The sequence below is a fragment of the Ixodes scapularis genome, unplaced genomic scaffold, assembly GCF_016920785.2.
Source record: "Ixodes scapularis isolate PalLabHiFi unplaced genomic scaffold, ASM1692078v2 PGA_scaffold7__128_contigs__length_106722199, whole genome shotgun sequence".
NCBI lineage: Eukaryota > Metazoa > Arthropoda > Arachnida > Ixodida > Ixodidae > Ixodes > Ixodes scapularis.
Window position 1 is genome coordinate 58,275,629 of NW_024609882.1, and position 576,716 is coordinate 58,852,344.

At 44.7% G+C, this 576,716-nt stretch overlaps 1 protein-coding gene, 2 non-coding genes and 2 pseudogenes across 4 annotated transcripts; 2 read left to right on the forward strand and 3 right to left on the reverse strand.

The window, feature by feature from the left end:
• Positions 1-59,648: 59,648 nt before the first annotated feature.
• LOC115310217 lies at positions 59,649-62,648 on the reverse strand (annotated as a pseudogene).
• Positions 62,649-133,068: 70,420 nt separating this feature from the next.
• LOC115308194 lies at positions 133,069-381,910 on the reverse strand. 2 transcript variants are annotated; one of them, XM_002400363.4, is made up of 3 exons: positions 381,417-381,910; positions 193,813-194,158; positions 133,069-134,088 (listed from the first exon to the last, which is right to left on the reverse strand). In XM_002400363.4, the coding sequence occupies exons 2-3, from the start codon at positions 194,153-194,155 to the stop codon at positions 133,994-133,996; spliced, it is 438 nt and encodes a 145-aa protein (XP_002400407.3). In that variant the 5' UTR covers positions 194,156-194,158; positions 381,417-381,910; the 3' UTR covers positions 133,069-133,993. The 2 variants fall into 2 exon arrangements, 1 of the variants encoding a protein (XP_002400407.3); XR_005715757.2 differs by lacking the exons at positions 193,813-194,158; positions 381,417-381,910 and adding an exon at positions 147,094-147,230.
• Trnap-ggg lies at positions 176,980-177,054 on the reverse strand. Its single transcript has one exon. It is a non-coding gene; the product is annotated as a tRNA-Pro (tRNA).
• Positions 381,911-395,718: 13,808 nt separating the features above from the next.
• Positions 395,719-395,791, forward strand: Trnas-cga. Its single transcript has one exon. It is a non-coding gene; the product is annotated as a tRNA-Ser (tRNA).
• Positions 395,792-513,748: 117,957 nt separating this feature from the next.
• LOC115325076 lies at positions 513,749-515,126 on the forward strand (annotated as a pseudogene).
• The last annotated feature ends 61,590 nt before the right edge of the window (positions 515,127-576,716 follow it).

A 576,716-nucleotide genomic window follows, 5' to 3' on the forward strand; every position in this document is an offset into this window, starting at 1 on the left:
GGAGGTGCTTTTTCACAAGTTTCCAACAGACCAGAAATTGGAGAAGGTGTGGGTGAACGCTGTTCGGCAAGTGGACTTTGGACTTCGGCTTTTACGCGCCCGAGGAAAAAGAAAAAAAAAAAAAAAGAACGAAAAAGTAGACGCGTACAGCCCAGCACACGTGTCTTCGGGTGCCGCAACCCACGCCGGAGAGCCTCAAAGCTTCCTGTCGCAGACTGACTCGCCGCACGAAAGCGAGAGGGCCCCCAGTACTGTACGTCACTGGCAGCGCGGCGTAGACCAACGCCGCTCCATCCACGGAGCCCCGATGACAATTTGGGCCTAGCAACGAGTACGGAAGACCGCACACACGGTGATAGCCGTCGAGTACGGCACCGAACGAGTTCACTTGTTTTGCAGTCGCTAGCTTTTGGGTATACAAGCGACGGGTACGGCATAGCGCACGCACGGCGGCGGCCGCCGAGTACGGCACTGTACGAGTTCACGGGTTTTCCAGTTGCTAGCTTTTGGGTATGCGCACTAACTCTTGCTACATATGCTGGATAACAACCACATACACAGAATTAAAACAAAATCAGCTTACTTCCTATCTTTAGACGGCTAGCGCATCAGAGGTAGGTGCCGCTCGGCCTGCGTACTCGTTGAACGAGAACGATCCAGTCGTCACATTCACATAGCGGCTGATTTCCAGTGTTGCCCGGGCCTCGAGCGGCTAGTTTCGGTTTTGTTGGCCGCGCTCCAAACAAAACTTTGGGGCGTCGATATCTTTTAAACTACACACGATAACGAGAAAAAAATTACACCTTGCAATTCAGGGACGCTGACTGCACTAAAAACAGTCATAATCCCAAACTCGAAAGTATGGACCGGAGTTGCCCTTTAACTTAGTGTATTCTTGAAAGGATTCAAGAGAAAGAGGGTTTCAAAACCGGTGCTTGGGAAAACAGATGCCTCCGCTCAAGCGGTACACGCCAATGTTCTCAGATCTATCGGTTGACAAGCTCCACGGAAGAGCAGCGATAAAAAAAAACGAGACGTTGACAATTCTCTGTAATGCGAAAGTAGAACGCAGCACTTGACGAGGAGGGGAGGGTTTACCTCTTCTTTCCCTCCAATTTAGCAGAAAATGTTAGCTAAATTTCCTGCCCAATTTAGCGGGTTAAGTTTCCCCGCTAAATTTGGCGGGTAAATTGACGTCAGGTGACCAACACATATTTAGCGGGGGAAAATGATGTCAGATGACTAACACCCATGCACAAATTCAGTTTCTTCGCTAGACTTGGCGGGAAAATTGACGTCACGTGACCTCAACACCAATTCAATTTCCCGCTAAATTTAGCGAGGTAGTTACATAGACGGCGACACCGCTAAATGCGGATACAGGTGCCTAAGAGCTGTAAGAACCACAATAAAATCGCTTTCCACTGCAGGTAATGTGCATCGAACATTCCACCGGATCTGTCCATAGGGCGGGCTGATAGTGTGGCAGGCGCCACTGAGCGGACGCACCGCAAAAAGGCGTCTGGCGTTTTCAGAAGCTTGTCAACTGACCTAGATGTGAGAATGTTTGTATATGTATTGCTACCATTACCCAGCGGGACCGGATATTGTTGGAGATCTGTTTCCTGAAAAATGTTTTTACAATGTTCACACTTTGGTCAATGCAAGCACATCTTTTTTTTCACTAATATTGACTAACAGCATTGTAGCAATCAATCCAGTTGACACCGAAATGTTATAAGCAATAAAGAAATTAAAACCAGGCTGTTCTGAGAGTGCAGATTTTATATCTTGTTCTATTGTTAAGGGTGGCACCGATTTGTTTGTCCCTTTATTCAAGCATGCATTTCATCTCCGAGAAATCATGATCGTCCATTATGCTGGAAGAGATCTCGTAGTACAAGTATAGGACGCTGGTGACATGTATAGGGTAGACAGTCATTGCCTAGTTTTTGTATGCTCGTTTGAAGCGGCACTATTCAATGCAAATTTTTTTCGAAGGCTGCTCAGAAAAAAACTATTTTATGTAAATTTGAATACACAGCACCATTTGTTTTTGACGGAAGCAAGTTCGTATAATTTATTTTGATTTATAACATGCTTTTGATAAGATCAACCGCAAATTGGTTTCTTAAAAACCTTTATCGCATGGTGTAGCATTGCCACTTTTAAAAGTCGCTCACGAGGCGAGGACGCTGGGAGAAACCTCAGTTCCCTGCCTCCAGCATGAGCTTCCTACATTCGGCAATGCATAGAGGCCGGACATTTGTAAGACATTCCCAGCTATTCGCATTGCATTAATGACAATGTCTAACATATCGCCCGCCCCGCAGGGGGCACCTGTGAAAGCAGGTGTTTGGAGAGTGGCGTCTCCACGGACCCCGAGCCATGCGGGTTCGCCCGCCCACGTCTGGCTGTGCGTGGCTTTCCGGTGTCCGGGGAAAAGGGCATCCTGGTGGTTGAGCCGAGCCCGGGGTAGGTTTGGACCCTTCGGGGCCCCCCGGGCGAGGCAATACACCACTTCGGCCCCCGCTTCCCGTAGACGGGAGTCCTGGCTTGGCCCGACCAGGATGATTCAGCCTAGTCGCCACTTCTACTATCCCCTCCTTTCTTTCAACCTTGTCTTCTTCTTTTCACTCTTCTCATTTCCCTTCTTTCCTTTTTCAACTCCTTTGGCGGCAAGGGCTAACCTTGGGTGGTGACAGATACTCTCGTCCAGATCCACACTTGGTTATAGTTTCTGGGTAGCGCTAATAGAGTAATGCTTCCAGCAAAGCCATATTTGTTATGGGGTGTTACCTATTCCCTCGTTGGGCTCCGTGGTGGGCGGCGCGCCACAGATTCCGAACACTCCTTGCCCTCTTATGGCGCCCCTCTCTTCCAAACCCCGTTCGGGGCAAGCCGTTAAAAGGCGCTGCCCCGAACACAAGACTATTGAAAAAGAACCAGAGGTAGAAAACTTCACGAAGTTTTTCGTTGTTCATCCTCTCGATGAACAGAAACCTGTTTCAAAGCTTTCACCATTTGTCGTCGCCAAAGTACTTGAACACCTTGTAGGGTTTTCCTACAAGGCTAAAAAACTCCACTCAGGAGACCTCCTTGTTGAGATAAATAATAAAAAGCAAAGTGAAGCGCTTCTCAAGCTGAACACCATACTTGATGTGAAAGTGTCGGTGAGCCCTCACCGCACACTGAACACCATCCGTGGAGTCCTCTCTGAAGACGACTTCCTTCACACTAGTGAGGAAGAACTCCTCGAGGGACTCCAAGGTGCCGGCGTTGTCGCCGTAAAACGGATTATGTTCAAAAAAGATGGTGAAGAAATCCCTTCAAAACACGTCATCCTTACATTTGAACGACACACACTGCCACAAACAATCAAGGCTGGATACCTGAACTGCCACATCCGCCCTTTTGTCCCCAACCCCCAGCGGTGTTTCCGTTGCCAGCGTTTTGGTCACGGAACACGCAGCTGTCGAGGGAAGGCGACTTGTGCAAAGTGTGGCAGTCAGGATCACATCTCTGACAATTGCGAGAATGTGGCCCACTGCGTTAATTGCGATGGACCACACCCTACCTACTATCCTGGCTGTCCCATATGGAAGCAAGAGAAGGAAATCATTGCCATTAAAGCCAAAGAAAATATCAGCTATAGCGAAGCGAAGAAAAGGTATTCCTTCATGTCGAAGGGATCGTACGCCGACGTGGCACGGAGGGGTCTTGTGCCACGCTCGGAGTCTAGGGCTACCCAGGTCTCACCTGAGGTTCTGGAGGCAGCCCTCAGGGCCCCAACCCCCCAGCCGGGGCAGCAGTGCCCCCCTCTTCATGGAGGGAGTGCACATGCTGGTTCGCTGGTTCTAGACAGGCCGGCAAATGCCGCACCTGTCCGCACTTCGCGGTCTTCTCCCGGGGAGAGGGGGCGAAACTCCCGCCCGACCTCCTCAGAGAGGACCTCCTCTTCGAAAGAGCGGCACAACCCTCGTGCCGCTCCCCCAGTACCCAAGGGGCCGGAGGAGGCAGAGTTGAAAGACACTCTGCCCAGCACCTCCGGTGCCTCTTCGGCTGGTCGTGGCCGGGGCAAGCCACCCCGCACAACGAGCCAGCCAAAACCTTCAGGTAAAGGCTCGCCTCCAGAAATAGAGGCGATGGATGATACCGCTGAGTCACCCACTCCTGCGTCCGACGAGGGTGACATGGAGTGGCAGACTTTGAAGTCTAAAGGGAAAAACCCAGTGGTCCCTCCCAAATAACCATTAATTTCATACTCTCAATTTCTTCATTTCCTCTCTCTTTTTAATTTTACACTTCACCTTTTTAGATAAATGAAGAAATTGCATTTTATGCGGTGGAACTGTCGTGGTCTTTTACCCAATATTGATGACGTTAACTATTTTATGGAGGATCTTCGGCCTATTGCCCTCTCTTTACAAGAAACTCATCTTCAAACACATCATACACAGATTTTACGACGTTATCAAGTGTTCCGCAAAGATCGTCTGAGTTCCAGTTCTGGTGGCGTAGCAGTGGTCGTGCAGAGCGGGGTTGCCTGCTCTGAGGTCCCTCTCTGCACACCGCTCGAAGCTGTAGCGGTACGCCTTCTTTTAGACCGCCTCATTACAATTGTGTCCATTTATTTGCCACCAAACGTTCCATTGCAACTTCACGAACTTCAGGGTCTTGTAGGACAGCTTCCTCAACCCTTCTTAATTTTAGGAGATTTTAATGCGCATCACCCCATGTGGGGCAGTACTCGCCTCGATTCTCGAGGCCGAGTAATTGAGCGGTTTTTATTATCATCTAACTTGTGTATTTTTAACGGGAGAGAGCCTACTTTTTTTAGTTCTGCTCACAACTCATTTACATCTATTGACCTTTCTATTACTTCACCTTCATTACTTCCATGCTTTTCATGGAAGGTTTTTAATAATCCCTTTGGGAGCGATCACTTCCCGATTGTTTTAGAGAGTACTGTCTCTCTTCCGACTCTGTTAACACGAATGCCCCGATGGAAACTAGATAAGGCAGATTGGTCCATTTTTCAATTAGAGGCACTGATTGATTCTTCTATAATCTCAAACATGAATCCAGATGAAGCAACGCTGTATGTCACAGAGGTTATAATACATGCTGCCACACGGAGTATCCCCCAAACGTCTGGTCGTCTTCCTAAGAGATGCAAGCCATGGTGGAATGATGACTGTAAAACAACACGAAAGTCCCAGAACAAAGCTTGGTGCATCTTTCGTAGATATCCAACTTCTAGCAACTTACTTGACTTTAAGAAAACGAGAGCTAAAGCTCGCTGGACAAGACGCCAGGCGAAGGGAAGCTCCTGGAGAAAGTATTTGACGTCCTTGAGTAGTTTTGTATCTACAAAAGAAGCGTGGGATCGGCTTAGAAAGATTAGGGGCGACTACTTACCTTTCAGAACTCCTCTCTTCCCTGCATCATCTTCAACATCTCTGAAAGATCAAGCGAATGTTCTTGGGAAACATTTTCAGGATGTTTCTAGTTTACGCAACTGCAGTGAAGCCTTTAAAAAGTTCCGTTCGACAGCAGAGAAACAACCAATCATTTTGTCTGGTGCTCGTGACGCTCCGTACAACAGGCCTTTTGCACTCTCTGAGCTCAAAGTGGCTCTTAGTGTAAAGAAACAGTCTGCTCCTGGACCAGATAATGTTCATTATGAGATGTTAAGGCACCTGTCACCTGATTCTCTAGGCAGTTTGTTGACCTTTTATAACTCATTGTGGCATCGCTCTGCATTCCCCGAGGTTTGGAAAAGAGCTCATGTAATCGCTCTTCTGAAGCCTGGCAAAGATGCTTCTCAACCAACTAGCTACCGACCCATTGCTCTCACAAGTTGCTTGGGAAAATCCTACGAAAGAATGATTAACCGACGTCTCATTCATTTTTTGGAGAGTGAAAATGTGCTTGACATTAATCAGTGTGGTTTTAGAGCTGGACGTTCCACCCTGGACCACTTAGTCCGCCTTGAAACCTCTATTCGTGAGGCGTTTGTACACCGCCAGGTCTGTCTCTCTGTGTTTTTTGATCTGCAAAAGGCGTACGATACAACGTGGCGCTATGGGATCCTGCGGGATCTTTATGCTTACGGTGTTCGGGGTCGCATGTTGCGATGCATACAAAGCTTCTTAATGGGACGTACTTTCCAAGTCCGTCTGGGCTCCACCTTATCAGATGTGTTTTCTCAAGAAAGTGGTGTCCCTCAGGGAGGGGTGCTTAGTGTCACACTTTTTGCAGTTAAAATCGATAGCCTGGCTCAGGTGATACCACCGACAGTATCTTATTCTTTGTATGTGGATGATGTGCAAATTTCAGTTTCTTCTTGCAATCTGCATAGTTGTGAACGTCAGCTGCAACTGACAATCAACAGGATGAGCAAGTGGGCAGCCGAAAATGGGTTTCGCTTCTCCCCCGACAAAACCGTATGTGTTATTTTTTCGCTGCGTCGAGGGTTGTCACCGGATCCTACCTTGCATCTGAATAACGTTAACATTACTGTTAAGGAGGCGCACAAGTTTCTAGGCGTGATATTCGACAAGAAGCTCACATTCGTACCCCATTTGAAAGAACTAAAACGAAAATGCCTACGATCTTCCAATATTCTTAAAGTGCTGTCGCACACAACTTGGGGGTCTGACAGACGATGTCTGCTGCGAATTTATAACTCTCTAGTGCGGTCCCGGTTGGATTATGGTGCACCGGTATATGGGTCGGCACGACCATCTGCTTTGAAGATGTTAGACCCAATCCATCACCTTGGCCTGCGTCTAGCCACAGGTGCTTTTCGCACGTCGCCCGTGCCGAGTCTGTATGCTGAAACACATCAGATGTCCCTTGAGCGACGCAGACAATATCTTAGTCTCTGCTATGCCTACAAAGTTTATAGTGATCCACACCACCCTGCATTCTCTGCTCTGCAGACCTCTGCATCATTGCGCCTTTTTGAGAATAAGCCCAGTATTGTTCGGCCCTTGAGCCTTCGGGCTGAGAGCATGGCAAGGTCGCTGCACCTTTGTTTTGATGAGCCTCCTTTGTTGAGACAGGCCTATAGGGTTGCTCCTTGGGATTTGGTGCCAATCTCTTGTGATTGGTCACTTTCAAAGTACAGCAAAAAGGTTGTTCCTCGTCTTGTTCTCTTGCGGGAGTTCGCAGAGCTAGAGAAGAAATATAGTGACTATCTCCACTTTTACACTGATGGCTGGAAAACATTTAATTGCGTAGGCTGTGCAGTTTATTCTCTCGCTTTCAGTGAAGTGAGGCAGCTCAACCCTCTAGCAACTATTTTACTGCTGAACTGTATGGTATCCTGATGGCTATTGAATATATTCTAGAAAATAACATTAACAAAGCAGTTCTGTTTGTTGATTCCCAAAGTGTTCTCTTAGCTATTTCATCTTTAGCAGACAGTAAGAACGCTCTTGTGCAACAGGTTCGTTTTCACATAAACAAAGCTTTCCATCTAGGACAATTTATAAACTTCTGCTGGGTGCCCAGTCATGTGGGCATTCCCGGTAACGAGAATGCAGACCATCTTGCACTTTCTGCAAAAAATTACACGGAAACGTCTTTTGGCCTGCCGCACCAAGACCTCAAGCCAGCCTTAAACAAGTCAATTATTAAGTTATGGCAACAGGATTGGGACACACAGATAGATAACAAACTTCACATTATTAAGCCCAACTTAGAAGTGTGGGAGAGTTCCTCCCATAAGGACCGCCGTTCGGAAGTTCTTTTATGCCGCTTGAGAATTGGTCATTCTCGATTGACTCACCTGCACTTGCTCTGCGGTGAAGATGTAAAGCTCTGTGAAAAGTGTGGGAAAATGTTAACTGTCCTTCACATCCTGTGGAATTGTAGATTTTTGGATCATCAACGTCGAAGATATTTTCCAGAACTTTTCAGAAACCACCTTCCATTTGATCCTTATTTTTTGCTTGGTGATAGACCTTTGGTACCATTTGCTCGCGTTTTAAGTTTCCTACATGCAATTGGCCTTTTGCACTTGATATAGATAAGTAAAGTTAGATGTAAATGCAAGGCTCCTTAAATTAACTTTCTTGGCGCAATATGGCCGTAGTCGCTCTTGCGCCATTAAGCCCCAATCATCATCATAACATATCGCCAGAATCGTGTCCGGGTGTTCACTAGACCATCACATGTTTTGTACCAACTTGGAGTGTGCCTCGAGGACAAAATGTAAGACGAGAATGGCGGGGAGGAGCTTCCTACATTTGGCAATGCTTTGGCATCTTGCAAGCCTCAACAATCCACGCAGAGTGAAAGCATGAGAAAAGGTGACAAGTGCTCGCTGGAGGTTGGGCATTAAGAGATGCCCCGCATTTCTCATCTTGTCAGCGACTATTAGCACCGAGATGTTCTGGTGATATCCTTTTTCGTTTGTGACATCACGGGCAGTTTGATACTTCAGCCCCATGTTCCAGGTAAGAAAAAGAAAAGCCTTTCATGCAAGGCTTGTCAAAATATTAGGTGCCAGAAAATACCTGCCATCTACTTTCAGTCTTTAGTAAGAATCCTATGTTCTGCGGCCGCATTGAAAAGCACTGCAAAAGAGCCCACATACTCACCTGATCTCTCCACACCAGTCTCCCCCTGCACAATAAGTTCTTTCTGCTATGGTCATCTAATGTAAATAGATGCACATTCCAATGCAGCAAGTGAAGCTAGCTACAGCCACACTGTCTTCCAAATGCAGTCTGCTTTTAATGCAACAGTAGCTTGGGCTTCAAGCTAGGCTTCCACACAGGCTGCAGGTCACCCCTCGCTTTGGCGAGGGGGTGACCATGTGGTCAGCTGCTGCAGTTACCCAAAAGTTTTCATACCTACAGTAAATCAAGCAATAATCAAAAGTTGAAAACAATCTGCTATAAGACAGTGGCATATAACGAAGCCTTAGCAAATAGTTTGAGCATTGAGGAAATATATTTTCAGCACATTGGTGGTGCAAATTCTCTATTTTGATGAAGTAGAGTGCAGCACAATAGGGCAAGCACTTTGGTACAGTGATTGCATCAGAGTGATGGTGAACTCCCGTCGCATCCGAGCTAGCAGAGCAGACCCCTGCCAATGGTTTCATGCCATCCTTTTTATTTAGTTCTGAAATTCTCAATCTTTTCACCCTCCGTTGCATAGGCGCTGCCATCTTGGAATCACATGACACAGCCGCCATAAAGTGGCTTGCAATTGTCGCTCCTCTTGCCCCTCCGCTCCTAGGCAAAGGCGTATTGTTGTTTTTTTGTTGTTTTTTTTTCTGCATCTTATTGCAATTTTTTGTTCTGCTTTGTGAAGTGTCTCACTTATTTTTATTACCGAACTGCATGCCATCATTATGTGCACAACTTACGTACCTTATGTTATAACAGGTTACGACTATTTGCTCTACCGGCATACCAGTGATCCGAAGAGAGAGCAGGGAAGAAAAGCAGACGATATGCTATGTTTTTTTTTTCTTTTTGCTTTGCGGCAATGCGACAGAGTTGTTCAAAGGCTTGCCGACTTTAGGCATATTTTAATTCAATGCAAGCTGTTAGTGTTGTTTGCACAAAAAGAAAGCTTAAAATAAGAAAAGAATTATATGGCAAGTTATAATGTTTACTACTTTGTATTTCTAAAAGGACAATATATAATTCTCATTTTGATTGAACCAGTCTCATGTAGCTCTAAGTGGTGGATACATGCTCTATGATCACATCAGGCAGCAAACTATACTGTGCCTCAGTGAAACTTGGCAAAAGGCGAAAACTTTTTCTCGGTTAAGTCCTACCAAGCAAAGTACCGACATCCAGCTATGGTCGCCACAACACCACCAGCTGGTAGGGCACACTAGTTTTTAGTTCCACACTGTGATAAAGGAGAGTGAAATTAGATGTGTTCTATCTAAAGCACTGCGCAGGCCTACCGTAAACCTTGGTCAAGGTTGAGCTGCTCTACCAAGAGCGATGTGGTATCTGTTCTACTTTCACACATTCTGGCAGACAGATTGGACAAATGTGATTCAATATGCCTCCCAGCCTTCTAATTGAGTGCAGCCTGCGTAAGAAACTCGTTTTCAAAAAATGCTGACAGAACATGGCAGTCGAGCAGCCCGCTAAAGCTGCAATCTTGTTCAAACAAGTGTAACAGTGGTCTTTGTATGCTGACTAAGCGCACTTTGTTGTCAGAACGAACAGAACGGGTTCCCAGGAGGCCCGGGACTGGCTTTGAAAAGCAAAACCACACAGCGCTCTAATGTGCACCTCCATGGGACCAAACACAAGCGAGGCTCGGCAGCTCTGCTGGCATTCAGTTTGTGGCAATGGACTTGCGCTTGTCCAGGGCCGGTGCTCAGTTTATACAGTACATATCCAGAAAGAGGAGATTGTAATTGAACTTGGCAGCTTACAGAATAGGTTTGTTTCTATTCCTTTATTTTACCCTCGGAGCCAGGGGCATTACACAGTGCAATTGTAAATGCAACCATAGGAAACAAACATGTTAAACAGTGGTGTGAACAAGTTATACAATAGTGGTTAAAATGCAAGACCAAAATATATGAAACTTAAAGGACACATCGCACGAAATCGCATACTGCCGCCGATATGCCAGATCCCACGTGGTCCGTCAAACAACCAGAGTCCAGCCCGGTTCTTTCACGGGAGCGGGAATTCCGCTCCCTTTTATTTGTTCCTAAAACACAACGCTCAAAAACACTCAATCTAAACTGCAAAGACATGCAACATTACAGCGATATTCGCACGTAAAGCCAAAGCTAAACACAAAGAGGGCCCCCAGGCCTCGTCTCCCACGATTACCCGAGATCCGGTCGCACACACTTGCCTGTTATCGGCACCGCCCAGTTTCCACAGGCCCCTCCCCCCGGTAATATATCGATGGGCGAAGAGGTTTCTCCTCGCCCGCCCTGGGGCACTGGTGATGCGCTCTAAAGGCACTCTAAAAATCAAACTTTTATCTGTTTACTCTGCTCACCTCCTGTGATGCGACACGCCATCACATTCTACTCAGTTTCACCTTGTGTTGTACCGCAGCCGACGATACGAGCCAACGCAGCCAATCCAACTCTTTGTCGCTGCCAGATGACACTGTGCTCCACGTGCCGTTGCACCCAACGGACAGGCCACGTGACACACCTTTGGCACTGGATTGGGTCCGATGGCTCGCAGCATTCAGAGTAAAGTGCGGTATTGCATTTTGTGCTCTAGTAACTCACCACTGCCGAGCTGCTACGCCAGAAGCACTCAACAGACCCCACCAGCTCTGCCGCCCCTATGCTCCGTTCACCCCTACGTTGACAGGGCGGTAGGAGCCATGTGGTTGGTGGGCCAAGCTTTTATTGCCTCATGTCCGACCTGCACATCTGTATAAGAAAGGGGCATGATAAGTGATGCAAGATTGACAATCGGCTGGTTCACCGAGCAAATAGCCTTCAGTGCCCTGTCAGTTAAGGGGTGAATGAAGTCTAAAGTTGGTATATAACAGCCGTCTACTGTCCCACTCTCAGGCAAGCCACCCTTGACCAGTCCAGTCGTTGATCTTTAAGCAAGGTTAAGCAATGACTGCCGCGTGCCACAACACATGAAGGTGTCCACGGAACAAAGCCGCATTTGTGTCTACTCGCACCTTTGAGAAAATTGGTCCTGCCATAACCCACACCTCGTCGGGGTAGAAAACTTTCGGGCCCTTTATTTCCTGTGTTGTACAATACCCCAAGAGGTACCTCTGTTGAAACGGGACTATCTTGACCCCCTCGGTCAGAAGCGAGGCCCCTTGCAGCCATTCAGCGCCGTCTACTCATTCATAGATGTTGCTCCTTTCGACAAAATGTCTGGCAACAGCTGGAGCTAGTGAAAAAGCGGACACCATAGCTCTTCCCAAAGCACCCTGTACTTCCTCAAGGCTAGTTCATCCAGGAACAGTGTAATGGTGCTTGGTGGTCTGTGATCGCAGACCACCGGTCATAGCCCCACCAACGGCGGCGGCAGCGCCCCCCCACCCCCACTGACGTCACTCAGGTGACAAGCATTTCACTCGCACGACGTGACTCCAAGCCACTCGCTATGGCTTGCGACAACCCATAAAAGGCATGCACTGGCCCTTTGACCCACACGGAGTGCAGTGCAGGAAGTGGAACGGCATTGGTGACCCAGTCGCTGCAGTTACCCAAAACTTTTCTACTGCTGTCTCGGCGAAGGTGCAGGCCCGCTGTTTGATGCACGTAGGTAGAAGCCATCAGCCGCAAGCATCGGACACCTGGGGTGGAAAATTTTGCACCCAACTAGACAATAACCATGAGAAGAGTAGTCTAGCTGGTGAATTGCAAAAACATAAAAAGCAGGCACATAAAGAAGTATTTCTGTTACCTTGTCTTGCAAAAACAGAAAAAGCAGGCACATATAGAAGTATTTCTGTTACCTCGTTTCATGCTCAAGCATTATTTTGGATAGTATACATCAATAATGCCTGTCTCACAGCGGCTTTCTGAACAAAATGTAGTAGAAAATAAAACCAGTTGAATACCAAAGGAGTAGAACAAAGAGGCACTTGTTTGTTGTCACTTTAACATGCACATTATGGAAGAGCACAACTCTTCGCCATTAACCTGTAGCAGAATAGCTTAGCAGTTCTGCTGCAGGTGTGAATGTACATACCACGAGGCAGAATACAGTATTTGTGCAGAAAACACCATCGCAGGCCTACCAGGATGAACAGTAACATTATTACCCGCCACAAATTCAACGCGCCGGGAGGGCCATTCGCGAAGCCTGATCTGTTTGTAAATCCCGTCTTTCGACAGAACGCTTCTGTGAGTGCACGAGCTCCTCAAAAGCTGACATTCCCAACGCGCTTGTCCTTCTTTAAGTGCGATTACTGAATGCAAATGCGGCGCAGGCGGCACCCGGGAGCCACATGCCGCTCCCGTTGATTATCTCTATTATATTTTCCTCTGTCCCCGACGCTACGTGAGGTAGCCAAGCGCTATCAAATTCCACCACAGCGGTGTCGAATCGACGATCGAACGCCACCAGTAGGTAAATTCCACTGACCTTTTACGTTCCGAACAAGCGTCCTACGGGCCTCCATGTGGCGAGATGGTGCCTTGCATGAATGCGCTGAATGCGCTGTGGACTTCACTGCCGACGCTCGTTCCCAAGCATTGAATATCACGACCAACTCCACTCGGCAATACCGCGGCACATAACACGAGAATGTACGTATAATACAATCTAGCTCGCTTGCACCTTTGCATTTAATTGCATTATAAAAAGAAAGACCGCTGGAACCGACGCGACCGCTCCGAAAAGCGCCCAACAAACACTTGGAGGAACAAAAAGTAAAAACAAAAAGTAAACTTGGAAGAAAGAAGAACAAACAAAACAAAAATTTTCATCACTTCCTGTTTGTGTTGTTTTGCTTGTTTTTGCTTTTTTCTCTCAGCCAATAGGCGTTGCAACCTTACTGCGGCGAAACGCTCGTAGCCCAACACCCCAAAACGTCGAGCGCCATGTTGCTTCTGCCTCGAAGCGGTACGGCGGACGTAGCAGTCGAAGGTGAGTGTTTGATTTTTTTTATCAAGTTTGTATAGAATGTAGCACGTCTCAGATTTTTATTACGTGCCTTTCAAGAACGTTAGATTTGCTTTGAGCAAGCCGGCTCAGGCGTTAAGCCCGATTCACACAACCGGCGTTTAGCCACCCCGTCGATTGGAAACGACTCGACTGCTCGCCGGTTCTTTTGCGCGAGCTTTCGCTCGGGCGCTGTGAACCCTATGAACTGTGGTGCTCAAAGCTAGCACAATTAGGCACGGCTAGCGTCCCGGTGGAAGCTGCAGAGAGCGGAAACCGAAGACACCGTCGCGTAAGAGTGGCGAAGCCGCGATCTTGCGCTGATCGTTGTCCCGCCGCTCTCTCCGGCAATATCGACACTTCGCTGCTGGGTGTCTCGTATTTCGACGTCGTAGAGAAACTTGGCAAGCGCGAGGAGTCTCTATATCGTTTTCTCCGTCGCCTGTGTGGAGGAAACACGGTGGCGATAAAAACATATGCTCATGCAGTCAGTCAGTCAACTTGGACAATCCCCCTGTTGTCCCCCAATCCTATCGCATTCTTTGACTGCGTTTGTGACAGCAACAACATTTCCCCAGTGTGAAAGCTTTCAGTCACAACGGGCTACAAACTGTGTTGTGCATTGCATGTAGCCCTGAGGGAATTCTTCGCCGGAGACACCAGCACATTAGTTTCATTGGTAAGGTGACCGGCCACTAACGTGTTTGGCAAATGAAGCGATCACGGGTAAGTATAAATGCAAACAATGTTGAATGAATATTAAGGTGGTTGTAGCCAGAGCCTGCCAGTTGAAATTTATAAGCAGCAACCTTTAACAGTATAGTCTGCGGTAACTTCTTTCACTTGGGATTGCAATTTTGAACACAAAGCCACTCCACATAGCTGTCGAAAATCGTGTAAACAACAGCAGTCATCGTTGCCAGTTCGGATGAGCGAAGCCTTAGCTTGATGAAAAGAATGGCGGTCTATACTTCTTGGTTGTTTCAATCACAACCTCACACACACAGCTGAACACACAAACAAACAAATCAAGGAAATATATCCCGCGCTGGCTTGCAAATCACAGCACACAAGCAGGGTACATAGCAGAGCAGAAAACACTGGCAATGAGCACACGGAGGCATGCAGCACTCTTTCTTTTTCCCTCGGCTAATGATTGGTTTGCTGCAGCATTCCGTAAGCACGTCGACATTCAAAAGTTGAGCCTGATCTGTCTTGCAGTACCTTGCGGAACGGCAAGTATCGCCCACCATTCTACAAGGCACTGCAGGACTCACGAATGTGTGAACAGTGCTTTGCAATAAAGGCCATGATCAGGCAGCAGGTGCCCATCTAAAGACATTTAATATTGATTGGCATTGAACTAAGCTTTGGGCTTCATCACGTAGCAAGCATGGGTGAGGTGTAATTCAAGAACATTTAATGTTCGACGAGTTTAATACTTTGTGGTGCTTTCCCATCTGTTTCGGTGTCACGGAGTGGGGTTCAAATTAATAAAAATAATTCAATGATCCACTCTGAGGATAAACGAGAAATTACGGGAAAAGAACAAAAGAGCTAAGTTCGACCAGTGACAGGCGCTAGGTCCACGCCTGGTGTATAATCAGTAGAGAAAGACGATGACACAGGGAGGATAAGCGAACAAAAGATTAGATTTAATAAAGTGAACAACTAAGCTGTACACGGCAATAGAGCACTCAACACAAACCACACTCCAGTTCAAAGCTATGGAGCCCTGCGAGCCAGAAACTAATACTAAAAAGACTCGACGCTCATAAAACCGGAATAAGCCAACAAAACAGTGACGAAAACCCGACACTAACAACGAGAGCAAACCGAGATGGAACTCGAACGTTGCCGTTACACACATGGTATAATCCCCCAAAACAGTCGTGACAGAAAGTAGCACTGCGTAAAAATTTTCCCTATGTTGAACAGTTCATACTTCAGAGCCAGAGGATGAAGTAGACAAGTCGTAGAAAACCAGGCTTAGCTTCCCGGTAGGTGCTGAGTCCAGAGTAGTCCGTAGTCTGGAGTTGTCGGCCGAAGAACGACGTCTCGGAGTCCGGCGGTCCGGTTAGAAGCTTGATGAGGTCGACACCGCGCACCACACAGCCACGCGAGCTTCAGCACAACAAATTCGAACACTTGCCCGACAGACAGGGCAAAAGCCAAAAATTACACATTCCAAGACTCATCTGCAGGGAGTAACCGCATCGAGCAGCGACCCGGCCAGCTCCGGGGTTCGACTACCTCCTTTGTTCCCGAACCCCCTTTTAAAGGCTCGTCTACCGACCAACCTCCCGTTTCCCCGCCTTTCGGGTCAGTCAACTTCCCAGAAAAACAAAGCCGCCCGGCATCGACCCAAATGGCAAAGCCTATTACATTTTTCCAGCAACCAAACATACGTGCCCATCCATTCCCCCGTATGAGTCCAAAAACATCAATTATCGCCGATACGTAGAACATGACAACCACGACAGGTGACAGACTGGGCAAAGCCGCTGCCTTCAAAAAGCACGCTAGCCAGCGTAAACATCTTTGTATCCCGGCAGCACCCTCGCATGTCAAATCGGCACCATATGCGAGCCAGCATACGCACCCCTCCGTCCGTGAGGTCAAAGCCACAAACTATGCTCCGGGATGATCCGCATTGCCTGTCAACAAAAACCCATCCCGCAAACGAGCAAACCTGTTAGGGACTTAGAAAGGAACAACGACGTGACGAACTGAGATTAAAAGTGGCAGCTGACCATACCGACACTTAGAGTGGTCCAAAAAAAAAAGATCATAAAAGTATTTTTAAAAAAATAAAGAGAAGCCTGAATTTGTGACACCCGGTTTCTCCATCCTGTGTTTTTTTGTGCTTTTTCTATTACGAAGCAAGACATTATTGCAGCCGTAGGCACCAGATGTGATTCCCGTCTGCAATCATAAGATTATAGGATCCTAACTGCCGGCAGCTAAGTGTCAATTACATCCGGCTTGTGCATACAGTGCAACATCTTTTGCTATTCAACCGATCATTACTTTACAGCCTGGGTATCTGTTCTTCTAAACGACAGTAGTGCTACATGTTAAAAGGGCTCTAAAGCGATAGAGTAGACTCACATCTCATTATCTTTTAGCTGAATAAACTGTTTGTTTGGTTATGCTTGTTATCCAATCTTTGTTTTAAATTTAATTTTCTCATATAAACACCTTACATTATAGAAAAAAAAATTTTATAGTATGGAGGTGTCCATATTAAGAAGACATGACTGTATCATCTTTGAAACTAGTTTGCTACAGCCAGTGTTATGATATGTATTGATCTTTTATGCAGTGCCTGCCTTTCCTTGCCCCTTGTGAGTACGACTGAGAAAGCGACTTTGCGCTACAACGAGGGATGGCAAGTATCCCAAGTGTCGTCACCTATAGTGGTCATGTGCTATGTGTTCGCAGCATTGGAGGCCGACCGTGGAGCACTTTCAAAAGGGAACTTTCGCCGTGTGCACAGTATGACCGTGTACAATACGGAGCACATACAGTCAGAAGAATTATGAGAGGGAACATGCGGGCACGTGTCACTTGGTACAGGCAGAGCAGCCTAGCAAGTGTCATGCCTGTGCACTGAGGGGCCCTGGTTTGAAGAGCCGAGACAGAAGTTTCAGCGGCGGTGTCACCGCCCTGGCGGCTTGTTGCCGAAGCAGAAACGGGGTTAGCTAGCTTTGCTCGTGGCTGGCTTTGTGTAGTGTGTGTAGACCGGGAACGAAGGCTTATGAACTTCGACAACAAGAATACTACGCGGCTTTGGCGTTTTGGTACGAGCAACAAACGTGACACTATCTGCTACAACTAGCTACGACCACCCACCGCAGCGGTCAAGGCATCGAAGAAGCAGAACCTGTGTATTAAGCCGTTGCCGTAACCCAACAGTGCTCATTTGTCATGGAGGGCTTTCTGCCCAGAGACTTTGCTCGTCACAGTGTGTTATTTCCCGTGTTTCTCTTTGTGTGCTCAGTGGCTGGACGGGCCTCATACGGCAGTTCTTCAGGCTCAAAGGTGACTAAAAGTTGAGGGTGGATGGACTTGCAGCAATCCCCTCGGTTGGTGCGTGTGACAGAACCTTTGTACGGCATCATCGGGAGGATGCTGTTGTGAGTTAGCAAGTTGTCCAATTGTATGTTCATTATGCTAATATTTGAAAAATCTTGTTTAAAAGGATGCTGGACCAAAATTTGGATTTCATAAAATAAGGCCGCGGAAGCTTTCAATGGGAGCTCTACAAACTCCGAAACATCACTCATACATTAATATCTCAAACGGATGGCCGTATTCTTGGAAAGGAAAGGGCACAATCAAACAAGGTATGTGACGTCATACTTCTGGTACACTCTAGAATGAGGGGAAGCGGCCTCGCTTTTCTCATACCCGCTTCAATTCACCTGTTTAAGGGGATGAAGGCTAGAGGAGAGGGAATGAGAATCGCGACATCGCATGTCTCGTCGGCCTTGTTGAATCCCACATGTTTCCAAAAATACGGCCATCCGTTAGAAATAATGGTCTATGTGTGATGTTTTGAGAATTTTGCAGCGTCCCGCCTACCGCCCCAGTGTTGTTTTGCAAGCTTCGAATTTCGGTTAAGCATACCTTTTAATATGTATAATTGTGTCATCAGAATGTTAGAACATGTCAGTTCTACACAGCTACTCTCAAACATTTTCGAGTGGCCTCGCCTGCCAGATTCAAAGGGGGGGGGGGGGGGGGGGGGGGGCAACATGTACATGTTTTTATGTCTACAGCACAAATAGTTCCTATCATGCACTGTAAATATCTGTCAATTGACAGACTGGGTAAAGAGTGAGCACAAACAAGTCCAACTACCAACAATGCCGTCCATGGCGAATCTTGGACACCATGTCTTACGTTATGTGGCCTCAGCGGTCTTTGTATAGTTCTTTTCATTGTTGCCGGTAGAGCAGCTACCGATAGGGGGGGTTGCGAGGACGTCAACTTTGAAATGCAGTTTCTTCACATAATGTTTGCATTTTGGGAAGTTTCTACATATATACAGTCGAATCTTGTTAATTCAAACTCGAGGGGGACCGAAAATTTGTTTGAATAAAGCAAAGTTTGAATTACCGGGAGTTTTCTCCCATAGAGACGCAGAGGACGGGACCTGCTTGTTAGTTTGAATTATCCTGAAGTTTGAATTAAGAGGGTTTGACTTAACGAGATTTGACTGTACCTTGAAGTCGCTATTGTACAGATGAAACAACTTTGTAAAAGTTATATGAAAACTTTGGCAGGGTTCTCTTTAACGTGCCTGACTTACAACAAGGCTGTCCAACTTGAGAAATTTCACTGGTGGGAAGCTTATTTTCATATAAGAATGGTGTACTTCTTCACAGCGCTGTATGCACGCAACAGAAACTCCAAATGTGTTCAATAAAAGTAGCACTTGCTAATATTGTGTTTTCTGTGTATCTGATGCACTAGGTTGTATTTGTTTTGAACGCTTGCTACGTTTAGGCTATAAAAAATAGCCTAAATGTTATGAGCATTCAAAACCAGTTCAACTTAAATCCGACAAGCTTATTGAAAAAAAAGTGTTCGGTCTGAATTAAAGATTCCAGAAATTACTCTAAAATAAATTGCTACTTGGGGTAGCAAAAATGGTGTTTTACAGTCGACTCTCATTATTTCAAACTCCAGGGCCCGTTTGCTCGAAGTGCTAACCGCGGCTGAAGTTAGCCGCAGTACCTAAGAGAGGGATTTTCAAATCACGTGACTGGCTCGGTAGGGATGCGGGGAAGCGTGGCGGTGCCCCGGTGAGTGAGCGCCGCGCGCTTTGAAACTAATATGTCGTTTTAGCTGCAATATCGGGCGCGTTAGTCAGCAAAGAATGGTGCAGGAAGCTTTCGCTTTGCCTTACCTCACTTCATCACAAAGCATGAGCAAGGCTCTCGCCGCATTTTTTAGATAGTCTTTCAACTCTGGCCATTCCTAAGCCTAAATGAATGCGGTAATTGTCGGGTTGGGAACATCTTTGGAAAACAGATTGTCTTGACTCAATCGGTCGGGTATTGATTGCACACAAAAGCAGACAGCATCCCTATAGATCTTTTTCTAAATTACCCAAGCATAGAGAAGAACGCTGGAAGTATATAATTCTGCGGTCCGCGCGCACTGACCTTCCTCTTATAAAAGATTCGAAGTAAATAATCATAATAAAAATTTGACCAACGCACGTGCAAGACAAAATTTGTTTTAGACTTTTTGCTTTAAAACAGTTACTACTTCAGACGCCAGCACGTGCAACGCGTGTAACTAAACTTGCAGCATGCACCTCGGTGCTTGGAAAATTTAGAGAAAGGTCTATTATGGTCTATTGGGACGCTGTCTGCTTTTGTGTGCTATTAATACCCGGCCGATTGAGTCAAGGCAATCCACTTTCCAAAGACGTTGCCATGCTATCATTTAATGCGTTCATTTAGGCTTAAAAAATGGCCAGAATCGAAAGACTATCTAAAAAATGCGGCGAGGTCATATGCTCATGCTTTGCGATTTAAATGAGGTAAGGCAAAGCGAAAGCCTCTGGCACCATTCATTGCTGACGAACGCGCCCAATATTGCAGCTACAACGACATATTAGTTTCAAAGCGAGCGGCGCTCACTCACTGGGGCACCGCCAAGTTTCCCTGCATCCCTGCCGAGCCAGTCGTGTGATTTCAAAATCCCTCTCCTAGGTACTGCGGCTAACTTTAGCCGCAGTTAGCGCTTGAGCAAACGGGCCCTGGAAGCCACACACTTTAGTTTGAAATATCAGAAGATTGAATTATCAAAATTCATCTAAATATTGTCACGAATAAAAACATACTTATTTATTAGACTTAAAATCAGTGTGTAATGCACCGAACTTGTGCTGAGAAACATAAATTAACAAAGACCTTGATGGTGTCGGAAGGACAACTGCCTCAAGCAGCCATGCGAAGGTACTTTTGTAAGCGCGTGGGTATCTAGAAGTTTCTGAGCTCGAACAAAAAAAATTTAGAGTCATCTCATCATTCCAATCACGCAAACAAAAGAAAGAAGGACATGCGCTGGTGGGGTCAGCGGCATGAGAGTCGATCACGCTGCTGACTCGGCTATTTGCACGTGGCATTACTCCCCCCTTGTGAAAGAATCATCGTCTCTATGCAACACAAAATTAAATTAACAGCTTAAACAAGACTAGGTCAAAATACAGAGTCACGTAAATAGCAGATTTTCACAGTCCTGCCGAGCATACCTAGTTCAGTTGAGTCGGAAGACGTGAATCGCCTTCGGGTCGCAGAGGGCAGCGTGACAATGTTGATGTGCCATTGGCCAACGACTTACAACTAGGGCTCCGTGTTTTCGGATAAATCCGAAAAACCAAAAAACACCCGTCGGTAAACATTTCGTCAATTCGGATTTATCCGATAAACTCTGAATGTTTTTGTGCCAATGCCACCCCTCCCCCCCCCCCCCCCCCAAACAAAAAAAACAAAAAAAAACTTTTTTTTTTAACAATTCGTTTAGCACGGAGTCAATGGTCCTGTGAAAATGGCACCATCATTATCTTCCAAATCTCAGACCGTTGTCAAAAGGGGTCTAGCCGCTTGTCTCGTCGAGGTTGATTCAGGGCAACAGGTCATTCATTGTACAATCGGGTCACGTCAAAAGCCACTCTTTTGGTTTCCAGTTGGAGCCATCCGATTTGTGATTTGAAGAAAGGAGAAGTTATGTTTTTGTAACAGTGAAAGCTATGCACCATAGAGATTGTATAAAATATGAAAGAGGGGCAGTTGAAACTTCTCTGTTACATCCTTAACCACTCCACCTTGCGCGGCTGCGGGATAGATTGGTGGGATGACTACGAGCTTCCTTGCGGCTACCTCCGGCAGTTTATTGATTTTAACAAATCGACGTTTATCGAAGCCACACTTGTGTGCGACTTTTGTCGTGGCACAAATTAGTAGTGACACGAACGTCAAATTCAACTGAAGAAATTTTAATCGATACAAGCGCTTGTTATTTTTTATTTGGCATACGTTTACATCCGGTTCTTATTTACATATTTATTTTCAATAGGAAACACTGTGAAATTAAACTTCGAATTTCGGAGAATTGGTAATCAAACAAATGTAAACTCCGATAAACTCCCAACCTTCGGCAAAAAATAAACTCCGAAAAACACCCTCCGATTTTGACGAAAAATAAACTCCGAAAACACGGAGCCCTACTTACAACTTAGGTCTCATGTAGCGAATAACCTTGAGGTCGAAGTACCACTTTAACAGTTCCTTGCTGCGACGATGAATTTGTGTTTAGAATCACACTGGGTAGCCAGGCTGAAACTGGGCGTCGTGGCGACAAAGATTGTAGCAGTCATCGTCGGGAAGTTGGGGCTTGCATCAAAATGCGACCAAGCTGGCAAACTTCCTCCGTTCGTTGAGTGACATACCAGGCGTCGTCGTCCTGTTGGTCTTCGTGGCAGATACCACACTTGCCGTAGATATCGTCATCGGGTTCATCATCAAGGTCGCCGTCAAGTTTGCAGTCGTGGTTCTCGTTAAAGGGCAACTCCGGACCATACTTTCAATTTTGGGATTATGACTGCTTTTAGTGCAGTCAGCGTCCCTGAATTGCAAGGTGTAACTTTTTCCTCGTTATTGCGCGTAGTTTTAAAGATATGGACGCCTTAAAGTTTTGTTTGGGGCACGGCCAACAAAACCGAAACTAGCCGCTCGAGGCCGTGGCAGCACTAGAAATCAGCCGCTATGTGAACGTGACGTCAGGATCGTTCTCGTTCAACAAGTACGCAGGCCGAGCAGCAGCTACTTCTGTTGCGCTAGCCGTCTAAAGGTAGGAGGTAAGCTGATTTTATTTTAATTCTGTATACGGTGGTAGTTATGCAGCATATGTAGGAAGAGTTAGTGCGTATACCCAAAAGCTAGCGACTGGAAAACCCGTAAACTTATACAGTGCCGTACTCGGCGGCCGCTGCCACCATGCGTGCGCCATGCCGTACTTGTCGCTAGTATACCCAAAAGGTAGCGACTGGAAAACGAGTGAACTCGTTCAGTACCATACTCAGCGGCTGTCGTCGTGCGTGCGGTCTTCCGTACTCTGTCACTAGGCCTAAATTGTCATCGGGGCTCCGTGGATGGAGCGGCGTTGCTCTACGACGCGCTGCCCGTGAAGTACAGTACTGGGGGCCCTCTCGCTTTCGCGCTGCGGGTCACTAACAGACACAAAGCTTTGAGGCTTTCCGGCACGGGCTGCTGCTTTAGGGCTGTACATGTCTGTTTTTGCGTTCTTTTTTCCTTGAGCGTGTAAAAGCCAAAGTCCACTCGTCGAACAGCGTTTACCCACACCTTCTTCAATTCTGGTACGTTGGAAACTTGTGAAAAAGCACCTCCGGGTTGTGCAGCAGGTTGTTTGAGCAGCCCACAGCTCTACAAGTTGTACTCGGCATCCTTCGAGGAACAGCTGGGCAGTCTTGGGCGCTACGAGTTGCTCGCTAAAACCAGTCTTTGAGTCCTCACAAGCAAATAAACAAAACACTATACCGAAGCTACACGGGCTACATATAAAAGCGACGGCTAAACATGACAATCACAAGTCCAAGTAGCGGTGGTAGCGGCTCAAAGAAGCGCAATCCGCATAACGCTCGGACTGGACGAAAAAAAGAGAACGATACTGACGTCACGTCCCAATGTTGCTTAGTGATCGGCAACCCGCTAGCCGCCCGCTAAGGTGCAGCGGCTCGCGGCGGGTCACATTTTTATTATTGGCATTAGTTGAGAATGCGGCATCCCACGGACGTAATATTTTGGCGGGGATCATATTTTGTGTCACTACAGCGATACCAGTAATTTCTTTAATTTCGAGTTTTGGCCGGAGTTGTCCTTTAAAGTCATCGTCCGGATTGTCCTTGGGTAACTGTCAAAGCCGTAGTCGAGATCGTCTTCCATGAAATTGTTTGAGTCTTCGCCTGGGTCATCATCAGTGTCGTCATCAGTCTCGTCATCACGGTTGAAGACTGTTTGTCATCGAGGCCGTTGTCAGGTTGGTTGTTGACATTGTAGCTGGGTTTGGTCTTTGGAGTTGTCGTCCGTTTCATGATTAGCGTAGAAGTCGTCATGATGTTTTCGTCTAAGTGTGGTAGCCAGGGGCTTTGTCAAGTTCATTGTCCGGGTCGCTTCCGAGGCCATAGTTGAGGTCGTCGTTGATGTCACGGTTGGAGTCATCCTCAGATGATTTCAAGGACGTCGCCTTCACGATCGTCGTCTTCAGAGTTATCGTGTTCACAGATGGTACGCTTTATGGGCATAGACTGCGTTACCCTGCACATCCACTAATATGTCATGAACAAAAACAAACTTGATTAATAAAACTTCAGATCAATGTTAAATGCAGCGAACTTCTGTTCAGAAGCATAAAGTAACAAAGACCGCACATACTTTGACAGCGACAAAAGGACGACTGACTCGAGCAGCCATGCGAAGCTCTTTTTGTAAGCCCGTAGGTATCTAGAAAGTTCCGAGCTCGAACAAACAAGATTCTCGAGTCATCTCAAACATTCTAGGCATGCAAACAAACGAAAGATTCCCCATTCCACCCAACTCCATTCCAGAGAATTAGGATTTTCTAATACTAATTCCATTCCTTTGAACTCCTGGAAAGGAAAAACTGGGCCCATCCCCACTCCTGGAATGGCTGAACTGCTGCATTCCATTCTTCTCAATCCCTCTTAATTGTGAAAATGGCACTTGATAGCTAGTACTAAGTTACCGGAAAATAACGTCAGCGTAAAGCTGGCGTTGTGAAATGCGTAGACAACTGCAAAATTCAAAACCCTACCCGCAATCATTGATTTTACTAAGTTGAGCGTTGGTCGCACATAGCACTAGTGGCAATTGGTATGGGGGCACTGCAGATATCAATCACACCACCAGGCGTAAAAGCCTCATAACAGAGAGGAAAACTAAGTCACCCATCTTTTTCACAAAAGAACCGCATATGTCCTCCACTTTTACGAGATACATAATAAGTGAGGAGTCACGTGTATTAACGAAATGCGGGCGGTGTGACATTGTCCCTGCCTGGTGGCCTGCAACTGGTGCTGTAATCACACATGGTCCCAACAGCCTTATGGTTGCATCTCGCAGCGCCAGGAACGACACTTTGGCTGTGTTCCAAATCTTACCCAAATGGATCCGAGTTACTCCGGTGGGTCGTGTCACGTGACAACACAGATTGAAAAGTGCTGGGCACGGGTAGGTTTTGGAACGCCGAGGTACAAAACCCTTACCCTGGAGTAAGATAGAGTAAATTGCCCTTGTCCCGCCTACAACTCTACAGTTTGGGTTGCTTCACTGGGGTTGCCACTTTCATCCTCGAAGGAACATAGGCAGTCAGATAACCAAACCGTCAGTTACCTAAGTGCAATAATGCCGTTTCGAAAGCCCCTTTGACGGCATCGACGCAGCTCGCATTAGAACAAAGCCTATTCCATTCCTACTCTATTCTGGGCAAAATGTAACTACTAATTTCATTCCCATTCCATTCCAGTGCTGCCACCATTTTATTTGCATTCGATTCCAGGGTTGTGGAAGTGCGGAATCGTTCCAACTCTGGTGTGGCAACTCCTCAACACTGGTGATAGTCACCAAGGTACCCAGTTCAGTGCGAATGCTGTCCTCACAGCCCATCCAAAGCTCTTATTACTGTAACAGACTCCAGTACGACGAAGTAGTTGAATTCGGAAGCCTGTTGTGCAGATTTGTACCTTGCATTGTTTCCGGTATTTTTTATTTCTTTTGTATTTTATAATGGACAACTCTTCTTTGTTAAGAGGGTAACAAGCGTTGTAATCTCAGTATTGTTGCCAAACGTGAAGGTTTTATCATCAGTGCACTTTTAAATAAATATGTGCCACAGCCACAGCTCAGCGATGAGCTCTTACACTGCGACTTAGGTGTTTCGTAAGTATTCATTTTGATTGCGCGATAATGATGCTTGTCTTCTGTTAGAATTAAAAAAACCAAAACAATATTCAACATGATGGATAATTTTGGACACCCGCACCATGTGTAATCTGAGCATTTGTTCTTTTCATCTGAAGTGTGTCTCTTGCTTACTACCGATAGAGTATACGATGTTGTGGACGGAAAAGATGCTGCGACCGACTCCGAGCAATAAAAACATTCTGTTTATTCTCATGTCGTTGAGCTCGTGGCAACGAGTATGAGTAGCATTGTCATCTTTGGCGATGCCGAGGCTGAACCGATAGACTGCCGGAGAGCCGTTGCAGACTGTGAGAAACGGCTCGATTTCGTTGAAGTGATTGCGGCTCGAGAGAGGTGTTGTTGCTGTTGACATGTGCCGCAAGCAGAATGACATACTAGAGAGAAGGAAAGAGCTTTCGGAAACCGTGCATGGTAGTCGACGCCGAGGTCAGACAATGAGGCAGCAGACGGGGGAAATCGACCCTGTCGTGCTTTCAGTCCGGCTCGATCAGTTTGGAGTGTACAGCCTCGGACTGAAAGGGGGATGCTGGCCGACTGCGGGGCCGATGCAACATCCCCTAAGATGAGGAACCGAACTGAGAGCGAATGCCTGACGTGGCAACGATGAGGAGACCCTGGTCGGCTAGCGACATGCCTTGTGAACAGTGTGAAAGTGTCGATGAATATTCACTTGCCGAGCCGGTGGGGCAAGCAAGGTGGTCGCAGCCCATTGCTGGGAGATGCCGGCGCTAGATGCGACTGAGCAGAGGCGGTTGCGGAGGCGTGGAGGCTGAGAAAGTTGAATATGTGCCTACTGCATTTTCGTCCGAAAAGGCAGAGCCGTTGCCGTGCCCTTGGCCACGAAGAACATTCCCCTGGATAGCAGGTGCTCGGAGTCAATCATCATGTGCAGGTCACCAATTTGTAGCACTTTCGATCTTGAGGACGGAAGAGACGGTGCAACAGACTCTGAGTTTAACTGTGAAAACATTCTCTTTATTCTCGTACCGTCAAGCTCGTTCCGACGAGTAGCTTGCTTTTATACACTGCAGTCATTAGCATTATAGTTGATCTAAGTATTTTGCAACACTATTAATACGGCAGATTGGGCGAGTTGGTACAGCATAATTACGAACCAGCGCACAGGTAGACAGTTACTCAAAATCCAAATACACAAAAATATACACTCGCACAGCGCTGATGTGAGTTTTTTGTGTTTGGATTTTGGGTAACTGTCTACCTGTGCGCTGGTTCGTAATATTGCAACACTGCCGTCTTTAGGCGGTGTGGAGGCTGAACCGATGGACCGAAAGAGGCCCATATCTGTATCTGTTTCATATACTGAATGCCTTTTTGCACGGCTCTGTGTTTACCTTTGTCTTCCAGATTTTTACTGCTCACTTGTTTTTGTAATTTAATTTAGAGGATACTACAGGACATTGAAGGCCCAAGTAGGAGTGGGGTACAACATATGCATTCACACACCTACAGCAACAAACAAATAAGACGACATTAAGAGGTTCATAACAACTAACCAGCAAATATACAGGATATATATATTTAAAGGGGGGGGGGGGGGGCAGCACAGCACGCATCAAGTAGCATGTAATTCAATCATTTGTAATAATAGAAGTGAAATTTAAAACTCATATTTAGGATTGAACATTATCAAGCAAATGTGAATTTAATTAAGCTATAAATTTTATATAGACTGTTACTTTTTATACAATTTTGTCTAGATTTGTCAGGATACAATCTGCAAGTACACATAAAGTAACTGGAAAGTTGAAAGAAGCAAATTAGAGATTGCAAAACCTACTTCTCTATAGATATTTTTCTCCCCAAAGTATTTACGTGATAGTGCAGCTGAATTAAGGCTCCTTTTTCAGTTTTTTTATTTGAAACACCTTAAAAATACATTGTTTTCTAAGATTTTTTTCATTATTATGTTTGGAAAATTAAGTTACCGATTGTGTTCAGTTTATTTAAAACTATTTATATGAAATGTCAGAGTGCTTTTGTGCATAACAGTGGCTAGATAAGGTTTTTATGATTTCTGATAAAAAAAACTGACTAGTTTCTCTTTAGTGACCGTTTCGCCAAGGTGACAGCAGAACAAGTAACGGATCCCGACGTCAAACTGCAGGAATTTGAGATATATGTTTTCTTAGCGAATGCACGCCCACTGTTGTGACATATTTGAATATCCATATCGCTTGCTGGGGCTCAGCGGGTAATGCAGGTAGGCACTAGCGTGAGTATAAAGGCTGAACTGCATAAAGCGATTTAGCGAGCGACGGCGACAGCGACGAGTCGGCGACGTATTACGAAGATTTCTTACTATCGCTCGTCGCGTCACTCGGTTTTTGGATTTCTAGAAAACATCGTTCCGCTTTCATGCGGCTTGCGTCGTCGCGCGAGTGACCGAGCGTCAGCGAAGCGGGTCGCCGTCGCTTTTCTCGTCGCTCGCAAAATCGTTTACATTCGGTTTATACTTCAGGCTGTCAATAATATCGACTCGAGCGCGCATAATTTCATTTCCATGGGAGTGCGTGTAAATCAAACCCTAAACCAAGACGGGGGCTGCAGCCAGCAGCTTTGGGAGCGTCATACAATGGATTATAGTTTGACAGAAGAAAGCACACACTTCGCTAGCGCATTCCAGCCTTGAGCGCTCGAACTTCCGAAAACGAAACCAGATTTTGCTACATTTTGGCTAGCTCGAAACATTTTTTAAAAAATATAGGGTGTCTTTTAGCCATAATCTAGACTACAAGAAATGTGTACTTTCCCAAATTATATTTATGTCACCCTACTATATAAGTAATAATTGTGTAGTATCGTTACGTTCATGTAAAATACGGTGGGGGTCACCGGACCTTCGTCTGAAACAAAAAGTCTGCTATATATACCGAGCGGGTCACTAATGGAATTGAGTAGGAGTGTCGGGTTGTTAGTGCCTCTGTTTGTTGTTCGTGCATGTATATGTTGGTATGTTGATCTTGTGGTATGTGCTGTGATGTATGTGTTGGTATGCGCCGTCCGTGTTCCAACGTGTCAATGCCAAAATGTCTTTCATTTTTGTAGTTTTCCGCATACTCACTAGATGGCGCAAGCAGCCGCCCAATTTTATTTTAGCTTTGTTCGTACGTAGTCCATTTGGTGTGTAAGGAACTACACCACTATAGCTACAGTCTAGTAGAAAAGTAGCCGGGTGTTTAAATGGCGCATAGCGCCGGCTTTAGTTCGTCTTCGTACGCTGGCCGTTTCGGTAGCAGATTCGTACCCGGAAAGCCGCAAAATTTGCGTACACACGAGATATGAGTGGATACGTCGAAACGTCGCGTACAACTTTGCTCCCGGTAAAGAGGTGAGCGGGACGTCGGTAACGCCGGTAACGCCGGTAGGGTCGGCGTCGGAGCTACTCGTCGTCGCTCACGGCAAACGGGCTTTTTTAATAAAGTTCATGTCTGTGGTCGCGAAAAGATAACTCCTGTGGAAATTACCCGGCGTCGGTGACAATGCAACCGGCTTGAGGCCTCGGCGATCGGCTGAACCGCCACGCGAACGGGACCTGCTCGATGGGGAAACACGCTGCTGGATGCAGTCGATGGTCGCTCCCACTGTCGCGTAATCGCCGTAATGGATACGGCGTCGGCGCTTGGGGGTGAATGCCTGCGGTAGTTCAGCACGTATGGACGATTACGAACGAACACGTGCAAACTACGCTTTCGCTGCGGCGAAAAGCCGCGTAAAGCGCTGGGCCTCGCTCGTAGAACCCGTCTTACGTCAAACGGCCGCCATTGTAAAAAAACTCCCCTAGACGTGTGATCGCAGAACGAAGTACACGTTCAAAGATGTTCATTTTACACGAGACCTCGGGTGCAAACGAAATACACCGAGCCTCGCGTGTAAAACGAACACCATTTGGGGAGTCCGCCCTGGGACAACGGTTTACACGTCCAGGGGTGTACTTTTTCGCTGTGTGTGTAGGCTGTATAAACATACACCCAACCCAATTTTTTTTTTCATTCGCAAGTGACGATAAGTTTCGTCAGGGCACTTTGTGACCACGAACGAATCCAAATATTTGTCAACAGATTGATCGTTGACGAGCGCATACGCCCAGCGACGCAATTCTCGTGTCCATTGCGTGAGTTCGGGTCACTTGACGTTATATTGGCACCGCTAGCGTGCTTTCGGTACCGCGAATGTATCATAGTGAAAAAGGCTGAAAGCTTTTGGAAGGAAAGGAGGTACGAAATAGTCCGCTATATTTTCAAATGTTCGCACCGAAAAGCTGACTTTTGAGTTTCTACTTTCTTTCTTCTGGCGCACTAAACAATATGCGATTTCTGAAGTCCCAGTTCAAAATCATTCATCCCGGCCCAGAATTCGTTTCATGGCCGCTTTAGGCGTAGGCCTTACTTGCTTCATTGCGCGAAAAAGCGGCGTCGGTGTGCCCGAAATGTGGCCATAAAATTTCGTCATCAAGCACGCGCCGCTCATCCGTACGCTCAAGGACGACGCCGTCCTTGAGGTCGTCCCAGACGTCGTCCTCTAGGCGGCGTCCTTGAGGTCGTCCTAGAGGTCGCCCTAGACATCGTTCACTAGGCGTTGTTCACTAAGTCATTCTAGGCGTCGTCCTCGACGTCGCCCTACACGTCGTCCTTTACGCGTCGTTCTAAAAGTCGTCCTTAAGGTGGACCTAGAGGTCGTCCTCGAAGTCGTCCCAGATGTCGTCCTTAAAGTCATCCGAGGGATTGTCCTCGGCGTCGTCCTTGAGGGCGTCCTACATGTCGTGCCTGCGTCGATCTCTAGGGCTTCGTCTTCGACGTCGTCCTACACGTCGTCCTAAACTTTAATCGGTATAAAAACTTTACTCGAAAATAGTTCTCCCACGGAACTATTCGCCTGGAGATTCGATCGGCACGGCTCATGTTGTGAAAAGCAGAGCTACGCTTTGTTTTACACTTACTTGGAGAAAAACCATGCTACGCACGCGATGCTGAAGCCATGGAGGCGCCAATGCAGCGCTCAAGCACTGGGATCAACTGAGCTAGTGCTCCGTACCCTTGCTCATGATCTTTGCCGTTAGTATGGATGCTTTGTTTCATGCCACCTTGTGGCCCGAGGTAGTCCTTAAGGGCCTCATAGAGCAAGATGGGTAAAGAAGAGCGTGCTTCCCCTAAATTAAATCTGGGTATTGAGGCGAATAATGCTGTCGCCTTCCTACACGTACGCAGTCTTATGTGTCCCTGTTGTGTTTTTAATTTTGGAGTGAGTTGAGAGACGTGTTTTGCTGCTCGTTCACGATTTTAGGTGTAGAAGGCGATGATCCAGGGTAATTCTCCGTCATCTTTGGGTGATAGTTGCAATGTTGCCGTGTCGAAATGCCTAGACTCAGCTTTAGACCTCAGATTGGATCAAGGCTTGGTGTTGTTGGTTCCGCTTATTAGAGAAATCGCCGGCGGCGATTTATGATTACTTTGCTACAAGCTTCAGGTCATCAAGGCGTATTGTTGTGGTTTGGAAGTGCAGCGTCGACAGAAATAAGGATGTCCAGTACCAAGGAAACTGCGAACCAAGCACTTCGTTGTCTTCTTTTCGAAAATAAAAGGTAGCAACTATGGACGCTTTGCAGCAGCTGTACATGGGCGCCGCCATAACCGACCTTCAGTTTTTGATTTTCTCTTATTCCGTTCGCTTTACTTCGTCATTACCATAGCAGGCCAGGTCAGTGCCCTTTTAGATTCTACGGTGTCCTTCCCTCCATCACTGGTCTTTCTGCAGACTCGTCAATGCCAGTCGGTGATGGCTCGGTATCTCGGTAAAACAAGAGAAGGTCAGCAATGACGGATGTAATTTGGCGCGTGTGTAAAGCGTCTATACTTCGTCTCACCTTATGTTGTACCGCAGAAAAAGCTAGAAGCGCGAGCTCATAGCGTTGGGAGCTGCTCTTAACGCACTAGAGCTTGTGCCGCCGAGATGTGCCCTGAGCAAGGAGCTCGCGCTTGTAGCCTTCCCTGCGGTACATTATAAGGTGGAACAGAGTATAGTTCAGCGGATTTCCGTAGGAAAAATTAAAAAGAAAACTCGTTGGGTGCATGAGTGACGGCTCGCTTTTTATCCGGGTAACCCACGCACGAAGGTAAAAGAACAAACAAGAAAAAAATGGCTTTTCATCCAGAACAATGACCCATCCTAAGAAGGGCAGTGGACAGACGTGCTCTGATTGAGGGTTTGTCACATCATGTCGGCACCACAGCACATCACGGGGTGCTTTAAAGATTGTTGTCTGCCGTACGCAGGGACCCAACTTGACCGTAGGCAACGTGGTTCTCGCAGGCGGTACGTCGGTAGAGGCAAACGACGCAGTAGTGACCTTGACTGTTTCATAATGCCTCATGCGCTCCGCTTGAGAGCGCGACTACTTTCCAGAAAGTGCCATTGTGTTTTGTCATGGCTATGGTTGCGTGTATGTTTCTACAGCCGGAAGTTAGTCAGTCCCAATGGGCGTCTGCTGTCTTACCTGTAGATGAGAAATTTTGCCAGTGCAGCATAACCACTAACCTGTTGTCTTTCACGTGCACCACGGAGTAGTTACCGTATTTTACGGACTGCAGTTCGCGAACTATACATGTTTAAAAGTTGAAAATTTAACTGATGCGGACTATCTACAGGTGAGAACTGTACAATGATTTGTTTTTTCTAGATCGTTCACCGTGACAAGTTGTGAAGGATTTTATTAGTAACGGTCTATATTAAGGTTGGTTTATGTACGATAAAGCTTCTTGCGAGCTAATACACTGGGCATTTGTCAAGGTGTGCTGTCTATGATACATCGGAACGAGAAAACAGCGCAAACAAAACGACCTCGGCCAATGGGAACCTGGTGTGTGGTGACGTGGGTGTGGTGGATTGTTCGGGTTTTTTCGCGGCCTTCATGTACTTTTTTTCTTATTAAATTTTAGTTGTAAGTCTGCGCCTTGTCTGTGTGAATACTATTCTACTGGTCAGTCCGCTTCTTTGCACTGTTTTCTCGTTCCGATGCATCACCAACTCGCCCAGATTCCTACGCTTCTACGTGTATGATACTTTTTACGTTCGCACTAGGCACTAAATGCGGACTATGCACGGAGTGCGGATTATGTACCGGGGGCGGACTATCTGAGCCAATACTTTTGTTTTGATCCCGAATTAGCCACCGCGGACAATGCACCGGGTGTGAACTATAGTCCGTAAAATACGGTAAACACGACCGCACGCCGGTACATTACTGAGCTCACTTTTAAGCTGAAACAAGAAGCTCCGGCTTCAGCGCAAGCTCGCTAGCTTCTGCAGTGCTTTGGTTACGCATTCCTGCGCGTTCACACTTCTGTTAACAAGGGCAGAAAGCTCGGGCCGACGCCGGAGCTTTTAGTTTTAGCTTAAGGCTGAACGGAGTAAAGCCGGTACTAGTGCCACTAAATAAGCTATAGCTTCAGGGTAACAACACTTGGCCATATTGTACGTGGCTTGAAATCACGGTTGGCATCTGTCTGAAGCTTTATCTGATATCACAGGAAACTCATTTCCGCCCTCCACAAATGTTTAGACAGTTCGCGACAAAGGAAATCAATATTACATAAGCTTCCTAACACCGAATATAATGCTGAGGAAGTCGCACTTATGAATCATGCCGATCGACAGTTGTGTCTGCTCTGCACAAGCACCAAAAAAGCGGCGCCCACAACAGTGTCGGGGAACGGAATGCGAATGCTCTAGGCGCAGCTCATTTAGTGGCTCTAGCCGGTACGATGCTCGTCCAGGTCGAAACGGGGTGGGGTGGGGATGGAACCCAGGATCCCTGGGTTCTGCAGTCCGAGTTTCCGTTTTAGGTCCTCCTAGTTAGTGTACGCTAACGCACTCGGCCACCGACGTTTCCGACCACCTTGGTCTGTTTGTGTTTGTCTTAAAAAGAGTGTCAAGTGCGCCAATACGCCATTCCTCGTGCAACCCTTGGAGGTAAATGGCGGCGCAGCACTAAAACGAGCGCCTCTTGGGAGCGAATCGTGACGAAGAACACGCTCGTTTCACTTGTCTATACTTCATTTCAGCTCACGTCAAGACGATGCCGATGCTACATGTGAGAGCTCCACGCTTTCATCCTCTCTGCAAAGCACGCGCGCTCGTGCCGTGTAAGCGTTTGCTAGGGGTCACATTCTCGCGCTCGGAGCATCGGCTCTGTTTGGGCTTCAGCTGAGACGAAGTTTGCGCAACAATAGATTTGGTTATCTTGTAATTTCCGGGTACAACTGCACTCTTATTCACCCAAAGAACCACAGTGAAAAAAGTCCGTTTTCCCACGGAGCATTACTAGTTTAACCCCTATGTGGCGGACTAAAACATATGCAAGTGATTGTTAGATTAGCTATATATATAATGATGTAAGGGCTCGAAAAAGCATTAATTTTGGAAAAAGCGGTATTTTCTCGTTTTTCTCCATCACATCAAAAGTTGGCAAAAGCATAAGAACGGGACCCAATTGATTTCAAACATGAACTAGCCTTAAAACTTTGGTTGGGTATAGTTGGTTTCTATCAATTAAAACATTAAAAAGCTAACTGAAACACGGACGAAATAAGGAACACGTACGAAAGAGACGGCACTACTTAAAACTGATTTAATAAGGAAGCATTCACCAAGCCAGTCGATCGTTCACCATACCGATAACAAGTCACAAGCCGATAATGTATCAGCCGTCTCATATGAAGCCATCTAAAAAGTCATTTTTTAATTTAGTAAAAAATAGACCTAAAGTTCACACACTTTTCGCACGCGTTCTTGACAAAGAAAGCTTCAACGATTTCTATCTCCGTATTTTCATTTAATGTTCATACAACCTTCGTCGAATTTATAAGCTGCTTGCAACCGCAACGCTTACAATGCTCCGCAAGATGCCCCCCTTTTCCCAAAAACTATTATGTAGAGTGGGCCTGTGTTACCTCGAACTATCATTAAAACAACGTCCTGTCTTTCCGCTGTAACCACAGTCACAACTGAAAGGAATTTTATGGGCCCTTTATAACACAGGCAGTGAACCTTGTGACATGTTTCTTGCAACACGGGACATGCTTTTTCCTTGACAAGGCCGAACACATCTTATAACGTCTGCAAAAGGCTAACAACACAACTTCTTCTCTGTTCCTGGCAGCTACCTTGTTCTCAAGATGCGCGGCACCTTGTGCATATAAGGTACCACCTGCTCTTGACAGTTTTCGTCGCTCGGACGTCTATAATTTGTAAATTATTAAAACATTTGAAACTATGTAAGACAGATAACCAGCTTTTTTTACGCTGCTTACCCATCTTACCCTATGGATCAAAGATGTTTGACAGTCTGTGCTGGCTGCCCTTTGTGATAGCTGCGTGTAGGCATGTCAAGGCATTCTCTCGTTTGACTAGTTTTTGAGTGTGACTCTCTGAATCAAAGAATATTTTTTTAACGTGGATTGTAGCTCCAGCACACATGTTCCTCTTTGCAAAAAGCTGCAGATTCATGTAGTGTGTACAATTATCCTTATGAAATTCACATTTCAATTTTAGTCCACCTGAGAGGGACGTAGAAAAGCGAACGATTTCTATTACAAAAGAGTGGAAACTAATATCCAAAAATTCCCCTAAAATAACAATGACGTAGTCCCCATATCGGAAAACTTTCAAGACGTTCATCTTGACCAAAGATTCAGAAATGACAAAATTAATGAGTTGAAAATGGGGAACGTTTTTCAGGCATCTGGGGGACTTCTTTGTTATTTTAGGGAATTGTACGGAGATTAGTTTTGACACTGTTGTCACAAAAATCGTTCATTTCTTTACTCTCAAAAGCAGAGCTTAGGGATTCCAGTGCAGGTACGGCCCGATATACACAAGGCGTTGCACAATTCGCAAAAAAGGGAGCTGCCAGGAGCAAAGTAGATGTCATGTTTTCAGTCCGTTGCAAACATTACAAGATCTGTTCGACATTGTCAAGAAAAGAAAAAAAAACAAGTCCTCTGTTACAAAAAAAAAAAAAAACCAACATATTACTAGGTATACTGTATCTGCTACAGAGGTGATCTACGAAATTCCCTTCAGCTGTGGCCATGTTTATATCGGACAGACGGGATGTTGTTTTAACAATAGGGAGCAAGAGCTCAGGCTCGCTGTACGTAGCATTTGAGGGGGAATCTCGCGGAGAATTTTAAACGTTGCGGTTGCGAAGCGCTTTATATTCGACAAAGTTTGTAAAAATAATACATAAACATTGGCTGCCGAAACCAGTATTGTTGATTGTCAATGAATTGCGGTAGCATTCGTCGTGAGACTCACGACGCAGTTCAATGTGATGAATATGACAACGCAAAATCTCACTAAACACTTGATTGTAATAATTGCTTACGACGCAATCATTGACGCCAGTGCGACTACAGCGCGCCACATTAAAATTCAGTGATTGCTTCGTCTGTATGCAATTGTTTATTATTCTGTTTTTGTGTAATCGTTTAATGCTCAAGCTGCTTCCCCACCATCATTGCAGCCTTGTGAGTGAGTCTTGTCCATTATGTGTGTAATCGTTTAATCTACAACCTGTTTCACTACCATCATTGACCACGTACCAACTAGTTCAACGCAAACGAATAATTTCTTCGTAGTTTGGGCGCAAATGTGAGTGTGTGCGTGCTACCGCTCTGTGTATGCGCGGCGCGGGTTTATCTGCATGCGCCGCAGTCATGACTGATTGCTTCGTAGCTTGCGCGCAAGTGTGAACATGTGCGTACTACCGCTCCGTACATTCGCGGCACGGGTTTATCTCCTTGCTAGGATTACATCGAGAGCGACGTCCTAGAGGACGTCCTCAACGACGATGCCTAGGACGACCTCTAGGGCGATCTCAAGAACGACGTGTAGGTTGACGTCGAGAACGAACTTTAGGACGACCTATAGGCCGACCTCTATGACAATTTCTAGGACGACGTCTATGACGACGATGAAGACGACGTCTTGGAAAATGACGTCAAGGACGACGTCTAGGACGACCTCTGCAACGGCATCCCGGGCGTCCTCAAGGACGATCTCTAGGGCGACATCTCAAGAACGACGTGTAGGCCGACGTCCTAAAGGGCGACCTCAAAGACGACGTCTGGAATGACCTCTCGGACAACCTCAAGGACGACCTCTAGGACGGCGTTTGCATACGCGCGGCGCCTGCGTATGCGGAGTGATCTGCGTATGCCTAGGCGGCGCGCCTCATCGCTGTCTCCGCAAACGCGAGGTGCATACGCGCGCCGCGCCTACGCATTGCGTACTCGAAGACAGATACCGTGTCGCGAAAAATGGGTGAATTAGCTAAAGAATGGTTTCGCATTAAAAAAATTGGAGGCATAAACCGTTGAAGGTTTCTTCATATGAAACGGGGTGAGGACTGTGTGAGCATGCCGTCTATATTTCTGCCGAATACGGAAATGTTTTTTTCGATTTCTTCATATAAGATTGTAAAGATGTTATCGCTTTATGGCTCGTTATCGGTGTGGTGAACGACAGACTGTCTGGGTAAATGCTTCTTCAATAAAATATGTAAGTAGCGCCTGTCCTTGTTGTACGTGTTTCTTATTTCTTCCGTGTTTCAGTTCGCGCTATTTACGACCCTATTAAGCAGATTCCACGAAAAAACATATAGCGCGCCATTTCATCGACAGTTTGGCTGGAGGATTAAACACACTTTACCACATTGTATTCATTAGTTCATTAAGAAAAAGACACGGCGAAGTGACGAAGCGAGAGAAAAATTCGGGGGAAACACAAGGGGTGTGGTTGTCTGCTGCCTCTATCGATTATCAAAATGTCTTCATTGCCCATATAGCACACATCAAATGAGCACTGTTCGGCTGTTCAGCATGAATCGTGAATAAGTAGGGCTATAATTTTAAAAAAATATACCAAAATAAAGTTTCGGAAACTTTGAAACGGTGGAGTGATAACTTAGAGCTGTTTGATATTGGTTCGTGTAATGTGTAGTGTTGCCAAGAAAACCTTGGTCAACGAAGGCCATGGGACTATTATAACACACAACTGAATCTCCGCTACTGCGAGTATACATGTATACATACTTTTGTGTAATATAACATCATAATTGACCAACGGTAGGTGCGATTTATCTAATACCGTAATCCCAATACGGAATTTAGTATGACGAATGTAGTATATTGCTATTGCCAGATACTTATTAAAATATTTGTTAAATTGACAAAGTGCGCATCGACATTAAAACGATATTATAAGATAATAGGACTAATGCAAAAACTGCCGATACACACTTGCCGTTTTTATCTTCGTTCGTATCTTTCAAATGATTGCTGGATTACTTCTGCTGAGATACATTTTCAAATTTCTCCAAAATTTCGGGAATTTTTTTTTTTATATTGGGCCTAAAATGTTTTGAAAATTTGGCATACCTGGTTACTGTATATGTTCTTTTTTGTGAAGATGCACAAGTATCGAATGTCAAAAGCATTGTTTCTTGCCCTGAAAACAAAATCTTGTAAGAACTAGTTCGCACGTATGAGCTATGCGCAAACCTTGCTTTCTTCTTTATGCGACAACGGCTATGTGCGCGACCAGAAGCGTCGCTGCGGTCAGCTTTCCACGATTGGCCAAACCATGGGCATATGTGCATTGTCAGATTGTCAACTTTGACGGTGTTAGTTTCGGACTGCGATGGCTCCTAGCTTCCACTGTGCTTTTTAAACACACCAACGAACTCGTCGTCGCACCTGACGGCAAGTAGCCAGGATAACAACCGGTGACGTCACGGCGAGGCGAATCCCAGTCGTGACGTCACGGATGGAAACAATAAGAGGGCGCCACCGAAACATCTCGGCGCTAATACTCCGTTCACCATTAAGCTGAGACTAGAAGCTCTGCGCGAGCTTTCTGCCCTTGCTAACACAACTGTGAAAGCGCAGGCATGCGCAACCAAAGCACTGCGGAAGCCAGCGAGCTCGCGCTGAAGGCGGAGCTAGAAACAACAGACACCTAGAAGCCCCCACCGGACCTGCGCAGCGAAAAACTTCAATATATACCTTAAAGGGTTGGTACACTGGTAGACTCTCCGTGCTCGTGAAGTAGCTCGAGTCATTGCAAGGCTGCCAAAGGTACTTTCGCATACATGGTGCAGGTGCTTGAGGTTTTGTCGGTGTCCGTTGTTTATGTTCGTCGCTCTAGTGGGACCAGGGCATTAGAAACATAAGGCGTGAAATTTATCAAGGGGCTTTATAGTTAACGTCGGGTCGCTAGCTTATTGTCAGCCTCGCACAGTGCAAGCTTTGTGCCGTTTTCTCTTTGTTTATGTATAGCATGCGGGAAATAGAGGCTGTGAAGGACATGGAGACTGTTTTGAGACTGGGCGGGATGTTCTTATTCTTTATATAAATTAATTGCTGAAATAAAGATTATTTTCCGTGTTTTTCAGATTTCTTTAATGTATCCCCTTGTTTACTCTCTCACTAGTTTTCCCATGTTCGTCTAGTGTTGCCAGCGTCACCAAAACACTTACGAAATAAGTTATTACGCATGATCAGATAAAAAGAACGCGTTACCGACCTACGTAACCTCAAGATAAAAGGAACGCGTTGGAGTTGTTGTCACCGATAAAAGAGTAACGACAGTTACTTTTGCGTTACTTCTTATTTATGAATTTAGATGTTTTACTGTTTTCACGTTACCACTTTGTTTAAGCGCTATATTTCGAGGAACATTGTGTCCATTCGGAAACGTAACATAATTACCTGATCGTTTTCTTGCGGTTATTATTTTGAAGGTATCTAGGATGAGTGCAAAAATGCTTATAACCTTGAGAAAAGATACACAAAGAAAAATTTAAGGGTATAATTTTTTAAGTCTATGGAAGAGGACGTAACAAGTAACTTAACTAGTTTACCCATTACTCAACATAGTGACGTAAGTACGTTATTCGTTACAGTTTTGTCCAATGTAACGAGTACGTTACCCCGTTATGGAAAAAGGGGAACGCGATGCAGGTAACGCACAGTACCTTTTAACGCACTGCCGGTAAAACTGTATTACGGCCTCTATCACAACCTTGATACACTAGAGATATCTGCTTCGTCAGAAAAGGGGGAAGCTGACATTCGTATCTGCTGCCTTGACGCTTAAGGTACGTTTATACTCTGACGTAACGTCGACGGGCGTGGCGTAGCGCAGCGCGCAAAGATACTGATTGGTCACAGATATCGAGTTTCTGGTTGCCGGCCAATGAAAGGAGCGCGTTCTGCACTACGCTGCGTTCACTGCACTTAACGTCGGAGTATAAACAGCCCTTTATGATGACTGCAGTCGGAAGATACGCTGGATGAATGAATAAACGCGTGCAATTGAACCCTTCTAATAATCCAAAGGCTCGAGCCTTGTTTACCTATAGTTATTTTTTTTTAAATTGTTTTCACTTGGTTGACAGCATCTCCTTTGTTTGCTGGAAGCTGCGACTACACAGTTGGGAAATTGCGCTGCGCTGATGTCGTGCCGTGTTTATCTTATCTCTTACCCACACCACATGCGGGTCGATGCCGTCGCCACGGCCCACGGGATGGATTGCGTGCACGAGCCAGACCCACCACTTTGTGTACGATACTACAAATGTCGTCTACTCAGCCATCTGGGGCACGTGCGGCAGATCCGTGCCATTTAAAATGAAATATTGCGTTTCGTAGAGATGACTGCACAGATCCATTACGCGAGGCGAAATAGCAAAGCCGAGCGAGTGGTACCTTTCTACTAAAAAAGAAAGGACGCGCAAACATAGGAGGGATGGTTCGAATGTTGACAGTGACGGCTTAAAACGGGCCCCCGGGGTGCAAGGGCCAGCCCTGTCGTGACATCTGCCTGACGAGCTCCGACTCAACAATACGACCGCGTGCGCACCTTTCCGTGGAACTGGCTGAGCCGAACGCCGCGGTCTACGGTGGTCGATACTCCGTTTCACCTTAAGTCTGACTGCAGTCGTACCTACGATTCGACCGAAGTAAAATGAAGCAGCGCCGTCGTCACGGGTTTCGTTGTCTTTCTGAGTTTGTTGTCAGTGTCTAAGCGAGTCGCACGAGCAAAAATCATGAGCCATTCCAGTCCGTGAAGGTGGATAACTAGCGAAGCTGTTTAGTACACTAAACAGACGTGACAAAATATTGAACAAAGGTACAAACACACTTATTGTCTTGATCGGTGTCTTCGTGTCGAAAGGTATGCACACACATGTTGAGGACTATCGCCGCCCGGAGGAGCCGGAGGAAACTAGACACGCGCAACGGGACCGCCGTCAGGCGGAAAGTAGACACGCGCGACTGGACCGCCACCCCGGGGAAGGAAAGGAAACTAGGCACGCAAGCACTTGGAACGACGACAAAGAGAGGGCGGTGCGAGCGTAGACGTGGCCTGAGTTTTTGTTGGCGCACATCAAAAATGCACGGAACCCTAGCCATAAACAGCTTCACTGTAAAAAGCGCCGGATCGCGGCCTGGCTCCACGGGATCGCCGCGTCGGATGCGATCGGACTTAAAATGGGACTGAGTTTAGTCACTGACTCCTTAAGGAAGCCAATGTGAGACGAAAGAAGAACACCATTTATTGCTCCGCAGTCAATCGGACGGCAGTGTTACTTATTAAAAACGCCGAACGACTATCCGCTAGGCAAAGAAGCGCGAACGTAAGAAGCGCCACGCCGCGCCTCTCTTGAGGTGCCAGCAGTGTTGTAGGCGTTACCGAAAAAAAAAAATAACGAAATATTATACGCGTTACCTGCAAACAAAATTAGCGATAACCGTCCTCCATTACGTTAAAATAGAAGGAACGTTGACTTAAAACGAAACAAACACACAAGAGCACGAAGCAGACGACACAGCTTTCGACTTGCAACTACAAACTTATTGGGGCGGCTCGCCGCTCAGAGCTCGACTTGGGGAGGCGATGGGGAAAGGGGGGAGGGGGATGAGGGGAGGCGTAAGAAACACAGGGAGACCGTTGCGGGGTCGAACACAGCGGGCGGTCGGGAGTCTGGTCCACGGTGTGGTCTGGTCCGTGTCGCCTCTCTCGTAGATGACACCTCGCGTCGCTTCGTGCCGTCGGGGGCGCGGCGGAGAGCGGGGGAAGGGGGGGGGGGGGGGGGGGTCATCGGAATTCCTTGTGGAAGGCGCAAGACGAACCAGAGTACCAGAGGGTCAAGCGAGAACAGAAGGCGAGAAGAAGTAAGAACAGAGGGCGACTTTCCGGGGTTGTTTTTGTTTGCGACTGTTTTTCCAAACCTTTAAAGCGGTTATGACACGAAAATTAAACAGTTAGATTATTCTTGAAATGGAATGCTCATAGGCTACTTAGTATATGCACCGAGTTACGCGATTTTTAGAGCTCTGGTGACAGCAATATTCAATTTACAAATTTTTATCATTTTCACCTGACGACCAGGCAACACTGCCCAAGTTAGTCACACCATGCTGTCCGTAAACCGCGTGACCATGAACACTCTCTCATTCTAGGCGCCCCCATGATCGCTCAAGCTCTCCTCGTCTCGGTACGATCAAAACCGCTCACACAACTCGGTAACCCGAAAGCTATTCTCGCTCTCGCCTCCAGCCCGATGACCTTCCGCCCTGCATGCGCCTGCGAGATATTCCCGGCCGACGGTGACCATGGCAAGTTCGTCCGTAACTCGTCGCTGCTGGAGCTGGCCGCCAGTGGGTCGCAGTCAAAATGAACAGCTTCCAACATCTCTTGATAGCAATCACTCTCATCGCTGCTGCGATCAAAGTCGAGCACTTCGACAAGGCGAGCGATGCCGTAGACGTAATCGTCACGGACCGCATGCTCGAAACGTGGAAGGTAAACGAGGAAGCTGAGGCTCGATACGCCAAGAGAGCCAAGTCTGTGAGTGCGTCCAAGGAGACACCGCGCTGGAACCTGCCTACGTAGCCAACCTCCAGTTCCGCCCGGATCTGCCCCTCCGAGGGGCCCGCATATAAATCGATTTATCTACGAAAATATTACACCATTTTCAAAACAAATTTAGCAGGATTATAGGAACATACAATGGATCCTAGCAGTATATTTATCTCATATTTTATTTTTGACGTCTAATAACCCCTTTAAGCTCTAGTGCGCGTGGGCTGGGGGGCTCCCCACCCTCGCAGGAAGCTAATCTCTCTCTCCGAGAGGGAGAGGAAAGGGCTGGAAAGGTTTGTTGTCGCCGACTGGATGCTTACGGATTCTATTACTTCTCTTCCGAATCGAGATCGGTGTCGCCCTATGATTTTTGTTTGAATGAAAGGGGGTGTGCAAGATGAACATTTTTTTTTTTGCGTGGACAACAACCGGATGCACGGAATCCTCGGGCGGGCTCGTGATCTCCCTCGCGTGATCTCCGCTCCGCACGAAAGAGGGGTCGTGTACACTTTCTCTCGCGCGCAGGGGCGGAAGCACTGGGCGTGTTTTTTAGTGCAGAGGGCGGAGGTTCGGGATTCTTGACGCGCTTGCACATTCCACCCAATTTGAATCTGCAGGTGAAGAGAACCCTGGTGTCGAATTTGCGTGCAAGCGCACTCAAACAATGGGATGAGTTGTGCACGTAGGGAATGCATGCAGGGCGAGAGGAGAAAGATCTGGGTGGGGGATTGCGGGGGCGGCTCCCGGACTGCACAATCAACTTGATAAGGTGGGGACAGGACTTTTTACAGGAGGAGGAGAGAAGAGATTTGGCGATGCCGGATTTTACTGTTTTCGAATGATGGCTAGTGAAAACAGTAAAATCTGGCATCGTCAAATCTCTTCTCTCCTCCTCCTGTAAAAAGTCATGTCTCCACCTTATCAAGGAGAGTCTCTCGCGCCAAACGGCTAGGCTTCAGGGGGCAGGCTACCCCGCGGATCTGGTTGCAAACAACATCAAAAGGTTGATCGTGCAGTCCGGGAGCCACCCCCGCAATCCCCCACCCAGATCTTTCTCCTCTCGCCCTGCATGCATTCCCTACGTGCACAACATATCCCATCGTTTGAGTTCGCTGCACGCGGATTCGACACCAGGGTTCTTTTCACCTGCAGATTCAAATTGGGTGGAATGTGCAAGCGCGTCAACAATCCCGAACCTCCGCCCTCCTGCACTAAAAAAAAAGCACGCCCAGTGCTTCCGTCCCTGCGCGCGAGAGAAAGTGTACACGATCCCTCTTTCGTGCGGAACGGAGTACATCGGTCAGACGGGCCGATGTATCAACGACCGTCTTCGTGAACACGCGAGGGAGATCACGAGCCCGCCCGAGGGTTCCGTGCATCCGGTTGTTGTCCAAGCAAAAAAAAAAAAAAAAAAATGTTCATCTTGCACACTTTATTTTACCCAAGCAAAAATCATAGGGGGACACCGATCTCGATTCGGAAGAGAAATAATAGAATCCGCAAGCATCAAGTCGGCGACAACAAACCTTTCCAGCCCTTCCCTTTCCCTCTCGGAGAGAGACATTAGCTTCCTGCGAGGGTGGGGAGCCCCCCAGCCCACGCGCACTAGAGCTTAAAGGTTTGGAAAAACAGTGGCAAACAAAAACAACCCCGGAAAGTCGCCCTCTGTTCTTACTTCTTCTCGCCTTCTGTTCTCGCTTGACCCTCTGGTGCTCTGGTTCGTCTTGCGCCTTCCCAAAGAATTCCGATGACCCCCCCCCCCCCCCCCCCCCCTTCCCTCGCTCTCCGCCGTGCCCCCGACGGCACGAAGAGACGCGAGATGTCATCCACGGGAGAGGCGACACGGACCAGACCACGCCGTGGACCACAATCCCGACCGCCCGCTGTGTTCGCCCCCGCAACGGTCTCCCTGTGTTTCTTACACCTCCCCTCATCCCCCTCCCCCCTTTCCCCGTCGCCTCCCCAAGTCGAGTTCTGAGCGGCGAGCCGCCCCAGTAAATCTGTAGTTGCAAGTCGAAAGCTGTGTCGTCTGTTTCGTCCTCTTGTGTGTTTCTTTCGTTTTAAGTCAATGTAGATCACCAACACGCTCAAGTCTTTAAATAAATAGAAGGAACGTTTCACCGTTACCGATAAAATTTAACGCGCGTTACTTCTGCGTTACTTTCCATTTATGAATTAAAACGTTTTACTCCGTTGATTGGAACAAATGCGAGGACGGAGTTTTTCTTTTTCTAAATTTAGAAGTGTTTACGCATGGAAAAGAGAAGAAGCATTTAAGGGTGCGTGAGATGACTGCGATAGTGTGTATTACGTGGCGCCTAAAACATACAAAAAAAATTAAGTGTCCTTTTTTTTTACATCTGGGAAGTAGGTAACGAGTAACCTAGCCATGTCACATGTTACTCGAAATTTGTCGCGTCGGCGACCCTGAATCACGAAATATAATTTGTTTGTCGGTAGTGTGCATAGTTTTGTAGATACCGCGAATCCAAGTATCGTTCCGGCGGCACGGCGAAACCGAAACTACGGGCTGAAGCAGCTTGGCAACACTGATATTAGTGGCGCGTCGTCGGCATGACCTAGGACTCGTGCCGTGCTCCTGAGCCGACGCACCCACAATGTCGGTTCAGTCGCACGTGGAGTTGCAATATAGAAGGTAAATTGCACATTTTCTTTTTTACCGCTTCTCTTTGTTAATATGCACCAAATGTAGTAAGTTTTAGTTTGTATTTATAAATTTGACGGCCGAAAACCGAGTCAGACTGCTATAAATATGACGCGGTCAGTGCCGGCGCAGCCTGACTGTATTTTGTTCTTGCTCGCCGACCGAGAGAAAAAGAAATAATGGGAGATAGATGGACAGATGTATTCACAAGTGGTCTAAGTTGTTAAAGCTAAGGTGCCTTTATGTGCACGCGACCTGCTGCGGCCGGCCGATCGTGCTGGAGCTGCCGGCGGACGGAACGCGAACAGCGACGGCACCGCATTGTTCTTCAAAGACGCGTGTTTGTGGAGAAACCCACAACAGTCAGCAGCCGCCGATCCCATGTGTAGGTTTCTGATTGCAGGTTGTTCGAGGTCAATGCGGACGCGCCTCTGAAAAAATAAACACAAAAAAAGCACAGCAACGCAGATGCCTCGTCACAGAAGCTGGCGGGCCGCTTAAAGGGGCACTGACACCCCAAAGGTCGTATTTATTTTTATTGTCTAAAACGATGCAAGTTGCAGCCATAGACACGCAAAAAAAACCGCATCGCGAAAAAAAATTTTCCCGCGCGCCCGCGCGCCTTTTTATTTTTGGCGTTTGATTTTCCCGCCTCTGGCCTCCTCGCTTCTTTTGATCGGTGACGTCAAAAATCAGGAAATTTAGAAGCTTTGTAGGCGGCATCTTTATAACATTTAATGACGGCAATCCTAAAACATGTTTTTTAAAGCAATTGCGAACGCACTACGGCCCTTCTTTTTGAAATACCAAAAATCGGGAGTTCGTTGTGGTGCCGTCTCCTGGATTTGTATCCTTCAACGGAAAACAGGCGACACCGCTCAAAACCGGTCCGCCGCAACGCCGGCGCTAGCCGGCGCTCGCTCCTTTCCTCCTCGCTTTGGGTCGCCATGGCAACAGCAGGGAGTGGTGACAGGAAAGGGGACTCTCAGGTCTCCGCAATTTTTGACGTCAAGGCACCGGCGCCGATCGCGCGGGAACTTCGAATTCGGCATTTGGAAATTGTTTTTTTACTTCACGAATACTGAATTCCCAAATTTCAAATTTTGAGGGTAATGTCCCGGCATCGTTTTCGACCGTTTCGGATAATAATAAAAAATATGATTTTGATGTGTCAGTGCCCCTTTAACTTCAAAGCGGTCTGGCCTCACAAATAAAACTGAAAGCTTAAGAAGCACAGCAATCAGATGCATAGTCACGGAAGCCGTGGAGCCGGCGGGCGCACCGCGCATGCGCAGTGGGAGAGAACGATGTCACCGACAGAGCACCGTCTGAAAAAGAAAGACATGGCGTGCTGTTTGTAAGAATGCGCAGGGTGTAAACATTCATTCGCATTCCTACACGTCATCAGTCTTACGTGCCTCTGGCATTTTTTTCCTTATATATTTTACTATAATATATAGCTTTAAACCTTAAACTTGATAAACTTTGTTCTATTTTAAAATTGTGGGCCCCATATCAGAAAGATAGTGTATGTGATATTTTTCTATCGCTTTATTACTTACTTTTATTTGGAAAAAAAATTTCTTTAAACTTTTTTTTTCAAACCGAGAGCAATGCACTCGAAAGTAAATTGCCTAGGTACATGCCACCTTATGTTATTACCGTGAAAGCTTATTGCGATTTTCGTAGTGTGCGAATGTAACATGAACAAAAATGCTTAAATCACAAGAAAAATGAGAAATTTTGGTATGGTGCAACAACACTGTATAGGAACTCAAGCAACAAAACCTGACGGGCGGCGGGTTGTACGTATATAACATTAGGACCTGATAAACAGCGGTTCCCGCTCGAAACGTCATCCAATAAATGCGCTTTAAATTTACCTCCTTTTCACGATATATATATATATACAACGGGCATGTTGGCGGGAGGCCGAAGGCGTATATAACTGAAAAGAAAAAAAACCTTGGTGAAAACAGCAACAACAGATGATTTATTCTTCGACGTTTCGGCCGGAGTACGGCCTTCGTCAGGAAGAACTTACAGATGAACGCGGGCCAAGTTTCAAAAATGGCGGGAGGACGGTGGGAGTTTCCAAAGCGTAGGAAGAGTTCCCAGATGGGCAAACGTTTATACACGAACTCATCTCTGTTACGTCACGGCGCGGTGGTGGCGCGTCGGTCGCACTTCCGGTCTGGAGCTGTGGGCAGAAGTCCCCATGCCGGACGTGTATTCCTGCGTTGTTTTGAAAGAAACGAGACGAAAACCTACCTTCTCGTCAAAACTCTGCGACTGGGGCCGTACCAAAAGTGTCGAGAAAGGTTTGAAGGTCAGTTTTCACGTGCTCGGTTCGTCCGAGAATATGGATATGTGCCGTGAAAAGGGAAAAGCAGACGCCGTCGGACAACGATTGCTTGGGCGGGAAGCACTTTGGGTTGAATTCACGGATACTTGTGGTCATCCGATTTATTTGTTTTGTTCCAACATGAACGCCAGAAAACCGTCAAGTTGTGCGGACCACCTGCGGACTACGTTCAGTGCGCCTTCAATTTCAAACGGCCGCCTGATCGTTCAAACTGTCGTCTGCTCTTTCAAACGTTTCTGCTTGTCGTCTGCTCTCTTAGACGACGCCGGCCCGTAGGCCTAATGTTGGCCTGGTACTTGCGATAAGGAGTAAGTACACGCCTCAAAGTACTTAAATTTGAAAGTTGGTAAGCAGGCTCGATGTAAGCAGTAGATACAAGGAGATGTTGATCATTGTTACCAGTGACCATCACCGACTTGTTAGGCCTGATTGGCATGGTCCGATTCTGCTTTAGATTTTCAATATCGACGTCGACCATCTCAGCTACGGTTCACGCTTTTGCAGCCCGAGCGACGTTGCGACTGAAAATTGCGAGCGAAATCTCATCATGCGAATCAGGCTTTAGCGTACATTCTGCGGCGTCCACGCAAAATGAATCGCCGTATGTTACATTATTGACGCGGAATTTTGCGGTGTAACGAGCCTTGTTAATTTCGCTGAGGCCGCTGAAGTAGTCAGACATTGCCAGGAAGACGTAGAATCAGCAATTCGAACGCGAAAAAGGGCAGGGGGACTCACACAAACGCCGATAACATCGCATTTCAATGGTTTGTTTATGGGCGACGGCGAGATTCTTGCCCACACCCCCATCGCGCATGCGCGGCGCCGGTGGCGCCCGCTAGGGGCGCTCCGGTTTGTTTCTAATAAGACCTTTTCACCCTCCGCCGCATGGGGGCTGCCATCTTGGAATCACGTGATGCGGCCGCCATTAGGTTGCTTCAACTTGGTTGCTCCGCTCTCCCGTCCGCGCCTTGGCGGATGCGTTGAATTCGTGTTTTTCGTCGCGTTTCGCCGCGTCTCTTGCCTTACTCTGTAAAGTGTCGTCAGATACTTATACTTACCATGCAATTCCATTACATGATTATGCGCGCATCTTCTGTAGTTAATTTCGTGTTACGTTTTGAATATTTTTTTTTACCGTCGGCGTGCGGGATACAGGAATCAGCGTTAGCACTTGCGCACATTGAATACATATATGACTTGAAGAGAGACTCGAGGGTTCAAATACCAATATCTTATGAGAACTGAGGTTTGGTTACTAATAAGGGCGGAACATTTGCAATAGGAAGCCCAATGTTATTATATATATGAGTGCGCATTGGTGTCAAGGAAGGAAACAAAAACACCCAGCGTAATTAGCCACGTGTTTTTCTCGAAAGCATGGTGTTTTGTAGTTACAATTCGAAAACAGTTTCTTTTGATTACACTAGAGAACTTGTGGACAAGACGCGGGAATAAACGTTTAGTTTGAATTACTTTTTATGCTAGAAATACCGGTACCTTAACATTAGGCAACTTGTTTCTTCGCAATATCACACCTATATATGTTTTACGTTCTTAATCACGTGTGCGATATAAGCATTCGCTTTATCGGTTTATTTATGAATTCCACGGAATTGTATATCGTGCTTGTTTCCATGTCCATAGTCTTTAAATTGCTTAAGTCATTTTTTTAATATAACCATGCAGATTCAATTAATTTATTTCAGCACAAATATTTGGACTCCCCGCGTAAGAAACTGTCACGGACAGCTTGATAGTGCCTATGATTCACAATATGTAACGCCGAAAAGAATCCTTCAGCATGAAAATCACCCGAGTGCAGCCGGTTGTCGACTTCGAATAGGGAGTTACTTTCAGTAGATGGCGACGTCAAAATGTGCAAAGCGCATCGTTTGGAATCAGTGAACAGCTTTCGTTCATTGGGTGGCGCCTGGCGTTCGACTTCAGCCAAACTTATCGGAGATCATTTCTTTTGCGCTCTTAAATTTCGATCGGCAAATATTACGGAAGATGAATATTAGACTTTATTTGAAGTCTGGCATTCACTTACCTCACCATTCTCATACCTTGAGAACGTCGTAAGCAAATATCCATATAACAAAAAGTTTATTTTATAAGGCCAATATTTTGAAATGCTGTTAATGAGTACTTTAGTTAAAGAAATTTTCTAGTCAGCCTACGCTTGTGTATCAAAATATTTCTCGAGCGCTTAATTTCCTTAAATAAAACCGGTCGAGACAATATCACTTTTTATATTATCTACGTGATTATATGAAACTTTTGTAGTCATTATAAAAGACGTTTCCAGTCTCGCAGTTAAAAAAGGTTGGTGTACGGAAACCAAATATCGAACAGTAAACTTGTCAGTTCATCTGTTCTTGGTGATTCAGCAGATTGTTAATCATGTTGTCGACCTGCTTTTTCACTAAGCACTCATGCAATATAGTCTGTTGGAATATAAGGTTAGCAGTAGCAGCTCTGACTTGGAGCGCGAGCTATATATATCTACCTTCCGTACCACTCGGTGCACGCACAGCCAAAGCACGGCGGAAGGCAACGAGCGCACGCTGCAGGCGGAGCTTGTCCTACTCTTTATTTATTTTTTTTCTTCTGGAAATTAGTGCCCGCGGGTACGGCCGTGGACAATGGTACTTTTCCCTGTGCATCAGCGCAGTTGTTTCACCGCCGAACCTGGCCAAAATTAACGATGGACGGAATCAGACGCATATAGTGTTCGTAAAAAAAGATCGCAATTTAGGCTCCAAACCACTTCGTGGTTTGCCAAGTGGCTCAGTACCATTGTTTCATTCGCTGTGTGCTACAAGAAAAAAATTTATATCGCAAAATAATCGAAAGTGGCATGAAACAGCATCACAATCGCGTGCACGTTGAAACCGAAACCGACCAAATTGAAGCAACCTAATGGATGGATGGATGGATGGATGGATCTGGCTAAACCCTGTGAATCGGGCGGTGGCTTGCGCCACCTAGCCAACATTATAAATCTAATTATATGTTTTGAATTCCAAGATGGCGGCGAGTGCGCCAGCGCCCTCTACCCGCCGGTCAAGCAACTACTGAAATGAAAAGGTCTCTACGGTCGGGTCCAAATTTCGGCAAGGTGACGGTTGGAGCTTTCGTGAAAGGGAAGCGTAGGGCAGTTCGTATCCGGGTGAAGAAGCTTGACCGTCGAAGCCAAGTTTCAAGGACGGTGGGATGACGGTTGTAGCTTCTTGAGAGGGGACGCAGGTTGACTTTGTGTCCGGGCGGGCAGAGGTGACCTGGAAGATAGCGCACAATAGACGAAAGACACACGCGCAAACTAAAGTGCTGTCTCAAAAAAAAAAAGAAAGAAAGAAAACAAGAAAACAAAAACAAAAAAACGGCACGGTCATTTGTGTTGTTTTGTGGGGCATGCATCAGTTAGACCTGGAAGGGATCAATATTAAACCTAGAAATAAAAAGAAAGAAAATGAATATCCAAACCTGGAAATAAAAGAGAAGTTGATGGTGCAGTGCCGGCCACAAACACAGTACCACTGCTGACAATAAGGTCTGGGACCTGAAAATGGTCCCCTAATCGCTGCTGCTATTCGTCTGATATATATATATATATATATATATATATATATATATTTATTTATTTATTTATTTCTGCACACATATGTTTAAAGTGATTTGAATTTAGTGGGTTTATTTGGGCTCATAGAGTTTATTTATTGTGAGATAGTGTCCAATCGCGCTTGGGAAATATCGCAGACGTTTGGGAGTACACATTCAATTTAAAATTAGGTGCATGAGATGGCCCTGATCCTCCTAGTGTCAGCAGGATTAAGTACAAATTTGTTTCCTCTTGTATGTACTCTATGTCCCATTTACCTAGAATTCGAATGACGCATGCCGTGTAAAAAAGAAGTGGAACCTCCAGCTGAGTTTATCGCATCGTGTTAACTAAGTGCAGTTAGAGTACGCCTCAGTTGCTTGTTATGAATTTAAAAAGTGTTCGTTAAAAAGTATTATCTTCCACGTGAAAAATGATTTACATCTTTAAACATTCCGACATACTGTTTTAATAAAAATCTACCTTTGAGGACTCGCTAGCTTACTTAATTAACCTGCATCGGCATAAAAAAAAAAAAATCAAGCTTGTTTTTTTTTTTTAGCTTTGTCGATTTTTCCACGTGCCTACCGATCGGCTCAGAATAATCTGCCATCCCAGAAAAGTTCTCATGGAGCTGTCTATATGGCTGTGCGGGCAGAAGTTTCGCCGCTAACGTCCCTGGATAATTTTTCGTTTTTACAGGTAGCGACAACTTTCCTTCTTTCCATCTACGATTCCTCTTTCCCTAAAAAATTTTCTCCTCTCCCTCTCTAGCGCCGCCATTCGCTTCCTAACGTCAGACGGGAGGGCGGTTCCGCTGTGTTGTTATGTGGTTAGCAGTAGCGTAGTCTTCCTTGTTTTGGTAATTTCCAGCGCGTGAAATTAATTTGGATATCATCGGGTTACTTACGTGAATCGAAGGTAAGCTGTTATTTCCGCAAAAGCACATATATATATCAATATTTTGCCGTAGTCCCTATCATACCGCAGCGAGAGCTTTCGCGAGCATTGCTCTCGGCGATGCTAGATATGTGCGCGCCTGCGTTACAATAAACTATTTATATTTGTAATAAAGACAAATACCTTGTGGAGATTTCATTCCGTCGTCTATAGAGCCGCATGGTTAAGCTATTGTGAGAACTCTATTTTGTTTGCAACCTCTCTCCCTCGTGGCGAGCGTTGGTAATGCTACGCAAACGTGTGCACGGTGTAGACGCAAACGCGTCTGGAACTCATTATTTTGGGGTGTATCTACATGACTTCAACAGGCATTTTGTTATAAATACTAGTAGCAGTGTTTGGATGGAAAACAAACGTCGTGCAAAGTAGTGACCTTGGCGAGTTTGGACGTGCGAGATCGGTGCGAGATCCAAACAATATTTCGGGTGAAGTTACACCATCGCACGTGTTATCCCTACATGCGATAACGGGCAATCTCGTCCTCGAACCTCTACTACGGAGCCGTGTTTGGTCTCAAATAACTCTGTGAAGGATTCTAGCTGGCAACTTTCGCTGTTTTTGATTGCTGGATAGCTATTCCTTCAGTGTGCAGTGAAGAAATGTTGCATACAACTTCTATTATTTTGCCACATTAAACGGTGAATCCAAGACAAATTTTATTACATCGCGTTCAAGGAATTCGTTATGAACGTGTTTAATGTCTCTGTCTACTTTTTTCTGCCTAGCTTCCACTGTAACATCCACGTAGATATTTTTTTAGACAAAACCTCCGAGACTGGGGGGAAGGAAGGACAACACAACACGAAGCACATGCATTGTGCAGACATTTTTGTTTATTTCAGCTCTTGTCGTGCGATTATATATACTGTATATCTCAAAAGACAAGTACTGAAACTCATGAGCAGTGCAGTAAAATATAAATAATGTAATTGGGTTCACGCAAATGCAAAGCACATAAATAGTAAATATGGGAAGAGCCCAACTTTGTTGCAATTTAATTGAACTGCCAGATGTTATGATATGTATGCAGTTTGTGTATTCATGGTAGTGAAGATATGAAGAAAGTGTCTTGGATAAGACAACGCAGATTTTTTTGATTTTTTTTATTCAAGATCTTTTTAGGAAGCAATCAATGTTGCAGTCGAACAAGTCACCCCACAGGAGATTAGGAGAATATGCTTAAAATAAAGGATAACACAAAAAGAAACAGCTACTAGGGTAGGCTAGAAGGGGAGGTGTGCTCATTGCCTACTTCGCTCCATTTTAGTGATCCAGGAAGTGTGAAGAAGAGCACCCACAGCATCACTTCCAGCTTACTATGCCAAAGCAGAAAATGAGCACACCATACCCCTCCAACCCACTCTACCAGCACTCTTACAATAGAGAAGACGCCATGAATGCTTTTCTTGCATGCGATCAAGTCCTCGTCTTTCTCTTCACATAAGTGTGTCCTCCCTTTCTCCTATTAGCACTTCAAAGAGATAAAGATGTCCATGGTGGTTGTGTTTCCAATTTTTTGAGTGCCGAGATACTGCATTTCTGGTGTTTATCGAAAAACCAACGACCGTGTCACTGCCAAACAGGGACGGAAACGCTAAATAAAAATTCTCCGAGCGTTGAAACTGAAAACTCCTCCGAAATCAACGACGTCTCGCGAGTGCAACGGCCACTGACGCATTCAGCACGAACCCCAGCAGCCATTGCCGATGATAACAAAAGTGCCAATCCAACCGGCGATGACCACCAACCGACCTGAATGGCGATGATGATGAGAAGTTTCAGTGACAGAGAAGTGGCTTTTGCAGCGATTGTGAGGCGAGCCGACAGGGAGACAACACCAGAAAGATGGTTGGCCCTGGTGATCGAGCGAAATAAAGGACCACATGGACGGATGCCCAATGGTTGGTGGCCAAAAATAACAATCAAGTATAATCGGAAGCATAACCAGAATGTAACGTCGACAACGATGAAAAACAAGCGTACCCAGTGCAAAAATTAGCAACAGCCTACTCAATCGGGCAGTGGTCAGGTGGCCGAAGAAAGAGAATGGCCGTTGCCAGCGACCATAACAAACAGCCAACTGTACACCAATATAAAGAATCTGCTGGCCAGTAACATTGAGCTGGCCCTTAATCACCAAACTGACCGAAAGAGAACAAGAAAGGTAGACGGTCAGGAAGTAAACTATCAGGTCATCGGGATTGAGTTGGAAAAGAAGGTGAATGTTCTAGCAGAGCTGAATGATTTGATCTGCGCTTGCCAGCTGACATATGAGGAGGTGACAAAAGGAAGTTGAACTGGAAGGAGGCCATTAAAATAAAGATAAAGGAGCTTAGTCAACAGCTGCAAATTATCACCAGTCAAACAGAACAAGGCATGGAAACAGTCGGAGAATGACGTCGTCTAACACTGTCTACATCGTTGTGCAGATCCTGGCTTCCCTGACTATCTCGTGGACAGGACCATCGTCATACCCTCGAGCCTTCACCGCACCATCGGCGATAACGCAAGGGGCGTTTTTTAACCTGACACGCTCTGGCGGCGGCACTTTCAATGTTTCCGCCGAGTGGCCGCAGCTAGTCCTGGTGCCGTTCGCGCAAGCCGCCGCATCGACATCATCAATCATGGACGGTTTTCCTACAAGACCGGGAAGCACCTACAGTTCCGTCAGTGGGCATGGAAACAGTCGGAGAATGACGTCGTCTAACCTTGTCTACATCATTGTGCAGGTTGGTTCTATTCCGTCATTACATGCTAAGAAAACCAACAATGTCTTTTATTTTTCGTTTCCATGCCCCAGTGTTTGTTCTGAACTGCTTGTAGAGTGTATTGGCGTTTTAAAACTGCTACTAATTCTTTCTGGCGATGTAGAGACTAACCCCGGCCCTATGACAGAATCCCAAGCCAAGCAGTTCGCAGAAATGTTTAAGATGATGCAAGATTTGAATGACCGTTCTTTGAGGGCGGAGCAAGGGCAGAAAAGTTTAATTAATACTGTAAAAGAGATAAAAGAAAACCAGCACGTCATTGAAGCAAAAATTAACGCTGTTGGAACTAGACTTTCTCTTGTTGAAACAAAAGTATCCGCACTTGAGCTTGCCAACAATGAAATTCGCGCGAAGCAGTGTCTTGCTGAAAGCACTAACTTCGCCAATCGGCTTGATGATCTGGAAGATCGGTCGCGCCGAAATAATTTAGTTATCTACGGAATTCCAGACGTTCAATCAGAAACTTGGGCTGAAAGTGAAAAAAAAGTGCTTGACATTGTCTCCCATATCCTTGATACTCAGGCTCCTCCCGACTGCATTGAACGCGCGCACCGAATTGGGCCCTTCGTCGCTAATAAATGTCGGCCAGTAATAGTAAAGTTTTCTTCATTTAAAGACAAGGATAAAATATTTTTCTCACGGTTCAAACTAAAAGGAAGCGCCACGTACCTGAGTGAAGACTTTTCACCAGCAACGCGTCTTGCCAGAAGGAAACTAATCGAATTTGGGAAAACAAAAAAATGCGTATTTCAGTTGCGGTATAATAAACTATTTATTAACAGGCAGTGCTACATGTATAACTCTTCAAATGATACTATCTTCGAGCTGAGTAATGGCGCTAAGGCGCGTGCGGCAGAAGATACAGCGCCAGTCTCTTCTAACAATTCGCGGGCATCTACATCATCATAGCAGGTCGTGAGGGGGGATGGTTCATGCCACGGTGCAAAACAGGTGTCCGTAGTTTTTACTAATATAAGAAGTGTCATACGTCACCGAGATAATCTGTGCTCTGTCATTGATTCCTGCTGCGCTGACATCGTGATTTTAACTGAGACTTGGCTTTCCTCCAGGGTAAAGAATTCTGAAATATTTTGTTGCGAAAAGCGCTTCAACATTTATCGTTGTGATAGGGGTGATAGAACTGGAGGAGGTGTATTAATCGCAGTTGCCGCTCACATTGAATCGTTTTGTTTACGCTTGACTAGCGATTTAGAAATCTTGTTCATTTGCTTGTGTTTGAATCATCAAAAACTTGTGTTAGGTGTATGTTACCGAGCACCTTCCTGTTATAATTCTTTTGTGAACAACCTTCATGATGCAATCAACTCCATACTGGTCCGCTTTCCTTCCGTTCCTATCGTCCTTCTTGGCGACTTCAATTATCCGAATATTGTGTGGAATGATTTACATACCCATTGTCACCCGTTTTCGACTGACGCAGCCGAGTTCATAAACCTTTGCAATGATTTCAGTTTTACCCAGCTAGTTTCTCTTCCTACCAGAAGCACTCCAACCGCATCCAACATCTTGGATCTAGTACTAACAACATCACCTACTTTAATTTCTTCCATCAGCAACATGGAAGGTCTCAGTGATCATTCTATAATACCTTTCTTCCTTAATGTTCCTGCTGGAAGCTCGCCTACGAGTCTCAAGCGAATACGTGACTATGGTAAAGGTGACTACGCGGCTATCAATAATGAACTTTGTGTGTTTCTTGATTCTTTCTTATTGTGCTTTTCTGAGCGTTCTGTTGACGAAAACTGTCAATTATTTAAATCGGAAGTAGTGCGTCTCACTAACAAGTTCATACCGTTACGAAATCTCTCCGTATCTTCAAAAGCGCCTTGGTTTAACGTTGCGCTAAAAAGGCTTTCTAACAAGAAAAAGAGGAAGTTTAGAACCGCTAAGTTTTCAAATAATGACATTAAATGGTCCGATTATTACAATGCTTCTAATATCTACAAAATGGCAGTTCAGAACGCGAAGGCTCATTTCTTTTCTGTAACTCTGCCATCCATGCTTACTAATAACCCTAGGCAGTTCTGGAATGTAGTCAATTGCAATAAAAAACCCTCGGTATCTTTTTTTAGCGACGTTGGTGAACCAGTGTCGCTTAGTGACTGTGCGTCTATTTTAAATTCTACATTTGTCGCCTCATTTTCCCATGACCATTCATCGACTGTGCCACTGCTTTTGCAAAATGATTTTTCACCCATGCTTCCGATTATATTCGACGTTGCCGGCATTATTCACCTAGTCGATAATCTAAAAATGTCTTGTTCTGCAGGAATTGATGATATAAACTCGAAGTTCCTAAAAAACACCAAGGAATATTCGTCCATTATACTATTTAAACTCTTCGAGCAATCTCTTAGTGTTGGTGTTCTACCCGGCGACTGGAAGGTGGGAAAGGTTGTGCCTGTGAAAGGTTGTGCCTGTGCATAAGACTGGTGGTAAGCATATTCCTCTCAATTAGCGTCCGATATCTCTAACAAGTATTTCATGCAAAATTTTAGAACATATAATCTTCTCACATCTTGTTAATTTTTTAGAATCGAACAACTTCTTTTCTCCCGCGCAACACGGGTTTCGTAAGTCCTTTTCATGTGAAACACACTTACTAACTTTCACACATGATCTTCATCGCATTCGTGATCGTAGTTCGAAGGCCGACTGTATTTTCCTGGACTTTTCGAAAGCCTTTGATAAGGTTTCACATAGGCTTCTACTTCACAAATTAAGCAAACTTAATATCGACGCTAACGTACTTTCCTGGATTCATGCATTTTTAACTAACCGGTCCCAATTTGTTTTTGTAAATGACACTTCATCGTCTTTATCTTCTGTAACATCCGGGGTTCCCCAAGGTTCTGTGTTGGGACCTCTGCTTTTTCTTATATTTATAAATGACCTACCCGCCAGTGTCTCGTCCTCAATCAGCTTATTCGCCGACGACTGTGTAATATACCGTGAAGTAACTAATAATTTAGATGTCATTTCTCTTCAGTCAGACATTAACAGTGTGTTAGAATGGTGTAACATGTGGAATATGCAGCTTAACGTTAACAAATGCAAAGTAATGAGAATTTCCCGTGTCCAAAATGACACTCCTCGCTACTTTTTTTACAATGTTTCTTTAGAGCACGTTTCATGTTATAAATATTTAGGCGTTCATATCTCATCCACTCTCTCTTGGGATTCTCATATCCAATACATAACAAATAATGCTAACCGCATGCTCGGATTCCTAAAACGGAATTTTTCAACAGTTCCTGTGTCGCTAAAATTACTTCTCTACAAAACACTCGTTCACTCAAAACTGAATTATGCCTCCTCCATCTGGGACCCCGGTACTGACGTCCTAACCCTTGCAGTTGAAGCGGTCCAAAACCGTTCTGCTCGCTACATCCTCACTAATTATCACCGCATCGCTAGCGTAACATCAATGAAATTGGGCCTAAAACTGCCAACGCTTGCTTTGCGCAGAAAAATTTTTCGCTTATGCCTGTATCACAAGCTATACCATCATAACCCTTTCCTACGTGAAAGGTTACTAACGCCTGCACCTTACATCTCGTCACGTCTCGATCATCAACATAAAATGGACGTACCCTCGTGTAAAACTACATCTTTTCATAGTTCGTTCATACCTCGCACCACTCTTGACTGGAACCACCTTCCAGCCTCTGCGGTATCGATTTCCGATGGTGTGGCGTTTAAAAACTGTATTGCCAATATTTATATTCCAGAATTTGACTAACCTATTGTTATTTTTCTCGTTCTGTTTCATGTGCATATCTTAGATTTACTTTATATTATGTAACCCACTCCCCTCTGTAATGCCCTCGGGCCCTGAGGGAAAAATAAATGAAATGAAATGAAATGAAAGGCTCCCTCGAGAGCATTAAAACGAATTTGCAACGCCAACCAGTACCACTCTAACAACAGGGACCAGTTGAAGAAGCTTGAGGACCAGATCAAAGAGGAAAGGGCAGTCTTTCACAAAAAACCGATCACTGCGGCAAACCGGATTGAGTATCGGAAAACGAACAAGCTGTTCGAGCTCAATCGGTCTGCCTTCTGCCGGAAACTTGACGAAGACCAGAAGGAGATGGACGAGAACATTGATGTTGATCAGGTGATTACTTTCTGGCGAGGGATCTGGGCAACCGATGACGAAGAAGGGGAGCACCAGGAATTGACCTATTGGACCCAGGGGAGGTGTACATGACTGGACGGAGGAGCCTGCTGCCAGGAATGAGGGAACCGCACCTGAGTAGCAAGCAAAGAGCACAGCCAGCATCAGTCCTACCGTTCACTTCTACACACGACTGTCATTCGTTCAGGGAAATGCCTTACCCTTCGAGGCACTCGTCCCCTGCGGTGTGCCTGGCTGGAAGAAGGAGCCTGCTGCCAGGAATGAGGGAACCGCTTCTGAGTAGCGAGCAAAGAGCACAGCCAGCGTCAGTCCTGTCGTTCACCTCTACACACGACTGTCATTCGTTCAGGGAAATGTCTTACCCTTCGAGGCAGTCGTCCCCTGCGGTGTACACGGCTGGATGAAGGAGCCTGCTGCCAGGGATGAGGGAACCGCACCTGAGTAGCGAGCAAAGAGCACAGCCAGCATCAGTCCTGTCGTTCACTTCTACACATGGCTGTCATTCAATCAGGGAAACGTCTCTCCCTTTGATGCAGTCGTCCCCTGCGGTGTACATGGCTGGACGGAGAAGCCTGCTGCCAGGAATGAGGGAACCGCTCCTGAGTGTCGAGCAAACAGAACAGCCAGCGTCAGTCCTGTCGTTCACGTCTACACATGGCTGTCATTTGTACTTTTATAAGGAATGCTCATAATTGTGGAGGGAGCTGCTCCCTGCAGCATTAATCGAGAATGGGCATAAAGATCTTATATGTTCTGTCTGTAATTTCATGCAAAACCAATATTGCACCCTTTGGCATTGACTTACTTTGTTTAAGCACAGAGCGCTGACCAACAGTTCCTATTAGGATGGAGCCTGCAATGTTCGATTTTTGTACCGAGACTTGCAGTGAACCTTTAAATTTTGAAGGCACAAAATGAAACCCTACAATATGGTGCATGCAGCAGACATTTGTATGGCAGAGTAGTCAATGGTCACAGAAAGGCATTTGTTTTGAGAGGGACCAATAGAGACAAAAAGAAAGAAATTGTTGTCGTCCTGCCACCAATAGACCGACCTCACCAAGCGTTCGGCGCATGCATGAAGCCGCCATAACTTTAGTTCACAATAGGTAGGCGGTGGTGCCCAAAACGGCTTGTGCTGTCTCACGCGCAGAGTTCCAGTGTTTCGGGCACGTGCAGAAAGACTGAAGTTCCGTCAATGCATTGCGACAGCGGTGGCGCGTAGTCAAACTGGCTGGTGAGATCGGTTTATGGCATGAATTCCGTACGCCTCACCCCACTGGTGTTAAGGATGGTTCTGACCTAACATAGTGCGACACTGTTAATGCAAACAAGGGATGAAAAATGTTCATATCGGGCACAAAGTTGCACCCTCTTATTTGGTGCCAGCATTTACTAATTCAAAGTAAAATGCAAAGAGTGCCGCAGTTGTACTCGCACTAACAATTTCATGCAGCATTTGTGTCTGGCCATCATGTTACTCACCAACTGCAGCATCCGCATGGGCACAAACTCTCTGTCACAGCTTTGCATCTCGCTGGAGTGGGCGACTGTGAGTATGGGCAAGGCTCGTGCTGAAGCCGCGAATTTCATCAGCAGGCAGTTAAATTCCACTCACGCTGTTCATTACAGCAGAGACCAGGGGCGGATTTAGAGGGGGGGTCCGGATGTCCTGACCCCCCTCTTGATTTTTGCATGTGTAAAATTTAGGACGTGAAACGAGGGGGAGGGGGTTCCTAAACGTATGATATGCTGACCCCAACCCCCTCAGGAAATTCCTGCATCCGCCCCTGGCAGGGACGCATGTATGGTGCAAATCAACACTTACCCAAAGCACAGAAGAGCATGCTGACATAAATTCCAATACTTGTTTATGATGTCCTCGGTACATACTGCACATATACGCATGGCAGAATAGTCAATTGTTGCAGGAATGCTCAAGAAAGCACATACCACATTTGAGATGGGCAAGTACAAGCCGAAAAAGAAGGAACAGAAGAATTAGCTCAGAGTATACCTGGCACACGCTCGAGTTAAGGATGATTGTGACTGCATGTCGCTGCATGTGCCCGGCTACTAAATGCTGGAATTGCGTGTGACTCACCAACTGGAGGGCCCGCCTGGGACACAGACTGCTGGTTGTAGTTTTGCACTTTGCTGGATTGTGCCTCTGTGTGCGAGGGCAAGGCTTGTGCTGAAATTGTAAACTATGTCAGTATGCAGTTCAATGCTACTTGCATTAATTCATCACCTTGGACAAGCATATTCTCAATAATCTGTGAAGGAGGAAATACGACACCTGTGAGAGCAGCAGTTGAATCCAGAGATGGAAGCGTCTGGATGCTGTCTTCCTCCTACATTGGCTCCCCTGCTTAAAATAGGTAGCATTTTAATACCAAATCTAGCAACCAAGTGACTGCAGATTCACGATCTCTGACTGTGTCAACTTACCTTGGATGTTTCCCATTTCCCTTTCTCGCGGTGGTCATCGAACTGGCTTTGGCAGCCTATGGCTAAAGTTGCTGTGACAGCGTCTGGTTTAAGTTTTTTGATGCCACGGCTCTGCCAGATCCGAGGTTCAAACTGATCCGGTGAAAAATGGTCCTGTCGAGAATGAACAGGGCTAACTTGCAATTCACGGGACAGTGCACTGAGAACACTAAAAAATTCGACTTTGTTTGGAGGTAGAGAGCGTCACACTGTTAGTACAGAAGAGTGATCGCCACTTTTTTCTCTATCGGAATAAAACATTCGTCATCAAAACTGCTAGCGCGGTGGAAAGGGCTAATTTGGGACGCTAACCTAAGCGGTAAAATTTGGCGCAAAGCAACACTCCATGGAAGTAAAATACGTAGAGACACCGATGCTCTGTTCGCGCTAACAGTGCCGCGCATTGTACGCCCTCCACGCGCGCGGACAGTACGAGCTGGAACACCCGATCCAACCTTTTTCTGCGACTCCCACAAGCTCCATTATTCCTCAACTTCGCTTTCTATTCCTAGTTCGGACCACAGCTCTCTCAAAAACAGGTGGTAAGCCAAAGAAACATGAAAGGCGTTTTCGGCTCATGTTGTCCTCGGTAGTAGCTTTTCGTTTTCCCTAGAGGTTCACTGCGAGACACCCACAGCTGAAGCGGCCAATCGGCGGCTCCATCTATTCATATCGTGTCCCTTAAAAACTCAGACTACGCGAAAAACTTTGCCGGCGAACAACCGGCTTTTCGAGTGAAAAACAACGGGCTAAAACGGCAGAGCACCGAGGCCGCGTTTCAGCTGAGACCGAGTTCGGCAGTCAGGCGCGTCAGGAAAAACATTGCATGTGTACCTATGTAAACGTGTGTGGAAGAGGTAACTAGCCCAGAAATGCTCATTTCACAAAGCTTGTTGCTTCTGGCAGGGACGAAGTTTTTCCTCCCAATCATGTGGAGCCATGCCTTCTGCCTCTTCAGATCGGCTTTCCGAAGCGGAACGGCGAACAACTTTTTTCCACTACCAGAAACCTGGCTGCACCCAAAAGCGCAACACCCCGTCATCTAACACAAACGCTTACTACTTCACTTGCCTCATTACGGTCCAGATATACCAGGACGTCGAGCTAAAGTCGTCGGCGAGTATCACGAAACACGCGAGCGGACGGAGCAGCCGAGCAGCTTGGAAGCAAATGGCGGACGGAAGTGGCGACGATTCCGGAAATCACGTGACATCGCTCTCCTCCAATAGAAACAGATGTCGGCGCGGCAAAGAATGACGGTACTTGTAAGACGCAGTGAAAAAACATCGAGGGACTTTATTCGCCGCGCATACGCAGCGCCACTCCTCCCCCTGGCAAGGCGTGCACTTGTTATCAGAACGAGGAGCAGCCGACTCGGGAGGCTGGTACGCTTGTCGTGCTGGCCTCGCACTTCGTAAAGTAATTTACCGAATGCAAAAGGTATTCAAGTGCCACAGCATCGTATTAAACAGAAAGGAGTCTGTCACTTATTTGGCTCCTGGGAGGTGATTCAAGAAAGATCGCCAGAAGCATGAATCGCCAGCTGTGCGGAGGACGAATCCCGGAGGAAAGCTCACCGGAGAAAAGCTCACCTCAAAAGCTGCGGACGCGGAGAAAAGCTCACCGGCCATTGAGTGTATGCGTAGAAAAAGTCACCGATTTTTTTCCTTTTCATATGGAGGCTGTTGAATCATGTGTAACAATCAATTTATTATCATTGAAATTCGTCAACTTTGTAAAAAAGAAAATGTCCTTTTTTGTAATATTTGTTAAGCTTATAGGGTATAGTATTCCTCCCAAATTATTAATTGCGGGCGAGTGTTTTCTGTGGTTACCTCTCTATGCAACGAAAGCCTAACTAAAAACTGTATGAACTTGAAGAGCAGGGAAAAGTTCGAAAACTTAATTATATCTGTCTAGAACCTAAAAAGAAAAACGGCAAATTCCGAGAATCCGAAAGTGCATGCGTAACAACGCCAAGCCCGAAAATCTCTTTCAAGCTTTTGTTAACCATTGAGAAAAGGATAGAACGGTCAGTAGGTTATCGTGATTTTTTCTGTAGGTTATCGAAGTTTTTTTCTTGCACGGACATGCACGTTTTCGAGCCGTTCGTGCTGGTTTTTCCACACGTTGCCTTTCTGTGATAGTTCCCTTCTAAGGACAACCACCCATGACCTTCAGAGCTGCATACTGTCACCGTTGTTACTCGTGACCTATATCGGAAGTAGTCTTCTGTAACGTAGCGAATTGGGCGAGTTGGTAAACGTATACACGATGAAAACCGCTCAAACGACGAAGACGGAGTGAAGACAACAAACCCGAGAAGACGAAGCTGTTCTTGCAACTTAAGTTTTATTAGTGAAAATTATAGAAAAAAAACAGCGCAGCCGACACTGATTACATCAACAAACACCTTCTTATCTATTAGGCACAACACAATCTTCGGCGCTGGACGGTTCACGCACCGCTATTCATATTAGCTCGCATAAAGCAAACCTCTTTATCTGACAGAGCTACCGACGGTGGACTGTCAAGCTGCCAATAAAATGTCTTTCTTACGTTTGTCCGATGTTTTGATTTTATACCCTTGTGGCGCCATTAATATACAAAATAGCTGATTGCTAATTCCTGAGGAATTAGTAAATATGCCCAATGAACTTCAATGATATTACAAAAAGAGGAAAATTATTTTTAATAAAGTGAAGAATTCTAATTGTGTTAAATTGTCACGTGTGACGCACGATCCGCTAGCCTAACAAAAATTTTTAAAAATCGGTGAGTATTTGTCCGCATCCGCTCAAAGGTCGGTGAGCTTTTCTCCGCATCTGCCGGTTTTGCGGTGAGCTTTTCTCCGGTGAGCTTTTCTCCGATGAGCTATTCTCCGGTGAGCTTTTCTCCGCCGCCCGCGGAGGACAGGGTTAATTATTTTTTATCTATCTTGTCGCATGATTCAGTTTAAAGCTACGCTTACTTGTCACGTTAATGTGGACTTTTCGTAGATCGCGCGCGAGAGCATGCAAGGTTGTTGCGTTGTTTGGGGGAGCCGTCACTTTGAGGGCGGACTGAGCTGGCGCCCGTCGGGCCAGCCATCCGACGCTGACGTTGTACGATAAGTCCCTAACGTAATGGCTACGATGGTTCCCCATGGCTGTCGATAAAAGAAACCCGAATATGCAGTTACCATTTTTTAAACAGCTTTAAATTTGAGATTTTAGCTTACTTTGCTATTCGCCAATTTTGTTTTCCAATGATAACAAGAAAAAGCGGGTACAAGAGAAAGCGGGTAAGCAGAAAAATACTTGAGGAAAAATCTTAGCCCCTATTGAGTACTAACTTGAACGCATGATTGAAAATAAATTGAAGGCTCTTTTTTTATATATTATTAAAATAATCTAGTTGGCTCACAACAGGTATAATTAGCTTCCAAGGGTCTTTCAAAAAGAGACACTAGAACACCCCTGGGCCGACCAATTGGAGCGTGTTGGCAATGTTTGATGTTCCTAATGTAATTGCTGCGATGGTTCCCCGTGGCTGTCGACAATAAAAAACGATTATGTAGTTATGATTTTTCAAACAAGTTTAAATTTGAGAACCCAGCTCACTTTGCTCACCAGTAAATTTTCAATTTAGATGATTTTGTGGAAACTGGGTCGAGAAAAATAGAAAGATCGACCGCGGAAGAGACAGGAAGAAAATATTTCTCTTGCACGGTTTCTTTTTTTTTCTTCTTATTTTTTTCTTATAATTTAAACAATATTGCCTCCTCATCTTTGCCCGAATAGCTCTGACTTTGAAGAGCGAGCGAAACCATAAAGAAAACAAGTATTTATCTTGAGGCAGATGTCCACGCTGTCTTGCACTTGCGAGACGCACTTCGGAAACGACAAATGTTCGTATGCCTGGATTATTTCCTCCACCCCGCAGACCTCACAGATGGGCAGCGCTACTTTGCCGAGGTCCACCTCCCTAAAAAAGAATATCACAGTTTTTCAACAGACAGAAAGCCTCAACGCAGTGCTCGCTATTGCTACTGACAGCCCGAAAAGACAAGCGAACGGCTAATTAAGGCGAATTTGCGCCACGGCGCGGCGCCACTGGTATCACTTAAAGGGGCCCTGCAATTACGTTTAAGCGTCTACCTTTTTAGCGGTTTCCAGATCTCTTGAAGTTCGGGCAAGCCAGCGGGCACGAAGAGAGTAACTGAATATCAGTGGCTGACATTTTAATCCGGACGACACGGAAACCTCCTACCTACGGGGGCGACCCGCGGTACCGAAAGCGCGCAGAAAGTGAAGTCTTTGGTCCTGGCCTTACTGCTGGTCAGAGCCGCTAAAAGCTTCTTTTTAGTCGAAATTCGAAATATAAGTGGCGCTCCCGAACCGTTTAACCTATTTATAAAACTAGTTTTTGTCCAGTATTTTAGATAAGAAAAGAAACAAATGCAGTTGATAAAGTACGGAAACAAGAAATGACCGTCGACATGCCCGCCACCAACGGGGGGGGGGGGGGGGGGGGGGGGGGAAGGCGGCACCAGAAAGGGGTAGTGGGATCAGGCACCGACGAGTGGCGAAAGTAGAAAGGTCCCGGTTGTACGCGGCGGCGCTGCGGTCGTATACGGACTCGAGGATCCGACCGTTCCGAAGGCCAGGAGGTTGGCTTGCGGTTTGGCTGTTTGGCGGTAGGGCAGCGCGAAGTGGCTCCTGTTCTGAACTGATCTTTACCCCGTGTTTGCTGTCGTTTGTGCCCAATGAAGTGTCATGCCGAATTAGTGCTTAAACGCGCAGGAAATGCAGTGCGACCCGCCCTGGCTCCGGCTTCATTCAGCCTATCCAGAACATGCTTTAGTGTCGCCCTCTCGAGCCATCGACACGGAGTGCGGCAGCCGTGAGCGCTCGCTGAGCTCACTATCCCTCCTCTAGTTCACGGCCACTCAAGCGACCAAGGACGTCACGAAGGAGGTTATTTTTTGCTTGTTTTTGTAATATTAATTTTGCCTATGACTTTTAAAATAAAGCAAAATTTGAGAAAACAAAAGTTTCAGTAAGGTATACTTTCAGCGCGCTCAGGTTCGGTGCAAATTAAAAACCGGTAAAAAAAAATCCAACTGTCCCCTTGGCTAGCGTCACGGTCCTGTGGGAGTCGGGCCGCGGTAGTTCAGCGGGAGTCCGGTGTCGCGAGAGGTTTAATTCCCCCTCGTCTACGCGGACAGGGGCTTGTAGCAATCACGGGCAGGGGTGGACATCGCTGCACCCGCGGAGGAAGCAAGGTGCTGACGTCCCCGTGGGCCCGCGACGGCAGCCAAGGTCCTTGTCGTTCAGAGTTCTGTCCCAGCGAAACTCAGGGCCGGCCGCTCGTCCTCGTTGTGAGTTCGGTTACGGTTCACTGGTTCCCAGCGCCTCCTCCTTGGCAACGCGACCTTCCTTTTATGTCGGGAACTAGGTCAGGTGTCGTCAAGGGACCCGGACAGAGGCAGTTGTGGTGGAGCGGGGAAACGGGAGGCCATCGGGAGAGCGGGAAAGGGTTATCACAACCCTTGCAAGGCTCTGCTATTGCGCCAAGCCGGAGAAGGGGAATACCCCCTCTCCGACTCCGTACCATCCCCTCCTCCTCTTCTGCTCCCCTTCCATTTAGCGGTAAAGTTTCACTAAATTTTCCTCTAAATTTAGCAAAACTTCCTCCTTTACATGATATAGAGGGGAAACTGAATTGGTTTCGAGGTCACGTGACGTCACTTTCCCTGCTCAATTTATCGGACAATTTTTTCCGCTACATTTATTGGAAAAGTTTTTCCGCTAAATGTCATGTGACGTCACGAGGTAAAATTTTCCTGCTTAATTTAGAGAAAAGGCTCCCGCCAAATTTAGCGAGAAAATTTTATCTTCCTGACCCCCCGTGACGTGACATCACGTGTGACGTCCCACGTTACTTCACGCCTGGTGTCATTTTGGGAAACGTCCCATAATGCAATGCGCTGTTACGCCAACGCCGGCGGCGACATCGACGCGCTCAACCCGGAAATGGCTCATAATTACTTACAGCGCGACTGTAAGTAATTAGCTGTGCTCTAAAACGAAAACAGGGCGAAGACGAGTACAAAGTAATATGTAACCGTGATGATTCTCGACTAAAGTTTCTTTGTTTTTTTAGTATTTAGTAAACTACTACGCATGTCGCCCACATAAACCACGGGACAGAACACATGCATATCAGTTGTTCATTAGACCACCGTCAGTGGTATGTCCTCCTAGATCCAAGAATTGCCGCTCTTTATGGCATAGTAAAATCAAGGGGGAGCGAAAGCAGTCAGGCGTCAGTCTTGGAATATGTCGTGCCGAAAAAATCAGAATTTCAATTCTAGTAATGGCGGAGAAAAAGAAAACGGTACTACACAAATGAGCTTGGGTCAGTTGTCCTCAGGACACTCCTCAGCAGTTTCCTATCAAATATAGGACCAATAACAAATGGAAGTTCACCATTTATCTCGTTAAATTTCGTTAAGGAAAATGGGCTGTTGTAACTTCAGCCCACGAAAAAAACGGCTGTTCTAGTTTTCAGTTTGGAGTTGCTGTTTTTTTTAGAAAAGGGGGGGTTGGTGTTTTTATAATAATGAAAGCGGTGGTCATAAAGGGGGCGGGGGGGGGGGGGGGAGGGATGCGTAGCTAAAGGCTCTACCCCAGCCCACCCCTTTCAGGTCCAGAATAGAGGGGTAGAATGGGATGGAAAGGAAACGAGGTTTAAACACTTGGTTGCAAGTTTTGCTGTCTGACAGTATTACCAATGTCAGGGAAACTCAATTCTCGGTTTCAGGTGAGCTAGTTCGTTCATGTCTATGAGGAAACAGCATGAACATTAAACACTTACCTACAGGTAGGACAGGACATGCACAGGGCTTATTATCAACTTTTTTTTTTAGTAACGTGGAAAGACAGAGAGAACAGAGAGGTAAGCCAAGGAGTACCCTCGACTGGCTACTCTTCTAGGGGAAGGGAAAAAGGATAAAAGAGTGTCAGAAGAGGAGGGAAGAGAGAGGGAGAAGTGGGATACACGCTTCGGCGTAAACGCCCACTCACATTTCAACTGGCGACGTCTCTTTGTTCGGGCAGTCAGAACACTTTCATCGTCACAGAGTAATGCTCACATTCATGGTCATCAGTCACAGTCACAAATATATTCATAGTCACACATATTCATAGAGCAGCTACTGTCACAGTTATTGTTAGGATAAACATTATATCCAGGTTTTATCGCTAAAGTTTCTCTGCCAGGCCTGTATTTTTAAGAAATGCTGAAATGCTCTTCAAGGCCTTGCGCTCGAAAAATGGCGACGGGCAGTGGCCTAAAATTGATGATATGCTAATATCGTTGGTAGGTGACTTGGCATAGAATTCTGGAGCTCCGCACGTTCAGTGTTGTAGAGTGGACAGTCGGAAATGATATGTTCAATAGTTTCTGCTATATGACAGGCACAGCAGTTAGGACTGGATATAAATCCCAATTTTGTTTGTGCTGATTTGTGTAGGGTACGTTGAGTCTTAGCCGATGAAGAAGGGTGTCTAGATCTCTTGGAAGGCCTTTTGGCAGAAAGTTTTGTAAAAGCGGGTAATGCGATGAGGGAAGGTGTGGTAATATGTAGATGTCCAGGTCTCAAGGAAGAGATTTTTTCCTGATGTTCTAATTAGTTGACGGCAGTCCGCTTTTGTAAACGGTACGTCTTCACAAAGCTCTACGTTATGTCCGCAGGCAGCCGCAGCGTCTGCTGCGTCATTTCCGGGAAGACCACAGTGACCTGGCACCCACTGAAACATAACGAAACATAATCTGTTGTCCATTGTTTGCTGCCGTGGCGTGTATAAATAAAAGTTCAGAAACGAGCGCCGGATTAGTTGATTCGCTAAGGGGTTTCTTTAAGCACTGTAGTGCTGCTTGTGAGTCTGAAAAAATGACCAATTTTCGTCGTAGACTGCAGTTCAGAATGTGCTGCAATGCTTTTTTGATGCCGTGGAGTTCAGCTGCAGTGGATGATACTCTTCTTGAGAGTTTGAAGGACTGAACTCGTTCTATAGAAGGGATAAACAATCCTCAGGATGAGGAGTTTTCACTTATTGATCCATCGGTAAATATATGCATAAAGTCCAGTTATCTAGTATGCATATGTGTCAATGTATATTGTAGTAGAACAATTTTTGACTGTGAGGATTTGTTCTCAACTCCGTTTATGTGTAAAAACCCAATGGGTAGAGGCAGTATCCAAGGTGGACAATGTGGAGCTTCGGAGAAGACAACAAATTGTGGGAGATCATGCTGTATAACTGCGATGTGCGATGAAATATCCACGTTCGGGCGCCTCAAATGTGAATTCGTAACGTGATGCTGACGATGCTGAGTTTTATATCTGAGATACACGCGTAGAATTTCCTGAATACGCATTATTTCAAGCGGAAATTGTCGGCTTCGGCAAGTGTTGGTATCGTGGGTGAGTCTGGTGGCAATCCGAGACATAACCGTAAAGATTTATTATGTCCAGCCTGGAGATTCTTTATGTTGCTCGCACATGTGTGAAGTACGGGTAATGAATATTGCAGCAAGCCATTCCCGAGAGAATTTTGTAATCTGAGCATGGAATATGATGATTTACCCCAGGATCTACCGGTCAAACAGCGAAGAATATGATACGCAGAGTCTATCTTTTTCCTCAATCGCTTGATGTGGGGTGTCCATGTCAGGTTTCCGTCAAGAGTGAATCCCAAAAATGCCTGTTGGGAAGCATAAGAGATAAATTTTACTGCAAAGACTAAACGAAATCTTTTCATTGACATGCGTGTGCATGTCAATGACCTCTCATCTGAAAAAAACAGTAGCAATAGCCTTCATGAAGGCCATTGCTACTGTTTTTTCAGGTGAGAGGCTGAGCCCGCGTGAATGGAGGAAATTACTGATTATTCGAAGGGCCTGTTGAAGCTTCCTTTGAGAGATAAATCGATTTGGGTTAGTCGTCCATATGCAAACATCATCTGCATAGATAGTAATATTCACTCCTTGGGGTAGATGTTGCACGAGTGATATCAGACTTAAATTGAATAGTGTCGGACTGAGGACACCACCCTGTGGGACACCCATACTAACAGTATTATAGGAGGTGCAACCTTCCATTGTATTCATGCATATAGTTCTTTCAGAAAGGTAATCTTGGATCCATGCGTATATTTGGCCGCCGATTCCGTGTTCAAATAAAGCCGTTAATATGGCAGCGTGTTGAATGCAATCGAAAGCTTTGCTAATGTCGAGAAAGATTGCTATTGCGGTTTGCACTTGTGATATGCCATGTTCTACGCAAGTAACTAGGTCTATTGCATTATCTGCTGCTGACCGCCCAGGTCTAAAACCAGACATCACTTCAGGGTATATGTTATTAGTTTCTAGGTACCAGTTGAGCCTTCTAAGTATAATTTTTTCCATAACTTATCCTATACAACTTGTGAAAGCGATTGGTCTGTATGATCTCAAATGTAATTGAGATTGCCCCGATATCAAAATAGGCATAATCTTGGTTCTTTTCTATTCAGTGGGGACTGAGCTATTTGTAAGGGATGTGTTGAAAACTTCAAATAATCTACGCCGTGGAGCGCTCTTCAGTCGAGAAAGGGCAGCATACGTCACTCCATCAGGACCAGGCGAAGTCTTTTTTTTTTTTTGGTATTTTGTAGCCCGCTCTCAAGTTCACTCAGTGTGAATGGCTGATCGAATCTGGGGGGCTATGTTGCACGTTTTGGACTCCCAGGAGACTAGGGAGAAGGAAGTGACGTCAACAACGCAGCAAATGCAGATTGGATGTTGATTTTGTTTTCTTCTGTCAACATCCAATCTGCCTCTGCTCTAGTCGTTGACGTCACTTCCTTCTCGCAAGTCTCCTGGGAGTCCAAAACGTGCAACATAGCCCTCCTGGAGTCAACTTGCACGGGAGTTTTGTGTAGTTTATTATTGTCTATAGCTGCGCTGTTTCATATTAGTTTGCAATAGGACTCGGCAATTTTGAGCTCAGTGCAGTGTTCTCTTAGAGCAATAGCTCTGAAAGGGTAGCGTTGGTGGTGTGTCTGGCGTCTAATTTCACGAACTATTCGGCACATTTTCACAAGGCTGTTTTTGGCGTCTAATGATGCACATAGTTCTCGCCATGATTTCCTCCACCCCCTCTTCTTCTTAGTCCATTTGAGCATTCCTTGATTTGGAGATAAGATGCACTATCATAGACGAAAGAAAAAAAAATATAGTGCAGAAACGAAAATTAATATTTTAAAATGTAAACAAAAATCTGCGAATGGCCTAGCAAATCCCATACTTTTCCACTTTCGAGTCAGTGACATTAGTATCCCGTGAATGTTTTAAGAACTTCTTCCCATGGCTGTCATCACGAGTGACTGGTCCAAAGTGAAGAGATATCATTTGATGGAAGTGTATTGTTATTATAAATTGAATGCAGGTTTGTGTTCGGAAAAGTTTCGTTTTTATATTGAAATTTTAGAAATTACGCTCAAAGCAAGATATAATCTTCGAATTTCGAAGAATCTGGAATTTGCTAGAAACTCCGAATACCTACAAATGTTTGTCCAGAAATAAGCTCCGAAAAACATCCTTAGAATTTGACGAGACGTAAAGTCCGATAAATCAGTGCTTGTAACTAAGATTCTTCGTTTTTCGGAAGTTATTTTTCGTTAAAATTGTAGGATGTTTTGCGTAGTTTATGCTGCAATAACATTCGGGCTTATCGGAGTTTATTTTGTTTATTTTTTTAGATTCCCACTGGGTTTTTGAAGTTCGAAGATTCATTTCGCTGTTCCCTATTTTTTTATATTAAAAATCAAATAAATGATATCCAGACATAACCGTGCACTTGATTCATAAGGACTCGCCTGTATCGAGTGAAACGTAGGCAGCTGCTTTTGGCATTGGCGCCCTTGGCATCGGCAATTCTGTCTCACGACAAATCTTGCAAATAAGGGTTGCTTCAATTAAGGTCCACACTTCGAAATAACTTAACACATGGACATAGTTGTTGGAAAGCAAGAAAGTAACAGCTGCCCTGCCCCCTCCTATGAAATCCACAAGCTTTCACTCTTATAAAAACACCACCTCTTCTTCCTCTGAAAAGCCCGAATAGTACGTTCCAAACTATAAATCCGATAAGTGGCTTTTGTTGAGACTCCGAAATACAATGACCCCTTGCTCTGAACGAACCTTGACGATGTAGATGGTAAACTTCCTTTAAATAACAGTCTGATATTTAAAGGGACCATGAAATGACTTTTTTACTTTTTCCAGATAAATTTTACAATAAACCGTCAATGTTCACTGAATGCCGAACAGGCATCCGTTTTCGTCTCGGTTTATTAACTTCTACACAAAAAATTAATGAAATATCGACTTTTTCTTGTCCGCAAAACAAGCCGTGACGTACGATGTTTCCGGAACCGGAAGTTCTCTCTGCAGTAGGATATGGGAGCGTTAGCGAGTTGGGGTGCGCCGGTGGGTTTTACTGCGCCGATGTCACCGACGTATTTTCTGAATCGGCGCCTCTCATCGCCGCATCGCAGCTGAACGAAATTCAATGAGATACGTTGCGCTACAGCGACAGCATGGGACTAGTCCCATACGCCGGTATGCCTGTTGGGAAGTGCAGATGGGAACAATTTGCCGCGGCGTTTTTCGCGGTCTCGGAGATGCAGGAGCGAGCCGACGTTAAAAAAGATACGTTTGAACTGTCAGCAAGAGCCACGTAAATACCTGTTCACACTCGGAGCGGACGCGCGCGTTTGATGAAGTGCTGTATTCGCGCTGTTGGTAAGCGCTTCGGGACCGATCTTTTACGATTGCAACTCGATACTGACGCGACACTCGGCAAAGAAAGGTTGGACCGGTATTGCACGTATACCTCCCACGAACTGTTACAGCTCGACAGTGACGTGCAGTCTGTCAGAATAAAAATTGCATACCAATAACAAAGTGTACATACCGTGCTACGAAGGTAATCCATACAGCGTTTCTTTCAGCTCTATATCACACAAAACAAGGAGAGGATCGACAAGGGTCCCTTTTCGACGAGTGTTCGTCAACACTGCCTCGGAAAACAAGGGGAAGAGATTGACCTCACCTCTTAACCTAAAATTGAGGTCAGCGATCAAACTATAATACGGAAGGGTCCACAAGGGTAGCGCGGGCATATTCCATTCAGTACGCCAGCCGGTCGTAGGCAGACGGTCTTACGACGAAGCAACGCTGCGCCGAGTGGGAGTGCCTGCTAGGCCTATATTCTGAGAACTTCGTCGGAGCGGGATTCGCGGCTGTTGTCGCTCTTCTCGGGTGTTTGTGGATCCAGCGTTCTTGTTCGTCGTGGTTTGTTTTAAGCACATTTCTTTCTTGCTGCTTGAAGTCGGCACGCGCGAGATGAACACGTAGAAAAATAAACGTTCAGTCAGTCAGAGTTTTGAGAGGAAGGAAACCAAAGGAAATAACCGTTCTGAACTTGGCCCTGCCTTACCAGCCCTACTGCGCACGCGCAGTAGTTGCTTCGTTTACCACACGATAGATGGCGCTTGGCTCTCAGCATTATCAAATTTGGCAATTTTCGCCACACATCTCTAATTATGCTACAAAATGTGGATCTAAATATTATTTAACAAAACTTTTAGGAAACATTCGCCGGCTATTTATTGTTTACGATCGCGGTGCTGGTGAGGTAGGCTCTTACCCAATAGGCGATGTGGATTCGGCTGACGTGCACCGATTCTGCGTATGTATCGTAGTGAAAAGGCAGAGCTTTCGAAGGAAAGAAGTCGCAAAAGAGTCCAGTTTTCTTTTAAAAGTTCTATAGCAAATATTTTTTTTGGCTCCCTAGTCTTGTGTTTTTGTGTTCCTTTTCACACCTTTTACGACGTGCGGTGGATGAAATTCGATTTTAAAATCATTTCATGGTCCCTTTAAAAGAGAACTGAAATGCCACTCATCAGGACCACCAAACCTGCGGTCTCACACAATTACTTCTCAAGTACCATCTTCCATGCTTTTTATTTTGCCATTGCGACCTCGAGATTGCGAGTATCAGGGTAAATTTAAATTGACAAACATTTGACCTCAGAGTGTTTTTTTTGTGTGTTTTCCGATATTTACCCGAAAACACGGAACCCCTACTTATACCCGATACTTCGTGGCACTTCATACCTCTAAGCAATCTGCCTGTCGAGAGTACGTGAATACTCGCGTGTTTTTTCGTTAAAATGAAGGTACACAAGAACGTGTTGCCGTGAAACGCAGCTGTTGATTCGCACCTCCTTTTAAACACTTTGTTTTCACGCTTCCTCTCTTTATGTAGTCCCTTACAGCTCAAGTAAATGCAGGGAGTGGCTCAATTAGATTCACGCTTCGTCGTGATTGGCATCCGAGCGATGATAAGATGAACTGCAACACCCAGCCTATTTTTCTTTCACTTCCCATTCTATACGGAACGCAAGTTCGTCTGTTTTTTTTTTTTTTGTTTGTTTGCAGAGATTGTGGTGACGTCAGGACGCCGGACTCTGATTGGTTCTGGATGAGGGATAGTGGGTAGACCTCAAGGCAGCTTGCTTTGAAGTCGACCCTCTATCCTTCAATCAGATTGAATCAGAGCAGGGCCCCTTTCTGACGTCACCACAACCCCTGCCAAACAAGCAGACGAACTTGCGCCCCGCATAGCTGTCGTGTCTATACAGTACGTCACCACTATTTTCCCTTACACTTAAAGGTTGACCGCAGGCGAGGCTACGATTGGACAAAGGCAATGGAGCAGCCCCCAAAGGACATCGTTACCGCTACAGTCGTTTCTGTGGTTTTAATTTCACAGCGAGCGATTTATGTAGGCAGTGATCTAAAACGCACAAAGGCGAGAAGCACCGTGCTTCATCTAAAACGCACAAAGGCGAGAAGCACCGTGCTTCATCAGCTCTCGTAAAGCCCTGGATGGAGTTTATAAGCAAGTACCACCAAGCTGATGCATGCTGGGACGTACTTGAGCCGAAAATGGTGGAGCATCACCGCCAGTTTAGTTTCTCGCGGCGGCCCGGCGCCGACATCAGCGGCAGACCAATAGGAGCGCGCTTGTAAATAGAGGCGCGTCACCGCCAGCCACAGCAGACCAATAGGAGCGTGCGCGTCAGGATGTGAGATGCGCCATTAGCCAAAAATGGCGACGCGTTGCCGGAATCCACTGGGAGCTCCCGCGGCAGAAGAAAACTTTGGCGGAACTATGATAAGTCAACATATTCAGCACTTTAGGCTTTCGCGGATTCTAGGGTAGGCTACGGACGGATATAAGATAAAACAGAGCACTACAAGAATAGAAATTTAATATTATCTGCTACAGCAATCGGTCCTCGACATTTTAAATTGTAATTAATACCCGCCAAAGCAACTAGAGCTGACAGAAGCTGCACACACCTAAAGTATGTTGACGTTCTCCGTTTTCCTTTTATATACCGATTGTTGTCCGTAACCACGCAAATAACAGTTATTATTAGAGCCTCGGGTGATATTTCAAAAATATACCGTTGTCATTAGGTCAATATTAAACTACCTAATAATGTTGTAAATCTTATATTTACCTGCAAATTCATGCTCTATTTTTATATATATAAATATAAACACCGGGACGTGACGGCACATAAGTTCGGTTTCTTTTTAGGTGTGGCTCTCTATATAAAAGGTAAACTATTTGAACACAAAATGTACTATAAAAACACATTTCTTAAAGTTTGTAGAAAACGTCACTCTATGAAATCTGAAATATATAGTTATCTATTTTAAATTTAAATATGTATTATAGTTGCCAACCAATAACGCCCCTGCTCTTGTATCACTATGTTATAAGGTTTTAGCATAAGCGCGCTGGTGTTTGTTGAACACGAAAGCTTTCAAAATATTAGGCCGGTATAAATTGCAATACTTAGGCACATGATTACTATTTTAACTTTAATTTACGATTATATTTAAAGAACAAAATAATTGTTTTGTTTTACAATACCACTGTTTGGGTTTTAAGATACAACTAGATTTAAAACTAGACAAGCAAGATCTCACATTATTGTGCCGTCAAGTTTAATACTTTCAATTTGTTTTATTTTAAACAAGATAAACAATAAATGTCAAAACCGGCGAGTGAATTTTTTATTCTAAAGTTTTCTATATACCATATAATTTGTCGTTAAGACTTCTTACCGTTATTCGCACGCACCAATTAAGTTAAAATATAAATAAAACTAGCAATAAAAATAGGGACGGGGGAAGCCATGCACCCCCTTATATAAATATTTATTTCAAATTACCCTTCCCCCCCCCCCCCCCCACACACACACACACAGAGCCGTTGGCATTATTCCAGGGGGAGAGGGTGTGGACAGCAGCGCAAAAAGTGATTATTAATGTTGATACGCACAAATAGGACAAACAAAGATCAAGTACGCCGCACAAGGCAATCATGTCATCGCACAGTAAAATCAAGACTAACAAAAAAGACACAGAAGCTACCTGCTAATCAAACCAACCGCACCAGACAAAAACAAACAAGCAAATAACTGGTACAGTAGGCAATTGAAGGTACACTACTCAGAGACACAACTTCAGCTGTATGTCCAAAAACAATAAACTTTCATATTACATAAAGATCTACTTATTGCTTACCTTGTGAGGCATATTTTAGGTTAGGAACGATTTCGAGACATGGCTTACTTTGTACTCCAACCGAGAAGTACAACCACGTACGTTTCGAAAACACTCATATGAGTTTTGCAACCTAAATATTGTGCTAGCTTTTGTTTCTTGGAATAGAAGGTCATCAAAACCAGCTCAAAGGGCAAGGAGAAAAGAAGATCATACACGTCAGGACTTGCATTTATCTTGTATTTTGTTTTGTCTTTTGTGTTTTGTCTTGTCTTCTGTCTTGTCCTTTGCGCTCTCTTTGATCACTATGTTCAACTACCAACTAGTTCTGCTTTGAACTTTATTACAGCTTGTTTCTTGGAAGCCTTTTTCTGGACATAACTGTCCTATCGAGGCACTTAAGTAAAACTTGGGGGAGGGGGGAGGAGGTCAGTGTGCCCCTAAAGGGTTTCGTTATTGGTGCAAAAAGATCGGGCACACAGTTGCGCTACGTATACAGCCAAGGTTAAATCAGTGAGGGCTTCTTCTCAGCCACGAACCCACGTTTGATCTCTCCGTGCCTTCCGGAAGCCCCAAACAAGCAAAACACAGCACAAGGGCGAACACAGGGTTCGTGTTTTTTTCACTTTCATGCAAGCAATAAGACGGCGCTTCTTGCGAAAAGCGAAGAAAAAAGTAAGAGAGCTCAATGGGGACAAGGACACGCGAGTAAGACATTACAGGCGCTGTCATATCCTGTCTTACTTGCTTGTCCTTGTGCTGTTTACTCTATTTTATTTGTATTGAAATCAGCCGACTAGTCTGGCAACGCACTCTCGTAAACAAAGACACTTTGCGCGCTACACTGGGTCCAAATTGCCGGAGCCAGAAATCGAATCTCCTTAGGGGAATGTTGACCCGGGAAGGCCACGCAGTGCTCGCGTGGAAGCTATATCCTCTTTCAGAATTACTTGGCACATAGCAAAAGCTATGGACCGCTCGAAACAGTCAGACAGACGGAGCAGAGCACGTGACTGCTTTCTGCAGGGCACGTGCGCTCCGACAATATGTTCTCACGTGTCTTACTCCGTCGTTATAAATGGATCATCGGGGCTGTATCTTTTGCTGCTTTGCCGAGTTACGATGAAACGAAGTTGGAGGCCGTCTCCATGCCCTCTATTAATATAAGTTTCCTGCAGTTGGGTTTCCTTCGGTTACGACTACAATGCGGGAGACTGTTACCCGATGCCTCTTTAGTTTGGCAACTGTGGGCGTGCGATTTCACAACCAAGCGCACGCAAGAAGAGAACGTAGATAATCATCCTTACCGTTCGTGAAACATTAACGAACTTTTTCACTTGTTTCCGGTTCTCTAAAAGATTGGTTTACCTTCCCATAGTGACTAGATTAACATAATTAATTTCTATAGTAGGGTAGCTGGTGGTAGACGTCCTGATCTTGATACTACTCGACAAGCGAGACAAGGATAATAATATTGCGGTTGTCTAGAGCGCAGCTCTTAGGCGCCCGTTTCCGGCTTGAGCGGCGTCGCCGTCTGCGTAACCACGCGTTGTATTTTAGGAAACGTCCTATAATTCAACACCCGGGTCCCACTCGTGACCCGCGCGTTGCCTTATGGGACGTTTGCATAATTACGTCACACGTGATGTCACACGTGACGTCACGAGGGTCCTGCGCGTTGCATCATGGAACGTTTCCCATAATGACGTCCCACGTTACATTACGCGTGACGTCACGAGGGTTACGAGTGACGTTACGAAGGCCATTCGTTAAGGTCTTGACGAATGTCACGACCTTCACGAGGCTGCAACGAGTGACGTCATGAGGGGGCAGACAGCCAGGGGGAGGAGGGGAGAAGAATGACAGGAGGAGGAGGGAGGACGAGGGGGAGGAGGAGGAGGGGAGGAGGAGTAGGAGAAGAAGAATAAGAGGAGGGGAGGCGGAGCAGGAAGACCGGAGGAGGAGGGCAAGAGTAGAGTGTATGGAGGAGGAGGAGGGACACCCTCCTCTCCGTGCCCTCCCCTCCTCCTCAAGAGCTGCGCTCTGATTCGGCATTACAGGGAAATGTAAACGTCTTTCATTTTTTTTTTAAATTTTAACGGGACCAAGAAGGCTCTACGCCGTTAAAAAGAAATATTATGCTCCCGACAAACTCTTCTAAACGAAAGATGCGTCAGTGTTATTATGTAAGAAGTTACAGTTTAACGTATCGTCATGATGTCACGCCACGAGACCTGGTGAACTTTTCAGTTTCATTTAGAAAAACAAATAATGCGCGTTACGTTACATCTCTTGGTAGCAATACATCCTACATTGACGTTAAGATGTAACATATGTATGTGATATTTCACTCGTTTACGATTTTACATCCCTTCGTGACGTTACATTTGCTTTTTTTTTTTTTTTGTAAATCACCGACAAGTCAAAACAAAAATGTAGTTGTTGTTAACATGACGAGAGAAAGATTTTCATAGTGTACGAAGCAGAGGAGAGTAAAAAAATGTCAGGGATAATCTTGCACAGCGTTCTGGACGTACGTACAATGAAAACGCTACGCAAAGTACAGGGACGTTAAAGGGGCGATGCAACAATTTGTTGTACTTTGCGCAAATATCACTTAAAACGGATACCTGACATTAATTACCTATGAAACACGCCTTTGTTTTTAACCCCACGCAATAGAAGTTCCAGAGAAAAAAAATTAAAGAAAAACGAGCACAGTCCAACCCTCAACTCGCAGCCAGAACAAGCGGCCACCTGATCTGGAGCCAATTATATGCCGCCAATGTTGACCATAGCCACGCGCTGGGGTTGGCAAAGCACAGGACACGCGCTGAGTTGCAGACATTGTTAGGGCTCGGCTATTGTCGTCGTTGCAGCGATTGGACACGGGCCACTACCCGGATGCATGTTGAGGCATCGATTGTCGCGAGCCCAGATCGAATGCGTACGCAGTCTTCGCGTCCACTGTATGAGCAGCATTTAAATATCGTCGGAGCTGGGATCGTAAAGCTCGATGACGCATTCCCGGGGATCGTACAGTTGCCATTGTCACCACAGCTCCGTCATCAAATTTCGCGTAGGAGCAAAAGGCGGCTTTGGAAGGAGAGACTGAAAGAAAAGCTCCGCTTTCATCCTTTGAATTCCGCTGCAACGAAGACGCGTCTTGGTCAGTGGTGTTGCGTTCGAGTATTTTTGGGTCCCACTAGTGCCAGGAAGCTGGTGTAAACTAGGAAATATTCCCACCCAATGTCATTGCACAGCCCCTTTAACGATGGGTAGATGCGTCGATGTAGACAAAGACCCACATTCCAGCGTGGAAAGCTTTATATTCTTGCATCTAATAGAAATGGTATAATTAGTCGCAAATTGGCCGGCCTTGCAGTAAACAGTGCCGTAGGAATGAAACCTGTTAATACTGCAGATTGGGCGAGTTGGTAAGGCACCATTACGAACCAGCGCACAGGTAGTCAGTTACTCCAAACACACAAAAAATACACTCACAAAGCGCTGAACTATGAACTGATTTGTATTTTAAACTTCCCCTTCTTCGACCCCAAGGAATAGGTTGCCAAGGAAGAAAAGGGGAAAGACAAGGCAAAGGGATGGAAGACGAAAGAAAAAGAAAAAAGAGAAAAATCGAGATGAATAGAGAAAAAGGACGATGACGACGAGAGAATAAGCCACGGCTAGTTTTTGCTCTCCCAATTCTTTTGTTTTTTGGACCTGCATACATACATAAGCGACTGGCATCTGAAGAATCACCCGTTACCAGGATTTGGCCGCAGCTCATCGCGGTACGGGTTACCTCCAGTGGTGGTAACCCAAGACACGGCATGACATCTCAACCCGGTACGCCCGTACAGGGGGGCTATGTTGCGCTTTTTGCACTCCCAGGAGACTAGGGAGAGGGAAGTGACGTCAACAAAGCAGCAAATGCAGATTGGATGTTGATTTTGTTTTCTTCTGTCAACCTCCAATCTGCATTTGCTCTAGTCGTTGACGTCACTTCCCTCTTCCAAGTCTCCTGGGAGTGCAAAGAGCGCAACATAGCGCCCCTGGCATCAGCGACAGAGCCTTCATGCTCGCAGCAGAGACCTGCTGACAAAGACCACAACTATCATGTCACTCAAGATACCCAGTCTGGCCGCTCCGGTCTGGGAAAACGACCGAGCGACATGGGCGGCGATTCCGCTGTATCGTCCTCGACACCTGCCAAGATACTGGCAGCAGAAAATGACAAAATGGAGGAGGGGTTCACAGAGGGAGACCTAAAAGGTTTCATTCTTGTAGAACACCGTCGACATCGAACAACGGGAGTCCCGGTGTTTTTGACCCCGACCAGCGAGACACAGCACCTCCACCAGCAAAACCCGTTGATGTTAAGCGCCGAAGTCAACACCGCAGCGGGTGGCCCCATTATACGCCATTGCTTTACAGCTAGGGGCGGTCTCCTGCTTGAGGTTGCAGAAGTCGCTTCGGTGAATAAACTCTTGCAAGTTCGTACCCTTGGGAATATTCCAATACAAGTCACCATACCAAGTGCGTACCTCCAGAATTTCGGAATGATTCAAGCGCAGACCGCATGGTGCGTTTTTGCTCGCGATTCAGGCGCGTCGGCGTCAAACTGACGTCATTTCCTGCGCGCGGGCGCGCGTTTTCGCGGGAGCGTTGGTTTCTAGCCGACCCAGAACAAGACGAGCGCCGAGGCGTCGAAGCGGCTCTCCCCCAATGAGGGTTGGTCGAACTATCACGTGATCCTGCACAGTATACGCTGTTTCGTAATCAGCACATTTCAAAGTGTTCAAAAGCATTTTTATTTTCCATATAAAAATTGAAAAGGTTTTTCTTTTGACACACAAACCCGTTTTATTTACTTATTCGTTCATTTAATTCTCATTTTGTAGTATTTGCGTCAACATTTACATCGCGGGTTGAGAATTCTGTTATCTGGCAACGCTGATAACGCGCGGCGGGCGGTGCTTGGCTTTGTCTGCATGCGGGTGCCCCCGCGTCAGCTTTCGCGCGAGCGTTCATAGCGCGTCGCGTTTTCGCGTGCCGAAAAACACGCCATGCGGTCTGCGCTTAAGGGAGTCCCCCTGTGGCGTACGGACACTGAATTAGCAGAATTCCTGTAGCCGGAAGGTGTCATCGCGGCCCGCCGCCTCTACCGCCGACGTGGAAAACCTGGTGACACCGCAAAAGCGTCAGACCGAGTGATTCTGACGTTTCGTCTAAACACAGAACGCCCGTCGAAAGTCAACCTCGGGTTCACCCGGCATGACGTCGCCGAGAACATTGAGGCTCCACCCAGGTGCTTCAATTGTCAGGCACTCGGGCACATCGCGAAATTTTGCAAGGGAAGCACAAAATGCAAAAAAATGTGGTGAACCCCATTCGACAAAGGACTGCTTGGGCGAGGCACCAGTAAAGTGCGCAAATTACAGTGGAGAGCACCCAGCAGACTACTCCAATTGCAAAGTTCGCCTGGCGGCTCTGAAAAAGACCAAGATCTTTGTGCGAGGACCACCGTTGCCCCCTCCGATCAGTGATGACCCTCCCTCCCAGGAATCCTACCAACCTCTTCCACCACGAGATCAAGCAAACCCGACGCCTCTCCAGCAACAGCTGCGGATGAGGAAGAACAAGACAAAGCACACTTCTTCGACCAAGCACGTGGCGTCACAAAACACGCCTCCTAATGAGCCACCGCCTGCCTCACAGACGCAAAGCAGTCCTGAGACACCTCGATCCAAATCTGGCAAGCGCACATATCGCGACGCATCCACTCGTGCTTCCCCCATTCAGGAGTCGACCTCGCCTGCCTTCGGCACGATGACGGTCAGTGACATAATAGGTCTAGTTTTTTTTCTGTCGTGCGAAACTTCATTTCACAACTGCCATCGTGCACTTTTAAGAGCATAGTTGAGGGAGTTTTGGTTTTTTGAGTCTGCAATCGTAGCACTGATTGGGAGCTCGTGTCAGTCTAATATACTGATGTTCTCTCTTTTGAGAATTATGTAAAACAAGCTACAGTCTTCCAGTGGAATGCTAGAGAGCTACATTCTCGTCTTTCTGACTTTAGGCAGTTTATTTTCAAATATCAGTTCCCAATTTAGCAGTTAGCGAGTCACGTGTTCCGCCAGATTTCACACTTTCTGGATATCAAGTTTTTCAACCAAATCGAGACTCTGGCACTAGTCGGGTATTTATTGCTCAACGAAAAGGTCTGACATACGTGTCGCATAAAATTTCATCACAACAGAGTAATGAGTATGTCAGCGTCACTGTTAGTAAGGGGAAACATTCACTCACTGTAATCGCCGCATACGTTGCTCTCTCATGTTCTTTTGATGTTGACAAATTGAGTTCTATCATCAGACAGTGTCCTCCCCCAATTTTGGTGACGGGTGACTTTAATGCTCATCATTTCATTTGATTTCATTTATTATTCCCTCAGGGCCCGAAGGCATTACAGAGGGGAGTGGGCGGTCGACACATAAAAGTAACATAGTTGAACGAGGCAAAAAATACAAAAAAAACACACACACACACAGCAAAAAAACACGCGCTACGCATCATCTGTTAAAAAGTTGGTAATAACATTTTTAAAATCAACAGTGTTAGTTATTGGGACTATATTTGCGGGAAGGCGATTCCAACCAATGGAGGTTTGGGTAGAAAAGAAGCATTAAGAGTGGATGTGCTACAATGGAGATCCCTACCTTTAGGTCATGGTCTACACGTGATGATATGTACGATGGTTCTAAAAACAATGCTTGACGGAGAGTGGGGTTAGAGTAATAAATCTTGTGAAATAAACATAGACGAGATATTTTTCTTCGGAGAGAGAGATCAGGTAAGGAGAGGGACGATTTCATGGAAGTTACACTGGCTGTTCGATGATAGTTCGAGAGTATTAAACGGGCAGAACGATACTGAATAGATTCGACAGCTGATGCAAGGGTGATACCGGGGCTCCAGATAGAAGCTGCATATTCCAGTTTAGGACGAACTAGGGTTTTATAGAGGAGACGTTTTAACGAAAGAGGAGCAAGCGAAAAATCATGCAGCTTGGGGTAGTGCGAGAACAACACGCCGTGGAAGGGAACTACTAGAATTAGTGGATGATTACGAACTTTGCGTACTAAATGACGGGACACCGTCATTTGTTCCTGGCACACGTTCCAGTAGCTGTCTAGACGTCGCATTTATGTCTTGTGACCTCGTGTCCCGGACGTCCTGGTTTACGGACATTGAGACCCACGGTAGCGACCACATACGTATACCTACATCACAGTACCCGGTATACAGCCCGGAATCAACCGCAACTGTGTTTCGTACGTTGACTGGACGTGCTTTAAGGATAACGTGGAGTCTAAGTTACAAACCAATGGGACATATGATGCGTTAATTTCCACCCTTCAGCAGTCAGTAACTGAGTCCAAGCGGTCCGTCCATCTTCCTTCTTCGCGTGCATTCATAGATGCAGAGTATGAACGCCTCCGTGCAATTCGGCGGCGTGCAGAACGGCGAGCAAGGCGCACTAAGCTACCTGAAGATATTCGGGTTGATAGTCGAACTCTAAAACATATCCGCCGTCACTTGGACAAGCTAGGTCGAAAAAAGTGGAGAGGCCTTTGTGCTTCTTTCGATCCTCGTGCTCCTCTGACGCGATTATGGCACATCGCGCGTGGCCTGCGATTTCCACCGCAACAAAGAACACCATTCAATGCCCTCGCAATCTTTTTGCGCAGGTTAATTCTAGAAATTGCAGGAGACTTCTGTGCTTCTTTAGTAAGTTTGCCTGCAGTGACCAGCGTCAGTCCGGCAAACGCAAACCTTGCACATTTACCTGACCGATATCCAAGTGAGATGGATGATATCTTTACCGCCCAGGAACTGGAGCAAGTTCTGGCGTCACTAAACTGCTCTTCTTCACCTGGACCAGATGGAATTATTAGTAGCACGCTTGCACACTTTGGACATAAAGGCTGTCAGTACCTTTTAGAAATATTTAATGCTTCCAGGTCCGCAGGCAAAGTTCCAGAAGAGTGGAAAACTGCCTGCATAGTGCCTGTACTCAAGATTGGCAAGTCTCCCATTGATATGAAATCCTATAGGCCCATTGCACTGACGAGTTGCATCGGAAAATGCATGGAGCGCAAGATTCTTTCACGCCTAGAATGGTTTCTAGAGTCAAAGTCATTATGCCCCGATACAATGACCGGCTTCAGACAAGGACGGAGTTCCATCGACAGTGTAATGGATCTAGTTACTAGCGTCGAGGATCAAAAACTTCGCGGTAAAATAACAATAGCCGTGTTTCTCGATGTCCGGGGTGCATTCGACAACATAACTCATTCAGCGGTTTTGGAAGGACTTAGAACGATTGGTATCAGGGGTCGTCTTTATCGCTGGATAGCTGATTACCTTCATAATAGAACAATATTTATGCGGGCGAGAGAAGGGGACACTACATGACATTTTCTGACGAAAGGAGTACCACAGGGTGGGGTTTTGAGTTCTGTGCTTTTCAACGTGGCTATTATTGGTATTTCCGAGGTTGTCTGTAAGTCTATTCACATCATGCTTTACGCAGATGATATATGTCTTTGGGCATCTGCTATTTCACTTAAAAGCATACAGACTCGACTACTTAGCGCACTCACTAGCGTATCTCATTTTTTGACGACGCGTGGGCTTAAGATATCACCTGAAAAGTCCGCCGCTATTTCTTTCACACGGATGAAAATGGATCGATACCCGCTAAAAGTAAATGGTATAGGATTTCTTATGTCCCGTCTCACAAATTTCTCGGAATATTTATTGACCGCGGCCTAACTTGGAACCCCCATTTAGCCTATCTGAGGGTAAAGTTATCCTCATTTACTAGCCTTGGCAGATTTATAAGTGGAACAACGTGGGGAACTACGACAGGCTCCCTTCTTCGCGTGTACAATAGCTTATTCGTTGGCATTCTTCGATACTGCCTCTCTGTAATGCATGGCCTTAGTTCAACCAACATGAAAAAAGCTTCAATCACTACAAGCACAAGCCCTAAGAATTTGTCTAGGCGTCTCCAAGTGCTCATGCACACTAGATACTATAGCAGAGTCCCACCAGCTTTCCATAGTAGCTCTTCGTACCCAGGAGACCCTTCGGAATCATTTGCGACATCTTACACGACATCACGTCCATCACCTTGCAGATATCCCGGAGCGGTGCTTCTACAGCCGTATTGCGCAAGAGATCCCTGATCACACGCACATTATACCCACGTCTTTTCAACGTCACAATCTTCTCTCTACACCTCCATGGTCATTACCACTTGTCAAAATATATAGTACTATCCCGGGAATTACCAAGAAATCGATGCTACCCAATGTCGCCCTTCGACAGCTACCTTTGTCTTGCATCCATTTTGAACACTGCTCTTCATGTCACATATACACTGATGCCTCCACAACACAGAACCAGTCATCCATTGGTATTGTAGTTCCCGCGCACTCCATAAAAGTTGGTCACAAGCTCTCTCAAAGGATGTTGTCGACAGCAGCCGAGCTTGTAGCTATACGTGAAGCCCTAAGATACATCTTCACAATACCTGCTCCTTCTTGGACAATAATCACTGACTCAAAAACATCCCTACAATCGCTCCAGCGCCCATATAAGAAAAGTCCGAATGGTCAACTATTATTAGACACCCTCAAGCTACATTGGGACGCAGTTTGTGCAGGTCACTCATTATGCATCCAGTGGGTCCCCAGTCATTGCGGCGTTCCAGGCAACGAAATAGCCGACGCTGTGGCAACAAAAGCTCAAAACTCCATTCACGAGATCCAAGCCCCATTTACTAGATCAGACACAAAAAGAATAGTAAACATACTGGGGAAGGCTACAGCCACACGCCTCTGGGATGACGCCTCTGATCAATGCACACACTTACGAGCTATCGACCCTCATCTAACGTTTTGTGTACCTCGCGGTCTCACTCGACGACGCCAAGCTGTGCTCCATCGAATACGTCTAAAGGTGGCATACACTAACCAATACTTATACCGCATAAGAAAAATTAATTCACCAGAATGCTCTAACTGCAGAATTACGGAAGATTTAGGACACGTCTTGCCGGTCTGTCCTCAGTAGGAAAATGAACGGAAACAACTGAAAGAGGAGATCCAGCTGCCTCTTGGAAAAGAACTTGGCCAACGCAAACTGCTGGGTCGATGGGAAAATAAAGCCTCCACCACAACGGCTACAACCACTCTCCTGCGATACCTGTCAACTACAGGTCTAAACAAGAAACTCTAATACTGATACATGTTCTTTTTAATGCAATTTTATTTTTTTATTTAGTCTCCTTTTATTTTTGTGTGCCTCCAGCTCTTCCTTTCTCTATTTATACTCATTCCCCAACCTCGCCAGAGTAGCCAGTCAGGAGATACCTCCCGGCTAATCTCTCTGGCTTCATTATCTACATCAATAAAAAAAAAAAAAAAAGAAATGAATAGAAAAAGGAAAACAAAAGACAAAAAAAAGTAAAATAAAGGAGAGTAATACTAATGCAGCCGAGTCCAAGAGTTACAAAAATAATTATAAAATTCATCACGAACATATATAAAGAAGGTGATATGCTGGTCTACTGTCGACTAAACTCTTGGCGAACTATTTACGCCAAGAGTGTAGTCGACAGTAGACCAGCATATCACCTGGTTTATATAAGGAGTATTCACTGGGCGCCATATTTGTGGGTGCTGTCTAGAGAGAGAGAGAGAAGTGTCGAAAAGAAAGGAAGCCTGGAATAAGGGTGCTGTCTAGAGCGCACGCTCAGAACGAGCCCACATTAATTGGCTGCTAAGACCGGCAATCCTGATGGTGTGGAATGCACGCTGCAAAAGAGCCGTGGAAGCTCGCCATCAGCACGCGCTTAGCAGTCACGCACACAACTATGGCAAAACTATGGCCGCCAGTGAATACTTCCTATATGTTCATGATCAATTTTGTAATTATTTTTGTAACTCTTGGACTCGGCTGTATTAGTATTGCTCTCCTTTATTGTCCTTTTCTTTGTCTTCTATTTTCCTTTTTCTATTCATCTCGGTATTTATTTTTATTTTTCTTTCGCCTTTCCTCCCTTTGCCTTGTCTTTCCCCTTTTCTTCCTTGGCAACCCATTCCGTATGGTCGAAGAAGAGGAAGTTTGAAATACAAGTCAGGGTTGATAGTTCAGCGCTTCGTGAGTGTATTTTTCTGTGTGTTTGGATTTTGTGTAACTGTCTACCTGTGCGCTGGCTCGTAATAGTGCCGTAGGTATTCCCGCATATTAGTCACCGAGGAAGTGAATGCGGGCATTTCAACGACGCTATTTCTGTGAATAGTAGCAAAACAAAATTGTTCTCTTTTACGAAAACATTTATATACCGGTTGATCTAACCCATAAGATTTTTTTCGCATTTACATCAAGACGTCCCATGCCAATGCATACTGCTGCGATTTGTTTGACCCTAATTCAAAAAGGTTTATTAAAATAATTTGTGACAAGTACACTAATACGGTCTGAGCAGGGGACTCAAACTGCCAGGGGGACCTAAAACAGGGCGCTAATCGTCACTATGAGTCAAATATTTAAGGAGTGTTTGTAAATTAGCTTTTTCAGTAGTGAAAATAAACATATTGTTCCAATTATTCCCACTCCTGCCCGCTTTGATCTGGAACAGCTTCGTACCGGCGTGCGGTCGTATATCACTACTGCGTGGTGCACGTTAAAGACCCCAGGTTTGCGGTTGTACTGCACTGGCTAAATTGCTCATCTACAGCTGAGACGCCAGACGCCCACTGAGGCAGGCTAGCTTCCGGCTGTATAAACATACACACAACTATTTGCTTGTGTTCAAATTAAGAACTTGGTGAGCGCCATATAAAAACCACGAAATCAGTCAATTTTATTAGGATTTGGAGGACGTGGTAATCGTGTGGGCTTGTTGAAGTTGGCACTCGTACAACAGGTACCACTGGCGTTTTGAAAATACAGATGAAACGATTATCATCGAATCAATGATTTGATGGTTTTAGATAACGCTTAGCAAGTTTTATTAGTAAAAATAGGTTCGTTACTTTTATTATTAAAATTGTCCCTTCTATGATGTCCCTCTGGTCACATAACTCACATGCACAAAACATAATAGACTATCATGCATGTCTTTTAATAAATATGTTCGAAATAAAAAAGAAACACCCTTTGCAGGTGTTTTTTTTTTCCAGGGTGTCCCATGGAGTCATTAATAGAGTTAACTAGGAAAAGGCTATGCGTCCTGTTTGCTCATTTCCATGGTCTGACGAGTGTTTGTGGTATTGGTTTTAGGTCGACCGTTTTAGTGCTTTAATGATCAGTGGTCAGGTGCAACATCACTATGTACGGTCAATCTACAGAGCAAATAAAAACGGTCTTTAAATATAATTAGGAATAATATAGCTACTAACATAGCTTACAGAACTGTGTTGGATGACTGATAAACTAATATAAAAAAATATACTGGTCTTAGCATACTGCCTCTTCAGGCACTGTATCAGTACTTTTTATTGGCGTTGCATAAATATAAAGAAGCCCCAAAACAGTGTTTAGAAAACAAACTTGAGATATACAATAAAGATATATGTTACGCCCGAAAGATGAAGTAACAATGGCAAAAACGCAACTATGCTTCCTCATTTTTGAATGCATCGCCATACGACTTGGTTGGCTTATCTTCTATTAATAAAGCTAAAAAATGCTCAAATACTTCTGTCAAGGAAGCCATATGCGATGAATTTGTTTCGCCGTGTTGTGCTTTGTATTTGGTCATTAATGATTTGTGTTGAATCAGTTTTTTTTCACGTCATATTGAAGAATTCAGTGATTAAGTCGTATATGTTTTGTTTTATTCAGTTTTGTGAAAACACTGGGCTTGTGTTAAGTAAGCAATTATTGAACATGATGGTTTTTTGAAAAATTTTTGAAGGTTTGTTTTGGCACACAGAGCAGCAGTTCCTTTTTTTTAAAGTCTAAAACGTTTCGTTCTACTTTCATAAATAAATCCAGAATATTTATTTAAATGAGCAAATTTGTTTTTATTGCCTGGTCAAGGCAGTGGAATCTGCTTTCGAAGTTCAATTTTTGGTGTCGTAGACATTAAACTCGTGGTTTCTTTTATCCGCGAGTGAGCTCCAAGTTCAAATTGATTTATAAGGGGCGCAAGTCCGTCTGCGTGTTTTAAGGGGTCGTGGTGACATCAGAACGCCGAGCTCTGATTGAAGGATACTGGGTAAAGCTCAAAGCAAGCTGCCTCGAGGTCTACCCACTATCCTTCAATCAGAGCCAATCAGAGCTCGACGTTCTGACGTCACCACAACCATTGCAAAAGAAGCAGACGAACTTGCGCTCCGCGTTGCTATATTTAGTATTCTTTTCATAAATTTTGTTTTGGTACAATTACTTACAAGGCGACTCCGGTCAATATTTTCGAATTTCCCATTACGACTCTTTGCAGCTCAGTCAGTGCCCCTTAATTACAAGGTATATTTTTTTTCCTTCAAATATTGCGAGCAGTTTAATAAATATCACGGCTCAAATGTCTGGTTTCAGACGTCTACGGCAAAACCGCAACTGTGTGCTATAGGGTAGCAGAACTAATAATCAGCTGTACACCTGCGACGTAACGTCACGAGGACGCTGTGGCACGCGCCACCCACTGTTGCTTGACTAAATGCTAACCCGCTAAAGGGCAGCTGGTAGAATCTTTAGCAACGGTTTTAGTGGAGTACGTGCCACGAAAGCGATACCAATCATTTATTTTGACTTAAATAATAATAATCTTTATTTGGACTCCTTGAGTCGCGGGTGCAGGGGCAAAACTTATAAAAATTTTACCTGACGAGGCCCCCCCACCCTGTACATAACTCAGCAGCACACAGTAGTAAACCCAAAGAAACATATGGAGTTAATATCGTGTCCACAAAACAATATTTTTATACAAAACAAAATACAAAAAACAGTAGTAATAGAGTTACACACATATAAATAGTGATATAAATATTAAGGCACTTCATAGAAGCAAAAAATAAATTGACAGTAGTAAATTACTAGGAATTTGTCGCTTATAAGGCAAGGTATCGGTTAACAAGGATAAATACAGAAAAAAAATGAAAATCAGCCCCATAAAGAGACAGAAAATGATTAAATAAACAGTTTCCCAACATTATTCATAAAATGGCAGGAGTTGACGTTTCATAGTTTTCTTGATGCTGAAAATTTAAGCAGAACTTTTTATTTGCTGAATGATATCGGGGTGGTTGTTTAAGAGCCTGGGTATTTTATAAGTTAATGCTTGAGAACCGTAATTTGTTCGTATTTTTGGTTTCATGTAGATTTCGTTTCTCAGATTATATGGCGTTGTCTTCGGGTAGTAGGTGTCACTAAATGCATTTTCATCTCTGTTGTAGTAACTATATATAGATTGCAAGTTTAAGGATAAAGAGGCTTTCAATGGTCCAAAAGTCGGTGCTTTGCAAACTATGGAGCTGTAATTTGATTTTGTAGTGGTTCCCCAGACCAATAATCAATAATGAAGCTGGGATTGTACTAGAGTGTAGTAGAGCTGACGCTTAAGCCAACAAGAAAGGATTTTTTTGAGTTTGTATAAGACGCCAATAGATCTAGATATTTTCGAGGGAACAATTATCTATATGACGCGACCAGAGTAGTGTTTCTTCAAACCAGACTCCCAATAATTTTCGGTACCTTCGTTTTCTATCGGAGTTACCTTTTATTCTAAGCGCTACTGCGCGTTCGATTTTTTTTCTTTTTTTTTTGTATAGTCTTTGCGGGGTTGGAAAACACACCTCCACGCTTTTTGTTTGGTGATTGTTTTTTTGCTTTTCGACTAATGTGGCTATCCCATTGGCTGCGGTGCAACAATAAGAAGCGCGCGGGTCGCTACGGCTTGTGCTTCTCAAGCTGTCAGTGACCGTAGCACCCATACGCATGTCATTGAATCTCCATGGCAGCGCTCATACTTCGCTGCATGAGAAGGCAAGGTATCCACATCCCATACACGAGCTTCACTGCGCGGTGGTTCTTCTAGTAGCATCAGCGCATGCGTGGACTTTCAACACAGGTCACTCCGCTCGTTACTCCTGACTAGGTAATAAGCCCTTCTTAAAGGTTCCCGCCCTGAGAATTTTTCTGAGATCGCATAGATCTGGCGATAATTCACTGTGCCAGCTCTAAGCGTCCTAGAAATCAATAAATCACAATGCTGCGCGGCCGATTTCCCTATTGAAAATTCAATCAGATAGAACACACCTAGGGGCCGGTTGCACCAGCGCCGCTTACCTTAACCCAAAGCGGCACTTTCCTAAGCCGGCTTAGCACCCTAAACCGAGCTCAGGTTAGCACGGGTTTAAATTCCGGTTGCACCAAAGTTAACCCGGCTTCACAGACACGCCCCTAGCTAAACGCTGGATTTGCCTAGGGAATGTAGGGACAAACAAAGCGAACTAGGGAACGCTCAGAGGGACGAATACGATTGGCGGAGAGGAATCACGTGATGTAAACAAAAAACTGCTGCTGTAGGCGTCGTAGGCGTCTGCTTTTTGCTGTATTTCTTCGGTGAGTAACGATTTAAAGGTCTCCAAATGCAATCATTTTTTCGCAAAACTTTCAAAAAGAGGAGTCAAAGCTTTAAATTAACACGTATTCTCTTTACATCTGTGATTGTGTGTTTAATATCGGTTGATAACAGAATATCTTGACAATAACAGTAGTTTTTGTGCGCACATTTTGATCGGGGGCCCCAAATCTCACTGAACGCGAGAAGGACGTTTTACTCGCTACATCGCTGAAGAGAAGACAAAACATCGTCGAGAATAAGTTGGCAGGTAAAATGACTACTAAAATCAAGTCATGCCTGAGACCGATGAAGTTCAAAACAGTGACGAACTCGCCACGGCAGCTGCGAAAATGCCTAGAAATCGTCAAATAGAGGTCTTTGAGAGATCGTACGCAAGGTCCTTGCATCGACCGTACTCGTTGCTATCAATAAGGTGATAGAACGGCACGGTATCGTCGTTGAACATCCACTGCAGCCTCAAACAGACTTCAGCTCACTGTCAAGTTCAGAAAAAAACAAAAAGTTAAATTTTTACTCGATGTGTCCCTCCGCAGACCCAGATTACTTGTCAACTTTATAAATGCCCCAGTACGCCAATATCCTGAAAACGGCAGCTACAGTGAGCAGTTTGAGCAGCCTTGGGATCCCCATACCAATAACTCAAACCCGAGTCGTTTGGTTAGCGTATAATCGAAAGAATACACAGGACAAATTACACCAAACTTTCCCTGGAACTTCTTTGTGACCTTGACTGCATTTATTGCAAATTGCAAAAGGCTGAGAGGCGGAAGCTAGGCTGTTGGCGTACAGGAAACAAGCTAATACATTCACAATCGAGAAAATTTTGAGCTCTCTCGGTCACTGAAGCTCTTGGATTATGAACTTTAAACTCACCAATGTATGTCATGTCAAAAGGTGGCTTGAACTAGTCAGAATAAAGTTCTTGTTGTTGTTCATTCTTATGCCTTTATACATAAACGATCGCCCTTCATTGAAAGCATCATGCTGTGTTTTTTTATTTTCATATTTGTCTTTCTCATTGTTGTCTTTATTTCTGAATTACCAACTCGCTCAACTTACCATTTCATAAAAAACACATTTGTTGAACTATGCAAATACGTACATGTCTAGTGTATATGTAATTAAAGAGCTTTGATTGTCCATAAAAGTTACACACACTTATATAAACAATTATGTAAGCTTCCTTTGATGGCTTGTCTTATTGCACACTCTTGAAGTGAGTTATACGAACTACACAATTGAAATTCTACTTAACAGGCTATTTTCTAGATAACACTGAAGGTCTCGCTTACAACATATTGCTTGGTCAGTCATAGTCACCCAATAGATTGAAATATAAGCTAACAACCTCCCAACACTTTCTTCAACACATCTAGTTGCTTAAGCATCTGTATGTTTGCACCATGTTAGGATTACATTTTCATGTGTAAATAATTTTGAATAATTTTAAGTGATCACACTTTTTATTTCAAAGATCAATCTACAATCTGTGGACGATGACCATCCCGTGGTAATTCTCAGCACTTCAGTGCCGTCTGGAGGCAAGTTGGGTCACGAAATAGAAAACCTTGTCGTAATAGCACCGTCTAAGACCAATGACTGACTACAATCGGAGGATGACCACCATCCCGTGGTGGTTCTCAGCACTTCAGTGCTCTCTGGAGGCAAGTTGGGTCACGAAATAATAAATTTGTCATAAGAGCACCGTCTAAGATCAATGACTGACTACAATCGGAGGATGACAACCATCCCGTGGTGGTTCTCAGCACATCAGTGCTTTCTGGAGGGAAGCTGGGTCACGAAATAGAAAACTTTGTCGTAATAGCACCGCCTAAGACCAATGACTGACTACAATCGGAGGATGACAACCATCCCATGGTGGTTCTCAGCACTTCAGTGCTCTCTGGAGGCGTGTTGGGTCACGAAATAGAAAACTTTGTCGTAATGGAACCGTCTAAGACCAATGACTGACTACAATCGGAGGATGACAAACATCCCGTGGTAGTTTTCAGCACTACAGTGCCGTCTGGAGGCAAGCTGGGTGACGAAATAGAAAACTTTGTCGTAATAGCACCGTCTAAGACCAATGACTGACTACAACCGGAGCATGACAACCATCCCGAGGTGGTTCTCAGCACTTCAGTGCTCTCTGGAGGTAAGTTGGGTTACGAAATAGAAAACTTTGTTGTACTAGCACCATCTAAGACCAATGATTGACGACAACCTGAGGACAACGACCATCCCGTGGTAGTTTTTATCACTTCGGTGCTGTCCTGAGGGACGTTGGGTCACCAGATAGAAATCTTTGTCGCAACAGCGATGTCCAAGACCAATGATTGACTATGATTTGGGGACGACGACGATCACGTGATAGTCCTCAGCATTTCAGTACCCTCTGGAGGTCCTCCAATGCCCTGCGGATGTGTCTTAGCACCTTTCAAAACCAAGCTACAAGAATGGTTCAAGCATGTCCAGCCTCTAGAGGCACTTATCGGGACTCTACTCATCTTTTCTCTCACTGTGGCGGTTGCAACTATCTATAGGGAAGATGTTACAGGTTCTGAAAATCAGTGGCCTAAAACAAAAACCTGGCTCATTGAAAGAGAACACCACTCAGAAATGGCAAAGCACAATCTAGCATCCATGCTCTCTGGTGGGAGCAGTAAATCTGTCAATTATAAACTGAAGAAAAAAAAGAGGAAAAATCTTAAACAAGGGTGATTAAGAATTATTCATGCCTGTAGATTTTATTTAGATAAAAATGTTTCAAAACCCAAGCCTGTCTTGAACTATGACATGGGGAAAGCCTTGGCTGATTCGCAAATTATTTATCATATCATCTACTGCCACTCGTCTATCCGGCAGAATGAGCTCACAAGCACACTCATAGTCATCATCAGTCGTCGACACGCGCGGGCATAAGTTGCGTTATGCCTGACACATGTGGATCCTTTATATAACTTTTGTACCCATTGAAACACACTTCTTTGCAACAAAACATTTCCATGATATACTGTGCACAAAGTTTTTGATAGATATTGGCACCAGACACCCCGTCAGACCACGAAAACAATGACTCCTCCACTTGTAAATAGATATATAGATATTTAGTTCGGCTCAGCAGAGCCGCATACAAATTACAGACGGGGCAGCCTTTCTTTCTTGCACCACTGCCACAAGTACCACACAGCCACAACTGCCTGCACAGCAGTGACTGCAGAGACAGCAGCCTTGTACAAAAAGGGCTGACAAGACAAAGTGACCAACTCTAGGTGCAAGATAACAGAAGTGCTCATAGTTTTTTAATCACTGTCGTATAACATGAATCCTTTTTAGCGCCTATATTCTGGTTCCGACCATACGCATTTCTCGATTTCTTTATTTCATCATTCAATTTTGGTCACTGAATACATATAGCATTTATACCAAGGCATTCTTGTATGGTCATATCCACTACATATGTGATTTATATCTTTCTATAGATTCAAACTTATCTACTTTGACTTTATTATAATCATCAACGTCAAAATTAAATGGGTTGTTTAATCTTCAGAGAGTGCTGAGTCAGTCAGCTATGAAATTAGATGGATTGTGTCACCGCGGTAGAGGGCAAACTTTCCATATGCATCACGACTGCTAACTTATGGTTTTTACGTGCAACTTTCAAACCTGACCTTCCGATCTTCTGTGTACTAGATGGGTGGTTATGGTTCTGCTAGCCCGTGGGCCACAGGTGGCCGACCCCTTACTTACTACATTGTTTTCCAAGATAAATAATTAAGATGCCCAATCAGCCTTCATAAACATTTTGTGTTCTTGCTAATTATGCAAATCTCTTCCGTAAGCAATTTTATGATAAAAAGTTTGAATAAGCAAGGCATGACTCTTGTGCTAGTGCCGAGTTATTAGCCAAGAATAATTTAAGCCCACATATCTATTGAAATGCAAACTGCAGCCAAAATACTAAAATACTGTACTCTCTGTCTGTCTGAAAAACTTTATTACAGGTGTATGAGGGAGGTAGTTTGAGGTGGCCCAGAGGGGGCCACTTCTCACAAACACTAGGTTGTTAGGTTAGGTTAGGTTAGGTAATCATGTCCTTCAATATATTCCATTTCATTATGAAAATTAAATTGAATTTTCATCGCTGGGGCATGCTTAGTCGCAATGCGCACGTGTTGTGTGGTGAAGTAGGCCTCTCGAAAACACGCTATACTCGGCGACAACTTTTTTTTGGCAATGCAGTGAAGAGGAGGAAAGCCCGGGCACAGCTTTATTCAGCCCTCAAAATGGGAGAGGGAGCGCGTGAATGTACCCTCCACTGCATTGCCAAGAAAAGTTGTGGGCCAGTGTAGGGTGTTTTCATGATGCCTACTTCACCACACAACACATGTGCATTGCAAAAAAGCACATTCCAGAGGTAAAAATTATATTTAATTTTAGTAATGAAATAGAATATATTGAAGGACATGATTACCTAACGATTGTTAGCTTCTACGATACTGTACGGCATGTGGTAACATGTGTACCGAGAGGGCCATGGCATATATGCTGTGGCAGAGTACATTGCACCACAGGGCAAATCTGAATCTGGTAAGGTGTGGTTTTAGGTACGCAGATGAATGCTGAATTCATTATTGTACCATTCAAGATGGTATTCTACATTCGCACATTCACCACACTCGTCACTTTGACTAGAGGCTTGTAGGTACGAGTAATATACTGTGACTATAGGTTTGGCTTGTGCCACATTGAACTTTGTATATGCAGTTTGGCACTCATGCCATCACTCATTAGATAACAATATGTGCCATGTGCTTCTAAGCTCAGTATGAACCCAATTTTCACTTTCGCAGCTTTTGCATATTTCCTAGTTCCAATAAACTAATAGATTCTCCTGATAGTTGCTGACTATTGTTGAAAATACAGAGAAAGCATCTATGGTATTACCAACATTATTTTTACTATGCGGTTAGGATATTATAAACAGCTACAGGAAGAGACCGAGACAAACAACTGATAGCCTAGAGACAAGCAAAACACCAGCAATAAGTGAAACATAAAGAAAAATTGAAGTAATCACTTACAATGTTGACAATCTAGTGCTCCATCCCAGTTGCTTCTTGTTTCTCCTTAAAGTTTCTATCTCCAGTGACAAACTTATCAATATGCAAAGTATGTAGTTGTTCATGGCAGCTGCTTAGGTAGAAGCGGGTGGGTGCCAAGTTTTGAAAAGTGGCTCTAGGCAAGTATGTGATCCAGATATACGAAACTCCACGTAATCAAAGGAACACGGATCCAGAAGAGAAACCCAGAGAACGGTGGAGACACCGACCAATGATTACCAGAAGATATTGATAAAAGTAGACGCCTTCATAAAGAGAATTGTCGACTTCATCCAGTCTGATATGTTTTGTGTTGCTCTGCTTGTCTGTGGGGTACTGCACCAAAAAACAATTTTCACTGTGCTTGAAACGCATAAAAAATTACTTTACTACAATCAAGTTCAAACTTCTGCATTTCTCATCCTTGGACGGCATTACAGACCATTGTAACTTCGACCTCATACAAGCTGTTACAGAGGGGCTGTTGTTAACCGCCATCAAGAATACCCTAGAATTGGGATGAAACAATCTGTGCGCATGTATGTTTATGTAAGCGTAGGGGGAGGCGGCACTTTTAGACTGCCTAGGGTGGCAAAGTGTTAAGTCCAAGTCTTCCTCTATGCAAATATGAGACTAGCCCAAATTGCACGTCTGGTCTATCAATAACAAAATGAGGTTAGGGACAGTGACACCAGTGCAAATGATGTACCAGACTACTTGCACAAATGAATTGCAGGCCAATATAACTGTAGAAGCTGCCCCATTATACATGAGTACAGTAAAATCTATTACTTATAAAAAAGCTAGCTGTGAAATTAATAAAAACAAAAGGTAAAAATGATTCTCTACAATACAGAGCATCCACTTGTTGACCAGAGAACTTGTCAAAGATTTGTGTCGCTCATGATGCTTATTCAGCATTTTGAAGCCATGCCTATACCCTACTGAAAAAAACCATTTGGCGCCTATATGAAAACAAACGGGTCCATACCGGTAACAGCTTAACCATACCGGTCACCAGTTTGTCAAAGGGGTCGCCCGTATGGCTCAAAGGGGTCCCCCGTATGAGCCATAACGGTCACCTATTTGGACAAACGGGTCACTCCTTTGGCAAACGGGTCGCCCGTCTGGGCAAATGGGTCGCCCGTCTGGGCAAATGGGCGACTCGTTTGGGCAAAGTTGTCGCACGTTTGCTCAAACCGGTGACCATGTAGCAAACTGCACCGGTTTAATCAAACGACTCTCCGGAGCCCGTTTGATACTGAACGTACAGATCGGCGGCGTAGGCACGCCTAGCGTTTCAGCCGTGGCAGCCAATGTTTCCGGAAGGCTGGGAGCGCCGGCTCATCGATTTCAGATCGTCCGCGTAATGCAAGTAATTATATTTATATTTCAATTGCGGTGATGTTCGCTTATATACTGCAACTAAAACTAACACTTTTTTTTTTACGTGAGCGCGCGACGTTGGTGAGCCGATATTTTTGACAGAACTTTAAAGCTTTGTAAAACTTTGTTGCCTCAATTTACTTATTCAGCTCGAATCTGTCTCGCAGAAGACGCGACCGCGTGAAAGAATGTACGTCTAGACTCCGTTTCACTCTAATTCAAGACGCAGCGAAGGTAGAACGCATACTGTAAAACCCAAATTTATTTTCGCGGCCCCTATTTTTCGCGAATCGGTCACAGATGATATAATCGCGACCACTAAATTTCGCGAATTCCAGACGCCTGCGTTGAAAATCTTAAGGACCGAAATTTTCGCGCGTCCTTGAATTTCGCGAATTCTTCAATTCGTCAAATTCGCGAAAATTGAGGGCTCGCGAACATTAAGGGTTTTACAGTACACGCGGCTGCAAGAACATCGAGCATTGCGAGAGCACGCCCGCCGTTGCAGCAGTAAAACTACGAGCTCGCGCTGAGTATTTTCTTCGCTCGGGCGCAAGCCGAACTTCTGGCCGCCCCGCCGCCATTTCCAAAATTCAAACGCGCTAAAATGTTTTTTTTTTTTTTTTTTCGAGGTTACAAAAACGCATCTCTCTGGAATGCTTGGGGAGAGGGAGAGGGGCTGTCCCTGGGGTCCTCGCCCCCTCCCTCCTCTCTTGTCACCCGAAAAGCCGCGCGCGAGCTACACGCTGATAAGCATCGAGATCCGGAAGGGTGCGCCTAGCAGCCGCTTTTTTTCTTTTTCTGCTTGTTGTCAGTTCCAGCTCGAACTTCGCGCGTCCACCTGCTTCGATCTGTCGCCTAACCCTGCGGTCTTATTAGGATGTCTCTCGACAACGTATTGGATGTGCACCAAAGCTACCAGTGTTCGAAAAGTCCTACGTCTATATCGGCAACAAGCAATTCTTCAAAGAAGTCAGGAATTCTGGCGGTTTGGTTGGATTCGGCAACTGACAGCTTGTGCGCCACATCGTGTTGAAACTTCCAAGAAGCCGTTCCCTCTCATTTGTGTTTGTGTGGTTGTCCTGCTTCGACCGTGTCGACAAATATCACGGATTATATCTTTCAAGTCCGCTATTCTTATGGTAAGTGCACTGCAACCTACTTCTTGGCAACGATTGACCGTTCTTCTACTCGTACTCTTCCAGATTATCTATATAATTATGCAGCCACTATTCTCGCGGCAGCCGGGCGAATAATTTCCCGAAGGTCTACCTTCATAGTCTAGAATTACCTCGGTTCTTGTTTGGTTTGCTATCTTCTCGGTTGTATAAAAGCTTAGAGTGCCTCTCACATTTCACAGATCGCTTGCACGTTTGTACTTGTCTACAGAAGGCGTAATAAACTTTGAGGAGAATTGAAAACAATCTTTTGTGTCTGTTTTCCTGTCCATTTGCAAGCACCTACGTGAGTACATTTGTTCTACGTGTTTCCTCCATGTTATAAATAGTTTTATGAGTTTCGGAACGTCTTAAATAAGTTTAAGATAACCAACCTACCAGACGATCCCCGTTTAGGGCTAGCGCATAATTTCCCGATTCGAATGGCACGTTCAAACGTGTGGTCACGTGCAAGGTCGAACGGGCACCTGTATCAAACGGGCAGCGGTATCAAACGGGCGCCTGTATCAAATGGGTACCGTTTCGAGCGGGTACCGTTTCAAACGGCTACCCGTATCCCATAATCACGTTTGATCCAAACGGGTCGACAAGTTTGCACCCGTTTGATTTACCAGTTTGCCACCCGTTTGAATTTCAAATGGTTTTTTTCAGTAGAGTAGGAGCACTTAGGCTTGTCGTAAACACACAGTTGATGAGAATAGTCTTAGTGCTGCTTTTATCATAGCCTGCAAGGCGACTGCTCGGCTGGTACAGCTAGAAAAACACACCAATGCCTTACAGCCTCAGATCCACAGAGAGTACTTCTTCGATAAGTTAAAGCATCATGTTATGAAGAACTGCTGTTGCCACAATGCCGGAAAGTGCAGTGTCCAGTTGTCAGACTGAACTTGAAATTAGGAAAACAGCATTTCTGTACATCCTGCTGCCCTTTCATGGGGTGGATATGTCGACTATGTATGCATACACACAGCCACTGGTGCAGCAAGAATTCTATTCAGGGAGGGGGGGGGGGGGGGGGGGGCTTTCTTTCATATTTGCGTATAGTAGTCAACGTACTGTACGATTGACGGGTACAGGCACAGCCGTCCCGAACCTTCGGGTGGTAGTCCTTCAATATTTGTCTTGCTTTACTAACAAAAAAAAAAAAAGAAAAGTGATGATCTTAGGGAGGGGAAGGGGGGGCAGGTTTGACCTTTCAAATCACACCCCCTGCCTATGCGACTGCACACAGCATTTTAAGCATACAAAATGGGAGCGCATAGTTGAAGGGATGTTGAACAAAACTTTAATGCATGTGATAGTCACAGGGGGGGGGGGGGGGGGGGGGTCTTAACCACCAGCATTAAGATGCAGACATGAGCCCTGTCTTTCCTCCCTTTGCCATCGTCTCTGGTGCCGCAACTAGTGTCATGGTGTCGTGTAAGCAAGCGAAGCCTTCATCTCACAGGAAAAGACCAAACCTGATCTCTTTCAACATCTGCCTTAAAAGCCCATTTGTTAAAAACAATGCTCCTACCCAGTGATTTTGATACCGTACCAGAATGCTTTCGATGAACAGCTGGTGGACCAAGTTTTTCTGCACAGTGCACCTACCGCAACTGAGATCGACATGTTCTAGCGTTGGTGACTGCATAGAAAGGGTGTGCAGTCAACCACAGAAATGAAAGGCTTGATTGTGTCAAACCCTTTGGTAATGGAACTACGTATATTTTGTTTTAGGGACGGGGAAAAAGATATAACTGCCAATACATCAAAGCGATACTACTGATGATCATACAAACTGTCAATTTTCGAACACGCAAAGGTCGCCCAGACCCGTTTTTTTTTTTTAATTCCTGCTGATTGAGAACCAGAAGCTCGTTCGCGAGTGAAAATAGGTAGATCTGGAGTTCATACAAATAGACGGCGGCAGTCTTCGAAGTACGAAAGCTCCCACTAGTACATCACATCATGCCGATGAAAGCGGTCGTCTCTTCGCATCATTGGCGCCAGCCTGCCCCAATACAGCGCTGAACGAATCTCGCATTGTAGTCGTTACGATCTGTTGTCGCCACGAATGAAAGATATAAAGAAAAATATTCCTAAAAAGCGCGATCACCAGAAAAGTTACGGTTATGGAAAGATACAGTTTTCTGACGCCAAGATTCTACTCGCGAGACGAGGAAAATTCACTGAAGATCGTCTCGAAACTCAGAAAACGAAAGAAATTGAAATTTGCTGTTTTATTAATAAAAAGCGCTGCAATGTGATACAAACGCCAGCAGTGTCGAGAATCAGCTGATCGCCGAGATCATTTGCTGCCACTATTCAACGTGCTGATCGGATTGAAGGATATGCGTTGCAAGCAGAAATAAACAAGCTGGTAAATAACAATACGTTACAGTTATGCGAAAATAAGTAAAGTACATACGAATAAACTCGTTGACAGAATAACCAACGGGAAAGACAGACCTGAGCCCCACAGCTCCGTACGTATCTTGGTTAAGGCTAACATGCACTGAAAGTGGAGAGCCAACTTGAAAACAGGGGTCGATAAACACTTCACGCGACAATATTTTGCATCCTTTTCACAATCGAAGGTCATTCAGTCGAAACTCTCACGCTGTTGTAGCCTAAAACACTTTGTACAGCCAATTTCATCCACCGCGTCGACCGTCACAAACCAGCCGCCATGTTTTAAATCCAGGATTAAGAGACCACCAAAAACTAAGCGCCCAATGTTGAGCGCTTACGATAAGCGTAGTTTAGTGCTAGGTTTAGCGATAAGCGAGTTTGGTCCAACCGAACGAAACCGAAACTCGGCTTAGATTCCCGTCTAAGCTCCGCTTTGCGCTAAGCGGCGTTGGGGTGCAGCCGGCCCTAGGTCACCTCGGGTGATGGGAGGAACATTGTGCCGGGAGCCAGGACGAGATGTGATCAATGAAAACGCGACATTTAGTTCAAACTGCGAACGCTGTTATATCAAAATGTATATCCATCCATCCAGCCATCCATCCAACGGATTTGGCCGGAGCTTTGGGGTTTGCAGACGAATAATGGATGATAAGCGTATTTTAATAACAAAGAAGAGATTGGAAGACTGGTGGAAATTTTCTAGCGAGAACTGAATAACGTTCAACTAGCTGACACAATTGGGGACAGGCGGTACAGAGGAAAATTGGGAATCCCTCTTTCGTGGCTCCTGCCCAAAATCTCCACCCTGTCTCCCAGTGGGCGCAGTGCCGGGGTAACGCCGACTAGGTTTGAACTGAAGAAAATCGACGACTCCCTCGCCAAAAACAGAAAAAAGAAGCGGGGGGGGGGGGGGGGGGGGGGGGAAAGGGGGTGAAGGTTTTTTTTTTTTTTTTTTTTTTTACCCGATTTACTGGAGGTTATTTTGGTGATATCCCCCACCGCCTGGTTTGCAGAGGGTAAGCGAATTGGCGAAGTAAAGAAATCATACTTTTGGTTCTTAGCTTCTAGGATAGGTGCCGCAAGCTACCGCCCGATATAAAGGGTACAGCCGTTAGCATCCATACATTAATCCGTAAATCCTTGTATATAATAAAAGCAAATAACAGTACTCGAAAAATGTAAATTTTTCTCGAAGAGGGAACATAATGCCGCAATAATCGTCTCAATACATTGCACTATAATTTCTTCGAATGGATGCTTAGGCGAGTTAGATATTCATATTATAGGAGAAGTGCAAAAGGAAACTCACTCACACTGCAAATACACGCACACCAGAAAAACGGTCCCTACGTCGCGCTAAAACGGACATTCACGTCACGCTGCGCAGCGCGACGTGAATGATCGTTTTTCTTGTGCGCATGTATTTTCAGTGTGAGTGAGTTTTCTTTTGCGCTTCTATTTTTTATTTATTTATTTACTTTATTATTATTTTTTTTTTTTTTTTTTTTTTGCAGGAGCGATGTGTTTTTATGTCAGTTTTCGAGCGTGCGGTCACAGGGTTGCATCCTTGCCTGGGCTGAGGACAGGACAAGCTGCGCGCATTCGAGATATCACTCCGCAGTTTCACCGGCCGGAGGCGCGAGGATCCTTCGCTTGCAATTTGCTGAACGTGGCCCCGCTTTCGGAACATACTCCTCTCATCGCCTGAGATAACCACGTTGTGTTGCGATCTTTAATTGCTTTCTAATAGGAAAGTCAGCCACATATCATCATGATTTATGCAGTTCTAGGATGCGTAGAACCAGCAGAGTGAATTATCGCCATATTTAAGCGATTTCAGGAACCTCATCAGGGCACCTTTAAGGCCCATTCACACTCTTGCGACCTCTTATAACTGGGTTCCTTAAAGGGATACTGAATCGAAACTTAAAATATACAGGAAACATCTAGAGATAAGTCAAATGGAATCAGATAAACCTGTAATTGATAATCGCATAGTCATATTTCAAGCGGATGGCTGTATTTTTTGTTCTAAATGCCTGCATTTCTGCGAGCGCTTCAAAATCAGCCGTTGAAGAGCGCGATGCATCTCGGGAGATCCGGCGCGGTCTTGACGTCATCATGCTTCGGAAGGCCAAGCGTACCGTAGTTATGAGTCTTGCCAATGGGTGGCGTTAGCGTGTTACAATCTCGCATAGTCGAAGTACCCGAGGGCTGTAGGATATTGCGGAGCCGGCGGAGCGGCTTCAAGTGAATGGTCGCTGACCAACGCGACGAGAGCGGTGGGTAGATGACATCAATAAGAACGAAGATGCCGCCACGCCGCTACATCACCAGGCCATGATGGCCGAGAAGCGATTCTGCCTAGAGTCGTATTTGTACGAGCCGTCTGTCTTGTCTTCGTCGTCCGCAACAGGTAACAGAGCTTATTCACAAAACGATCTTACAGCAAAACCAAAGAAAAGTTCCGTAGTCACGAAGCGAAATCATCGCAAGTTTTTCGCACGCTACGATGAGATCGTACGACCACGCTTACGACAGCTACAAAGCTTTGCGCACTTTTTATTATCAAATTTACATCGCCGGCAACATCGCTCGCTTACGTCGTCGCGACGACAAACGTGCATTTCTATGTGCTCTCTGTGCGCGTCCCAACGAGAGAAAAGAAAAAGAAAAGTAATTGAAACTGAACGCCGCGGCGGAGACAAACGCTAGAACCACGGATACCTGAATAAGCTACAACGATTAGGACCCACCGACCAAGCGACCACCGAAGACATTAGGCTTAGCAAAACATTTCGACGATCCGGGGAAAGACCATCTGAACACTATCGATTGGCTTCATGAATGGAATACGCCCACGCGACCTTTGTGGACCCTTCTCGTGTGAATAGTGTGGACCCTGACTTCTAATTTGGGGTAAGAAGGGCAGTCTTTCCCCTCGTCGTACCTAGCTTGTTTTCAGATGCAGCGGTGACGAACGGTCTCGTCGAGAAGGGACACTTTTCTCGATTCAATCTCCTTTTTTGTGTGTGTGTGTTATAGAGCTCAAATAAACGCCAAATGGATTGCCTTCGCAGCTTGGGTACGTACACGTTTTTTAGATGTCCATTTTATTTCGACATGATACGCCAACACATGTCGAGTTAGAGCAGTTTTTTGGAGCGACCCAATGCCAGTCCAATCTTTCTCTGCCGAGCGTCTCGTCAGCATCGAGTTGCGACTGTCTAGAGGCACAGCGGTTTACAAAATCGGTTGTAAAAGACCGTTCCCGAAGCGGTTACCGAGAACGCAATGCCAGTGCGGTTCTGCTCCCAGTGCGAACAGGTATGTACGTGGACCTTGCTGGCACTCTTTTACTTCAAACGTATCTTCCTGGACGTTGTCTCTCTCCCGCATCCCCGAAAAGCGCCGCAGGGATTTGTTCACATGCGCGCCGCTTTGCAGAGCCGTACGGGCCGTCTCCTTTTAGCAACGATGGAAGTTATGTTGACTTCTTAGCGATCGAGTTCATTATCAGTTGCGGTCGACGAGGGCAGCTATCTCGTGATCAGGAAAGGTGGGCATGCGGGCCCGTTTAAACAGACATTTCTTAGCGAGAATATTACATCGCACGTACACAATCTCCAAACCACCCCAAAGAAGCGTTGCCAGAAAGACCGCCCGATCCTAAAACGAACGGTGGCCAACTCTGCTGTTGCTTTCTTCACCAAAGCGCCTCGGTACTACGTTCAGGCCTAAGTAATGCCTATGAGTGACCGTACTTCCAGTTGTGGCGCTACTCCTACGGGCATGTTGTCGTCACGACATTCCATCGAAGCTTCACAGACATCCACGAGGTGGTTTTTGGTTATCGTTTTATTCAGTTTAAAATTCGTTTTCTCGCGTTATCCTACGGAATATTGGTTTCGGTGAAGTCTTATTTTAACCCTCTTTATGTTCAAGCCAACGGATGGGCTCTAGAATTTGGTTTCCGCACCCCTTTAAAGGGGTAGGGAAACAAAATTCGAGCGCTCATTTTCTAGCTTGAATGTGTTGCATGTTGCACCGTAACCTCACAAACACCAGACTTCCGTTGAAAGGCGCAAGAAAACTAAATTTAAAGCTAAATAAACGATATTTCAATGTGCACCTGGTGGATGCATGCGGAGCCTATGTGGGAGGTAATCTAGCATCGTTAGGGAACTTGCTACGTAGTCGTGACGTGGCAGATTCCTTCGGAGCAGCGCCGCCCTTTGGAATTTCAACATTTTCCTTCTTAGCTTTCCTCCTAGCTCAACTCACAAATCGCGCATTGTACCAAACGGTCCAAGAAGACGGAAAGGAAGGACTCCCCTCTTTCTCGGACCCTCGTTTGTGCAACCGGAAACAGTCATTCTCCCCCTAGAAGATTAGCCCGTCGCTCAAAACTCGAACAAAAGTTGCTTTTCCCACCCCGTTCAGCCCTAAGCTGTCAGTGTTGTGGAAGCTACGTGCTCCTTAGGCCAGCCACACGCTCGCCGCCCCATGGGTACTTCGAACGGCTCGGTTGTAACAACGCTGACAACGCCACCAAGGGCAAAGCTCATAACCACACCAGCCTTGCTGCGTCACGAATGCGGGAAATCTTTTCTTTCTGTTTTTGTTGGCGCCGGACATCCCATGACGCATCGCGCTATCCGTTCGCTTCTCTTCCAGCGCTTGCTCGAGTGCACCGTTTCGAAAGCAAAATATAGCCTGTCGTTCAAAATACAAACGTGCGATAATCAGTTACGGTTATTATCCGTCATGCTTGGCTCATTTCCGAACGAAATTTGAATATTTCAATTTTTGTTTCCGTACCCCTTTAAAGACAATGAGAGGACACACTAGCGTCATCTATTGGGTAGCAGTGTAAACTTGGCGGTCCGGCATATTTTCTATATCTCTCGCGCATTATACTTTATTTCCTGGCTCGAAAAACTTTTGTCAACGTTATAAACGTGCCTTTCTAATAAGTATTACGCACATTTGACATTGGAAGTACCGCAAAACCTTCGCTCTTGTGAAATGCAGTTCCAGGAATACCGCATAGATGGCGCCAGCGTACCAGTGTGTTCTCTCGTCCTAAGAAATTTAAGAGGTTTTAACAAGTCTCGTCTCTCTCGGTCGTACTCCGTCGCAAGAGTGTGAACGGGCCTTAAGTCGCGGGCACTTGAATTAATTCACGACTACGTAGGCACGCGACTAACAGCACTTGTTAATCGAACTTGGTGATTACAGCTGATTGTGCATGAGGGGGTTTGCAACGGTATATGGTTGGAAAGTTTCTCACTTACGTAAGCACGCTTGATCCTAGTGGGACCCAAGTGTACTCGCACGCAAGGCCACTGACTAAGAAGCTTCTGTGTCGCCGTGTAATCTTAAGGATAAAAGCGGACGCTTTGTTTCGCTTTCTCCTTCGCAAAACTCGATGACCGGTTTTCGGGGATGTCATTGTTGGCATTTCCAGTAATGCGATCTTCTAAATTTTGTCATCTTGCTTTGCGATCTCAGCGGTGACGATACTTAAATGCGACCCATACAGAGAACACGAGCACTGCGTGAACACTCGATTTGGGATCGACATGCCTCGACATGCATTCGGATAGTGGGTCGTGCTCAATCGCAGCGATCACCAAAAATAGCCGAACTTTAACAATGTACGGTACTCAGCGTGTGTCTTGTGCTTTACCAACCCCAGTGCATGTCTATGACAAATCTTGGCGGCATATATAATTGGCTCGAGATCACGTGGCCGCTGCTCGTTTTTCTTGCATTTTTTTTTCTGCCGCTGGCAATGCGTGGAAAAACAATATAATGCGTGTTTCATAGTTTGTGAATGCCAAAAAATAATTCTATGTTCCATTTACTTAAAGTACGAAAAAGTGCTGCATGGCCCCTTTAACTTTGCCTCTTGGTCTTTAAAATCACTTTTTTGTCAAAAATCTGCCGTGTCAAAAAATACTTCAATTACGAAAGGGTTGAAATTGATTACAGCGGACCGCACTTCATGATCGTTGGCTCGGATGTTCAAAAAAAAAGTAGCATTATTTGTCTTTGGCTAACAAATAATATTTGGCCGAGCAAATTCAGCATCAAAAGAAAAACAGTCATTTTAGGAAGAAAGACATTCACGTGATAACAATATGCAAAGAGACAAAATGCAGAAGCACGCAAAGCAGTAAGAGCTTGTTAATTTTTGATTATTGGTTAATTTCCTTTGCTTGCATGATAAAATAAAACTCGCACTCAAAACCAGGACATAGAAAAGGACGCGTACGCCACACAAGTGCTTTAGCATTGATTTCATGTAGAAATGAAATAGCTCAAAGAAACTTACCGTCGACACTCATCTAGAGTTCCTTAACTTCAATTCAGCGGTCGCTTCAATGTAGTTGCTCACCGCCACTAGAAAATACTGTTTAAAAATATAATAAAACAAATACTGAAGAACGCGCGACATGTTTTCTGATCATCATCTTTAAGCAGAGTGCCCAACCGACATATTTAACGGTTCCGTTCGAATTCGGGTTCACAGCTTTTGGTTCGGTCCCGGTTCAGTTCCGGGGAGCAAGAAATAAAGGTTCAAACCGGTTCAAACCGGTTCGAACCGCTTTGAACCACTAAATTGAAAATATATTTTCCGCGTTGTTCTGGCAATAGACACTATTTACGCCATGAAACGATTAACTATATAGTTTCCTCTGTTGTCCGTTCGGTTCACTTTTGTTTTCAGGTACCAAAATATGAAATTAAGTTATTTAATTTCGACGCAACAGTAAAAAAAAATCTACATTAACGTACATGACGCCGTGTTCATACGGCTCAACATCCCTTTGTTCAGAGGTCATGTATGTTTACCTGAATCAAAAACAACAGTAAACAGTTGAGCTTGTTGGTACATAGATCAGCTTGAAATTGAAAACTATGCTGTCTTTTCCTGACCTTTCTTTCTTCTTGTTTATGTAAAATTCTGAAGTTCAAGCTGGTCTTTTTACATGGTATGAAATGTTGTCCCGAAGTGTAGTAGGTCGCATAAAATAACAGTGTTTGGTACAACTTTGTGTAGCAGCATTAAAAGGTAAATTGTGATTGTGTCCTTCAACTAAGGAATTAATTACAACACATAAAATCATCAAATGGGCACTTCGTGGCCATATATACCATGAACTATGGTTTATAAAATACGTTTTACAGTGTATAAATAAGGACGACACAACTGAGCTAAACGCAAGAAAATTTTCAGAATGTCGGAAAAGTTTTAGGACAATCCCTTTCAGTCTATTTCATATAGAAACGCCGAGCAGCAATCACAGTGTTTGTTTGTTTAACAATACATTGTTTACACTCATCAGCGCCGTGCATGCGACTAGTCATACAGAGAGGAGTGATCGAAATTGTTTACTTTAATTATACGCACCTTCGCATTCAGATCGAATCTGGCCCAAAATAGCGCTTGCTCGGGTGAACATTTTCTTATACAGATTAAGCTGTCATAGCCTGGCTGTTGATGTTTGTTCTTGACAAGATGCCGGTCAATTTAATTTGCAAATGATGCTAATTACTAACTGACGATTTTAACGCTATAGCGTCAAGGACCTTATGTCGCAGAAAAGTCGATGTGGGTGGAGCGACTGGAAAATTCTGATTGGTCAATTGGGTCATGACGCCACAGCAACATGCCCTTTCGTAGGAATTTCATGCAACCCACAATGCTCACGTGAAACGTGACATCGCGCGTGGAATGAAAGTGGTTAAAACATGACGTGAAATTCGAATTAAAGGTCGCCGTATGTCTTAAATGATTTCACTTAATAAAGACCATCCTTTGTCTTAAAGAAAAAAATTAAGAATTTTAGGCGGGATTCTAATTTCTGACTCTTCGGTTCCGAGTCAGACACGCTCCTGACTAGGCCACGCGAGGCACGCCTGCACGGCGAATGAGAAGGCGATGCAAACGAAGCCCGTTAACGCTATCGCGTTCCACTTTTAGAGGCGAAGCTTTAGCGTCCTCCAAGTTTTTTTTTTTTTTTGTTAAATAAAACGAAGTAGAATTTCATGTTCTACTCGACATGGCAGCTACTTAATTGGACATTTTCTGGTGATTTGCGTGCGTAATCGTAATCGTTCCGCCGCGCGCCCATGTGTACTTTTTTTTTGTCCAGCCCACAGACACATAAATATAATGCTCACCATATAAAAGAGTCAATAACAGGCGTTTATATGTTCGAAAAGTTAGAGGAGGGAGGAACAAATAGTTATTTAAATAAGCTTCAAAATCAGAAATGTGTGTAAGGCCGTCCCAAATCACTTACAATGTTCCCGTCGAGGAGAAAAACGCCGGAAAAGATTTACATGATGATTGAAAATCTGAGAGTGTGGTTTGAGACGTTGTCTGTCCCGTTTTCTTTCTACTTCACGATTTTCCGTTTTTCAAACCGCAATCTCAGATTTTCAATCATCATCTAAAACTTACACCAGCTCGCCTGCACTTTAACCGTTTTTAGAGCGCAGCTCTTAGGCGCCCGTTTCCGGCATGAGCGGCGTCGCCGTCGCCGTCGGCGTCGGCGTCGCCCTCGGCGTAACCACGCGGTGCAATATGGGAAATGTCCCATAATACACCGCGCAACCCCCCCCCCCCCTCCGGGGTCACGTGGCCGGGGGGGTCACGTGACTTCCCCCCGAGGTCATGTGACCCCCCCCCCCCCCGGAGGAGATTCAAGAATGAAGGGAGGAGGAGGATAAGGAGGTAAGGAGGAGGGAGGAGGGGTATACCCTCCCCTCAGTACCCTTCCCTCCTCCTCCTCAAGAGCTGCGCTCTAATTCGGCGTTACAGGGAGTTGTAAACGACTTTCACTTTTTTCTGGAAAGGATTTGCAGAGCACCTTTCATATAATTGGGGGGGTGGGGGGAGCATTGCTTTGTGGTCGGCCCTTTATTTATGTTGTCAAATCTTCAGTTAGCAATTAGATACATGTTTTTACAATGATCCATAAATTATACTTTACAAAGTTCACATAATCGCTTGAGACCGACACGGAAGGACGATACTGGAAACTAAGCGGGCTGTTGAGTCTTCGTAAACGTGTTTTTGTTTGCTTATTTGCAGTATGAAACATCGGGTTGCAGGGTATGCCAAAAAGGACTCTCTGCTCACATGATAGATCGGAAGGCAAATACACGAAAAGCGCGAATGGAGAGAGTGATAATGGTATTTTTTTTTAATAATCCCTAAGAGGACTCTGTACTGCAAAAAACGATGCATAAAGATGCATGCAATGAAATTTTTAATTATACATAAATAGCGCGAAGGACAGACAAAGATTCTTAAACTCCTAATATAAGTCAAATTTCATGATATTGCATCACCTCGAAACTTCGCGAAAAACTGCCTCTGGAGGCTAATGTCATAATCGGTTTTACCTGCACTTGTTTTGGGCCCTCACTTTGCAACTCTATGCTTCAACAGTCCTGCGCCCTAACACTTTTCTAGGCTGACGTACATCATCGAGAGACTGCTATAAATAATGCACAACTTTACAATGAGGACATCTATTGCTAGTGTTATGAACATCGCATTTCAGCAGAAAGCTGAACTGTTTCACAGGGTATGCAAGTGACTTCATCACACTATGTGCTGGTGGTCATTGTGATTTCTTCCTGCTGAGAAAATCAAATTCAACTATTAAAAATTCAAGCCACAGGAGGTTCGCCCGCAGTGAAATCGAAGTATTTGAAAGGCACGTAATATTATGCTTAGTGCACCGCCATGAGGAACGGCGCGAGCGTCTGGCACGAGAAAAACGTTCTTTTTGGCAAGAGTGCTTTTGCAAACACGTAGTTTCCGAAGCCACGCTTTTTGGTCTGCGCCGAAGATGCAGGGAAGAGAAGCCTTTACAACGCAGAATGTTTTTAAAACTAACTCTCCCCCCCACACACACACACATACACAGACACGCGCACACACAAACTTCTTTTTTTGTTGTTGTTGTTGTTTCTCCTTCAAAAATATTTTGTATTCCTGAGGAATTACCTCCTCCGTTTCGGTGTGTTAATTCGAAAATTATATTTGTCACTTGCTAGCAGCAACCCTCCACTGCTTTTATATTCTACCCCGTGAAGTTTAAAGGGGTCATAAAAGGATATTGAGTTAGAATGCTCATTACTTTGCAGAGGCGTACTGGTACTAGTCTGGCCCAAGTATACTCGCACAGACCGCCACTGATTCAAAAGCTTCTTAGTCGCGGTGAAATTGCGAGGATAAAATGAGAATGTTTATTTCAGTGATGGCTTTGCGAAAATTGATGACGTAAGTGTGGGATCCAAACAACCCGCCTGACAACAGTCGAGCGCGGCTCCCGTATTGGACACGAGAACTGCGTGAGCACTGGACATCGGCTCGTAATGGCGGACACTTGGGTAGTGGCTCCTGTCCAACCACTGCAGTAATGAGAATATCCGAACTCTAACAATGTCTCGAGCTAGGCACGCGCTTTCTTCCTTTTCAATGTTGGCGGCATAGGATAGGCACCAAGCCACGTGGCCGCTTCTGACTCTGAGTTGAGGGGATGAACGGTGCTCACATTTCTCTGATTTTTTTTATGACTGCCATTCCCTAGAAAGAGGTGCTAAGGGAAGTTTATTCAGTTATTAACGTTAGGGAGTGATTCTAAGCAGTATTAAGTGAATGTATAAAAATCGTTTTATGGTCCCTTTAAACAAAACGTAGAGGTGGTCGAAACTTTGGGAATAATTTGAAAACGACGCTCGTGCGAGATTTAGAGCGACTGCCAACGTTCGGGTGTCCCTCTGACGCCACTAGAATATTTTTAATATTTTTTTCCAGTATCCCTCCCATACACACATGTAGTTCTATGTAACGTCATATCAATAAGTCGCATTTAGTCATTTCAATACTTCTATTCTCAAGGGCATCTTTCCGAGGCACTTCAGCAACAACAAAAAAAAATGTTTCGGTGCCTCAATGATGTAAAATTGGCCGTGCAACATTTTTTGTACTTTCAGTAAATACTGTCAAGAAGTAACCCCTGACGGCGATAGCTTACGAAAACATCAAATAGTTTTCCCCTCCGCGCAATAGCAGATGCAGAAAAAAATAAAGGAAAAAGGCAGCTGTCGATTCCCTTATCAAACTCGCAATTGGAAGGGATGGCCGTGCCCTCTGCCACAAGAACGATCCGCGACACCTTCCGCCACACTGAGAAAGCCCACATAGGCTTTCCAGCGTCAATGCGGCGGGCCGGACCCAGACAAGCAGGCCGATTTCAGACAATCCTTGAAGAAGAGTATTTGACGCCACACCTGCGAAGGTAGGATTTGGCAGATCCTGCTTCAATATCTTACTAAACGTTACGAGGGGCCGCACAAAAAATGTTGGTCTAGCTGGGCGTCGCGGACATTGATGTGCCACGAAACTACTTGAGGCCTAAGAGAACTAATACCTATCACGTTCACCAGGGAAATTGAGTGCGAAAAAGCCTGTTTTGGAAGGTTAAAATATCCCGATGTGGACGAGGGAACAGGCCTACATGTGCAACCCTCTTCCCTCTTCAAAATATATTTCGCAATTTAACCCTTTTTATTGGTTAGGTAAAGACTTTATCAAGCAGCTTCATTTCATTTTCTGTTCTCAGCTTTTAGACGGAGCGGAAATAGAATTGTAAATTAAACTGGAGCTTTAAACATCCCACTGGAACCAAAACCATGTAGATTTATTTGCCACCCACGAGAACTTGTTGCTTTTGACGCTCTGGCTTGTACATCCACGAGTAAGTTATCGGATCCGATTTTCACCGATGCTTCTCGCATTATTTTCGCTGCAAAAGTTCCACTTTTTTCCTTTCTTTCACCGAAGTACCCTTTGTCTCCTGCCAGCTTTTCGCAACTTTTTTTTTTACCACGAAATAAAAAAAGACAATATACCCTTTGAAAACTTTTACAACGCATAATCGTCATGCTCACAAAACACACGCTCCGAGAGAAACTCGCTTGCGTAGTATCATTCCGATTTGTTCAAGCGACATCAGTCGAAACAACCAGATAGTTTTATGTCGTGTTACTAACCCAGCAACGAGCAGCGTTCGAACACTCATTTGTAGGCGCAACGAAAACGACGTATCGTCTTTTGTCTCCCAGATGGAGCAATTCGCGAAAGATGAAGCGTGAACAGTGTTCGGACGCTAACGACAGCAGTACACAAAACAATCGTCGCTCGCGAGCCCAACAATGATCGACCGGGGACGCGGCAGCACCTCCGGGAAAATCAATTTTGGGGCTACTTTCTAAGTTTTATTTGTTCGCTTTATTTCTTCCTTTCGCGTGTGTGATTTCTTGAGTCCCGCTTGTATATTTTGTTGTGTTGCTGTGTGGCGTTTTGAGCTCCACTTTCGCTTCGCGTATTCTGTGTGCGAAGAAAGGAGCCGGTCTTCGGTGTGCTTAGCACGTCCATTGATAGCCGGCAAATCACCGTTTCAAAATCCTATGTTTTTCGATGTGAAAGCGGCGTAAATCAAACCCACGCGCCAGATGCGTCGCGCGTGTGGCACAGGGGATCTGCCTTTCAACTACTTAAAAGAAAAAGTTAAAACAGCCCCATTTTCACTTGCCAGCAAATGATGCTAAGAACCGAGCTGTTCGCATCTTCCTGTTGACATTTCTTGTCTGCCTTTCTTGCGTGATCTTTGTTTTCGAGTTCATCCGGGGCAGTATAAAACCGGAGCTGATGTGCTGTTCGATATGACGACCAGCCCAGACAGCGACATCGCTTTGAGACGTAAGTCGCACGGTGCTGTAAAAGGTAAATGTTCTTTTTTTTTTTTTTTATAAAACACCGATTTATCATTTGACATTTTTATTAGTTACGACTTGCCTTTGCAGTGTTGGTCAATGCGCAAAATCTGAGAGAAATATTCACTTCGACAATATTTTGCTTTGCGCCATCCTACACTGAAACATGGGCATTTAAAAATTTAATGAAATGTCAAATGAAAACAAATACAGGTATCGAGCAGTCCGAATAATGGGGCCATTTTGAATATCCGGCCAGCCTCGTAGTTAAGCCTATACTTCGTTTAAACAATATTGTGGTGAGCTATGCCCAATAAAAATGTCGCAAACATGTAGCGCCCGACGGACGCTGCGCCTAGAGGAATTTCGGGAACTGGCTGCATACTAAGTTTTACCACCGAATTCAGAAACCTCACTCAAACTGCACTCAAACTGAAGGGCCCCTCCACTTCCTCGAGGAAGGCGCGAGGGCCGGCACTGGCCAATCGCGACGGCGGATCCGTCCTCGCGATTGGTAAGCGCCGGCCCTCGCGCCTTCCTCGAGGAAGTGTAGGGGCCCTTCAGTTTGAGTGTAGTTTGAGTGAGGTTTCTGAATTCGGCGGTTAATCTACTAAATCACATTTTCTCTTTCATATACCCGTCAAAAATACGCACCCGTCTACACTGAACACTCAGATAGTCGGCGACTCCACGCTTCTCTCCTTCGCATCTTTTCCGCTGGGTGGCGAAGCCTCCGTTGATGTTGACAATATACCTCGTAGACAACAAAAACAAAAAAAGACGAGCCGGTGAGAACGGCCCCGTAATATGCTACGAGGTATTTAGCGGGGTCAAACATCTCAGTCCGCGAAAAATCTAAGGACCTTGTGCTGCAGAGGTTTCTCGTAGTTCGACCGGCTGGACGCGCCGCAGCCTTGAGGTGTTCGCTTAACAATAAGAGGGGTAACTGGCGCCATCTATCGTCAGGGTTTTTTTCTAACGCCAGTCTAGACGTCTGTCTTGTCAAACCCGGTGCCTTGGTCTGCGGGTTGTGAACCTCTCCCTCGGAGCGCGGACATAACGATGAGCATGCGCTCTCCCGGACAGGACACGTCCACGCTGCTAGTGGAAGATTTGGCACTCTAGGCGCGTTGCATAATTAAAGTCCCTTTATGTTTTAAAAGTAGCGCAAGGTGAGTCGATGCACGGGGCACGTGCAACGTGCAGCCTTTGGGAAGATCATGGCGGCACAGCGCAGCACTGAGCTGAATTTATACACCATGTACTTCCCAGAAGTGTTGCGCGGCACGTGCGTCGAGAGTTTTCGCCACAATGAATGGTGCCATTTTTTCCAGCGTAGAGGGGCACATTACCCAATTGTAGATTGGCGTTCGATTTGAGAAATTCAAGATGCACTAAATACATTGTTATATTTCAGCTTGCCTGGCCCCTCCCATGTGGCTCGTGCTAGTAAATCAGCAGCCTCAGTTGGGTCTACACAAGTTGTGAGGAATGTATGGCCACAGAGATATACTCTTTAAGAATTTTCCCCACTACTGTTACAGAGGCTGGGTGAAAAGAGTGAAGTGTTCCTTCAACCACAGCGAAATGAAGCGCGAACACAGTTGGTCGCTGCATTGGCAGACAACATTCTGAGCAAAACTCCGTAAACGGAAGTATTTGAGGTCATTGCTTATATATCTTAAAATAGAGGCTAACATTTGTTGTGTTTTTCTTTCCAGAACGCCAAGTCGGTTTCAGCTAGATAATGTCATGCGTGCTCTCCAAGCGGCATACCCCTTCCTGGCCGACTCTACTGGACGCTGCGTAAGATTTACAAAAACTTGTTTTCATTCTGACAATTAAAATGCTTGTCTCGAAGTTCATTATCTGCATAGTAACAGGCTTACTACTCATCACTCACACTGTAGGATTCGCTGCAACACAGCCTTATTAACAAAACGAAAAAGGAAAAGTCGCTACTTACGCATCTGCCAGAAGTTCAGCAAAACAATGCAAACTATGGCAAAGGTGGTGGGCGAAAGCTCTGCATGCAGGAATCTTTTTACAGTTTTCATTTGCCCGACCAGAGCAATGGTTAGAAGCTTCGGAATAACTTTACCGAATTCGAAGTGAGAGTTTTTAAACGGCATATTTATTGTTTGCATGCAGATTTTGTTATGAAGTCTTAAATATACGACATACGTTCACATTCAAATGACAAAATCTTTTATTTTAACCTTTAGAACTGTAACAAAACATCAATTTGAGTACTCAAAGTGTTTCTATTTTAACACTATCTCAGTGGTACACACTGTTTGCTTTACTTTTGATTCCCCACCTAAATCAATCATTCACAGCAGTTCATACTATTCATCATCACTCACAATTTTGTTGCCATGTCTCGTGCGTTTATGTGCCACTAATCAGATAGTGCTCTGTTTGAGAGAATCAAACTTGTCAAAACATTGATGCTAGCAAAAGGTTGCAAAGGAATGGGAGGGCAAAGTAGACATAAGGTGTGTTGGAGATAAGGACGGTCAAAGTGGTGTCATGGCTATTTTTTGCTTTTAACTAAATTTTTATATGAGATAGCTAAACCTGGTCCGCACAACGGGACAGACCTCACTTTTGCAAGATATTTTCTTGTATTCGTGAGAAAAATCACATTCTAGAGGGGGTTGAAAAACGATTTGCTCGATCATGGGAATAACGCGGTCAAGGCGCAGGACGCCGGGACAGCCCCGCGGGCCGCACCCCCTCCTCAGGCAATCCTGCGCGACGTATTTGCAGCCCGGAAAGCAGGCGAATCGCGCACATTTCAGCTGGAAATGGAGCCGGCCAGAAGCTCGGCTTGCGCTCAAGCGAACAAAGCATTCAGCGCGAGCTCGTAATTTGACTGCTGCAACGGCGGGCGTGCTCTCGCAATGCTCGATGTTCTTGCAGCCGCGTGTTCGCGCGCTACCTTCGCTGCGTCTTGAATTGAAGTGAAACGGAGTCTAGAAGTATAATCTTTCACGCGGTCGCGACTTCTGCGAGAGAGATTCGAGCTGAATAAGTGAATTGAGGCAACAAAGAACGCCAAAGTTTTCAACTTCTGTCATAAATATCTGCTTGCCAACGTCGCGTCTTTAAGAAAAAAAATATATTGTTTATTGCAGTTGCAGTATAAGCGAACATCAGCGCAATTAAAATATAAATATAATTACTTGCATTACGCGGTCGATTTAAAATCGATAAACTGGCGCTCCCGGCCTTCCGGAAACATAGGCTGCCACGGCTGAAACAGGCGTGCCTATGCCGCCGATCTGAACGTTCAGTATCAAACGGGCTCCGAAGAGCCGCTTGAAGGCCGCTCTCAAGAAGTCTGCGAGCATTCCGTTCAGGAAAGTTTCGCGCGACAGATCACAAAACTGCAAGAGGCCGGCTTTCCGCAAAGGTGCTTACCTGAGGTTGCTGAAGGCCTGGTAAAAAAGACAAAAAGAACGGGCAAACCCACCCTCGAGAGACCCAGCATGAGGCCAGCGGTTATTCCATACCTGCACTCAGTGTCACAGAATTTAAAGAAAGTGGCCCAGCGTTTCAATGTACCTGTGGTTTTCTCAGCGCCCAATCGGATGGTCCGACTTTGCCGTAAAATCAATTGTCCCGATCAAAAGACTGATTTTTGCAGCAAAAAGCACAAAACAAAATTTGTTGAGTGTGCCTCAGGAGTTGTATATGAAATCCCCCTGTCATGCTGCGCTGTGTACATTGGCCAAACGGGCAGATGTGTGAATGACCGCGCCCGCGAGCATGCGGCTGCCACGCGAGCCAGCCCGTCTGGCCATCTCGCCATTCATTGTAATAGATGCCCGTGTACGCCAGTGCTACATGACATTAAGATTTTGGCTCGTTATCGCGACCGAACAAGCAGAGAGGTGCACGAGGCATATGCAATTAGGGATAAGGGCGCTGACTGTGTAAGTGAAGCGTCACTCGCCCTGTCAAAGAGTGAGTTTGAATATTTGAAAGAAGCGTTGCGAGGGACACGCTGATGACTGACAGGGTTCTGGGGCCTATAAATGCATGTACTTTTCAAAATAAACCACAGTTGCGAAGCTCCTTGTGTTGTTCCACTTCTTTGTCCTTGTTTTTTTTTTTTTTGGCGCTTTTGATTATTTAAAGAACCATGAACCAACTGGCTCAACTTTCCACTTTGCGCTTGAATAAACCGGTACAGTTTGCCAATCACCGGTCACCCGTCTGTGCAGCATGGTCACCGGTTTGAGTAAACGTGCGAACACTTTGCCCAGACGAGTGGCCCATTTGCCCAGACGAGTGGACCCGTTTGAAAAAGGAGTGACCTTTTTGCTCAAATAGGTGACCGTTATGGCTCACACGAGAGACCCCTTTGAGCCATACTGGCGGCCCCTTTGACAAATTGGTGACGGGTAGGGCTAAACTGCTACCGGTATGAACCCGTTTACTTTCATATAGGCGCCAATTGGCAGGATTCTGCAAAAAAAGTAATAGAAAATCCTCTTCTATTTTGGTTACTGGAAGTGAAATGGCAATATCCACCTGGCTGGCGGTGCCACTCACATAGGGCCCAGCATAATGCAGTGACGTAGAAGTGGTATACAGACATATCCGTTGTATATATAACAGAGAAGCGCGTACTTTACGTATTTTCTGAACATTGAATTTGTTTTTACTCCAAAAATTATAATTCGTCGTGGTTGCTGAAAGCGAGGGGAGGGGGGCAGGGGGAGGGGGAAAAGCTTCGTTTATACCGCGTTTTCTTTGGCCTCTCATTCACCACATGTGTCTGTGATAAAAATATTCTTCGAAAGTTCAAAATATAAACACTTAAAAGCACGATCCTGCATATACGAGAGTGCCTGGGTGAGAGTGTCTGGGCGTATACCAGAGTAAGTAGCAGCGTCAGCCGGAAGGTTTTTCATATTCTCCTTCCTGTGCATATGAAAGAAAACGAGGATGGTGTGACCTCACCTTGTTTTCCTTAGAGCACTATATAGCTCCTTCGGAGCAGAGTAGCGGAGTCTAGAACGCCGCCTCTCGGCGACTAGCGGCGAACGCTCCGAGGTTCCAACTGCGGTCAGAAATGCATGGAGAACGTGAGAAAAAAGTTGTTTCTTCAGTATCGTGGGGATGTACGGAATGGCAATCATTTTTGACATAATAATGGAACATTTTAAAATAATTTGCGCTAAGTTTTGTGCCCCGCAAGTACGTGACTTTGTTTTAAGAATTGCCTGAGTGGCATCATGCAGCAGACGACACGGCGACGTCACACCATTCACGTGACTCGCTCAGGCCAACCCGAAAAGCCCATCTTTGCTGCGAGCAAAAATCGTCTGCTTCAAACGCCATTGCCTTGGAAATTGCCTTTTCAAAATTTACACACGCATCCGATATTATTAAAACTTTGACAAAATGTTTAGTGATTTACTAACTTCACGACAGACTAGTTTTGAAAAGTGTGAACTCGCAGTTCATTTTTTAATGAGCCGTGTTGTGTCGATCTCCATGTATTCTCCCATAGGGCGGGCCGCTTCCTGGAACCCTGAGTACCACGTGACTCGCGCCGAGCCGCTCTGTCGGCCATGTTGGCGGCAAAACACGGGGTTCAAAGGATTGCGCTACTCTGCTCCGTAGGAGCTATATAATGCTCTATAGTTTTCCTCAAGTCCACACTCATCTAATTTGAGCATGATAAATGCCCAACCTAAAGACATCTTGGGAAAAACTTCATGCACTTCGTTCAGTGGCCTATGCACGTTGCATAACCGAGTATAAGATTATCCAATAATGTTGGCGCTGTAGTGAGCGACCAGCCCGAATAAAAAAAGAAGGCAGCTCGGACATGGCTCCTGAGTCGCACCGGCGGGCATGATAGACCGATCTGACTAGGTTTTATTCATTAAAAGGCTTATCTGATTCCGTGCCGGCATAGTGTCCATTTTGTCAGGTCGCATATTTCGTTCCGAATATCTAAAGTGACATTCAGACTTTTTTTTTACAACAAGCGGATGTGAACTCTGTAAATTGGTCCCGCAATCGACGTTGTCAGCGTCTTGCATTGCAGGCGTCCTCGAATATTTCCTTCAGCAGTTCATTGGGTCAGTCCAAAAAAGTTTCTTTTGAAAAAGCTCTCAGCAATGTTCTTACATCACAAAGCGAAAGTGTGGTGATAGGTTAAAGAATAGAGTAGGGGGTAGTGAAGGAAGCGTATGCAAAATGCAAGACCGTTGAATTGGTACAGCCGACGAGCGGGTCGACAATTGCTCGGCGATTGTACAGTGCTCCTTTCGGCACGAACCACTTTAACAAAACAGGATGCTGTGGCATTTTCGGGTTGAGTCGATTGCGATCTGTCGATATGCCCTAAAGATGACGTTCCCAGAAGTCGCAGACTACCGTTGCGAGCGCCATGCATGATAGGCAGAGGCGGTTCTGTACTCCTTCGGAGCGTGTGTCCATAAAATTGCGGAAATCAAAGATGGCGGACAAGATGGGGGTTGAATCATTAATTAAAATCGATGCGTTGTGCGACATATCCTACTGTGCGGTCGACTTCAATATTTCATTCGTACGTTTTCTAAGAGTTTTAACAGCTAGTCAGACATTTGAAAAAACACCTTTGAAAAAACATCGAGCGCGCCCTCCAAGTGCGCGCTTCCCACTACCAGCGACATCCAAGCGTCACTGAAGCCGCGCTGAAGAGCGGCTACTGGCAGATCGAATTCGAAGAACGGGACAGAGAGAAGACAGCTTTCGTCACGCCAGATGGACCGTACGAGTTCAAGGTGATGCCCTTCGGACTGTGCAGGGCGCCAGCAACTTTCAAACGTGTCACGGACACCGTGCTTGCAGGCCTGAAGTGGCAGAGCTGTCTCGTCTACTTTGACGACGTCGTAGTGTTTTCTGGTGACTTCGACGTGCACTTGCTGCGACTTCGAGCTGTTCTTCCAGCCATACGGACAGCCGGACTCACCCTGAAGCCGTCAAAATGTCGGTTCGCCTATGACGAATTGAAGTTTCTAGGTCACGTGGTCAGTAACGAAGGCGTTCGCCCAGACCCAGAGAAGACTCACACCGTCGCAGCATTTCCAGCACCGACAGGAAAGAAGGCCGTGCGAAGGTTCCTTGGACTATGTTATGTGCCTACCATCGGCGCTTCGTTCGGGATTTCGCAAGGATTTCCGCACCACTCACAAACCTCACGAAGGACGCTGAGAAGTTCGAATGGACCGAGGAGGCAGCAGCCGGCATTCAACGAGCTGAAGCGACGACTCCAGACACCTCCTGTTCTTGGACATTTCGATCGGGATCCGGGAACCGAGATTCAAACGTGCTCAAGCAACGCAGGTCTTGGCGCGTACTGGTTCAAGTGCAAGAAGGCATTGAGCGTCTCATCGCCTACGCAAGTCGGACACTATCCCAGGCGGAGAGAAATTACTTCACGACTGAGAAAGAATGTTTTTCGGTCGCCTGGGCAATCACGAAGTTTTGTCAGTACTTGTACGAGAACCCGTTCGGCGTAGTCACGGACCACCACTCTCACTGCTGGCTTGCGAGCCTCAAGGACCCGTCAGGACGCCTCGCTCGGTGGGTTCTCCGACGACAAGAGTTCGACTGGACTGTGGTCTACAAGTCATGTCGCAAGCGCAGCGACGCCGACTGCTTGTCCAGAAACCCCGTCGAGACACCTTCCGGCTGCACCAACGACGATGGCGACGAGTGCTTCTAGGAGCAGTGAACACTAACGACATGGCACGACGTCAACGAGACGATCCTTAGCTGCGCGCACTAATAGAGCACCTGGAAGGACGCTGGAGTACCATGCCACATGTTTTCTCGCGAGCCCTGCCGACCTTCGCCTTTCGACAAGGTGTACTCTACAAAGGAAACTTCAGGAACTCGCCGTGGCTGCTTGTAATCCCGACCGATCTTCGAGAGGAGATCTTTCAAGCCTGCCACGACGACCCGACGGCCGAACACCTTCGTTACAGCCGGACACTGGCCCGTATTCGGTAAAAGTATTACTGGCCCAAGCTTCCCAAATCCGTCCAACTATACACACGATGATGCCACGAGTGTCAGCGACGGAAGAAACCTCCAACGAGGCCGACAGGTCTCCTAGAGTGACTTCCTCCGCCAACTGCACCCTTCCGTAGATTGGAATGGATCTACTTCGATTATCCAGTGGTTTTCCGCCGTCAACGTCAGGAAACTACTGGATAATCGTCGTCACCAATTATCTCACGCGGTACACAGAAACAAAAACCTTTCCTGCAGGCACTACTGTTTAAGTCGCCAAGTTTTTCATTGAGTCTATAGTCCCCCGACACGGCGCTCCCGAAGTTGTCATAGCAGCCCGTGGATCATCGTTCATGGCTCAGTTGACGCAAGGAATCCTTCGTCTCAGTAGCACCAGCCACCGTCGAACCACTGCGTACCATCCGCAGACAAGTGGACTAACGGAAAAGCCAGACAAAATTATCGCGGGCATGACCTCCATGTAGGTCGGCGTAGAGCACAGGACGTGGGACGATGTGTTACCCTACGTGACGTTTGCTTCCAACACGGCGGTGCAAGAGACCGCAGGAGTAACACCGTTTCAGCTGGTGCATGACCGAAAAGTAACGACTATGCTGGATGCGATGCTTCCCCATGAACCAGCTGACGATGGGAGCCAAGACGCCCAGGTTGTTGCTCAACGAGCTGAAGAAGTTTGCCAGCTCGCCCGGCTCCGGATTCACGATCAACAACGTACCGACGCTACCGGATACAACCTTCAGCGGAGCGACAGCCGCGTCAAGCCAGGAGACCGTGTGTGGGTGTGGACCTCGATACGACGACGCGGTCTGAGAGAAAAGCCTGAACCGCTACTTCGGACCCTACAGAGTGCTTCGTCGACTCGGGGATGTGATCTACGAGGTGACGCCCGACGGAACACGGACTTCATCACGCCGCACTCCACCATTGGAAATCGTCCACGTCGTGCGCCTCAAGCCGTACTACGATCGCTACGACAGTGTTTTACAAGCCTCCGTAGTTTGCAATCATTTTGGTTTGTTTTTTCTGATTCGGTTCCCGTCATGTTGCATCGGGACGATGCATTTTTTAAAGAGGAAGTAATGCCACGCGCATCGCCAAGCGAGGGCGTGTGTGGCCGATTCTGCCGCCACGCTCGACCGAGACGGTCGCAGGATGACGAGCTCCGGAGGAGCGGTTATCGCTACAGCGGCCCTTTGTGGCCGCGGTTCTAATCAGTCCAGTGAATCGACAAACGATGACCATAAGGTTGTTTTGCCACAGATGCCTACAGGAATTACGTGCGAAACATCGGTGCTTCTGCATCGCAATTTGAAAGGACGCCCCTACCGTATCCAGGATTTTCGACAAGAGATGGACAGGGGCGGCGTACTCGGCGACTTTGCAGCACTTGGTGCGTACCAAATGAACTACGTTTGGATGGCTAACCTGCGAACGGCAGAAGCAAAGAGATGACTCGTGGACGCCAAAGAACTGGAGGTGAAGGGTCTTCGATGTCTCGTCGTGAATCCCAGCATCACGGAGGTACGGCTTCATCTCCACTGGATCCCGTGTGGTGTGCCGGATGACGTTGCTCGTAAGGGACTGGAGCCGCATCGCAAGGTCCTGGAAGTGAGCTGGGAGAAGTGGAGTGTTGAAGGCTTCCAAGGGACCGAATCAACGACCGGGTGTGCTCGGATGACACTGAACGAAGGCGGCACGGCCGATACCATGCCACACCAGCTTCGGATCCAAGGTGGTAACGTACTTGTTATGATCCCTGGACGGGCGCCCCTGTGCTTACGCTGTAAGCGCACAGGTCATATTTGTCGAGAATGCAGGGCGCCGAAGTGCTCGAAGTGATTTCGCTTCGGGCATGACGGCACCAAGTGTGTCAGGTCGTACACCAGGGTGGACAGCGGGCTCGGGGCGGCCAAAGCAAATGAGCACGCCATGGATGCCGAGGAAGCCGAGCGTACTATTCAGGGCTTGGCGACAGAAGCTTCAACTCCTGCTAAAGAACGCAAGAGCGAGGGAAGCAGCTCCTTGGAGGCAGCCAGAAAGAAGAGAGGTCAACCGGAAAGCGCAGCTTCCAGCAGTGCCGACGTGAAGCCCTCTGATGCCGGAACAGAGAAGGAATTGAACGACGCGAGCCCCGATGGACCTTCAGATATGGACGACACCAGCGAGTCGATTAAGCGAGCCTTCGACGACCGCACGACAGCAGGGAACGGAGCACGCCAGCCACACCCCTGGATGAAACGCAAGAAGGGGCGTTACCAGCCCGCTCCCAACGACCCTAGAGAGGAACGACGGCACAGGGAAAGCAAGTAAGGCGTTCTTTGCCTGGTTTCCTGGTTTTAAGATTTCTACACCAAGGCAAGTTCAACCCTGACTGCTTAGGTTTTTAGTGTTTGCACCGAAAGACAGCGCATGATTTGTGAGTCCCAATCAGCCTTTACAGTTGCAACGCTGAACTTTAGTGGTTTATACTCTAGGAAAAAGCAGTACCAAATTCAGCGACTATTGTTGAAAGAGCAACCCGATTTCTTGGCGTTGCGAATAACTAAATTGGCTGAGGCGGAACAGGTAGAGGAAGCAGTTAGGCCTTTCATGTCTAACTATGAAATCTGTGTGACGCACGCAGTTGGTTATTCGGCAGGGCGTTTCCTGCTTCTGAAGAAGCAGGTACCGTTGTCGCAGTTATGCGTTGCTACGGACACTGAAGGACGTTTCATTAGGAATGATTTTGTGATGGCGCCTAATCAATTAAGGCTTATTTGCATTTATGCCCCAAATGTGACAACTCGCTGCGTTTTACTTTTGGCGGTTTACGGCGGTATCTTGATTGCGATAGAGCCCTAGTCCTTGTGGGTGACTTTAATTGTGTTGTATGACAGTTGCAGAGATCGCGAATAAGACGGAACGCTTATAAGAGTGAACTTTTTTTGGGCGAACTGTTGGAGGATTTCGACTTGGTTGATGTGGGCACTGTAAGGAACGCGAAGAAAAAAATGCGTTTTACCCATTTTCAAGCGTCATCCAGTGCGCGTTTGGACAGTGTTATGTTTCTGCCCCTCTAGCAGAACAGTTAGGAAAGTACTGTCGTGGGCAAAAGTCTGGACAACACGGGAGCGCCCACCGAATTGCATCGCCGCGCTCCCTGACGGCGCGGCGCCTGGTGCCGAGACCCGCGCAATGCGCACGCGCGTCCTTTCTTATCTGCTGTCCCACTCGTTCGCTCGCTTCAACGCGATGCGCTCCTGAGCGAGTAAATGGGCGCTGGGTGCCGCCCCGGGAACCAAGATTGCGAGAGCCTCGCTCACCGCTCTGGACTTCGGAACAAAATAGGCGAAATTGAATTCAAGCCAATGATTACTACGAATCCCGAGAAAATAGCGCAGGCCTTCCTCAAGCATTACACACAGCTCTTTGCTAACAAAGCGCAAAGGTGTCATACGGACATTTATGTCTAGCTTTTAGAAAAACTGCCAAGGCTATTGAATGATGAACGCGAAAAGCTTGAGCAAGAAATTATGATCCAAGAAGTGGAGCGCGCAATCAACGACTTGCCGGACTTTAAGACGCCGGGACCGGATGTATTGGGCGCAGAATTTTAAAAGAACTTTAAGACCCTAATAGCTAGTGTTCTTTTAACGTCATTTATAGTGCCTATGAGTGAGAATGTTTGCTCTTTTCGTTTCCCCGTGCCTACACTGTCCTGATACCGAAATCTTATGACATCGTGAAAGTGCGCAGCGTCACCGGTTATCGCCCAATAACGTTATGCAACTACCGATTACAAGATCTTCGCGAAAATTCTCGAGCGTCGCCTTCAAATGGTCGTATGCGAGATAATAAGTGAGCATCAAACGTGTGGGATACAAGGGAGGACTATCTTGACAAATGTGCATGTGGCCCGCAGTGTCCTGGAGGCCTGTAATGATAGCACCGGGCAGGCTGCATTGCTAGAGATAGGTCTAGATAAGGCATTCGATCATGTGAGCCATGATGTTCTCTTTGATGTTTTGAGTCATGTTAATGTTTGTGACGCCATCCTTGGAGGTGTAAAGATGGCCTATAAGAATTGTACAACAGGGATTATTGTGAACAGAGAGCTCAGTTCTGTCATTAACGTACGAGAGTCGGTACGACAAGGTGGCCCTATGTCTCCCCTTTTGTTTGATTTGAATCTAGAGCTTTTTTTTAAAGTGTAAAAGATAGACAACGTGTTCAAGGTTTCCAATTTTATAATGCAGAAGTAAAAATAATGAGTTACGCTGATGACATTTCTGTTTTTTGTAGGTACAAAAAAAGTGTCACCGAAGCCACAGCTTTAACTCACAGGTTTTGCCACGCTGCTGGTGCTGTTATAAACTGGGATAAGTGTCGTCGTTTCTGGCATGGCGCTTGGGCCACTGCATCCTCAGAATTTGAGGGTGTATGCTGGAACACAGTGCCGTGTCAGAACTTCGGGGTGCGAATGCAAAGTTTCCGGAGCAGCCAAACATACTGGTCGGGCGTCGCTACCGACCTAGACAGGCGTGCTTTTCGTTGGAAGCAACGTGAGCTGTCCATTTTTGACCGAGCGACTGTCTGTAATGTTTGTCTTATTGCGAAGCTCTGGTATATTCTTCAAGTCATCCATTGTGCGCGAGCTAATGTTCAAAAATGTCATCGAATTTTTGCACGTTTATTTGGAGCTCAAAATATGAGCCCATGAGACGAGACAATCTTTTTTATCGAGTTTGTAACGGTGGTGTAGGGCTTTCCCACCTCTTTGTCAAGCAGGTTGTGTCACGCTTCTTCTTTTTTTTTTTGTTTGAGAGAGACCAAGAGCATTCGTTTATTCGCACACTGATTCAAACGAAAGTGTCACCACATTTGCCATCTTTTTTTGTTTCTTCTCATGGTGGCGAGCCAACAAGAATCGTTGGTTTTCTGAAAGAGGGTGTTGAAACGATGGGTTTTTTTGACAGCACGTATTTCTTTGAAATACCTTTGTGATGTCAGTAAGAAAACGCTCTACCACTATTTAGTTGCGAGTATTTTCCCGATGCCATTGTATCAGGATGTGTCCCAGCGTGCTCACGATGCGCTTAGACGTGTAAAAAGGATGCGTGTTCCCGCGGCTGTGAAGACTTGCTTTTATAAATTACACACGAATACCTTGCCAGTTAAGGTTTGGCTTAAAGAAATGAATTTATGTGCCATTGTCGGTAAATTGCCTTCTGTGTAAGAAACCTGAGACTATTGAACATGTGTTTATTTTTTGTTGGGACGCGGTATTTTTTTGGGGGATGTCCTCCAGCGCATTTTAAAGAAAGAACTAGCTGTAACCCTAACAGGGATACGTTTCCTTAGTGTGGATAATGATAATAAAGTCCCTTATGACATGATAATGTGTTTAGCTTTGTGTAGCATTTGGAGATCACGTGTGGCTGTTCGACATGCTGACCTCGATGCAAAGGAAGTGCGGATATATTTTTCAACTTTGTAAAACAAGTTCAGAGCGTGTATTTGAACTGTGAACCTGAACCGGAGCGGGCTAGTATTTTAAAAGCACTCCTCGAAATGCGTGATTTTTAATACGCTGTGCAAAAGAGCTGTACAGCGCTTTTAGAACGACATGCATGTTGCTGTAACTACCATGTAATAAAGAAAAAATTAAAGAGAGCGTGTGTGGCCGAATGCTTACCGCGGTTGACTGTCGCGCGGAAGATCTGGGTTAGATTCCAGGTAGAGGAGTGTTCTTTTATTTGTTCTTTCTACTTGTTGTTCTCGCAAGTTCTCGAACTTGCGAGAATTTGCGAGCCGACGCTGAAACTGCGAGCCTAGTTTCGGCGTTGTGTGTGTGCCTCCGTCACCTACGTTGCAAACCTACACTGAAAACCAATCCCCTCTCTTCGTTTCTGAGCTAGGCCGCCAGGGCGGCGACACCCTGGCTGGAAATAGCGAATATTCTAGGTTGTTTTTGTTCTAGTCGGCGAATTGATGCATGCCTCGTAAAACCCAATATCAGACATCTTTTTTTTTTCTTCTAAACGCATGCTTCTCTTATTTATGCGGCAACTGATCATCCGCTAGAGCACCTTGCTTCTAGAATCGTTTAGCCTAGAGTCAAACTACCCTCCTTTAAAGTTATAAAAGAAACTTTGCAAACAAAGGGCTCAAGAACAAGTAGGAGAAACACCTACGCAGAGCACTGGAATATTAGTAACTGCAGAAGGGTGCAGTCGCATCTCAATAGAAGGCAACACAGCTGCTTACTCCAGTCGGAAATTGGTGTTGTTTAGAGAACGTGGAACGAAGGATTTCCCATAAGAACGCAATCACTCGCACCAGCATTTATTTCACCTGATCGCGCACAAACTATCCCCAGCACCTCCTTTCTTGGTCCTTTATTTCTGTCAGCTTTTGTTTTTCTGGTTATTTACGGCTCTACCTGGAGGCCCCCCATTCCATTTTTGTTTCATTTGCTCTCTTTGGCCCGTGTCAATTCCTATACTCCGTCCCCGTGACTTAGAAAACGGCGAAAGCTGCGGTTCCGGTGAGCCAATGGGAGCGCCAAAGAGCGACACGTGACTACAGTCTGTCTCCCCAGTTGCGCTCACTTCAGTCAACCCTATAGGCGGGTGAAAAAAGAAAGCCAGTTTTCGCTCGTATTTCTGAGTGACGGCATTATCTTGTAGAGGAAGAAAAGCAATGTCTGGGACACGCAAACGATGATCCAGGTCAAAAGGGAGTTCCGTGGTCCCCTCTTCTCCAACTGCTTGAGTAACGCTGTCGCCTCTGTACCATCGATAAAGGCCGTCACGCGGTTCGCCTACGTCGCTCCAGTTGGCCCGAAAGGGCCGGGGCGTTCACTCTTTGCCAAGTTACTCTGAAACGATGTAGGGGCGCTTGGGGAATCACGTTGACACCTATTTTTTTCTTGAGACTCGGTTCAGAGTTTTCCCTCCGGGCGTGATCGACAGCGCGAATTGAGTGTGTTTTTGTCCGTTTGCATTTTTGCTGCATTTATTAACTGGCGGAAAATATCGGCTTCCTTGAAGTGACCAGAGAGCTTGCTAACCTAATCCGTACTTTATTACGACCGAACTTGGGAGGACCACGAGACTGGTGGGGAAAAGAAGGATATCTCGAAGTCACCTGTTTTGTCCCGACAAGTAACGCGTGACTGGATCTGCCAAGAATGTCAGAGGTCAACGCCCGTAATTGCATTTCTTACCGCGATACGACTTTCGAGGGTTGAATGGCGAGATCCCGAGGTGTATCTTGCGCGTTACACTCATATCATCCGCACAAAAAACAACTTGCACGTCAATTGTAAATTACTGTAGGCGATTTTCTGGCCTATACGTTTCAAATTTAAACATTTATAGTATTAATCAGACGGTTACAGTCGGGACACCCAGAATATGCAGCATGATTTGAGCGGCGCTGAGTGTTTATTTATCAGCTTTTCTAAACTAAGAAGTAGCGCAAAATCACTTTTCCCGCTAGATTTAGGCTGTTACATTTTTGTGCTACGCTTTGTGTTATGCTTTTGCGTTACAGTCGGGTTACGCTTAAAGGCATTTTTGTGTCACCCTAACCCAGTACGCATTCTCTTCAAAAGTGGAATAATGCTATTTGGTGAATATAAAATTGCCGCACAAAATATTGACCAGTCTTTAAAGACGTTCGTCTAGTTCAATTTTGAGGAGTTCGAAATAACCCCTTCCCGAGCTCTCCGAAACTTTTTCTTGAAACATTTCCGGTCTTCACTCTCGTTTTCTGCGCAGAACGCCAGCAATACCTTGAAAATGTTTTTGATCAAAATGGATGGCATTATATTCGAGAATCATTATTTTCCTTACTCAGCTTCGTAATAGCGTTGCGTTTTTACTTATATTTTGTTTAAAACACTGTCAGCGCATTGCTATCTCAATTTGTCGACATTTGTTTTCCTTTCCTGAAATAACGTGAGTAGAGTGCTGTCAAATAATCCGTTTTGAGTCACACTATTTTACTTTCTCAGTAGCTTATTCAGTGGCTTTTGATATTAGGCTATAAGCAACGCGAAACCTCTGCTGCAATTTCAAATTACTTTCTACGTAAAAAATATTCATCTTGCTCTAAAGAGTATTCATAAATCACAGCATTAGCCGGATAGGTTGACTACATGTTTCTAAAAGTTTATACTCTGCGCTGTGCTGATTATCCATACCAGTGGACTATGCAAAAAATATTGTTTAATCGTTTCTTTATTAGGGGACAAGCCCATCACGTTGTCAAGAAAACGTTGTTGCATGCTGGGGACTACATTCACCCACAAGATTAGGACGGCAAGGAGGTCCTTCATTTGTGCCGCCCTCATTGCGAGCTTCCTGCCTTAGATAACGCATAGGCGTCTTGTAAGCCTCGAATTTGCACGCGAAGACAAAGCACGGCGAAAGATAATGAGTGAGTTGAACAGAAGGCCGGGCATTGGAAAGAGAGCTCCGCCGTTCTAATCTCGCTAGTGAGACATAGTCATCATGCGGAGGTCAGAGCGATTAGCTTGGCTCTGTGATTGTTCGACAATCGTGGCACAAACGACCCCTAGTTTCGGTTGTAACAAAAACGTGAGACTATAAACGCCGCAATTCCTCCAAAACCAAGAGAGTTTACGGCCTCCTTCAGACTGAATGAGAAAGAGTCGAAGTCAAACCACGTAGCTGCAAAAAGATTAATGTTGAATAGAAACGAGCGACGATGCGGACACCTGCAGAACTCCCGAAAGGAATGCTCGATACAAAACAAAGCGGAACGCAGAGCTCTTACCTTTGTCGGCGCTTGAGGAAAAAGTGGTAGCACGGGTTCGTCTACTATGTGAACCATAATGCTTTCCGATGTGCCGACCGGATACGGACTATCTAAATCAAGCCTTTCTTCGGGTAAAAGTTTCCTCCGCAAACGCCACACGGGGCTCAGACTAGGCGGAGCACAAGTTCGTCTGCTTTGGCAGGGGTGTGGTGACTTCAGAACGCCGAGCTCTGATTGGCTCTAATTGAAGGATAGTGGGTTGACCTCAAAACAGCTAGCATTGAGGTCTACCCACTATCCTTCCAATCGGAGCGAATCAGAGATCGGCGTTCTGACATCAGCACAACCCCCTCAAAAGAAGCGGGCGAACTTGCGCTACGTATGGTCTGGAAACTACGCGGCAGATATACAATCAGGCAGAACCAGAAGCCCACTTCAACAAACGCTTTTAATGACAACAAAAACGAAACAAACGGGTATACACGATGGAGGCTTACATCACCGCCCGCGATTCCAGACGGGGCACGTTGTATTTTTATTATTTAGTGCGGTACATCAGCGACGCGCCGTCAGTGTTCTCCGTTTCAGTTAATGTCCGACCGGCGCCGACGTCACGATCGGACACAGCCAATCAAACAGAGCCAAAAGTTCCTCGTCACGGCCCTCGTAGTCTGTGTGTGTCTATTTATTTATTTCAAATGCTCTCCAGGTAAGTACATTGAAGAGGGGAGAGAGTGGTATAATGTGAACATATTAGTAATAGCATTTTTAAACAAAACAATATTCGTGATTTTAGCTGTCGAGGCGGGAAGGTGGTTCCAGTCTATAGAGGTTCATGGCATAAAAGAACATTGAAATAATGAAGTGTTAAAATTTAGACTACCAACCTTATGGCTATGATCAATGCGAGCAGATATGTAGAATGGTGGGACACGTAGTTTATGACGAAGGGTAACGTTTTGATCGCCGGCTAAACCGATCAAGCGTGAAACAAGCCCAGGATCGCTGCGCACAGAGCGTGCAATATGGGTTTAGTCAGTGACATTGAAAGCACAAAGCCTACGAGCGCCGTCACGCGGCACATTTGGCCTTGCTCGATTGCTTCCCGATGATCGTAGCTTCGGCTGCGGTCAGAGTCAGTGTAAACACGGAGTATGGTCTTTGCACTTTGGACATCTTTCTTGGTTTATTCGGACACGGACGTCGAACAGCTGTAGATAGGCGACGTAAACCTTGTTCACATACACACGGCATTATTGTCGCCGCCTCCGTTTACCCAGCAGCGATTGTCTCAACTACACCATTAAAAAAAAAGCGGAAAAAATTTTTTTTTGTGGGTTCGATTATTATTGTTTTATCGGTGCGCGATTGGGGGAGGCGAGCATGTCGCCGAACCGTCGCGTAGATTCCCAGGATATGGATCGGATCTTGTCTTCGAAACGGCGATATCTGAAACGTCAGAAAACAAAACGAGGCACATATTAAATGCTAATCCAGACCTTCAAATGTAACTCAAAGTTCATTCCAATTACAATAGAATTGTTTTTAAGAGGCGATTGGGAAACACTGGCGGCCGCCATACTAGGGAGTGAGCTATCGCCAGTTATAAAAGGTAGAGCCATTAGCAGTCAATCATACATCCGTCCTTAGTCGTCGCTTCCCACTCGAAGCGTGCGATTGGATCCGAGTTGAGGCCAGGCGCTGACGCGGCACAGGTGGCGAATATATTTGAGCCCAAGCAGGCGCTGAACACTGACGTAGGACTCGCGTCCAATGCATGATCAGCGTGAACGCCAAAAATAGTGCGGCCTCGGCTAATCGACGCAGCTCCTGCATAAGGAGCGTTCGCTTTTGTAAGGAATCCGACTGGTATTAGCCCCGAGAAGTTCGCGTGGCGCCCCCTTACGGCGAGGCGGGGTGACGTCACGGCGAGGAGAGAATTTTTCCCCGAGTCGCCCCGCTCGCCTTGTGGAGGCTGTGACGACGCTAGCTGTCGGCGCGCTCGTTTCTATTTAATTTTTTTGTGCGTGTTTTTCGTAGGAAGTGTAAATTTTTATATGTGCCTTTATTGAGGTATGGCCTGTAGTTACAGGCTAAACTTCAAGCAACATCTTAAGCATGGTTGACAGGGCAGGCAACGCATGAATCACAGCTGGTATATGAAAATAAAGTATGGCCCCAATCGCAGGAGCATCACTATAGATTTACATCTCACACAATAAATGCTGCTGATGGTCTGAATGAATTGGCAAGTTATGTATACTATTATTTTTTTGTATCTCTGTTTTCAAACAAGATCACCGAAGCAAAAAAGCTGCATGCTACTCGAGCAACATGCTAAATACAGTCTGGGCCATGGCGAGAGAATCAGAAGTAAGACAGCCCAAGTGCAGCGGCAACGTAAAAAAAAAACAAGGAACATTTATTTTATACATTGCTCGCATTGGACCATTGCTGGATTCGGATAGTATTTCAATGGACTACACGGGTGGTATCTGTGGACTTGTTTATATCAACCCTCAACTAATTTATAACAAACGTAAGCGAAGGTGTCTAGCTCGTTATTAGTCCCTTAAGCCCTAATATTGATATTTTACTTTAATCGAAATGTCCTGAAGCTAAAATACCAGAAGCTTTTCTCACGCAGACTGCCGCCCTTCACAGGTTCCACACTTTATCCTACTAATGCTGTATCTACCACTGGACAAACGTTCGAATGCTTGTTTTTACTCCTGTTTTCTTCTGTTGTCAGAAAGTCCAGCTCTAGGAAGTTTGGAGGCTGAGGAAGCTTTTGGGCACCTGCAGCAGTGTCTCTTAATTGGAAATGACAATTCAGACTAAACAGTGTATTTTCCGAACACCCAAGACTGGAATAAAAAAATGCCAGGGAAACACTATAAACATTCCAAATTACGGCACTATTGCCGTGCGTAATTTTGGGCAGTTCAATACATATCATACAGGCAACTGCGGGCAATTCGGCCGTTTTTGCTGCTACCATGCATACTAATTTCCAGTAATTGTGCATCTTCTAAGAAATGTACCTGCATACGTCTATAAACTATATACTTAATTCACGAAGAAACTACATTTATGTAAAACAACCTTGTTCCACGAGCACTTCAAAGATAATCAGACAGAGGGCCTTTAAAACATCTGCGAACCAGCGCATGCAGAGTGGCAGCGCAGCGTCGGGGTCGCGAGCTAATTTTCCGACCACCCGAAGGCCCATGATATTAATGCCACTTCAAATGCCTTGAAAGCGGGATGTGATATCGTCCTAAATCATGAACATGAAAGGAACAGAATTCCAGCGTCCGAAACACTTGCGCCACCGCTTCACCGACCCCTCGCAAGATTGCCTTGTGTCGTGTGGACGGACGGGGAGGTTCATCGGCGGAATTGCCTCCACCGATTGCTTTCGGGATTTGTAACCCAATTTTAAAAGTAAAAGGGACAAGCAAACTTATAAAATGTACGGAAGCACGTCAATATCGGCCTAACTCAACGTCTTGTACACCGGGTAAAGGAAGTCCAGCTCCTCGAAGGGCTTGAGGCAGACAACACAAAACCAGGAAACCGGCGCTGGTAAGCGAGCCGATGCGAGATCGCGGAGCGGAGTCCTCCCCATGACGTCACGGGACACCTCACCCCTTCAGGGCGCGGCGACCGCAGCGACGCTTGTGTTCGCTCTCGGGGCTAATATTTAGCGCCCTATTTCGCCCACACGTCGAAAGTGGTATTGAAGTGGCTACAAATGACGTCACAAACGTAGGCGTATCGTGCTGTTGGATGTCGCGATGCCGGAAGTGGGGCGTAGACGTTTCGTAAAAAACGCACGAGAAAGCGCGGGTGTCGCCGTGGTCGCGGAGTTCCACATCTTAACTGCCGAAACTTCAGTGGACAGTCGAACAGGGGAGGCACCTGCAGCATAACAGGCGTCTGCAATATCCACCTTCACTGCTGCGACACTGCACGAAATTGCGGCCGGCGACAACATGTTACGTCTTTGGCGTCATGAGAGAAACATCGAGAGGCCACGTTCAATGACGCGGTCAATACACCAGTCGGGGGGGCGTTCCTAACATCATACTAATATTCCTTGCCAATAAGTTTTTCGCTGATATCACTTCCTTGCTCGTCCGCAGAACTACGTGAATTCCGTATTGCTTATGCAAGACTCACGATTATTGCGACTTATCTTCACATCTGGAGTCATAGTACAATTAAGGGCAACATGTGTGACTTGGACCTTTCTTTTGGTGTATAGAATTAAGAGAGGCATGTTAAAATAACAGAATTACTTCAATTCTAATCGTGAAGGATAGAGCAACTTACTAGGCTTCGCTTCAGATTAGTTACACTTCAGCCATCACCTTGCTTAACGTCATTGTCGCCAAGTATCTAAAGTTTTTTTCCAAAACTAAAGGAAGCGGTTGTCCGTGCTCCAGGAGGAGCAGAATAGACCGCGACAGAGCGAATGAATATGGCTCACGACTCACGTTCCCGTATGTAAAACTTGGTTAGTTGCATTTCCGAATCGAAACTATCGAAAGTGATGCACTCGCAAGACAATAGGTACTTTTATCAAATCGTTAATGTGTTCAGCGTATCACATTACCGGATCGTTTGAAGCATGTTTTAAAGCGCGCACTCCACGGTTCACGGTATCACCCGGTTGCTGGCTTAAAAGTCTGCTTCAAAAGATCCGGTAGTGTGCTTCGGGGAATACGGTAACGGTTTGCTAAAAGTCCCGGATGTGCGAATGACGTGTCGGTACTCTAACCACAGCGTATATAGGGGTTCTATTGGAGACAATTGTCATCGGTGTTTCCTCCAAGAAAAAGACACACATGAACGAGACAAGGAGGAATTGCAGACTGTGCGCAAACTATACCGACGGTTATTTTATGCAATTATCTAAATAAAATAGTGTGACTGAGCTGAACTGGAGAAGTGCTGGTGTTCCTTGACGGACACAAAACTGCAAGTTTATACACATATATACTTTTTTTGTTGGCGCAGACGACTTTTAGGGCCTTGTCATACGGATCTGCGAGGCATCACACAGCGAGGTGCAGCGCTTGACCTCTTGCCTTCCTTCGCTTAAGTTAATGGAAGTTCAGATAGATTGAATTGTGAGATAGTTAGGCAACATTTCAATTGGCATATAACTCGGGATATCAAGGATGTTTCGAGGCCGAGGAAACTCAGGTTTGATGTTTTCAAACTTTTAGTGCGACGTTTGACAAAAGGCCGACCGAAGCCGGACTACTACATGTAATTGAATTTAAAATACTAAAATAAAAACGAATATTATAAAGTAAACAAAATCGCCAAAAAATGTCGGGTATTCCATTCCTAATTATTGGTTTCTGGAACATTTCGCATTAAAAAAGGTATTAGAGGCCTAGCACCGGGAATGCTGCAGTGAATAATAAAAAAAGGCATTCGAGGCGTACTAAAAACCAGCATTCCAGAAATGCGCGCGGACTAAAAAAAAAACAAATAAACTTTGATTTCTGCTTTATTTAACACACTAAGCCCTCATTGGCTGTAAGCTATTGTAGTGTACTAAAGGGGGCACTGGAAAAGTCGTGTCAAACGTACGTGTGAATCGTGGATACCGTACCTGAGCGCTGTAGAAGTTTTTGTTTGATTTATGGCATGGTGCATTAAGTGCAGGTTTATATCCAAATAGAAAAACCTGTTTTTCTTACCCACACAAATAAACCACGCACCCCAGTGAGCTGGAACTCCATGTTAGTTTGGCGCTAATGGTAATGGTATGATGTGAAAACCCTCGAATATAAGATTACCTAAGTAAAAATGAAAATAAAAATATTTCTGGGCTGATGACTACTAAATTCTAACTTTTGTCAAGCCAATGAATGTCATGTGGGTACCTGTCAGCCTTATTTAAGCGACAAAAATGTCCTCAATTAAGGATCAACATATTGTTTCCTTTGTTGCTTACATCTGTTTCTGCTTAAACAAATGTCACAGGTGAGCACAATGCCCCTTACCTACGAATGTTAAGCCTAGATGAACGTAGGTGTATATAAAATTTTCGTATTTAGGCTTAGATTGTTATCCCCGTAAGGTCACGCAATCATACTTTTGCATTTTCACCATCGTTGGAGTCAGGTTTTTAAAGAGTTTTCGATTTCTTCAATGCGTATTTTATTTATACGCGCCTAAAACGGGATGTCATAATTTCAACCGCATATTTTACTACTTAAGTTTATATATGATGGTTTTTCCCTATCTATATTACAAGGTTCCTTTATTGTATGAACTGCTTTGAATGAATACAGTAATGTTTTGTTTCATCCACTGAAACTACCTTTTTTTTAATTTTCTTAACATATCTGTCACGTTTTTTTTTTTCTTTGTGCCTGGCTGAGAGGAGTTTTTTTTTTTATTTTGTGGGGAGGGGCTTTCTATTGTACAAATACGTGCATTTTATTGCGTGGCCTCACATAGAAGTACGATGGTGATTTTTGTGCCAGAAAAATCGATGTATTGGTTGTACGAGAGAGAAATAATCATTATCTTTATTAGAACTGCGTCCCGAGAATTATCGGCCTGACCCAGAAGGAGACGACAGAGGTCAATGAACTATGCAACTTTTTTTATAAAGTCCCCTTTAACGTTCACACACTTCGCCGAATGATGCTTCAGTGCCTGGACCCCAATCTCGAAAAATTGAAAGTTTGGTCCTTAAAAAAAAACAGGTCTGAGCACAAATAAAGTGATCTTCACCGAAAAGGCGAGCACCAGAATGTTTCTTCTTTAGCTGGGGAAAAACGAAAGCCTGATGAGGCAAGATCTGGCGAGTACGGTGAATCGTTGACCACATAAGTCCGCAGTAGTGGATGGCAGCCATTGCCACAGCAGCACAGTGTGTATGCGCTATGTCCAGATGAAACAGTACCCTTTTTCGAAGCATGCCGGAACGTTTGGCGGTAATGGCGTCCGGCAGGTAATTAATCAAGGCTCCGTAGTAGTGCCTGGTGATGCTGTGTCCTTTTTGAAAGTCATCGTTGAGCAGCATGCCCTCCGAATCCCAGAAAACCGTGGCCATCACATTGCATTCTTATGGGACATACCGACTCTCCTTTGGCTGTGAAGCGGAGGGGCTTTGTCACATTTTATACTAGATTTTGTTGTCGGTCCGAAAGTAGTGACCCCAGCATTCGTTCACAGTAAAAAAGGAGGCACGGAAGCCGGAGGGATTTGAGTCCGAACAGCTCAAGATTGTTCCTGGTTGTGGAGAAGCAGGTGCGTTTTTTATCACACAAGAGCGATCTTGGAACCTATTAGGCGTATACCTCGGGAATGTCAAGATTTTGGGTCAAGACCCAAAATCTTGACATTCCCGACTACGGTTTTCGAGAGTCAGGTCACAGCCTCTCCAGAACTACGGTTTTCGAGAGGCTGTGACCTGAGCAATATTTAAAATTTTTATTCGGCGATATGCCATTACCTCATGGTGTCCAAGGTTGGTGTTCTCTTGCGCGGTCACTTCCGAAAGTCTGCCAAGGCAGGGGTCGTCTTCGCGGTTATCCCATACTCGATTGAATTTCGGAGCCCACTTCATCACCATGCTGTAGGAAGGGGCATCCTATGCCTATGTAGCCACTAGCGTTTTGTAGACACCTGCCAGAGTTAGGCCCTTCCGATACAAATACAAAATAGCCGAACATGTCTCGACTTTCTTCATTTCAGCTCGACTGCACGTACTGCCACTGGTTGGCGGCCGCCACAGAAAAACGGTACTGTGTTGCCTACGTCATTTTCGGTGTCGCGAATGTTAATAAGTGCCCGTGTGCTAAAATAAAGTTTGTGCGTGTGCTCGCACTCCTTCTGTGTCGGACCGATAACCTTTAGGACGGCCCTCGTATTGTATAATTCGGCATGCTTTCATCGGTTATACCAAAACACTAAACCCGCATCATGGTATACTAAAAGAAGGGCTTAGCGGGATCCCCTAGTCTCCCAAAAAAGCCGCCAATATCGACGGCTCGTCCGGGTTCGGAAAGTTGTGAGGCTTCCCCAACCCTGCCGGAAGCGGAAATGAGTGTTGTGATGTGTGTAACCCGACTGAAGCTGTGTCGCACAATAACAAATCGTGACTCTTAAGGCCCCGTGGCTGGAGCGATGCCAGAAATATTTTGTCGCTCTCTGATATTTCAGAGGAGGCGTGGGTGGCTACGCATCCCTCATTATGATTGACGCCAATACGACTTCGGTGCTTTTCTTTTCTTTTTTTTTTTCATTTTCCTTCAAAAGAACATTGTCGTGCATCGATATTTACTGCTTAGTCGCAGAGCGTAGATTTCTTGTTATGGCTTTGTGATTTGGGGAGAATGAGCCAACTTACTTCACGCGGAGTAGGCGTTTTTTGAAATTACCATACCTCAAGGACCATGCTGCGAAAGTTGTTATACGCGCTGCGCTGATGTCTGCAGCAACATCTGTTCTAAAGCAAATACTTCAACAATTGCTCATCGTAGAAGCGTTCATCACTGACTTATCCTTCAATCTTTTACACGGCTAAGGCGACCGCCTGCAACATACGTACGTTCTCAGCGTTAATCCTGGCGCATAGATAATTTGGCGAAACGTATATATACCCAGCAGATGGAACTACGGTTTGCGCTTCCCGCAGCCCGTTTAACACAGAGCCCGAAGTTTACGCAACACAAGGCCTGTGGACTGGGGTCTTTACGTCATCTGCCTCGATAAAGTTGAAGCTGGAACTGGACGACAGTACCGCATCACCGTTCAGCTGGAACCCATATCTAATTGGTACTTCACTGGTGAAGCACGAGCGGCAAGCGAACACTGAAGCAGCATCCGGTTGCCTCAGCCGAATACTACGTCATAAACAAAAATATGAATGAATGAAATTTTTTTACTCAGGAAGGGCTGGCTTTTAGGCCTAATGGGAGAGCGGGGGAGGAGTAGGGAAACAAAGATATATAATTCCCGTTGTTGTTGTCCCTTTGACCTTAGTTCTCAACTTCGCCACTAGGGGTACATTTCTAGATCTTGTTCCTCGTACCTCTTTTCAATATGTACTAACAGCTCGCCTACGCGCTGTTCCTTTTTCTTTTTGTAGGAATATTAGTTTTGTCGTTTTGCCTTCCAATTACCCCTAATCTTACTTCTCTTCCACTTGTCGTCTTTCTGCTACTCTCTTTCAACCGGGATCCAAGATAATTCATTTATGAAAAATGTAAAATGTTATTGCTCACTAAAAATCGTACACGTGTGGTTCCCTTTTGCAATTTGTTTAATATTTTTTACGTACCCTGGCAACTAGCCTAACTTAAATTGCCTGTTCATCAAAAATGAAGAATTAAGAGGTCAATACCCATGAAATAGTTAGGTCATAATAATTATTCTAGAATTAAAATAAATCCCCACCCTACCCATGTTGAGTGGACTGTAGGCCAAATTGAAAGGAACATTAGCTTGACTACAGAAGAAAAGCTGAAATGTATCTTAATATTTGGGCTTAACTTTGGAAACACATAATCTGGAGCGCAGTTTAGGATGCGCAGGGTAATAATTAATAATAATAAGAAGAAGAAGAAGAATTTTTATTGCATGTAAAGTACACAAACAAATACAGACCTGCCAAAGCCTCATTGGGCTTGCCTGGCAGCGTCTGGCAGCCGGCAAACAAAACACACACAAATAGAGTACATAAAAAATAATAAAACAAAACGAAAACAAAACGAAATCAAAACTGAAACCAAAAAACAACCAAAGTGTGTGTGTGTGTCTGGGGGGGGGGGAGGTTATGCAGTAATGTTTCTCAGCGCTTTCTTCAGTTTGTACTTTGTTGTGGCATCTATAATACACGACGGGAGTTTATTAAAGCATGCTGGAACATAATACAATAGGGTTCTTTTACCATATCTTGTAGAACTCCGAGGTGCCCAATATCGCTCTTTCGGTCTGAGATTACGGGCAGGGACGCAGGGAGTCTAAAACTGCTATCCCAGAAATGTCTATGCACGACAGTGTCAATCAATATTGAGTTAAATTGATTAGCTTTTCTCAGCTGCGAAATTTGCTAAATTTGACGGACGACGTCTCGCCTGCTAAATTAAACGTACGTGTCTTGGTTTTTATCCGACGCACTTTCTTGGCGTTACGCTCACCACATCTACACGATGTACAAAACGTTATGTGCTAAATATCATTCAAACAATCAATCATTCGACCCATTGATCGATCATTCAAAACAGTGAATCAATCTTATTATTTGCGTTTATATAGCTAAACTTTTACATATATACTATTGTAAATGGTGTATGTAGTGCTGGATCCTTGACAGTATCTTGTCCTCGAACAAACTACGGTCTTGAAATGGTATAGTATACAATACCAACATTACTAAGCTTTTATAATACCAAAATGTTTGTATTGGTACACTTAATAAAAAACAATACGTAAAATAGTCATTTCAAACTTTTAATATTTTCTCCTGCATTTCACTAATTGTTTCATCCGTCCTTTCATTTCTTTTTTTTTTCTCTGTAAGGCGATCTGCCAGTAGGGGCAGAAGCTTTGTCAAGCTGCACGTCTGAAGCTTTTTCCTGTCTCCTTCACTAATGTGTATAATGGGAGTAAATAAACAAATTAAACACAATTGAAATATGTATTTTCGTTGCGACCCTCCGCGTTATCTGATTCTGTTTTCTACAACGAAATTTAATTCTCAGTCTCGCAAGTCATATGCCGTGTTATGCTAACGAAGCGCAGTTCGTGGGAGCAGTTCCTCAAACATTCAAACAGTTTGTAAGAGAAGTTGCTTAAACATTTCTGAAGCGGCGCTCGCTTTGGTAGACCCCCTCAATGCAACACTTAACTCTTGGGTTCGAACGTATGCTTCATCCCCCTATGTACCTTTGATTATTTGTAGCGTAAAGCCACTAGGTGAGAATAAGCTGACTTCCTCCTTAGATGAAACGCCACTCGCAACCTCTAGGCGACTGGTCTGATGAGCCGTCGTTAACATACGCCTAACCAGGGGATTGAAATCGGGCCCTTTCAAGGACATCGGAGGGCTCTACGAACTCAGCTAACCAGAAGCTAGCCATCAGTACAGAAAAAGCATGTTGACAGTCGCCAACCTAGCTAAGGACTAAACAAACGTTTTAAGCGGCGCACTTCCCGCTTAACGGGCGCACGATGCGCTCTAAGCCTCTATCTCAGGGGGACGACCGTTTATATTTGCGTAAATATTTCCACCCTGAAAAGTTCCCCTTCATCATAAACATCAAGTGTCACTAGTTGAGCGTATTTCATAAACAGCGATAATTATCGATACTGATGAAACTCATGAGGGAAGTATATTTCTGTCTTAAAGTTGATTCTTCTGCAGCTCCGCTTTTTTTTCGACAAAAATACGCGCCGCGACTCCCTCCGACGCGACAAAGTATGTCACTACTTCGCGTCTGTGATGTAGAAACTTTACATTTCCCGAGTGGTTTGCAATGTTATCAAAGTAAACAAGGAAGGATAATAATTTCGCGAGACCTCGTCTGAACTTTGTCATAGACGGGATGAGGACACCAGGGTCGCTAAGCTCGTCAAACACAAAGTTGGGACCGAAGTTCGCGGAGCCTGCTGATTGGACGCTCACTAAAATGGCGTCACGCGAGACGAAATGTCAGTCGTACAAGCTCTCTCCGTTCTCAAATTCCAGCGAGAATGTAAAACACAAAGTCGTAGCGAGCTTGATCGGAGCACGCGTGAGCAACACCGTGGGGTCAGTTGATTGAACGGCTGCGCTGATGACGTCGCTCCCGCGTGTCCCTACATCCCTACGCCGCGTTATAATCAATAATACGTAGATTGTACCTAGGCGGGCTGTAAATGCTCTGAACTTTCTCGCCGCAAGATCGTCGTTTGTGAAAGTTATTGGTGACGACAAAGTGACGTTTCACAACTTTGGGAGGGAGTTATTTGAGGCCAAAATCGCTTCGGAATCGAGGCGAAGATTAAACTTTGTGATATTGTGGAGCCGTGCGCGGTGTACGCGGCTTTAGAGCTCATCTTCCGCCCTTGTCAACAACGCCACCGGGCTCACCCACAGGCGGTGTGTGTACAGTCGTCGTTAATGTCTGAGAGATGAGGAGGTTTCGGGGGATAACAAAAATGCCAAGTAACGGAAATAAAAAAAAAATATATATGTACGATTAACACACGCAGACACACAAATAGGAGTCGGGAAGGGCATTAGAAATTGTTCGGGAGAGGGAGGGAGAGAGAGAGAGAGGGATGATGGTAGTGAAAACGAGCGATATCCCTTCCCCCGTATTTTTAGAGGGCAGCTCTCAGGCGCCCGTTTCGGGCTTGAGCGGCGTCGCCGTTGGCAAAACCACGCGTGCTGCATTATGGGACGTTTCCCCACTAATTTTATCTGGGAAATAGAAGTCACGGGACCTCAATACAAATTCCCTTTCCCCGCTAAATGGGAGGGGAGCAGGAGAGGAAAGTACGGAGGGGGTGGAAGGGCATACCCACCCCTCCTCCTCCTCAAGAGCTGCGCTCTAATTCGACATTAAAGAAAACGGTAAACGTATTTAATTTTGTTTTATTCTAACTCTCTGAAATGCTATGGTCAGGGGCTGGGGCGATAGCCCCTTCCTCCCTTACACCTTTATGCCCCTTGCCCCCTCTTTCGACGCTACTGGAGGGGGGATGTCTCCCCCCCCCTCCCCGTCCTCCTGTTTCGACTACCCTGCTTAGTGGCGTTCCAACTGAGCGATGACCGATGACGAGGAACAGCACAGCGAGTAACTTTTGGAAATAATGGTTCTAGAGATTGTGGAATTAAAACAGTTCGCGTTTTATGAACTCACGAGCGGCCATGACAGACTTTCAAGCGAGAGGCTCGTGCCTGGGCTCGTTGTATGCAGGCACGTTCAGTGACGTCCTTTTATAGTTTATACCTTCGACATCAGGGTCAGGATTATCAGTTGTGAACGACAAATTTGATGGCGCGTGTTCAAGTCGACGATGACAATTAAGTTTTGTTGTGTACGATGAAAAGTTGGTGTCCTCGCGTTCTCAAAACATCACCATCAATATTGGCAACCTGACATTTCTCTTATCTCCGTTGATGAACTCAGAATTAATCCCAGTTTGTTTAATTTTTGAAAGTCTACCATAAAATGATTTTATCACGCCGGTGGAAGGGACATCTGCCCGGTAGCGAAATCCGACCGAAAGTAGACAATGCTACTCGGCTGGTTGTGACCTAGCCCCGTCAGACTACATTTTGAGGCCGAGATAAATAAAGGAAACGACAAGGGCGTTTTTTAGTAAATTCTTCTTTATCGGCGGAAATAAGAACGATATCAGACTATCAACTTCGACGCTGTTGATTTTAGAATACAATTACCCAAGCCTCCATTGTGCTTTTTAGAGACCATCAAACATGTCGGTCGCAGCTGATAATCTTTGTCGTGACGTCACATGTATGAACCACGGGTGCCTCCGCGCACTCTCTTGTGCTGCTCTTGTTCGGCGCCTAGGGAATGGTAGGGATTTTTCGCCGCTTCAAAGAAAAGCGTCACGAAGATACGCGGATCTGCGGGTTTGTGAGAAAAGAAAACTTTGCGGCAATCTTTCGGCTCCTCCCCCCACAATGTAATAGCACAAAGAATATTTGTGTTGGACGAGCTTAGCGACCCAGGAAGGTATTTCACTTGTCCATTCTAGCACGAACCGCTTACTCTCTGTAACACTGCGACGTCTCCCGATTTGTGAGCGCCTGTGCGCGCGTGCTGGAGGCAGGGAAACTGAAAGAAACACCCTGCCGTGCTCAACCTGTCGATTACTATTGCACTTTTACGAAGAATCTTCTTTTTTTTTTTTTTTTAGGACACACGCTCACGACGAAGCAGCATTGTAGGGTACCTGCTAGTGTGCCTTCATACACACGCGCGTTTTTGCTTGACTGGTGACATCTCAGCCATTTTTCTGTTCAATTGCTTTTTTATGCATATTGAAGTTCGCATAATCCGGCGTCACTCAGCTCGAGGGAGTAGCTTTGGCTAATGCATAGATGCCATTTTGTTGCCCAAGTCACGCAGCGAGTGCGTGAGAGCGCCACGCGCTGGCACATTCGGGGAAACAATGGATGTCTTCACCCTGAGACCGATAGACATGTAGGCACCCTAGTACCTGCAACCCCACAGCTACAAATTACACCTTCACTCTCAACAACGCAGAAATGAACAACACGGCTGCTCATCCATCTAATATATAGTCGGTCAATAAACACAATAGAGAACAGCGTTATACTAAATGAAAACCACCCTTCATTCGTAATATTGTTTTCCCCGTAAACACAGACTTGGATATGTTTACCCTTGGGAATCGAACGGCCGCAGTTGAGAAAACAGAAAGGAGCCGCTCACTTACCTCGACAGCAAGGTCCAGCCGCTCCGGTTGCGGCAACATCCATGCAGGGAGGGGGAAGTTTCGAGGGCGAAGAGGAGGACGTGCCCTCGGGGACGAGTCCGGGGCTCGGACGCAGGGCTCCTGGGAATCACCGCCTCCGACCGCTCTCGAACAGGCGCTGCCGCAGAGCCTGCAGATGCTTCAGGGACTGCTGGTTCCGGTTCAGTATAAAGTCCGGAAGGTCCACACCCATCATCACTGCGCCACCAGAACGAAAAAAAACACGAAGGGTTCATGCCATGGGACTAATAACTTGTCTGCTCGCTTTCTTAAAAAAAAAATAATAAAATCTATGCACGGCATTAACTTCTGTAAGCTACTTTGTGAAGGGCAGCGTAGCTTTCTCGGCGCTCCAAAGCTGGCAGAACTACTTGCGGAAGCGGGTGTATGCTAACAGAAACTTACGTGCATCTACTACCGAGGGATTCGAGGGGGGGGGGGGGGGGAGCCGGCGGGGGGGTTAGAGTTTTGTTCTTGGGGTTACTTTTCTCTGATTTCTACTAACTCTACATGATTATGTTTCCAGAACCCACTTCAAGAGCGCCTACTCTTATTTCGGGCATAACCAAGCCTCCCGCGTTTAATCCAGCGGTTTGCTTGAAGCTCGATGATAGATAAGCATGCCCCGCAGTCACCGGACGGAGCGCTGACAGTTAGGTTTGTGTTAGAGCAGAAGGTGTGACTGGCTGTTTAATGGAAACGATAACATTAACCTTGAGTCACAGGCGTAAGGACAGCGAAGTGTCAATCAGACGGAATAGCCGATTGTGTTTATATATTAGCTTGCTACGGCAGTAAGCATACGGGAGTTCTGAGTAAGATTCTCTTGCGTATATGGAAGATAACGCCGAAGTAAAAATGAGGCTGGAGATTTAATTTGAGAAAAAATGGGGTCAGCACGATAGTCGGTGGAAGGTTATTGTGCTAACCACATATTAAATGCTCTGGCGCGAGCATGCACTCGATGCGTTCCGCCAGGCTCTCGTAGCGCCTGCGGCAAAGCGTTATCAAAGACAGAAAAAAGACAAAAGAAGTGGGGCATTGTTTCGTTAAACGGCCAGGTACTATTGAATTATGGTTTCACATCCAGCGACACTGTTAGGGCTACTAAGAGATTGTCGTTTCTTTTTCTTTGTTGTTTCGCCGTAAAAATTTAAGAGCAATAATTAAAACAACTTTTGCTTTGGAAGGTGCTCATTTAGAACACTCATCTATGTGGAAATATTTTGGTGTCTTTTCATTTTAACTAAAATCCAGAAATTGCTAATATTTTGTGCGAGTTATTCGTGTCGCGCACATGTGCAAATTACTCCAGAAATGTACAAATATGAAATGTGCACATTTCTCCAGAAATGTACACACTCCAGAAATGCTCACAACTACACTTGCTTTACAGAAATGGGTCGATAGTTGCTTTCAAGGACTTTCTGGGTGCATCTATACAGTTGCTTTAAATTGCGTTTAACATTGATTGATGAATCGATTGTAAACACTAACCGCCGAATTCAGAAACCTCACACAAACTACACTCAAACTGAAGGGCCCCTCAACATCCTCGAGGAAGTGGAGGGGCCCTTCAGGTTGAGTGTAGTTTGAGTGAGGTTTCTGAATTCGGCGGTAAGGGTTGCATAACAATAACTGAGCTTTTGTTTGCCGCGAAATGTAGGTTATCGCATACGTTCGCCCTCTCAAGTAATTATTTTAATGTATCCCAGAACGTTGCATCTAGGATATTTGCATGCCTTTTCACTTGTTGAAAGACTCAAGCCTTCTAACGCTTCCGACATAAATCAATTTATTATCCGTGCGGCTGTCATAAAACAGCAAAGCACTTCTTGATGATGATGTTTAAATTTAAAACTTGACGATTTTATGTCAGTCTCAAGAAAACAAACAAAAGTAAGCGCTCATGCTATTCTAAAGTGTTGGGGATCACTAATCTATAAATATCTCTTTCCTAATTGTTCCCGGTAGACTGAAACACTTTATAAGGTTCTAAAAGAACGACACGAATGACATTCAGTTCACATCAAGTTCTGCTTAGAGAACACAGCCCCAAAAAATATTCAATGCATTCATACGTTACTGCTAACTGTCTATCTTTCTCTCTCGTCCTCTTTAACCTTGCCTCAAAATTTAGGAGTCGCCATGATAGCGCTATAGTAATTACCATGCCCCAATCCTCGCTTACGGTGCTGCCTCTGCTCTTCCCTGGCTGACGTTTGCACGCCTCACGCAAGCCAACTAGGCGTGAGGCGTGTTCTTTCTATCGTCGGAGAGCCATCCGAACCATTGGGCCACACCATGTCTTCGACCGGCAGGGTGCACACTCTGCTCGGTGACAAGCTCGACCGCAAGCTGAGAAACTTCAAGGCCCGCGTTCGCGAAGACCGCAGTCCGGCGAACACCAGCGCCAACCCCTGGAACCCCAACAGGGGCGTGCCGGGTTCCCTGCGTCTCCGGGAATTCGGCCGTCTCGTCTGCAAGCTGGGCCCGCAGGGAGCCCTCGCCAGGCGCTCGAGACCGCCCTGCTAAACGTCAGCAGCCCATGGCAGCCTCGCGAAGACCAGGTTTTCAAAGACGGCTGATAGGACTAACGCTCTTCCCCCTCTTCAACATCCCATCATCATCATCATCATCATCATCCCGCCCCTCTCGTCCACAAGCTCTGTTTAAAAATAGTGAGTACTGCGAAATACCATTGCAACAATGTTAGTCGCGGTGCCGCAGGCCTTCATGGTATGGGCGACTTGCCCTTCTGCGAAACCGCGGCTCTCATGAGCCAGAATAAATATCAATAACAATATCGATGGCAATATATCTCAGCAAAATCAACCAGACGACAACTCCCGAACCTACCAGCGGCAATCATGAACAGAATCCAGCTCAAGTAGCGCTGATTTTGTATAATTTGTTCATGTTAACGAAAAGGAATAATTTTTTGTTGTTTCTAAAACTGCAAAAGGATACAGTCGTCTATCCATGTTGCCGTGCAAATATATTTGTATAAACATTTTTCAGAGAGCAGCTCCTAGGCGCCCGTTACTGGCTTGAGCGGCGTCGGCGTCGGCGTAACCGCGCTGTGTATTATGGGTAAATTTCCCCGCTAAATTTGGCGGAAAATGTTTCCCGCTAATTTTAGCGAAACAATTTCCCCGTTAAATTTAGCGAAAAAATTTCCCCGCTAAATCTAGTAGAAAAACTTTCTCTGCTAAGTCTAGCGAAAAAAATTTCTCCGCTAAATCTAGCGAAAAAAACTTCCCCGCTAAGTCAAAATTTCCCCGCTAAATCTAGCGGAAAAAAATGTCCCCGCTCAATCTAGCGAGAAAATTTCCCCGCTAAATCTAGTGGAAAAATTTCTCCCTTAATTTTAACAGAAAAGTTTCCCCTAAAGGGGAGGCGACGAAGAGAGGAGGAGGGGCATAGCCTCCTCTCCGGACCTTCCCCTCCTCCTCCTCAAGAGCTGCGCTCTAATTCGGCATTACAGGGAGTTGTAAACGGCCTTCCATTTTTTTTTTAAATGACTAGTTCAGATTGGGAGCCGCCCTGCTCCTCTGCCGGTTCTATTCAAGACCCATTGTCCTTCAAACACCCTACTCTATTTACCGAACCTTTTTTTTTATAATAGCTTGCATTTTCTGAATATCTTTACATATTATACTATTATTCCGAATTGAAAATGTGTAGTCTTAAATATATCATGCATAAAGGCATTACAAACCCCCTTTCTTTAATGAGGCTTAGATGACATTGTAAGATATATAAAAATGTTAACAAAAGACACGTAAAATATGTCATACGTCTCTTGAATTATGTTTTTTTTATATATGAGAGACTGGGAAACAAAGAAAAGCATTTCATATAACCTTTGTTTAAACACGAAGAGTGTCTCAAAACGAGAGAAGTAAAATACATTTAGAGCTGATTGGCAGGGAAGCTAATGTAGGGTCGAAGTAAAAAAAAAAAAAGAAGTCCACACAAAGAAAATGAAAGAGAGGACCAACGCAGTCACGTCCCAGCTCGAGGTTTCGTTGCGTTTGCCCACTTTTCGTTTCTCTGTCGTTCTCTGGTTCTTTTCTTTCTATTCTTCAGAACGAGAAATAACGTTTTTGCAGGGTCGCTGCAGGATATGAATAATGGCTGCTCATGAAGTGTATTTGTCCTATGTTCGGGACACGAGGTTCTGTTTGCGTAGCCCGCGTGCATGTAATGAGCTGACCTAATGGAGCTAATCAACTTTCAACGAAAAAGTCCAGAAATATAAATTAAAATTGGACGCCTAAAGGCAGAAGCCAACTCGGAAACGTATGGGTATGCTGATATTGTGCTTCGTAATTAGCTCCGCGAACTACATAAAGGGCTGCAAATCTGACTCGATTCGGGGGAAGTCCGTGCTTGTTCAGCAGTTCAATCTATAATTGCTTAACGAACCTACAATAGACGATTGCGTGCAGGGCATCTTGCCTGCGCCATGGCTTGACTCGTGCTCGCAAGTGCGTGCAGTTAGAAGCGTGTCAATGCTACGTTCACGCGCATGCTGCACATGATTGCACGTACGGTGAACCAGTGTGGAGTCATGCTTGCCGTTGTCTATTACCGGTGAGATGTTTCGGTGGCGCCCTCCTCTGGATCCCTCTTGTGACGGTATTATCTAGCGAAACAGGTTATATGGTGTTTGTAATTAGCATGGTGGAAGCCTGAAATCACTGCGCTCTGAAACCAACACTGCCAACACCGCCAAGATTGAAGTTCTTCCATTACTCTTATTTCCGTCAATGAGAAATCCTTCGGAGACGTCATGGTCAGCATAAGGCCAATCGTGGAAGGCCGACCACAGCTGTGCGTCCGACAGCACTCGTCGCCAATAGTCAGTGAGAAATTTAGCGTGGCAGAATGTGTCTTTCGATCTCCCGACCTCCAACATGCGCTCAAAGCATTCCGCCGTGCTTTGGTTGGACGGCGAGACGTTGTCGAAGGTTGGAAGCTCTGAAGCTCCTCTCTTCCATTCTCCTCAGTAACCGTAATGAAGAGCACTGCGCCTAGATTTGAGATTGTTGCCAGCCGCTCGATCGGGATCCCGTGGCTTACGTTGGCAATGAAAGCTGCGAGGAGGGGTCAAAACAGTTGATTGTCTGCAAGTGTCTCGACCCCTGCGCCCGTTTCCCTCCTCGCCCTCTGACAACGCAACGGAAGCGCACTTGCGACAAATTTGCGCAGGAGGCGTCCGCCATTAATTCGCAAACGCTTTCCATGGTAGGAGTTACTTTCTCTCTCTTTATCTTTGTCTCTCTCTCTTTCTTAAACCTAGACTCCCTAATAAAGGGTACAGTTTGGAGCGCCTGGCCCCGAGAGCACTGGCGCTCACTCAGCTGGTGGTAGACGTGAGTTCGAACAGGGAGAACAAAATAGAAAACAATGAGTCGCAGGGGTTTCCGCGGAAGTTAAAGGAAGGAAACAAAGAATAGAATTAAGAAATCAAAACGCACGAATTAATAGTACGTTTTTGCTGCTTACTTAAACAACCCATTTATGGACCAACACTCCGCTTCCAAACAATTCTGCGTTTGAACACACCAGGTGTAGGAACTGCCCGTGCGCACAAACTAGATTCGCGCCGAGTGGAGCGTTCGTGCTTGCTCCAACTGCGGTGGCCTGATGTCAGACCCAAGCTTTGGTTTACAACTATATTCATATTCATCACAAGGACCCTAGTTAAAAAAGAATTCCTTCTCCTGGCGGAACGTTACTTAATCCCCCTTCAAGCGTTGAAATAAAATATACGTAGGTGCAGCTTGGAATTAGTTTACGTTATTTGATCAAAACGCACACGTTTTAAACGCCAAGACCATCGTTTCTTGCCGCGAAAACCAAATCTTTCATTTAATCTTATTAGCCATTTAGAAGTGGGGTGGCAGACATAAACGGTACTTTATAGAACCTGACCAAGTTCCCATGAGCCCATACAAGTTTCAGAGCGGCACAACAAATATAAGCAAGCGCAACAAAAAAAAAGTTGCTCACATATTTTTATTTAAGATATTATGTCTGCCCCAAAATATAATTCCTTATTTGATTTTTTAATACATCTGTTGACATTACTCTTTCAGACATTTCCAAAATTTGGAGATGCATGTTTAAAAGTTGGGAAATTTTTTGTGTTAATGTTTTTTCGCCATAGCTCGTACGTATTTGTCCTCTAGCATATTTCACAAATCTTAAGTCCCAGTGAACATCTCAAGGAAATTGAGGGTGAAATGCTCTAGTGTCATTTTTAAGATAATGAAAGATGGCTTGTGTAGGGTTAAACATTATCAACTGCTCTATAGTAAAAAAAAAGCGATGTTTTTTTTTTGTTTTTTTTTTTAATAAGCACATGTTTGATCTTTATAACCAAGGCACTTGATGGATCGGATCGTTTTTTCTGGAGACTTAGTAGTTTTTCAAGTTTATTTTTTATTGTCGTTACCCAAACCAATGAGCAGTAACATAAGTGAGAGTAAGCAAGAACATAATATATTTGATTCTTAAGCCATGTTGGTAATAAATACATTAATCTATGCATTGCGCCGATTAATTTCTAAAGTGTTAAAGATGTATTGGACACATAAGTTGCCCTGCAGAGATGTTCATGAACCATACACCCAGGAACTTTAAAGATCCAATCCTCTTCTGTTCATGAGATAAGTTTTACATCAGTGTCGTAGGTAAGCATTTTAGTTCTTGCGCTAAAAACAATATATATAGTTCATAAGATATTTAATTCAAGCTGTTTACAACTGGCCTCAGTGATAAATTATTCAACCAATCGTTAGCTATACTCTCAAGATACTTAAGGTTACTATGTGAAAAAATACATTCGAGTCGTGTGCGAATAATACCATTTTTAAACGATGCAAATTATTAACAATATAATTTATATAAATAGGAAACAGTAATGGTGCTAAAACTGATCCTTGTGGGACCTCATGCTCTATTCGATGGATATCTGATTTGACACGGTTATAAATGGTAAATTGGGATCGAGAACTCAAGTAACCATTAATTAATTTCTTCGTTATGACTAGGGCTCCGTTTTTTCAGAGTTTATTTTTCGTCAAATTCGGAGGGTGTTTTTCAAAGTTTATTTTTTGCCGAAGATTCGGAGTTTATCGGAGTTTATATTTGGTTGATTAAGAATTCTCTGAAATTCTGAGTTTATCGGAGTTTATGTTTGGTTGATCACCGATTCTCCGAAATTCGGAGTTTAATTTCGCAGTGCTTCCTATTGAACATAAACATGCAAATAATAACCGGATGTAAACGTATGCCAGATAAAAAATAAAACGCGCTTGTATCGATTAAAATTGCTTTAGTTGAATTTGACGTTCGTGCCATTGTCATGGGCAATATTAATTTGTCCCACCACAAAAAAGTTGCTTCGATAAACGCCGATACTTTAAAATCAATAAACTCCCGGGGCAGTCGCTACGACGCTCGTAGTCATCCCATCCTATTCCATCAATCTAGCCCGCGGCCGCGCGAGGTGGAGTGGTTAAGGATGTAATAGAAAGTTTCAACTGTCCCTTTTCTCTATTTAATACAATCTCTATGGTCCATAGCTTTTACTACTACAAAAACATACCTTTTCCTTTCTCTAAATCACAAATCGCATGGCTCAAACTGGAAACCAAAAGAGCGGCTTTTGTCATGACCTGAATGTACTATGACCTGCTGCTCTGAATCAACCTCGACGAGACAAGCGGCAAGACCCCTTTTGACAACGGTCTGAGATTTGAAAGATAATTGTGGTGCCAGTTTCTCAGGACCATTGACTTCGTGCTGATCAAATTGTAAAAAAAAAAAAGAGAAAAAAAAGTCTTTCACTTTTTTTTTTTACTTTTGTTTTGCGGGGGGAAAAGGGGGGGGGGTGGCATGGGCACATAAACATTCGGAATTTATCGAATAAATCCGAATTGACCAAAATTTTACCGGAGGGTGTTTTTCGGAGTTTTGCGGATTTATTCGAAAACACTAGAACTTATGCCCCTTACACCGTATGTTTAGCTTCATTAGCAGTATTGGATGATTTATTGAATCAAAGGCTTTTCCGAACTCAAGAATTATTTCGATCGCAAACTGATTATTTCCAATTTTTGTAATAGGTTTATCTCTAATATCTACTAGTGCCATTTCCGTCAATTTATTCTTCTCAAACCCAAACTGCTGTTCGGAGATTAAATTATGTTTTGTAAAAAAACTAGTCAAGCGAACTACTTAGTGACTAATGTGCAACAATTTTTATCTCCCTATCAAAAACCGAGTATAACTTTTCGCGATCTGGATTAGGGAACTAGAAAGCTGTTTGGATTCTATTTCAATTTAAGGCTTTCAGAAATTACTCTCTTGTTTGCTATCTGGATTTCAAGTTTCCAGAAAAAAGTGCGATTAGATTTCCAGCTCTATGATTCAGATAGTGAAAGGTTATGATGTTTTCTTTTCGGTAGGGATGTGACAACGAGTACAGAAATGACGTTAACTTTTGTCGCAAACCGATTTAATTTCGTTGAAAAAAATTTAAATGATCAGCTTGTTCCGGAGTTCAGAGAGCAATGGCCAATATTAGCATGATGTAAAAGCAAAGATGTAACGTATTGATCATAATGCAATTAAATACAAAGGTGCAAGCGAGCTGTAAAGAATGATGAAAATAATCCCTGGAGAAGGGGAACAAAAGGGACAAGGGACAAGCAAAAATCTCCAAACACAGCTAGGTGACTGGTGCGCGACTGAAAAAATCCGCCTGGTCCGGGTATCGAACCCGGGACGTCTCCATTACAGGTGAAGCGCTCTACCAACTGAGCTAACCAGGCGTTAGACGTCGGAAGAGCAAACGGGTTTTATCAGCCGCCAACAGTCAACACCAACAAGGGTGAAGCTTGCAATTTAAGGTTATGATTATAATGCAATTGAATGCAAAGGTGCAAGCGAGCTGGACAAGAATGATGAAAATAATCCCCGAAGAAGGGGAAAATCAGGGACAAACGACAAACACAAATCTCCAAACACAGCTAGGTGACTGGTGCGCGACTGAAAAAAATCCGCCTGGTCCGGGTATAGAACCCGGGACCTCTCCATTACAGGTGGAGCGCTCTACCCACTGAGCACACCAGGAGTTAGACGTCAGTAGAGCAAACGGGTTTTATCAGCCGCCACCAGTCCAACACCAACAAGGGTGAAGCTTGCAATTTAAGGTTATGATTATAATGCAATTAAACGCAAAGATGCAAGCGAGCTGGACAAAAATGATGAAAATATTAGCTGGAGAAGGGGAACAAGAGGGATAAAGGACAAACAAAAATCTCCAAACACAGCTAGGTGACTGGTGCGCGATTAGCTTTGAATGAAAACAATATTGACACGGTTGGAAAATAGTAAAAACGATGCAAATCGGAAAATGTAAGTTAATGAAGCGAATTCGGGTCTCCAACTAAAAAGTGAATGGTAGCGTGTACCCTGCTTTGGCGAAGGGAGGGTGACCGCTATGCACCATGTTCGGTAAGGAATGCTCCAAGTTGGAATACACAGTGACAGGACGTGTCTGCTTCCCGTTCCTCCGCGTGGTAGCCGGTTTGCGAAGCCAACATTGTCACACACGTGGCAATGTACACGACAAATGTTGCACCCCTTCGCCGTCAGTGGACGTTAAATCGTTTTCTACTCTCGCGCCTACGTATAAGATTCGAACTTGCTCTGAACTTCGTGTTCAAGGTTTGCAACATCACATCCTGGTCGAATCGAATGCTTCGCGACATTTTTATTCACAAGCCGTAGTTACTGAATGCCATGGCGACCGTCTATACGAAGAGCAAGTCGTCTGTTTCGTGCGCGGGAATTGCGGTGTTGTCACAACGACGCCGCGTTCTGACAGTCTCTGATTGGAGGGATTGTGGGTAGACCTCAATGCTAGATTCCTCGTGGTGTACCCACTGGTTTTTTGTTTTTTTTTTGTTCTTTTTTAGCAAACCACAAGCCCCCCCCCCCCCCCCTCGGCGTTCTGACATCATAACAATCAATTCGCAAAAAGCAGACGAAGTTGCCTTCCGCATAAAGAGGGAAGAAAAGTTGTAGCGAGTTTTGGCTTCTGATTGCGTAGCCACGGGTTCGAAGATTGACGGTCCACTCTCGAGCGTCACAATTGTACCAGGCGGTCACTGGTGGCCAGACCAGAATAATCTTACAAAGCTGAGACTGTTCAGTTCAGTTCAGTCGCTCGTTGGCCGCCATGGTACAATGTATGATTTATTTATGTTTGAGTGTGTGGACATAAGTTTGCCTTAGTAAACCTTTAGTTTAAGCTCTAACTTTGACCTCTCTTTTGATTCATGATAATATTGAGAACTGTTTATTTTCAAAAACACGTTATCAATTTTTGAAAAAAAAAATAATTCAATCGTTGTTAGGTTATTGAGTTTTCTAGAGGCTGCAAGAGCGTCCGTATTTTCAGCCCTGTGACTGATGTGGTCGTTCTAAAGTCTCCAAGAAATTGTACTTGCCGCCAGCGACTGAACACTTTCAAGTTTAGAGAGGAAGGTCTGCTCAGAATTCCAAAGCTCAGATGCATACTACAGTGTAGGTCTTACAGGAGCTTAAGGGGTATTCACACGAGGGAGAAATCCCGGGAATTTCTCCCCGGCACGCGCATCCCACGACGAAAACGTCAGGCTTTGCGATGTGCAAAAGCCTCGCGTTTTCATCTCGTGATGGTCGCGTGCCGGGGAGAAATCCCCGGGATTTCTCCCTCGTGTGAATGCCCCTTTAAGATGCAGTAAGTTTCACTGCAAATACAGTTTTAATCAGCTTACTTCATAAATAGCAGAGCGTTTCAGTTGCATTTTTAATGTTGTTCACGTGTCGGTAAGCAGGCTTAGCGCCCTCAAACTCGTGATCAAACACAATATGTTTTCCTTTGCTGTAAATTTTATGTATTTAGTGTTGATGATGATATTTGTAATACATAATGATGCTACACAAAATATAGTATTGTATAAATTTGTATTACCATCTAGAGACAAAGCAGGTGCATAAATTATACAATCATTTGCAAACATTTTAATTTTCACGCGATCGTTACTGTCAATAGAAAAAAAAAAGAACGACATGAGTTATGAAAAGCAGATATCCAAATGCAGATCCTTGTGAAACTTCAGTGTGCAGGTATAACTAGTCTGATAAAGTGTAATTAAAATGTGCAAACTGCTGCAGATCTGTAAGATATACGCTAATCCAGTCTGCGAGTAATGAAAAAGATATTAGTCCATTTATTATTTTAAAATGGGGCACTCCATCAAGCGCCTTTGACAGAACGATAAAAAAGTCACCGACTTGAAGGTTATCATTGACGCACCGAGTTATTTCTCGACAGCATTCAATTAGTTAAGTTGTTGTTCGCAGTTCTCTCTCAGAAAACAGTTTGACTAGGGTATAGTGCGATATTTTATTCCCGAAAAGAGAGCACCCAAACCTCATCCCACTCTGCTCTACTAATTTATACGCAGTGGACGTTAACGAAATAGGACGACAATTGTCATTCGGCAACTACCTTTTTTGTCTACGAGGATGCAACTATGACGACAACCATAGAGTTAGAAAATTATGAGAAGGTGACTTTATCATGTAAACAAGTGTGCTAATTTTGTGTTATAAAACGACACAAGCCCTATTGCACAAATCCTCACTGCTAACGCATGTACAGTCCTGGCAGGGCTGGACGTTGGCTAAACTTTTTGAATGCGTAGTCGCTACCCTTTGATCGATGAATTAATCGATGAATCGGCTAATTTGATCTCCAGTTATCACGTTTATAAAAGTGTAAAAACCACAATTTTAAAGCATCATTTGAAACTTCTCGAAGTGCCTTCGCAAAAATGAACCACTGGCTTGGCATAATGATTTTAATTTGATTGCCGCTTTGTATCCCTGCCTTATGGAATGCTAAAGTGCTTTACCGAGAAAGTCAAAAGTGCGTCCTCCTAAAACACAAATACGAGTGTCAGGTAATAAAGCCGGCATTTTTCTTTATTTAGAACGTTTTACTACTTCAAACCCAAAAAAGTTACCTGGTATAACTTTGTAGCGGGTGACCTAAACGGTCCCGGCAGAAGACCAGGAAGAGGAGACACGAAACGAGAGAATGCTCGGTACTGATGACCAGCATACCAGTATTCGGGGATCTCGGACGTCTTTTTATTTACATTGCTATCTTTTATATAGTTGTCTGCTGTAAATAAATTGAAGGAACCTTCGTTCCCTTCAACTCGATCGAGATTGAAAAATTTAACGATTTATCGCAAAGCTAGTCGCTTCATTTCTCAGTCATAGTATTAAGTAACCGAAAGAAGCAAGTTGAGGGTTGAGGGTTGTTACCGGCACGTTCTAGTGGTGTAACAAGGAACCCTGTCTTGAGCCGTAGCTTATAAAACTTTCTTGGAAAAGACTTTGAGCCGGCGATAGTTTTTTTTTTAATGCAAACATTAGTTTAATATACCGACATTATACGTGCGGCTGTACAAAGCGACGCCAATGAGTGTCGCCCCAGATCGTAGCTACAATAAAGGGATAGTTTGACGAAATTTGAAATATGCCCGTCGTATTCTGAAATACACTGAGTATAATCTAAAATATTCGTAAATGACATTCTCATTTTTGTATATGGACCCTGATGGGCTGTATTTTTGGTTTTGACCTGCCCATTCTGGCAAGCGTTCGTCGAGTAGCCAGCTAAGAGCACATGACATCCGCCGTAATCGTGACTTGAATTGTCTCGGGACAAGCAAAACTGAGACGAGGCTGACGTCGAGAGGATATCCTGGCCATTGCAGCCAACGAAGCGGGCAAAGCACGCCAACGATTGGGCCACCGGAACTAACCCTAAAGCTGCTTTTGTAGGAGTTTTGAGTGACGGGTTAATCTTCTATAATCATTTAGAGGGACAATAGCTACGTCTGGGAGACACAAAAGGGAGTCTCGGGGAGAGGGCAGTTCTCCTTCCCCTCTTCTCTCGTAATGCTGGAGGCGAGACTGTTATCGTAACTACCTGTCAAGGTTCGTAGACGGCCATTACAAGCGAGGCGTTAGCGATACCCATCAGGTGCTCTTTGCTAATTGTTTAATTTGTTTTAAAATTCCTTTTCCTGTCTTCTTCAACAACATAATGGTGTGTCTGATGTGATACTGCTCAAATAGAATACGAATCGACCACGAAATAGGCGCCATATTTTCCTGGTAGTATCCCTTTAAAGACTCACTTAGTGTTGGAACTAACGCGTTACAAGTAACAACGTTACTGGTAACGCGTTAGTCTTTTCTTTAGTAACGTACTAGGTACTCGTCAGAATCGCCAATGTGTACCGAGTAAAGTAATGTCGTTAGTATTTTACGATATCTGCTATCAAATTGCGTTACCCGTTACTCGGTATTTTTTATTAAAAATGTGCCGCATCAAAGCTTGAAAGCAAAGTCATTTCTATTATGCGCACTACAAAAAGTGACAAAGAAACCCCAACAAAGCTATGTATAAACGGCGTCATTTCAACTCCCTTGGAAGACACTTTTCAACGTTCCCAAGACCGGATCCAAAAGACGCGAGATTATCCCTTTGCGGAGTTCCTAAGCGTTCCTGGGGCAGTCTGTGTATCGAAGCTACTAAGACCACCATCGCCGTGCCCTGAAGGAGCAGCCATCTCGCTGGAAAGAGACATCCGCTCAGAAGGCAACAGTCTGACGTCACTCGAAGGAGTGACGGCAGACTGACAGAACGAGAAATTAATTCTCGTTCTGTCAACAACAGAAAGGATAAACTCTAAATTTGGAAGCGTTGACGTTCCCACGCTTTGGACCGAAACAAGTGGAAAGGTTATCTCAAGATTGAAAGGCGTCCGTCACCAGAAAGCCGTCACCATCTTTTAGAATCCCTGCCGCCGTGGTACAAAGGCGCGGTCTGTCGCTGGAGAACGACTCCCGTTCAGAAGGTCGCCTCCCGCTAAATTCTCTGGGCATCCTTTCTCCCATAGCGCCTCAAATATTGAACGAAAGACTGAGTAACCACCACGGACGGCACATCTTATGTATCGCAGTTAGCCCCCAACTGCCTAGCATTCAAAGACCGAAGTATTGCTGGACGCTGCGCCCGCTTTATCCTTTTCGCAGTTCCTGGTTGTGTGTGACGGCTACTGTACCATTCTTCTAGAAAGACACATTCGTAGCAGTAATTGATGGCTTCCGTCTGCTTCGCACTTTGCTTCTACCGGCGCGAAAAAAAGAAGAAAAAGGCTTTTGAACGTGAAAAAGAAACTTAGGGTAAAGAGCTTATAAATGCTCGCCACCTTTTTTAATCGTATATACACGTACGATACTGCGAGTACGCATGTGATTATAAGCAAAATTATGACCGGCGCTATACTTCATGTATAATCACCAATAATCTTCTTTGGTTTTAATTATTGTTTATAATAAGCGGTCGGTGTCCTTTTTTCTTTGCTTGTGTAGCCTAAACCGGACTGTGACTAAAGCCGGTGTGACTATGAGGTGTGTTGTTTGTGAGCAGTCCATGTACTGTACAGTTGCGACTGTCATGCAACGTCTGCCTCTAACCAAAAAGGTCATTTTAGAACGCTTGTTATAAAAGCCCCTTTTACTGCCATCTCCCACTCACTTTTCGTGCAAGATGGAAACGGCCACCGAAACTCGGTTATTATAGCCCGGGCCAAGTGCTATGTTTGAACTGAGGGAAAAGAGGTCAGATCATTTGCTGTTTAAATGTCTGCTCTGTATGCCTGAACTCAATCTGCTGAGCCCATCCAGGACGTCAAACTCTAATTTGAAAGAAGGTAAGTTATTCTTCAATGTCACTTACTTTTTTTTCTTCATTCAAATGTCGCCATTAAGCTTTCTTAGCCAAAAGAACGCACCTTTCTTTCCAGATCGTTTTGTTAGTCGCAGTTTTTTCAGCTACATCTCACGATGCTCATTAATGTAAGCTAGTGAAAAGTCTTCGAAAACGGCTTAGTTTAGTTTACTTGTATATTTAAGAAGGAGGGTAAATCAATGATGGCAGTTATATATAAACACGCTTTTTTATATTTGTTTAAGTTTGCGATTTATTTAGAGTTTTTTTTTCTATATTAAATTGTGATGCAGTTTATTTAGTAAATATTTCGTCGTTCCACACCACTGATAACTAGAAATTAAAAGCGGTGCTTCGCATCAGTCCTATATGTTTTTCTTTTTTGCCCGTCTCTCCCATCGTAGAGGCTATCAGAATTCGCGGTAATTTCAAAGAAACGTAAGACCGAAGCTACATCCCACTTTCCCAACACACCCTTGAGGAAGCAGGGCAAGATCGACCGTATGCATCAAGCTGCTGTTTCTCAAGAAGTGATCTAAAATCTTGTGGAGACGTTTGTGGTTGAGACTTTACAGTCGAATACAAACAGCTGTCATATACTAAGAGTGAAACATAAAAGTGACGACAAACTAACGTAAAAGTAACGTCTGTTAGTCATGGAAAGTAACGACAGTGGTATTTTGTTACATTTGCAAAATGGTAACGGAGCTCTGTAGCGCGTTAGATTTTTTCCAAGCTAACGAGTAACGCTACTTCGTTACTTATTTTTGGTGACGGGCACAACACTTATTTAGGAACTTTAGCCTGTGCCCCCAAATTTGAATTGTGTTTGCATATAGTGTCGTTATCTACATAATGACGTTAAGTTACCTTGGCACTCTATAATATCTGCCTTTGAAAAAAAAACGGAACTTGCTTCTTCTATGTGTAAAGCGTGGCCGCGATGGAAATTCAGTCCTAAGCGAAGGTAAATAACCCTTAGATAGACGCGGGAAGCGCGTTGTAGACAATATACAAAGACAGAAAGAAATAAACATTTAAGGGAGTAAAGACCAGACAGATCAATAATTTCTAAACAATCTAAACAGACATTCTTAAACTAAACATTTCAATCGTAAAATAATAATTCAGTGAAAGGATGGTGAATATCTTAGTTCGTCCCTCTTAAATATATTCAATTTTCTTTCTTCGTGTAAATAACTCCATAGCCAGTATGGCGTCGTATGTCTGGAAACAGAATTGTCATCACTATGAACTAGAGCCGCTAAATAAATTACGCTTCAGGCGTCAGTACCTAAGCCCCCAATTTTCTCGCCTGCGCCGCCGGTTTGTTTATTGGCGTAGAGCGGGCGCAATAGACCCTTTTCGAAAGTACAGTGCCCCTCAAACTTAACGCCGCCACTGGGTTCCCAAACATTGAGCTCGTGCCGGCTCCTTACTGTTAAACTTGTCACCAAGACGATCGGGATGCCTTCTCAGGATGGGATAGAAATCGGGAACCCAAACATTCTTCAGATCGTCCAATCGGCCAACGAAGAGACTGTCAGAAACGACAAATGCCGTGGCGGCGTTAAGTTTGAAGCACACTGTACATCGAGCAACATTGGTGTTTGCCATTTCTTGGGCACAGAAGCCTGCGATTGGACTTGAGTCCTCGCCGAACGTTTACGCAGCACTCGTGACCAATAGGGGCTCAGAGTACGTTCCTATATAATGGTGGACTCGGGCGATTGGCACAACATCGAGTATACTCGTTTTCGCCTCAAGAAGAAAAGATGTTATGGGAATTCACCATACGTCGCACAAAGTATTTCTTACAGGGCCGTTTCATTTCAAATGGAACACGGTGGTCCATGTAGGTGTTTGAAACTTTTTTTTAAACTAAATATATATAAAAGGTTTATATCTAGGAAGCCGAAAACCACATTAATATATTTTTTTAATGTTCGTTTAACGACACGAATATCAGTAGGAGCGAGGTGAAAACCTGTTAAATTTTTGTACGAAGTTATGTTACCTGGGAGAGGGGGGGGGGGGGGGGGGGGGCTATGTTCGAGCAATGTTTTGTTTCCCCTAAAAAGAAACGGAAGTGACGAAATTGACGACATCGCGTCTGATTGGCTAGAGGCGCAAATGACAAAAGAGGGAACTTCCGTCATTTGAGCCTATGAGACACGATATGATCTCTTCCGTCACTTCCGTTTCTGTTTAAGAGAAAGGAAACATTAGGCGAGAATAGCCCCCCTGTTTTGCTTACAGAAAAGATTAATATATTGATAAAAGATGTGTAAATTTTAAAATTCTCGGCTTATGTTAGGATTACACGAAAACATCTTGGAATATTTTAATCTTTACAGTGTGTATAACAAGTGACGGAATTTCGTGGCATAAAGTTATTATGGCATGAGGTTAATATTATCATATATATATATATGTATATATATATATATATAAATCTGAAAAGAAAAAAAACCCTTGGTGGAAACAGCAACAACGGACGATTTATTCTTTGACGTTTCGGCCGGAGTCCGGCCTTGTCAGTTAAATATTCACGTCTTCGGCCTCCCGCCATCATGCCCGTTATATATATATATATAACTGAGAAACATCCAAATGCTCACCCCGACCAGTGTGTTCGATATAAAATTAAACAACCCTACAAGTTTTGGTTGTCGGAGGAAGTGATGCTTCTGGCGTTTGAAACGTGCACGTGTAAATAAGATAACACATATCTAACCTAAAAGGACTCCACATATATCTTAATTCTCCACATCAAAGAAAAAAGAAGTAATCCTCCGCGAGGTGCCGGACTCATTTTCCTACGTACGGTTCTTGTTGAGGAGACCTGTATAGACGGCGTACGCTTTTGCAAAAATGTATCTTGGTGATCGTTGTGATTCCAAGATGTGACTTCCTGAGTTTTAGATGCGTTGCCGGGAACCTCGTGTGCGATATCGTTTTGCTCTCTGGTGGACTCTTCTAACGATACTGTAGAACGGTGAACCGCTGCTTCTGATATCAAAATAAAGTTTTATATAACTGAAAACCATGATTAGAAACATCCAGATGACTGCATTATTTTTACCCTGAAGTGTGGTCAATGTAGTGGCTTTGCTAAAGAAATCTACGACGGAAACAAGTATTTGGCTTAAAACCTAACAGTGTTTCGTTCAGGTAGTGAGAAAAATGTTATTCGTTTGGTTCAATATTTACGAATTTGGTGACTATATTAACGATACAATTGTGATTCGAAAATTTACATTCCAGGGGAGTCCACACAGGAGGCGCTTTCTGAATTGCACAGCATTTGCTGGACAAAAGCGGAAGTGTTTGCCCGGCTCTGGTTAGCTTTGGAGCGTTTTTTTTTTTCCCCGGGAGAAAATCACCTGCCGCTAGAGTGCTTGGAAGCAGCTTTTGAGTGCGTTCATGACGTAGCTTAGGACGGGGCGGTTTCCACAGTCTGCTGGCTACCGTCAAAGAGAGTTGTTTTCAGTCCCTAATCTTCATAAAACAAAAGAGGAGAGAAGACAGCGTTGAGGCAAAAAAAAATTACACCCTTGTTGTGTTCACCTAGTTTCGATTCAACTTCGTCTTCTTCACAGTGTTGTAAATATTTCGATGCTATCGTCACTCTTCTCTTCTTCATCTTTCTTTGCTTCTATTAGCTCAATCTAATAAAAGAACAGTCTATCAGAACGCTCGGACCAGACTGGCTGCTCACTTCACAGTGTCCCCGTAGCCCGGGACACAACATACATTTCTGGCGACGAGGAGTTCCTGGACCCGATTGTCTGCACCGGCAAGACATCGGCTGCGCCCTTGGTTTCGTCGGCTGGTTCTCGGCGAATTATTCTGTTCGTCCAGCCGCGTCCTTCGGTCGTCCCCAGCCACATTCAAGATGGCTGTGCTATAGAACGGCCTCCCTCGCAAGCAGAAGGTCATCATTCCATGATGGCGACGTCCGGCGGCAGACTTCCACCAGAGTTCTTGGCGAAACCGGGTACTCCGCCCATTCCATGGAAACGTTGGATACGCATTTTTGAGCGATATCTTCTGGCCACTGGCGCTCGAGATTACGACGCCGAACGTCGGCAGGCCATGCTGCTAAACTGTCTCGGCGAAGCAGGCCAACAGATATTCGACTCATTACCAACGCCCGAGAGTGCTGTTGCAACGGCGCCAGCAACGTCGGCAGCAGCAAGCGGCGAACAAACTCGCCGTCCACCGGCGAGAGACATCTACAAAGAGACGGTGGAACTCCTGGAAGCAGAGTTCACTTAACCCGTCAACGTGACTCTGCAACAGCTGCAATTTCACCTTCGTAAGCAACAAGAGGGTGAGTCCCTCAAGGACTTTCTGTCGGCGCTGCGAGCCTTAGCGATTCCGGCAAGTTTTGGAGACCAAACGCTAGCAGAGGTCAGGAAACAGTTCATGATCGGCGTCGCGTCGTCTGAAATGCAAGAGCGAATGGTTCTAGATGCCGCTCTTCCATTCGACGTGGTCCTTCAGACGCTTCTCAACATTGAACGTGCACGACGTGAAGTTCGGGAATGGACAACGGCATTGACGCCTTCACCGAACTCTCTATCGACTTGCAACGTTTCCACCGGAAGTGCAGGCTTCGAAGCAGGATCTTCGACAGAAAGGAGCTTAAGACGGAATCATACACCACCACCGTCTTCAAGAAACTCATCACCTCGAGAGTCTTCCCGTCGGTACAGTTCTCGCTCTCCCGCAAGGAGTCAACGTGCTGAGAGCCGAAGATCGACATCTCGAAGCACGCGCGACGCACGCGCGCCAGCTATTTCGCCCTGTGCCACCTGTGGCGGTACCGGCCGAAAACAATCGTCTGGAGGTGGACCACGACGGTCTGGACAGCCAGGTCGTAGGTCGGTCCAATTCACGTCTTCGCCTAGCTCGTGGCAAGACCAACCCCCAAGACGTAACAGTCAGAGAATTTATGGACGAACGTGTGCGAACTGCGGACACGGGTTGGAACGCTGCCAGAGTTACGACACGTGCCCAGCCCGGAATCTTTACTGTTACAAGTGTGGTCGTCGTGGTCACTTCGGCGGTGTCCGCAGAAGCACGCCCCAGGGCTATTCACAACGGCCGCGGCGCAAAAAAGTCGAACAGATTCTGTCGGATGACGACGACGACGATGGCAAAGACTCAACGCTCGTGAATCATATCACGGGAATGTGCAAATCACGAATCTTCATTACGGTAAAAGTCTTTAAGACGTCACTACCGTTCTTGCTTGATACAGGATCGCCTGTTTCGATAATGGACAAGTCCACATTTATACAGCAGTTCGCAAGCGACGCCAAAGTTGTGCCACCCCCTGTCACGTTGCTGAATTTTTCCCGTGAGCCCATCAACGTGTTGGGAGCTTTCACGGCCACAGTTACGTTCAAAACGAGACAGGCACAAGTGCTGTTTTATATAGCGGACAACGGTACGTCACTACTTGGAATGGACGCTGTGGTAGCACTGTACATTAAAATGAGTGGAGCAGCCAGAACATGCTTCTATACCGACGCTGACGAGCCTGATGAAGCGTCGAGGCTGCCAGACCCTCCTTTGGTATCTGAGAAGACTACTGGCAACACGGAAGGTCGACAACCAACACCTTCCACATCTACAACTGATGTAACCTGCCAGCCCGACGACATGTCTGCGGCGCTGCAAGAAGAGTGGGCGGCGCGTGCCATGCCACAAAAACAAGCGGCAGTAATTCTGCCTACCGCACCCGCACCGGCAACGCAAAGTCCAACACTTCCAGCGTGTCTCGCACGTTTTAATCACCTCTTCACCCCTGGCTTGGGTCGAGTGAAAGGAATCCAATGCAAGGTAAAGATTCGAGCGTCGGTTCCACCGGTTCAACATCGCATGAGGCGAATCCCTCAAGCGGCTCGGCAAGCCGTCTCGGAAGAAGTCAAACGCCTAGAACAAGAAGGCGTGATTGAGCGCATTAATGCCTCAGAATGGGTCTCGCCCATTGTGGTAGTGCAGAAGAAAGACGGCACCATTCGGATGTGCGTTGATCTTCGTAGCGCAAACAAAGCGGTTGCAATTGATAGTAACCCGCTTCCTCACATCGAAGAGCTGTTGAACGCTCTACACGGTGCCCGTCACTTCTCAAAATTAGACCTCGCGGCTGCTTACCATCAAGTGCCATTGCATCCAGACAGCCGTGACATAACAGCATTCATCACACACGAAGGGCTGTTCCGCTACAAAAGAGTGTGTTTTGGACTAGCCTCTGCTCCGGCAACGTTCCAGCAGATGATGTCCAAAATCCTGCATGGCTGTCAAGGCGTCCTGTTTTACCTTGACGACGTTGTCGTCTTTGGCAAGACTCAACAACAACATCTGGAACGTCTGCAGGAGGTCCTTCAAAGCATTTCGGACGCAGGGCTCAAGCTTAACCACAAGTGTGTCTTCGGCGTCCCAGAACTCTCTTTTCTGGGACATAAAGTCAGCGGCGCCGGAATTGCTCCTTTGCAACAAAAAGTGGATGCTCTTCAAGCTGCTCCGATCCCAACAGACCTGACGCAGCTAAGGTCCTTCCTGGGCATGGTCGAGTATTATGCACGATTCGCTCCCCACCTTGCGTCTGAGGTAGAACCTTTGCGCAAGTACCTCCGGAAGGGCACGCCCTTTATTTGGGACCAAGCCGCGGACAAGAGCTTCACTCGAGTGAAGAAGTTGCTTTCGTCTTCAAAAACACTCAGGATGTTCAATCCAGACCTACCCATCATTGTGACTACCGATGCTTCGGCGTACGGGCTTGGAGCCGTGCTTCAGCAACTCCACGGCACGGAAGTCCAGACGGTCGCCTTCGCATCACGTACGCTGACCCCGGCAGAGCGCAAGTACTCGGCGGGGGAAAGAGAAGCCCTTGCGTGCTTGTGGGCGTGTGAAAGATGGCACACGTACCTGTGGGGTCGTCGCTTCAAGTTGCGGACAGACCACCAGGCACTCGTTGCACTGTTAAACACCCGAGGAAATGGTCTTCGCCCACTCAGAATTACGCGGTGGTCGACCCGTCTCCTGAAGTACAACTTCCAAGTCGAGTACCAGCGGGGCAGTCAAAACCAGGTTGCAGACGCGCTTTCAAGGCTTCCGGTGCCAGATGACGAAGGCGGAACACAATTCGACGAAGAGATTGTGTCATTTGTCTCCCTGGACAGTGAATGCATAACAAAAGCGCAGTTACAAGAGGAAACTGCGGCGGATCCGCTCCTTTCTGCAGTAATGACCTACATCATCTCTGAGTGGCCACCCTGGAGGGCGTTGTCCGCAGATGAGGTCATTCTCCATGATCAGAAAGACACACTCTCGGTGGATGACGGCCTTCTGTTAAGGGGTGAGCAGTTTGTCATCCCAACAAGCATGCGAGCGACGCTGATCGCTAGGGCACACGAAGGTCATGCTGGCATTGTCAGGACGACAACTCGCCTTCGCGAACTTTACTGGTGGCCCCGCATGAACGCGGAGGTGAAGCAGGCAGTTCACGCCTGTGACATCTGCAAGACAGCCGACAAGTCTGCGAAGACGGCAACCACGCCTCTGCAACCGGTGCCTCTGCCGGATCGCCCGTGGTCAAAGGTCGGCATCGATATAGTAGGACCTTTTGAGAGAGCACCGCCGGCATACCGCTACGTAATCACGTTGGTGGATTACTTCTCTAAATGGCCGGAAGTTCAGTTCTGCTCTAACGTCACCACAAAAACGGTGACTAATTTTCTACATCTGGTGTTTACGCGCGAGGGCTATCCCGACAGTCTCGTCTGCGACAATGGGCCCCAGTTCGTTTCTGAGGAATTGAAAACTTTCCTGGCTCAACGGGGGATCAAACACAAGCTTGTCTCTAACTACCATCCACAAGCCAATGGGCAGGTGGAAAGATTCAACAGAACCCTCAAGTCCTACATACAGTGCGCAGCACTCGAGAACCGCGCACTGCAGGCTGCAGTCCTGGACTACCTTTTCGTCTACCGCTGTACGCCGCACGCCACCACCGGGTTGTCTCCTGCTCTTCTGCTCCACGGTCGCAAGCCAAGACACAGGCTGCACATTTTGGGTCTCTCCTACACAGAGTTCCTCAAGAACCCGTTTGAGGAGATGCGGCGACTGCGTGAGCGTGTAGAGCAGAGACAAGACCGCTGCAGGAGATATACCGATGGAAGACGGGCGGCTAGAACACCGCGCTTCAGAGTGGGAGACCTCGTCAGAGTGAAAAAGCCTGGAAAAGTGCCTAAGGGAAGCCCAGCTTTCAGTTCTCCTACACGCATAACACAGCAGGTCGGAAGGTGGACCTATCGACTGGAGGACGGCAAGGTATGGAATGCCTCCAAGCTAGCAACTGTTCCAGAGCCGGAGGTGACTGTGCCTAAAAGCCTCCTCCAAAACAAAACCAACGACAAAGAAAGGGCGATGTGCAATCATCATGACTGGCAACCAACAGCTGTCGCTCCGACACCTCGGTTGAGACCAGGGTCAGCGGAACCAAATTCAACAGCAGCACCGCCCCAAGTACCAAGACTGCGACGGTCTCAGCGCAGCCGGCGACCACCAGAGCGATTCAGTAGAACTTATATATAACGGAACTGTCATAGTTTATCTCATGAAACCTGTATGTGTGAGTGGTTAAAAATGAGTACATGTAGTAGTATGTGTTAACGTCTATAGTCCTGGTCAGGAATAACTAAACGTGTAGAATTGGAATGAATGTGCTGTAAATAAGTCTGAAAATGGGTCGTGTTACCTTGAGCGATGCCTTCGAAATTGTTCTTGGTTTCAACGTAACGAATTTAGCATTGTACATCGAAAAAAAATTTCCAGTTGTATATATGTGTAATTGTTGTTGTTCACATGCCTTTGGTACTGTATAGTGATCCGGTTTAATTTGTAATTTCCTTGAAATGTTGTTCTCTTCTTGGCTCTCTCTATTAACTATATTCAATGTTTCATTCTTAATTTCCAAATTCAAGGGGAGGGGGGAGAATGTTGTGTTCACCTAGTTTCGATTCAACTTCGTCTTCTTCACAGTGTTGGAAATATTTCGATGCTATCATCATACTTCTCTTCTTCATCTTTCTTTTCTTCTATTAGCTCAATCTAATAAAAGAACAGTCTATCAGAACGCTCGGACCAGACTGGCTGCTCACTTCACAGTGCCCCCGTAGCCCGGGACACAACAACCCTCTTCCCGAGGGGAACCATGGGGTGATGCGGAGCATCGCGGATCGTTATTAACGGTGTTAGTAACGTTGTTAGTAACGTTGTTAACGTGCGTGTTATTACGTTAGTTTGTGGGGTGGTGCTGACGCTTGCTTGCGCCAACCCACTAACTGACGGGACCGTTTCTTCCATCACACTTCATCGGAAGAATGGAGTGAAGTGGAGTCAACAGCGGTGAACTGAACGCGCGCAGCGCGCTACCACTGCTTATATTCACATTTGAAGGAGAGGAGACTAGAGGAGGAGAGTTGCGCATGCGAGCGCGGTGTGAGTAGAAGCGAACGCACGCGAAGTGCACGTTGCTGGTAGAGAGAGAGAGCGGAGAGAGTAACGCGCAGCTGTTGGAGAGAGGGAAGGAGGAGAGTTGCGCATGCGTAGTGTGAGTGCGGACTACGACGCCGCAGGACATAGACCCGAGCAAGAGGTGCTCCGCACCTAAAAGGAAAGCAGTGCTGTTTGCGCGGTTCGTGCCATAACTACGGGCACGCGTGCCGAAGCGTTTTCGTTTCTTAAAAAGCGAGCACGTTTCCTAATGCGAAAGCATTAACTGTCTCATAGAGCGAGCTGACGTCATCAGTTTGAGGCGCGAAAACGGCTCCTAGTTTCCGCGATCGCCTTCGCTTCCACTGGCTGGCGCGCGTTGACGGGCTCCCATTAGCCGCTGCGCCATGGCCTCCGAGATCACGAAGCACGCGCGCGCTAGTACGCTGAAGACGACAAAGGGAGCGGACGAGCGGCTTGCATGCTTTCGCATTCACAACTCATAAGAAATGCTTTGGTGTACCTCGAGGTTCATGTTGAAAAACAGCGCGACTGGGACGAGGACACAATGAGACTAAGAGAACACAAGACAAAGCGCTGTTTTTCTGTTCTCTTCGTCTCTTTGTGTCCTCGTCCTAGTCGCGCTGTTTTTCAGCATGAACTCTCACCAACTCGCCCAGTTATCTATCCTTATCCGTACCTCGAGGTGTTTTCTAACCTTTCTTTGCGTAGTCTTGCCTCACGCCGAAAGGTAGCCCGCTTGCGTCTCTTCCATAAAGTATTTCGCACTAACTCATTCCTCAGTCAACGTCTCCTCACACCGCCTTTCTATGTTTCATCCCGTCTTGATTATCCTCATCAAGTAGGTGTACTAATATGTAGCACGAACACAATTCAACAATCTTTCATTCCCAAAACTTCTTTGGATTGGAACCGCCCTCCCACCTCCGTCGCCATAATCCAGGCGGATGATTTATTTAAAACTGCTGTTTCTAATTTCTATTGTTCATAACTAATAGGTGCTTTGCCTTTAAGTTATTCATTGTATAATTTTTTTTTTGTTGAAAACAGCCCACTCCCCTCTGTAGCCAGTTGGCCCTGAGGGTATTGAAATAAAAAAATTAATGAATTCCTTTGTCGAGCACAGCATGGAGGCGTGCGCTACTCAGGGCACACAAGCTTAGGCGTAGGTTCGCGAGATATAATATGGTTATTGCGCGAACCTACACACAAATGCGACATATGGCGCCCTCTTTCTTTTGTACTGTAATGTTATAAGAAGGTTTTGATTTTATGAGCTGACAATGAAGCAGTTCAGAGACGTGCAGTGACTGCAGGTGAGAATGCTTTCAAGTGCTAGCGCCAGGCAACAATAACCATATAGAAGGCGATCGTGGAATGCATAACGAAGTCGTTTTTCTTTCCTTTTTCTGAACTAGCATATTCTCTTTGAAGTGGACTCTGAATGAAGTTAAAGCAAACAATGGATCCGACTACACGTATATATCGCTCCAACCCGAGTCAGCATTTGTAGCGGAAACTGGTGTTTTTTGACGAACTGAGGGCCATTTTGTTTTTGTTTTATTTTAATTTTTTTTTGCAAATATTTGGCACACAGAAGTACACACGCACAATTACAGCGTTTGGGACATTTCTCTATTTTTCTTTTACCAATGCCGTATTTGTTTTACAAATAGCCGCAATGTTTGAAAATGGAGCGTACGAACCGTACCACCCAGAGCACGCGACTTCGTTGTAAATAAGAACTGGGGATTCAAGCTTCAGTTTGTGCTTGACGCTCCACGACTTGACGAATCAAACTAAAGAGTGCGTGCGAACAATATAGGCACTAACAAAGACATAAATACAACAGGAAAAGGCTGCTGTAAGTTTAGTGTCGGCACTTTTGTTCTTTCCTTTCTTGTTCCCGCCGTCTATTTCCATTCGTCATTATTTATTTAATGTATTTATTTCACGTAGGAACAAGCCCTATCAGGACTTGCGTAGAGGTGGGAAGTAAAAACACTTCAAACAAAAAGAAGCATGGTATAAACAATAAAAATACACCTATTCAAATACATACAGATCATTGCATGTCCATATCTAAAGACGGGCGCTCAACTAAGAACCAAAAGTGCTCTTGCTCTCTAGAAGACAAAACGTTCTCTAGCAACACATTCCAATCACGTATCGTAATCGAAAAAAAGAGTTCACAAAGAACTTGGTGAATCTGTGTTGTTCAAGATGCCGACCCTTTCTCTTCCTTTATTTCTTGATTGATGATGTGTCACATGATGACATTTGTCAATATGAAGAAGATAAAAAGCACAATGCAAAGAAGTTTTAAACCTTTAGTTTTCCGTGTATTAACAACAAAGAGATTTGCTTGAGAACAGAGGTTTGTAAGTAACAAGGCAGCGGCACCTAGAAATATTAAGCGCAGATTAAGGCGCTGTCACCTATAAAATTCTTACTCAATACATATTACGTAAAGATCCCTAACTTCTGAGGCATATTCAAGTAAAAGTATTGTCAATGTTCTATACGTCAGTCGCCTGTTTTGATATCACGCATGCTTTGGATACCTTTTGGAGGGAATTCAGTCTATTATCGGCGGTTGAAACAACGTCGCAGACATGCGCACATCATCTTATATTGGTTGTTGTAGTGACGCCAAGATACTTGTATTTCTCTACTCCAGTTGAAAGGCACCACGTTGTAGGAAAACGTTATCTGGTTGGAGAGTATATGTAATGGTTATGTATGCAGGCTTTTTAAGGTTCGGAAACACAAGTTTGCCAAGTGCACATTATTCACCTGTTTGAGCCAAACACCTATTTAGTTTCTCCTGATCAGCAACCACCTGAATCTAACTATATACGAAACAGTCTTTATCAAACAGCCTGTCACGCGCAGCTTCATTGCCACTTAGGTGGTTCATAATTTCTAAAATATTCAAGGAACCCATAACACAGCCTTGGGGGATCCCCGATTTAACGTCCCACATATCTGAGTTGCTATTTATAATGCTAACGGACTGCCGGCGAATGTTGAAATGAACTGTAAAAAAACTCGATATTAAATTAGGCTTAGAGCTTTGGCAAGACACGACGACATATCGCTAACAGTTATAGCTTAGCTAAATGGCGGAGCATCGACTACCGATTCAAGCCCACACTCTAAATAAAATTGTCTGTCCGTCGATTATTAATGTAGAACACTTCCTCAAAAGTTCACTGCGACCCAAGATTTCAACCTGACTGAAGGCAAGAAAAAGAAGAGATATCTGAAACAAAAATGTGGACTGTGTTGCGGCACTGCCTAGAGTGCAAAGATGCGAACATGCAAATGTCATGCACAGTCTTAGAGCATAGAATTCATTTGTCGGTGAACACATGCGCGTTTCATATTTTATCAAGAGACTTTTGTTTTGGAGGCAAGCACATATTGGCCTTTTCATTGCACTGCGGCAAAGTATTCCAACAGGATTGTGGCTTAGACGACGAGGAGTCTCTTGAGGGTAAAGTCACGGCACTGCCTCAGAAAGGGAGAGCGTCGTTTTAGATCTGCAAGTTTCATTTCCTAAGTGATTCGCTCTTAGGCGTTCTCATCGACTAATTCTGTAATATGGTTGCCTAAGGAGTGCTAGGAACTCATGTGTCAAGTATATTTGAAATCCATATAGAAATGTAAGTGTATCTCAGCTCAATCAACGGCTTGGACTTACTCAACTTCAGAAGGAAACCCTCATGCAGACTTCGATGTTGATTTAAACTAATTAGTGTGCAGTTTACATGAACGCAGGTGAATACATGGAAGGACGCCACAAGAGCGCACAACACGAGAGCGCCGCGACACGAAAGCGCGGGCCATTCGGAGGTTGTTGACATTTTGGACAATGAAGCTTTTTTTGCTGCATTGTGAGAACGTTTTCTTTTTTTGTTTCCCGTGTACCGGGTGTGCATATGCGCGTTCTGTCATACTCCTTTGTATTACTTAAATGTATCACATCGGTGTACGTTTCCCCCCACTGTATTGCCACCCTGGAGCTGTGGGAAAGTGAATAAATAAATAAATAAATAAATAAATTAGAGCTCGCGTCACGAGAGCACATGTGAGCGCCTTGGGAGGATCGATGTTGGAGGGCTTCGTGCTTAGCGACTGTTGTCTTCGATATCTGCTGTTCATGGTTTGTGGACATTGGAGGTTACAATATACTGTAAACTATGTTGGTCAATCAACTAAAAGTCTCTAATTACCCCTTTAATTTAGGGCTGTATTGTTCATGCTGCAGTTGCAAGTACCGCCGTCTAATCGGATGGCAGGAAGGGGGTTCCAGAAGAAATGCCACAGGAAAAAATGTCTCCGGAAAAAATGCCAGAAAAAAAAGGTCCCCAAGTGTAAAGTAAAAACAAATGTCACCAAAGGGTTCTCTATCGCTGGGTTTCCCTGATTCTCATTGCCTTCGGGTGGTCCGGTCGTAGTCCGGTCCAAGTAACCTGACGCACCTGGAGGTTGGAAGGAAGGCTAAAAAACACTGTGAACTTGAAACCGGAGGTTAGGATGCATGGTCAGTCACTGCCTCCCACTAGTAGACTATCGACGCCTTGTGCTCGGAGGTATCGACCGTGGCAGTAAAGATGTCATAGGACCGAGTCGGTGCTCCCCTCAAGAAGAGGTGCAAGTCGACACTCGTCGAAATGCAACGCCGTCTTGCAACGCCGTCTGAAATAAACCTTTATAGAATATCCCGCCAGAGTGCGATTATTCTGTTTTGCTCATTTCGAGTTTGCGAAAATTGAATTTTCTAGACTTCCCATAGCCCTGCGTACTGAACCAATAAAATGACGTAAAGCGTTCAAACCGAGAAAACAGCTGTTTGAAGACTCAAACATCGATCATTTGCAAGGCGCGCACTCTCGTGTCGCGGTGCTCTCCTGTCGCGTACTCTCGTGTCCTACAGCCTGAAAACATACCTTTTTACAAACGGCTAGGCCACCCAACAAAGACTTCCCTTTTCACCTTACCAACAATGCATCAATAGTTTTAAGCTTTTCTCTTCTTTTTTCATCGGACAGCTATAGAATGCAATTTTCATTTTTACGATATTACTACCCAAGATTCTGCTAGTTCATGTGTTTCTGTGTTTTGTTCCAAGTGATCGCGCAACTAGTTAGTAATTTTACATGTTTTTCTTTGGTTTCCACCCAGCCACGCTACCTTTGAAAAAATCCACAGTATTAGTAAACAAGGTATAACAGTTTCTGCGTTCCTTAAGCATTCAGTGACGATATCCGATGTCTCGGTTCATATTAGACATCCCTCGATAGAGATTCGTTCTTTTTTTTTTGTGGGCTTATTACTTCTATAGCAAATGATAAAGACAGGGCCTGTCGAGTATCGGGCATCCTATTATCACTCCGCGCCCAATCAGGTGAAAGCAGTCCTCCAAGATTTCCGACTGCTCCGGGTATCGAACCCGGGACATCTCCATTCCCAGTGGAGCGCTCTACCAACTGAGCTAACCACGGGTTAGACGTCAGTAGAGCAAACAGGTTTTCTCAGCTGCCACAAGTCCAACACCAACAAGGGTGAAAGGCTTGCATTGATGACAAGATGACAAGGCGGTTACGATGGTTTTTCTTCGTCTCCTCTAGGAAACCAGCGGAGGGCGCAGATTGGACACGTGGCGCCACGTGTCAATGAACCTGTAACCTGCCGTATTTTATCGGGCACCATCACATTGGCATGTCAACGGAAAACGAGATTGTGCTCTTCACTGTACAGTTCTTCGTCGATTAATCACAAAGGTGCAACCAGGCAGAACGAAGCGCCAACCCAGATAGACACCTTTATAAAGTTCTAAAGCTCAAGGGGCTTTGAAGCCGATTCTTTGCTACTAACAGATTGACTGGGCCCGGGTTATAGAAATGAACGCTTAAGCAGTTCTTGCGTTCAATTCCTGCTTCACAACGTGCTAACGTCTCGAATGTGCAGGCCTCGAATCCTCAGATTAGGAGTATGTTCAACATCTTCCTTCATCAGTAAACAGGAAGCCGCCATTAGTAGAGAATATGTGCCATTTTTCCGATGATGATGATAGTGATCAAAGTGGCCAGACTGAATTTCGGAAAGGATCGTCGCCAGAGTCACAAACCTCTGTCCGATGCTCAAACCTGCCTCGGCGCATTGATCATTGGAATAAACTTTTCTTTTGGAAGAGGCGGATATAACATTGTAGTGCTGAGATGTGCGTGTTCGTAAACGGTGCAGGTTACAGCCCAGCAAGTAAGGTGCACGCGACTTTGGTTTAGAGAACAGTTCGCTACGCTATCGATTCTATCCCGGTCGGTCCGACGCCGGCACTGATCACTGCGTGAAAAATTACTTTAAAACAAAAGTGTAGTTCTTTTTTTTATCACAGTTTTTAGACATTTGTTTCCGGGTTTCGCGCCGTCGGCGTCGCCATAACCGCGCTAAATTCAGCGGGAAAATGAACGTCACGTGACCTCGACACCAGTTCAAATCCTCGCTAATTTTAGCGGGGAAAATGACGTCACATTACTTGGTGTCACGTCACCTACGAATAAATTCAGTTTCTCCGCTAGATTTAGCTAGAGCACTATATAGCTCCTACGGTGCAGAGTAGCGCAATCTTTTGATCCGCGTGTTTCGCCGGCAACATGGCCGACAGAGCAGCTCGGCGCGAGTCACGTGGTACTCAGGGTTCCAGGAGGCGGCCCACCCTATGGGAGAACACATGGAGATCGACTCAACACGGCTGATTAAAAAATAAACGCCGAGTTGACACTTTTCGAACCTAGTCTGTCGTGAAGTTGGTAAAGCACTAAACACTTTATCAAAGTTTCCATAATATTGGATGCGTGTGAAAATTTTGAGAAGGCAATTTCCAAGGCAATGGCGTTTAAAGCAGACGATTTTTGTGCGCAGCGGAGATGGACTTTCTGGCTTGGCCGGAGCGGGTCACGTGAACGCTGTGACGTCGCCGTGACGTTGACGCGTCGTCGGCTGCATGATGCCGCTCATGCAATTTTTTTACAAAAATGAAGTCCTGACTTACCACACATGTCGGCGCAAATTATTCTAAAATGTTCCTTTATTATGTCAGAAACTGTTGTCGTTCCGCGCATCTCCACAACACTGAAGAAACAACAATTTTCTCACGTTCCCCATGCATTTCTGACCGGAGTTGGAACCTCCGGGCGTTCGCCGCTAGTCGCCGAGAGACGGCGTTCTAGATTGCGCTACTCTGCTCCGAAGGAGCTATACAGTGCTCTAGATTTAGCAAGGAAAAAAGAGGAGTGGAGGTCATGGAGGAGGAGGGGAGGTTACGGAGGAGGAGGATGAGAGGGTACGCAGCCGGAGGAGGGGAAGGTACGGAGGAGGAGGAGGAGGGGAAGAGGGGAGAGGATGAGGAGGAAGAATAAAAGAGGAGAAGGGGAGAGGAGGAGGAGGGGTAGAAGGAGGATGGAAGGAGGACGAGGAGGAGGGGACGAGGAGGAGAGCGGAGGACGAGGAGCAGAGAAGGAGGGGAGGGGGACGGGAAGAGGGGGATAGGAGGAAAGGGTACGAACCCTCCCCTCCGCACCCTCCCCTCCTTAGAATCCCCTCCTCCTCTTCAAGAGTTGCGCTCTAATTCCGCGTTACAAAGATTTGTAAGCGTCTTCCATTTCTTGCTTTTTTAGTCGTTAAACTGCGTGCGAAAGCTCCGCAATAAAAGCGCCACGCTAAACAGGCGCCGTCAAACCCATGACGGTTTGATAAGTTGTTTACCCTCGTGAACGCCTTTGGAATCACTGGAGCCCGCGGGTGTTAGAAGAAAAAAAAGAGTAAAGGCTTTTGCGCGCTCCTGGAGCCTCTAACTGAGAAGGCGGACGTTATTTGGACACAGGAAATGCATCCGCAAAACCGGATTCAGCGGCAGCATCTCTGGTTTCGAGCGAGGGACATCCAAGCAACACGAGGGAGCACGCCCAAAAGTGCCGAGGACTTTGCTTAAAAGGGTGCAACCCAATCTCAAGTTTGCATTTGTACTCTTTGGAAGAAAGGCTCAGAGAAGCGTAGGTTAATATTTTTGTTGGTTTCGTTTGTATCCTTTTTTTGTCCTAAGTTTTAACGGTTTCCAGGCTCCAGTTAGTTGAATCTAAACGTTGCTGGGAGTATCGTTATTCCCAAGATGTTTAGTTTCGTTCTTTAGTCCATTAGGAGCGAGAAACCAAACGTCTTCACCGTAAAATTTCTTTGCGGAGCGAGCAATGCAGAAGCGTCCGGCAAATGTTTTTTCCCCCTTTTTCTGGAGAAATATTTTTGGTAGGGGTTGCGAATTCTTTCGTCAGAAGCGTGATCCAGAAAGCAGTTATTCGCTTCAAGGCCTGCAGAACTTAGCATCAATTTACAGTCGTTCCTTCGCAATCATTCGCTTCTACGCGCGTTTTCATGGCACACAAGAAGGCGTATATACAAAATAAGAGCCCAAGTATGTTTTTTTTTAAATCTGCAATTGAGAAGACAATGGATGCAAAACGAAATGTAGTTAGCTTTTATATAGTTTTTTGTTGATTTCCTCCTTTTGTGTGTTGTCTTGCAACACTCAAAGCCTTTCACACCCAGGATATCATACTACGTTTAAAAAATAAGTGCGGCTCATGAAAGCCACCCGCCTCAGCCCCAGCCTAAACCGAATTCATTCGAGGAGTCGGAACATCAGGTTTCACAAAGAAAAAACGCTAATTGTTCAGTGATACTAATGACCCTACTTGGATTTTCAATTATTTCGAAACCAACCACAATATAAAACACAGCAAATTCGTTGATAGTTATTTTTACAGCACAAGTTTTGTCTGCCAGAACATGGCGACATTAGTACCCCCTGTAGATGTGCAATTTAATGAATGCAGTACGATTTCTAGCCTGGGGTCTTTAACGTGAACCACGCAGTAGTGATACACGACCTCACGCCGTTACGATGCTCATCCACCCTTATAAATAGGGGGTGCATAGGGGTATACCCCTTGTCCCGCATGTAACACACCAAACCTACATTTGAACGTTCAGTTCACTGACGTCGAGCTGGCGATGCCAACTTTTACGAGCAGATTGATAGCTGTTCGATAGAAAGTATTACATAGCTAATGTGCGTATCAAAGACTAGAAAAAACACTGACTTTTTGCAGCAGGGCCAAAATAACCTTGATTGTCTTGCTGTAGCCTTTAATGCCTACATTCGCCTTTTTAATAAGTTGTATCGGTCGACTATCAAGCCTCTCTTGAAAGCTGGTATCGTCGGTTCAACGTCTGTGGACTGAATGTTGAATTGTTGTTGTGGGGTGTTACATATGAGACCCTTATACATGCCCTATTTCTTAAAGTGTCCAGACTGAAACGGGCACGGGTGGGGATTGAACCCAGGATCCCTGGGTTCCGCAGCGCGAGCTTTCGATCTACGTGCTCCAAGCTGGTGTGTGCTAGCCCACTCGGACACCAAGTGGGCTAGCTTCCTTTAGTGTTTTCTGACGTGTAGAGGCTGCAGATTCCCAAAGTTTAGGCCCAAGTGTGACCGACTGTATTCTGTACACACTTGTGAGCGCTCACGACAAGTGATCACACTGGTGCCATCTATCGATCAGGTAGCTTCCGAACAATTCCATTCTGCATATAGCTAGACGGAAAGTTTTAAGCAAATAGCGAGATTAAATTGACGCACTAGCTATAAAAAGGGGACATGTACAACATTGTCAAAATTACTTCGGGTTCAACATGAACGATTGACGCGTAAAAATAGAGGCTATAAAGCAATTGGGTCGGAAGAATTTTTTGGCTGTCTAATGGATAATGCCATTTTGTCAATGGGCAAACTTGAGTGACTGGTGACACTTGTGTCCTCTCCTTGCAAGCGGTTTTAAAGGGGTATTCACACTGGGGAGAAATCTTTCCCTGTGCTCTCCGGGAAACGTATCACGGGCTAACAACGTCACGTTTGTTTGTTTTTGTTTATTTTTGCGCGCGGAACAGCGCTCACGTAGACACCCATGGGGTATGGAGGAGAAATTTACTTGGGTTGCACAAACACTTTCCACCTTAGCGTGGCTTCTCTAAGCAAGTGGCGGTATTTTCTTCAGGTGTCTGGCAGCTTAACAGATTGTTCTCAGGAGAATATCGGCGGTGGCGTCGGGATCGCCTAACTTGTGGCTCGCGGTGTTGCGCATGTCGTCTATGGCACCCAAAAAAGTGTTCGATATCCATCAATGCCGTCCTCAAGCCGCTCCTCATAGAGCTGGTTTTAGATTCCACGTCCTCTGTGTTCAATCCACCTATTCAAAAAGCATCTTTCTTTTAGCAGGAAGCGGTTCGTCGCCTTCTGCGTCTGACAGCGTTGCTGCCATAATCGCGTATTGCCGTTTCATGTACGCCTTATTTTTCTACTCTGGTCAGCGCGCACCGAGCCCTGTTGTTGACAGTGCGACCGCTAAATGCGCCTTTAACGCTGACCATAGCCTCCTATATACTGACAAAGACTGACATATCGCCTCGAAAAGCAGCCGCCGAAATGGAAAAGATGATGCAATAGAGAACCGATGACAAGAGAGTCACGTGACTGGCGCCCCGCAGCGTTGAGATGCCGAAACACACTTCTCCCGAGCGGGCAAGTGTGTTGGGTCCTCGCCGCTGCAAAAGCTGTGCGCTGACGTCCAGGTTTCTTGAGGAATGGCTCTTTCATGCTCTGTGCTACCAGATCCTCGCGCTCTCAGTCTGCGACCGGGCACTCCATGGCTACGTCGTCGAAATGCCAGGGTTTGTGAGTATAGAGGAGGCTGTGCACTGACTTCCCTCTCGACTCCCCGCCGTTTTGTGAATGCTTGAGGCGGGGAGAAAGTCCCGCTGATTTCGCTGGTTCTTGAAGTCATAGAGATTCCTCCCTGAAAAGCATCTCCCGTATAAATAACCCTTAAGCGGCCACAAAAAAAAAAAAAAGAACTGGGTCACATTTACACGCAAATGTGTACACCAAACTTAAAGGGACCATGAAGGCGATTTGGAAGTTCCATTTAACGATTCAAATACGTGTGAGGTGTCTTCCCTGTAACGTTGACGAACGTTTTGCCCGAAACTGCGCTTGCGTGCCACACAAATTAATTTAAAAGTTCCAGAAAACGTCACGTCGGGACCGGTGACAGCGACTCTTGACACTACAAACAAAATCGAACTTTTGAGCAACGTCGGTCGTGACACGAATTGAGGCTCGTGAGGTGATTGGTTGAAGTGAACTAAATCCGCTCGTTTTCGTTTTTAATCGTAAATTGCTAAAACGAAATAGTTTTTTTTTTTTTTTTTGCAACGACAAAAAGCATGTAGTTTTGCCAGAAAGTATCACTACAATCTAAATAAAGTAATATTTCAGTCTACGAGCGCGTGGACTGGAAAGACTGAAAACGCCGAGTGACTTTCGCTCGCGAATAATAGGTGGGGACTGACTTTAAAAAAAAGTTTTGTGTAGCAACTACATAAAACATTCTTTTTGTCATGAAAAAGAGAGAAGTAGCGCATAATTGTGTTTACACATGGTTTTGTTTGTTTTGTCGGGCAATTCTTGGTTCCACGCGTCAAGGGAGCTGCAAAAACTGTTCCATGTTGACGCGTTGCCTTTTCCTGTATCCCTCTGGGTCTCTGTCAAAAAGCTTCTATTAGACCTGGTCTAGAACGCCCTGATCTTTCCTGCAACGAGACCTTTCTGCGCCTGTGGTGTACTGGAGTGTTGTGCGCGAATATGCGGGAACGAGAACTTTAGTAAACGCCCCTACGCGAGCACAACACTCCGTCGCTTTTGTACTGAGTCTCCTCGAGCAGGACCATACTTGTGTCATGTCTTGGATTGATAAAGCTCATTGCGTCTGTTTTAAACCTGTCACGGTGTTCTCACTTACTTCGTACGTAACAGCAACACGCAACAATTATTTATCTTCGCAATTCGATAGTGCTGCCGGCATCACGATTGGCAATAAACGATGTCTATAAAAACATAAGGCCCACACACACAATTTGAGAACATGATAGCGCTTCGAGACGGGGACAAGAGTAAGAACGAGACAACACAATGTGGTATTATTGTGTTGTCTCTGTCACGGCTTAACAAGGATGCAATCAGCTTTATGAATCCAAGACATAACACAAGTATGGCCCTTTTCGAGGAGGCTCAGTGTAAAAGCGGAGGAGTCTTGCGCTCGCGCGTGGGCGTTTACCTCTGTTCTCGTTAGAGCATTGCGTTGTCTCGTTCTTACTCTCGTCCCTGTCTTGGAGCGCTATCATTCCCTCAAATTTTCAGTACCAACTCGCCCAAGGATCTTCGTTACTCAACCAAACACACGATTGTGCTTGAATTCGTTTGACTGCGTTGCGTCAACAAACGGCCGCGAGTCCCCGGGTCATCCGTGCTTCGTGTGAAGCGTGCCAACCCATACAAGTAGTGGCTCGTCAAGCGGCATACGATGCTCCAATGTCCTGGTACTCGCCGTCGCAACGCGATACGACGCTCTCAAACCACAAAGTGTCGGTACAGCTCACCGCGTCATCAACGCTCATGAATACTAAATTCTACCGAAACCTACGGTTCACTGTTGACGACACCTCTGTTTTAAAAGAAGGTGCATGGCGGGAAATCCGAATGTCACTTTCAGTTTTGTTGATTATTTTTATACGAAATATTAAGCTTCATTCAATTGTATAATAAGATTGGGCACACTGTCAGGTCCCTGGAGTTTCTAGAGAGTCGGCGAGCACATTTTCCTAAAAAAAGTTCAAATTGTCTTCATTGTCCCTTTAACACATAATACAGAGCTAGAAGTGCCACACTTCTAGCTTTGTACAATTGACACTTGTGCTTGTCTGAAATTCTACCGTATTGCATCAACTACAACAGACTCAAGGAGGCGATCACCGCCAGTGAAATGCCAACGTCGATTGCGAAGAAGGTTCTTCTTTTTTATTAATGAAGTAATTTCATTCAGTGATATTTTCACCGAACGAGTCCCTTACCGGGCCGCACCTCAGTACTATATCTTAACAATATGGATTGAGAAACTGATTCTTTTCGGTCCATTTATGGTAGATTATATAAACTCTATATCACCAGTGCTAGCGTGAAGGTCACTGGTCAAACGTAGTTTGTTTATGCGGGTGAAGTAAACCGGGTATCGTTTTGTTATATCAGACATTTTATGTACTACGTTTGCTCTATACGGTATTCTTCTTCTATAGATCTTGTTTTTCTTCTTCTTTTACTATCTTTAAGGAGAGAACTTGGCTTTTCACGATTGTTTTTAAGGTTTAAATTATAACTCACATCGTCAGATTAAAAAAAAAAAAGAGATCAGTTGTGGCGATTTATCCTAAATTTTGAAAATTTTGGTCCAGGAATCTGGGTTACCTTTAATTTTTGGTGTTTTCGGGCTACAACCGCAAAAATATAATACGTAATATTATGCTAAATTAATTTTTTTTGGTTTCTTATTAAACAAAATAAAGTCAGTATCCATTAGCAGTATTGTTGTGCCTGCAAGGCGTCTCCGACCGGTGTGTTTACCACGCACAAAAAAGTGATCCCTCGATTTCAGCCTTATGACGTCATAGAATGGTCATGTTGTCGCCGGTCGCGAACCTGGCGGTGTCCCAACAGCTGCGTTGTATATGGCAGACGCCTGTTCTGCTGCAGGCCACTCTCCAGGTGTGGCACTCCGAGGAACATTAGGAATCCAGACGTTGGGACGCCGCGACGACAGCGACACTCGCGTTCGGTTACGCTGCTCGCAGCTTAGCGTTAGCATTTCCACGACCAACCGCCAGGAGCGCGACATGAAACAGCATGACACTTCGGCCTTTGTGACGTCATTTGCTGCCACTTCGAGACCACTTTTGATGCATGGGTAGCATAGTACGCTAAACACAACAGTCGAAGACGCGCTCCAGGCACCATAGCAGTACGGCATAGATTTTGCCAACATTACTATTCGCGACTCCAGCAAAACGGACGGAACATAGCGAAAAGAATCACTGAACTCGCCGGAAGAGAGCCTTTCGCGATTTCCTCTCGCCTCTTGTGGCCGACGTGATTATATGTGGCCGGTGGTTTCCGCGATAGAAAGGTTGCCCCGGTGACTCGGTCGTAACTCTAGTATCGGCTTGTTCCCAGGTTGCTTAGCACGTAACCTGCTCAACCGCGCGAACCAGACATTCCGCGTTCATCAATGTTTATCAGCACCGTGGAAGGAGAGCAGGCAGTCCTTTAATCGCTCCCTCGAATAAAGTCCAGCCTCTGGAAGCTCGCTTGCGTCAACACATCGCTGCAGGTTTGAAACGTGGAGGATAAAAAGCGTGACAGACCATTTTGAGTCCAATGCCCGCTTGCTGATTCCCCAGCGTTGTGCGCTGAGCTGGCACGTGGCGCTGCACGACCTGTATTAGACCACCATATTTGCGCGATAATTGCTCCCCTTATAGGTCGCTGGAGTTGCGAATAATTGCTGAGAAAGCGAGCCTTGAACACGCTCTATATTGCTATCGATTGTTATTTCGCATAGAATCGTAGCTTGTTTTTACACACCTGCTGTGGAACAGAGGTTTGGGCATGAAATATAGCGAAGTTAAACATCGTTCATTGATGACAAAAATGTGTTAACTAAAGCAAGTACACCTTTACAATGTTAATGAAAGTGCATACTAATCGGTACGACCCAAATAACAAAAGGTTCCATGTTATTTTCCGGCGAAGAGACAAATTGCGCGCACGTTTTGCCATTCAAATGCGCAGGAGCACCGCAAAAGCAGACTGGTTCTGTCCGCTTCAATTTACCAGCCGAAAGATGCATAGGCACGAGCGCCAGTTGAACCTCTAGAGTGCATTTTAATAACTCTACGACTCGTACTGGAGGCAAAACAACTAAAGCTTTTCCCTGCCGTTCTCACCTTCTCAGTGACTAGAGAATATCTCACTTGGAAAACTCACTTTGGAACAGGAACTTCTCGCGTCCACCGGAACAGAGCCATTGCGAGTCAGATTCGATTACGGCGCCGCCCTTTCGTAGTCGGTTCTTTCCGCAGTTGGATTTAAGAGTTTGTTGATTAGCCGGCGGTAAGTTAAAGTACATCTTTCTTTTATTTTAATTTTTACGGGGGGGTGGGGGGGTTAACAAAAGTTGACTGTACGTATACAGGTAAGATTATTTTTTTTTTCTCTCAGCATCGGTTCGCTCTTGAAATTAGGCAGTTTCCGATAATTCCGCAGCACGAACCGTTACCGTACCACATCCTCTTTTCCGTTTCGTATAATACTCGCAGTGACTGCTGGTTAGCAGAAACGGCGGCGCTGCAATCTATCCAAGCTGGTAGATGATGTAAAGGTTGGAGTCAGTTCTCCAAAGCAGGCTCTTTTGACACTGTCCCTGTACTGAGTTGTTCAAGTTACGTTAGCCATAGCGATGGGTACTAATGGAGAAAGTGCGTAAATGGCTTATCGTTGACCTCCGACCACTTCATATCGAATGGTTAGATTGTCTTTTAAATCGCCCGGTAATATACGACAAAAACGTTCAATAATGACTTCTGAGGATTGTGGTTAATCTTGTCTTTCGGACGAAGTATGCGGGGTACGTTCTTTTGTGATCGGGGTTTGTATGCCTAGTTCCTCGGCATGTTATATGAAAAAAATATTTTGGGTGTAATTTGAAGGCTATTTTTATGTTGTTTGTCTCCTCCGTGTACTTTAGAGAGCATCTGGAAACGTCTAAGAGTATTTTTGAAAACCTTCGAAACTCCATTTTGTTATGGTTGGCACAAGTACAATATATACCCGTATTGCCTTTCCTCTCGCCTGTGCAAACATATTTCTTAGCAATCTTGAGATATTGCAGCAATTCGCCGGGCCAACCTGTTCGCTTCAAATGTAAAGATTGAGAGACATGTCCTTAACAAAGAGTTATTGGCCGAAAAGATTGCGCGGGTATTAAGGATGAATGTTTGAACAAATACGTTTTGTTTATTGTTTCAATATAAAGTAATCGCAATGTAAATTAGAGGTGAAATACATCTTAGCTCCGCGGAGACTTGATGTTTCACTTGTTTTTACTTGTCAATGCGTTTTTCTTTATTTTTGCAACGTTCTGCATAGTTTAGCTATGTAAATGTGGAGGCCTAAATAACACGCCTTTCCTAGTGCTCATAAAAAAATAAGACAGAAATTACATAGTCGTGAGTCACATAGTACTAGATCATCAATGAAAACCGAAAACATTTTTTATAGTAAATGATAAAGTGGATCAAATCCAAAAAAAGCAACGAATCCGAAAACGCCATGCCCTAGTTATCTTAAAGATTCTTTAATATTTACCCACTAACAAGCAATACAAGAAGCGATACAGATGACAATAATCCGATATTCATTAATACCGATTATAACCTCAGAAACGTACACCTTCTAGTTCTTTTTTTAGGTCAGAAATATATTTTTGCATTGCGCCCTAGGACAACATTTCCAATACCTTGTATTTATTCCCACCATAATAACAGACCTTAATATTTCAGAAAATGGTGATAGCGTCTAAATGATGCCACGCATCTATATAAAACAATTGCTGTTTCCATAAAAACTTTTGAATCACAGAACAGAAGTGAAATTTCTAAAAGGTTTCCACAAGATGATTATTCTCCTATCTCTTTCTCCCTTTTTTCCCCTAAAAAATGTAATGTCTCTCGTTATTGCCGATATTCACGATCGTACTAAAATAATCGCCATATAGCAGTCCCATGTATTAGCATCAACTGGTTTACAGAATAAAATTTAGCACCATTCAACCCAGCGTGATGCGTGTAGCGTTAGAATCTTTACTGACGATCCAAGGAGTGGGGGAGCATCTTTACTCACCTCCGTGACGTCAGTTGTTACCGATACCCCGTTCTCTCGATTTCTCCGAAACCATTTCGGATCGCAGCACAAAACGTCTCTCGAAGCAGGCGAAGCGCAAAAAGATGGGACATATTTTTGTACAAAAACAAATGTGTCGATCGAGACGAAGCCCCATCGCTTCGTTCTGAGAAGCGAACGTGACTTACGGACAAAGCGGGCATTTCGCCCAGATGTGATCATCTGAGGTTGTTGAGGGGCATCGCTGTGGCAATATATGTCCACCTAACACCCCCGCCAAAAACAACTTAGGTTGAAAAGGTTAACAGAATCGATTCCTCACTCTCTAACATGACACTTGAACAGAAGCTAGGGCACCCCATCGACCAATCAAATTTACTTGTTCACACCACGGGACTGCGCACAGCCGCAATTTGCCCTTTACCAATCGCCAGACGACTGATTGGTCTTGCTCGGGTGTAACCCCTACACCGATGTCGGTTCAGAAAAGAGCGCACTTTTCTTCGACAACATGGAGGTGTGCTCACGCCGCCTTGAGCACAACTTGAGTGGCTGCTCTGGCGAAGCATTCAGCGCGTGAGATATTTTCCGCTTTTAAATAGCTCTTTGGGGAAAGTGAACCGCAAGGAAAATATTCGTGGGGCTTCGTATCTATTCAGTTAATTAGGTCAGTCGAGTCTACTACACTTGGTTATTAACAATGCGCTCTTCGCTGCTAGGCGTAATGATTATTGATGGTGTTTAGGAGTTTTGAAACGCTTCTAATCTCTCTGGAGATAAGACAGCCCAAAGGTGTTCGACGTAAAATTATACATGATGAGAGAATAATATTGTAAAACCAGGTAGGGGGATACTTTTCCTTATGCACTCCTATCTCAAGTACTCGATGAGTGTGCGAGTATGTTGCCGTAACTCAAAATATTGCTCCGATAGCAGAAATCAATTAAATAAGTATCTCGATTTCTTCCGGCGGGCTAGCTTTCTGTACCTCTTTAACAAAATATTTCATAAAAGTTGTAAGCTCCATTTATGGGATCTAGGATCACTCTCGGAATATTACGCTACACCCAAATGATATGCTAGGTACATTTAAAACAAATTACAAAGGTAATTGACGCAGTGAGGAAGACTATAGCAAAGAAACGTCCCGGAAGATTCCATAAGACCTTCTGCGGGGCTGAGTTTCTTGGCAAAACGTAGGCTTTCAAGCGATTACTTTTGGAATATGTTCTAATATTAAACACGCTGATTGTGTATTATTTCATGAGAAGCGCTTTTGCTGAGGTAGCCGCACCAGCGACCTCGTGACGCAGCACGCGACGGAACAGCCCAAGCGGGGGAAGTCGCTACGCCAAGTGCATAAATCGCGGCTCGTCTGGGGACACAGCAGGAATTTTGTTTTTTCGGGCAATCTAGGTACATCGCTGCTCTCTCGCTCGACCGTACAGAAGGGATCGTCATAATTCTAAGTTTTTGTATGGCTCTCTGAATCTGTGATAACATTTAATCTGAATGTTTCGGTTCGTTTGCAGCTGTAAGAAGAAATGCCAAATGCCTGCTAAATGATCAACCCAATATTTGAGGATTTCGATGTCAGCTATGCATCGTTAATCAATGGGTTGGCGATTATATTAGGAGGCGCGGCAGGCAATATTTCTGCGATTCCACCGCTCCAGCTACAGTTTCGGTCATGTGTGAGTGGCCTCCCTTGCATTTGCTCTTTTATTGTGCGCTAGTTCGCGAAGTTCATGGTTCGGCCGCTGCCAGCATCGCACTCAACCTGAGGTAAGACACAGCTGACATGGCACAGATAAGTTTCGAGACTGCTGCGCATTCAACGCTTTCCAACATCAGCACTTCAAGCGTGCGGCAGACTTGGAAGTAATCAATTACAAGTAACGAGATTACTTGTAAAATTACTTTTCTTGTAATTTAGTAATTAATCCGTTACTTTTTTTGAAAATGTAATTTGTAATGTAATCTCATTGCTTTTTTAGTAACGAATTACTGAAATTACTCGTTACAATTCTTCCGTCCCATCAAGTAGAGAAAAAGAGTGGAAGAAGGGCGATGCAAGGGCCTTCGCGCTTTTGCATGCTAACACAAGACTCGGGTGAGGTGCTGAGGTAGGAAAGGATAGGAATTCACGGAAAGCGCAAGAGCCCAGCCAGAGTCTATTTCGAGACTCGTTCGTACGGTCAGCCAAGCTGGGTGGATTTGACTGTCCACATGAAGGCAACAGGCCTGGAAGTTCGGAAAACAAAGAGACTGCTTCTGCCGCACAAAAGAGCAGAAAACTAATGGGCCATAAAACCGTCGCGTAGGGTTCGTATGCACCACGGTCACAACACTGTGACCGTGGTGTATGCGTCCGCTCCCCTCCCCCCTCTCGCCTCCTCCTTTCTTCCCCACCCCTCTGAGTTTTGTCACCAAAAGTCAATCAGTGGATTTTTATTGTTTTTGCTTGTTTTTGTTACACGAAATCGTCCTTTGCTTGTCAATGTTGTGGCCTACACATGCCCCTCCCCCTTTTTGTTTCCGGCAAACACGAAAAAAAAAGCTCTAATGAGACCTCGCCCCTATTCAACCTTGACAGCGCTGTGAAAGCTAAATACTGTCTGGATCAACCAGCTACGTGGCTTCTTTCACTTGACTTCGCATTAGCCGATGCATAGGGAACAAACATGAGGGGTGCGATGGCAGCAGTTCATTGGAACAACAAGAAAGTTAGCGTCAACCCTGCTCCCAGTTTAAACAGTAGCTTTCGACAGCAGGTAATAAGCTGGTCGGAGAGCACAACAAAACGGCTTGGGTCATCTTAGCTGGGGTCCTCGTCAACGGATTGCGCCTGCGGGAACTTAAACCGAAATTTTAGGGAAAGGGAGAATAAACAGTGGGTGACTTGGGCACTGGAGTTGAGAAGCCGCCTGTAAACGCGTGAAAAACTTGTAAGCGTGCTGTTCACTGAAAATTGTGCTTTTTTAAATAATTTATAAGTGGAAAATTCATTTAAGCTGAGAGATTGTACGTTAATATTTTGTGTGACGTCTTGGCTCTGATAAGTTTGGTGATCAAGAAAGAAGATCAAGTGGGTTATTTAGTCGGATAACAGCCGTCATCAAATAGGAGTCTTTGAAATGTACCCAGAGGCAAGTACCGCATCTTGGTCGCACAGCCAGTCCGATTTAGTAGGTAAACCAACCCCTATTTAGGCAACATGCAGCAAACATAGAAAAACCATATATTCAGGGGAATAGTGTTTTTAAGCTCGCCGATTCAAAACTAGGATTAATTCGAATGGTGTGCGTGCCCCCACCGCCCAAGTGCATTCGTCGCATTTTCATGGGGTTTAGTCCTGTCACAGTTGTGTACAGCGCAAGGCTCCTTTATCTTGAGCACCTGTTTAAGTCCTTTATAATTTTATAGATCCGTTCTCCTAAAATTATGCGTGCATAGCACTGAATGTGTTGCATTTTTGTTTTAATATAGATGGGGACCGAAAGTTTCCCTTCAAACTCGCAGCATATAGTGTGTCGTTTTCGTGTTTCTTTGGAGTAACGCAAAAGTGATCGAGCAAAGTAACGAAGTAATTAATCGATTACTTTTTACAGGGAGTAATTGGTATCGTTAATTCATTAATTTCTAGGTCAAGTAATTGTAACTATAATCAATTACTTTTTGAAGTAACGGGCGCAAGTCCGGCGTGCGGTCAGTTTAAATGCCGACTGACAGCCCCAGTATCAAAATACATTGTTTTCTATGGTTCCCAACGACTGAAAGTGTTTGCCAGGGGCCGCCCTCAGTACTTTATAATTGGGAAGTGCGTATTTCTAGAGAAAAATTAATTTCGAAAGTGTCATCTAAAACCTTTACGCGATTGTTGACGAAGATAGCAAAATGATGCACTCCTTGACTTTTTGGATGACATCAAACTGAAACTTTCTTTCTTTTCCTCTCATCAATCACGGAAATCAGGAGTGCTCGCCTCTATCCTGATCGCGCAATCGGCATCTGCTTAGCTCAGCGCTTGCGACAGGGTCTTTCTCCGCGTCACTTTTTTGTCCGGTTTGCTTTCTTATGAGCGTTCAGCTAAATGTATCTCAAACACATTTTAAAAATGTTAAGGAAAAAAGGATGACATGCTGCATACTTTAGTGAGCGACGCGAAGGATAGCCCAAACTTCTTGATCTCACAACCAATGTTCCCTCAAATCCAAAACTTTCTTCGAAACAAAAAATCTACCGAGCCTTGGCCGGATTTTTATATCGTCCTCATTCCTCCCAACGCCCTCAGCAGAGCTGCCAAGCGCCGCCAGGGTAAAAGTAAGAAAAACTAAAGCCTGGCGGCGGCCGATGTCTCGCCGCTAAAGACTGGTTCCACAAACTGGCGCTTGACTACAACCAACTGTGCCATATCCGGATTTTAAGCTCCCTTTGACTGCTTACGACCAGTTGCGCAGCCGGGAAGCCGGTCGTAATTAATGTCACTGGAACGTGAGAATGTGGCGTCAAGCTCCTCGGGTGGTCGCTATTTCGATCCACGAAATGAGCAGTTTCTTCTTGAACGTTTCATGGATGGTGATTCGGACTAAATTCTCTGGTGACGAATAGTTTTATAACGACGTTTATTAAATACCAAGATTTTATTTTCCACAAACCCGCGAAAGAAGCGCACATCCTGGCACCTCCACCAGACGCGGCTCCGGTGCTTGGTGGCATTGAAAAACTATTTCCTGTCTTTAAATACGAAGGAACAACAATATCATTTGTAAAAGACCTATGGAGAGAAGTGTGTTTGAGAAGTGAATTACATGCACAGTGGCAGAGACGCTTCTATTCGCAAGGAACGATTTCAATACGATGATATGCCATAGGGATCTTTGTGCAATTTTGTCAGAATTGCGGCCCTAATCGCTCACCTGGGAGCAGCCGGGAGTTCATGCGAATGCGCTCCCGTTTCTCACTCTGTGCAGCGGGTTGATTGGCTCACTCGAGAGGAGGGCGTTTTACTGCGGCGAGATCATATAGACTGGCCAATCTTTAGTAATATACGGCTCTGCCTAAGAGCTGCGCTCTAAAAGTATCTGCGGACACACCTCAAACATGATCATCTGCAGCCTTGTTTTTCACAAATGTGACAGGACCACCATACAAGAAGAAACACGCGTCAGACATTGCCTGCAGGCTGTCTTTTGTTTCATGTATTAGCAGTTTGACCAAGGATTCAAATTGATGCCTAAGTGGAAGCAGAGTTGATCATAGGACATTGGTGGTCCTACGGGGGTATTCAACCTCAGTAGCACCAATGATGTACCGCACTCCACTTCGTGCTACTTCGAGTGCATCGAAAGGTTCCCACCTCCTCGTTTGCTGACGATGTTCTGAGCCTCTACGGGATCCCCGTAGCGCGTCTTGCCGGCCGCCTGGTCCTGGTACCTCGCCGCCTCCTTTATCAGGTACTCCCTGAGCAGGAGCATCAGGTTGGCGTACTCCTCCAGGTCCGGGGGCAGCTGGCTCCGCTGGGCGGGCGTCTGAGCCGCCTGGAGCGCTCCGCCGGCGCCTGCAGCGGCGGCGACAGTCCGGTAGTCGTCGCTGTCCTTGGTGAAGTAGGCCTCGCTGCCGCGAGCTCCGAGCAGGACCAGGAGCAGGAGCCAAGGGGACCTCAGCGTGGATGGGACCGGCATAGAACGAGCTCGGTGCATGGTCTGCGAAGGGAAACAGAGCGAGGAACACGAGTCAATATATTTTAGAGAACAAGTCCTAGCGCTGTATTTTCTACGTCACTGGTCGGAGGCGAGCCACCTCCTTCTAAATAACAAGGCCGTATTGCTGCGTATTTCACATCTGTTGCAGCAGGTCTACCAACACCTCCTAGACAAGACCATGGTGCTGTATTTTTTACGTCATCTACTAAAGGCCAGCTAGTACCTGTTAGATAACAAGGCCACAGTGCTGGATTTTTTATGTCGCCTACCAGAATCCAACCTACCTCGCAAAAATAACAAGGCCGTAGTGCTAGATTTTCTGCGGCACCTACGGGAGGCCAGCACCTAGTTAAAAAGGCTGTAGTGCTAGATCGTTTACGTCAGCTAGCGAGGGTCAGCCAACATCTGTTAGACAACAACACCGTACTGCTGAATTTCCTATATTAGTAACTGAAGGCCCACCAAAGCAAAGACAGCTTGTCTGGGACCAGGTACACCAGCGAAATACCATAACATATTCAATAATTACTTGTCTAACAATAGCCGAGTTTTTTTCTGTAGTGAATGACGCAATACGTATTCAGTAAAAGCGCTTGGATCTCCAATAAGTCTTGCTTTTGATTCGGCGCTCTTATATGCAAATACTGCTATCTTGCTCTCTCGTGTGCTATGGAACATAAGATTCTCTGTAAACTCCACACCCCTTGTTTTTTAAGCCGCCTGTGGCTGCAAAAAACATATGAAAAAAAGATACGTACGAGGAAACACGAGTAGAAGGCCTTTAATATTTATAAATACATGTCGCGAGAGCGATTTTGTATCCAAACGATATTAACATAATTATGAACAAACCTCTCCATGAATATAACAAGGATCGACACTCTGCTTCATCTAGCCTACACCCTTAGAAACCTGGACTCTCTACTTTCCCGCGTAGCGCGTGGAAGAGTCAATCACTTCAATCTACGAAGCTAGCTTGGCGACTGACGGGCTGAACATAATTTTGGGCCTAAATAAACAATTTACGCTGTTACAGTAGGTATGACGCTGAGCCATTTTTATTTATTTATTGTTTATACATACTGCTAGCCTCCTTTTGGAGGTTGTGGCAGGAGGGGTTTCAAACCAGTTGATGCACAAGGACGTATACATATACGAACTACATCTTAGGAACTCAACAAGGATACGCTTGTAAAGGAAACAATAAAAATACATTACAATAAGCACCAAGGCACCAGGCTCGGCGTCTCATGAACTACCGAGAATAAACACATTTTTGGAACGCCTATGCTTTACCCTTACGATATTTATTTTCTTCTATATTCAAAAGAACCATAGAAAAAGCAGAAATTTATGGCGATTAAAAAAAAATTAAACTTTTCCCGCACTCTTTATTAGGGGCACGTCACACGTGGCATAACTTGCAAGTCGCGCAGGCAAACTAAAACAAACAAAAAAGTTCTTTGCCTATGTGCTTTTTGTTTCTCGTCTTGCTGACGTCAGTTGAACCAGCTTTCATTTGTCACCATCAACCGTTTTGTAACCTTACGCGACAGACTGTATACTGCCCAGTTTTCTCCGTAATACATCTGACGTCACGTTTTCAGTGTTGCCAGTAGAGCTTCTCAGCCTATAAAACGAGATTTTAAACATCAATTGGATCCTTGCACGAGACCAGGATGCACCGCTATTACCGGATCGTAAATCTAACCGGAACCCGCCGGAATCCATTTTGGAGTCATACGTCGCTGTTGTGCTATGTTTTCTGTGCTTTGGAGCCCTGTTCACACTGTAGTTTGTCCTCTCGCTCAAGGCTTAAAATGGTCAGTTGCGCCGTAATTAATGGGTTCGGGCCGTAAAAGTCGGTGACGAATTGAAACTACGGTCAGCAGTATTGCTTTTCCAATGATTCCGGCAATCATTACGTACTAGGACAAGGGGACGCTCCAGCAATCGGTTCGCCGGCGTCATGAACAGCTTCGACGGATGCGCCGGCACATTGTCGAACTCGCGGGTAAAGGCGGGAGCAGAACGCAGAAAATCCTATGAGTTAACGTCTCCGGTCCCGAGAGAAAGAACGGGAAAGAAAACGAATGAGTGGAGAAAGAATGCAGACGAGGGGTTACGCTTGTTCGTTTTGCCGCGACATGTTGAAGCCGCTCGAGCGCTTGTCGATTTTATTTAGTTTTTTTGACGTGCGATTCCGATGTTTTCCTGCACAGTAAGAGAGAAAATAACAAGATGCAGATGTTTCAGGTGACGTTTTGCTGCTTCTTTGCGCATATTAAGGCGTCGCCAGCAATGTGGGTTCAGCGGGACCGCCAACTAGGACCGCTATTGTCCGCGTCTATGCCCCGCCGTTCAGAAGCGGCCAATGGCATGGGACCATTTACTCTACCGGGAGTCTCAAGCATCGGCCGAGCTCTTTAAATCGACAGCAAAGTTTGATTTCTTAGCCTATCGCGCTACAATTTTTCGGAGCGTTGCCCACAGGTTTTGCATTTTTTCTATAAAATTTGCAAAGAAAAAACTTACCCGAGGAAAAAGTAAAAAAAAAAAAAGGCTTAACTTCTACGGAAACGCTACGATTCGGCAGTCTTCAAACAATAGTGCGCCCTATTGATTGAAGACCGCTTGATTGGCTTCGCTGTGTTTCCATCAAAGTTAAGCCTTTTTCTTTATTTACTTCTTTTTTTTTCGGGGTGGGGGGTAAGTTCGCTCTTTGCAAATTTTATAGAAAACAATGCACCACCTGTGGGCAACGCGGCTCAAAATCGTAGCACGATAGGTTAAGAAACCGAATTTTGCGGTCGATTGACAGAGCCTGGCCGCTATTTCAGACACCCGATAGTTTATTATATTAACTCTAAGATCTCGACAGAAAAGCTTCCTACCCAACTAAGGGCTTGTGGATTGCACTTCGTGTCAAGTGAGGAACCTCTTTGCGATTGCCTAGGACAACAATATATGGTGAAATCTGGTTATACAAAGACGGCTCTATGACTCCACGGCACTACTGATTCCACAATAAGACCCTGAATGCCTCCAACATGGCGCCAAGGCACTGAGAGCAGACAACAATGTTCGTTTCAATTTCGAGTCTAACTGGAAGTGACGTCAGGTGCAAGATGCCTACAAGTTTGTAAGAAAACCAAACAAAAAAAAAGTATTGCGACTTCTAGCTAAGGTTACTACTTTAGATGTGTCTATCCTGTTATTGAACTAATTTGAGACAAATTGGTGGCTCCTAGTTTCAGCCCATCTACACTCGTAGATTGCAGCAATTTTCTGTCGCATGGGCTTTGGGGGAAAGCGGATGCTCCAGAATTCTCCAAATGTAGATAGATCGAGGATCATAATCGATAAAACACGGGGCAACAGCATTGTAGAATATACACTTGGTCTTGGCGAAGGACAAGTACTTTCAGGGAAGTTCGGGTCAGTTAAGCTTTCATTCCGCGCGTTTCTTCGAGTCGTCGTGTGTCGTTCCCGGTCGGCGCCGGCTAAAAGCCTCCTCATCCGGTCAGGTCTCGTAAAACTCGTCCAGAAAGCTAAGGTCATCCGAATGGACGATGCTTCCAAACCGTTTGCATCGTCGGTCGATGCTTCTTCTTTTATCATTATATTTTTGTTCACTTCTGGTTTCTTGGACTCTACTGTCTCCCCTCCGTTTTTGTGCTGGCGTTCACGTCTGACGTCTGTGTTCTTTTTATTGTATTTTTTTGTTGTTTAACATTGGCAGATTTGTTTTTTGTTGCAACAAGGAGCGGTTACAGCAAAGACTTAAGCACGAAAAGTGTTACAAAAGCACCGGCATGTTTTCTACATGCGTTTCTCCAATCTGGGTAGAATCGGAGAACAATATTTACTTGAAAACCACAAAACAATACAACATGTAAGGACGAAGACAGACAGTAGAGTTGTTTCAACTAGCAGACGAAATTTAAAGATGCCACCCTCAATCCTCAACAGAAACCTTACCTTAAAAATTATTTTATGTTCTTATTGTCTTCTTTTTTAACGGACTCCCCTTTCTTTCGGGTTATTTATTCTATTTTCCGATGGTTTTCTTTTTTTCTTCAGATAGATTTTCGGTTCAGAGAAAGGAAGGGCTGTCGCATTCAGGGTGGCATCATTAAATGTCGGTGGCTAGTTTGAAGAATTGTGCTGTCTGTCTTCGTTTCTACATCTTTCATTAATTCGTGTTTTTCAAACCATAATTACCAACCCGCTGTATGTTTATTAAAAAAAAAAAATAATTGCGGCCACAAGAAGATGGGGAAACGGACTGTCAACTCAAAATTTAAAGAACCCTCACAATTTTCAATAAACACCGACCCGTAACAATAAATGTCATCCCATAGAATATATATCGAAGTTTATCACTAATCTCAAAGGCAACAGAGACGTCTTAAAGAAAATAAGAACTGCCTCATTCTGGGCTCACCATCAAACTGACCATGAGTGCCGATGAAAGTAGATACAATTAAACTTACTGACAACTTAAGGAAAACAGGGCGTCGCTAGTCCCCTGTATCTAATTATCGCTGCGCAGCCAATAAGATTGGGTTGTCAGGTGATGCGGATGAACGAACAACGGAGACAAAAGGACCCCGTGCTTCTTAAGTTTTAGCTGATCTTAAAGTCCTCGCTACACACAAAGTAATGCCATTTATCAATAAAAAAAACAGCCTATACAATTTTCTTGTTTTTTCAAAGACTGCATTTTCCCCTTCTTGAAAATTACGTTTTCCGCTATCTAGGGTTGTCCAGCCGTCACTTCGCTTCTATAACACCTACACAGTGTTGACAAAGCAACCCGCTTTGCACACACCGGGTGTGCGCTGTGCATGTGCGGAGAAACCAGATTCGGGAGAAGTAAAGCATGTGCGCTAGCGCAAGACCGAGGACAGCGCCGCCGTAGTGGCGTGACTTCAGAGGGTTGAGTTCTTGCTTCGTGATTGTTTCCGCTCCCATTTTATCGCTTAATAGCGCAATCTCATTAGCGAGTTTTAGTAGACCGTGTTTCCCCCTCCGCTAAGCCCCTCCGCTACCCGGAACTCTACAGCCAAGGCCATCGGCGCGCAGGCGCAGTGGCGGTTTCTTCGTAGCGGAGGGCTAGCGGAGCGGGAAACACGGTCTACTAAAACTCCCTATTGACTATGGAACGATAACAAGGTGAACGGGATTCGGCTTGTCATGCGTTCTTTAAACTTTCCGTGACAATGCGGAGAGCAAGTTTGTCCGCTTCATGTGTAGGGGTAGCAGTGACGTCAGAACGCCGAGCTCTGATTGGCTCCGGTTGGAATACTAGTGGGTAGACCTCAATGCTAGCCACCTTTGGGTCTACCCATTATCTTTGCAATCGGAGTCAACCGGAGCTCGGCATTTTGATGTAACCGCGACCCCTGCGAAAGACGCAGACGATCTCGGTATCCGCATAGTTTCTCACTGCGGACCGCCTTCTGTGCCCCATAATTCTTTAGCTGCACGTTCAAGCTCGAGTAGGTTTTACCAGTTCGAAAACGTCTAAAGCAATTTTTTAATTCAAAATATTTCTTGAAATTGCCAATGTGCCGTGTCGTTGTACGATTGACAGGTGTAATAAGCAAAACAAAATTTTTGCCGTTACATTTCTTGATGGCACGCCAGAAAAATGCCTATCCTGGCACAAGCTCGGCAATCCTAGGGGTCTAATTTGGTTTTGTGTTTCAAGGCGTTAGTTAGGGCAGAGTAGTTTTCTTTTTGGCGTTCGCGCGACTTTTCTTTGGTTCGTTACTTAATTGCCGAATTGCCTGACTTCAGCCAAAAAGCCACGTATGAATCAAAAGCCAACAGTGAAGCCTAAATTCTGCTCTTGTTTCGAAAATTAGACCCAAACATGCCTGATGAAAGCCAAACTATCAACAGAAGCGTTACTGTGGCCCTTAGTTGGCAAAGTAGAGCTTAGATACCCAACCTCCGGTCAAGGAAGGTCAAGTTCGGCTCTACCCTGGCTTCATTGGTTTTTTTTTTTTGGAAATAAAGTCTCACACGAAACTTAAAAGCCAGAATTTGTATTAAAAGCCGTGCTACTTGGTTTGCGATATCTGAGTGCCATATAAATTTCGGTACCCGCCGAGGAACTTTAGCAAGTACCAACCCTATAACAAGCCCTTTTTCAGAAGTGCGCGCCCTTCCTTCGCTAACTAGCTTCTGGGTCGATTATCTGAGGCTACCATATTTTGGCAGTATTGTTCCCGTTGCCGAAAAGAAGTAACGAAATGTCCGTTGCTTGTAAGTTCGTCAGAAACTTACACTGTAAAAAAAACAAAAAAAAACACGTGGGTCTACTTTTTCGCGCAACACTCGGAGAGCCAATCACCGCAGCTGACGGAGGCAGCTCGCTGAATGACGATGCCGAAATATATGTTAAGACTAAAAAACGCACTCTGAGTTGTGACATTAAGCAATGCAAAACGTCACGCTTGCAGTGCTTAATGTCAGAACTCGGGCAGCGTTTTTTGGCCTTAACATATGTTTCGGCATCGTCATTCGCTGAGCTCCGTCAGTTGCGGTGATTGTCTCTCCAAGTGTTGTGTGGGAAAGTAGACGCACGGGCTTTTTTTTAGAGTTTAACGGATCACTGAGATGTGTAACCATCCTGCAAATGTAAAAAAAAGTGCCTTTACCGTCACTTCCAAGAACTAGCAAACATTACTTTTGCGTTACTTCGAATTTCAGTATTATTTAGCGGGGATAGATTGCGAATACTAGCTTTAATCAGAATTATCCTTCACAGCCTTTTCATATCAAAGATAACCGGCTTGCGCCGGTGATCTTTGTTAGGCCGAGTAATTGCGTTCTGTTCAGTCTGGCATTGATTATCTTGTGTTCTGGAGACGTTGAGCGCAATCCCGGACCTGACAGAGTCGCCGACGATGGCCAGATTTCAAATCTGCAAAAATCGATCGAAACCCTGATCGCTGCAACTTCACAATATCAGACCGAAAATTCCAGCCGACTTGATAATATTGCCTTAGGTATCTCCGAGATACAAACAAGGGCGACGGCCTTGGAAGCTAGTATTCAAGATCTTACACAAGTTCGTGATGATGTCAACCAATTAAAAACCGAGGTTGAAAACATCAAAGCTGAACTTAACTTCTCAAAATTTGTGAGCGCTAATAATTTGGAATTGGTGGAAATTGTGGATGACCTTAACAACCGATCAAGACGCAATAACTTAATAATTAAAGGGTTAAGCGAAACTGAAAATGACACTCACAGCCAACTGGAATCTGGTGTAAAAGATTTCTTTTCGGAGGTGCTTGGTGTTCAAGTAGGTATTCTTGAGCGCATTCACAGACTCGGATACATCCGCCCTAACTACAGGCGACCTGTCATAATCAAGCTTCTTGACTATCGTGATAAGGTTGCTATCTTAAAAAACGCCCCCAAACTTAAAAATCACGGGCCCAATAAAATCTGGATCGACGAGGACTTCTCGCCGAGAACTAGACTAGCGCGTTCTAAACTGTGGGCATTTCGTAAAGAACTATGGTCACGAAATATCAAAACAAGATTGAGGATCGATAAATTGTACTCCGACAAAAAAAATATTTGCGTACGACTTTGTTGAAGGCCGCGTTGTCGAGGTGACATCTAATGGAGTACGCGCCGATTGACTGCTACCACACAGCAACACACGCCCTAAACCCAGACTTTCTTTCCTGTTTACAAATTTTCGTAGCGTGTTAAAAAAAACAAGATATCTTACTAGATAATGCCGAAATGTGCAATACTCAAGTCATCCTCGGCACGGAAACATGGCTGTCACCTGACATATCCGACGGTGAACTCCTGAATTCCAGTTTTTCTATCTTTCGCAAGGATAGAATGGTTCACAAAGGCAGTGGCGTCCTGATTAATGTTAGTGACCACTTATTATCATCTGTAGTTGATATTGAAACGAGCATCGAGATTATTTAGATTAAACTGAAAATGACGCACTCGAATTTTCTCATAGGTGTGTGTTATTGACCCCCGAATTTTGATTGTTCATTTGTGGCTAGATTAAACGACTGCCTTGAGAATGTCTTTTCTGAGTACTCAAATGGTGTCATTATTCTGGCAGGGGATTTTAATTTTCCTGATAGTGATTGGGTTTCAGATTGCGTCAACCCCTCGTGTAAAAATCAGAAAGTCGTGAATTTCTTGATAATATGAATAGTTTTGGTTTCCACCAAATTATTAAAGAACCAACCAGGGGTGACGCGACCCTGGATTTATTTTTTACTACCCACCCTGAATACATAAGCGATGTTAACAATTTATGTTTGTTTAGTGACCACTCTCTTTTCAACATTAACCTATCCATTGACGTTCCCGCTCCTGTAACGTCGAAGAAAACAATTCGTAATTACGCTAAAGCCAACACTGTGAGTATTAACGCCGAGTTATTGGATTCATTCCCAAACTTTGAGAATCACTTTAATACAAGGTCGGTGGAAGAAAACTGGTGCATATTCAAAGAACTTATTCACAACCTCATTTCTCGATACGTTCCGGTGTGTCGGGTAATCTCTAACCCCAGTTCGCCATGGTTCACTCTTAATACGAAGAGAATGCTAAGGAAGAAAAACAGGCTATTCCAGTCGGCAAAAGGAAAAGGTAATGATGACGCCTCGTGGTCTCGCTTCCGTGAATTTGCTAAAACTTGTAAACGTGAAATAAGAATGGCGAAACGTAATTTTTTGAGAGCGACCTGTATAACATTATTATCTCAAATCCACGGAGATTCTGGTAAATTATCAATCCTTCTTCAAAGAAAAGTCCGATCATCTCAGATCCGACTGGAAAGCAGCTGACTGAAAGTGATGTATGTGACAGATTTAATGAATACTTGAGTAGCGTCTTCACTCGCGAAACGTTCCCCATGCCGCAATTAGCTTCTCAGGACGCACTTGGCGAAATGGGGTCAATAACTATTTCTTCTGAAGGAATATCAAAATTAATAGAGCAACTTCCAGTCAGCTCTGCTCCTGGTCGCGACGGGATAAACAGTAAGATTTTAAAAATTACTAAGCACATCTCGTCCCTGTACCTGGGTAAAATTTTTCAACCAATCACTTATTACTGGTATGATTCCCAATGACTGGAGACATGCAGACGTCATTCCAATTTTTAAGTCTGGGTCATCTGACGATCTGAGCAATTACAGGCCTATTTCTTTAACAAGTGTATGTAGTAAGCTCCTTGAACATATTATTTTTACAGCCATAATGCAGTTTCTTGATATCAATAATGTTTTATTTTCTAACCAGCATGGATTTCGTAGGAATCAATCATGCAAAACACAGCTTTTCGAGTTAGTAACCGATATTCACAGTAATCTTAACTTACGAAAACAAACAGACGCTCTCTTTATAGACTTTTCGAAAGCTTTCGACCGTGTGCCACACTACAAACTTATAGTAAAATCACAAAACTTAAAAATTAATGCAACTGTAGTTAAATGGATAAAAAATTTTCTCACGACTAGAACCCAATCCGTACGTCTAGGTGAAACATCTTCACAATCCTTACCAGTTATTTCAGGCGTACCACAGGGTACTGTACTGGGCCCGTTGCTCTTCCTTATTTCTATAAATGATATCGGTTATCGCCTGAGAGGCTGTGTTCGTCTGTTTGCTGACGATCTTGTTGTTTATCACGCTATTTCCAGTGAAGATGATTGCCTAACATTACAAGAAGACCTATCCCTAATTGAAACCTGGTGTGCCGAGTGGCTTATGTCCATTAATCATAATAAATGTAAATGTGTATCTTTCTAAATCCCGTAATCCAGTAGATTACACCTATCAACTTGCATCCCAGCCCATTGAAAAGGTTTCATCTTTTAAATACCTTGGCGTGCACTTAAGCTCTGACCTTTCATGGAGAACTCATATTGAACACATAACTTCCAGTGCTAATAGAACTTTAGGTTTTCTAAGACGCCATCTTAGTCAAGCTTCACCGAAAATCAAACAGCTGTCATACGGCACCCTTGTTAGATCCAAGATGGAATACGCTTCTACCATTTGGAACCCCCATCCGGCGTACCTATCCGACATGTTAGATTCAATCCAAAACCGCGCAGCTAGATTCATTCTTGCTGACTACTCACCCACGAGCATCTCTGCCCTTAAGGCTTCTTTATCACTACTTCTCTTTAATACTAGACGCACTGTAGATAGATTATCCTTTTTTCATAACCTGTTTTACAAGCCCTGGACTGATCATGAATTCTTCTCTTCAGCCAGTCATGTCTCCCTACGCCGTGATCATTGCCAGAAGATAGAAATGCCCTTTGCCAGAACCAACATTTTAAAAAACTCTCCCCTTTTTTGTGTATACGGGATTGGAATGCGCTACCTGAGTCCATTGTAACAATTACAGATCATACCTTGTTTTTAGCAGAACTTACTAAGCATATGATTGTATAATGAAGATATTGCACTGTAAAATAACAGATGTTCTTTCAACCTATTTGTCAGGGCTACATTTGATTTCAACCCTTGAAGTGTTATATTGTGTTTTATGTTACCCCCGTTATGTAATGCCCCCAGGGGCGTTTAAGGTATAATAAATGAAATGAAAAAAATGAAATGAAATATAGTGTGTACAATATTTCCTAGTAAAAATGTAGCATGCAAGTCTTTTTGTTTTTTTTTCAATTGTCATTCGAATGCCTTTGCTTTTTAATAAACACTCAAGTGACCCTTATGACTGAACTAGGGCTGATTTAAGATTCCAAAAGAGAAATTACCGGGTGGTGAGATATTATCTCGTGTGCTCAACGGACATACCTCTCTTCAGATTCCATACAGCAGTCCTTGAGGTGTGCATCGAAAGGGTTAAATGAATTACGCAAATCAAATCAGCAGAACGTCGTCAGAACCGGCAGAAGCCTGGGTCTTCATGTTGTGACGGCACCAATCTTTGAAGAGAGCGGTGTCCTTCTAGTTAAAAGTTTAACAAAAAAACATCCACCGCGGACGTTTTTTTTTTTTTTTTTTTGTGTTTAACTAATTTTTTGATTCCACTCGGGCACCAGCGTGGATATGTTAACATTGTTAGTGAATGATTTTTTTTTAAATCTAGCCGCGCTAACGAAAATACTTTTTTTCGTATTTTCGGCGGGGTTCTCAGAATGCGAATTAGTCTTTTTTTAATATTAGACATAAAAATAACGATGGGTATAACGAGGAATGAAAAACGATAGATAATGCTACCGCCAGCCATTTAGAAATTAACAAGCATAGTAGTGGGTTACTGACAAACTAAAGCATACCAGTAATGTCGTTACTTGTAACGGGTCGTTTTGGCAAGGATTTGGAGAATGCATTGCACACGCGCGCTGCATCAGAGCTCGGCGTAAACCCATATCCAACGGTCCGCGCAGAAAGCAATGTGCAAGACATGGCGTATCCCAGTGTTCCTTGATGGACTTTTGAGAAGGGTGTATAGCGGTGCGCCCTTGGCCATTGTGCATTTTTGTTTCTCTCGGTGTCCTGTAAGTCCTTTGCAATGCCATCGAAACTTTCAAAGGTTTGTGTCAACTGCATGATCGATCCCTGGGCTCGCGAGAAGCATTCTAAGCTCCGTTCACCGTTGATCTGACAAGGTGGCGGAATCTTTGTGCTCCTTGAACCAGTCACTCGTGGATCTTACGGCACGTGATCACACTCCCGCTTATAGTCACGCGCAGAGAGCTGGACCAGGCAGTGAAAGGCAGGCGGACGATTGGTTCGGCGAGCTCGCAGCTCCTACCGCCCTGTCAGGTTAGGGGGCGAACAGAGTATAGCGCAAGAAGCGAGTGCTTTTTCACGCTTATCGCATTCGTCCTTCTGTCAGTGTAAGGATGAACGGTCTTACGGCAATCCGTCGCATTGCTTCGAATTCGTTGTATGAAAGCATTTAGAGCGCAGGTCTTAGGCGCCTGTTCCCGGTTGAGCGGCGTCGCCGTCGCCGTCGCGTAACTGCGCGTTGCATTAGGAGACCTTTCCCATAATGGCGTCCCACGTGACGTCACGTGTGACGTCACGGGGGTAAATGTTTCCCGCTAAATTTGTCGGAAAAACTTTCCGCTAAATATAGCGGGAAACGTTTACCCTCGTGACGTCACGTGTGACCTCATTTACGTGTGACGTCATGTTAATGAAGGTGACGTTACGTGAAATTTAGTGGAAAAACATTTCCAATAAATTTAGTGGAAAATATTTCCCCACTCAATTTAGCAGGGAAATTGACGTGACGTGACCTCGACACCAATTCAGATTTTCCGCTAAATTTAGCCGGGAAAGTTTCCGCCAAATTTAGAAGAAATAGGATGGTAAATGTTTTCCTAAATTTAGTGGGAATATTTACCCGCTAAGCTTTGCGGGAAAATTTCCACTAAATTTAGCGGGAAATTTAGCGAAGATTTCCCGCCGAATGGGAGGGGAGCAGGAGAGGAGGAAGGCAAGGTACGGAGGTGGAGGAGGGGCATACCCTCCCCTCCGTAACCTCCTCTCCTCCTCCTCAAGAGCTGTGCTCTAATTCGGCATTAGAGAGGATTGTAAACGTCTTTCATTTTTTTAATCGAAGGTCGCGTACGATCTGGAACTAAATAATGTGAAGACACGCAAAGGTACTATCTTGATCAGATGCGCCCACCGTAACCCGGTGTCTGTTTCATGGTAAACAAGCTCGTTAACGGCCACTATCGCTGGGTCCGTCCGTGTTATCTTTTGTCCGATGGTAGACCTCTGTAAAGTCATAGTCACTGTCAAGTTAAGGAACCAGGCTGTGGCTTATGTTCACGCTGCTTGCTTCATAATCTGTTCTTCGACGTTCTTATTGCCTAATGCATGAACATAATTGGATGCCAAGCGATAATAGGGTGCTCGAGACGAGCCTCAGTACTGCAGTTTTTGAGCTTTCAGTGATTACATAGATGTCTTGCTCAAAACAATTTCAGAATCATTGAAAAAATAGTGAGTGCGCAGGCGAGCTGGTGGATGTTTATCGTGATGTAGAATACCCGAGACTGAGGTAAAACCTGGGAAACTCTGTTGACTCGACCAGGTTTCCCAGTTTTTACCACAGCCTCGGGTGTTCTACATCATGATCGACGTCACAGGTGGGTAAATGACAGATTGGTATGATGTATGATGATAGATTGGTATATTGTTACAAAAGAAATGTAAAAGTAAACGCGCCCCACTCGGAGGTTGCTAAACACATTGTGAGCGCAACGATTGTACGGCACAATCATCGCAAACTGGCATTGTGCACAGAAAGCGTAACAAAACTAAGAGGCTCATAAAAGAGACAATTCGTATCGCATCCATCGGTAACTGCATCAGCCATGCTTCGATGCAACTCAGAACTAGTACCGAGAAGTCTCTGAAAATGCAATGTTTTTTGTGTCTTTTTTTTTTTTGTTTTTTTTTTGTTTGCTGTTATAGGTAAACGTGCAGTGAGTCATTTTGCGGGCAATGGTTCAGTTGGATGACATTGCAGTCCTCGTTCAGATCAAGCACAGCCATTGCAGGCTCCGGCTGGAAAGGAAGGGGGTCGGTGAAATTGTTTTGTTCATGGTCCCAAGGTTTCACTTTGGGATTGAGGTAAGTGTTTACTGGTCAAGTGAAGGTCAGTGTGGGTGGGATTGTATAAGAAAGGTTGGCTTTGTGACGTCGCTGGTCGGTGATTAGGTTGTAGATATATTGCCGCGAGCGCAGCTGACCAAGTAGGCGTTACTCCCGTGGCCTAACGGTTATCACGCTTGCCATCTACGCGTAAGACCTGGGTTCGATTCCTGGTCGCGACATGTCTTTCATTTATTGTTGCAATTAACTGTTCTCGGAAATTCGAGAACTCTGTTGAATGTTCGAGGTCAGAATGTTCGATGCGCGAACCTTCCACGGTCGATTGTTCGAGAAGTCCACGCGTGTACAAAAAGGGCTCCGCGTGGCAAGCCGCAGTCAGTTTCGCCACAGCGTTCGACTCTGCTGCTACGCCGACTTCGACGCCCGCGACACTCGGTTATTATCCTTTGTGCCCTTTTATTTTGGCACAAGTTCACCACATTAAACGTTTATTTCTTCCTGTTTATTTATTGTTTTTTTGGCCACCACCCGCGACAATATAAGGTTTTGAGGAATAAAGGCAGTAGCTGAGTTTGAGACGTTCTTTTCCCGGGTCTTTTTTCTTCGACCAGCTTTCCCAGCGTTTACCACAGTCTAAGGTATTCTACGTCATGTTCAGAATTATTGCTTTTTCAGATTGCTGTTTGCTCCGGAAGAACAAGTAAAGGATCTACCAGAGGTCAACTGCGGCGCGAAATATTCTGGCGCCCAAGCACTAGGACATCCTGGCGAAAGCAGTGAACAACACTTTGGAACGAAATTACTGACTTCTGAATTAACAGAAGGAAAAAAACATTTAAGTAAAATGTTAGTTTGTAGTCTCACGAGTTTTACCGAAATAATTGCAACGTCATCTTATTTAAAGAAATGTGCATGCACAACCAAAAAACAAAAACACACACAAGGAGGGGACGTGAACAAGGGCAACGTTCAACTAGTTCATTCCTGTTCAGACACGCTCGTGAAAATGTGTAAAGGAGAAGGCGCAGCATGCTGTAGGTGAAAAAATACAAGAAAACCAAGACAGATCCCCGGATACCTCTTTTTTGCTTATTTTTCTTGTCTTGTTTCTCTCGAAGCGCGCTTCGGCCGCAAGCTCCATCGGACTTTTTCGCTGGCGTCTGGCTCAGATTAAACGAGTCGAAATTTGCACTTTTCCTATCCTCTCCCGTTTTGTTTCTATCCTTTTTGCGCGTGCAAGTTCACTCAGCATCATGGAGCAACTAGGCTAAAATCAAATATCGTTAAGCGGACTGTATATCTTATGTCAAGCTCAACACACAAACTATTGTTGATTTTATTTATTCGCGGTATGTAGGACGGGCGGTATCGCGCTAAACTTGCCCTAAAAGAGAAACAGTGAAAATAGTTGCTGACTCACCATCTCGAATGCAGACCAATGGTTAATGTTTTGAGCGAAAAGAATGGGAGTATACTTTTTGTATTTATCGTTTGCTTTAGCTATGTACTTTAGATATACATGCATGTGCGTCTATGTTCCCGCAAAGTAATCGGAGTGAAAATCACATTTATCTAAAGAGGAATCTAACCGGAGGATGTGGACAAAAATGTGTTTATATCTAAACAGTAGTTTGCGACTTGTCACTGATTTTTCGATTTTCTTGCTATTGTCACAGACAACGTAACAAAGGGAGGGCGTAGTTCATTAGGCCTACTCTACTTGTTTTATAATTCGTCTATCAGCGTTCTTGTCGACTAATCCAGCAGCTTGACTAGCTTCGGCACGATATTAAAATGTCCGGGACTCGCCACACCATGTGTTACTTAGCTGTTAGTGGCTGAAGTAATGCTACTACAGACCTTACTTTTAAGTCTATCCCTGGCGAATTCATTCACCGAGCTACCGTCATATATTTCACTCGTTGACTCTCGAAACATGTGCGGGAAAGTAGACGCCCAAAATATTTTGAGGATGTAAATTCCCTACATACTGATATATTCCACCATTGAGGGTGTAAAAAAATGTTCCATGGATCTTCACCTGAGGCTACACCGTTTGAGCACCCTTAATTTAGATAATGCAGCCTTTTCAATCACAACATAGGGCGCTGTGGCATGGAACTCTTCATTTTATGAAAGGGGTAAGAAGAGTATGCAAAAGGGTGCAACGATGAGGTAAGGCGAACACCTTTTTTAATGCTGTTCGCCCTTCGAAAACAGCCTTAGCGGAGGTTGTTTAACGACTATGCCAAATAATTATCGCCTGCGCCAATGCATCTTACCGAAAGATACATTCCTTAAGGCTCGTTCTAACACTTGCATTTGACTGGGTTTGTCTGCGTTACTTGCGTCGAGCTGTTGCTATGGCGTCCCTTACGACGAGCCAATGGGGAGGCGGTGTCCCGCACGACGCAACGCAGCACAATGTAGTCGACGCAATTGTGTGAACGAGTCTTTACTCTTATATTCCTCCAGTGAGTTCCCGGAAACCGTTGTAAATAAACTAAGCATCGCGGAAACCTCGACGTCGTGAGACAGTGATGCCAGCGGTTGAGATAGACAGCGGAAGTTTGAAAACATCACGTTACCTAAATCAAAATATAAATTTTAAAACAAAGTTATCTATGGGCCGACGTCCAGATAAGTCTAATTCTGTCTAAATATGAAATGACACTGTGGGCGCATGTAGCATCTATTTCAATGAAAAAAGAAAACCTGTCAACGAGAAAGAGTATATTGTTTTCCTTCTTTCTGAAAATTTATTTTCACGAAATATATGTTACAGTCAGCCGCAGTGTCATTTCATGTTTTTACAATTATATGACTAGTTAGACGTCGGCATAGAGACATTGTGTGTTTCTCAGTCATTTTTTGATCATGGTAACGTCATGTTCTCAAACTTCTGCATTCTACCCCAACTACTAGCAACAGGTTGTTATGGAATTTGAGCATGCTGAGATGTATAGTTGATTTACTCTGGTCAAAAAACCCGGTTTTATTTTCTCCGGAAATTCATCCAATACAGTTCAATACTTAGAACATTCACGAGACCAAAGCACGCACTTGCAGCTTTCAAAATTTTGGAGACGGTCAGTTGAGAATGAGTGTCATTGGAATTGTCACACATAAATGGTTGTCCACATGGGTGTGATTCCCCCTCGTGTATTATTCAATGAGCCTGTGTTTGCACTTTTTTGTTCATGGGAGAGCTACATGGGGTGCTTGTTGCCTGTAAACTTGTTATTCGCAAAAATTATTATAGGAGCCTGCTTACATCGCCGGTTTAGAGTGTTCATCGTCATCCTAAGGGTGTTCCTGTCACACTATTAGATTTTTAGCACTGTAACGATCGTATTTACACTTTAAAGGGTGTAAAATATTTTAGTATGTATACATAGACCTAGACCTAGACCTAAAAATTCGTACACCTAAACTTTGTTAGACCAACACATATGTTTAGACCAAGACTTATGGACAAGGACAGAAAAAAAGAACATCACATCACAGTAGTTCCTTTTCTCTGTCCTTGTATTTTTGGGCACTTATCTGGTCACGTTTACGTCATACCAAGACTTACGGTATATCAACTTTAGGCTCACTTAGTGTGACTTAGACTTGCCTACAATGACATAAACTTTGGCGCAAACTTAGGCCTATACCTTGAACACAACTGTTAACATGACTACTTAAATTGCAGCACAACCGTTTCCGTGTGTTCTACAGAAACGTGGGAGTGAGGCTCTGCCTGCGACCGTGATATGAAATCAGATATACAAATATCAGGTCCAACATTGCATGATATGCCGTTTTAGCTTCATTGCGAGTCCCCACTTGGTGTTCAGATGTTATTGGGGTTACAGGTACCAACGATTCCATGAAAACAGGCAGTTGTATATGTTTTATGACCTCATCTCAGTGTGTCTGTGTACATAGGATATATAACTTTAAACGGGCTAAAACAGTGGTTTGTGGAAACAGTGCATTTGTGTTCACAGGAGCTCTTAGGAGTTCCACACTGTTAAAATGCTCAATAGTATTAAGTTGTCCCTATGACTTAAAATTAAACATATATGTTGGTTCTAGGAATAAAAAATACACTTCTTTGAGATTTTAGTTAGTAAACATTAATATCGTATTATTACTGTCTCCAGTATTTTTGCGGAAAATCGCAATTGATGTAATTATTCAACACAAAAATAGTTTTAACACAGTTTAGTTCAGAACTTGTAAAGGTGGGCGCATAGTACAAATTATCCCAGAATGATTGGGATTAACCATAGACATAAGAACAGGTCTGTACAACTCGAATACTGCATCGATCGGAACGTATATAGGCGAAGATTCCAGGAGCTAACTCCTTCGGAAAACAGGCCACGATTCGGCGCATTTTTCCGGCCTTACTAAGGAATATCGAATTAAGGTGGCTGGTCTCCTGGCCAGACTAGCTTGCCAGCTTGCCTCCCTGGTGGAAAACGCTTGCAGGATGAGAAAAAAAATATAGTTAAAGCCGAACAGCTTAGATGACTTCGCCTAGGGACGTTTTCACTAATTCTGTTAGCAGATGGCAGCCGGATGACGTGGCAGAAATCAATCTGGTTCGACCGGTACTATCTGCAGTAAATTGCATTAAGAAATGGAATACTGCCGTTTCGGCGAAAACTATTTTCTTGTTTGTCTTAGCAGGTGGGACTCGCGGGGAATATTGTGGTCCAGCCTTGGCGATGCGCTGATAGGTGGGACAATAACAAGAGCACAAGAACAAGGTTGCGTGTCTCGGCATACCCAAACCCGAGACGGGAGCAAAAAAAAAAGACGGATAAACCAAAGGTCTCAATTCCAGCACTGGGACGCGATGCCATATCTTGCTGACGAGAGGAAACCGTACACAAACACTGAAGACGCCGGAGGCGGAGACAAAATACCCAAGTACACAGCACAAAGGCTGCAACCAAAATCATAAATATCACAACGTTATTAAGCAGGCGAGCTGATTGTTAATCGACAGACAGCTGGTTGCTATAGGCCAGCTAGCTGCTAATCGACATTTTCTCGGGTTTCAATATGTCGATTAACGACCAGAAGTAAATTAAAAAGACACTTACACCCCCCCCCCCTTTTTTTAATTTTTTGCCAGGCGATATATTATGGTGTCAGAAGAGTACTCAATAAATATTTTGCTACAGCGTCACCTATATTTTAATAAAGTAAAAATGTGCAACTGCCGAAACCAAAACAGGTCTGGGGAGGAAGAAGAAGAGTAAAGAGAATGTTGCCGGAAGTGATGTGGTACACGTCACTTCCGGCGACTTTATTTTTCTTCAGTTTTCCGCTCGCGCGAAGCAGACAAAAATCCCACATATCGCACGTTTTACGAGAAACGCAAAATGCAAGAACTTGGTCCTTGACGATAGTGCGTTTTTCAAGCTCTTACCAATTCGTGTTCGGAAAGCGAGCGATGTCTTCATCCAGGAAAACGGGCGATGATTGGACGACTTCTTCGTGCGAATCAGCTCGGTGGTCGCGCGCGTCGTACGGAATAAATCCTAATTGTTTTGATCTGTACAAGATTCCTCGTTTGAAGCTAGATAGATTCACCGGTACCGCGAGAAACAGTTCTGAAGTAAAGCTCCCACGCCCGCCGTCCGCCGCCATCGCTTCGTTCAGCCGTCCATCGCACGACTCCCGCGATACGACGCCATGTCCACAATCACGCAGAGAATGCACGGAGCGCTTCCGGTTATCTGGGCAACTTTTTTTTCAACCAGCGTATTTGCAGATTTTTAGAAACAAATAAAAAGTGAGTATCATATATATATATATATAGTGACCCTGCCGCCCCCTCTCAAGAAGCTACAACCGTCATCCCGCCGTCCTTGAAACTTGGCCCCGACCATCAAGCTGCTTCACCCGGATAAGAACTGCCCTACGCTTCTCTCTCACGAAAGCTCCAACTGTCACCCCCGCCGAAATTTGGACTCGAACGCAGCACTGTATAAATATTACCCGCGTTCATCTGTAAAAGTTCTTCCTGATGAAGGCCGGACTCCGGCCGAAACGTCGAAGATTAAATCGTCCGCTGTTGCTGTTTTTCACTAAGGGTTTTTTTCTTCTCAGTTTTATATATATATATATATATATATATATATATATATACATATATATGTATATATATTGTGAGGGTGAATATGATATATATATTTGAGGGTAATCTGTTGAAGAACAACAGCGATGGCCTCTACAGATATGCCTAAAGAAAAACCCCCAGCTCGTGCAACACAACTGCGCGGGCTGCTTTTCGTTTTTCGCGACAGTGTCCGTCGTCGTCGTTTTTGTAACATTTCCCCCCGTGGTGGTAGGGCCGGTCATCCGGCACTGGGGTGTTGGTTAGGTTGAGCAGAAGTAGGGTTTCATACGATCCACGTGAACGATGCCCTGGCACCTCGAGCGATGGTCGCGGGGCTGGGTCACGGGCACTATCTCGTAATTGATGTCGGAAAGGCAACGAACAATGCGATACGGCCCAACGAATTTTTTTAGGAGCTTTTCGCATTTGCCGGTTTGGCGAAATGGTGTCTTGAGCAAGACGAGATCACCAACATTATAAGAGACTGGTATGTGAGTGTCCGCATGGCGAAGGTGGTGGTGTTGTTCGGACTGCAGAGTTTGCAGTCGGGCAAGTTGGCGGGCATCTTGGGCTCGGGACACGACGTCAGATGTGCAGGGATCCGAACAATTTTCCACGTATGGCAAAACAGTGTCAAGAGTCGTGAGTGGATCACGAGCGTATAAAAGATAATACGGCGAAAATCCTGTAGTTGTTTGTCGGGCGGTATTGTACGCGTAAGTAACAAAAGGAAGGATTGCGTCCCAGTTGGTGTGGTTTTCTTCAACATACACTGACATCATGCTTGCTAGTGTATGGTTCAGTCGCTCGGTGAGCCCATTCGCCTGCGGGTGGTAAGCAGTTGTTACATGGTGGACTGTACTTGCGAGCTGCATGACTTCATTGAGAAGTTTGGCAATAATTTCAGAAATCAATGGGAAAGGTATTTTGTGCCTACTAATTCAATATTTAGGTATTGAAGAATGCATGAAGAGTGCTTCAATTGTAGCTTAAACATAGGTATTTCGAAAATATTTTCAGGAATATATTTTAGTACTAAGTAAAATAAAAGAATAGTATATTTTCGGCATAGTTTTTGATTACTTATCAATATGAACTGTACTTGAATTACGCTCAAAATGGAAGGTGGCATATTTCAAACGTCTTAGTTTTCACTAACAAGTGTCCATAAATGTTTTTTTTTTAAGAAGGGCGGTGCAATCACTTTTTAACTTTGCATAAATACCAGCTATAATGTATTTCGTACGTCTATAACCTATGAAGCACGTATAAAGGCCTGCAAAACCAAAACACTACAAAAATCGTGAGGCGACACGACTCCATCAAAAATCGTGGAAATTGAAGCGTCCGGCAGTCTTGCAGTCCGACGTCTGTTGGAACAGCTGCCAAGCGAATACCATGATTTTCCTCCATGCATGCTCCGCTTTTCGTTGACCTCGGTCCTCGTCAGACTTGACGTCACGCGCCACCTGCCAATGCTGTCTCCATCTGTTCTGCCCAACGTTAATAGACTAGCTCAATTACGGAACTGCTTGTAGGCGCTGCATGCACGAGAATTACCCCCCTCACTCACCACGACTCGCCATCCCGTCATTCGACGCGCCGGACGGCTGCTTTGGTAACTGCAGGGTATTCTGTGGGGATACGTACGTTTCAAAGCACAGCGTCTAGATGGCGTTCCACCGTAGTCTATGGAAAAGACATTTTGTAAACGAAAATCTAGATGGCGCTTCAAACGACGGGAGGCGGACTGGAGGGAGTGAGAGGGGGGTACCCCCTACCGCGGGAGTTTCACAACTGAGGTAATCTAGTAACGTTGGTTCTGCCGGACCCTCAAATCCTTGACTGCGCGCTGCGAAATGTACGGGACAACTTGTTCGTGGGCAATATTTTTTTTTTTGTTATTCTTAAGTTCAGTTCTAATCGCTGTCATCAATAAACGACCTGCGTACCACCATGGCAACAGATGGTGGGGTTGCGAGCTCGAAGAAGCTCAAACAAGTTCAATATATTAGAATTAATAAAAAGAAAGATCAGTAACAGCGCTTGTTGATTTATGGAGTTCGCAGAATAATGAGGTAATAAGACGTCCCAAAAGCCGGGGTCATGCTGCTTATACAAGGTGTCACAAACAAAAATACAGTTTTTTTTGTTTTTGTTTTTTACCGCAAGAATAAAGTAGGCATCGCCGAACGCCCATTCTCAGCCCAAAGGAAGCGCTAGAGCTCACAGCCAGATGCCAAAGTTTTAGCCCGATCCGATACCTTATTCAAAAGTTATAAGTGATTTTCTGAAAATTTCAATGGGAAAATGGAGCCCATTTTTGCCCGTTTTCGGTTTCTGGTGCTATAGAGCCCCATGTATTCGAAAACTCCGTCGGCCGCCATTTTCTCATTGAAATTTTCAGAAAATCACTTATAACTTTTGATTAAGTTATCGGATCGGGCTGAAACTTTGGCATATCGGTTGACCTCTAGCGCTACCTTTGGGCAGAGAATGAGCGTTCGGTGATGCCTAGTTTATTTTCGAGGTAAAAAAAAACCCTGTAATTTTTTTTGTTACACCCTGTACATCACACAAAAAGGCAGACTGCACACAGATTCGAAGCAGAACCCAGGGATCCTGGTTTCAATCCCCGCCCCTGCCCGTTTTTATCTGGATGAGCGTCGTACCGGCGTGCGGTCATGTTTCACTACTGCCTGGTGCACGTTAAATACCCCAGGCTAGCGGTGGTACTACACTGGTTTAATTGCCCAGCTACAGCTGGGAGAAAAGTCATCTGCTGAGGCCGTCTAATTTCTAGTCTCTATAAACATGCATACACCCCAATTTTTGTTTTTCTCGAAGATTCAAGCCAAATTTTCTCGAGATCCGTGCTTCGTCCGAATTCGACATGGCAATGCTTTCAAGGAGAAAACTTGGCACGCGGCATCCAAAGCACAGATATTGCAGTGGCTCGTGTTTGCAGACCGTCTTTTGAATGAAATATGAGCAGTGCGACCCAGGTGGCGCACTCCTCACATTTAGGTAATTAGATATTTGTTTCGGAGGTTAAAACGTGTTTCTAATGTATATCTAGTCGTTGTAGTTGCGTTGCCACGACATTCTTCTCCCCCCCCCCCCCCCTCCCCTATAGGCCAACGCGCTCCTTACAAACAAGTCCCCACCAGGTCTGGGCGAACGCGCATTTCACGTAAGAGGTGTTGGCACTGCGCGTGTGCACAAACCCGATTCGCAATCAAGTGGCGCGTTTGGTGATGCGCGCTGCCGCTTGTAGCGCCACTCAGCGATGTGACGCCAGGGCCGCGTGGTGGTCTATAGACTGGTCTACTTGACCCACAGGCAGTCTAGGGAGAGCTGTTTTGAACGTCGGTGCACATGTCATCAGTTTAGGAAGGGCAGCAATGGAGCAATTGCGACGCAAACTCCGACTGCGCCTCGACCTTGCCAACCACGCTCGCTCCGCTAAAATGTGAACGGTGGGACTCTCGAGAACCGTTAGCTTGGTGGTGATGCAGGAGGCTGCTTTTTACTGGAGGATCGTTTGTACCGCGAACGCGTGCGATAAAGTTGTCCAAAAGGGAGCTACCCTCTTGCCTTTCTGGCCAACGTACACTCGGTTTAACCTTTTGTCTTTTCGATAAACTACATGTTTTTTTTTTGTTTTTTTTTTCGTTTCAAAATGCAATAAAGACTATGTGTTATTAAGGGTCTGCTGATGATTATTGGATAGGATTCGACTAGGCTTCAGAATTTTGAACACTAATTGTTTGTGTTTGAAGAGCAGAGAGCTTTAATGAAAAGGTAGCATGCCTATTTCTACTCTTTAATAATTTGACCTGATTGCCCCTTAGACATGGCCAAACCAGTATTTGTTGTTTTTCAAAGATATACTTCCCGTCTACAGTAAGTGGCAATTAAGTTTTGAAATGTAAAATGAGTATTTATGTTCTACATTACAGATGTTGAAAGCGAATAGATCGTTGACTGGGCACTCTGCGTGATAGCATCGTGCCAACAATGCAAACAAGCAAAAATTTTCCAACTGAAAGGATTGGTATACGCAACACGACAAGGTAGGTGGAAAGTGACCGGTATATTATTACGGTTTTAAGCCAAAAAAAATAAACAATATAAAATTAAAACTGTATCTATTGACCGGTTCCCTATATAACCAAGTGTGGTCGTCAAACCCAACGCTGCCTGCGCTGCCCTGATAGAAAGAAAAGAGAAAACAATAAGTCTTTATCTTTGGGTTTTCTCTTGGTTTTTAAAATTAGTTGCATGCATTTAGTTGATATTTACAGAAACGAATTTTCAAAGCATAATTAAATATACTAAGATGCTATTTAGGCACCTCTATATACTTCGAACATCTTTGAAATGTATTTCAATTACATATTTTTTCATATTGGTTATATATATATGTGTATTTAGGTGATATACTAAAATGCGTTTGAAAATCATTTAAAATGTTCTAGAATTTAATGTATGTATTTCAATACATAATTACCATAATGTTGACGTAATGTCAAAAATATATATTTAGTGCTAACCAAAGAACTTGACTGATACACTTTTAGTGTATATATTTGAGTGTATTTCGAAGTACAAAGTACACTCTAAATACCTACTAAATTCGTTTGGACATATTTCAAACCTATTACTTTTTGCAAAGGCTTACTATGAATAAGAAGCATCCTTCAGCATTTGAGCAACCCTTAGTTTTCACCTGACCACATGCTTGTTTTTAAGCAGGGAGTTGGTGTATACGACGAGAAAGGGTACAAAATGCGTCTTTGTCACGCCGAAACGCACGGAGAGGAAAACCAGTCCAAGAGCTGCATATACAGAAGGCGCAGAGAACGCGCTCTAAGGAGACCGCCAAGCGGGCCGTCATAGGTTGAGGCCGAGACAAAACTGAAGCGCATGGGCTCATATTGCGGTTAAACCAACGCACGAGGTATACGGGAGAGGCAGATCAACTTGCAAGCCGTATTAACCACTTCTTAAATGGGCTCCTGGGCGGAGCCACTTTCAGTGGCCATGGGCGGAGCCCGCTTCGCTTGTCTTCAAAAACGATGAATATGCCCGTTGCTTGGCTATGATTATAGTACGTGTGATCTGCGATATTTGTAAACTTCAAAATGGCGACGGGTAGTTCGAGGACGCGACCCCGGTGAGACGCTGACAGTGTCTCTGGACAGCACGTGTGGCTGACCGTGGATTCAGCGGCATGCTATATATTCATCCTATTAAAGCGAACGGCGCGCTCTCGTATTTCTGCCGTTGTATTTCTGACTAGAACATCTTCGGTCATTTTTGTTACGATCGGAGGCAGGTTTTACAACCCCATCCTTGCGGCCCAGATCGTATTTAAGGCGGTTAGGATTGGCACAACCCGAAAAGGGAAGGGGCTTTGTAGAAATCGATGAAAGAGGCCTTTGAGACCCGCGCAAAGAAAAACCGTTTGAGACTCCCTCGAGGCCTGTTTTGAGACGCAGCATTCTCGCACCGTGGTCCCAAAGCAACGCTTTTGGAACGGCCCTCTTCCAAACAAGGTCTCACCTCGTTCCTTCGCTGCCAACGAATAAGGCAAGATCTTTATCATCGGCTGCAGAGAGTGAACCCGTCATTCTTTTTTTCTTTCTTTATTTCGTTCTTAATAGTTTCGTTTCTCCAAAGGTTATTCGGGTTCGTTTTCGGTCGAATGTCCGGACACACGGAAATCATTTTTTTTATGGTATCTTTGCTAGTGTCCCTCAAACCTGCGACCCATTTTTCTGGCTCTTCGGTGAAGCGTTTGGGGGTTGTCTTATTTGTATTGTAGTTTTTCCTTCTTTTTTTTTCGTAAATTCTACCAATATGTTGTCCGGGAGCAGGTGTCCCTCTATTTTTCACTCTGAAGAAAAAAGGGTGTCAAAAGGTGTATCGGGAACCCTTTGTCCTATATAATACACCCCAAAACTTCAATTCGACGTACAACGCCCTATAGTCGAACAGACTGCCCCAAATTTTACGAGGGGCTTGATAGTCGTGTGATACAATTGATTAAAATAGCTAATGTACTTGTTACTGACCACAAAAAAAAATAATCCGGGTTTTCTTGGCCCTACTGCAAAAACTCGGTGTTTTCTTTATGTGGTCTTTGATACGTACTTTAGCTATTTAAAATTTTGTACTATCGGGGAAAAATGAAATGCGAACAGAGGAGCGCGTGGCTCGCGGTACAGGCTGCGCCGCCTAAAAATGAACCTAGGGGCGAGGGTGCGTGGCCTACTCCGATGTGTTCACGCTCCTCGATTGGCGCTTCCCCAGCTTTGGCAGTGCGCCTCTCAGTGCGTTAAAAGCTGTCACCGCTATCTTTCCCTGCTCGGGGAATGCGGCGAGCTTCTTTGCACCGCACACGCTGAGCCAGCAAAGATAGCGGTGATAGCTTTCAGCGCACTAAGAGGCGCACTGCTGAAGCTTGGGGAGCGCAGAAGGAGGGGCGTGAACACGTCGGAGTAGGCCACGCACCCTCGCTCCTAGGCTCACTTCCAGGCGGCGCAGCCTGTACCGCGAGCCACGCGCTCCTCTGTTCGCATATCATTTTTCCCCTATAGTACCACACGGCTATCAAGCCCCTCGTAAAATTTCGGGCCGTCTGTTCGACTGAAGTGCGCTGTACGTCGAATTGAACTTTTGGGGTGTATTATATGGGACAAAGGGTGTACGATACGCCCTTTTACATCATCTTTTCTTGAGAGTGTTGAAGGAGTAACTACACTGCCAGAAACTCTGATTTTGCAACAGAGCCAATAACACGCAAAAAAAAAAAATAGTTTTCCTTGTGCGTGACAATATATAGGCTGGGTTGTTAAGACAATACCAAACTATGTTCTTTTTATTTCAAAACCGCGTAGTTGCTCTTTTTCTAAACCAAATGTTGAAAGCAAAACTACAGCATCTGCAAGGGCTAATATGAAAGATTGGAACGTCGCGCGTTTGGAAATAACGTTCGCAGTGTGAAATCACGCCTTTCGAAAAGAGGTCGCGATGGTAGGAAGGAGGGAATCGCCGGAAGTCATGTGAATATCCCCGCTCCTCCGGCTTCTCGGAAGGGAGAATTTCAATTTTGTTTTATCGATAATTTTTATCGGCATTGTTCTGTTCTCCGCGAGCCCTCCCAGATGAGGTATTTTTCGATTCTGTTTTTGGTGCTCAAATATTTTGTTTCGTTGTTGTTGTAAAGGTTAAAGAACACGTGTGGTAGAGTGCAGTGACAGACCCCACAGTCCCTCTGATCACACATCATGCAAAGAAGGCATTATGTGTGCCGCAGACATGGTGACAGAGTTTTCGGCGGCCACGCCTCAAACATGGCCCAAGTATGTTTGCTTTATACATATATGTGCGCATCGAACATTTCTGAAGACAGTTTGTTTAGGACCAATGTGATAGGTGCGTCATGGAAGGAATAAAGACGTCTTTGACTGTCTGCAGACTGTGTGACGTGTGAGCGCGGACTTTTAGGCTGCGTCGGTCGTTAATTTTCTGAGGGAGACATGAAACGAATCTGTGAGCGAGACTCTCTCTCGGAGGCGGCATTGGGTCGGAGGAAGTCGGCAATAACGACGCACCGAAGGGACTTTATGTCAGCTGCGCTCTAAAGCGTCATTTTTCATATGTCCGATTCCTCTGGGCGGATGGCGGCTCAGGTCGTTCCAAAGGCAGGTCGCACGAGAACAATCTATCGTGGTGTCTGTCACTTCCGGTGGTTCTAGCTGTCAGCCGCAGACGCACTCTTTGTGCCGTATAATTTCTCATACTGCCGCCAATCAGAAATTTCGCACGAGCACGTGACCTCCTCTTATACCTCATTCACGTGCGCTCGCGTAAGCAGTATCATAGCCTCTTCTATGCTCAAAAAGCCTGGCAGTTCGACGACGGAGCCATAGAGTGCCCGCTCGCAGATTTGGAGCTCGAGGATCTGGTAGGAGACAACATTTCTCGGGGAATCTGGTATTCAGCGCACAGCTTTTGCAGCGGCGAGGACCCAAAACATGCTTTTCAAACCTGACGAGAAAAGAAGCGGTAGAGCGAGGAACGCGAGGAGCACGAGCGGAGATTCTAATGCCCGGGTGAAGTGTGTCTCGGCGTCTCGCCGCAGCGGGGCGCCCTATACATGACTATTGTCTCATCCGTTGTCTGCCGCTCTACCTTTTCACTTCCGGCGGCCGCGTCTCGTGGTGGTCTGCCAGGGTTTGTCAGTATAGAGGAGCCTAAGGTAGTATTGACAGCGCAGTTCAGGCAAAGATTTTAGCGCGGTCCTTTGATTACCAGAGGCGGTTTGCAGATGAACGCGGGTATCTCTCCCGGCAGCTAAAATAGACGAAGGAGGGATCTTAAGGTAACATGACCCGCCTCGCGGGGACAAGGTACGTAGTATAACGTGGCGTAAGCTAGGTTTTGTGCAACGTTGTCAATGCTAACATAGGTTCCAATTTGTGTCTCATTCGCAAGCGTGAAAGAGATGTGTCTCATTCGCAAGCGCGAAAGAGATGCCAAACAAAGCGACAGGCTCGTGCAAGTAGCTTTGACTGCGTTAGAGCCCTGGGAATGCTCCTCGGACCATCACTACCCAACGACAAATGTTTACACCGAGAGAGGCAATTATTTGCCGTAATTCCGCCTACGCTTCGATTATTAAAGTCCGATTCCTCAGGCTGAGAAAGGGCTAGAAAACGTTAAACGTGACTGAAATGTAACCGCATTTGTGTACCTAAGGAACTGCATGCAAACGTATTTCTGGGGACGTGCGTATTAAGCGAGAAAGAATGGAAACGACAGGCAAAGTTCACGTCTTTTGAGTGGAATCGACTGGGGCGCTCAGTAATTCCTGCAATCTGAACAGGTCACGAAGCCAGGAAATCCCTCCTGTTGCAATTGTAACCGCCGGAAGAGATAACAGCATTCATCAGCGAACCGGCCCCAGGGTCCAATTTCGGTTTCAAGTGAGCGGCGCAACGTGTTTGTGAGTTGCGTAAATGACGCTTATATGGATCCCTGACGGCTAGAACCTATGAAAAGCGCGTTAGTTTTTCTCGCCATGCAATGCTAGTTGCAGAAAAAAACATAACATTAACAGAGCAGTATTTTGCCCCTCAACTTGCAGCCAGAACGAGTGACCACATAAACTGGAGCCGATTATGTGCCGCCGATGTTTATCACAGCCATGATCTAGACTTGGCAAAGCAGCGAACACGCGCTGAGTTCCAGGTAAGCGTTCGGCTTTTGACAAAATGGCGAGATAATTAGCTGTTTCTCTAAAGAAGTTCATTCTGAAGACGTCGAATAATTAACGTCGATTTTTTTTCCCTGTTTCTCCGTATTAGTCTTCTTCTAACAGCAGACGTCTAAATGTCTCAGACTTGTTCAGAATCAGTATAAAATCTCATCAGGTTTAAAGAGTCAATCACGGTGCATAGAAATCAATACATGAAATGGGGTCGGAGAAAACTAAAACCGGAGATTAAACGGCAGATCAATTTAGGGATGTCCGATGTAGCGCCGCCGGAGGTTCAGGTTTATACAATTTCATGAAAGGAAAAATAATGCAGATTTTTTTAGAGTGAGAAACGTTTTTGTTAAACTTGCTATAAAACACTTGCTTTCTACAAAAAAATACTGCGCTCTTCATTCCGTTCTTTTTTTTTTAAGTCTAACACTTTAGGTTAAGTCCAACACACTTCATCACACCAAAAACAAACAGACCTTTTGGATCAAGCAGAAAGAGCCTCCCGCGCGCTAAGCGCGCAACGAAGTATGGGAAGTTCCTGTATGCTCTTCACCGCTCCTGCAACACATACCTCGTCGGGTTTTAATCCGGTTTCCTATGTCGTATAAGGGGTATCCACACGAAGGAGAACTCCGCGGACGGATGTCGTGACGTCAACACCCCGGGAAACTCCGTCCCCGGCTCCGCCGCGTGCACCTGCGGAGCTTTCAAGCTGACAGCACGAAGCCTCCGCGCCTCCGCCACGGTTTAGAACGGGAGAACGGCGCCGCGAGGCGTCAAAAAGGAATGACGTATGTCTCACGTGATGCGCGATCCGCGGAGGAAAAGAGCGGATTTCTCCTTCGTGTGGATACCCCTATAACAACCTGCTCACCTTCCTATACTCTGTTTCACCTTATGTTGTACCGCAGCGCAGGCTAGAAGCGCGAGCTCATAGCGCTGGCAGTTGCTCTTAATGCACGAGAGCTTGTGCCGCCGAGATGTGCGCTAGAGCAAGGAGCTCGCTCTTGTAGCCGTTTCTGCGGTACATCATAAGGTGAAACCGAGTATAGTAAGGTTTTCGTCACCTGCAGACTTGTACACGTTACTGAAAGGAGTAACCGATTACAATTAGAATTACTTCACTGCAAAACGTAACCACTTACAATTACAATTACAACCTCAAAAAAGTTATTGAAAAATTATTCTAAAGTAATCGATTATTTCCCACGTTACTTTTCAGTCAACTATTTTTTTATTCCGGTAGCATAATCCTTGGGGTCTCGCGCTCAGTTGTTCCGAAAAGAAAAAAAAGAAAGAAAAAGAAAGCCTTGACCGTTTTTGCTTAGAGCTGAGTGAGTGACGCCAACAACCCATATCACTCTCGTGAAAAAATAAATAAATAAAAAGAGCGCAGTTAAAATTCATTACTCAAAAGAGGCTAGATATGGTCATTTTTAATGCCCGAACGTAGTCTCCGGTGTACCAGAAAAAAAATATGTACACAGGAAACGAAGCATAGTGAAGGGGCCTTAATCCTCGAGGTCCTGTGCTTAGGGGTTTCGATAAAAATTAATTGACAGTTGCCCAAAGCTGAGTGACTCGAGCACATCTAAACACTTCCCCCTTTCCCTTCCCCCCTCCCCCCCAAAAAAAGAGAAAAATTGTAATGGGTAATTTTTTTAATCGATTACAGCAAAAAAGTAATTCAAATACAAGGATCGTTCCTCCTGAAAGGAAGCAATTGAAGCGTTACAAAATTACAGTAGAATGCAATTGATTACAAGTAATCCACAACTTGTAGCGCGTTACGTACAAGTCACATGACACTGAAGAAAAAGAGATTATGATCGGATAGTGCAGGAAAATGCGTTACCAGTGAATACATTATACTTCGTGAAAACCAAATGGCCTTGACGCTGAATAGCATTGCGAATAGTTGGAAGGACTAGCCTCCCGCAGGTTTGGGGTTCTCGAATTTCACTACATTACCCAAGCATCAAGGAGAATGCAGGGATTGCTGTTCCACGTGCCACACGCGCACGCCTTCCCCGTAAAAAAAGTTCCAAGTAAATAACCAAAATAAAGCGTTGACGAACGCGCGTGCAAGATGCCATTTGTTTTAGGCATTTTTCTCTAGAAAAATTACTACTGCAGACGGCAGTAGTAACGAACACCAATCCCTGCATTCTTTTCGATGCCTGCGTAATATTGCAATTGGGAGTATTCACTGGCGGTCATATCCGTGTGCGCTGCTTCTGAGCGCGTGCTGACGGTGAGCTTCCGCAGTCCTTTTGGAGCGTGCATTTAGCACCATCAAGGTTGCCGGTCTTAGCAGGCTATTAATGTGAGCTCGTCATGAGCATGCGCTCTAAACATCACCCTCAAACATGACGTCCAGTGAATACCTCCTATAGGTCTATTCGAATTGAAAAGGGTGGCTGGCACCATCTATTGTGTGGACACTTTTTGAGATAGCGGAGACAGCCGTCTCTGCTGTCTTGGCAAATCCGGTATCTCGGTGCGCCGACCGCAGCCCTGTCCATCGACGAAAAACTATTCACATGCGTTTTAGTGCCCACACTGCTGGGAGAGGATTTCGCGCTGGGGCATGCTGTCTAATGCAAGTGAGCGAAGTTGAATGCATTATCTTAGTCAAGTGTTTAATGCAGTTATGAGTTGCCCTCGCCGGCTTGCTGTGTTTCTTCCGTCGGCTCCAATATCGCCTCCAGAGGCGCCTACGTCGTCTGCTACAGCCGGCTCTATACAAAATATTCCCAGAAATTCTCTCGGCGCCACGTTGACGGCACTGCGCGTTTCGCAACAGGTCTATGCTCCGACACTCCTTTTTCTGCGCAACAGACGATGGACGCTCTGGTCCTTTCCATGCATCTTTATACCAAAGGGGTTCCTTACCGTGCCTGTTCGGGAAACTCCCGTTCAGTTGCCGTTTTCTTTTTAGTTTATTCAACGGGATTCTAGGAAGAAAATGTACGCCCTCAACTGCAGTAATCACTCGAGTGCTCGACAATTTCCTAACGTTTGGGTACGAGACGGGAGGTGGGCGTGGCCAGTCAGACCGCGCGCCCGTCTCTCGGAGATGAAACCAACGGACCACAAGGTCCGTTCGTTCACTTTATTTCTGGTTATTTTTTTTCGCTGCGTCTTCGGTGGGGATGTTGAGGTTGGTGCTGTTTGCGTGATTGTCGAACCACGGCTCTTCAAATCCGCCGCTGAATGCCGTTCGGTTCAACGCATATTCTTGTATTATACATGAGGGGCAAAAAAACGGGAATGGTGAGGGGGAGGAGGCGTTCCCGGTGTGTTCCTCTGTTGAATCCAATATCGAGTTCAGGCATCATGCCTTAGACATAGCACTTTCCATAACAAGTTATTTTTAAAAAGAAGTGGAGAACAAGTGCGCCTGTATTGAAACGGATGAGCTGAAATGTCGATTTGGAAACTGAAACTGATACCTTAGAGGTAAGTGGTTCATGTGAGTCGTGGGACCGTTTAAGGGGCGGTGAAAAATGTTTGTGTACTTTCTGTAAATGCCGCTTAGAATAAACACCTGACGTTTATGACCTTGTGAAACACGTGTTAGTTTTCCTCCTCGTGCAATGGTAGTCGTAAACAAAAATAAAGATAAACGTGCAGCCTTTTTGCCCTCAACTCGCAGCTAGAAGAAGCGGCCACGTGATCACAAGCCGATAATATGCTGCCAATGTTTATCATAGCCAAGCGGTGGGGTTAGAAAAGCACAAGACACGCTCTGAGTTCCATACCACATTGTTAAGGTTCGGCTATTGTCGTCATTGCAGCGATTGGGGACAAGCCAGTAGCCGAATCCTCTTTGAGCTGTTGACTATCGCGAGCCCAGATCAAGTGGTCACGCAATGCTCAAGTCCCATCAGTGAGCTGTATTAAAATATCGTCACTGGCGAACAATGCCAACGTTAATAGATTAGGTCAGTTCCGGAACTGACCATGGACGCTGCTTACTTCGCTTGCACTTCCAGTGCACACCCCCTTCCCCCACGGCTCGCCTCTCGCCGTTCGACGCGTCACCGTGTAGGGGGGGGGGGGGGGGGGGGGATTAGTGTTATAGTAACGGTAGTGTATTCTACGGAAGACGTACGTTTCAAAGCACAGCGTCTACATGGCGTTTCAACCTACTCTTTGGAACACACAGTTTTGAGACGGAAATCTGAATGGCGCTTCAAATGACGGGAGGTGGACTTAAGAGATTAAAGAGGGTACCCCCTTCCGCGGAAGTCCCACAACTAAGGTAATATCGTAGCGTTGTACTACGTCAACACTGCTACCTTCGTATCTTGGTATAATATTCGCAGAATATATAAATTAAAGCATGCATAACGATTACATCATCAGCAAACCAAATTGTGCATTGGGTTATTTTAAAAACAAATACACATTTGGCACCTTCTGGGTTCGCTTGTTAACTTGTAAGTGTATCGTTGGTTCGCCGGAATAATACCTGTCCTCATTTGGAGTGCTTGTCAAGATTACTTGATTAATAAAGTAGAATCCGTCCAAAACAAAGCCGTCGGCTTTGTCTTTCGAGATCATTTTTTTACGTCTAGTATGACAGCTCTAAAGTCTAAAGCTGGTCTGGCATCTTTATGCAACAGACACCAAGTATCACGATTAATTCGTCTTTTTCGGGTTTAATACCATAATCAGCTTCTCAAAAGTCAGCCTTTACTTCCACCTCACCGAATTTTTCCAGGCACGATCACGAGCAGAAAATTAAGTTACTTCCATGTCACACGGAGCAGTACTCAGAGCATCCTCTAAATTTGCCTGTTGAAAATGGAAGGACCTACTCGAGGGAGTTGTAAACATTTTCGACTATAATGAATTGAAAAGAGCTTCAGAGGAATTATTCCACTTATCCTATTATGTTTTTCTGCACTGAAGTATGTATGTATTGATTTCTTTCTGTTTGATATTTATTTGATACTTTGTAAAACCTGTCTGAATTTGATGTGCATCAATGTATTATTTATTCTTAATTTGTTTTCTCTTTTAATTACCTTTGAGGTAATTTAATTACCTTTGAAATAGTTAAATGAAATAAATGAAGACTACGCAACTAAATTTTGCGAAGGAGAGAATAAAAGAAAACATTCGCTTTCATTCTAATAATTTCATCGCAACAAAGACGTGTCTAGGTAAGTGGCGCTGAGCGCGAGTATACTTCGGTTTCACTCGAGCAAGTAAGTTCTAGTAAAGTCAAACACATTATACCCAAATATCGTTGCACCGCCTCTTTAAGCTTTTTCGAGATATAATAAATGTAAGTATCCGTTACATGCAATAGAGTACATGGATATGATGCTTGAATGGTATCATTCAAATTATCTTAACGTCCTCACAAATAGAAAGTCACCGTGAAATTGTCTGTGCGGTGACGTATCGTAGTAGATCGCTGAGTACATGCACGACAAAATAACCACAAAGAATATCATGCATCCTTTACGTTTTGTCAAGTATGTCAAGTTGTCAGATGTCTCAAGTGTCAAGCTGGTGACATCGCGGCACTCAGCGCTTTGAAATTCTGGTGTGTTGCCATCACGCCTGAAAGCCGTAGGTACTGTTGTGCAGCGAATGACAATCTCAATGAAAAGAAAGGAGTTCGCGAGTTACATACAAAGGACGTTCGAAAGTTTCGCGTTATTTCCGTAAATCCAAAGGCCCGCGATCCCGCTCATTGTTGGTGAGGTTAGTTCAGACATGTACAAGTTACTCAAAACAAGTAATTAAGTTAAGTTACTGAGTATTGGCCTCAAAAGTAATTTGAGTAGAGTAGAAATTACTCTAATGGAAAGTAATTGAGTAAATTACTAACTACCGTAGAAAAATAGCGAATTACTTGAAAGTTACTTTTGAAGTTACTTTGATATGTTTTATAGTAAAAAGAAAGTACATAGGCTTTGATCCGTTAGCGGAATTGTGCTTGCCAAATATAAATCGGCCTTGTTTTTTTCACAGAAATGCTTAAATAGCTGGTTATGGATCTGCGTGCCTAATTGTTTTGTACTTCCTGGTTTGTTTGGTCAATTATGTACATCAAATGTGTCATTTTTACTTCGAGGATTAGCACTGCCTGAGCTTGATTTTCTTGGACAGTGCATGCTTGTGTACAGTGTTGCGTAAAGTACATCTTAAAAAGTACTTGCAGAAAAATACAAAGTAAATGAGACGTTATGTGCTTTAAGTAAAGTACAACGGGTGCAATGTACTTGAGGTAACGTGCTATAAATGCAATATATCTGAAGGTTAAAGTACAAATACTTTTACACAATCTTTTATGATGACCTTTCCTTCCCTAAACAGTGTTTTTTAACTGGTGTGCATTGCTCGAGGGGCAATCGGAGGTGCATCAGGTTTTACGGAAATGGCAGCAAATATTGTATAAAGTCAAGTCGCCACAGAGTAGTTGTACCCTCGTTGACGAGCTAATAGGCACAATCAACTTATAAGGCACCTATTTGTATCGGTTTTATAGCTGCCATTACTTCATTCAAAGAAATGAGCAGATGATATCTCGAAAGAGCGCGTTTTCACACGACGATACGCCATTTTTTTGTTTTCAAATTCGGGGAATGTACACCGAAGTCGGGAGTTTTATTTTCTTTGGAAGGTACAAGTACATGCTCAGAGAATGTACATCAAGTAAAGTACACGTTTTCTAAGCAGTAGTACTTTAAGTACCATGTACTCAGAGTACTTCCCAACACTGCTTGTTTATTATTTTATATATAAAAACTTTGGGGGAATTATTAATTTTTCTCGAACGATCTTTAAATCTTGGAAGATCTGCATATTTTTGGTTTTGGGAGAAAAGGTAATGCAAAAAGGTCCCCTTTGCGTTGTTCTGTAGCACGCGATTGTTCGAGTACAGCACAAACTACGGGAGCACCAGATGAGCTTCAGAGCAGGTGCTGCATTTTGTTGCCTCCTTTGAATGAGGATGCGAGCACCTCCTGTAGTGGGCGAGAGTTTCTACGCTGAAGAGAAGGGGAGACCAGCCCTTTCTTCATATGGGTCAAGTCTCCTTGAGCTTCGGGACACAAAGAAACGCCAGTCTCCGGCGCTAATCCCCTAGTTACGCGACCCCTCTCGCGTCGTGTTTGTTCGCTCCCCGCGCCTCGTAGCAGTGTTGTTGCAGTTGGGGGAGGGGGGGGGGGGGGGCTTAGCTAGTGATAATTTTTGTGAGATTTCAGACTCCCCACACCATTTTCTTCCCCCCCCCCCCATTCCTACGCCACATGCTTCTCCCTCTTTGCAAATATCAGCTGATCTTCCAACATCTTATTTCTTTTGTGCAGGAATCTTTGTTATAAGGAAAACAACCACTAAAATTCGAAAGCAATTTGTAATTTGAGTAGAAGTTACTCAGAAAAAGTAATTAAAGTAAACTGCTAATTACTGAAATAAAATTGTAATTGGATGTTACTAAACTACTCAGAAAAGTAGTTAAACTACAGTAACTTGAGTAGAGTAGTTGAACTACGTACAAGTCTGGGTTAGTTAATCTTCACGTACGCATCAAACGAGGCAGCATATTTCTGCCACCTCTTGACGAGCTGGCGGATATCCTGGTTGTGAAGTTCTCATTTGGCTCTGAGAAAGTGTTCCGCCTCAAAAATGACCTAGTCATCGTCCTTGAACGTTTGCCACGCAATGGGTTCCCCATGAGTGAGAGAAGGCAGAAGTGATTGGGCGCGAGGGCGGCTGATTACAGAAGCAGGGGCAGAATCTCATAGCCTGGACCAGGCCCGTGCATTACCGCTGCGTTGCGGTGGAGAAAATTCACTTCCTTGATCAGCTTCCCGTGTCGCTTGATGACGTGCCGTAACGTAGTCAGGAAGTGCGCGTATAATTTCCCTGCGGCTGTTTGGCCCTTGAGGGACTAATCTGTCAAGAGCATACAATGGCAGTCCTCAAAAAGCTGATCATCACTCTTCCTAATGAAGACTACACCCTTCTTAGCGGAGTTAAACGCACGTGCTTCAACTGCTCGCTTCGTTTCTGTGTCTCCAGGTCGGAATATTACAGCTATCACTAACTTATGACATTTAGGCGATAATTTAAGTCCTCTTGTTTGGCTTGTCAAAGCAGCAACATTTATGTTGCAGATTCCTTTGGGCGACTGCTCACACCCTTTGCGACTGCTCACAACTATGAGTGTGAGCAGTCGCAAAACCGAGGGGGCAGAACACTTAGCTATGGGCACCCCCTTGGGGATTGTGAGGGGAACATTATCCAAGAATACAGGGACATGGGCTCGTCCACTATGCAAATTGTGGCAATAATTTTTTTTTGTATTGTGTTGGCAATTGTACTAACTTTATAACGCCCCCGTTACGTATTGCCAAATCAGCGTGTTTAATTCGTATCATATCATGCGAATGTTCTATTGTGGTGATGATGTTACGTTCAAGAATGCTTACAAAAATCCAGTATCCGTAGAAGCGTGGGAGACCAAAGTGGTAGGTGTCTTCCTTGTCCCTTTGGCTTATAGAGGAAATTACAACGCATATTTGCCTAATACTGTGCCTTGAACTAAGACAAATTCAGATATTCACCAAATTGCAAAGCCCTGTCAATTTCTTTCTTCGCTTTTTTTTTAGCAAATATTTTTTTTCTGTTAATAGGACTAATTGACTCCACAGGTATTGTGTAGTGAAGGAGGCAAGCAGTCCTTTATGGCCTTTAGAATTGTTGGGCAAGTTTTGCAATATCCTCACTGTGCGTTTTATATTGCCTATTAGTTACTTAACTACTTTATAGGGCGTTAAGTTCCTGCGGAAACAAACAATAAACAAGGTCCAGCTGGACCATTGGTTCAGTTTGGTAATCACTATACCAGATACAATCATCAAGAGGACCACACATTTTTATTGGCAACTCCGCGGACCCACAGATGGAAGAAGAGTTTGGCCATCTAATGTCCTCGGTTTCCTTTTGCTAACTCTTGGCTCTTCCTACGCAAGTAACGTCTCGCCCAGGAACCACCTAGCCTGGCAAGCGCCAAGCACCCACCTATCTATCAATGACGTAACTTTTAGGAACGAGAAGTTCGCGCCTGTCCAAATATGAAGCAAACGCTCCCGTGGCCCGGCGGCGAAAATCCAAAACAGAGGAAAGGCGATTAAACACAAGACGTCAAAAACGAGAATGGAAGTACCGGCCCCCCACGTCTTATCTAAGTAAAGAGACAGCTGCTCGCACGAGATGATAACGTCGAAAGACGATTCGTTTGAAACGAGTGGCACGGGGTACAACGGGTGTATACGTTTTACGAGGCCATCAGATATCCAAAGCTTTCCCTTTTGGTCCTAACGAAACATGAGCTGATGAGCAGCTTGCAAGCTCGCTCTCAGCACCTCGCTCAGCAGTAACGGAGACGGCATACTGAACGCGGGTGGGAGTCGACGACTCGCAACTTTATGTTTGTAAACAAGCATTGGCGTGCCAATCCTGCATAATCTTCTCTGTCCCGCGCGCACATCGGTCTCAGAGCTGAAGTACGCGGCTGAGCGCTCCCTCACTTAGATTTTCGTTCACTTACACCGATGAAAGGAAGGGTGAGCTACGAAAGAAGCATAAATTCTGAAAGTTTACTTGTTTAACGAGCGAGATTTTGGTGGCCTAGTGTATGAACGCACCGTCGTTGAGAGCACGTGGAGAAAAGGCTCGCGCTGAAAAACCCAGGGATGCCGGGCTGAACCTCACCTATGGCCGTATCGCCAGGGGTTAGCGTCGTGCCCGCTTGTGTTCGTGTACTGGGCTGGCTAATATGCCCCATCTACGGCGGAGATACAAGATGCCTCACAAATGCGGACTAACGTCCCGCTTCAGAATCATTCACAACACGCGATTATTTCGCGAGCTATAAATAACAAAGTTTAGTCGTGATCTTCTCATGGGACCTCGCGGATGCCATTGACCAATAAGTATAGCAGCCACGTTCGTTAAACTACATCCTGGTCGTACTTTATGATCATCAAGCAGAAGAAAAAATCCCCTCAATATCTTGTCTCCCTATTATAGCAAAGTGGAGAAGATTGAATGTTTTTAAAAGAAGGTTCACATAGAAAAGCTCATGTTACCACTTTTCAGCCTGTTTTGAACCGTTTGTACTCGCAGGACTTAAAAAAAAAAAAAAAAAAAAAACATGCGAAAGCTCTTACTATAATACCATTATTCTCGGGCCTACATTTGAGTGCAATGCGATATCTAGGTTTCACTTGCTTATCCCGTTTAACCAAAGTAATTCCTTAAAATAAACAAAAAAAAAACAAAAAAACACCTCCCTTAGTTTTAGCTAATGTCCCCATACCTAAGCCTGTCCTGCATTGTTTCAATAGAGTGTTGATAACACGTTGTAACTAGAGCAAACTTAAATATTGAGGTATTGTTTCAAAAATTATACTACCTAAGCATTATTGAAAACCGCTAAAAAAGTCAATTTTATAAATTTCTGAAGGGCACTGCAAAGGGATGAAGAAACCAAATGCTGCTTCGAAGTTTTTGCCTATCAACGTCAAACACGGGCGTTCAGTGACGGCATAGGTTTGGAGTTCGGATAATGACGACACAAAATTTTGGAGGTCGTACTGCCTGAATATTTGCACGTGACCACATCTGATCCTTAAAAGCGCGTGATTCTTTCTCAAATATTTGCTTCGAACACCCGTAAATCGGTGGGGCGTTCACATCTTCATTGCTGGATGGTAATTCTAACAATTAGGAAGATCGCGCATGGTTCTTGCACGCTCTTGTCGTTTCGCTTCCCTATTGGTTCAGACCAATGACGTCATCAACAATAGAAAATGTGCTCATGATATTTAACTTCTTTCACCTATTTTGTACAAAATACATAAGTTGACAGAGTCACACACACTAGTTCGAGCCAACGCAATTAAAATTTAAACAAAATGGCCAGAAACCCTTTGAGGTGTCCTTTGTGGAGTGTGCACTGGTTTTACCCCGTCTGGAAAAAAATATTAATTTAAGCCCGGTGCCTAGTGTTCGGCCCTCCTAATAATTAGATCACTATTCGAAAAACCCATATAAATTGGACGCCTGGGGGAAGCATTTCACATGCAGTTTGCTGCCAACAGCTAATTAAACAACGAAACCCAAATGACGCGTTACAGTTTGAAGATATTGTTTTTTGTTTGCGTGTAAGAAACATGGAAAGTACAAGCCGTTTTTTAACTATTTTTAAACCAAATTATTAGATCTTTGTGTTGATACCGAGAAATTATTTAATCGATAGAATGTTTTCCGCTTATCTACCTAAAGTTCTAAATGTGCAAAACATTTTGTTTAATGTTTAACGCTATTTAATTTTTTTTAATGTTTAACGCTGTTTAACGCCTCCCCCCCCCCCTCTTTATTTTGCATTTGCCAACAAATGTTATCATCGAAACAAGAAACAGTCGAACGGAAGGAGAACAGGTGTACGTTTTTATTATCATAGTAAGACTGAGTTGATAAAAACAAACACGTAGGAGAACAGCAAAGCATGAACAGACGAAGCCCGTAGACGTAGTTCGTTTCTCTTTTCTCAGTCGGTTCCACTGAATGTTTTTTTTTTTTTTTTTTAATTTCATTTCAGTTTAAAGTTTTATTCTCATTGCGACGTAATTTTTTTTCCTTCTGTGCGATGCATAGTTTTAGCTATAAAAAATGTAATGTGTGCTGTTTGAAACACCACTCCTATTGAAGAAAACTTCACAACTACTTTTCATTCAGCACAAAGCCTTCGTTTCCTGCGAACATAAAGCAGCGCTGATCATTATTGGAGTTCAACTACAAAAGCAACATGCGTTTTAAAATGTACCGCTTGTATTTTCTTCGATTCCGTTATGAACGTGCCGAAACTTTTCGAGCAGTGAAACTTATATAAAGGAATATTATTACTTTAAAGAAAAGATGTCAAAGGTTGAATACACCTAGATGCAGGTCGATGAGTTATGGTCCGAAAATTACTATCTACGACCGAGAAAAAAAAACTACTAAAAGAATAATTGATGCCTGCGCGCCGACTTTGTTCTCGAAAACTGAGAACCAACGCCATAAATTAATGCATTCAACACAAGCAGTTCATATTGAGTACATATTTGAAGTTTGCGGACTTGAAGACCACTACTCGATTTCTCTTATAACTCATTGAAGAATAATAATATTTGGTCGTGACTGTTTTATATATATATATATTATGATAATAATATCGACGAAAGGCCCGCCCTTGGAATGAATACGCAATCTCCTTGTGCTGACCCAAAATCAATAATAAAACCTCTGATCATAATTTTTGCGATTGTTCGGCCGGCAATAAATCAACACGCAAAATTGACAGCACGTCCACACCAATTCAAGATTCAAAAAGCGCTTAATATTCCTAAAACAATATATTCCTTTACGCGAAATATATTGTATCTTCCAAAGTGGGAGCATAGCCGTTCTTCGCATTCGAGTAGATTTTAAGCGGTTTAATTACTGTAAGCAATCATGTTGTAGTGACATATATTCAATATTCTGCGACATCTCTTTCTGCGTTTTGCTCCGAGACTTGGATATGTGAAGGACGACTCAGCAAAAGTTCGGTGTTCAAACACCTCATTATACCGCATCAATTTTTTTAAGGGGCTTGGGAGGGGGGGGGGGGGGTGTAGTCTTGGCAGGCACAATTATATTTATTACAGGTGAAGCCACCTGAAAATTGGCGCTTGTACCGTAAATTGGGCGTCTGCTGGGCTTCCTAGTGCATCCAGTCGATAATTTTTTTCATGCTTTCTTGCGTCCGAGTAGGTTTTATTAATCTCGTTTTTAATTAAATTCCTATAATAACGTAGTTGAACATGGGACATACATACACTTCATCAACCAGAATCTCAAAATTTTCAAATTCAATGGCTTCTCAAGAGACTTCTCGAGTCCCTAGGAGCTCTTACTGCGTAACAAGCAGAATCTCTCGAGGTTACAAAAGATACTCCAAAGCCCTGGACACATTTCAAACCAGAACTTGGAGGAGTTGAGGAGTGCGTCAAGCGCTCACTTCCGGGACAAACACCTTATTTCGGGTTGCTCCATACCTGTTCGCTCAATGCTCCAAACGCCCCGTAGCGGAGATCAGTGGACTCGCACGGCCTTCTATGATTATGCGGTTGTGCAAAGTGCATAAATATATGTCGCGAATATACCGGCGACCCAATGTACCGCTGCTAGGCACGCAACCCAATGCAGGATGGCCTAAAATGTACAGCGCGTCTGCTTTCCCGCAAAGCACTTGAGAGAGCCAATTGTTGCCATCTACGGAGGAATTTCGGCGAATAACCAGAATACAAATATGTTTATACATAAAAAATAAAAAAAACAGCCAGCGTTTTGGTAGTGAGTACGAAGTTTCACGAACTTCATACATGTCACAATACAAACTAATTTTTTAAGCTATCAAAATATTATCAACCTCGCCGTTCATCGAGTTCCCTTTGCAGATTGCGGCAATCGGCCCTCTTATTAGCTTTGCGTAAGTGTAAATGCACCATATTTATTGTAGTGTACCCGAGATATGTCGTTGTGGACCGTGATGTCTTGCAATCTTATACATCAGTTAGCGCAACCGCAATCAACGCTATTATCCTATAGAGCTAAAAGCACCGACTGAAGTACATCATCACGGCGCAACTCCGCTTTGTGAGTATTTTTATCACCGGCTAAATATATTACGCACCAAACAAGTGCTAGATGACGAGGCATTTAATGTTTGCGATTGATTTATTTGGTGGCAGTTAGACTTAGACGGTACTCTTTGGAAGTAGTCCAATTGAATAGAATATTTTACTGTTTAGAGTAATTTTGTAATGATTTCAATATTTGCATTAACTATTGATCGCAGCAGTAACTTTTGATAACTTCTTGAAGTAAGAAAATTACTTGTAACTGTTTTACGCTCCCCCCCCCCCCCCCCTCCTCTCTGCCACCCTCTCCTCTTTCGGAGACTGGGCTTCGAGTTCGAGCTTTGAGTGCCGCTACATGTCCACTTTATCAGATTCTAAATCTTGAGAACCACTGAGCATAAAACGATTCTTGCCTAGCTGCACGAAAGGAGGTCAGGAGCTTTGCCTGGTCAGTTTATGTATTGGTTTGATGGATTTCAATATCCAAGCGCAAAATTTTAGTTCTCTACAAAATCTTTCAATGCGAGTTTGATGCTTAAATAAATGAAATAAAAACTAAATTCGCGCGTTTTCGTTTGCTAAGATGTACACATTATTTTATCATCACACTACAGGGTGACTCAAAGTGAGGCCAGGCTCTTTAAATCGACCGCAACATTCGGTTTCTTAACCTATCGCGCTACGACTTTGTGCAGCGTTGCCCACAGATGGTGCATTTTTTTTTGTAAAATTTGCATAGAGCAAATTTACCTAAGGAAAAAGTAAGAAAAGAAAATGGCTTAGCTCCCATGGAAACGCAGCGACGCAACCGGTCTTCAAACAACACGGCGCCGTTTTGCCCGGGAGACAAGAGACGGCGCAACGAACGCCGCCACGCCAACGTACACCAACGAACGAGCATACGGCGCCGAGAGCCGGCGTCCTCACCAGACAAAATTTTCGACTTAAAAGCGGCGCGCGTTCCGCAGGCCGGCGACAGTCGTAGAAACAAAAACAGGCGCGGTAACAACAAGGAACTGCAGTTCCTTGTCTGCTAAAGACGCCGGCTCTCGGTGTCGTATGCTCGTTCGTTGGCGGCAGTTGGCGTCGCGACCGCCTGCGCCATCTCTTGTTTCCCGTGTGAAAAGGCGCCGTGTTGTATGAAGACCGGTGGCGTCGCTGCGTTTCCTCAGGTAAGTTCGCTCTTTGCAAATTTTACAAAAAAAAGCACCATTTGTGGGCAACGCAGCACAAAGTCTTAGCGTGATAGGTTAAGAAACCGAATTTCGCGGTCGATTTAAAGAGCCTGGCCTCTCCTTGAATCACCCTATAGAACATCACTCATTCATTGCTAAACCCAGGAAAACCAAACGATCGTCAAATAGCACCCGGTTGCTTCATTGGAATGTCATGACTTTTTGGTTTCCCGACACCCGCCTCTCCAGGGAAGTACGACTCATTGGTAGAAGCGGTCTAGCCTTGAACGCAATCTCAAAGCTTTAGCCGAGAGAGCCAATTTAGTGTTGGCCGCGTTATGGCGCCTCAGTGCAAATGTTGTTTTTGCGAGACGCCCTTCCGTTTAAGGTGAGATGTCCTTTTAATTACCCGATTCAAACACCACGTACTCACAGGAATAATACAAATTATTGCCCAAAAACAGAATGTTGTCATAAAACAGCCAACGCCAAGAGCGCATCCATGCAGGCGCTTGTTAATGCGCTTCAGAACAAAAAAGATAAATAAGCGTTCGGTACAAAATTGTCAAATGTCATACATAGCCAAAGCGCACATGAAGGCACCAGGGCACGTTGGACCCATTGCATGTGACGACGACGAAGCAGACGGAAGAAACCAGCAGGGTTCTAAGACGAACCGACTGTTGATCATCATCGATGTGAGAAATCCCATGGTGTCTTCCTCATAGTGTGTTTCTTGCTCGTCGTCGGCATACTTCTATTCTCCTTCTCTCTTGTGGTGATCAGTCATCGCGCAAGCCACTAGGGACAATCCCACCCGCGACCACAAGTGATTGCGAGGCAAAGGCCGCCGAAAATGACTGACTGTACAGAACTCGTGTGTTTCTCAACAGGCGAGGCTGCAGCGCGTTGACGTCACCGATTGGCAAAGCTGATGACCATGCGAGCCTTGGCTGTGAAGAAACCGGCAACGCTATGAGTGCAGCGGATATCCCAAGAAGCATTGTGCTCCTTGATGTCCGATTTCAAAGCGCTCTCCAGGATGGGACATTTGGAACAAAAAATATAGCCAATCGCTCAAAATACAAACGTGCGACTATCATATACAGATATTATGGATTACATTAAACACATTAAACATTTTTTGCGAACATTTTAAGTTTGGTTATGTGCCTCTTGAAAATATGCTTGGAATGGGGAGCGTGCTGATAAGTGTAATATAAATAAAGGGAAGAACATAAAAGACAAGGACGGACGAGACGTCTTGCCCGTCCTTGTCTTTTATGTTCTTGTCTCTATTTATAATATCTTTAATGTAGCATCTGGGCTTTCATTAACCGTTCCAACAATCCATCACCTTCCCTCTTACACTCTCAAGAAAAAGGGTGTAAAATGGTGTATCGTTACACCCTTTGTCCCATATAATACACCCCACAACTTCACTTCGACGTACAGCACCCTAAAGTCGAACAGACGGCCCGAAATATTACGAGGGGCTTGATAGCCGTGTGGTACAACTTATTAAAATGCCTGATGTACGTTTTACTGACAGCAACAACAAAAAAAATTAATCGGGGTTTTCTTGGCCCTACCGTAAAAACTCGCTGTTTTCTTTATGTGGTCTTTGATACGTACTTCAGCTATTCAAAAGTCGTACCACACGGCTATCAAGCCCCTCGTATAATTTGGGGCCGTCTGTTTGACTGTAGGGCGCTGTACGTCACATTGAAATTTCGGGGCGTATTCTATGCGACAAAGGGTGTATCGATACACTCTTTTACACCCTTTTTTCTTGAGAGTGCACAGAAATCGAAATCCCGCTCCAAGGACTTGAAGATGACGTAATAAGGCAGGCGAGCTGGTAAAAGTTCAACATTTCTAAACCCCAAGACGGAGGCTAATGTTCCCAAGGACTTCTACATTCTGGTATCGCCAAGATAAGCAAAACCAAAAAGAAGCTTCAGGCTATGGCGAGATTTAAAAAAACAAAAACGGAATCTCCTTGTTACATGCACGATAGGCTGTTGGTATTACTCAAGAATGCACAATTTTACGAATTTAATCTACGAGGGCTTCTCTGTATGAAGTTGCGTGGGCGTCACACAAGCAATGCGATTGTTCGTTCAAGCAACTAAGCTAGATCTTGTTTCCTTCATGTCTTTCCTTTCGCCCCCAAGTTTGTACAAAAACCTTTTCCACTCCCCTTGTTAATAGCGCCTATTTTTTCCACAAGTTCGCTACCATTGAATCTCAAAAAAAAAAAAAAAAAAAAGCATCAGACAGGTGGATGGTGTACAAATAGTGCTAGATTACAAAGATGAACAGTTTGTAAAGAGGTGATTCCAATCCAATACCGAAGAGTTCAAAAGGTACGTTTTCAAAGCAGCAAAAACATCTGCAGTTTTAAAACGTTGATGTGATCTGGAAAAAAATTCGTTATTTTTTTCAAGTAATCGTAAATTACTTTATTCCGAGCGAGCAGTCGAGTAATCTAATTGAATAATTTTTAACCAAAAGTAATTGTAATTTTATTCGATTACTATTTTTAGTAACGTGTACAAGACTGGTGGCAGCAAACGCACATACAAGATGCTCACTGTGACGATGCACTTTTTTACCTGCTTGACTGGCTTCATTGGATGGTAGCATAAACTGCGGTCGGACATCAAGCGAAACGGAGTGAAGGTAACCTGAAAAACTATAACGCGCCGCGTGTCATAGTCTAGGCCAATATTATTTACCTGTAAGTACTAGCTCTAATACGTGACAAGTATAACGTGCCTCAACTAAATTGCGTGTCTCAATTAGCCGCTGACAATTTACGTTTAAACAACCTCTGCGGCATACTCGTGGTCAAACTAAGCGGGTAACTCAAGTGTTGAAACTTTGTCTTTCTCATTACACAATAATTAAACGCGAACATATGAGATCTGATGAAAATACGACTTCCTGACCAATGAAGCATATTTTCCTAATTTTTGTATTACTCATTCAAACTGAATTTTGCGTCTGTTTCTTATTTCTCTATTTTTTCATATGGCACCCAGATTATTTTTTTATTAAGACGAGAATATTTTTAAACCGTATTTTTCCTTGTTTTACAGAAGGGAAACTGAACGGAAAGGTCAACTGACACCACCTGCTGGCTTTCTGTTTGGCCGTCGTTGCCCGCGTGTTTAGTAGAGACCGGTAGGTATAAAGCTGGTGATGTTGAAGGCGACGAAGATAATTACCGTATTTTCCGCACTATACATGCTTAAACGTTCATTTCTTTGGTTTGGAAAGCATTTAATGTCAGATAGAGGGTGGGGATAACAGATAGTGCGCCAGTGACTGCGAGGTCTGGGTGCTGCCATAAGGATTGAGGAGTCAGGCAATTATATGTGGATGTCCTGCTTGGCCTCGAAAACAAGTTGAAAACTCACCCGATGCGGAATGTCTACAGGTACGGACTATGGAATGTTTTTTTGTTTTTTCTAGATCGCTTACGGTGACAAGACGTGAATGATCTTATGAATAACAGAGTATATCACTATTGATTTATGCGCGATAGAGCTTCTTCGTGAGGTAATACAGTAGGCATTTGTCAAGGGGTGCTGTGTATGATACCTTTTACGTTCCGAGTACGCAGTAAGTGCGGACTATGCACGGGGTGCGGATTATGTACCGGCTAGGGACTATCTAAGTAAATACTTTTATTTTTGCCCCCCGAATTTGTCCCAGCGGACTATGCACCGGGTGAGGATAATAGTCCGGAAAATACGGTATAATGAGAGCAATCGTGACGAGAATGACAATATTGTTGCTCGAGAATTATGGCAATAAAGGCGATAGTGGTGGTGATATCATTAAGAGTGGTTGGGTTTGGTGGCAGCGACCTACACGATGTTACCTCGTATGACCGCCAGCCACGCTGACTGCCCACCGGTCGTATAGACCATTTATTTCACGCCCAAGCGAGCTATTGTTCACTACTCTTTCCTGGGCCGGAACGAACTCAATTCAAATTCCTCTATTTCACATTTCCGCCACCTAACTGCACAGTTTGTGAAGCACAACTAAATGGGCGATGGATCTCAGCTTCTCTTTTTCATGTACTTTCCACTGGACGTAGCACTGTCTCCTCTGGAGTTAGGTAGTGCTTCCTTTAGATTGCAAAGTGTTTCCATCCTTTCGATCCGGGTCCCGTTGGTTATGGGCAGCGTTTACAATGCGAGCTGCAAGGAAGCGGCGAAAGCGTTCATCGTACGCAAGCGTCTCCCCCTCGTCTGGCGACAACACTTTCCTATGCGACTAATCGGCACATAAGGCGTCAGCCTTTAAATTGGAAACGCTTACTATGCGGAGCGCAAGTTCGTCTGCTTGTTTTGCAGGAATTGTTTTGACGTCACAAGCTTTTATTGGAGGATAGTGGGTAGACCTCAAGGCAGCTTGCTTTGAGCTCTACCCACTATCTCTCAATTGGAACCAATCAGAGCTCGGCGTCTTTCTGACGTCACTACAACCCCTGCAAAAAAAACAGACGAACTTGCGCCCCGCGTACACTCCGCGCGACGCGACCGGCGAGCAGCCACGCGGCCGTTACCGAAGGTAGGCTGTGAGTAGCCCAGCGAAACGAAACCACGCCGCGTGCAATGGTACGCAGTGAAGTTTGAGCGGCGCGATTTCGCAGGGTACACAGTGTGAACTGCTGCCTCGAAAACTGCTCCAATAGGTATACGTCGTGTCTTGCTCCCGGGAAAAAATTAAAGAGCCTTTCGACTCGCCGTTGTTTTGTGGGGCAAAGACAATGATGAACCCGCGCCGTACGACGCAAGAAATATGGACTCTCGATCAAGTAGGCCGCTGTATCGGCACGGCTGATATATTCTACACTGCCGCTTTGCGCGGTGTTCTTGTACTAGTAACGCCTATATATGTTAGCGCCGATGGACGAATTCAAATACCATCCAAGACTCGCGGGTATGCAGTGGCCATTTCGTTGAAGGGAAGCCCTGGAAAGACGTTTCGTCCCCAGGGCCAATGATATTTCCGGAGCAGTATGGCATGGCTATAACCCAATTAATGCAACGGTGCAAGCGAGCTAGACAAGGATGACGATAATAATTCCCGAAGAATGATTCCGACGGTGCACAAAGTAAGCATTGAACATAGTTACAGTTGCGCACCCAAGGACAAGGACAGAGAAGAGGAACACGTAGACGACAGACAAGCGCACACTCACAACTCATGTATTAACGAAAGAAGAAAAGAAATTGGTACAGAACGCGGAATCCGCTCGAGCGTTGGCCACAGAGGCACGAGGAACCACAGACCCGAGGGCTCGAGGGGAACACGTAAAATTACTCACACGAAAAAGATTTTAAGAAGGCAATTTCCTCCTCTGTTAATGAAACAGACGGAAAGCTAACACATCGCTCGCCCATGCTTAGGATAACTGCCTTCTTAAAATATTTTTCGTGTGGGTAATTTTACGTGTCCCCCTCGAGCCCTCGGGTCTGTGGTTCCTCGTGCCTGTGTGGCCAACGCACGCGCGGATTCCGCGTTCTGTACCAATTTCTTTTCTTCTTTCGTTAATACATGAGTTGTGAGTGTGCGCTTGTCTGTCGTCTACGTGTTCCTCTTCTCTATTCTTGTCCTTGTGTGCGCAGCTGTAACTATGTTCAATATCTACCAACTCGCCCAACTGTCTACTCTTCCACAAAGTAAGCAATGTGAATCTAAAGAAAAGTACTATAAAACTTGGAACCCCTGGGCAATTCACGTTTGAGCATGGCAGTTTAGGTGCACACACTTGTAAATATATAAACTTGAATTTTAGAATTATACTTAACCACGACGAACGAAAGCACAGGGGAAAACAAACAGCTGATTTCCAGCGGTGTTACAGTGTAAACTTTTTCCTTGTGCCTTCGCTTCTTCATTCAGAGGCCAAAGTAGAGCACGATAAACCGATTACATAAGTAAATTTATTTAACTAATAAAGATTACAACTGATAACTACATATATATTCATTTATGTAACAAGTTCATCGTGCTTCTGAATAAAAAAAGCGAACGCGCACGGAAGAAGCTTACACTACAACACCGTTGGTAGACAGCTATTTACCGTCTCCTGTCCTTTCTTCGTGTTAAAGTATCATTTAAAAGTTCAAACTGGTATATTTGCAAGGATGCACCAACACTCTAAACTCTTAACCATTATTCAGTTTAAGTGTGCTTTCTTTTTTGATCAGTCTCCCTTTGGACGTTAAACCCGTTTTCTTCGCATATGGGATTCCCGCTAGGCAGTAGCTGACAGCAGAATAAATGGCCGAATTTTGTTTTTATTAAATGAATTCGAGATAATTATACATATCAATCAACGAGGGAAAAAAATCAAGTAAGCCCGTTTATTAAGTATAAATTTAACTTAATATACATATAATTTAAGTTTACTTTATTTTGAAAACCGGATTTATTTTTTTTTTCTTCCCTCTTTCATTGAGATGTACAAATTACCGAGTTTTGCATTTTAATTCGAGCAGAATTAGTACAAACCATTCGTAAAAGATGCACTAATGCAGTTTGTGCAGGTGAGTTATACGTCCAGGGTGACCTTATGTTGGTGGTTAATCGTTGTGATAAGTTAAGAAAACTACTAAGCTTCCTTAATTAATTTTTTAATTAGTAAAAATAATCATATGGTTTCAATTAGACACATTCCGAGAATAATCGAAAACCACAATATCAGTCGATTTATGAACGACTTAAAGCTCGTGGGAAACTCGGGGGCGCCTCGAACTTACCACTCGAGCAGCAGGCGCAAAGCTAGCAGTGGCAAAACCAGAATGCTAACCTAATCATTCTGGTTTCGCCACTGCTAGCTGTGCGCCTGCTGCTCGAGTGGTAAGTTCGAGACGCCCCCAAGTTTCCCACGAGCTTCAATTCGTTCTAATATTGACTGATATTGTGGATTTCGATGATGCTCAGCATGTTTCTATTTGAAACAATACGATTATTTTTACTTAATAAAAGTTAATTAAGGTAGCCTCGTTAATTATTCGACTTAGCAAAAATGATCCACCCATATAATGTACCCCCGGCCGTATAACTCACCAGCTCAAACCGTATTAGCGTTATTTTACGAATGCTTTGCAATAAATCTGTTCGAATTGAAACGAAATATATATATATATATATATATATATATATTGTGGGAGCCGGGGGTGAAAGACGAGGCAGAGGGCACGTGACAGGCGGCCGGCGGAGAAGGCACGAGCTGGGCGAGACATTTGCGAGCTGAGCGAGGCTGGAAGCTGAACAAGGAACGTTGAAGCCAAGCTGCCTATAGCCTGGCCCATAACGATCCCCGGAGCGGTCCACCAGCGAGGTCTGGAGCAAGACCGGTGGAAACGGCGAGCCCGGGCCATATGACCTGGGCTATGACGATCCCGGGGTGGTTCCGCAGCGAGACTCGGGCATTGATAGCCCGGGACAGCCAGCCTACGCAGCGCTGGCGTGGGAAAGGCGATCCGCAGGCCTGGACACGGACCCCGACTGTGAGCTCTGATCGACAGGCGACAACAAAGGTCGGCGGGCCTGGACTACCGGCTCTCGACGACGGGCAACCGAGAGGTACAGTAAACCCATTCGCTGTCTTCTCGTTGCAGTGTGTGATTCCCTGGGTGACGGGCGGAACGCATACCGATCGGGCGGCGATTATTAATATAGAGGGATCTCCGTAAAGAAACCCACAATATATATATAATTTCAATCATGTTACCTAAATGTCTTGTTTTTGTCTTGTAATTCTAAGTACGGGAGATTGATTCTATAATCCGCCCAATCACTGAAAACAATGTAAAGGACAGCTTAACTAAAATTAAGTACATCGTAAGGCGGTTTAACTAAACGCCTTTTATTGTTATAAAATACAAAAGGAGCTTCATTGTCTTTTTATTGCTAAAGCTTTATTTGCTGTTATACTTCAGTAAAACCAAGCCAGAATTTCAGCGGAGTTAGTATGCAAGACCCGACCGAGGAAACAGCTCCTTCTCGCCAAATTATTTTCGATCAGCTTTGTGCAGGCGGTGCCACTGTTGTCATTGCTTCTGAGGCCGCTTCCAAACAAAGTATTAAATTTCTGTCAGCTCTACCAAAAGTGAAATTTAAAAGAAAAAAATAATATTTATCGACGTTTAATGATGGTTCTTAAACTTGGGCACAGTTCGCAAGTTGTTTAACGGATTTTTCTTTTCTTTTTTCTTTAGGGAGGGGGGGGGGGGGAGGTGGTTAATGTGCGCAAGGATATGGCATAATCGCATATAAAAGCGATAAGACAAAGCGTATATATACTTACTGACGTAGGATCAGCCTTACGTGTTCACATTTATCTCTCTGCGCCTGTCTCACTCATTCTGTCCGTTTGTCGGTCCATCCGCGCGTGCGCGCCTGGCACGCATAGAAGTTGTTTGTTTCCTTCGCATTCTCATTTGCTTGCATATAATGCCACGCGACGAAGCTCACCTCTCCGATTAGCGCAGTAGAGCACCGAATTTCACTCCTGTTTAGCCTGTTGTGCATTTTCATTTGAATAAAGTGTTCTTTAATGAAAAGCAAAATACATTTACATAAAAAATAAAACTATAGACAACTAACAATAAAAGCGTATTTCTGATATTTATCTGGCGCGAAAGGATTTTCGTGAGAAGTTTTCCTGCAGAGAATCATCATTGGTGAAATTGGTGTGGCTTAGATCCCGATCTAAATAATCTTGGTTTTTATTCTCTATCCCGAAACTCAATGGACTCGTGGTGGATTAGTTTCAGGATATCAATGCCGCGTCGATTTCGTGAAAAAGTGCAGTGGCTGCACCTGCTAAAAGCTGGGAAGGTTTCTCGTCGGATGCCAGCCTGCAGTGTGATTGAGAGAAGTTGTTAAATTTATATTTTGGAATATATTGGAACGGAGAACAGCTAGATGGCACCCAACATAATTTTATGTACAATATTCACAACCTTTGGCATGTCTGCCCCAGCCTTCATGCAGAGACACCCTCAACATGTCGGCTAGCAGAACCCAAAATTCGTTCGTGCGCGCTTCCGCCGCCAGAGCTTCGAATACGCAAATGTGCCGCAAGCTGCCGAACGGGCCTTCCTGTCGAACTCAGGCTCCTCCGCTAGTGGCGCTACGCGCGCTTTTCAAAGCGCCCCCTGCAGTTCTCCCACAAAGCACATAATTTGAGTTGCTTCCGCTCCGAAAGCTAGGCTCTCAATACTTGCGAATATTATGATTGCATGCCGACCAGCTTCCACTCCTTCGCGTTTAGAGTACTAGGTGCTATGAGTTTTTTTTTCAGATGGTACCATTAAAATGCTGCTGTGGTGAATTGCATAGGCCCTCGACGTACTAAATCAATAAAAACATATTTCCTGGGAAAGCCAAAATTTGTAAATTATAACTCATACAGACATTGTTGTTGTTTTACGTTTTTTTCTTTTTTTTAGAAGCCTGGGGAAAAAAAAAAGTATTAGTACTTGGTCACACGTAGCGTGGTCGGTACCGCAGCAGAAAAGAAAGAACTAGCGGAGTTCAGATAAGTGGCGCTTTACAAAAAAACTTTACCTCTATAAAACGGCATTGATCGTAACCACTGGCTGTATTATTATTCCTACTCACAAATTTTATTACGAAGCTACGAGTTGTGTGGAAATAAAAATAAATGAAGCCAGCGAAAACGTTCCAGTCGCCACATTTTCCATTGATTAATGATGTATAATAATCGGGCAAGGTACCTCTAAAAGCGGCATTCTGTTTCTTAAAAGAAATCCCCCGTCGCTACACTGTTCTTGCATTTCGTTCTGTTTCTTATACTCGCGTAACTCGAGAGTTGTGAACCGAAAAGAAAAAGGTACACCCCGTGCTAGCACTCGAAGTTCGCCAAGGAAGTTGATTTAGTAACGTTGCTGTAAATCTATGATGTGTTTTATCTCTGCTCGACTGAAATTGATGACGCAAACACATTTTCTTCGCAAATACACAAACACGCACAGACACGGACATCAGTAGTAAAGGTATTTCCTGACTTCCAACACTTGCAACTAAGCACTGACAGGCCGACATTGCGGTTTTATAACCATAAGACGTTATAAAACCTCAGGGCAATATCGACTTTACAGTTCATAAAACTCTTATATGCTCCGTACAAAACGATATCTTGAAGTGGTCCTTCGAGTTTTACGAGGCGAAAGTCGCGCGTCTGAGTGCTTTGCGGGAGCAGATGGAGTTGATATTTTAAAATAATACCTGCAAACGAAAAGCAAATGCTCAGAGCAGTTCAAAATACGGTGGTAGTTTCGTAAGAACTAGTTTTAGGACGCCCATTTGGCCGCAGCATAGTTCATGTGGCGGCGCATATTGTTTTTGATCTGAGATTTAGGCGAGGATGAAGCATGGGCTTTGAATGCCGCAGAACTGTGTCTTTCTATGGAAGCAGCTGTATTCGTCATATTTTTTTTATGTCTATGCTTTTCATGCTTACAAGGTGCAACACAAATTGCCCTTTTGGTTTATTCAAGCACAAACATATTTCAGAATTACTAAAGAAACCAATATATGGACCGACCATTTTGATTTGTCATGCTGAGGTTTTGGACATTTGTCTCACTAGAACATGACGATACGTTGGCAGTTTAACAAAAGAAAATATTTAGAGAGTTCCCGATTCCTTAAACTGATGAACTTAGTTTTAGCAAGACAATTTTTAATAATAATAATAATAATTCGGGGTGTGGCGATATTTAGACAGCGTGTTGTTGGTCAGCCATTACAAAGATAGTAATAAAAATAATATATAATAATAGCTTTATTATCTTTGAAAAATACAGGTGTAAGCGTGCTGGCCCACGAAAGCAAAGATGCTTGTATGTGGGACCAGGCAGCCAACAAAATATCGTGGCACCATTGAACACTGCAAAAACAAACCAAACAAACAACAATAATGTATTAATTCGGGTAACGAATACGCACTAGGTAACTATATAATTATTATTGCGCGAGCGTGAGGCACCATTCTCTTACATTCCGTTTCACCGCACGAAAGGATGATAAGTTCAGCAAAGACTGGCAAACTGTTGAACATCGAAGGGATATAGTGTCGTTTTAACTTTTTTCCATAATTTGTTTGTATCTTAGGGACCTTGAACCTATCTGTACTCCGCACGTTTCTTTTTTTTTTTTTAGCTCTTGTTTAAAAGTTCTACTATAATATTTACTTGTTATTATCACACATTAGATGCGACGAGTCACTCGCTGTAGGTGAGAAATTTAGCCAGTGCAGTACAACCGCTAGCATGGGGTCTTTAACGTGCACTAGGCAGTGGTGGTACACGACCGCACGCCGGTACGATGCTCATCTAGATCGAAACGTGCAGGGGTGCGGATTGAACCCAGAATCTCTTGGTTCCGTAGCACAAGCTTTCGCTCCAAGACATATCTAAAGGGACAAGGAGAAGGTATTTATGCTCGCTGAGGTTTATATGTGAGCATGATCAATTAGAATCTAACTACTTAGAACACAAGTTGCTGCTCAAAATTCGTTTCTTTCAACCCGAAAACCGACGGTCGAAAATTTGCCGGTTTCAGTGGAACTCACTGTCTTTTCTATGGTCACATGGCGGTCTAACTATAACGTACCAAATATATTCAAAGTCGTGGGTCATCTAAGGCACACAATCAATATTAAAAATTCAAAAGAATACGAACCGTATTTTTTGTACCTTCCAAGAATCCGCTTTTACTTTGATAAAAAAAAATGTTGGGCAGATCACAAGAATTACATGCTCTACCTCATTCTCAACATGGCGACGTTCGCGGGATGGAAGACGCGATGGCAGCGCACAACGGACCAATGTTCCGACGAACGTGGGACAACTGATAACTACTTCAGAACTATTGTTCGTGGCACAGGCCAATCTATGTTTAAGCGTTGAACATCGAGCGGAAGGGGTATAAGTGCGAAACAATCGCGCAACAGTGCACGCAACTTCGTCATCATCGTCTGCTTCACACGTTAAAAAAATAAAAAATACGAAGAAAAAAAAATAACTGGGATTACCACGTGATTTCAGGCAACTCCATCTTCCTTCCCATTTCGCCCTCTTGCTCGTACGCAGAGTCGTCCATGATTCCCCGTGCTCAGGTTTTGGTTCCGATTTCGGAGCAGTGAGTTTTCTTGCTTTATTGAAACGATACGTGGCTCTGCAGCAAAATATCGATTGAGTAGTGTTCCGATACCATAATAACCTATTTGACAAAACATTCAAAAAATGTTTTGGCGTGTCAGTGTAAACTGATGACTTGCTAAAGGAAATAATTAATATAGGGGTCATTCAACGTTGCTCGCTAGATGTTTCGACGGATGGTTGGATGAATGGATGGATGGATAGTTGGATAGATGGCTGGCATTCGCTATATCCTTTACATTGAGCGGTAACTTGCGCCACTTGTGCACTTGCACCTCCGAATTTCAGTCAGTGCTGCCACGCAAAATTAAACTTCACCCTGAGCAGCTACGGCGGCTTTGTACTGAGCAAAATAAAATGTTTGGAGAAGAAACTGCGATAAGAAAAAGTTTTCTTAAAACGTAACTATAATATTCTCTTTGCTTGTTATTTTCCATAAGTTCGAAGAAACCGAGATCGATAGTACTAGCGAGAATCTTCAATTGTGCTTCCCGCGAGGCAAGCGTTTTTTTTTCCTTACGTTTACAGAAGACTTCTAATTACGCCCGTTGGTCTTTGATCGGCTCAAAGCTAAGCATGAACCCATTTTAATTATTTTAGTCAAAACGGCGAAGGGTTAACCCTCGCAAAGGGTTAAAAAGAATGTAGCACTCTCACAGGTCAGAAAGCGGAAGATCGTTGAGAGCGCAAAGTAGATAATTTTATTTTTATTCTAAGGACCAATGCCCACATGTTGTCCCAGCGAATGAGCTCAGAATGCAATTAGACCAGCAAACGCGATGTGCACAGTGACTACGCGGAAATTTAACGTCACGCTCTGTGTTCCTGCCCACATTGCAGCTTGTTGGTCTTATCGTATTCTGCGTTTCATGATCCACGGTCATTCATTTAGTGAACGCCGTGATTGGCAGCCTCTTGTTCTGTGGTAAAAAAAATCCACAATTTTTTTTTTAAGCAAAGGGATACACATGTATGGCAAGTATACACTCCGTGCGACGCGACTGGCGCGCCGCCGCGCGGCCGGTACCGAAGGTAGGCAGTGAGAACCCCAGAGAAAACGAAACCGAAACCACGCCGCGTACGCATTGAAGTCGGAGCGGTGCGGTTGCGCTGGGTTCACAGCATAAAGTGCTGCCTCTGCTGCGTCATTAAGTGCTTCAATAGTTATACGTCGTGTTTTGTGGGGACAAAATTTCACAGTTTTTTACGTCGCCGATGTTTTGTGGGACAGCGGCAACAATGGACCCGTGCCGTACGGCGCGAGAAATTTGGTTTCCCGATCATGTCTGCCACTGTGTCGGCACGGCTGACATATTCTACACTGCCGCTTTGCGCTCTGCGTTTGTTTTCGTACCAGTAACACCTACATGTGTTAGCGCCGATGGAACGAACAGAAATGCCATCCCACACTCGCGGGTATGCAGTACCAATTTCGTTAAAGGAATGCCTTCCTAAGAAGTTTCGTCCCCATCGTACGTGTCGTTAATATTTCCGGACAAGTATGGCGAGCAATATGTACTTCATGGAGAAAGATTCTAACGGTTAAAAAAAGTGACAAATATGAATCTAAAGAAAACAACAATGAAACTCGGAATCACTGGAGAATCGACGTTTGAGTATGGAAGTTTATGTGGTGTGCTTTCTTTCTTGATCAGCCTCCTTTTGGATGTGAAAGCGCTGACAGCCCGAGTTCTGTAGACAACTTTTTTTTTCGCGGCTTTAGAGCCACCTATCGAAAAGTGGTTCGAACTGGAAGTACCGTCTACTGGTCCCTTCCTACCTGTAAAGTGTGCACCTCCCACGATGAGTGGTATTATCTTGACAGCCTTTGACGGTCAAAATCAGTTCCCATTTAGTTACGCCGCCCAAACTAAATTTCCACCTGGTTTCGCTATGCCAACTCTTTTCGGTATAATTAGTGTTGTGTCAAGTTACGGTCAGACCTGTCACCGAAAATCAGCACCTCGCACAACAGGTTATTACACAACAGCTGACCGCAAAAGCCCTTGACGGCCAAACCGAGTGTTGGCCGACAGCTTTGTTTTCTCGGCTTTGGAACCACCTTCGTAAAGTTGTTTCAATTGGAAGTACAGTCCACTAGTCCCTTCCTACCTGTAAAGTCTCCACCTCCCACGACCAGTGGTATTCTCTTGACAGCCCTTTCATGGTCAAAACCGGTTCCTACTGAGCAAAATGATTTGATGGCCTTGTTGGTTAAACATTACGAAAATTTTCCTACTGAATTACGCCGCCCAAACCAAATTTCCAAGTGATTTCCCTATGCCACCTCTTTTTGGTATAATAAGCCTTGTGACATGTTACTGTCAAGTTCAAGCACTTCTGTGCCCATATCCACACTTTGCACAGCCCGCTATAACACAACATTTTGGGTCCAATATTGGATATCCCCTACAGCTCTATTTCTTTATTCGTTAGAAACATAGCTTTCACACCTCCTGTCTTAATGAAATTTGGCACATTTCGTTCACAAACTTAGTGAACATTTCACTCGCCTCCAAATATCATCATTCTAGCAGTCTTACGTTCACAGCAACGAGCGAAATAAATTTTCCACTCAGAACAATTATGGTGGCGGCCGTCCTGCTTTTCGGAAAATTGCTCCAACTCCTTTTTCGGCCGCAACTAGAGAAATTGCCCCTAATAACGACTCAAACTGAATATACATGAAGTGGAGAACAGCTAAATGCCCTTCTGCCACAGCACTTATGCAACGTCACCCTCAACGTATCGGCTCAAAAAGCAAACGTTTCGTCCGTGCGCGCTTCCGCCGCCACAGCTTGGCATACGAAAAGGCGCCGCAGGCTGCTGAACGCGCCTCACAGTCGAATGCCAGCTCCTCCGCTAGCCGCGCTGCCCGCGTTTTTCAAAGCGCCCCCTATAGGTCCCGCACGGAGTGTATAGTGTGATAAATTTCCGAATCATGATAGAACTTGCGCCGGACATTCTTCCCATAAAAAGGAGAAAAAACTATTCGGGAGGTAGTTACCGCTGCAATACGTGTGGTTCAGTGTTTCTTCGATCTTGAATGAATCACGTTTCGATAGAACAAGTATGAAGCCGTCAAAGAACAAAGATATAATCAACAGCCCAGAGTTGTATACCGAGGCGCTGCGCGCGTCAAGTTTTCTTCAGCCCTGCAAAATGCATGCTTGGGTCAAGCCGGAAGCCGAGCTTCCTGAGACGGAAGAACAACCGGAAATGACCCGCAGCTTCTTGTGGCAGTGCCGAGACGATGCTGCCACGTTCCGATGTACAGACGACGCGCACGAACCGTGCCGGAATGTGTTTGGCACTTTCGCCCCATTTCCTCCGTTCCCCCGGCGATCCAATCTGTATTCTGAGACGGTTCCTACTTCTAATTGCGGAAACATGGCAAACTAAAGTAAAATTCTATCCGGGTGTAAAGCTGTCGTTCGACATCCGAGCTTTAAATAATGAAACAAACGCTTCATTTCGAGTGAGGATTTATAGATCGTCTTATTGTTGATTTTCACCACGTGTTACTGGACCTAACTTTATGGTTTCTTCTATTGACCTCCAGGCCCTTTGTATATCCGATTTGCTCGAGATGGCTGAAGAGCGAACCTTTCCGCCACAGCTTTCTGTCTTAGACGCTAGGTGCCCTCACTTTCGCTGTAGTCGTCAACAGCCTGTTGTGACAAAAGGTCGTCAGCATGGAATCTGCTCGTAAGAATTGAAACTTCGCTCATACATAACCGCACTGAAATGCCAGTTGGACGTGCGCCACTAAAACCGTCGCTGTTGTCGGCTGCCAGAAATTATCCATGCGACGGGCATAAGATTGTTGTTAGAACGTCAACTTCGACGAGAACACGATGACCTCTATCTTCCACCGTCCTGTTTACTCACACCATCAAACATGTCCTCCTCAGCTGAGGATAAGTAGCCAAGAACCCAACTCGTGACGTCACGGCGAGGCAAATACTGCTTGAGACTTCACGAATGGAAACTATAAGAAGGCGACACCGAATTATGTTGGCGTTAATGGCTTTCTTTTGGCAAAGTACTTCTTAGTGGTAGGTGCTAAATATTAGGAAGTCGGCAATATTATTCATTATTGTATTCACGATGTTTATTTCTAAGGCACTGGAAATTATTTATTATAACGATTTGTTCGCGGCTTCCCATACACTGGCGTCAGAAGAAAGGGGGACTTTTCGTAAATTATACGCTGTTGATGACGGACCCGGCGGGCTCGTGCGTTACCCAAGCTGTAAGTGACAGCACGAGGCCCCGCCAGCAGCGCAAAGGTCTTGCGTGTGATCTTCGGAGTTCCTAAAGGGGTTTGGCAACTTTCCAGATTGTTCTTGTAGGGGATAGCCACGGTAGCCTCAGGATCGTCCAAAAGGCTGGCTCACACAGCACCGCATTTTTTCGTTTGCTCACATTACGTAAACACCTTTTCCACAAGGGCGCAGCCATCTTGAATGTCGTCACTTTTGGTATGCGGTACAGCATCATTTTGATCTCTCTACGCCGCTGGAAGGTGTTTTCGAAAAATGCGTGATTGTCACACGTTGTTTTCCCTTACCTATGCTTTCACGCACATTCCAGGTTGAAATTTTTATTACTTTTTCGTCCCGCATACCAGGTACGGAACGCACGTGACTGAGGACGGCAGTAAACAGAAAACGTGTATAAGTCATCGAAGCATTCGTGTCGGGAATGAAACGTGCCAGGCTCTCTCATTAAACTGGTAGCTACGACACCCCAAAGGTCGTATTTTGTTTTTTAAACTATGGAAGTTTTAGTCATACACACGAAAAAATACCACAACGCCAAAAACAAATTTTCCCACGAGTGCGCGCACCTCCGTATGTTGGGCGCCCATCTCTCCCACTTTTGACCTCCTCGCTTGTTTTTATTTGTGACGTCAAAGTTTATAAAATTTAAAAGCTTTGTTAGTGACATTTCTATAATATTTAGTTACGGCATTCGTAAAACATGTATTTTTAACAAAATTGCAAACGCACTACGGCACTTTTTGAAATACCGAAAATGGGAGTTCGGAGTGAGGTCAGCTCCTGGATTTGTATCCTCCCTCGGAAAACACGACTGCTGTGGCGGCGCTCGGCACAGAGGATGATTGGTGACTGCGGAAATCGGACAAAGTTCTCCTTTTGGGTGCTCGATGACCTCTCAGGCTTCGAAAAGGAAATCGACAAAAGGTGAAAACAACTGACTTTGGTGTCTGTGTAATGTAGTTTCGGTTATGACTCCGCCTAGTCAGCCTTTTACGCAAAACCGGGGCGACGTGGCGCCTCACGTCACTCACAAACGTTCCCTGCGCGCTCTCTTCAACCTCACACCGTTTCAAATTTTTGAGATCGCTGAAAGGGCCCTAGAAGAACTCCAAACTCGAAAGTGAAGCGTTGTCTGCTCATAGCGATAGGCGGCAGGCACGGAGAAGAGCGTGATCGCGGGGCGCGGGCGAACATGACACGTGGGTCTTGACTGTTCGGAGGCGGGAGGGAAACTCGAGTTGCAGGACGACTCAATCTTTGACGTCACTGCACTAGCGCGGATCACGCGGGAACGTCAAACTCGTCTTTGGGAAATTTTTCTTTTACTTCACAAATGCTGAGTCGCCAAGTTTCGACTTTTGTGGGTAATGTCCAGGCATTGCTTTCAATCGTTTCGGGAACAAAATATGATTTTGACTTGTCATTACCTCTTTAATATGCAGAACTCATGTCTCGGTGATTTGATCGTAAGTTTTAGTAATGTAGCGTAACATAATTAAAAGGTGCTGTGTGAACCAGCCTTAACATGTGGCTTGCGCTGTGGCGCTTGACGTCCGAGGTACCCAAGGGGTCATCGATATTCATCAATTCCGTCCTCAATCACTCCCCATAAAACTGGTTTTGAATTCCACGTTCCAATTCAAAAATTTTCTTTCTTGTCGCTGTTGTTGTTTTTTTAGCAGGAAGCAGTAAGTCGTTTTCTACATCTAAAAGCGCTTATGCCATGGTCGCATATCGCCGTTTCATGTACGTTTTAATTCTTTTACTCTCGTCACCGCGCACCGAGCCCTAGCTGTTGTCAAGAATGCGACTGTTGAATGCTTTTGATAACACTCACATTTGTCGCGGCTCACGGCCATTCGTGTGATGATGAAGCCGGGGATCGAGTCCCCCTAGTTCAGCCGATCACTGACGTGAGGTCAGTGATCGGCTGGACTAGCCTCCCAGAAAAAAAATTCCAAGTGTAAAGAGACCTTACCAAAACGATTTTTTTTTTTTGGGGGGGGGGGGGGGGGGGAGGGGGGTATTTTTATGCGCATTAGGGAGCATAGCTTTTCAAGGGCGATAGGTAACTGAAGGCCGGTTCAGACACTTGCGTTTGAGTGCGTTTGACTGCGGTGCGTCGAGAACCGAAAGCGAGTCACCGGCACATCTGTGCTTCGTATGAAGCGTGGAATCCAATTCAAGGAATCATCTTGGCACGCGATATAAGCAGCAGGGATGTCCTGGTTTCTCGCTGCCGCAACGCAGTCAAACGCAGTCAAACGCAACTGTCTGAACCAGGCTTGAGTGGGCTAGCGCACACCTACTCAAAGCACGTGTAGCGAAAGCTTGCGCTGCAGAACTGCAGTGATTCCGGGTTCAATCCGAGTCTCTGACCGTTTCTACCTGGATGAGCATCGTACCGGCGTGCGGTCGCGTATCACTACTGCAAGGTGCACGTTGGGACAGACACCAGACACCAATGGGGGGTGACTAAGGTCCGGCTGTATAAACATACGCGCTACAAGATAGCAGTTAGCTCCTCCTGCAGTCTTTATGTGATACCTCGGTACCGGCAGTGTTGCTTAGTGGCGGTCACTACACCCTGTCAGATATCAATTTTACCATGATCGTTGTAAATCTTGGAATGAAGGAAAAAGAAAGGGACATGTAATGTAAGAAACTCCTATACGTACGTACCATCTACAGAGATCTTTGCAACATATTTCGCGAGAATTTGGTACGTTTTGTTAGGAGAGGGTCTGTGACCGAGGGTACGTGTTAGCATACCACAGCTCGAAACACTCGGAGCAAAACCTCGCGCTGCAGAGCCACTGTGGCGGCGTGAGCTAATTCAGATATATAAACTTGGGTTTGGCTTAGTTGGTGCATACTGAAAACATTCAAAGAGCCAATCATTGCGACTTAAGAAATCAGTTTAGCGAATGATGAGGCGGAACATCTATTTAGACCTCAAAATTAAGTCTGCGCGATGGCATTACGCGATGCAAGCATGACGCTTTGCCTTTGCATTTCGTAATGCCATAGCGTAGGCTTCATTTTTAGGTCTAAACGGATGTTCCGCCTAATCATTCGCTGAACTGATTTCCTAAATGGCAATGATTGGCTCTTTGAATGTTTTGCGGGTAAGTAGACACGCAGGCATTCCTTAGAGTGTAGTTCAGGTGACGTCAATTCAGGTTCCATTATTTTCCTGTCTAATTTAGCAGGAAAACTGAATCGGTGTATAGGTCAATCATGTGGCGTCTATTTTTCCGCTAAATTTAGCGGGAAACAATACTGGTTTGTAAGTCCCGTGACGTGACGTCACGTGATTTCGCGTGACGTTGTGATACATAACATAAAAATTCTCGTTAAATTTAGCGGGGTAAGTGAATTCGTGTGTAGGTCACGTGACACCAATTTCACCGCTCAATTTAGCCGAAAATGCACGGACGGACGGACGGGCAACATAGGAGAAGCGGGGGGGGGGGGGGGGGGGATGTTAAAAAAAAACATATCATGCCTTAAAAAAAAAAAAAAAAAAAAAGCTTTGAGAAATTTAAGATAAAAAAAAAAGACCCCGAGAAGCAAAACGGTTCCGATCAAGGCAGTAGAGAAGAACCAGTGTTTGCTCATGTTTTAAGAGCAAAACAAGTGACTAGATCTGCCACAATTTGAATCCGAAGCAATAAACTAGAAGTCTGTGTCATGCTAGTACCAAACCATTTTCTTAGGCCTCGAACAAAACAAAATTAAATTCGTTTTGACAGCGTCCGTATGAATTTGGGCAAGAAAGCAGCAAAAAAAAAAAAAAAAAAGAAATATATGTCGAGAGGCAGAAAAAGACGGTAAGTGAATCGTCTGTCCGCGCGAATTTCTTCTTTCATTTCCAAATCTAACAATTTATGTCGTTCATATTCGCTTAAGTAAAGTGCAGCCTACCTTCGAATTGAACAAAAGCACTCAATGTCGCTTGCTTAGGAGAACTTAGCTATAAATGTCAGCATCTGCCCGTCAATGCGTTTCTAACAACTATTACCGAAATATAATTTTTACCCCAAGTAAAGGTAAACGCACGTGCAACTTTTGTTTCTTGTTCTTTCTCCAATTATATATGTCGGGAAAACGTGCCTTAAAACGCAAAGCCTGCACATCTAAGGGAAATCACTCCACCGACATGGATAGCATTGTAGAAAAGAGACAGGGGGAAGTACAGACATTTTCATGGGGAGGCAATCGTAGAGATGCGTGGCATAAGACTGGATATTAAAGGGGAGGCGCAGACGCGTTGGGTAGGTACGCTCACTTTAGACGAGCTTACTGGCACTATGTGACCCAAGCAGTGTTGTGGCGGAATGCTCCCCCCCCCCCCCCCCCTTATTCCATTCCAATTCTATTCCGGGGAATTAGAGCTTCCGACAATTCCATTCCTTTTAACTCCTCGTGACGGGTACACTGGACCCATTCCAACGTATGTATATAGTGAGTAAACTCCCTCATTTTATTGTTTTAATTTCTAAACGAAAAGAAATGTCCATTGAGAGCCACACTGCGTTAGTGGAAAGATGCGGCATAAAGCTGCGCTAACGTTATCAAACGCTGAGACGACCGCAAAACTATGCAAACGCTTCGTCAAAGCACTCATTTTCCGAAGTCGAAGGGTGGTTGCAGAAAGCGCTTTGTGGAACTTGGTGTCACTGAAGGCATTCATCGCGCGATTAAGCGTCTCATTGGCCCCACGAGCTCGTAGCGTTGGCTGCTTCTGGACTTGATGTAAAACGAAGTATAAAAACACTAATAAAATACTTTTTTTCAGGTCTTGGGAAGGAGGAACGAGTAACTAACTACGCGGCGCGTTACTCGAAATCAGTAACGTGAGTACGTTGCCAGTTTCTCATTTAAGAAAGTAACGAGTAAGTTACTAGGTTACCAAAAACGTAACTCGTTACCGGTAACTCCATTACTTGTAACGCGTTACCGCCAACACTGGTAGAAACGCCAATAACACGAATAGCGCTGTAAAAGAAGGACTAGCAGGAGCAGGTACCCGAAGCACTACCCATTTGCGGCGAGGTGTTCCGGTGGCGCCCTCGTTAGGTTACCTTTCGTGGCGTCATTATCTTGTGAACAACAAGGGCTATGTTCCAAATCTTACCCAAATGGATCCGAGTAACTACGGCGGATCGGAGCACAGATTAAAAAACGCTGGACGCGGGTAGGTTTTAGAACGCCAAGGTACAAAAACCTTACCCTGGAGTAAGGCCGAGTAAATTTTGGAACACGGCCAAACTCGATGGTGTTCATAATGAGCATTCTGGAAGCCTGAAATCATAGCGGTTTCAAAGCAACACTTCCAACACCGTCAAAACTGAAGTTCTTACATTCCTCTTATTTCCGTCGATGAGACATCCTTTGCTGACGTCGGAGTCAGCATTCGGCCAATTTGGGTGGGCCGACCACAGCGACACTTTCGATCGCTCTATAGACCTTTGCAAAAAAAAAGATATCTGACCGCCGCCATTTTGCGACTCGTGCGACCCCTATGAGCCAGATAATTCTCCCACCTGCCTGAGCTTGGGAAACCCGGTCATCGCGACTCCCCACCTGCATCGTGCATTCGGAGTTTGCCGGGTTTTCTTGAACATTTTTTCTTTATTCGCCTGTTCAGGATGCTTACCCTTTCTGTGTTATCTTCCACTGGGAGAACCAGGAAATACCAGGGCTTGAAACTGGCTCGGCCTTCGCAGGAAACACTCGAAGAGAGCGAGCCTTTAAACAGCCCGCGGCGCAGGTGTTCGACGTCCTTTGAGGATTATTGACGTTTATATAATCTCCCAAAAGTCTTCCCTGCTAAGTTCCCCGTCTTCTCTAAAAATAGCCGATAGGGTGGGGCATGGGGACGTATAGACACGGCCGTTTATTTGCTTTGGTGTTGTGCAAAAAAGCAGCTGTCTTAAAAACGTGCCCAAAGACAAGCCGTATTCCTTCCCATCGTCGTGGAGTGACTCGTCGACGCTGTAACGGGATATGCTGTTTTATATTAAATCGTTCTCAAATAAATCCTGTTCGGATAACGCGGCACCATGGGGTACGTATAATATGTTGTTCGATTGATGAGAACCATTGAATTTCACGTTGCGAGCGGAAAGTACCCAGACATTTCGTCTATCATGTGCGGCTAAATATTTTCGACAGTTAAGACATTTGCAAGTGGACACAGGTGCGTGTATGGTGTCGTAAAATAATCAACATAAAATGAAAGAGACATTCAAGTTGCATTTGCTTTGTCGCGCACGGACTAAACAAATTAGCATTCATTTGTTTATTCTTGTTCCCGCAAACAGTACGATGATTTCTTGAAAACCTAGATAAACACTGTTCGCCATGGAACACAAACACTCACAATAAAACGCGCCAATTTATACGCCACCAGCGCCCGGAGTTGCGCTTTCTTCTCTGTGTCTTTTTTCGCTAAATCCAGTTTTGTTAAAACTGTAATCGCCCGATACAAAGAGTTAAGCCACCATATCCATATCCATATCTATATCGTTCCGGGACTTACGTACGCGAATGGCGTGCTTGTCCTCTCATCGCAAACAAGATAGTTCCTGGAGAGAAGACAGAGAGAGGAAAGATGGCCTTGGCTGTCCCGAGAACAGGTATCCAGGGGGACCTAGGCTGGTCGTCCTTTGAAGCCAGAGAAGCCAGCGCCAAGGCACTGTAGGAGAGGAGAGTGCACAGACTCCCGGGTAGGAATTAGGCCTACCGCACACTGCGCTACATGATATACCAGGAAACAAGCACCAAATGGGTACACCGCCTCCGCAGGCTACGGGACCTCTTGGGGTTCGAACCGATCTGGCTGGAGTCAGCGGGTGTGAACCGGGTGGGCCCAGTGGCAATCAGCGAGTGCATCCGAACAGTGGAGACGGAGAGGTGGAGAGCGGGAGCGGTGGCGAAGTCGTCCCTCAAGATGTACTACGCAGAGAAGGAGCCAATAAGGAAGGGCCCGTGGTACGACAACTCGACAGACAGTGAGCTCCTCGGAGAGGCCCGCATGGGTACATTACGGACCCCTGTGTGGAGTGGTGCAAGTTCACGGAGGGACAGGAGAGGAAGTGCACACGCTGAAGGCAGACCGACGGGACGACGGAGCACTTGGTGCTGAAGCACGAGCACATTGTAGCGGTCCCTTATACGACGGTGCTACCAGTAGCACTGGGGTTCCGAATCGGTGAAGAGCAGGGAGAAGAAGAACAAAAGAACGTTCGATCGGCGGTAGAGGTAACGAAAAGGCGGCTGGAGGTCCGGTGGAGAGAGACACATCGGCGGAGGGAGTGCAACCGACCAACGGAGCACCAAGCAAAAGCGGAAGTCGCGGGAGGCGCGGCTGCCTAGGTCAGATCCAGTATCCACTACTGTTGATCACCCGATGTAAAGGGGAAAGCCGCAGACTCCAATCCAATCCAAATCCAATCCAACCAGGGACGCGCGCTGTAAATCACTTCGTCGAGAGCGCCGTTGGAAAGGTCTATCTATACTCTTATTCACCTTAAGATGGATCGCAAAGGATGCACCGGGCCGTCGAAGCCGATCCAACACCGGAGGTGCTCTGCGACGCGCGGTTCACGTAGTCTTGTGATACATTCATAACGCCAGATTGGCGGGATGGCTCGCAGCCTCTGTTGCGGTCAATCTTAAAGGGGCGGTGCAACGAATTTAGGACTTTTTGTAATTTAATTGCTGGAATTAGTCTCAGCTAAATACTGGAGCTGTTTTTCTTTGTCACTTTTGGTATACTGTTCAAATTGCATCCTTTATGTTTATAATCGCCGTAACGACCATTATTTTGAACTCTCTGTGCGCTACAGACGGTGAAATGCTCAGGCTAAAGTGGAACCTTCTCTCAACTCTTCTCACTTTAGTACACTGAACGCTGGGGAGGAGGTGACTTCCTTTCCATCTTTCACTCTGCTGAAGTGGAACGAGGTGGGAGGAGCTTCCACTTAAACTTATCACCAATTAAAGCTGTCGCAGCAAAATTAAAAAAAAAAGAGGAACGAGAAGCATAATTTAGCCACTGCAGTACCATTGCAGCCCGGGGTCTTTACACGACAGCACGTCGGTAGGATCCACATCCGGATGTGAACGGGCTGGCTTAGGGATTGAACCCGGGATCTCGGGAATCTGCGTAACGGATTTGCTTCCAGCGTTGTTATACAAGCACTGGAGCTGACAATGCAGATGATGCGTGCTGTGCGCCGGATATTGGCAGAACTCGGCGATTTCCGATATTCTTGTGATAGACCTCAATTTCCACCCCGAAATTCCGCAATAATCGTTGACTGCGCTTCAGCCTAAACCCAGCGATGACGCCCTGCTTGCGTTCAATTTATGAGCCAGACTCGGCTATTGTAACCCTGGGGTAATCCCCATCACTAAGTCACATCCGCAATTTCCATGGCTACGTCAGAAATTTGTGTAAAGATGGAACGAAAATAGATAGATTGCTCCATCTTTTTTTTTTTTTTTTTAGATTGCACAACGAGAAAGCTGTTTGTGGCCCAGTAGCGATGCGCTCGAGATTGTTTGTTTCACGCTTGTAATATTATTTGTTTTTGCGAAAAACTTAGACTTTTTGCTTCTTTATATTGCAATAATATGCGTGTGCAAAATGCGTGAAATGCGAACTGAATATTTTGCACCCAATTTAGATAATTAAAAATAAATAAATAATTGAAGAAGACTGTCGCTTACCTCTTAATTTTTTGTATGATATTTTCTAAACTCGCTAATTTACAATCATTTTAGCCTTCTTTAAGCTGGATACTGGGTACTTTAGAAGACCAATTGCCTATTCGGGAGGACACCTTCTTGTTAAAGTTAATCCACAACTCAACAGACTTGCCGACTTTTACTTTAATGAGCTTTAAATCCCAGTTAGCATAGATTTTTCGCTACCTGTCAACGGTTTTGGGAATGCAACATGTGTTTGAAACGCCGTTTACTCAAACCGATGTATATTTATTGAAATCTGTGTCCGTACGAACCAGAACGCATGCATTTATGTCAATTTAATAATTTATATGAAGTTTATAAACATTTATTCATTGATCGATGAATTTATTAAAAAATATTTGATTGATTCATTGATCGATAGATTGATTAGTTGATAGATTGAGTGATTGATTAGCTGATTGATTGATTGATTGATTCTGCAGTGTGTAACGTCATCCGATAAGTCACTTCTACATCTAGGCTACCGGAGGTTTGTGAGTTCTGTGGGGTCGTAGAGGCGCTCATTTTGTTTCTTTTGTGGGACGACGAAGTTTCATAATGCCCCCTTTTTTTTTCTTGTCGTCATGACGTTGCTCGAGAGGAGAGCGTTAGAAAGGTAAGATTACCTTGAGGATAAATCAATACTTCCCATCTTGTTTGCCCGCCATTTTATTACTGTCTTCCGCTTCAGTGAGTCCATCGCCGGATCAACTAGGAAACGTGATGTTTCGCGCTGTCGCCCTCCACGACCCACTTCTACTAAGCAAAAAAAAAGAATAATAAAATCGCCGAAGTCGCCATGATCGCGGAAAGACCTCCAGGGCTAACCTGAAGAATACCTCCTTTATATTTAAGTTGGCGAGCGGACTAACAAAGGAGCCGCAATTTATAAATATGTGGAATATTTATTAAGTAAAGTAGTGTGGAAATTTGTATACAAATATAGGTTTGACATTTATGTCCTAGCTGATGCAATATGGTTTGACTATTAGCGTCGATATGTTTTGATGGCGCCTTCCTACGGCTCCCTCTCGTGACGTCATTACCTCATGAACAGCAAGTTCTACGGTGTTTGTAATCACCATGGTGGGGGTGTTGTGCGGAAATTTATACAACGTATAGTTGGTCAGCCATTTCAAAGTTGCGACGAGTCCCTCGCTGTAGATGAGCAATTTAGCCAGTGCAGTACAACCGCTAGCCTGGGGTCTTTAACGTGCATAACGCAGTAGTGATACACGACCGCACGCCGGTACGATGCTCGTCCAGATTGAAACAAGCAGGCATCGGGATTGAACCTGGGATTCTGGATCCTGCAGTGCGAGCTTTCGCTCCACGTGCTCCGAACTGGTACGTGCGCTAGACCACTCGACCACCGATCCCCCTGAGCATGGTGGAAGCTTGAAATCATTGCGCTCCGAAACCGACACTGCCAAAACCATAAAAAAAATAAGTTACTCTTATTCTTGTCGATCAAAAATCCTTTTCTAACGTCGTAGTGAGCACTTAGCCAATCGAGGAAGGCCAACCACGGCAACGCATTCGATCGCGCGCGCCGCCAACAGGGATATTCAGTGCCGGCCAACCGATGAGTGCGTGCTGACAGCGAGCTTCCATAGTTCCTTGGCAACTTGATCCCGCCCTTTCAAGTTTGCTGGTCTGAGCAGCCTATTATTTGTCAGCTCGTTCTGAATGTGCGCTCTAAACGTCACCCTAAATAATGGCGTTTAGTAAATATATAGTTAAAAAAAAAGCTTAAGCAACGGGAAACTTGGGTAGGGGACAGGGGGTCGGGGGGGGGGGGGGGGGGGTATTTGAGTACTCTATTATTGTACTACGACCAATGAAATTGCGATGTTAGTCGCGTAGAACACGAATGAACGCAATGAGGGAAAAATGCAAGATGTTCAACCCAATTGACAAAACTGATTTGTATGAGAAATTTCTGTGTCCAATGAACACAAATCAATCATACAACACATGTAAGAACATATAAGAACCATATAAAAAACTTGTGAGCACTCTTTAGAAGTTCCTTATATGGTTCTTATATGTTCTTATATATCTTTTATGATTCATATGTGTTTATTGGACAAAACGAAATTCTCATACAAATGGCTTTTTCACTAGGGAAAAGCTGGCCTAGCTTTTGTAATGGTTCAATCTTGCCAAAGATGAAAAAAAGAAGAGGACGTCTAAGTGAGCGCCACGTATGTTATTCGCTCCTCCGATTCAGCTCTACTTAGCTCGTTCATTTCGTCACCCGAGATTCACAATCAACAACAAATGATTGCTCTTGTCGTCAGGACCACGGAACATCTACATATGAGCAAGTAGGTCCTCCCGGAATTTCATTTTCGGCCCTTTGAAAATCCGAACCGGGACGCACCCGCTAGGCCTAACCGAAGATAGGATTGCCAAGTCTATGCGGCGGGCCGCTCAGCCTGACCACGCCTAGGGTCAGCAACTTCAGGTCCCGTCCTGCCCTTGACGGACCCTGCTCCGCCCGAAATGACCTCTCTATCGTCTTCGGACGAATGCAGCACCGACCCAGAAGAAAATTCCGGGTCCCAAACCCCTTCTAAGACGACATGCGTCGCCCAACCCATGGAACATGACTCGGCCCCGCAAAGCTCAGGTGACTACACATGGACCGACGTAGTCAACCGACGGGTAAAGAAGCAGAAACGTATCGCGGAACGTGCCGCGGCCGCCGCCCAGGCTGTGGCACAACAATCCCAACCGCCGAAACCGACTGGGAGGCCCGGACGAGCCGGCAAGACCCATCCAACACACCGGCTGCCGCCGCTACCCGTGAATGACCACAAGGTCATTGTACGACCTAGGGACGGCCTCAATTTCACAGTATGGAGAGCCGAACAAGTCGCTATGGCCTTCATAGACGCAGCCCAGCTCACTGCAGCGGAGATCGACACGGTCAAGATCCGAATACGCCGCGACCAGAATCTCGTCGTGGTCAGCACCCCTGAGCCCAAGGTAGCGGTCAGGGTGCAAGAGCTTCCCGCTATCACAATCAACGGCCGCCAATACGAAATCCTTGCTTACATCGCTTTGCCAGATAATTCATGCCGGGGAGTGATCATGGGTTTGGATTCGAGACCGACGTCCGAGATTCTTTCTACGAGAATACGAGCGCAGGGAGTCAAGGTCCTATGCGCACGGATGATGGGCCAAACAAACACGGCCATTATCAACTTTGAGGGACTGAAGGTTCCCTACTACGTGTACTTCAGGGGCGCCGAATACCGGTGCCTACCACACCGACCCCGAGAACAAATATGCACCGCCTGCTTGGGCCTGGGACACCGCGTGGATGTTTGCCCACATACCGAGGAGAACAAATGCTGCAGATGCGGCAAACCCGGAACAGCGGACCAAGAGCACGACTGCAACGAAAAATGTGTCAACTGCGGTTTGTCGCATCCAGCCACCGACCCAAAGTGTCCGGCAAGACAGCGGGGGCCTCTCAACAAGGCTCACGTTCGTCGCCAGCTAAACCGCCAAACTCCAGTACAACGCAGGCCTCTGACGGGACTGTTAGGACCGCGTCAGAAGCCATCTGCGGCGTCAACCAAGGTAGACCACCCGCAACCCAGACCACGGCCGAGCCACAACCCAATGGTGCGCGAGGAATTCGCGTCCATCACGGATCCCACACCTGCGGAAGCAGCTGCGATGGAACAAGGACCGGCGCCGAACCCTAAGAATCGGAACCGAAATCCCCCTGAATCACCAGGTCAACCACCCGCCGTCCCGGCAGCTGAGCTCTCCGATCCCAGCGAGCCCGCGAGTAAAGTAAGGTTGACGGAGCCGCACCCCTTTAAACCCACACCTTCCCTCACACCGCCACCCTCCACACCCTCTGAACCCAGCCCCACATCAGAATGCGAGCTTACCCCCCTAAAGGCACAAGCGACGTCAGACCAAACCCTAGAAAAGCTCAGAGAAGAATCCAACGCCAAGTTGAAGGCGCTCCAAGCAGAGATGATGGGTGAGCTTGACAGGCGAGTCTGTGAGCTGGCCAAGGTCATCCACAATGACGTAGAAGCTCAGATGCGTAGCTTTGCGGAAGAAATCATCTCACAACAAGAGTCTCGCTTCCAGCAGATCATACAACCCCTCATCCAGCCCTTGATGAAGCAGGTGGCGGAACTCACAGCTCAGTTGCGCCAAATCGCGCAATCCAGAATCATGGTCCCCATTCCCAACGAGTCCGTGGTCGCCATCACAAGCAACACCGCACCCACACCAACAACGGTCAACGCGAAAATCCTGCCCAACCCCACGACCCAGGAGTCCCCTGGCACACCTCAGATCTAATATGGCAAGCCAGAAACCGACAGCCCATTCATCATCAACCCTAACCCCGTCCGAGAAACACACAACAACAATCTGGCAATGGAATTGTAGAGGGTACAGGCGCAAGCGCGGCGCTCTCATGCATTACATCGGCACAAGAGACTTTGCACCGGATATTATCGCACTACAAGAGCCAAACTATCCTCCAAGCCTCTCTGGATATACAATGTTCATGCAAATGGATAGCGGCCCGGAGGCTACACTGTACAGAGCGGCAACCCTCGTCGCAAAACACATCTCCGTCATAAACCATTCCTTCAAGCAGCATAGACATATACCCCACACATTACTCGAAATCCTACCCAAGAAAAAGACGCTCCCCAGCCTCTTCGTCCTCAACGTCTATAGCTCCCCAAGCCAGAAGGCCGATGACTTCAGAGCCCTCTTCCACGATGCGATCCAAGTTGTTCAGCCCGGAACAAACTCCCTAGTGATCGTGGGCGACTTCAATGCGGCCCACCCGACCTGGGGATATGTGAAGGAGAACCCCGAGGGACGCAGGTTAGCACAAGCTATCGCCAACAATCACCTTACCATCATGACAGAACCGGAACACCCCACAAGAATGGGCAACAGCGTTAGTCGCGACACGTGCCCAGACTTAACGCTCGTCCGCACTCAGACCTCGTGTAGCTGGTCCAACCTGGACGAAACGCTGGGAAGTGACCACTACATCCTGGAGACCGAGGTGTGCGATGGAGGCCGTAGAACACGAAAGCTTCGACCCGCTCGACTCACGAACTGGGACCAGTTCAGACAACAGCGAGGGAACACCGAGAGTGGAGACATTACCTCCATCCAGGAGGGAACCCAACGGCTCCATGAAGACATTGATCGAGCAACCAAGAAAGTCAATACTACCATCGACACCCCAGCGATAGACCCCCATCTCCTCCACATGTGGGACGCCCGGCGAGGACTCACCAAGCGGTGGAAGACGCAGAGATTCAACCGCAAGCTGCGACTGCGCATCGCCGAGCTCAACCAAAAGGCGGAAGACTACGCAACCACCTTGGCGGAAAGCAATTGGAACCAACTATGCCACGGGCTGCGTGGTACGCTTGGGACCGCTAAGACTTGGGCAATGCTCCGATCCTTGCTGGACCCATCGCGCTCCAAGACCGAGACATCCAAGGCCGTGACCAAACTTCTGCACGGACTGCAGCGGGACGAACCCTCCATCGTGAAGGAACTAGAATCCCGATACCTCGCAGCCGGCCCACGCCCCGACTATGCAGAGTACTCCTACACGGAAGAGCCGAGCCAGCTAGGCGCGGACTTCACCGAATCGGAGATACCAGCTGTCCTCACCAAGCTTACGCGCACCACAACCCCGGGGAAAGACGGAGTCACATACAAAATGCTGCACAACCTCGACGACGCTTCCATTACGGCGCTCACCCGATATTTCAACGAGGTCTGGAGGACAGGAAGAATCCCGGAGGAATGGAAACACGCGGACATTACACTTATCCCTAAGCCTGGCAAGCCACTAGGACTTCAAAACCTACGACCCATTTCGCTTACGTCTTGTGTGGGGAAGCTCATGGAGCACGTCGTCTTGTCACGACTACAGCCATATCTCGAGGAACAAGAGTACTTTGCGGACACCATGTATGGATTCCGACCACGCCTCTCCACACAAGATGTCCTCCTCCAACTAAAGGAAGAGGTCCTGGACTTTCAAAGCCAAGCCCAGGCGAGGGCGGTGCTAGCCATCGACCTCAAGGGGGCTTTCGATAATGTCTCGAACGATGCTATTCTACGCAACCTCACCGAGACCCACTGCGGTACAAGGGCATACAACTATGTGCGATCCTTTCTTATGGATCGAACCGCCACCCTGGGGATTGGTGACATCCGCTCGGACCCCATTCGTCTAACAGGACGAGGGACACCTCAGGGATCAGTTGTATCGCCCTTGCTGTTCAACGTGGCAATGGCAGGCCTCCCGCACAAACTCAACAAAATCCCGCACTTGCGACACGCCCTCTACGCCGACGATATCACGGTGTGGACCACCACAGGGTCGGAGGGAGAAATCCAGGACAGACTGCAAGAAGCAGTCAACGTCACCCAAGACTACGCTGGAGCGGCAGGGCTAACCTGCGCAAGTGAAAAATCCGAGCTCCTGGTGATCCGAAAACACTCAGTACTGAACAAACACGCGCCGACCATCGACCTTACGCTAGGAAATACACCTATACCCCGGGTAGAGCGCCTACGAATTCTTGGCATGTACCTCCAAAACCACGGCGGAGCACGACACACCGTGGAGCTCCTGCGCAGACAAGCCGACCAAATAGCCCACCTCATCCGACGGGTGTCTAATCGGAAAGGGGGGCTCAGTGAACAGGATACGCTGCGAATCTATCAAGCCCTCATTGTGAGCCGGTTCACATATCATGTGCCCTTTCACAACTTCACAATCACCGAAATGGAGTGGCTAAACACCTCGCTCCGCAAGGCGATCAAGACAGCCCTTGGTCTACCAATAAGTACGTCAACGAAGCGACTCCTGATGCTGGGGGTCCACAACACGGTGGAAGAGCTAGTCGAAGCGCAAAAGACAGGACAGCTCACACGCCCCAGCGCCACCCGAACCGGCCGAGCTACGCTGCGCAGACTTGGCTACACCAATCTCACGCAGGAAGAACCAGCCGCCCCAGTGCGCCTGAAACCGGATATCCTGAACCGCGTACAGGCGGCACCTATCCCTAAAAACATGCACCCAGACCTCCACACAGGGCGGAGAGAGGCCAGGATCCGGGCCTTAGAGAAAGTCTACGGCCCAGACCCACAAACATGGTACACAGATGCTGCTCTCCACAGAAAAAGAGCCGGAGCAGCAACCATCGCAGTGACAGACAGAGACGGCACCTGCTACAGCATGGGCTCCATCTCAAACATCGCATCAATCCAGGAGGCGGAGGAGATGGCCATAGCGCTGGCCATCTCACACACAATCCCACGCAGAAACACCACCGACCTCAAGCATAAGATAATTATCGTCACCGACTCGCAAGCAGCGTGCAGAGTGTTTGCGGGCAACACCCTCTACCCACGGACAGCACATCTCATCAACGCCATAAGAATCGAATGGTTACAAATACCGGTCATCCGGATCATCTGGACCCCTGCACATCTGGGCTTATCCGGCAACGAAAGTGCTCACGCACTAGCCCGAGCGGTAGCGACAAACCGGGCTTTGTCGGATGGGATCAGGATACAGCGGGACCCAGAGCCAAACACACCCGCGGACTCCCAATCCCTCCGCACTCCAGCCGACGCACACCTTAACACCTACCACCTGGTAACAGAATACTACCGAACAACCCGCCGGGTCCTGCCCCCTCCGCATCGTGCGCTATCCCGGGCAGAGGCAGCGGACTGGCGACAACTTCAAACGTTTACGTTCCCTAACCTCCACCAGCGACATCTCTGGTTCCCCAACCGGTACCCAGGCACCTGTCCGGGATGTGGCAGCGATCACCCTAACCTGTACCACTCCATCTGGGAATGCCGTCACCCCCTCGGTGAGGGTATCACCCCCATTCCTTCCCCCACCTTTTCCTCCTGGGAGGCGGCCCTTTCCGGCACAGAGCTCGATGACCAGCAGCGACTGGTTGAGCGAGCCCGCCGAATCTGGGCGGCCAACGGAGCCCTGGACTAAGGGCACCGACCAGAGACCGCAAGGTCCTTTCACTTTATAAATAATAAAGTTTACGATGATGATGATGCCAAAGATACTTGCGCGTGCACGTATCTTCGTTCTGCGTCTCTTTCACCCACATCGCTTGCGAATCAGATTAAAGACGAAGCCACACGCTCTCGTAACAATTTGGGGCCACCGGACTGTGAAAATTGCGTTCGATTTGAGCGGTCTTGGAGAAATGCTTAGGTGATACCGTGCAATCGCGCTTAATAAGACACGAAACTCAGGCAAAAGCACGTAGCGCTTATAGATCGTTCCAAATCTACCTCCGGAACTCCACGTAACACTGCGTTAAAGAAGGCACCGCCGAAGCTAATGCACGAGCGTAGTAGCACGGAAAGTCGAGTTTTCACCGCTCGCGCACCCTAGGCTGCAGGGCGGGAGTTCTTTCAGTCTTAAAGGGGATGTGCAAAAACAATGGGTAGAAATATTTCTTACCTTACACCAGCTTCGTGGCACTAGCGGGACCCAAGAATACTTGAACGCAACACCAATGACCAAGAAGCGTCTTCGTCGCGGTGAAATTAAAGAATTGAAAGCGGAGCTTTTTTTTCAGTCTCTCCTTCCAAAGCCGCCTTTTGCTCCTTCGCGAAATTTGATGACGGAGCTGTGGGGACAATGGCAACTGTACGATCCCCGGGAATGCGTCATCGAGCTTTACGATCCCAGCTGCGACGATATTCAAATGCTGCTCACACGGTGGACGCGAAAACTGCGTACGCATTCGACGTGGGCTCGTGACAATCGACGCCTCGACATGGATTCGGGTAGTGCCCCGTGTCCAATCGCTGCAACGACGACAATAGCCGAGCCATAACAATGACTGGAACTCAGCGCGTGTCCTGTGCTTTGCCAACACCAGCGCGTGGCTATGATCAACATTGGCGGCATCTAATCGGCTCCAGATCACGTGGCCGCTTATTCTGGCTGCGATTTGAGGGGGTGAATGGTTCATTGTTTTTTTTTTTTTCTGGAACTTCGATTGCGTGGGGTGAAAAACGAACGCGTGTTTCATAGGTCATTAACGTCAGGGATCTGTTTTGAGCGGTATTTGCGCAAAGTGCAAAAATTGTTCTAGCAAGCCAGACCAGGATGCAGAGATGCGAGGCCATTCCGGAAGATTGCCACCGCTAATAACTTCGTTCATCAAAAAATCAAAGAAACGGTTATACGCGTAGAAGGAAAAGTATAACTACGTGAATTACAAATGTGTTTCGAATGAAAGTCAAAAAGAAAAGAAAACGGGGTTGTTACGTCCTCGTCCCACTAGGACGAGAGAAAGTGACTTTTTTTTTTGGGGGGGGACAACACAGAATGCTATCTTTGTTTGTTAGTAACTTGAGTGATGCTGTTTCGCTAAATGATGCATCATCCGCAGTATAGGTTTTTCTGAGAAAGATAGCACTACTCTAATTCTCTGAAAAAGAAGAAAAAAAAAAGAAGAAAAAAGAAACAGTGGAGAACAGATCATTGCTGTCAAAGGTTTCAGCATAACGTTGTCACCAATAGGCCATGCGCTGGGAAACAGAATGTACAACTCCGCGCTTGTCGTCACAGTGAATTCCTCACATCGCGATCGTAGGTAATACTGACATGACGTTTTTTAGCCGTTCGGGCTTTTTTCTAGGGGTTTAAAATTATAAAACAATTTGCGCCTTTTCTTAGAAATGGGTTATTAGAACTTATGATTAAGGTCTCTCTAAATATGGCCATTTGCTGCAAGCTTAGAACAGTCGAAGCCTGCAAGATGTCACAGAAATGGTTGCATGCACCCGCTGTCATATACACGTTAAGGGGCGGTGAATATATTTTGCGAGTTGGTGTGGAAAACCCTTTACGCTAATACTTGTTTTTTTTTTTTTTTGATTGTGCTTACAAATTTTAGAAAAGGTTACGGACCGAGCCTTCTTCCTTTTCGTGTCGTCATAACAATAGTGCCATCATACCAGGGCATTTTTGTCCGCTGAGTGTTTGAGGGTGTAGCATCGCGTGCAGTTCTGCATGATGCCGTAGTATTGTAACTGGTCAATTAAGAACGGAGGGGTTTCTAGAAAATTTACGAACGGAGAGCATTTCGGGGGTTGTAGGAGGGCGTGGCGATTCAACGAGCAAATTTAAATGACAGCTCGCTTTGAAATTTTCTTTTTTATTACCACGCAGTTCGTCTACAAACTAATCATGAGCTCTCAGCGATTTTACAACAAGAGCGTTTTTTTTCTCCCCTTTTTGACAACGCACAGAGAGCGTCGATTTCTCATGATCGATGGGCACGGAAGTCCATTTCATAACTCTCGTTCAGCTCCCGATCTTGCTGTGTTATTTAGTAGGTAGTTTGAAGAGCACCGTCTTAGTTCTTCTCTTTCTGCATGCCAGCGAGTTTTAAGTCACGTGTGAAATTGACGGCCCTTCATTGTTGACGACTGCCATAATTTCTTCCAGAAGTCTGGCACACTCTTGCAAGCGTGGTTGTTCTCGCGAATCCCTCGTAAATTTTTCAGACTAAAGGTAGGGCTCTTGGTGAAGCCAGATCATCATGTTTCAGTTCTCATGATATGTGCTTCACCACATTAAGAAACTGCTTAATGCAATAGCATGTCGAACAGCTACGAGGCTTGACTGAATTTTTGGTAGCTCAAAACCTTTTCCAGATGGTGCGCCAGATCTGTGGATATTTTGGCGTGGAAAAAGAAAACATTTAAAATATTTCGACATTTTCTTGGCGTTTTTATATATGTCTACCCTATCTTCGCCGGTTGGGACCACTTTTTAGAGGAAAAAACAGTTTGACGAAATAAATATATTATAATAATTTAAGTCTTTGCTTCAACTTCGGTATCGTTCTAAAGCCCATTCTAAAACCCATTCAATCAAAGTCATTTCAGTGTATGGTTAACCTAATAGTTTGTTCAGAAGTATCATTAAAAAGACACAAAACGCAGGTATTTTCGCCATGGCAAGAAAAACTTTCAGCCTTTCCTCTCTGGTGAAGAAGAAAGATCAGCGGAGCTGTACAATGCAAAGTAATGGCCGGCTGCAAGCCGGCAAGCCAGAGTGGAAAGGCTGCCGCCATCTATGAGCGACGGTCGCAACCAGATACGTAGCTTGCCGCCGTCGCTCATAGATGGCGGTAGGTGTCCAGAGTTCGGTGTCTTCATTTCTTTGCGGGGGACACGATCCGGGGGGAATCTAGTTTTTAACAGCTCGGCTGTAAAAAGCTAACTGAGCGCGTTCTGACGTCTGTAGTAGGTGCACGTAGGTTTGGTTCAATCAACAGCGTCCGCCTTCCACCCCAAGTTTAGTTATAAATGGATTCATATTCTTGTCGTTACATCGTGAGAGTGACCTATCCTCCTGTGTTTCCACGAGCGGATTATGATTATTTGGTGCGCGCATCTTATCTAGCTATTCATAGTGCTCACAGCTATAAGTCGTTTATCAGCACTGGATTAGTGTTAGGCCGTCTAGATTCAACAACCTCTTAGGCGCTTTGCTTCGTGATTCGTTAATGGGCATCCTCATTGGCTAATGGCGCAGTATATTAGGTGAGGCGCGATAATACAATACATGGGACTCGCAACGCCTTTGCGTTTCTTAAGCTTTCAGTGACTTTAAAAACAAAATTACACCCTTAAAGGTGCCCTACGGAGGTGTCTGAGATCGCCTAAATATGGCGATAACTCACTCCGCGGGCTTTAAGCTTCCTAGAAATCCCTCATGACGATACGCGGCCAATTTCCTTGAAAAAAAAAAAAAAAAGCAATCAAAGCTCGCAACACACTGAGGTCATCTCCGATGATGGGAGGAGCATGTTCCTAAACCAGGACCCCTCTCAGTCAATAGCAAGCGAAGAATCCTCGCGCCTCCGACCGATGGAGCCGCGGAGTGATACCTCGACTGCGCGCGGCTCGCTGTCCCTGCCATAGCCTCCCCTATAATGACAAAGCCTGGCAGATCGCCACAAGACGCGGCCGCCGAAAGTGAAAAGGTAGAGCGGCAGACAACGGATGAGTGGAGAGGCTAGAGTTTCTGTACATATGCACATTCAGCCTCCGCGGGTGGCCGTAGCGCCGGCTTTCCTGCACGGCCTTGGATGCTCTGCTCATCACGTGACTGAATTCGGAGAAAAGCGTTCCCGCGCGCGCCGCTGCGCATGGAAAACAAAAAAGGAGGAGAAGGAGGCGAAAGCAGACCATACACCGGGGCTCGTGCAACGTCGGCGGAGCGACCGTTGCGGTGGCTTACCTGCCCGGTGCCGAATCCTCTGCTCCTCACCTGATCGATCTCGGCGAATAGCGGCGTGGAGGCGTGGGGAAACCAAATGCGGAACTCTCTCCCACACCGGAGGGGGTGGGGGGGGGGGGGTATATCGAGGAACTTTAAGAGAGGCTAGAGTTCCTGTATAGAGAGTATTCACTGGCGACCATATCCGTGTGCGCTGCTGCTGAGCACGTGCTGACGGCGAGCTTCCGCAGTCCTTTTGGAGCGTGCATTTAACACCATCAAGGTTGCTGGTCTTAGCAGGCTATTAATGTGAGCTCGTTCTGAACATGCGCTCTAAACATTGACCTCAAATATGGCGTCCAGTGAATACCTCCTATAGGCTCCGTACAGGCACCGGAGTTGCGCGTCTGTTTTCCACGCGCCGCCGCGCCGCTATTTGCCGAATTCAGTCACGTGAGAAGCAGACTCCGAATGCTGTGCAGGAAAGCCAGAGCTATGGGGATGAACGCTCAACTTTGGCTCCCGTAGGGAGCCTAGATAGGAACTCTAGATGAGGCTAAAGCCCCTCGATGTGTTTGCGTTTGTCTTGCAAGTAGCGTCAAATGCGCGAGTGCACGGGGCCCATGTCTCGAGCGGCCCTTGGAAGCAAATGGCGGCGCAGCACTGAAATGAGCGGGCCTTGGAAGCGAATGGCGGCGGAGCACGCGCTCATGGCACGTGTCTCGCGCGCTTCCACGACAATGGTTGGCGGTACCTGTAAAAAAACGCTTTTATCAAGGGGCTTTAGATGAGGCCAGAGCCGTGTATTGGGAGAGTTTGGCCAATAGGCGGAGCAAAGGCCGCCGCCAGCGCCGAATATTCCCCCCACGCTTAGAGCGTAAACTAAATTTGTGACAATGCGTCGACCAATCAGGAGACCTCTACTCCATCTCACAAATGTCTGCAGTGAAGACAAAGGCACAGGCGCGTGAGCCTAGCTCAGCGAAACACTTTTGTTTGTACGAGACCTCGTGCATAGGAAGCACTTTCCAAAGCCACGCGCTCGTGCACATGCCTTTGTCTGCACTGCTAGAGCAGCGTCCTGAGACTGGCTGAAAGAAAACAGTGCAAAGGGTGGGTTGCGCGAGCGTCTTGAGACGCGGAGTTCCGCTCGGCACGGCTCAAATTATACTTTGTTTCACTTTATCTGCGAGCGAAGCCAAAGCTAGAAGCGCGAGACCAGCACTTTTTGCATTTCTCCCCAGCTCGCGCGCTCGAGCAAAGCCTGAACGCACGGAGCTTCCGTGCTCGCGCTTCCAGTTTTGCCTTCACTCGCACATAAGGTGAAACGAAGTATAGTCGTGTCATATATTCAGATCACACGACCACCGCTAGGGGCTGTTTCGCGGCCTGTGGTTGGCCCCGAGATGCTCGCCTATTCAAACCAATGTATGGCCAAACTCTCTCAATAAACGGCTCTGGATGAGGCATGTAACGGGCGCCCCACTGCGGCGAGACGCCGAAACAAACTTCCCCCGAGCGATGGAGTGTCCATTGGTGCTCCTCTTGTTCCTCGTGTTACCGCTTCTTTTCTCGTGGGGTTTGAAAACCGTGTTTCAAGTCCTCGCCGCTGCCAAAGGCGTGCGCCGAATACCAGGTTTCCCGAATAATGCTCTGTGCTACCAGATCCTCGCGCTCCAAATCTGGAACAGGGCACTCTATGGCTCCCTCGTCGGACTGCCAGGCTTTGTGGGCATAGGGGAGGTTATGCCCCTACACGCCGGACTACGATTCAACTCAGCAAGCGCGGGCTTGAGAGCTGACGAACGCCCACAGCACACCCGCGAAAAAAATAAAACAAAATAAAAGACACACATAGTGCGCTGTTTTTGAGAAGATTATTGGAATATTATGTTTCTTTTGCGCGAATTATCACGTTTTCCGACTACTCTTATTTGTTTTTATGATCTCCAAAGACATACACATTTTGTAATAACAGCGTTTGTAATCTCAAGGTAGTGTCACATCGGTCACATGTCATCCCGGCTGCCGTAATAATGATCCCTCCATCGCCGTAGATGACCTCGGTGTGTTGCGAATATTGATTGCTCTTTAAATAGAGAAATCGGCCGCGCATCGTTATGATTTATGGATTTCTGGGACTTTTGGAGCCCGCAGTGTGAGTTATCGCCAGATTTAGTCAATCTCAGAACCCCCCCCCCCCTCGACGCCCTTAAAGAGGTAAATAAGTTTGTCCCTGTGCTAATACCCCTAGGGTGTTTACTGGTGAACAATCTATAAAGGTGGGACTGGTAGCTTTGGCAGCATCCAAGAGATATCTTTAGGAGGAACAAGCTAGATCGGGATAATTCTATATGAAATCTTATATAAAATTATCTCCTTCCCATGTGCTCTCGTGGATGGGTGTTTAAGCGCGTTGCATTCTACTAAATAAAATAAATACGGGTACACATCTTTTTAGTAACTTTTGTTAGCTTATTTTTATTTAGAATATTATGATGTATTTCTGTATTTTACGCACTATTGTATCTTCAAGCAAATATTCGTTATTTGAAGATGAACAGTGTAGGGAGTGTATTTTATACGCATTCCATTGCACCTTGGTGTTTGACTTGGTGGTTGCAGAGTTCTTTTAATTGACATTTTAAAACGATCTTCGCTACCACTAACCTGCCATCTGATCTACACGAATGCAGTTAGTTCCATTTTATACACTTCATATTTTACGAGAATCACAGTCTACATGTGTAGGGTCCCAGCCCAGCACGCACATGTTCGTCGCTTTGGAAGGCAAGCGATATACGCGCCACACGAAAGAACGCTGAAAATGACATCGACCAGAAGCGCTTTTCATAAATGGTCTATAGATCTTTTGCTAAATTACTTGAGCACCAGGGAGCATATTCATGCCACAAGAGTAGTTACACGTGCTGGCGCCTGCAACAGTAACTTTTCTAAAGAAAATCTAAAACAAATGGCACGTTCCTTCAGGTTATACGAGTGTGTGGGGCATATGAACCCACATTCCGAGCATTTTTCGTGGTGCTTTGGCAATTCGTCTAGAACTGTATTGCGTGACTCTTCGACCTTCCTTCGCCCGCCACCTTCTAATAAAAAGGGAACGGATTTACTAGAGATGTCAGGAAACTAGCGAACCGCGGCTTGAGCGTACCAAGTTGCAAAAACGGTTAATTCAAAATTCCAATTGCTCCCGTTTTTTTTTTTTTTACTTTCTCATAGTTTAGCACATAGGCCAAGTACATACATTGTGCAAATATAGATAATTATCAACTTCAAAATAGCACGAACGCCTAGGTTTTCTCGAAGTTAGACGCGAGAAAGGCGGCCGCGAGCGTAGCCGATTGCCGTCCGCGCGCCTCGCTGCATGTGACGTCAATCTTGGGTGGCGGGGAAAACTGGGGAAAAACTAGGGAGAACGAGGTTTCGGTTTTGATAGCACACAACATATCACTTATTTTATTTGACTAGAGTGAATCTGCGAGAACGAGATAGCATTTCGGAATCAGAAAGCCATCCGTATTCAGATTATGCCTTTAGATTAGGTAGCTCGAAAAATCGGCGGAGTTCCCCTTTAAGCAGCTTATGATTCGGTGGTCCCTAATTTATTTATGGACGATACGAAAGATCTGACCTCAAACCGGGAGAAAAGTCTAATGAAAAAGAAAAAGTAGCAAATATTTTTCAAGTAACGGTATTTTTTTTTTAAGTAATCGAGTAGTCTAACTTAATATCGTCTACTGGAGAGTATTTGTAACCGTAGTATATTACTTTTTTCAGAGTGGCATGTACAAGACTGCCATGAAGGTATGGCATGAAACACCATTTTCACACCCTTATCTGAAAACCGGTCCAATGCGTACACGCTGAAGAGAGACGCTTAAATATAAATACGGTTCTAATTTGCAATGTTATCATTCATGTTAATCAATATTTTTAGCCACGTTTCGACCTAAAAGCAATGTTTAGAACTAGAGAAGCGTCTACATAGCGTAAGTCCAACGTGAGCACGATAAACGTCACGCTGGGGTTCACAGTGCAGTCAGTTTTTTTCTCTTTGTCTTTGAGGCCTAAACATAATCTTAGTGTCGTCATTCGCCAAACTCTCTCCGTAGACTGCAGCGATTGGCTTCGCCAAGTTTTTTTACTGGAACGTATAGTTGCGCCATAATTCTTACTGTGTGGAATGGAGCCTCTAATGATCAACATCTGCCGCACTATATACTCTATTTACGTTTAAGTTCCGACCGCAACCCACGCACCGATCCCATGTATACCAATCAAGAATCGTCAAAGATGCATTGTCATAACAATCATAGTCTTCGTGTGCTCGCCATGAGCGACTATGAACGGGGAATGCACCGTGGGCTCGCACTTTTTTGCGTGCGGGATTAGTTTAGTTGGTCATAGCAAAGTGCAAAGCCGATGAGCGCCGTGACGATGCAATTTTGGAGGTGCTTGATTGGCTACATCGGATTGTGGCGCCGGTTGTGGCCGCACTCAAAGTGAAACAGACCATGCGGCGTGCAAGTTCGTCTGCTTCTTTTGCAGGGGTCCGGGGTGACGTCAGAACGCCGAGCCCTGATTGACTCTGATTGAAAGATAGCGGGTAGACTTCAAAGCAAGCTGCCATGAGGTCTACCCACTATCTTTCAATCACAGCCAATCAAAGCTCGGCGTTCTGACGTCATTCCCAACCCCTGCAATAGAAGTAGACGAGCCTGCACTTCGCATAGTCATTTTGATGTCTGTTCTTCGAGCATACTAAAAAATGTAAGAAAAAGAGAAGTAAAAGGCGATAGCATGCTTTCGTTAACAGTGTCGCGTACTGTACACCACCTATCCTTTCAAATCCAGTATTGAAATTTATATATTGAAACCCACTTCCGCCGCGATGCGCAAAAAGAAACGAATAACGAATGTTTTTGTTTTTTTCTCTAGTTATTTTTTTCCTAATATATCGTTTCGTTTCGGATCTCACTTCTCTGGCGTAGCACTCCTTCGGGATTTCCACTCACGTCCAGAGTCGTGCTCATGTTTACGTACGCGGGAATTCTGCGGAAGCCGAAAGGAGCCCCATGTTTTTTTTTGTGTGTGTTTTTTTTTGGGACTCTGGTATTGACGTCTCTGCGACGACAATCTCGGACACCGAAGTCTCCGAATCTCGCAAAATTTGAGAAGCGGCAAAGGGCTAGTGGAAAACAGAAAAATGTGTTCTTGCCGTGTTCAGCCTTTTGGTGAGCGCGAAAAAGCCGATTGTCTTCCCATCATGCTGTGCACAGACTACGCACAATCGCGCTGACGACTAACCATGACCACGTCTAAAACCACGGTATAAAATGATGTCATACTTTCAGTGACGTCACGCTCTCACGTGACGCAATGGCGCCACGTGCGTCGGGTGACGTCAGGAGACTGCGTAACATGAGGTTACAATGTCACCTGACGTCTTTTCCAACCCGAACCCACGTTACCATCCAACGCAGCTAGTCAACCAGCACCAGCAGTGCATTCCCTGAAATCCACTGAGATACGTATAAGGTTTAAAAGCGCAAACAGAGAGGGACAATAGAAAATAACAGAAACGACAGGGACAAGGCGCTACTCTTAACTGATTTATTTCAAGATCGTTCAACGCTTTTATAGACAACTCATCCACCGTTTACATTTCAAAAAACGCCAACAGCCAATAAAACACCTTACAGACACCCATCGAGATAGGTCACTTCTTTCGATGGGTGCCTGTAAGGTGTTTCATTGGCTGTTGGCGTTTTTTGAAATGTAAACGGTGGATGAGTTGTCTATAAAAGCGTTGAACGATCTTGCAATAAATAAGTTGAGAGTAACGCCTTGTCCCTGTCGTTTGTGTTATTTTCTATTGTCCCTGTCTGTTTGCACTTTTAAACCGTATACCTACCATGGACCAACTAGGCCAAACCAAAGTTTCACTGAGATACTTCGACAGTAGGGACTTTCTCTAGATTGTCTACCTGCACACCCGTGCATATTCCGCAATTAATACGAAACCCTTAACTACTCAGCACACGTTGAAAGACATCTGACTTATTAGCACACAAAGAAGCTTATTTTATACGGATAATATTATTATCTCAATACGTCCTTCGCAAAAGTCATGACATCTCGTCGTAGTTAACCACATGAAAAACAGATCTTTGGATGGTCCGCACCGCATAAATAATATTTCTTTAATCCCGTATAGCGCTCGGAGAATGGTCCTTAAAATGTTATATATTGATCCCAAGGAATGTCAACGTCTCATTGGGCCTGGCGCGTCCCAAGCTATGAAGGCATGCGTTTAGAATGAACATAACCTTAGAATGAGTATACGTTTAGAATGAGCATACTTTTAGCATGCAGTTACGCAAAAATGAAAGAGGAATTGTCGAATAAGAAGGAAAGTTTGCCTAATTCATTTGAGAGATGGGTGATTTCGCTTGACCACTAACGCTTGTAACGTAACCAAGCAGGAACACTTTTGAAAAAAATTAACCAAAAATCGCCCAGAATTTGGAACAAGCGAAAATTGTATCAGGCTATCTTCGAGAAACCATGGTGTTAACCTAATCTAGATGCTATACACATAGTTTCGTAAATATCATATACAAGATTTATTTGCAATAAATATCAAGTCGCGGCCTGATTAAAAAAACAAAAATCTTGATGCGGAACGACTTGTTTTTTTAATTATAATGCAAATAAATGCAAAGGGGCAAGCGAGCTGGACAATAATGATGAAAATAATTCCTGGTTTTTTAAATCTTCATGGAACTTTCGGATGTTTTCTCTACACATATTTTTCGAACATTATAGTTTTTACTGCCTGTCCACGGTTTTCGGCATTAGCTATTTTAACGCAATAAAGTAAAAGAGCTCGTCTTGCGCCGGCCTCGGTGGCGCGGCAGAAAAGCCTGCGTCGGTTGCCTGACGCGAAAATTCTCATTGGTCAAAAGCGTCATGACGTCAAAGTCACATGACCTCGCGCAGGAATTTCAAAGAACCCACAACGCTCATGTGAAATTTGACGTCACGCATGGAGTGAAAGTGATTGAAAAACTTGAGAAGTAATGCGAATTAAAGGTCGCCGCATGTCTTAAATGATTTATTCATTTAAGACATGCGTAAACCAAATTATTTACCTTAAAGAAACAAATTGAGGCATTTTAGGCCGGGATTAGAACCCACGACCCTTCGTTTGCAAGCCAAACCTACTCTTGCACGGTGAATGAGAACCCGATGCGGACGGGGCCTGATACTTTTATGGCGTTCCAAAGGCCTTTTTCAAACGCAGCGAAGCTCTGATTTAGCGCTTCTTACGTGTCGTCAGCTACACTTATCATCTACCATGAGCAACAGTTTTGACGCTGCGATACAAAGCTGGTGGACGCTCCCGTCGGCACGCGCTTAGCGCGAGGTCAGCGCTATTTTTCTAGTGCTCCTCTGCACCTGTGAATAGGAGCCAATACAGAAGTTTGCGTTTGAGAGCGTTTTAGTGCGTTTGGCTGCGTTCCGTCGAGAAACGAAAGCGAGTCACCGACACATCTGTGCTTCGTATGAAGCGTAAAATCTAATTCAAGGAATAGCATGACACGCGATATAAGAAGCAGGGATGTCCTTGTTCCTCGCAACCGCAACGCAGAAAAACGCACTCTCTCTCAAACGCAACTTTGCGCAGGGGCGTTTAAAGGAGAATCTTAAGCGTCCTCGTTTTTATCTCCTGGTAACGATAAATCTATTAATTTGGAACCAATTTTACCACCTTATTAGCCCGTAAACCTACGGCTGACCGAGCGACGTCTTTGGAGCGGACTCATAGATCAGCGAATATACCTCGTTTTAGAGTTACAAAGAAATATAGAGATGAATATCAAACATTGATAAATTGATTCGCGTCTACGCTTCTAGTAGAAAAGTACACCAGAGTTTATTTTACGATACTTTAGTTTGTGTTGTTTATATGTTTTCAAGAGTAAGAAAGTGATCTGGACATGAGACGGGGGGGGGGGGGGGGTTGTATTTTGCAGTATTCTTGGAGGCAACATTGACGTGTTTTTATTTCAAGAAACAAACGTTTTCTTTTTTTTTTCTTTTTTTATATCAGCATTTGTTTATTCTATAGTGTCCGCCGTTGTGAATTGCACTGTGGATTTTAATGTAAATTGTGTTTAAAGCTCGTAGTGTGAAGTTAATAGAAACAAAATACTACAAGAAAAGAGAAGGTCGATTACCGTCATCGCAAAACCATAATCGTTTACGGTAAAAAAAAAAAAAAAAGAATGTTTGAGTCTGAGTTGCGAGGGAGGAAGATATTCAAAGCCGACGTAATTGATGAAAACAAAAAAAAGGTAAAAAAAGTAAACAGTGGCAGACATGAAACAATTGGGTTAAAATATATATTGCTATTTTTGTGCTAGACATCACATTCCAAGATCTACTTTGAAGTACCGGTCTCTAATTAGAAACCGGGATCTTCATCCAGTCAGATAATTGTGAAAAATGAAGTGTTTTAAAACCTCAGCCTCTTATTGGTAATTAAAGAGAGGTATAGCGTCTAAAAAGCATATAGTTCGTAACTTGTTCATGTCTGATCCGGCTGGTCCTAACTATTAGCAAATGAGAGCTTATTCTCCTCTGTGTTTCTCCACCCGTTCGCCTGAATTTTAGAGCTGCTGTTTTCTGGTCAATTCATTTTTTATACGTAACGTAATATGGCGGGGGGGGGGGGGGGGGGCAAGATATGCGTGTGTAAATAAAACGTTAGAAATACTTTTGAAATACATTTAAATCCCGATACTTTCAAACCCTAAAAACATATACGTTTTCCCTCACTTTCGCGTTAACAACAAAATAAACATAAACGCACGGCCTAACCCTGCCTACGTAACTCATTTAATATAGACGAGCAGAGAAAATCTAATTAATGTGGCTGCTTCCATTCAAATAACCAGGAATCTACGAGGCTTGGAGCTTAACTCACGACCGAAACATTTTGTAATCTTCCGAAGCCCCTAATCCTCAAAGAGTGGCGTAATTGCTGGTCGAAGAATCGTTTATATCATGCGAGCTCTCCACCTGGTCTTTGTTTCTACTTTACCTTAGAACTATATCCGAGTATGCATTTTATTTTGGGGGCGAAGGACGAAAAAGAGGGGGGGGGGGGTGCAGATGAAAATCTTGCGGGCTACAGAACTATTTCTCTAGCCCAACAGGGTGCGGCGGCTTTTTTGGGCTCGTTTCAGCCGTCAGAGTAGAATTGTGGTTAAAGCTCGTAATGCCTGATAATTAAAACAACAAAATACCCTGAAAGGAAAGAAGATTGACGAGCAGTTTTCGGGAATCGAAGCACGTTTTCCGAAGTAAAAAAAAAAGCAAAACGTCGGTGATCTTGAATCGAAAGATAGAATGATATTTAAAGCTGACGTAGTGGATTAAAAATTAAAAAAGTCGAAATAAAAAAAAGAGTGCCAAACATAAGGAATTCAAGATTTCAAGTAAATAATTTAATTTATACAAATAAAAATATTGGGCAGTAAATTCGATTACCACTCAATCTTTCTTGATATGTTTGGATGGAACCTGGAAGTGTTTTAGCAGCACATTGCTACACTACAAAACTTGGAGGTCGCTTAATCTTCCCCTATAAGAGTGGAACGCGATTGCTAAACATATAAGCATATAAACTGTCACTCGCTACAAACATGCAAGTGTCCGTTGCGTGGCTAGCAATAAAGTAAACAAAGGCCTTGCGTGGCCTAAAGGATAGCATGCCTAGCTCGCAACCGAGGGGTCGAGGGTACGAATGGCACCTAAAAAGTCTTAAAAATTTTATTCAAGGCCAATTAATTACTTCATAAAGTGAAAGCATTTTATACATGCGGCGACCTTTGATCCGCATTACAGGTAATGTTTTAATCACTTTGATTCCACGCGTGACGTCACGTTTTTGCGTTGAGCGTCGGGGCTTGTTGGAAATTCTCGCGCTCGGTCATGTGGCTGTCACGCCATTACCCTATCGAAGAATCCTGGATTTTAGCGCACGCCACCGACGCTGGGTTTCATGTGACACAAGCTCCTTAATTCTCTCGCGTTACTATTTTACTTCACTACGATCATCGCGAACATAACTGGCAAAGGGCGTATTTACGTCCGAAGGGCCGAACTTTAAGTGTCTGCACAAACATACAACGAACCAGGGCATACGGCTCGTTGTGAGACCCGTTATATTGACAGGATAAAAAATCTGTGGTGTTTGGATCATCTGAAAGCCTATGCTTGCTCTGTCGCAGCTCTAGAGCCTACGCAGCATGTTAGTCGCTGGCTCGCCGCTAATTTCTGCATAGAGCATAGCTTTTAGAGTGTACGACAATTGCAACGAGAAACAACAGAACTTCTGCCGCAATCAGCTCCTTCAACTAAACTGTTTATGAAGGTAGGACGAAAAGCACTGATTTTCGTTTGTCAGCAAAGAGAAAAGTTTTATTCTTAATCACTTTCAACCCAATTTTGTCAACTAAATCTACAATAACCTAATAAAATTATTTATTTGACTGCAATAAAATATAATTGTAAAGAAAGGCAGATTAATTATGTTTGCACCGCACGTGATATATGGCTATAAGAATAGAAATATAGTTTGAAGTTCCGTGATGCGCACTTTGCTGACGGCTTAACTAACGAAAGGTGTGTGTTATTTTCGAGTTTCTTACCCCGAGATTTGTTCTTTGGCATTCTTATCGACTCATGCATCATTCTCATTGGCTGTTGAGCGATAACTATGTGCTCGAAACTCGCCATGTTCTGCGTTGAAAAGGCTCTTAAACTCTCCCCCCCCCCCTCCCCTCCACGCGAACATAAAGAAATTGATGGGTTCAACCTAAAGATGAACCCAACAATCCTCACGATGTGCGTTTTCAGCACCATTTTTGTGACAAGAGCTCCGCGCGTTTGTTTTCTTCAACTACCACTTGATCGCAGAATCGCACGCGTGGTGTACAAAGAAACAAACCCTCAAATAAACAAAACACATAATAGTGATATTTGTTCAAACGTAAGCGAAAAAATCGCGTAATGGCGACAAGCCGTCTCGAGCGATCCGGTGTAAGGTCGTCCGTGTCAACAGAAACTGCCCGGTTAACGCATCTGCCGCTTGTCTCGTCCGGGAGAGCAATGCACACAGAAGCCTCGAGGCTCATCCGCACATCCCAGACGTCCGGCACTGATCCGCGTCAGCTGATGGTGACGTCTTGGAGTGGACACGCCGGGTCCGTGCAAGTGTCGGGGTCTGTGGACTCGCCCTGATACGTTAAGTCTAGCCAGGAGGAGCGCTAAATGCACTTGTAGATAGGTTTCACCTGGTAAGTAAAAAATGTCGGAAGAAATTGTAACAGCAAAAAAAGACTTGACTGTCATACGTTTCGGGTAGGATGGCTTCGGAAAGTGTGAACGCATTACATGGAGTTAGGAATCTGAACAAATCAATCTGTTCATTCCCGGTCCAAGACATGTACGCTTTCATAAAAGATACTATACAGGGCGTTTTATTCTAAGACTGAACATGTTTAAAAGAAATGGGATGCCTCGAATAAAAATAAAAAAGTCGAAGACGTCTATCCTTTCCAGCCGCTCAACCTCAGGTTTTCCTCTTGAATAAGTATTTTATCCTAAACGTTTACTTTTGTCCTCCCTCCGGTCTCTTTTTTTATGAAACATGGACTTAAACCCACGTTCCCTTCACCAGCTGCGTTGACCGACAGGGATTCGATATTCACACAGACTTTGTCAGTCCTTGCGCGATGAGCGGGAAGCCAAAGCTCCCTGCTGGTTAAGCCAAGGAATACGTTTCACTCGGGTACCTTGCACGTCTTTGTACAGTCCTCCCAGCTTCTATCTCCCGTAAACGTTGCCGCGTTCGAGATGGTACGGGTAATAGAAAAGGCTCGCGCCACATTGCTGAGTTCAGGAATTTCCAATTGGTTCATTCAACGGAGGATACCTCGTCTCGAGCCATTTGAGCGTATTTATTCTTTTTTACGCGCTTATTTCCAGCCAGTTAATTAGTATTGTCGCGAATGGCAGGCAGATAGACGGTAAAAATGCGGTAGAAAACTTAGCGTTTCATAGGACGAACTTATGCTCAAAACACAAGCCGAGGTACGGGTGTCCCGGGCATCGAAGGCGACGGGAAAGCTGGATCGAGCGCTGGCGAAAAACTGACTCTTCACGGCGCGGCCCAGCTTCTCTTGAGGCTTCTCTGGAAGCCTGAAAATTTTCACTCAATTGTCCTGGAAATGTACATTGTGAGCATGAACAAACTGTATGTTTCTCAAACATTCCAGAATATTTCATTAACTTAGGAAAAGATAAAAACAAGAGGCGGCGGCAGGAATCGAACCACGGCCATCACCGTGGGAGCCAGACAGGTGGCCGCGGTGGAAAGCAGGTGGAAGGCTCAGTTCTTACTACACGCTTGTACGGTGCTCACTGCAGGTAATCAAATGACTAGTAATTAATTACTTTTTAGAGTAATCTCGTTATCATTGCATTACTTTTATTACGAAGTAATACTCTGATTATCTTTGGGAGTGTTCAAATTACTTAAACCGTTGCTAATTTCCCTTCCATTTCTGATTGCGCCCTTCGTTTCTACAAAGTTTCCTACCAGGAAATCCTCGAACCAAATCTCCAAGAGCAGGATCGTTTGCCAAAAGGAATGAATTAAGAATGTAAGTAGCTGATAATTCCCTGATTTCACTCTAATAAAGTAGAGTACGATATACATGTTCTCAAACTGTCAGAAAATGTGTCGTTTTGAAAATCTGAAGTAACCGAAAAGTAAAGGCCAAATTATTTTCTTCTAAGTAATACACTATTTTGATGGAATACATTTTAACCAAAAATAATTTCTTCGACCGATCTCACCAGCCAGTTTAACTACGCCACAGCTGCCGCAATGCATCTAGGGAACTTTAGTCTTTCTGCATGTGCGACAACCCTGCTGGAGCTCCGCGCGAGTGGAGCACGAGACGGCACGTGCCCTCGCATGCGGGGCCGTCTGCCTCCGGTGAACTAAAGTTATGGCGGCGTCACACATGCACCGAAAGATTACTGAGATCGGTCTATTGTAATAAATATTTCTTTTTGTCACGTGTATGAGGCAATTTTTTATGAAAATTCTGTTTCAATAAATGGCTTCGGAAACACGACCTAGTCTTCCTAAAAAAAATAAGCTCCTAAGACTAAAGGCCGGTTCAGACACTTGCGTCTGAGTGCGTTTGACTGCGTTGTGTCGAGAACGGAAAGCGAGTCACCGACACATCTGTGCTTCGTATGAAGCGTGGAATCCAATTCAAGGAATCATCTTGGCACGCGATATAAGCAGCAGGGATGTCCTGGTTTCTCGTAGCCGCAACGCAGTCAAACGCAGTCAAACGCAACTGTCTGAACCAGGCTTAAGAAGAGCGCGCCACAAGAACACAAATGGAAGCGATATAACGACAAACTATATGTTGCAGACGAGGGTTCCTACGTCGTGAACAATGAGTCATCGTAATCATCATTCTTGTTTTCATAACACAAATTGGTGTAATAAAAAAAAATGGCGCATACAAAAAAGAAAAAAAATCTGAATGGAGTTTTAGAACACTCGAACCCATGGAAAGGTTGTGATGGTGAAGGGGGAGGGGGGGGGGGGGATAGGAAGAGGTTAGTGGCTGCTGCATTCCGACGGAAATTTGTTCCCGCCTACGTCAATGACTCGCGTGGTCGTTCACTCGATGTTTTCGCCGAGCCAGTTTACGACCAAAAGAGTTCGCGCATAGAAGCTCTCGAGGCCTGCCACTCTCCTTCGACTTCTGGGAAGCCACGCCTGGTTCAGTGTATGGTTCCTATACAGCGCGCCTCCAGGTAGTTTTCCTACCGCGTCCTAAAAAGAGGTCCTTCAGTTTCCACCTGATGACGTAATCAGGTTGACTGCAGTGATACTGGCGGTAGTACAAACGGCGGAGGTGGTTTTTGCAAACGAGTGTTCTGCTGCAGGTCCCTCTGCAGCCTGACAGTCGACAGAAACTGAAGCTCGTGTTTGGACGCCGTGACGACAGTGACCTTTCCGTCCACTAGCTCTGTCGCCGCAATTCATACAACCCACCGCAAGGATTGCGACATCCGACGGCACGACGCGCCTGCTTTTGTGGCTCAATTTGTTGCTTCTTCGGGACAAACAAAGAAGAGGACGAATTAGGCTTTTAATTAGGCGGCCAGTCTGGCTCGAAGTCAATGTAGTACCACTGCTTTCCAGGAGTCTTTTTTTGTGCACCCCACAGTAGTGATACATGACCGAACGCTGGCATGATTTCGTTGCTGATCGAAAGGGGCAGGGGTGGGAATTAGACGTGCTCCTCTACCTTAACTTGGTGAAAAAAGAAACGGTACAGCCTCCTCGAGCCAGTCAGAGCAACGGAGACGAAACACGTGACAGCCGTTACCAATGGTACATGGGCGAAAGCGTAACACAACCAGTTGGACAAGAGGGAAAGAAGGTAGTGCCCTCTAACATGGACCCTCTTTTTTTCTTTTCTTACCCCAGAGGTCGTTTTTTATCCAAGAACAGAGAGCGGGTTGGTGAAATTAGAAGAATCAGAGGAATAATAACAACACTTATGGACAAAGGCAAACAGCACAGTCATTTCAAATAGTAGGGAAAAATGTTTCTGATGTCAACTTCAATAAGTACAATCGCCCTCCCAGCTTTAGATCAAAAGGTTGAAAAAGATATTGCACGTATTGAAGGAGACATCAGTAAATGTTCATTCCTAGTAGAAACAACTGGGCTGTCTTTCCTTGTGCCTAAGTGTTATCATTTTTTTTTTTGTTCTTGTAGCTCGTTTTTGTCTTCCTCGGAAGTAGACTGTCACTTCATGTTCGTACAAAAGCGGCTTTCCTATTTTTGCACGCCCGTGGCTTCAACAGTCCGGCGCGAAACTAGTCGAGTAGAGTATTGTCACGTGCCTCTCTCCGATTCGCTGAAAGGTTCACTCGGAATGTAGGCTTCGCAGTTTGCTAAGTTAGGGTGTGATGGAGAATGATTGCGAAGGGTTAAATCAGCCAGCCTCGTAACTCCGCCCCTTGGGGACTGCTCTGGATGTGTGGGCGGTATATAGACTGTACGCGCACCTGCTGGAGAAGCCTTCCAGGCACTGCAATTCAGTGATGTACCTGCGAAGATACATTAGGAGCGGTTCCTGCCCGGACTTAACAAGTACGTAGCACCACAGGCGCAGTACGTACGAGACTGCAAGCAGCCCCCCCCCCCCCCTCCTCTCCACAAAGAGGCAACGGTTACTTCTTTCGAGCCGGAGTGATGCTGTGGCACCCAGCAGCTACCCCTCCCGCCCCATCTCGCAACGCATATGTGTTGCCCGGTGTGTGTGCAGCGCATCAAACACTGTGCGCCGGAAATGAGGTGAAATGCACTACCGCTGAGCTCGTTTATGGCACGACCTTACGTTTGCCTGGTGAATTGATTGCACCTGCAACAGAGCCTGCAATTCCTGACATACAGGATTTTGCAAGCCGCCTACGACAGCACATGGCACAGCTAGGACCCTGCCCCCCAAGAGCCACACAACCTTCTTCAATATTCATTAGTCCAGCATTGTCAAAATCTTCCCACGTCTTCATTCGGAACGATGCAGTAAAGCGATCACTTCAACCTCCATACAACGGACCATACGAAGTTCTACGCAGAGACGCCAAGCACATGACTCTGCTTATCAATGGTCGCACAGACACAGTGTCTATCGACCGACTGAAGCCTGCATTCCAGGAATGTCCGCAACCTTCCTCAAGTGTGGATCTCCTCACTGTGCCCCCAAGGAGTAACAGACTTCCAAAGAAAGTTCGTTTTCAAGAAACAGCGTAAAACTCAACGCTCGTCAAGCCGCTTCCTCTCTAGGGGGGGAGTATTTGTAGGATCTACGGTCACAAGGAAGAAGAGGACGCAGGGATGCGCGAGAGGCACGTAAAAAAATATAGATAGCACGAGAGAGAGCCAGTGTTCGGCCTTACCTACGGACGAAAAACCTTCACGTTGATTTCCTTTTTTTTTTTTTTGTAAATATGTAAAATATAATATATTGTGGTGCTCGCGACTCCTCGCTTTCACAAGAACCCACAAACGTTTCTAACTGAGCGCGCGTGCGAAGTGGCTACGCATGCGCACTTATTAACAGGCTTCCGCTTTTTCGGGAAACACCTCCGTAAGTTGCAGCGATAGGGATTGGCTCTCCGAGGGTTGTGCGGGAAAGTAGACGCACGTGCTTTTTGCAGAGTGTATATTGCTCACTCATTATAGATTATCATGCAGACATAACAATTTATCTGAGGACACTCCTCAAGCATGTTCAAAGGATGTTTTCATCATGTATACAGGTTTTTTTTTTTTATATATATAACTAATGGGAGACGATTGTCTAGGATGGAAGAGATGCACGTCAGACGGTGCGTGCACACTGTATTTTGTAGGATCTATTACAAGAGTGAACGGGGCATTATTTTCGCCAAAACAAACAATCATCCCAGTTTTTTTTTTTTTTTTTTTTTTTACCCAAAACACAGCCACTCCCCTACTGCGTGGACTGTTCAAGAGGCCCCTGTAGTATTTTATTTTTGTTAGTGAGCTCTACACTACCCAGATGGCGCCACCCACCCTCACGTCCAGCCTTGCCCAATTTTTTTCTTCAATTTACAGCAGCACCCTATATCGTTTTCTTTCCCTATCCCTTATGATCGTTTCGTCTCTTATCGGTACCGTGATGTTTTTCAAGTATTCAGAACACGGCTATCTTCTTTGGAACTTAAAACATTACGCTCCCCGTGTCCTACTCTTCTCGACATAATTCCTAATAAACGCCATTATTTTTTCAGGCAGTCAATGTCATAACGAAATATTAGGAAATGAGAAAACCCCCCCAAAAATGCCTCCAAATTTAAAAAAAAAAAAACCCCGAAACGTGAATCCGTATTTATTAAGTGCACAGATTTGGCGTAAAGCTGAGGTTTGACCATCTCCTGGCTTAGATCCACAAAGCAGGAAGAGAAGTAAAACCATATCGGTTCTGACGGCGCCCATTTCCGCTTAGAGGCACGACTCAAATGAACGACCGACAAACACTTTGACATTGCCTTGTGCCCAACATTAGTGCAAACGAATCGCGGATGTTTGGGATCAAATGAATTTTTTTTTCTACACATAACGACAGCATAAGACATTTTCGTTTGAGTGTAATCGACTGCGTTGCTGCAGCTCGTAGCTCGTAGCCGCGCTGGCACGCTGGCGCCGTCTATCGTTTAGGCCCGTAAGACTTACCATCTGCTCGGAGGTCGAAGGTATAAAGTATAAAAACAGCGCGCACACGACACGGACTGATAATGCAGTAAAAAGGACGAGCACGTTCCCTAAACTGAACATTGATTATTCTTGTTGGGAGTCAGTCCTGTCTACGTCTCTCATCAATCCATCTCCTTCGTGCACTGTTCTTTTTTTATAATAATGAACCTACTTGGCCCGCATCGCTATTTAGTTTATTCTGAAAGGAAGCTTTCGGAGTATCTTTAAGATCAAAATTACGCGCTATCTATGAGAAATAGTGGCATATAACATCATCGGGATTATTTTATGCTAACGGTGAAAGGATAATGTGTAAAATCTAAGAAGATCGAGAGGGTTCCGGGGCTGCTCACGCCACCAGTGTATTCTCTCGTCATAAGAGGTCACGGGTCGTTGCAACGCGGTCCATCACAATCTGTGAACAACCTTTAGGCGCACCTCTGCATACTAGACACTAAGAGGACAGTGGAAGGCGCACTTACCCACAATGAAGTGCTTGCCGCACAAGTGATCGTACGCGCGTAGCAATAATTTTCTTGCAATTTATGCAGATCATTCGTCGTCCACGTCTGTCGCCGTTCGCAATCCAGGTAGCACAGTTATTTGGGGCAAAATTTTGTTTATGTCTGGCAATTTAGGACCTTGAAAGCCCCAAAATATGAAGTTGTAAACAGCCATTATATTTTTGGTCAGAGACAGCGTGTTTTGGCCCTCAATCGGCGAAAAAAATGCTAGAGTTATGATACAATGTCCGATTATTCCTTTGACACCTGGCTTCTTTTGTCGTCAGTTAACGAGGAAAGGCCAGCGGTTCTGTGGTTTTCACCTGGCAACTTTGGGCCTAACTAAAAAAAAAAGGGTTCACCGCTGGTTGTTCGGTCGATACGTGGCATTTTGGTTCATGTCTGGCACTTTGGCAATTATGTGGCGAACCAAAGAAAAGCTATAGGAAATTTAAAAAAAAAATACCTTGGCGTGTGTGCGTAGGCGTCGTAACTCGAGATTGAGGGGGAAGGAAAGGGCCAAGGTGTGTACGCGCACAAGGCGCATTTGTCACTTGCTCAATACTTTGGCACTAACATACTCCTCGGAGGAAAACCTTGTTAGGGTCAAGTTAGCCCTTTATATTACCAAAAATGTTTCAAGTTAGGCGCTTTTCTGACATGCTGGAAAAGAACTCATCGACGAAGGTAATTTAGAGTGAACAACATACCGCTCGTTGTACAATATTGCTTGCGTTGTGCGACCACAAAACGACGAAATATTTTTTTCCGGAGCGTAAGCAAAGCAAATTAAATCTACGTCGAATGTGCAAAAGAAAGAACAATGAAACACATTAAAAATATATACAGAGGTACAAAATATTTCGTGCAACCAAAAGTTTATTCTACACGAAAGCTTTGAACTTAGGGCTTCATATTAAAATTGCGAAAGAGGCCGTAGTTTTTATACGCTGTTTAGACCCTTCTATGTGAGTGTCGTTTGCTTACACGCCACGCGATGCGAAGAATCAGCTTCTGTCACCGTGCGCGCGGCATCCCGTCATTCGCGAATATTTCATATTCATCTAATATCTCCGCTAGCGATATGTAGAGAAATTGTTGTTTCTCAGTCGTTGCTAGGATTTAAATTTGATCATGAGAGTTATTTCGAAGATATTTAGGACTTTCGCAAACCTAAACCCCGCCACGAGGCCCATACAGTAACATTATTATGATGAAAACAATCAACCTTATGTTGCCAGAGCTAGATCCACTAAATCAGCTACGCTAAGATTATCGAAACTTTGTTCCCCGACATTGCTGTGGCGCCGCCATTTTGGTGCTCGTGCAGAGCAGACGAAACTGCCGATCGTCATGATTCAAAAGTGAGACTTCGTCAGCATTACATTCGGTGTTAGAAAGCTCTTGTTTTACTGCTTAGCTTTGTCGCGAACTATTTAAAAAATTCTGGTGTGCGAGGAAGCGTTTCCTGGGATTTTAGATAAAGCTTCATATAAGTGTCAACCATTATTTTCAGCCACAAGGTGGGTAAATGTCGGTACCCTGAATCGTAGCTTATTTAGTGGCACTAGGCTGAGCTTTCCTCCCGCTCGTGTTGAATGGGTATTTAGGAAAGCAAGACATTTGTCAATCAAGATATGGGCGTGAGATATGCTTTTGCGCAGATGTTTAGGTTCTACGCACTAGAACTTCGTGATCCTAAAGTAAAAGTATATTGTTGCACAGAAATCTCTGGCGAAATAACGAAGATGACAACATTTTGACTAAACATAAAGTCTGCAATATGATTATGAACATAACTAATTAGGCGAAACATTATGCTCAATGTTAGAATCGTGTTCATGCTTCGTTTCACATTCGGTTCAACCATTCAAAGCTGCGATTTGACAGAATCAGTCCAGCAGCGCTAAATCTGTATCGACACGTGCCCGTTGTATTTGTGCGTGTGGTAGCACCAACTAAACCAATTACGCCAAGGCAATGTGGAGTGATCCTTCAATTTTGTTTTGTTCTTTCGCGTGACTGGTTTAGCCGGTCATTGCAAACTCATAAAGACGACGTGCGCCGTGACGATGCAGTTTTGACGCTGATTGATTGGCTCTATGGGGTCATAGAGTTGGGTGCGTTCGAACGTAATCTATAACAGAGTGTAGAAATGAAAACATGTTTATGACCTGCGTCGGTTTATGGGATTGGATTTTCCAATATCAAAGGTGCGAAATGCTAAGTAATGGAATTTTTTAGTTTGATAACAATGATGCTTAACTTGTGTTCCTTGCGTTTTGGCACCAGGACACCTTATGTAATCTACGACAACATAAAAACACACGCCGATCTTGAAATTTACGGGGAAAGTGAAACAATTCGAGACCCGTGCGACACAGAAACTTAAAATCTTTTTTTAGATGTTTCCGGCTCGTAAACATTGATTTGTTTTTGTTATTTGTTTTTTTTTCTCCGTCTTTCGGCAAATAATCCGAAGCAACTTTTTGACCGGTACTGAGAGCGTATGGTAGTCCATTACTCAAACTCTCGTTAGAATGGCATTCATGACGCGGATGATAAGATCGATATAAAACTAAGAATTTTGTAAACAAAGCTAACCGTTTGAATGGTTGAACCGTTAGTTTATTGAGCAATAAGATTATCAATTATTGCTTGTTTTATTTTATTTTGTTTCGCTTGTTTTTTTCTACCAACAACGTGGAAGGCGTTTCTTTAACCTATGCTGGCTTTGTCGGTATTTCCCACGGGTAGGCTGACGCTCTGTGGACCCGACATCACTCGGTTTAAGATTCTGAAATTAATGCTACGCTTTAACGTGTAACAAAACAAAAATCTAGGAAGTAACAAATAATCCAAGTTCTAGCAAAAATGTAAAACAACAACAGCAACAATAATAATAATAATAATAATAATAATAATAATGATAATAAGAATTTGTTTATTTAATGCGCCCAAAAATAACCACGCGGGTCTTCACATTGGCGCACGCAAGACAAAAATAAGAAACACAGCACACGCACAGCTTAAAATGTACGAAGTAGCATGACCACAAATAGGTCGCACGCTTCACGCAAAATTTAATAGAGTTTCAACTTTCAACTACACTTGCCGAGCTCCGGTGAAAAACTGGGAGATCTGTGAAGATGTTTAAGCTAGACGATGCGATTGTATTAAATGAAATTTGCATACGAGACAGTGGTGAGAGTTTAAACATGAATTGAATATAAAAAACAATACGTTCCTACGAAAAAAAGGAGTATAGCTATTCGTTTTATGTATTATGGAACTCACAATCTATCTCGATTTTAGGTTTTCAGAAATCATTCCTGTCTTCAATCTAATTTTAGTTTTCCAAAAACAATTCCAGTTAAATTTTCACTTGCATAATCCAGGTAGTAAAAGTTCACTGGGTTTTTCGGTAGGAATACCTCTAATATCTGTGTCCATTTTTTTCTGCTGTTTGTTGAGAAAATTAGGCATTTCCTTTAAGTGCAACAATTGATTAGTGACTTATGCTAAAATGGGCATTGTAGTAGCTTCTTCATAAATATATCTTGTTGAGTCGAAACTAATCAGTTGCGACCACGCATGATTCATTCCATGCTAAACGTCTCAGGCGGTGAACCGACCATGGCCAATATCTTCGTATAGAAAATCCTGGTTGTTTTCTACAGTGTAATTGAGATGTCTCCTAAATCATTTTTAAGACAAAATTTTGATCACAACAACTTTCTAACATCTTCTCAGCGAAGCCAAAAAAAAACTAAAAACAAATTTGGGAAAATCTAGGTTTATTATATTAGATAGTTCAATTCCATTTATTGATCTGCTCAGATTGATCTTTCGTATGTTACCAGGGTTCATATTAAGTAATCGCTTCTTTCTTGGTTATTATAATGTAAAGAAGCAGAAATGGAGACCTGCTGAGCATTTAATACAAAATCACTCATAACCATGAAGACATTTAAATAAAATGTTTTCATTCGGCTATTGCGATACTTTACGCTTAAAATTATATAGGAGCGATAAAGCAAAGAAGTTTTCCCAAAATAAGTATCAGAAACCATGTTTTATTGAGAGGGTTTTGATGCCTAATGTGAGTCTGAATCTTCAGATAAGGTAAATTTGGGGCAGCCCGAAACTCACAATTCTGAAGATTCAGACTCACATTAAGCATCAAGGCATTCCTGATAAAAAATATACGGCATGGCTTATTAGATACATCAGCTTGTTACCTTGTAACTAAAAAAATATTTTGTGAGTAAAATTTCATTTAAGACAGGAAATATATATCTCATTTTAATTTGAGCAGGTGCGTAGTCGGTTTTCGTGATGCCGTGCTGTGTCTTTACTGCACAGCACGGACACGCCGCTGGTAACTCGAGGCACCTCACATGCCTTCCGCCCCAACTACAACGAGTTTTGGTCATATACCGCAAGTAACTTGAACTGTGTTGTTGTACATTAAGCAGAAGTAAAAAAAAAAAAGGTATGTGGCATGCCTTGAAATGACCGCTGCGAGAGCCTGTTGCCCAATGAAGGCGCAGTACGGTACTGCGGAAACCGCCTAGGCTGGTGCGGAACTTCCACGATGTTTTCTCGCTTAAAGATGCCCTCGGGAGGTTTTTGAGATTGCCTGAATATGAGGATAAGTCACTCTGCGGGCTTTATGCATCACAGAAATCCAATAACTGTAACGATGCGCGGCTGATTACCCTAATAAAAAAACAATCAAAGATAGAACAGACCAGAGTCACCTCCGGCGATGGGAGGAGCGTAGTGCCGGCAGCCCGGACGACTCTCAGCCAATAGCGAGCGAAGGATTCTCGCACCTCCAGGCTCGAGAATCCTTCGGAGTGATGTCTCGAATACCACGGAGTGATGTCTCGAATGCGGGCAGCTAATTGCCCATTCACGGCGAGAAGTTTGGGAGTCGATGCCTGGTGGATTTTATTCACAACGACACTTCAACTTCCTCTGCTCGCGTAAGCACGTGCAATGCCAAGTTTGTATGCGCTATGTAAATTAAGACATAATTGCTGGGGAGCACGTGCACTATCCATAGTGAGAAAAACAAAGCGCCCCTAGCGAGCTTCTTACCGCGAATAAAGCTCGGATCTTCGGCGAAAGTCGCACTGTCGTAGCGCCGCGTAGTGCACAAAGTGAACCGTGTGCCATCGCAGCCGTCGTTTCAGCGCGCCATGGCGCTTGCTAACCTGACGCCTCTCGAGGAAGTGATGCTTCGACGAACAGCCGACATGGGGTCTATCTCTTACGATCTGACACCGTCGCACGACGTCGTAAATTCGACCGCAACGCTGCGCCAAGCACGCCACGATGGAGCCAGTCCGCCCGGGGCCGAAAAGGGACCCGACGACAAAATCCAGCCGCTAGGAAATACGTAGTGGTAGGTGATACGCCCCTCATTACGACACTAATACCTTGGCTTTCGTTGAAGAAATATCTGCCGCCATTGGTCCCAACCAGGCTCGCTCCTGTGCCAGTAACTTCTCCAGCATACATTTGGCACCAACGAATTTGTTCTTCCTGGCAGAATGTATGCTGCTAAAAGTACGGGCACAGAATCATGATACGAGAAAAAAAGACCGATGATTCAACCAAAACAGCGCGCTCTCGAAAAATGACGTGGCTGACGATCAGAGATATCACTTCCACTAAAAACAAAAACAAAACAAAACAAAAAAAAAAAAACAAGAAAAAAACAAACGTCGTGCGCCTTTTTTTTTTTTTTTCTTTGGAGGTGAATATTCGAGTATTGTGTGGCCTCTCGGCGAAAGATCACCATTTTTCGACTCCTCATCTTTGCTTTTATCATGTACAAAAGACTAGCTATTTTGTATTAGCAGCGTTTGCAATCTCTACGAAGTGTCGCGTTTCCATCGGTCACATCTGGTCCTGGCTGCCGTCACAGTGCTCCGGAAATGAGCTCGGTGAGTTCTATCTTTGATTGTTTCAATCGGGAATCGACCGCGCATCGTTATGATTTATAGATTTCTAGGATGGTTAGAGCCCGCAGAGTAAGTTATTGTCGCGTTTAGGCCATCTTAAAAACCTCTTCAGGGCACCTTTAAAGGAACAATGAAAGCTTTTTTTTTTGTCTTTTTACTTCTTCCTTTTTAGGTTTTCTTTTCAGTTGAAAACTAAATGAAAAATCAAGTGGTCGGGACGTAGTATTTTACCGGATACGGTGACTATGAGTATCTACCGTTGTGTTCGAGCATATACCACGTAGCCTCTCATTCGCAAGGGATAATAAGTGCGGTATCACGGCACTCATTACCCATGAAAACGAATCCTAATGTCCGACGACGGATTGATTGTTGACGAGCGCCTACGTCCCAGTGACGTAGTGCTTGTGTCTAATGCGCGAGCTGGGTTCGGCTGGCGTGGATTGGCCACCGCGGGTAATAAGGAGAACTATCGAAGGAAAGGAGTTAAGAAGATGTCCGCTCTATTTTCAAATCTACGTACCATAAAAGCAGGCCTTTCGGCTTTCGTGCACTAGTTTTACTTTGACTCCCTAATTCATCAGCGATTAGCAAAATCTCATTCAAAAATAATTTATACCAGCTCAAAATGTAGTTTATTGTCCCTTAAAAAAAAGGTTTTTGTCAGCCCCATTTATATTATTGCTCCGAAGCCATTGTGAAAATTGCCGACTTAGTAGATAACAGCGATAAATTAAAAAAATGAAACAAGTTTAAAATTTTCTGTAATGCCGAATTAGAGCCCACCTCTTCAGGAGGAGGAGGGGGAACACGATGGGGAAGGTATGCCCCTCCTCCCCCTGCGTACCCTAGCCTCCTCCCTCTCCTCCTCTCCTCTTATGTAGCGTGATATTTCGTTAAATTTCCCGCTAAATTGAGCGAAAACTGTCCCGCTAAATTTAGCGTGAAATTTACCATAAATTTCCCCGCTAAGTTTTGCGGCGAAATTTTTGCGCTGCATTTAGCGGAGAAATTTATCGAAAAATTTACCTGGGAAATCTAGCGAAAAATTTACCGGTTAATTTTGGGGCGTCAAGTTGGCTCGCTAATTTTAGCGAGGAAATTAACGTCACGCAACCTTAACACCGATTTAGTTTCCTACTTAATTTAGCGGGGACACTGTGACGTCCCGCAATGCAAAGCGCGTGGTAACGCCGACACTGACGCCGCTCAACCCGGAAACGGGTGCCTAAGAGCTGCGCTCCAGAAATCACGAAGCCTGACCGTAATGGACTACGTAACCTGTTTCTTAAGCACTCATTGATTATAGACCAACTCAACTCTCTGACCTGATCACGCCACCGCCGTGGCGCTGCAGTAGGCACAGCGCGTGCGCAGTTGCTTTGCCTCACGCGCATCTGGTTTCTGTGCACGCGCATTGCCCACACCCGGTGGGGCTAGAGACACTACATAAGCTATGCTTCGGAGTAACGACACTTACCCATCTTGGGGATCGAAATCATGGTTGCCAGTTATCTGAAGCTTTATCGGAAATCAGAGGAAACGTTTTTCCATCTTCCACAAATGTTTAAACAGTTCGCGACAGGGCGTTACGTGACCTTTCTAACACCGATGCTCATGCTGAGGAAGTCGCACTTTTGAATTATGATGATCCGCCGTTTCGTCTGCTCTGCACTAAGCACCAGGATGGCGGCGCCAACTGCAATGTCGGGGAACAGACTGTCGATACTCTAAACGTAGCTCATTTAGTGGCTCTAGATGTGGCCGAACGCGGCCTTGTTTGTGAACAGTGTATATGTGTATAGAGAGCTCGTCGCTCGATGGAATGCGTCGCGAGATCACAACCCTTCTGTCTCCACGCGTTCAGCAAAGCGATGTTTTTTGTTGTTTTTTTTTTGTTTATTTTTTAGATTGGAAAAACAAAATAAATTCATCTGCTTGCTAACTTCAAAGTAGCTAAGCAGTTTCCGCGAACAGTTCAATGAGGCGGTGCGATTGGCCCACGGGGTTAGTTCCAACCTGACATTGAAGTGAACAAATGGACGAAAGCGAAAAGCCATTTTACAGGAACAAGGGTTTAGAATTGTGTTGCTTCGCGGCACTTGGAAGCAGCGAGAGCCGGAGGAAATGCAGCGCATGGCGAACAACCGTAGCTTAGCTGGTTCTTAGAAATGCGATTGCAAACTTTGTCGTATACCTAAACGAGGCGCGACCGGAGCTTTCCGGAAATAGTAGCTCCGGGAAGAGCTGTATATGAAGCAACTCAGGTGAATCTTTTCCTGCGGATCATTACTTCCACAACACTGCGGCAAGAGTTGTGATATCCATTCGACGTGTAATCGAATCATTCGTTGTGAATCAAGTCGGCCTTTTTTTTTATTTTTCGTTAACTCTTCCCAATGCGTACCAACATTCAATCTTCGTACTCTAAACAAATGTCAACTCGCCTGCTTCTTCTGCACAGCAATTTGAGAACCCATCATTGAGATGCAAATGGGGATGGTGGAATAGGGGAAGTGGGGCGATGATTTACAGGACCTAGAAAGAATTTTACTCGAAGAATTCGGTCGAATGTTATGTTCTGGGTGTGGGGAAAGTGGAAAACATAATTTCCGAGGACACCTATACAAAGCGTCCAAAGACACATTAAGGACGAAGGAAGGTGGACGACACAGGGCGCCCTGTATCGCCCACATTCCTACATCCATGTCTGTGTGTGCTTTCTTTTTCTGCGCCTTTCGAGGTGATCATGAACCAACTGGCCCAAATTGCCGTTTTAATGCAGGCTATGTCCGGTGTCGAATCATGCAGTTAATTTTAAAATAAAAACGTTCTGTTAGTTTGACTTTTTTAGAGCGAAGGTCTTAGGCGCCCGTTTCCAGCTTGAGCGGCGCCGCCGTCGGCGCCGCCGTCGGCGTAACTGCGACGTGCATTATGGGTAAATTTCCCCGCTAAACTTAGCAGAAAAATTGCCCCGCTAAATTTAGCGAAAAATGTTCCCCGCTAAATTTAGCGGAAAGTTTTCCCGCTAAATTGAGCGGAAAAATTTCCCCGCTAAGTCTAGTGGAAAAATTTCCCCGCTAAATTTAGCGCAAAAAATTTCCCCGCTAAATTTAGCGGAAAAATTTCACCGCTAAGTTTCGCGGAAAATTTTTTCTGCGAAATTTAGCGGAAACATTTCCCTGCTAAATCTATCGGGGAAATTTTTCTGCTAGATTTAGGGGAAAAATTTACCCGCTAAATTTAGCGGAAAAATTAATTTTTCCGCTAGATTTAGCGGAAAAACTTTTCCGCTAAGTTTAGCGAAAAAATTACGCCTAAATGGAAGGCGAGCAGGAGAGGAGGAGGGGCATAACTCCGTACTTTCGCCTCCTCCTCCTCAAGAGCTGCGCTCAAATTCGGCGTTACAGGGAGTTGTAAACGGCTTTCATTTTTTTTTTTACTCACTCGTTTATGACATTCATCGATACCGTCTAATAGACCTGCGGAACCCATCATAGCCAGTGCATTCCCGGCTAGCTCCAAGCGTCAAACACGCTTACGAGAGTCGCCGCAAAGTGACAGACGCGCCTGCCTTGGCGTCGCAGCGTGGAAGCGCTCTCGCTGTGAGACGCTGCAAGGCCCTCTGGCGGGATGCTGATGCAAGTTAAGCGGCGCTGTAAACACCATCTAGCTTATGATAAGGCCCGCTTACTTTCCTTGATAACGTCACACTTAAGGTCCGATAAAAAGCGGCACTACCGTTGATACGCTTCCTCTTTCACATTGTTATCATTTTCGCGGGACATCGTCGGCGAGGCCAATGGCTAGCCACGTCCGGACGTATAGGATTACCTTTAGTGTTATGGAGAAGGAGCAGTGCCAAGGCCTTGCATCTAGGTGGTGTTGCGCTGCCGAAAGGGACACGTCTTGTCTTCCAAATGGTGGTGGCTCACCCGTACATTGCGTTAATTGACCATCCAGTTTTACGTCGTCCAATGAGATGCACAATGTTCCAAACCGGAAAAGTGTGGTATACGTGGAAACCAGACAATTTCCACAATTCAGAGTTTACTCGGTCTCGATGTGAAACACTGTGTCTCGAAACGTGCTAGATGTAACCCCCCCCCCCCCCCCCCCCAAGTGCATACAGACACACGCTTGCGTAAAGTGCATCGCAGATCAGCTTTTAATGTTTTTCTAGTTAACAAGAAAGGTGAGTGGAATTGCGCTGCCATGCTTTGGGTCTTTATCGGCGTGTTCACGTTTGAAAGTAATATTTAGGATTCTGTGTTTTTGGTGTATACCAATATTGCGCGAAACTTATACCCCAAGCCGGTTTTATCAAAATCGCGGAAAGCCGATAAACCCCGTTTTAAAGCTGCCCTTGAAAAAAGAATAGAAATGTTCACGAAAATAACTTTTTTTCTGATGGTTTACTTTCTGTTGATGCTGGACACAGCCACCACTGAACAGTCACTGAGGCTGCCCATTTCTTCTAAAACTACGCCCTTATCCAGACTTCTTTTTTTTTTATTTGTTGCACCGTTATATTTAAAAATATTCGGACCCCGCGCACGTTTGCTGGAGATCGGAGGATCCAATTTCGGCATTTTTTTTTTTTTAGAGTAAACTACGATAAACGCCGATATTCCGTGCGGCACCTAAAATAGATACCTGCAAACGCCGACATTGTAAGAAAGTGAACCCTCAAAAAACGCCACCGAAAGAGAATGAAAAATTATTTAAAAAACACGAAACCCCAGTTAAAATTATGAAGATGTTTTCTTTTTCAATTGTAACAGCAATACCTTTAATGAGCTGCGAAAGAGAAGAACACCCACCGTGTTTCCCATTCAGACGGATTACCCATTAGAGCATAAATACCGATCGTCTTTTCCGATAGTGAAAGTAATTAAAAAAAATCTAACTCAACCCAATGGTTTATATCTTATGGCACTTTTTATATATTTCAATACTGCCCACTCGATGGTGCAAAGCTGGATTGAATGGCTGAAGTACAGTGGCCGCATTTTGCACCGAGGGCGTCACTAACTAAGAGCCCCAAACTTAGCTGGAGGGTTTCACAAACAAAAGCTGCTGAAAGAACAGAGTGTCTCGGTCTGTAATTCTATCACGTAGTCAGCAGTTTAGATAAGGAGCTGTTCTTGTACTTCGCGTACGAACGAAGCAAACGGCGCTCAGCGCTTCCTAAAATGTCAGTGACTGTGGTGGTCCACTCAAAATAATAAAGATGCCGCGAACTTTTTTCTAACCAAAGTTTCGACTATTGAATCAAGTGGTTCAAAAGGTTCGAAAGATTTCGAATTTTCGAACTTTCTATATTATAAAATTCGACGGAAGTCGAATTTTTGAACTTGCTAAACTAAGAGGTTCGACGCTTTTCGAACCGTCGAGCTTATGAAGCTAAAAAATTTGATCCTTTTCGAACTTTCGAACTTATTACGCTGCAAAATTCGATGCTTGTTGAACTTTCGAACTTGATCAACCAAAAAATTCGATGATTTTCGAACTTTCGTCCTTCTTGCACTAGACAGTCCAATTTCTTACGCTAAGGACTTCGATAATTTTCGAACTTTTGACCTTATTTATCAAGAGAATTCGAAAAGTTCGACCTTTGGAATCCTAAAATGTCCAAAGTTCGACGAACTTCGACCTTTTAGGGTAAAAGTTCGACGTTCGTCGAACTTCGAAAGACCGGCGGACGGTTTCATTTGAATTCAAGTAGTGAGGTACATTCGTAATTTTTTTCTCGAATTTTTACATGCGGTGCTGCGTTCCTTACGAAAGACAATGCCGTTTATTTTAATGTTCTGGCATGCTTAGCTTAAAAAAAAAAATAAAAAATCCCGAAGGGGTGAGGAAGGACGACGGTTTTTCGACGATTGTCGTATGTGCCATATTTGAAGCGCGCTTTAGTAGAAGCTATTTGCGGGTAAAGGTGTTAAACTTTTGAGAAACTGATCTATGTATAGCTTAGGTAAGTGTCCTCTTAAGATGTGATTATTGTTACTCAAGTTAAGTTTCGAAGAAATGTCCAAACATGTATCTACGGGTAAGTTTTGTATTTTTTTTCCGTCTAAGTTGTTTGAGGTATCGCATTTAAATTAACGCTACAGACAGTACTTATCATGGCGATCTGCAAAATACAAACTAATGTATTTATTGTTTTTTTCAACTTAAGGAATAAATTAACTCATGGGAGAACATTTCTAATATTGTTCAAGTTCAGCAGGTCCTTAAAAAATAAATATTTGTTGTTTTCGCTTCACGTTCTTGGAACGTGTTTGTTTTAGCCTGTACACACTTTGGTAGGAGAAACTTGTTTCGAAGTTCTGAGCCCCTGAATATGAAAGAACACAACACTTCCGGCAAATTCTTGATAGTTTTTTTTTTCTGCAGCTTTTTATCATCGCATTTTTTGTTATGTTCATTTTTATTATATTTTTTTTTATCAATGGCACAGTTATTTAGGTCGAAAAGACATAGCTGTGAACTTCCGAACCACTAAGCATGTGACAAGTAGTGTCTTCTGACAACGAGTTTTCGAGAATGACCATCTACGCGATCTTTTATGCAATGAAGAGCGACAGTAGCTCTACATATGCCTAATAATTTCAGATTAAAATAAGCTCGACCACGCCCTCTTTCCCCGTATTGTTTTCTTTAACAGTCCGAAGTATCTGGAAGGAGGAAAGGGGGGCTGGAGCCCCCCCCCCCCCCCCCCCCCCCCCCCCCCCCCGTTTTTCCTTTTCCGACGCTACTGGTATAGTAGAACGCTCCTCGCCCTCGAGTTGTGTCCGCTTTCGTGCTTTTTGCGAGGCGTTTCCTCCATCCCGGAAAATAAACCTCAAGGACAATTACAAACTTAATTTCCTATATGCCAGCGCCACTTGGGTGGCGTTCCATCGGATTACTCCCAGCGTGCAAGGGGTAGGAGGTAATTTGTCAAGGTTTTTCTACGCTTCAACCCCCGCCAGTCCCTGGCCGTTTCGAACTGGATGATTATCGAAAACAATGCGTTTGTGTGATCACTACTGCGTGATGCACGTTAAAGACCTCCCCCCAACCCCCCCCCCCCCCCCCCCCCGGACACTCGTCGTCTCACTTAATTGCCTGACCCAACTTCGCGGAGTCTAAATATCACACCCTAACTTTTCTACACCTGATTTCGTCAAAACCAGTGACTCGTGAAAACATTACTTGAAACTGAAACTGTGGAGGAACATGAAAACCGGACTTCGAACTTCGAAAACTTGGACCTAAAAAAAATTTGACGTCTTCGAAGTTTTTTTTTTTTTTTGTTTTCGAATTTAGCTTTAAAAGAGAATCGAAACGCTCCAACTTTTCGAACTTTATGTAGAAAGGAGGTCGAAATCTTCGATTTTTCGAACTTTATGTCTAAAAAATTCGAAGCGTTCGAAATTTTCGAATTTTATAAATCTTCGATTCTTTCGAATTTCACATCCCAAAAAAATGCAAAATTTTCGAATATCTCAAATTTCAAGTTGGGAAAGTTCTAAATCTTCGAATTTATCGAACCTCAAGTAAAAAAATATGCAAAATATTCGAACCCGAAATTTTAGAAACCGTGAAAGCTTCGACCTTTTCGAGTTCGAAACTGCACCGTGATCGAAAGTTGCGAATTTTTCGAATTCGAACCTCGGTCGGTACGAAAATATCGAAATTTTGCGAATTCGAACCTCAGTTCGCTTCGAAAATATCGGAACCTTTCGAAATCAAACCTAGGGTGGTTCACGACATCCCTAGAAAATAACAATAAGTAAATGGAACTGAATTAAGGAATGTTAGATTGTTTCCTCGTCATTGAAGGTAAAATATTACGACAACCACGAAAAACACCAATTGTAGAAATTCAAATAAGCACGCAGTGTAAGGGATAATCTCGTGTCATTTGTTCCTAAACCATATAGACCAAAAAAGTTTAGCTGCCCTACCAAAAAAAAAAAAAATCGGAGGCCGTATTGGGGACGCAGCTGCAATGGGGTACGTGAAACGTATTCTGCGTGCTGCAGAGCGTGTAAGACAACTTGGGTTCCTAAACTACGTAACCAAATACACCACTTCCTTTTATTTCCTCACTACAAAGCTTACGAGCTTAAGTTACGTTAAAGCTAGTGGGGGTCCTACGGTCTCATCGTGGACGAGGATCGGCATCCCTCTTTCTTTTCGCCCGCGTCTCTTCACGCCATTTCTGGACCCTACGTGTCGAACACGAGGGCGCCATAGTCAAGAGACCGCCAAATGTCCTCAGAAAATTGCACAATTGTAAGCCTACAAATTCCCGATGAACATTGGTTTGAGTTAGATGGATTATGCCTGCTATGGGGGGGGGGGCAGAGTGAGTTCTCTCAAACGCTGACCACTCCCCCTCAAATCGACGAACGTACTGCCGAGCTAAGCAACTGCGAGCGCCGCGCGCGAGGCTAAATTTAGCTTCGATCGCGTCATGCGTGGTGCGACAACACGTCATCTGCCCACGCGACACATGCGTGATCGAGTAATGGGTTCTTCCCTCTACACAGCGATACCAAAGTGATCCACGCGGGTAATACAGTTGCAAGCGATATTATCGTTACATATTTCCGTTACATCCGGTTTCAGCGAGCTACCCTACTGACCGAGTGAAAGATGTTTTAAGTAAGACAAAAAAAAAATTAAATCTGCAAGAAATAATGTTTGAAATTCCAAATGAAGAGGAAACAAGCTGAATGTGATACTGGAACTACAGCATCCAGTTACTTAGAGCCGGAAAAATTTACTGGATCTCCACATTCAGCTAAAGTAAGGTGGATTTTTGGTGAATTTGACAAAGTTGGAAAATAGTTTCGCTCGAAATGTAACTGGACACAACTTGACTGAAATGCTGTCTGCACACTCAGAGCTGAGAGAGATATCTGTACTCTGGGAGGAGAAGCAAGCATTTAATCATTATTTATTGCAAACGTCGAAACATATAATTTAGTTTTTCGCATAAAAGTCGTAAAGTGAAAAGAAACGTGACTCACCATCACGTTGTTAATCAGTGCTCGTGCCAAGAAATTACACGTAGATATCAGGCCCCGCATCAAATTAAATGAAACTGGGACCATCAGCAGAGTCTATTGACGTAAGTTAAACCTTGTTGACAACATACGCTTCCTTGCGAAAGCGCTACCAATGTATTTAGTCAAGTGCTGGAAAGTTCCTGCTACAAAAAAAATGCATTAAGTGGAAATCTTGAACCGCTGGCATCAATATTGCTGACAAACAGCAAACTTGACACTGCTTAAACATAATAACAATTTGACGAACTATCCAAGTATTAAGTTATCTACATTTTGCTATTGATAAGCTTTGTGACCTCAAAAAGAAATCAGGATATCAATATCAGAAATCCGACAACCCCTGTTCAAAAACTATACCAACAAACGCTTAAGGTGTATGTACTTCTTGTAAAGGATATGGCCTCTCCGAAAGGTCATTTTATTATAGGATTAAGATAAATAAATAATAAAATGAACAGGGAGATGCGTCGATCTATTCCGTTACAAGGTATTACAAACCAGACACATCTCTTGTAGATAATGACGAGGCGTATTGAAATACTTTCGCAAATAGAAATAGGGCTTTCACCATAACTGACGTATTAAACCATGGAGAGGGGGAAAGCAGAAGGGGAGGACAGCACGAATCTCCAATGATTTGTGTTGTTCTTTTATGCTTCCACAATCCCCAGGTTCAAAGAGGCCGTTCTTAACCAGCGCGCCTGCAGCCTTGCATTGATTTTAGCATAAAAAGCTGTAGTGTTTGCAGGAGCAGGAACGACGACCAGACTTGAGTTTCAAGCGGAACCGACTCTATTTCTAGTTACCTGCGCTCATCATATTTTTTCGATGCACGTGGCTGTCGCCACATAGTCCTCTCTTTGGAGACGGAGTCGTCCCAACGCACGGTCTATATGATCTTGCTCGGTGTCGAGGTGCAGATTGCGGTGGCTTGTAGGCAGGGACATTCATGTGGCTGAGTGTGCGAAAGCCTCTTCGTAAATGCCGGCTTGAGCCGATTGGAGGACGGGACAGTGTCACGGCCATTAATGCGTACAGCAAATGTCTTTTTGCCCCTCGCAACGACGAGGTGTGGGCCGGTGTAGGGCACCTGAGGTGGCCGACAGGCACTATCGACGCGTAAGAAAACGTAATTGCAATCGTGGAGGTACCGGCAGAAGGGCGGCTTGTTCTGGCGTTCCTGCCTGGCTTTTCGCAAAGTCATCCTCTATGACCTTGCGAAAACCAAAGAAGACGATGAGTAGACACGTTGACTATTGATCCTGGTTAGCGAAAGCCATAATATAAGTTTTTACATGCCGATGAAACCGTTTAACTAAACTGTTCAACTGCGGTTGGTAGACCGTAGTTTTCAGATGTACGTCGCAGAGGAGAGTTTTAAAGTGGCGGAAAAGGGTCGACTATGTCTGTCATTCACGGTCTGTGATGATCTCAGCAAGAACTCCAAAGCCAGCAGTTTATGGTTACTGGAAAAAATCTACGACGCGACAATCTCGGCAGGATGTTGATGGTGGGAGTGGATTTCCTTTCACTTCGTCAGGGTTGACATGGCTTGGAAGAAAAATCAAACGGAATTTCCTCTACAGCACGAGGTTAGTTTAGACGGACTTCTCCCTGTAGACGGGAACACTGCTGCTCTTGACCGCATGTAGATAACAGACACGTGTAAGGGTTCGGTCAATAGAACTATCGAAAAGAACGGTCGCTTCAGCACCTGTGTCGACCAAGAACCGTTGCATGCTGGTAGCGTCTGTGACGTAGAAGAGGCGATATTGATTATCTCTGAAAACACTCGTCGCCGCTAGCGATCCCGCGTCGCGTTTCCCGTCCTCCAGCTGAATGAGGTTGCGCATTCGTCGACCGCAGCTCTGAAGCGCCGGTGGTACCAGCAGTATGGCACCGACTGTTGCTCTTGCTTCAACGGGCAAAGGCTGGCGAAACACTTGTGGCGAGGGAAAACGATGGTCGAAACTCCGAAAGCGGTAGTTTCGTGAGGTCCGATGGTTGCGCGCGGTTAAGAAGAGCTGTATGTAACAAGTTCTAGGAGATTCTGCACGTCTTGTCACAACGATGCAATATAATTGAATTTAGTCACGAGTGATGCAGGGGCGCGATCAATTGGAGTGACAGGTTCGTGGGATCGGGCAGACGCGACGACATTGGCTGCAGGATGTTGGATGGCGACTTCCATGATCTTAGGGTTGGAAAGTGTCAACGCAGACATAAAAGTCAGATGCTGTCACCCGAAATATTTGCGCGGACGGTGAAAAACGTTGTTAGAACAGTTCTTTCAAGAACTGGACGTCGTTCCAGAAGCGCTTACATCTGACGAAGAAGCTCTGAAGGACGACGGTCGCTAAGTTCGTCCACTTAGACTAGCTGCTGTATTCGCTTGCGCTCCGGGAGTATAGGTTTGTTCTCAAAAGGCTGATTATCGCGTGTCGTACGGGTTCGCCTCAGGCAAGACTGGGAAGATGTCGTAGACATCGAGTATGACGTCGTGGGGCAGCGAGGCCTAAAAGTAATTGAATCGTACTTCCTGAGATGCGATGTTTGCCAGTCGGAAGCTGCCTTTGTCTGCAGGACCATACGTCCGGATGGTGCGCTGAGAATGGTGGAAGGCGAACAATGTAGAGTCCGACTGCTTGAGCTAAGCAGCGGGAAACCCAGAACATCATCCGCAAACGTTTCGCTGCTCCCATCCGGGTTCGTTGTGGTCACTGCTGCGTCTGGGTCACCAATGCAAGAGTCTCACGAGGAGGAACGACGACCAGTCTCGAATCTCGAGCGGGACTGAATGTATTCCTGGTCCCACGTGCTCGTGGATTTTTTCGGTAACGTCGCTATCATTACAATACAATTATGTTTGGATCTCTTGCGAAGAACTGGTGGTTTTGTGCAAGCGCCAAGTCCAAGCGGCCAACCCTGGTTTCCGGTCTTTCCATGTCAAGACTGTTAATGCAGCGAAGCTACATGCCATCGTCGACAATTAAATCTCGTTTTCCTCTACATGACTTAGCTCTTTCAACGTTTTTGAGCACGCAGACGCAGTTTAATGCCATGGCTGATTGGCCCAGCAAGCATAACATCCAGAAGGAGCTAAGTAACGCTAAGCACTAAAAAGAGCTAAGCGCAATTCGGCTTAGCTCTTTTGAGTCACCGTAGATCGAAGAGAGCCGCCAGAAAGTATGAAGGTGTAATCTGAGAAAGGGGAAAGAGCGCTAGCTTAGGAACGTCGCGAGGAAGCCAACTTGGATCTATGTATTTTATTAGTAAACACTCCTGTTTTGTAGAAGCAAAATTAATAATTTTTCGCACTCCCCTCATCAGCAACGCAAGCTCAAAGCACCCTCTCTGTAGGGTCTTTTTAGCAAAGTAATAATCGAAGTGAAAAAAGAAACAACTGCGGACTTTCTATTGTGGCGACAGACTTCATCAAAGTGAAAGGAAAAACGGCTGACTATGGTGATCATAATTGTATGGCACATCATCGAAGCATTGGGTTCGCGGAAGCAGTGGAATAGCCGCGGTTTGTGGTGTGACGCACTTGTACTGTGGTAGCTCAAAAAAAAAAAAAAGAAGTGACAGCTGGGTGCATTTCTGCGTTATGTGAATATCTGCCCGTGTAAACAAGTTACAAACTGGGTTAGAAAAAATTATTACGCTTTGTTGTTGTCTACATTTTTCCCCGTATTCAAGAGTGCGTGCAGTACGTCTTTCAGAAATGCCTTGAGTGCATAGATAAAATGTAATGCCTAAGAAAACTTTAAAGTGTTAATAAAAATATTCACACGAAATAAAATGTGGATACTGCTCCGTTGTGTAGTAGGTGGCTTTAACTGACTTCCTATTTCGCAGTAGTTTAGCAGTTGAGAATGCTAACCGCAAGTACAATTTTTAAAAGTGTGCGCAAAAATAAAGCGCGAACGAATGAGATTTGTTTTGTGTCCTGAGGTATCTTTCGTCTTGTAACACCTAGCAGCAAAGTATTTAATAAATCTAAACATGGAGCTTTTAAGAATAAACTCGTCCGATAATAATTTTGAGTTATACCAAAGCATTGATAAATGCTGAATATATAAGTATGCTTTAATGTTGGTGTTTAGCAAAGTTACGTAGTTTTGGTTGCGCACATATTTCTATTTATATTCGTACACAAGCCGTGAGTAAATACCGTACCAATTGTTGAATAAAATATTAAAATAAAATTATCCTTTTTGGTTTCTAGTTTGCAGTGATTAAGTTAAGCTTCCACCAGACAATATTACAAACATCCAATTATCCAGTAAAGTTTCCGGTTTCCCATTTTCTGGTACGATTTCTAACATATAGAATCCAGATTGAGTATCGCGCTCCTAGTCCACAATAAATTTTCACTAACAAGCCATTATGGATGATTCTGTAGGGTAGTTAACCATTGAAATGAACAAAAATACTAAGTTTTACATATCTAATATCAGTTGAGCCCGGTTCATTTACACGTCAGAGTAAAGTTGCTTCGCGTTATGCAAGCTGTCTCACCACCCCTTATGCTTGTTTAGGGCCTTTTTCTCCGCACATCAAAAAGGTAAAATCATCTACCGGCGCCAGCAGTATTAATTGAGGATCACCAACGTTTCCAGAACGCAGTAGATAATTAATAATGAATAAGTGTGTCTCTAATAACTCCACTTTCTTACTTCATCATTATAGTTTGTAACCCCCCCCTCTTTACTGGATTAGGTCATATGGGTATATTAAATAACTAAATGATTAAATTATAATCTCGTTAACCTCAAATAATAGGAAAGACTTGCTGAGAATGTAGTTAATTCAGCATAAAAATTGGCGTTGTCCGCAGTGAGAAGCAAGCTCCCATTACATGCATATATAATTAAATATGCATGGCGCCTCGAGTGCTTTTCATTGCTGTATACATCCAGAAGATACCAAGTTTAAGGTTCTTGTAGATCAATGTTTGCCACTAAACGAGGGATCATCTAAAATGCGAGGAAAATCGGGAGTGGGCAGAAAATCAATAACGATATAGAAAACAACGTTGCACAAATACTCGAGCCTTATCATCGCAATTAGGATTCGCTCCCTTAGCAGAGGATCTCGCAAAAACTAATGTAGAAACATAACTGCAATTGTCATGGATACAACTTTTCTGTTGACGTTGCATGCACCGAGTTACCCAGCTCCGTTTTAACGACGCCATTAGACGGAAAGGTGCATCGTTTTCTATTTCAACTGGCTTCATTTCAGGTCCATTACTTGTTTACATCTGGGATGCACAGAAACTCTAGACCGGGCGCTGACGAACGTGCGACTGGCGGATTCTTGAAAGCGACGTTTTAGGTTAATATTAAACCTACACTTGACAGTGACCTCGGACTTGGAAGGCATGGGCCTTTAATTTTCGTGCTTTGTTACTTCACTACTTTTGGCATATATGCTTGATCAAAAGCACTGAGTTACCTACGCATTATATTAGTAATAACATCGGTCGAAACACTGTCCCTACGCTCTAAAAACAATATGTTGCGTCTCCATTCGCGAAATCAATTGGGGGAACTTACCTTCGGAGCGATTTCGGCGAATAAAAAAGTTTAAAATAAGTAAAGAGGTAAAAAAAATAATGTCCCGCGTTGTGACAGTGAGTTTGACGTTTCACCATGTCGTCGTGGCGGCTACAGTGTATGCGGAACGCGAGTATCGTCTGCTACTTCTGCAGGGGTTGCGGTAACGTCAGAACGCCGAGCTCTGATTGGCTTTATTTGAAGGATAGAGGGCAGACCTCAAGGCAGCTTGCTTTGGGTTTTACCCACTATCCTTCAATCAGAGCCAATCGGAGCTCTGTGTCTCTCTGAAGTCACCCCAATTCCTGCAAAAGTAGCAGATGATACTTGCGCTGCGCATAGGTATGAGCCGAGAAAGTAAGGGAGAGGAGGGGGCGAGACCGAAAGGATTTGTCAAAACGCCGAGCTCTGATTCCAAGGATTAGTGGGTAGACCTAAAGGTAGCTGCGTTTGTGTACCCTACACTCGTCGAACGCGTTCGAATGCGAGAGCAGATGTCCAAACGCCTGCGTTCCGCGTTTTTACGTGTTCGACGAGTGCAGTGGGGACAATGGCTCTACCCACTAATCACTCCAACCAGAGTTCGGCGTTTTGACGTCCCTTCATGCTCCATTATCCTCCTCCCTCTAACTTTCTCGGCGTATAGGTATTGATATCTTTATTTCAGTGCCTGCCAACAGCCGAGTGGCCTGGGAAGCAGTGCACTCTTCTGTGAAATACAAGTGCAAAAATAAGAGCAGGAGGACCTAAACAGTCAAGTCACACACAAAACGTCTACGTGAATAAACAAGCTATCGTAAGTCAGTTGCAGACGCGTCAAGGGGCAAATGGCCCGCACATCGGAATAAAAGGTGTCTCAACACTTTGAAGTTCGCCTTTACTGTACATAAAGCTTCAGCGCCGTCAACACCTCTGCGCAGTCAACTGAGCTATGCACCATTTGGCGTAGGAACTGCACATCTCTTTTGATTCTTCCATCGTAAAGGGACAAGAAACTGACATCCACCACGAGACAATTGTAGTCGGAAACACGACGGCGGCCAATGTGTGTATCATACAAAAATATTCTAATAAACTTGCATGGAACATTTTGAACTAAATTACCGCGCGACACCGCTACAGAGTTCCGTACCACCGACGAGAGTTCGAGACGTGATCTAACAAGTGCGCAATACAAGCTTAATTAACAATGCGAATTAAGTTAATTTTATCGTAAGCCGCAAAATGACGCCCAGGTTGCGTAGCCATTGGTTTACAATGCGCGAAACGTGTAGACCAAAATTTAATTACGAATTCAAAACAATACTAAGGTCACGCACCTTCATGCTTAGTTTCATAGCGCAGACGGCGTGTTTCTAGGCCTAAACCACTTTTAAGCTTCCTCACTAGGATGCAGCGATGGGCGTTCCCAAGTGCTTTGCGTACAAACAAACGCGCCATACTAGTTACGGTTAACGTCGATTCTTCCGCCGAGCTCCGCAAAAGATTGGGCTGACAAATACTTCAACCAAAAAACAAGGACTGTCATGTGATGCGCAGCCTCACTCCAACAAATCCAGTGCGTCAACTTACCCGCAAAACAGTTACAAAATCTGCCTAATCGCTGCAATCTGCTAGAAAGAGCTTAGTGATTGGGGAGTATGAAAATTTGTTTAGACCTCAAAAGTTAGGTCTGCGCTGTTACAGTGATAATTATATTTCAGATGTCCACGTCATGTTGAATATCGCAAATGCAAACTGCCTCTTTATGTCTAAAGAAATTTCCGCCCTTTCATCAGCTGTAGATTGAACCTACTGCCAGAGTTGTCAAAGTTACTTAAAAAATGTACCTAAGATACAGTTACAGTTACTCCTACGAAAAGGTACTTATGTACGCACCTAGGTACTTGCTTAAAGATGTACCTAGGTACAGGTACAGTTCTTTAAAGATACTTTCTTTATTTATCTTCACCAAATTTGTAAAATATATTGGGAGTGGAGCTTTTTATACTAAGGATACACTAAAAAACGAGTTCAATAAATGTGCTTTATTGGTGTCAGTGCGATGTCCACATCGGTGTTGAGTCCTCACGTGCCTTGTTCCCACGCTCCAATTGGTTCACCGAGGCCACAGCTTCCACTGTTTACCATGTCACACCGAAACCGCCGAAACTCGCTTATTGACGTTCTTGCCCTCAGAGCCGGTGCTGACGCCGACGGGCCCAGAAGACGTCTGACGCATGAAGAAACGCATGAGTCGAGCGCATATGCAGCTAACCTTCGCGACGACGAGCGAAAGGCTTCAAGCTTCCTCGTTTTATATTTTCTCTCGTTAGTGAATAAAAAAATGAGTTTTTCTTTATTTTTTTCTTTCGGAACTTTCTTAGTTTTGATAACTGCAACATTTAAGTCCGATCTATTGAGTGGAAACTGTATGATATATGCAATGTTACATTGCTTTACGATTGTAATTATAATTTGTAGTTATATTTTATATTGTATTTATGGCAGGAGCGTGCCACCACCAGGACAAGATACGGGCAACAGAAACTGCGCACATCGTTCAAGTTATCTCCTCCCTTGTATAGCTGTCAGAGGAACTTCAAACACGCAATGAGGTCGATTTCAGTTTGAGATGAAGGAAGCGGGTCGCTATTTTTCCTAAACGGAGTTCCGAAGCGATTAAATAAATTGGTGTCGCAAGAACGGCATCGCTAATTCACCGTTCGCTCAAATCAATACCCATATTCACTAAAGTGTGTCGTTCGATGAAACATCATAGGCGGGGCTTCGTTCGCTAAAACGTCGTTCGATCAAGTCAGTGCCTCCAATGCCGTACCCAACTCAATGTTAATCACGGCACATGGTAGTGGGTTAATACTTCAAGACTTGTAGTTTCTACCATTTTGACGATGTGAATAGAAAAGTACCTGTAAAAAGTAGCTTCACTTAGTTACAAGTTACTGGAAAATGTACCTAAGATAAAAATACAGAAACCGAGAAATTAAGGTACCCAGGTTTGTACCTCAGGTACAACAAAAGTGCCTAGAGACCTATTTCCAGTTACTTGTACCTAGGTACTTTACAACCCTGCTTATTACCATATTCAACTGTGTTGAGGGGAAGTAGACGCCGCAGAGTTTCAAGGTTGCTGTAAGGGCCACACCTCGGACATGAGATATAGGTATGACATAAGTTATACCCCCTTATTTGCAAAGTTCGCTGTGTAGACCGCAGTGATTGGATCTCAAAGTGCTCTGAGGGAAGGTAGACACATGGGAATTTTTAGAGTGCATTCGGTGAACCACGGGGCAAAAAAGACTGCTCGTCTGAATACGTAGTGTGGGAAAATATAAGAAGCGACGTTTGGCTTGGTTTTTGAACTGCACAGCACAATATTTTTTTTAAGCTAAACCATTGTTTAGAGCATCGCCCTTTGCTTGAACTTCTCCAACTACCGCCTGATCTACTCAAGACTAAAGGCAGCTGAGGTTTTTTCGACTTTTTTTCTTTTGTCACTGTGTGTGTGTTTCAAACACTTGTGCAAGGACCAGTAAACATAAAACCCAGCTTTTTACTAACAATTTATGCTCTATAAAGTCTAGCGAATGCTGATTTGTACTCTAAGCGAATGCGAATTAGCAAGGAACTTATTTACATCTATTGTGACTGAAAGGCCAATGTGGCGAGATCTCTGCCGTGGCGCGGCAAAGTGCTGCTGTTTGATCAAGACTTTGTGTCGTGCAATCGGACGTAAATATCTCAGGGTTTGGATTACGATGTTTCTAGCCAGCTTGCCTGTAGGCTGTAGGCGCTTTCTTTCCGGAAATAGCCCTCGCTGCATTGTGAAATGCCGTACCTGCGGCGTGGGCGTTTTACATTATTTGAGAGCATACTTGAAACGTATACGGTCTCGCATACACTGCACCAATTTACAGTTTACAAGGAGCGAATACGTCGTGGTCAAACTTGTCCATATCTCCTCATTACTGGACAGCCAATAATACTGGAGTACTTCTCAATAAAAAAAGATTAAATACAATTGGAAAGTGGGAGTATAATGTGCCGCGTAACTAATCGTAGATTGCGTTCTTTCGACACCACGAACACTATGCGCAGCGGAAGTTCGTCTGCTCCTTGGGCAGATGCTGCGGTGACGTAAAATGCAGAGCTCTGATTGGCTCTGACTGAAGGATAGTGGGTATACTTCTTATGCAGTCTTGTGCGCAGTAAGGACGAGGACAAAAGGGAGAACAGGACACAACGAGGCGAAACTCTGAACTGATATTTATTGATACGTGTACCGGTATTTGTTGCCTAACCATCGTCGAAAAACAAATACTACGAATACCGGTACACGTGTTGAATAAAAATCAGATCAGAGTGGCGCCTCGTTGTGTCCTGTTCTCCCTTTGTCCACGTCCTTTCTGCGCACAAGGTAACATAAGATGTCAAACCAACTCGCACAAACAGCCACTCTTCCTGGATAGACCCGAATGCTGGCAGCAATGAGGTCTACACACTTCACGCTTGTTGTTCGATGAGTTGCTCTTCAGCATTTTTATCAGCAAATTCTGAAGACTCATTGGCTGCCGAGAGTACAACGTCTCGAACTCGACGTTTTTACGCAAACCCGACGTTGATTATCCGTCGACGCTGTGATTGAGCAGGAGCCCCAGTCAAACGCTTACGCAGCCCTTATGTGCTATATGTGCCCGCGTTCGGTCATTGTAAAGGCGTAAAAATGTCGAGTGTATGTGCCTTCATTGTCTAGGTGGTGTGGGTTCATTTTGAGACACTACGAGGCACTTCTTGCATTGCTTGAAACAGGTAAAGAAGCCAAGTTTCATTGGCATGCAAAAACAGTATGGGAACACTAAGTTGGGGGAATACCCTTACCTTAAAGACCACGAGAAGACGGTATTAGTAGTATGGAACAACTGATATCTAGTGAAACTATAATTCAGTTTCCCGGTTATCTGTGTTTTAATCTGTAACAAAAACCTATCTGGTATTTTTTAGTCTGCTTATATTGAAGAAGGAATTTAATCCTGGTTGGGGGTCGTACGCTCAATATAAATTGAGGTCTAATCGTTCGAGAGGCAAGTTTTCTTCCTATAAATTCAAGGAATTAGCGCAACGACCAATCCGGATTAGTTTTTTTCGACGGACAAAAAAAAAAGCCACACAAGAACAGAAACGCCTCCACTTTTTGTCATTTGTAGGCTGCATTGGTGTATTATTTAGACCTGAAACAAAGAGCAGATAAATTTCAACGTGGTGTTAAAAAAAAATTAAAGCGGAATTGCAGGCTGAGGAAAAATGAAGTGAAGAGTTAGTGCCAAGACTCGTCTGAGGCGTGTTTTGAGTGACGTGGATATGCACAGCAACAAAAAGTAAGAAAGTAAATTAAAGCTCCACACATAGCCAGTACACTTCATTAGTTTCGCGTTTCGCAACACCGTGCACGGCATGTCAAAGAAGACGTGAGGCATGCAATATAAATACGGGAAGGAACCGCGAACTCGGGAGAAAATGACAGACCATTGCATAAACCGAGGCATCCTTTTTGTGTGTGTATAATTTATATAGATGTCCACGATTGCTCCGCCCTGCGTTTGACTGACAGTTCCACGAAAAGTTGCCAGAAATGTTCTGCCAAGCTCTTCATTCGAAGGTTTATTTAGCTACGTGGCTTCTCCAGTATGCCTGCGCTGGTGCATCGGTTGAAACTCCCGCCAGAACGGCCTGCGGATGCGTGAAAAAAGCAAAATATTTGTTTCTCTTTCATCTGAAGCAGTCTCGCGTGTTTCCGCTGGCGTACCATTACGTTATTTTGTGGTCACTCGGTGACGCTCAGACTGAAAAAAACAAAAAAGCAGAGTTTCCAAGAAAGTTGTGTGATTGAGATATCTGTTCTAACCACTGACATTCCAAGAAACGTAGCGCGTGGCCCAATATCTTCATGCCTCTTGCTTCTTTGTCTGGTGTTCGGCATTTGTTCGACTTGCATGGTAATCTCATTGGCTGTGGAACCCCAATAAAATGCCCGTTTTGTTAAGTTGTCCGTGAACATAGCTGAGTTTGATATTTTTCGTGGTAATTAAGCGCGCTCTAAAATGTCCGCCAGCCCACTTCGCTGCAGAAGATGGGGACATCCAATCACGCCAAACAATAGATAGATATCAGTCAGGGACGACGCTTGGAATACGCGCCATTATGATGGTTCTATGAGACGGGGTGTGCGCGGGCTCACCGAGCAAGTGAAACGTCATGGGGAAACGTCCTCTCCGCGCGCCTGGCATTATTCAGACCAAATTCGAATCTATGTTTCCTCGTTTGCTGGGACCTGTCTAGTGCTCCCCGAGATCGGCTGTCTCCGTGTTCTGCACCAAAGCATTTCAGATACATCTTTCATTTATTTTTTGTGTGTGGGAGCACATCCGAGAGTATGTGTCGCTCTGTTTTGAATTGAAGTACGCTGAAAGTATTTAAATAGACCGGAATTCAATATGTATAAAAATACGAGAACGTATTTGATAGAACGTTTAGATATTGACTGTCGTTTGTGCAACAAGAGTTTTCTACCACATCTGAGAGAGCGCAGTTTCTTTCTAAAAATGATTTTTTATCCTTTTGTTTTAAGTTTTATATGTTGAGTGTTAATAGATTCCTAGCTTGCGATCCTTGATTGGTGCCAGCTATGACCATTTACGGTTACTTAACAATAAGCGCCTCATTGGGGCTGTTAAGCGTAAAGAGTTAAAAAAAAACTGTTCTATAACCTGTCTCACAAGAGAGGATGAAGCTACCACTGTACGCTTATTCGCCGGATCTATCATGTGCGTTCCTAGATTTGCATTGTTCGTCTTAAAATGTTTAAACATTTTCAAACTTTATTATTTCGCAGGTTTTACGTGTATCTTAAACGTTAGTCCGGACAGCCGGAAGGTAGTGTGCATTTTCAGTTCTGGCTTTGCGCCGTAAAATGTAAGAGAAAAGAAATATTTTTTATGTTGTGCCGTTTTAAAATCACGGAACACTGTATTACTGAAGACGTCCGCTTGGCCTCTAATGATTTCACTTTTTCTTTCACAATGCTAATGCATTGTATGCTGTTACAGTGTATACACAGTCTACAATGATACACCACAAGGTTATACCGTCTGCATGAAATAACCGGGCACGAATCACTTCTATTATGGTCAACAGCTACTTAAAACTTGCGATCCATTTCCAGACCTACGAGTGCGAGTGTTTGTTTTTCTATAGAATTATTTTATATAAAAAACGAAATAAATACTTCGTTCAAATAATAAATAATAACCAAAGGGCCGGGAAATGCGCCTATTAATCAGAACTGTTACAGAATTACCCTCGCGTCGACTTTTTCTTCTTTTTTTTTTTTTTCTTTGCGTCACTCTACATAATTGTCTCGGCGGATGAGGAGGCGGGGAAACTATATCCGCTAACAAATTAAGTGCTGCGGGTGGTCCTGAGCCGCACTGAGAGAAGGGCTACAGCGCCGGCTATGCGGAGCGCAAGTTCGTCTGCTTTTCGCACAGGGGTTGCGATGATGTCAGAACGCCGAGCTCTTATTGGATGATTAACAAAAATGGTGGGTAGGCCTGGAGGCATCCAGCATTAAGGTCTACCCGCTATCCTTCTAATCAAAGCCAATCAGAGCTCGGCGTCGTTCCGATGTCGACTCAGCTTCTGCGCAAGCAGACGACTTTCTCTCGGCATAAACACCGACAGCCCACGAAAGGAAGGGCATATGATGTACCACTTGCTTCGTAACTCGTTTTTCGCCCATATATCGGCGAATACCAGAACCGCATTGGCTGTAGAGAGATTATGAGATGCGTCGGATTCATCACGTCCTGTGTTTCTTAAGCTGTCAGTGAGAGTTTAAGAAAGCTGTCACTGAGATAAGTTGAGTAAACATGCAACAACCTAATTTGTAGAATAAGGGAGCCAATTAAAGAGGTAACCCTATCGTAATCTTCGAAAGTAGCTCGGCTGTTAAAAGGTTTGGATAATCGGTCGAGGAATACTATTTGTGGAATGGATCTAGAACAAATCTAGATAAAAAAATGTACATGTTCGCGTTTTTAGCTAAAGCTTCCCAGTGGGAAATAAGAGCCTACCTTCCTAAAAACAAAATAGTCGGTTAATAAAAAACGTAATTGTGCATTCGCGCAATTCTCAGAAAGACGTAGATACAAAATCTTTCATTTTGGATCTCCAAAAGCGGAAATTCAGACTCGATACAATGGCGTATATTTTATGAGTATGACACCTTAAATTATACCAATGAGCTTACGTTCTCGTGCGTTATCAACGCATTCTTTGCATCTCATCAAACTAAAGTTATAAAAAAAAGCTTAAGATTAATTTGTGTAATCTCGCAAGAACTCCTGAGATTGAATGCAAAATATTACTTCAGTAAGGAATTATTTTCGAAGCAAAAGAAAACGACGCAGGCTTTTTCTACGTATTATTAAATGAAAACTGCAGAACAGAAGGTTCTTTTTTAATAATGGTGTACGCGCACTAGGCATTTTGAATGGAGAAAAAGCTTTGTTCTTTCCCCCGCTGCTCATTTTTCAATGGAACTCGAAAATGGAGGCAACGAGGCCGTCCCAATATCGACTATTCCATCTCTCGTCCTTTCCGGTTCATTTCAAGGAAAGCTATTGTGCGTTCCTCGCGTAAATCATACACGTGCAGATACGAAAAATTACGTTTATTTATATAATCGGGGACGCGGAGACGGATTTATAATCTCCGAAAAAAAACAACTAATAATGAATTTATAATGGCCAAAACGAGGCATTAATTGGCCGATTCATAAAATTTTATTTGAGATTTGTCCAATAAACATAAAATAACTTATGTGCGTTGATTTTTTTTTTTTTTTTTGCAGAGTGGGATAAGTTTGGACAAAATGAAACATGGTGCGAAATGCGACATTTCGAGCTGAGCAGCATCTGCTTGCGAAGCTTGTACCGTGGTTAATTTTATGCATTGTCGATGTGTGCCGGAACTTGTCTGCTTTACCTAATAATAAATCCGTCATAATTGGGTGAAACACGCGCGCGAAAAAACTAACGCGGAGGTCTTTGTTGTTCGAACTAGCCCAAATGTCAACTTATCTTCAAAGAACCGCCAAAATGTGGCAAATTTCCGCATTTGCGTTTCTCTGGAGGCGTGCAGCTTAGTTTAGAGAAGCTATTGTAGCAGGGTATGCTCTTATCTTGTTTGTCTGCTTATGAATAAAATTTTTTGGTTCTAAGTTCGATATTTATAACTATATAAGTGTTTTAGTAAGAGTATGCGCGAGAGTCACTTTCATTATCAAAATGCTAAGACATCAAAGAAGATTTTTGTAATTTGCTTACTGACTCCCGAATAAAAAAAGTGAAAGCCGTTTGCAACTCTCTGTAACGCAGAATTAGAGCGCAGATCTTGAGGAGGACGGAAGGATACTGAGGGGAGGTACACCCCTCCTCCTCCTCCTTCTCCCCCTCCTCCCCTCATTCTTCAGTCTTCTCCGATGGGGGGAGGTCACGTGATCTCGGGGGAGGGGGGTCACGTGACCTGGGGGGTCATGTGACCTGGAGGGGGTCACGTGACCTCGGGGTAGGGGGCGTCACTTGACGTCTGGGAGGGGGTCACGTGACCTCGGGGAGGAGGGGGTCACGTGACCCCGGGGGTGTCGCGCGGTGCATTATGGGACATTTCTTATAATGCACCGCACGGTTACGCCTACGCCGACTAAGACGCCGCTCAAGCCGGAGTCGTCCGAACACATGAAAGTCACTTGGGGGTGATGTCGGGTAAATAAGGTGGATGTGTGAGAAATTTTATATCGTGCATTGCCCTAACCGTTGACCGGACAGAATGGGGTCTACCGTTGTCTTGATATAACAATACATCTGAAGTCAAAAGTCATCGTAGTTTACTTCTGATTGCAGGGTGAACATATTTTGTTAAGAGATCTGTATACAAATATCTGGACACTCTTACTCCCCTTTCCACGTAATATTCCAAAAATACACCATTGACTCTACAGAATTGAGTGAGCATAATATTTTTTTTGCTAATGGTTGTGTACCTAATTCTGGAGGGTTGTGGCAACGATTTATGGCGCCATTCTTTCCTGGATCCATTTGTTTCATGTTGGCTAAAGTAGACCCAAATTTCATCTCATGTAACACTTTTTTTCGGAAATCTATCACCCTCGAGCTGGAAACGACGGAACTTTTCCTCACATCCATCGAGGCGAGGATGTCTCCATTCAGCAGTAAACTAAAGGCACCCATTTCGCGGACACTTTCTTTAATCCCTCCCCATCACGGACAATATTGTGGGCTGAACCAACACTGAAATTCAAAATAGTGAGTATTTCGTCCACAGTAATACGCCTGTTTTGCACGGTAACAGCTTCCGCTGCTGTGACGTTTTCGTTCGTCACAATGCGGTGTGCCTGGCCCGGTCGCAGGGCGTCCTCCACAGAAGTTACGCCGCTTTTTATACTTTTAGTCACTCGTATACTTGCTGCAGGTTCACACACTAATCACCATACTAAGCTTTAACCCTGCGATAAATTTCAACTTGTTTAACGCATTCAGTACTCACTAACGCATCACAGATCGCTACTCTGACGATATGGATGTCGACAATAATGAGGCCATTTTTGCACTGACGCCGCTACATTCTTCTCTGTTGCAGTAAAGCGCTACAACCAGTTGGTAATTTTTTAACCACGAGGATAAGCCCTACAACTACTAAATCAATCGTACAACTTTTTGAAATGTCATTGTATTTATCTGTTTGATTTGAATGACCATGTTGCTACATCACCGTGTTGCTACTGCCCACAGTAAGGAGACTGAAGGATCACTGAATTGTCAAGCTGCGTTGATTTTGAAAGCCCATTGTACCCTTTTTTGTCACATAAATGTTAATGGGTATTTACGAGACATGCCAAAATTGTGGATAATACATTTGTGGGTTTTTTAGCTTGTAAAACAACGCCAGTAAAAGGTTGATATTTAGTTATTTTCTCGTCTCTTCTTATACCATACCACAATGATACTTGATTGTACCCCAAGTAGGTCAATGTATTACAAACAATTTCTTTATTAAAACCTGCTATTGGTTCCGAATCGCTAGGGCCATACGAATTATAGCAGTTGCTTTAACCAAATGTAATACTTACAATATCGCAATACTTTGTCAATTTTATCAGCGTTAACATTCCAAGTGCCAAGATTAATGCGTTTTTATTAGGTATCATACATGCCTTATAGTTGTCCAGGGGGCCGTCTACAAAAGGCAATGACGTACCTGACAAGGCGAGAGCCCCGTCAGAAAATCAGTCAAATACCGCCGCATTCACTATATTAAACTATAGTCAACGTTTTTGTTAATACGTGCACGGTCCTACTAAAGTATGCAGCCGCCACCTTGTTGTTTTGTTCCGTCTGCTGTCTGAACTTCCTAGATTCACGACACTTGTTCCGATTGGTTTCTTTTGTCGAGCACTTCGCTTGCCGAGTGTTCATTTAAGAAGCGCAGCACGCTAACCTAGTGGAGCGAGAAATTACGCGTACACCGAACATTCGTATGGAGGGCCATTCTCTTTCCGCCTTTGATTTAGTAGGGGTGTGATGTTCCCACCGACACTTCCTAGATAACAAAGCCCTAGTGTTATATTTTCGTCGTCACCAATAGAAGGCGATGCACATCAGATACCAGTGTTTTGAGGACGTTCCGCTGAAACTGCCGTCCTCATTTATCAAATGCGATTCTCATTCGACCGCTGACACAGCAGCGGTGTTCATTTTGTGTCCGCGTTGACCTGTTTTACGGGACGAGAAAAACTGATTTTCTTTTTTTCCAAGGAGGCGTTTTTCCAACAGTACAAAAGAAAGCCAAGGCTAATCTCTTCAGTGAAACCGATTTATAAACTCAAAATGACTATTTGTTTTTCAGGGCAGGCTTAATCACTGGGATCTACGTTCACATGATTGCAAATGACGGGCTGAAAAAAAAGCACTTAGTATAAGAACGTAGCATGTGATATGATAATCAACATAACCTCAGCAAGGCAAATATCATGGTTTCCATTTCATTACTGAATACATCGTTTGAGAAAACCACGTGTTTTCCTTTTGCCTCGTCATTCGCCGGTTCCCGACGTTTATAGTCAGTGGCTGGGTTCACATTGCAGCCGCAGTGCATCGAATCAAGATTTGACTTTTTTGGTTGGTAGTGAAGGGGTAGAAGAGGAAGAAGTAGGGAGATGGGTACGTGTGCTTGGTCACCACTCGATTTGATTCGCTTTTCTCCGCACCCAATGAGATCACTGCACTAGTCGGTAAGAACGATGAAAAACGAATCACTATGAGCAAGAAGCGCAAACACAACACGCGATGTCCTGCGTTTTCTTAAGAGTAACTATAGGCCGTCGTAATGTGACGGTTGCAATGTTGAAATAGGACGTCGCTGGGTAGGGTGACAAAAACTAAAGTAGTTTAAGCGTACATACAATAAACAAGTTAACTAAAGAAAAACAAGTATAACTATAAGTACGAACCCCTCGACTTCTAGCGCCATCTGATTGGCAAATAACGTGATTTGAAAATTTTCTAGCTCAGTTACGTCAGAATAGAACATTGCGGCCGCCACAAAAAAACGGTCCATACTCACCGAGAGTTTTAAGAAACGCAGGGCTTCGCTGAGCCCGTGCATTCTAGTACGACACTACAAATAATGACGCATTAACCGATTAAGACGGTAAAGGACCAATTGCGAAGCAAGGAGCGGGAAAAGAATAAGTTACTCCCTACTTGTTGCATTCTCCAAGTGGCTGTAGATGATCCCCCTAAAAAAAAAAAAAAAAAAGATAAACTTGTTGATATTTACCTCCCTGCCACCCCTTTTCCATTAGGCGGAGCCTTGTTCTCGTCGGCGCCAATCCTGAAAAACAAAGGCTCGACCCAGTGCTGCTTTTTTTTTTCCAGGCATAAAGAAAATAATATGCGGCTTTTCTGTTTGGGGAGCGTAGTAACGCAATTACTCTCTAGGTATTAAGGGGCGGAGCCTCCTTTGCACTACCAATACTTGCATTTCGTACAAACCTCACTGAACGGCTTTCTGAGTCCTCAACGGGAAAGTGGATGCACAGTAAAGTTTTAGAATGCGAATTTGTTAACATATCCTGCGCGTTCCATACGCCACATTAGTGTTTGCAGTGTTTATTAGCGAGCGTGTTTGCCCGCAAGCGTGCTTGTCCATCTTATTCATTTATAGGGCCGGCCTTAGAGATTTTGCGTGCGTGGGATGTAGCTTCAATGACGTCGCAGTATGACGTGAAGGCTGTAACGTCAGTTTAAGGGCGCTATTTATGTATTAAAAGGTTTTCTGTGACGTCACGTGACAAAATGATTTCGCTTGGCACCGTGACTTACCTGAAGCTTTAGCACAACGTGGAGCCAAGAAGCGTGACGTCATTGTGCCTGTGATGTGACCGGATATCACATCTGATCACTTGACGTATGGTGACACCATAAAATCACCTAACACCCTGCCGTTATGGGGCACCGTGACGTTATGTGACAGGCATCGTCGCAGTGTCCAATGGCGTGACGTCACTTGGTTACGTAAGGTGACGCCAAATTGTGGCATCGTGACGCCACGGGAAACCAGGAGGTCACGATTATAATGCAATTAAATGCAAAGGTGCAAGCGAGCTGGACAAGATATGATAAAAATAATCCCGGGAGAAGGGAAACAAGAGGGACAAAGGACAAACACCGATCTCCAAACACAGCTAGGTGACTGGTGCGCGACCGAAACAATCCTCCTGGTCCGGGTATCGAACCCGGGACCTCTCCATTACAGGTGGAGCGCTCTACCAAATGAGCTAACCAGGGGTTAGACGTCAGTAGAGCAAACGGGTTTTATCAACCGTCACCAGTCTGACACCAACCAGGGTGAAGCTGCGCACCGCCGAACGCTCATACTTCACCCCAAATGTAGCGTTAGAGGAATTCGAACCAGATGCCAGCATTTCAGCACTAACACTTATGTAATTCAACTATTGTACGATTTTCTGAAAATTTCGATGGATAAATGGAGACCATATTTGCTCGTTTTCGGTAACTGGTGCTTTAGAGCTTCATGTATTCGAGATCTTGGTCGGCAGACATTTTCTATAGAAATTTGGAAAAATCACTTAACTTTTTAATAAGGAACTGTTAGTGCGGAAACTTTGTCATCTGGTTCGGACCTCTAGCGCTACATTTGGGTGGACATTCAGCATTCGGCGGTGCGTAATTTACTTTAGCGGTGAAAGAAACCTGGTAAAAGTTTTGGGTCGACATCCTGTATATTCACAAAGATCTCGCATGTTCCCTTCGGCGACCTCCTTACATTAGCCACAAAAAATGAGCGCGAAAAGGAACTATAAATGCTATGCATTTAAAACGCCTTCGGGAAATTGCTGAGACAGAGTTTTGAAATAGCGAAGCATGTGCTCACCTTCCTTTTTAAAGCCATTTCCCCTGCCTCGGTGTGATGCAGGAAACATTCACTCCTTCATTCATTCATTCCTTCCTTCATTCATTCATTCCTTCCTCCCTTCATTCATTTATTCCTTCATTAATTCACTCATTCATTTGTTTCCAGTGTCCACAAAAAGCTTAACTCGTGCCTAATGGCGCACTTTGCAAATCATATTCACACAAAAAAGAAAAGGGGTGTAGCCCTTACACCCCTTGAAAAGGGGTGTAGCTTTTACACCTCTTGACCTGACTGCAAAATCTCAGTGTTTTTTTTTTCTGTACTCCTTGATACGTACTTTAGCTGTTTAATATCTTGTATAGCACCATCATCAAGCCTCTCGTAAAAGCTGAGGCCGTCAGTTTCATTTCAGTGCGCTGAATGGCGAACTAAAATTGTGGGCTGTCGTATATGTGACAAGAGGTGTACGGGCTGCACCCTTTTTAGAGTGTTCGACTAATACGAAACATTTTAACCATAAAAACAAATAATAAGCTGAAACAAATCATCGGCATTATTACACCGCCGAATGCTGCACATGTCATAAAAATGTCAGAGGCAGCACTCGCAGCGACATGTTTAATATGGCTATGTGTCAATTATAATCGAGTCATGTGGGTTAGGGATGCGAATCAGGAGGATAAAACAATCAACACAGTTTAGTAGATATTTTATAAGCAGGTAAGCAGAGCTAGTTGATCCGTAAGGGTGAATGGATAACACCATTCGCCACTTCAGATAGGAACATCAAATCTTGCACCGTTCTCCAGTTGTGTAACATATCTAACTTCACTAATATGCATATTCTTTCGCACATGACGCAATGTTTAGGTTGAAGATATTGATCATATAACACGCGAATAGTTTAGTTCGTGCGCGCTCATTGCCTGTTTTCTCTGAGTAATAAAGGGTGCACTTGAAATATATTCTGAATATATTTAGTTCGCACTGTAATTTTGTGGTAATTTCGTATTTTTTTTTTTGTTTGTTTGTCTACAGACAAAATGTATTTAGAATGCATCATATGTGGTTTGGAAATATACTTATTTATTCATAAAAAGTACGCCCGCTAAATGTTATCATATTTTTCAATGCAATTAAATATATAGAAAATTATGGTCATATATATTGAATTTATAAATAATGATAAATATTTTGAATTATGACAAAAATGGGGACAGATTTTCCTTATATTTTAAAATATGAAAGTGGGAACATATTCTTTTATACCTAAAATACACCAAAATATGTGTGAAACATATCTTTATTTTATCAGAAATATGCCTAAAATAGATGTAATATTTTTATATTAATACATTATGGTTGTTTAATTATTTAATAATTAGTGATTTAATTATTTAAAATAATTAGGACTTAATAATATTAATTCGATAATTAAACTAATACATTAGGGTTGTTTATTTATATTAATGCAATAGGATTGTATTTACGTTACAATTTATGGCGTATTTAAAATGACCTAAAAGTGTACATTAAATACTAACATGAAATATACAAGAGAAGTACTACTAAAATGGTATGATCATAATCTTAAAATAGTGCTTGTAGTATTAATAAAACTTGTGACCATTCAAAACAATAGGCGAAGCCCTATGCACGTCTCCAAGTATGGCCTACGAGCACCGCCATCTTGCTCGCTAGGGGTGCACTTGGGCGCGGCCATAACCCGAATACGACGCTTTACTATGGTGCCTCAAACGCGTCTCCGACTGGTGTGTTTACCGGTTCAAAAAAGTGGTCCCTCGATTTCCGCCTGATGACGTCATAGAAGTGTCATGCTGTCGCCTGTTGCGACCCTGGCGGCGCCCCAACAGTTGTGGTATAAGTGGCAGACGCCTGTTCTGCTGCAGGTCTCTTTCCACTGCGACAGTTCACGGAAGCTGGAGCAGCCGGAAGTTGGGACGCCTAAAGGGGCGCCGTGACGAAAGCGACACTCGCGTTTGCTCGTGCTTTTCGCCAGCATTTCTACGGCCAACCGCCAGGATCGCGACAGGCAACAGCATGACACTCGCGTCATTTGTTGCCACATTGGGACCACTTTTGATGTATGGGCGGGATAGGACGCTAAACACACCAGTCGAAGACGCGATCCAGGCACCATAGCTTTACTAAAGCGTTGTAAGTGGACTCGTTTTTGCCAAAATCTGTAGCTCTTTTTGCTGTTGACAACTCTGCTCTCCATGTGGTAGTTCGTTCGAATTCGAATTCGAACAGCTCACCGCGAATTCGCGATGAGTTGTTTTATAAACACAGTTTCTAGTACTCCGACAATTTTAGGCCTGAAATTCGGCACTCTTTAGAAGCCACGGCCACATTTAATTTGTCTCAAAAACCATACCTTATGTATATAAGCTTTTTCTGTTGGTTTTAAACAGAATCATGCTTTCTTGAACATAAAAAAAAAATCTAGCTATGAGCGCATCGGTCTACTGCTTGATTCCTAGATGGAGCCTGTCGCGGCACTGAATTTTGGCGAAGGTCAGTTTTGGGATTATTATTCAAAGTATTGATAGTTCATTTTTACCAACAGAGGAATGAATTCAAGATCCCCTAATTTTAAGAGATTGTAGCAGGGAAGTAAATTTGAGTGGTAGATTCCGTTTACAACACCAGACAATACAACAACCAGGAACCCTTTCATTACGATGGCTGGTCACCGCATGCCTGGCGTGCCTAATTGAGAGTGTGTCCGAAATGGGGTGCCACTATAAGGTGCAGGCAAGATGCTAATTGGCGATGGCAGGACTTCGGGCTCTTCGGCTGGTTCAAAGGAGTACCAAACTCTCCCAGTATAAAGCACTCAACCAAAAGGTTGCCTGCTGCAAGGCTAGATAGAAAGACGGGGTTTGTGGAATATACGAGTAGTCTTTCTTTGGCATTTTTATTTTCTACAATTTCAAAAGTATGTATGCAAAAGTTTTACAGAGATTTGAAATAATACATTTAAAATACATGCGAAGTTTAATTGGACTATATATTTTCGAACTACATTTGTTGTTATATTAAAGGTGTACTTTTAAGCATTCGTTTTTTGTTTACAAAGCGCATCCTTTAAATTTTTAAAACATATTATGCACGCATTCAAGGCTTTTGGTTAATTTAAAATGTACTTGAAGTGCACTTTAAGCAACCACATATGCGATGTGTTTACTACGATATATCTTCATTATTGAGTAGAAAAATCCGTGATTATATCTTATTATATATTGAGTCTATTATTATGAAGATCGAAATGTATTCAAAGTACATTCGTGCATATTTCAGACGTTTTACTTCTTGATAATTGTTACTCCATCAAACACAATTCCAAAAACCCGAGCGGTATGCGACGCGCAAGGTACCGGTGAACAAAACAAAAGCAACAAAAGAAATGATTTCGAAAAAGTGTGTGTACGCGTGATGGCACCGAGAATTCTAAATGATGCATTCGCAACTGAGTTCACACGCTGATTGAAATTAATTGCAGAATTTATGTGAACTTTCACATCGCAGATAATTTTAGCACGACTAATAACTGCAGGAATCCAATGCCTAACAAAAGCTAAAGACCTCTTACTTTCTTGAAAACGGCATAACTTTCGTCTTTGATTTATTCAGGAGGCCATGTGAAGGACACCACGCCAAAAAAAAAAAAAAAAATCAATTTCTAGCTGAAGACGCTCACAGTTCTTTACCGAATTCACAACCGTAAATAACTTAATAGGATCAGCAAATGACGGCAATTGCGTCTGCTTACTATAAGAATCAATATCATCCAAAAAATTAAACATTATAGAGGGCCAGTGTTGCGGCCTTGGGAAACACCAGAAGATATAAGAAGAGCAAACAAGCGAGCGGACACTTCTAAAAGTTCACTCGTTACGTACGCCGCATGAGGTGGCGTACGAAACACATACGCATCTCAGGACTTCGAAGTTTCCTTGATGTTCCCCCTTAGCTTCTTTTGCGGATTTACTTGACTAAGCTTACCCCGGCAGTTCACCAACTCAAGGTAATTACATATTGTCGCGGTGTGGCTGAGGCGCGTGCCAGAATCCACTGAGGACGACCGCGATGTGCGCGCAGGCGACAGCGGGGCGACTCAAAATCTGTTCTAATTTGGCCATGGACAACACCTTGTAAATGGAACTTCCTAACATTGGCGTCGGAAATAAGATTTCTGGCGGAACCTCATGCTAATCATGCTAACGGGAAAACATCCCGCCAGGAAGTTCCCTGCAACGTGGTCCGTGCCGGCATCGCCTAGAGCCGCATGATCACGGCTAGGTTACTCAAAGCCGAAGATCGGCGGACTCACCGAACAGACAAGTTACCTTGTACCATGTACTTTACGACAACTCTCTAGGCCTTAAGTGAAGATCCTACTTTGGCCAATGGCCACATTGACATTCTAATGCTTCAAGCCGTCGAGGCGTTTAAGTGCGCGCTGGACTCGAGTGATTTTCTGACTGTCGATGGGGCTATTCAGCCTGATGATGCCATGAGCGGCAGTCTTCACAAAATTTTCTGACTTTTTATTTTATTATTTTACTGATTGTCAGATTATTTATTACTGATTGTCAGAATGCGCCAAAGGGCAGTGACCTTTTTGCACAGATGTATGATATGCGCCGGTATTCGAGTACTACCTAGACATGTCACCAGGTGTGATCGAAAGAGTAGCTACCGGTGACCAGGTGACAATACCCCGCGCATAAACTTCTCAAAAGCGCGAATGTGTTGGATTTTGCTGTTGCAGAGGAATTGCGACGTTGGCGTGAAATTCGTAAGCGTGTAAGAAAGCATCGGCGACGACACCTGAACAAGGAACTGTCTCTTTCTGATGGATCGTGGCGAGGTTGTTTAGCAGAATGAACCATTCCGGGTCATTCCATGCCAAAGGAGACGCGGCAACATTTTGGAGGGGGGGGGGGGGGCGTATTTAAAAAAAATATTTTGGATTAAGAAGCTTCTGAACTGCAGGGAGACTATATTTTGTGAATAAAATAAATTTTAGTTTCGCTAAACATATGTAGTTAAAAAACAATGTAAAAAAAACGGTTGCGTACCACTCAAATTGAGGTGGACGCTAAATTACTTAATAAGATGCCCTATCTTACATTATCATACAAACATTGAATGCGCTATTTTGAGTCCAAGTAGAAGCTCCAAGAAAAAAATATTTTAAGTGATTTTTTTCTTTATTGTCAATTTGCATTTGGGGTGCCAGCTACAATACCTTTTTTCTTTGGTCTTTTATAAGTAATAATTTAATTGCTTGTATTAAATCTTCAATGCCTCGTTTTGTTGCATGTTAATTAAATGTAAAACGGTCCAGCTTATCCAGAAACGGCCGACCATATTGAGAGCTATCCTCTCGTTGAACATTTCAGCCGTGAAGGTTTTGTCCGTTACAAGTTTTTCTCTTTTTTTTTGTATTTTTTTTTTTTTTTGACTGGATGATAACTAAACGGGGAACACAGGCTTGATACGTCGTATTCGTGGACGCTATGCACCGTTTACCGCCAAACTGACAGTACGGTGGAAGCTCCGTGTTCCCTGGACCATCGCTACGGCTACCTTTCGCCACGTGATCGCGCTCCCGCCGGTCCCAACGCGCAGAATGCGGGGAGTCAAACGATGGGTGGAGGTGCGCTTGATTGGCCCTGTGACTACGCACCTTCCGGCCACTTTCGGCGTTTGGGTAAACCGAGCACAGGAGCTGCGATGATGGCAGAACGGGACACCGATGGGCTCGCGTGCACATCTACGGAAACATCCCGCATGTCTGCTTAAATTGTGGCAGAGCTGTTACCCATACAAATCCTTGTCTTGTGTTCAGCAAAAAACGTACGCCTAAAACGGAAAGATACAAACATGCTTAGTGTGACTAGAAAAGGACAGTGATAGGGATGGGGTGTTTTAGTGCGAAGGGGCTGTATACACGACTCGTAGGTCGACATTTTTCTTGTCGGCGAACCCGCGGGGGAAAAACACCATCAGCGACTGAAGCAAAAAGTGCATATCACGTATACAACATACAGCACAGCATTCGTTTCAATAAGGACGAAGCACAAAACAAGCATTCGAACCACATAATTGATGGTGAGGCGCTCCTGATTACAATGGTAAACGCTTTGCGCTCACAGCTTGCGTTTCTCGGTAAAGATTACTGTTGCGCAAGCTGACGTGGCGACGGCAGCTTGCGACGTAGGGAGTGACGTTACTAGCCTTTAATGATTCATATTATATAAAAGGTTTTGGTACAGTGCATTTACATATCTTTAGTCACTCATTTAGTTTAGTGCACTGGGCAATCCTTGCTGGTGATTTCACCAATTCGCTGGTCAACTACCTACACAGCATAAAATGGATCTCCGACATTTTTTTTTAAAATTAAATTAGTATACGAGTTAACAACACATGTTTCCACCTTACTTTTGCAGGATGTTTTCTTAAGGGAAAATCCCGTTGAGAGGAGGTAGATAATAACTTTCCCAATTGTGCCTTCCTTTGAGGGTTCCAGGAAGAAAGAATGCAGCGTTATATACCTTCCAATATTTTACGCACAGCACACGAAACTGATTTACTAGAATGAAAAAATATAAAGTAGTTGTTATTATAAAAAAATTTATAAAAACGTGGCCCCTCGAGTAGCACTTTATTATTTGTGCAGAGTCTTAAACGTTTTGTGCAGTCTTAAAAACTTCGTTTAGTTTCAACAAAACAATTGGCGTTCAACCGCTTTAAGTGTTTTTACATGGTGACCTGATTTTGTTCATAAATCGAAAAATTAAGCATTGTGCGAAGTTTGAGAAGCAATTTAAAATCAAATCATCATCACTACTTTTTAACCCACATCTGTTGATCTCTCGACAACCGGTAATTTCAAACCTGATATTGCGTGTTACATTATTTTGTTTCAAATCAAAGAAATGAACTTTTAGCCAGGACCATGTTACAACACTGCACGATAACATATAGATAGTACAACGCGAAAAGACGACGAACGAATAACAAGTCCTAACGAGACAGCGCCGCGAGTTTCGTCCGTTCCTGGGTGCGCCATTGTACACTATAGAGTCGGCTGGATTTTCAGGAGGGGAACTTTAACGCCACAATTACCCCTCTTCCCCCCCCCCCCCCCTTCCTTCTCCCCTAACACGCCATTGGTGTGTTGTACCTCGTTGAATATATGTTCTTTGTGCCACCGTTCCAAGGAAGTACACTGTTAGCAAAAATAACACGCCCAGACGTGTAAACCGTTGTCCCATAGCGGACACGTCGAAACGTGTTCGTTTTACACGCAGCCATCTGTGTTTTTCGTCTACACATGAGGTGCTGTGTAAACTTAACACGATACACCGTGTTTTTCTTCCGCTAAGCACGGTTCAGCGTGTTGGCTGAGCGTGCTCATAAAACATGGCGGCCAGCAGCCGAGAACAGGCGAGGGACGAGCCCAGCAAGCCGCGCGCCTTTCGGCTGAATTGAAAGCACACAGGACGGCGTTTGTTCTCCTTCGATGTCTTTTATACACACTAAACAGTCTCCAAGCGGCGGACGTAGCTACGCGCAAAAATACGTACGTGCGTCGTCGGCGGTCGGCGGCGTCGGTAGCTACGATCGAGCCGCTAGACAGAAAAGCGAACTTAAATGGACAAATAACTCGAGCAAACTATTTGAAATCGGGCGGTAACTTCCGCCACCTAGCGGGATTTCTAGCAGTCTATAAAAAAAGTTTGTTAATATGCTACGAGCCTACGACCGATCACAAGTAGACACAACCCCTACATACATCACGCACAACACCAATACCACGCATTACACATCACCGACATATACACAAACACAACACCCGACACTGCGCCCGACACTTCCTACTTAACATGCTTTTCTCTCCGCGGCGTATATAAGCTTGGCATGTGCGGGTGAGCTATTTAGTCGCTGACCGTTACAGATTTATAGAAGAAGACACAAAAGGCGGCGCAATGGACAGCCGTATGTAAGAACTCTTTGCATTTAAAAAGTATGGAGGCAAAATCTGTAATGTTAGTCCGTTGCGAAAGATAACGATGTGTTGACAATAAATCCTAAACCGGTCATGAAGAAATTCAAAGTTTTGTTATTTTTATGCTAGACCAGTGTTATGAGCAGTCCAACTAGCTTTAATCAGATTTTTTTTTAATTATTAAGATTTTATCATTATATAATTAATAATAAACGGAAATGATGCTTGCGCAAAGCATTTTTTTATATATTCTTGTGAAGGACATGTGCTCAACACTTCACTTCCGCTAGTTGCAGTACAGGAGCAGACGCCTTCACTTTTGGGTCGTGTTGATGCAGTTTGTTGTCGTCTGTCGTGTCGGTGTTGAGTGGAGCGGTGGGGCTCGGGAGTTCGTGGCCGGTGTTATTCGTGATCACTGGTGTAGGGCGCTAATGCGTCTTTTTTTTTTTTTTTCATTGCTACGCTGTTACCATTCCGAACTTTGAATATACACGGGCCCGTAGCTCTGCATTATGCTGAATGGCGAGCTCCTTCTCTGCTGACGTCGCTTTCCTGGTACCACTCGTGGATACTGCAAGCGTTTAAACAGTGTACACCGTCTCGCCTACATCCCCGGTGACGTATTCGACCTGTTGAAACGTTTTGCTTCCGTCATTTTTAAGTACGGAAGGCAGTTATCTCGTTGCTCTGGTTCCGGTTATAAAAGCAAGGCAAAACGCTCGTAGTTCCCGCCCTCGGTACACGTTGGACATCTTCCACACTTTGACACCGGATAACTGAATGAACGAGGATCTACATTCACTTCAGAGGTCACTCTCGCCGCTTCCTCACCGTTTAGCAGCAGGATCAGCTGGCGACAAGCCACGTATGAAAGCATTCGTGGCTTGTGAGCATCAACAGCCCAAGCGCACTCGGTGCCGACGCGGGCGATGCGGGTTTCTGTCAACGGGGAGGCCAGCACAAACCGTGACCGTTCCAGCTCTTCGTCATGGCACGGTGTTGCAGAGAGCAGAGTAAAATACAACTACACGGACCACCGAAGCAAACGCACTGCTATTGTAAATCTTGGCTTGTGATTGCGCCTTTGTAGATCATCTTATTCGTTTTACTGGAGAGGCGCAAACGACAGGCATAACAAAATCGCTTGCATACTCCGCATACCTCGCAAAAGCATTTACCCAGTCACCTTACGAAACGGAGTCCACACCGTCCTAAGCTTCTTCTGTTTTTTACCTGCTTTAGAGCAGTTTGTACCCGCTTTTAGAAATGCCTACTGAAACTGAAACAGGGCAGTGCCATAGAAAACAGACAAAGTTGGGAAAGCTTGCTCGCTCTCTCCAATTTCTCAACTCTCAAGTGATTGTACCATAGTAAATGCACCAGCGCCTTTCCAAAACAAAGAAAAAGCACTATGTTCACCACGCAAAAAATGGTCTCAGTTCATGCATCTGTGGGCAGGTAGGAAATCTTGCCCCAATTTATTCACACCGCATGATGAGCGCAACAAACTCGCACGAGATTTAAAGGAAAATATCAGTGGTGACTTAAGTTTCCATGAAATTCTGTTACCGGTCGTTTGCAGGACCGAGTCATCTACTCGAGCTGTGCCCGTCGCTGTGCAAACGCAGTCCAACACGAAGCATAAAAACGGCAGATCTAGGACAACAATCCGGAGTCCATTGTTCAATTTAAACGACGTAATTTTGTTGAAAACGCCCACAGCTTTTTACTCACGGTATGCGTCGGTATACTTCCACATTTTGAAACAGAACGAGGGAAGATTTAGTTTTAAAAACGCTCACTGCGTCCTCCCGGACCAGCTGGACCGGATCAGCTGATTACGACGGACTAAACCCACAGCAACCAATTCGCGCTCCGTGTTAGTGTGGCTTTCTACCTCCAAGCACCGCACCACACACCACGGACACTTCAGCTCTTTGTCGCATCGCCGCGTTGCACCAAACAGAACGAGATCGCCGAAGTAAACGCAGCGCTGTCGTGACCCTTGGCTTGTGGTTGCGCACTCGTGGACCCGGTGACACCCTTCGCTTTCCAAGCACACACGACGATTGCGAATGATGCTTTCCGTCGTCCGGGAACATCACAGGGGCACGTCTCCGGTCACGTCTTCGCTACAGGTGCTCGCAAACCGAGCACCTTCCAACCTTCTTGCCCAACCAAAAGAATACCGGCGCCATGTTAAACGTGCGTTGTTGCCAGATTTTCTCCGACCAAATAAAAAACAACGAAAGCAAACCGGTTCTAGCTTCCAGCTTACATCGGCGTTACGCCGTGGCCAAATTTTCTCTGTCAGCTCTAACTTAAAGATGACCTACAGATGCAGCAACACTGGACACCACGGAGCGCCGTAAATTCTGAGGAGGATGCATGGGATGCATGGGAAGCGGCGGCACCTTCGCTTGCAGTTGGAAGGGTTGAAGCCAAAACGAAACCAACTGCAATGTCGCGTGTTCAGATCAAGGGCACGCTTTTTATAGCCATTGTAACTGTTTAGAACGAGTAATTATACGCCTAACTTTATTTTTGGTGTGTGAGAAACAATTATCAAGACCCCTAATATAAATACAAACAAGGGCGACATAAGGGAAGCCGCATTGCCATTGTCGACCACAAACAATGGCAGCCAGCACGCACGGTAAGCGCGGGGTTCGCCCCACTGGTTCGCCCCGTCTCGCGACATGGCGTAATTGCTTTTGGTGCTTATCTGTCTCCGAGACATGTTCCTTTCCGCGGAATTTGACTCCACGGTCCTTTCTAGGTGTGTCCCCAAGCGTTCCGGTGCTTCGGTAGCCGGCAATGCTGCGGTCGTCGCCGGCGGTGGTGCGTGTTTTCGAGGTCGGCTACACGGTTATGCGTGTATGACCGAACGAAAACACGTTTTTTACAACCTCGCATGATTTTTGAACGAATTATCCGTTACTCAACGTGTAAATTTATGGTAATTTGTGTAAATAGCGTGTTTTTCACCCCAAATATTCACCAAATACACGGGACTTGCTAACAGTGTACTGTATTGCAAACAATGCGGGCAGTTTGCCGAAAAGCAAATACTGTTTTATTTATTTCTCTAGGCATTGCTACTAAAGGGCGACGTTACAGAAGCTTCCGTCCTGGCAGATGGGGGCGCTACAAGGGCGGAACGGAAGGCTCGTTATAAGGGATGGGCATTTGAACGATGAACCTCTAGATTCGATTTGATCTCGCTTATTGTTCTTAACATGTTCATCGGTAAAGTTTTGCCGGAAAAAAAAAGTAAAAACGTAACGCTTTCACTTCGCAACGTGGGTGAGTACACAAGCATGCAAGGAAAGTGAAATTTTAACGGAAAGTCAACTTTAGGTACCAGAGTTGCAAATCCGGACGGGCGCCGGAGGTTAAAAGCGTCCCGGCCACCTCATTTCCGTACGAGTGTCTGCATATAGTGCAGCAGAGACTGTTGTGAATAATCAGAGGATGTCGTTCTTGCCGGTGAATATCAACGAACCTGTTTGGCTCATGCAGATGAAGTAATAATTGGCGAGTGTGAATTTGTTGAAACTGCTCTGAACTACACATCGAGTTTGATTTATAATCAAAATTGTATATTGCACCGTTTATCACATATTTATTACAAAGGTAATAAAAAAAAATTGGCTTGCTCTTTATGTTTATACAGCCTTGATGGAGATGCGGCTCAACGGGTAATCGGTCTCTTAGCTGTAGATGAGCAATTTAGCCAGTGCGGTACAACCGCTAACCTGGGATTTTTAACGTGCATCACGCAGTAGTGAACACACGAACGCGTGCCGGTACGAAACTCATCCAGATCGAAATGGGGGGGGGGGGGGGGGGGGGGGGTGGCGGGGATCGAACCCAGGAGGTTCCCAGCGCAAGCTTTCGCTCCACGCTCCGAGCTGAGACGCGTTAGCCCACTCGGCCACTTCCTCCCCTACAAAGGTAATACACACACACACATCTATATATATGCGTGATTTCATCTCAAATGGGGCAAACCAAAAGTGCCACATTCTTTCTTCTTTTTTTTTTTTTTTTGCGCTAAAAATATATAATTTGGGAGCCTTTCTAAAAGAAAGGAGGCAATAAAGCGCACGTTTTCCGTGTTTTGTTCCTCGTGTTATGGAGTGTTGAAGACGCAGCCGAAATTAGCATTTAACCTCGCTGTCGCAGGTCGTACGTTTGACGCCCTCTGCTGCCGTTATTTTTCTCTTTAACTCCTTTAAACTTGTTTCTAACATTTAATAGGTACTACAAAGACACTCTACATAAAAAAAAACTTTTTTTAAATAATTAGAAAAATTAGAAAATTAGAGAAATTGTTAGAAAAATAAAAATTATTTTTCTAACAAAATCTCAAACTGACCCTCAGGTCAATTTTTCGTCAACTTTGACGGGTCCCTACTCTGGTCAGACTTAAGGTAAATTATCTTTTCTTTTCTCACATATGAAAATCCAAAACATAGCTGATTTAATACTAATGTTCACCTCTGTTAATCAGCCATCTTGCTATCGTTGTGTAAACAGTGTATAAAATTGACAAAAACTGCATGTTTAAAATTAATTTTCTCAAAACCCCCATTTTTTTTAATTTTTAGTTTTTGAATTATTAGCTATAGTCGAACATAAAAAAAAAACGATTGATAAATGTCATATTTTACTTTTGTGTCTTCTAGTTGAGCCGCAATCTTGTGAAATATATGCTCCTTTGGATGAACAACAATTGCATCCATACCGACCTTGTGCGTCTATGATTTCCTAAAAACATCTTTTTTTTTGTCTTTGTCTACATTTTGAGATTCGAGCATAAAGTAGACAAGCAACGAACGACTTAACGTCGCAGTGTCAGTTGAACGAGGCAACTTCAGAGCCACTTACCGCCCGTAAACCCCCCGTAACTTGATCCGCTTCCCAGCAGCGAGTACGCGCACGCTGGCCCTTAGTCACCTTAAGCTCCTTTCTAATACAGTTCTAAAACGCCGCTTTGCTTAGGTGTCTAGTAACCGACACATATCTGGTTTGGCAATCACTTCTGCACCGAATGGACTAGAAACTTGAAAAGACTACACCCGTTGCTTCGAGGACATTCCAGCGATATTTGTTTATCAATGCTGTATCTTGCCGTTGAAGTGAAAATATTGCACCAGAGCATACACAAGACAAAACACGTTTCGAACGAGGCTCACAAGTGTAGCTATGGACAATACAAAGCACATTTTAAGAGGGAGAAGGCATACACGGAGAAAAACCACCTTAGAAGTGGAGATCATAAACGCAGACATGCCCAATTCAAAGCATCTCCAACGCGGGGTTCTAGGAACTAAGTGTACAGTTCCAGCGAAAACCCAGAGTAGCGGCATATACTATGTGTCATCGCATGCAATTACCACTTCGTGCCCTGAAATTAGATCATTTGTGAGCGTGTGCCGACATGTTCGAAACTGCGACCATGGACTTCCTGGCATCCGTGCTTCGTTCACCCCCAACGCTGGGACTGTAGTGGAATCTGTGTCCTCGTTGGACCAGTCATACTCCTCTTTTTCGCCACGTCATCGCGCCTCCGGCCATACCCACGCGCGGAGAGCTGGGTCAGGTGATAAGAGGAGTGTGGCTGATTGATGCGGCGGGCACATAGCTCCCACCATTGTCTTAGCTTAAGGATGAATGGAGTATAGACAGGGCAATAACGAATTTACAGTTACACTGGAGTAGTCAAATAATGTACTGCCTTCAAAGACCGTGCAGTTGACTTTTTTTTTTCTTTTCTTTCGAACTGCAGTGGTTCTGTGCGGGTGGACAGACAGTGCAGAAAGAAATTCAGATCTACACTGAAGTAGTCAAACAATCAGGCTTGGAAAGTGATCCGTTACAAGTAAGAGATTACTTCTAGTCCGTTACTTTTTTCAAGCAATTTTGTAATTTTTACGTTAATATATTTCGGAAGTAATTTGTATTGTAATTTCGTTACAAAATATTGATAACGGATTACTTTAATTACTCTTTACTTCTTCATAATAGCAGCATAATACGGTAACTGGGGCTATACGAGTGGAACATTCAGCAGCATAAACACAGCTAGTTCAACAAAATAGAAGTTATCAGGAAGAGGAGAATAGCCAAAAAGAAAACGTGATTTTTTGTATGACCGGTTACTAGAACCACTAGAGAAACGAACAACGCATGTACAAATATACGAAAGACGAAATCATGTAAGACAACGCCGAGTAGGCTCTCCCTCACCTTCCATCGTGTTTTCTTCTTCTCCCGGGCAGGAGAAAACACTTCTAGTTTATTTATTTTTGTCTTTTACACCGTTTCACCCTTTCCAACTTCTTCGGCATTTCCCGTCACCTGCACAGACATCAAACCCGCGTCCGTAACACCTAAATTCGCGGGTTCACAACTCGCGTAACAGACGATGTAGCCTCGCGCGAAGGGGTCGAATTCTCTTTGTCTTTGATGGGCGCTACTGTATTCTAGCATGCTCTTGAGGCACATCTGAAGAGCACCCGGCGCGAGGCTAAGAGCATCGTCTTCGAAGGTACGGACGATACTTGTTTTGGTTTGTTCGTCTGGGAATGGTGGTCAAATCCACTCCTCACTTTACGGTCAACTGTCACCATAAAGGAAGGGGGGAGGGGGTTAAGCCATCTATGGAGCGCTGACAGAGAGAGAAAGAGAGAGAACGCCTAAAAGTGGCGGGATCCTCTATTGTTTCGTGAGATCGATGGCCACCGCTTCTCTCGCTCTCTGTGCCCTCCACTCCCCTGACCTCCACAAATATTGGCATGAAACTGGGAACCGATGAAAGATCGGTAACCCGTAACCGCCGCTTTTTCTCTGACTGGTCGAGTTTTCGGTCATGGAGTGTCCGTCGTTTTTATGGCCAATTTTAATGAGATGTTCAAAATTCAGGGCAGTAAGGAGAAGAGAAACCTAGAGTGTCAGTGCATACTTTGCTTGCCAAGCAAAAAAAAAAAAAAACACATTGTCACCAGCAAGAACAACAAACTCTAATCTACGGAAACACATCAAGATAAGCTGGGACACCTGCATTCTGCATTGGCTATACATTGTAACGTTAGAACCAATTTTTTCTTTTCTTGTGAATAACAGGCAAAAGACTCGTGTAAAAGGGCGCTTTCGTAGATTGCTTCTTTAGCTTCGAATCTCGCAGCGGAGGTAGACGCTGCTACTGAGCACGCGCACCACTATCTGTGTCTGCACAATTCCAGGGATCATTTCTGGAGCCCGTAAGCTAGCGGGATGGCGGGTGTGGTTGCAGCTTTCGGTGCCTTGTCAGCTTACACGCGAACGGAGTGCACCTACACTCTTTCTCTTAAATGCAATATTTTATTTTTAGAGGGACTACCATAATTCGGGCGTATGAGAAATGAAAAGTAGCGTTGCATGACATTTTTTTTAATATCAAAATTGTTTTTATTGTTTCCTGGATAAGTGTACGAAAAAAAGTAACGTGGAACTAATTTGTAACCTAACAAGTAAAGTAATCCGCTACTTTTCAGCGAAAGTAATTTGTTACGGTAATCCCTTACACTTGAGGCTCGGTTATTTGTAATTGTAACCCATTACATTTTTTAGGTAACGAGCACAAGTCTGCAAATGATGCACTGCCTTCAAAGGACGTGCCACTTGGTTTCAAGCATCGTTTTGTGCGCGAACATTTTTATATTACTTAATTGCGGGAACTGTGCAGTCAACCGTCTGTGAATCCAGGATCTGAGGTGAAGAAAACCCGGCGGGTATGGCCAGAAGTTGTATGTACGAGATTTGAATGGCATGGCAATTTCTAAACCCTTTTGTAATATTCTGGACGATCAGTATTCACTCTCGTTTATTTTGAAACTTAATGTATAAAAAAACAATCTTGACATGTTGCGTGGCCTTCTGATTTGTATAGACTTGTTACTCACTGTTTTGTAGTGTGGTTTTATGTTTCTGTCTTCAACTAAACTCTAAATTATATGAAATATCTAAAGTTTGTCTAGTTTATGGTTTTTTTGTTTGTTTTATTTTGAAGGCGGTTAACATATCTTTTTGAAATCATGGTGACGAAAAATGTCGGTAAGGACGCGTGTTGTTTATCTCAACGAACACTAACTTCTCAAAATTGCTGCTCAAATAAAGGACTAATAACTAAAATATGACATTTCTAGATTACGTTTTTTAGGGTGTAGCACAATTACCCCGCGTGCAGAATCCCTGTTGAAAAAGCCCCGCTTCGTTAGCCCCACGTTTCCAAAACCCTGCGTTCAATGACCCTTTCCCGTATTCCCCGCGCGCCAAAAGCCCTACGTGCCAAAAGCCCCGCGTGCCAAAAACCCCGCGTGTCAAAAGCCCCTTGCTTACTCCCGTACTTTCGCGATTCAACCAACATTGTTCCATGTCTTAACTTAATCTGTTGAGCGCCTACTAAGTGTCTTGTGATTGAAAGAAAAAACAAAATAAGGTTAACTTCAATTGCCGAAAAACTTAGAATGACGTGCAAGTGGCCGATTGCGTAAATCTGCATCACCTGCGATGCACTCCGCTTTCATAGAGAGGTACTCGGACGCAGAGTTATGAACTTTGTTTACCTAGATGAGTACAAATATATTTTTAGAACGACGTAAGAAGAATAAAACTTGTGCTTGGTGCTGTGATACATATGGCGCCATAACCTGCGGTTTAACAGTTTTGACAGAAACCACTTCGTCGTAACTGTGAACCCACGCATGCTTCAAAGTCGACGAAAGCTTCGGTTCAATGCTTATTGATACTATTTGTAACTTCAAATGTTTGCCAGTGAATGATATTATCTGCGTACTTTCACTTATAACGTCGCAAGACGCGAATCTGTTGAGTGCACGCCTGAAGAACGGAAGCTTTATCCAGCTATTCATTAGTTGAGTCCCGGGTACCTCATGGTTACGTACACAAGCTGGCGCGCACACTATCTCCTAGTTAAAAACAGAATGCTCCGCCGCCACGTTGAGGTCCCGGCCACCTGAAGCGGAGGATTCGCGTCATGGGCTTCTAAAATTGAGGCTTTTGAAAGCGGGGCAAAAAGGACGAGGTGTTTGCCGCGGGTTATTTGACACGGGGCTTTAGACATCGGGTGCTTTCGTTCACCACCCGCTTTTTAATAGTTATTAATTGTATCAAAAAGAATCCAAAAACTAAAAATACAAAAATTAGGCTTTTGATAAAATTTTATTTTTGGCATGCAACTCTTGTTATTTATACACAGTTTACGGGACAATAGCTAGATGGCTAATCGACAGATCTGAATCATAATGTTATATTTTTAATCAGCTCGTTTTGTACTTTCCGTAAATATATAAAAAGATAACTTACCTTAAGTATAAACAAAGTAGGGACCTGTCATATTTGACAAGCAATCAACCTAGGAAGTCAGTTTCGCAGTTTGATAAAAAGATGTTGAAAATCTTATAAATATGAATTTTATCAAGAGTATTTTTATAGGACCTACCAAATTCTAGAAAAAGAAAGTTAAAGGAGGCAAAAAAATTAATAACGGCATTAGAGGGTGTCAATCATACGACCTGCGACGGCAAGGGAAAACGCTAATTTCTGTCGCAGCGCCTTCAACGCGCCATAACTCTAGTAGAAAAAATACAAGACACTTGCGGCTTGTACCCCGTTTTCTTCTAGAAATACCCCCAAACATAAGTTTTTATCGCAAAAAATAAAAATTAGGCACTTTTAACTTGCCCGATTGAGATGAAATGACCCGTATATATTTATATAATTTTTCTATTTAAACATATTATCCATGAAAATGAATGATACCGATTAATCAATTAAAGGCTGGCGATTAATAGGGTTACAGTTTTTATTCGACCAAAAGCCCTACGTGTGATACATTATAATATTGGTTTATTTGAAAAGTAAAGTTAGGGGATTTAGGTGCGAAAGCAACCACTTTTGACGTGCAACCGAAAGATCGGTTACACGGCGTCTTCTCCGCAATAAGCCTCCGTCAGATTGCGGGCACCTAGATCTGGATTCGAACCCTCCACCTGGTGCTCCCTAGGCCGTTGTTCTTTCGTCGGTACCACCGAGACGGCCAATGGGTGATTTGACATAACCTTGAGAAAATTCTGGTTTGTCAAAGTATTTATTTCACTTGATATACTTTATTTAAAATTACGTACTTTATAGTCTAAACAGATCCGACAATATTTTCCGCTAGGAAAAAAAAAAGAATATCTTGAGTTACAAAATATCGGATATCATGAAGAGGCGGACCCTCGCTTTAACGCGTACCATTGGTGTAGTCATGCTTGGTAGTAAATATGTTGAGCAATAACATTAAGCAGTTTTAAAATATTGAAGTCAAATGATTTCTTCATACGGTATCGCCATTGCGCATCCTTCAAGCCTAAACCGCGTTTTGAATTTCTGTATGGCGACGGCGGATCTTCAATTCGTAGGCGACGCTTTTGGGTACGCAGTTTTGAAACTCGCAAGTAGGAGTTCAATAAGTGTTATGAACAATGTCTGCGTGCACGTAGTTTTTTCTTAATAATATCGGCCGTTCAGTGAGTTACGTGTATCTTAAAGGTACTTAAATATGACACCATGAGGAACTGTCTGCGAAATACACAAACCCGTAAATTTTGCATTCACGATTTTAACGGTCGATTTCTTTCGATTATATTTGGTTTATCCGCGCTTATATGTATCATACATGAAGTATTAAAAAAAAAGAAACGATTGTTAAGATATTGACTTTAAAACACGGGGTCAATACCGCAAAACCAAAAAATGCTGATACATTTTATTTGCCCTTGTACTTTAATCACTTATCCTCCTTTATACGTGTCCCAATTCGCATAAAATGTTGCGCAACATGATTGAGTAAGGCTACTGAGCGTCTCTACAAAGTCGCCCTTTCTAATCTGAAGGGTGCCTCCTGATGCACGGTGTAAACGTCATACCAAGAGCTGCGTTCCATTTACCTGCAACGGTTATTATTATTAAGACGATTATCCCTTCCTGCAATGTCCAGTTATATGCGCAAAGAAAACGACACTCGTCTATTTTACGCCACCTATTTAAAGAAAAAAATTGGAATTAAAAATAAACATTTTGTATATTCATCCAAGTATATCACGCCAAGGACAAATTGCTTACTCTCGACCCCGACCGCCAAGAAGGCATATCCGGTATGGGCGACGAAAAAATATTAAAACGTTTCAACCTGCAAATAGTAAAAAAATAGACGGGACACAAAACGAGAATGAGTGACGGCTACGCTTACCTCCTAAATGCGTTCTATTGGCGTGGCGACGGCAACACAATATTTTCGCCCATACTGGAAGTGACGATTCTTCAAGATGGCGGCGCCCTTGTGAAGAAGGTCTATATGCACTAGTAGCCCCATCACTGATACCAAAAATACCAGTTTGTGATATTGTTTTATGGTGCCTGGACAGCGTCAAATGTAACGGTTTCAACTAAACATACTTTTTGAAAGAGCGCAAGAAACTCAGCCAATAGAAGAGCAAGTAAATTTCCGAAAAAGGGTCACCTTCTATTGTAGAAATACGATATAACCGAAACCGAAATTAACCTGCAGCTTTAATGGCGGTACGCGCTCCACTTACAGCCCGTGAAAGGTGGGATTCCGAAAGTTTTACTGCTGTACAGTAATGAGTTCAATTACATCGTTGTAAATCGCTAATTTCCTTGGCTACCACAAGTGTGGTTGCAAAGTCAACTTCAGGCGCTTAAAGACCAGGTTCATTTCCAAACTTTTGGGATGATTATGGGGTTCTTACCCTCTCGGCTGGGCTTAGTCGTTTGCTCTAATTGCCAGAGGAAGCACTCGAGCGATACTAAACGTGACCTGTTTATTTAAATTTAATATGCTAGGAGGTTTACTTAGCGTTTATTGAAAAATACATTGTCAAATACGTATTTGATGTGATTTATTTTTTGGTAGATTTTATTTTTATTTACTGTGCATAACGGCACTCAGGGCCACTGAAAGCTTTTGAAACGCACGGCGTAGCTTTTGCTCACGCTTTTTGCTTTGTGATTAGTTCTTTGGCCCTTTTGTCGGCTCATTCCGTCTTCTCATTGGCTGCGGAGCGGTAATTAGATGCATTTTTGAAGCCCACAGTGACTTTAGGGGTCTCTTGTGTGCGGCCTTTCATCTGCACGCCTTTTACTTCGTATTTTGTCTTATTGGAAAGAAGCGCATTAAGCGTACCAACTTTTCATTCTTACACGTATTGAAATCGGAATTAGTTAAGGACATTCGCGTTCTTTTTCGAGTTGACAATTTTTCGACGGTTTGCAATGACAAATGTGTAGTTTCTGGGACTGTACCCTTTAACTAATATAACGAAGACTGCGAAATGTTTTTTTATTAACCTTTGAAATTTTTATTTTGCTTTTAAATATAGGATCATTATAAATGCGACAAAAAACCTTCATAAATAATTTGAATAAAGGCAGGCTTTCGATTATGGATTTTGTTTAAAAGTACTGGAATTATATTAATAATAATAATAGCATTTCCATATTATTAATATTTATATTATTATTATTTATATTATTCAGAGATACCAAACCAAATCGTTCTAATCGTTTAATTGCAGAGGACACAGCAAAAGGTTTTTCCGATGACTTCAGGGTAATTACACAGATCAGATAGGTGCCCCTTCTCATGACTCTCATTGCGCTGGGCTTGACAATATCTTCCGCTCGATCTCAATCAACAAAGAGGTGGTCGAGGAATGTATGTAAGAAAAGAACAAACCAAAGTTGTCGGGTGGTCGTGACAGAATAACTTCAGATTATTGTACTTATCATAATTAATTCAACCCCATGCTGTGTGCGATATTTAACAGCTCATTAAATTCAGGTATATTTCCAGACATGTGGAAACTCGGTGTGGTTGCTCCAGTCTGTAAGTCATGAAAAACGGAAATTACATCCAATTATACACCGATCTCCCTTCGGAGTTTCTCCTCAAATCTTTTTGAAATGGTTGTTTGAAATGCTTTATAGTTCTCCGTCAGAAATTGCTTAATTCCCAACCAGCATCGATCAGTTCCCGACCGGTTGACGACAAATAATTTGGCTACATTTACTTCAACTGCTTCGTTGTGTGTAAAGAGGGCCAACTCGATGTATTCTATCTTGATTTGAGCAAGTCGTTTGACCTTGTTGATTACGAAATCCTGCCGTCCAAACCTTTTTTACTTTGGTGTTGGAGGAGAAGGGCTTCAATGATTCAAAATATTTCTACTGCATAGCAAGGGTTTCGTTCTAGTTGGTCATGTGACTTTCAGAACCTACCAAATGAACTCTGGTGTGCCTGAGTGGTTTGTTTTAGGCCCCCTCCTCTTTTCTATATTTGTGAACGATATCTCTCCTGCTATCTCACATCCTTTATATCTCCGGTATGCCGATGATATTAAAATCTACCGAGAAATTAGAACTACCTACTGATGACTGCGTAGCGCTGCAGACCGACGTAAACACATTCAACGTTGGGTGTAAAGAAAGCAAACTCGGTCTTAATCGTTCAAAAACTAAAGTAATGACGTTTTCCTGGAAAACGCAAAAAACAAAATCAATTTCTTTTATTGTATTGGCGGGGATATATTGTCTCGCCTAACGAAGATAAAAGATCCCGTTGTTGTCTTTAATTTAAGCCTGCGTTTTAGTGTTCGTGCGAAAAAAAATAGTTAGTGCATCGTTACGAGCTCTGGGCATCGTGTCTCGCTTGACAAGGGAATTCACCAATCCTTGCACTTTTATGAAGCTTTACTGTTCACTGAGCCGTTCACATCTAAAATACGCATCGGTGGTGTGGAATGGTGCCTGTAAAAGTAATTTTCTAAGAATCGAAAGTGGAAACAAAATTTAATTTTAATCTTTAAGCACCGCTTCGTGACAAGTGATGAGCACTCTTTGAATTACGAAGCTTATCGAAGCGTGTTAGGCTAGTGTGTCTACATCGGCGCCGAAAACGTCAGATTGGTTATTTTTGTTTAATACTCTGCATGGATTCTTTGATTTCTCGGGGCCTTTTATTCAAACCACATGTTAGGGTTCCTAGAGTTTCTACTTTGTTCAAGTCACCATTTTATATATCTATATCTTAATTTAAAAAGAAAGCCTAACAACTTGGTTATTAGAATGCTAAACAGGTACACAGATAAGCTTGACATTTGTTTTTAAACGAGCTCCCAGAATTTGTTTAACCCGACAGAAAATTCGTCTGAGTCAAGTCCGGTTTGAAAAGGCATTTTATTTTCAAGCGCACAATACTTTGCACTGCTCGTAGATCTGCCTTCATGTCCCCTTTATTTCTATATGGCACCCACAGCCAGCGTGATAGTGGCACATTTTAACTAATGACAACGCCTCTTTATTTTATATCTAGTTAATGTGTAATGAATTGCATTCCTTATTTACTCCAAACTACTTGTTACGTGTTTATCTTTCACTCATTTCAATCCGCGTATGTGCAATGCTTGTATATATTTTGCTACGAGTGATCGCAGCTATTGGTGTGCCAGAATGATGACCGCATAGTTGTTCCTAAGCACCCAGTAAAGATTGATTAATTACTATTATTATTTTAATTTTTATTTTTCATTAATATTTGTTGTCTCTATGCTTAAGTATAGCTATCGTAGTGAAGATTTTCACTTCTTACTATGTGGGGTTACGTTAAAGCGTATTGTTAGCCTAGCCTGCACCGTTGTCGGAAGAATGCGGACTGAAGGGCAATTCACGCATTTGTGTCGAGTTCGACCGAGTGCAGCTGCAACGGCTTGGGACGTACGGGTTGCTATGGCAACAGCTGTGTCGGCTCCAACAAAACCCGTTTTTACCCTGTTTTGTCGAAGCTGTTACCACAGCAACCCCCCAAGCAGCACGGATTTGGTCAATCATTGGCCAATGGCTGGCAATGCTCTTTCGGCCGGTGGCCAGACAGTGGCCAGCCACTGGTCAATGACCGGCCTTTCTCTGGTCATTGGCCACTGGCCCCTGGCCATCAGCCATCGGCCAAACATTGGGCAATGAATGGCCACTCTTTGGTTATTGGCCAAAAGACCATCGCCAGCCATTGGTCAATCCGTGGCCAAAATCCGTGCTGCTTGGGCCGTACGTCGAAAGCCGTTGCTGCTTGGCTGTGTGACCCAACCTAAATTGTATTTGTTTAAAACGCTCGATGGCCTGATCAATTCCCCGAGCCTGTTATCTCAACTGTGCCTTCTTGTTCCACGTGCCCCTACTCGTGTTCAGACATCTTTTGTGTTTCCGAAATGTTTAGTCCGGTAAATCCAGTCGCTATATGACTGAGTGTTTCAACCACTACTATGACAAAATTGATAGATTCCCCCCATGCTCGAGGTTCTTTGTTCTTTGTATTAAAAAGCTTGTCGGTAAAAATTGAGCATGGCTGAACGGCAATGTTATTTCTCAATCTCGTCAACTTGAAACGGGGATTTTGGTAAAGCCTCGGTTTGTCCTACTGGCTTGTGTTCCTTGTCTGCTGTTGCTGTCTCCAATTTTTTTTATTATTATTATTCATACACATGCACTGCGGCGTGATATGCTTCAAATTGATCACAGTTTGTTTTGTTTCCATATAATGTATTATGCCTGAATGTCTCAAGCACAAAGTCTATAGTGCATCTTCTTTTTGTATTGTTTTGTTTGTTTTTATGTATTCATTCTCTATCACTACGCAAGCACCAAGACCTCAGGGTTGTTCCTTTCCACTATATAATAAACATTGTTTGAATATTTTTTTTTATTGTTTTCATTTTATTATAATTAAATCTTCGTCGAGGACTTAAGAAAGTCGTTTCATACACACAAAACGGGTTTATCAAGAAGGTGAAGACCTGTGCTTGTACCACAAGCCCATTGCAGTTTCAGACTATGTCGGGCAACTAAAAAAAGTAAAGGACAAACATTTATTTACATACTGATACCCATAATGCAACTTCTCCAAAAAGGTTTACAAATATCTTCGAAACTCCTGTAGTGATCGTTACTTTTGAGATGAATTCAGAGTAGGCCTTCTGTTAGTAATATTGTTTGCAGAAACTTTTAACAATGAAACTACGGCCGAAGAAATTGTTGAGGCAATTAAAAAATCAGAGTCAGATCGTAGGAGCTGTTTTAGTGCCTCGAATTTTTTTAAAGGTAGCGCTGATTTATTTTCTTTTTTCAAAGTTGCGACGAGTAGGTCGCTGTAGACGATAAATTTAGCCAGTACAATACAACCACTAGCCTGGGGTCTTTAACGTGCACCACGAAGTAGTGATACACGACCGTACGCCAGTACGATGCTAATCCAGATCGAAAGAGGCAGGGCTGAGGATTAAACTTAGGATCCCTAAGTTTTGCAAAGCGAGCTTTCGCTCCACGTGCTCCGAGCTGGTGCGCGCTAGCCCACTCGGCCACCGATCCCACTGCAAGATGAAATTTGTTTTTGTCGTTTGCTTTAGAACATTTCCTGCTAGAGACGCCGGCACGTGCGTTGCGAGGAACACCATTCCATGCATCATAGCCTCCTCTATACTTACAAAGACTGGCAGTTTCGACGACGGAACCATAGAGTGCCCGGTCGCAGATTTCGAGCGTAAGGATCAGGTAGCACAGAGTATTTTTCGGGGAAACTGCACTTTTAGAAAAAAGGGTCAGTATAGTCCTCCCTAAAGGGAGGAACGCTCTTGACACATATGTTCCTTCAGAAAGGGAGAAACTTTCGTCCCTTAAGCAGGGGAGCAAAAGTTCGTCCGTCGACTGCATCTCATAATGGCGGCCACGAACCGAGCAAATCGAGCTCGATAAGGCTAAACGAGAACACTAAGTCTATTGTACGAAGCGAGAGGAGCAGCAAATAAAAACGTAACACGAGCTTTCCGCGAACTGTATTTATTTCCGAAGTTTTTTTACCCCTGCAGGTAAAGAAACTTACGTTTCGAAAGCATGCAGTCACTCAGTCTTCTCATCGTCAGCACTGCGATGTTCAACGGAGACAACCGGCACCCAGTTCGCGCACTTTGTCTTACCTTTGCTATTCCTCGAGCCACAATTCCTTCGTCAACCGTTGCGTCAGCCGCACATCACGGAGGAGTAAAAATCATTCGCCCGCAAAACCAAAAGCCGCTCTCAAAAAAAAAGCAAATCCGAAGCAACCTCTTGGCTTACCTCAGCACGGTAACACGAAATTATGGCGTAGCCGCGTAGCGTAAAAGGTTGTTAAATCGCTTGCCACCAGATGGCAGGGTCAAGCAGAGTAATCGCAAGTAGCTAGACTAGGTGGCGCTAGGTACCGACCAATTCATGTTTTACAAGAAAAGATATTTTTATTTTCTTACGCCACAATTCCGTTTCCTTTTCTTCGGGAATCTCCAACACATGTAGACACGTTACGCACACTACAACCATCAGGTGAACATATTTAGAGCGCATAGACAGGTATCGCACACACAAACATCAATACAACAGCACACTACCCCGATCACTACTCCCGAGCCCTGCGTTTCCGTCTTTTATACTGGTCGTTTTAAAGGGGCGGAAGTTTTCGGTGACTCCCTAAGCAATGAAAAATATTCCGAACATGTTCATTTTTTTCCAGCAATGTCATACATCTGAGACTATTTTTAATGGCTCAGGGGATGAATCTCTTATTAAAAAGAAAACGCTCGATCATGCCGTTATTATTTGAAAGCCAATAAATCGAGCCGCTGCAATGTGGTTCCAAGCCATGAGTTTATTTTCCCGCACGGCCCTTCGTAGCCAGTATTTCTATTGTAGTGTTTGTTTTTCTATTTGTGCTGTTCGCGCACGGCTGCGATTGCCGTCTTGAATTAATCTTTGTAGAGCGGATATTCACTCAGCTGGAAGTGATGCTTCACGTGCAGAGCAATCGCTTTTCGATCAACTTGAATGCAGTCAAAGCCGCGACTTGCGGCAACTGTTAAGTGTACGGAGCTACGCCGTTGCGAGCTCGAAAACTTCTAGAGCTCATCCCAGCGCGCCACTTGGAGGGCAGTTTCTACAGGAACCGTAATATATTTAAACAGTAAAATAAAGGATAGCGTGTTTTTTTTTTCGAATTACCTGTTTTTTTTTTTTTATGCTAAACTTCCATTGTAAATATAGGTACTTTCCGTCATACTTTAGTACTGTTCAGTCTTTTTCCCAGAGCGCAATCGCTCTCGGGGACTGACAGTCACATTGGCCACTGTACGATAGGAGCTTACCGTTCAGACCAGCGTTCCAACATGACTATCCACACGTCGATCGACTGCACCTAATCCCTCAAGTGGTTTTAAACTCTTTAATGTAAAGCGGAATGTCATCCTGCGACACCCCGCCCCCTCCGATCACGGCCCGACCAGGGGCATCAATGCCCGACAGTTTACGTCATCTCATCTTGTTGTTACACCACTGATACGCGAACACACGGTCACATCGGCGATAATTCCAGTCTTCTGTTCACAAGCCACAACACTGCCATCACGATGTCGCTGACACGCAGAAATACAGAATCACGTTGAACGCCGGTTGGCACTCGGCACGGGACAACAGAACCGAACTCAGCACGGAAGGCACCCAGGCAGCCGGCAGGAAAACTTGCCTGCCTTGGACGCAGTTCCCGCGATTTCCATAACGTCGAAAACGTCGAGAAAGATCCTCGTGGTTTCGCTGCTGTAGTTCCGCGTGTGTCCCGCAAATCGGAGACGGCCGTCTTACCCAGTGTATGTAGCGCTGCTGGCACTGCTCCGGAACTTCGCTGTTTCTAGCGGCTTCGTTAGCTAGTTTGATAAAATTAGTGGTAAAAACGTCAATGCAACCGAAATGTTCTTCACGTTTGGACTAGAAGACGGAATTACAGGCGGCCTTCGCTGCCGCTGAAGCTCAATCAACTCAACATTAATTTATTAAACAACGTGCGCGATGTGCTGGAAAAACGAAACCGAAAGAAGATGAGTTGGGAGGGCAAAAGCTTTCTCCGGTCTGCCTGGAGAAGGAGAAAAACGCCTCGGTGAATAATGAGGACTTTAATTTTCCTTTCATCGATCTGGGTTTGTTTATGTGTGTTCTGGTAAATAAAAATAAAAAAAAGCTTTACAAAAAAAAAAAAACTGCTTTTCTGGGGATCGAACCTTTGACCACTTGGTCAGTAGCGCGATGTTTTACCCCTGCGCCAACTGAACAAGGAGGAACTTGTCCTCCTCCTTTCAGCCGAACTGCCGTTCCTCCCTTCTCTGGGCAACTTGTCCGCACCAAGGAGGAACAGCCGCTGTTGCTACCTTTCTCCTCCTTTTTTTCTTAGAGTGTGGTGGTCAGCGCAGAGCTTTTGCAGCGGCGAGGACCCGAAGCATGGGTTTCAGACCCCACGAGAAAAGAAGCTGCGCGAAGAACGCGAGGAGCGCGAGCGGACATTCCATCGCTCGGGAGAAGTGTGCTTCGGCGTCTCGCCGCAGCGGGGCGCCCGTCACGTGGTTCTCCTAAGGCTCTCCTAAAGCCTCTCTATTTTGGGAAAAATGGCGCAATTTAATGTTGTGGAAATGCTCGAGACAGGTTCCGCGCGCCACTTTTGGGAAGAACATGGTGTCTGCAATCTAGCTAAGTGCTGCGCTGTGCCGCCATGATCTTCTCAAGGGCTGCACGTTGCACGTTCCTCGTGCATCGAAGCACCTTGCGCTACTTTTAATACATGAAGGTCTTTAGGCTCTCCTTAAGAGCCTACTCGACTTTCTGTCTCAGGGCGAAGACATCCATTGTTGCCCTGAATGTGCCAGCACGTGACGGTCTCGCGCACTCGGTGCATGACTTGGGCGGTAAAATGGCGTTTCTGCCTTTGCCAAAGCTACGCGCTCGAGCTGAGTGACACCGGATCAAAATGCATAAAAAAACGATTGGGCGGAAAAATGGTTGAGGTGTCGCCACTCAAGCGAAAGCGCACGTGTGTATGAAGGCGTTCTAGGCTCTCCTTTCATCCGTTGTCTGCCGCTCTACCTTTCCAATTTCGGCGGCCACGTCTCGTTCTGATCTGCCAGGCTTTATCAGAAGGCTATGCTCGCATTTTCCTTGATGCTCCGGTAATTTATTAATAGGTCTATTTATCATATTCGTTATCAATAGGCACAATCTTCAAGATCTGTAGACTCTTTGGTAGATAATAAAGGTTTCTCAAAGATTTGCCGCAGTGTAACCCCCCTCGTCGATGTCTGCCCTCGCACCGCCCTCTCTCTGTCGTTTTTCCTAGCCCCCCGCTTGCGTGCCTAGTTTCCTTCCCTTTCGCTTTCCCGGGGTGGCGTTCCCGTCACGCGTGTCTACTTTCCGCCGTGTGGCGGTCCTGTCGCGCGTGTCTACTTTCCTCCGGCTCCTCGGGGATTTGGGGGGGGGGGGGGGGGGGTCGTGTGCAAAACAACTTCACTGGTCATGCACCTTCACAGAGTAGAATGGCTCATGATATTTTCCTTTCTTCTTTTTCAATTTAGTTAGGTTTGCCAACATGAAGATTGTGAGGTTCTTCCTGGACACTACAAAAAACTAATAAATATTTATTGGTTCATTGTTAGATGGTAATCTTAAAACATTGAGAATCATCGGGCTCGGCCAAAAATTTTAAATGAGATGCGTATGAATATGCATTAATACCCCCCCAAAAAAAGCTCTCGCCAACAGTGGCTGGACGTCGCCCATGGCAGTGATCCAAAGTACCCTCAAACATAAACGAACCCATTTAGCACATTTGCAATCTTGGTTGAAGGTGCACTGTTATGCAGTGCGAGACAGACTGTGCGAACACTCGTCGCGCCGGAAATGTACTCGCCCAGAACTAAACAAATAAGCAACCGAGAAACTAAAATTTCCATAGTGGCAACCAGGCACTTTACAATTAATTGCCCAGATTTATCATGGAGAATAAACGCGCTTGTGCGGTTATGGTTTCGTCAAGACTCGTAAAAGCGCCGTTTGCTACGCAAACTGCTCGTTTAGTTGTCACAACGAAAGAATTCAGAAACAAGAGATCATCTGAAATATGTCTGCGCCTAGTCGTATTCTCTTAACTGAATTATCAAAGAGAAGAATGTATTATTTCTAGCTCAGGATCTCAACTTCTTCAGTATGCCCAAACTTTCTGTGGAGAAAAACAATTCGTTCAGGCCTGACAAAATGTTACTAGAAAAAACAAAAAAACAATTCACTTGTATTTTAGTGAACTTTCCTGCAGAGCATGGAGACAGCCAAGGGCGGCAAACACTATGCTCCTGCCTCAAGGCCATGGGCTTAGTGGGCCAATCAGCGCATCTAAGAGACACGCGCGAGTATATTCTTTCTCATTGTAGTTGCCCGCAGCCCTGTCAACGTCAAGGTCGGGAGAGGGAGGAAAGCTGCGTTTATAGAAATCTTATTTACAGGCTAATAATCTGGAGAAACAAACACGTTGTCTGGAACACGCAGAAGAAGATCCGGGTAAGAAGGGAGAACCTTCGTCCCCTCTTCTCCAATTGCTTGGGTAACGCCTCTCGCTTCTGTACACTTTAGAAAAAATCCCGTGCGTCTACTTTCCCGCACAATACTCGGAGCGCCAATCACCGCAACGTACGGAGGCAGCACAGCGAATGACGAAGCTGAAACATGTGTTAAGACCAAAAAGCGCAGCCTGAGTTGTGACATTAAGCAATGCAAGCGTGACGTTTTGCATTGCTTAATTGGCTCAAAATCAGACGGCGTTTGGTTTGGCATCGTCATTCGCTGAGCTGTCTCCGTAAGTTGCGGCGATTGGCTCTCCGAGAGTTGTGCGGTAAAGTGCACGGACGGCCTTCATTTAGAGTGTACATTTGGTTAGAGCTATCACGTGCTTCTCCTCCGTCGTTCTGACTGGCTCAAGGAGGCCGTAGCTTTCGTTCTTCTCCAAGTTTCGGTGAAACGAAGTTTAGAAAACTGCCAAGAAATAAAGAAGCTCAAAATATGATTATAGCAACCAAATGTGATTTGTGCATGGACACTGAGCATTATATATTACTCACTGAACGTGCATTCGAGCACCGTAATTTTAGCACCAAATTATATCCCGAGTTCTGTGATTCGCTAAGATCCTTCCAGTGTTCGCCGTGATGGGCTGTTCCCATGCTCTGCAGGAAAGAAAGCTCAAACACGTTTATTACACCCTAGGCGTCTATTTGTCGAAGATTTGTCGAAGACACCGTGTGTAATCATATCCCTGTAATTGGTCGATCCATACGAACTACGCGGATCATTGCGATCGACGGTGGCGTGAAGAGTTGTTCTTCTAAGAAATTGTTCTAGGAAACCAAGATTCCTTTCGGCGCTGCAGGTAACTGTTTTTCGTACGCTGTCTCGTTTTACATCCGGTGATAAGCATAAAATCACACTCAGTGACGGATAGTGCTCTTTTATGCGACCTCCAATAGAACCAATCATGGAACACGAAAAGTGCGTTACCACGGTGCTGACGTCTTTGTCCCTTAGCTGCCAGCGCCAAATCGAACAACGCGTACCGAATTCGCCGTAATTCTGCGTTTCTCTTTGTGTGTGACCGGTCGAGTAGGTGAGAACAAACCAACAAAAACAACATGCGCACGTGCGCCGTGACGATGCACTCTTTGGCGCCGCTTGATGGGCCGCATCGAAGCAATAGCGTCGGCTGCGGTCAGAATTAAGAGGAAACAAAGTTGGCGGAGAGGAAGTCGTCTGCTTCTTGCACAGGAGTTGCGGTGACGTCAGAAAGACGCCGAGCCCTGATTGGCTCTGACTAAAGGATAGTGGGTAGACCTCAAAGCAAGCGTGCCTCGAGGTCTGGCCACTATTCCTCATTCAGAACCAATCAGAGCTCGGTATCCTGACGTCATCATAAGCTTTGTAAAAGAAACAGACGAACTTGCCCTCCGCCTAAAACACTAACATTCAGAAGAAAAAAACAACAACAGGAGTTTACACCAACGCCCGTTCTGAAACATTTTTTCGCAGAACGCATATTTGTTAGACTGTCGCTCACTATAGTCACGGCTAAAATAAGGCCGCGCCTAACTCAACGGAAGCATCTCATTACCGCTCAGCAGCCGATAAGAACTCCGACGAGGGAAGAATAAAGCCAGAAGGCGTCATCACAATTGGACACGCCTCGAGTCAATTAAGCCCTCGGCGACTATTAGCGACGCGCGCGACCCAACGCGTCGCTGCGGTCGCAATTCGCGAGTAGTCAAACGCTCATTGCGATGTCTTTGTTTTTATTAACTTAACTTTCATCGATGACAATGAGCCTTGCGACTGTCCGTAGCCGAGCTACTTAGGGATTTGTGGAAATAAGCGCGATGTAAGAGTGCCCACTGTGGCAACGTTGGTTTGAGAATGCGATGACTCGAAACTTCCACTGTTTTGTTGACACAGAGTGTCGACTTCGTAGATCGCAACTGACGAAAAGCAGTCAAGGTTACAACTCACGACGTCATGGCGAGGCGAATTCTGGTTGCGACGTTACGAACGACAACAACAAGAAGGCGCCGCCGATATATCTCGGCGCGGATAGCCTCGGTCGCATAGAAGACGCTCCTTAATGATTAGATCTGTTGTAGGTGCGAAATATTTTTTTTTTAAATTGTTCTCACGAGGTTCTAGGGAGCTTATTCTTGGTGAACCATCACGGCGAGATTTGTTGTATGAACGCATACCGAGCGAGAGGTCAGTCCGGCTTCACATAAGATCAAGTTTACCTGGCTTCGTACATCCAGTCCTCTCTGGAGTGCGCCACCAGAGGGGGCCTGGGTTGGAGACCTCGCTCACATTCTTTGGACCTATTAGAGTTTCATCTCTCTTGACATAAGAGACGAACGCTTTTATCTGAAAAGTAAATTTATGTTTGATCCAGATTAGGACGGTGTAGTTATCACGTTACCTTTCATCGGCATCGACAAGACCAAAAACTTGTAGATGGTATATATATATTTTGTTGTTGTTGTTTCCCTGCCTTATTTTTTGTGCATTCTATCTAGACGTTCTAGCTCACTCGCTTCTGTAATGTCTTCGATCCCTGACAGACTATATAATTAATTATGTTTTTATTAAATAAATTATTTATATATTTGTTTATCTATTCCGTCATAAAATCAATAGAGTGCTAAACACAAAGTAACCTTACAAGAGATCTCACAACAACAAAGAAAAAACACTATTTGCATTGGTTTTTCGTTATACATCAATAAAGGCAAAGTAACGTTAACTCATATCTATTCTGTTTTTAAACTTCCCATAGAAAATTACCCCGAGAAACGTCCGAAGCAGCGTTGATTTATTTTTCTTCCAGGAGTGTTGTTACAGTTGCATTACCCTATATTTGTCTTTAACCAAACAGCTGAAGGTCCATTACAGTAGGCACTGAAATGATGCAAAAATCAAACTGTACGTTGCAATCTCCGACGTTGAAGCGAAAGCTTTTACGGAACCTACATTTAGTGGGTTTTGCGAATAAAGGCAATAGTTATTCTAGATAATCATGAATACTTATGACATAAAAATAACCAAGTATTTCCGAATAACCGCGTTGTGTCATAATAAAATTCCCTCTACGTTTTGAGAAAATCCATTCGAGATATTACTTTAGAACCTTCCTTCACACGTCTCTGTGTATCTACAATAAAAAAAGTTACACCTGATAAATTAAAACCCTGAGACAATAAGAAGCCATTATTGTCCAGCTTGGCGAGCCCTTGGAACACCGACAAGGAAATAAACAACAACAAATCAGAAACAAAATGCAGCAGAAAAAATCGTCTTAAAATGTACATTTTTATTCAATGCAAGGTACGACAACGTATTGTTCAATAAATATCGGCGGTCTCCTAACATCTTAAGCAATGTACCAACTCAGAAGGTAGCCCACATGATTAGTACTTTGACGTCCAACATTGAGGAATTACTTCATAGGTACATACTTTACGGATCTACAAAAATGTAGTTCGTGCGCACAATTTGCTACCGAAGCTAACATGTAGTCGGGGTATGTTCGATACCAGCAAGTACACAACGAAAGCGCTTTATTAGTAAAAAATCTATAACGTAGTTTCTAAGGCTTCCAATTCCTACACTATCTTTATTTATTTTCTCTCACTCTATAACGCTTGTTAATAACACTGTTAACAAATCCTCATGTCGTCTGTCTTTCAACAAAACAAAAATGCGACGGAGGCGAGTAGATGATTATAACAATTTCTACAACACTTCGTTTACCTCTAAGATGGCAGTTTCCCCATCAACCCTTCCGTTTACCCATCAACCCTTCATCACCCGACCCCGTTCTCTGCGCGTGAAGACGGGCGAAAGCCCGATTACGAGGACAAAGGCATCACCGGCCCAACGAGCACGTAGCTCCTGCCGCACTGTCAGCTTTGGGGTGAGCGCATACTGTGCGCCCTCTCGCTGGCGAGAATCGAACGAGGGATCTCACTCTGCACCCTAGTTCCACAACTCAGATGATTTAATAACGCCGGCGAAAACACTAAGTTATTGAGGGACGCGATGCATCAACAATCCTCTCGCGGGGCATGAAAACGTTCTTATTTTTTAGTTATTATATCGACATGCGCCGCGGAGGAACGATGTGATTACGTGAATCTTTGTTAAGACGAACACTATAAAAAGCGCCCGGTCGATTGCCCGGACATTAGCATGAAAACAGTTGAGTCCGATTGCCGGGATTGTATGACGGGCTTCGCTGCAACGGGTCAGAGAGCGTCGCTTTCATTCTCAAACAAACTCATTTAATACTCACTAAAATAAACATTCAATGGGACGGCTAAAACAAAACCCCTTTAAATTTTGCGATGTCTCTATCAGCAAAATTGGTGGAGCAACCAAATGTCTTAGCGGATGTGCCGATTTATTCTCGCTAAGTTATCGTTACTGCCGGATTTGAAGTGCGTCTACACTCTAAGAAATATGGCATACATGCTTTACCGCAAAGCAGCTAGGAGAACCGACGGCTGTCCTCTAAGGAGGGGAGCTCGAAGAATGACCAGGTCTCAACTATGTTTCGGCCTAAAACAACAGTTTGCTCCATTACACTGAGCGTCACGTTTAACGTGCTTACGTTATGCTCCGTGCCCCAGGGCAAACAGTTTCCTCTAGGCTTAAACATAACTTCAGCCTGCTCGTTGTTTTTGTGATTGTATCTGCTGAATGCTTTGCGAGAAAGGAGACGCACTTTAGTTTCTAGAGTGGATCAATTTAATATTCGCCTTCTGTGCGTTGCCATGTTTGGCTGTTAAACAGTAAACCGCCTTCGGGTTACGCGCCAAACGGGGTAGTTTCACATAATCGTTTCGCTGCTCGTCAATATAAAGACTCCCATCAAGCGAGTGAAACTTTCTTGGACAATCAGTTAAATGAAAGGCTCCGAAGGAAATAAAAAAAAAATTACATTATTTGCGTTCTATGATACCCAGGCAATTACAGTCCTCGGGAACGTTACGATCTTTTGTCAAGAAAAGCAGAAATTGATAGTTTTGTAAATAAACCTACAGGATTCACTGCAAAAAAAAAAAAAAAAAAAGTGTATATATGTATATATAGTTGAGGTATGGAATAAAAACTGTCCGCTTCCGCATGTTTAACTATTTATTGTTGATATATTATGACAGCCATCCAAAATATTCCCAAGGAGCATTGCGATGTTTGTTTTTTCCTGCTTTTTTTTTTGTTCCTTTGTTGAAGTGTTTATTTTAGTGCATGGACAGAGGCGTCAATGTTCAAAAAAGCTGGCGACGTTTTTTTCTATTTTTTTTATTGGTTTGCAGGTACACGATCTTTCATGTGTGTCGTTCTAGCTGTGATAAAAGTCTCAGGCGTTTGGTGACTGACTCCTCCCTTGTAAAGAATTCACGATGAGAAATCGGGAAAGCATTTGCGTCACATGAACAAGTTGCTTTCTTCATGTCGTTTTTTTTTATTTTTTAGGTTGTTTTGAGAAAACAGCCGAGGAATGTTTCTCTTTCGAAGAGTCAACCGCTCAAACGCCGGCTGGACTCCACTTTGAATAACGACTGGTATGTATGAAAATCGAGTTCCAGCCGATGTTCTTCAATGTGTCCTAGTATATAGTTACTGAAAAGGTAAGAACGACAACAAATAAGAACGACAACCTACTGAAAATCTTCGCAAGACGCCCCCCCTGTTTGGCGCGTGTTTCGTCAGTGGGCGAGGCAGCTACGCAACGATGTGGCAGCCATCTAATCCTGTGCTCTTCCTACTACAGATTGTCGCTTGGCATGCCCTACCTGTGGACTACGACGACTCTACAGTGCTACCAAGATACCAGACCCTCCTGAAAGCGCCTTTCCCGGTCATCAGGAATGCCAGTCACGGTTGCCACGATTGTTGGCCTCTCGATTATGGAAACTTTTCGCCTGAGTGCTCTCCTGTTTTCGGCGGCACCGAATCGTCATCGGCAACACTCAAATCTTCGCAAGACGCCCCCCTGTTTGGCGCGTGTTTCGTCAGTGGGCGAGGCAGCTACGCAACGATGTGGCAGCCATCTAATCCTGTGCTCTTCCTACTACAGGTTGGTAAACGGCATTCTTACTCTGAAATTAAAAGCGATTACCGCTGCCTGGTAGTGCTGCCTCGCCCAGGTGCAGTGTGTTGCTGTGTTTCTGACTGTTTAGATGCACTGTGTACGTTAGTACTAATTCTGAGCGGCGATATAGAACTTAATCCGGGACCTATGTCAGATGCAGAGATCAAACAGTTTAATGAAATGTTGAAGCTTCTGCAGGATGTCAACGAGCGGACTGTACGCTTTGAATCTGGGCAGGAGATGCTAATGAGTTCCGTAAATGAAATTAAGAAAAACCAACAACTGATGGAAAATAGACTCACCTCAGTCGACAGTAGGCTCACAAGAGTAGAGAAAGAGTCTGCAAAGTTTAACGAATGGCAGAAGCAACTACATGCTGCACAGTGCATTGCTGATGACGCCAGGAAAGAGAATTCTCTCCTGCGCGAGCGCATGGACGAGATAGACCCCGGTCAAGACGTGATAATTTAATTTTTCACGGAATCGAGGACGTTCCGTCAGAAACGATGAGTCAGTCTGAGGAGAAGGTTAGAGCGGTGCTTCTGCGGGTAATGAATATGGAGGTCACAGATGACGCCATAGCTCGAGCGCACAGGATAGGCCTGTTTCTCGGGAACAAGTGCCGACCGATTATTGTAAAATTTGCGAATTCGAAATCTAGAGAGAGCATCTTGTCGTTAAGAACGAAGGCAAAAGGCAGTGGCATTTCTATTAATGAGGATTTTTCACCAGCTACACGTCAGGCTAGAAAGAAATTAATCGAATTTGCGAAGGCATTAAATCCTAATATTAACTTTAGATTACGGTACAACAAGCTTCATTTTGACAAAAAAATTTATGTTTACTGCTCCGAAACTGATAGTGTGCGCGAGCTCGGGGCTCCCTCTGAGTTGAGTCTCGCCGATACAGCCGCTGGCGTCCTTGCTGAGTCAGCGAATGAACCCCCTTCGTCATAGCAACCGAGAAACGATCATGGTCATTCTTCCGAAAATATGTATCTTTTTTACTAACATAAGGAGCGTGCTAAAAAAGCGAGATGAGTTATGCGCTGTGCTTGACTCGTCATCGGCTGACGTTGTCGTACTCACCGAGACGTGGCTTTCCGCTACAGTACGGAATAGTGAAATATTTGATTGTCAAAAGCGGTTTAACGTGTATCGTTCCGATAGGCAGTTTGGATCTGGAGGTGGTGTACTAATTGCAGTAGCCGACTGTATTGTTTCCTATTGTGTAAACTTGGCGTTAAATATTGAGTTTCTCTGCGTTTGTTTTGAAGTGAATTATAAAAAAGTTATCCTTTGTGTTTGCTATCGTCCGCCGAAGTGTACCTCTAGTTTTGTAAACGAACTTCATGATGCTATCAATATAGTTGTAACAAGGTTTCCAAACAGTCCAATATTTCTTCTAGGTGATTTTAATTACCCAAACATCTTTTGGTCACATGAGAGCCCGTTTCCTAACCCATTTTCGTCGGAGTGTTTCGATTTCTTGAACATGTGTTCCGATTTTAACTTGTCGCAGCTAGTTACAGAACCCACAAGAATTGCAGCCACGTCAGCAAATATTCTTGACCTTGTTCTGACCTCCACACCTGACCTTGTATCCCTTATATCTCACCTACCAGGACTAAGTGATCACTGCTCGTTACTCATCTCTCTAAGCATACCAAAGTGTAATAGTAGAAAGCAGATAAAACTTATTCGTGACTACCGAAAAGCTAATTTCGATGCTATAAACGATGCCCTGAGTCAGTTTGTTGATCACTATTTTGTTAACTGCTCCGAGCGTTCTGTTGAGCAGAACTGGAATATGTTTAAGGGTCAAGTCGCTGTTCTCACCGACAAGTACATTCCACTGCGATCTGTAACGTCTCACCATCAATCACCATGGTATAACCCATCACTGAGGAGGCTATCGAACAAGAAAAAGAGATTGTTTCGTGCCGCGAAATCTTCCAGTACCTGTAACCGTTGGGAATCTTACCACAACGCCAATGCAGTTTACAAAAGTGCTATTGAAGATGCAAAAAACGAGTATTTTAACGTTAAGCTACCGTCTATGTTAGCCACTAACCCAAAGCAGTTTTGGAATGTTGTTAGTAAAAAAGAAAAATTCGTAATTTCACTCAAGGACGCGAATGGAGACGTAATTAATAGCGATGAATGTGCTCGCGTTTTGAATGATGTTTTTATTAAGTCCTTTCAGCCTGTTATTAACACGCCTATTTGTAGATTTGACGCGAGTGATTTTTTGCCTATGGGACCCGTTCTTGTCGACCCATTTGGTATTGTTAAAATAATCGATAACTTAAAACTTTCTTCCTCTGCTGGCACCGACAGCATTAACTCAAAGTTCCTCAAGAACACAAAAATGTATTGCTCTTTGATATTATCTCAAATTTTTTCCCAGTCGCTTTCACTTGGAGAGTTGCCTGCTGATTGGAAGATAGGGAGGGTGGTGCCAATCCACAAAGGAGGTGATAAACATTGCCCGAATAACTATCGACCAATTTCGCTTACTAGCATTCCATGCAAGATACTAGAACATATCATCTACTCACAACTAGTTCAATTTTTAGAATCTAACCTTTTCTTTAGCACCGCTCAGCATGGTTTTCGTAAATCCTTCTCTTGCGAAACGCAACTTTTGTCATTCACCCATGATTTGCACCTAGCGCTTGACCGAGGGTCCCAGGTAGACTGCATTTTTTTGGACTTTTCCAAAGCATTCGATAAAGTTTCACACAAGCTGCTGCTATTAAAACTTAACAGTCTTAACATTGACGCAAATGTTCTGTCCTGGATAACTTGTTTTCTCACTAATCGTTCCCAGTTTGTAACCGCTAACGATGAAACGTCCCCGCTCGCCTCCGTCCATTCTGGAGTACCGCGAGGTTCTGTATTAGGTCCGCTATTGTTCCTTATCTATATTAACGATTTGCCGAATTCGATTTCTTCTTCAATTAGTTTATTCGCTGATGATTGTGTTATTTACAGAGAAGTTACTAACGCCTCGGATGTTCTGAATTTACAAACTGACATCAACCATGTTTCAAAGTGGTGTGAATTATGGGGGATGGAACTTAACACGACTAAATGCAAGGCCATGACAGTATCGCGTAAATGTAATTTTTTCTTCTTCTTATTTTCTCGAAGATGTCCCCTTACATTCTGTCTCTTCTTATAAATACCTAGGCGTGTATATAACCTCAGATATTTCCTGGCAAATGCATGTTGAGTATGTTATAATAACGCTAATCGAATGCTGGGTTATCTAAAACGAAACTTTTCACTTGCCCCTTCATCTTTGAAACTAACTCTACAAAACGCTTGTACGCTCTAAATTACAATATGCTTCTTCTATCTGGGACCCCGGTCATTCCAAACTAACTAACGCCCTGGAATTAGTTCAGAACCGCTCTGCTCGTTTTATTCTTAATAACTTTCATCGCACCGCAAGCGTGAGCTCAATGAAAACTAGCCTATTGTTGCCTAACCTCAATTTATGTCGTAAAATAGCTCGCTTATGTCTTTTTCATAAGATATACCATACTAACTCATTACTTCACAACCGACTGCTGAATCTACCTTCTTATATTTCACCTCGCATTGATCATATGTATAAAGTAGACATTCTAAAATGCAACACTAATGCATTCCAAGAGTCATTCATTCCAAAAACTTCAGTGGATTGGAACCACCTTCCCGCATCTATCGCAACAATTGTTCCTGACCATTTATTTAGGACTGCCATGAATAATCTATACTGCTCAGATTGAGCTGCGAAGTGTACTACTGCCACTAACCCCCCCTCCCCTCTGTAATGCCATTGGCCTTGAGGGTATTTTAAATAAATAAATAAATAAAAGCGTCTCTCTCGACCCCCCCCCCCCCCCCCGGCCTGCACAGTCTCGTTACCTATCGCCATGCTAAGGCAACGAGCGTGTGATGAGCAACTCAAACTCCACCCTGCCGTTCTTATTCTTCGAGGGACTTTATGAAGGGTGTGGCAGAGAACTACATTGCAAACATACTGAACACTGCCTGCGTGCATGCGAAATGATTAAACAGAAGTTCACCAGAACGGATGATTCCAGCGATACTTTGAGTCGATTTTACATTTCCTGGAACCGAACTCGTCATAGCAAAATATTGTAGGCTGCATATTCGGTCAGAGTCCAGCGAGGAGTTCAATTTTGTCGGAAAAAACATAAGCTGGGTGATTTATCGACTTATAACTCCAAACGCGGTCCCCTTCCCGAAGTACGCGCGGATTTTCTTATGTAGGAATTTTAGTGGCGGTGTCTTTTCATTCCCGCCAACGTGTCATCACTGACGATATTTCCTGTACGGGAGACCAAATTCCCGATTAAATTGCTATATTTCTTGTCGAATGTCGGTGTAATTTCTTTCGTCATTTTGCCCGTTGCGTGAAACATTGAGATGCTGTACAAGAACAGCGTGTATCCGAAAGAAAGATTGAAGTGTTTACTTATTGCGCACAAATAAAATCCGTATTGACGAACGCTCAGCGTTCCGCGAAATGTGGAGTGTCACCCAAGTGGTCTTGACCAAATTGCAAAGGTTCGGGACTGACTGCTAGTTCAATCGAAAGTTAAAGGTAATTTTTTAGAAAATTTAATGAGAGAAAAGGGCCAGTTCCCAAAAGCTCGAACCATCGATCTTCCTGGGTTTGCGGGCTTCGTTGGCACCAATTTCTCATTAAAGGTGTCCGAAAATCGCTTATAAATATTGATAAACATAACGGGCAAGCTCTAATTAATACATAAGCATCTGTTTTGTACCGCTAGCGCCAAATTTGGGCTGATGCTGAGCGTTCGGGTGGGCATAGCTTAATTTTTTGGCAAAATAACAGTGTAATTATTTTACATACACGTTTCCGGGGACATTCTTTGCATAAAGAGCGCGGATCGACTTTTCATCCTTCCCTTCTCGTTACTCAGTTACCCCACTATCTAAGCTTCTCCACAGAGAACAATAGATCCTCCCGTGTCAATGGGAGTAAGTGATAACACAAATTTGCGACATGCAATATAGATAATGGCAGTACACTAGATAAAACTCTCGCGAGCCGCACGTAGTCGGGAGCTCGAAGGAGGTCCGCCAAGTGTTTTTCCGATACTGGGAAGGAACTTTCCCTGGGAAATGCAGTCAAACGTGCCCTTTCTAATTTTGAGGGTTCACTAAAGCTGCGCGCGCATTCTCCTTGTTTCCTCAAAAATACAAAGAAAAGTTGTCGCCGAGGATAGCGTGAATTACGTTACGAAGAATCATACTCGCCGGCAGCTTAGGATACGCAAGTGTGGCAAGTTCGAAGTACCAGCTAATATCGCTCATGAGCCAGTGAGATTATGGTACCAGCCGGTAACAGCGCAAGAGAGGGGATCCCGAAGCAAGAAGAGGAAACATTAGGGAGTTTTCGTAGATCGCTTTCGCTGTCCCGCAAAGCTCTCCGTAACACGCTACGCTACCCGGGACTCTACAGTCAAGCCCATGGGCGCGCAGGCGCATTAGCGGCTTCTTCGTTGCGGAGGGCTTAGCGGAGTGGGAAACGCGGTCTACGAAAACTCCCTATTACAAGCCCCGCCTTGCGTTATTTTAAGCTTCCCGCAACTATGCGGAGAGCAAGTCATCTGCTTCTTGCGCAAGGATTGCGATGACGTCAGAACGACGCCGCGTTCTGATTGGCTCTGATTGGTAGGAAAGTGAGTAGACCTCATTGCTGTATGCTTCGCCGTCTATCCACTTCTTTTTTTCCAAATCATCCAATAAAAGCTCGGTGTTCCGACATCATCGCAACCTCTGTGGAAGAAGCAGACGAAACTGAGCTCCGCATATGCATCCTCCACGGGAAATGTTTCACATTTTTATGCGCCTCGCCTTCGCGCCCAGTTTCGCTCCGCACCTCTGCAACAAAGGAATAGCCGAACTGCAATTGCTTTTGAGACTGGCGGTTTCGAAACGTCGTTTTGCCTCACTAAACATTAACTTCTTACGTCATCTAGCGTTAAAGAGGATAGCTCCATAACGAATTAATTAGTTCACCCACTCTAAGAAATCTGGAGCTTTTACATTACCGCGAGGCACTTAATTGGCAGAACTAATAGGTGTATTCTACGGAGACTAATACTATCTTTAGACGTAAAAAAAGAAAAGAAAAAGAACGCTTGATTTTTAACGTTTAGGACACTGCAACGCGCCATTCTCAGTACCTGCTGGCGAATTTTCTCTGTAGATTGCATCGAGTGGCTCGCCCAAGCGCTTTGCTGGAAAGTAGACGCTCCGCAATAATTAGAGTACGCAGTTACGTGTAAACATAACTTTCTAGGAACTCATACAAGGTAGATGTGTGTGTTTAAACGTGGAAACATATCGCTGATAGTGGCTTTGTTTTTTTCTATCATATCAGCTGGTATTTTTTTTTGTCGGCCGATCTGCCAATATGGGGCAAGGGTGTTTGTCAAGCTACACTTCTGCCTCCCTAGCCAGTTTGTAAAATGGGAGCAAACAAATATCATTTATTTTGACAATTTAAATAACGCCACTGGGATTGGTGGATTGACTTTGCGAAACATCAACCGGATAAAGTTCGATAATTAACGCAATTTCAAGTAGGTGGTTGTTTCTAGGCGCGACAAGGTGAAGTCAGTGACAGCCCAAGCATCTTCATATCGCTCCGCTTCAAATTATATTGTGGCAAGAGCCGACAAGAACGCAGCGTCAAGAGGTCACGTAACAAGAAGGGAAAACATAGGAAAGCACCTTCTGCGCATTTTTCATGCGACAGATGCGATGCATTCCAAACATGTTGGTGCGTATGGACATTCACGAGCCATTTACATTAAATCCATGGCTTGAAAACTAAATCCGCAGTGACAAGGATCATGACGTTTCGCAAACATGCTTTTTTTTTTCTTTTTTATCTGCGCAGATGGCATATTATTTTGATAGCATATGTTAGCATAATAAACACAAGACATTGCGTTTTATTTATATATTTGTTTTAGTTATTTATTTATATTATGTACCCTTCATCGTCTGAAGACATTACGGAAAGGGGGGGGGGGGGTTACATAATCAAAAGCCAATATACAAATAAAAAACAAAAAGTTTAAGCAAGAAATTAGGATCACGTTTTTCGAATAATGCAACAAAAAAAAAAAATAATCGTTATACAATTCCACAAACAAACACGACACGTTTATTACTAATCTGCTAAATGCAACCGCTGTTTCATAATTGTTGTGGAAAACGAAGAGCTGGAGTGAATTACGACATGGAGATCGGGAGTTTTGGTTGATAAGTGGTAAGGCGGTAAAATGAGTATTTGAAAACGTAATATGTTTACGCCTTTCGCTTCGTGATTCATTCATTTGCGTCCTTACATGCTGCTTCCACGTGCGGAACGATAACAACGAGCTCGGTATTTGTCTCGTTGACTTAGTGCCTGGCCATTCGCTGGGTATTCTCTAGTTACCGCCGTAAATTTCACACTGTATATTTTGGAGGAAAGTAGACGCGAATATATTTTCTAGTGCAGAACGAGTGAAATTTCAAACCTTAAAAAACTTGACAACAAATTAACAAAGAACATGGTGGCCAACACAGACGTGTAGGAAACGAATTGAAGCAATTTCGTTCGGGCCTTCCGTCGCTTAGCACAAACGACAGGATCTCCTTGTTAGCACACGTAGAAAAAGACGGCAACTTTTAAATTTTGCATTTGAGAATTTTTTTTTTTTTTTTGTCTTGCGGATTCTATGTAGCACAGTGTTTTTTTGTTTCTTTAAGCTCTGATATGAAAGTATTTAGGAGCAAACGAGACGGTATTGAAGAATCCCGTGTCGCCAATAATGCGATGGACAATTCATACAGTTAAAATAATGTATGCTAGAAGTTGTATTAGCGATACTGTGTTGTGGTACATTGAAGAAGACGGTAACCAGTCTGAAATTGTCTTGTGGTAATACATTTTGATGGAAAAAAAAGAAGTGAGTGCATCACCTTTCTGAGCGTGATAATATTATCAAATATCACGAATAATTCGTACAGTGTTCAACTAAACGGAACAGACCGGTAGAACGCCTGGCGCCACGCGTTCCACTGGTCCACGCGTAGAAATATAATGCACTCACTTCTTTCGCTAGAGTATCCCGCGCAGACACTCTAGCGAATACCCGAACAACCAAACGGAGCAGCCATTATGTCACTCTAGGCTCGAGTAGCTCCATATGCTGGCTGTATACGTCGCAGTGATGTATACAGTCCTCAACCAAGGCCATGCACTGCGTGGTCCATTTCTTTTTCATTTTTTGACCATCCTACGTACTAGATAACTTCGAACATTTCTCAGTCAAGCGGACGAAAATATTGGTCAGTTCTTGATTTTCTCTTTGAAAGTCATGGCATTACAAACGGTGCCAAAATGAAATCCTACATGTGTTTATATACACTCTCTGACATTGTTATGAACATTTTTATGCACTTCTTGCGCGTTTAATGTAGTTCAAAAAGCCACGTAAAAGGTTTCTTTATTGTGCGGACTGTATCTGAGTTTGGCGAAGATTCACGATTACGCGACATCTGACGATCACCCAATCAAAAAGTAAGCAACACGTGAACTGAAAAATATGACGCAAAACGGTTTTCACTTTCGCCCTAGTGAAGAATTTGCCCAGCATATAGGCCTGTTGGAGCTTTGAATTGAAATCGCTAAATAAGAATTTTGCGAGAGATACTCATTATATTGTGTTTATTGTAAAGGTGTAATACTACCTGATAACTGAAGGAGCGCGAGGTAAGTTTCCCCATCTCACTAACGCTCCCCAGCAAATGAGATTTAAAAGCTGACAATTACTAGAAATAAAAATCTCACCATCTCTTTTTCTGTTTTTTTTTTTAAAGTCAGTATATGTGCCTTGTTCCAACTCGCTCGCATTCTTATTTGCAAGATCTGCATCCCGTGTGCTATCTGGCAAATCAGTTGTAATATAATAGAAACTTGTAAAAGGAAAAAATAATATTACGTACCGTATTAGCTCTTGTAATAGCCACTCTGTCTACGAACAAAGCCTGTGGGTGTGCTTTTCCGCGGAGCACGGGGATAACCAGTCACAAAGACCAAGAGAAAAATGGCAACAATTTACGGGACAAAGTGAACGTATCCACGCGAAAATGCTGTCTGCTCAAATCTCATTTTTACGGAGAACCGTGTTCTCGACCTCGTTATTCACCGAGATTGTTTATGCAGAAAGCGATGATTGACTGTATGTGTGTTCTGCAGCCAAGTATAGGCAAGGGCCTACTTCATAAGGCGTGCGGGTATTACTCGAGCAAATTTGGTATTCAATTTTCTCCAACAAAAGACAAATTACTAGTCGGATTCTTAGTTATCCTACGAAACAAATGGCAGACGTTTACGCTTCTCTAAAGCGAAATCAGAGCGCTCCTCTTGGGGTATGTTGATTTGGCGATACACCGTGGTAGGCACTTTTAGAGAGACATATATATATATATATATATATATATATATTTTTTTTTTCTTCTTTTTCATAAGGCCAAGTAGGGTACGGTGGGAAACCTATAATGAAACGCGCGAGGTGTTTGCTTCTACGTGAAATATTTTTGGCTAGTTGCTCCGGATTTTATGAAGCCCCATCTCGTGGAACCGTGATCTGTGACGTTACATGACGTCACAGTTTCCCCTCTAAATTTGGCCGGGAAAATGGTGCCATATGACTTGGTGTCGCGTGTCCTGTGAACAAATTTGTTGTGTCCGCTAAATTTAGCGGAAAAATTGACGTCACGTGACCTTAGCACCAATTCTCTTTCCCAGCTAAATTTAGCAGAGAAAGTTATGTCACCTGACTTTGTGTCACGTGATTTATACAAAAAGTTTGTTTACCGCCAAATTTAGCGGCAAAGGTGACAACACATGACCTCAACACATATTCCATTCCCCGCCAAATTTACAGGGGAAACTGAATTGGTGGTCAAGTCATGTGACGTCAGTTTTGCCTCTAAATTTACTGGGGAAACTGATTCCGCTGTGTTGCATTATAGGATATTGTAAACCTACTCACCAATTCAGTTTCTTCGCTGCATTTAGCGAGGAATTGAATTGATGTATTGGTCTGTGCCGTCCCATAACGCAACTCGCGCGGTTCCGCCGACGGCGACGGCGCTATACGCGGAAACGGGCGCCTTAAAGCTCCGCACTAAAACATCAAATACTAATGGCTCCATGCACATTTCAGTAAATTTAGTTGGCGCATCTCAATTGTTCAAGGCATTATGTTCAGTAAGATGAAGTTATAGTTGTTTAATAATAACGGAAACCATGTGTCAGATGTTTGCAGATGCTGTTGCTGCACTCTAAAAAACCAAATATCATATGAGTTCACTTCTCAGTAAAACGTGAAGAAAGTCAATCACGGCGAAATTTAGAAGGATTACAACGCGTGACGAAGCTCTTCAGAATAACATTTAATCTAAAACTCTGATTTCCGCGAGAGGTATGGGCCCGTGAAACACGCTGCTCAATGTGACTGCGCCAGTGTTGTACACGCTCCTAAAACAAGAATGAAATCGTTCCTCTTTCCTTCTTGATATCGTAACAAATTCCCGTTACAAGTTCCAGGGGTTCGAAAGGAACGCGTTCCTGTTCCATATCTAAGATTAGAAAATGCCGTAACAATAAGGTTACGTTTGAGTACTTTACTGAAATATTGTGTCGGATAATCAGTAGATGAAATAAAATGAGAAAAATAAGATATCCTAATCAGACAACATATCGAGTCGTCTAGGTCTCGTTTGTTTCAGTTCTTTGTGTTAGACTGCCTCTTGGACACTTCTCGGTTCCCTTTAGTCGGAGAATGAAGTAGCGCCTGAATGCCTATTAAATTCGTATAAAATTGCGGATAAATAGAAAAAAAAAAGGAACACCATTCCTCCTGCCATTCCTTCAAAAGCATAAGAAGTTTATTTTTTGGTTGCATCGCAGTAAGATGGAATGGCGGCATTCCGCCGTTCCACCTAAAAGAAACGCGTCCCAGAAACGTCATTCCATGGTACGTCGTTTCATACAACAGTGCACTTCGGCCAGCGCATTTTTCAGGCCTAGTCGTATTCTGATCTGCTTCATTCATTGGGATCCTTCGGTGGTTTGCCGCAATTGATTTCTTTCAGTTTTCTGCTGGAAAGTTAACTCACAGGCCTTACTTTAGATTGTACAATTCAGAAATAAACTTCTACAAGGTTAGTGCTTTCTGAAGTGTAGTGCACGCAAATAATTGTTCTTCCACCCAATCTTAGGGGCAATAAGTCTACAACTTTTGTTAATGAGACCGTACGCTCTAGATAAAGTCCCTCGATTAATCCATTGCAAAGTAGCGACAGTGATTGATGTGCCGATGGGCTCTGCCACTCGTTCTTACCCTCTTTCAGTTTCTGATTAGTAAGAACATGGCGGTATTCAGTCGACCTCAATCTCAAGTAACGGTTTGGTACCTTCTTTCGAAAACCTAACCGCGTCCTGCGTTTTCCTATCTGGATTACCACGTGACATGACCCGCCGAAGTAACTCGGAAGATCTCGATCACATCCATGGTGGGCGAGTTAGGTAAAATATGGCTGACCGCTCGCTGGCAGACGACAGGAGCGACAAGAGGGGGGCGGGTGCAGGGGCGGATTTAGGGGGGGGGGGGGGGGGTCCGGATGTCCTGACCCCCCTCTTCACTTCTGCATGCGTACAATTAAGGGCATGAAACGAGGGAGAGGGGGAAGGGGTTCCTAAACATATGGTACACATACGACCCCCCCCCCCCCCCGGCCCCCCAGGAAATTCCTGCATCCGCCCCTTGGCGGGTAGGAGGACGTCTCGCTACCTTTCAGAGCGTTATCTAGGGACTTAGGTCGCGGATCACGCCACTCATACCCGTTTTGATTGACGGAGCTGATCACTTAAAGGCCAATGCTCGTTATTTTGGGTGCGACGCAGCTGATCAGTTATAGGCAAATTATCGCTATTTCGAAAGCAACTCATTTGTTGAGAGTCCGATGCTCGGTATTTTGAGAGTTGCACAGCTGAGCACTGAAAAGCGATTGATCCGTATCTGGAGAGCAGCACACCTGAACAGTGAGAAGTTAATGATTGGTATTGGTCATTAAGAGGCCAATGATCTGTACTTCTGGTCCGACGCAGCTGATTACTAAAAGTCCAAGGATCGGTATTCTTAGAGAAACACAGTTGATCACTGAAAGCCAATGATCGGTATTGTCAGTGTAACGCAGCTGATTCCAGAAAAAATGATGATCGATATTTAAAGTACGACGTAGCTCATCACTGAAATACCACTGCTCGGTATTTCGAGTCAAATACTGTGCTGTATATGCTCATGTCCTTCTGAGAATGCAAACTCTAAAAGTGCCTCAGTGTTTGACCAGTTTGAGCACTTGGGTAGACAACGACTGCGAAGAACTCAAAGATTCCTTGAACGACGAAGCTGAGAATGCCATTAGGCCAGAAAGAAAAATGCAATGTGCACTGTGACAAAGTGCACGGCGTTATTTTTGTTCACGTAGCTATTTTCGTGTAGTCTCAATATAAAATATGTTCTTGAGAGTGTAGGTTCATCGATTTTCGCCATTCATTCCTTGCCAAAATATTTTTCGGCTTTCGCTTAATTATTGGAACATTCTTCCACATTGAACAGTAACCATCTACGATATTTCAATATTTGTACGCACACCCTTTCATGACTCATAATTCCACATTATGTTATTCTTCGTTTGTGCTATTTTCTATTGATTTGAGATGTGCCAAAAAGAAAAAAGCAACGCCTGCACGTCCCCCTCAACAAATTTGTCGTGGGCATCTAAGGTACTAAAAGTTGAATGAGATTACTATATTTTCATTTGCTTTATTAAAGGAACTGGTAGGCTTAACTATAATCATGCTGTTCCTGACAGCCTTCTTAACTTTGTCGACATGAACATTGTTCTTTTGTTTTATAAAGAAATTAATAATATTATTATTTTAAGCTCCCACGCTCTCGGGGACACCGTCGTTGTTTGCAGTGATAAACCACTTTCGCGTTCATCTGGAAAGTGGACGCACAATAATATATTACGTGTAGAATATTGGTGTCAAAGTTCTTCCCTTAATCTTCTTGTAAGCCTCCATCCCGACATAAAAAAAGATGTCCATGAAATGCGCGAAATAAACTCATGGGAATCAGAGTGGATACTGATATGGCGAATCGCGTTGCCCACTTAAGTTACTTGGGTACTTCTGTGCATACGAGGCAGATAACTGGGAGATTTTGAATTGACTAGGAACCAGGAAAGCAACAAAAAATAACATGGTATCCTCGAGACATTAGTACGCTTTGCGGCAAATGGTGGACCACTATACTTTCGCCGGCTTTTCCCTAATCGGCGCAGGCTATATTTAGATTACAAACAATGCTCTTCCTGGTTTCATATATTGTCAACGATGCGTATGTTGTGTCAAGCCACCGCGAGCTCTTGGGTTGTTAGGATGGAACTAATAAAACTTATACTACATTCACACGGCCAGTATAAAGGTACGTTTCAAATAAGTCCCGTTCCAATCGGCGAAGCAGCCAGCGTTCTCGGGTTACAAGCACATGCCACGCGTGGGGAATCGCGAACTGATTCGCCACCGAACATAAAGGTACCTTAGCTAGGGGGACCTTTATGATGGTGGCAATGGGGTATTACTCTCTTTCGATCTTTCCAGCTATCGCCTTCTGCGCACTGCCATTTTTGCCTACTGGGCTAAGAGGCGCGTTTTGAGCATAGCAGTAGCTTTCATCCACGAAATAGGAGGCGCCGCGCATGCGACAGCCGAGTGGCTTAGCATTTTCCGCTTGGGTGATCAGCGCTGGTCTATAGATGATTTCCACGACGCACATAAAAAGCCAAGGGCTGCTATTACAGGAGAGTGCAAATAGCAGATCCACGAAAAAAAAACTTTCTGAGAGACAGGTAACCTTTTCATGTGTACACGTCCTGCTCTAAGCAACTTCATAAACTAACTTTAGGACAAAACATTTTTTTACTTCTTTTATCTCGAAAGTCTTCCATACATGATGGCGGTGATTGGCACTGTCAGTGTTCTACGACAACGTATCGACCAAGGCACGGGAGTGTCTGTATTGCTGGAGGTTTCCTCGTACATGGCTCATAGATTAGCATTACTTTAACCGACGCGACGACCCGATGGGACCAATCAAACAGTGTCAAAGGTGCAACGTCATTGTACTCGTCGTTGTATAAGCCTAACCATGGTAAAGGCAACTGTTCCGACGCAGTCGATGCACCGTTCATGTTTCTCAGCGTTACGGAAAGAAAGATCGCGTCCTTCCAAGACGAATACAGAATACATGGCTATGGTTCTGCGATTTCAGTGATGTGCGACATTGGCGCGCTGAAGATACTTGAGAGCGGTGTCATTTGCCTCGCTTCCCTTTAGTGCAGACTCCCTACGCATCCGGGAGACGGCTGGGAAAGAGAAGAGATTATAGTAGTCTTTCAAACTACATTGGGAAGAAAAAGTGCCCCAAAGTGGGTTTCTTTCCACGTCTTCATCGAAATGTGCTGCATCAGATGAAGACGCATGAGCGAAAAACGAAGTTATGACAGCGGGAGCTCGCACAAGTTTTACCGCCAACTTGAAAACCGTAATTATCTGCGCGATAATCAGCCTACTAACATCAATGCCTTTTCACTGGAGAGAAATTTGAGGCCGCAACAGCAAAAACTCCCAACCAGAACCTCGTGAAGACTAAAATGCTGATGTGTGAAAACAGCTGATATAGCTGGCGTAGCTAATGTCTGACTGCACATATCGTGTAAGAGGGGCCAGAAAACTTCCAAAATACAGTGTGAGCCTTTAGTATCTACTCTGGACGTTTCCTGGAGCCTCTATGCTTTTTGTTGCGACATTTAACGTAATTTCAGCGAATATATAAAGAATATACATATTGTGTACTTTCAAGAGCATTATTCTCGTTTTCCAACTGTGACTTGTCTTAATAGGTTGTGCAATCAATTCTTGGTCCTTAGAATCTTCCAATCATGATTACATTTTTAATGCATTATATTGAGGATATGTAGAGTTTCCATGTCTCTTTTGGAATTCCAATATCTTAGGTTTTATGAGAATCTAACTAACTACTTAGTGGCCTCTTTAAAATAAGGCTTGATGACGATATTTTTCTTTCAAAAATAAACTATTGTAAACATCTTTTCGCTAGATACTGGTGCTTTCCCCTTCATAGAGAGCAAAGTGAGCTGCTGCACCATGTTCCGCGTAAAAGAAATTGTGTGCCTATAGGTGCCCGCACTAAAAACCACTTTTATGTAATTGTTTCTGCCTCTGAACACGATACTATAAAAGCTACGTTGAAGCTAATCGTTGTCCTCAAAAAAGAAAAGACAACGCTTTATAATTAGCTCAAAATCGAAATGAGAAATCACGCAGTCGTGAAGTGCTTGGCCGACCGGGAAGATGACTCCAGGCTTCCATCGTCCTTCTTAAGAACACCGTGGAACTTGTCATTTGCAAGCGATTATAAGAACTCATTGGCCTCGAAGGCGAATTGCAATATTTGTCAGCGGACCGATTGTTGACGAGCGCATACATCCGGGTGACGCAGTGCTTGTGTCGATGCGTGAGCTTCTTTCGGATGACGTGCTTGGGGTACCAAGGACTGAAACTCCGGAAAAGTTTCGAAAGAAGGAAGGTGCAAAATACTCCGCCATATTTCTAATTTTATTTTACCCAAAAACCAATCTTGTGACTTTCTCCCCCTTTTCTTTTAGCCAACTAAACGACGTGTGATTAGTAAAATCCCAGTGTAGGATTCTATGTCCCAGCCGAAAGTTGATTTCTTTGTCCCTTTAAGGAGCGCCGGGTGAGGCCTACCATATTAATGCTTCTTACTTCGTACTTCTGCGTTCGTATTTGTTTAAGACCGCACTCACATAAGAGCGATATTAAGATGCACGGGTCTCGGAGTACCCTTCGTTTTTTTTTTACTTTTTAGTGACTATGTAATGTATTTCCGTGTTGCTGGGGAGTTGGCCATCAGATTTCGCTAGTACGATAAAATGAAGAATATAATGAAGGGCATAAAAAATAAGTACTGTTGAAGTTGAGTGGCACTGCCGCAGAAAGTTAAGTTCATTCTAGTATACAGTGTACATCACCCACAGTCGAAGAATTCATTTTAAAGAAAAAGTTTTACACCACAGAACTTCAGAACGAACATTGCATTCTTTTGAAGTTTCTTGCGTGCAAAATAGGAAGAAGCAATGGTTTCGCGGGAAATGATTTATTCTTCATACAGATTTATTTTTCAATGAATGCTGAATAGTTTCTAAGTAAAAAACAATTAATATTCAATTGTGTTCCCAGAAATAAACTTTTCGTTTTTTTTTAGTCCTTTTCTGTTTTTTTCTCATAAAGCGAGGCAATCAATGGCGTGGGTTGATTGGTTTATTTGGAAGCCCCATTCCTCATAAAACTTGAAGCAAAAAACACTTGGTTGTTGCTCTTAAACCATTTCGTTGGAAATGTAGCAGATCGAAAAAAGTTACGCTAATTTAAGTACATAGTAACTAACAGCGTACACCGGCCACCGCAAAGAATGTAGTTTCATAAGCAAGTTCCAACTCACATATATTCAGAACAAATATTGCATTCTTTTTATCGGTCTTTCGTTTAAAGTAGCGGGTAATGTTTTCCATGTAAAACTTTTGTTACTAAAATTTTATTTTTCAGTAAATCGTAAATACTTCCTGGGTAAAAAAAAAATTGTTCGCACTTCGTTTTTTGCAATGCAACTTGCGGTTCTCTTTTTCATTGAGTTACATGAAGACTGGCGAGAAACGGTCCAAATTACAGGAATTTAAAGCAAAAATGTTTAGCTAATGTAGTTTCTCATACCTCTTCGTTGAAAGTGTTACTCCGAACCTGCATCTCACAAGAAAAAAAAAAAGGTACTCACTACTTTGGCAGGTCTTTCTTCGGTAGCGGTTGAAGGGACGCTCTCAGGTCGTTTTTCGAGACGTGGGGAAGATTCTTTGTTTTTCGTCGTCGGTCCTCCTGACTTGCCGCTCGCTCCCTCTTTGGATACTCGGGGGGGACGAAGATAAACACAAAAAGAATCTCCGCGCTCTTCCCTCCAATTCCGCACCAACAACAACCTACGAAAACCAAAGACGACGACTACAGCAGGCGATGCCGGAGCGGACAACCAAACTTTCCGTCGAACAGTCCGAGGAAAGAAACTTGAGGTGTCAGCGCAGACTTTGGATCTCGTTTCGCAGCTCGCTCCTCTCGCGTTCTTATCGCTCGTCGGATTTTGTTTTGTTGCGCGACGGGTCAACTTCTCCGCGCGTGCAAGGGGTCCGACTCGAAAGGGGTGCGCGGCGGGTCCGGACTCCGGAGTCGGAATCTCCGGAGCTCGCGCGCGAAGCTTTTTGTACCCTCAGTGTCGCTGACGCGAGCGCTACCTAGCCGTGGGCGGGCGGCCGTGCGGCACAAGTGGCCTCCGGCGCCAATGTGTGTGCGTGCGTGCTCGTTCTGGTATTGTTTTGATTTGTCTTTTTAACAGGGCGGCACGATGTTTTTTTTTTTTCTTTTTTCTTTTGGGTGTTGCGTATCTCCACCCCCTCTCTGGTGACGGCACGGTCACGTGGTTTGCAGCGTACCAATGGGGAAGCCCCCGGAATGCGGAGGCGTTGCGATCGGCTTTGGATAACGGGTTTTGACGGCGTCCGTTGTTTGGAGGTGTTCTAACGTTGAGTTGCTCGCGTCTGGAAACGCTGTAAATTCGTTACTTCCTTTTTTCGCTCAATTTTTCTTTTCTTTTTTTTTTTTACGGCTTGGTAGGAAAAAGACGGGCGATACTTATAAATCTACAGTAACAGCTCTGAATCGCGTTATCACTGGGCAAGTTATAAGCTTTTGTCATTGCCTGATATGAGCTAAAGTTAGGGCTCCGTGTTTTCAGATAAAAATGAATAACTCCGGAGAACAGTCGCCGGTAAATGCTTTCTCAACTCCGATTTATCCGATAAACTCTACATTTTGACGTCCAATTAAAAAGAGGTGGTATTTTACAATTAATATTAGTAAGAGCACAGCTATAGGTCATGGGTCGTGAGAAAGCGACATTCGAGTTTTCTTTCAAATCTTGGATCACTGACAAAACACTTCTTATCCTGTTTTCTTATTTCATCAAAGTTCATTCAAAACAAAACGTGATTGTACTTCTGGGTTGCAATAAAAGCGACTGTTACAGTTTAGAGTTTAGACTATACTATATGTGCTTCTTGGTAGTTCTGTTTTTGTAACATTAAAAGCTACGAACCATAGAGATTTCATTATAGAGGAATGGGGAGGAGAACAGTCTAAGCTCCTATAAGATGATGTTGTTTTTTTCCTGGCCAGCGCCACGTTGAACATCGTAGCGCCCCTGGAGTACGTCAGGGTTTGCGGTCATGCTGGGTTTGGGCAAAACATGACCTTGTTGCGCGGCTGTAAATTCTGCGGCCCCGCCGCGGTTCGTGTGTTGAAATTCCTTTTATCCGTGTTTACGGTAGCAAGCACCGTGAACATTATTTCCTGGGGTTATGGCACTGCCAAGCTGTTAAGGGAGACAACAACAATGACAGAAATAACAATAATAAGAAAAAAACAAGAAAACGTAAATTTCACGCTTCACTCACTGTTTGTTTTCGGTTGTAAATGCAAACGCAGGTGCACTGAAAACAACAAAAAAAAAACTTTTTTCCCGCGTGCCTCATAAGAATATAAAATATGCATAAGGGAAGCACGCCAGTGATAAAACGCGATATGTGGTGGCTCAGGTCTTAGTGGCATGTGACGGTAGCTCTTTTGAATCGGAATATATAATATTACTTCCTATAGTACACAGATCCGAAATAATAAATACAAATTTGACTCGCTGGCGCGTCTTATTGTTGCATTAATTTAATTACTTCTCATATTTGAAAACGATTCATTCGATTGCAGCGTATCCACGGTGTAAGGTTCGGCGACGCCGCTCCCTGAACATTACTGGTGTTCGTTTTTTATCGGTGACGGTATGTTAGCGATGGATACGCGAGGGAGATAAAGCCGCTTTATGATTTAAAAGTAGCGCAGTGTGCGACGATGCATGAGGCAGGTGCAACTTGCAGCCCTTGGGAAGATTATGGCGGCAAAGCGTAGCACAGAGATAGATTTCAAACGCCATGTTCTTTGCAGAATTGGCGCGGCACGTGCCTTGAGCATTTCCACCACATCGAATGGCGCCACTTTTCAGTCATTGAGGGGTTCAGCGGGTGCCTTACCTGTCTATATTCTTCAAGTCGAGAACGCACCCCAGGGCAGCGGCGTAGCAAAAAATTGTTCATTTATTTATGTATTTATTTAAATTTTTTTTTTTGGGGGGGGGGGGGGAGGGGGGTGTTGAAGTTGCTGGGATGTTTATGACTTGCGGCGCGGAGGTGTGGGTGGGGGAGGGGGGGGGGGCGGTTAGAATGCATGTGAACATTACAGGTACTCCGTATAGTTTCAGGTATTTATTTATGTCAAAAATCGGCGGATGTATTTCTGTGTTAATATATTTGAAAAAATGGCGCTGCATTTCGGTGAATTATCGTGTGCGGCCGCTTAAACGGCTTCTATCGATGGAAACAAAATCACGAATGGAAACGATCCATCAAAACGAGAAACGGTTCAAATTTTATTTGCAGCTGATAAACAAAGTTTCTAGACTTACTTAGGTTTCTAGACCGAGGGAGAGCAGTTTGTTTTGCTGTCGATGAGTGATATAACAACATTAAGCCTTTCAACGTTGTGTATTAGTGTTCCTTCACTGGCTTGTCTTTTGTCGACACCCGGTTATATATTTGGCCTTTTTTGTTCTGGCAGCAAACTCAGTGTCCCCATCTATTAGGTAGCCCCGGCACACTTCAGGTTCACGTATATTTCCTAATTTTTACTCATCCTTCTTTTATCATAAAAGTGAATTAGGTCTGCCAGTTCTAAAGGTGAACATTTCCTGAAGATAGCGTGTATATTTGATTTTGCAAATACTGCGAAACCCGCCACCTAGTTCAGAACTGAAAGTGGTTGGGGGCTTTTGACACACTGGCGCCACCACGATTGAAATCACACGAAGAAGAGCAATTATTAGGTGACTAAGGAAATACTACTGTTAAGTCTTAATTTAGTTCTGTGTCACCATCTATCTGCCTTGCCCTTGTCTCGTTGCGCTTTTTAAATATTATTTTAATTATAGGGTCGCCTGCATTTCCAAGGGGAGGGGGGGAGGTTGAAGCCATATAAGCTCCCCCCCCCCCCCCCCTCCCTCCCCCCTGGCTACGCCACTGCAGGGTCGAGGCATGTTGGTCAACCCCCGGGGTGGTGGCTGTGCGCGAGGAATGTTTTCTTTTTGTTTGTATACGGAAACGGCTGCCGCTGGATGCCTCCTCCGTAGCCGATTAGGTTTCAACCGAGGCCGATTGGGTTTCGCTGTGGGGCCATGAAAGCGGTGAGGGCGACCGCTGTCGAAGCTAAGGTTCTGTTACCTCGGGTCCGTTAGGGACTTGACGAATGTGCCTGCATGCGCCGTGCAGGCTATTGGACGATTAACACCACGTGACTCCGAAAAGTTTCAAACCTGTTGACCGACATATTCCCAAAGGCGAGAAGGCACGAGGTTTCAAATACTTGACGGGGTGGGAAGGGGCGAATTTTGCTCGCTTTGGAACGACCGTAAGAATGTTGGACCGAGATGCAAACTTTTCTTACTTGTACGTAAACTCGTGGATAGTTGGTAGAGTAAATAAATGTCTGAAACCCGGAACCCTCTAGAGCCTTCATCGTGCACCAATTTACCATGCTGTCAGTCTAGAAGAATAACGACGGAACGTTACTCACGGATATGTCACATGTCCACAATTGAAATCACTTTTTTCAAGATGAGCCCGCTGCAAACGCAAGTTGCTCAGTTGTTCAGTTGCTTAAAATTTCTGAATGAGCTTGCCTCCTATTGGAAGTTTTGCTTCTGCTTATAATTAAAAGTATTTTTGTGGAAACTTTAATTTTCGCATTTTGATTACCACGTACTTTGTATACAAATACAGTTTGCAAAAATAATGAATTTGTGCTATGATGTCATGTTAATTTACCAGTTCTCTGCAGTCCTGCAAGAAATTGCCATCCAGAAACATAAATAAAACAAACTTTTACAAACATTTCACCCGATCGAACTAATAATCATTAAGCTACTAAACGATGCATCATTATTAAGTAATTCCACCATTGCTGAAATCAATATATAAGCGGCAGGATCCATTGATGCACATGCCCTTTACTTTTCAACTCGTGGCCAGAACAAATTCTTAGATGGACTATAGCGCGTTAAATATCCTGATTACATGCAATCAAGAAAAAATGTCGGTCTCCATAAGGTTATTATTATCGCCTTGAAATAAGCCGGGAATGCTCCCACCTAAAGAGTCATAAAAAATATTTTCCTCCTCAAGTCGGGCAACACAGAATGTAAAGCGTATTTTCGGTCGCGCTGGATGTTTAGTTATGAGCGTTCCTGAAATCCGGAGTCATTGTAGGCTCGGCGGGCAACGTCGCTACTACCAAATTGAAACTAGGGACTCTTTAACTGTCTTCAGATCGGCTTGACTGAGACCGAATTCACTTGTTAAGTTGACATCAACTTGACTTTTCAGAAGAAAACGGAGCAAGGATAGCTGTTCTGCGGTAAGCTAAACGATGCGGGAGTGTGTGCGAGTAAAAAAGGACAAATGGTATTGCTTAGTGCAGTTACGGGGTGGAACGCAGTGCACATTTTGTTCAATAAACGTTGCGAGCACATTCGATATGATGGTGATGGGCACAAGGCTTCAATTTACAAGCGCAAACCCACTGACCGAGGGGTCCTAGATCACTTTGAAAGATGATAGAGCCTAACAACTTCGCAGCCGCGCTTGCCTTGGTGCATGGCTCACGTGCGCGAGAACGTTTGACAGATTGTTTTAGGCTGTCTGTTGTAATTTGGAGAATACATATTCGCGCAATTGTGCCCCGAAGATCATTAACTAAGAAATTAAAACCATTTTTCTTTAATGAAAAAAATGGGAAAGCAGAACTATAGAAAACAGCAATGTCGTGCAAAGAACGCATCCAGCGGGTTAATCCGGGTCTTTCTCCCTTTCGCTCCTACCCAGCGAGGAGAAAAGCGAGCGGCAGCCCTTCCTCAATCTTCCTTTGCCCACTTTCAGTAAAATGGTCTCTATTGCACATGTTTCATTTCCAGCCCGCCTAGCCGAGGGGTAGGGTAATAAAATGAAATGAGATAAAACCGAGCTTCCCAGCGACTACCACCAAGAGTTTAATGAACGACGTTTATCGGTGCAACGCTATTTCACATGTTTTGTCGCGGGACAGATTAGTATTGCCAATGTCAAGGGCGCCAACGTAAAATACAACTGAAGAATTAGTATTAGATAGGCATTCTTATGAGTCCAGCACACGTTTACACCCGTATATTTTTATTGTCAATTGTGAGAAAAAACACACACTATAATTTAACTCCGAATTTCGGGGAATAGACCTTTTCCGAAACTCGGTCTGGCGACTTCGTTAACTATCATCATCCGAGCGTAAGGTATCGTTCATGCTAATCTAAGCACATTTGAACCATCTTGTGGTTCCTAATATTAATTGTAAAAGCATTCAGAACAAAATTGATGACTTTACTACTTTTATTTTGAGCACAAATCCAAGTATGGTCATTAGAACTGATTCTTAGTGTGACGCGTCTCTTTCCGACATCGAATTTTTCCCTTCCCATTGCATTTCGCGGTTTATCGTAACGACGGGAAAGGAAACGGCGGCGTGGTCTCTTTTTTGTTCATGATAAATTATTGAGTTGCTAGGTACAGTTCAATAATTTATTGTAAGACTGGGTTTGCTGTCGCGTCTCCCTTTCAAACGGTGATTATCTTTCAGGGGGTTCTTCCAATAGGCCTCCATCAAGCAACATAAACACCATTTGTTTTGTTCTTTACTATGTTTTATCTTTAATGGAAAAAGGTTTCATTCTCATTGGGGGTGATTTTAATTTACCTCATGTTCTGTGGACTTAATGGAAGAAGGTTTCGCTCTCATTGAGGTGATTTTAATTTACCTCATGCTCTGTGGACTGATTTTAAAACAACAACTGTCAGCGCTTCTGAAATTTATACCGCATTTGCTAATCTTGTTAATGACTATGCATATTCATCGGTTCGTTAGAGAGCCTACGAGGATTTGTTCTAGTCGTTCAAGTACTCTCGAGCTTGTGCGAAGTAATCCTCACTCAGCGGCCCCTTCTCTGCCTGTTATCTCTGGTAAACTATCAGGCCGTTTTTGCAAATTTGTCTCGCTCATTTGATAGCAGTGGAACTCTAAGTCCTAAAAAGTATTTCTACGAAAAGGGTGATTACTCAGGTTTGTCTGATAACCTTAGTGCATTCTCTTTTTTATTTGAAGAAATGAGCGGTACAGGAGATATTAACTTGATGTGGAATATAGTTAAAAATACAATAACCACGCTTGTTGACGTTTGTGTCCCGTTAAAAATCAATACATCCAAGCGTCGTCAAAATCAGCCATTAACGAAATCTGAATTACGGAAAGATATAAGCCCAGATAAACGTGCACTAAAACAATACCGTAAACGTAATGACTTTGCATCAGTCAGTAAACTTAAGGGGATAGGGTCCGTCCCTAAACGTGGTATAACTTTCTCCACCCAAAACTATTTTTCGACACTGGATGTTCAGCTCAAACAGGATCTGAAACAATCCTTGATGTTTATTCTCTTAAATCGCAAGGACAATGTAGGGATCCCGTCCCTAACAGTTGGTGGTTCCCTTGTAGCAGATGAGATGTTACATCCTCCAGCTTCAAGTACTACTTTAAGTCAGTTTTGTCTTATGTCATAGCGTGGAAGTATAAAGTTACAAATGATATGTCTGATGTTATATATGTAATGTCGTAAATTCAGTTTGATGGTGATGGTATTTTTAAGATGTTGACCAAAATAAGGCAAGGTGAGATATCGGGACGCCATGGTATACCTCATGGTAATATGAAGTCCTATGCTCATTTTATATCTTCTAACTTGGTCATCTTCTTTTAAATATCTTTAAAATGAAGCTCGTTACCTCTAGATTGCAAATTTGCGAATGCAGACCCATCTCACTCACAAGTATGTGCTCCAGAACCTTCCAGCATATAATTTACACAAAGCTAATGGAATGACTTAGCCTAACAAACGTCTCGTTCCCGTCTCAGCAAAGTTTCCGCACTGGGTTTTCTTGCGCCACGCTGTTCCTAGGGTTTTATCATGACATTTCCCTGTCGTTCGACGAAGGCAAACAAGTCGACTTCATTTCTTTTTTTATTTCGAAAAGCTTTCGACATGGACCGAGATGCTCTCCTCATACAAAACCTTCGTTGACATAACATAGGTGCGGAAATTTTAATTCTATTCCTGATTACTTCAACGCAATAGAACAGTCCGTATTGATTAATGGCATATAACCCCCTTACGTAGAGTTAACATCTGGTGTCGCGCAAGGCTCGGTTGTTGGACCACTCTTTTAAAGCGCAGCTCTTAGGCGCCCGTTTCCGGCTTGAGCGGCGTCGCCGTCGCCGTAACTGCGCGTTGAATTATGGGATGTTTCCCATAATAATGTCACACGTGACGTCACGTGTGACGTCACGAGGGTTACACAGCGCCTAAATTTAGTGGGAATGCTTCCCCTCTAAATTTGGCGGAGAATTTTTTCCGCTACATCTAGCGGGAAAATTCCTTCCACACTTCTTTCCGCCAAATTCAGCGGAAAACTTTCCTTGCTATATTAGCAGAAAAATTGCCCAGCTAAATTTAGCAAAAAAAATTTCCTGCCAAGTTTAGCGAAAATGTTTTACCGTTTAATTTAGCGAAAAATATTTAGCTGAAAAATTTTCCCGCTACATTTAGTAGAAAAAATTATCCGCTAAATTTAGCGGGCAATTTAGTGAAAATTGTCCCCTAAATGGGAGGTGAGCAGGCGAGGAGGAGCTGAGGGGCTGGAGGGGCACACCCTCCCCTCCTCCTCCTTCTCAAGAGCTGCGCTCTAACTCGGCATTAAAGAAAATTGTCGACGTCATTCTTTTTTTAAATTTAATATTGATACTGTCAATATTACTTCAAATATACGATTACATGGGGATGATTGCATTTTTGTACGGAGATGCCACCAGTAATACCGAGATTTTTGCTCTCCAACGCGATTTGGGTAAGATTGACGGCTGATGTGTCAAGCGGTTCAAGCCTCTTAATCAGTAGCGGCATAAGTGGGGGGCAGGGGGGGGGGACCGCCCCGACCACAGTGCTGGGGGAAAAGGAGGGGGGGGGGGGGGGGTCGCGGGCTGGGCGGGGAGTAACATGACGTGTTATGCCTGATGGTGTGCTCCCGTTGGTATATAAGTTTGTTCGTTTTTCCTAATAAATTCAGCTGAGAGCGCCCTGTGTTGTTATTCTACTCTTGGTCCGTGTTCCTTCGGCGCTTGCTTCCCATGATGTACCAACTGGCCTATTTAAGCATATTACTGCAGAAAAAAAGCTGTATAGCAAAAAACACCAGCGCTTTCTTACGTCCGCAGTTAACGTACTTACCGCCACTAGCATACGAAACAATAGACTGATTTCAGCTTTTAGATGACCCTGAATTTTTTATGGGGTATATGGGCCTCCTGCGTTGAAGCTTTGAACATACAGTGGCGCCCTCATTTTGGGTAGTACAAACTCACCTGATTGTGCCTCGCGCTTTTTATGGCACCTTGACTGAGGTATGTTTTTTGTGTGGTGCTGAAGAACGGAAACACACAATTTGGAAGTTCTGAATCGGCAAGATTCAACGCCGCAAGATGCCCAAAAGGGCCGGATTCATGCCTCCACCACTAGGGTACGCGTCTCTTTTACCTGGGTGGTGATCAGGCACGTAGCCAGGGGGGGGGGGGGGGGGGGGGGGCATGGGGCCCACTCTCCCCCAAAATCCTTCATTTTGCTGGGGCATCCTTTCCCCCTTCCCCCTCATACAGCATTTTGTTATGGGCGAACCCCCCCGAAACAAAATCCTGGCTCTGTACGCAGATCTGGTGCTCCGGCGCCTTAATATTTATTTTCCCTTTTACTTTGGAACGCCTGATACGGCCCCTCTTTTACCGTCTATGCTGTTACCTGGGCGTCGGCGGCGTTCGAAGTTTTCTTTTTTGTTCGTATTTTCCTCGAGCTCTGGCGTTCTGCGCCAGAGCATGCACGCTTCTACATATGTGACAGTGTGAGACACTCAATATCATACTACCTAAAACAAGTCCTAACTAGTCCCTTTTCGCAGCGGCCTTTGAACAGCGCGGAGGGCCTATGCGCCAAGAAACCAAGGGAGACGGGAAGACAAAAGGACGCAGGAACGACAGAACCCCGAGCTCTGATTCTAATGATTAGCGGGAAGACCTAAAGCTAGCTGCCTTTGTCTCCACTGCCATAGCCTCCTATATACTGATAAAGCCTGGCAGATCGCGACGAGAAGCGGCCGCCGAAATGGAAAACGTGGAGCGGCAGACAACGGATGACAGGAGAGCCACGTGACTGGCGCCCCGCTGCGGCGAGACGCCGAAACACACTTCTCCCGAGCGAACAAGTGTGTTGGTTCCTCGCCGCCGCAAAAGCTGTGCGCTGACGTCCAGGTTTCTTGAGAAATGGCTCTTTGATGCTCTGTGCCACCAGATCCTCGTGCTCTCAACCTGCGACCGGGGACTCCGTGACTCCGTCGTGGAACTGCCAGCGTTAGAACGCGGAATGCCGGCGCCCGGCGTGTGGCTCACGCATTCGAACCCGTTTGGTAAAATGCGAAAACCGCCCTCCGAACTTTACAAAAAAATAAACTCTGAAAACGCGAACCCTAGGTATGCGGACTATTCACTGGCGGCCATAGCTTTGTGCGCGACTGCTGACCGCGTGCCGATGGCCTTCTTCAGCGTGCATTCCGCACCACCAAGATTACCGGTGTATAATGTGAGCTCGTTCTGAGCATACACTCTAAATATCGTCCTGAAATATTGCCACACGCGTCGGCGAGCAAGCGCGTGTGTGGCCGAGTGGTTACCGGGCTTGACTGTCGCCTGTCGCTCGGAAGGAGTAGGTTCGATACCAGTCAGTGGACTGTCCTTTTATTTATTCTTTCAACTTGGCCTTCTCGTAAGGTCGAGAATATTCTCGTCTGATTAGGTTCCGAACGTTCTACGCACCGAAAGTTCTACACCGAATTATCAAGAAACCTATGAGGGTACATAAGGGATTCCGCAAGGCGAGCGGAGTCAGTCTGGCCCCTGCGTTCGACTCTGCTGTTACGCCGACTTTGACGCCCGCGACGCTCTCTTATTATCTTTTGTACCCTTTTATTTTTGGCACAAGTTCGCCACATTAAACGTTTATTTTTTCCTGTTTATTTTTTTTGTGGTCGCCATGTATACCCGTGATAATATGACACCCAGCGAATATTTTTTTATAGTACACGAACCCTATAATTAAGCGACAAATGACGTCATGCTTATTAGAGCCGTGGTAAACTGAAAGGGGCTGTGTAACGACATTCGTTAGGAATATTTCTTACTTTACACCAGCTTCCTGGCACTAGTGGGACTTAAGAATGCTCGAACGCAACACCACTGACCAAGAAGGGTCTTCGTCGCGGCGGAATTCAAAGGATGAAAGCGGAGCTTTTATTTCAGTCTCTCCTTTCAAAGCCGCCTTTTGCTCCTTCGCGAAATTTGATGACGGAGCTGTGGGGACAATGGCAACAGTACGATCCCTGGCAATGCGTCATCGAGCTTTGCGGTGACGATATTCAAATGCTTCTCACACAGTGGACTCGAAGACTGCGTACGCATTCGATCTGGGCTCGTGACAATTGATACCTCAACAAACATTCGGGTAGTGGCCCATATCAAATCGCTGCAACGACGACAATAGCCGAGCCATAACAATGTCTGGAACTCAGCGCGTGTCCTGTGCTTTGCCAACCCCAGCGTGTGGCTATGATCAACACAATAATAATAATAATATTAATAATATTTTATTTCCATTGGCGGTATATAATCGGCTCCAGATCACTTGGCCGCTTGTTCTGGCTGCGAGTTGAGGGGGTGAACGGTGCTCGTTTTTCTTTAATTGTTCCTAGAAGGGGGAATTCAAGGTCATGTGAGTGGGAGAGTAGGGGCACCGAGGGATAAGCAGTACCAACAAGCAAAATGGCCGCGACGTTGATCAAGTGTTATGAAACTGGTGAAAATGTATTTTGATCCGGCTTTTATTTCAATGACGCAACATCAACCTGTTAACACGTTGTGATGATGTGACTCAATGTGGAAAACAAGAAGTGCAAGTCAACCCATGGATCGGCCCAGAGGGAGAAAGGAAGATGACGAAGAAGGGAAGTTTTGGGAGTGCGTGCAGAGAGGGCGTGGAAGAAGACTGGCCGAGGGGAACGTGCAGAGAGCGGAACGACACCATCGGCCAGGGCAATCGGCGACCTCCTACTGTCTGACCAGCAGCCTGTTCCAGCGAGGGCAGCGAATAGAAACCTACGCTGCCCCCGGCTTCCTACAGCGCGAGCGCTTGGTGCGGTAACTCTGGGGCCGCCGAAGGAAGCCAACCGCTCCTGCTCCTGACTTCCAGCCACAACCGTGGGCCGACAACGACAGCACAAGACACACTGCTGCACAGGGATTCAAAGACATGGTGACTGATGCGTTTTCCTTTCTTTCATTTCTTTAACTAAGTTTTCTTTTTTTTGTATAAGCATATGACCTCTTTGATTTCTTTTGTAAATACGAGTCTTAAAAAAAACGAAGGACATTGTATCTTGTCAATTATTAACCCCAAAGAACCTCGCAACACACGTCAATCAAAGCGGCGTTTAAGGGGGGCTACTACAAAAATGGACGGCGCAATGAGCGGGCGTATCCCTCTCCTGCAGTTTGGGATTCAAAACGTACGACGGTCCATGATCCTTTCAAGTGTTATTAAGGCGAGTAAAAAATTGTTTTATGAAGAACTGTTGGCATATATATCTATACTAATACGTTTAATGTTGTGCGTTATGCACACCAAGCAGTGACTGGCGATTACATTGCGGCGAAAGGGACTTATCAACGATGAAGCCTTCGTTCGGGGTGTACAGCTGGCACATGCTCCTTTGTTTTGTGTTCGCAGTGCGCAAGCAACACCGATGTTTCTATTCGCGGTGAGAAGCTCGCTAGGGCCGCGTCTGTTTTCCTCACTATAGGTAGTGCACGTGCTACCCACGCGGTTATGTTATAATTTTCGTAGTGCATAGAAGCTTGGCGTTGCACGTACTTAAACCAGCAGAGAAAGTTGAAGTATCCTCACTTGGGATTGTAAAAAAAATTTCACCAGGCGGCGATACGCAAACGTCTCGCCTAGGGTGCCTAAATGTCTGTCCGTATCAGGGTGAAGACATCCATTGTTGTCCTGAATGTGCCAGCGCGTGACGCTCTGGCGCACTTGGTGCATGACTTGGCCGGTAAAATGGCGTCTATGCAGTCGCCCAAGCTACGTGCTCGAGCTGAGTAACACCGGATTGCGCGCACTTCCATATGCATGAGAAAACGATTGGGCGGAAAAATGGCTGAGATGTCACCACTCCAGCAAAAGCGCGCGTGTGCATTAAAGCACTCTAGTCTCGCTGCGAATTCCCTGTTTCGTACTTAGTGTAAGACGCTGTCGAAGTTGCTGGAACGAGCATGGACTTTGATCTCGCAGATCATCTATACGCGTTTTCGCTCGTGCGAAACCATAAATGAAGCCTCGCACTCGCGCCTGTAGGTTGGACAGCGTTGTATACTGCGACGGCGGTGTGGCTGACGGTAACGGTGTTAATGGATGACGAGAAGAATAATTTCACTCTAAAGCAGAGCCGCTGCGTCTGGTTCTGGCCTCGACGATCGGTACCTCCACCAATGAGAAAGGTTCAAGTGCGGTATCCGATTCACCCTTGTCGATATCCTCTGCCAAAGTGGCAAAAACGACAGAAAAACAAATACGTATCGCAAAGCAAGTTGACGAGATCTTTTCGTTTTTTATAGTTTTAAAAGTGAATTTAGATTATGTTGCCTCTTATTACCTTATGTAGCAAAACGCAGCTGCAGAAAACTCAAAGTGGGTACACGATTGTGTTCTGTCTGCATACGTCGATAAAGAATAGAACAAGCGTCATTATCAGGGGATGGCGCACATCGGCGAAAAAATGAGAGTAGACGAGAGGTTGTTGTTAATTCAGAAAGTGGGGGCCAGAAGGTAAGAAATTATGGTCAAAGATAATGATTTAATCAACGCAGAAAAAAAAAGAAAAAGAACAGGGCTTGTATGACATTGCCGTGTGGTCTTCATCTACAACAATAGAATTTGACTTAAAAATACCCTTCAAGATAGACAACCAGCAAAGAAACTGAACAGCAAACAGAATGACTTCCTTGTTTTATTGATAGATGACACGTATTACTGGTCCATCAAGAATGACGAGTTGTTCTATATCCATTCGCTCATTAGAGTACGTAGGTACTATTTCCTTTCTATGGCCACTGGTTTACCGAACTGGATTTACCATCGCTTCGAGAAAACCGGCCTTGGTCGTGATGTCTTTAGGCACTCGTGTGATGTCTCAAAGCTTTCACTGTGCTTCTCATGTACACTATGGAATTTGTGATTCGCAGGCGATGATAAGTGCCGTCACAACCATTGGCTACGCAGCGAATTCAATTATTCATCGACCGATTGCTTGTTCACGAGCGCACACGTTTGAGTGACGCAACGCTCGTGCCCAATGCGTGAGCTGGGGTCGGCTGACGAGCTTCGGGTACCGCGGATGTTCACTGTGAAAGGGCAGAGAGCTTCCGAAGAAAAAAATGTACGAAATAGTCTCTTATATTTTCAAATGTCCGTACCGAAAGACATATAATTTTGACTCTTTACCCTCTTTCTTTTGGTCCACTACAAAATATTAGATTACTAAAATCCGAATATAAAATTATTTATTCTGGCCCGAAAATTATTCATTTTCCCTGCCACCAGGACCTCAGTTCCCTTTAACCCATTTCCTCAGTCAATAAAGTTTTTTTCTCTCTGTCTTTGATAAACCCCGTTCGCTCTCAAGACGTCTAACTCCTGGTTAGCTCGGTTGGTAGAGCGTTCCACTCGAAATGGAAATGTCCCTGGTTCGATACCAGTACCAGGCGGACATTTTTTGGTCACGCACCAGTCACCTAACTGTGTTTAAACATTTGTACCTTATTAAGGGGAATAACCCGCTTATTCCCCTGGAGAAGGGGAATAGGGGGGGTTATTCCCCTTCTCCAGGGATTAATATCGTAATTCTTGTCTAGCTCGCTTTCACCTTTGCATTCATTGCATTATCATAATACCCTTAAAATGCAGGCTGTTCACCCTTTTTGGTTAGACGGGTGGAAAATGATAGCAGCTGGTGGTACCTTTGCATAAATATTATTATAATCTCTTTCAGTTGTATTGAAATAATCTACATCACTATCACTACGACCTACTACCATAGTACTACTACCATAGTGGAAAATTCTTCAGGAAAGATACTGTTTTCTGGTGTGCCAGCGGACTTTTCCCTCCCGTGATTTAGTGTGATACAACCACCATGGTATTCAGGTGTGACACCAGCACTCTGGTGTTCTGGTGTGACTCTAAAGCTCTTGTGTTTGGGTGATATCTTCGCTCTGGTGTTCTGGTGTGATCAACAGCATGTTTAAGTGGACCACTTTAGTGTCATCGAGCGACACCAGGTTTTGATTTGGGGTGATGCTGCAATGCTAGCTGTGGGTTAAAATGGTGCTCTGTTAAAACTCACTATAGAGGTTTGCTGTTTCCTGTCGTTCTCAGTCACGTTGTTTCCGTATCTAGTATTCGGGATGAAAAAATAATAAAACATTTCAACCCGGAATATGCTATAAAATATAGATGAGGCAAAACGAAAATATGTGACAATCACCGCATTTTTCGTAAACACCTTTTAGTGGCGTGGAGAGTTTAAAACGATGTTTTACCGCATTCCAGAAGTGACGACATTCAAATGTCAGCGCCCTTATGGAAAAAGTGTGTACTGAGAGACCATAAAAAGTGAGACACGAAGCTGGTTGTATAATTACTTCATTCTAAAGAACTTATTCTTAAGAAGCAGGATATACCTTTCTTTTCCACCGACGATGAAAACCGTACCAGAAGTTCGAAGTGTACGAATATAATATCGTGTTGTTGTCTCAGCAACTCTATAAATTAAATGACAGTCCCACAAAAACATATGTGTGAACAAGCATATACAAATGTCTTAGTCGCTCCTAAAAACTTTAATGCACATTCTCGAACTTTACAGGATTTAATAAGACATGTTATGAAAGTCAAAGAGATCTTCCATCTGAAATCTCTTTTAAAGAAAACCCTAACTGCTCTTTTTCCGATGTTGCAGCTCGGTCGTTTCCCTGTGGTAGCGGCATAGGATAGTTGCTATTCCTGAAATCAATCTGCTGTTGATTGTTCTCTGTCATGAATAGTGCTGAAGGAACCTGTGACAAAAAAAAGCGTGAACTTTTTTTTTTGTTACATTAACACAACATTATATTATACTGGTTATATTATTAACACAACATATGCTTCTAGTATTATGGTATGTATGGTTCGCCCATGGCCTCCAAAATCCCGAATTGCGCGAACGCTTTTCCGGCCGTCCCATTCGTGCGGAGAGAGCATAAGCGGAAAAGGAGGAGGAGGTGGCGTCTCTCCGCACGGAGGCGCTCTCAACCCAGGCATCGAATTCGCCGTTTCAGTGGTTTCAGGGTGGCGCAAAAGAGAAGATTCCAAGAAAAACTCATGTGACGTCGAGTTACTGCAGCTTCTACTTATAGGTTTTTGTTTTTTCTGGTATAAGGGTAAAAAGCTGTCCTGGAATAATAAATAGGCAACTTGTGATGCTTATTTAATTTTAAATTTTCATCTCGTCGTAGCTTGAACTACAAGCGCGCCTTTTGATATATTTGAATAATACCTAAAGCGCGTATACAACCCCCCCCCCCCCGGCCAAAAAAAAAAAAGAAAAAACTAGCTCTCTAAAAAAAAAAAGATTAAATTTCCCTAAATAAAATCAACAAGCTGTACTTTTTTTTTCTTTTTTATATCTCCGCACGTTGTTTGACGTAGCTTTCTTAGCTTAAACACGAGGTTTGACACTATCCAAGCAGACTCCTCGTGTTGTCCCTTTAATATATTTTTATTGCTTATTACTCAATTTATGCAGGTCATATTGCGATCCTTGCTTATACCAGAAGCACTCTTAAGCCGGGGTCACACTAGTGTGCCTCAATGCCCTTCTGTTTAGGGTGATGTCATCTTTTGTAGCACCCGATGCCGACAGCACGCGCTCACAGGGAAAATACAAAGAAATCGCACGAAACAAAATGTCGCCGTAACACAGTCAGCGCCACGAGCACGTGCAGAGGCACGATCTTTCACGCGCTTCAGAACAAAAAATAAAACTAAGCGTTCGAAACAAAATGGCGAGATATCATCACCCCAAGCAAAGCGCACATGAAGGCACCTTAGGTCACACTGCTTATACATCAACAAAAGAAACTGCAACCAAACACGAGTCACCACAACATCCGTAGTTAAAATGGCGCGTGGCGAGTTTTTCTTTGAACTTATTGCCATGGGACATTCGAAGCAAGGTTCTTGCGGTGACTTCCGTTTAGAACTGTATGCAGACTGTCTTTTGTATGATGTATAAGCAGTGTTACCCCGGCTTTAGAGAAACAAGTTATGGCGGTGAGATACGACCATCTCGCAATGATTTTGGCGTTTTTTTTTTTCTTTATAAACACCGTGATAATTATAGGCACTAACTCAAAAGATAGGGCATTATCTAATAAATGTCTGGTTTTCGGCACATGTTGCACAAACCGCCACATCCCGTTATGTGCCTTGTGATGTAATAAATTGATATGCAAACAGACAATGAGATATAAAAAAAAAACTTAACTCTGGTTTATTAATAAATTCCAATATTGTTCCAAATTAGTTTATTCGGTATTCCGACTTCCAAAAATAGTTTATTTACTAATTTCCAAGCCTTGAATTTTTAGATTAGACGCAAAGTAATTTGCGATGCAGTGGTTTCGAGCAGCTTCTTTAGATACGGTACCCGCTCTATCATCCTCATGCCTATGTTGACGAGCAATGTCATTACACACTTCTCTATTACAATTCTAGAAGTTTTTGTCTCGTGGTCATCTTGCCGGGCACCCTAGAAGGGGGCATCTCTATGAATATGGCAAAATCAGTGCTGTTAACTTAGAAGCAACCTGTGCTTTCTAATACGTAGAACATCAGTGTCAAGGGCTTCTTTGACGGTAACCAGCGCTGCCACAGGTGACGAGCGCGTTGGCATATATTGGCGTTGGTCGTCTGCAAGAATATCTTCCTTTCCTTTTGCTTTCCTGTTCACCAGGCAAAAACGCTGGCATGTGTACTTGAGACCAATTAGCTCGGGTGGTGTCCGTCATTAGATCGCAAACTCTCGCCATGGTATGAGATGGACGTTCCTCACTACAATCCAGACTCTCTTAGCAATTACAGCGGTAGCTCCGACACCTTATCCAACCCTAAATTATCCGTGTGTATCTTGCATCTCACGTGGAGGATCCATCTCCAGTGTTTTTTCGGAGAGCGACACACTCCCCCATTCATAACCATAAAACTATCCAGATGGTTGATGTCACACGACTGCTCGCCTAGTTACGTGATATTTTAGGTTATGTGACTCTATGATATCACGTGACCGTGAGGCGCCACGTGACATTATGACGTCATAGAGATTCTGAAGTCACGTGACGTCGCGGTGTCACATGAGAACACAGATACCCTGCATCATTTTGAATAAGTGGAGAGGCCATAACAGCTCTTGCTAGAAAAACGCAGAACGTGCGTAAAATTAGCCTTGTAAAAAGTTGTTTTGGCAGATGAAGAAAAACAAGTTCAGCCGTCCCACCAGAACATTTTTTTTTTTACCCACGAACTTTTATCCTTACGTCCACTACCCATTTTGGCAGACCAGGAAGTATCCGAAAACAAAACAGACCTTGGAGCCAGGAAAACGAAACATGCAGCCCGACGATGCGACTGAGTCCCCCCCCCCCCCTGCGATGCCTGCGACGCTGACGGCTCGTCGCTCTGTGAAGGATGTCGCCAAATCGCAGCGAGCGACGGAGTTAGCGCCATTACACTCGAAACTGCTGGGCATTGAGCCGAAGAGGACGGCCGGAAAAGCCTTCCCGGGCGTCGGATCTCGGAGGTCATGTTTCGCCTTAAGAGCAACGTGGGAAATTGAGAACTTTTTTCGAAGGGTGAAACGCAGACAGATTCCTCCAAATTTTATGTTAACGTTTGTCGTCAGTTTTGTTTCTTCCAAAGGTATTTGAGCCCATTTTTCGTGTGAATTTTTATGAATATCACTTTTTTTATTTGTGTATGCTCGAATATGTCCTTCCTGCGAAAGAAAAACATTTTTGTGAACTATTGTTTTTTTGTTTGTTTTGTTACTCGGAAGAAATCGATGTTCAAATGCTACAATATTCTTCGGTTATTCTCTGGAGTCAAATTCGCCTGTACACAATGCAAAGAAAGTTGTTTTTCTTTTTCTTGCATAACATTACTCAATATTTTTGTTTCCAGCAATTTTTCTAGATAGACACAGCACTTTTCTTCTTTTTTTTTTTTAATTGAAAGTGTGTTCTACCGTCTATGGACACAAGTCTTATTGCCACTGACGGACCCGCTGAACAATATTGTATTTATATTTGTATTATTTAAACGTTATATTATTAATATCATTATTATTATTATTAAGTAGTAAGAAGAAGACGTCTTCGGGAGCAGACGTTGGTCAAGACTAGGTCAAAAACCTCTCTACCGGCCTCGGCTCACAAGTAGGCTCCCGGAAAACCATCTTGCCAGGCGTTCGAATTGCTGGCTCTGCGGCAGCTTTGTCAACTCTTCTAGTGCGGTACTCTTCGTGGTGGGCTGACTGACTCCTTTCCGATTCGCACGAGCCTTCTGAACGTCGACTGAAAGGGCAATGAGGATGGCTCCAATGATTGAATGAGCAAAGTGCTCGCAAGCAATACCGGTTGATATCAAGACCTTGGTTTGTGCGGACTGCAGGAGCGCTTACCACATTGGTAAACTGTGGGCTGGAGTGTATGAGTCAACGTTTACCCCCGTGGAATCGGCAAAGAGGGACACATAGATATGTAAAGCATGCCGCAATAAGGATAGCCCTTTAGTTATACGCGCAACGCATACAGGCCCATCATGGGCAAAGGGGCTTCTAAGAGAGAAGCTAACATCAATGAGCGTAAAGCTGGAAGCGTTGCTTCCCTTAAACGTCACAGTCGAATTCTCGCATTCTTTTCCCGCCAAGTTTGATGAACTGCTAGTGTTGAAGTATCGATCAATCATTTCCCTACAAAATATAACTCTGTCCTGATACCTGCAACATCAAACCAGGAAGCCTTCAGGCCTCAGCGTCCGTCGCAAGCCACAGAGATGCAAAAGAGCCGCGCTGAGCAAAATGACAGTGAGCAGCACTCGCGTCTTGCTAATATGAAATCGCATGGCTTGCCTATTTTCCCCGGTGAAAACCTTGTTTTCTAAATAGCGGATCTTGCTAGCAACCTGCATATCGCTAACACATTTCCGCCTACTGACATCCTCGCAATCCATCGCATGGCAATCAGGCGTACGCATGATTCCGCCCATTTTGATCTAGGTTTCTTCCCTTATAGTGAAGGAAACTTCACTCTAACCGACTGAATGAGGCACACTTCGTTCACTGAGCTAAGATGGCCAACCAAGACTCTACTTTGATGACAATACCACGCGACCAAACATGGAGCCATTCTGGCTAGCGAAATAAGAGGGCAAGGCTCAGGGTTCTAAATTAATATATGTGAAAAGGGCAGAAATATTTGTAAAACAGGTTACGGATTTTCCTTTGAATTGCATCAATGAGCTTACAGACAGTGACAAGATTCTACGAATTTCGCTCGAGTGCAAAATGTCGACGGTCTCTGTAGTTTCTTTATTAAAAATTAACAAGAGGCAAATTGCACAATAGTTAATGTTAGCTTCGGCTGCAGTCTCAGCTGAAGGGTGAACCGAGTATTCGCAATTCCAGCCCCTTGGTCGCCCTCTCGAGGACAAACGAAGACCCAGAGGGGCGGGGACGGTAGCGGAGACAGTGGCAGGGATTGTCGGCCTTGGCGCTGCTGTTGCCATAAGGTTCTGGTAGGTGTGTGTGTGCGTCTGAACCACGAAATTTAACCGAGTGCGTTACAATATAAATTATCTCGATCCGCTTTGCGACTCTTAAAAACAAACATGTTAATTGTCTTTACGCACATCCGCATCTCCGTCACCTGCACTGGCCACTTCCGCTTCGCAATTGTTGTAAAAAAAAAAAAAAAAAAACTTTTAGCACGCTAAACCAGCGTCAGCGAGCAGGCACACGGGAGGTATTCCAAAGAATCTGTCTCTTCCGCCATCTTGCGACTACCGCCCCTCCATCTATAGGGCGTTACAAAAATGGCCTTCAACGCGCTGCCATCTTTGTGTGCTGGGCTCTGGAACGCCTTCTGAACATGCGCTCTTGAGCTGGTATGCTGTAAATCGGGCGCTGCGCATGCGTCCACAGCTCAGTGACTCAGCATTTTTCGCCCGCGTGATAAGCGATGGAAAGGTTTATACTGCGTTGGCGCTGCGAAAAACACGCCGGGACGCACAGATAGACGTGTCTCCCGCTTTGCGGCTACTCTTACCATGCTTCGGCACATTAGCCGCTTGGGGCTGGTGCCACTGTCAATTACGTCATCCAGAAACTTCTTTGTAAAGACTGCATGGCACGTGAATGTAATAGAAATGCCCAACGGCACCACTGTGACGTGTCGGCGGTATCGCTGTAGCTGTAGTATAAAATCACACATGACTGCTAATTTTGCTTTCAGAGTCATACTTCGACTGAAAAAGCAAGTCGTGGCTGGTATCTTTATGCCTCTTGCTTCGTCGTTCGTTTTCGTACCTTTCTATCATCTAATGCCGCCCTCTGATTGACTGGAGAACGATTAATAGAATCTCTGGAGTCAACGCGCCTTGATTTGCCACCCCACCGTAAGTAATTAGAGCCAACACAAGTGAATTCCGTAAAGTATATGCCGAACGTTATTGTACTTTTACTGGATGAGATCCTAAAAAAAATTAAATATCGGCATGGTACTCACGATTACCTCCAAATCCCTGAAAGCTAACTCATCATATTGCTGAATGCTTGCACCTAAGTAAACGTGAGTTCAGCTTTCTTGCTTGTGCCGCGCGCAGGGGCAGCCGCAAGCATGACACATATGAACGTCGATAGCAGGGGAAAGCGAAAAAAGCGTCATGTATTCTTTGGCAGGCGGTGTATATAACGCACACAGGATCACGTGACTCACTTTCTAGAAAGATCGGGATGAGTCAGATGCGCTGTTGCCACATCTCCCTTTTTTTTTCTCTTGGATAGGGCCGTATCGCAACAATCTTGCGGCGCCCGACTGCTAGGCGGTTAAATCGAACACTTCAAACAAAACTCTTTTTTGCGAGCAAACATCAATTTTACAGATCCCTGCCGGGTGTGGAAAACAAACATTTTTGAACAAGCAAGTAAATATCTACTGAGCAGACCAGCTGCCAGCTTCGTAGCGTTCCGGTTTTCGGACCACGCGTCCGTACCATGATACATAGCCTGGAGACGTAGCCGGAAACGAATTGTCACGTGCCACACATGTCGGAGGCGTAGTAGGCAACGGAGATTGCGCACTAAGGCTTGGTACCTTCCTTAAGAAATTGCAACTGCCCTCGAAACTCTCTGGGTGGGTTCTATCAGCGTTCAGGAAAATCAGACACCTGCAGTTTCTTTCAAGAATCAATCCTGAGCGTGTCTCGACCACGAAAGGCTATTGGCCGGGTGAAGGACTCTTGCTTCCTGCATGCAGTTCTTTACCCAAACAGAGGCTCCTGGCCTCAGGGGTTGAAGTTGACGGGCTGTATGGCTGCGGTAAAAATGTCGCCGCTGCATGTCTCGAAAGCATGGTCCCATTTTTGTGGCCTTGTTTAGGCTCACTGCTCGGGAACCAGGCTTTGAGTGGGCAGAGGAAGCGTGGTACTCAGGAGCCTGCCCATCAGTAGTTCTGCTGGGCTTTCTTCCAAGAGACCACGGAAGGCGTACTCGCGAGCAAACGCTTTAAACTCTACAGATACAAATTGTGTTCCATTATCGGAAACCACAACTTCTGGGACGCCATGTATCACGAAAAAACTGTTCAGATTCAGGATGACAGTGGCACTTTCCATGGATGACAGGAGATCGACTTCGCGGTACCTGGACAAGTAACCAACGGCGATAAGATAGTGGGATCCCTCTCAAATTACACGAATCAACTCCGACTCTCTGCCAGGGTCTCTGCGGTGTGTCTTTCGGAATCATCGGCTCAGCGTTTGGGTCGCGCCTCTCATATCCACAATTGGTTACTAAGCTACCAAGCTGGGAACTTAGTCCAGACCACCATACTCGCCCTTTAGCTCTTCCTCTGTATTTCCCAATCTCTTGATGGCCCTCGTACAAACACTTCAAGACATCATCTCTAACCTCCTGGGGAATCACCACTTCTGACACCATGTAGCGTTATCGCTTGCGCCACGCGCAGGGGCAGTCACAAGAATGACACACACGAACGCCGATGAGCAGGGCAGAGCGAAAAAAAAAACCTAATTTATTCTTCGTTAGGCGATATATAACGCACACAGTATCATGTTATTCGCTTTCTAGAAAGATCGAACTAAAGCCTAGATAAGAGCTTCCTACAAGTAGGGACATACTTTGAAGCGCCGACTGCGTGACGGTGCAGGTTTTCGGAAGCGAATGGCGGCGCACAGCAGAGGTTTAAACTGAATGCCACTATTTTGTTCCAGCGGAGTCTGCTTTGTCATTTGTATTGGTTGTCGTTACTTGTCAAAGAAGTATCAAGGCACTTTACTCGGGAGGAGTCAGATGCGCTGTCGCTACAGTGAGAAAATAACTTCCTTCTTATGGACCAAACGAACGAGGCGGGCAGGATTTGAGGTCGGACACCTCTTGATCGGCTCCCGCTACTAAAAATGAACTCACCTGCGTCTTTTTTTTTTACGACATAGCATTAAGCATTCTCTGCGTTGTAAAAGTACTCTTTTATTTTCTTTTTTTCATTACTTGCAGTCTGGTTCCTTGACATGTGGGTGTTCTTGGTTGAGGAATATATTTTTTTACCTGCTAAATGGCGGACCCTGCGAACAAAAATGCACAATTTACTCTAGAGTATAACCTAGCCGGTGGTCGTCCGAGTGATTGGTGTAGGAGTCTAATTTCCGCAAACCGTGTTTTTTTCTTCTGTGAAAAACTGCAATACGATATTATGTTCGAGCTGTATTTTTATGTCCCGGCGTGAAGAAAAAAAATTACAGATAGAAGGATTTTTTTCCCTTTTGCTCTGAAAAGTTGATTGAATTTGTTTTCCCCTGAGGTTATTGACCTTTAGATGAACGACACTAATTATATAGAAGCTACAATTTTATGAAGTGCGCGCAAACATCTCTGGATAGGCCTTCGGCTAAGTAAGAGATTATATCCTTCGCGAGAAAGCCGAACTACAGGGAAGTCGTCTGGCCCCGCATTCTGAGTCCCGTTTCGGGTAAGATATGCCGTGAATGTACTCCGTGACCCGACAGATATTTTTTTTTTATTGTTTTAACTGGGCAGAAATGTTTAGTTTGATGTTTAAGCAACGACGAAACATTCCGTAGCATATATAACGTTGTAGATGTGTCGGCATTACTAAGAGTAATATGGAAACCAAACGTTTACTAAAAGCTTCCCGTCAATTACTTTCAAAGACAAATCCCCGCAATCTCCAGAAAAATCTAAGCGAATGGCAAAGTCAAAAACATGCTTCGGCCAAAAAAAAATAAAAAAAAAATGCAACGGCGGTCCCTGAGATTAACGTTGTGCTCAGCTTGGAGTCGCTTGCTAAACTTTTTTGTCATGTTCCTCCCTGTCAAAAACAAAAATCTGTGCACGAACCAATAGTTTAGTAAGTTACGTTGTTGGGCTAGTTGGCTCATCTTAGTAAAACATATAAAACAGCGCAACAGAAAGACAAAGACAAAAAGTCTTTCTGTTGCGCTATTTTATATGTTTCAAGAACCAATAGCTTCACTAATAGGAATGCATTCCACTCCGCTCCATCGCATAAGACAGCCCGCGATAGCGCCAATGTCTTATCTAGCAGTGTGGGCACTTCGCTCCCAGAACGCGCGCGTGTTGCGCTATCGCGCAGCCGCGAGCCATCGAGGAAGGGGGTTACAATGGGGTTATTCCGTCTCAAACGTCAAACATCTCAAACGTCGAACGTCAATTAGAAATGGTCGAGCGCAACGCTCGTCCGTTTCCGATTGTTAAAAAAAAATTGTGGCTTTTTACTCCACGGTTTTTAGCTTTTTCCTAAAATATTTTCGACGATAAAGCTTTGTTGTTGCGTGAGCGTGCTTTCAGTTTAAAAAACGGGCATTAAAATAGCCATCAGTCAATTATTGAGCAAAAATAAGATTTCCTTCGAAACGCTTCACAATGTGCTTTATAATATTCCAACGACTTACGTGTTGCTATGTTGAGATAATTATAAACATTTTATTGTTAAACTAATTATAACCAAATTCAACAAATTCATAAAAATTATCATATTTTGAAATTTTTGTTTAATTATCGCTTTGCGCCTGGGAATTGTATCTTTGTTTGTAAGAAGCCCCCTAGATTTATTACAAATGAGAAATGTTGGATACCATACAACCAGACACTTAACAAAAAATATATCGTAAAAAAGTCCGTTTTGCCACCTAAACATCCGTCTATTCTACAACGATGTGGTCCAAGTAAAAATATGATACATAACGGCTTTGGAAAACAAGTTCATTTCCATTCGTTTCCGGAAGTTTCATCAAAATGATTCCTTTTCTGAAACGCGAAGAACAAGATAGTGAAATGTAGCTATCGCGTCGCAGCGCGCACTGGTGTCTTAGCTCCTCTTCACGGCACGGAACACCACTCTCAACTTTCTAGCCGGACGAGATGCACAGATGTTTATTTTGGGCGGTGCCTTCCGCTTGCAGACGCAGAGAAGTTGTATTGTATAGATATTAATGGGAAAACGAAATTGCAGCCGCCGTCTGCGGTGGAGTTCTCTTGTGATCTAGCACGGCTTCTCATAACTGCTGCGTTTTTTTTTTCAGCGCCTTCCGGGGTAGCATATTCACCAGCAGGTCAATTATTTCGCACCGCTATTTGTCCCTCTTATCTGTGTCAGGACACACGTAAGCAGTGGTATAAAATCCCCACGAGTAGGAAATATGAAGAAGACCTGAAGTACATATGGTGTTCAACAGATCGCAGAAGCACCGTTTTCTTGGCTATCCGGTAGTCGAGGGGTCACGCCCTGTTGGCATTTCCGCTGATACGATTTTTATTGGCAACAGTTTTGAATGAAAACAACAAGCCTAAAATTGGTTTTAAAACTGCAAATTACTGTGTTTTTGAAAAGGCGTTAAATCTAGTGAAGGTGATACTTGCTTGAAGTGATAAAAAAATCCGTGTCCCTTTGACGGGGACCGTTGAGCTGAATCATGTAGTTAGTCGGCTTCGTTTTTCTCCAACCAGTCCTTTTGGAACCCAAAGAATGGTAATACCTGCAATGTTATTTTTAGTCCGGTGAACAGCGGATAGGGCGTCGTAATTTGATTCTGAAAGGGACATTGAAGACTGGCCATTACTGCCAAACGCTTCTCAGTTTTCCTACTCCGTCACAAGCACTCTGCCCGACCTCGTGGGATGTAGGAAAAATTTTTCGCTTAGCAGAAACGCCAAAATCGTTGCAACTGGACAAAGCCGGTGAAACATTAGGATGAGTAAACACAATACAATTATCACCCCAGTGTAGAAAATTAAAAAAAAAGACAGCAGTACACTAAAGACTGCTTACGTCTAGGAAAATAAATGCAGCCCATTCCAGTGTTGCGGAATGGGCACCCCCATTCCATTCCGATTCCATTCCGGGGAATTAGAGTTTTCGATAATTCAATTCCTTTCAATTCCTAGGAATGGAGACACAGGGCCCATACCCACTCCTGGAATGGCTGAATCGTTCCATTCCATTCCTCTAATTACTAAACGTGAAAATTGGCTCTTGACAGCTACATTGTGTTGCCGGCATAAGCAGCATAAAGCTGACATTAGCAAATGCAAAGACAATTGCAAAAAAAAAAAAGCTAAATTCCTTAAAAAACACTGATTTTACTGAGCTGGCCGCTGGTGGTACAAAGTTTTTATTTACAATGTACTGAAAGCATCGAGAAAGCCCCTTGATATCTCGATGCTTGTTGAATACATCGGTCTCGCGACCACGTGGCTCGCAACAGCAAAACGTAAAACCACTCAGTTTCTTTTCCTTTTTCAACTTTTTTGCATTTGACTTTTAGGACATACGCGGCCAGCGTGTTTGTTTGATAAGACCATAAAAATATACGGTTCGTGCGTGGCGCAGGAATAAGCTATATTACTGTATTCTTCAAATACTGCAACACGGCTAGTACACTGCTGAAAGCGACTCCATGCACAGCGGCAAGAACACATCCGCTGACAAAATGCAACCTCTGCGGCTCAGCACGAGGGACCGTATAGTAGTGGTATAAAACTATCGATGGTACTATCGACAGTATCGATAGTCCCCAGAAATCTGACTATCGATAGTAAAACAACCATCGATAGTTCTATCGATAGTCGGCTATCGAAAAACTATTGATACACTCTAAAAAAAGGCTGTGCGTCTACTTTCATGCACAACACTCGGAGAGCCAATCACCGCAACTTTCGGAGGCAGCTCAGCAAATTACGATGGCGAAACATCTGTTTAAACCAAAAAACGCAGACTCAGTTGTGACATTAAGCAGTGCAAGCGTGACATTTTGCACTGCTTAATGTCACAACTCAGACTGCGTTTTTTGGTCTAAACATATGTCTCGGCAACGTCATTCGCTGAGCTGCCTCTGTAAGTTGCGCTGATTGGCTCTCCGAGTGTTGTGCGTGAAAGTAGACGCACAGCCTTTTTTCAGAGGGTAATACTATCGACAGTCGACTATCAAAAAACTCTCGATAGCACTATCGATAGTCCGCTATCGAAAAACTATCGATAGTCCACTATTAAAAAACTATCAATAGTACTATCGATAATCGACTATCGAAAAACTATTGATAGTTCACTATCGATGGTTTTGCAACGCTATTGATAGTTTCGGAAAACCTATCGATAGTTTTGCATCACTGCCGTATATGTCACGAAACCTGTTTTAAAACGCATAAGTTCACGCTTGCTTTACGAATCTCGATATTTCTTATCACATTCAATTTTTGGCTGGTTCGCCTGCCCTTTTCCACCCTTTGCATGCTCATTCTCGTGTTTCCTCTTCAGATGGCGAATAAAGTTTGATGATATACGCCGACTGCACCGTGTTAGTTTCGTTGCACAACTTTCAGCGTGCAGCTTGTTTATTTTCTTCGCGACTAATGTCGAAAAATGTCTTCCACGATGCCCAGACTCGATCTGTCCTCTTCGCGCTGATCGTAAGGCGGGTTCAAGCAGCAGGCGGTACCAACCAATTCATTCTTCTTCCTCGGTGTCGGTTGTTCGCGTTGTGGCGACGGGTCGCGCAGTCAGCGTCGACAAAGCTATCTTAACATCAAGATACAATTAACGGGGAAATACCGCCCCGTTCGAATCGACATTCCCCGTGTTTCCTCAACACCACCGTCCACCTGACTTTTCACCGCCTTAAACAGGGTCCAGGACAAGGAGCACGAATGCAGACCGGACAGCCGAGACGCGCGAAAACCTCAGTGGCAGCTAGCACCCAGCTCTCCTTCTCAGTTGCCCTCACAGCAACGGTCCCGCCTTGTGGCGCGGGACGGTCTTTCGGAATGCAGGTCTAGTCAGTTCGGTCACGCCAAGAGCGGTGACGATAGTCTACTTCACCTTACGATGGATCTCAACAGACAGCACGAGAGCCATCGAAGCCAATCCAGTACATTCGGAGTGTCCCGTGACCCTGCAGTCCCGCTCACAATGCTGGATTGCCAGGGGTGACTCGTAGCGTCAGCAGCGGTGCACCGCAAGGTGAAACGAAGTATGCAGAGACTAAAGTCAAAGGAGAGGAGCGGGAATCGTTTAGCTTGCTTGTAACCCCAACCCACTAAAACATATAACACAGAAAACAAGCATCGGAACAAAGACCAAGTAAAAGACAGACTTACGCTACAAATGCAGTATAAAAAAAAAAACAAGCTCTGGAGCAAAGCGCGAGAGGAGAAGAGCGAAGTGAATCTCGCTTTGGTTTTAATGCCGAAGCAAACCGACATTTCGCGCTTCAGAGGAGTACGCACGAATTAACGTGGAAGGCAGCAGGGTTGGCTGCCTGCTAAACAACGCTCCTCGAACTATAAGAAAACAATACCTGATGATCTTTCGACGGCACCCGAGTCAACGAGTTATCAGAGCTCTGCGAGTTATGAGTCGCTTCCGCTCCCAGATCTCAGTCTGTGCGCGCGCCTGCATTCTATACTCTGTTTCATACTTAGCGCATAACGCTGTCAAAGCCACTGGCGCGAGCGCGGGGCTTGATCTCGTTGATCATTTGCACGCGTTCTCGCGCAAACAAAACCATGGAAGAAGCCACGCGCTCGCGCCAGTAGCTTGGACAGCGTTGCATGCTAAGTATGAAACACACTATAAAAGCGTCGCAACAAGAACAGGAAAAAAAAAAGCATGACAAAAAGTACGATGAGGAGCTGTGCATGGCGGTTTCTTTGTTTGCCGCTCCCTTTTCTTTTGCTTGATGCTTGGTTTCTTGTTTTGCTCTCGTGCAACGCCATCGAAGCCCGACGCCTTCGCATCCGTGAAAGGCGCCACCGTTACCCCCTTTCCCCCTTTGGCCTTTGCTTCGACGCTTGTTTTTTGTGTTGCGTTTCTTTTTTGCGTATAAGTCTGTTATGGCTCCACGCGGGCTAGCAGTTTCCCGTTCATTTTCTTTTTGAACAACCGACTCGCTGATTGGCTCAATTTAGCTAACCGTAAACCCTAAAAAAGAAAAAAAAAAAAGAATTGTGCCCATTTCATTCCGGGCAAAAGGCACCTAATTCCATTCCCATTCCATTCTTCTCAACGTTGCCGCCATTCCATTCCCATTCCATTCCGGGGTCGTGAAAATGCGGAATGATTCCGGAATCATTCTAACTCAGGAGTGGCGTATCCGCAACACTGCCTACAAGCAGCGCGGCCTCTCCTCTGCGGGATAGGTCAGCGGGTAGCGCGGCCCACTCCTCCGTGGCGCGACATGGCTGAAAGCAGAGCGTAGAACACGGTGAGGACCGAAACGTTTCCGATCCCCTCCCCTTCCGAATTAGGCAATTCCGAAATTGACCCTTTGTTTTCCACGTTCCGTTTATGTTTATTTAGTCTATCATTGATACATCTTGAAGTCTGACCTACATATTTGGAACGAAAAGCCGATGGTATCTTGTATACTACGCCTTTTTCGCAAGATAGTGATTTTTCACTGTGCTCTTTTTTATATCCTCGATGTCCGTTTTGAAACGGTGTCATTCTACTCAACGTGAAGTCCGTAGTAAAAACGGTGTCGGCACCAAATTGTGGGGCAGACGCCTTCCAGTTCTGTGATATCTCATGAAGATATGCTATAACCGCCCTCCGGTTCCTTGATTCCTGCTTTTTCATCACATCTTTGATCTGTATGGATAGTTTTCTTTTTTAAAGAATGCTTTTTGATACCCCAGTTCTGCTAGTCTCCTCCACTGTATTTGTACAGCTTGATTTATGTGATGGCTACACGACCTATCCAGCGCAGTTTTATCAAGAGACTTGACCACTCCGGCCTTGACGTTCTTTGAATAACAGCTATGTTTGGAAAGGACTGGTTTTTGCGTTATCTTCTTCTACTCCCAGCACAACCCCTCCCTAACATGAACGCGTATGTCCAAGAACTGTAGCACTCCCTTTTCAGGTCTTTCCACAGTGCACTGTAGCTTCGGGGATGTCAATCGTCCCAAAGTTTCTAGAGATTCTAATAAACCGTCCTTAAACGAGCAAATAATGATGTCATCAACTTACCTTCTGACAAATCCTGCATCTGGAGCCACTTTATTCACCTTGTCATAAACAACTCTGTTCAAGCTATTGAGAGAAAGTTCAGCTAATATGGGCGCGACCCAAGAGCCTATGCATACGCCTTCTTTTTGCACGCATTTTGTCCTTCCATTTCTAGAACAGTTTACTGTAGATACAGATGCAATAACGTAAGGAAGCCTTCTACCGACATTCCTGACTCAGATTGAAATTTGACTAAATACAACTCTAGTAACTCCCTCACTGCGTTCTTCACTCTTTTCTTTTCTGGAGAATATTACAAATCTTTAATGTCCATCAACAGTACCGAGCAGTTTCTCTTATGATTAACACTTAAAATGTGAATCAGTATCTCCCAATTCGTTAACGAAAGAGATTTATCAAGAGGTACCAGCCTCGACCCTCGTTGTAGAAATATGGATACAGCCATGTGCCCAGTTTCCTTTTCGTTCATAAATACTCGAAGAGATATTTCTGGCTTGTGGTCTGTGAGAAAAGTTGCAGAGCCCATCCACTTCACGTGAAGATGGAGGACAAGCGAAGTTGTTATCTTTACGACAACTACACGACATCTATACTATTTATATATGGTTGCAATGAGGACACGTACACGACTTCGTTGTTTAACTTTATTTAATTCTTAGTGACTAAGGTGTTCTTTGCCTTATGGTCACAATGGTAAACCATCATTGCTTGTATTTTAACTTCGAATACGTTCTTGCTAAACGTGAGGTCGATACACGTTCTGCTGTTGGTCGTCGGAATATGTATACGTGTTGGTATACGACTATTTTAGATTTTACAGCGACTTGGGGGGCTCTTTATAACCATTGTGGAAGCGGAAGAAAAGAAGGTTGGATCGGGGCGTTCTGCCCTCAGTCTCGTCACAGCACACTCTTAGCTGAGATAATTCGGTGACCGTAGATGATAACAAGGGATCAGGATCTCGCTGTCTACTAATGCCAAGGAAGGCTGACTCACGCGGGTTGTCCCCTCTTTTTATTTATACTTGCCTCGAGCAATCGGAACAAAGAGCGCCGTTTAAATGGGAGTTTTTTTTTTAATAAAAATCCTGGACGAATTTTTTTTTTTTCGAGATTTTAGCACATAACAGCTTCGCTGTAAAAACTTTAAACCTAAAAAAAAAAAAAAACATTTTTGGCTGACCTATTAGTGTCGTTACCATTCCCTCCTTATCTTCATCCTTCAAAACCGTGCAAATGTTCTTTCTGAGCATGGACAACTTGCCATCCCATACCGGAAACAGAGACTGCATTGCGCTTTCACTTTTCTTCTGTAACATGTGTTTTTTGCAAGATAACAAATCTGCCTGATTTACCCATTTGCAACAGTTTTAACGAACCTGTTTAACAAACGTAAAAATGTTTTCGTTACATACCTAATGCCAATTGGTTAATTCATACACGAAAAATTCCTATATTTTATAGTGTATTGCTCTTTTACGAATGGTATCGCTGAGTGGCTCTTCTTAAAATTCCAACAAGTTCTAATATTTCACTATAACTATTTTTTAAACGTTTGCCTTATTATTTTTACATAACATAATTCTCTTGCCCTCCTTACTATACTAAAAAGAAATTTGGTACATACATTACCACAAGGCCCCTGGGAGGCCATCGCTGCATTGAATTGAGGGGACTTGGGGAATGAAAAATCTGAAAATATGTCTAGACTTGAAACATAACACTCTGAGCTGTTGCTGCGGCAATGAGCATGTCTTAAGCACTCAGCCCTGTCAATCGCCGAGCTCTTCGGTAGATTGCAACGATTGACACTCGCAAGTGCTTTAAGGGAGAGTACACTGTTAGCGAAAATGTAATATTTCGCCTGTTTACACCCCATTTTCACTCGTTAGCATATTTTTACACGCTCTGCTAGTGATAAATCGTCAAAAAATTACTTGGGGTAGTAAAAATTGGTGTTTCGGTTTCGGTTTACACGACAAGGCGTGTAAGCAACACTGAAAACACCCCAGCCCAACACCCCAAAACGTCGAGCGCCATGTTGTTTCTGCCTTGAAGCGGTACGGCGGACATAGCAGCCGAAGGTGAGTGTTTGATTTTTTTTTATCAAGTTTGTATAGAATGTAGCTTGTCTCAGATTTTTATTACATGACATTCAAGAACGTTAGATTTGCTTTGAGCAAGCCGGCTCAGGCGTTAAGCCCGATTCACACAACCGGCGTTTAGCCACCCCGTCGATTGGAAACGACTCGACTGCTCGCCGGTTCTTTCGCGCGAGCTTTCGCTCGGGCGCTGTGAACCCTCTGAACTGTGGTGCTCAAAGCTAGCACAATAGGCACGGCTAGCGCCCCGGTGGAAGCTGCAGAGAGCGGAAACCGAAGACACCGTCGCATAAGAGTGGCGAAGCCGCGATCCTGCGCTGATCGTTGTCCCGCCGCTCTCTCCGGCAATATCGACACTTCGCTGCTGGGTGTCTCGTATTTCGACGTTTTAGAGAAACTTGGCATTGGCAAGCGCGAGGAGTCTCTATATCGTTTTCTCCGTCGCCTGCGTGGAGGAAACACGGTGGCGATAGAAACATATGCTCATGCAGTCAGTCAACTTGGACAATCCCCCTGTTCCCTCAATCCTATCGCATTCTTTGACTGCGTTTGTGACAACAACGTTTCCCCAGTGTGAAAGCTTTCAGTCACAACGGGCTACAAACTGGGTTGTGCATTGCATGTAGCCCTGAGGGAATTCTTCGCCGGAGACACCAGCACATTAGTTTCATTGGTAAGGTGACCGGCCACTAACGTGTTTGGCAAATGAAGCGATCACGGGTAAGTAGAAATGCAAACAATGTTGAATGAATATTAAGGTGGTTGTAGCCAGAGCCTGCCAGTTGAAATCAACCTTTAATAATATAGTCTGCGGTAACTTCTTTTTGCACTTAGGATTGCAATTTTAAACACAAAGGCACTCCACATAGCTGTCGAAAATCGTGTAAACAACAGCAGTCATCGTCCCCGGTTCGGATGAGCGAAGCCTTAGCTTGATGAAAAGAATGGCGGTCTATACTTCTTGGTTGTTTCAATCACAACCTCGCACAGCTGAACAGACAAACAAATCAAGGAAATATATCCCGCGCTGGCTTGCAAATCACAGCACACAAGCAGGGTACATAGCAGAGCAGAAAACACTGGCAATGAGCACACGGAGGCATGCAGCTTCCTTTCTTTTTCCCTCAGCGAATGATTGGTTTGCTGCAGCATTCCGTAAGCACGTCGACATTCAAAAGTTGAGCCTGATCTGTCTTGCAGTGCCTTGCGGAACGGCAAGTATCGCCCACCATTCCACAAGGCACTGCAGGACTCGCAAATGTGTGAACAGTGCTTTGCAATAAAGGCCATGATTGGGCAGCAGGTGCCCATCTAAAGACATTTAATATTGATTGGCATTGAACTAACCTTTGGGCTTCATCACGTAGCAAGCATGGGTGAGGTATAATTCAAGAACATTTAATGTTCGACGAGTTTAATACGTTGTGGTGCTTTCCCATCTGTTTCGGTGTCACGGAGTGGGGTTCAAATTAATAAAAATAATTCAATGATCCACTCTGAGAATAAACGAGAAATTACGGGAAAAGAACAAAAGAGCTAAGTTCGACCATTGACTAGCGCTAGGTCCACGCCTGGTGTATAATCAGTAGAGAAAGATGATGACACAGGGAGGATAAGCAAACAAAAGATTAGATTTAATAAAGTGAAAAACTAAGCTGTACACGGCAATAGAGCACTCAACACAAACCACACTCCAGCTCAAAGCTATGGAGCCCTGCGAGCCAGAAACTAATACTAAAAAGACTCGACGCTCATAAAACCGGAATAAGCCAACAAAACAGTGACGAAAACCCGACACTAACAACGAGAGCAAACCGAGATGGAGCTCGAACGTTACCGCTACACACATGGGATAATCCCCCAAAACAGTCGCGACAGAAAGTAGCACTCTGTAAAAATCTTCCCAACATTCAACAATTCGTACTTCAGAGCCAGAAAATGCAGTAGACAAGTCTTAGAAAACCAGGCTTAGCTTTCCGGTAGGTGCCGAGTCCAGAGCAGTCCGTAGTCTGGAGTTGTCGGCCGAAGAACGGCGTCTCGAAGTCCAGCGGTCCAATTAGAGGCTTGATGAAGTCGACACCGCGCACCACACAGCCACACACGCTTCAGCACAACAAACTCAAACACTTGTCCGACAGGCAGGGCAGAAGCCAAAAATTACACGTTCCAAGACTCATCTGCAGGGAGTAACCACGTTGAGTAGCGACCCGGCCAGCTCTGGGGTTGGACTACCTTCTTTGTTCCCGAACCCCCTTTTATAGGCTCGTCTACCGACCAACCTCCCGTTTCCCCGCCTTTCGGGTCAGTCAACTTTCAAGAAAAACAAAGCTACACAGCAACGACCCAAATGGCAAAACCTATTACATATTTCAGACAACCAAACATATGTGCCCATCCATTCCCCCGTACGAGTTCAAAAACATCAATTATCGCCGATACATAGAACACGACAGGCGGCAGACTGAGCAAAGCCGCCGCCTTCAAAAAGCGTGCTAGCCAGCGTAAACATCTTTGTATCCCGGCGGCGCCCCTGCATGTCAAATCGGCACCATACGCGAGCCAGCATACGCACCCCTCCGTCCGCGAGGTCAAAGCCACAAACTGTGACCTGGGATGATCTACGTCGCCCGTTAACAAAAACCCATTCCGCAAACGAGCAAATTCGTTGGGGACTTAGAAAGGAACTACGACAGGACGAACTGAGATTAAAAGTGGCACCACACTCCCCCTTTTTGACCGTACCAACACTTAAAGTGGTCCAAAAAAAAAGATCATAAAAGTATTTAAAAAAATGAAGAGAAGCCTGAATTTGTGACACCCGGTTTCTCCATCCTGTGTTTTTTTTGTGCTTTTTCTGTTACGAAGCGAGATATTATTCCAGCCGTAGGCACCAGATGTAATTCCCGTCTGCGATCATAAGATTATAGGATCCTAACTGCCGGCAGCTAAGTGTCAATTACATCCGGCTTGTGCATACAGTGCAACATCTTTTGCTATTCAGCCGATCATCACTTTACAACCTGGGTATCTGTTCTTGTAAACGACAGTAGTGCTACATGTTAAACGGCTCTAAAGCGATAGAGCAAACTCACATCTCATTATCTTTTAGCTGAATAAACTGTTTGTTTGGTTATGCTTGTTATCCAATTTTTGTTTTAAATTTAATTTTCTCATATAAACACCTTACATTATAGAAAAAAAATCTTTTTATAGTACGGAGGTGTCCATATTAAGAAGACATGACTGTATCATCTTTGAAACTAGTTTGCCACAGCCAGTGTTATAATATGTATTGATTTTTTATGCAGTGCCTGCCTTTCCTCGCCCCTTGTGAGGACGACTGAGAAAGCGACTTTGCGCCACAACGACGGATGGCAAGTGTCCCAAGTGTCGTCACCTATAGTGGTCATGTGCTATGTGTTCGCAGCATTGTAAGCCGACCGTGGAGCACTTTCAAAAGGGAACTTTCGCCATGTGCACAGTATGGCCGTGTACAATACGGGTCACATACAGTCAGAAGAATTATGAGAGGGAATATGCGGGCGCGTGTCACTTGGTACAGGCAGAGCAGCCTAGCAAAGTGTCATGCTTGTGCACTGAGGGGCCCTGGTTTGAAGAGCCGAGGCAGAAGTTTCAGCGGCGGTGTCACCGCCCTGGCGGCTTGTCGCCGAAGCAGGAACGGGGTTAGCTAGCTTTGCTTCGTGGCTGGCTTTCTGTAGTGTGTGTAGACCGGGAACGTAGGCTTATGAACTTCGGCAACAAGAATACTACACGGCTTTGGTGTTTTGGTACGAGCAACAAACGTGACACTATCTGCTACGACTAGCTACGACCACCCACCGCAGCGGTGAAGGCATCCAAGAAGCAGAACCTGTGTGTTACGCCGTTGCCGTAACCCAACAGTGCTCATTTGTCATGGAGGGCTTTCCGCCCAGAGACTTTGCTCGTCACTGAGTGTTATTTCCCGTGTTTCTCTTTGTGTGCGCAGTGGCTGGACGGGCCTCATACAGCAGTTCTTCAGTCTCAAAGGTGACTAAAAGTTGAGGGTGGATGGACTTGCAGCAATCCCCTCGGTTGGTGCGTGTGACAGAACCTTTGTACGGCATCATCGGGAGGATGCTGTTGTGAGTTAGCAAGTTGTCCAATTGTATGTTCATTATGCTAATATTTGAAAAAGCTTGTTTAAAAGGATGCTGGACCAAAATTTGGATTTCATAAAATAAGGCCGCGGAAGCTTTGAATGGGAGCTCTACAAACTCCGAAACATCACTCATACATTAATATCTCAAACGGATGGCCGTATTCTTGGAAAGGAAAGGGCGCAATCAAACAAGAAATGTGACATCATACTTCTCCTGGTACACTTTAGTATGAGGGGAAGCGGCCTCGCTTCTCTCATTCCCGCTTCGGTTCACCTGCTTAAGGGGATGAAGCCTAGAGGAGAGGGAATGAGAATCGCGACATCACATGTCTCGTCGGCCTTGTTGAATCCCACATGTTTCAAAAATACGGCCATCCGTTAGAAATAATGCTCTATGTGTGATGTTTTGGGGGTTTTGCAGCGTCCCGCCTACCGCCCCAGTGTTGTTTTGCAAGCTTCGAATTTCGGTTAAGCATACCTTTTAATATGAATAATTGTGTCATCAGAATGTTAGAACATGTCAGTTCTACACAGCTACTCTCAAACATTTTCGAGTGGTCTCGCCTGCCAGATTCAAAGGGGGGGGGCCAACATGTACATGTTTTTATGTCTACAGCACAAATAGTTCCTATCATGCACTCTAAATAGCTGTCAATCGACAGACTGGGTAAAAGAGTGAGCACAAACAAGTCCAACTACCAACAATGCTGTCCATGGCGAATCTTGGACACCATGTCTTACGTTATGTGGCCTCAGCGGTCTTTCTATAGTTCTTTTCATTGTTGCCGGTAGAGCAGCTACCGATAGGGGGGGTTGCGAGGACGTCAACTTTGAAATGCAGTTTCTTCACATAATGTTTGCACTTTGGGAAGTTTCTACACATATACCTTGAAGTCGCTATTGTACGGATGAAACAACTTCGTAAGAGTGTCTATGAAAACTTGGGCAGGGTTCTCTTTAACGTGCCTGACTTACAACAAGGCTGTCCAACTTGAGAAATTTCACTGGTGGGAAGCTTATTTTCATATAAGAATGGTGTATTTCTTCACAGCGCTGTATGTATCCAACAGAAACTCCAGATGTGTTCAATAAAAGTAGCATTTGCTAATATTGTGTTTTCTGTGTATCTGATGCACTAGGTTGTATTTGTTTTGAACGCTTGCTACGTTTAGGCTATAAAAAATAGTCTAAATTTTATGCCGACAAGCTTATTGAAAAAGAAGCGTTCGGTCTGAATAAAAGATTCCAGAAATTACACTAAAATAAATTGCTACTTGGGGTAGCAAAAATGGTGTTTTACAGTCGACTCTCATTATTTCAAACTCCAGGGCCCGTTTGCTCGAAGCACTAACCGCGGCTGAAGTTAGCCGCAGTACCTAGGAGAGGGATTTTCAAATCACGTGACTGGCTCGGTAGGGATGCGGGGAAGCGTGGCGGTGCCCCGGTGAGTGAGCGCCGCACGCTTTGGAACTAATATGTCGTTGTAGCTGCAATACCAGGCGCGTTAGTCAGCAGCGAATGGTGCAGGAGGCTTTCGCTTTGCCTTACCTCACTTCATCACAAAGCATGAGCAAGGCTCTTGCTGCATTTTTTAGATAGTCTTTCGACTCTGGCCATTCCTAAGCCTAAATGAATGTGGTAATTGTCGGCTTAGCAACATCTTTGGAAAGCGGATTGTCTTGACTCTATCGGTCGGGTATTGATTGCATACAAAAGCAAACAGCATCCCTATAGACCTTTTTCTAAATTACCCAAGCATCGAGAAGAACGCTGGAAGTATAATTCTGCGGTCTGCGCGCACTGGCCTTCCTCTTATAAAAGATTCGAAGTAAATAATCATAATAAATATTTGACCAACGCACGTGCAAGACAAAATTTGTTTTAGACTTTTTGCTTTAGAACAGTTACTACTTCAGACGCCAGCACGTGCAACGCGTGTAACTACACTTGTAGCATGCACCTCGGTGCTTGGGAAATTTAGAGAAAGGTCTAATATGGTCTATTGGGACGCTGTCTGCTTTTGTGTGCTATTAATACCCGGCCGATTGAGTCAAGGCAATCCACTTTCCAAAGACATTGCCATGCTAACATTTATCGCATTCATTTAGGCTTAGGAATGGCCAGAATCGAAAGACTATCTAAAAAATGCGGCGAGGTCATATGCTCATGCTTTGCGATTTAAATGAGGTAAGGCAAAGCGAAAGCCTCTGGCACCATTCATTGCTGACTAACGCGCCCAATATTGCAGCTACAACGACATATTAGTTTCAAAGCGAGCGGCGCTCACTCACCGGGGCACCGCCATGTTTCCCTGCATTCCTGCCGAGCCAGTCACGTGATTTCAAAATCCCTCTCCTAGGTACTGCGGTTAACTTTAGCCGCGGTTAGCGCTTGAGCAAACGGGCCCTGGAAGCCACACACTTTAGTTTGAAATATCAGAAGATTGAATTATCAAAATTCATCTAAATATTGTCACAAATAAAAACAGACTTCTTTATTAAACTTAAAATCAGTGTGTAATGCGCCGAACTTGTGCTGAGAAACATAAATTAACAAAGACTTTTGATGGTGTCGAAAGGACAACTGCCTCACGCAGCCAAGCGAAGGTACTTTTGTAAGCGCGTGGGTATCTAGAAGTTTCTGAGCTCGAACAAAAAAAATTTAGAGTCGTCTCATCATTCCAGTCACGCAAACAATAGAAAGAAGGACATGCGCTGGCGGGGTCAGCGGCATGTGAGTCGATCACGCTGCTGACTCGGCTATTTGCACGTGGCATTACTCCCCTCTTGTGAAAGACTCATCGTCTTTATGCAACACAAAATTAAATTAACAGCTTAAACAAGACTAGGTCAAAATACAGTCTCGTAAATAGCAGATTTTCACAGTCCTACCGAGCATACCTAGTTCAGTTGAGTCGGAAGACGTGAATCGCCTACGGGTCGCGGAGGGCAGCGTGACAATGTTGATGTGCCATTGGCCAACGACTTACAACTTGGGTCTCATGTAGCGAATAACCTTGAGGTCGAAGCACCACTTTAACAGTTCCTTGCTGCGACGATGAATTGGTGTTTAGATTCACAGTGGGTAGCCAGGCTGAAACTGGGCGTCGTGGTGACAAAGATTGTAGCAGTCATCGTCAGGAAGTTTGGCTTGCATCAAAATGCTACCAAGCTGGCAAACTTCCTCCGTTCGTTGAGTGACATACGAGGCGTCGTCGTCCTGTTCGTCGTCGTGACAGATACCACACTTGCCGTAGGTATTGTCATCGGGTTCATCATCAAGGTCGCCGTCAAGTTTGTAGTCGTGGTTGTCGTTAAAGGGCAACTCCGGACCATACTTTCAATTTTGGGATTATGACTGTTTTTAGTGCAGTCAGCGTCCCTGAATTGCAAGGTGTAATTTTTTCCTCGTTATTGTGCGTAGTTTTAAAGATATGGACGCCTCAAAGTTTTGTTTGGGGCACGGCCAAAAAAACCGAAACTAGCCGCTCGAGGCCCTGTCAGCACTAGAAATCAGCCGCTATGTGAACGTGACGTCAGGATCGTTCTTGTTCAACGAGTATGCAGGTTGATCAGCAGCTACTTCTGTTGCGCTAGCCGTCTAAAGGTAGGAGGTAAGCTGATTTTATTTTAATTCTGTATATATGGTAGTTATCCAGCACATGTAGGAAGAGTTAGTTCCTATACCCAAAAGCTAGTGACTGGAAAACCCGTGAACTCGTACAGTGCCGTACTCGGCGGCCGCTGCCGCCGTGCGTGTGCCATGCCGTACTTGTCGCTAGTATACCCAAAAGGTAGCGACTGGAAAACGAGTGAACTCGTTCAGTACCGTACTCAGCGGCTGTCGCCGTGTGTGCAGTCTTCCGTACTCTGTCGCTAGGCCTAAATTGTCATCGGGGCTCCGTGGATGGAGCGGTGTTGCTCTACGACGCGCTGCCAGTGAAGTACAGTACTGGGTGCCCTCTCGCTTTCGCGCTGCGGGTCAGTAACAGACACGAAGCTTTGAGGCTTTCCGGCACGGGCTGCTGCGTTAGGGCTGTACATGTCTGTTTTTGCATTCTTTTTTCCTTGGGCGCGTAAAAGCCAAAGTCCACTCGTCGAACAGCGTTTACCCACACCTTCTTCAATTTCTGGTACGTTGGAAACTTGTGAAAAAGCACCTCCGGGTTGTGCAGCGGGTTGTTTGAGCAGCCCACAGCACTACAAGTTCTACTCGGCATCCTTCGAGGAACAGCTGGGCAGTCTTGGGCGCTACGAGTTGCTCTCTAAAACCAGTCTTTGAGTCCTCACAAGCAAATAAACAAAAGGCTATACCGAAGCTACACGGGCTACAGATAAAAGCAATGGCTAAACATGACAATCACAAGTCCAAGTAGCGGTGGTAGCGGCTCAAAGAAGCGCACTCCGCGTAACGTTTGGAGGAAAAAAAGAACGATACTGACGTCACGGCCCAATGTTGCTTTAGTGATCGGCAACCCGCTAGCCGACCGCTAAGGTGCAGCGGCTCGCGGCGGGTCACATTTTTATTATCGGCATTAGTTGAGAATGCGGCATCCCACGGACGTAATATTTTGGCTGGGGTCGTATTTTGTGTCACTACAGCGATACCAGTAATTTCTTTAATTTCGAGTTTTGGCCGGAGTTGCCCTTTAAAGTCATTGTCCGGATTGCCCTTGGATAACTCTCAAAGCCGTAGTCGGGATCGTCTTCCATGAAATTGTTTAAGTCTTCGCCTGGGTCATCATCAGTGTCGTCATCAGTCTCGTCACCACGGTTGAAGACTGTTTGTCATCGAGGCCGTTGTCAGGTTGGTTGTTGACATTGTAGCCGGGTTTGGTCTTCGGAGTTGTCGTCCATTTCATCATCAGCGTAGAAGTTGTCATGATGTTTTCGTCTAAGTGTGGTAGCCAGGGGCTTTGTCAAGTTCATTGTCCGGGTCGCTTCCGAGGCCATAGTTGAGGTCGTCGTTGGTGTCAGAGTTGGAGTCGTCCTCGGATGATTTCAAGGACGTCGCCTTCACGATCGTCGTCTTCAGAGTTATCGTGTTCACAGATGGTACGCTTTATGGGCATAGACTGCGTTACCCTGCACATCCACCAATATGTCATGAACAAAAACAAACTTGATTAATAAAACTTCAGATCAATGTTAAATGCAGCGAACTTGTGCCGAGAAACATAAAGTAACAAAGACCGCACATACTTTGACAGCGACAAAAGGACGACTGACTCGAGCAGCCATGCAAAGCTCTTTTTGTAAGCTCGTAGGTATCTAGAAGGTTCCGAGCTCGAACAAACAAGATTCTCGAGTCATCTCAAACATTCTAGGCGTGCAAACAAACAAAAGATTCCCCATTCCACCCAACTCCATTGCAGAGAATTGGAATTTTCTAATACTAATTCCATTCCTTTGAACTCCTGGAAAGGAAAAACTGGGCCCATTCCCACTCCTGGAATGGCTGAACTGCTGCATTCCATTCCTCTCAATCCCTCCCAATTGTGAAAATGGCACTTGACAGCTAGTACTAAGTTACCGGAAAATAACGTCGGCGTAAAGCTGGCGTTGTGAAATGCGTAGACAACTGCAAAATTCAAAACCCTACCCGCAATCATTGATTTTACTAAGTTAAGCTTTGGTTGCACATAGCACTAGTGGCAATTGGTATGGGGGCACTGCAGATATTGATCGCACCACCAGGTGTAAAAGCCTCGTAACAGAGAGGAAAACTAAGTCGCCCATCTTTTCCACAAAAGAACCGTATATGTCCTCCACTTTTACGAGATACATAATAAGTGAGGAGTCACGTGTATTAACGAAGTGCGGGCGGTGTGACATTGTCCCTGCCTGGTGGCCTGCAACTGGTGCTGTAATCACACATGGTCCCAACAGCCTTATGGTTGCATCTCGCAGCACCAGGAACGACACTTTGTCTGTGTTCCAAATCTTACCCAAATAGATCCGAGTTACTCCGGTGGGTCGTGTCACGTGACAACACAGATTGAAAAGTGCTGGGCACGGGTAGTTTTTGGAACGCTGAGGTGCAAAACCCTTACCCTGGATTAAGATCGAGTAAATTGCCCTTGTCAGCCTACAACTCTACAGTTTGGGTTGCTTCACTGGGGTTGCCACTTTCATCCTCGAAAGAACATAAGCAGTCAGATAACCAAACCGTCAGTTACCTAAGTGCAATAATGCCGTTTCGAAAGCCCCTTTGACGGCATCTAAGCAGCTCGCATTAGAACAAAGCCTATTCCATTCCTACTCTATTCTGGGCAAAATGTAACTACTAATTTCATTCCCATTCCATTCCAGTGCTGCCACCATTTTATTTGCATTCGATTCCAGGGTTGTGGAAGTGCGGAATCGTTCCAACTCTGGAGTGGCAACTCCTCAACACTGGTGATAGTCACCAAGGCACCCAGTTCAGTGTGAATGCTGTCCTCACAGCCCATCCAAAGCTGTTATTACTGTAACAAACTCCAGTACGGCGAAGTAGTTGAATTCGGAAGCCTGTTGTGCAGATTTGTACCTTGCATTGTTTCCGGTATTTTTTATTTCTTTTGTATTTTATAATGGACAACAACCGTTGTAATCTCGGTATTGTTGCCAAACCTGAAGGTTTTATCATCGGTGCACTTTTAAATAAATACATATATGCCACAGCCGCAGCTCAGCGATGAGCACTTACACTGCGACTTAGGTGTTTCGTAAGTATTCATTTCGATTGCGCGATAATGATGTTTGTCTTCTGTTAGAATTAAAAAAACCAAAACAATATTCAACATGATGGATAATTTTGGACACCCGCGGCATGTGTGATCTGAGCATTTGTTCTTTTCATCTGAAGTGTGTCTCTTGCTTACTACCTATAGAGTATACGATGTTGTGGACGGAAAAGATGCTGCGACCGACTCCGAGCAATAAAAACATTCGGTTTATTCTCATGTCGTTGAGCTCGTGGTGACGAGTATGAGTAGCACTGTCATCTTTGGCGATGCCAAGGCTGAACCGATAGACTGCCGCAGAGCTATCGCCCTCAGCTCTGCACTGTGAGGAATGGCACGATTTTGTTGAAGTGATTGCGGCTCCAGAGAGGTGTCGTTGCTGTTGACATGTACCGCAAGCAGGATAACATACTAGAGAGCAGGAAAGAGAGCGTTTGGAAGCCGTGCATGGTAGTTGACGCCGAGGTCAGGAAATGAGGCAGCAGACGGGGGAAATCGACCCTGTCGTGCTTTCAGTCCGGCTCGATCAGTTTGGAGTGTACAGCCTCGGACTGAAAGGGGGATGCCGGCTGACTGCGGGGCCGATGCAACATCCCCTAAGATGAGGAACCTAACTGAGAGCGAATGCCTGACATGGCAACGATGAGGAGACCCTGGTCGGCTAGCAACATGCCTTGTGAACAGTGTGAAGATGCCGAGTAATATTCACTTGCCAAGCCGGTAGGGCAAGCAAGGTGGTCGCAGCCCATTGCTGGGAGATGCCGGTGCTAGATGCGACAGAGCAGAGGTGGTTGCGGAGGCGCTGCAGATGGGGAGGCTGAGAAAGTTGAATATGTGCCTACTGCATTTTCGTCCGAAAAGGCAGAGCCATTGCCGTGCCCTTGGCCACGAAGAACATTCCCCTGGATAGCAGGTGCTCGGAGTCAATCATCATGTCCAGGTCACCAATCTGTAGCACTTTCGATCTTGAGGACGGAAGAGACGGTGCAACAGACTCTGAGTTTAACTGTGAAAACATTCTCTTTATTCTCGTACCGTCAAGCTCGTTCCGACGAGTAGCTTGCTTTTATACACTGCAGTCATTAGCATTATAGTTGATCTAAGTATTTTGCAACACTATTAATACGGCAGATTGGGCGAGTTGGTACGGCATAATTACGAACCAGCGCACAGGTAGACCAGTTACTCAAAATCCAAATACACAAAAATATGCACTCGCACAGCGCTGATGTGAGTTTTTTGTGTTTGGATTTTTGGTAACTGTCTACCTGTGCGCTGGTTCGTAATATTGCAACACTGCCGTCTTTAGGTGGTGTGGAGGCTGAACCGATGGACCGCCAGAGGCCCATATCTGTATCTGTTTCATATACTGAGTGCCTTTTTGCACGGCTCTGTGTTTACTTTGTCTTCCAGATTTTTACCGCTCACTTGTTTTTTTAATTTTATTTAGAGGATTAGAGGATACTACTGGCCATTGAAGGCCCAAGTAGGAGTGGGGTACAACATATGCATTCACACACCTACAACAACAAACAAATAACACGACATTAAGAGGTTTACAACAACTAACCAGCAAATATACAGGATATATATATTTAAAAGGGGGGGGGGGGGCGGCACAGGATGCATCAAGCAGCATGTAATTCAATCATTTGTAATAATAGATGTGAAATTTAAAACTCATATTTAAGATTGAACATTATCAAACAAATGTGAATTTAATCAAGCTATAAATTTTATATAGACTGTTACTTTTTATACAATTTTGTCTAGATTTGTCAGGATACAATCTGCAAGTATGCATAAAGTAACTGGAAAGTTGAAAGAAGCAAATTAGAGATTGCAAAAACTACTTCTCAATAGATATTTTTTCCCAAAGTATTTACGTGATAGTGCAGCTGAAATAAGGCTCCTTTTTCAATTTTTTTTATTTGACACACCTTAAAAATACATTGTTTTCTAAGATTTTTTTTTATTATGCTTGGAAAATTAAGTTACCGATTGTGTTCAGTTTATTCTAAACTATTTATATGAAATTCCAGAGTGCTTTTGTGCATATATCAGTGGCTAGATAAGGTTTTTATAATTTCTGATAAAACACACTGACTAGTTTCTCTTTAGTGACCGTTTCGCCAAGGTGACAGCAGAACAAGTAACGGATCCCGACGTCAAACTACAGGAATTTGAGATATATGTTTTTTTAGCGAATGCACGCCACTGTTGTGACATATTTGAATATCCTTATCGCTTGCTTGGGCTCAGCGGGTAATGCAGGTCGGCACTAGCGTGAGTATAAAGGCTGAACTGCATAAAGCGATTTAGCGAGCGACGGCGACAGCGACGAGTCAGCGACGTATTACGAAGATTTCTTACTATCGCTCGTCGCGTCACTCGGTTTTTGGATTTCTAGAAAACATCGTTCCGCTTTCATGCGGCTTGCGTCGTCGCGCGAGTGACCGAGCGTCAGCGAAGCGGGTCGCCGTCGCTGTTCTCGTCGCTCGCAAAATCGTTTACATTCGGTTTATACTTCACGCTGTCAATAATATCGACTCGAGCGCGCATAATTTCATTTCCACGGGAGCGCGTGTAAATCAAACCCTAAACCAAGACGGGGGCTGCAGCCAGCAGCTTTGAGAGCGTCATACAACGGATTATAGTTTGACAGAAGCAAGCACACACTTCGCTAGCGCATTCCAGCCTTGAGCGCTCGAACTTCCGAAAACGAAACCAGATTTTGCTACATTTTGGCTAGCTCGAAACATTTTTTTTTAAATATAGGGTGTCTTTTAGCTATAATCTAGACTAAGAGAAATGTGTACTTTCCCAAATTATATTTATGTCGCCGTACTATATAAGTAATAATTGTGTAATATCGTTAAGTTCATGTAAAATACAGGGGGGGTCACCGGACCTTCGTTTGAAACAAAAAGTCTGCTATATATACCGAGTGGGTTTCTCTCGCAATCGAGTAGGAGTGTCGGGTTGTCAGTGTCTCTGTTCGTTGTTTGTGTATGTAGATGCTTATATCTTGATCTTGTGGTATGTGCTGTGATGTATGTGTTGGTATGCTGCCGTCCGTGTTCGAGCGTGTCACTTCCTCAAATACCGATATGTCCTTCATTTTTGTAGTTTTCCGCATACTCACTAGGTGGCGCTAGCAGCCGCCCAATTTTATTTTAGCTTTGTTCGTACATAGTCCATTTATGTGTAAGGAACCACACCACATAGCTACAGTCTAGTAGAAAAGTAACCGCGTGTTTAAATGGCGCATCGCGCCGGCGTTCAGTTCGTCTTCGTTCGCTGGCCGTTTCGGTAGCCGATTCGTACCCGGAAAGCCGCAAAATTTGCGTACACACGAGATATGAGTGGATACGTCGAAACGTAGCGTACAACTTTGCTCGCGGTAAAGAGGTGAGCGGGACGTCGGTAACGCCGGTCGGGTAGGGTCGGTGTCGGAGCTATTCGTCGTCGCTCGCGGCAAACGGGCTTTTTCAATAAAGTTCATGTGTGTGGTCGCGAAAAGATAACTGCTGTGGAAATTACCCGGCGTCGGTGACAATGCAACCGGCTTGAGGCCTCGGCGATCGGCTGAACCGCCACGCGAACGAGACCTGCTCGATGGGGAAGCACGCTGCTGGATGCAGTCGATGGTCGCTCCCACTGTCGCGTAATCGCCGTAATGGATACGGCGTCGGCGCTTGGGGGTGAATGCTTGCGGTAGTTTAGCACGTATGGACGATTACGAACGAACACGTGCAAACTACGCTTTCGCTGCGGCGAAAAGCCGTGTAAAGCGCTGGGCCTCGCTCGTAGAACCCGTCTTGCGTCAAACGGCCGCCATTGTAAAAAAACACCCCTAGACGTGTGATCGCAGAACGAAGTACACGTTCAAAGATGTTCATTTTACACGAGACCTCGGGTGCAAACGAAATAAACCGAGCCTCGCGTGTAAAATGAACACCATTTGGGGAGTCCGCCCTGGGACAACGGTTTACACGTCCAGGGGTGTACTTTTTCGCTGTGTGTGTAGACGCATCTAATGTTTAGAACATATACAGATACACAGTTCTTTCGACCGATATTTGTTTTTGCCTAAGAATTTACTATCTTAAAAAGCAAGAAGCAAACGAGGTAGAGCAAAATTTGACCTACCTTGGCCAGAATCTGCTTTTTTTGGCCCCAATTCACCGAACACGTGACAATGTTAAGCTTCCCTTCGGGTAATTCGGCTCTCATCTGGCGCCTACGGGCCTAAATCGCCAAATCAATGACAGAGCTAATCTTCACTTTTTATTTTTCGGCTGTTATGTGACGAATTGCGGTCTGAATGGCCAAGCAAACGCCGTATTTTGGCACCCCTGGTGGTTATTTCTTGGTTCATACTTGGCACTTCTGGCTGGAGTCTGTCACTTCGGCAATTATGTCGGAACGCAAAAAAAAAAGACATAGAACCACAAAAAAGTACTATTGCGCTAACTAAAACCTAAGAGCCAAACTCTATAAGACCAAGTTAGGCTTCTGGGATTGCCAATATTGTGCCATGCTACTCGTTTTTCTGGTGTGCTACATGGGTACATCTCATTCAGCGATAATCCAGTGGTTTTTGGCGCAGACAAAGTTTGCAAAGTTCGAACGGCTGGATGCGCTAAAACCTCGGGAATTCCCCCAAGAATTTGGGGGGGGGGGGGTGACTACGGCCATCTCTTTTCCTAGGCCTCCGCAGGTTGAAACAGCCATCTCGGCTGTCACGGCGAATTCTCGGTGTTCCGCTTTGGGTTATTTCATCTCAAACGTCCCAGCCGTTGTGCTCGACAATTTACTATTTCTAAAATATAATTAATGGCTTTTTACCTCGAGGTCTCTACCTAACCCTTTCCTAAAATATTTCGCCATTTTTTTTTTTTTTTTGCGTGGGCGTGTTTTTTTATTTTTTTTATTTTTTTTTTTTAAATTGACGTAGGATTAGGCATTAATAAAAAATTGAGTAAAATAGGACTTTTCTCGCAACGCTTCATAATTTGTTTTATGAAATTGAAACGAATTTTAGCTTTCTGTTTTGATGATTATGTTGAAATGCACTTTCTTAATTAAAAAAACAATTCACAAAAGTTATCAGTCTTTAATATTTTATTCAACCATCGCGTTGCGCCTGGCAATTAGAACTTTTTTTGTTGTTGTTGGAAGCTCGGTAGATATATTACAAAAAAATGTTTGAAATCGTACAACAAAATACTTCCCAGAAAAAAAATTTCCTAAGTTGTAAGAAAGTCCGTCTTGCTGCCTACACAGCCGTACACTATACCCTGAGCTGGCCAAAGTAAAAATACGAAACATAAAGACTTTATAAGATGAGTTTCTTGTTTAAAATTGTTCATTGCTTTATTAAAAAAAAAAAAAACCTTGAAGTTGTGTTTTTGCCGTCGCAACCTGGCATTGTTTCTTAGCGCCTTTTTCTCTTCACAACACGCTATCTAGCACGAGAACTAACGAGCTTTGCATTCACGCAAGGCAATTTCTGGTCGAGAATGTGATTTCCGCAGAGGGCTCTGAGCATGCGCATTCTGGACTCGCTAGTACCTTGCGTATACAGTCACTGTTCACAGCTAAAGATGCGCCGCGGGCTGCCTCGGCCGCTTCCACTCGTCCATCTTTTCGGCTGCAATGAAAATAACGGCGGTTATCGCGTGATAATTATACGTGCGGCCACTGGATAGCAGTTGCTTTGCGCCCTTTGTACCCGATATAAGTTCCCCTCACTCCTAAACTTGATGCCTAATTGGCGTCGACCCTTCTGACATGGACGTCTCCTTAGTAGACGTGATGACGATAGAGCCAGATCCCTGATACTCCGCTTAACCTTCCCACTGCAGTGGACGCTACGAACAATCCCAGCCTATCCGGCCTTGTGCACGTATCAAATCAATCGCGCCCCGTCGCAGCGTCGCTGCGCCCCTCTCGAAGATCATGTGACAATAACACGGCATTGGATTGGCTACAGAGCCGCGTATCATCCGCTGCGGTATATCGTAAAGTGAAGCGCTTTTGAAAGGAAAGGGCCGATTGTAAGAAAGGGCACAAAAACGAGAAGCATTGTTTCGAATGATTTTACCAGTGACTAGTGCGGTCAGGAATCCGCCCAAGAATTAAGTTGTTTTTTTTTTCGCCAGGGTACATTGCTATAACGATGGACGAAGCAGGTCAGTGGGCACAAGCAAGTCACTTTGCGGTTCATAGTGATGTTGATAAGTGCAAGTAGGACTTTTTTTATATTGATGCGAGAGCTTTAACTGGTCCCATGGAGCTAGCCAGAGTTATCAGCTTTTGAAATTGTGCAAAACGGCACCTAAATTCTCCTGTCTCATGGAGCCAAGCATGTAGCCTGTAGTAGTGAACTGAGGAACAAATTCCCATTGGCCCCGACGCACATAGTTTCAAGGAACGCCACCCCACAGAGAAGTCCTATTCATTGCGCTGCGGTCCGCCCGCCGGTAAAAGGGAGTGGGTGGAACGTGCACTGCCGCCCCTCTCGCTCCCCCTCCCCCGCCCCTTCTCGGGTCACGTGTCAGGCGTGGCCGGAGGCCCGGATTCAAAGAAATATTTGTTTTATAACAGTAGTACGTGGAGCTACTTGTATGGTTTATGTATATTTGTTAAATTTCCATGTCGACAGTCAGCAGTGTTTGTGTTTGAACGCTGCTGCTACCGTAGTTCCAGCTTGGCCACTATGCCGTGTAGTTTTATATGCGTATTCTGATTACGCTCGGGATATACCTTAACAACCTGCATTCCAAGGTGTAGTTTTATTTTAGAGACGTGCAAAACCAGTTTGCTTCGATGCAATTCTTTTCGCCACTAGCACCGCAGAATGGCAAGGCAGGTATACGTCTGATTATTTCACTATACGAATGTTCGCTATCGTATTGCGCGGCGCATCACTCGAAACTAACCGTAAAAAAATATTTATTTATTTCAGGATTTGCAAACACAACATTCTCATGGTCAGGCGCCAAGGCAGGGGAGGAATAACAACTCCTATAAAATCAAAACAACTCACGCACAACTGGTAAGGTCTTTAAAATGGAGTGTACGGGGCTCCCGTATGCAATCCACCCAAGATTAGCGAATGAACGGGCGAAGAAACAAAGAATAACTGGCGAAACTGAAACGTTTAATGGGGGTGAACTTGTGCCGAAAAATAGAAAGGAAACAAAATATAACAACAGAGCGCCGCGGGCGTCGAAGTCGGTGAAAGAGCAGACATAAAGTAATATAGTAAACGTGAAGAGAGGACAGTGAAGCCGATTCGCGGCCCAGATAGTGCGTTTAATGCCCTCCGCAACGTGGCACTTTTCTGTGATTTGGTTAAAATTAGTTAGAACTCTTTCCGTGAGAAGTATTCATTTTTGAAATCGTTCTGCTTTAAGATTATTTAAAGTACTTAAAACTACCAAATAGCTTTTAATTTAATACGTCACAAAAATCACATGAGGAATGGCGCCTGCCACGGCCTGCCGTGTGCCTGCTTGCCTGCACGCCGTCGCCTCAGAATTATTCTGCATGGCCTCTGCTCGTCCGTGCGCCGTTCGTCCGTGCCGTGCGTGCCGTGCCGTCCTTTTGTGCTTTGTGCTGCAGCAGCGAGTTCGGTCGGCTTTGCATCAAACAAGGTGACGCAGGAACGCCTGCGTGCTCGCATGCTCGGCGTGACTTTGTGGAGCCGAGCGGTTTGAGCTTCTCTCGCTGTTGTTTCCGTCAGGCTCTCGGGTTGCAATCGTGTGTGCACCTTGATTTTCGATGAGATTTCTTTAAAAAGGGACTTGACTTATTACTCTGCGAACGACATTGTCCACGAATTTACAGATGACGGTGTTGAACGTTGTTTCACATAGATCATTGGTTGTTGCGTTGTGCTCTCTGGAATTTCCAGGAGGTGGGTTCAGCCACTTGCATACACTGTTGTGCACACTTCAACACCGTTTTCTGTTATCCGCAGTCTCCTCATTTCTCTCATTTTAAGATCTTAAGACTGGCTTCACAGTAAAGGCTTTGGTCTGTGATCGGGGGCTTCAAACGTAAGCTTGGCCAACCAACTTGGTGTGTCTGTGGGTAAGCCCTGTTTTTTTTTTTAAAGTTGATAACGAATATGCTTACTTTATGTTTGATGTTTCGCACCTTATCAAAACAATCAGGAACAATCTCCAAGCACACAAATTTTGCATTGGAAATGAGGTCATTGAGTGGTCCCATATTGTTAAACTTTATCGTTCTACCCATGAGATGAGGTTGCGATTCGCTCCGAAACTTACTGAGCGACACATTTTTCAAAACCCTTTCAATAACATTGAAGTAAAGCGCGCCGCACAGGTAACGAGTACCTCAGTCCGTCTTGCAATCCAATTCATTGTTTATGCCAAGGAACTTCCTGAGGCAGCCATGGTTACAGAGTGTTTCTGCGGTAAAATGGACAGCTTTCTAAATAGCTCACAATTCAAGAAGACAGGGCAGAATTTGCGTCATGCCATTCTGAAAGGAGAATCTGAGGTATTTGATTTCCTTCACCTGCAACTCGGATCGATTTCAACATGGAAGTTCGAAAGTAGGATGCAGTCACAAACCATTATAAAGTGGCACGTTACTATAAAGAGTGTCCTCAAGCTCTGGGAGAAGCTTTCAAATAGCCGCGACTTTAAGTTCTTGCTTACACGGCGCCTGCAGTAAGACCCACTTCAGAACATTTTTGGAGCTATATCACAAATACAGGGCTGCAATAGAAACTCAAAGGTGTATCAGTTCACCTCAGGACCGAGACAGATGGGGATAAAGGAACTGTTCAAACTGTCAAACAATGGAAACGTAGAGGATGACAAGGCTGACCTCTTGAAGGAGTTGCCAATATTTTTGCATTATGAAAGTTCAATTGCAGACAATCTGTAATGTCTTCCAATTGATAACTTCCCGCCACTCGAGGATATTTCTGAGCTGACATCAGACATCAGGTTTAGCATATTTGATGACTCGTCCAATTGTTACGTTAGGGGATATTTGATCAAGCATTTCCTTGGACTGACAACCGACAGCTGTGGCTTTTCTCAGCTGCTGAGGGAAGAGTCTGACAGCTTGGCCAGGCCTCACCAGTACTTACTCGTGCTTCAAGCATATCACGTGCCAGGAAAGCTCTTCGGGAATCTAATATACCATCCGAGGCTGCCTTCAATTTCATTCAGCAAGTAGAAAATCGCTTTCTTGCCGTACTAGAGAGTGTGGCGCATGTTTGAGGAGTGTGTGGTGTCTTGTATCGTACACTTTCAGGTCTGGGTAGTTTCGGCATTGCTCAGAGTGCCACAAATGTTTTTTAAAAATGTTTCGCAGAATACGCTTGTGTTGGCATGTTCAATTTCTTAACCGGAACCTGGACAAAGTTTGGTTACACTCTTCAGTTTCTGTAAAGCAACTAGACAAGTGTATTAACGGAGGTGGTTGCCAAATCAGAAACAGAACGTGTGTATTAATTGAGGGGTGCAGCTTGCCCTCAAAAATTTGTTTCCCTTATTTCCAGCAAATATGTATCACGGCCCTTTTGCAAAAGTATTTATTCACTTTATACAGAATTTGTATGGAAAATAGTGTATATATGCTATAGATATTAGAAAGAAAATGTATCCACTTTTGTGTCCACTGTCTGTAGTTTTTTAGCCGCTTTTTTCAGCCATACTTTCTTTCTGATCAAATGGACCTCGAGGAATGTATAGGAACGTCGTATATTGTCAGATTCCGAATAGAGTTCTCAGTGTTTGATATTGGCTCGCCCGCAGTGTGTTTCGGGCTATGCGAATTCGTATGTTTTATAATAGCCGGAAATTGGGAATTCGTACTCTTCGCTGTGTGCTTTGCACTCTTATTATGCTCTTTTGACTGGTAATGATAGCGATGTCTTATTTACTTCTAGACTTACTTCCCGAGCCCGAGTCGGCGTGAAAGCGAATGGACCATTCAGCGTGTTCCCAGTGGAAAATTTTTGTTAACTTGGTTCCGCTAAATATCTGTTACGAAGTGTACGATATGCTGAACTTCTTCATAATCATTTCTTTTTGTGAGTATTAGTATCTGTTTCTTATAAAACATACAGAGCGTCTGAAGTAAATCATGTATATAGGAATGTGGTCCAATAAAATATTTTCGAACCACTTACTGTTGTTGACCCCAAAATGCTCCACCAGTCAGGAGTCAATGTAGAGGTTGTGTAACTTCAATGTTTTAGAGTAGAAAAAACAAACAAACAAGATATACGCATCTGTTTCGTGAAGTATAAATTTTGTTTTACACATTTTTTTTACGATTATACTGTAAAAATTAAAATAAAACTGCGTTAACATTAAAAAAAAAGTAAAGAAACAGTGGCTGCGGGAGCCGAAGAGCTCCCGAGAACGTAGCGAGGAGCGACGCAAGAAGGAAAGATGAGAAGAAAGAGAAGGGTACCGGAAAACCGGAGCAGAAACGCCCAAACCGAAAACCGAAAGTACCTTGACCGGAACCGGAACTAGATTGTGTTTAATGCCGCCCGCTAGGAGCGCTAGCTGTCACTCGTCTATCTGGGCCGCTGGGGCCTATGGCAGTGTCCGCTCTTTATCTTGTGTATATTACGCTATGGAGCAGAGTCGAACGCTGGGGCGAAAACTGACTCTACAAGGTCGCGGGCGGCCTCTTATCTAGAGTGAGTCATTATCTCGAAGATTCGGCGGAGAAGGTTCGGGGCGAGAATGAACATGCACTTTCTAGAAAAACAAAAGCAGGGATAAACGATAGAAGTTATGTCCGGAGCAAGAATAAACGAGGACCTTCTACAAGTCCGTGACCCTGGGCGCGGCAGAATGTGCCAAATGCTATTCACAAGAGCGAGATGGTAAAACAGACTGAGGCAAAAAAAAAAAAACAGATATAAAAAAGCAAAAAAAAAAAATTGGTTTTTGGGATAAACTGAATCCACAGACTTTTGTTTTCAATGATATATTAAAGACGTTAAGAGGCATTTGAATAACAAAAGATACTTTAATACAAAGGCGTTTCAGAAAGGGTCCTTATTTTTAATGTGTACAGCCGTGGCAAACTGTCTGGCAACTGTCGATTGTACCAGTGTTGTAGGGACGGTGTTCCTGGAACGCGTTCCTTTAGGAGGAACGGACTAACGCCGCCGTTCCATTTCGCATCGGTGGAACCGCAACGGGAACTCGTTACATTTTTACTGAAATGAAAAGAAAAAAATGGAGTTCCTTTTTTCTGTCCAGTGGGGTCATTTCTATTTTTTTTCTAAGAAGAAAATTCTAAAGGTATAAACACAACATATTTACGAAGAGCAGGATCTCGTTACCTTTTTGGTTAGTTTTCTTAGGGATTATTTTCTGTGGTCTTCGCTGGGTAAGAGTCGGGTTCAGGAGAGCTAGTGGACATCGATTCGTTTTTCAGTGACCGAGACTCTGGTACAAAAAGCAAAATTTCAGTAGAAGGAAAAGACACAGAAAGAGGGACGTTTCAAACTCAGCTACTTCCTATGCTTCCAGGAATCCTCATACACTCAGAAATCTAAGGCGGACTACAGCCATCACTGAATTATACGAAGAGTCCCAAAGTTACAACAAAATAATAGGTTACCAAACATCGAACAAACCTTCGTATCGCGAACATGGGTCACTTAAAAAATACAGAAGAAATTAACCTTTATTCATTCTCTCCTCGCCCTCCACCTTCAACTTGAACAAGGAATCTAACCTTCACGAAGAAGGACTCGTAGTTTTCCAAAAGCCCTACTTTCTTCTTCACTTGCTCGTCTTGCGGACAGCAACATCGTGAACCAACTGTTGTTAAGTTCGAACACAGGACTTTGTTAGATTAAATCGTGTGGCGTTGTTGCAAAACGCTCGTTCAAAGTACAATTGGATCCTCTCAATCGCCCGTGACAAACATGAGTATGGCTAAAAGCTGAGATTTTTAAGGGTGAATATATCAACAATTGAAACCCTCCTGCTTGTTTTCCTCTCCTGGTGCCCTTCCATCACGACACCGAAATTTGTAAGTTCCCAATTGATAGGATAGATAAAAACAATCTTTCCACGATTTACCTAAATATAATTCAGCAAAGTACAAATGTAACTTTTTTTATAACGATACGTTCCATTTTTTTGTACTGTAACGGCAACGAGTTCCTTTATTCAGATATGGAACTAGTAACAGGAACGCGTTACAAAAATTAGAAGGAGCAAGGAACAATCTTTCGTTTCTTTTTTTGAGGAACGTGCACAACCCTGAGTTGTACACACTGAAAAAAGAAATACTCTTCCTGAAATGACTGCGTATGAAAGCCTCTTCTGTTATTCAAATGCCTCTTAACCTCTCCAGGAGACTACAGTAGCTAACTATTTCATCTGGTGGCGGGTTTCCTTGGCGGCCCATTACCGCACTACAAGAAATCTGGTGCGTCTAACTTCCCTAAAATTATTGTTAAGAGCCAATCGTTTGGCCAATGACGAAGCGGAAAATGTATTTTGACCTAAAATATTCGGTTCAACCCCCGGCTATCTTGGTGCCTGGATGGATATGTAGGAACACAGAGTGATGCCTTATGTAAGAATCTTTTTTTTTTTTTTCATAGTTTCGCAAACAGAACCTGCGAACATTCAGAACGTGCACACAGAACGTGCGTACTGCAAGAAAACCCGACTGCCGCCCGTGGCGAATATTGACTGGGATACTTGATATCGGAGCGACTGTCGCAGCAATGCCTGACCGGGTCCCTAACCGAGTTAGTGGTTACTGCCATTCATTCGGATAATTTAATAACGTTTTTGCACAATGTGTATAAGATGTCAGAGAGGATAATGGATAAAATTTTGACGTTTTTGGTTTTCTTTACACTGGCAACGCCCCTTTTTTTTCTCTTCGTTTTTTTATTAGGCGATTTTTGTTGTAATGTCAGAAGTCTACCCAATCAATATTTTGCTACAGCGTCACGTATACTTTTAATAATGTAAAAAAAAAACCGCTTGAAACCGAAATCGAAACTGGACTGGGCAGGAAGAAGAAATATAGAGGAGAGTTTTGCCGGAAGTCACGTGACTGTGCAACTTTGTTTTTCAATCAAGCTATTTGCAACCTTTAGAAGCCTCAAGAAATAAATATCATATTTTGTTTCTCTATTTTTATTGGGTGTGTGCCTTCGATGCCCAGCGACCTTACCATAATTGGTGGTTGCGTCTAAACCACAGAAAACGGCACTTGACCGGGCAGAACTTTTCTCCGTGGTCAATTTCGAGAAGTTACAAATAAGAACACCTGCGTATAATGCAGAACACACAAAATCCAAATGCATAAACATGAGAAATACAACACCTTAAAAAAAATTAAAACATAGAAACAACTTCGCAATAGAGGGACACTGACACCCACCAAATATATTTTTTTCTTTGCCAAGCGATTTATAATGTTGTCAGAAAACAACTCAATCAATATTTTGCTACAGCGTCACGTATATTTCTAATAAAGTAAAAAAAAAAACGCTCTGCTCAAAACCGCAACCGAAACTAGCGTGGTGAGGAAACACGAATAGGGGAAGAGAAAGTTATCGAAAGTCAAATAACTGTGCAGTCTTTTTTTTTTTTATATATAATTAACGTATTGCAATTTTTAGATGCCACAAACATGGGTGTCGTATTTTCAGTCTATTTTCTGTATTGAGTGTGTGATGACCCACGTCTTCAATTATCTTTGGTGGTTGTTTCTAAAAAAAAGAAAATGGCTCGTTTCCACGAAGAAGAGAGTGAGCGCGACTCAAAACGGCCAGCTCTCACTCGGAGGTTTTCAGGCGGAAAGAAAACGAATCTCGAGGCGCAAATTATGTTCTGGGTAGTTGGGCTCTCATATGCCATGTACAAATAAAAACCTTGGCCCGCATGAGTAGCCTGTCAGTGCCCCCGAAAGCTTAACTTGCGTGAAGCTTCGCAGGTTCGCGTCGAGCCCATAAAAAATACAAGGTCATCGGAGATAAATAAATGCCGTAAAATAGGTTAAATAAACACTCCGTTCACATCGCCTGACTTGAAATGGATTTCCAAATGTCTATTTGACTCGATATATGAAATTAATGCGTTCGAAGCCCGGCGTTGTCTCTGGATCCGCTTCGTTCTCCGCAATTATACCCGTACAAGTGTAACAACACTAAAACAACAAATTGATATACCCCTTCTTGCAGACCGACGTAAAATAATTCAACTAACTGCCCTTCACTACCTGTACTATCATTCACTCTCAAAGAAAAAATATTGCCCAGCTGCCAACCATGTCTCGGCACGCACAGACAACTCACAGAAACTTCATCTCGACACTCCTAGAACTAACACCTTCAAATGTTCTCCGTTACAGTTCTTTATATCAGACTGGACTTCCCTCCCCGACAACATCGCAACAGTAGAAGAGTCCATTAGATTTCGTTCCGCAATTGCCACTTTTTACAATACGTAAAAAAGAGCGGAAAGAGGAAAGGATTCCTAACTCTTGATTTGTATGTGTATTGTTGTTTTTGCCCCCCCCCCCCCCCCTCTTTATGTAAAGCCCCTTACCGGGCGCTACAAAGGTATATTAAATGAAATGAAATGAAATCATTAGATGCGATGACTCCAGAGTCAGATCAGTCCTTTCACACTTTCGCTGCTCTCTCCACCGCGGACACATCTTGATCGAACATCTTTTGGCGGACCTATGAGCCCAGTTACCGAAAACATAAGTGAGCCTTTTTTCTCCGCTTCGCCGGTTGCAGAGCGGACTGTCGTTTGCACCTTTAGCATGATCGCGTATAGCTGTACACGATGGATGCTCCATTTAGACCCATGTCTATGCGGTTTTAACTTCGTCCGCCTGTGAGAGAACAGTCTACGAAAGAAATTAAAAAAAAAAAAAAAAAAAAACTTACCCAACGAGAAAAGGTTATCTATGCGGCGCTTATTTGTGTTCTTTGTAAAAGAGAACGGCATACTCACTCGGCGAGAACGAGCATCAGCTTGCGACGAGCAACTGCGTATGACGGCGTTCAAACTACAGCCAGTTTGTACGAAAAAAAAAACATTCCTCGGACACCACGATTTTCTTCAACAAAGCAACGAGGGGGCGGGAAACAGATATTCAGGCGGGAAGAGTTCACATGAACAAAAAGGATAGATGAGGGGGAGCGAGGAGGGGGGGGGGGGTGCGCTTTTAGTTCCACTTTTGTAGAGGACGGAAACTCGACGAAGTTTTCGCTTTTGTAATATTGAGGCGCGCGATAAAAAAGGTAAAAATTAGATAACTGCCCTTGTCTATTTGCTTTCACACATATTTCGCCGTATTAGTAGGAGGTTCCATTTCGTTCTCTTAGTTCCCGGTTCGGGTTGTCTCAACCTATCGAGGAGGGCACCTACCCAGCCTCCCTAATGCTAGAACCGCGCAACTACGTACGCATGCAAATTAATTTATTTAACGCTCGATACATTTTTAAATCGGTCGGTAGCGTAGCGCGCGACAACACAACACTCGGAGTTGGTAATAACGTAATCTCGCGAGGGTACGCCGGCGGCGCTTCCAATTTTAGCCGCGCCAGTGTTGCCACTTTTGGCCACGGTGGCGCTCATGATCAATCGACTGTGTCGCGATCGTTCAGATTTTTGTTTATTTATTTTTATTTTATTTAATTCTTTATTTTCTATCGAAGATGGGGGAGGTGGAGGAAAAAAGCTGCTATAGAGCAGCTTGACGTGTCATTGAACGGTCGCTTCGGGAACTGAAGCGACCGTTCTTCGGGAACACATTGAACGGTCGCTTCGGGAACCGAAGAAGACATAGTATATGTTATAATATTTTTCGGGCTAACTTCACCAAACAATTAACGTCACGTGCTCCGACGTCACACTAAGTCAGGTGACATAACTTCATGGTATCACGTGACACACGACTGACTTGACGCAGTGACGTCACGTCAAGTGACTACCCCGCTTCACAGCGAGTTTCGGGACGTCACGTTCCCTGATGCCAAATGTCTCCCTAAATTTAGCAGGGAAGTTAACGTTACGATGACAAAGCAATTAAATGCAAAGGCGCAAGCGAGTTGGACGAGAATGACGAAAATAATGCCTGGGGAAGGGGAAAAGAAGAAACACAAATTTCCAAACACAGGTAGGTGACTGTTATGCGACCAAAAAAATCCGCCTCGTCCAGGTATCGACCCCGGGACCTCTCAATTTCCAGTGGAGCTCTCTACCAACTGAGCTAACCAGGAGTTAGACGTCAATGAAGCAAACGGGTTTTATCTGCTGCCCTCAGTCTACCACCAAGAAGGGTGAAAGGCTTGCATCTTTAAGACTATGATGATAATGCAGTTAAATGCAAAGGTGCAAGCGAGTTGAAGGAGAATGAGGAAAATAATACCGGATTATTTTCGAGGTTAACATCGCTTTCCGTCATGGTATTATGTCATACGAATCGACATATGACGTCTCGTCAAGTGCGTGGGTTTGCGCGGTGTTCCTAAGTTTGGTGGAAATTCACTTCGTCTGACCTGACGTGACGCAATATGGTCACGGGGGCCTAGAGTCACTAAATAAGCTACGGTTTTAGAGTACCGCATTCCTTTTCTTTGGCACTTTGCCGACAATACAATCGCTCTATTCAACAATATTCTGGTTCGCTGCGGCATCATTGGACAGCGGCTGTCACGTGAGCCGCTATCATCATCACCGCGTTTTTTTCAACGCCACCATCTTGGGTCCAGCGATCCGCTGCCTGCTGCTCTTTTACTGTTTATTGCACGCGCACGCTGAAGTCCGTCGCTCAGCACGCACTCTTCCCTTCCAATGTCGAGATACGAACAACACGACCTTGATTCGCTGCCATAGCTGCGGCTACGGCAGCTGTTGCAGGCGACGGCTACAGCTCGGCTTGGCTCAGCTACAAACACTCTTGCATCTGCGCGTGGACCAAAGCTGGCGGCGCCTGACGCGCTTCAGACGCGTAGTTTGGGAGTTTCGGTACTTTTAAAGCGTAGCTTTATTTAGTGACTCTAGGGGGGGGGGGGGGGGGGGCGTCACGATGTAAGGTTGTAACACCATGTGATCTGATGTCAAGCAATGTGCTCACGTGACATCATGACAGGGTGTCGAGTTGTAGTTTCAGGTGATATCACGATATGGAGTGACGTTAATGGCCCTCGACCATAATGGCTGGAAGTGTACGGAGGGACAACATTTCTGGGATTGAGCGTTCCGTAAAGAAGAATTCCGCCCTTAATCAACTAGCAAACACAACACAATTACAAGTAGCGTATGTTTTCTTTTTTTTGGCTCGTGCGGTTAAGCAGATTTAAGGGCAAGCTTGCAAAAGTTATATTCATGCACATGCCGCGTGTGCTTGCTTGTGAGGTTCAGCATGGGTGAATATGCTCCCTTCTAGCTTCAGCGTGAAGCGTTAAATGACCACCGTCCGCGTATTTGTAGCAAGAGGCTGAGTGTATTTTGGTGTATTAGAGAGTTTTAGTATAGGGGCCCGAAAGCTTGGGGGACCCTAATAAATAGGGGCTCAGCACTGCGTATGCACCGAACCTAAACAGCGTTATGAGCTTTGCCTTAGCGCTCGCCCCTAACGCGAAATTCATGAAGAAGATTAAGGCCCCTATTTGCTTGGGGCAGGGAGGCGCGGGCAAACGGGGCGGCGCCCTTTCCGCTCGCTGCGGAGCAAATTCGTGAGTGAATGTGTAATGCTGCCGCCGGCTTTCGCTTCGCTTTATCTCGCTCAAATTAATGGAATCAATGAAATGGATATTTTCAGAAAATTACTCCGGTGGGCCTCCAGACAAACATCTACTTCCAGTTTAATGGACTTGGTCAGGGACCCTAATGCGAAACAAAAACATCAATTTGACAGAAATATAAAATAAAAGAACATTAAATGGAAGCAAATTAACAACCTTCGTTTTGCAATAATTATAGACTTCCGCCTACCAATTTATGCGTGCACCAAAAAAGTTCAGTACAGCACAACAAAAAACAACGAAGTGAAACAAATGTTGTACAGCATAGAGTAAAGAAGGAAAAAAAAAAGAAACATACAACGCACCATACGCAGAAATTTATTTATTTATTTATTTATTTCAAATACTGTGGACCTGTCGGTCTACACAGGAGGGTAAAAAAAAACACAACAACACAGAAAATAAGTAACTCAATAATGCACTCACCGTATGAAGTGAGCGCAGGTAGGTTGCAGCTACCCACGCATGCTCTAATTATACATTTCCACTTGCATAACTTAACCAAACAATTCATTCAGGTGTGCTTCAAATAATTCTTGACTATAACAATTAACAACTTGCTCTGGCAGGGCGTTCCACTCAATAATAGTCCGACAAAAGTTTAAAGACATCATTTCAGTATTGGTAGGGTGCAATTGCTTCAGTATTGCTCGTTCTTTTGGAGCGTGGTGTTGAAGGTAAAATGTACCCTTCAGGATTAATCTTTGTCAAGCCATTAGCCACCTTGCATAATTCCTTTAATCTACACACTTTCCTTCTTTTCTCTAAACACCCAAGCCGCACTTCATTTCTCATTGCCGTAACTGACTCGGTGCACCTATACTCAGAAAAAAAAAACCGAAGGGCCAGATTCTGTATCCGTTCAATTTTTGCAACCTGCTGCTTCCTGTATGGGTCACATACGCACCCCGCGTATTGCAAAATTGGACGTACATAACATTTATACGCAGCTAATGGAACATTTCTATTTGCATGTCTAAGATGCCTTCTAAGAAAGCCTAACTTCTGATAAGCCTCTGCGTATATGTAATCCACGTGACCATTCCAGCGCAGGGTATTAGCTAAAATAACTCCTAAATACCTAAATTCTTCTACTTTATTAAGTTCAATGCCGCCTATAGAATAGCGGAAGTCTAAGACCCTCTTTTTATTTGTAATACAGCAAGAGACAGTTTTATCAAAATCAATTACCATACCCCATTTCTTACTTCACAAGATGTCTTCCTGGGACTGGTTGAGAATTTCCTGGTCCTGAACTCTAGCCACTTTTGAAAAGACCATAAAGTCGTCTGCAAACAATTTAACTTGAACCGAGGGAGGGAAATTTGTTGCTATATCATTTATATAAACTAAAAATAAAAGGGGCCCCTAACATTGATCCCTGGGGTACTCCTGAGTAAACTGCGAACGGAGGAGAGCAAACTTTATTACAGCTAACATACTGCATTCTTCCTTCTAAATAAGAACGTATCCAAGAGATCAAAACCTGATTTAATCCCGATAAGTTTAATTTTTTGTACTAATTTGTAATGGGGGTACACCGCACCCGGTCAAATTCTTTGGAGTAATCCATAAATATTACGTCAACCTGACTTCGTTTATTGCTGATGCAAACTCATGTGTGCACTGTATTAGTTGCGCGACGGTCGAAAGACCCTGACGAAACCCGTGCTGGTGTTCATACAGTAAGTTATTTTCCTTTAAGCATTTATTTATATGTTTAGAAATTATGTGCTCTAAAAGTTTGCAGCATGTAGTTATTAATGATATGGGGCGATAATTTTGAATGTCCATATTGTTTCCGTAAATGGGCACAATTTTGCCACAAAGCCAGTCTTCTGGTAACTTGCTCTGAAGTAGGGATGCTTGAAAATTAAATATAAATACCGCGAAACCCTCTCTGCATATCTCCTCAGAAATGCGTTGGGGATATTGTCTGCTCGGGATGCTTTTTTATCGTTTATATTCCAGAGTAAATTAAAAATACCACTTTCTGACAAAACCAACTCTGGCGTTTGTGAGTCGTTGGGTACGACGACAGGGTCTACCGGTGGGTCATGTGACACCGTAAAGACAGACTGGAAGTATTTGTTGAATTCTTTCGAAATCGCAGAAGGACAAGAGACAACTTCATTATTGATTAAAACTTGCGCAATTTCTTCCTTCGGAGTCGAAAAGAAACGCCAAAAGTTCTGTGGGGATTCCCTCAAGAACCGTGAGAGCACATTACCACAGTAGCTTTCCTTTGCTTGCGTCACAAGATCCTTTAACTGCCGTCCTAAATTCGCTATCTCAGTGGTGTTTCTAACTTTGTTTTTTCTTCGGCGTTTTGTCTTTCGTTTTAGTTGCAGAATTTCCTTCGTTATCCAAGGATGCCTTCTTTTTGCTCTCACTTTTCTTGAAGGAACAAAACGACATATACAGTGGGATACAATATTTTTAAACTTTCTCCACAGCTCGTTGACATCAGATAGATGACTGAAATTATCAGAATGCTCTTCTAAGTAGTTAAGAACAGACACATCATCCGCGTTTTGGAAATCGTGAACTAAATATTCGGGACGGGTGTTTTGGAATGTTTTTTTCGAGAGTTGCGATGAAAATACCAACATCTTATGGTCTCACACTCCGTCTATAATATCAGTCTCGTCCACTTCAACCAGATTGCTAACAAAAAATAAGTCTAACGTTGCTTGACCAGTATATGTTTCTCGGGTCGGACCGATCACTAACTGTCTCAGGTTGAAACAAAAAGCAATATCAAGAAGCACTTCTCAGGACAGTACCTCATTTTTACCCACTCGGCTAGTCGTCCAATCAATACCGGGCAGGTTAAAGTCCCCTGTCAAAATACTTTTAGCTTTGTCGGTAAATTGTAGAGCCCTGTAGTCGTATAAATCTTCTAAAAACTTTGGCGCGGTGTTTGGGGCCCTATAAACGGCACCTATAATAAATGTATTTCCGTCGATTGTTGCTTTGCACCAGAATACCTCACCGTTGATAAGGCAATTTATTGGAACCAAATTTACCGTGTCTTTAAAAATGATAGCCACCTCCCGCCTCTTGATCCTTTGTCTTTCCGAATCATTTTGTATGGAGGTGGGACAATTTCATTGTCCCCAATACCATCGTGCAGCCATGTCTCCGTAATAACAACAATGCGGGGGTCATGAAACAACAAGATCATTTCTAGTACGTCTACTTTATTTAATATACTCCTAGCATTGAAGCTCAATATCTTAAAAATTTTCAGCGTGTGCTTACTAACTGATTTGTGGCGTCACTTATTGTTAGGGTGAGTTTGCTGTTTGTTTGCTTTACACCCATCTGCCCATTCATATCATCCCACAAAAAAATATTGTCGCCAATCTTTATCCTGTCATGAATTAGAAAAAACGTTCTCTCCGTTATCACGATGCCGCTTGCTGCATTCCCACAACTTCTTGCGCCATTGAAGTGTCATCCAGGAATAGTCGTGTTCCATTGTTATCTTACTCCCTTTAAGTAGTCTGCGTTTCTTTAGAATATTATATTTTTCTGCGGAATCCAAGAATTTAACGATGACAGGTCGATTCCTGTTCGTTTTTCGCCCAACGCGATGCAAGCGTTCGGCAGTGTTAACACGAATTCCAAGCGTTTCTTCAAAAACACCATCCAGTACCTTTGATTTTAACGTATCTGGCGTTTCATTGTTGGCTTCCGGAATCCCAAAAACCATATGGTTATTGCGGCGGCTATAATCTTCTAGACTGCGAAGCTTCCTTTTGACACTCAAAAAGGTCTTCTTGCATCGACGTAACGCTTTGTTGAAGACCTACGACTTGATCTTTAACCTCGTTTGTGTCTTGGACTATTACTTCAATCTGTTCAACCCTTTTAGCTAAGCTGTCGAATTTGCTTTCAAACTGTTGCTGGCTAGTTTTTATTAGTCCGATATCATTTATAATCACGTTTTGTGTAACCAGAATAGCTTTCACCATTTCCTCCATCGTCAGTGGGGTATCAGTGTCCCCCTCATCAGGTCCCGGATTCGATTCAATGTCCCCGCATAACAATAGGTCAAAAGTTACATCAATACACTCCTGCAACAACAACACACACGTCCGTGTGTGTTGTTGTTCAGTCTAAATAAAACATATACAGCTCAGCTTCGGTCAGTGATTATTTTGTTTCCTAGATAGTATCTATGTAGTAGGGAAGGCGACGTATGATGCATTGATTTCATGGTGCGGTTCGTGCGGAAATGGGGAACACACCATACTTCAAAATGGCGTGTATTGAACGAGATATCATTTTTTATTAAGCTCCGATGTGCGCCACAGAAACTCGAGGAGTTCGGCTGTTGCAAAACAGAAGGTGTACTAAAGGCTGTACCTGCACATATTTATAATGATAATATTCCTGAATATTTCGAAAAGTGACTGACTGTGACACAGTCGGCAATAATACTCAGCGTTTTTTTTTGTTTTTGTTTTTGTAAAAATATTTTGTATAAATTCTAAATTTTACCTCCACACAAGGTAACAATAAGTTATATAAGACTGGAAATGTGCATGATATATAGTGAGCTTATTGTGTGCAGGTAGCATTGAACGGCATCTACTGATTGCGTCTACAGCTCTACATAACCTGCTGACTAAATTATTGATACGGCGATCCAACGACATAGGTTCAGAAAAAATTATACCCAGTGTTTTGTGCTCCTTGACTATGCCAATATTTGTAGTATCGAAAGTAAGACATTTATTAAAAGAGGAGTACTTATTTAACGATCGAAATATGACTGCTTTCGTGTTTCCTGTGTTAATTTTAAGGCCATTTACCTCAGACCATTTACCAAGCTTGGCAACTATATTATTTCCCTTACTAATTAAGGTTTCGGCGTCAATGCCAGAAACAAAAAAAGGCTAGTGTCATCGGCATGTAGCATAACCCGCACAAGAGACCTGCCTAACTCGTTTACAAAGCTATTAAAAAGCAAAGGGCCAAAAATGCTACCCTTAGGTACGCCAGAGCTTCTAGAGCTAAGGGAAAATTAATGCCCTTCAGGTTCTACAGTTTGCTGACGATTTGAAATATACGAGTTCAAGATTGATTGTGCTGGCCACGTGTTACAAAACAGTTTAATCTTTCAAGTAGTATTTGATAATTTAAACAGTACAACTCCTTACTTATTACAACAAAAACGCCCAAAGTCAAAAGTTTGTTTTGAATGTTATTTATAATTATTACTTTCTGGAACAAGGGCGCTGACTCTTGATCTTCCCTTTCTAAAACCAAATTGAGAGACAGTTATTATTGTATGAATTTGGAAGAGAGTTTCCGAACAAGTATTGACAATTGTTTCTTGTCCGTTAGAAAAAAATGGACAGGATAATACTAATCTATAATTTGGTGATTGGGTATTTAACTCCTCTCTTGTGAATGACGGTAACCTTGCAAAGTTTTATTCTTGCACAAAACTCACCGCTAGGTAAACTGAGGTTGAAGATGTGTGCGAGGTACGACGCCATTATGTCGATGACATATTTGACTGGCATCATTCGAAAATTGTCTGCATTATGGCTGTTACGACTTATAAGTCGCATGAATATATAACTGACATCAAGTTCATTTCTTGGGTTTAAAAAGAGGACAAACCTGGGCTCTGTGTCACATTTTGACATAATTTTATCATAAGTGATATTATATAATTCTTTAACCTTGACAACAAGGTTAAACAAATAAAAAACGAAAAGTTACAGTGCCGCACTCGGGGGACACCCCAACGCGGCTCTTTAACTGATGTTACGTCAGAGCTTCCGCGGTTGCCATTTTTGCCAACAAAAAAAGACGTCCACAACTCCCTGTAACGCCAAATTACAGCGCATCTCTTGAGGAGGAGGATGCAAGTGTACTGAGGGGAGTGTATACCCCTCCTCCTCCACCTTCTCCTCCTCCTCCTCTCATTCTTCGAGTTCAAAAAAAACATTTTTTTTGCAAAACAAATTTCGGATTTGTAGTGCGCACCAAGTGTACAAATTTATTTTTTGTAAAAGGTAAAAATGATCACCGGACATGGTCGGCCGAACTTATCTGAAAACACCCTATGCATTCCATCAGCAGCACGGTGATTTGACTCGACCGCGGTAGGTGCCGGAAAGAATTGCCGAGCTGAACACCACGCAATTTTACGTAACACTGAACTTCGCGAACACCACGTCGCCTTTGCTGCGCCAGTTACATCAACCGCCATATTAAAGCAGGTTCTCTTGCTGGTCCCGAGATCTCTCGAGAGCTTCCTGCAAAGCCCGCTAGCCCGCAACGCAAAATCTTCAGCGTGGCGTGCGTACGCAATAGACTAGTCCTACTATTGCGTTCTGCGCACAAGCACCACCGACACACAATTTTATGCGTACGCAAAGCTTAAGCGTACGGTCGCCTAAACTGTCTCTTGACTCTGACAGCCTTACTTCAGCTCGGCTTTGTACGGCACATACCAAAACCGAACCAAACACCACCAAATAGCACAGCGACGTGAACCCACGTGATATTTGTGGGTCGGTGATATAGGTGATGTTTCAGAGTCCGTGATATTTTATGATATTTTGTGAGCCGGTGGTTTCGGTGTTATTTGTGAGTACGTGATATTTCTTGAGTCGGTGAAATCCGTGATATTTTTTGATTCGGTAACATCGGTGATATGTTGTGATATTTTTGAGTCGGTGACATTTTGTGATATTTGTGAGCCGGTGATTTCGGCGATATTTTGTGAGTCGGTGACATTTTGTGATTTTTTTCAGTTGATATTTCCTGTTATTTGTGATTCGGTGATATCGATGTTATTTCGTGATGTCTGTGAGTCGGTGACGTGTTGTGATACTTGTGAGTGATTTCACGGATATCGAGAAAATTGTTCATGATGAAAGTCGGAAGCGATGGGGGTTGTGAGTTCTCATTTTTATAAGCTCTGTGAATGAGTGGCGGTGACTTTTGAATATTACTGAACTTTCTGATATGACTGCTGGTGAGTTCTGGATCTTGGAAAATTTTGTAATATGAGCGTGAATGAATTGCCAAAGAGATTTTGTGAACGTGATATGATAGTGAGTGATTCCAATCCGAAATGCCGAGCTGTGATAACGTCTCTTTACTCCGAGTGGATTTGCTTGGCTCGATCCGCCAAGCGTTCGTGGCACACAGATGCAGCTAAGAGAAGACAGCCAGACGGATTGGCGCCAAAATTGATTGTTGACTGCCCGTACGAAAATGTCTTTTATGGCCCAGATATATTCGACAAATTGGTATTCATACGGCTAGACACAAGCCTAATCTCAGGCGTATATTGCGACACCTGCCGCACGGCTCTCGTCTCGCTTCACACACACTATTCCGGTGTATCCGGTCACTTGGCATAACGAGTCAAACGAGGACTACGAATGACGTCAGCCCGTTTCCAGAGCAGCTGCAACCGTAATCTGTACAGGGAAACGCATGGTATGTACTTCGCATTGTTCACAGGTGCCTTATCTTCCATCATGTAGTTTTAATGCTCGCTTTGTGATTTTCTGTTAGAGCGCAGCTCTTAGGCGCCCATTTCCGGATTTAGCGTCGTCGCCGTCGGCATCGCCTTCGCCGTCGGCGTAACCATGGTCGACCCAAGGTCACGTGACCCCCAGGGTCACCCCAAGGTCACGTGGCCCCCAGATCATGTGACCCCCAAGGTCACGTGACCCCCAGGTCATGTGACCCCCCAAGGTCACCCCAAGGTGACGTGACCCCCCTTGCCGAGGTCACGTGGCCCACGAAGTCACGTGACTCCCCTGAGGTCACGTGACCCCCGAGGTCACGTGACCCCCAAGCTCACGTGCCCCCCCCCGAGGTCACGTGACCCCCCGATGACGTCATCGTCACTGATGACGTCACCGGCATCCGCATCATCATCATCACTGATGTCGTCACCGGCATCCGCATCGTCACCGTCATCATCACTGTGACGTCATCAGTGACGTCACTGATGACGTCACAGGCACCCACATCGTCATCGTCACTGATGACGTCATCAGTGACGTCACTGATGACGTCACCGACATCCGCATCGTCATCAGTGACGTCACTGATGTCTTCACCGGCATCTGCATTGTCATCGGCATCATCACAGATGACGTCACAGATGACGTCACCGACATCCGGATCGTCATCGTCATCATCACTGGCGACGTCATCCGAGACGTCAGTAATGACGTCATCAGTATCCGCATCATCATCGTCACTGATGACGTCATCAGTGACGTCACTGATGACATCATCGGCATTGTCATCGTCACGTGACCCCCAGTTCATGTGACCCCCAAGGTCACGTGATCCCCCCTCCAGTCAGTTGACCCCCCTCCCCAGTACCCTTCCCTCCTACTCCTCAAGAGCTGCGCTCTAATTCGGCGTTACAAGGAGTTGTAAACGGCTTTCACTTTTTCTTTATGAAAACGAATACTGGGTTTTGTGCTGAATGGCAATGTAGTGTTTCGTTGACGACACAAAATAAATCATGGCGGTGTAAAACTATAAGGCTTCGCACTGAAAAAAAACCCGTCATCGAATGGCTAATTTGCCTCGCTCTCACACAAAGGGCCGAGGTTCGATGCTTGGCGGCGATGGACCATTTGTTGTGTCTGTAATGTCGTGTTTTTGTAAATTAGAGCATCATCTTGCTTGGTCGGGGTCCGCATGTTCTAACCGCCGAGACGTCTACGCCGAGACTTCTACGCCGATTATTCCAGAAGCCCACGTGTGTACATAAGTGGCTCCGCGAGGTGAGCCCGAGGGAGACTCGCCCCAGCACTCGATCTCACTTATTCGCCGCTATCGACGCCAGCGACGCTACCCGTACGGAAATGTCATATATAGCCTTATGGCCAAATATTTACCATATATTGAGTCAAATTTGGCCGTAAACCGCCATATATGGGAGCAAATGCGGCCACATATTGCCATAAACAATATATATTTAGTTTGCCGTATTTGATTAGGACATGTCTGGCGTTATATGAGAGGCAGATATACCCGTATTTGGCAGACCCAGATATAGCTATATAAAAAGTTGGGTATATCTGGCCAGATATGCCTTATATTAACCGATGTGCTTTATGTAGAAAGATATGCCGAATTTTTTATATTACCATACTTTTTTTTATAAGTCCAGATATGATATTTTCGTAAGGAAATCAGTGGTCATGACCACTGATTTCCGACAATGGCAGCTCCTGAAAGTATACGGCTTACAATCGGCAATGAGGAAAATATGCTTCTAGAGGCGCGCGCTGTGAATCCGTTCAGCAAACCTGCATTGGGGGGGGGGGGGGGGGGGAGGAGCGGGAAGGGGGGGGGCTGTTTTCTCTACGAATTTGTAGAAAGCAAGAACCAACAGAATTTTTACGCCGCTGGCTTTCCGCGGCAGGTCCGGTCTGCTGCTCCCGTAGTTTGCGAACGACGACTGTGATATTGAGAAAATAAGTAAACATATTCTTCTTTTTTATGTTACTTGTTTGCGGCTATAACAAAAAAATCTGGCAATGTGCCGCTGTCTGCTGAAATGCAAGATGACGAAGTTCAGCATGAAGCACCACCATTTCACCAACGAACAATGCACACAAAAATAGCTGCTCCTTGGCGATATCTCGGAGCTGGCCAAGGAGTTTGGCAAGAAAACCAAGCTTGCCACAACGCGAAAAATCGTCTATGCCCGGCCAAGGCCTGGATCTGGGGCAGACGCAGAGCGGAGCATCGTGTCCTCTACGAGGGACGTTGCGTATTCGGAGCACACACCTTGCGTGGACGTGACGGGAATGCCTGGCGAGACTCGCTACAAGTGTGTGAACTTTAAGTACAAAAATTATTAGTTTGTAAAGATTCTGAAAGTCGATATAAAGGAACGCACTTAAGTTCCGTCGAAGTGTTTGCGATTGAATTGTTTTCTGAATGCGCGGAGCAGCTGATGCATTGACATGCCATATTTATCTTATGGGCCTGGCAGCTATAACCTTGCATGGCTGCCAAGACTGGTATATTAATCTGTAAGGAAACCAGTATTTCGGAATTTCTTTTTTCGCTTTAGTTACAAGTGTCTATACCTAAACCTGTCCTGTTACTATTTTTCGACACATTACAAAAGTTGGTGCAATAATTGTGCTTGTTTGGCATTGCGATAGCGAAATTAGCGTTCGCGAAAATCAGGAGCACAATTTTATTCCACAACCATCCAAGGTTCCTGACAAAGAACAAAATAACATTTAAATTTTTTTTCTAAGGACCACGTCGGATGTTCCCACTCTTGCATCATGTGTATTAAACTCCTTTTATAGGATAATACACCCTACATAGAAGCAGCACCTTGTAATGTCGGACCGGAAAACAAATTTGGAGAGCAAACAATACAAATAAAATATTTTTACCTTATAAAAAATCAGCGGCACATGACCCCTTTGCAAGAAATAAACATATACCTCAAGCACTGTTTTCTTAACCACTGGAAGGCTTCAGGTACTCCTACAAAAATGGGGCACCCAACACAAGAGCATGCGATCTTGATTGCCACAGCATGGCCATCTCATTTGGAGACGGCCATGGAAACGACGCACACTTCATGACCGAAAACTCGACTAGCCAGGGAAAAAGTAGTGGTTACAGGTTATCGATTTTTCATCGGTTCTCACTTTCATACCAATATTTGTGGTGGCCAGGGAAGGGGGGAGCGAGAGAAGCGGTGGCCATTGGTCTCACAAAACAATAAATGATCACACCACTTTTAAGCATTCTCTCTCTTTGTTTGTCAGCACTCTTTAGATGGTCTAACCCGACCCTCTACCCCTTTCCCCTTTATGTTGACAGTTGATTGCAAAGTGAGGAGTGTTCTCCACCACCATGTCCAGACAAGTAGACGAAAAGAAGTATCGTCCGTACCCTCAAAGATGACGCTCTTAGCCTCGCGCCGGGCGCTTTTCAGCCATTGCTCAAGAGCGTGCCAGAATAACGTAGCGCACACCAAAGACAAGGAGAATTCAACTCGCTCACGCGAGGCTACATCATCTGCTCCGAACATGTGTTCCGGAGGTGTTCGAACGTCGATTGAGTGTGTCTAAACAACAAATCAACTATGCTGGACATCGACAAGCAGTGGCGGCCGAAGAAAGGCCCTAGATCCTACCACCTGTTGGCATAAGCTAGTTCACGGAGGCCAGTGATCAGAGGTTCTTTTCCCGACACCATGAAACCTTGGCTGCTGCGAACGGTGTCGGGAGTGAGCAGCGCCCTTTTTAAATCTTCCAAGTGCCCTTTTTTCAATCCGAAACATTCTTCGAAACGTTTGATTTTCAAGATCGTCCATAATGATGAGTTTATTTATGGCTTTGAGGTAAAGGTTAGATCTTTGTAGTTAAAAAAACAAATATACCAAATCGGTGTATTGCAGCTCAGATCTATATAAAGCAGCTACTCCCAGAGTACGCTCCCCCGAGTTCGTTTCAGTTCCGGCATAGTTGAAGGCCTGAATCAGTGGCAACAACTGGTCAAAGCGGCACATGAACGCCAAAAACAATACAAGAACGAGAGCCGAGTTAAACGGCGACGGGTTTGATACTTTTTTGTTGAATTCGGCTAAAAACATTGACGGTCATTTTTTTTTTTTTTTTGTGGGGACGGTTTGGATTTAGTTTCACTTTTATTTTGTAATAAAAAGTACGCGTTAAGCGAATGCGTTTTAGGTTTTTCGGTATTTTTCTTTTAATATCACCCTTGTTAGCCACATTCGGGATACATGCAGGAAACACACGCGAGCCGCACTGCGTTGTCAAAAGTTGGGTTCTATAAGCCGAAGGCTTATAGAAGCCTCCGGCTTACAAAATGCCTCGCAGCATTTGTTTCACCCGAATTGCTTAGGGGCACCCAAACATTGGGGCCTCCTAATCTAAAAATATCTAATAGATTACTTCTAGCTCATGACCACATACACGCTTGCGTTTTAGTGCAAAGGTATCACCCTGCTATAAAAAAAATATTATGCTTTCTAATAGACATCTAAGACCACATAAGATGGTATATGAAGTTATATACCCGTATTTTCTACTTATACAGGGTGTTGTTTAAGGCTTTACAAATTTAAAGGGATACTTCAACGAAATTGGAAATATACCCGTCATGTTCACAAATAAGCTGAATGTGATTTGCAATATCCGTGAATGTCAATCGCACATTTGTTTTCAGAACCAGATGGCTGTATTTTTTGTTATAAACGGCCCACTCTGGCAAATGCTCGCAGAGCAGCCAGCGGAGAGCACGTCACATCCGCCGCCATCGTGACGTAGTTTGTCTCGGGACCTTACGTCCGGACGCAGCGGACGCCCTGCGAGCTATCCCAGCCAATCCCACTCTGTGGACGTAGCCCGCGATACGCTTTCGGCGCGTCGCTCTGCCCTCTCTCCAAGGTCAGCTGATACTCACACAGCTTTGGATACGCCCCGATGGCTCGCAGCATCCGCTCAAAGCAGCCGAAGCACACCAGCGATCGTGCCACCGCAAGTAACCCCAAAGCTGGCTTTGTACGAATTTTGAGTGACGGGTTATTCTTCTATAATCTTGTAGAAGGACAATAGCAATTTCTGGGTCACACAGAAGAGACTCTTGGGGAGAGAAGAGTTCCTCCTTCAGCTTTTCTCTCGTCGTGGCCGGAGGCGAGACAGTTTACGTCACTACCTGTCAAGATTCCTAGACGGGCATTTCAAACAAGGCGTTAGCAACATCAACCAGGTGCTCTTTGCTAATCGTTTAATTTGTTTTAAAATTCCCTTCCGTGTCTTTTTCAAAGAGAGATTGGTGTGTCCGATGGGATAATGCTGCCCTGAACAGGAATGAAACAAGAAATAAGCATCGAAATTCCGTTGTAGTTTCTCTCCAAAGAATACTGCAAGACCTAAAATATTACACTTTATGCTGGTGAGCTATGCGGCCACGGGACATAATTTTGGGAGATAATTATCACAATAAGTCTAATTACTAACTAAAAAGTGAAACTTGGCTTTTTTAGATTATTTTAGACAGCGGATTTGTCTTTCTTTTTTTTAATTCTAGAAAGATTTGGCGCTCATGGAAAACTTTGGGTGCGGTAAAGTTACGGCTCGTTTAATGGAATACTACAACAAAATGTCGACACTTATTTCTTGGTCTCTTCGTGCTCAAGCGAGCATTATCACATCAAACACCAATCTCTTGTTAAAAAGGAATTTTAAAGCGAATTAAACAATTAACAAAGAGCAATGGGTGGATGTCGCTAAAGCCTTGTTTGTAATGCCCGTCTGGGAATCTTGACAGGTAGTGACGGTAACTGTCTCGCCTCCGGCCAGGACGAGAGAAGAGCTGAACGGGGAACTCCCCTCTCCTCGAGACTCTCTTTTGTGTGTCCCAGAAGTCGCTATTGTCGTTCTACAAGGGTATAGAAGATTAATCCGTCACTCAAAATTCGTACAATTCCAGCTGCGGTGGCACGATCTCTGGTGTGCTTCGGCTGCTTTCAGCGGATGCTACGAGCCATCGGGCCCTATCCAAGACCGCGTGAACGATGTGACCGTGGAGAGAAGCCACGGCGATGCTCGGAAAGCGTATCATGGGCAACGTCCACAGAGCGGGATCGGCTGGTATAGCTCGCAGGCGTCTGCTGCGTCCGGACGTCAGGTTCCCAGACAAACTACGTTACGATTGCTGCGGATCTGACGTGGTCTCCGCTGGCTTCTCTCCGATCGTTTGCCAGAGAGGGCCGTTTATAACGAAAAATACAGCCTTCAGGCTCAGAATACAAACGTGCGATTGTCATTTACTCATATCGTGGATCATATTCAGCATATTTGTGAACACGACGGGTATATTTCAAATTTCGTTGAAGTATCCCTTTAATTAACCAACGCGAGCCTAGTGGTGCCAAAACGCGCCCACACCGTTTTTCTGTCTCTTATCATCTGCATGTTTGCACCGGCAGCATAGCGCCCGTTACACGATGGGCAACGTTAATGCACCTCCACGCTTTACGCGCGCCCCAAATTTTCCACGAATTTACCTATTTAGTGGTTTTTGATTACGCTCAGCAAGTTTCCAACTTAAACGATACGTTTATTTTTTATATTTAGAACAAAACAAAAATTGACTTAACAAATTTTAGTTAGATACCCGACTCATCATGACATTAAGCGCCTTATATAAAGTCCCCCTGACCGTATAAATCACCGGCACAAACCGCACTAGTGTAGAATTCACGACATTATAAATCAGTTCTCTCAAGCCTGGAAGAAACATCCTGTATATTTTATACGTAATGGTAAGTCAATTGAACACATCATAAGCATCTTTTTTTGTTGTTGTTTTTTCAGTAGAACCGTGCCAAACTAAGGGCCCACACAGTGCAGGCTAATGACCATGACAATTGCTTTCAAAACATGTATTGGTAGTTTGATCGTGTTTCAAAGGAATATATTTAAAAAAAAATTCTTACTTTTTTTAAATTTCAGTGCCCGAAAACTTCACAAACAAAATCGTCACATTCAGATTTTTTTTTTTTTTTTGCGAAATTGGCATTTATTTTTTATGGCGCTTCTTCCAAGCAGACTTATACTCTTCCTTTTACGCTCCTTGAAATTCGGGCGGCTTTGGAATCGGAGATTGCATTTTTCGGCTGGTTGGTCCGCAGTACGGTACTGCGCTTACCGTCAGTTATTTTTTTTAGGAGGAATCGCTCCAACGACGATATGCAGTCGATTATGTAGAGAAGAAGCAAATGTTCGTATATCTACAACCGCTGCTCAGACGGCAAATAATATCCCAAGCTCCTGATATGTCCCGAAACCTCTAGGATAATACTTTGTCTTCACCTGATGGCAGCCAGGGTTGGGCAGAAATACTCAGAAATGTATCACGATCATCTGGTGGGCTAGTTGTATGTATTTGTATGTAGTTGTAAATGTATTTGGAAATACAAATACTGGGGTACATTAAAATAGCAGCTAAAATATTGATAGTCAAATATATCTGTAAAAGTGTATCGCGATACTTATTGGAAATACGTTTTAAATAGAGGCAAAAAGTATTTGGAAATACAAATACAGGAATACATTTTAGGGAGGGCAGAATTACAAATACAGAAATACTGATACTGCAATACACTTTTCAAATTTGTTTGAGACGCCAAATGAGATGAAACTTGAAGTTGGAAGTAAAAGTTTTTGATCCTGAAATTACTTTCCCGCAGGCTTGGCACTTTGCCTTGAAGGTAGTGATTTCGGACGACGAGGAGTCTTTAATGTGCTAAAAAAACGTTCCATTAACGACTGGCCGCGGTCCCTTCCCTGACATCCTGTCTGCCTGACAAGGGATGCGAAAAGACTTCGACCTCTAAATAAATTCTATGTCATCCTAAATCCCATCAAAACGTCACCACGCCCCTGTCAACATTTATCACGTGATGTCACTGTGGAACGAACTGGTATTCTTTATATGTAGGTGTGGCCTCGAAGATGAAACTTTAACACGCTGCTGTATGAAAGGACAATATATACGTTCGTTGTAGGTTATCTCGTTTAAGATCGTGCAGGCAGTACTATTTAGAATTTTCGAGAATAGTGGACCACCTGAAGCATGCTGGAACACATGTCTTATCTCCTGTTACGGTTGAAAAAACGATACGGTGGCATTCCTGTTGTTAAGGACTTTCCTGCCGACCCTCCGCCACCAACGCATGGACTTCAGTCCTCAAGTTTCGTCTTGCATATTAAAAATAGAGACCTCGTGGATTTCGACCTGATATGGCCGGCACAGGTGCGAGCTCTCCGAGAAACAGCGCGCTCGAGACGAGTCGCAGGTGTATATATGAAGTCTGAGTCGGCACAGCGGGGCCACGTCTGACATCCTTCCTGGGTTTTGGATCACCCGAGCAACGGGTCACTTTCACGTCGGCTGATACCCTTCAGCCGTGCAATATTACGGGCGCAGCCGCAGACGCATTCGAATATGTGTTGAACTTTACTGCGTGAGTCATCCTACTATTTCAAGCCAACCACTGCCAGGCTCGTGCTGCAACGGACTGTGACTCAGCTTTGCCGCTGGGTGTACTGTGCACGCTAAGGCAAGAGTGACGGTTAGCAGCGGACTCTGGATGCCAGCAAACAATGACTCAAGAAACCCGTACCTAAAGACCTGCGGCACAAGATGCTTTGACTCCACTCCTGGCAAGCCACCTGGTTCGAGTCCCCGACTACCTACGCAACACTTCTCAGAAGAGAGAAGAGGACGCATAGAAAAATAGTTTGGAGAATTGGAAGGAACCTTGGTCAGCATGGTAACAATGCCCCAGCATCTCCTTGACCATGCTGCCCTCAAAAGTAAAAAAAAAAAAAAATGCGTTCGGATTTTTTTTTTTTGGGGGGGGGGGGGGGTAGTATTTTTTAAGAAATGTAACGAAATAAATTTCAACCTGACTGTATCGCGATACAAAGAAACATTTAAAATGTATTTCGATACAGGAATACGGATACTGGTGCAAAAAATGTTTCGCGATACAGAAATACAGATACGAAATATATTTCTGAAATACTATCGCGATACATTTGTATCGCGATACTGCCCAACCCTGATGGCAGCAGAGGAATGCACAGCGGCCATATTACATCCTATCTTATCCTGTAGCGGACAGGTGAAGGTGCATACCTCATGTGCGATTCAAAGGCTAGAACCACACAAGGCGATGTTTAATTAGAAGTAATGTCTTCCTTAATAAAACTTCCTGTTTTGCGGCACCCCCTCTCACTTAAGAAACAGAATGGATTGATGCAGATCTCGATGCAGAACATATGGCCCTTACTTGGAAACTATAGCGCTGATAATTCTTCGCTAATCCTCAATAAATAAATAAAAATAAATAGTGTAGAAAATCTCCAAATTATGTGCAACTACTTGACACTCTGAGCTGACCAGACGAAAAGCTTTTTCGGAAAATCTTTCTAAAATACAAAAACTGCACAACGCACGAACAAAAAACAAAAACACGCGGGGAACGATAGTTGTGCACTTTGTTCATAATTCCGCGAAGGAACAAAACAATTGAAAATAATGGTCGTGGGATGCGCACTGGGACCCGTTTCGCTGGACACGCGCTCGAGTCGTTCTACACTCGGTATCGAATCACGGACTCAAAAACGTCGGGTGGCACGGAAAGAATGCAATGTGTTTATCCCATTGGCGAATTTCTGCCGCGCGACCGAACATCGCGAACCTCCCAATCAAATCGGTCGCCCTTGGCAAATCTGCTCGGTCCCATGCAAAGCACACCGCCTTCCAAATATGTTTAAATGTTTAGAATAAGCTCGCAATTCGCAGATAAGGTGAGCTCACTCCTCTTCCCGAAACAAAGCCCTCTCTGAATGGCCTTCCTATATTCATATTTATTTTTGTTCCGCTCGCAGACATGTTGGAGTGGGTTCGGATCGAGTTAGACGTGTCACGCTAATGCATTTTAGTGGGAGTTCACTTTCTTTCAAACTGAACCGTTCGTATGCGCAATACTGAACATAGAAAATTGGGGAATCGTGTCGAAAGATGTGTTGAATAGAGCCGTAGACTTTTGTCGAAATCGCGGAACGTCTTCTGTACACTTCCTAAAATGACACTGGAACAAATGGCAGTACAATGCTGGAATAATACGAGAATAATGTTAAAATAATACAGCCAAAATGGAGGAGCAATGGCCGAATAACACAACAAAAATGCAGAGGCAACGCGGGAAGTATGCTGGAATAATACAGGCTTTACCGGTACAACACTAGAATATTCTGAAATAATGAATACAAAAAATGATATACATTTAATTTTCCCTGCAATGCCGAATTAGAGCGCAGCTATTGAGGAGGAGGAGGGGAGGGTGCGGAAGGGAGAATATGCCCCTCCTTCCCCTCCGTACCCTCCCGTCCTCCTCTCATGCTCCCCTCCCATTTAACGGGAAATTTTCGCAATTTTTCCGGCTACATTTAGAGGGAAATTTACAAACATTTTCCAGCTAAATTTAGCGGGAAAACTGACTTGATGTTGAGGTCACGTGACATCAATTTTTTGGCTAAATTTACCGGGGAAATGATTCTGTTAAATTTTACGTGACATCATGAGGGTAAACTTTCCCGGCAAAACTTTGCATGAACTTTTTACGTTAGATTTATCCGAAACATTTGACCGCTAGTGGGAAAATGTCCCGCCAAATAAGCGGGATTATTTTACCTTCGTGACGCCACTGAAGCCGGGAAAATTTTTTCGTGTAATTCAAGAGAAAAACACGTGACGTGACATTCATTCACACGACGTCAGGTATGACGTCACAACGGTAACATTTCCCACTAATTTTCTTCCTAAATTTAGCGTGAAAATTTTTGAGCTAGATTTAGAAGAAAAATGTTTTCGCAAAACTTGGCGGCAAAATATTTCTGGGTTGAGTGGCGTTACGGGAGACGTCCCGTGTGAGGTCACGAGGGTAAAATTTTCCCGCTAAATTTGGCGTGAAAGCTTTCCGCTAAACTTTCGGGAAATTTTTCCGCTAAATATAGCGGATAACTTCTCCCGGTAAATTTAGCGGGAAAACTTCCCACCTAATTTGGCAGGAAAATTTTACCCTCGTGACGTCACACGTGATGTCACGTGTGACGTCATTATGGGAAACGTTCCATAATGCAACGGGTGGTGGCGCTGACGGAGACGGCGACAGCGACGCCGCTCAACCCGGCAACGGGCGCCTAAGAGGTGCGCATTGAAACAGCGGAGGCGCAATGCGGAAACAATACATTTATTAATAGTACAAAATACTTCGAGAGTACCTGAACGATACCGCAATGGGAGTCTTCTGGAAGGATTCCAGTGCACATGGTAAACAAATATAATCCCGTCTACGATCTAAAATACATCAAAGTATTACAAAAACCAATTTAAGGTTGCAATAAAAAATAAAAGCAGCACTACTTAATTGCATGAAAGCTTTGGTCACACCTTTATGATATAGTCGGCTCTAGTTTAGGGATACATTTTTTCCTTCAAAGTTCCTTTGTCCAATTTACTTTCTTTTTTCTGTACGTGCGATTCCTAGAGAAGGGTTTTATTAATTTTTACCACTCTGCTAGTTCATTTGATGATAACGTTGCTAAAACAACTTAGTTGCGAAACTAAGTTGCTCTAACGAAGGAACCGAGCCACTGCGAGCCACATTAGATTACAGCGCCGCCCTTTGGCGGTCAGTCAAAACGCAGAAGTTGTTTAGTTAGTTAACGGTTTAGTCGGCATCACATAACCCGGTTTGAGAAGGGGTTCAGCGAAAGTTCTTTGCCGACGCAGGTAAGAACTCACCTTCCTCTCATTATTTGTTCACTTCTGCGCACTTCCCGAGATTCGGCACATCTCGAGGAAGTCACTGAAAGTCATGCACGAAAGTGGCATCGGTGAGTATACAGTTTAGGTGGCCTGGACGCGTCTCCGACCGGTGTGTTTACCGCGACCAAAAAATAATGTCTAGAGTATTGAAGCAAGTTGACATTATAGCGCCGAGACGGCCTCCTTGAAACATGAAGGTATTGTGTTTCGATGCCACCTGGTATTTGCATCCACTGTGTCTCAATTATGTAAGATGTCTTTCAGCAATGCTTGGGTCAAGTCCCACAAGCCCTTGTAGACTTAGACGAACCCGTTACTTTAAACTATGATGCACCTTTGACCAATAAACGTTAATATTATTAATATTATTATTATTATTATTAATAATTATGCATACCTCCTTTTGTACATCTTGTGACTGTTGTCCCATATCTTATATAGATGAAGGTATTTAATCTGAAAGTCATTTGTCGCGGAATTCCCATATCTCAAAACTTTGTAAACGACAGAGAAATGTATGAAATTTACTGTTGCAATACCAGGTCTTTAATACCTTATTCACCGAAAACGTCAATAGCCCACGCTTTGACATACAGTGTTTTGCTTTACGGAATAATTATTTTTTGTCACAAGCCAGGGCGATGGGCTCCAAAAATTGACTCAATCTTAGAAGGAATATTTAAAAACATTGTTTATGGTTCAATATCGCAAACTAAATTAGAGACCATAGTAGTCTTGGGCTTGACATTGTTCCATTCTTTATTGGTTCAGACCGTTGTATTTAAACACTTCTGGTGTTACAATTATAAAGTACCCCCATGTCGTGTCTAGATCGCTTCGGCACACCGAGCGCTATGAAATGCCTACTGTTGTGACAAAGTACGGAAAAAGAATTCAGAATGTTTATGCTCCCTATATATTCAATAGCCTACCGGACGATGTTGACCCCACTGTGGACTCACTGAAACAAACCGAAGCAAGTGCTCCGGTGTAATAGCGCAACTCTTTGACTGTGCTGTGTATGTGCATGTGTTTGTGTGACCATCATCGTTTATTTCACAGCGTATATATGATGTATGTTGAGCTTGGAACTTTACGTGTGCGGTGACGCTTTCTATCATGAACTCTAGGGCTTGTCCAACAAGCCTTTTGTCTGGCTTTGACAGACCCGCCTCACTATCAAGTGAACTACATGCATAAATAGGCATGATTATTATTATTATTATTATTATTATTATTATTATTTTTATTATTATTATTCGGATTCGCTGAGGGATATCACCCAGCAAAGAGGCGTGCCTGATCTGTTCCCACTACTTCTTAGAAAACAGCACTTTCTACGGTGCTCTTGATGCAAGCTTTGGGCTCACACCAAACGCGTACGCTGGCCTAATAACGGACAACACTTTCTTCGATCCGGCGTGCCCTCGTTCACCTGCAAACACTGCAAAAAAGATCAGTGGTGGCGCTAGCTTTAACAGCGCGGGCACGGTCTCTAGCGACCCCGGGCAACGTGTCGACCCTCTCCCACTTTTCTGCGTCGTCCTCCCACACCGATTCCGCTCGTCCCGAGGTCCCCGCTTCCTCCTCTCCATACGTCCTCAGCGCGGGCGTGGAATCCCTACGGGCCCTTCCGCTAGACTCTTTCGAAGGAATCTCCTTTCGCACGGACCAGACGAATCTCCTTTTTTACAGACCAGACGAGAACGCGCAACTCCGACGAGAGCACAAGTATAACACGCAGCAGCAGGCAATCCTGCTGCACAACATTCAGGCGGAGATGTAAAACCGCGCAGTGGCAGCCAAGGCCACAGGGGAAAGAGCGTGTCCCAACCTTTTCAAAAAGAGGAACGGGAGAGAGAGGCGGGGATTTCCAGACTTTTTGGTGCGCAGCTCTTAGGCGCACGTTCCCGGCTTGAGCGGCGTTGGCGTAATCGCGCTCTGCATTATGGGACATTCCCCCGCTAAATTAGCGTGAACGTTTTCCCTCTAAATTTAGCGGGAAAATTGTTGCCCAAATTTATGCGGGAAATTTTTCCGCTGAATTCAGCGGGGAAATTTTCCCGCTAAGCTTAGCGGGGAGTTTTTTCCACTAAATTTAGCAGTACAATTTTACAGCGGAGCTGTTAAGGGCTAGTTTCTCCAGGATCGTGTCCGGTACGAAAAACAAATGTAAACACCCGTGGTCGACACAACACTCTGGTTGCCGCCGTCACTTATAAATGGCGGTAGCTGTCCAGAGTGTTGTTTTATTTATCTAAACATACTGTTAGCCCGTCGGCCGTGTCAGGGAGGAACAATATATAGCAAAACGATACAGTTCATATTTCCAATAAAAACTTTGAACAATACCGTATTTACAAAATTTGATACAAGACGCTACCGTAGTACAATGAAAAGAAAAGACTAAATGCACGTAAAGAAGAAAAAAGAAAGAAAATAGAATGTTTATTTATTTTGCCGGTTGTCTGCTTGTCGCCGTCGCTCATAGATCGCGGAAACCTTTCCAGCTTCCGCAACCAGACAACTGGTCGCTGCCGTTGCTCATAGAAGGCGGCAACATTTCTCCGGAGAAAGAAGAGCGGGAACGAAATGAGCGGCGATGTGCGAAGCAGCGCGAAGGGTTCCGCAACCGCCGCGAGGTCGCTTTCGCCTAAAGTTCCACTGCGTCGAGCGCTTCAGATTCCCTTACGAAAGAAGAGCATATCGCTCGCCTGGAAAACCACAGCCGAGCGCAGAAGCCACAGCTCCGCTGCTCTTCCTTCTTCACCAGAGTGAAAAGGCTGAATGTTTTTCCGCCAAATTATGCTTGAAAATTTTCCCGTTATATTTAGCAAGGAAACATTACCGCTAAATTTAGCGGGGAAATGCTATCGCTCTATATAGCGGGAAATTTTCATGCTAAATTTAGCTGTAGCATTTCCCTGCTAATTTTTGGCGATAACATTTCCCTGCTAAATTTAGCAGGAAAATGTCACCGCTAAATTTAGCGGGGAAATGTTACCGCTAAATTTAGCGGCAAAGTTCCCCGCTTAATTTAGCGAAAACATTTTCCCCCTTTATTGAGGAGGAAAATTTTTGCTAAATGTAGCGTGAAATTTAGCAAAAATTTCCCGCTAAATGGTAGGGGATCAGGAGAGCAGAAGGGCAGGGGGAGGAGGGGCATATCCTCCCCTCTGTACCAGGGTGTCGAACCGGAACCGAACCGAACCGAAAATCGGAACCGAACCGGTATTTTTTGCGGAACTGAACCCGAACCCGAACCGTTATGTTGTTATCGCGATGAACCCGAACCGGAACTGAACCGGAAAAAAAATAACGGTTACCGGCTCATGTAAAAACGGTTCGGCCACGCGCTGTTCACAATGAATGCGCTATCAATGCCATTTGTTTTTTAAGTGTCGTCAACTGACACACACCTCGCTTACATATTTTTCGTCTCCACTCAGTCTTAGGAATATAAACGCTGCATCCATGAATCTTGACAAACGCTGCATCCATGAATCTTGACATAGGAACCAGTATTGCGCTGGTCGCGGCTTGCACGGAAGAAAAAAAATTAAAAAACTGTGCAAAAAAAAAAAAAAAAAATTCGCGTCACGGGATTTTATTTTCCTACAATCTCGTAAATCCTAAATGCTGCTGTGTGCTCATTTCATAACACGTTTCTAGAACGCGCGATTTCTTGAAGCTTGCTTCCATCGGAATGAGAAAAGAAAAGGCTGTGGGAGTTTGATCATAATGCATCCGGTTTTGTATAGGCACTTAGAAGCTAACATATTTGTGAGACAGCGAACTCTTCTATTTTAATATTTATCCCATTACGTCCTTCTGGCGTTGCGTTCGGTGAAGTGTTTTTCATATTCCGTATCTTGTTTAATGAAAACTTCTTTAAGGGTCTAGTTTGAGTTACCGAAGGCTAGTTCAAATAAAGAAAGCTGTATTTTCTCCCCACTGTTCCTTCAATTGCTTACACGCCGAGGTGGCGGGATAGTTAGCGAGTTCTATTGTAAGTGGGTTTGTAAGGAGGTCTCGGATTTCACAGCTACCGCGTCGGACCCAATTAGATGAAGTCCGAGTGCGTAAATGTCGGTGAGGTAACCTTTGAGTGCACATAAAGAAACCATTCCTGGTAGAAATCCCTGAGCCTTACTCTACGATGTATCCCGTTTCGTATGTGCTGATTTCAGATGTTTTATTTGTAATTTATTTTGATGTTGCAATTTGTCATTTATAATTTTCAAATCGGTTCGCGAACCGGTTTAGCACCCCGAAACGGTTCGCGGATCGAATTAATCGAACCGGAACTGAACCGGAACAAAATTAATTTACCTGAACCTGAACCGTAACCGAACCCGTATTTTTTTCGGTTCGACACACTGCTCTGTACCCTCTCCCTTCCTGCTCAAGAGCTGCGCTCTTACTCGGCATTATCTTTCATTTTTTCTCCTGCTCCTCTTTTCCCTACACTTGAACAGGTTTGGATAGGCTTCCTCCCGTGTAACTTTGGCTGCACTGCACGGTTTTAGTCAGACGGAAAATAAGCAAGGCCGAAAACAGCTATTTTCACACGCTATGGCGATCAACCTCCAGCATCAGGTTTCTTTCGTGCGAGAGGTAGAAGGCACAAGTACTCCTCACCCCATAATGAAGCCTACTCCATGCTCGTCGGTTGACGCAGAGCGGTGCCGGCGATCTGTCTGCTGCCCTCGGAGGGGCACGCTCCGCAGCCCCCCTTCTGAATTCGGGCAGGCATTCGCGGCATCAAGGAGGGGGCCCCCGCAAAACTCGGCCAAGGCTGTCAAAGACGAGGCGTCCTTTGCTGAGGGGTAGAGCGTCGGCCAGTGATATCCCTGTGGCGTCACCGCCCTCTCAATCACGGCGACAATAGGTTGGGTTTGTGACACTCCTCGGCCCCTACTGTGACCCTGCGAACCCCCGGGCCTACATATATCGAGCAGAGCGGTACTCATCGGAAGCTTATGTGTACTAAACTCAAGACGCGGCTAGAGGATTACTCCTCTTTCTACGTGACTGTGCAGACAAGGATGTTGGGAGGCTCTTCGATTCACTTCTCTGGCCAGGGGGTAGCCTGTTCAAGGAATTCAGTGGCCCGCTTACTGAGAGCCGTACTTATAAAGCGGTCTGCCAAACGGTGCCATTCTCTGAAGATGCCGTCAACGATACGTAACCTTGGTCTTTGCTACCAAAACGTCCGAGGTTTACGGACCAAGACAAACGAATCATTCTTTAACACAGCCTTAACTACTGCTTGTATTATTCTGCTCACTTAAATTTGGCTTTGTTTGGACATTTCTTCCTCTAATTTTCGCCTCCAAATTTTACGGTATTTCGAATGGCCGCGATATCTGGAACCGGAAATGGACGGGGTAAGGCACTTTGAAAGCAGTTGATGTGTCATTGCGATATTTTCGACTCCCTGACTTTGACACATTATTGGGTAGGTCTGTAAATAGGTAAGGGGGAGAGTATTCTGCTGGGCACGCACTACTTGCCCCCTGACACCTCTCCTGATGAATATAGCCAATGCCTTCTCACTGTTGGTAATACAACTAGCGCCTTTGACAAACGCCAATCTATGGTTCTTGGTGACTTCAATGTCCACAATATATGTTGGGAAATAGCAACGGCATCGTCTAATAATTATACCTTACTCAAAAATCTGCTCTCTTACTCACTTTTTGTATTATTTATGAACTTAAAAAAATACAATTGTATCCCGAATTGCCAGGGGAACATACTCGATCTGTGTATCTCTGATTTAGAAGATATACATTAAACTGCGTACGCCTCAAGTTCACTCCCACCTGAGGGAATACAATCCTCCATTGGAAATGGTGGTACCTCTCCGAGATGGCGTGAGGCGTCGTTTCAAGGGCCATCCTAAACCTAAAGTGACCAGTGAAAAGTTTTTCGTTGGAGATTATTTTAATTTGTATAACCATTTTGCTGATTGCAAGTGGTCGTCGATCTTTCGGTGCACTTATGTTGATAAACAGTTCAGTGAACTCACTCATATTTTACGAGAGGGGATGCACCAATTTACGCTGTTAAGAAAAGCCGCAGGTTTTATGTTTCCTTTGTGTTTTTGCGACTAAGTTACGCAGATTAATTAATAAGAAGCGGCACGCACATAGAAAAAAAAAACTCAATAACCTACCTTGATGAAATCGAAATTTAGGTGCTTCGTCTCTCTCCTAGAAAATCATGAAGCGTGATCGTCAGGTGTACGCTGATTTTGTTGAGTTACATTTATATTAAAATCCGGAGACGTTTTCGAAATATGTTCGTTCTTGATCTGGAAGAGTGGGAAGGAGATCCCATCGTTGAACTCACGAGGAAACTTGACCAAATATGTTTGTGAAATGTTTACCCACCCTTTCCAATTCGTATTTATGCTTGAACCGAACCCTTACATCAATAACGCACCAGCATCCTTTCGTAAGAAAACTTGTACTGCGTTTTTTTTTTTTTGTTTTTTTTTGTTTTATGAGAAGCTCTTACATGAGAGTTTAAAAACATTGAAGCCCTCTTTCTCCTCTGGCCACTATGGCATTCCGTCGGTCCTATTGAAGACCTGTATTGCATTCTCCATTCCTGTCCTATTTTTAACAACTCTAACAGAAATGTAATCTTTCCTGTCTTATGTAAAACAGCACTTGTGCCTGTACATACGTCCGGTTTCATAACGAATGTGTCAAATTACAAACGTATATATCATATTTGTACAATTCCAAGCTCTTCTAAACAGCATTGAACAAAATATTTTCGTTTAAACTGAAACATTATCTCATCCCTAGTCAACATGTCTTTATGGCTGGTCGCTCGACCACAACCCCTTTCATGTAAACAGGTGCTCATATCGTCTCCAATAGAGGCCAGCTTCACGGAATTTACTTTGACTTAAGTTAGGTGTTTGATTTTCTAAATTATGACAAATTGGTGGCGAAGCTGTCAAAACTATATGTTCACAGCCCGTTACTTTCGTTGCTCAAAAATTACTTTCGTGACGGAATTTTGTTTTACCCGAATGGTAGTTATTTCGCTACTTACAAAGCTACAACAGGTGCACTTCAATGTTCCATTCTCGGTCACCTTCTGTTTTCAGTTTTTGTTCTCTTCTTTCTTCTTTTCTACAGCACACATATGACATTAAGATGTTCTTAGAGGTAAGAGCCCAACACGACTGCGTTTTCCTACAGAATGATGTAAAGGCTTTTGAAAGATGGTGCACCCATATTGACTTAAAGCTAAATAATTTAAAAACAAGTCGTGTCCTACAGTCGTAATACACACAGTATTATGCAGGGTGTTTTTTTTTTAGCTGCACCAAATTTGTAAAAAAAGAAGAGCTGTAAGCGTTAGGGCACTTCTAGCTGTGTCATTAGCATACTCGACCTGGCGCCCACTAGGAACAAAATGTTTTTGACAACTAGGCGGCTAATTAACGGAGATCTCTTAATTAACTTTATAATTATTGTTTTTAGAGGGCCTATTGCATTTACGAAATTGAAGCCCAACCTTATTATGCTCCAACCCCACAGAGAATTAAAGGCACAAAAAAATTCTGCGCGCGTTTCTGTCTAAATTATTTCATTTCAGTGCAGTACAACCGCTAACCGGGGATTTTTAACGTGCATCACGCAGTAGTGATCACACGAACGCGTGCCGGTACGAAACTCATCCAGATCGAAACGGGCGGGGGCGGCGGAGACTCGAGCCCAGGAGGTTCCCAGCGCAAGCTTTCGCTCCACGCTCCGAGCTGAGACGCGTTAGCCCACTCGGCCACTTCCTCCCCTTGAATGCGTGCAGCGCGCTACCGCTACTTATATTCACACTTGAAGGAGAGGAAACTAGAGGAGGAGAGTTGCGCCTGCGCCCGCGGTGTGAGTAGAAGCGAACGCACGCGAAGTGCACGCAGCTGGTAGCTGCGTGCACTTCGCGCAGCTGTTGGAGAGAGAGAGAACGCACGCGCAGCTGTTGGAGAGAGGGACGCAGCTGGTAGCTGCGTGCACTTCGCGCAGCTGTTGGAGAGAGAGAGGACGCACGCGCTGCGAGGAGAGTTGCGCATGCGTAGTGTGAGGGCGGACTACGACGCCGCGGGACATAGACCCGAGCAAGAGATGCTCCGCATCTAAAAAAATTACTTGGAGTGATGAGGCTCAATTCTGTAGAAATTCAACGGTGAACCTCCTCAATGCCCATTACTGGGCAAGCGTAAATCCTCGTTGGTTACGTCAGCACAAACATTAACGTATGGTGTGGAATATTTAATGATAAAATCATTGTCCCATATTTCTTTGACGGCACACTGACCGGAAAACTATACACGGAGAGAATCCTTGAGGGAGTCGTGTAAGAGTTTATTGCCGGCCTGCCTCTCAGCGTGCTGAAGGAGACGTGGTTTCAACAGGACGGCGCTCTAAGTTCTAACGCATTCTTCTTCGCGTGCTGTTCGATTTCTACACAGAACTTTTCCAGAGCAGTAAATTGGACGCAGTGGTCCAGTTCCGTGGCTGATCTGAGCCCGTTAGATTTTTTTCTTTGGGGTTATGTGAAGAATGAAGTCTACGCCACGGAACCCACCAGCGTGGACAACCTGAAACCAAGAATCGTCGCCGCCTGTGCCGCAGTTCAGCCTGAAATGCTCGAGCGCGTGTTGTGTTCCATGCGGAGCCGACTGATGACGTGCGTTTCTGTAGATGACTCTAATTCGAGCATTTGCTTTGAGCACAACTGTTTCCAACTTCATAAAGTGGCCAGGCGGCGGCAAACGCTGGGGGGCTTATCACATGCCCAAATCACTTTGGCTGCCAATCTTACTTTTTTTTAAGCACCAAAATGCGCTCAGACATATTTTTGCCTGCTTTTCTCAACGAACTAAAAGGTGTACGAATAAAATACTGGTGCTGTGAAAAGTGCTAATTTCGGGCTCTAAGTTAAACGTCAGCGTGTTGGTTAACTAAATAATACTGAAATAATAAGCAGAGGGGGGACAGTGGAATAAACAGAGAGATGGATGGACAGAGGAACGGAAGCACGAAAGATGCGTTGTTCTGTCCGTCCCTCTGTTTATTCTTTCAGTGTTATTTGGGGCTCTAAGTGAGGCAGTAAAACTTAGTTCTCAACAGTGCCCTGTTTGTGCTACATTTGAAAAAAGCGCCAAAGTCGTGTTCACACTGCGCTGCCCACAGCACATGACTACCGTAACGTGAGTCAGGACGCCGGTGCAAGGCTCCTTCCTCATTTATTAAAAGTCCATAAAACACAGAACAAAGAAAGATTTTTTTGTTACACGCTGCAATAGTTTAACTGCCAGAGGGGCCAACAAGTGATATTACACAAGCACGATTACTTCATTCTTTAAAAAAAAACCTGGCTAGTTTAATGCAGCAAAGAGCAAGAACTTAGAAATAAAGCAGCGGTGGCAAATAATAGATAGCAGAATAACATTGAACAAATATTTTTCCCAAATAAAACTCAGGAAGCTCGTCTAACGTTGCCGACCGTTGGTAATGCATGCAACAGCATTTATCGTACCGACGAAAGCGTCGCGTCGCCCGCAGGTCAAGAGAGGGATATGACACAGCACAGTTGACGCCGACCGCAGTCGCCTAAATTACACCTGCCGCGGTAAGCAAAACACTAAGGAGAGGGCAACGTATTGCAAAAGCGCTGACGGCAGTGCCTGCATCACAGGTGACGTCACTGCCTTGATGCCAAGCGAGGGCGAAGATATCGACGCCATTCACGCTCTTGTTCTGGTCAGTTTCGGTTTGAAAGAGCCTGCGGGAATGAAATAATTTAGCCAGAAACGCGCGCAGAAATTGTTTGTGCCTTTACTTCGCTGTCGGGTTGGAGCATATTATGGTTGGGCTTCATTTTCGTAAATGCCATAGGCCCTCTAAAAACAATAATTAGAAGTTAATTAAGAGTTCTCCGTTAATTAGTCGCCTAGTTGCACAAAATACTTGGCTCCTAGTGGGCGCCAGGTCGGATATGCTAATGGCATAACTAAAAGTGTCCTAACGCAGGTCTTCTTTTCTTAAATATTTGGTGCAGCTAAAAAAAAAAAAAAAACTTGTACTGCCTTATAATATCCAGTCAGCTTTTTTGGTGCGTGTGAACGAAATAGTAGATCTTGGAGTGTTACTTGATACTACGTTACGTTTCTCCAGCCACGTTAACCACATTGTGAGCGCAGCTCTATGCACGCGCGGTATTACGTCGCGCATCACCAAAGAGTTTGATATCCCTAGCACTTTTCTCACACTCTTACGGCGCCTTGTGTCGACCACACATTGAATATGCTTATGCTGTGTGGAAGGAAATTTGTCTGACAAAATACACTGGAATGGAACGTGTTCACAACGAGTTTTTCTCTACGGATATCGTTACTCACCGGGCAACGCGTCTAGCAGAGTTGATGATCTAGCTGTCCAGGTTCAACGTAGCTTGGCGCTGCCAACTCTGCGGGGTAGGCGATGATATGCTGATACTCTATGTTATTTTGACTTATCCACGGCGTGACTGACTGCATTGCATTCGTGTCTCAGGTACATTTAAGAATCCCCCTAACAAAAAACAGGCAAAATACACCCTTTTGCAATGGGCGTCCAATTAAACTTAAGGATTCCGTGTCAAGGATTGGATACACCTATACAACCTAATTTTTACTCTTAATATAATGAACAGTACTGTACCGGAGTTCATCGAAGCGCTGAAGGTTCACACCTAAACTTATTCTACCGTTTCGTGCATTAGTTCATGTTGCTCAGAGCCCAAATCTAAGCTCTAGCTGGCTTCCTTTTTTTTTTTTTTTTTTCCTACCTGCAAATCGCTCGCGGCGGTGGCACCGTCAGGCTTTAATGTATAAAAGTGTATGTGGCTTTTATTTTTGTATCTTGTCTCTCACGCGTGGTGATTTCTGTAGTGTTATAGATCGTATATTAAATGAATGCACCCGCACTGAGACTGCAAGGTTGTTCCTGGTTATCTGAATAAAAACACAGATGGTTTAATTTATTGATCGATGATTCTTATCACTTTTTATTATCATTATTATTAGTAGTAGTATTATAAGTAGTAGTAGAGGAAGTAATAATAGTAGTAGTAAACTGTTTGTTTAATAAATTCTGCTATGTTTATTTTTCCCCTGGTGAGCATATATTATGAGCGATAGTACGTGCTTTTTCTGCTATTGCTGAAAAGTTATTTGTTGGTTTGTTACGCTTTTCAGGTGAGCGCGTGTAAAACAGCCATCTGAGGTGTGCGCTTGAAAAAAAATATTTCTGACAGGTAGCCAAACGTCCCATTCCCATGCTCGTACGCACGCGACTAAATAAATTTAGGACGTAATAAGATTGGGACACCGGAAAACGCCAGTTCGCCAGGCAACACCGAGCCAGTTTCATCTCTCGCCCCTAAATGTAGTCATCGCCGGTGAGGCTGCCTGGCATATTCTCAAGTGTTACAGTTTTGAGAAAATAAATCGAATAAGATTATTTATACGTAAAACCGGAAGAAAAAAAATGCACACATGCTCTACTGCAGAGCGTAATATGACCAAGTGCTTTAACTTCGTAAATGCCACATCGATTTTTTTTTTTTTCGGTGGGGGGAGGGGGGATAGGGGGGGGGGGGATAGGGGATGGGCACCTATTTGCGTGCCCCTTGCGGTAAGTGACAACTCGTGAGCTCCAATCATTGCCCTTACGGAATGTATTTTATAGCTCCGATAAAGCTCTTAAATTCGTTGGCTTCCGCACCTCGCAGACGCATGGCAACGCTGTCGAACTTTTCGTTCTTTTTTTGTTTTTTTTTTATGGAAATTAAACAAGTTTCTTTCTTTTTTTTTTGGAAACGACGAAGTCAACTTTAGGAGATGCGTGCGGTGGCTCGTACGTGATTTCAATTCACAATAATATCACGTACCCTTTCTGAGGACCCTAATGTATAGGTTCCTGACGCCTATATAACACTTTTTCATATTTTATTATTTTCGACTACAATTTTTTAGAAAATATACTGATTTGTGAAGTTGTTAGGTTGAAATAAATTTAAGGCATTTTCCTAAGACCAACCGAGATAGAGCGCAAGGTGCGAATCTGCTAAAAATCTCGGGATGGATACACAACTTTCCAGCCCTTATCACCAAGCGAAACAGTATGTTACTGGGACGTGTACGCATACACGGCCTTTGGTATGTATGAAGGCGACGAGACGATAAATACTAAACTAAAATCAAGGTACAATCAGCGAACATGTGCCAGAAACAAAAATTTGGTCGGTGCATAGGTGTACTAGGCTGCATAAATTTCTGTATAACTACTTACGCGTGGGAATGAAGGGTGGGGAGGAGAATTAACGCTTCATCAAGTCGCGCTTGAGAGTCGCGTGAATTGCCCGTGCAGCAAAGGACGCGAGCTAAGTCACTCGATCGCTGTCCGGAGCGATGAGCGAGGTCGCTGTCCAGAGTGATGAGCGAAGATTGTGGAATCACGACTGCCAGAGTCGCGTCTATCGCCGTTTCAATCATTCAGGAGCGCGTCGCGTTGAAGGGAGTGTACGAGCAAGGCAGGCAGATAAAAAAATTGCTGCAGGAACAGCTATTAGGGAATTGTAGTAGACCGTTTTTCTCCTCCGCTACGATATCCCCGAAGAAAACGCCGCAGCTGCGCATGCGCACCGCCAGCCTTGTCTGCATAGTTCAAGGTCTTGTGGCGGATTACGGAGCGCTATCCGGGTGCTTAGCGGGCTGCGGAAACGGTATACTACAATTCCCCATTGATGGTTGTCTACAAGTTGCGATGGCATTCGTCGAAGACAACCTCAAAGACGACGTCTAAAACGGCGTCTAAGACGACATCTAGGGCGATCTCAAAGACAACCCCTTGGACGACCCCAAGGGCAACGTCTAGATTCAAGACGTTGTCCTTGAGATCGCCCTAGAGGTCATCCTAGACTCTACAATGAACTCTAAAATATCTTAAGGACGACATCAAGGACGACCTTTAGGACGACTTCAAGATCGCCTTGTTTCTTGAAGAGAGTGAGAGTGTGCAAGAGCGCGGGAATGTGAGCCTAAATGGTCTACTGTGCATACCTACTGCGCATTAGGAGGCCAGAAAGTAGAAGAAGTAGGAAGCAGGGGGGGGGGGCTAAATATTGCGGTTGCGTTAAATAGACCCGCGTGCGAACTGCGTTGTTCTCGACAGCAGGCACAGTGCGCCATCATGGAGCGCGGCGATGCTAATAGGTCTGCGCGCGGGATTTATTTGTGTGACGTAAGCTCCTTGACCACGTTTTCGTGACATCAATCTCCCAACTTTGCACCCCCTTCAAAACGCGGAGAAAGCCGTAGCACTACATCAAAAGGAAGAACACATGTCTAGCGTTGACGGCGGCAGCAGCGAGCGACGGTGCGTCGGCGTGACAGCTGGCTATAGCAAGAGTAAATAAGTGAATGAATCGGCTTTACCGAGCTCGGCTCCTAATCTACTTCGCTCTTCATCTCGAACACTCAACCTAGAATGTTCGGGAGTTAGCTAGGGCGAGACTGACCAGGTAAGGTCATTCTGGCCCCCTTACGTTTTACACTCGGGGTAACAATATATACAAATCTCCTATAGCACGAGAAAGCGTTTCTTCGCGGTGTTGCGGGCGGCATTACTCTCCCCTTTAAACGTGCATCGCCTGAATGCAACATAAAGTAAATTATCACAAGGCTAAACCAGTAATTAATAGACTGCGGGGTCGTCTGAACCATTAATAGCCCTCCGTCCTATCGAGTGTAGAATGGCTTGAGTCGAACGACGTGAATAAACCCTTTTCTAAAATTTCAGAAGCCCGCGCGCGCCGCGCGACGAATAATGGGAGTCCTCGGTACGCCCCTCTCAACGTCTGTCCTCTCGCTACCACTTGGCATACGCGAGCAGGCGCAGGTTACCACGGAAACAGAATTCGAGCAGCCGAGAGCCGAGCCGTACGAGCGAAGAGCCAACGGATGCCCCTTGCCCCTTTCTCATCCCTCTCCTTTGTACCGGCTCTGTCGTCTGCTGTACCAACGCTTTGACGAACCTGTTCGAAACCTGCCACTGTTGCGGTGCAAAATAAGTGGATTTGGTGACACTTCTATACCATGAAGGTAAGTTATGACTAATAACGTATTCAAATAAGTTCACCTGTCGCGATGCCTTTACGCTGCCACAGATACGGTACGCCGCCAACGACTTACGACTCGGCGGAGGGGCGGGGTGGCGGATGGCTGCAACGGCTGCTGGCGGTACCTGCCGGGACGCGCGCGCAGTCGCGGATGCGCAACGAGAAAGCGCGTGATCTGTACCGAGGGTTCTCGAAATTCCCTGCCGTCGTGGCGCTGTACGTTTTGCAACAGGTGTATTCCCTCGGGTCTTCATCTTCATCGTCATGATGTTTGCATTTCGTGGGGTACCACTTCGCAGTTGAGCTCCCCGAGACGACAAAACACATTGTACGGTTCGAATGCCTTTTGAACGTTTTTTTTGTTCAGACCGCGGTGACGGATGACGTCTACACCCACACCCTGTTTCCGGGCTAGAAGTGAATGTCCCAAAGACTAACGCTGTAGCTCCCAGCGCTGACAGGTTGCTGATCTTGAATCCGTAGTCGGGAAGCTGGCGAGCTTCTTCGGCCCTTTGAGAAACCACATGGGTGTCGCCGTCGCCATAGTCAGCCGGCTCCTGGGAGAGCGTCGTGTGAAGCGTGATCGTTACCTTCCGAACCTGCACCAGCTGGAAAGGTGTAACTCCAGTCGTCCCTTGTACCGCAGTGTTGTAGGCGAACGTGACACACGGTAAAATTTCATCCCACGTATTGTGCTCCACGTCGACGTACATTGAGATCATGTCGGCGATGGCCTTGTTTAGCGGCTGCGTCAGCCCGTAGGTCTGCTGGTGGTACGCAGTGGTTCCATGGTGACTTATGTGGCTGAGTTGGAGAATTCCTTGCGTTATTTGCGGCCAAAACTACGACCCTCAATCCGTGACGAGCACTTCGGAGCACCCTGCAGGAGGACAATGTATTCACCGAAGAACTTGGCAACTTCGATATCAGTTTCCGTCGGGAAGGCTTTCGTCTCGACATACCGTGTGAGATGACCGGCTGCGACTATTATCCGGCGAATCCCCATCCTCGACGTCAGTAAGAAATCAAGCAAATCAATTCCAATCTGCTGGAATGGCGCAGTTAAGGAAGCGATCCGTTGCAAGAGGTCTCATGGCTGTGTTGGTGGTTTCTTGCGTCGTTTACACTCGTTGCACGATTGGACATAAAGATGGGTGGTTTTCTGGAGCTTGGGCCAGTAGTACTTTTCACGAATCCTTGGAAGCGTTCTGCTGTTTCCCAGGGGTCCAGCCGTCGGGTCGTCATGACAGGCTTGGAACACTCCCGCTCGAATATTGGTGGGCATAACCAAGATCTGCATCGAGTTTTTGTCACCGAAATTCTTTTTGTAGAGAATACCTCGACGGTCGGCAAAGGTTCTCAGGGCGCGTCCGAATACTAGTGTAACTGCGTTACTTTGTCCCTCCAGGTGCTCCAAGAGCTCGCGTAGCTCAAAATCGTTTCGTTGGAGTGCAAACATGTCGCTGACGTTCACTTCGCAAAAAAAAAAAAAAACACAAACGTCGTCCACGCCGACGTCTTCGTCTGTGTGCTGGTACGCCAACTCGACAGGTGCCCTCGATAAACAGTCGGTGTCACTCCGCCTACGGCAGGACTTGTAGAACACAGTCATGTAAAATTCTTGGACTCGAAGACTCCACTGTGCGAGACGTCCTGATGGGTCATTCAGGTCCGCGAGCTAGCAGAGCGAGTGGTTGTCTGTTACCACGCGAAAACGACTTCCGCTTAGTTGTGGACGAAATTATGTGATTGCCCAAACTATACTGCTTCAGCTGATGTTTTCGCAGGATAAAGCTGTACACCTTTGCTGCTCAAAACGTGACGCAGCAACATCATTTTACCATAGACAAACCGACACTTCGACGGTTTGAGCGTAAGTCTAGCTGATTGATCTCCTGCAGCACAACCCGAAGTCGTCTCAGGCGCCCATCGAAATCTAAAAAAAAAATATACTACAACATCGTCGAGGAAGACGAGGCAGCTATCTAATTTCAGGCCAGCCAGCCCCCTGTCCATGACACGCTGAAAGGTTGCTGGTGCTGTGCAAAGTCCGAAAGGCATAACTTTAATCAAATCAAATAGCTTATTTCCATTCAGCAACAAATGGGAAGCGGTCGAAGAAAAAAAGCTGATAAATCAGCTTGACATCTTCCTCGGCCACCCTACAGAGGCAGTGCGGCGGCAATGGAAAAATATACACTGGAGAGTTACGAAGTAAAACATTTAGTGAAAATACAAAATACAATAAACACGTAAAGCCCATCGGGTGTGACGGAGGCAGTCTTCCCACGGTCCCATTCATCGACTTCGATCTGCCAGTAGCCACTCTTCAAGTGCATCGACGAAAAGTAGTAAGAATAGCGCAGATGGTCAAGAGTATCGTCGGTGCCGGTAAGCGGAGAGACGTCCGTCTTTGTTATCGCGTTTAATCGAAGGTAGTCTAAAGAACCTCAAAGTTTTGGACTTTTCTTTAAAGCCCAAGGTCTGCTGACGCCTGTAGGACGTCATCGTCGAGCATTTTTTCAAACTGTTCTAGGATGACATCCCTCTCTTTCACGGCATCAAGATACGGCGTCTGGTGGACTGGGTGCGCATCGTCGTCGCTAACAACGCTATGCTTCACAACCACTGTTTGGCGCACTTTCGATGACGTCGCAAAACAGTCCTTGAATTCTACTATTAGAACAAGATTTTTGTCGTTTTGGAGCTGCAAGCTCGGGACTGACGTCCAGCAGCGAGGGCGGTGTGCTCCTGCGCAGCGTTAGCGAGAATTCTTCTGTGATAGCAGTGATAGAGGCTGGGTCCCGGACTTCCTCGTTGTGGCCGACAGGGGTGCCTTTCGTTAGGTGTCGAGCCTCCTGTCTAAAGTTTGTCACAAGTACCACGGTACTTTCATTATCAAGCTCCGTCACGCCCTTGGCCACGCTGACTCCTCTTTCGAAGAGAATTTGAACTCTGCGTTCTAACAAAGCTTCGCCGCAAGTTACTACATTAGTCTCGATGGGTACAAAAATACTCGACCGTGGCTCGGGGTTCAGACGGTAAGCGAGGACCCGGATGGCAGTGGCGGCTGCCATCACGTCAGGTTCGTCCGGCGGCAGTGCCGGGTTTCGCAACGTCGCTAGTTTCCTTGAAGGTAAATGACGGCGCCATTCTTGCACAAAACGTCCATTCCGAAAATAACGTCACTCGCAGTGTCCTGTAGATCGACGAACTTCACCGGGCATATTTTACCACAAATCTCAATGCGCGCGGTGCTCCTTCCGGCCTGTTTGATGAGGTGCCCTTAGGTGATTCGTATCCTCGGGCCATCCCACGGCGTCAGAACTTTCCGAAAGCGGTGAGAGAGCGTCCTACTAAGAACCGAGTAGTATGCTCCCGTGCCGATGAGCGCCGTCGCGTCGTGGCTGTCGGTAACTAAGTTGAGATTGTTCGGTATATCTACTTCGTCGGTGAACGGCAACTCCACACCACGGGTTTGCCGTGTTCACTTTTTCCAGCGAGGCATGGGAGACAGGCCACGTCGGCAACCGACGAAGAGTCGAAACAGAATGTCGTGTGTTAAACAGGCATTAGGGACGGCGATCGGCGCACGTACTCCTCGATGTCTCGAGACCGCTCGCCAAGGCGTGGACGAGCTGTCAATTGGCGAGTACCCTTGAAGACCCATCTGGCAGAAGTTACATTCTCGTTAAACGTGGCCGGCCTCCCCGCAGTGGCAGCATATAGGGCAATGGTCGGCAGTTCTCCAAACGTCGGTCTTCCTCGGAGCAAGTTGTTCCGGGCGGACGTACGGCGCCCGTTCATCATGGAATCGGCCGTACTGGGTCGGTGCAGATTCACTTAGGGTCAACAGGAGCCTGTAGTCCGATGGCCCTTTGAAGCTCGTCTCGCACGCCTACGGCGAAGAACAGCGATGCCGGAGGGTCCGCAACGGGCTGAAGTTTTTTTAACTTCTTCGCAAACAACGTCGCGGATGATCTCGCGAAGCTCGTCGGCGCTAGTTCTGAACTCCGAGCCGACCGATGCCAGAGTTGAGACGTCGTAGAGCTACGGATAATAGTGCTGAACTCGGGCCGTTAGCGCCCACTCGATGTTTGTTGCTTCGGCAACAAACTCATTGACTGTCGTCGGAGGGTTGCGGACGAGGCCGCCGATGATGTCGCTCTTCACCGCACACAAAGAATACGCAGCTTCTTTTCGTCCGTTGCCTGATGGTCAGCACGGGTGCATAGGGGCAACAAGTCCTCACCAAAGCTCGTGACGGCTTTGTTGAAGCCCTGGGTTTGCGTTCGAAAATGGTCTTCGGCCTTGTCCCGTTGATGTGGGCTCGTGATCGTCCGTTTCAGCGCATCCTTGCAGGCGGTCCACGAGGTCTCGGAATTCTAAAACCAGTGCCTGGCCTTTCCTTTGAGCGCGAAGTACGGCTTCTGCAGTCGCTGTTATTCTGTCAATCGGTTGTGCTAGGCCGTTTTCTCGTACGCTGTAGTCAGTCCTCGACGTCCTCAAAAGGCTCAAAACGGATGAACGCGGGCGTACATGCAGCAACGGGTTTGACGACGACGGGTGGGGTGGTCATGGCTGCTCTCGTCGGCTGCTTGGTCTTGCTCTTGGCTGGCGAGTACTAAGCTCCTGGGGCTTGCCTTGAGTGCGGCGGCTTGCTCGTGCGTCGACTTCCTCTTTCAAAAATCTTCTTTCGCTGAGTAGCGAGCTAGCACTGAGGGTCCTCGTAGGATACGCTGCATGGGCTTTACCCACATGTACACCATAAATGTCACGAATGAAGGCGACGAGGCGATGAATAAAAAACTGAATATAATGATTTGATCGGCAAGCTTTTGCCACAAACTAAAAAGGAAGAACACGCATGGAGACAGCTGCAGCGAGCGTCGACGGCATCAGCAGAGACCGACGAGGCGTCGACGTAGCAGCTGTCCATCACGAGAATGAATAAGTGAATCAATCGGCAATGCCGTGCTCAGCTCCTTATCTTACTCGTCATCACGAGTGAGAATGTTCGGGAGCTAGCTAGGTTGAGACTGACTAGGCATGGTCGTTATGGCCACCTTATTTTTTACACTCAAGGTAAGAATAAACACAAACTTCTAGATGCACGGAGAAGCGTTTCTTCTCGGTCATGCAGGCTGCAATATTCCGCGGAAAAAAACTACTGCGCGTGATCAGTACTGATTCCACACCCCTGTGGACAAAGATGGTACCGCGCAGAGGGCAAATATTTGAGTGGCCTATACGGAGAGAAATTGAGGCGGAGGCGGAAATGAAAGCGAGCGGATATTTCAGGGCGCCGACCTCAGATTTGAAGGATTAGTGGGAGGACCCAAAGTCTACCTGCTTTGTCTTTACTCACAATTCCTACGCATTCGAGCTCCAAGCGCCGGCAGAAGGTGTTCGAACTGGAGACACAGCGCGAGGAAGAGACGACGCTCTTACTGGCTATGATTAGAGCACGGCAGTGGGTGCACAGGCAACTAGGATTTGCGTCTGCCCCCTAACCGTGCGAATCAGAGCTAGTCGCTCTGGCGTCCCCGCGGGCTCTATTTTCTCCTCACCCTCAATTGCTATTTGCATACACCTTTCAAGAAACAATCGATCTCAGGGCAACGAACCGATTTCGAGCCCAGTCACTCGGTTTGTTGCTAGACTCTCACCGGGGTCCCTGCTAATACGATCCAAGTGTACTGTGATTTCGATAGGCGGAGCCTGCGTAGGCGCACTATCAAACACTGCTGGCGGCTAAATTATCGTCTTTTCCCGCTGTATTTTGTGTTTCATGATCTATATACTTTCTCGAGGACATTGAGAAAGCATTGTACCACAATTTAAGAAAAAAGCAAAGACAACTGTAATCTGTTTTTGTTGGGCACGCGCGCGACAGAAAGTATGAAACTGGAACGTTAGTTGTCGTTTTCTTTTTTTTTCTTTTTCACGGTAAGTTTAGACGGCGCCGCCCGATTAGCCGCGTGTCAATCAACAAAGCGCTTAGTCGTCGAAAATAATTTACAAGAAAAAATAGGCGAAACGCATGACGTTTTCGCGTTCACAAATAACGTGTTACAGATATACACGGATTACAATTTAGCAAGTGGTAACATTCGAACAGTATATTGTACGTACCACACGATGCAGTGTTATCTTAAAAGAGTTTATTTGAGAAATATCTCAAATAACACATTCACAGTCGACGACAGTCCTATCCTGACAATCCGACGGATTCCAAAATGTCTTCGTTTTGGGGCACGTTCTGGGGAGAGCTTCCTTATTTTACACCATCACCAAGGCAAAGGCATTTGCGCGACCGACTCCAACCCGAACAACAACTACTTTTGGCTATGACTGAAACGGACTACACGCGGATAATCTCTGGGAGAAGGTAGAAGAGTTGTCATTGTTCACAAAATCGCGTCGTGGGCCGTTCGACGCCCTTTCCCTCCTTCGGCTCCTGTGCCTGTGAATTTCGATCATAAACGCTTGAATGGCAGGCATTTACAGCCCTATTTCTCAAAGTGTAATCTAACCCAAAAAGGGGTACTCAGCATGCTTCAGAAAAATGAAGTGGAAACTTTCAAGAGGGGCCAGAAAACGTCGAATGGAAAACCGCACAACATAGGCATAGAATCGCGCTGAGCGGGCTTCCACAGTCCAAGCGAGTGGCAGACAATATCCAGCTGATAGGGGGCGCGAGAGGCACACCAGCCCCAACAGCATCAGCAACAAAACGGCAGCCTAAGAGCGTTTTTTTTTTCCTCTTTTTTTTTTTTCTTTTTTTTTTTGGGGGGGGGGGTGTATAGGTAACGCCTGGCGTCGTTGCAGCCGGCCTTTTTGGTGACGGCGGCTGAGTTTTGAGTGGTGCCAAAAGTACTTCCGCGAAAAGGTCCGGCCAGAAATTCTGATGATGCTCGAAGGGGCCGTGAAAGCTGCCCTATTGAAACGGAGGCTGCCAATCGTAAAACTATCAGGCCATACTGAGTGGCCACTGTCCCTGTGTGAACAAAGTGCGGCGTAATATCTTTCAGGACAAAGTTAACGCGACCATAACATTGACCCGTTCTCGTATTTCGTAAAACCAGGTAGTTCGTATTTACGAGCACCCAGTTTCCCTTACAAACAAATTTAACCATTGTCTACAGCATATCTATAAAAAAAATATAGCATTGAGCCTTCAGATATTGTAAAAAAATCTGTTTCTACTCTGCGTAGCTTTTTAGACGCGCTTCTCTTTCTGTGGCTTTTCTACAGAAATTTGTGTCTAAAAATGGATAGAAAATGTATACATTAAATTAAGATGCTAACAACATGTCTATCCCCTTCTATAGGCAATTGTCCAGTTTTACGTAAGAAAGCAAAAAAATCTTTAACATTAATGGTGAAGCGAGTGAAAAACATTCAATGTTGTTGGGCCTTAAAAGCAGAACCTTCTGTAGCAAAGCATAAACATAAAATCTCCTGTGGTAACTGACGTCTTTAGTTTTATTTAGTGCCCGCACCCGCCGCTATGGTGTGCCGCAAGTATCGCTCGGTCCCAGGCTCCTTTGTTTGTATTTCTTTTAACGATCAGTTATATAGAGAAGACATCATTTCTGTGCGTTCACTTTACTCCATGAAGCATTGCATATAATTATTCTATGCAATTTACGAATAAAAGAAGGTTCCCCTAAAATTAACGACTGTAATAGTGAGCACGTGAGACGCATAATCATTTTACACCGGAGGCCTAAATGTTTGGTGATATCGTTTTTTTTTCACCATCGTCAATCGCAATAACTGGCTCTTCAATAGTTACAGGCTATGTGTTTCACCAATCCGTTTGCTGGCGCTTGGGGTCTCGTTCAAATTGGGGCGCTTATTGACAAAAACATATCGGTACTCCTTCAAGGATATTTACAGGAGGATGTTTTCTGGGAAGGATGTGCGTGACGTAAGAAAATGGTGGAACCAGCCGGAATCTCTCCTTGGCTCCAACATTTACACTGACGGCAGGGATATGAGAAGGATGTCAGTGCTGTAAGACGCATTTGGCGGTCGCACTCTCAAGAACAAGGCTCGCTGCGCGCTGATGAGAGTATAAAAATGGCGGAGTACATAAAACGGTGGTGGACCATTATGGCAGCAGCGCTGTTACATAAAGAAGGCGGTGAATTGCTTTCTGCTAACGTAACTAGAACAACTCGGTTGGGAAACTGCCATAGAGCCTGATTTGAAAGAGTGGCTTCGATCCGTATTTGAGAACCGAACTAATGGCGATCGCAACGCCGCCATTTCTCCCGCTGCGGCCGCTCCGGGAACTGGGCGTCTGCCCGTATGAATTCAGGTCGAATCGCGCAAAGGCCGCTGCGCCACCTCTCAGTGCCGTTTCGTAGTAGCAATATAAATACATTTTTATGTTTTGACCAGTTACTAAAGGGTGGCGCAGTTATAGTATTTTGTTTGTTCTCAATGGACGCGAGCGGTACGGGTTTCAAGGGTGAGTTTCCCAACTGAGTGTTTTAGTGACGTTGCTTCCTGTTAAAAAAAAGATGCTCGGCGAAAGGCTGGGTGCAACACGAAGGGCGTGGAATCCAAAACCAGAGGAGCTGTTTGATATCGACATTAATGAATATCAAAAACACCTACGTAAAAACGTAAAAATAAAACAAAAAGAGAACTTTTAACGAGTCTACAATTTCAGCAAACCGTAACAGCTAGGGCGACCCCGATCGCCACCGGTATTCCGCGGAGCCCCTTCTGTAAAATTGCCAGGCACGCGAACAAAATATCGGCCATTCCAGAGGTATGACCCGCCGAAGCGGGTACGGTTTGAGCAGCCCGAGCAAGACTTCCCCCATTCCCTTCCCCCTGAAATGTCTACGACAGCGCGACTCCGCGCAAAGGAGTGACGTTGTTACCACGTCATACTCATCCCGGGGAGCAAAGTGAGCGATTTGTCATTTATGAAAATAGCCCTTTCGCAACAGTGATCAGAGCTTCCGCGGAGACTTCCACGGAGGCTACCCCGAACCGGGCGTTGGGCAGACAGTTTCCCTCCACATGCCGTGGACATGCTGGCATGTCGGACGTATAAATATCCGACGCAACACGCGTCACTCTTGAAACGCAGCTGGTTGGCTCTGCCGCTCGGGGACTCCGTGGTGGCCGGTCTGAAAAATCCATACAGAAGCAACTGCTCCGAACCGGTAACTTTTGCAACCACGACCATCACTCTCTAACAAAAAAGCCGCAGCGAGACCAATGCAACTCACAAATGTGAACGCATCTTTAGCTATTCTATGTTCATTGTTAGGTTGTAGCCTGCCTACAGATTGCAGTGCTACAGTCACCAACTATACGCTCCGCGTGCGATCGGTGGCTACTATTAGAGTAGATAACTTTTTCACTGCAGCACGCGCTCAATGTCAGCAAGCGGAATACACGCACTATCTTAGTCACAGTTAGCGGAAACACGGGAGCGCGTGGCATCGGGTACTATCTACACTTTAGCGCTGCTGTTCCAGTTGCGCGCCTGACCGTGATAGTGCTGTAATAGTACCCGATGCCTCGCACTCCTGTGTTTTCGCTCACTGTGGGTAACCTCCAGGAAGGCACTTGTCTGTGGGCTTTCCTTAGCGCCAAAACCGCTAAAGCGACACCGGCGTGCGCAGCAGGGTTAAGAGGAAGCAGAAAGGAAAGCGGCTGCCATTTGAAAGTGCTGCAAGGAGCCATCGGCGATAGGAAGCCGATGCCATTACATAACGGCCGACGGGCAGTTCAAGTGCCATTTCACCGACGATGCATTCGGTGCGCTGTGTAGTGTGTACCACATACTGCGGAGAAGTGTGGGAAGCTGGGTAAATCTGTATAATGACATAGGTAAAACAACAGTGCAGAGAAAGGTAAGAACAGAGAAAAGGACTTGCGTGTCAGTGCTTATGTCGTGCATGCTCCTTTTCTCTGTACTTGTCGTTTTGTGCATTTTTCTGTTCCATATGACATACTGCGGTTTCAGGCAGGCGTGAAAAAAAAACAAAAAACGTTCTAAATGCCATGCCTTTAAAACACTTTTGTAAAATGCTAAAACGAGCGCTATGATTTGTCCTCGGGTTAAATTAATAGTGTTTGGGCTGTGACCTTACGATTTTAGTTGTATGTCTCTTGGCCTTTGAGTACGCTCCAAAATAGTTTGCAGTACAGGCCTAGAACTTCATAACATTAGGTGCGGAGCTACTTTAACTAGACGGAACCAGCTTCTTTCTCGGTGCATCTCCAGCCATGAGAAGTGCTTTTATCAAACTGAGGGTTCGCGACAGATGATGGCCTGTACCGCCCGCAAGGCCCGAGATCCGCAACTGTCCCACGAAGTGCTATGACATTGGGGCTTCCAGCAATAAAGTTTCATGATACAAGTAGTGTGCGCGTTGTCGCAATTTAGCAACACCTTTATACAATATAGTGCAACTAAATAGTGAGAAGGGGCCTTAGATCACATTCAACAAACAATGACTTCTCCTTATGTTTTCTTGACACTGGTAGCGCAGTGGGGTGACGGTATTTTAACCGCTCCAACAGTGCAAAAACCGGGCTGGAGCTGGTACTGTCTTGCAAAGATTTACGGCGCCGGCTTGTAATTCTAGAGAGCCATTTGCTTAATGCTACGTCACAACTGTTGAAGAGTGCCGCATGCCACTACAAAATATGAATTGCAACTTCTTCATGACATATTCCTCTCAAAAATCCACTAAAATATTAAAAATATATATCCATTTTGAATGCATTTTAAATAGCCAGATACGGTAAGCTTTCGCTAACAACATTTTAGAAAAAAACTTGATTATTTCTATGTGCTGGAAAAGTTGTCAAATCTCTTAGGAGGCATGAACTTCTCAAGCTACACTGTGTAACATTTTCCGTATCTTCTTTCTTTCGGCTATGGCATCAATAAATTAAATTAAAAATAAAATTCAAAACTTGAAGTTGAAATTTTGAATCCCTCAGATCGTTTCCCGCAAGCCAACTTAAGTCCTTCCAATCTGAACTCTACATCGGTCTTAACGATGAAATGGTTTTAGCAGAACCCAGCCGCGCCATGGTGGAAAATTCCAGAAGCGCATAGAAAAACTGTTGCATAGCCCTGTAATTGCGGAAAGGAGGAAGGTGTCCCTAAAGGTGTAGTTTCAGGCGGTAAAACGTCGTACTTTTATTAGCCGTTCCCGGGGGAATTCCACTGGACCGAAAGTCGCTCTAGGTGTCTGCCGATGGCATGCTAACAGTCGTAACTCCTTCCTGAAGGCCCGCGGTCGTCTAAGCGCAGCCGGATATGCGAGCCGCTTCGCGATACCTAGTGACATTAGTGACTCCTATTATGAATCGCCACCCTAGAGGAATACTCCCCGGCCTGACCTTAACACCCACGTACGTCGACTAGAAGAAAAATGCTTCTGTCTTTAAACTAACCTCAAAAATCAGTTACGCGTGCTCCAACACTCATTTAGCAGCAACGTGCGACTGGATGGTGTCTTTTACGTGATATATAATTTGTATATCTAACTGCAAGAATATCTCAGCCAAAGGTAACAACTGAATAGCGAAACGTTTTACGGACGATCACATAGTTAGGATTTTTCGTACCTATGTGAAGAAATGCGGTTTTGGTGTTTGGGGCGTTTGATTTAACAAAAACAAAGGAGAAGGACGAACATCATACTAAATTCTCTCCCGTTTTCTGTTCTGTCCCATAAAATGGCCTAATGGCCCGAAATAGCTTTTTGTCGCATCTAATTTAAAGCTGCTTAACTCGTAGTGAACCACGAAAAAATTGTCATTTATTTGTGCAGTGGCTTCGCTGGGGGAAGGGGCGGGGCGGGGCGGTGGAAGAGGAGGGAGAGGGGAAGCTTATAGGGCTTCAGCCCTCCTTGAAGCTGAGCCGCCCTTATAATATACACCTTCAATTTTACACCTCCATTAGCTGCACCCGAAGTCATGGACATCAAAGCCACGTCCGCCACTGAACCAAACAAATTCCTCGATACGCCACTGTATTAATAGCAGTTGGCAGAGGTACGTTTACGCTGATATCTGTACAAACCAAAATCACCAACTAACTATACGTTCCCGCCAACCTACATAGTTTGAGACTGCGAAACAAGTTTACTTGAAGCGTGGCCCTCAATGTAAGCATTTTTTCTCCTCAATAGCTTACATTCCCAAAATATTACCGAAGTCCAGACAATTGAGATCAGTTGAAGCTAAACTGACGAGGCTGATAGAGATAGAGGGTAAAGATCGGTGGCTGAGGCAAGTATCAGAGAAGACAGCTAACAATATCTTGTCACTGAAACCTTAAAAAATGCAAGCATTATGTCGCCCTTTTTTGCTTCGTTCTTCGACGTCCCTATCGCGTAATGCCAGTCTCCTTGGGCTAAGAACGTGGCTCGAAATGGGGCTAGCCACGCTCGTCGTTTCTTAAGCTGTCCTGGGCTATAGGAAATCCTCAACACGGCAACAGTTCTGTCTGAGAGTCTCACCATTCCTATTTGCTTGCTTTGATCGGTCTTACTTTCATAATTGTACTTGTTGGCGACCCACATATTGCTTGCATACGGCAGTTCAAATAAGAATACGAAGACATTCTTAAATGGAACGTGCTGCAATTCATTCTTGGCTTTATGAAGCTGTTATGAGGCAGAGTATAATATGCAGAGCAGAGACTTAATATCATATAGTGCGGGAATGATTCCTTAAACAAATTATGCATATTTATGTATTGCTTGTTTAGCATCGCTGTATTCTGTAATTGCTAGTGATCACTTCGTTAAGTCTTTAAAACGCGAAGTTTATAACTAAGAGTCATAACTTTAAAGCAGAAAATCAGGACGTTACATATATTATTGTTTTTATTTTATTATCGAAATATTGAATGTTGTGTAGCGAAACGCTCCGCTCTCACATATTAATTTGGCCGTCTGGCTGTTCGTCCCTGCGTGTGCGCATATCCTATGACAGGGCATGTCACCACAACAGGTGTGCTTACACACTAAACAAACTTAATTTGTTAAGATCCTAAATCACTTAGTCCCGGGGTTAGCACCCTTGGGATGCAGTACAACCTTTAGATGGCTGGTGAACACCCACGGAACGAAATGCTGGTGATCTTAGCAGCCTCTCCGGGATATTACGAGCAACAGGATGTCAATCGCCACATTCGATGCTCAAATGCATATACCCCAAATAAATTATGGTCGTAAAATAACTTTTTTGGGTTCTTCGGTTTGCCTATATTTTCACTCTGAAAAAATATCATAACCACCCCCGAAAAACAATCTTCGTGAAAAACCTAGAAGGGGTCTTTTTAAGCTCCTTTTCTATCCAAAAGGGTTCTTCATCGCCAAGTTACCCTTCTAGTGCGCCAGGAGGCGGTAGTGCTTGTGGCGAAACCGTTCTTCACAACCTGGTAGAGTACTTGGGGCGTCAAGGAACCTTTCAAGCACGAACTTTTTTAGAGTAAAGAAATGACAAATACACACGCAGGCGAGTCACACAAGAGAGAGAAATGGGGACCCTGCTGAATGCTCCACCGCCCTCCATATTCGACAATTCAAGAACACTAATAGCGAGTTCGCTTCACGGCAGGCGTGGCCACGCGTGCCCACTCGCAGCGTGGACCGGGTTCGTTTCGGCCGGCAGTCCACTTGTGGTTGCACTCTACGAGTTCGCACCCCACACGTACATGCACTCACTGCACCGAAAAAATTGAGCGTGCGCATAAAATGCAGTCCCGCCATGCCTCGCTCTCGCGAGGAGCGGGAGCCAGTGTTGGACAAAATACTTGATAAAAGTATTTAAGTTAAGTTACTAAATACCTGCTTCATAAAGTATTTAATATACCACACAAGTTACTTTTATTGAAAAGTATATTACGTAGAGTACAAATACTTCGAAAAGTAATTCAGTTGCTTTTGAAGATACTTCCGCATTGCATAATTTGCTGGGACGTGAGTGACAAACTCAATTATACAGTTGCGCAAATCTGGTTTACCAGAATGGTTTATTAGCACGCAACAGCACAAAACGGCAAAAAAGAAAAAAAAAAGATTGTGGGGCTGTTTTATCCAACTGGAAGGTACAAAATATCACAAATACATGTTACAAAACATTTCTAAACCCCCTCCCCCCCCCTCCCCCCCCAAAAAAAGAAAGAAGAGGTCGTTTTAGTTATAGTGACATCACTGAATCTTGCGGCGCACCTTAAACGCATCGTTATACTACAATCCATATTCCGTATATGGGGACTTCACTATTGGGCTGGAGATGAGACCGTCGCGTTCCAAGTGGCTAACTTTAGAACTACACGGATGGAGACAACAAATAGCAATGACTCAGGCTCGGCTGACTTAACCGAACGCCGCGTCAGCGTTCGGCTGGAGTTCGTACTCTCCGGTCGCCTGAGGGGGAGGAGGGGCTCTTTTATTGCCACTCGGGCCTGCACGAACAATGAAGCATGCAGTATACATAAGCCCAGCTCAGCACAAAAGCCTTAGTGGGTCAAGCTCGCATTCTCTGACGTCTGCCTTAAGAAAAGACCCGGCACTAACAATAAACACCCTTTAGTTTATTGTTAGTATTTTTACATTAAGACGTGAACATGCCCGCAAGACCTGCGGGCATGTTCACAGTCCTTGTGTTGGGTAAACAACCAGCTCTGGCGAAAACGAACAGAGCCAATAAATGAACTTGGGATACGAAAATTAGTGAATGGATAACAAAGAGGGCCCACATAATAGCAACGGCACTGGTCACACCTTTAAGTAGGTTGCGTTCAGAAAGGCACTCAACGTTGGGGACGCTTTGGCGATATTTTGAGAGGTCATCTTGCTCGTAGTTCGTTTCCTGTCCGGTTCTTTGTTCATCAATGTTCGCTTACAGAGAGCTTTCGCGAGAACAGGAAGTGCCGGACTGACGCCCAAAAGAAAACAAACAAAACCTCGACATTTTGCCTTTAGCAAAGTAAAATTTAAAACAAGCAAACAAAAACGCCTTCTTTTTTGTGTTTACTTCTCATCTACTTCTATTTGTTATTTTCTTGGCATTGAAGTCTGCATTTTTGTCGTGTGTCGTTTCCAGTTCTGCGTTGCGCATCGGTATGGCAATATTTACTTCCGTAAAACCACCCCTTTAGTTTGAGGATTTTTCGGGGGAAACTTTATGAAACAAAAGGTGCCTTTCGCAAGGCGAGGAGAAAACCTTCCTTGTGCGAATTTTGGGGTGAAATATGAGCCACAATCGGCACAAAGCGATGTTTTCACGAGCTCAACCAAGGTGACCAAAGCTTATCGAAGCTAGCAACAGGATTTGGTTGCTCGAAAGAATGTTCGCGTTTGCTCGTGGAATATCAAAAATGTACTTGAAATAATGAGTACAAGATACTCAGAAATGTAATTAAAATAGAGTATCAAATACTCTAGACAAAAAGTATTTGCAAGACACCAAGATACTTCAAAAAGTATTTAAAACACAGTATCTTGAGTAGAGTATTTGAGATAGGCACAAGTCTGGCGGGAGCAGACGACGAAGGATCGTCTGCTAGGATGTGTCATTCGTACAGCGGAACCGAAAGAAAAAAAGTAGATTTTCTGATACAAATCGCGCCCAGCGGGAACCGCAATAAAGCGCGAGCTTGAATTGTGAGCGTCTGCTATTTCAAAATGGAAGCAATGGACGACCCGTGCTTTATTTGCAGGTTTTTAGTAGCTCTGTTACCGTACAGACGCTGAAATACACCAGTGTGCAAATAGATGCTCGCAACAAGAGCCACAGCGGCCCCCGAGATGTTTATCGCAATCCGTGTGAGGGTGAAAAATTAAACATCTGGTCGACAGAGCTCCCCCGGCAGAAACATGTGACTGCCCAATAAGCATCCGAGAAAGCTAAACATAGTGACTTTACCCGAGGCTTGGACGGCATCATCATGTTCAACATTTACCCACGTCAGCTATCTTGCCCCGTCGTATTTTGTTTGAGAAATCTCTCGTTCTCGACGCCCTCACTAAAGCTAATATCCAATCCACCTGTAACGACGATCGAAATCGAAAGTTCCACGAAACGTTTTGCTGTATATTTCGACAGACTAGTTTTAAGCCGTACACTTTCAATGGTTCACGCATAATACCATGCTCAAACGGACCAAGCTTCTGTGCGGACAGCATCATCAGTTTTCTTCAGTGTAAACGGTTATACGAATTGATAAAGAGCAACCAGCTGCTTCGTAGTGAGCTGGCTGCGGAAATTCACGCCGTCTGTAATTATCCCTACGACAGCCAATTTGCTTGAATTCGTCGCAAATAAAAACCACAGGTGGCAGCGACTAATATTTATAGATAAACGTTGGTAGCGACTTCACCCTCGTATTCCCACTCATCACGTCGAAAAGAAAGGCGCTAGTTTCGGTTTGAGGTATACCTAGGATAGCGCGCGCCTAACAATATGAATTATATATATATATTTTTTTTTTCGACTGTTTACTTGTGTTTTTGTGTATGCTTCGCCGTTCCAAACGCGGGCTTCGACGGACATTGCACCGCTCCTTACGCCCCTGCCGAGGTAAGCTATTCTGTTGTCAAGACACTCTATCGCGCTATGGACGCGTCTATTTGATGCTCATGAAGGTTCGAGAGAACTGTGTGGAATACCAGTGCACATGTCAATTGATTAGGCAGAGCAATGACGCCGCAATGGCGACGCGAGATCCGAGTGCGCCTTGATCTGGCTGACCACGTTCATTCTGCTAAGATGTGATCGTGGGACTCTCGAGCAGCGTCAGCTGGCTAATGTTGCAGGAAGCTTCTTTTTCTTTGAGAATCTTTGCCCTGCGAACGCCTACGAAAACGTTCCAGTGCTCGGCGTACCCTACGCAGGAGCGCCTGTCAACGACCGACCTCGCAGCATCGCAACATTTCTGGCGCCTGTTGGACGTCTGCGAGCGCCGGCGGTTCATCGTCGCGACTTGAATGCGAGCATGTTATGAATGCCCTCGAACATAAAACCCCGTGAACACGAAACCCCGCAAACATGAAGCTCCGTGAACATGAGCCTCCACGATGATGAACCGCTGGCCCTCGCAAACAGAAGGTTGCGATGCTGCGCGTGCTGTTGTTTAAAGACGCTGCGTAGGTTACGGCGGGCGCTGGAAGGGCTTCGCAGCCATTCGAAAAGCAAAGGACTCGCGACGACAAAAAAAGCGTCTTGCATCTTTAGTATGCTAACTGGGCTCGAGAGTCCTACGCTCACATTTCCGCAGAGCGAGTGTTCCCGGCCAGATCGAGGCACAGTCCGCTCTCGCGTCGCGATTGCTACGTCGTTGCTCTACACTGTTAGCAAGTCCCGTGTATTTGGCGAATATTTGGGGTGAAAAACACGCTATTTACACAAATTACCATAAATTTACACGATGAGTAACGGATAATTCGTTCAGAAATCATGCGAGGTTGTAAAAAACGTGTTTTGGTTCGGTCATACACGCATAACCGTGTAGCCGACCTCGATAACACGCATCGCCCCCGGGGACGACCGCGGCATTGCCGGCTATCGAAGCACCGGAATGCTTGGGGACACACTTAGAAAGGACCGTCGAGACAAATGCCGCGGAAAGAAACATGTCTCGGAGACAGATATGCACCAAAAGCAATTGCGCCATGTCGCAGGACGTTGGCGAAACCCGCGCTTAGCCGCTTACCGCGCTCGCCGCCATCTTCTGGTCGATGGCAATGCGGCTTCCCTCATGTCGCCCATGTTTGTATTTAGTTTAGGGGTCCTGATAACAGTTTCTTAGACACCACAAATAGAGTCATGGGTCTAATTATTCGTTCCAAACAGTTAAAATGGATATAAAAAGCGTGTCCTCGATGTGAACACGTGACATTGCAGTTGGTTTCGTTTTTGCTTCAACCTTCAACTGCAAGCGATCTGGCCACGGCGCAAGCGCAACGCCGATGTACGCTGGAAGCAAGCGCCGGTTGGCTTTCGTTGTTTTTGTTTGACCGGAGAAAATCTGGCAAGTACGCATGGCGCCGCTACTGTTTTGGTTTGACGGGACGCGAGAAGCTTCGCATAGAGCTTCGGAGTTTGCGAGCACATAGTGAAGACGTGACCGGAGAAGTGCCCCTGTGATGTTCCTGGAAGACGGAAAGTAGCATTCGTAATCGTCGTGTGTGCTTTGAAAGCGAAGGGAGTCACAGGGTCCACGAGTTCGCAACCACAAGCCAATGTTCACGACAGCGCGGCGTTGACTTCGGCGATCTCGTTCTGTTTGGTGCAACCCGGCGATGCGAAAAAGAGCCGAAACATTCGTCGTGTGTGGTGCGGTGCTTTGTATTCCGGGTCTGTTTGAACCACGCTTTTAACACGGAGCGCAAATTGTTTGTTGCGTGATGGAGGTTCAACGGGTACAGTCCCGTCGTCGTCAGCTCATCCGGTCCAGCTGGTCCGGGAGGACGCAGCGAGCGTTTTTAAAAGTAAATCTTCCTTCGTTCCGTTTCAAACTGTGGAACGGAACACATACCGTGAGTAAGAAGCAGCGGGCGTTTTCAACAAAATTACGTTGTTTTAATTGAATAATGGACTCCGGATTGTTGTCTTAAATCTGCCGTTTTTTATGCTTCGTGTTGGACTGCGTTTGCATAGCGACGCACACCGCTCGAGTAGATGATTCGGTCCTGCAAGGAGTTTGTTGCGCCAATCATGCGGCGTGAATAAATTAGGGCAAGGTTTCCTACCTGCCCACAGATGCATGTACTGAGACCATTTTTTTATGTTGTGAACGTAGTGCTCTTTCTTTATTTTGGAAGACGCGTTGGTGCATTTATTATGGCACAATCACTTGAGAGTTGAGAAATTGGAGAGCGAGCAAGCTTTCTCAACTTTGTCTCTTTCTCTCTGGCACTGCCCTGTTTCAGCTTCAGTAGGCTATCTACTAGCAGGTACAAACTGCTCTAAAGCAGATAAAAAACGGGAAGCTTAGGACGGTGCGGACTCCGTGTTTCGCGCTTTTCGCAAGGTGACAGGGTAAATGCTTTTGTGAGATATGCGGAATATGCAAGCGATTTCGTTATGCCTGTCGTTTGCGTGTCTCCAGCAAAACGAATAAGATGATCTACTACAAAGGCGCAATCACAAGCCAATTGATTTAAGATAGCGGTCGTTTGCTTCGGTGATCCGTGTAGCTGTATTTTACCCTGCTCTCTGCAACACCGTGTCATGACGAAGAGCTGGAACTTTCACGGTTTGTGCTGGCATCCCGGTTGACAGAAACCCGCGTCGCCCGCATCGGCACCGAGTGCGCTTGGGCTGTTGATGCTCAAGCCTTTCATCCGCGGCTTGTCGCCAGCTCATCCTGCTGCTCAACGGTGAGGAAGCGGCGAGAGTAACCTCGGAAGTGAATGTAAATCCTCGTTCATTCAGTTATCCGGTGTCAAAGTGTGGAAGATGTCCAACGTGTACTGAGGGCGGGAACTACGAGCGTTTTGCCTTGCTTTTATAACCGAAACCAGACCAACGGGATAACTGCCTTGCGTACTCTAAAATGACGGAAGCAATAAGTTTCAACACGTCGAGTACGTCACCGGGGATGTAGGCGAGACGGTGCACACTGTTTAAACGCTTGCAGTATCCACGAGTGGTACCAGGAAAGCGACGTCAACAGAGAAGGAGCTCGCGATTCAGCATAATGCACTGCTACGGGCCCGTGTATCTTCAAAGTTCGGGGTGGTGGCAGTATAAAAAAAGACGCATCAGCGCCCCATACCAGTGTTCACGAATAACACCGGTCACAAACTCCCAAGCCCCACCGCTCTTCTCGACACCGACACGACATACGACAACAAACTGCATCAAAACGCCCCAAAAGTGAAGGCGTCTGCTCCCGTACTGCAACTGCTGCAACTAGCGGAAGTGAAGTGTTGGGCGGATGTCCGAATGTCCTTCACAAAAATATATAAAAAATGCTTTGCGCAAGGATCATTTTCATTTATTATTGTATACGTAATGACAAAATCCCAATAATTTGTTTTCTTATCTGATTCAAGCTAGTCGGACTGCTCATAACACTGGTCAAGCAAGAAAATAACAAAACTTTGAACTTTTTCATGACCGGTTTAAGATTTATTGTTAACATATCGTTATTTATTGCAACGGACTAACATTATAGATTTTGCCTCCATACGTTTTAAATGCAAACAGTTCTAACACACGACTGTCCATTGCGCCGTATTTTGTGTATTCTTCTATAAATCTGTAATAGTCAGCGACCAAAGAGCTCACCCGCACATGTCGAGCTTATATGCGCCGCGGGGAGAAATGGATATTGAGTAGGAAGTGTCGGGCGTAGCAGGGGGGGGAAGGAGGGAAAGGGAACGCGGCGCAAAGCGGAGGCTGCCATATTAAAACCGCTTACGTTGCCAGCATAGGTTTTGCAGTGGAGAAGTTGCTGCCATATACGGCGGACTGAGTTTTACTCTCTTTTTCGTTTTGGAACGAGAATGTATTGTTTGTTACATAAGTCCTCCTGCATACAGACAACGAAGTTTAATTATATTTGTCTTGTTTACTTGGTTTGAAACCCTAAAAACGGGTTTTTGACGACTTATTGCTTCCATCATTTTGGAGTACGCAAGGCAGTTATCTCGCTGTTCTGGTTTCGGTTACGAAAGCAAGGCAACCCGCTCGTAGTTCCCGCCCTCAATACACGTTGGACACCCTCCACACTTTGACACCGGATAACTGGATGAACAAGGATTTACATTTACTTCAGAGGTAACTTTTGCCGCTTTCTCACCATCGAGCAGCCGGATCAGCTGGCGGCCAGCCGCGGATGAAAGGCTTGAGCATCAACAGCCTAGAGCCACTTCAACTGCCCAAGTGCACTCAGTGCCGATGCTGGCGAGGCGGGCTTCTGTCAACCCAGGGGCGGACCCAAGGGGGGGGCGACGGGGACGGCCGCCCCCCCCCCCCTCCGATAGTCAACACCCTACCTCCCCCCCCCCCCCCTGCCCCCTTCTCGAAGGCCGATTTGACATGGGTGGATCCCCCGAAATAAAACCAACTACCGGTAGGAGGCTCGGTACTCAAGGACGAGGGTTCGAAATAGGGTAGGTCGCACTCTAGCAGGCACACTTGTACCTGAACTTGGAGAACCACTCCGTCGATTCAACCGAGACTGAAGTCCGCGGCGGCGGTTTCAAAGCACGGCTTAGAAGCAAAAGTCGGCGCAGCGGCGCACATCTAGGGGCCGTCGGCGCAGTGTGGTTCTGCGGCGGTTAAAACAAAAGGCGCAACCCGAGTCCTGTTTATCTTGCTTTAGATTTTCCCTCCCCCCCCAAAAAAAAAAAAAAAAAAAACTTAAAAATACGGAGTTTTGGATCCGCCCCTGGGTCAACCGGTAGCCCAGCACAATCCGTGAATGCTCCAGCTCTTCGCCATGACACGGCGTTGTAGAAAGCAGGGTAAAATGCAACTACACGGACCACCGAATCGAATGCACTGTTATCGTAAATATTGGCTTGTGATTGCGCCTTTGTAGATCATCTTATTCGTTTTGCTGGAGAGACGTAACCGACGGGCATAACAAAACCGTTTGCGTATTCCGCATACCTCGCAAAAGCACTTACCCAGTCACCTTGCGAAAAGCGCGAAACACGGAGTCCGCACCGCCCTGACTTATCAGTCTTTTACCTGCTTTAGAGCAGTTTGTACCTGCCAGTAGGTATGTCTACTAGTCTGAAACTGCAACTTGAAACTAGGGGCAATGCCAGAGAGAAAAGAGACAAAGTTGGGAAAGCATGCTCGCTCTCTCCAATTTCTGAACTCTCAAGTGATTGTGCCATGATAAATTCCCCAACACCTCTTTCCAAAATAAAGAAAAACCGCTATGTTCACTACGTAAAAAATGGTCTCGGTTCATGCATCCGCAGGAAACGTTGCCGTAATTTATTCACATCGCATGACAAGCGCAACAAACTCACACGAGATTTACAAGAAAATATCGGTAGTAACTTAAGTTTCCCTGAAATTTTGTATGACCGGTCGTTTGCAGGACCGAATCATCTACTCGGGCGGTGTGCGTCGCTGTGCAAACGCCAGCAACACGAAGCATAAAAACGGCAGGTCTAAAACAACAATCCGGAGTCCATTGTTCAATTAAAACGACGTAATTTTGTTGAAAACGCCCGCAGCTTTTTACTCACGGTATGCGTCGAGAATCTTGCACATTTTGAAACGGAGCGAAGGAAGATTTACTTTTAAAAGCGCTCGCTGCGTCCACCCGGACCAGCTGGACCGGATCAGCTGACGACGACGAGACTGAACCAGTTGAATTTCAACCCCACAATAACCAATTTGCGCTTCGTGTTAGTCTGGGCTTCCACCTCCAAGCACCGCACCACACACCACGAACGTTTCAAGTCTTTGTCGCATCGCCGTGTTGCACCAAACCTATCTCTATGCACCAAACAGAACGAGATCGCCGAAGTCAACGGAGCGCTGTCGTGAACCTTGGCTTGTGGTTGCGCACTCGTGGACCCTGTGACTCCCCTCGCTTTCAAAGCTCACCCGACGATTACGAAAGATACTTTCCGTCTTCCGGGACCATCACAGGGATCACAGGAGCAGTTCTCCGGTCAAGTCTTCGCTACATGTGCTCGTAAACCGCGTCAAACGGGGTCAAACCGAAGCTGCCGAAGCAATCCCGGCGCCATGTTGAACGTGCGTTGTTGCCAGATTTTCTCCCACCAAACAAAAACAACGAAAGCAAACCGGCTCTAGCTTCCAGCGTACATCGGCATTGCGCCGTGGCCAGATATTCTCCGTCAGCTCTAACTTAAAGATGACCTAGAGATGCAGCAACACTGGTATCAAGTTTTAACATGGCGGCCCCCACGGAGCGCCGTAAATTCTGAGGAGGGTGCATTGGAAGCGGCGGCACCTTCCCCCCCCCCCCTGGGGCGTAGTATCGGTTGTTGTGTTTGTGTACATGTCGGTGCTGTGTTTCTGTGTGCTGTGTTGCCTGCGTTGTATGTAAGGTTGCTGTGTAGTTGTGGTCGTTCGCAGTATTAACAGACTCGTCTTTTTTTTTTTTTAAACAGGCCGCTAGAAATCTCGATAGGTGGCGCAAGTTACCGCCCGATTCTAAATAGTTTGCTCAAGTTATTTATCCATGTAAGTTCCGCATTCGTTTTTTTTTTTTTGTTTTTTTTTGTTAAGCGGCTCGTTGAAGCTACTGACGCCGCCGACCGCCGACAACGCTCGTACGTACCTCTGCAAGTAGCTGCGTCCGCCGCTTGGAGACTTTACTCTGTATAAAAGACATCGACCGAGAACTAACGCGCCCTGTGTCCTTTCGATTCGGCTGAAAGGCGCGCGGCTCGCTGGGCTCGTCTCTCGCCTGTTCTCGGCCGCTGGCCGCCATGTTTCATAAGGAACACGCTCGAAACGGTTTTGCGGAAGGCAGACACGGTGTAGCGTGTTAAGTTTACACAGCACCTCATATGTAGACGAAAAACACAGATGGCCTCGTGTAAAACGAACACGTTTCGACGTGTCCGCTATGGGACAACGGTTTACACGTCTGGGCGTGTTATTTTTGCTAACAGTGTACCTACACTGATGACATGTGCACTGGCATTCGAAACAGCCCGCTCGAGACTTCATTCGAGTCCAATAGACAAGTTTAGAGCGCGACAGAGAGTAGTGACAAGAGAAAAGCTTACCACGGTAAGCAGCGGCTTTATTTTCGTCGACGCCCGCATCGAGGACAACTAAATATACACAAAAACATTAAATATAAGAAACTCAGGACGCACAAAGAAATACAAACATGGACAGTACACGTACAAAGTAGAAGACGTTAGCGCTACGAAATACATATACTTACCAAAAATAAAAATACACTGGAAGAGACAGAAAATATTATAACTAAAAAACTGAAGATTGAGATGACGCCAACGCCGAGGTATAGACAATGCGAAGGGAGAGCAGCCCGCAAAACTGCAATAGTCTCATAGGCAAATAAGGACGGCTTTTGTGATCGTGGGTAATGTAGAGAGTTGAGCTAGCTGGTATTTAGAACACATACCTAAAACAGCGCACACACACAAGAGGAAGAGAATAGACACAAGAAAGAGCGCTGACTCCCAACTTATATATTGTGAAAGAAGGAGAAAGAAGAAGCTTAAGTTTGAAACCTACGCGCACCCACAGGGTAAAAACGAAGAAAAAAAAAGAGAGAAAAACAGTTGCGGTAAGAAAAGAAGAAAACAACTACAATATAAAGGCACGACACAAAAATGGAGTAAAAAAGGAAGAAGAAGCTCGAAGTTCGTCGAACAAGGTCAATGAAGATTTCCGACCACGCTGTGTTTCGGAATGTGTGGAAGCTCTTTACAACCTGCCCGCTCGTCGTGTGCCTTCCTATGATCTCCGTCCAGTGGTCAAGTTTACAGTGGACAATCAGCTCCGTATTTTAGAAGCTGACAAGGAAGGTTCGTTTGTTCTTATGCCAGAAGAGATGTACCATGACAGAGCCAATGAAGCTGTGATCAAGAAAATCCGATCGGAGCCTGTTAATTTAAAGGAAGCAAAGCGCCGGGCAATGGAGCTCTGTCACAACATGACACTGACCACACTGGCTGGCTCCATCAAAAAAGCAGAAGGGTTACATCTTCATGTGTTCTTCAGTGCCAAAACTCATAAGGACGCTTGCCCGTTTCGCGCCATCGTTACTGAGCGAGGGACCTGGCAGCGCCAAGTGGCGGCCTACCTTCAAAGGCACCTGTCTGGTTTGAACCTCACCGATCCTTTTCTTGTCCGCAACTCTGAGGCGGTGGTTGAATCGTTGATTTCTGAGAAGTACAGCAATCATGGTGTTTTCAGTGTGGATGTTGAAGACCTTTTCTATTCCCTTCCACACCATTCCTTGCTTGCCTCGGTTCAGTCATGTATTGAGATTAACGGTGAGCTCCCCTTCCGAAACGCTACCGGCATACCCTCGGAAAGCTTTCTAGAGCTTTTAATGTTCTATCTCAATTCAATGTTCATTGGATGGAAGGATGCTATGTTTTTGCAAAAATCTGGCATTTGTATAGGGTCTTCTGTGGCCCCTATTCTTAGTGACATTTTTCTGTCCACTGTAGATCATGCTATTCACATCGCGCTTAGCCCTCTTCCGGTACGGAAAGTTTTTAGATATGTCGATGATTTTTTGATTGTGTATGAGAAAGATGTAGAGAGTGACATTGTAAACCAGGTGTTGCAAACCTTCGTTAGGTGTGGCTTAGGCTTCAAGTTCACCTTCGAACAACCCAAGGCTGGCACCTTGCAATTTTTGGACCTTTCCTTATCCGTCCAGCCCAATCACCTCTGCTGGTCCTTTTCTCCCCGATCAAAGGAAGGCATTCTTCCGTACACGTCTTCCCATTCAAAGGTCGGAAAAAGAGGAATAGCCGTCTCCATTTTAGGATCTGCCCTGTTTAAGTCCTGTTACCATGCGGTCAAGGAGAGTTGTGGGTCTCAGCTTGAACGCCTAAGAGTGTGTGGGTTCCCACCGCAGGTGCTTGTTGAGGTTTTGGAGTCCCTGTTACGGAAGGTGAAGGGGGTTCACAAGGACAGACCTCATTTACAGAGAAAGCGCCCGGTAGTGGTTCCCTACCTTCATAAATTTTCCCACAATTTAAAACAAGTTGCCAGCAGGTACCAGGTCCCGGTGGTGTTTTCTGCTCCCTACAAGATAGCCAAGATCTGTTCTAAAGTGGGTTCTGTTATTGACAACCACTCAACACCAGGGTGCCTGAAGCGTCACAAGCACAAGTTTGTTCCCTGCTCAGAGGGTGTTGTGTACAGGACCCCCTAACGTGTGGTGGTTGTTATATAGGACAGACTGGACGTTGTCTTAATGACCGACTCCGTGAACATTTCTATTCACTTCACGCCACAGTGGGTGGCCTCCTGCCCTTACACTGCCGCACCTGTCAGTGCTCGCCAACTTTTTCGGAGACAACAATATTAGGACGATATATAGATCGGCAAATCTTAGAAGCCTACCACATCCAAAAATCAGGCCAGCTGTGTGTGAGTCAACCTTCACTATCTTTGAGTGACAGGGAGGTAGACTTCCTAGCCAGGGCATACGAGTGATCTTGGCCGGACTGTACGTTTTGCAAATCTGTTTTGTTTTTTCTTAATGCTTCTTCTTCCTTTTTTACTCCATTTTTGTGTCGTGCCTTTATATTGTAGTTGTTTTCTTCTTTTCTTGCCGCAACTGTTTTTCTCTCTCTTTTTTTCTTCGTTTTTACCCTGTGGGTGCGCGTAGGTTTCAAACCTGAAGCTTCTTCTTTCTCCTTCTTTCACAATATATAAGTTGGGAGTCAGCGCTCTTTCCTGTGTCTATTCTCTTCCTCTTGTGTGTGTGCGCTGTTTTAGGTATGTGATCGTGGGTGCATAGCACCGGGGATGTACGCCCCATTAAGCTAGCTAAAGAAATTTCTCGCCCCAAGCGAGCGCATGAATTACTCTCATCCACTCTCCTACCTCTGCAGTGCAAATACTAAGGTCGCGGGTCTAAACCCTAAACAACATAAAACCCATTGAGCTGGCGAAACCAAAAATTGAATGGTCGCAGGACGTACAGAGACATATATTCCGCTATAGCCGACTGAAGTGCATTGAAAGGTCGGAGGCCTATAGCTTTTAAAACACTATTGAGTCGGCTAAAGAAAATTCAGTGGTCGCGGTTCTATGGATTAAGGACAGACACCACCCTATTGCCTGCTAAAGCACGTTGAATAATTGCGAATCTGTAGCATTAAAGACATACATCTTTTTATTGCTCACTAAAAATATTGAATAGTCGCAAGTCTATAGCTTCATATGCACATATTATTCTATAGCCAGCTATACAAATCTTAATGGTCGACATCCTACACCTTCGAATAAAAATATTATTTTATTCGATAAATATTAAATATTTTATTCTAATAATTAAATATTATTAATATAGAAACCATAAAACACGCTACAGCGTGTTTTATGGTTTCTTATGACTGATCATAGATAGCAGGCACGTAGCCAAGGGGTGCGGCTCATGGGGCCCGCCCCCCCCCCCCCCCCCAAATCTTCGATTTTGCTGGGACCTCCTCTCCCCCATCCCCCTCATACAGCATTTTGTCTAGGGCGCCCCCCCCCCCCCCCCCCCCCTCGAAGCAAAATCCGAGCTACGTGCCTGATAGAGAGTCATATAGGGAGATAGCTCACTATAGAATTTGCAATAGACGTCCATATACCCTTTTAGTATGGGAACTACGATGCAACTCTATTCCACTTTCGATGTGAGACGGAAGATGCTACGGAAGCGAGAATATTAGTGATGTATATTTCGTTCCGCCCTTCATGCGCGATTTTTGTGATACCTTCTACTGATTCATTATCTTTCCAACAATACCCTTCCGCCACTTTTCGAGCGCCTCGCTTTTCTCTCCGAGTCTAATAAAGGCTAGCATCGAATTTATCTCCGATGGTTGCGTTCCCAAGCGTACAGTCGCGCGATATATTGTCTCCTAGAAAATGTTGCGCGTCCGAAGCCATTCTAACAAGCAGCATGCGGCGTGCAGAGTGTGGCGAAGCCCTTTTCCTCGTGGTCTCCGTTGCCTAATAGCGTACGTCGCAGCAAAACGATAGTACGACAGTTCTTGGTCGCCCGTGCGTGAGAACTATGTATAATAAATGTTAGTGTTGCAATCGCGAACCTGTTGCAAAACATAGGGTAGTCGCCCCGATTCTACGTAAATATTCACGAAGGCTGGTTGCAGGAATGAGGTGATTCCTTCGGTTAGCCCAACTTTCTGAATCCCGAAAATGTGTGGAAACGTACGACGGCCTTAGTGAAACGCTATGGCACCATCTGCAAGTTTGCAGAGGCGCCAGCATGGCAGAGAGCAGTAATTTTTTTTTTCGAAGTTATGTTTTACATGGAACGAACCAGGCAAGCAACGTAGAAAATATAAGAGGTCGCGTTTCCATTTACGGTCTGATCAATACCTCTAAATTTGTTAAAAAAATGCTCAATCCGCTCTTTTTTGTTGACATATACTTCTAGCTCTCCAGCGCAAGGTGGCTCTGCTTTTCCGCATACAGATTACGTTCCCCTCCGTAGGCTTGTGTCGCGGGATCCCTCTCACACACACGATTACCACTTCTTTCTCTTGACCACCATTATCAGACTGAAGCAATCCAATCAAAAGAAAGGCAAGGCTCCTCATGTTGGCCAATGGCAATAAGGGACATAGCTTAAGGGGCTGTTGACCGAAAAACATATACACGAAAACAATTAGCATAAATGTTTGCCTCACAGTCGCAAAACGTGGACATGCTCATAATGGGTTGCTTGCGCGATGCCCCGGCGGGTCCCACGTGGGCAGAGTTAGAGTAAGCCCGCACAATGGCATAATGTGGACATGTCAAACTTGGGCTGTCCGGGCAATATCCCCGTGGGTTCCACTTCGGCTATGGGATGGCAGAATTATCTCAGATGTGCTTCCACTGCACGCGCATTTTATCATTCTTTTCTTTTTCATTGTAATTTAAATGCCATCATAAAGACTATCATTGCGGTGGGGAATACTCTTTTGGGACAAAGCAGTCAAATATGGTGCTTGAGAGCGTCATATTTCGGTAAGCTCTGAAAGAGGGGCAAATACGTTTTTTGCGCTAACGCCGCATTCACACTGGTAGCTCAACCGCATCCGCAAAGCGGTTAAAAACGCGGTTGTCTAAAAATTCAAAGCAAATTCACGCGCACTAAATGATCAAAACACTGATCCGCTTCGCGGTTGCAATTCGAAAGGCGGTGTGAATGCAGCTTAACTGTATTGCGCAGCATGCACTAGTAGCGTCTACTTTTTCACCGTCACTTTACCTCAAACTGATCTTGAACAACGTTATCACCATAATCTTTCACAATTTCGCCAATCTGCCTATCGTTCTCTCTCCCTCTCCTGTCATTTTCTCCCGTCCCAATTTTAGCTCCCGTTTTTCCCCCTCCACCAAGCTCATCGCTACCGGCGGTATCCTTAATTGCAGACGACAACGGGGAAACAACGTCCCCCTACCGTTTGCATACGGCGTAAGCGCCTCTGGCGGCCAGGTGGCGCGCCGGTGGTACCCCCGAGGGACGCGTAAATCATAGATTAATGTGTGTGATTACCGCCTATCCAATCACCGGTGGTGGGAACGCTGGGCGCTAAGCGAGCCACCGGCAGCCGCAAAAACAGTGAGGGCATTTTGCTTAATTACCGGTTCGCTATCGCACATTTCGACACTGGTTAGCCTCAGAGTGGGCTGCTACTTGACGCTCCATCGCGGTCCAGGCATGCTCGCGTAATACGCGAAACGCTTTCGCCGGCGGCGTTTATGTGTAAATTCAGTTAAAGAAACTCGTAAGTTTTATTACAGACTAAAAATGTGTTAACCTTTACAAACAAGCTGGTGCTATTTTCCGGTAAAAAAGCTGTGCAAAAAGTCATTTGAGGATATCGAATGCCAGCCGCTCCTCATTTGACTGTCTTTAGCTTTTCAGTTTACTTCCCATGAAACATCGCTTTGTTCACTTGTGTAGGGGTTTATAACTAAAAGTATGATAATGCACCGATAGCCTGCCCAATTACCACGATTTCTACACATCCCATTTGACAGGACTATCTGTCGCCTCTATAACGCTTTTACAGCGGAGCTGTAAAGGGCTAGGTTCCCCAGGATCGTGTTCGGTACCCAACAAATGTCGACGCAATACTCTGTTTGCTGCCGTCCCTCATAGGTGGCAGTAGCTATCCTGAGTGTTGTGTTTGCCGGTTGTCTGCTTGCCGTCGTCGTATAGATCACGGCAACCCTTCCAGCCTTTCCACTCTGGCTTGCCGACTTGCGGCCGGCCTTTACTTAATTTCCACCATGGTACAGCTTCGCTGGTCTTCCTTCTCAACCAAAGTGGAAAGGCTGAATGATTCTTTTTATAGCGTTGAAACTGAAAAGCTGAAAATTTTAGCCTAGAACTCTACAGCCGTTAAAAAAAATATTTATGTCTTAGCTATTCCTCTAACAAACACTGAAGGATTACAATGGCTTCCCGCTCTGCGGATTAACTACAGAAAAAAGGCGGCCGCAAAAAATTGCAAGGGTAATTTTGACTTTTTTTTTAAATATCTTGTTAAGAATGATTCATCCATATTATAACTGAATGTCACACGTAACACAAACAGTGCACACATATTTCTGGTAAATTGCTATGCCATTGTGCTGCGTTCGTGAAACGTTCTAACATAACAAACACTTAGCGAAACTATGAGATTCCTGACGTCAAAGGTTCATGACGCTCTCGTCATTGGATATTTTAGCGCGTACCCTATGTACATTTGATAGTTTTTCCTAGATTAAAGCGATTCTACCGCTAATCGGGCTCATAAAACTGGCGGTCTTCCAGAGTCTTCTATGGTCTCGAGCTCATCTCCCTTAGCGCGCACAGCACAGGTGCTCTAACTCCTCCTCGCTCTAGCTCACTCCTCCTCGCCTACATCTTTACTTACGTGACCTTCCCGTGAACCAGAAAGCATCCAGCCCCTCACTCTTCCTCTTCCACCCGTCAGCCAGTCGGTGCCGAGCCTCACGGCTACGCTTTTATCTGGTCTTCACGAAATGCCGAGCATTTTGCCAAAGAACGTTTCACGTTAAAGCGTGTGCAGGGGATTCCCCCGCCAGGCTTTTTCACCAAATAGCACCTCAACCCACGGCGATGTGTCGTGACAAGAGTCTGCTTCTGCTCAGGCCGAGAACGGCCGCAGGTGCCTGGCTCCAGCGGCCCTTGGCGGCTGCGGACATTTGTTTTCTGAAGCGTCATCGTATACCCAGGATAACAAAGTAGCGTTGCCGCCCATTCTAACGGGAGTAACAGTTTTAAGCAGTAAACAACTCATCAGGAAATTCTAAAAGTTTATGAACATTTCCATTTGTTGGGCGGAACAAAACGCAATACATATTAAGGTTTTTTTCATATGCAAAGTACTTCATAATCGTTTGCGATATCTGAAAATTCGGGTTAAACTACGAAACCTGTGACATGTTCACAGTATAGATACCCCACCACCCCGCGCTTTTGCACGGTTAAAGGAATGTGTGTAGCCAAGAGGAACACAGAAATCACTATCATTCCTGTACCAGGTTCTGGTGAACCTGACAATTACAAAGTTTGTTTTAAACGCTTTAAAAAACGAAAACAAATCGTAACTTTTAGATCGCGCTGCTCTTACAGTCTAGAGATGAAAAATATTAAGAAAATTTTGTAATAGTTCGGTGAGACAATGAGTTGACCTCATGAGGTATGTAGTATTTACTTGGAGCATCCTTTTTTCTACATAAAGAGTTGTACGAAAAATACTTTGATCCGACTTACATGTATAATTTCGCAATTCGTTCAATATAACCTTGACATGTGATTTTTAGCACTTTTGACGTCTCGTTTTTGCGCGCGAATACTTTTACTCTTGAGCACCTCACAACTTTCCAACCAACCCTTCGCTTCTGAGCGGTGGCCGTTCCCAGCAATATTTTCTTTAGGCTCCTTAGATGCTCGTTCACAGCTGGAGAGGCTGTCCCGCCAAAATCGAGAGATGCAGCTGTAAGCCGTTTTTCCTTTTTCTTTTTTTTTTTTTAGTTTTTTCTAATTTTATGTTTCTATTTGTGCGCTTCACAAGGCGAACAATTATGTTTTTTTGTTGTTTTTTTCATCTGGCTTGCAAATGGCGACGTGGTGGCAAACATCAATATCCGCATCAGCTACGGGTTCATCAAGCAGAGCTCCAGCTCGCTTGACAACATCTGTTGCATTTCCCTGGGCTGGTACTCCTTTGATCTCCAGACTGTTGGATCTTTGGAACTGTTTAAGTTCGTCTACTTTTGCTCTAAGTTTTCTGTTTTCCGCGGAAAGCTCCTGGTTTGGTTTGTTAGCTTCAGTATTTCTCTTCGTAGATCCTTCATGTTTTCTATGGCATTCACTCCGTAGTATGTCTCACAACACAACTTCAAGCTCTCCTTCCAGTTTCTCATGTCCGCTCTAAGCTAACGGCAAAGATCATCTAGCGCCTTCGCCAGATATTTTCTTTCGTTACCCATGACGGACTGAGCGTATGAACTTGAACCATCGCTGCCGGAGAGCAAAAACACAAGATATGCAAGTCAACAACAAAACGCTAATCGAAAGCGATTCGTCGGCAGCAGCAACAGCGGTTGGAAGCAATCTTTCGTGAGAAGTATTAAAATGATAATTTGTGCTGATTTGCAGGATGACAAGGCACCAAAAATAAGCGTGGTGCCGACGTGCCCGCTGAGCTGCCGCCAACTGTCGTCGAGTCGTGGCGGTCCGCCTCTTGTAGTCTCTGACCCCTGGTGACGAGAGGGGGCCAGACCAATCAGCAGCAAGAAGACGATGATCTATCCTGGTGCAGGCAAGTGACGGATGAGTCCCCGAGTCACCAGAAAGCGGGACCCGACGGTTATTTACTGCAAGATGACGAGGCTTGACAAATAAGAGTGGTGCCGACGTGGCGCTGTGCTGCTGCATGTACACTGTTTTTATACCAAAAAGCGACGACTGAGCGAAATTGCGTCAAGTCTCTACATGGTTATCGCCCAATCACCCTCTGTAACATAGATTACAAAGTTTGTGCTACGACTGTAGGGCGACGGCTTCAATGCGTCACCTGTAAACTTATTGGCGCCAACCAGACATGGTGCGTACATTTATGGTCGATCTATTTTAACCAATGTGCACGTTGCCCGCAGTGTTTTACAAGCATGCGACGACGGCTTGGGTCACATCGCAATACTGCAATTAGATCTCTTAGCTTAATTCCTTTAATTCGAATAATTTTGTTTAAGCGTTCTCAGAAGTAAGTAATTTTGCCCTTTCCAGCTAGGAAACTAAGACATAAAGATAATTAGCTACGCAGACGACATCGCGTTGTTTTGTTCAAATAAACGTGCTATCAGTGTGGCCGTAACGTTGGCAATAAGCTTTTGTAAGGCCACCGGGGCAGCCATAAATCTGACCGAGTGCCGCGGTTTTTGGAACAGAACTTGAATTACTCCTCCTTCCATATTATATTGAGACCGAGTGCAGTGCATGTACCTCGGTGTTTCACTAGGTCTTTACCGTAAAACCAAACCTTATGGTCGGGAGTCGCAACCAACCTAGACAGGGGTGTTGCTCACTGGAAGCCGCGTAAACTGTCTACTTTCGTTATGCGAAAGTCTGCAATATATTTTTCATTGCAAAACATTCCTACGTATTTCATGTCATCCGTTGTGTGCGCGTAAATATTCAAAAATTGAATCGCGTCTTTGCAGAGTTTATTTGGAGATCTGAATTTGAGTGAATGGGAGTAGATAACTTCTTCCACCCTGTACGTAATGGGCTCTCGCACTTGTTTTTCAGCAGCTGGTTTTACCATTTTTTTTACTAGACCAAGAGCATTTCTTAAATTGAACGTTCTGCAACACGAAAAGGGTTACCTCATTTGCCTTCTTTTTTTTCATTTTGTTCCATGGCTGCGAGCAGAAAAGATTATTAGGAGAACAGCAGGAGGTGGTTGATGCAGTTTTTTGTTTGTCTGTCCGCTTTACTTTTTGAATACTTTTTCGGTGTCACTAAGAAAACGCTAACACGCGATTTGTTGACCAGTTTATTTCCGACCTTCCTGTATATAAGTGCGGTTGTTATCGGGGCTCAGGATGTGCCCAAGCAAGTAAAATTAATGATTATGCCGCCTTCAGTAAAATCATTCTCGTTCGAATTACCATCTAGTACGTTGCCCTTTAGAGTCTGGATTTCAATCAGGGGTATTGATGTGTCATGGTTAGTTGACCGTATTTAATGTAAGAAACCTGAAATTAACGAAAATCTATATATATTTCGCTGAGACTCTGTTTTTTGGGGAGATGTGCATCAACCCACGCTGAAAAAACAGTTGTACATTACTCAATCCGGCATACTGTTTTGAATGTAAATAATTATAATAGTATTCCGTATGCTATGGTTATGTTATTAGGCTTGTGTAGTATCTGGAGGTCGCGCATGGCTGTCCGTCATGCCAACCCTAATTCCACAGGAGCACTTTTTGTTTATTTTTATACTGTTTAAGCTGGTGGAAAATGAGGTTTCAAGCCGGAATCTCAAATCCAAGTGTCTTGAATTTGCAAACCCCTCATTGAAAAGGAAGCACAGGGGAGGGGTGTCTTTTAATGTACTTTACAAAGTACGTGTGGGGTTCTTAATACGTTATGACCGATGGTGCTTTCAGTAATGCAATGACGAAAAAACATGTGTCGTGCAAACTTAGTTTGATTCCCACCTGGCGGCAACGTTGAAATGGTCAGCGTTATTGGTAATGATAATTACTTAGTAGGAAAAATATAAATATGTGCGTTCATCCGTTGCCAACTTTATACATTTTTTAAAGCAATATTCATAAACGTAGGACACATTATTTTTTTTCCCCTATTAATGTTCGACGAACAGCCAGGATGGTGAAAACTCTCCCGCATTTCCTTCCTTCCATTCAAGAAAGAGGAAAATCCTCTGTTTTTGCCTCCTGTAGGGAGAGAAGAAAGGACAGCAAGAAGGAGTGGAAAGAAGGAAATAGGGAACCCGTTTTCTTGCCGACGGAAGTGAATTTCGTATGTCGGCCTTTAAGCTCCACAAAATGGAGGTAACGTTAAGATTCGCCTTATATAAATATACTTTTTTATGTTTGCGTAGTTTCCACTTGTATTCATTGTCAGCTTGCAAAAAACAAGGTGCGCCTTATTATGGTCAAGCTTTTCGATTTGTGAATTGTTATTTGGCGTTTTCGTCGACTAATGCTGCAGTATTCGAGTTTTAGTAGATCGCCCAGATGGCTCCGATAACGATACCCGATACATTGCCACCGCCTTTGCGAATTCATCATACCGTTATGGATATTGTTATCGGGGGTGTCGGAGGAATCCGAACGAACTCCGATATTGACTGTGGTACGATGATTAGGTGCACGGCATCCAGGGAAAGTAGCGCCATTACCTTCCCTGCCTGCCAGTCGCACACAAACAAATACTAACATACAAACGACCAATCCTCGCACGGTGATTGGCTGAATCCTCGCACGGGGATTGGATGAATCCTCGCACGGTGATTGGCTGAATACTCGCACGGTGATTGGCTGAATCGCCCTTTCGCCCCATTAACATCTTCGAGGCTTTGAAAGCAGGGGTCTCCAAACACCGGTTCGCGAAACCAAATCAGACCCGCGGAGGTCTTCCGCCCGGCCCGTGGCTGGCCGCGGTGCTTCCAGTGAAGCGCGGTTCCTGACCCGTTTCCAACAGACGCGCTTCTCCCGGCTTAAGAATACGTGCCCGTAAGGAAACATTCATACAACGCGCACCAAACGCATAAACGGAAATGCAAGGGGCAAAAACAAAACAAAAAACGAGAAAAAAGTGCCTGTCTTAAGGCCTATCCTCTCGTCATATTATGGATTGGACATTTCCATTACCAGCATCACCATTCTTAGTCCCCTCTTTCATATCTGGGTGGCTACGTATGTTAACGTTCATTTAAGCTCCCACGTATAATGCGCTCAGTGTTCCGTGTCGTATCGATTGCGTATTGTGAGCCTCAGTTCTATAATTATCACTCTTCTGCTCTGTTGGAACATGACAATGTTCCTATGCGCTTTTGATTTATGCCTGGTGAGATTTTTGTGCCACTGTTATTGTGTAACAAGATGATCAGGTAAAGCATTGGATTTCAAATACAAGTATATGCATTCACCCGCCCTATATTTGTTTTTAATTTTTACTCTAACTTTTAGTTATTTGCATAATTATATTTATTTAGATAGTTTTTCCTACTTATTCATTTAAAAAAATAAGTGACCAATTATACGTTTTAACAACAGAGCCTCTATCCGGCGCCAAAACGTTTCGAGAAATTTGTCCAGTCACTCCGAGATCACTATATCATCATCGTCGTACTGAAAAGGTACCTCGTCAATGTAACTGTCTTTGGCGCTTTGCATGCAATTAACTTATTAATCCTGCTGATCTCCACGGATCTCTTACAAATGTATTGTTGTTCCTGCATTCGTAAAAATAGGTGATTAATTTCCGCCAAGCACTGGCACCGCATGTGGTGGCGTTGCGAAGACGTGCACTTCTTTCGCTGGTGCGAGGGTAACAGAAAATCGGTATTCAGGAATCGTTCCCTGTCACCAGTAAATTTAGATCGGCTATGGAGAGGTTAAAATGTTGAAAGGTTTTTGTTGGCTCAAACTTACGTAAGGCGGAGATCATATGGCGAGCAAACGGCTGAAACCCGTGCAGGGTAGGCCGATTGTCTCCCCGGCTTATTCCATGAATACGTCAAAGAACATACATTCTTAGGAGTGACCCTACATCGATCTTTGTCATGGTCCCCACACATCAGGCGCATAAAGCAAAAACTGAAGTCCTTCACACAAATTATTAAAATGATAAGTGGAACGAGATGGGGATGTTCAGTAAGAGCACTTTTGACCCTTTACAGCGCTCTGTTTGTCGGACTATTACGCTACAGTATTTCAGTCATGCATGGTATCTCCAAGTCGTCAATGAAAGACCTGGAAAGTGTTCAAGCACAGGCTCTAAAAGTTTGCCTAGGACTACCAAAATGCACATCAAACATTGGAACTCGTGTTGAAGCTAGAGCAATTTCGCCCGGTATCCTCAGAACCCAAGAAACTATTCGAGTTCACCTACGACACCAAGCGCGCAGCCAAGCACATCATCTGGCGAATATTACGGAGGTTAAACCCTCTGCTCGCTTTTCGAAGGTCATCTCGCAACTCCATGGGTATATTCCAAATACTTTTGAATTAGCTAAAACTCCGCAGCAAGCACCGTGGACGCGCAGTCCTATCGACAGTAAATTGAACATCCCCGGTGTTACGCAAAAAGCAGCAACCCCAACACCTGTTATGATGCAGCTAACACTTGAGTATATACATCATGCCTATCTCTCATCGCGACACATATATACGGACGGGTCAACTAACTTTATATCATCATCCATTGGAGCCTATATTCCGTCAACTAGCACGACAATCAAAACGAAACTGAGCCATATTACATCCTCGACAGCAGCTGAACTTGCGGCTATCCGAGCAGCTGCTGCCTACATCAGCACCCAAAACCGCCAAAACTGGACAATATTTGTAGACTCTAAGTCTGCTCTCAGCGCACTCATGCATAAAAGAAAGAATAACGTAAATGCTCAACTGATTTATGACATAATGCAGAAGTTCCATGATGTGAGGTGTCAGGGACATGAAATTGTCTTACAGTGGGTACCGGGGCATAGTGGCATACCCGGCAACATTTGTGCTGACAAAGCTGCTAGGGACGCCCACGAAGCTGATAATACCTGTGCAATTCCACTGTCAAGGACAGATGCAAATGATATAGTCCGAAAAATTGGGAGAGAAATATCATTCAGACTATGGACAGATCCATGCTACTATTATGCGCACTTGAAACATATTGACCCGGAATTAAAGTTCCGAATGCCGGGAAATATAAAACGACGAACAGAAACTGTGCTGCATCGAATACGCTTGAATGTGGCTTTTACTAGAAAATATCTTCATATGATCGGCCAAGTAGATTCACCGCATTGTACAGCATGCTCAACAACACACGACATTAAACATGTACTCTGCCATTGTTCACTATATAGTTCCCAAAGGAAAATACTAAAACAATCCTTGAAGATACATGATCAGGACATGGAGCTCGGCCATATATTAGGACCCTGGACTTCAGTAGCGAAAGAATCCAAAGCAACCAACGCTTTACTCCGGTTCTTAAAGGACACCCGCCTGGACCAAGAGCTGTGAACTGACATCACTCTTTTTAATTTACGTGTGGCTATTTATTTTTCGCCAATCTTTGAGTGCGTATATATGTGTTTTATTATGTGTGCGGGATCTGTGTGGGGGAGGGGGGATACGAGTGGATATGTGATCTCACTCTTTCTTTACCTCTCTATTCTGTCTGCTGTCTCTCTGCTCTCTTCCTTTTCACGCAAAGTAGCAAACCAGCACTCACAAGCAAGTTGACCTCTTTGCTTTCCTGTAAATAAACATACCTCTCTCTAACAGGGAGCGCGCCGATCTTTTTCCCAGGATCCAGTGATATTAGCCACGCCCGGCGCTTTTCGAGCTGTCACTGATTATTCGCAAGGAGACTGAATAATAACGGACGCTACATCCTGCTTGTTTCCACTTCCGCTCTCTGATTACCAACACGCATGTGCACTGGATTCTTTACTTGATTTTTCTCGATTGAGCGCGGGGTATAGATTAAGCACGAATCGTGAAAATTTTTTCTTAACTCGCTCAGTTAAGAAAGATCAAGTCAAAAAAATCGCAATTGTTTGCTTCCGCGTTCGACTTCACTGATTGGATACCAGCTTGACGGAACGTTCGGCTACGTCGGCTCAGAGCTGCGTCACAACACAGCCAAATCGTCTATGTTGTTTTGTCCCAATCGGTGAAGTCCTCTATTAAGCCACTAGTGGCGCGACGGTTTCATGCCCTTCCCAGTAGCAGTTCGAATTTCTAACCTAACTGTCCTGAATATTCAGCCATTGCAATGCAGCAGCTGTGGTATAATGATAACACGCTGCGGCTTCACCACAAAACGAGCGATAAGGCAACTTTGACTGTGTTGAAGCAGTGATTCGCCTGTGTTCTGAGGTAATGATAGGTAGAATGCGCTTTCAGCATGCAGTTGGTAGCAACCAGTCATCTACACTCTAAACAAAAGTCGATTAGCACAAAATAATCAATTGGGCTAGTTAGTTCATGACTGGATAAAAGCGCCGAAGGACAGGGACAAAGCGAAGGAGGTAACGGCAACACAGAGCGCACTCGCAACTGAAAGTTCATTAGAAACGCACCGACTTCAATACTTCAATAAACCATGTCACCTCTAGCCTCACCACTTTCTCTCTTTGTAAAGATAACATTTCCTTATCTAGCAGTGCTACAGATGGGTCAAAAATGGTGTGTGACCGTGTTTATACAGCCTAGAACTTAGTATGCCTCAACGGGCGACTGGTCTCCCAGCCGCAGATGAGAAATTTTGCCGGTGCAGTCGTACAACCGCTAACCTGGGGTCTTTAACTTGCACCACGCAGTGGTGATACACGACCGCACGGCGGTACGATGCTCATCGAGATCGAAACGGCCAGGGGTGGAGATTGAACCAAGGATACCTGGGTTCTGCAGCGCAAGCTTTCGCTCCACATGCTCCGAGCTGATGTGCCCCAGCCCACTCGACCACGGATGCCCCCCACAGACGGCTCAATATACTTTTCGGCGCCCCTTCATTTGATGACAAAGGTTTTGTGAATATACCTAGCTGTTTTTCCTTTCTTTGCGTCGTCTCAGGATGGTTGCGTTTGAAAACAAGGGGGTGCACGGGCATCGATCGCAATGTATGGCCCCATACCCAGGCGACATCTGTTTGATAGCTATACTACGTGTTCTCTAGCATGTGCACGGTCATTTGCGCAGCAGCCTGTTTGCTCCACGTAGGCACGCCCGCAGGATAGTGGAATGTTACAGACGACAGAGGTTGGATATTCCAAAAACTTATTTTGTGTTTATTTTGCATTTACTATTCCTGTCTGGAGCATTGATTCTTTTGCACAATGACAAAAGCTTATTCGGGGCCGAAAAAAGAACCGAAACGTTATAACGCCCCGCAACCTCTTTCTCAAGTTGTGGGCGATAACAAGAAGGTAAGAAATGATGACAGGTCTTATTTTTGGCCGTTCATTAACTTTTTCTGGAACACCTCCATACTTCCTTTCTAGACCATCCGCCACGTCAGTCAGGGAGTTCTGTGGAAAATCCGCAAATAATAAGCGATCGACTGATAACAGGAAGCTGCTGCCCTCCTGCACCTAAAGAAACTGCCACTCAAGCTTTCACACACACAAGAAAAAACTCTCACACAACGCTTTGTGAGAGTTTTGTTCCTCGTTTGTGTGAAAGCTTGAGTGAAATACTTTTTCAGTGCGTTACATCGTCGATCAACCGACCCTAGGTCATGAACTTATACTGACTCCTAATATTATTACATATAAATAAAATCGCAGGAGTCCTCTATCACTCTTCTGCAGAAAAGTAAGCTCACGGACTTTTTCCGAAACGTAGAACTAAAAAGGAACAGCGTGATGCAGACGGAACGGACACTGGGCTTCGTAGTCGCTTCAACTGCCATCGAGTTCTCTACGCATCTTTGTTGCGCTCAAAAATAAAGAAAGAGCTTCTGAGGCTTGGTTCCGCTAGCGTCCATTGAGTCGGTGAAATATCTTTCCCGATACACCCTTTTCAAAAGTGCAAGCCGTCGAGTAGCTGCTGAGGCGATTATTCGAGTCTGCCATTTTTTTGGGCACCTAGTCTAAGCGTGTATTGTACACGATGGATGCGTCAGCGATCGGCGTCAACACGGCGGAGTTCATGGTGAGAACAAAAACATCCGACTGCACGAGGGCCTATCAAATGCCTCCCTTCAATGCTGCTCGAGGGAGTTTTGAAATTGGTCTGTTGGAAAGCATTAATGGAACACCCGATGAGAGAAAAAAAAAAAAGAGAGAACACCACTTCCGCGGTTCGCGGCGACTAGTGGTGCTGGCACGTCGACTGAATTTGGACATTTATACCCTTGTAGTGGGACAGAAAGAATGCGACCGGAACCTTCTGTTATGTTTCCAGTTTAAAGAAACATCAATACTTAATTACTGCGTTTAAGAAATTTATTTGCTACACAGATGTTTGCCGCTTTCGTGAGGAGACGTAAGGAACGGACCTTAAATGTAAAAAACGGAAGAAACCCGACGTTCATTTATTTCTGTTGTTCGTTTCAGTCAGTCTTCTTTAGATACCACGGGGATGCTTTGCTCTTGATTATAACGAGGCGCACTTTCGCAGATAACGTGGGGAGTATTTTAATTGTTCGGCAATCAGGCAAACGTCGTTCCTCTTCAATTCAAACCAAAGTCCGTGCAATTTGGGGGACTTATCTCAAAAGAGGAACCGCTGATTATAAAATATTTCCAAAACTTTGCTTCTTTTTTTCCCCTCTAAAATGTGGCTTAGAGTGCGGTTGCATACAACGAGCAATTTTTGTATTGTGTGCTACGTTTCGGACACACACCACTAATTCAAGTTCACGCCAGCTGTAAGGTGTGCCTGGAAATCATGTCAAAGATTACTCGACAGGTGGTCTTAACGCCTACTTAGAGAACCAAGAAACATGTTCCAATACATGTTATATTACAAGGTTCATTCTAAGCCATTATTTATGTTCACCTAGACGAGGGCTCACATATTCTTCTTGCTTATTAACTGGAAGAAGGAAGCCTACCTGCGGATGACGAGCGAACTGAGCAGAAGTGCTGCTCAAGCAGTGAAATGCAAGGAAAATTTGTAAGCAATTTATTTACTTTTTTATGTTTGAACTTAAGTTGGGTTTTAAATCGTTCTGTCTTTTGTTTGTTTTGATAGACACCTCTTATCTCTCTTGTAAAGCACACTACTTCACATTCTGCAAACTCCTTTGTATTGCATGACTAGCATTCCGACAATAGACTTCTTCCGAAACCGACGCGCCCCATCGCGGCGAAATACCACGCAGTGCACTCTGGGAACTAGTTGGCCACTCAGTTTCGGTTTCGAGTGAGCAGGTTCATCTCATGCTATCACGCCGCAACCGAACGCACAGATTGCGTTTTCGATTATCTGTTTTTTTTTTTTTTTTTTTTTTTTTTTTACGAATGTACAATACACTCATACTCGAGCGATACAAAACGAAGACCAGGGCACTTTCCTTGGTTCCTGAAACACCGGACATTGTGCGTCCGTATGCAAACGTAGTAAGACGTGGCTCAGTCACCTCACCCCACGAGTGCATCTCTGCGCTCAATGTCAGTAATCACGTCTAGTACCAGCGAACTACAACTGAAATTTGGTCACTTGAGCCCTACACGTATTTTGTTTGCCAAACGTCCGCTTCTTTTTACTTCATTGGGCAAAAAGCAAGCCGCATCTTCACAGGATTCTCAAAGTTGAGCCCAGCGTTAGCGCATGAACGTTTAAGGAAACGCAATAAATTCGACCTCACTATTGCACAAAAGTTACTACGATGTCTTCCTCGTGTCGTCACATATCTCACACTCAAATGTTATTCTGATAAAAAAATTAAGTTTTCGTAAACACTGAGATCGGCTTGCCACGACGGAGGCCCTAACAAGCGTCCCCTACTCCTCGGTAAGCCTTTTTGAACGAGCTTTTCCTGACGCCCAAGATCTGTGCATAAACGGTGTGTCTGAAATTATCTCGGCATACTCAGTAAGGAAGAAGACAAACACATTACAAATATTATAGCCATTACCAACCGTCAAATGCGCTTTGAATAATTTCGTTCGTTGGGCGCACCGCATACGGGTTCATGCCCGTCCGGCGCACTTCCGGCGAACGGTGCGACATTCTTCCCACAAGTGCTCGACTTTTGCTTTCTTGAAACGGTTTGTATGTGCGCATGTGCCTATATGATTGCAGGATAACTTTATGCGTATACGCGATGTTGAATATTAGTGGAATGCAAGCGGGTGGAAACTTCACTTCGTGCAGTGCTGCGGGGCAGTACAGATAAGAGATGAGAAGTGTGTTCAAATAGAGCTTTTCAATGTCGCCTCCGAGTACTCAGGCGTATTAAGAAAAACAGTAATCGCAAACAGTTATATTTCGTCTATGGACGCACGAAACAAACTTCTTGATCAACAATACTAATGTAAAGGCTTGAGCTCGATGTATGCATACTTATTGGTTTCTACAGCTTGCTGATTCGCACACAAGCAAGATCCCCGAGCTTCGCAGCGTCGAAATTCCCAGCACTGGCTCGTCCACCACAACTCGAAACGCTAACAGAAAGTCTCAAGTACAAAAATACAGCAAGCATGCATTAAGACAAGCTATACGTCTCGGGCTTGTGCTAAAGCTTCGAGGTCTGGCCATTTAGGTTAGTTTAGAGACCACAAATGACGCTCTCTGGACCAGAAAGCATGAGATAACGGCCGTTAATGGTCCACGCTCTGTGTGCGACCTTTTGTCGACGTGTCGATCGAAACTGAAACCATGCCACTCTCCTGCTTAGCCAACTAGTTCCCAGAGTGCAACGCGCGCCGTGTTGCATGCAGGGCTTTATCGAAATAGTCTATTCTACTTGAATATAATAACTCCACGAAAAGCTGTGCCCCGAATTTCCATAAAGAAATTACGTCACTGCGCCACCCAGTACGTATGTGACGCCGCTTTCGAAAGGTTGGCACCCGCAAAAACAGATCTCCGTGTAGTAACTTCAGGGCACGGGGCATGGAGTGAAGCGTCGTTGTTTTTGTTTTTTGGCGTTGTCGATGATTTTACCTCTATTTTACGTTTCTCTTTTTTTTTTTTGTTATTCATGTTGTTCTTGCTGTTGTGTTCTTGTTTTTCTTTTTTTTTTCTTTTTTTTTTGGGGGGGGGGGGGGGAGGTAAATAAGGAATAAGGCTTCAGCTTCTCTAACTGCACGTGCCAGCAGGCAGCACTGTCAAAGAGAGGCTGCGACCTGGCATCCCTAACATTCGCAGAGTTAGGTAAATTTACTTAAGTTTCTTTTGTTTCGCGCTAGTTGACAAAAAAGAGGGCCAGGAAATGTGTCCACTATTTTCGTTCAACGCTTCCTTTCAAAATAATTAGTCTTATTGTTGGTATTTTTTATGTCAAAAATGCACTACGCGTCGTTCATCGCTCAGTTATAGCCAGGATGTAGCGCTAGCGGTCCGTATAGCGAATTTTAATGTTTCAGAGCTAATTGTTATTTTATTCAAAAGTAATTTTCGTACTTTTAACGAGAAAATAGGGCCAGTTGACGGTAATTCACGCCGTTCAGATTCATGTAATCGTGGACGTTGTCGGCTACTATCTTCCCATTGAAAATTCACGCGGCGACCCTTCCCCCTCCCCCTCCTCCCTAAGACATGACTAGTATAGAGTCCACGCACCGCCTCCTAGTTTGCGTCATCATCACCGCCAGCTTGTCTTACAGTCTCACATCAAGCGCGACGCTGTACTTCGTTTCAGCTTAACTACCGGCACAGCCGGCGCAACGAGGTAAGGTTACCAATCAAGGATCATTAAAAGCTCCAGCCTTTTCTGTGGATGATCGGTTCAGCGACGAACACCACGATGGTGATATTTTGACGCTGGCTGAATGGTCCCATTAGCTCGTAGCGTCGGTTGCGTCTGGAGTTAATCTGAAACGAGGTATAGGTCACAATTTTCAACGTTTTAGCGCGCGGCCATGTTTTGCCGACTGGGACGCCACCCTGTGGGCATTTCGCGAGGACTGCGGTCTGGCAGACATTTTCGACGTTTTTTGCTGACTTTAAAACCGGTGTTAAAAACGCACACGACGAAAAAAGAAACGGCACGCCGAAAGAAATCGGCAAGGGCACGCGTACCACCACGATTTCTGCAGTACCATGCGCCCCAAGCGCCCTCCGGTGTCGAGAGTAGAGCGCCGTTCACGTCTGCTGGCGTGGCTAAAGAAAAAATTATTGCCTTTAGCACCCGGTAGCGCCAAGTGGGGGGCACTTTTCGGAGGGTGGACTATGTGTACGTGACAATCATCATCATCGGCATTTTGGTTTGTTCGCTTTTTTTTTTTTTGTGCTATTTTTTAGAGTGAAACAACTTTTTCCTGAAACTTGGAAGTTCAATTGCGTGAACTTCGTAGTAATCAGCAGCATATTGATTTTCTGGTTTTAGTTCAGTAAATTGCGTTTGGTGGCGTTTTCTTCAAAATTTAGAAGAAAGCTTTTGTTTCTCTTCTTTGGTTTTGTTTTGATAGCGAGACGGAGATTTTCTCTTGTGCCTCAGACCCTGTCGTTAATTTTCGCATATTTGCATGTATACTTTTCTCTTATGTGTAAAAATATTTCTTGATTGTGTAGATTCTATTTTTTCTATATATTTTTGTTTTCTAATCTCAATTTGACATTTTTGTTTTTCATTTACATATATTTCTTTGCTCGTTAAGTCTTTTTTTTTATTGCTGAACAATATTGTAGACTAATTCCTTGTCCACTAGTATGGCATATCTTTGTGATTTCAGTACAGAATTTTATGACCCGTATTGAAAGCTTTTGCTTCTGTGTACTTTGTTTTTATGCAATTTGTTGTACTCCATAAGGGGGCTAAAGACTCGTCACGCTTCACACCTTTTGCCTTAAGCCCCTTCTGCGGTCCAAAACCGCAGGAACAAATAAAAAATTAATGAATATATTAGAAAGCCCATCATCAATATTTGCTGTAGCTGTTGACTATCAGCCTAAGGATAGAGGCCTGGCAGCACCTGTAAGTATACGCTCGTACCCTGTAGTGGCTAGGTTCGATTTACCCGCACCTGCCTGCACTGGTGCAAAATTTTAGCACGGAGGGTCTACCAAGACTGGGCCTGGGCCACTTCTGGAGCCCGCTGACTTCACTTAAGCACAGTCGCTCGAATCCGCCCCCCCCCCCCCCCCCCCCCCTTCCTGACTGAAGGGAGCGAAGACTCCGATGACACCACCAAACCGCCATGGTTTTTCTATCTGAATTGCCCGCGGAAGTTTACCTCGGCTCGCTGGCTGACTCACTTGGACCTTTCCCGTGCCTTAGAGACTAGAGCAACGGTGCTTGCGATGCTCAGAAGTCCGCGTCGTCCTCCCCTCGTATATATCCCATAATCACCATCAAGTCGCGTTACCGTGGGCCTCCATGGCTGTTTTCTTACTGCGGCGCCATGGCTCTACTGAGCTAAATAAAGAATATTGTGATTACTATCAAGAGAGGATCCACTTATCTAGTGCAACGTCGGGCTGCCTTCGCAGTTCGCGCTTAGAACGGAGATATTACTTACCTAAAGTGTAAGCTGTAGCATAGCAGCACTAAGTGACAGCTTGTTTTCGAACGGGACATTGTTTACAATCTTGCTATTTTTAATACACAGCCGTATAATCATGTACCCAGTAGTGCATATGAATGTTTTAGGATTTTAGTCTCTAGCGCAAGAGATTAGCTTCTTCTACGTTGGACTACTGTCACAAAATATTTTTTCAAGAAAAAAACAACAAAAGTACGACACTTGGTCACTTTGTGAAACCACCGATTTTCGGAAAATAGTGTTGTTTTACTCTAACAGATGAAGCTAGAGCACCCATAATCAACAGAAAACAAACAAAACTGGTAATGATGGTCACCTGGTACACATTGCCCAGCGTCCGAAAAGTGCCTCCCGCGCCAGGTAGCCTCTGTCTGCCGCTTTGTGTCGTACTGTCGTCGAGTTTCGTCATGTCCGACGCTTAGGAAAAGTCAAGGATCCACCTACAATGACGTAATGCTCAAGCCTTGTCCCCTCGGTGGTATTGTTTGGGTAGAGCAAGCCGCGCTTTTGTTTTTACGGTGTACTAATTTTTTTTTGTTGTTGAAGATTACGCACTTTGATTGGTTGGAGAGTGACGCAGTTTACCTCGATGGATAGAGGTGGTGTGTACGTCGGGGATCCTTCCTGCCCGCTCTTTTTCCGTCAGTGACTGTTCGTGAAGAGATCCAACTGTCGCGCCCCTACTGACTAAGCTGAAAACGAAATCCACAGGATGTATTGTTTAAGTTTTGTTAAGTTAAGTTAACAGCATAAATGTATTGTTTAAGTTTTGACGTAGCTGTTGGCTTACGTGGCTTGTTGCTGCGGTAGGGTTCGGCAGGGGCTCGTGCTCAGTCATTCAAGGAACGATTGAACACGTGCCCCAACTCAATGCTGACGCAGAACTCGTGTTTAGTTTGTGCCCCACGCTTGATCGAGGTCGATGACGTAAAGAATCCTGTCCACAAACATTTGGTTCGGTAAAGGGATGGGCAGTATTTCAAATACAAGTATTTGAAATACGTATTTTAAATACTTTGTGTATTTTGCATTTGTATTTAATTACAAATTGGGTAATGTATTTGACGTGTGTATTCAAATACTAAAACACCGGGTATTTCAAATACAATGGTAATTAAATACAATTTTGTGGGCCAAAATAAATCCCTCAAATTTATTGTCACTGTCCAGAGCAGGAAAAAAACTACGTTCTGCACCGAATGCACTGTCTCTCAATCAAGCACAAGCATTTAGTGACTGTGATTACGGTCCTTGTCCAGGGCAAGAGTAGTGACGAAATCGACGTTTACAGGCAGACTGGCTAAATAAGTGCCTGTGACAACTTGTGATACTTTCCAGCCTGATTTAATCCATCCATATTTTTGCCTGGAACATTCTAAATACGAGGGTGGTCCAGATTTTTGTAACTGGTGCGAGTTGCAACAATAAAAAATTCTCTAGCTAGTGCTGCGCGTCTTGGTCGTCTCGGTTCTTTGTTGGTCTATACCAAAATGTAGTCGACAAAAAAAGCTGCTTGGAGCTCTGTACTTTTTTCACTTATTACGTCCAAGCTGATTACATTTTTTGTGATTATATTTCTAGTACGTTACTAGAGCCTTGCACACTAACTCCCGAGTGTGCGATGCAAAATGAAAATGAGATACCCAGAAAACAGTTGCAGGTGCCCTGAAGTCGCTGACGCAGATTTTGAGGGATGTATTTGAAAAAGTATTTGGAAGAGACCAAATACGTTTGGTTGTATTTGTATCTTGTACTTAAACTCTTTTTTTGTAAATGTAATTAGATTTGTAATTAAATACATTTCTGACGAAGTATTTTGCATTTGTATTTCGGTACCTATTTGCATGTATTTTGCCCATCCCTGGCTCGGTAAATATCTAAGCTCTGTGGAGACTACTCTGGAAAAGCGCCCTCTATTGTTATATGTCCTCTCCAATAGTATGACGAAAAGCTTCCATATGCACCGGAGGTATTCAGGCATTGTGATCCCAGGTACGCAGGGTCCTGCGTGCTCGAGACAAGACTTTTTCAGCCCTGCTAACCTTAAAAAAGTCGTAAAACGTTTTTTTGTTTTTTTTTTTAATTTATGATTGATATGTTTTTCTTAAATTCTGGTCCTTCATTATATAACCCACGTGCATTTATTTGATCGTTCGGATTAATCTGCTAACCTAAAACACATCATTCGGTTTCTCGAGTACCTTTCCCTACAGTTCTTCAAATACGTCCCGATAAGTAACCAATAGGAATTTGTTGTTGTCTGCGCAAGATGGCGGATTTGATGAGAAAAATCAGAGCATGAGATATCACTTCAACTGCGGCTTCATAATGGCATTACGCATTCAAGTAACGAGTAATATAAGACCTCTGACATTTTGTTCAGATAAATGTAAGATGTCCGACCGCTTTCAGCTATAGCGTCGCTTATTGTACCGACATCGGCTTTTATGTTTCGAGCCGTACGCTGAGACCATATGTTTGCGTGTCCCTACGTGGTGCTACACTAGGCTCGTTTCATTTACCTGCACGTCCCGCACCGGGGCAGAAAAGTGTAAGACTTTGTACTTCCGCTATGTGTAATGAGGTACGACTGGAAGTACACTGCCCTACATTTTTCTGCACCGGTGCAGGATGGGCTGGTAAATCGAATGATCCCACTCTACATCAGTGTTGCGGAATTCCATTCCAATTCCATTCCGGGTAATTAGGGTTTTCGATAATTCCATTCCTTTCAACCCCTAGGAATGGGAACACTGGGCCCATTCCCACTCCCGGAATGGCTGAATCGTTCCATTCCATTCCTTTAATTCCTAAACGTGAAAATTGGCACTTTACAGCTACATTGTGTTGCCGGCATAAGCAGCATAAAGCTGACATAATAAAATGCAAAGACAAGTGGAAAAAAAAAATCTAAATTCGTTAAAAAAAGCACTGATTTTACTAAGCGGGCCGCTGGTGGCACAAAGTGTTTATTTAAAATGTACTGCATGCATCGAGAAAGCCCCTTTATATGTCGATGCTTGTTGAAGACATCAGTCTCGCGATTACGTGGCTCGCAACAGCAAAACTTAAAACCACTCATTTCCTTTTCCTTTTTTAACTTTTTTGCATTTGACTTTTTGGACAGACTATGCAGAGATTAAAGTCAAAGGAGACTAAAGTCAAAGGAGAAGAGCGGGAATCGGCTAGCTTGCTTGTAACGCCAACCCACTAAAACATAGAACACAGAAAACAAGCATCGGAACAAAGACCAAGTAAAAGGCAGACTTACGCTACAAATGCAGTATAAAAAAACAAGCCCCGGAGCAAAGCGCGCGAGGAAAAGAGGGAAGTGAATCTCGATTTGTTTTAATGCCGAAGCAAACCGGCATTTCGCGCTTCAGAGGAGTACGCATGAACTAACGTGGAAGGCAGTAGGGTTGGCTGCCTGTTAAACAACGCTCCTCGAACTATAAGAAAACAATACCTGATCATTTTTCGGCGGTGCCCGAGTCAACGAGTTATCAGAGCTCTGGGAGTTATGAGTCGCTTCCGCTCCCAGATCTCAGTCTGTGCGCGCGCGTGCATTCTAGAAACCGTCGCAACAACAACAACAAAAAGAAAAAGAGCATTACAAGAAGGACGATGAGGAGCTGTGCATGGCAGTTTCTTTGTTTGCCGCTCCCTTTTCTTTTGCTTGGTCCTTGGTTTCTTGTTTCGCTCTCGTGCAACGCCATCGAAGCCCGACGCCTTCGCATCCGTGAAAGGCGCCACCGTTACCCCCTTTCCCCCTTTGGCCTTTGCTTCCACGCTCGTTTTTTGTGTTGCGTTTCTTTTTTGCGTATAAGTCTGTTATGGCTCCACGCGGGCTAGCAGTTTCCCGCTCATGTTATTTTTGAACAACCGACTCGCTGATTGGCTCAATTTAGCTAACCGTAAACCCTAAAAAAGAAAAAAAAAAGAATTGTGCCCATTCCATTCCCATTCCATTCCGGGGTCGTGAAAATGCGGAATGATTCCGGAATCAATCCAACTCCGGAGTGGCAACTCCGCAACACTGCTGTACATCAGGTTTGTTCCTTGGCAGACTATGTCCCGCCAATGACTCGATACTTGGTGTTCTTGTTCAACGTATGTGTTTAAAACTGAAACCCTTACCGAAAAACAAACGGTATAGCTTTTTTACTATCTGGATCATGGAACCAGGAAATCTAGGTGGATTTCTTCCTGGAAACCTGAAAATGAGATCGCAGACAAAGGATTAATTTCTGAAACCTGAAATTCAGGTTGAATTCAGAATTCCAGTTCCAGAATCCATTTAGCGAAAAGTTATACTGGAATTTTCCGTAGGGACTACATTGCAATCACGTGACGTACTATTGGACAACTAATAAAAGAATACCAATAAGTACCGTATTTTCCTGACTATAGTCCTCACCCTGTGTATACTCCGCAGAGGCATATATGGGGTCGAAAATAGACGTTTTTGCTTAGATAGTCCGCACCTGGTGCGTATTCGACAAGAACATCTTCTCATACACGGCACACCTTGACAGATGCTTGCTTCCTTAGCTCATGAAGAAGCTTGCATTATACATAAATCAGCATTAACATACTCTTTCATTCACAAATTCTGTCACGTCTCATCGCAATGAATGATCTTGAAAAACAAAATTCCTGTATAGTGCGCGCAGCCTGAAATTTCAACTTTTAGACATGTATAGTCCGGAGACTAATGTCCGGAACATACGGTAATTAAATATGTTTTTTATCATTCTCAGTTTGTCATATGACCAATTAATAAGGTTGAATATTTGTTCAACCTTTTTACATAGCTACAATGAAGTTTCCTTGCATATGCTGCCGAAGAGTTCCGCATGGTCGTTTCATTCAGCCCAAGAAAGCACGAATTTCAAGTGGTTTATAAAATGCAGACGTAGAATTTTGCCTTAATACATAAAAATCAACATAGCCGTGTTTAGCAAATATAAAATAACTATGATCAGGTAGATATATTTAATTTGTTGACCCCTTAAAAGAGGCCCGTCGGCCCTACCCATCAGTACGCGCCTTCAACGGCCAACACGCAACGCGGCACCTTTTCGGAAATGATGTTGACACAGCTCGGAGCCTTTTCAGACATCAAAGCAGCAACAGCCTCACACAGTGGCTCGCTATCTTTAAGGTTGCGTCAGATATATGACTTCAATCGCTGCCATCGAACGAGCCTCCACGGCTGAAAAACGGCCGCGTGCAAACATCGCATTGCTTTTAAGTCCTCGCATCCGTTATGCCCCGCGTGGGTTGTATCTTAGCTTGCTACTTTTTGAAAGCCGGCTCAAGAGCCTGTCATAAAGTGCGTCTGCCATCGGCAACAATTAACCCGACAGAACCTTTGAAAGCCGTACATACTATTTCTATAAGGCGCATGTTTATTTTCTAAAGCTTCGTTCAACGTACGCTTTACTCTGCTCTCTTAACGTTTGTTTCATGATACGTTTTGTTGACAGAGGAGAGGGAAACATACGGAAAAAAAAAGAACGCGAAACAGACCGTGAATTATCTGAATTGAAAATTATGTCCCTAACCTTTCAGTACCTCATCTGTACTCGTGAAGCACTAGTGCCCACCAAACTTTTTTGACGAAGTGCAGTACCGTGAACATAACGCAATTGAGACTTACTAGAGTTGCATTTCATACGTTAGTATTAAAGACGGGCGCAATTTCCTCCTTTTTTCTTTAATTAATAAAACGCACGCTCCGAATAATCTCGAGCCTCTTCTTGTTTCATGTCGACACTTTTTTATTAAACCTTTGTTGATCTGAGCTCCATGCATCGACGTACGACTGCTTGCATCCCTTTGCAAGTTTCTACTAGGCCGATACAAATCAGCGTGAGATCTCCTACACCCATCGCAGCTTTCAAACATCATAAAACGCAAAAAAAAAACTACCGAGAACAACACTAACACTGCCCTTCATTTTAAGAAAAACAAAACCTGCGCACACTACCCTGAATCGATCTCCCACGCTGCGTGCATTTGAAGAGCGATATCGTTTCATCGGCGTACTTGAAGTGTAAATTTGGGTTTATGTAGCAAGATATTGAACAGTCCCTTCTTTCTACGTTGTATGAATGTTTGAACGGACACTTTGATCGTACCGCGTGCAGATGAACCCCGAGCGCAAATCTCTCGAAAAGCCGGCCTCATATCTGTTGACGGAGCATCGCTTCTAGCTCGAAAGAAGAAGTGTTCGCACCAATATAGATATTTGACGCTATTCGAGGCGAACTACAACACGAAGTGAGAAACAAATATATATGAGTGCTTCCTTGTTGCGGCAATATCTTCAGGGCGAGTTCAAATGAATACCGCTCAACACACCTTTAAAATGAAAAAAAAACAAAAAAAAACGGGGCCTTTTCTTTTAGCAGCAACGTGCTCGATATTTTGACGCATGGCAAGTGAAAGGTTTCCGCCAACTGTAATCTCCGTTCACGTCTGTATTGACAGTGCGGTAGACGCTACGTGTAGCCCCCATCGCACCGTCAGCTTAGGGTGTATACGAAGTATTGCCAGACTTTTATCTGTGCTAATATTTCTCGTCCTCAGTATGGGCATTTGAATTGGGATTTCACTTAGATGAAATATCTGGCGGGGTAATCTCGCTGTCCGGATGCTACTGCTCAGTCATCTCAAATACAATGAAAATTCAGACGAGTGCCATCGGAAAGTTGTGACCTACGAAACGTAGAAGTCTGCAACGTTGTGCAAGGTTTAAGAACTTGTAGTGAGCCCATCGTGGCAACCACAAGCTTGCGTAAGGGCCCGCAATATAATAAAAGTGCAAGCGAGATGATATACCCGACTCTAAGTATTCAGCGCTGATTGTGACCTAGAATTTGCGACTTATTTTATTATGACGTCAGCTTTGAGAGGTTTTGTAGGTTTGAACTTGAGAACCTTCAACTTTGGGCAAATGCACTAGGGAGTGTTGGAACGAGACGTGGCAGAAAGGCCACGATTGAGTACGCAAAGGGGAGGGGGAGCCTAGAATTTATTCCAGAGAACGTATTCAACGCTGCGGCGGCACAGCCAGATGAAGAGCATGCGCGCGCAGGTCCATCAATATGCACCTTAAGGAGCAAAGTCTAGGTGATATCATACTCACCTTAAAGTTGTCGAGTAACTTTCCAACGGCTCGATGAGCTTCCGGCCCTCGATGATTTTACATTTTGCTTGAAATAGTAAAAATGACAAATGTTTTATATTTTTGTTTTATTATTAGCTCAAGGTACCACATCACAATACCGTAGATTTGTAGGAAAAACTTGTCCGAATGCATTCGCTGCCCGTTTAGTGCATCCTCCAGGAAACCGAATATTAATTTTTGTTTAGCCAAAAAGGAAAAACGAGGCGCCTGCCGCAGAATTTTATGTTCTGCTTTCGGTGAGCGTAGTTGAAGCGCGCTTCAGATTAGCTTTAAAATTGATTAATGCTTTTACTACACTACAGCAAATCACACTTCTTCCCACGGCCAATACGAACGTTTTGAGAGGTGGCAGGCAGAAGTAAGCTTTTTTAGGAAACACAGTTCTTTCGGGATAAAATTTGTTGTTTGTCTAAACATTTAGGACCTTAAAAAGTCTAGTAGAAGCACAAGTAGAGTCAAAATTGATCTTATTTGAGTACAATCTGGGTATCCTGGCACTAATTCGCCGAACAAGTGCCAAAGTTAGGACTCACTGTTGGTAGATTGGATGTCTTCTGGCATCTTTGGGCCTAAATTGCCTAAGAAATGCTAAAATTGGGTTTCTCTTTTGTTTGTACGTTTTTTTATGTGGCGACTTTGGGTCGAATTGCAGAAGACACGACAATGGTGGTTCTTCGGTTTATGAACGCGCATATTTGACGTCTAGCACTTTGGCAATTCTGTGATTAGTCAACGAAAAACCATGGAAATGATGAAATAAGCCTCTCAGGCTCTAAATAACGCGTTGAAGCCAAACCGAAGTTGGCTTCAGTTAGGAATCTACGATTTCCAAGTTGGGGCAAAGTTAGGCCTTTCTCTGGCGTACTACCTCTTTTACAATGTAAAAAGCGGGTTAAATAAGTCGAAATCACTGGCGCCGTTGTCACGTGCTTTTAGAAACATTTCACGGTCAGATGCAACCCTTTCACTGATTTATAGTTGGCTTTTATTCAATTAATTATTCTGTTAATTAAAGTAATGCCAAGGTACATAAAATGGTTAAACTATTATAAAATTTTTAATATTACATTATGTATTAGGAGAATGTAATAGCTTGGAATTCCTATATCATTAGCAATGCAGGAATCAAACGTAATAATAAAGCAATTTTTTTCATTTTTGTGATGTGTCTGGGACACAATAAAATGCTGGTGGTCGACGAGAGAAGCTGACATAAAATCGGCAGCTACTAAATATGTCTGAACTATGAAAAAATACCGCGAAACGCTCACCTCACTTCCACTGTAAAGTGCTTGACCCGTAAAACCGGGCGCTTAAGTTGTATTTTTAGAATCCCCAAGTTTCAGATAATTTATTATTGGACACTTAAATGAAGTGTACTTTTCTGAGGTTTTTAACGATTATTCAAAAGGTGAAGACTTGGAATACAATAAAAAAAAAAAGAGTAGCCTCCAAAAGGAAGCTCAGGAGCAAATATGGTATAGCTCTTTGACAAGTAGGCTCTAGAAAGTTGCTCCCTGTAATAGCCTATAGGCTGGCGGTACCCACAAAACAAATTTATAAAAACTAATTAATAGCTGTGATAGCACTGATGAAATTTTCTGTTTGGTAATACTTGTATAGGGGTTCACCACAATTACTCACCTGCCGTTGCATGCTTTTTAAAGGCTGCTCCGATTTCACCACGGTGCGATCCTTGAGGACGTTCAGGGTGGACGTCCCTCTCGCACTCTTGAGGGAAGTTCACGAGGTTCCCATGGGTTGTAAGCTACCAGCCCTGCGGGATATGTCAATTCGATTATTTTAGATACCCATGATTTACGTGCACTTGAAACAAGCTATTAGAGAGAGCAAAGCAATGATAGGCTTTTTCTTTTAATGCGTTATTTTTTTTGTCTTTTGGAGAAAACATACATAGAAGTAAGAAACTACTGTATATTCAGTCGTGCAACTGAATTTGGGATGAGCACTTCCCAGGGAAAAATCTTATATGTATAAGAAATATTTTGGTCCAATAAACGCGTGTGATCAAATAAGATCATACACTAACCTTATCAGAACATTAATGTAGAATGTACCGGTGTATATTGTTCTTATATGCCTATATTGAATATAAGAATATATACCAAGTTATAAGAAACTGATAAGAAATTTCTGATATCTTTTTCTATATTCTTATATTGTCCTTAATAGGATCCTGGATATTCTTATTTGATCTTATTTGATCATATGCGGTTATTGGAGCAAAATATTTTTTATACATATAATATTTATCTTTGGGGAGAGGACGGCTGCACTGCATCAATTATGAATTTGTAACTAATTAACATTTGATATTGGTAATCGTTTAACTCCCTCAAATATTACGGCAGCCATGCCATATTGCGCGATTCAGACGAATTTGTTTCGCCTTATTAATGATTTTGTGTTTTTCTACCTACCCTTCTTTTTGTAGAGGCGCCACGAAGAAACGTGACATCCAAGCTCACTTGTTTTATATCACACAATCGTAAATTTGGAAAGCCTGGCGCTTCCGGAAACGCGAAGAGACCGCGCGAATGTACGGCACAAGCATAAGCATAGGAAAGAAAGCTTGCTGTTCGCTCCCGCAATGTTTTTCACGCTCCCGCTTTACCAAACAAATCGGTGGCGGGCGGCTGGTAGGACCGCACGTCAAGACTAGCATGACCAGTGCTTAACACTTTAGGACGGCGTCTGAATGTTTGAACTGCCGTCAGACGGCACTGAATACTCAGCAAAAGGCGTCATCAAATGAGCGTCGTCTGACGGGACTCAGAGCAGAGGTCCGCGGTTTGCCCTCACGCGAAACTTTCTCACTTTGCGGAGCAAGCCACAGGTTTGGAAAAAGGTACGCTCTTTTCGAATACCGAAATAATACCAAGCAGAAGCATAGTTAAGATCAAGCATAGCTAAGCAAGCGCACGGTGCACGACACTCTTCAAAACAGCGGCGAAACACTTCGCAGAAACAACAGAAACGAGGGGGCTATGCTCGACAAATGTTTCGTTTCTCAACGGAAGTCACGGAAGTGACCAGATCGCGTCTGATTGGTTAGAGGCTCACTTGACGAAAGTTCCCTCTTTCGTGGCTACAAGTTTTCGTGGCTCAAGAATACGAGATTATACGCCAGGAAAAGCGTGAGTTTTGCGGAAATGCGCATTGGTTCAATTAGAGATTTCGGAAGGCTTGTTTAAGAAATGACAACCTGTTTTTTAGTTTCAGACTATAGCACATTCCACAAGGTTTTTGGTTCTATCTCTGATTGGTCTGTTACAATTATTGATGTAAATATTATGAGCATACGCAAACATTGGTACGTTTATCCTCAATGGTTATAAGGAAGTCTTTCACACGCGTGATAGTGGTAGAGGTGGATGTCTAGTAATATACCTCAAATACAATAGGTTACTTTCAAGCTTGAGGGCATGGTTCGTCCATGCTGAGTCTTTGGTTGATAATGTTTACTGGTCTGTTTTCTTTTTCTTTACTTCAGGAATATTGACCTTCCTCTGAAAATGTATCCCTCATTCTAGCGGTACTGGAACTGGTGCTTCGGCAGCTCGGTTTAAATGTGAATATTTGCATGCTTGGTGACATAAACATCGACCCTCTTAAGCAAAACAGGTCTGTAGTTTGTGATTATTTAAATCTAATATCGGAGCATGGAATGGAAAATACCATCGACCTCTGTACTAGAAAGACACTGTTGTCTAGAAATTTAGTAGCCTCCTGTACAGATCGTAGAAAGGTTTTGGGCTCCCGATATTACAGTGAAATCTGCGTAATAACTCAGAAAATATCTGATCATTACTTTGTGGGATGTTGTTTAGACGCAGTTGCGCAAGAAGAGAACAGGTGCGATTTCTGGTGTGCCTCTAAAACCAATATAATGAAATTAGGTGTTATGGGGTTTACTCTTAATTGGGACACATTTTGTAGTTCGGTTGCTCCTGCTTATCTTTCTGTTGCGTTTTTATTTCTATGCTCTTGAGTTTTTTTTTGTTTTTTTTTTACCAAGAATCGGAGAAAGGAAGTGAAGTTTAGGCGATGGTCGGATAAACCCTAATTCAAGAACATCATAAATGTAATCAAAGGTAAGGCAATTTTATTGTTATATTTCCACCCTACTCCAAACAATGCACAGTTCCGAGCAAAAGTTCGCTGTGCTAGAAGCAAAACCATCGCCATGAATCGGTTTGCTAAACGTAGCTACTTTCAAAGGAATTTTTTTTTTTTTTTTTGTAGACAAGGTCGAATTTGCGAGAAACATTAGAGTTTATATATGGTTGGATTACAAGCAGAAGTCGTGCAACCAACAAAGATATTATATTTACATATTCACAAGAAGCTATAATTAAAGATTGCTCATCGGGCCGTTTGTAGTTGGAACGGTGTGATGGCTCGCTCCGTGCCCGTGCCTCACGTGAATGCCCTCATCAACGCTGGCTCTTGGCACGTGTGTCTTGGAGCGCTTATCCTTCACGCCGTTTTTGTGCTTCTACAGATATCCCCCCCCCCCCCCCTTTAATAAGGAAGGCTGGTGGCGAGCGTTAAATTGGGCGGAGGTTAAAAAAAAAACTGACTTTCTTTTTGACCGGTTTGTTGCTTGGAAGTGCAAGGACAAGTTCTGACGGTTCGGCAGTTTGAAGAGATTCGTAAAAAGCTGGTTTCAATCGATCGATAGACACTGTATCTGTTCTGCCGTTGATGAGCAGAGTCGGGTGTTTGGTGTTCCTGCGGAGGATCTTGAACGGTTCGTTATACGGTGGTTGTAGTCAACGTTTTACTGCATCGTTCCGAACGAAAACGTGGGTGGCCTCTGTCAATGCTGGACTGACGAATATTGAAGTCGGTTGTGTGGTTCTTGTGGGACAGGGTCGCAGCTGCGCCATGTGTTGATGTAGACGGTATGCGAAACCCTGTATATCAAAAATATCATGTTCTGTGGGAGGTGAAATAAATTCCCCTGGAATACGTAGAGTTGTGCCATACACTAGCTTAGCATTGGTGCAGTGCAGATCATTCTTGAGCGCGGAGCGGATTCCGAGCAGCACCAATGGCAAAACTTAAACCCATGATGAAGGATTCACGGATTGTGGCATGAGGGCTGCTTTTAGTTGCTGGTGTAATCTTTTAACCATCCCGTTGGCTTGGGGGTGGTATGACGTGGTGTGAATATTGTTAACTCGCAGGAATTATGAAAGATTGTAGAAATGAGATGATTCGAATTGTCGACCGCGATCAGTTGTGATAGTAGAGGGTATCCCTAACCGACTTATCCATATAGTGACGAATGCCTGGGCGACATCTTCGGCTGTTATGAGAGGGATGGGAATCGCTTCTAGCCGTCTTCTAAAGCGGTCGAAGAAGCTGGGTAGATATTGGAAACCTTGAGACGTTGGTAATGGTCCCACGATACCTAGGTGTACATGGCTGAAACGAGCGTGAGGTTGCTGAAAAACGCCGTTAGGTGTGACGGTGTGTCGGTGAACTTTCACTTTCTTGCACTGAAGGCAGGTTTGTGACCACCGTCGTACGTCTGCATTCATTCTTCGCCAAAAAAACGTGAAGTAATTAAATTTGGAGTAGCACATATGCCAGGATGTGACAACGTATGTCGAGCGTCAAACAGTGCGCCGGATATTCTTAGGTACGTATGGTCGAGGGGTGCCGGTTGAAATGTCGCAAACCATTGTGTTACTCTCCGGAACGTCTACCTCTTCAAGGATAAGGGCTGTCTGTGATGTGCACAGTTTAGTTAATTTGCTGTCGGTCTGTTGAGCATGAGCTAGTGCCCTGAAATCCACTTGTGGTTGGGTTCCGGTAACTTCATTGATGCTTAATCGATACAACGCATCGGCAACAGAGTTCTCTTTGCCCGAAACGAACCTGATGACGGTGGTAAATTCAGAGAAGAAAGATATATGTCGTATTTCTTTTGGTGTGTGATAAGAGTTGTTGAATTTGAAAGCTTAGGTTAGAGGCTTGTGTTCGGCCCAGATACAAAACTGTCGACCTTCTAGGAAGTGGCGGAAGAATGTTACGGCAAGATCCAAGAAGTTCCCTTCCAAAGGTACTATATCTTGTTTTCGCACGTGAAAACTGTTTTGAGAAGAACGATACGAGGTGCCATTTACCGTTCTGAAATTGTTGTAGAACTGCGCCTGCTGCAGTGTCGGACGCGTCTAGCATGATAGAAGTTGGTGCATCACATTAAGAGTGGGTTAGCTGCATTGCTGACGAGGGCGCCCTTTTGATGTTCGCAAATGCGGCGCTGGCTGGCTATGTCCAAGTGAGGTGTTCGTTTTCGCGCAACGACCCTGCGAGAAGCTTGTTAACTGGCTGGAGTATGGCTGCACAGCGCGGAATAAAACAGCGATAAAAATTTACCAGCTATAAAAACTCTTTGAGTGTCTTAATAGTGAGAGGCTGTGGAAATTTTTCGATCGCTTCAATTCGCTGTGGTAATTGGCGAATCCCAAGATGTTTTACGTGGTGTCCCAAAAATGATATTTCTGAAACGCCGAACTCACATTTCGCCGCTTTGATGAGCATTCCGTAGTCGCTGAGGGGAATCAAGAGTTGACGAAGGAGATTGAGATGTTCCTTTTCATCTTGGCTGAACACAAGAATATCTTCAAGATAGGCAAAACAGAATGGAAATCCACGCAACACCTGGTTCATAACTCGTCGAAATGTCTGTGCTGCATTTCTGAGGCCTAATGACATCCTGTTGTATTCATACATGCCGAAAGGAGTAACGATTGCAGTTTTTGGTACGTCGCAGGGTCCGACGAGAATTTGGTGGTAAGCCTTCACTGGGTCGATGTTTGTGTTTCTACAAGTTGATTAAAACTTTTAGAGGTTGGGCATCTAGACAACCTATCTTCGATTTTCTTCAAAAGACTTTTGGCTTGGACTTCCAATCAACTGGTAGTGATTTCAACAAACGTTTTGCGACGACATCGGGAATCGCTAGAGATAGTGAATTTACGTACAGTAGATCACGCCATGATGGGTTAACGGCTTCTGCATTTTTGCCACCTCTTGATGTATACACGTTACATTACATTTTGTTCAATATCAAGCCAAATGAATACCCTGGTACTGACAACATTCATGTCGGGGACCTGTGTTGAATCTTTGAAACAGAGGTTGGTTTTGATGTTCAACGGTTTTGTTTGATATCCGGGATTATTCCTCTAACGCTGAAAACCTCACTTATCAAACCATTATTCAATGATGGAACCCCAGATAAATTAGAATGCTACGGTCACATCTCGAATTTGCCTTGCTTTGGGGAAACACTGAAAAGACATCTGTCGCGTTTATGAATAGTTTCATTGGCAGCTCCGACATATTATCTCATAGCCAATACGTTTTCAGGGTGGAAGAGGTTTACAGTCACTCCTTGAAAATTTTGCTGATTTAATACACGGTGTATTAGATAATATTTTACGCGCCTGTGCTCTTTTTTGGCCGTGGCGCAAGCCTTCGATACTGTTAGCCACAACATTATTCTTCAGAAACTGTACAACTTCGGCATCCGTGATCTGTTTTTTTTTTTTGTTGTTTTTTTTTACTTTGCTCGAAGCCTTCCTTTTTTTAAAACGTTCCCAGATTATATTTTTTGGAAATTTTCAAAGTGCCCGATTGATCATATAATCTAGCGTTCCCCAGGGATTGTTCTTGCGGCCTATACTTTTAATACACCAGTAAACGAGATTTCCGCAAAACAATCTTATTGGCAAGATGCTTTTTTATCTTCCTTGCAATGTCTTTAGTATGCTAAGGACACTACTTGTTTTTTGCCATCTCAATTACGATCATGCTCTGCGTTTATTGAGCCGGGATGCTGCGCAAGTAATAGATTGGTTCGATGACAACTTAATTACAGTGGACACTTCAAAACCTAAGATTATCTGCTTTCAAAATCTACTTAGGAGTGCAGATCACAACGCGCCAGTTATTTTACACAAATGAAGCTGTCATAATATTGAGTTGCCCTCGCTAGTGTGCGTTAACAGCGTGAAATATTTGGGAGTATTTTTATATTCAAATAATTCATGGAATTCACACCTACCGTACGTGTGAATGAAGCTTCAAAGCATTTGCTGTATATTTTTATTAAAAGTTTTATACACCGTTCGGTGTCCTAAGATCAATCACATACGCTCTTGGTATAGCATTCTTAGGTATGGCACCACCCTTTTTACGGACTGTGAAGACTTGTGGCGCACCAAAGTCGATCGCATTTTGAAGGGCCTGATAAAAAGTGTTGCGTATCACTCCAATATTTCTTCGGAAAATATGTTCGAAACTCTACATTTGCCGAATATCACCTTACTTTTCCCTGAAACCGTTGTGCTTCGTCATGCCGGATGCCGAATTTTTCTTTACTTTTCCCGGAAACCGTTGTGCTTCGTCATGCCTGGTCCAATAATTTCAGGTGCCTTTTGTTTCCTAGCAGTAATTTACGCTAAGCACCTCGTTTCGTCACTCCACGGTGTTCTACACGTTATGGGAAACGAGTTCGCTCCTGATATGTCCCCTGAATATTTAATAAACTTCCAGAAGACCTTCTCTACGCTACGTCAAGGTAGGAATTGCAGAAAATGTTAGCCAATATAACTCTCTAACATCGCCTCATTATGGTTGACTCTTCCATTTGCATAGTGTAATTTGTGCCGCTTACAACCGAGTTTTTTTTTCGTCGCTCGTCTTGCCGGGTTCTTTTCCACAAGCCGCATCTGGCTTGGACAGATCCGCATGTGTATTGGTCATATAAATATGTGATAAATAAAATTTTTATTATTATTATTAATATATTTATAAACATACCAGCGTGAAGTCCTTCTGGTTCCTCCTGAACTCTGGAATAAACACTGATTGACTGATTCATTGATTGATTGAATGATTAACTTTTATTTTTTCGGTCATTATTTGTTAGAGATGCCAATTGGTCACTTCCGCAAATAGGGCGACCGTCTGTTGCTCTTATGAACATCAAGCTTCGAACGTACCTGGAGAAGCCCGACGCCATGATTCTCCCAAAACAAACTTCAGTTCGATTACTAGTTTGAAAAGTTTCACAGCCCATCTACCAGTTCAGCTAGCAGTTCCAACGACTTAACTGAAGGGCGATCGGTTGAGCAACCAGAGTTAATATTATTTTTTTTCACTTTCTCCAGTTTTTTCTTATATTTTTTTTTGTTTAATTGAGCATTTTTGACAGTTACGCCGTCAGATTGGTGAGTTCCCTTTCTCAGTTGGTCAATCTCTTTAATTTTTTTTATTATATTGTATGACGACGATTTCCGAAAGATTTCTGGCGCGCCATAGCTTAATCGGCAGACCGTACAGCAGGCGACATACAAAATGTGCAATCTTCAATAGAACACTTTTGCTCTTGAATTGGAAAGCTCAAAGTTATTGTTTTCGACGGAGAAAAGACTCGTAGAAGGTTCCCAAATCCTTGACGAAGTGGTAAATTTTGAAAAACGAACGCTTCCTTCTTTTCTGCCGTGTTTCTCCGCAACACATCACATAAGTGGTACAAAGTCACATATTAATTTTTCAAGAAGAGGACTGTGCGAAGAGTTTAAGTGGAAGAAGATTTAGTAAATGGAGCAGATTTTGGTGGAATAGCTGGTCAGCCTGCTCAAATTCACGTCTTTCATATAAAAAAAAATTATAAAGAGAAAAAAAAACACGCCTTCCACTTAAAACCATCTTACCCACTGAAGATGTGCCTCGGCTTACTCGAAGTTTGTGTAACGCAAGACTTATGCGGAACTTAACTCGAACCTAAGTGGAACTACGTTAAAAGTGTGGGAGCGTGCTCGCGTGCGTGTGCGTGCAGGCGTGCACACACACGTGCGCGCCTGTGTGTGCATACTCGGGTGTGTCTTTGTGCGCGCCTATATGTGCGTGTGCGTGCGCTATGACGTGCTTCCGTGCACATCAAAACAGATTAGGCTGGTCAGATGTGCACATTAGTATACATTAGTCTGGTGTACTGGTTTTGTATGAAAACAAAGGCTTCAGGCTGGTCTGAAGTGCACATCAGGATTTGGGGATTTTAAAATTTCAGTCAACGCTATTTCAGTGTGCAGATGATACGGCTTTAATTTTTCCACATGAAAGCTATTATGAAGTGGCAGTGACAATATTCCAAACCGACATTAATAGATTATCCAATTTGTTTACTGAAAATCATATATTTGTGAATTCAAAAAGACAAAATTAATGTGTTTTAGAAATCCCCACAAGCGTATTTTATTGAATCGTTCTGTATTCCTTCCTGTAAACAAAGTGGTGCAGGATACTGAATTTAAATATGAGGCTAGCGCTAAATATCTTGGACTACATTTCGATGAACACATGACTTGGGAATGTCACATTGACTGCATTAAAAAAGATTAAGAACTGTCTCATCATTTATATATCGTATTGGTACTTCAGCATGTGCTCAAGTAAAGAAAAATATTTATTGTGCTTTAGGAGAGTCTATCCTCAGATATGGTATTTTGATCTATGGATCCAGCTCTAATAACAAATTACGAACCGTCGATAAACTAATATATAGGATAGTAAACAATATTGATATGATACACAGGTTCAACACTTAGACCTCATCAACGAACTTGAAGCATTTGATATAATGCCGTTTAGTATTTTATTTAAATATATAGCTATAATAACAAATTACTTCTCTAGAACAGAATACAAACATCCGGTACAGAAAAGGCCTCTCAGAAATATAGACAGATATTATTTGCCAAGAATAAACACGCATTACGGAAAAAGAATTAGAAGTTTTTATGTCTCTTATATATTCAATATAATACCAGAAGAACTGATTAGTTTAGACTCTTTAAAAGAAGTTAAAAACAAATTTAAAGCATGGCGTTTGCAAAATCAGATGTAAGCATTTTTATATACACAGATGTTCTCTTTATAAATTACTTCACCTTATCTGTGTAGTCTAAATCTTTTGTTTTGCGACGCAGAATTGTTTTGTTCTAAATGCTTACTATTAAAAGTTGTTGTTTTTATTGTTTGGTTCTTATAAAAAGAAAACGTTCCCGTTTTTTTCGGTGGGCGTGATATTTTGTATGTCAACTATTTTGTTCTGATAATGAGAAAACAATATATCACTTTTTTTCTTTCTTTCTTTTTATGTACATCTCCAAATGAGTGAACTTGTCATTGATATATTGTTGTTGTTTTGTTTGTGTTTTGTTTGCTTTACAACGCAAATGGCAGCGTTGTATAAATAACTATTCGCGGCTGCCGGACCACGTCGTACAAGCCTCTAGGCTTTGACGGACCCGATTTTCCGTATAGTAAAAAAAGACCAATAAAAATTATTATTATTATTATTATACACTAGCCTGCCGCAGTGTGCACTTCAAAACACAGTAGCTGATTCGATGCGCACACTAAAACACATTAGGTGGGTCTGATGTGCACACTAGAACAGATTAGGTTTGTCTGATGTGCACACCAAAACACATTAGGTGAGTCTTTTGTGCACTCTAGAACAGATGGGTGCGTCTGATGTGCACACCAAAACAGATTAGGGTGGTCTGGTGTGCACACTAGAACAGATTGGGTGCGTCTGATGTGCACAGCAAAACACATTAGGTGAGTCTGATGTGCACACGAAGACGCATTAGGTGGGTCTGATGTGCACATCGAAACACATTAAATGGGTCTGATGTGACCACCAAAACACATTAGGTGGGTCTGACGTTCACACGAATTGCATTTGGATAGCCTTGTGTTTACACCAGGAAACACCCAAACGCACCAAACCCGGTCTGGTAGATTAAAAAGATAGTGTGTGGAAAGATGCGGCCTTCGGTTGAGTTGCGGTGGTATTTAGGGGGCCCTGAAGATTAATTAGTCAAGTGTTTCAAGAATTCTTCACAAACAAACGCTGTGCTAAGATAAGCTTGCCTAACATAAGCTTAATCTCGCTGGCTACCGCACACTGTACTGGAAGCAGGCACAGGGGAAATGGTGTGAAAGATGCCGCAGAGCCTCGAAAGTTGGGATTCTTGGAGTGTAGGCGACATGGTAACGGGCAACTGATCCTGGATTTACTGTATGATGTACAGCGCCAACAGACAGGACAGAAGAGAGAAGGCACGCAATTGAAGTGTGTCTCCTCTCTTCTGTCCCTGTTGTTTGCGCTGTACGCCTTAATCATTATGCATTACCAATACACCGAAGCTTGCGTTTTGAACGTATAATTTAGTAGCAAAATTAGATCATTCGTTTGGGTTTTCGCTGGAGAAACTCCACATATTAAGATCTCGAGAGTCAAGAAGTGTCGGAAAGAAAATGGTAGGGACTTTCTTTTTAACCATAAAACACGTGGTCACGGTTGTTTTCAAAAACTAAAGCACATATACTACACAACGCTACAACCCAGTTTGCCTAACATCAGTCCTCGGAAAAAATTGATTTGACTTGAGTGACTTGATAAATATCCAGCCGCACAACAACAATGCATTAGCCCGCTCTGCCAACATGAAACTATGCTCCCTTCAAAACCTTCCAGTGAAATTGATCACCCATATGCCGTACAATCGAGACCTCAGGACATCTGACATATTTGCGAGCACGTTCTTGATGCAAACAAAAACGAAACTGCGTGGTGAGCGATTTTGAAACTCCGAAAATGCTGTCGCAGCCTATCAAACTCGAGGTGGAATAAAACTACACTCAATCAGTAAGGCTAACACCATAGTTGGCAGAAAGGAGGCGGGGATTTATGCAGAGTTGCCCTCCGATGACTCCACTTTTCACATATACATAGGACGAATAAAGAAAAAGACTATAGCAAAGCGAATTAGGTTTTAGATGCACCAAATTTGGAGGAAGAGAAAACACTGAGGGAGAAACTACCAGGGCTGATTTCGCAGACGACATTGTGCTCGTTGCAGATAACCAAAATGAGTCGCAGAAATTGGTCTTTTCACGGGTTTCCATGGCGCATGCGGAGCAGCAGCAGACAGCAGTCCGCCATTTTGATGGCGTGGTGCGTCCGACTCGGGACTGCGGGAAGCAGCGGTGATCCCTCGCTTTGAAGTTCTCCGACGTGCCCCAATGATGTTCTTTTGTCGGCTCCAGTGACGGCAACAAGCGTTGTCGCAGTTTACGTTTCTTTATGCATCCTCCTACTAGCATGCGCCCGACAAAGCGGCAGTTGTGGATTGGGGAGATCCGGTGAAACAATGCGGACGGCTCGTAAAGGCAGCCTTGAAAGCACTCCCGCGTTTGCAGTTGCCACTTCAAGGAAGGTCCATTTTTACAGCGAAGCTGTTTATGGCTAGGGTTCCGTGAATTTTCCGCGTCCGTGACCAAACACCCAACGCTCACACCGCATCCACGCGCCGCACGTGCCGTGGTTAGCAGCAGTAACTGTTCTAAGGCAAAAGCCTAAAACAAATGGCATCTTGCACGCGCGTTCGTCAACACTTTATTTTAATTATTCACTTCGAATCTTTTATATGGAGAAAGCCTGGGCGTGCGGCGCGTGCAACACGATTCCCCGCATATTTCTTGAAGCTTGGGTAATTTAGCGATTTTCGTGTTCGTGATTGAAAACTCTACGCCTGCACCGCCCTGTCTTTGTTGTCATTCCAAGCTTTTGCGTGCATAGTTTCCTTTCCTTCCGCTCCTCGGGGTGGCGGTTCCATCGCGCGTGTCTACTTTCCGCCGGGTGGCGGTCCCGTAGTGCGTGTCTAGTTTCCTCCGGCTCCTCGGGGAGGCGATAGTCGTCCACGCGAATGTAAATGAAAAACCAGAAAGACAAGTCGCCGTTCACCATTATCGATTCACTTCTCTCGTCGTAAGGGGGAAGCTGTGTATAGCCCAGACTCGCGATAAGCAACGCGCCTACGAAGAGCAACGGAGGGAACGGCAACGAGAATGTCAGGGGCGGCGGCGGTCGGCACGTGTGTGTGCGTACCTTTCGTCACGATGACCATCGATCAAGACAATAAATGTGTTCGAACCTTCGTTCAAAATTCTGTCACGCCTGTGCCGTGTACGAAACAGCGTCGCTGGTTATCCTCCTTCACGGAGCAAAACGGCTCCCAATTTTGGTTCCCTTACTTTTATCGATCTGTAAATACAAGTAAGCAGATTGATTAGGCATGGTTTCGTTCGTATCGCGTATGTGCCAAGAAAAGCGAGAGCTTCGAATTTCACGTTCCTATGACGGTGCGTTTAACCGGAGCATATTTTTGCTTCCTAAAGTGAGGATCTCACGTTGCTTCGCAAACCGCCTGTCTGCTTTCTGGTTTTTGTAAATGTTGAAATCTCCCACTGTTACCAAATATTCACGGAGCATTAAAATAAAGCGTCTATGGTGCACAGTTTATTGCTATGTGCACACCAGGAAAGGCAAATGGGAGGAGCTGGTTGTCTCCACGACCACATCTGCTGGTTATGTTGTTTATCTAAGGAAGAGAAAATAACCGACTTTATCAGTGGTCTTCATGTATGTATCGAGTAAACAAATTAGTTCGCAGGATCTCTACACGCACGATACTCAAACCAGGCAGGTGTAGCCGATTTCGTATTTTTTAGGACCTACGCTCGCACACAGCTTTACACGGAAGTAGGGTAGCATAAATGCCGATTCTCGCTCTAAAATCAGCGGCAACGTGCAACAATCTTAAATATTCATCACATATGCATTCTAGTGGTAAATTTCACCTTGAAATGTTTTAAAGTGTAGCTCCCCTCCCGTAAAAAACGACACCTACAAACTTGCCAGGGCCAACAGTGCTCACAAACGACTATATCGTCTTCAAACATGTCCGCCGTTTGCCCGGGCAGCCTTTTTGGTTTCATTTTTCACAAAAATGGAGCTACGCTTTAAAAGTTCACACGCTGAAATTTATCACGAAAATAGGCGATTGAGAAAAGTTTGAGATCTGTACGATTTTAGTGTCAGCCTTGACATTTATGAGAGATTTATTATAACTTCTGAGCAGGTTAAACGAATAGCTTGGTATTCAGAAAGCTTGCCTTAACTCAAACTTGGTCTGGAATATTTCCTAAATTTACGGCCGATAGGGCATATAACATGAAACGCAGTTTAATGTAACCCCTTTTAGTTTTTTTATTGATCGATGAGAGCTTGAATTCCAAGGCGAAATCTGTCGTCCATTCATGCGCCGAAACATAGAAATGGACAATGTTGTCCCTAGTAAACGCATTCATTAAAAACAAATGCACTCGTTGATCGTGTTGGATAAAAGAAAAACAAAAGCTGAATGCCTTTACTGACCACGTTTAGACAGCCAATATAGCTTGGTGCGGGCAGAACCGGAAGCAAGGTAGGCGACCAAAAACGTTTCTCCTGCTTGCCAACAGTTTGCGCCCAACATTTGCCGAGAAGGCCGTTCGAGCGGAATATTTGACGAGAATATTTGACGAGAAAGGCGGCGCTTTACGGTTGAAGTTGAGGATAATTGAATCTTGGAATTGTCGAACAAAAGGTAATACGCAGACGAGCGGGTGAAGGTCCAACATAATTTAAGACAAATTCCCGAGACTGGGAAATGGACGAAGGACAACAAAACACTCGAAGTATCAAACACAGCTGAATTTTATTTCAGAGAGGTTCATGTTTATATAAGGTTTTTTTGCCCACCCAAACCAAAAGGAAGTAAGAACACTCTTTACACAAAATGACAAGGATTGAACTCAAATACAACTTGCACAGGACTAGGCGCAAACGGTAAGAAACAAGCAACAAAAGACGTTGGGTTGAAAATTTATTGTTTCACCCGAACATCCGCGTAAGACACACATAAAAAAAATCTAGGTCCACCTTTTCTCGGAACACACCAACAGCACCTTGGGAAAAAATCTCGAACATCATACACCCACACGAACACAAAGAAAATAAGGGCGGCTAGGGCTAACAAAGAAGGAACATACCTTGTTTTTTTACAGGCATCATGGGAGACCCTTTGAAACTACAGAACATAAAGAGATAAATGGTTGAAGAGTATATAAATATTTGGAAGAGCGAATTACTGAAGAAAAAAATACTAAGAGGAATGTGAGAGACTTACAATACTTGGCAAAGGTAAAAGAAGTTCGACCAAAAGAAGTGGTGAGAGGTATATCTAAATAAGTAATGGTACCAGGATTAGCACTTGGTAATGCATGAGCACTGAAGTACAGGCGATTTTTGAGATATAAAAAAGGAGTTTGGTTGGATAGCTCTAGGGGCGAATGAGAACCACGAAGTGCAGGTAGATATGGACTGGTCATCGTTTCAGTAAATAGTTTAATCAAAGACTAGTCTTTATAAAATACACACGGTGGACGCATAAAATTTATAAATAATTGTATATGAGGAGTCTGAACATGAAACGGACAGATAGCCTGGAGTGAAAATTCCGCAGCTGAGCAACGGGAGGGATAAAACCAGTTCAGTAATAAAGTAAGTTAACTCGGTCGGGAGGAAGATGGCAAGGAAAAACTGCATACCCATTCAGCTTTAACGATTTATAGGACATGAAAGCAGGAAATAAAAAAGCGAGACTTATTTGATCATTCGAGAGGGAGTTTTTTGCCTTTTCTGGCTAGGACGGGAGTCTTAAGAACAACAACGTATAAGGCTAACTTTCAAGACACATACACAATATGCGCAATGTATAAAACAGAGGGGGAGACAGTTGGACATGTAATATTTAAAAAAAAAGGGTTTAGTCGGGCCCATTCTGAGGGGACGGCAAGTGTACCTGGAGTCCTGGCTTTTACCGGAGAAGAAGGAAGGGTGATTTATAATAAAGGAGGTCACGAAGAGAAGCTAGCTTGCTTATGGAAATTCTGTAGGGGAAGTGAAGGAGAGAGAACAAACCGACACAATTAGGGGACGGGCTGGACACAGGCAAATTGGAACTCCCACCCTCGCAGCCCCGGCCCAATGTCTCAATCCTGCAACCCACAGTGGATTCGGTGAATCCCGGGCAAAAGCTCACCGGACAAAAGCTCATCGGAGAAAAGCTCACCCATTTTTTCACATATCCGGACAAAAGCTCACCAAGAGAAAATTGCATCTTGGTCTTAAGACGAGAGCGGACAACTTAGGTGCATGCGTGCCACACTAGAATGCAAAGGTAAATAAAATCTGACAGGCACATAGTTGGTGTATTCGAGCGGAAACAAGTTCATTTATTGGTTGGTTAGCAGCGAATGCCGTCCCCTACTGTCTTTAGCAGTCTTGGTAGATCTCGGTGTACCTGGATCCCCCCGCGCATATTTTTCAGACGCTTCCGGCATACCTTGAGTCAACGAAGCTTGATCTCTTATCAGCTCTAGCTCTACTCAGTCTCAGTCATCTCAATTGTGGTCCCAAATCGTTGCTTCTCTACCTGATATGGTTCATCTGTCAGCACCGTTGCATCAGTGGAGTACCAGTTTTCCTAAAAATGGTGGAATGTCGCTTGCGTCCGCACTTTAGCCCAGCCCGTGACTCGCCCGGTAAGACAAAAAAAAAAAAAAGATCGAGGTGAGCTTTTCTCCGGGTCTTTGAAAAAACGGGCGAGTTTTTGTCCGGTGAGCTTTTGTCCAATAATCTTCTGCCCGGTGAGCTTCTGTCGGGTAAGCTTTTTTCCGGTTAACTGGTCCAGTGCTGGGGTGGCGCCGACAAGGTTTGACTTGACCAAAGGTAAATTAGCAACTCCCTCACCGGGGGAAAAAAGGCAGAGGTGCGTGCTTTTAGTTTTTTTTTTTTTTCGGTTTCTCATGGTCATTTTGGCGATCATCCTCCCTGGTGATAGTTACGAAAATACGAAATGCATTGGCTTAAAACAAAAAGACTCGTGTTTTTATCTATAACTTTAGGCTATATGATGCCGGCTACCACCCGTTTTAAAGGGTACAGCCGTTAATATCTGTCTATCACGTCAACTGATTCATCTATATAAGAAAATAACAACTACTTCTTACATTTGACATCCGCTTTTTGAGACAATAACGTAACTGGTGAAAAAACAATAAAGGAGACGTAATACTAAATTTAAATCTGGTTTATAACGCGACATGACTCACCACGTATAATATGGGGCTGGTTCGGTGAGCGTAATTTCAAAACATATTTCTGAAAAAAATTATGTTTATACGATATCTTCCAATTACTTCAACCTATAGAAACGTTATTTTTAAGTTTCTAAATAATTAAAGCCACGTGAAGTATTTAAACGTGTTATATCTCCTCATTATTAGATTTTATGCGTTGCCTTGTACATATTTAGGTGTTTCCTTTCCATCCAAGAGCAAACTAGCCCAGCTCTGTTCAGTCTTAAAGCACGTTAGAATCTAGCTTCTAAGACACTAAACCTATGCTGTCTAAACATCTAACGGTTATAAGTTTAGACACCGGAAGTTTAGAGTATTTTTTAACTATGCCAACATTTTTCCACGCTCTAGATAATGAACGTAGCCAGTCCTCCATGAAGAACGGCCAAAACGTCATTTAAACATTTCGGAAAAGAATGGAAATCAGGCTATATTCCCTCAATTAGATTATCTTTACCATGGCTTCCGCTGATCGGCCCTGTTCTGGTTCCCGATATACAACGGCATATCTGGCTCAACTAAGCGTGCGTCGACGCCAACACGAGTGTTTTTCTAACGCTTCCCTGCCAGGTGTTGTAACGAGAGCCCGATAAGAGGCCGCCCAATTCGAGCCCCTCTCGTCGCGAATGAGGGCTTGAGCCTCGCGCGCATAAAACTCTCCAGAGCCAAGGTTAAGCGAATGCAGGAAGCTTTTTCACGCGGGGGTGCGTACTGGGAGAGCGGAAAAGCCCGCGCCCTCGTCGACTGTAACAATACTGCAGTGTAGCGGTAATCGAAAGATGCGACGCGATTATATCCCATCGCCAAGATTCAGCTGGTTTATACCAAGTTTCTGGAACAGATCGTTGACCCGATAAAAATATTTTGTAATCTAACCGCTCATTCACACTGGAAGCGGATCCGCGTTCGCAAAGCGGTTGTGAAGGCGGTTGTATAAAGATCCAATACAATAGTAAAGTGGTTAGTTGGGCGAGTTGGTAATGATTGAACATGGTTAAAATTGCGCACAAATAGAAAGGAACAGAGATATGAGACAAGCGCAAACTCACAACTCGATGTATTGAAGGAAGAAAAAAGAACAGCCCTCGGTATCAGCTCGAGCTGAGGCCACACTCGCACGGGGGCACCCGAGCACGCGGAGGACACACACCATCAACCACACTCAAACGACTGTAGAAAGGCTATTTCCTTGTCGGTTAAAGCCACAGAAGGATGGCTGACACAACGCTCGCCTAAGCGGAGTATACTAAAAGCTTCAAAAATTTCGCGAGTGTGTTTTTTGGTGAATCTGCCAATTATCGAGGTCTTTTGTAAAGAAGGTGTACACTTACACGCTTGACAATGCAGAGCTAGGTGACCCCCCACTGTTGAATTTAGAGAAAGATAGTGCTCCCTTAACCGGTCATTAATACACCGTCCTGTCTGTCCTACGTAGTATCTGCCACAGGAAAGGGGAATGCTATAAACCACTCTGGTTGAACAGGGCACGTAAGGACGGACGTGTTTTGTGCGGCACCTGTGTTTTGTAATATTTTCTATTTTTGCTCGAACTTTAGAACAAATTTGACCCATTTTTTTGGGGTGCTGACATCACTAAGGGTACTCCGTACCTATTGGCTACCTGTTTGAGATTGTGAGATATTCTGTGTATATACGGAACCACCACCACTCTTTTTTTTGTCGATATCACGTGCAGTTTTTTCGCATCCTTTTCCTTTTTTTATCAGAGTTCCTACCACTTCAGTTAGCACCTGCGCTGGAAACCCAGACGCTGTAAGCCTCTCAATTTGAGCATTAAAACTGCTTTTGATGGTTAGGAGGCATGACGTCTTTAGGGCTGAAGTAAGGCAGGAAAGAGCTACGCCTCTCTTTACGACTTTTGAGTGCGAGGACGTATAGTGCAGTAAACCTTTTTTAGAACGGGGTGAAAACGACCAGCACAGGTGGTTTGTTTGCAAAGATAGGGAAAGGTCTAGAAATTGCAACACACCTTCCTTAGGAGTTTCACAGGTAAAAATAAGTCCTGAACCGCAACTGTGGAATATGTCCATGATGATACTAATTACATTATTGTCCAGTGTCTTTTGGTACACTAGCAGAAAATCGTCTACATACCTAAACACATGAAGAACTGGCATAGACGCTATGGCCGTCTTAATGGCCATAGCGTCTATGCTATGGCCACAGGTGCCGCACAAAACACGTCCGCCCTTACGTGCCCTGTTCAACCGGAGTGGTTTATAGCATTCCCCTTTCCTGTGGCAGATCCCACGTAGGACAGACAGGACGGTGTATTAATGACCGGTCAAGGGAGCACAATCTTTCTCTAAATTTAACAGTGGGGGGTCACCTAGCTCTGCATTGTCAAGCGTGTAAGTGTACACCTTCCTTACAAAATACCTCGATAATTGGGAGATTCACCAAAAAACGCACTCGCGAAATTTTCGAAGCCTTTAGTATACTCCGCTTAGGCGAGCGTTGTGTCAGCCATCCTTCTGTGGCTTTAACCGCCAAGGAAATAGCCTTTCTACAGTCGTCTGAGTGTGGTTGATGGTGTGTGTCCTCCGCGTGCTCGGGTGCCCCCGTGCGAGTGTGGCCTCGGCTCGAGCTGATACCGAGGGCTGTTCTTTTTTCTTCCTTCAATACATGGAGTTGTGAGTTTGCGCTTGTCTCTTCTCTCTTCCCTCTTCTCTCTTCTCTGTTCCTTTCTATTTGTGCGCAATTTTAACCATGTTCATCCAATACAATTGCACGCGCACTTGATGTCATCGAGTGCGCGTGCAATTGTACTGGATCTTTATACAACCACGTTCGCAACCGCTTTGCGAACGCGGATCCGCGTCCAGTGTGAATGAGCGGTAAGAATCTCCCTCTAAAAATATTCTCAGTACATCCACATTTGTATATGCATATGGTGTTACCGAGAGTTTAAATAACGCTGGGCGTGGCTCGATAGGCTAAGGCTTCTTGCTTCGCGATTCGTTCTTTGGAGTCTCTTCTCTGCTAAAGCTGCAACATCATTTTATGCGCAGCCAAATGAAGATGCATGAGTTGAGACTCACCATCAACGTTACTAAAACACTCAGTCAGCAAACTCACTTTTGAAACCTGGACCGCTCGCGTCCACCGAGACCAAACTAAATATAGCGTGTCCCAACTCACCAGGCTCGATCTGAATTGAACCGTGAAAATCGACGCCTGCACGTAGCAATGTATACGTTTCGTCAAAGGTGTATTTCACAGATGGGTTTCTTCCTGTAAAATTAGAAAGCGTAGGTTCTTTTCTGTAAAAAAAGGGGGCCAAGAAACTTGTCGAGATCAACGGGGGGCGGCAATGCAGACGACCAAGTGGAGTTGCGGCGAGCGTTTGGCGCACGTATTGATAGATGGCGTCGGGAGCAGCGTTAGAAGGTGCAGCCGACCAGCGAAAGAAAGCAGGCGACACGCGGACGAAATCCGTGCGCAGCAAAAGCGCCGTCGTGTTTTCGTTTTTTTTTAGTTTAAGTTTTGCTTTGACCAAAGGAACATTACAAAAAAAAAATTTTCATTTTAATAAACCACGGTGGTCGCTAGCCGTCTCGATTGGAGATCCTGTATAGGCCCCCTAGGGGAGCCAGAGTTGCACCTCTGTTTTCCACGTTGCACCGCGCCGCTATTCGCCGACATCCGATCACGTGAGGAGCAGACTCAAATGCCGTGCAAGAAAGTACACGTTGCACGTGCCCCAGCGTACTTTCCCCTGATTTGGAGCGCACCGCGCCCTTCGAACGCGCGGCGCGGTTATTCGCCGATTTCAGTCACGTGAGGAGCAGGATCAATATGCCGTGCAGGAAAGACGGTGCTACGGGTTTGAACGCGCAACTCTGGCTCCCGTAGGGAGCCTACACAGGCTTCCTACAGGAGTCTGTGTAGCGCTGCCTTCTGTGTGTGTATGTATGTATGTATTTATGCGGCGCTTGCTCTTTGCAACGAGCGTCTGCAAAACAGACACGCCCCCCTCCCCCACCTCCCCACCCCCCCAAAAAAAGGAGAAGAGATTAGAGTATTGTTGAAATTAGAGTAATATTGATAGAAGGCAGCGCCATCTATCAATATGAGCGGCAATCGCGCCCCGCTACTCGACTTGGTGGACTGCGTCGCCGCCCGCAGTTGACCCTGGTAAGTTTCTTGGCCCTATTTTTACAGAAAGGGAGCTACGCTTTCTAATTTCGCAAGAAGACTCCGACCTGTGAAATACACCTTTGGCGAAAAGTTTAGATTGCTACGTCCAGGCGTCGATTTTTACTGTCAATTTTAGACCGAGCCTATAGGATACTGCATGCTCGTGCTAGCGTCTGCAAGAGGCCCTTGTGGCGACACTACCGCAAGATAGGTGGCGCTGCGTGTATCCACTAGTCATGACTTTCACGCCGAGGAACAATTCACCAAGCTAGGATCGTTAACATTATATGCCTCTCTTTAAGTTTCTCGACCGGCGAGTGATTATTTCGTCGCGTAGAGCTTAAGAAGCCCGGGCTGTGGCTTGTTACGTGACCACTCCTTGCTTCGGGATTTGTTTTCTTCGGCATTCCTATTATCTAATGTCATAATCTCATTGGCTGAAGACGATAATAAGATAAATGGGGCTCTCCGCGACCCGCGTTTCTCAAGCCGTCAATGACTATGCAGAGAGCAAGTTGTCTTCTTGTGCGGGAGTTACGGTGACGCCAGAACAACACCGAGCTTTGATTGGCTTTGATTGAAAAGATAGTGGGTAGACTTCAATGCTAGATACCTTGAGGTCTACCCACGATTTTGTTTTTGATCAGCCAATGAGAGCTCGGTGTTTTGACATCATCGGAACCCCTGTGCAACAAGCAGACGAACTCGCGCTCCGCATGGACCTGCGCTCTGTTGGCAAACAAGCTCGCGTGTGCCTACACCAGGTATGGGTGACAGCAGCGCTACCGCAGTTGTGTGACGTCAGAGTCGCATGTTGTTGTACAGTAGTGCTAGATTTCAACGCCACAAGCTGGATGCCATGCGCGGAGCTCAAACTTTGCACGAGCAATGCGTCATCGTTCGGCCTGGATTCGTATCCTCGCCGACTGAACACGAGTCTCCACAAAACCCTCATGCCTAACTCGTGCCCAATGTATGCCTCACATTGGTCACCGGTGTAGGGGACGGAAGAGGCCGCCTCGGTGGCACCGAGGCAAAGCGCCGCGGCCTACGGATCACCATGGTGACGGGTTCGAATCCCGGACGAGCTGCCCGCAATCTGACGGAGGCTTAATGCGCAGAAGACGCCGCGTAACCGGCTTTCGGTTCCGCGTCAAAAGATCTCCGGGTGGTCGAAATTAATCCTCAGTCCTCCGCTGAGGCGTGCCTGATGCCCACCGTTGGTCTGGCACGTAAAACCCTCAAATTTGAATATGGACGAAAAAACGCATAGCCACTAAAATTAAGCGAGCTAGAAGCGTCGTCTTCGTGGACGGTGACTCTCCCGCATTACGTACGATGCAACCGGATAACGTAATTAACAATGAAAACAACGTGCGAGTGTCGAGTCCCGATTATTTTATTAACGCTTCAGCGAATGAAATTGTTGCCTTAGGTGAATAGTATGCCGAAGGACGAATCGCCAAGCAAGGCGCGAGAACATATTAGACTCGTAGCTCTTATTTATTTATTTATTGAACCTCAAATTTCCCATATCCGGAGTATTAGATGATAGTAGTGGAAAACATCAAAACAAAATTTCTTTGACGAATGCCTTATAATGGGCGGGGTTGGAGTGGAGCACGGCCGTCGGTGGGCAGATCGCTCCAATTTTTTGCTCTGGCAGAAAAGTGAAAAAAAAGATGCGCAGTGCAGCCGGCATCGGGGGCTTCCTGATGACTGATGCGACATGAAACGCTGTGAGCCGCTGCAATAAAAGAGCTGAGAGGTGATGAGAGATAAGACTTGTGGAAAAGCAGAGCCTGGAAAATTTGGGCCGTGCTTCGAGGTTAAGAACATTGGCTTAAGATTTAAGTGCGGTGATTCTGGTGTGATAGGAGTAGTCTAAGTAGATGAATCTTGCTGCGCGATTTTGCACGGATTCGAGTGTTTTAGTAAGATTATATTGATGTAGATCTCAAACAGCAGATGCGTATCCTAGTTCGGGTCGGACTAGTGAGAGGAAGGATAGTAGCTTTACCGATGGAAGAGCTCAGCGTGGGTTGCGACGTAGAAAGCCAAGGACGCGATTCGCGTCATTAGCTATGCTCGTTATATGAGATGACCAAGTTAAATCGTCTGAATAGGTAATGCCTGCACTCTAAGAAAATGTTTGCGCGTCTACTTTCACGCACAACACTCGGTGAGCCAATCACCGCAACTTGCAAAACGTCATGCTTGTATTGCTTAATGTCACAACTCAGACTGCGTTTTTTTTTTTTTGGTCTAAACATATGTTTCGGCATTGTCATTCAAAGGCTGGCTCCGTAAGTTGCGGTGATTGGCTCTCCGAGTGTTGTGTGGGAAAACAGACTCACGGGCTTTTTTTAGAGTGTATGTATTCATAAGAAGGTACAGGGGATATGAGTGAACCACAAATGACGTTGTTAGGAGTTGGGTAAAATTGCCTACGAAGAAAAGAAAAAAGGGATATTCTCTTAGCATTCAAAGACATGAGCCATTTAGCACATCAGACGATAAACAACGCAATCGTCTTCAAATAAGCGTATGTTAGATGAGATAATAGCAGGTAGGTCATTTATGTAAATTAAGAAGTAAGAGACCGAAAACAGTGCCCTGGGGCACTGTTCTCGGTGTTTTACATAAGCAACCAGGGTTCGAGGCGAAGAGTGGTTATTACTATGAAAAAAATTGTCGGTTTGAGAAGAAGTTACGAATCCAGTTACAAATTTGTTGGTCGAGGTTAAAACGCGAAAGTTTTATTAAGACACGTTGGTTTGAAACTTCAGTGAAAGCTTTTTCAAAATCTAGAAAGATGGCATCTACAGGTATGTTATAATCAGCACTTGAACTCAGATCTTTAGTAAAAAGAGTAAGCTGGGTTTTACTAAAAATTCCTGTTAAAAAACCGTGTTTGATTGGGGGAAACTAAAGCTAACAGATATTAAGAAATTTATGACATGCAAGTAAATTATATCCTCCATTAGTTTTGATGAACCACCGGTTGTTGTGTTCACCTATACTCTGTTTCACCTTGTGTTGTACCGCAGGAAAGGCTGCAAGCGCGAGCTCCTTGCTCTACGGGACACCTCGGCGGCACAAGCTCTCGTGCACCAAGGGCAGCTGTCAACGCTATGAGCTTGCGCTTCTAGCCTTCGCTGCGGTACAACATAAGGTGAAACGGAGTATAGTTTCGGTTTCCACTTCATCTTCTTCAGAGTGTTGTAAATAGTTCGATGCTATCATCATTCTTCTCTTCTTCATCTTTCTTTTCTTCTATTGGCTCGATCTAATAAAAAGGACAGTCTATCAGAACGCTCGGACCAGACTGGTTGCTCACGTCACAGTGTCCCCGTAGCCCGGGACACAACACCGGTGATTGAAATGAACGATAAATGCTGCTTCAGGTCGGTGAACAGCATTCATCACACACGAAGGGCTGTTCCGCTACAAAAGAGTGTGTTTTGTACTAGCCTCTGCTCCGGCAACATTCCAGCAGATGATGTCCAAAATCCTGTATAGCTGTCAAGGCGTACTGTTTTACCTTGACGACGTTGTCGTCATTGGCAAGACTCAACAAGAACATCTGGCACGTCTGCAGGAGGTCCTTCAACGCATTTCTGACGCAGGGCTCAAGCTTAACATAAAGTGTGTCTTCGGCGCCCCGGAACTCTCTTTCCTGGGACATAAAGTCAGCGGCGCCGGAATTGCTTCTTTGCGACAAAAAGTGGATGCTCTTCAAGCTGCTCCGATCCCAACAGACCTGACGCAGCTAAGGTCCTTCCTGGACATGGTCGAGTATTATGCACGATTCGTTCCCCACCTTGCGTCTGAGGTAGAACCTATGCGCAAGTACCTCCGGAACTTCGCTCGAGTGAAAAAGTTGCTTTCGTCTTCAAAAACACTCAGGATATTCAATCCAGACCTACCCATCATTGTGACTACCGATGCTTCGGCGTACAGGCTTGGAGCCGTGCTTCAGCAACTCCACGGCACGGAAGTCCAGACGGTCGCCTTCGCATCACGTACGCTGACCCCGGCAGAGCGCAAGTACTCGGTGGGGGAAAGAGAAGCCCTCGCATGCTTATGTGCGTGGGAAAGATGGCACACGTACCTGTGGGGTCGTCGCTTCAAGTTGCGGACAGACCATCAGGCACTCGTTGCAGTCTTAAACACCCGAGGAAATGGCCTTCGCCCACTCATAATTACGCGGTGGTAGACCCGTCTCCTGAAGTACAACTTCCAAGTCGAGTACCAGCGGGGCAGTGAAAATCAGGTTGCAGACGCGTTTTCCAGGCTTCCGGTACCAGATGACGAAGGCGGAACACAATTCGACGAAGAGATTGTGTCATTTGTCTCCCTGGACAGTGAATGCGTAACAAACGCGCAGTTACAAGAGGAAACTGCGGCGGACCTGCTCCTTTCTGCAGTAATGACCTACATCATCTCTGAGTGGCCACCCTGGAGGGTGTTGTCCGCAGATGAGGTCATTCTCCATGATCAGAAAGACACACTCTCGGTGGATGACGGCCTTCTGTTAAGGGGTGAGCAGTTTGTCATCCCAACAAGCATGCGAGCGACGCTGATCGCTAGGGCACACGAAGGTTATGCTGGCATTGTCAGGACGACAAATCGCCTTCGCAAACTTCACTGGTAGCCCCGCATGAACGCGGAGGTGAAGCAGGCAGTTCACGCCTGTGACATCTGCAGCACAGCCGACAAGTCCGCGAAGATGGCAACCACGCCCCTGCAACCGGTGCCTCTGCCGGATCGCCCGTGGTCAAAGGTCGGCATCGACATAGTAGGCCCTTTCGAGAGAGCGCCGCCGGCATACCGCTACGTAATCACGTTGGTGGATTACTTCTCTAAATGGCCGGAAGTTCAGTTCTGCTCTAACGCCACCACAAAAACGGTTACTAATTTTCTACATCTGGTGTTTACGCGCGAGGGCTATCCCGACAGTCTCGTCTGCGACAATGGGCCCCAGTTTGTCTCTGGGGAATTCAAAACTTTCCTGGCTCATCGGGGAATCAAAGAAAAGCTTGTCTCTAACTGCCATCAACAAGCCAACGGGAAAGATTCAACAGAACCCTCAAGCCCTACATACAGTGCGCAGCACTCGAGAACCGCGCACTGCACGCAGCAGTCCTGGACTACCTTTTCGTCTACCGCTGTACGCCGCACGCCACCACCGGGTTGTCTCCTGCTCTTCTGCTCTACGGTCGCAAGCCAAGACACAGGCTGCACATTTTGGGTCTATCCTACACAGAGTTCCTCAAGAACCTGTTTGAGGAGATGCGGCGACTGCGTGAGCGTGTAGAGCAGAGACAAGGCCGCTGCAGGAGATATACCGATGGAAGACGGGCGGCTAAGACACCGCGCTTCAGAGTGGGAGACCTCGTCAGAGTTAAAAAGCCTGGAAAAGTGCCTAAGGGAAGCCCAGCTTTTAGTTCTCCTACGCGCATAACCCAGCAGGTCGGAAGGTGGACCTACCGACTTGAGGACGGCAAGGTATGGAATGCCTCCAAGCTAGCAGCCGTTCCAGAGCCGGAGGTGACTGTGCCTAAAAGCCCCCTCCAAAACAAAACCAACGACAAAGAAAGGGCGATGTGCAGTCATCATGACTGGCAACAAACAGCTGTCACTCTGACACCTCGGTTGAGACCAGGGTCAGTGGAACCAAATTCAACAGCAGCACCGCCCCAAGTACCAAGACTGCGACGGTCTCAGCGCAGCCGGCGACCACCAGAGCGATTCAGTAGAACTTATATAAAACGGAACTGTCATAGTTTTATCTCATGAAACCTGTATGCATGAGTGGGTAAAAATGAGTACATGTAGTAGTATGTGTTAACGTCTATAGTCCTGGCCAGGAATAACTAAACTTGTAGAATTGGAATGAATGTGCTGTAAATAAGTCCGAAAATGGGTCGTGTTACCTTGAGCGATGATTTCAAAATTGTTCTTTGTTTCAACGTAGCGAACTTAGCATTGTACATCGAAAAAAAATTGCCGGTTGTATATAGGTGTAATTGTTGTTGTTCACATGCCTTTGGTACTGTATAGTGATCTGGTTTAATTTGTTATTTCCTTGAAATGTTCTCTTCTTGTTCTTCTCTCCTCTATTAACTATATTCAATGTTTCATTCTTATTTTCCAAATTCAAGGGGAGGGGGGAGAGTGTTGCGTTCACCTAGTTTCGATTTCCACTTCATCTTCTTCAGAGTGTTGTAAATAGTTCGATGCTATCATCATACTTCTCTTCTTCATCTTTCTTTTCTTCTATTGGCTCGATCTAATAAAAATGACAGTCTATCAGAACGCTCGGACCAGAGCCCTGCTCGGACTGGCTCGGACCAGACTGGTTGCTCACTTCACAGTGTCCCCGTAGCCCGGGACACAACACCGGTGATTGAAATGGACGGTAAATGCTGCTTCAGGTCGGTGAACCTTTTTTTGGTATGGCAACGATCTTGCCCACCTCCCATGCCAGTGGTGCCACTCCAGATGAGAAGGATTGCTGAAAAATATGAGATAAAAGGACGCGTGTGGCCCTCTGTGTGTGTTTTTTTAGTAAGTTTTGAATTGGTGCCATCAGCACCTGCGGATGATATTAGTTCCAATGCTTCGATTGCTTTTAGGACTCCATCAGAACAAAAGGTTATGTTTGGCATAGCCAAATCACCGGAATAAGAAAACTAAGAGAGAACGCCTGCTGGTCCTCGCGTAAAAACAGAACAGAAGGAAGACTTTAATGCTTGGGGAATGTTATGTTTGGGAATGGGGGGAGAGTTGTTTTGATCACGTAATGATATGGGCTCTGACCGGCCGGAGTTGATCATTTGCCGAACTTGCTTGGAATTGATATGCAACATTGCGGACGAAGTAGAAGAAAAAGACGTGCGTTTGGCTTGAGCAACAAGAGAGTCAAACATTTTTTTCGTTAGCTTTGTATTCGTCGCATGCCCACGTGCTGTTCGAGAGTGTAGGTTATTTAAACTGCCGCTCTTTTGTTACTGGTACGTTTCAGCCCGTCATTGAACCACGGAGTTGATGTTTCCTCAATAACAGTGATAGTGGGAATATAAGTTGTGATTAGATGTTTCATTTTGTTTTAATAAAGAACCAGTTTTATTCTACAGATCGTTTTGTTCTGTTGAATAGGCGTCAAGTTCTTCGCGCATGCTTTTGCAGTCACCTTTATCATACAGTGTTAAACATTTCTTCACTTTTTTGGGGTGAGGAAGTTGACACTGAAATGTAGCGTGTATTGTTACATGATCATTGAAACCAGGTGATTATATAATTCACGACATGTTTTCAGGATGCGAAGCAAGTACAAGGTCATGGATGTTAGAAGAATGATCAGTTTGCCCGGTTGGCCAAGAAACAAGTTGTGATAAACCAAATGTCAGGCACGTGTTGAAAAAGTCACTTTCTGTGTTGTGTTTGGATATAGTAAGTTTCAGGTCGGTCCAGCTTATTGCAGGAAAGTAGTCACCCTGCAGAAGAATGGGAGCGTGCTGATATGACGTAGTTATCTATCGGAGAGCTTCCAGAGGTATGCAGGGGCAATTCAGCAATAAAAAAAGAATCGGCATCTGCTGGGCGGTAACAAGCACCAATAATAATGGGTGGGTATGAAGCATTACAAGATATAAACATGATTTCTAAAGGGGACGGAGTGCTAATGGCAACGCATTGCAGGTTGCGATGAACAGCCAACAAAACGCCTCCGCCGCGTTTGTTCGCATGATAGAGCCGAAAGATATTAAAGTTTTGAAAAGACGATAACACGGTTGTATCACGAACAGATGAATTTAACCACTTTTCGGTGAGGACGAAAATATTACATTCAGTGGTATCAATGAGACTGCGAAGTTATTCTCGTTTGGGCAAAATACCCCTGATGTTCGCTTAAAGGGAATATAAGCAGTTGTCGTTTGAACTCGCAGAAACGTTTGTTGATAGCGACGAGGGATGTGGAATAACCGTTTGTGTAGTGTGATCGAATACGTAAGTCGTGTTGTTAATTATGAGTTTATCATGACGGAGCCTGAAGAGACTGAGTTGGTTTTTACCAGATTCAAGCAAATGTTTTCGAGCAGTGCATTTGTTTCATTGTCAACAAGTCATCCGAAGTACTGTAGCTGGTACCCTTAAGCTTTTTAGCAAATGAAACAACTTGCTCTCTGATTTTGAAATTTGTGTACTTTATAATAATAAGCCTATTTTTGTTAGGCTGGAAGGTTCCAATCCTGTGGGCTCGCTTGATGTCTGTTGGTTGGAGTGGTTCTTTTTTAAGCTTCGTGGCAGCAATGCTCAATTATTAGGCTTTCTGACTGGGACCATCATTCCCGTTGATTCCTTTTGTGTCCAAAAAAAAGATTTGTTCGACGAGCCCTATCTTCAGAGTCGTCCAATCTGGCTGTCAAGTGAGCGATTTGTGTAGCGCTGTCCTTCCCAAGAGTCTGAACGCTTTCGACCAATGACTTGATTGTAACTACAGACGAGCAGTTCTCTTTTATATTAGCAGGCCGTTTTTTTTAATATGGTTCAACGTTCTATCACGTTCCGGTAGTTGTGAACGGATAGATTGCATTTCCTCTAAGAGTGATGTTTGCCCAGACCTGATGTAGTTTAGGGCCGACAATATGTAACTGGTGTCTCCACTGGCATTCATGCCTGTAGAGGGAGTTTGGGGACCAGGGTTCACTTGAACATCCCCAGATAAAAGCAGTAGTGTCAGTATTACGCATGCACAGTCATGAACAATAGTAACACAGTAGTCTGTGCTCGGACGCGCAAGCAAAGCGGCGAAACTAGTACGCGGTATACATGAATGACAGGCAAGTGATTGCCTGCACAAAAAACATTTGGGGCTGCTGAGCGAAACCCGTTGCAGGCGTGCCGCTTAGCCCAGTGAAGGAGATGTAGATCTCGTTAAGCCTTTTATAGCAGAGACGGCGCTCAAGCGGAAACGCTGTCCATGCTATGGCGTCTTGCGACGGGGGCAGCGATACGGGCGATGACAGGTGGGCAGCAGCTCGTTCAAGGGCATTGTAGAGGGGTTGTAAGTGGACAAGCCTTGTGTAGTAGACAACAGGCTCGACATCAGCACGGTAGCGTCCAGGTGATGCCGAGCCAGCGAGAGCAGACTGCCATCGGTGGCGTACGGGTACCCGTAGAACGGCGACCAAAGGCAGGACAGGGAGACTGTCTGCACAAAAAAAACATGCGGCGGTGGTGAGCGAAATCCACGGCAGGCGTGCATCCGAGCCTTATTAGCAGTGGTACTTGGAGCAGTGGCAATGGCGAAAACATTCGGACAATTTTAGGTGCCGTTTTCGTTGTGCGTCGCATTTCATCTTTTCAGGCGCTCTTACAGTGCCCCATTAAGGCCACGGTCCCACTGAACGTGGCAGTTTAGGTACTTTTTGGCAGGTCATTACTCATCTCTTTTTAAATACTGTTTTGTGGAACTGATGTCATTCGAAAGGCAATGCAGTCCTCTTTCATTTGATATTATGTATGTGTTGGTTTTTACTGTTCACGCGCGTTTGTAGCGTTGCGAATATGATGGCGCGGACCCTCACTTGCTCCGCTAGTTCATGTTTTATGAACGATCCATTAAAGGTAACGCGGTTCCAATATAGCAGTTTTGTTATGATGATGTTGGAGCAGAATGTAACGATACACTTTTTTGGTGTTTGCACTACTTTGTTTTCTTCATCCCTCCAAATATTGCCCTAAAATTGTAATTTTCCAGCACAAATATGTTTTTAATGACAAGCGCTAGGGACAATGAAATTAGCTACAGATGTAGTGCTTATAATTGGTAATATGAAAAAAAAAATTTAATGTTGTGTAAAAGTTTTTGTTTAGATATTTTATATTAAACGTAGCACTTTTTGGTGCTTCGAGTCATGGTACTTCAAAAGCCGCTGAGGAAATAATTAAAATATGATAAAATCTTTTATAACATTTAGAGCTACAATGGTTGCCCAAGAGGTGGACGATGGCTTTTTTACATTTTCAAAGTCATAACGCTCCAGGAGCCCTTCAAACTTACCTGTTTTTGACGCATATCTTTTTTGGACATCAAACAGATTTATTGGCATCTAATAACATTTATTTTTTGAAATAGATATACATTGCAATGCATTAAAATTTCACAATGATATTGCTTTGATTTTTAATAGGTGTAGAGCTTAGATAATTTTAAAAACAATTAAAAATTGTTTGGGTGTTTTGTTGCGCTACCTGGCGGATGGCAGACAAACTGCTGATTTCTAATGTTCAAAAAAATTCCGAGGGCGGCGTTGGCGTCCGTATCATCATCAATCTCCGTGTATTTTTACCTTCACATTAAAAAATATATTGGAAGATTTACTATCAATAAATGAATGGTTTAAGTACTGAGTCAGGTTAATAAATCTAAGACAAATAATTACACAAACGTAGCGTGATATAATGGGTTCATTATTCGATACGATTGCAATCAATAAAGAATAAAGACGAAGAGGAGAAGCATACACCCGAGTTCACTTCATGCCTAGAGTGACTAAATGAGCTTTAAAGTATCGGCACTCCGTTCCCCAAAATTGTCTTGGGCGCCGCCATGTTGGGTCTTGTTCAGAGCAGACGCAACGGTCGATCGTCATGATCCAAAAGTACGACTTCCTCAGCATTAGATGTGGTGCTGGGAAGCTGATGCAATAATGCAATGCTTTGTCGCGGGTTGTTTAAACATTTGTGGGGGACGGAAAAGCGTTTCCTGTGATTTTAGATAAAGCTTCAGATAACTGGCAACCATGATTTTAAGCCACAATATGGCCAAGTGGCGTTACTCTGAACCGTAGCTAATTTACTGGCACAAGCGGGAACAATGAGGAAGAGGCAGGTGTCAAAAGCTAGTGGCTTGTGGAATCCACGAGGCTTACGTCATGGCCCCTCCAGGTATTACAAGCCTCTTGAACAAGAGCATGAATAATGTCATTAAATAAGCTACGCTTTAGAGTAGCGAAACTTGGCCATATTGTGGCTTAAAATCATGGTTGCCAGTTATTTGAAGCTTGATCTGAAATCACAAGAAACACTTTTCCGTCCTCCACTTTAAGCAGTTTGCAACAAAGCAAAGCAACATTACATGAGCTTCCTTACACCAAATCTATAATGCTGAGGATGTCGCACTTTTGAATCATGACGATCGGCAGTCGCGCCTGCTCTGCACAAGCACCAAAATGGCGGCGTTCACACAGTGTCGGGGAAGAGAGTGCCGATACTCTAAACGCCGCTCATTTATTGGCTCTAGTTCCCGCGAAACTCCTTTTCCCTGGCTGAAACTGAAACTAAATACGAATAATACACCATTATTATAGCTTATTTAGTTATAACCAACTACACATAATGAGAGGAGAGGAAGCGGCCAGGTAGGAGAAACGCGGGTTTTATGTGCGACCGTTCTAACCGTCTCATAAAAGAGAGAACGCGCGAGCTTTCGCTGGTTTAAAAAAGGCATCCGAAGAAAAGAGGCTGCACGCTGTGTTCTTTTATATTATGCGTCTAACTGCAAATTGTGTGTATGTTTATACAGCCGGAAGTTAGTCTGCCTTATACCCGTGTTACACGGGCACACATAACCGCGGTTAACTCAGCTTAATTAACTGCTGTTACGCGGCACCATTGATACCGCACTATACTCTCGGACAGCTATTTCAAAAGAAGTGAAGAGAGCGCGTGCACTGCTTTGATGGGAGCTCAAGATGCTCAAGCGCACGTTCACCCATAGCTTTGACTGCATAGCCGCAGAATGTTATCGGCAAGTATTGTGCGCTAACTGTGGCTTAGCGTAACTGCAGTTAAGTCTGCCCTTGTAACAAGGGTATTAGTGGGCGTCTGGTGTCTCAGCTGTAGATGAGCAATTTAGCCAGTGCGGTATAACCGCAAACCTGGGGTCTTTAACGTGCACCAAGCAGTAGGGATACACGACCGCACGCCGGTACGATGCTCATCCAGATCGAAACGGGCAGGGGCGGGGTGGGTTCTGCAGCGCGAGCTTTCGCTCCAAGCGCTCAGAGCTGGTGTGCGCTAGACCATGCATATGCGTCTAATTTATATACAGGTATAAGTATTTGAAGATCGACGATAGACGTCGATCGTCTCGAGGTAATGTAACATAATAACATTATATAAATAATAAATTTGTTGAAGGACTGATCGACTCGATTTTTCAATTCTTGGATTGCAATATGGCGGCAGCCTATTGTACTTACTATTGATGAAGAGCAATAAGAGGTGACAAGGTAATGATTGAATGATGACGCTCTATAAGGACGACGATTTTAATGGGTGTCGAACCACAACGTACAGTGCCAGACTCGTTTCAAGTATCGTGTACCCAAAGAGTTTCTTCACCCACAACAGAATATGGTAGAATCAATGAGGATGCTGCTTTACAACTGTACGTGGAACAGGAAAACTGCACTGTGCAGAAGCGCGGTTTATTCGTTAATATGAGGGACGGATTTCTAGCAGCGTTCCCTGATTGACTACTTGGAACAAATGGCCTCGTTGACGTACAGTGTCCCCGTTCCAAAAGATTCTTGAAGCATACTTAAACCGCAAAGGAGTATGAGGCAAAAATAAGAAATAGGAGCCTAGTGTGAAAGGTCCAAATCACCACCATAGCTTCTACTATCAAATACAAGGGCAGTTACACAATACACAAAGATAGTTTTGTGATTTAGTTATATTTACACTCAAAGGTATTGATGTCCAACGTATTCAGAGGGATGACACCTTCTGGTCAGCCAACATAGAGCCTTTTCTACTCAAGTTTTACATAGAAGGCCCGACTTCCGCTGAAATTCCTCACGTAGACGAGTTGTCCGACCGAATAAATTGCCATTACTCTCGATCTGGGAATCTCTCGATCTTCGTTCGTAGACCATAGTATCATGAGATCGAGGGGTGTGGCTCTTCGTTCGCCGAATATTGCTTCGGCGGGTGTTTTTACCGTGTAATATGAGACCGTCGGCGTGCTGCTGGAACAAGAACCTGACGATTCTTCACTGAACTGCTTCTTCCGTAAACTTGAAGAGGGCATTTTTTCGCTTCGCACACCATCTGTTCTGCTCGCCCGTTAGTTGCAGGATGGTATGGTGTACTAATGTGATGCCTGATGCCGTTTTTTTTTTTTTTTTTTTTTTCTTCAAAAACTTGTTTATTTTATTTGAAGCAAGATTTGGCGCGTTATCAGAGAAAAGAATTTTCGGTAGGGCAGAAGTAGGTAAAAGAGACCGTAGAACGGTCAGTGACGTGTTTGGACGTCATGGCAGGCATCGTGTAAACTTCCAGCCACTTAGAGTACGCATCGTCCATGACTCCGCAGATGCGGATACGTCTCGCCACCCACCGACTGAATAGTGGATCGTTTTCAGTTTCTGTTCATGATGGCGTTGGACTCAAGGAAGACTTCAAGTCTTTCCAGAAAGTTTCTGCGAACCCCCTATAATGTAACAACCTTTACAACATCTTCCGGACCCCGTGAAACACAACATTTCGTGACGGTATTTTAGTCGTCATTAAAATTGTGAAGTAAGTACTGTAAATCGCGAAGCAGTTTACTTGACGTCCGCTTCCACTGATGTCTTGGAAGATTCACACTAAAAATTTCAACACCCATGTTCGTGTTAAAAGGGTGTTTTTCCGAGCTCACACCCTTCCTACACCATTTTTACATGATTTTTAAATATTCAAGGGTGTACGGAAAGGCCTACACCCTTCCTACATCCTTTTTACACCCTACGGCTACCGAAATCGTGTTAAGAGGGTGTTGCGGTGGTACACCCATGATTTCCGAATCGTCGAACTCGGAAACCGCCGAATTGCAGACATAAGCGCCGACAGCAGAAGTCAAGAAGCAGCCTGCTCAATTTAGAGGATTTCGTGAAGTTCAAGTAAGCACAATGGGCAGCTGACATCCAAGCCAAGCCAACGCTCAAGTTGTTTTCAAGCCAGATGAATGCCGGCGTTGTGTACAAGCTCCTTGGTTGTTTACGTGCAAGCGACCACGAAAATATCATCGGTTACTCACGCACTTCTGCTCAGAATGGTGAGACCACATCGGTTCTATTATGATACATTCCGTCTCATCCTGCAGATGTACTAAAGGAAGGCTAGACGTGCGAGACGGTTCGGGCTCACAGCTTTACTGTGAGCCTGTACCGTAAAGGTCGGTTCCGACACTTGCGTTTGAGTGTGTTTGTCTGCGTTGCGTTTAGAACCGAAAACGAGTCACCGGCACATCTGTGCTTCGTATGAAGCGTGGATTCCAATTCAAAGAATCATCTTGGCACGCGATATAAGCAGCAGGGATGTCCTGGTTTCTCGCAGCCGCAACGCGGTCAAACGCAACTGTTTGAACCAGGCTTTACGTGGTTGTCCTGGGCTTGTTCCTCGCGCTTTATTCTTTCGATTTTAAGTATTCATTTTCAACTCGCTCGCTTTTACCAGTACTAGTAGATACTCAGGCTGCACGAAGGGTTCGTGCAGTGCGACCATCTAGCGATGCTATGAGCTTGTGCTCGAGCCTTGGCTTTAATGCATCTTAGTGGGGAAGGCAATCATCGGGGATATATGACACACGATGATGCCAAGTCTGTTCACGGCGGACTCTCGTGCTGTTCTGATTGGAGGAGAAGGGGCGTGTAAAAAATTGGCAAATGGAACATGGTTAGCGACAGCGCAAATATATGTTGGAAAAAGTTCAGAACGTTAAAGTGCAGCAGCCTGAAACTCTGGAGTTAAGCAATTAGAGAACCATTTGAAGACATCTTTAGAGGTTCAGCCTTCTCTCCCCCCACACCAATATCGAAGGCTGCTAGGATATTGGTTCAGGCTAAGCCCTCTGTCTTTCAGTCAGCGAACTCGAGCCGTTCCACCTGACCTTGTTATTTCATAACAGATATGTTAGAAAATGGAATGCAGATTTTCTTTACACGGCCAAAACATAAAGTGTTATCAAATAATACCTGCCATATTCATATTCTACATTTACAGACCGGGGCTGCCCCGCCTGTGGAGGGTGAAGATGCGAGCAGCCTCGAAGCCCACCAACAGTGGCTGTGTGCTGAGAGCGAAAGCTGGTGCCTGACGAAGGCCAGATTGATCTTCGAAAGGATGCGACTGCCTGCAAATGGCTACATGTGTTGATATTGATGGGCATATAGACTGCAAAGAATGCTTATCCCTACCTGATGGATGCTAGGAGGTTATGCATTCCATATTTTTTTACTGATCTCTACAACAATTGCTAAATTGCGCTTCCCCGCTCCGTGATTGCGGCTGCCGGACGACCATCTTGGGACACGGAAAATTAACCTTTAGGAGCGTTGCAGAGGCTGGCCGGCAGCGTGCTGCAGACATGTTTTTTGCTCGTTTGTCGTCATTGGGAGCGTTAAAGTGGCCCTGCAATAACTTTTGGACTGGTTTTTAATTTGGATCGAACCTGAGCGCACTGAACGTAGTAATTTAAAGAAACTTTTCTCCAATTTCGCTTTATTTTAAAAGTTATAGGCAAATTAGACTTACAAAAACAAGCAAGAAATAACATCCTTCATGACGTCGTAGGTCCTGGTTTGAGTGGCCGTGAAGTAGTGAGCTCATCGAGCGCTCACGGCTGCCGCACTCAGTGTCGACGGCTCGAAAGGGTGCCACTAAAGCACGTGTTGACTAGGCTGTATGAAGTGGGCGGCCAGGGCAGCTCGCATTGCATTTGCCGCGCGATTAAAGACTAATTCGGCATAACACTTCATTGGCCACAAACGACGGTAAACACGGGGTAAAGATCAGTTCAGAACGGGAGCCACTTCGCGCTGCCATACCGCCAAAGGGTCAAATCGCCAGCCAAGCCCGCGCCGAAAGCCTTGGGAACGCTCGGAACCGGTCGGATCCTCGAGCCAGTATACGACCGCAGCGCCACCGCGTACATCCGGGACCTTTCTCAGCCCATTGTTCGTCGGAGCCTCATCCCACTACGCCTTTCTAGTACAGTAAAACCTCGTTATAACAAAACGGGATATAACAAAGCAATCATAATTCCCCTTGCTTGCTAATAGTGGGAAGAAATGGACATTGGCTATAACAAACTAATGGTTATAACGAAATAATTACGACCGCTCCTTCAACTTTGTTATAACGAGATTTTACTGTATGCGCCGTTTTTTTCACCGCTTGGTGGCGGGTTTGTCGACGGGTCTTTTCTTGTTTCCGTACTTTATAAACTGCATTTGTTTCTTTTCTGATCTAAAATACTGAACAAAAACTACTTTCATACATAATTGAAACGGTTCGCGACACTTATATTTTGTATCGACTAAAAAAAAAAAGCTTTTAGCGGCTCTGACCAGTAGTAAGCCCAGGACCAAAGACGTCACATATTCCGCGCTTTCGGCAACGCGGGTCGCCCTCGTAGGTGGAGGAGGTTTCCGCGTCGTCCGGTTAAAATATGACTCACTGATATTTAGTTATTCTCTCCGTGCCCGCTGGCTTACCCGAACCCAAAGAGACGTGGAAACCGCAAAAGAGGTAGACGCTTAAGTATGATTGCAGCTCCCCTTTAAGTCCACACTCCTTTACCCCTACTCTGACGCTCCGAGTTTCATACTCCAGGCGCATGGCGTACAGGAGCGCGACACACCGAATCTATTGACAAGCCGCACAAGCTCCTTCCCACCGCATGGTTATGACGAACCTGGCATCCCGTGGATACGGGTGGGAGAAGCCAAAATTATTTCGGTGGTAAATTAATTAAAGCCAGTGTAGAGCGGCAGGGTACAAAGTAAAAGAGACGGCGACGTTATGAAGTTTCTACGAACGTTTAAGTATTTCTTGGAGGTTTGGAGACTCGCTTCGAGCACGTGCGGGGAAAGGCACCTTGGCTGATCTATTTATTGACCGTGCAAGCTGTTTATATTTGAATTAAAGACAACATTCTTGAACTTGTTTGTCGACGCACGAAACCCTCACACTTGCCAGATATTTCGTGGTTCCATATTGCAGCGAGACGGAATGCGATGGAAGCTGTTGATGTGCTATGCCGATACCGGAACACTGTCGTTCAATAGATAGCACGTCAATTCGTTTCAGGCGAGACATGAACATGATGTTTCGGCTTTCCATTCGAAGTATCTTGATTCTCTGGGCAAAGCATCCTAGAAAGGGCAGCGCTCCGACTGTCTTCTCATCTCAACAACTTTTCTGTCGCTGTGCTGTCGGTAACCTTCCGTTCAATAGATGAATTCGTTTTCAGGCGAGATGCACGAACAAACCTTTCCCGCAATGCTAACTGATGCTTCGGCTTTCCAATCTAGGTATCTTTATTTGCTGCAGCTGGACTAAGCAGTTTAAAAAGGGCAGCCGTCCCACTGTCTTCTCGGCCGGCAACTTTTCTGTCGCCGAGCTATCAGCACGCTCGTTCGATAGATCACTTTGTTCTCAGGCAAGGCACATGAACAAACCTTTTCCGGAATGCTAATTGCTGTCTTGGCTTTCAAATCAAATTGTTTTTACCTGCTGGATTAACCACTAATGACTGAAAAGGAGCAGCTGTCCGGCTACGCCTTTTGTTTCAACAATCTCAACAATGGCACAGCCATCTTGTTTGTGGACGTGACATCACGGAGCGCAAAGAAGTCACTTGTGCTCCAAGAAATGCTCGGAGCACGAAGAGCACGCTCGAGTGTCAGTCTCCGGCGGCGCTCCCCTCTGTTTAGTGAAAGGAGCGCCAAACGCTCGCAATGTGTAAACTATAAGAATTTCCTTTGAAATCGCATAAAATTTTTTGCAACAGCGCGGCACCGCAAGAAAAAGGCACAACTTGTCGAACGTCGAGTCTCGCCGGTCTTGCGGCGTGATCAAAGCTTCCTGGGCCTGCCAAACTGCTGCGTCTCTGTGCCTTTTCACGCTTGGATACTTATCAAGAATCGATGCCATGGCAGAGCTTTGAAGGTATCTCGCACATAGGCGTCTTCTCTATCACCCAGCTGTTCCAGCGAGTTGCTATCAATAGGAAACGAAATCGGTGGTTGCTATTATGGATTAACCATGGCTATGTTCCAAATCTATTTAAATGGATCACATGACAGCACAAATAGAGCAATGCTGTGGAAGAAGGTAGGTTTTCGAAGGCAAAAGTATGAAGCGGCGATATCTGAAGTTTTTCAAACGTGGCCCGTCCATATGGTTGTGTGCAATCTGTCGTCGTCGCCATAGCTTCCTACCCCTCCTTTGTCGCCACTGGATCATGCCCGCTTCTGGACTGCAAGTGCCGCAAGTTACAAATACAGTCGTAAGAGTAAAGTAAAATGCTGCTCCAGAGGCACATGCATCTTCATGCTCTTTGCACTCACGAAACAAATCCACACGGCGTTAATTCTTGATCGGTATTCAAGCGTGCGAAGACAAAGATGCAGCACTTTGGCATGCCAAGGAAGCTTTGATCATGCCGCCAGAACGGTAAGACTTGCGTTAGACGAGTTGCCCCTTTTTCTTGCGGTGCTGAGCTTTCGTAAAAATTTCCACGTGTTCTCAAACGCAATTCTCACCGTTCGGGGTTTTAACAAACTTCTTCGGTAAATGACAACGAACGAGCAGAAAACATGTCTTCAGCTTACTGCCGCCCAGCCTCCGCAACGCTCCAAAACGTTGACTGATAATCTTTGTCCCAAGGTGGCCATCCGGTGGCCGCACCTGAGCTGCAACGACCAAGCGGAGACACGCGATCCAGCAAATTGTCGTGGAGATCAATGGTATTGCTTGCACGGAGTACTCTTAGTCTTCAGAGCAAACACAAGTGTCGCTGCGGTCGCCACATCTTGATTGGGTCAGGTGTACCGTGACGTCTGGTGACAGACTCCGCTTCGCGTTCTGGCATCTGGCTGGCTTCCCTGCGCCCGTTTCCTCACGATCGGAGGTTTGTGATCATGCTGACCTACTGTTCAGCGCTGCAATGCAATTTCCAAAAAGAAGCTGGTATCATATTCTACCACCCGAAAACTTCGAGATTAAAAAGAGCATGGACAGTCAGACTAAGGATGGGAAAGGCACCGTCAACATCGGCCGTTGTGAGCTGTAAGCACGTTGAGAAGCGGGGCTTCGTTTACCCAGTGTAAAAGGCGCTGGGTGAGACTTATGCCGACAGAATTTTCATAGCTTTTCCAACCGTGTTTGTCACGTTTACCCTTATAATTGGGTTATAAGTATGGAAAGCTATCGGTGGAGGCAACTCCCGTCGATGAACCCCCCCCGCCCCCTCCACACGATATAAGGCGGTTGTGCAAGGGGTTGTGGAAGCGGCGGTGTAAGTGTTTCAGACACTGAAATTCTGTTCTTTGCAGATTCATGAGTTAAGCACGAGACACATGCGCGAAAAATCCATCCGATCCGACGTCCGATCCGACAGTACGACTGCCTGATCCGAAAAATTTGGTCGCTTCAGGCGTCAGATCGGCGATCCGACATGCGTCAAACGCGCCAGATAGTTTTGCACGGCGGACGGATTGTCGGATGCGTCCAGCCAATGACAGCACAGCTAGTGCGGACGTCATGATGACATACTTGGTCTGTCGGGACGAATAAGAAAACGGGACGGGCGACGGGAAGCCGGACGCGTGGATCCCGCTGATCCATTCGAGAAAGATGGCCCCGGCAAAGAATGCACGCGCTAACAAGAACGAGCTCCTAGCTTCGCTCGTGCGAGCTAAACCATCAATCTGGGACCAGAGATCTATGAACGCGGACCTCCGCTGGAGTGCTTGGAAGTTGGATCTCCTGGGCGGAGCCGAACGGATCGTTGTGTCGCTTGCAAGATCGGAAGTGTGTGCGTGTGTCTCAATTCGGAACGGCGTTCGGACTGTCGGATCGGACGATTCTGCCGTCCATTTGTCTCGCGCTTTAGGAGAACATCAGACCCCGCTTTGCGGGCATACAAATGGCATTTAAGTCAAAGGCCTTTGGGCGGTCTCACTTGTAATTTTCTCCCCATGGTCCAGAATATATTTAACATGTTGCTCGAGCAGAGTGCAGCTTTTTCGCTGAGACGTTTTTGTTTAGAAACAAAGTTGAAAAAAACCTCTTAATTTATTCAAATCATCAGCAGCGTTGATTGTGCAGGATGTAAATATATTGCAATGCTCCTGCAAGTGTGGTGGCATTTCTTCCTTTTCATATACCATCTGTGATTCATGCACTGTCTGCCCTGGAAACCATGCTCGGAATGTTGGTTGAAGTTTCGCCTGCAGCTACAGACCATACCTCAATAAGGCCGCATATAATTCACATTTCCTACGTAAAATGCGCACAAAAAAAAAACAACAAAAAAAAAACGAAAGTAATATGCCGACAGCTAACGCCGTCTCGGCCTTTGTAGGGCGAGTGAGGGGGTAAATTTTGTCCTCAGCAGGATGTCGCCCCGGCTCGCTGTAAAAGGTCGCCTCCCAAACTTCTCGGTGCTAATACTCTTACCATACAATGCACCTGTTATTTGTTTGGCCCCTGGTCATGAAATCATTCTCAGTTTGCCATTCCATCTCACCGAGAGCCCGATTTTGGTCATTGAGGTCTCAACCGGCTTGCACTGAAGAAGTATTAGCGACTTCGTTTCACGGCACTCGTGCCCACGTGTGTCCACTCGCAGCGTGGAGCGGGTTCGTTTCAGCCGGCACTCCACAAGTGGTTGCACCCTCCGAGTTCGTTTCATTGCTGACACCCCACGCGTGCATGCACTCGCTGCACTGAGAAAATCGAGATTGCGCCAAAATGCAATCCCGTCGTGCCTCGCTCCGGCTGGGCCGGCAAGGTGCTGGAGCAGATGACGAAAGTTTGTCTGCTACGATGTGTCGCAGAACTGAAAGGAAAAAAAAGTAGATTTTCTGATAGAAATTGCGTCCCGCGGGCAACGGAATCAAACGCGAGCTTGAACTGTGAGCGTCTCCTATTTCATGAAGGAAGCAGTTGACAAACTGTGCTTTATTTGGAGGTTTTAAGTCGCTCTGTTGCCATAAAAACGCTGAAATATACCAGTGTGTAAAGAAATGCTCAGAACAAATGCATCAGCGGCCCCCGAGATGTTTATCACCAACATGTGCGGGTGAAAAATTGAACATTTGTCGACAAAACTGCCCCAGCAGTAACTTTGACTGCCCAATAAGCATCAGAGAAAGCTAAATTTAGTGATTTTACCCGAGGCTTGGGCAACATCATCATGTTTAACATTTACCTACTTCAGCTAACTTGCCCCGTCATATTTTGTTCGAGAAAGCTCTCGTTCTCGACGCCCTCACCAAAGCTAATATCTGATCCACCTGTAATGACGATCAAAATCGAAAAGTTTTGCTGGGTATTCCAGCAGACTAGTTTTAATGCGTACCCTTTCAGTGGTCCACGCATAATGCCATGCTGAAATGGATCAAGCTTCTGCTCGGACAGCATCATCCATTTTCTTCAGTGTAAACGGTTATGAGAATTGAAAGATCGCAACCAGCTGCTTTGTAGACAGCTGGTTGCGGAAATTTACGCCGTCTGTAACTATCCCTATGACGGCCGTGTTGCTTGAAGTAATCGCAACTATAAACTAAAGACTGCAGCGACCAACGTTTGTAGATAATCGTTGGTAGCGACTGTACTCTCGCATTCCCACCCATCACTCCGAACAGCAAGGCGCCAGTTTCGGTTTGAGGTCGGTATTCTTTCTACAACATAGATGGCGGCAGCATCAGTCTTCCGCACTTGGTGCATTTGGCGAATTGGTTTGAGTCTAGTTCTCAGTGCAACACTCTGCGAGTGCAATGCATTCTGGGAGAGAACTCGAACGGTGCCAGTGCGTGTGAAACGAACTCGCTATAAAATACCGCTACCAGACGCATCGCCTGCTAACATGAGGGAATAATAATGAGTTTGTTTGCTACTAGGTAGGTATCATTCTCTGACAGAAACAAAACGACGAACAGACTGGCAAGTCATCTGCGAACAGAGCCAAAAAGGGACAATCGTCTGCTATAAATTGTGTGCTGCGCAGAGTGAGATCAAAAACTAATTGAAATATGGAACATCGGCTATTTTACGGATGCAATTGTCCTGTGCTTCGTTTGGCTATGCTGATTTGTTTTCTGGCTGTGTGTAACTTGACACCCACTGGTGCTAAAACAAGAGCTTGGGACAAGCACCCACCTTACCACGATATCAATCTCACTATCCGAAAGAGTATTGGATTTAATTACTGAGTGCCTTTTCCATTGACAAGAAGGCCCCAGCATTTTTTAAGAATGCCAGTAGGGTTTTGTTGTTGCATCTTTATACTCGCAACTCATTCACTTTGCCAATTTCGTTTTTCTAGCCTGGCTCAGCTGGCAAGCTGAGCAGCGAGTCTGAAACTGTACCAATATTGTTTCCGGTCAGACTGTCCATTATTATTTATTGTTCTTCCCTGCTATTGTGATATGTCTGCACTGTAGTCATGACAGGGGCTTGAATGGTGGCTCCTACTTTCTACACATGGGTCCTAGGAAACATTTTGTAAGTGATGAGGTGCCCACAATCATGGGCGTCAGCAAAGTGGCGGAAAAGGGGGGCGGGATTATTCTGAAGGGGTGTAGCTTTCAAACCTATAACTTTAAAAGAAAACAAGGTTTGCCCCCCTCCCCCTCCTTTTCCTGCAAAACATACTGCAGGTGCCCATGCCTGCAATTGAAGCCAACGGTTCTGGAAAGAGGGTTTGTGGAACCTCTCTGTAAAGGCATTTTAGGAGTCCGCAAAACTCTGCCGGCAATAATTTTTTTTAAAAATATGATTTGGGGCATTGAGTTGAGCCCAGCCCGGCCATGGCACATTCACAGCTCTGGGAGAAAAAGGAATCTACAGAAGAATACCTCTTTTCACTCTTCCCCCTTTTTATTCTTGGTAAACACGTTTGCAGTCCACCCCCCCGCCCCCTTCCCCTTTTTTTACATTGCCTGGCGCCTCCCATCACTTCTGCCAGTCCGAAAAGGGTTTGTTTGCCACGATTGGCGGTTTCCTTCTTTTCTCTATAACATCCTTTCTGCTAAAGTGAAAAGAGTGTAGACGGAGCTTCTTCCCCTCACCGTACCATCTTAACCTGCAACATACTATACTCTCGGGAACAAGTTAATAGCCTTGTATCTTTTCTGCCGCCACAAATGCTTTGCTTAGCATGTTTTTGGCAGAGGCTTTTGCTGCCACCACATGCCACGCTATGAAGTGAGTGCCTCGGTGTGTGCGTGCCACCTGTCGCATAAAGCAGTGCACTTTCAAGCTGCGTGGATGCAATGACGGCAGAAAAAACACCAGCAGAGCGGACAATACAGAGCATGTTATTAACAGCACTGGTTAATTCCCAATAAATCACAATCTGAATCATTACTGTAAAGCCATTTATTTTTGCAAATCGGTCACAGAGGACATAATCGCGGCCACTAAATTTTGCGAATTATAGACTCCTGCATTCAAACTCTTAAAGAGATTATAAAAGCAATTTCGAAAGTTTATTTGACGTCTGAAATGGGCGTCGGGCTCATCTCAGACACTGTTGACCAAGTTCCAGCCCGAACAGAAGTTTGTGTGCCGCACCAATCAATTAAACAGTTGTGGTAATATTCGCGCGGGGACGATGCCTGAGACCCCCCCCAAGACGGCGGCAGAAAGGTGAACTAAAGTGCGCCGTCAAAGCGTGACGACAACGGGCTCCTCGTCAGGCGATTGCTTCAAACGGTTTAAACGAATGATGCGCTCTTGGTTTAGAATTCGGTAGTGAGATGGCATACAAAAAAGTAATTTGAATGTTGGATAATTTTTTTAAAGCTGTAGTTCGGAATTAATAGGTTTCATAGTGCGTATAGGAATAGGTTCCATAGCATGTGTAGCGTGTGGGATGACAAGGAAGAAGACTTGTGGAAATAAATGACAGCTGTATGCTGTGCTGGTTTTGAGACGGTGGTGTGTATGTTCCTTTTTGTTTCCTTGTATCAAGGAAACAAAATTTTGACAGCAAATTTTGAACCCTGCTAGTGCACACCTTTCTGATCCAAAACTGACTTCGAGACCCAGTAGGTTTCAAAGCCGGTTTCAAATAAGAAAAACCAACGCAAAAGTCAACTTCGAAACCTGGAATGTTTTGAAGTGATTTTTGGCATTAGTTCCCAAAAAAGATATGTCATCAGTTTGGTGGCCGGGAGCTAAAAGCATTTCATGCTTAAAATCATACTCATCAGTGCGGCCTTTATTATTCTCTGACTGAATCAATTCTGCTTTTATATGCAGGAGGGAACCATTTGGCTTTTCGAAGGCTTTACTGTGGTCATGGCGGCCTACTGGCTTTTCGGCTTCGCCCATGGCCAGAAGACGTACAATACGAGCTGCCTTCTTGAGAGGCTTTGTCTTATTCTAATCTACTCACAGCTACGGCCAGTTGCAATCAAGGTGATTAATACAATCAAGAAAACACCTGTAGCCTGATTGCTGATCACATAGTGCAATCGCCAAAGTCTGTGAAACTCCTGCCAGGATTGTTCCGATTTTCGAAATCATTAAAGGCTTTGTTTTTCTTGAGATGGCAGCTGCAAGTTGTGTGGCTCACATACCTAAGTATGCTTCAATTCATGACCAGCTTTATTCATTTATATTCATCACATTTCTCTAGTCCTCCGTGTTGTTTCCTAGTCATCAAACTAGGTATTAGGCACCTGTATGGAGTAGTTACATTTTGTTTTTACGTTTTTATCAA

Bases quoted from the DNA above. Each gene is read 5' to 3' on its own strand.
- LOC115308194 (XM_002400363.4), bottom strand. From the start codon at position 194,155: ATGCACCGAGCTCGTTCTATGCCGGTCCCATCCACGCTGAGGTCCCCT. The intron at 134,089-193,812 runs GTGGGAACCTTT...CTGACGTTTCAG, and splicing joins CATCGTCAGCAAACGAGGAG to ATATCGCCGTTTCGAAGACA.